Here is a 576,716-nt window from a genome sequence, read left to right as displayed (position 1 = left end):
GACTGAATTTTGTTAGAAATGAAAATATCACTGTTGATACACATGAAAAGCATAGAAACTGATCCCATTTGTTCCCCGCATCTCAGAAGAATACTCTTTCAGAAAAAAAAGACCCAAAACCTTAAGTTTATAGCTCAGCTTTAAAGCGTACGGAATATGCAAGTTCACGACCTGTATCCCAACACATGCAACTCTCATTTCATTAGACAACATAATGATAACATTTATCCAAAAGTACACAGGCTAGAAGACACGTCCAAAAAGGCCATAAGGCCACAGCCTCACGTGCTACATGACTTGGCCGTCTGTATCTGTAAAAAGACATGTATTGCACTGAATTAGATAATAAATCATCTCATCAGTGCAGAAACAAAACATTCTCACGTGCCTTTCATTCTTAAAAAAGTAAAAATAAATTCTGAGTTGGTAGCTAATATAGCATAACATAAACTCTGCAAATATCTAAAATAACAGAGAAGTTAGATTATGCAAAACGCATTACACCAAAGTCTGGTAGACACAGTGCAGGCAGTTGTAGTTGTCCCTCAGGCTGCCTTTCTGTAAATATAACACAGTATCTTACAACATCTTACACTTACAATATCTGACATTTTCTCTGCTTACATTGAACAAAATGAAATAGTGGACAGTGACTGCTTGGTACATGCACCGCAGCACTGCTTCTGCAGTGTGACATCCAGCAGGCACTCCCAAGTATGCTCCCTTCAGTAAATTAGGTTTTTTTATTGAATTATGCTCCAGCTGCTCTTCTGTCTGTGTTAAGCTCAAAACAGTACAGAAGCATAAACGAAACTTGCTAACAGACGCTGCTCCAGCAGAATACATCTTAAATATAAAATGAGCGATCACTAACTTATTATTATTTGATTTTTCTTTTTAACATTTGTAACTCATTCAGAGGTTTTTTTTTCTCAGAAAAGTAGCAAGATACAGAGTGCAAGTATGCAAAGCAAAACCCTACATGAACTATTTTATTTCCTTGCTACAAACCACTTCAGAAAAGCGCTGGTCAGGCATACAGAAGTAAATGCACAGCCTTTCAAAAAGCTTAAAAAAGATAGTCTCCCAATAATTAGCAATTTCTTTTCAGGTTTTATTTGGGTGTCAGCAGAGACTGGTGAGGAAAAGAGAGGTTTGAGCTTGTTTTGGTATAAACTCTGTATACATTGAATTAATTTGCTCTACATATGCTCTACACAGATGCTGAAAAGCTGACAGGCTCCTGTAAATTTTACCCCATAAATAATGGAACTAGGTCCTTGTTAAAAAAGCATAACTCAGAGATGTAGATCCACGTTGTCCATTAAAATTTTGTCTGTGATTACATCAAACCAGTCTGGCCTATTTTGCTCACATTTGTTAAAAACGGGTATGGAAATGCTTATTGCAAGTAGTAAACAATTAATGCTGGAGTAAGCCGTTAGAGGTAGCTGAGATTTAGTGCGGTTATCTTCTTCTGACGGTAACCTGTGATATTCAAGTAGGAACTGTGAATTCAAGTATTTTTATATTAGTTATGAAGGCAACATACTCAGCATGTATGACTTCTCTGAGATATTCATGTTTGGCAGGAGGCATCCAATGCAGAAAAACAAGAAGTTATGCCTTTTAAGTATTGGATTTTATCCAAAACAACGTCATAAGTACTTTAATTACTCAGGTAACAATAAAGTCACATTACTTTCAATGTTACATACTGGAAAACGCACACATTTAGAGTCAGATGCATCCTGCACTGGGGCATTCTGATCAGGGACTGAGAAAGCTGGTGAAAAATGTGGAATTAAAGAAGGTGACCTTGCTCTGTACACTGGCACTGCTCTAGTACTTCTCCACATTTGAAACCAGAAAAGCAATAAATCCTTTAGCCTAACGCTTATTCTCTTTTCAGAGTTTAAGGAAATTAGCATATTCCCTCGATTCTTCTTAAAAAAGTATAAAGCTGCTGCTACAGGGGTCAGCTCCACTATCGATACTTCTTTTAACTTGACTGTCCCTGCCTTTGCCAGCTGCCCTGTGCAAACGAGGAGTCCTGTAACTCCAGCAAGGTCCCTAGATCATGGCACCAATCGTGCCACACGTATTGCGTTCAGGACGGTCAGTGGGTCCTGCGAGAACTCAGCACAGGTCACAGAGTTAAGCACTGTGCTGGAGCAACAAGCGAACAAACAAAAAAACCCCACGACTTTTAAAATCACAGAATCACAGAATGGCAGGGGTTGGAAGGGACCTCTGTGGGTCATCTAGTCCAACCCTCCTGCCGAAGCAGGGTCACCTACAGCAGGCTGCACAGGACCTTGTCCAGGAGGGTCTTGAATATCTCCAGAGAAGGAGACTCCACAGCCTCCCTGGGCAGCCTGGGCCAGGGCTCCGTCACCCTCAGAGGGAAGAAGTTCTTCCTCATCTTCAGCTGGAACTTCCTCTGCTTCAGTTTGTGCCCGTTGCCCCTTGTCCTGTCACTGGGCACCACTGAAAAGAGTCTGGTCCCGTCCTCCTGACCCCCACCCTGCAGATATTTAGAGGCATTTCTAAGGTCCCCTCTCAGCCTTCTCTTCTTCAGGCTGAACAAGTCCAGCTCCCTCAGCCTCTCCTCGTAGGGGAGATACTCCAGTCCCCTCATCATCCTCGTAGCCCTCCGCTGGACTCTCTCCAGTAGCTCTTCATCCTTCTTGAACTGGGGAGCCCAGAACTGGACACAGTAATCTAGATGGGGCCTCACCAGGGCAGTGTAGAGGGGGAGGAGGACCTCCTCGATCTGCTGGCCACACTTTTCATTGCCATTGTTCTTGGCAGCCAGGGCACACTGCTGGCTCATGGTTAACCTGTCGTCCACCAGGACACCCAGGTCCCTCTCCACAGAGCGGCTCTCCAGCAGGTCCACCCCAGCCTGTACTGATGCATGGGGTTGTTCCTCCCCAGGTGCAGGACTCTGCATTTGCCCTTGTTGAACCTCATCAGGTTCCTCTCTGCACAATTCTCCAGCCTGTCCAGGTCACGCTGAATGGCAGCACAGCCTTCTGTTTTTTTTCTTACCTCTTATCACAGCATTTAAGTCCCATTGATTTGAGTTATTTTTGAGGGTTGGGGAAATCATGTTTCTGTTAAAAGCATACTTGGACCTGTTCTTGCACTGGCTCTGTCTTTTCCACATCACCTGAGTTTCTGGCAAAGTCGAAGGATGCAGCCTATCTGCACATTGTTCTCCCTGTCTCCAGGCCAAATGAGCTGGTGATGCACCACTTGGTAGAAATACACCATCAAAGAATGCATTCGAGGGTTGTTTCTGAAGTGTTAGCCCATGAAAGCTATAACAAGCAGTTTTATTGCTTTCCCGACAATGTGCATGGACTGTCTTCTCACCATGATGTGATTAACCCTTACCACTGACTCTTAATGAAAAGAGACACAGATAATATCCAAAGCAATTCCCCATATTCCTCAGACTTTATTTTTGTGTAAAAGAGCTATAGTTTCATATAAAAATTGCAGGTATTTTCGATCAAAAAGTGCTCACTGTAACTATAAAAAATAAAAAAGTAGCAACATAAAACCAGAAAATAGTGCAAGCTTCCAGGCTGAGACAGCTCTAACGCTGTCAGCTGGGATGGATGCTGCACTGCGGACAAAATCAGTAACCAGAACACCCAAAATGGTAACTGCAATTTCCAGCAGCCATTTTCAGCACTGTTCACTGCTGACCAGACTCTGCTCCTTCTGAAGTCTGTGGAATTTTTGCTATAGACATTAGTGAAAGTGTATTTGGGCAACTACTGAATACTTTGGGAAATACTGACCAAAAATCACGCCACGTTGCGAAGGTCACCAGTATTGGGAGCGTAACCTGAAAAAGCTGAAGGTCCTGTGACACAAACAGAATGGTGCCAAAGAGTTGTGCTAAGCACATAAGTTACGTTCTTGACCTTATAATAATTAAAAATTGATGTTTACAGCATAATAAAGCTGTGCAACCATATTTAAACCTACTGATTTCATAGAAAGAAGAAAGTTGTATCAAAAGGTCAGTCTAATTTCATGACCATATATTTACTCTTTATTCCCACAGTGCAAATGTCTGATTTTCAAAAGAGCAAACCAATAATTACTTATTATGAAAGTATATTAGTCAATACCTAATTTCTTCGTATTGATCACTATTTAGACATTTTAAATGTACCCTACAGCACCAAAAATATGTTTACCATACAATTCTTTTTGCTTGTGCTTGTAAGTATTAAAGATATTGATTAAAGGCAGTGGTCTAAAATGCCAGCCATTGCATTCATTATAGCACAAATAAATTTTATGTAGACATCTCAAAAATAGAATTTAATTAGCAAGCAATTTAAACACTCAACAGCTAAAGATACATTGGTGAAACAATTTATGTTCAGATTTCAAAATGCTTGTAGTCCTTGACTGGATTAGGCATTATGAATTCCTATTTCTGTTTCAGGGTGCATTACAGGAGGCAGACAGGGCCAGGTGTTTTTTTGTTTTGTTTTTTCCTTGGGTGGCAAGGCATTTGGTTCCTTGATGGCAAACTTTCAAAAAATTACAAAGAGTCATTTAATTAAGAGGTTCCTTTAGTATCCAATTTTAAATTACTGGCATCCTGCTATATATAACTCACCTGTAATTCATTACGTTGTGTGGTAGGTATTCAGAAATCGAAGATCAAAAACTCAGTTCAGTGAACGAAGCTGAAAATGAGCGAACCAATCCGATGAAGAAATTCAGACAGATATGAGAATAGCTTCGTAATTATTACTGCTGAATATTGACCTCAAAGAGTGAGCAGATACACTGTAAAAATCAAAAAATGGGAGAAAAATCTTGTTTTTTAAATGTTAGAGGCCAAAGTGAGTTAGTTCAAATATTAAGAGTTCTCACAAAACCACCACCCCAATATTTTTGATGTTTTTTGAGGCTTGAGTCTACTTCTTACTATCTCTAGAGGTAAAGGCCAGAAAGACTGCTGCTCATTTTTTCTGTCTCACTTGGAAGAGTGAAGAAAGCATTTGGTTTGTACATGTGTATGCATCTCAGCAACCAGTTAAAAAGTCTGTCTCCCATATTTTATCTTCCTTGATTCCCTTGTTGATATTGTCTGAAACTACGAAAAGAATGTCCTCAGAGGAGATTCCTCAGATGAGAAATTTCCAGAGCAAGTATGCATGCTCCTTCCCTGTGGAATAATGCCAAAAGTTTGTAAAAGGAATACGAAAAGGAATAAATGTTCAGAAATGTATGAAGCTGACATACAAATACTAAAGTTGTTTGAAGTTCTTACCAGCTTCATTTAATGTACATATATGTTCTGGTGTTTTACAATGTCTTTTGGCCATTATGAACAATAATTGACCTTTCTTCTGCTGCTGAATACTCGCAAACTTTGTTTGTACCTAGAGATATAATTAACAGCACTAGTCAGTAATTCTGTTTTGTGCACTCTGCAGAGACGAATTCTACCCCAAGGGAAAATTAATAAGATGTACTTTTTAGCAGAAGACATGTAAAAACACCAGTCTCCATTTCCTAAGAACTGAGTAGAAAAAGCACAGATTGCACAGTAAAAAGTCTATCTCTAATAGAAGTTTATGGAAATCTTACTCAGTTTTGTGATGGTGTTCTGAGATTCTTCTAGAAATGCATAGTACATAGATTTTTTAAAAAAACTTTACATTAAAAATAAAGCTAAGTGTAAATTCCTATGTTTTGAAAGGTACCATAAATTTAAAAACTGTGTGAGCTTATGTTTATGCTGTCTGTACGCGAGGTCAGCAGGACAGGTGTTACATCAACTCTTCCAAAGCCAATTTCTAAGCTATAAACAAATACTTCTTTCTATAAATACAAGTATATACAAAACCAAACATGACTTACGATCCCAGGAGATGCTTTACAACATTTTGCTTTGAAATAGAATATAAAGTAAGTTCTAAATTTTCCCTTGTTTCAGTGATATTTGTGCTTTACGAAACACGCCAGCCTGACTGCGTATCTTTATCCAGAGAAGAGTTATGAAGATGGTACACAGAGCAAGCCAAAGCACAGACTATGAACACAGGGGAACAAATGTAGCCATCCAAGATTCCTTTCAGGCTAAATTAGAACTTCTTCTGCAGTTTATCAATAGCTTTGAAGAGACTCCCAACTGTGCTGGTGATACAGTTTTACCTTTCAACACCAATACACGAACAGGAACCTGAATCAAGAAGTAATTCATAAAGCCACTAAAAAAAGTAACAAACTATGGACACTACAAAGTATGTCTTGAAATAGTAGCTTGAAATACTCATTATCAGGCTAAGAGTCTACAGAGTCATCAAGTATCCGTCCTCTTTTACTTTTTTTACTATTCAGCTTATTAGAAGTATTCAGTCTATTTTAACTATTCAAGTTAGGTCCTCTGTGTAGCGAGAAAACACACTTCTTTCTTTTTTTTCCTACCAACTTATAAAATAATGAATTAACCCAAAGATGAGGTCTGGGGAGAATATGCTGTGCATAGGTGAAGGAAGAGAGAGAGGAGCAGTTCATTTCAAAGCTGAAGGCAGTCTTCCCATTTACTTTGCGTCAGGTCTTGTAAATGATGGCTTTTCTAATTCTTCCTGAATTAGCACTCTACTAATGTGCCTTTTGTGACTGGAACAATCTTCAGCAGTCAGAGTGACAGACCAGAGTACAGGGAAAACAGCTTTTACATTAAGGATGGGTCAGACAGTTAAACAAAAGCAGCAGAGAGCAGTCCATTGCAGACCGTAAAAAAGGTTAAAAATTGGGATCTGCTTGTCTGCTGCTGGGCAGGGGGAAACCCTGCAGGTCAGCTGCCTTATTCATCATTTTTCACACAGTCTTTTTAGCAAAGGAAATCAACAATTTTCACTAGGCACCAGGGGGAGTTGAAGAATGCAATAAAAACATTGACATTAACTGCAAAGTTTAATTAAACATTTTTGTAACAGTAACAAGAGTTCAAACAAAGTGCTTCTCTAGTTTTCACCAGCAATGCACATATATGTTTCATGCTATAAAATTCTCCACACAATCACAGCCAGTCAGGGAAAATTCCACATTAATGTAGCAGGTATTTTTATTACAGGTGAATGAGCATGACTATTGAGTTTTGCGAGACTCCCAGACCTTGCTATGAGTTCGTAACCAGGCTCCAAGTTCACAAAGAGAACTAGTCAAATTATTAATACAAGTAAATAGTCTGTCTCCTTGCAAAGCCAACCATTCCTGACTATGTATATCACATATATATGATATATATATCATATATATCATAGACAGTTGTACTAGATGATGATTGTAGGTCCCTTCCAGCTGAACTATTCTATTCTATTCTATTCTATTCTATTCTGTTCTGTTCTATTCTATTCTATTCTATTCTATTCTATAAATTCTTCGTAATGAGGACGCAAACACACACTTACAGGATCTTCACAAACTTAATTTTACTTCTTTTGCTCTTCGTTGCTTCCAAAGCACAGCTGGCCAGCTAAACCAGAGGATGCTTCTATCTGGCACACAGAACTGAAAAGTAAGGAACGAAAAATAAAGTTTATAAGAAAAAAAAAACATAAATAAAACCCAGATATTACTGGTAGATAGCCTAGTTCAGCTATAAACACTGTCACTTTTAAGAACGGCAAGAATTGACCAAAGTCAATGGAAAACAGAAAAACTGTGAAATAAAAGTAGCGGATAAGATGTAGACACAGCTGAAAAGGACAGTCACCTCTTCATACAACCAAATGTTGGCTCTTCTATCTCGCTCCGTCTGCACTGCTGTCTTCTACAGTAATACATCCGCTTCTTTTCTCATTGTTTACATAACAAAGTCTGCCTGAAAAATGAAAAGTTACCTCGTGTTGGAATAGAACAGCAACCTTCCTCCTCCCCGCCATCCCCCCAGTCATTAGTCTCGCTCAAAGAATTATAGGACAGAACAGTTGGCAGAGCAATTCATAATTCTGAAAACCTATGCAAACCAAATATCTTCTGAGACTTTGAGTGTTTCTGCCTATTCATCTCCCGAATAACGAGATTTTAACAGGACTTTTAAACAGATGATGCTGAAGTGAAATGTTTGTTTAAGAAGCATAGACGGGGGTATCTGAGCAGCTCTTCTGAGCAAAGGCTCCCCTGGAAGAGGGGAACTTGGAGCAAGTCCCAACAAGTCACTCCCTCTCTGAAAAAAGCAAGCAGAAAAGCTGACAAAAACTGGTGGTGGATTTGAGTCTTGAGACTAGGTTTGCCTGACGTCTATTAAGTGTTGAGTTTATCTAGCGGTGGAGGGTCATTGAAACCCCTTCCCCTCTTCACAGTTGCCTAATGAATCTGTAGAGACTGAACGACCACTCTTTCCGTTTTCTTTGAAGATGGTCAAGGTATTCTAATGTCATTAATGAAGGGGAAAAAATGGGAGAAACTGACACATGAAATGCCATTCTATAAGCTTTGCTCCTTAAAGAACAGTATCAGTGATGTTTCCTGTTCCTCAGCTTTTTTGATAGCTATATTTTATAAACATTTCCACTTGATAACCAACTCCTTGTAGGTTTGCATGCTGCATTTCATGAACGTATCCCACTATCAGTTGTGCTCTCTTAAGAAAGTAAATATAATACAGCCACTATAGGATTCTTTATTTTTTTAAAATATGTGTAATTTAATTACATGAGCCTAAATATGAGGAGGAAATAGAGCCAATCTCCTACATTTGGGGATTCAACTGTGACTTTCCAAGTGGATTCAGATATATAAAATTAGTCAAACAAAAGACAAATATTTAGGTAGGTGAGAAAGTTAGTGAGGAAATCATATTTGACAGTGTCTTATCTCAAAAGGAAGAATTAATAGCAGTGGCTGACTCCTTTGAAACATATCAAGAGGAAAAACAGCTGAGGATTCTCCTCAAACATAATGGGCAGACTGAATGTGGGAAAGCAGCTGAACTCCACCCAAAACAACCAGAGACCAAATATTAGGTTTTGGTTGTGGAGATGTTGCAATGAAGTACTATTTACTATTACGTTTTTAACACATTTCGTTAAATCCAGTTCTCTCACGTTTTGGATCAGCATTATTACACCTCCAAAGGTGCAACATACACGAACCAGCAGTGTGCCCTTGCTGCAAAGAAGGCTAATGGTATTCTGGGCTGCAATAGGCAAAGCCTTGCCAGCAGGTCAAGGGAGAAGGTCCTTCCCCTCTGCTCAACACTTGTGAGGCCACACCTGGAGAGATGGGTCCAGATCTGGGCTCCCCAGGACATGAGAGGCACGGACATACTGGCCAGGGTCCAACAAAAGGCCACTGAGGTGATAAAAGGACTGGAGCATCTCTCCTGTGAGGAAAGACTGGGAGAGCTGGTACTGTTCAGCCTGGAGAAGAGGAGGCTCAGGGGGATCTTATTCTTGTATAGAATCATAGAATCATTGAGGTTGTAAAAGACCCCTAAGATCATCAAGTCCAGTCATCAACCCAACCCCACCATGCCTGCTAAACCATGTCCTGAAGTGCCACATCTACACGTTTTTTGAACCCCTCCAGGGACGGTGACTCCACCACTGCCCTGGGCAGCCTGTTCCAATGCTTGGTCACTCTTCCAGTAAAGAATTTTTTCCTAATATCCAATCTAAACCTCCCCTGATGCAACTTGAGGCCATTTCCCCTTGTTCTACCGCCAGTTACTTGGGAGAAGAGACACCTGCCTCACTACATCTGCCTTTCAGCTAGCTGTAGAGAGGTGATAAGGTCTCTCCTTGGCCTCCTCTTCTCCAGACTAAACAGCCCCAGTTCCAGTAGCCGCTTTTCATAAGACTTGTTGTCCAGACCCCTCACCAACCTCGTTGCCCTTCTCTGGACACACTCCAGCCCCTCACTGTCCTTCTTGTAGTGAGGGGCCCACAGATAAACACAGCACTCCAGGTGTGGCCAGGATGCCATTGGCCTTCTTGGCCACCTGGGCACACTGCTGGCTCACGTTCAGCCGACTGTCGACCAACACCCCCAGATCCTTTTCCACTGGGCAGCTTTCCAGCCACTCCCCCCCAAGCCTGTAGCATTGCGTGGGGTTGGTGTGACCCAAAGGCAGGACCCAGTATTCGGCCCTGTTGTTGAACCTCATACAGTTGGCCTCGGCCCATCGATACAGCCTGTCCAGATCCCTCTGCAGAGCCTTCCTACCCTCAAGCAGATCAACACTCCCGCCCAGCTTGGTGTCATCTGCAAACTTACTGAGGGAGCACTCAATCCCTCATCCAGAGAGTTAATAAAGATATTAAAAAGACTGGACCCAAAACCGAGCCCTGGGGACACCACTCGTGACTGACCACCAGCTGGATTTAACTCCATTCACCACCACTCTCTGTGCTCGGCCATTCAGCCAGTTCTTTATCCAGCAAAGAGTACACCCAACCAAACCATGGGCAGCTAATTTCTCCAGGAGGATACTGTGCGTAACACTGTTAAAGGCCTTACTAAAGTCTGGGTAGACAACATCCACAGCCTTTCCCTCATCCACTAGGCAGGTCACCTGGTCATAGAAGGAGATCAGGTTGGTCAGGCAGGACCTGCCTTTCATGAAGCCATGCTGGCTGGGCCTGATTCCCTGGTTGTCCTTCACATGCCCAGTGAGCACACTCAGGATGAATCACTCCATAGTCTTGCCCAGCACCGAGGTCAGGCTGACAGACCTGTAGTTCCTGGGAACCTCCTTCTGGCTCTTCTTGTAGATGGGGATCACATTGGTGATCCTGAAGGGATAGTGCAAAGAGGACAGAGACAGGTGGTGGTTTCAGCAGTGCCCAGTGACAGAACCAGAGGCAATGGGCACGCTCTGAAACACAGGAGACTCCTTCTTAACATCAGAAAACACTTTCACTGCGAGGGTGACCGAATGCTGGCACAGGTTGCCCACAGATGTTGGGGACTCTCCATTCTTGAAGATATTCAAAAGCCATCTGGACATGGTCCCAGCCAACCAGCTGCAGGTGTCCCTGCTAGAGTAGGGCAGTTGGGCAAGATACCTTCCAGAGGTCCCTTCCAACCTCAACCATCCTGTGATTCTGTGGTTCTGTGAAAGGTGGTCAACGTCATTTTTAATGCTTATTCATAATCATCCAACAAAAAACACCTTGGAGGGAATTCAATGGGTTCTTGCTCTACAGGAGCAGGTGGAAAAGGAAGGAACTTGAAGGAAAATCTTAAATTAGCTTTAATTGTTGATGTCAACTTAGATGTCTCTTTCAATTAATGATCCACCAAGTATTTTGTCGAATCATAATCTCACCTAAAAAGAGAAGATAGTAAATTCTCGTGCTCTTATTTCAGCAAGCTAAATCCCTGTACATAGGGTGTAAGAACATCATCATGTAAGCAGAGTCTCCAAAGGCCGTAGTCATAAAAAAAGTATTTTGCTGAGAAACATACCTGTAAAAATACACTTGATGGAAAATATATGCATCTTCTGAGGAGATATTTAATGCACTGAGAGCAAGCCTGAGCTTTACCAGCTACCTTATAATAATAGACTCAATCATTCTAAACGTTTCTTGCTGTTTATCAGCAAACTAGAAAGTCATATTACCAGACTCACTTTAATTGTCTACGTATGCCTTTATTTTTTGATACGCTACATCACATTCTCCCTCAGACATTTATTATACATCAGTTAGTCTGATTTTGTTGCATGCAGAACACAAGGAAAGATACACAAATATTCAAATAGTTGTTACATATAAAATACTCTGCATACTGGAAGAAGCATTTGTATTATTTTCTCAGAATGCCACGGTTTTCTCAGTTATAGCTCTTATGAATTTATGTTTCTCATTATAAAGTCATTCTGATGGAGTCTGGGGATTAGGAACCGTAGTCATTAGCTGTTTCTTCAGAGGAGAACAACTGTGAACTAAAAAAGGCAAGTTGTAAATAATAATTTCATTTTTAATATGTATGCCATGTTTTATTTACAAGCAATGTTCCTGCTTATCTATTAACCAGTCTCCTTGAATTTGACCATTTTCAAAAGATTGACCTGATCCTGATTGTCTAAGTTTGAATAAACCATGACATGATCCTGGAAAGTTGGCAAGTACATCAATGATTTTACATCTGGCATCACACACCAACTACATGTTGAGGGAATGAAAAAATTTTTGATTTCTTTACCTTGCCTCATTAGTCATCATGTGGTGATGCATGCATTACCAAGCGTATGCAGTCTGCAGCTCCCATGACGTTTAGAAATCCAACAATCTGATAAAATTCATGAATTACTTGCTGCAGTGCTGATTATCTCGTGCAGAAGCTAATAAGATTATTAGCTCTACGGAAAAGTGTATTTGTATACTAATATATGCACCGTCAGTGAGAATATTAACTTACAGCATGTTAGAGGAACCTGTTGAAGAAACAATTAATGTAGGGGTAACCTTCAACTGTTACAAGCACTCTGTCAACCTTAAAGCCATTGCATGGAAGGCAGCAACAGTTTTTTTGCCAAATCCGTGCCCACAGATGTTTTTCAATTAGCTGTCAGAAACACTGTATGCTCAAAAGTCATCTGATAAATTGACTTAAATGGATTTGATGAAGTATTCTTTAAACTCATAGAACAAATCTTTTTATTTTAATTAGTGACCTAGGGTCCTGAGTTACTGAAAAGTTAAAGGTTACATTTCAAGCTGCAAGTCAAAATGTTTATAATGCATTATTATCCACAAACTGCGTAGTCATCTGAGAAATTTCCAACCTGCACAGTTAATTTTTACAACTACTGTTAAAGTTAGATCATTTGTGAACACAAGTGACTGTCGTTGTCCCCTGCTACTGAGGGCTGAACACTGTTTTGCAACATCACTTCTTTTGTTTTATTTTAAAACTGACTGCATAAAATAGATCACTCCAGTCCATGTGTTAGTAAAACTAATATTTGTAAAATGGTAGTGGTTGTCCACATACTTCAACATTTTCAATTTTCATTGCATTTCGTGTAACAAGTCATCTTGTCTCTTCAAACCTGATTCTAGACAAAGCCCCATGTTCACTGAAATCAGTCAATATCTTTGTATGCCTTCCCACAAGTTGTATGTTTTGTGGACACAGAATCACAGAATCAGTTCTAGTGAGAAGTACGTTTTACTGTAAAAATTAGAGGAAAGAATTTAACCAATTCATATAACTCTTCATAATAAAAAAGATGTAGTTGCAGGTTCAACAACTTGTCCTCAGCTATGCTTGTTATTGACATCTACTCTTTTTAATTATTTGTTCTGTGAATTTATCACATATTAATACTGACCAAGCTTTGCTGTTGAGCTTCAACTGGTAATGGAGTATCTTCTGCTTTTCACAGCGTAAGGAAGCGCTTTCCAGATGAGTACGCGCAAGGGTGAGCTCAAGATGTAGTTCCTATAACTATTCATGCATGTGACTGATAACTTGCTTTTCTCAGTCTCTTGCCAGCAAGTCTCACAGCATCTACTGAAAGAAAATATGAAAGAGCAGTAGGATGTGTTTTAACATGTACATAAATATTTGTTTGGAATTGGGGGGGGGGGGGCAGGTTTTTGTGGGGGTGTTGTTTTACTTTGGGGTGGGTTTGTGGGTGTTTTTGCATTATTCACTGAAGTCTAGCTTCAAAGCAAGCAAGCAGACAAAAGGCCAGATCCTAAGAAGGATCATAGTGCAATGAACCTTCATGACACTCGGCTAATTTGCATCTGCTAAAGAGTCACAGCCCAATATGTTTCAGCTCATAATTCATGAACAAGATGTATGAAAGCGCTGTTGACTGGAAATGGGTGGGAGGGGGTGATGGGAGGGGGTTATTTCCCGGGCTCTTGGGATTGCCACACTGAAATTCTGCAATATCAAAGTTTGAGACAATTTCTTTTCTCTTGTTGTTTACCCTCTCTGGCTTCTGCTAATTCACCTCTGACAGAGACTGTTTATCACTGCAGCTAATAAAATACTCCAGAAGTCTCAGGTTTTAAGCTTCAGTAAAATAAACTACAGTGAACAGACTGTCAAATCTTGCTCTTGCTCCTTTCCTGTCACTCTTTTCTAGGATGAACAACCAAACAATCCCCAAAATATTCTAGCTGCAGTCACTACTTAAAAAGTAAACATGTCAGAAACTGCATTAGGTGTTTACATACAGTTGTTTTAGGATTCAGGTTCAAAATGTGTGTTTTTCTTATGAATATAATTATCATGCCTTAGCTCAACCAACTGAAAATTTAAAATCAAAAGTTTTTCCCCAAAATAAACATATTAATATCACTACAACATTGTGCAGTTGCTGCTTTTTCTCCTTACAATGAAATAATACGTGCATATATGTATAATCTATTTTCAAGTATACTTAGCATTTTTCATCAGTAACACTTTTTTCCTTCCTAGCTGACCAAAAAAAAAGGCAAAAAAATAAACTTTCCTTATGATTCCCATGACAAGTTACAAAAGTGTGTTCTCCATCAATTCTGAGAAGGTGGGGGGATGTATTCCAAAATTAAGGAACAGGTTATCTAATTCCTTTGTTCTTCGTCTAAAAGAGTTGTATGGAAAAGGCTTTTCGTAAGATAGGTTGCTCTTTATTCATGTAATGCCAGATCTCAATCTATCTGTGTGTTCAGTGGCAATTTCAAGTTAAAGAGAGAAATAACTCGGTATGATAAGTGGCAATAACCGCTATCAGTAATAAGGGAAAAGAGTGATTTATAAACTCTACTTTTGATATTCTTGTGGCACTTAATTCAGCCATCAGTATTCAAATCCAGCTGATATCTGTGGGAGCTCAGAGTGCTCAGCAACTTGCATAAGTACTCAGTAAATTGCTAGATTGAGCTCTAGTCCTCCAGTCAACGTTATGGGTAAGGGAAAACCTAATTACAGTGAGACTTTTTTTTTGCAGGTTTATTTACTGGAGGAGTTCAAAGCAAGATCACATCATTGATCTCAAACTATAATACAATCAAACTCAAGAAGTAACAAAAAGCTTCCTTCTAGGTCTGATCCTCTGAAAGCCTTTTATGAATTATGAGTTAAGAAGAGATAATAAACACTTGTAGGTCTCTGAGGGATCTTTTTTAAAAAAAAAAAAAGTTGATAGTATTGCAAAATAAACCTTCACGATTCCGATCCGTGAGCTCCGTGTCGCAGCCCCTCTCGGGCACTAGTTGTATGCAGGGATAGAGTTCTCTGCTGCTGGCTGAACTTGCACTTGCTGTGCCCATGCCCAGCTAGACTCTGCCTCAGGCAGATTCAGGCCAGGAGCTTTGCGGTGCTTGAGCAGCAAGTTTTCCTCGTGGTCTCACTTGCAGACTCCCACCAGACCGAGTCAGGCGGTGTGCAAAGCTTGTCTCAGCTGGAAGTTGTTCTCTTGCGACAGCAAAAATTAGATCCACCTTATTGCTGGATAAAAAAGACATGTAATCATGCTCCCAGTTGCGTGTGTCAAAATGAAGCCTGTTTTTCAGGCTTTTAGCCAGTTCACTGAAACGAAGCTTCGGTGGAATACGAAGCATCTTGTCACGGTACAGCCTCAGTTTCAAAGAACACGAGCGTCAGCCAGCTTGTCTGAGCTAATGGAAGCTCACTTTTACTTTAATAAAAGGAACTAGACATAAACATAAGGGTTAAAGTACTATTTTCCATAGAAGTAGTAGGAGTTATACACGAAATACTTTTTTCTGGTTTGCAAACATTTACAAATAAACTGGGGGCCTGATTCAGTTATGCTCCTAAGCATATGAATAGTCCCACTGTAATCAAAACTGGAAAAAAACATAGAGACAAGTATAAAGATAGTAGTCTTTCTTTGTGCTTACTCACCTGCTTAGCAGCAGCACAAAATTCTCTTACTGAAACTACTGTCAATGGCTTCTTTCTAAATCTTGAAAGAATAACACTCTTTGGGGAAAAAGCAGTCCAAACGGATAATAGATTTTAAAAACAGATATTGTCTTTTATGCTCTGGCTACCTTATCCATCTCTTTGAGAGAGTCCAGCGGAGGGCTACAAGGATGGTGAGGGGACTGGAGCATCTCCCCTACGAGGAGAGGTTGAGGGAACTGGGCTTGTTCAGCCTGGAGAAGAGAAGGCTGCGAGGGGACCTTATAAATGCCTACAGATATCTGAAGGGTGGGGGTCAGGAGGATGGGGCCAAGCTCTTTTCAGTGGTGCCCAGTGACAGGACAAGGGGCAACGGGCACAAACTGAGGCACAGGAAGTTCCGTCTGAACCTGAGGAAGAACTTCTTCCCTCTGAGGGTGACGGAGCCCTGGCCCAGGCTGCCCAGGGAGGTTGTGGAGTCTCCTTCTCTGGAGATATTCAAACCCCGCCTGGACGGGGTCCTGTGCAGCCTGCTGTAGGTGACCCTGCTTCGGCAGGGGATTGGACTAGATGACCCACAGAGGTCCCTTCCAACCCCTACTATTCTGTGATTCTGTGATTCTTTACCTGAGGCTGAAGCTGTTGAAGTCTTTTTTTAATTTTCTGCACACAGCTACACTTTTATTCTTCTATTCTAGTCCCAATTTCAAGGGCATATATCAAAGTTGAAGTAGTTGCCCAAGAGTAAACATCTCCTTAAAATACAAAATACCTTTCTTTTTCAGTCCTTGAAGAACTGAGATGAATAAGAACACAAATTTAGATATCTAAAAAACTGGATACAAACTTGAGGAATAAAATGTAAAAAACCCCACAAAATAACCAGCCACATTCTACCACTTGTAGTGTGAACTTGGAAGAGAAAACCTGCTCTCATAGGTCACAGTGTGGAAAACATCACATCTCTTCTAAACCAGTGGGACAGCTTTTAACGAATCAATCTAGTTGTTGGGTTTTAAGTTTTTCTTTTTCTACAGAAACAAACACATGCTACACCGTATGCGTGCTGACTGGGCTACAGTATGTTGCGTGGTGATATCTGGAATCAGCCTCTTAAGGCAAGGTCAAGGTGACAATGTCCAGCCCTGCCCCCTGACGCTGTATCCACATGCGACTGTGAAAAGACACCTGAAAAACATGAAAAGATATTCCCAGGTCACTGGAGGCACCTTACATTTGTGTGTAAATATGTTTTGCCCACAGCTTTAGTGAGGGTTTCAGGAATCAAAATATGAATTAAATATGAAATTATGTATTCCCATTTAGCAGGGATGGCCACCATCTTTACCACCAGATATTTTGCAGCCCACTTCTCAACCCATTTCTCCTGTTTCTAAAGAGCATGGGAGCTATTGCAGCGAAACAGGCAGCAACATTTCAAAACAAATCCCTTTACAGACTTTAATCTGAGGAAAAGAGATTCGAGGTCTGTCGCCAGTGGTAGGAGATAATCTTGCAGGGTAGGAAGAATAAAGTGCCTGAGCTGTAGATAAAAGACGAACTCCTGCCGAGGAACATTATACAAGCGCTGAAGATGCTGGAAAACCGCCAGGGCTCCCCGGTGATGCCGGCTGGAGACACGAGGTACGCAGCCACCGTCCCGCCGAGCGACGGAGGAGAACAGTCGCAGAATTCGATCAAGCACGGCTACAGCAAGTGTCAGTGGGGACCTTCATCTTCAGAGCTGTCAGAAAGCACGGCCGTTCGCGGAGAGCCTTCGCCGCAGTGAACCGTCCTTTGTTTGCCGAGAGTGATGACAACTTTGACAGGGACGAAATAGGAGGAACAGAAATAACGGGACAATGACTTCTTTTTTATAAACCATGCACTTTAGCTGCAATGCTTAGCCTGTGCAAAATAATCCGGCAGCCAGAGCTGACACACTGTGTGAACATTAACTTTGTTAAGAGCCATTTACCATAATTTACAGAAAAACGAAGAGGTGTAAAGCACAACACTGAGAGAGCTATGCTGAATGAAGGAGCTGTGTGTCATTGTCTAATGCAGGTAAAAGGAAGAAACAATAGAGTATGTAAAATAAGTTTGCAGATCAGCGAATTCATAGGTAGTATAAATTGGTCAGAAAATGGAAGCAAGTGACAAAGAAATTGTATCTGTAACACTTTTTGCTAGCTATTTAGAAGATGTTCTGCACGTGTAACCTTATGCCAGGCAACGTCCTAGAAAAACAAAAAGCATGAAAGACGAAACACCCTCTGGAAGTCTCGGCAGGTTGATACTATTCAGACTTTGTGTTCCAAATGAATCTGAAAGAACGGTGATATTGTACAAAAAAGTACTGTCAAGAGAAGCCTGAGGTTCAGGGATGGGGTGGGGTTGGCAGTAGACAGGTATGCTGGTGGATATGGGGAGATGCTCCCCACAGTGTCTTCCCAGAAAAAAAATGTGTGTTAATATCTGTTTCATCTCTGGATAAAACAAACTCCTTAAAAAAAACAAAACAAAACAAAACAAAAAAAATTACAATGCCTGCCAACACATGCTGTAGTTCACCATCGTAGTGTTTATGTAGGCCATGCACTAAAATCAGCAACTCTATGTATCATCATTACTCCATTTTTTAATTACTATGTCAGTAGAAATCCACAGTACCTATGGCTCCAGCAAGTGCCGCAGTTCTGTCAGAAAAGGCATACTGAGGCAAAAGACTCAACCCTGAGACGTGCGTGACATATGCACAAACATGATATGGGAAGGTTTTTATACAAATTTTAAAATCACATTCATGTACACTACTGTAAAATCTGTTTAGATTCAAACACCTCATTGTTTCAGGCCATTGTGGGGTTGCCGTTGAAACCTATTGACTCCACTTGAGCACAAACATCCATCTGGGTAGTTCATTAAAATCCACCCTTTCGTAAGCTCAAAGGGACTTCTGACTGTTTAGTTCCCATGGGAAACATTAAAAGAAAAAAAATGCAGAGAAAAATCATAGCATGTCACAACACTTAATAAGAGCTACAAATGGAGTAATTTCAAATAGTTTGCTGTAACTTGATGGGATAAATATTCTGAGGTACTCAAGACCCTCAGGGAGAAGTGTCACAGGGATAAGCCACAGTGTGAAATTGCTGTTTGAGTGCTGAATACCAATTATTTGTGATTTAGTGTAATTTACTTTTAAACCCAGGAGCTTACCCACAAGCAGCTGGTGTATGTTTTAAATGATGTATCAAGGACTTGAGATGTGAAACATCCAGAAACAGCAACAGAAAGAGAAAAGCCCTCTGACAATGTTCTAGTTACTCTCAACCATCATATGAAGAAAAACTACAGGGAAAATGTGAGGAGTGAGGGACTGAGAGTGACACGTACGTAGACTATTCTGGATCTAAGAAGCTGCAGTACTGCAAATACATACTAATACAGTTACATGACCTGATTTTGAGCAAGTTTACTCTTGCAAAGAACTGAAATACAGTAGAGTGGGAACCCACCCACTCACTACATGCTCGTTACATACAGGCAAGAGGCTGAATTTTGCCCTTTTTAATGAGCTGCTAAATGGAGTTGGTCAGAAAACAAGAGTTTCTGCTCTAGGGAACATGCTTCTGGTTGGATCTCTTGAGGTCATTGCATCTTGGCCTTTCGACACCTTTCTCACGCTGGGAGCCAAACTTTCCTCCTTCAGCCAACTCCTTGACCAAGGAACTTCAGCGTAGCTGTTTTCCCCAGTTGTTCAGGGAGCAGACATTAGGTCAGAGTGGGACTCGGTGCACCCAGCTTCAGTCACCCAAACATCAATTACGCCTGCCAAGCTGGCTGTCATAGGCACCCAGCGTCATCCGTGGTGAGAGGCAGGTGTCAGCGGGAAGTGACGCACTGCAGCTCCTCATCCTAAAATCAAATGAAAATATGTCTTTCTCCATTAAAGGCGAGTCAATAGCTTGGCTATTGTTGATTAACTGATTTGAAGTCAGGTGAGATGAATCCAAAGCACAATTACGTGCTTCCACAGTGGAGGCAAGACAATCCAGCTTTCAGAAAGCAGGATATTAATTATTTAGAATAAATATATCTGTTATATAACAGTCTACATTTGCCAAATTTCTTCTTGAAGATGCCAGTAGTTTAAGGCTAAATCCACACAGTACTAGAAATGGAAGCTTCTACCTATGACAAGTCCAAATCTGTTCTGTCCCCATGTTGCAAGAAAAGCAGACCCTGAGCAGGCACAGGATTGAAGAGTATTGTGGAAATAACTAGTAAGAAGTTTTCAGAACTCTGCCGCCCAAAGCCCGCTAAAGGAACACAATTTTGACAGCTGCCACCACGTATCCTTTCAGCAATACCATTGAATCTGTAAGGAGCTTCCGGACGATGTTCTTAGTCATGTGGCTTAGTTTTAGGTAGTCCTGCAAAGAGCGGGGAGTTGCACTCAATGACTCTTATGTGTCCCTTCCAACTTGAGATATTCTCTGATTCTGTGATTCTGTGAATCCTACACCAGGTCAGTTGCAGGATAGTCCAGGTAATGGCCTTTGTAGGCGCAGATCAAAGGCTAGAGTGCTACTGATCCTCGTCTTACAAGCTCTCCTGGTTGTGCACCCAAATGCTTTCTTAAGCCCAGTAAGAGTTATTGCTTGCACAACTCTGTGCACTTTTATTCTCTTTGTAACCAGTGAACTAATCAGTATTTTCTCAGGTTCTGTTTGCATTGAAAGAGCAGATCCTTGCAGAAGTTACCTAATACATAATTTTGTGTTATGAAACAACCATCTTTTACCTGATCCATCCTGTCAGAAGTACAAACCATTAGCAAAGCCATCTATAACACTTGCAATACTCCTACAGAAGACTCTGAGTGTCTCACAAAACCTTGCCTCTATACTTCATCACTACATGTCTGAGTCTTCTTTGATTTTACAACATCACTGTTACGACAAGTCATGTAAAAATAAATGTCCTGTGAACTAATTTTAAATAGCCAATACTGGAAACTGCAGTGATTTTGATTGAAGAACTTCAGTTCAACAAGGTGAAAGAGCTTCATTCTACATTTTTAAAGCTATGGAAAAATTGAACTACTGGACTCGAAGTGATTTCTAAAGAACCTGAGGACCAGGTGAAGCAATCCATCAATCTGCTGTTGTGGCAAATGAGACCGAGTGCTGGGCTGCATTAGCAAGGTGGAGGGATGGGTTGATCAGGCTTCATCTGAAATGTTACATCATCTTTTGCATCTCCAAGTAGTAAAAGAGACAGACTCACATATTGGAGAAAGTCTAGAGGAGTGAGGGCCACTAAGATAGGGGGCTGGAGCACAGTGACCGTGAGTAAAGGCTGAAGGAACTGGAGTTTTGTAGTCTGGAGAAGAGAAGGCTTGAGGGATATCTAACTGCAGTCTTCCACAACCAAAAGTGGAGTTACAGAGAAGATGGGTGCTTCTCAGAAGTGCACAGAAAAAGCAGAGAAGGCAACAGCCACAAGTTAGAGCAGAAGGAATCCAAGCTGTAGGTAAGAAAAAAAAACTCTTCCACTTTCGAGTGGTTAAGCACTGCAACAGGTTGCCAAGAGTGGCTGCAGAGTCCTCATCCCTGGACATACCCAACACTGGACAAAGCCCTTGGCAACCTGGTCTACTGTTGAAGCAGAAAAGGAGGTTGGACTCCATAGGTGCCAATGGTGCCTTCCAAACTGAATCTTTTTTTATTATTATCTGTTTCTGTTGTCTTTATTTCATGAAGTTAGCACTTTGTCTTACCTCCAGATGGTTCTATTCCACATATTTTTCCATTGCTAAGTAGTTTGGTCTAAAATGCAAGAAGCTTTCATGTGCTCCACAAACTTTGTTTCCCATCTGGTTTCAACAGACCGTGTCATTAGTATTTCCTCACATTTTGGAATGAGGGACACAAAATTCATGTCGTGAGAGGAAAAAATTCCTTCCTTATCCAGCCAGCAACAGAAGACTCTCCACGCTATCAACTCACCAGAAGCCTCGTCTGGAGGAGCAGACAGTACTCCTTCAGTTTCACAGCTGCCCATGACAAAAAACCCTTCTCAAAGTTTTTCCCATGCTACATTAACACTGAATAATAACCAAGACAGGATTTTAGAATAATTTTTGTGCAATTTTGAGTAATTTTAATAGAAGTAGTAAAGGAGGACAGAGTTGGTAGAGCATTTCTAACTTTCACTGCAACCTCATACAGGATGAGAAGTTAATCCTCTTCCCCGCCAGCTTAATCATGAAATGTCAAAAATAAATATTAAAGTTTCATAAATTTTCCTAACTCTTTTTGCCTCTTAAGTCGGAAACTTGAGCAGATTTTTAATCTAACTCTTCTGATTCAACCAATTGGCTAGAATTTTTCCCACTTCACAAATTTCTTTAAAATGTTCTAGGCTAGATATCAACAAATACAATTTTCCCTATATAAATGGCAACTGATACACATATCTGCATACATATAAGAAATAAACTAGCCTTCAATGTGTGAAAAACTCTATTATCTCTGAAAAAAAATCCTAAAGCCTTTTTAAAAATATATTTTTCACAATTTCACCATTTTTTCCCAATTTTTTCCCTTAATTTAAGTAGGTATTTTCATTTAAAAGAACTAAATTTGGTTGTGATGTATTTCTTTCACTGTAATAAATGCTATTCAGTTTCATGGTCCTGAACGTCCTCTTCATTCATTTCCAATCCTGTTGGACTCATTCTATCTAACGGAAACAGTATGAGATTATAAACCTCTGAGTAGTGCTGAATTATCATTCCTTTCACACATTCTGACTGCTGTTGGTGTGAAAGTTTTTTATGCTGTAGCTCCTATCACAAGGAAAAAATTTCTTATGCCCCTGTCCTGTAACATGCATTTTTCTTTAAAATTTTGAAAACAATCTCAATATTTTTTCTCATTGATTACTCATAATTTCTTTTTCAGCAATATTTACTTCTATGTGGCAAAAGATTTTGTAATACGTTCTCTGAAAAAGATTGTCTGCATAGCTTATATATATTCACATTTTTTTCTGCCCGATTCCTTTCTCCCCTAAGACTGCAGTCACATCATACAGCTCTATAGAAAGGTATCATCTAGGTCTCCATATGACTTTATCCATAGGTAGGTTGTACCAATGGATAAAGTAGGCAGGTGCGTATCTACCAGTGAACTCCTATTCTTTTACTCTCGTCCAGGCTGATAACTACTGCTGATAGTTGATAGTTATTTAAAATTCCAAACTGGATTTCATAGAAAGAAAGAAAGAAAAAAAAAAGATATCCTTATTAAAAAGAAAATTGTATTTACCAAACATGTGAGGACAGAGGAATGGAAAAGCATCTGTAGATCTACCAGTTAGGTCTCAAACACCAATGCAAATAACTACTGCTTGGAGAAAGAACGTTCCCAAGAATGTCACATTGAAGACAAGTCATCCTAAAGAATAGGTCATCCTTCCTCAGAGGAACAGAAATATAAGGTATGAATATTTCAGGAACTCTCACAAAGCCTTTGGAGCTCATCTGCTTTGTCTTGTAGGACAGAATTTTTTTTTTTTAGGATGTGTTCCTACTCCACCTTAGTGCTTATAATTAATGTTGTATTGATGAATGACTCTTTCTTGACTGGTTCTACCTCGAGAACTCAACCGGTTCAGTATCCAAGTCTTTTCTTCCTTTATTTCTATAGAAGAAGCTGTAAAGGTCAGCTACTTCTCTTGCGGGTCATTTTTTGTTTTACTGTCCCTTTTGAGGAAGAAGCAGCAACTTTATGAGACACCCTAACTCTCTTCTCCTCCTTTGTACGCTCTTCCACAATTCACAGCTGCAAAGGCTCTAGGTCTTATCCTGTGAGAACAAGGGTCTGAAGTTTAATGGCAAAACACTCTAAAATGTTCATTTTTATAAAAATTGGTCAAGTAGTTACATTCAAAGATTTTCACTTATGCAAAATGGAGTTAATGAAGGTCCTTTTAAATGGTGCTGCCCCATTATTCATTAAGACAAAATACAAACCTGGCTACGGCAGACCTTTGCAAGTTACTGCATCACCATTTTCCACAGCACAGTTAGGCAGTGAATATCCTGAACTCTAAATAACATGCTTGAAATAAATACCTTCTCACAAAATATTTAAAATCACACTAAACCAAAAGCTGTAGCTTATTATCTATTAATACTGTACGTGGTATGCAAGACTGGTTAATATCTGTTCAATATCCATGAAAACATATTTAAGACCTTAATACTCTAATGAAGTATTTTATAATTTCATTAATTATATTAAAAAACCAACATTCAGTGATCCCAGAACATATAACACTACAAGAATTTCAGACTTAGTGTTAAAATATCTACATATGTTACACATAAATCAAGCACTAGTCATTGTTTTACCTTTTCTTTGTCATGAAATCAAGAAAATAAGATAAAGACTCTTGTTAATACTAAAATAGATTTCTCTTCCTGCTACAAAATTAGCTTCTCCTTTCCCATGCCTACACTTTCTTTATCTTTGAGATGCAGCCAGATTCCCACTTTCTGCAGTAAGAGTTACTGACTCCCAGGACAATCTAGTGTCCAGCTTCCTTGTATTCAAGCATTCTGTTTCACAAAACTGTGCAAAACTATATTTGCAAGACTTGTAAAATTTTTACACACAGTTTTGATGCATTTATGGTATAAGAAATTTTCCCATTATGTGATCTTCATTTATTTGCATTCAACAGGTTTTTTCTTTAACAATCTTTTATTGAACCTCCAGTTGTGAAAATAAGTTCTATATCAATACCCAACCTATAAATGATCAGGGTGATATTCCTGTCCAGGTTAACACTCCTAGCTGATCTTTGGGCAATTTCCACACAGGATGTTTCTTCATCTGTATTGCAGTCACTGCCTTTTTAACTGAATATGTATTTCTTCAGGTATTGATAGTTTATTTTTAGGCATGTAAAAATACCTGTCCACGTGCTTTTGCAAAATGCTCCTCTTTTCTGTGGATCTTGCTGCTCTGCACGAACACGCGGCTCTTTACTCTGGGTACAGTTCTTCATGCTGTTTCTTGAAAACACATTTCATCTACATTCTCCAGACTCCTCTGAAGTCTCAGCTTTTGCTTTGTCTAGCATATTCCAATGGGTTTGACATTTGCAGTCCAGTATGGCACCGCCTTATTTCCTTTCCAAATCTAGTCTATTTTTATTCTTATGAATATTTTATTCTTATGAAAGTCTGGCAATTTGTTCACACTTTCCTCTAGCCTTTCCCCTCCTCCCACAAATTTTAGTTAGGAACTTATAGTATTCTTTTTCTTAATATTCTTTCTTTTATTTTTCTTGGATCTGTGATTATAATTACAGCCTTGTTTAAAATAAGGAACCACGAGCCTTACAAATTGGCTTAGTACATTTACATATGCTATAAATGCCTTAAAATTCTTTCCCTCTTGAGTGAGATCAATACCAGAACTCAAAAGAACTATGTTGAGGGCAGTTCTACCATTTCATGATTGCTCTGGCTTCTTAAGTTAGGTCTATTAACCGGTCTACTTTACCTTATTTAAATGCATACTGCTAAGAAAACACAGATTGTCTACCTAGGACTTTTCAAAAAATGAAATACCCTTTGCTCCCAATATTCTTCATTAACACCATTCAGTTTCATAAGGAAACAATTTCCGTATTCAAAGTTAATTAAATGATCTGCAACACACTTTGAATTTGAGCTTCTTTGGAGTTTTTACTTTCTCTGCAATATTTGGCTATCATCTTCTGGTTCTACTTTCATTCCTAGTATCGTACATTAGCAGTTAATGAGGTTACAATTGAAATATCATTTCACAAGAGCCTTGAGGACTGTTAGACACCGATGCTACTCTTAGAGGAAGAAGTTGAGGAGAGCAGAGATTTAAGTTTCTCTGCAAGGCTAACTGACTAATTGACACCTGATAATTAAAGCTGATTGATCTAGACTCTCCAGGGGACATCACACTGCAACCCAAGCCACTTAAGGGGATGATTAAGCTTACCTCCTACTTTACCCTTAGAAGTTTTGACCATGGAATAATATTGCACTGCAAGTATATTTTGCAATACACAGGGTGTATTTTCAATTCCTGTCAAAGAGTCAGGATTTTAGGTCACAATGTTAGAAAAAATCAACACACTGACACTTCAAAGAGTTAGTGGTAGAAGTTGGATAATCAGTAACTGTTTTGTTTTTAAACTCCAACTAGAAACACATCAGTGTAACTCTGCAGTCAACAGACAGGGAATTGCTCATTTTATAATCATGAATATTTCAAAATCATTTATGGCACAGTACTGTAAGATTAAAAATGTTTTTAATGAGAACAATTCTTAGGAGGATATACTGCTACACTGAAATTCTGCTTACACCGTACCCAAGTCTTTGAAAGCTACACATCTAACATGTTACTTTCAAGTCATTAAAAAATAGACCAATGATACACTTTATCAAAACGAGTACCACGTTTTTATGAAGCTTAATAGAAATTAACCTTCTTGCAGCAGACTTCTTCGCGAGTGACTGCGTTGGCACGTTTGTTAACCCTGACCTTCAGCATAAGGGACGGGAGTTTGCTTTGAGGGTTTGAATGGGACCTATCTCGGAGGCACAGGAGGCATGGCTGTCGCACAGTTGGCCAGTGCATTCCCACATCCCCTCAAATTTTTAAGGTGAGAACAAAGAATTGCAGATTTTGTAAATAATTTAAGCCTTTGGCTCTTTGTCTGGTCCTGTGGGGAACAGTACGTGCGTGTGTCTGGTGTCAATATGACCTACCCTGTTCTACATAAAAGAAACCAAGACTCCAACTTGCGGTAATTCAGGTGCCCTCTGCTGAACCTTCGCTGGTGGCACAGATGGTTCCTGAATACCAATGCCCATCGCACACTTTGTTGTTGGTAAGGAACGACATATCTGACTCTGTAATCAAACGGGTGAAGGGACTGCGAGCAGCTGACTGCCGTTGCTTCTTGCTGAGGAAAAAGGAGGGGAAAAAAACCCCAGAGCTCTTTTATGCAAGCTTGATGCATCACGGTGGGATCCAGGTTTCAGTACAGGAGTGGCTCTGTAAGTATCACAGCTTGTGCACAAGCATAATGTCTAAACTGAGGGTTATATTTTGAAACTTCTGCTATTCTGACACAAGGAGTGGTGGCTAGAAGAGAAAAAGTCACGTCTGTCTGTGCCACATGGTCTCTCCTGCCTGCTCATGTCAGAAACTATTCTCCTTCCCAATTTAAACCAAGGATCATTTTATCCATACACTGCCTCAGCAGTTCCTGGAGCGGGAATCAGACCGTCCTCTCTACATTATTGGTTTGCGCTAACACCTCCAGCCCAGTGAATCTTGATTTCTTTCATACACAGGTGAAAAAAAGGAGTAAAAACACTCTGATCTCATAGTAACTGGTAAAAGGGGAGTGCTGCAAGTTTTAGCACCATAGGATGAGGAGGGGACTGCCAAGCCAAGCGGCGTGTGCTGTAAAAAGGTCGTGATGTAGGTGGAAAAACTACTCACGCTGAGTAAAAGCAAAGAGTGAGCTCTGCTGTGCTGCTGAAACACACATTTTAGTATGTGTGCTGTGTCTGAAATCCTACCCCTTCCTATGTCGGTCCTTCTGTTCTAACTTGCCGCAGGCAGCTCAAAATTTTAGAGGTTCTGGGTCATTCCCAGGAAGCTATTTGTTCTTCTGGGCTTAGCAAAGGGTCTGTCTCGCTCTCCCACAGCAGGCACGCAGAAGTACAGCACTGCAGCTCTCACTGCTGGGGCACCACAATAACTTCTTTGGATTTACTCCAGAAACAACATATGGGAAGATGAAGCGTTGTAGCAGATGTATAACGGGCAGAGAGACAGACTATAGCGTTGAGACAGGAGGAAAGGGAAAAGATGAAGACAAAAAAATAAAGGAAAATAAAATACAGAAATACAGTGATGGTGCAGGAGAAAAGCCACACAGGGGATCCCGCCTCAGGAATAAACAGAGGAGAGAAGTGAATTGGAAAAGCAGAAAACAATACTATAGAAGGAAAGATACACAGAGATAGAAATGTGTCCCAGGGGACAATCTAGACTGAAAACACTACATCCCAAAGAATGAAAACAGGGAAGAAAAATCATCCCAGCATTCCTTGAAAGGAAAATCAGGCTGACAGGTGAATGAATTATTGAACTTTGTTAGCTGTAAAATAAAAATTAGACACACACCGAGGCACGTAACCTTCTTCCATTCCTACATCTAGATTAAGACTCATATCCCTAAGCCAGATACATACAAGATGAATCTCAGTCTCTTCCCCTGACGAGCTTTTGGTCTAATTTATGTGAAAGAAGCATAGCTTGGAAAAAAGAGAACTGCCTTTTGTGATAAAATGGGACCTTTTTTCCTGCCTTCTTCCGCAGCATACACACGCTTCCACCACTGCCGACCTGCGTGTTTAATGCTACTGCTACAGGCTGTACCACGCGTCAGCCCCTTGGTGAGGTATCTCTTGCACCTTTCCTCCCCAACTTCCGAGCACTTCTAAACCCAGCAGCCAGCTGCAGTCCTTGTGCAAAGACCTGCTCAGCAAGGCCCTGCTGCTGGAGAAGAACGTTTTAGTTCTTTCCACTGAAAAGCTACCCCACCACACTTCCAGGTCATGAGGTTCAATAATTCAAAGCCAGTATTTTCAAATTTTCGGAGATGTAAAAACATCCTGCCTATGCAAGTGACATCCAAAAACTTAATCAGGCCAAGCAGCAACCTGATGCTATAATTCCTCTTTTGCTTCATTTTCTACCACAGCATCTAACTTAGCACTATCTCTGTGGTACCTCTTATTTGCCTTTAAAAAGATTGTTTTACTGGTTTTTCCATGCAAAATAAAAAGCAGCAATATTTCTATCACAGAGAATGGCAAAAAAAGCCTAACCAGGACCCTTCTTGAAATACACTCCTTATCTTTACCTTTCATCTGGATCACAGATGGCAACTTCTTTTATAAAGCATGTATTTTACTGAACATAAATATTGATAAAAAGTTGTCTGTACTCATTATATCCTGATATTTAAGTCAATATCGAGCTAATAAATTATGGAGAGATTCCAGTAGAAGTACTTGAACTTCAAAAGAACAGTTATCACAAGTGTGCCATAAACAGTGGTAGCAAATCAAAATTGACAGGGGAACTTGTTCAGAAAGCTTTTGCTTGGAAAAGCAATCATCAGCCTGGTCCTCTGCCTTGCAGGAGCAGGGCTTCAGGGATTGCCTTCAGATTAGGATCAACAACTGCACAGCTTGAAAGCACAAGTAAACCCAAGAAACTGTAGTAGGCATAGTGTCTGGAACATAAAGCACAGAAATCACGAAAAATAAAAGGTAACTAAGTATACAACGACCCCTGTAACACACCAGCAGCAGCCAACGAAACAAAAGAGAACAGCAGGCGTAGGAAGGAATGTGAAACATTTTAGTCCTAACTGAATGATTTGTGCTCCGAGCTTACCTTTGTTGGTACATAAATAGCAGCATTATTAATAAACATTGTTCCCGGGCCACATTTTCAGAAAGATTCATGTATACCTTTGTGGTACTGGCTACCCCACTGCTGCTGACTCTAAATGTAAAATATAGAAGCACAAAGGATTTGCATATGTTAAACATACTTGCCTATAAATGTGGGTACCTAAACACATTTGGTATGTATTTGGTATGCAAACATCTTGCTGTTTCCTTCACACTAGTACAAGTTTAGCTGCTACTGAGGCATTAGGTTTTTGGGGCAGAGGATTTAAAAATCAGCAGCCTATACCATCTATATATGAGCAGGCTGATACAAGCTTTAAATAAGCAGAGCACTCACTACCTTGATCGTCCCAAAAATACAAATGCAGTTTTTAGTAAAGACCTACTACAACACACAAAGCTGTGAAAAATTAAAACTTCATTGGGTCCATTTACATTACATGATCAAAAATCATCCTTTTAATGAAGTGAGGGACAACCTTGACTGAGCAAGGCAGAATCTCATTTGCTTTTGTATAACATTTTTACTGTTGTGACACTTTCAGTCCATTTAAGGAGAACTGGACGGTTATCCCAAACCACCACAACAGGAACGAGTACACAACCAAAAGGATGCAAGTAACGCACATTGAAATACTTGGCTGAAGTTTTGGCAGCAGGAAAGAGAGCTGGCTGGACAACTCTATATGGAATGGCTAAGGAGATGCCATTTGCACAGCAGGAGAGAAATCAGCTCCTGAAATGGTTACAGAAAGACCACACAGAAAACTACCTGCCTGGAAAGGACAAAAAGTATTTTTGGCCTTTGTAGTTACTGATTCTTAATGGTGCAGTGTACAGGCACAAATTATTTAGACAGAACCCTGCCTGAGTCGGGCTAGAAGGGAAGCTAAGAATTGTGGTATGCTTCGGGCTTTGATGTGATCTAGAACTGTTTACTCAAAAAACAGGTGTTTTCTTCTGCCTTTATATTGTGACTTCCATTCAAAGGACACAACATGCTTTACAGACACATGTTTGCCTTAAATTATAGGTCCCACCGCAGGTATTTGCTTTTGCATTTCTATCGTGGCGTCCATGCAAGGGCCACTGTGTGCTTTACAAACACTCATTTTATTAGAGCCATAGGTCCCACCACGGATAGTCAGCATTTAGAGCTTATTAAAAAAAAGAAAAAAAGTACAAGAAGCACCGAGAAGAAAGCCTGGCATTTTACCCAAGGCTTTTGCTGCTCCTACCTTCACAAGGGTATTGTCGACCAGCAGTGTGATGACCTAGAAAAATCTGCCTGGTTTTGTGATGAGCTAATTTCTTGCCCATTTCACATTTCCAGAAGGCTAGAAAAGCTGACACAATTTTGGTTTATAATAGTATACATTGTAGGCTCTTGCTTTGTATTCTATCTTTTTCACAACAGTGTCTTATTGAGAAATCCACCTTAGGTGCTTTGAGGTGTCCCCAAAGGCAAGCACCTATTTTTACTAACAACAGAATTTAGAAGATTAACTTCTTTTTCTACAAATGCCTCTAAAGAACTAAGTGAATATTGATGTGACAAAGCTACTGGAGCACCTAACGTAACAAACAAAATAAATCAAAGCGGCACAGGAAGGACAAGACTGCCTTGTGCCCAGTTGTGTTTCTGCAGGCAAACTGGACAAAATGTGCCTTGGGAGGAAAGCTGGGGCTGGGGGTAAAGTGCATACAATATGATGGCTACAAAGAAATCTGCTCAGTTTATGAGATCGTTAGGAGAAGACCTGCAATTAAGGTTTATATTTCATGCTTCTAGGTAAATCAGAAGATTTCCGTAACACCACAGCATACTGGATACTTGACTATTTTGGAAATCCAAGTGCTAGAAGTTTCTTTGTTCCCGGTGGAATTTCAGTCTGTAAGTATTTTAATAATTTATCATCTTAAAAACAGAAGTCAGTTGTTATTACTTAAATTTATTATATAAGCCATTTTAAAGCTGCTATAATCTCTTTACTGATACCCTGCAGCAGATAATTTTGTCACCTACCATAAGAAGAGTTTCTCAATAAAACTCTTCCTTAAACAGGACTGGCACTGGAAAAGTCTTTCATAGCACTGCCTGTTATCCAAGGAATTTTTTTCCTTCAGTCTTAGGCTGTAAGTACTGTAAATTAAGGGGTTTACATAAACTAGTACTCAAACTCCTCCTTACCACCTAGCTTCAGGCTACCACCCGTTCCTGCAATGACAGCAATGCTTCCTCAGGCAGCCGGCTTTAATACAATTCCTGTTTGAGGTTTCGGTCCACACCCATGTTTTTTAATCCCTGAATGAATGATGGAATCAGGAAGTTTCTTCTGGTCGTCAAGGTCAAGCAGGGCCACTGCATCTCAGCACACTACTGTTTCGCAGCCTCTTTAAAATTCAAAGCTTCTGTCATCCTTGCTTAGGTAACACTCCACCAGTCACCGGGAATATAAAGGCACACAGAACAGTATGAGCAAATCAACGTCTTTCTTGCCCCAACTGAAACTTTTCAGGAGGTAGCTTACAAATGGCAAGCAAGTTCTTTACATATTTTGTACAAAGTGCTTCTGCTGGCATGAATGCTCCTACAAATGCTCTACCAGCCCGCTGGCGGCAGCTGAGACAGCTCCTCTGCTGAGCAGCAGCATGACCTCTCGCTATCAAAGATTACAGCAGCATGAAATTCTGACTCTCTGGCCTGATGCTAAAGGGTACTGGTTTAGCCCCTGATGTGCTGGGAAAAGACACTACCATAGACCTACTACACTGAGCCGTGAGGTACATGTCCACCCTCTTGTTAAGGACTAACACGTAAATGAACACATTATCGCTTTATGCACTACATACACGCCAACACCCAGTGATGGACTAATTATCTTTAACCTAATGTGTCACTTCAGGCATCAGCTCCAAGATTTATGTAATGTCATATATAAAGTTTGCTTTGGCCTATCATCTACTCTGACAATTTTTAATCTCACACTACTCCCTTTTGTTCCTTTTAACCGGATGTGTCACCTCAGGCATCAGCTCCAAGATTTATATAATGTCTTACATAAAGTTTACTTTGGCCCATCTACTCTGACGATTTTTTATCTCATACCACTGCCTTTTATTCCCTCCCCTAATGACTCATTACAATTACTTGCTCCTCCCTTGGGACAGGATCTGGAAACAGAAATAGAGAGCGTAACTCTGAAATCTGATGTAGCAGGCGCTCAGTACCGCTCCTGGTTTTGGCCAGGACACATTCCAGGTAAGAGCTGAAGTGCAAGGGCATTTTGCACATTTATGTATTTACAGTAGAAAAAGGGATCATCTTCAGTATAAATGTGAAAGGACCACGTCCATCAACAGCCCCGCAGCTTTCTCTAAATGTAAAAACAATAGTAGCCCAAAAATGTTACATCGGGCAATGTAAGGAGGCTTTGCACAAGCAGTGCTGTGTGATAGGAAGGAATCTGCCTGAAAAAAAAATCAACAGGAAGAGGGCTTTTTCAAAATGTTTCATTGTTCTGGTAATGAATGAGTAGAGAATACCAAGAAATGTATTTTTAAAGGATTTGATTAAACAACAGTGGCAGACAGAGTGGCTTATTTTTTTCCAGTATAGACTGAAGAAACATGGATGACACTCTACAGGCCAAAAAAAAAAGACTGTAGCAAATGAGGCTTGAAGTACCAAACGGTGTGAACAGCAGCAGAAATAAAGGCCAGAGTTTTCATGAAGGCAAACCTGGCAGACAATAATGTCAGCGTCAGCAAAGGGAGAGAACAGGCCAATGAAAACAGTATCACAAGCCGAAGCAAGAGCACAGCGAGGACGCTGGACACCACATCAGTGACAGAAACGAAGAGGAAATGAGTCGAGCATAGTCCATGTGGTTCATATGCTCCAAACACAGACACCTGTCGTGGGGTAGGCATAGGGAGCTAAAAACCATACAAGTTATACTTTAAACCTACATTTATATTTGACATCCTCAAAGGGATCTTCCCTCGTATTTATCTTCCTCTTGCCAGAGTGCCCTGTTGTTAGATTGGGGACCATGATCAACCTCCGTCCGGAAGTTTCCGTCCATAGAAATGGACACAACATTTTCTGGGTTTGCATTGAAATGAACATCTTTTCTTCTCCCTGTCTAAAATATATTCACACAAAACCTGATCAGAATGCCTATCCAAACTATTTCCTGAAGGATTTTGTCTTACGAACACGTGGAATAAATAAGGTGAACTATAGAGAAGCTGTTAATAATTGTTTTTAACAAGCCATAAAATCAAAACAAACCACAAACTTTACACAAGAGTGGAACTTGTTTCTGCCTATGCCGAATGAAATGGAAATCTCAAGGTGAGCCCTTTACTTACACTGAAACTTACTTTTCTGATAAAAGTACAATCTTGCATGAAACTAAATGGCAAAGTAACACACAAATATATCAATGAGATTAACAAACAGCATCTGTTATTAGCACTTGAGTGTAGCAGACTGGATAGCAACTGAAGATGCTGAAGTAGAAATACAAGCTGGGTTTGAGGAATACTGTACCATATATATCCTTGCAGAAAAAAGGACTAATTCAAAGAGCACTGCGGGATCCCAAGTATCTTCTTTAACTTCATGATATCTGAAATTTTCTTTTGGCCTTCATGTTACAATTCTAGAGAGTTGCAAATACCTGATGCTGCATGGCATGTTGTATTTTTAGTACTACTGGTGTCTACAGGACTTTTAGGCTGTATTCAGTCACATGTATCCTTATCTCATAGTATTTACCTCCTATGTATTAGTACAGAGTATTATAGATAATATTATATAGGTGGTCATACATAATATCAGAGCATTTCCTAAATACCCTCAACAGTGTTTACACAGCTGCTGATTTAATGATTTCTTTTCAAAACGATACGAGTACCAGCACACAGAACATGATCGATTCGCAGGGGCTCTTTCTGAAATACGCACAAAAAGCCACCAGATGGCAATAAAACCCAGCTAACGAGAAAAGTTCTGCCTTTACGCAATGTTCAAAATCATTTTCAATTGTTGCCTTGCTTTCTTACTGCTAGCGGACATGCAGAAAAAATCCACTTCCATGGTTCAAGTAGTGTTCACAATTCAGAAGCACCTGAAATGAAAACTGGCAGTAGTCACATATTACACCAACACTAGTGAGTTGAGTGAAACAGTAGTACAACTGCCCACCATAGACAAATGCAGCACAGAAATGCTAAATATTCAGCATATCTCTCCTGAATTGCTACAACAACTTTTCACAATATTCCCAGTTTCTGTCATATCCTCATTCTTTTTCTTCTTCTTTATTTATCCTTTTAGTATTTGCTCAATTTAAACTAATAACATTAATCATCAGGACTGAGATCACTACCTCTTTACATCCTTCTTTTTTCCTCTGTTTTGTAATTATAGATTCTTTCAGCGTAAGTGGTAACAGTGCGATCTACAATACACATTATTACCTGTTTTAGCTGCTCTCCTTTATTTACAAAAGCTTCACAATTTTAATGTGTATTGCCAGACGACACACAAACACTGTTTTTTCTCCTTAAAAGCAATTGCTCTTTTTCCCCTGTTACTTGCGATATCATCACACATATCTCAGTTTGGTTATTTACTCAGGCACATACGCAAGAACCTATTCTTGGTGAGTATATTGTCATGTACATAAGAAATTAACTATGGTTTAAAAAGAAAAAAAAATTGCATCTATATAAAAAAATCTACACTGGTAGATGAGAAAAACTCTAGAACTTTCTCAGACACAACAGTTAAGCAAAAATTGCTAGCTAGGCTTTATTTTCACACAGAACTACACATAGTCATGTGTAAAAAGAAAACAGTCAGAGTGAATGTCAATGAACAGCTCTGCAACTGATAGAAGACTTCCATGAACTTTGCCAGCGCGTGTCAGCCAAAGACCTTGCACCGGCACTTCTTGTTCTTCAGCAGCTTTTCCAGAGTGTTTCTTACACGCTTTGCCACTCAGGGTTAGTTTCATAACAGTTGCTTTGTCTGCTGGGAAGGGCGTTATGCTGAACCACCAAACTGTACGTCACATCAATCAAGCTTGTTCACTTTTCCAATGCTTCATGAATTTGGGCCACTTGGCTCTTCCGCTCAGCTAATTCTTCATCTCCTCATGTAACAGCAGAATGCTGAGAGGGCTTTGCTCCTTATCCAATTAAAAAACAAAAAAAAAAAAAGAAAAAAAAAAGGAAAAGGTGGGGAAAATGCTAAAGTATCTTGTCATCTCTTGCAGTAGGAGAGGTGAAACTACTGGGTGATTTGGGAATCTTTGTGTTCCTCCATTTCCTCCACAGGAAAATTGGACTTTCTCCCTCTGCAACCCTCGCTGAGAATTGCTGCTGAGGTTGCTGCAACAATTAATTTGTTAAACCACTGTACTGAAGCCACACTAGGCTCACCGACAAACCCTGGAGGAGAACTTGGGCTTGAAGGTCTGAGAGTTGTTTGGCCCTAATGAATGGAAATACGTGACAGCAACACTCGTTATGTTTTCCATAATTCAGCTGCTCGACACTACCCCTCCCTGCACTGCAGCACTTAGTAAGGCCCTTAATGTCCCCTTAATCAGTCCCTACTCAATGTTACTGCTCTGCTGCCTTCTCTGTGTGACTCTTTTCCCAAAAGATATTAATAGCAGTTTCAAAAATAAAAACTACTGACATCTCCATATGTTGTACAGTAGCAAGCTCCTTCCTTGACTGATTTATTTAAGTACAGAAGTTGCTAAAATTTCTAAGCTGTTGTTGAAGGGAAAATCAACACCTCTACCAGTGAAGCATTACATCTTTTGGGACTCCTTCTGTGCACCAGTCACAACCAATCAAAGAAATAAGTCTTTGTGTGTCCCTTTGCCAGAGCACGGAGAATTCTTCTTGGCCAAGTTCTCAGCAAGGACCATGGGTCATTAAGCTTAACATCTGCTCTCCTTCTTCAGTAGCTATTTTTAACGCTTACCCATGTTGGGTGAGAAGGCAGTATGTAGCACACCTGAGATTCAGATTTAACCACACAGGTGTCAGAAATTTAGTGTAAAACTGTGCCACAAGTGATGGTCCTCTTCAGGAGTTTCAAACAGGAGGTTTGTTAGCTCTGTCTTCGGTGTGAAAGTGATTTTAAACGTCCCCAGAAAGTCAGTGAAATAATGATTAACAGTCTCAGCAGAGCACCGTCTTCAAGCCTGCTCAGCTAAATATTTTTTCTCAATACAATTTTGCCATCCTGCTGAAAAGGACTCTTCTTTTGCAATCTTCACAGGGTGCAAGACTAGCTGGTGGAAGACACTTAAACCAATATGTGTTAACAATTTACCTTTCAAATGAGGTTACCCATTTTTACAGAAATTTCAGGTATAGAAAGGTCTTAAGCTACAACACTTACATCGATCTGAACACATGAATGCCATTACAAGCTTTGTCACCTAATATTTCACTTCTTTGTAATTTCCACGTTCTGTATTCTACTGTATTGCTGATTTCAATGAAATGTATGTAACTACATCTGGAAGAAAGTTTTAACCTGCTGGAATAAGAGGAAAGCCTGAAGCATTCCTTCCATCACTTAGTAATCACGTCATCATCACATACAAAAAAGGGAGTGAAGGAGAAAACACTAATGCTACTAGCTTCAGTGTATGAGCTCATGTAGACCAGCATTGCTCAGCTTGCCTTGGGTTTTCATAAAAATGCTGTTCATTTAACAAAACCATTCTTCAGGTTAAAAAAAAAAAAAAAAATCTCCACATTATCACTCACTTTCATACTTCCCCCAGCACGGTGGTGGAAAAGTATGAGTCACTACAACTCAGCAAGAAACTCACAGTCCAGGAAAATGAAGAATGCCATTGCCAAAGCCGGTGGTCGCTGGAAAACCAAAGAGAAACTCTAATTACACATTGCACTTGAATGCCTTGCTCCAGAATCGAATCCAGACACTTCTGCTAGATCCAAATACAGTATGCATACGGAATTAAGCATCCAACGAACTCATAAGCAATGTTATGCTGAATCCACCACTATCTGTGGTAGCCCACAAACTGTCCTGAGGACACAGATCAGTCTTGGCTCGCTGTGGCATAGCTGCTGACTTGGGGCAGCAGGGAAACAAATATGCTGGCTTGGGATCCACAGCCAACTTCAGATGGGTTAAAACAAAAAAAAGGTGCATTTTCTGGCATGTCAGGTTGCGTGAAAAGATGCGTTGTGCACACGTTGTGCCACACAACTGCAATGGTATGCATTTCCCTGAACAAATTACACTCGGTACAGTTTTACTTCTTCCTAGACCCCCTCCTGCCTTTATATGGCCTTTACATGAAAAAAAAACACATAACTTAAAAAAAACAAAACCGACAAACTCTAAAAAACCCTAAAGAACTATAAAGGCCAGTCACCTGTTTTTTTAAAACCAGAGTACCTGAGAGGAAGCAGGTGCAGTATGAAAGAGTCACCTTTAGGGACCTTTAGGGACCCCACTGCACGTCACCCCGTGACGATGCCCGAACTCCACGTGCATACAGCACCATGCCAGGGGGCTGCCCGCCCTCTGCCAGTCGCCTGCCTTGCAAACTGTCCCTAACAAATCTGATGTACCCATGGACATACCCGTCATAGGACCAGAATGCCATCATGGTATAATTGTGATGTGTTTTCAGGTTGTGTCCCTTACGGGTGGTAGTCAATAAATGCCCACCTTCTGGATCCTGATCAGCTGGAATCATCTATCGCTCTCTCCAGTTACCTGAGAGGAGGTTGTAGTGAGCCAAGCATTGGTCTCTTCTCCCAAGTAATTAGCGGTACGGACGAGAGGCAACGGCCTCAAGTTGTGTCAGGGGAAGTTTCGTTTGGATATTAGGAGCAATTTCTTTACTGGAAGAGGGGCCAGGCATTAGAACAGGCTGCCCAGGGAGGTGGCTGAGTCACCATCCCTTGAGGGGTTAAAAAAATGTGTAGATGTGGCACTTCAGGACATGGTTTAGCAGGCACTGTGGTGTTGGGTTGATGATTGGACTTGATGATCTTAGAGGTCTTTTACAACCTCAATGATTCTATGATTCTGTGATTCTGTATTTGAGAATACCAAGCTGCTCAACTCTGGCAAAAGTGAGCCGTGTAAAACTTTCTAATAAACCTTTGAGGTGCCTCTAAAACAGGGTGTCTCAAAGGACAGCCAGGAATAGGGCAGGGATTTTCCCATGATAACAGTTCTGCCTAGGCTCCACTTTGAATGCCTACACTCTTTCTTTCATCCAAACTCGGCCCACCCTGTGGAACACAAGATGCACCAAGGAGCTGATTGTGAGACACACCTCCTGCTCATCTGTGAAGCATTTCTGCCAATGGCTCGCTCTCCCATAAATTTCCTCTTTTCCCCAGCTCACAAGCACATTGCTGTGACCACTTTACCCCACTAAGAGTTACCAAAACTCCCTGAAACACCCATGCTTGGTAGACCATCCTACATTGCGGCTCTTACACTCTTCTGTCTGAGCATCTTCACACCCTGAGGTTGCAGCCCAAAGCCACGTACGGCTGTCACCCCCCGGAGCCGTCACCCCCTGCCACTTTGGTCTCTGCGCTGAGCACACTGTGTATATCTGCACACCTCAGAAACCCTCCCCGTGATCGCCAGCAAAAAGGAGCCAGGCATCACTTCCACGTCGCCTGAGGGGCCAGAAATGAAGAGAGCAGCATGACTTCCCCAACAGTGACAGCCATCGCTCCTATCGCTGAAACGTTTATCTCGCTAATGAAGGCAGGTTGGATGTGCTTATCAGTTTAGCTGAGAAAGCTGAAGGAAAATAGATGGTCTAAAACTGAACTCGGATCGCCTCCAGGTCACTTTCTTTCTAAAAAGACTGTGTTCCTAAAGGTCTGAAACTAAGCTAAGGAAGAGCTGGTGTGCTGAAAGCTGGCCTGTTCTTCTTCCAGACTATAAATTAATCTAATAAAAGATACTACCTCTACTACAATCCTTGCTTACCAGAAAGCATAACAGCTTATTTCTGGAGATAAAATCACAGCATATAACTTTCCATTTTAAAACACAATGCTGACGAGTGTCCTTTGATGAAACAAAAGAAAGGGGAATAAAAAAATTCCTACTAAGCTCCAGTCCAAATATTTTCAAAACCTTCCTTCTGCTTTTGGGGGATGTTGGGAAAGATCCTGTGACAAAAAAGCAAAAACATTCCCCAGGGATTTTGTGTAGCCACATCTACTACAAGATTTCTCTGCAAACTGCTGTCAAGAAGAGATAAACATGGAAAGACAGGGTGCAAAAGCAGTTTCAACGAGAAAATTCTGGAGCCCAGCCCCCAGCACCGCCATGACCCACGCACAAAACCAAGTCCTGCTTTCCCTGGCAGCATGTGCTCAAACAGTATCAGAACAGCTGTGTAATGTGTTTTGCCTTCAGTATGGTTCGTGGCCTTTTTTATTTTGTGGCTTAATCACTCATAGGTCACTTGGATTTCATAATTTTGCCTTTTCTCACATCATTACAAACGACCTTCTAGGAAGGCTTCAACAAGATTTCAGAGCAACAAGAGGGACCACCAAAACCAGTGCAGAACGTGGCCACGTCCCTTCTAAACTGTATTCAGTATTCTGTCCCTGGCCCCTGTTTGGCTGGCCACCGTCATCTCTGAACTAGGTATTTCAAGCACGTGCTTTTATACCACTGGCTGCAGCTGTAAGCTTGTCCTTTGGTCATGTTTTCCAGGAGACATTAGTTTAAGCGTATGTTTCACTCAGTTTTAACAACACTAGCACTTATTTTCTCAAACCAAAACTTGCAAACCTTCAGTTTAACATGTTTAATACAGAACTCAGGTTCTGTTTTTAATAGTAAATACACCTCAGAACTCAAGTTACCCTAAATTTTAAATTTGCTCAGCAAATTTTAGAAGTAAAAAAAAAACCTAACTAAAAATTGCAAGCAAAAGTCTCAGTTTGAACACTTTCCTTACTTACAATATGTAGCTTTGGAAAACAGAATGATCAGAAATGGAGCTCTTTCTTGTGCACTTTCTTTCGCACTAATAAATACTATTCCACAAGGATACAGATAGGAACTGGGGGAAGCTGCTCCCAGCTCCTGATTCCTCCAAATTCAGGAACGGTCTCCACCCCAAACCAGATAATGCAACAATGGGTGAAGAATCTGGGTCTTCCTACTAAACTAGTTCATTGATTAATGAGTCAGGAGAGCATTCAAGCTTCTTTGGCACTGCCTTTAGAAAACGTAATGACTGTTGTCAAGATCATTGTGCAGATTCATCAAGTGCAGGGTGAGAAGTCAGATCAGATAAAGACACTAAAGGGGACAAAACAGAGTAATTCCTAACCTCTGCATTTTGAGATTCCTTCTCAGCAGGAACGTACTGCTCGGTCTCATCGAGACTGGGACAGCCTCTGGGGATGTACAAAAGGGAAAATCTATGCATCCAACAAACGTCCTAATAATAATAATCATAAAAAAGCCCTGCACGGCTGAATGAGAGCTCATCAAGAACTTTTAGTATATTGATTTTGGCCTTGGTGACCTAAATCCTGCCCATTTCTACACCCGCCTCCTTCCACTGGATCTCAGCCTGCACAGCAGTCTGCCGTGTAAAGGATTATCTGTCTAGATAAACCCTCCAGCTGAGATCTGAGCCGTGTGGACCTCACGGAATCGGAGCAGAGCGTACTGACACCGTGCAGCCATCGATACTGGAATAGTTCAGATGAATCAGTACTGATTTTCAACGGCTACCAAGGAGGATTCCCAGGGAACACAATCTGTATTACCTAGCAGGCCAGTCTATCTTCTTCTTTCTTCCCATAATTTTCCATAACGTTCTAACAAACTTTTCTCTCCCCTTTTCCCTCTTTCCACTAAATAAAAAAAAAAAAGACATACAAGGGAGACCTTGGTGGTTTCAGGAAGTGGTTTGTTAAGTGAGGTCTAATCTTTATCTCTTCACAGAGGCTGGAATATTGCCATTTTCCTTGGAGGTACTGACTCCAACAATAAACTGAGCATCATCTTCATGGTTTTCATCAGCCAAAAAAAAAAAATGTATGCAGTTTTTTTTAGAATTTATGCGTACTTCTATGCGGAGTGTAGCATGTACGAGGCCTGAGAAAGGTTATTGGAGGCACTTGACAAATAACAATTACTCTAACTTTGTACAAACTAAGTATTGACTGACTATTATTCCCCTAAATTGATAACATTTGATCAACTTTGCATTTAATTTTTATAATCCTGTTTCAGGATCTAAAAAAAATTTAATATTTAACTAAAGGACAGTTCATCTGAAAAAAAAAATGTAAGTCCTCAAAATTAACTAACATTTTCAGTTAAGAAAACATCTGAAAATAATTGCTAAATACCTCTTTTAGTTACACTTCTTAGCATGCTCTCCATGTAAATAAAAGCACAGAATCACACAGAATCACAGAAGCACAGAATGTTCAGGGTTGGAAGGGCCCTCTGTGGGTCATCTAGTCCAACCCTCCTGCCGAAGCAGGGTCACCTACAGCAGGACCTCGTCCAGGCGGGGCTGGAATATCTCCAGAGAAGGAGACTCCACAGCCTCCCTGGGCAGCCTGGGCCAGGGCTCCGGCACCCTCAGAGGGAAGAAGTTCTTCCTCATGTTCAGCTGGAACTTCCCATGCTCCAGTTTGTGCCCGTTGCCCCTTGTCCTGTCGCTGGGCACCACTGGAAAGAGTTTGGCCCCGTCCTCCTGACACCCACCCTGCAGATATTTGTAAGTATATATTAGGTCCCTTCTCAGCCTTCTCCTCGTTGGCCTGGCTTTCCTAAAGAGTCTGTAGCCATCCATGACAGCATGCCAGTCATGCGAGTTGTCCCACCACGTTTCTGTGATGGCGACCAAGTCGTAGCCGTCCTGCTGTATAATGGCTTCCAGCTCCTCCTGTTTATTGCCCATGCTACGTGCGTTGGTAGAGACACACTTGAGCTGGGCTGTCAATCTCACCCCTGACCCTGGCACGCCAAGCCTGGGCTCGTCCCTAGTGAGCTGGGCAATGTCCCCTTCCCCCTTTGAACCTAGTTTAAAGCCCTCTCAATGAGCCCCGCCAGCTCGTGGCCAAGAATCCTTTTTCCCCTTTGAGATAGCTGAGTTCCACCTGTTGCCAGCAGGCTCAGTGCTGTGTGCACCTCCCCATGATCAAAGAAGCCAAAATTTGACCGATGGCACCAGTCCCTGAGCCACCTGTTAACCAGGTGAGTTTTCCTGCCCCTTTCAGTGCTGTTCCCTGCCACTGATGGGATGGAGGAAAACACCACCTGCGCCCCTGATCCCTCAACCAGTCGCCCCAGTGCCCTGAAGTCCCTTTTGATGGCCTTGCGACTTCTTTCTACGATCTCATTGATGAAGAAGTTGAGTAAGACTGGGCCCAGTACTGACCCTTGGGGGACACCACTAGTGACAGGCCTCCAACTAGACTCTGTGCTGCTGATGACAACCCTCTGAGTTCTGCCATTCAGCCAGTTCTCAATCCACCTCACTGACCACTCATCCAGCCCACACCTCCTGAGCTTCCCTAGAAGCATGTTACAGGAGACAGTGTCAAAAGCCTTGCTGAAGTCAAGGTAGACGAGATCCACTGCTCTCCCGTCATCTACCCAGCCAGTCATGCCATCGTAGAAAGCTATCAGAGTGGTCAATTTTTAAAGGAAGATTTGAGTTTGACACAAAGACGTCCCCGATGAGCAGCAGATTTGCAGGAAGGCACAGGCAAAAGGCCGGTAAAACGCAGTGCAGGCAGTTCACCGTGTTTGCCACAAGATGGCACGAAACACAAATTATGAGGACGAAAATAAAATTGACAGCACACTATCAGAGATATATTAAAAAAAAAAAGCTACACTGAATGCACGTGTGACTTTTGGCAGGATGTGGGAAATACATGAATGCACACGAATACAACATCATTCTCCAGGCCGGTCAATCTAAAGCTTTTTGTTCATCACAGACACTTAACCAAATCACACCAGCCTGCTCGGGGCTCCAGATTTAAATCACATATGACCATACACAACCGTGCAGTGATCTGGGCTGAGTCACTCCCCGTTACAGACACAGGCAGGGGAAAGTTGATGGGCGAGTGGGTGAAAGGCAGGCAGGAGAGCAAGTGCCAGTGGACAAAGGGCAGATATCAAGGGAGATTTTTGTATAAATTTATACATATGTGTAACACAACAGACCAAGGTACGGATTTCTTCACTGGTGTGCTGATTTCTGAGCTGTTCTGGTGAACTCAAAGCTCTTTTCTGAACTCATCATGTCTGAAAGAGTCTGCCTGAATCTGAGACTTTATGTTAACATACCAAATACCGCCAGATTTGTAACAAAATCTTGCAATTTGGGAGTTTATAGCTGTGCCCACGATAAGCAACGCTATGCAGCACAGGAACTGCTGTTCCAAATCCATTCTCTTTACCCAAAGAACACGGAGGTGAAGGGCTGCAGGAAGGAGACTCGTGTTTCAGGGAAGTGAAAAAAAAAAAAAAAACACCACAGGAAAGTTTACTGCTTGGGGTACTAGCAAAAGGAGGGTCATTATTTCAAACATGAGCAGATCTCAGCTCAGATGCTTTGCATATATGTATGTGCATAGTGCAGAGTGAATATGAAATTAATTCATTTTTTTTCACCAAGCTTTAACAGGAATTTAATATTAGTCTTGAAAACTGGGTCAACTTTCATGTAAATCAGCACATCTGATCACTTTGGATATTTTGTAATTAACTCAGAACAACAATATAGTGTTATATGGAAATTAGAGAGCTTCACAGACTGAGGGATTTTGCGTTGCATGGCTAGCCACATGTCCCACTAATTTCAGTGGACTCAGTCCTATGCATTCAAAAAAGCACCCAAGAAGGCTTGACCAGGCCTGCAGCCCTCCAAAGCTGCCCCACATTGCAGCGGTCTCACTGTTGCAGCAAAAGTTAGATTTACTGTTGGTGCCTGCAACACGTCCAGCATGCCCTAAGAAGCAGGGCTACCAGCCACTGCCTGTTCCCTCAGACAGCAATCCAGGAACAGGAAAGATCTGTCTGCCACTCAGGATGACGCATGGTCAGGACCCAAAACCGTCTGCAGACAGGCAAAGCCTAACATCCTGGAAGATGACCCAGAAGCTCACAAGACGGCGCGATCCTCCTCCTCGCACGGAATGCTTGGCGCACGTCCCACATCCCAACAGCAGCTGTGGCATTCCCAGCTCACAGAATCACAGAATGGAAGGGGTTGGAAGGGACCTCTGTGGGTCATCTAGTCCAACCCTCCTGCCCAGGCAGGGTCACCCAGAGCAGGCTGCACAGGACCTTGTCCAGGCGGGGTTTGAATATCTCCAGAGAAGGAGACTCCACAGCCTCCCTGGGCAGCCTGGGCCAGGGCTCCGTCACCCTCAGAGGGAAGAAGTTCTTCCTCATGCTCAGACGGAACTTCCTGTGCCTCAGTTTGTGCCCGTTGCCCCTTGTCCTGTCACTGGGCACCACTGAAAAGAGCTTGGCCCCATCCTCCTGACCCCCACCCTGCAGATATTTATAAGCATTTCTAAGGTCCCCTCTCAGCCTTCTCTTCTTCAGGCTGAACAAGCCCAGCTCCCTCAACCTCTCCTCGTAGGAGACATGTTCCAGTCCCCTCCTCATCCTCGTAGCCCTCCGCTGGGCTCTCTCCAGTAGCTCCTCATCTTTCTTGAAGTGGGGAGCCCAGAACTGGACACAGGACTCCAGAGAAGGCCTCACCAGGGCAGTGTAGAGGGGAAGGAGAACCTCCCTCGCCCTGCTGCCCACACTCCTCCTAATGCACCCCAGGATCCCATTGGCTTTCTTGGCAGCCAGGGCACACTGCTGGCTCATGGTTAACCTGTCGTCCAGGTCGTGTGTCCAGAAGCAGATGGGCAAAAGGCAGGAGTCCTAGCGAGGGTGGAGGCAAGTCAGGGCTACAACGTCTGCAGATGATACGCAGGGGAGTGTTTACAGCAGTTTTGCAAAGTTTTTTATCCTTCTCTAACAAGCCTGGAATGGGCAATCTGTACACAAAACACATCACATGTCGCAGAAAATAAATGAGCACTTGTTGTAGTCTGATTACTTAGGAAGGTCCCTTATCTACACAGATACAAAAAAAAATCTATGTGAATATCCACTGGGCTATCAAGTTTTGGGCCTCCAGCTTCCCAGCAAAGGGAACTGCTGTGCTCTTCATCACCTTCATCACCCAGAGAACGGTGGACGGTGGGAACGAACCCAGAGGTGGAAGGACAGGAGCTGCAGCCGGAGCTCCGCAGCTGGAAGCTGCATCCCATCCGGCTGCCAGCTTTCCCATGTCCTGCACCGGCTGCAGACCCCAGAGTTGGGGTTTCGATGACTTGCGGAGGACACGATTACCTTTACTAAATCTCAGAAAAGAGGAAAAACGTGCAAATAAATATATGCATGAGGCTATCTGCCTCTAAAGACCTGAGAGCAACTGGAGAAACACTGGAGGAATAAAGCACCTCTGCTTCTCTCGCAAGTTATCTTTTTGTGGTCAGACTCGATGACCTTAAAGGTCTTTTCCAACTTCAATGACTCTACGATTCCAGCAGCTGAAGAAGCACGAAGGCTTACCACAAGATGGTGCAAAAACATAAAAAGTCCTAACACACCCACAGCACACACCTGAACGTCTTCGCTCATGCAGGAGCATAAGAACCTCCACCAGGTGTCGGGTGGAGGAAAGTATGAAAGATTTTAACTTGAGAAAACCGGTAAATAGTGGCATACGGTTTGAAAACCCAACTTATAGCAGCGCGTCCCAGCGCAAGCTCCCGCGGCGCGGCGGCTTGCGGGAATGTTACCCACCACCTCACTGAAAGCCTTGTGCCGCCGGGGGAAGGTATCAATAATTAGCAACGCGGCGTTCCACAGCCGAACCGAGAGGGGTTCACCCAAGAAACCGCACCGCGCCAGCGGGTTGAATGAAAGGAAAAAAAAAGAAAAAAAGCGCAGCAGCGGCGAAGAACCCCACGCCCCGTCACGGGTGTCTGGCGGGGCTGAGGGCGGGGGGATCGCCCCCCGTAGGGCTCTGTCCCCGCACTCACGACGCCCCGAAAGGAGCCCCCCCCCCCCCCCAACTTTTCCTGTCGCTGCGGCGGTGGCAGAGCGCTGCGTGCCTGAGCGGCGGCGAGGGGCGTGGCTCTGCGGTGGGGGGGCGTGGCTCTGCGGTGGGAGGGGCGTGGCTCTGCGGTGGGAGGGGCGTGGCTTTGCGACGGGAGGGGCGTGGCTTTGCGACGGGAGGGGCGGCGCTGCGCCGCGCATGCGCGCTGGGGCTTGTTTGTCAGCCGGCTTATAAGGCGGAGGCGGCGGCGGCGGGGGCATCGCCTTTGTGGGAAGGGAGAGCGCAGCGCGGCCCGGGGTGGGCCGGGGCTCCCCGCCGTGCCCATGAGCGGGCTGTAGGGTCCGCGCCTTTGCCCGAGGGGGGGGGGGGGGTTCATTTGGGTTTATTTTTGTGCTTTTTCTTTTTTGTACCAGTATATTTTTGTACGCTTTGCTACACAACCATGGTGCTGGGGAAGGTGAAGAGCTTGACGATAAGCTTTGACTGTCTGAATGACAGCAACGTCCCCGTCTACTCCAGCGGGGACGCGGTCTCAGGAAGGGTCAGTTTAGAAGTGACGGGGGAAATCCGAGTGAAATCGCTCAAAATCCACGCCAGGGGACACGCGAAGGTGCGCTGGACCGAGTCGAGGAACGCCGGCTCCAACACCGCCTACACGCAGAACTACACGGAGGAAGTGGAGTACTTCAACCATAAGGACATCCTCATCGGCCACGAGAGAGGTGAGGCTTTTTTCCCTGCACAGCGCGGGCTTTGGGGGCTTTTCTTGGTTTTGTTTTCCCCAAGGGAAAATGCCCCGTCTTTGCCTCGCCTGGGTTGAAGCCCGGTTTTGTGTCGCACCCCCCCCCCCGTGTGTCGGGACGCGCCGAGGGTCTCCTGGTGATGCTGAAGCTGCGGGAGATGCGGGGCCGCCTGCCCTCCCGCACCACCGCCTCGTAACACCCTCTCTATATATTTTTTTTAACAAACGCGCCGTCCGTGATTCGCTTTTTTCTTTTCTTAGTAATACTACCGGGGTTTTCCCCCTCGGTGGGGGAAAACAGCTGTAAAGACCACAAGCCGGGATCGGCTTCGCGGGCAGCATCCTAACCGAATCCCTGAAGCACAATGAAAGCCTGAAAAGGGGACTTCTTGACACGTCGGGGTTCTGCCTGCCGGGGTGATAATGTGACGATTTCAAGGGTGGCTCGTTCCTGCCGGAGAAAAACAATTCTTCCCGTGGCTTATTCCGATATGTGCTATCACAACCCCCACGTGTGGGGTTTTTTAACTCCTTATTTTTTTTTTAGATGCGTTTAATTCCCCTCACCCTGCACACGACACGCACCCTGATGTGTCAAAAAGAAAAAAAAACCCTGATTGGGGAGGGGGAAGGAGAGGCGGCTTTGCCATGGAAGCATCCCTCCGCAAACCACCCCCCCGTCCTTGGGGTCTCCCCGTGTCCCCCCATCCCCAGTCACCAGACCCCCCCCCTCACCGGCAGCCCGAGGCCGCCGTGGCCCGGGGTTTTTGCGGGGAAGAAGGGGTTTGGGGTTGGTGGTTTCGTTTTTTTGTTCCCCCCCCCCCCCTCCCTGAAGTTTTTCAGCCTTTGTTCGAAGCGGTTCAATCCTGTTTGGGACCGGTCCGGGGCGGGGTGCGCCGGCTGCTCCGCGCAGATTGGCCGCACGCGTCAGGTGGTGGCGATGACTTAATTCCTCAGCAGAGGGAAATAATGTTAAAAAACCAGTTATGTAATTGGTGGGGGGGGGCTGCTCGCCCCTCTTCCCCCCGTTTTTATTTTATCCCCGCGGGGATGGGATATTTCCCTTTCCCTCTGTGGAAAAAAAAATTCTTGGGGAGCTCTGGCAGCAGGCGGTAGCGAGCCCCATTAATTACCAAGCGTTTCCAGCCGGCTTTGTTGGTTTGAGGGTTTTTTATTGACTTAAAACGCAGCTCGGTAGCGAGGTGACTCGTGGCCTGAACCCACCTCAGGACCCCCCCCCAGGGAAAGCGCTCCCCCGAGCGAAACTTAACGCACCTCCGGGTCGCGGGTGACAAGGCGGCTGCCGTGGCGTGGCGGCGGGGGCCCGTGCCCACGAGTGGGGAGTGTGTGTGTGGGGGGGCTGCTGCCGGGTTGGGGGGGACGGGGACGGAGGAGTCGCCGGCGCCCGCGGCCCGAGTTTCAGTGACGGCCGCCTGTTCCCCAGAGCCGGCGGCCCAGGCCACGCCCCCCGCCCGCTCGCCCCCCGCCGATTGGCCGGCCGGCGTTTTGTTGGCCTGTTGCTAAGGCGATGCCCGCCGCTGATTGGTAGGCGGTGAGGGAGCAGGTTGCCCTGCCCGCGGCCGGAGGGGGCGCTCCCCTGAGGAGACGGCGCGGCGGGAAGCCCCTTCAGGGACCCTGCGGCCGCCCGCGTCCCCGCCGCCCCCCTCACCGCGCCGGTAACGTCCCCTGAGGGGACCCGGCGGAGGGAAGGCGGGGGGCGGGCAGCGCCCCGCCCGCTCTCCCTCCCTCCCCTCGGCCGGCGGGGAGCGGAGCTGCCGAGCGAATGCGGCGGGTGTAACGTATACTGTATGTATATGAGCGGCTGGCTGGGGATCCGCTCGCACCGGTTTAGGCCGGTCGGTTCCTGCTCCAGCCTGGCCCCTGATTGACAGCTCAGCACTTGTTTACCACAGCCTCGGCGGGACTGCTGAGCTGGCAGAAAGGCGGGGAGCCCGGGCGGGAGCTCGGCTGCGAGCGAGCTGGGGGGGGGGGGGGAGAAGCTTGTGAAAGCGACGGCGTCCTCCCTCCCCGTCTTTAAAAACAAACATAAAAATTAATAAAAAATTGCAACGCACACGCTGGTGCTCATTGTCTCGCCCTTTTTCCCTGGCGCTTATTTCGTGGTGCTGCGTGCTGAGGGTGCGTTTGTGTCGGTAGCTTTGCCGGTGGGGGCTTTTTGCTTTTTTTTTTTCTCTTTTTTTCCTTTTTTTTTTAGAAAGACTTTCGGTGCTTGCGGTGCACTGCAGGAAGGGCAGTGTCGGCGTTTCTGTGGGACAATGGGAATTTAAAATCCTCCCGTCTGCCTGTGTGCCACCATTAAATATAAGCAGTTGCCTTTCGCGTCGTCGCACTGTATCCCCTTCTGTTACTCCAGCCGTTTTTATGTGCGAGATGCTCAGTTATTTTTCTCTCAACTTTGTATTTTGACGGAGTCAGCGTTTTTCTGGCTTTATGGTAATTACGTCGGAATAAACCACAAATTTGTTGCAGTGCTTGAAGCACAGCAAGAAATCATGACCATAAACAAAGGTCAACTTTCTCAGTGGAAACAGCAAATATCTGGGTCTTTGCTATTCAACCAAGGTCAAGTTAACATGCCAAAAAATAAAAAGTTTAGCTCTAGACTGTGTTAATGGGGTAGGCTGCTGTTTTTCAGTGCCCCTGAATTTGTCTGATACCTTCCAGGTGGTGCTAGTACACCCCCTTTTTTTCTCCTTTCTTTTTTTGGTGATTAATTTCTGGACACTGTTGCCAGGCAGGACAGAAAAGGAAGCTGAATCACTAAATTTAGTCTTATGCAGCAGACTTCATGCAGATTGCTTAATGCAGTTAGAACCATCTCTATTCATTTGAACTAAGAATCGCAGTGGAAAGCACGATTTCCATTACAGACCTTGCAGGCAGGGCTTGAAATGGCAGCAGTTGCAACTGTGTCAGTGTTCACAGGCGGGGTTATAAATTAAAGCAAATTAAAACCTCTGCTTCTGTGAGGTGAATCTGGCAGTCTCCTTCTATAGGTGAGATCTGCCCCTGTATCCAGCAGTGAATATGAATGGGGCAGAGACCCCTGTTTCTGGGACACCATGTTGCTCAGTGCTGTAATGAGTGTGTAAATCGCTCTTATTCTGGAAGAGAAGCACACATAATGCATAAAATGTGTGCAGGTGAAATAGCATATTTTTTTTTCCCCTTCTAGATGATGACAATTCAGAAGAAGGCCTTCACACCATCCATTCGGGAAGGCATGAATATGCATTCAGCTTCGAGCTTCCACAGACGTAAGTGCCCTCGCGCAGTCCTTGGGCACTGCTGCCCACCTGCCTGAGCAAAACTCCTGCTGTGGGTGGAGGGGAAACCTTTTCAATGGTGGTAGGAATTGTGCTTCGACATGCAGCAGAGGACATCATCTCATTAAACTGAAGAGGTTGCTTTTAAACTGATACATGCTTTGCTTTTTTGTAATTTCCACAAAATGGGAGCTCATTGCTGCCCAGCTGCTCACTTGATTTTGACTGCATCCTACAGACTCATTAGGTTTTCTAGTATCTTACCCCTTCCAAAGAGGAGGGAGAGGAATTTGGGCTGTTACTGGAGTCCTGCAGAGTGGCTGAGTTACCTTCTAACCCAACCAGCAGTTTACTGGAGCCATACAGACCAGCAACTAGAGATAAGATCACAGCTGAATTGTGATATGTTGAGTTTAACTACATCTGAACAAAAGAGGAGGTTGTTCTCGTTCAAACAGGATGTATGTACCCAGGCTGGCCTTTATGCTGGAAGCCTGGATGGAAGTAAGCAGAAGGATGGGTGGATGGAGCCAGAAAAATTCCCATACCTAATCCCGTTTGTCTTGGAAAGCAAAGGTGAAGCAAGAGTTGAGAGCAAAATCATTAACAATAAAGATTGTTCCCCCACCCCCCAAGTCTGAAGTGTGTAATGTAGATCTTGTGAATGGGCAATCTATACATAAAGGAGTCACCAGTATGGAAACCGGCTAAAAATACAAGTTGCAATAAAATTAAATACTTGAACAGAGAGGGTCTTGGAATGGATTGGGAAAAGGAGGTGTTTGCTGTAAAAGGCAAGTGGTGAAGTCATTAAGGTTAAAAAAATTTGGCAGTGTGCTATGTGGAATAGCTCAGTACCTAATATTAAAGCTAGTAAACCATCTGTTTTATTAGAGGTGCTGGTTTTAGCAGAACCTGCAGATGATAAACACGGGTCAGTTTCAAAGTGAACAGTGCAGGACTTCACAGTTGATCTTACTCGAACAGTGGAGAAGACCTGTACACATGGAGATTTTAAAGACAATCTAGCATTCTGAAAATCTCAACCTGAAAAAGAAATAAGGCTAATGCTGATCTTCCCTGGAGTTGGAAGGGGCATTTAAATATGAAAAACCAAAACATCATACATGAGCATGAAATGCTGAGCTTGAAGTGAAGCAGATAGCCAGCAAAGTATCACAAGCATTGGTCAAAATGGAGGTTCTTTTAAAGTGACCTAAAGGAATAACTGTGAAACCAGCTGTTGATAATACTGGAAAAATGATGGCTGGTGTTAAAACCTGAAGTTTGACACTGCCTGCTTATTTTGTTGTTTTGAATCCATAGAATACTGCCGAAATTTGCTTAAACTACAGAGCAACAGCGGAAAGGAAGACATGCACTGGCCTTACTGATTTTTGCCCTTGGGAGTATGGGGCAGGATGAAACATTGAAGACCAATTAGAAAATCCTTTCATTTGAATTTCTAGGAAGAGTAAACATTTCAGATTTGCAAATAGAGAAGTCAAACCTGTAACTGAAGGAACCATTCTAGTAAAGTACTAGAGTGGCTATTGCCTATGGAAGATAACTGAAGCTTTGAAAATAATCTGTTTATATATTACAATGTATTCAAAACAGTACAATAGAAAAATCAGTTCCATAAAAATAAGGATAAAAGTTATAGGAAACTACTGTTAGTTGAAGATAACTTGAATATAAACAACTTTTTTCTTTCATTTTATGATGTTACAGGAAAAAAAGATGCTGAAAGGTTTGGAGATCCTTTCCACATCGTTTTTCCTCCAGCTCCCAAAAAGAACTTCTTTCATCTGTCAAAGTTCAGAGCAGAATAGGCTTGAAAATTCTATGTATATATATGATTATATACGTACATGTGTGTAGGAGAGAAATGGTTTAAACTGGTCTCATCAGGGTAGAGGAAAGTCAGAAGGTACTCAACATAGCCTACCTCTTCAGAACTCTAAACTGAAATACTTACTCTGCTGAAGGCAAAACAAATGGCAAAAGTCCTGAGTTACAGCTAAAATTAACCAGACACTGAGATACCAGCTGAGTAAGCTAGACAATGATTTACAAAATACGATATCCAAAACAATAATTGCTTGATACTAATACTAATTTTAAGTTGGTAGTCTTAATTTGGCCTTATCTAGAGCAAAGCATGCCCTTTTGTGTAAGTGGCCTCTTGACTTTAAAAGGAAATGTGTACTCTCCTGGCATTTTTCTAGTACAATTCTGTAACTGATTCTTAAAATCTGTGCAAAACTGTAGCAGGGTGAATTGAAGATGATTTTTTCTCCCATCTTTAATCATGAACTTTTTCTGAGATATAGAAACTTTGCAAATAAGTTATGCTGCATTAAATACTGCAGTACATTAAAAATGCAGTTGTACATACTAATCCCTGATCTGATCAATTGTGTCATTATTAGACAGAAAGACTTTACTCAATTTTGACCTTTGTGTCCTGCACAGACCACTTGCTACCTCATTCGAAGGCAGACATGGCAGTGTGCGCTATTGGGTGAAAGCCGAATTGCATAGGCCTTGGTTTCTACCAGTAAAATTAAAGAAGGAATTTACAGTCTTTGAACATATAGATATCAACACTCCTTCATTACTGGTAAGAATTGACAGAATTACTCATTCTTTATTTCTGGCATAAAAATAATGAAGTATAATAACTGAAACAATACCAACACCTAATTTTACCTAATACTTATTTGCTAGTTTAGTTACAGCTGATGTTCTGTTACATCTGTTCAGCAACTCTGTAACTACTGGCATTTTGAAAACTACCTGTTTATGTACTTGGGAGTTGCTTCACGTTTAAGATGTGTAAAATGGATTTATCAAATTAAATTGATAATACTGAACTGTAAAATGTCACTAAGAAGGAAAATTTTGATAACTGTTCCTCTTTGATTTTTTGTAATCTATGGGAGGAGCAGTGGAACTTAAAGGAATACTGTAGTGAGAGACTAACTTAAAAATGCAAAGTGAAAATTGTGCTGGCGTGCATAATTGATAATTTCCATATGGGTAGTTTCCTACCAATGGGGAGAAATTATCACAATTCTATACAATCTTCTGAAATGTCATTTCATTTAGAATAATTTCAGTATCACAACTGCTTTCAATGAGGAATTGATTTCAATCTGGCCTAAAATTCTTTTTCTTTTTTTCCTCCTCTTCCTCAATTTCTAGTCTATGGAGGGGGAAAGAAACCTCAAAGTCCATTGAAATAGGTTTCTTGTGTGTATGGGTGAAACACCAGACTTGAAAAGGGATGTTGGCCTTGCACAAACTCCATTAAAGGACTCCCATTTGACTTTAGTGGGCTTTGGATCAAGTCCTAAATCCGGATACTATGTAACATGACAAAGTCTGTTTAATGTAGATGAAATGGGGTCATTCCGAAACAGAGGAAATAGCAGGAGTCAGGGTTACAGTACTTCAGCTCAGTTATTGCTTCTGCAATACAGTGTACTGGAAAGATGTTCTGGTTTACTGACAAATGAAAAGGTCTGCCAACAATATGTTGGGATCTGTAGGCTATAAAGCCTTTTGTTACACAGTGATAATGTATAGAAACTGTTTTTAAGTGTGATTGTAGTGTGAACTGTGGCAGAAAAAGCAGTGTTGATGAGTAATGGAATTAAAATAAACCTTACATCTGCATAGTTTCACTTGAGTTTTTTCCTCTAAATAAAACTAGCTATGTTTATCAAAATACCTAAGTACATTATGAAAGTCATTTTTTTGTCCTGATAAAATAGATGAAGAGATTAGTGGAACTCTTAATTAAATGGGAAATGTTATTCTTTTCTTGCAGTCACCCCAAGCAGGCACAAAAGAAAAGACTCTCTGTTGTTGGTTTTGTACCTCAGGCCCAATATCCTTAAGTGCCAAAATTGAAAGGAAGGGCTACACCCCAGGTACGTAACAGAAGTAATTGTAGGAAATGTTTTTCCTTCCCTTTTCAAATGACAGTTTGTACTTAGTGCTTTTTATATAAACGAAATATTTAAACTACTCTTACCACCTCAGTCTGCATTCAGCAGTCCTCTTGTTGTTGTTAATGGCGACTAATTCTGTTAACTAATGCTAGCTCTGTCTCCAGATTGTCAAAGGACATCTGCTTCTGTTAGAGCTGTGCGTTTTTGTTTTGGATCCTATTCGTGTTAGTGGATGTTTTTCAAGGTAGAGCATTGCTAGCAGTGTCCAGTGTGTTACAACAATGAACAGAATGTGTCAATCTGCTTAAGCTGCCTTATAAAGAGAACATGAAATTCTGGTTTGTTTCAGGTGAATCAATTCAGATCTTTGCTGAGATTGAGAACTGCTCTTCCCGTGTGGTGGTGCCAAAGGCAGCCATTTACCAAACGCAGGCATTTTATGCCAAAGGGAAAATGAAGGAAGTCAAACAGCTTGTTGCAAACCTGCGTGGAGAATCCTTGTCATCTGGCAAAACAGAAACCTGGAATGGCAAACAGTTGAAAATTCCACCTGTTTCCCCTTCAATCCTCGACTGTAGTATAATCCGTGTGGAGTATTCACTGATGGTATGTCAGATGGTCTGTTTCGCTTGAGCATGAGTAGTTTCCACCATTCCTTGTAAACTGCTAGCCCAGCATCCTGTGCTGACTAGTTAGAAAAGGAATACATGCCCTCATCTTAGTGTCCTGACAGGAGTTCTGTAAATAAATTTAGTTTAAATCATGCATTTCTTAAGAGTTATGGTGTGCCAGCTAAGCAAATGTGTTACCAGTAAGTGACACTTCTATGTGAGGGCTTATGTTAAGAATCCTGAGCTGCGTTTGACTTGAGGAGCTTTTTGTCTCTGTAGGGGGCTTGGCCCTAAAACAGACAGTAAGAAACTTAAGCTCCTTGTGGAGAATTCCGTGAGGAGAGAACTTAGTTTAAAAATCATCAAGTGCTCATACAAACCTACGTTTTAATGATACACCTCTGTTGTTGTTCTTTAGGTATATGTTGATATTCCAGGCGCCATGGATTTATTCCTTAACTTACCACTGGTCATTGGTACCATTCCTCTACACCCATTTGGTAGCAGAACATCAAGTGTGAGCAGCCAGTGTAGCATGAACATGAATTGGCTTGGTCTGACGCTGCCTGAAAGACCAGAAGGTAACTTGACAATACAAATCTCAATCAATTTGCTAGTCTGTCTTCATTTTCATCTGCTTTATTCACTGCTGTCGTGCAAACAGACCCAAATTACATCCTTCGTAATAAAGCCCACAGGAAATCTCTTGTGGCTGTTTCCCTGTCGCCTGCCTGTCTTCTGTAGAAGAACACGGTTGCCTCCCTGCTTTCCTCTCTCAAGGACGAGTGGTGAAATCCAGCTGCTTGGAAGCTGGTGCAAATGAAGGCGCAGAACGCCGTTGTACCGGTGCGGTGTTAATTCTGCCCGTGGTATCGCAGTTGCATCCTTGGTTATAAGGCATTGTAACCTGTCATGATAGCAGTTCATGGTGTCCCAGCCTTAGTAGCCAAGGCTTTTGAAAAGAATGTAATTTGTTTCAGTGGGAAATCTCTACTGTCAAAGGAGAATCTATCTCCTTACCTCTGTTTTCCCATATCTGATAAATGTCCCTTTTTTATGTACAAGTCCCAGACGTGGATTTGTGGAGTCCAGAGGAATGTGATGTTCTAATCCTTCCTACCTGTATGGAAATTCAGTATTCTGAGTATGCTTCAGATTTTAAGGGGATAATTAAGCCACAATAAACAGTGGTCAGTCTGATCTTGGATTTGAGCATGATCTTAAAACAGCCTACTTTCGCTTTCATGTTCATCAACTGTTAAAAAGTCACTGTACTAATTTACCTATGTGCTGGTGCATTTTACAATGATAAAAGTTTAATATTAATCTTGTTACATATTTTGACATGCATAAGAACTTGTTGTTCGAACTGCGTGTACCTTCTCCCTGCAGCACCTCCGAGCTATGCAGAAGTGGTCACGGAGGAACAACGACAGTCGAGCCTTGCACCCGTAGGTGTGTGTGATGACTTTGAGAGAGGGCTTCCAGGACCGTTGTTTGCATACATCCAGGAGTTCCGTTTTCTGCCTCCACCCCTGTATTCAGAAGTAGGTACCTCAGAATATGATGGTTAATTCACTGTTCTTCTGAATTCTGTCCTCTGGAATAAATGTAGGAAGTTGTTTCTCCGTCCTAAAACCAGGAGAAGTCATTGAAGTGAACAGGGGATAAGGTGACTTTGTTTTAACAAAGCACAGGTGAATTGCATCTAGAGTTTTCAGGATTCTTCACAGTTCTAATGCTTTATAGAAAATGCCAAACTGTGGAGTAACATGATGATATCATTAAAACTTTGTGTTGCATACATAAGATACCGTGTTGGTTAACACCAGCGTTTTGGGTCTATAGATGCACAGTATGCTATTGTTTTTCAGCTCTTACATCTTTCTGAAACCACTCTTGTGCAGTTTTGGTTCTGTGTATGCAAGGGCTTTCAGAAGTTCATGTAGAGAAGGTACAAATCTATTCTTTCTGACTTCGGTTTCTGTAAATACAGTTTCCCCAACATTTCTGGCTGCGCTTTTAGTTCTGTGAAAGCCATTTGATAACTGTGACAGCTTCAAAAGCTTTCCATTTTCGTATTTTTCAGGAAAAAGCAGTGGTATAGGACAAAAGTAAAATAGTGTCCTTTGGATAAATCTTGCTTGAATTCACCCACAGTTGATTTTTTTCTTTTCCCCTCTTGAAATGCTAATCTGCTATTGAGTGAGCAGAGGGGCATGGTTTTTGTGTGCTGCAGACTTCTCTGAGGACTCTTCTTTTGTATCTTAACATTAGAATACAACTCCAGTCTCTTCATTTAGGTGCTTAGAGATTTAGAAGGTTTTTGTCCTCAGAAATGGTTGTGTGACATCAACTGATAAGAATGTTGACTAAACTATATACTAAACTATATACTATATACTTAAACTACTCTTACTATGCGGTTTTGGAGACGTTAGCAAGTTGTTCTTCCTTCTGTGGAAAGGAAGAAGGTGTGAGATGTGGAACATGAACTTCTAAGGTGTTTTATGGGGTGTTTAAGGATTAATTACTTGTAAATTAAAACTAGAATGACCTTTTTTGAAGCAGAATGTCTTCTGAAATGAAGTATTTGAAGTTGCGTATTTAGTGGCGAGTCAAGCTGTGGTTTTAGTGTACAGTAAATAATTCAAAATATTTCTGTGTTACTAAAGTAGATTTTTTTCGACCTTTTTCTAGTTCTTTGTGCTTATCCTTAAGTTACCATCAACCTGTAGTTTACAATTTTCCACTGTACTTAATTACTAAGTTTTCATTCAATGTGCTGTCTAATTGACTGCAGGTTTTTTAATTACCTGAATAACCTTTGGATTGGGAATGCTATTTATTGCTACATCTGTCTTAAACTTGTCAGCTTTGGTGGGTTTCTCTTTGGATTGGTTAATTTCTAGCAGTTGACTCAAAGTTCCTTGGGTTGTGTTCTTTTTTCTTTTCTGGTTAGATTGATCCAAATCCAGATCAGTCCACGAATGAGAGACCATCCTGCCCCTCTCGCTGAAGGAATCCGTAACAAGCTGACTTCACTTGGGTTTTGAATTGTACCTGCCATGTTGAAGGTCGAGGCGATGTAGTGGAGACACGCTTTCAAAGGAAGTGGTTTTGCTCTTGCCAGTATGGCAAATAAATGAAAACAACCTGTGATCATGCTTTGAAGCCTACAGTAACATTGTAGGACTGCTCCACATGCTTGAAGACCTGAGCTTTTTTTTTTCTTCCCCCCCTGCCCCCTCTTAAATACTGGCACATACTAGGAGCAGCCTTACTAACCTACAGTCATGTGTGTCAAAACACTCAAACCACATTGTAAGAGAGGGATGGCTTCCTCTTACAATTTGGAAATTTGCACATGCTCATTGCTTACGTTGTGCGGTTCAGTGTCACTACAGCTTTTTCTCATTTATGCTGGACGGTTTTTACCCCCCTCTTGGTTTGTGGTCCGCACAATAAGGAGCAAAAGAAAGCTTTGACAACAAAACAACAGCAGCAGACTTTGACAAATGCACTGACTTTTCTTTTTTTAATTTAATGTAGCCTGGACTTTACCTGCATATGCACATGCTCAGAATTGTCCTAGTAGGCTGATCATGTATCACCTCTTCAGCTTGGATCCTGTTGTGGATTTATTTACAAACATCAAATGCCTTCAAGCCAATCCTTCTTGCTGTATGTTTTGCAGCCTACTGTAGTAGATAAGCAACAGAGGTGGGGCTGGGGTGGGGGTTGGAGAGCTAATAGAGAGAAACTAATAGACTTCATCAAGATTGTATACCTTCTTGATTTCTTTTAAGAATTTGTTGCCTTTCTACTATTATCGCAAAGCAGCATTTTGTTACAGACTGCCTAAAAATCACTTAATCTCAGGTGAACTCATCACTTGCCAAACTGTTGGAATGCTATTTGTTTTTTATGTTGCACTGTTGAGTTACTTCTTGTTTTTTTTGTTCTGTGTTTGCGTTTCATTTTTTGTTCTTTGAGAGGGGGATCTGGAATAGGGACATACACAAAAGTTAGAAAACCCACCCTCATTCCCATTGCTGTTTCTGCATTATGAAAAAATGTTCAAGTTGTGAAGCTTTAAAAAAAAAAACAAGGCACAAATGAAAGGAGCACCAGCAGACACCAGCTCAGCCTCAGAAAATTTTTAAAAGGAAATAGTCATATGCTGTCTAGGATTCATAGGCAGATTGATATCTCAAGTAGTAGGGATGGGAAGGGAAAGTAAATTTATTTTTGTATGTAGTTACCTAATCACCAAAAATTCTATATGTAATGAGTCTCTAGTAGAAAGTATATTTCAAACTGCAGGAAAAGCTTGGACTATGCTAAGAGCTCAGTTTGTGCACTTTGTATTATCTTCAGGGTTTATGATACTGTAAAAATAGTAAGACTAGAAGCATAATTAAACTGAGCAGGGTCAGTGTTACCAGCCATACCCAGATACTGGTTAGCTAGAGTTGCTTCGATGACTGCATCTTCTGTGGTGCTCTCGAGCTTTAAAACAGGACAGCGAATTTAACCGTATGTTCCTTCAGATGGTGAGAAATGGCGTGGAGAGCGCTCTCACCCTTGAGTGTGCCCCGAGGAAGCAGAGAGTGCAGTGGAGCCATCAGATGTGCTTACAGCGATGCCAGCACGTCGATGCTAGAGATGTACGACAAAAGTCAGCTTTCCTTCTCAAACTGTGTGACACGGACCATTGACAAAGGGACAGGCTTCTGGTGTTGACGGCTTGAACAAATGGGGATGTAATCTGTCAAGCATGTCTCTCCTTGTGCAATAAAACGGCTCGGAAGGGAGCGGGGGAGGGGAGGCTGGTGTTGCTGCGTGGTGCTCGTTCGTAAAAACCTCCGCCTTGTTTTTGAGGCTTCATGAATGCGACAAAACAATAGGCTTTTTCCATAAGTGGCCTTTATGAGAACATGAATGATGATTTCATGTTTCAAAAATGACAACAGGGTGATAAAATATAAATGAGTCGCGTTTTAAGTGATTCAGTTAAAAGGCTTGGGCTTTGAGCAAGAGTATTGGACGAGAAGGAAACTGGGTGATGTCTTAGGTTTCTAGGCCAATTTTGTGGATGTCCCTTCCCTCTGCCTTCTCCAACCAGACAATTTTAAAAGCTGATGGGATCGTTGGCATAAAAGGGCATTTGGTGGTTTTACTTTTTTTTTCCTTTTTTGTTACTCTGTTAACAGACTAGGGAACAATTGCTGGTATACATAGCATTAAAGTACGTATCACAATATAATGGAAAATTGCATATGAAGCAGGATTGACCAATATCGTAGTAATTGATGTGGCATCACAGCCTGTGTGATTAGAGTGAAAAATTCTATAACCTTACCAAATAGACTTTTGGTTCGAATTACGTTGTTAGTTGTTCAGAGGCATTACTCTTCCACAAGTATTGGTCAATTCTCAGCGTTCTAAAACATGAGGTTCACAGTTGTAGCCCAGTATTTGGTATAGAATTCTGATCTGAATTAGGAAAAAGTAAGTAAAATCCAAACGTTAGAGAAACAAAGTGCAATATTAAATGTTTGCTTTATAGATTATATTCTATGGCTGTTTGTACTTTTCTTTTTTTTGTTTAGTTTTGGTGCTGAACATGTCCTTGTAGACTCTGTTTCAAGAAAACATGTGGAAAACAATTTAATTTTTCCTATTGCTCTTCCTTGTGGAAAATAAACTTTTGTAAAAAAAAAAAAAAAAAAAAAACACCACCTTCTAAATGTCAGAACTTTTTGATACTTATATATCTTATTCAAAACATGTCTGTGTATAAAATAATAGCCACGAGGGTCTTGCAGTACAGGCATTTAGCACAGGGACACATGCACTGTGTGTCTCAGACGACACGGGTGTTTGTAGAACTACACTGAGTACCACAAAGTCCAGTTTTGGCACCCTTGGTCACATGAGTGACCTCCGAGGCCAGGTCTCCAGTGGCAAACGGTGATGTCCTGCATCAGGAAGTGCCAGTAACCGTCAGGATCTGCGTCCCTTCCCCTGATGTCTTGTTTGCGTGTTGCTGTGGTGGTGGTGACCCTCGCTCCAGCTGTCCGCTCCTTTCCAGGGCGTGGGGAAGGGGGACAGCTTCAGCGGTCCCTCGGGCTATGGGGTTTGGTGGTGTGGGGTGGAGGAGGTGTGCTCTCTGCTGTTGCTGTGGCGTGAGCAGACGCTGGCCCTGCCGGCCCGCGCTCCGCGCCAAGGGCTCGTGGAGCCCTGCGAGGGGTTGGTGGAGCTCTGTGGCGTGCCAGCACGGCTGAACCTTCGGCGGGGCGGATCGTCGTCACCCGACCTCGGGGAAGGTTCAGCAGGCCAGCAGCCAGGTCCCGGTGCTGGGACCCTCGCTTTTATGGGGCAGCTGCTGGTGCGGACAACTGGGGTGCTTCACCTGGTGCCGTGGTGCCCAGTGACAGGACAAGGGGCAATGGGCACAAACTGAGGCACAGGAAGTTCTGTCTGAACATGAGGAAGAACTTCTTCCCTCTGAGGGTGACGGAGCCCTGGCCCAGGCTGCCCAGGGAGGCTGTGGAGTCTCCTTCTCTGGAGATATTCAAGACCCTCCTGGACAAGGTCCTGTGCAGCCTGCTGTAGGTGACCCTGCTTGGGCAGGGGGTTGGACTAGATGACCCACAGAGGTCCCTTCCAACCCCTACTATTCTGTGATATTCTGTGCGCAACGCAAACAGCAGCACCTTCCTGTGGGAAACGGAGCCTTCCAGCCTGGCCTTGAGTTCGTCAGTGGTGGAGAGCCCAGGCAGGCTTCGGGAGGTTTCGTCCCCTCTGAATAATGCTGTTTGTCATTTCTGCCTGATTCTTGGTTCTAATCAATAAGCAAAAAATAGGTTGTCTCCCATCTTGCTCGTCTGCTTGGAACTGCTTTGCTGAGTGACAGAATATTTGTTTTCTGGTATCAGCACAACCCTGCTCAGTAACCAAGTTTCTGTCGCTGCGTAGCAGTACTAGAAATCAAACTCGCATCGGCATCATTTGCGGGGCACGCACTTCTAGCAGTTCTGTGCAACGTTTTCCTGAAATCTCACATTTTTAGACCAACACCTCCACTTAATGATTAGACTTAGCTTTACTGGCGTTATTATAAAGTTGAAATATCAATGTTTTATTCTTCACGATCTGATTTCTTAACGCAAATGTTTCTTATTTTTTGACATAACACACCCGTGCGTACGCAGACATCTGTACTACACAAACGTGAACACCGGCGGCTCTTCCCCCTCCGCTGTCCGTAGAAGTGCCTGAGCACCTGAGCTGCTGAGAGGCACAAGGCAACGCTGCAAAACTGAGCAATGCCTCTTCTGGCAGTTCTCCAGCTGAAACACGTACCTAGCACCTTCTGGCCCCTTTCTAGATTTAAGCCTTTTTGTCATTCACGGAAATGAACCCATAACTCGCCACAGACTCCAGCTGCCCCGGCTTCCCACAGCACAGCCACAAGCGCAAAGCCCAGCTGCAGGACTGTGGAAGGGTCTCCAGAAGCACAGAATCACAGAATCACAGAATAGTAGGGGTTGGAAGGGACCTCTGTGGGTCATCTAGTCCAACCCTCCTGCCGAAGCAGGGTCACCCAGAGCAGGCTGCACAGCACCGCGTCCAGGCGGGGCTGGAATATCTCCAGAGAAGGAGACTCCACAGCCTCCCTGGGCAGCCTGGGCCAGGGCTCCGTCACCCTCAGAGGGAAGAAGTTCTTCCTCATCTTCAGCTGGAGCTTCCTCTGCTTCAGTTTGTGCCCATTGCCCCTTGTCCTGTCGCTGGGCACCACTGGAAAGAGTCTGGCCCCATCCTCCTGACCCCCACCCTGCAGATATTTAGAGGCATTTCTAAGGTCACCTCGCAGCCTTCTCTTCTCCAGGCTGAACAAGCCCAGCTCCCTCAGCCTCTCCTCATAGGAGAGATGCTCCAGTCCCCTCATCATCCTCGTAGCCCTGCGCTGGACTCTCTCCAGTAGCTCCTCATCTTTCTTGAACTGGGGAGCCCAGAACTGGACACAGTACTCACACAGCACACAGCGTGTGAAGCTGGGCTTCCGCCCACAAACGGCGTTCCATGGGAAAACATCTTTGCCGAGGGGAATGCTGCCGGTTTGCTCCCGTGAGCCGAGGTACATGGCTGTGGGCAACTCTGCAGAAAGTCAAATGCCCAGCGCAGCTTTTCAGTAGGCTAGTGTTGGAGAAAGGCAACGGCTCCTGGAGACATGGAGTCCAGACTTCCCACGTGTGGTGGATTTTGAGCAGAGCCCCCCCTTCAGAGGTCCACAGAGACTTGAGAAGGTACCATCAGTTGTGCTGCATGACCATTACTGTGGATTTCAGCTCCTAGATTTTGTTTTTTCAGTGAAAGCCACTTGCAAAGGCATGTGGTCAGGCACGTTCCACCAGACCATATCCTGGAGACAGGAGGAAAATAACCAATTTCTACTCACAGCAATGATTCACTCCTGGAACTCCCCCACCTAGCTACAGCGTGCTATTTTTAGGGCTGGATCTCCCTGTCTCCTGACCTAGTGGACATGAGGACAGAGCCGTAGCTTCTGAGTAGAGGCCAGGTGCTGCCACGAAATCCGAGTTGGGCAGAGTACCTTTCATCTAATCCAGCTCGTAACGGGGAAGATCCAGAGTTTAGAAGGGCGCTGCGTTTTGAGCTTGCTTCAGGCAAGAAGTGTTTGTCGTACTGGCATAAAAGGCAAAGACCTAGAACAGAGAAGGTGAGAGCTTTAAGTATAACACAAAAATTAAGACATTTAGGACATGCATTTTTAGGGGTGTAGGAATATATAATTTTTAAAAAAAGCCCATCCAGAAACTAACGTCAAAGTGCGAAGCCTGGCACTATGCGTTAATTCTCTGCTGCGCCAGCGGTGGAGTCTGATGGCTCACACAAGAAAAACTGAAATCTCTCCAAGATGGCACGTTCTGTCTACCACGAGCAGCTCACTGCAGGGTTTCCGGCTGGGGACACTGGAGGGAATGACCAAGTGCACAGTGGTCCCCGTCGCTCCCGTGCACCGCTGCCGAGGGACTCCCCCCTTCCATCTCACATCTCGACAGGCTAAAGCGTGCCTTGGACTCGCCAGCTCTCCACGAATGCCTGGGGATGGAGGGGCCAGGACCCCTGAGCTGTTTATTGGTTTAAGAAATCACAGAATTACAGACTGGTTTGGGTTGGAAGGGACCTGGTGGATCACCCAGCTCCAACCCCCCTGCCATGGGCAGGGACCACTTCCACCAGCCGAGGGAGCCTGCTCCAAGCCCCGTCCAACCTGGCCTTGAGCCCTGCCAGGGAGGGGGCAGCCACAGCTTCTCTGGGCAACCTGGGTCAGGGCCTCAACACCTCAGTGTCCATTTCACCACAGTGAAGAATTTCTTCATAAATCTAATCTAAACCTACCCTCTCTTAGTTTAAAGCCATCATCCCTTGTCCTACCCCTACAGGTCCCTGTCACAAGCCCCTCTCCATCTCTCTTGCAGCCCCCCCAGGCACTGGCAGCTGCTCTAAGGTCTCCCTGCAGCCTTCTCTGCCCCAGGCTGCCCAGCCCCAGCTCTCCCAGCCTTTTCTCCCAGCAGAGGGGTTCCAGCCCTTGTGTCACTGCTGGGGCCTCCTCCGGCCCCGCTCCCACAGGTTCCTATTATTTCTACAATGAGCTGATGAGTGTGATGCCCTTCAGTCTTTCTCAAAGGAGATGATGATACTTTTGTTTTCAGCTGAATACATGGAGGGAAGATAGGAGGAGGGGAAAAATTATTGCAAAACCTAACATTATTTATCTGAAGATTAATGCAATTGCCCGGATCTAAGCACAGCCTTGCTGTCATTGGGCTCCCTGGAATCAAAGCAAGACTTCCCACTAGAGATGGCCATAGCAACATTTAGGGCAGATCTGTCACCCTTGACCATCAGCTAAGAAGCAGAATTCAGTAAATCCCTCTGTGGTTCAGTAGCTCTGTAAAAGGTGTAGAGGATACACTGGTTAATGACTTCCTATTAACAAATGAGTTTTTTTATTATTTACACGCTTGTGTGGGGTCCTACCTAAAACGAGTTGAAGTCTGTCAGCACTGGCCGGTTTCTTCTGTAAGCAGCCCATTTTCCCTCGTTAGGATTGCTAAGAGAATAGATCACCATAACACCTTCATCTCCGATTTCAAAAATTATTTCAATATTAAATATGTAATATAAGCAGAGAGAAACCTGCATCAGTGTTTTACAGCTATTTAGTCATGTCCCATAAATTAAAATAAACGGTCCTCTTGCCTATCTTTTAACAGGCTAAGACAGGAAAGACAGTTTTACTGCTGCCCATTATTTTTTTAGTGCATCAAACGCCATTTATTGTGACAGAGTCGCACACCTCTAAAGCCATAAAGCGATTCATTCAGTTGTACCACATAAAGCTATCCTCCCAAACAAAACAAATTAAGAAAACAGTACCAGGCCTAAGCAGAAGTAGAACAGCGTAGTTTAAATTCACTTTCAAACCACAAGATCGTGCTTACTTTTCTTTCTGGTTTTCCCCTCTTTTTCCCCTTATAATTCAAAGTAATTCAAAGGAGGTAACAATCTTCTCTTAACCCTTTCACTGTCTTCCCTTTCCCGTATTTTATTCAAAGTTTTTAATGCTCCAAAACATCCGACTTCTTTTAGTGCTTGCATTTGCTTGTATATCCTATGCCAACAATGAAATCTCATATAAAGCTGGATTTCCTCAAAGAAAAATCCCTTTCATTTATCTCTTTGACCTGAAATGCCTTCCTAGAAGGCGTTTGAAAAGCCACTGTACATTTTCTCCCCAAAAACATCTTTTTATTGAAAAAAAACACTAGGAGGAGTAATTAGGCAGAAGACTTGTGTATTCCTAGTGAAAAACTTACTTTCTATTCACGGTATGACCTGATAAATAGGCAATTGCAGTGTGGGATCTATTTTAAAGGCATTTCAGCACCCTGAAGCATCTCACAATAAATGCAAATTGACTTACCTTGAAGGTGATTTTATCCCAGGTTAAAAGCCTGCACAGGAGCCACTCATACTGGAGTACACCGCAGTGAACTGGTATCCTTTTCACCTGTGAGGTAACACATCCTACCACTGTCTCACAATTACCATTCCACCCCCCAAAAAAAACCCAGATGAAGGTTTAAATAGCTTATAAACGTGATTTTCATGTAGGTAACATATAGAAACCCTTTTCTAATGAAGATATTGTATTACCCTACACTTGTGCTGATCCTTTTTGCTTACCATATGCAATTAGAAAGTAGTTTTAAAATACATTCATTTCTTGGGCATATATTTGGTACTCTCCCACGATCTTGCATGCCCTAATATTAACTAGGCTTCTGGCACCACCAGAAGAAAGAAAAAAGTACGCTTGGGAGCATGCTTAGGGTTGAAACAGAGTACAGGCAGCACACTGCTTCCATTTATTTGCTGCTGCAAAAGGCAAGCTCCGTTCTGCTAAACCTTACTCTCTTGGCAGCGAGTTGATAAATACAAAATGCTCCAACGAGTCATTTCTTTCTCCTTGGTTCAGCTGTGAGCAGATCTGAAGGGGACGAAGAAAAGCTGCCATTACCACACGTGCAGAGCAGCGCGGGGAGGAGGAAGAAACCCAAACCTGGCACTGGCGACTGGCCCCTCCGCTCAGAGCACCCGAGCAGCCGCCGTGCACGAGCACGAGGAGATGTTCAGCTCAGCAGTGCAATCTGCAGTTCGTGAGAGGATGGCCGCAGGGAAGTCCCCTGCTGAAAGCAGCGAGGGCCCTCCGGGAACCTCTGACGGAGCACAGGAAGTATAGAAAACAAAATATTTTAATTATCGCATAGGACACATCACTTTAAAAATTAACTATGGTTTTATGAACATAAATTGTCTTGGCACAACTTTCTTTTTTTGTTCACATACAGAAAAGGTTAAGACATTTCATTGTGTTTCCTATACTACCTACGTTAACACCAGATTTTTCTACAAACAATTCTTTCAGATACAAAGATGAGGTAAAACTGTACCATACACCGGTCACCCTCACCTCCATCCCTGGAAAGGTGATGGAGCAGCTCATTCAGGATGTCATCATTAAGCAAGTGGTGATATTTGAAGCCATCTGCTTCTTGCTGAGAGCAGGAGCCTGGGATGTAGACACTGCAACCAGTGATGACGGGACAGACCTGCAGAAAGAAGAAAAATCAGCACAGAAAAAAAAGCCTTGCTGATGTCATTGGAAAAAAAACAGGAAGTCCCCTGCTGAAAGCGACGAGGGCCCTCCGGGAACCTCTGACGGAGCACATTCCCCGTCGCCCTGCATCACCTCCGTCTCCTGCGTGAATCCGTGGGGAAGCGCCCGCACGCTCCCCAGCCACGCGCACGCGTGCACCGAGCGGACTGCGGGCAGCAACGGGCTTTGATTTGTGCGATCCAGGAGTCCTGTTGACGGGTTACACAAAACAGACCTTGTGAGTTCAGACGAGGACATTTTGGACTTGGACACGCTGTTGTATTTTCCAGCCTTATAAGAAGATGTTCTGTTTCTGCAGCCCATAGATCTTTCTAAATATGGTGATGGTTTTAATAAGTAGTTTCAAAACGCTGTTATAGGATTATCCTGGGGTGCTCTGAATCGTACCCAGGAACTGGACCAAACGCGTTTCTCCAGCCCCTGTGGAAGGCAAGTTGTTGACAGGAGGAGCATGCGCTCTGGCGACCTTTAAAAAGTTTCACGTTCGTAAATTTTATCCCAGGACCCCGAGAATGATAGAGTCATGCAATCACAGAACGCTTTGGGTCAGAAGGGACCTCCAGAGGTCATCTAGCCCAACCCCCTGCAGTGAGCAGGGACATCTTCAACTAGAAGAGAAGCCTTAGGGCTAGGTTTGCTACAAAAAGACAAAGAGTGGAAAAAAACCTAAAAGCAGTGCAGCTTGTTGAAAAATGCAAACTACTGGGATTTGTCAGCAGCAGCAGCGTGTGCCATGGACGTAGCTGGTAGGAAGTAACCTCGTCACTGCCGTCTACTTAATTTTCTCCAAGGTAATGGATGCCATCTATTTGCTTCCAGTTTATTCCCACGTCACTCGAGAATGTTGAGCATGACACAGCTGTACACCGACCAGCGTAAACACCGGCAGCCACGTTAGCAGGGGGGATAGGGGAAGAGCGTGTCTCGTCAGCAGGCTCCGGACACCGTCCCCTGGGAGCAGGGACTCCGAACGTGCACCCTCATCCGAGGCGAGGGCTGTCTGGCTCTCAGCAGCAGCTGCAGAGAAGATCAGTCCCTTGGCTACCCTTGTAACTTCTGTAAAAGGTGCTGCTGGCACTGGCCCCCTCGCCCCGTCTGGGGCGGGGGACAGGGACCGTGTCACCACGTTCCCCGGGAGGGTCAGATCTGTCCACACTTGCATGGGCTTTATATTCTTGGCTTCTCCTCCAGAATTTACAGCTGACACTGGTTATTTCTAGGAGTTCTTTCTCTCCCAAACGAAAAAGCGAGGGTGGGGGAAGAAGATGGTTGCAATTATTTAAATAAATAGCATGTAAGCAACTGGTCTTATTAAAGAAACAAAAATAATAGGCTCAGCCTTTTCACGTCTTGTGTGCTTATATGGATTATGACAAGGCCAGTTCTGCACAGTTACTTTCATGAGCGCACATTTTGCTTCTACAGGATGTTACAATGGTGTATGTAGCTACCCAGATTTTTTTTCTTCTTTGGTCTACATATTCCATAAACATAGCACATGAAAGAGGCAAAAACCATCATGAACGGTAGGATTTGTGGCTGACTGACTCTTACTGTGTTAAAAAGCTAAAATTTCTTCTACTCTGTTGGTTTTCTTGGAGTTCACTGACTTGATTTACTTTTGGGTCTTTAACTCAGTTTCTTCTAGCTCTGATTCATGACTACTGTATTACTAAACCTGCAGAAAAAAGAAATTTTAAGCTTCCCCAATCATGTTTATTTCTGTGGAGGAAAACTGATAGAGGAGTACTTCTCTCAAACCACACATGATCAACACCAACCAAGACAACCAGAAAAAGACCATTCTGGGGGAATGACTGGACACTGATCTATTAAGAACATCGTGTGTTCCCCTTCACCAACACCTAAACAGTCACTGGCAATGCGCCTAAATATTTTGGATGTTGCATGTCTGACAAATAAATCAAAGATCCAGATGCAGAATCTGGCAGTGATGACATTCTGCTGGTGACTTTCAACCCGTAACCTAGTCAGCAGGACACAGAGAAGCATAAATATCGTGGTTTTTTAATCAGAGATGTTATTTCAGGCAGCGGTTTTATTTAAAGGAAAATTGGCACTTGTTTCTTTCGGTTCATCAAACCGGTATTTCAAAGACTTTAGCTTTTTTTTTTAAAGGAAGACTTTGAAGAGGTGACCAGTCTCTCAAACGACAAAGAACAATCAATCAAAAATGAAGGCAGCAGCCTTCAAAACATCACCTCCATAGAACAACAAGGAGAACACGGTTTAAAGATGTGTATGAATGAAGGTAATGACTGAAATTTAAACTATTACTTCTGAGCTGAAAGGAATGCAGCCTGCTACGGGGCAGGCATACTGCAAAATGAAGAGATGCAGTCTAGCTCATGCAACTTGCTAATGGCAAATTTACTGGATGCATTTTTGTGCTGCATTTCGTGATCTCTTTGGCCCAAACCTGCCAATTTTGCAACCGAAACTGCAGAATGCTCCATCGGACGTGCCAGCTTCACGGATCCAGCATGGTGCACCCACCACACCCGCGACTGCTCTGCACTCACCATGGCACGTCTAACATCTCCCGGGCTGACGGCACACCGGTTGTGTCTTTGGCTTGGGCACACCATTTGCTTTGCACATGCTCTGCCAGGCTCAGAGGAACTTCTATAACTCATTAGTAATGTATTAGGCAACATTAACAGGGTTTGGTTTTCCATAGCAAAACAAAATTAACAACTACTGAAAATTATACTATATTGCAGATTTTTGCTTGAAGTCACTGTGTGTTCCAGAAAGCTGGCAGTCTTGCCAGCCAGCCTGCCCTGAGTTTTCTGATACCCACGTCGTCTCCTAATAGACATTGCTCTAATTTCCATTGCTCTCTAAAGCAACCAGTGCTCTCACCGACGAGCTATTTGTCCTGTCACTCTGGAAGGACGGCAGTGGTGTCCACCACTCCCAGCGGAGCACTTGGATAAAGAAAAGCATGTTGTTTAATGCAGCTAAGCCATGGGCAGCACGGAGGATCCCCACTTCGAAGAGCCATTATCTGAAATTACGTTTGTTAGCGTCCTCCTGACGGTACTGTGCACAGAAACACACTCTCTACGCCTGCCTAATAACAAGAGGCTGCCCAAAGTTGCGCTAAAGGAAGGGAAGCAAGTGTCCTGCGTGCCCCATGTTCATGAAACCTAGTCCCTCAAAGTGCTGCAAGTATCTTATGAGTTACCTAAAACAGTGGCCGTGGACCAAATCATAACAACTACACCTTACAGCTTACAATGACGCTGCTATGTTTGTAATACAACATGTTGCTGCCTCTCTTCAGAGCCGTAAACAGGGTGCACATTACCCATGACCATGAGGGAGTGACATTTCAAAGCACGAGGTGACTATCCTAATAACTCTTAACAACTGCACAAGGAAAGGTTAACTATGGTTAACTCTCACAACCTAATATAACCTCAGCTATTTAACCTAAGATAAACTGCAGCTGTGGTCTCCCATTTCATATACCCGTATTGGTGCCCATCTTCTCCTTTCATTCATTCTCAGGGTCAGGGCTCTAAGAACTAAGCAATGTTTGTGCTATCCACCAGAAACCTGCTTTTCAACAAAAATATTTGCTTATGAAACCCTTTTTTATTACTGAGAGTATTCAGTGTGCACTGGAGTCAATAAACATGCATAATAAATAAGGATGAGATAGAAATCAAAATCTCTAATTAGGGCTCTGAATTTGCTCCCAGTGACCTGTGTCTTTGGAGAGTGGATTTATAAGCAGCCCTGATAGCCAGATATATAGTTTAAATGGCATTATCTAATCTAACTGCTGCAGCTGTACGCTGGGTCAACCATCCACTGGAAGTTTAGCCTTGATCTTTTTTACTAAATACAGCATCTAAGTATACTTTTTTTGTGTGTGTGTGTGAATCCGGAGTAATTCTTCTGCTATAAAAGGCTTAGTGTGCAAGAAATTCAGTATTTGAAAACCATCTTAGTGATCTCATTTTACAGTCTTTATAATAATATATTAAGTACTCTGAAGACCGTTTTCACACCTTTGTATACTTTTTCCACTATGATCTCAGTAGAGTCTTCAGACTTTCAAAGCTGAGCAGGCTTAGAAACTTTAAATAACAATATATTCCACATACTTTCCATCTCCCACATCTAACAGTATGACCATAAAGTGTTAAGTGAAGCCTCGGATAATTTTGGATTTGAATGAGGTTTCATGGGAGTGAATCATAAAACACACAAGCAGCACTTTCTGTAAAGAGAAGGGAAGGGATTCTTTGCCAGGGAGAGCTACGCAAATGATTTCCTTCATTATGGTTTTTCAAGTCCTTGTGCTCCTTTTTAAGTAGAGGAAGACGAGGCAATTGCTATGATCAGCAACACATTCCAAATATTCTAGTCTTTTTAAAAGGCTTCGTCAAATAACTTGATGGTAACAAAAAATATCTAAGACAGATTTTATTTTATAATTAAAAATTAAGATGGTTTTCAAGCAAACCAACAAAAAAGATACCAGCAATTTACTTTCCGTATTTAAAATGCTTTTGCTTGTTCCCCCATTCACGAATACAGAAGACAGCCCTCTGGAGTCTTAAAACTAAAACTTATTTCCTTAAAAAAGAATTGTTTTACACTTTATTTTATATAGGGCTATATTTTTTAAATGTCCATTGGAGCTAATCTGGTAGAACATAGGGTTTAGTGCTCAGGTTACATGAATGCATATGAAATTTCATAGTTTCCTGGTTTCATATATATGCACGTCATTTGGATAGACACTGAAAACGGAATTGATGGACTGGTCTATTGTTGCAGAGTTTATTACAGATATTAACCATTTCAGATTCTTTGGTATGTATAAAAATGTGATTTTGAAGGTAAACTCAACAGATCCAGATGTTCTTTTATTTTGTTATCTGCTCTCCAAAGGTATGGCATGTATTTTTTGGTAAGTTTTGCACCATAAATCTCAAAGGAAACCTGCACATGAAATGCATCAGTTTTCTTACTTCTGTTTCCTTCATACTCATTCATTCCATATGTTTCAGAAGCTTTTAAAAGCCACAGTTATTAAATGAACAATTTTGTTAGGTTAAATTTAGAAATAAGGAAACACGTTGGGAAAAAGTGCGTTAAAAATGACAGGCCTTGTAAATGACACATGCCTATTTTTGATTTACGAAGCATTCGGGCCTGGAAAATGATTTGAATGTAGGAGCGGGAGGACAGCTGGTGTACGCATACCAGAACATGCAACTGCCGCTTGAATGAAATTACCATGCCTGTTGTTAAAGGCTAGGGCAACGTGGGACAGCTCTGAAGCTAAATCCTGCAAAGCCCGGGTCCAGCTCTCATCCTATCCTGACAAGTTTTGTTCCCAGCAAAGAGGAAATCAAAGCGGAGGAGCCAGGAACGGAATGCGAAATACCCTTTAAACGTGCTGTGTAACGGGTTGGCGAGACGTGCTCGAACACAGGGCTGACTTAACAGGAGCTGAGTCATGTTTCTGCAAACCAGTGCCTGGTTTCTCTCCCCCCTCCTCTTTTTTTTTCCCCTCCCTTACTTCTGAGTCATCTCGGTCAGCCCTGACATCTTGCTGCGCTGCCTGGATGATCGAGAGCAGCTGTACAGCGATCGTCCCGATAGCACGCGAGGCTGAGCTTCTCGCAGCTTCTCAGAAACGCTCGCAGGGAAGGGAAGGGGGGGCACAAACCAGCAGCATCTAAAAGCCTTGAGAGAGTAAATTTTCGTTAAGGAAAAGCTCCACTTTTGCAGGCTGTGTGATTTTTTTTGAAGAAGAAGCGGCCGGACAAAGTAACCGCGATCGCAACGGGGCACTGTGCTCGCTCTGCTGTTATTAAACCTGTCCCAAGCACCGGGCAATGAATTCACTAACCCAGCCTTCAGAGATCAACGGTGGGCTTATCCTCACGTTGCAGCTGGGGAGCAAACGACGCATCGCAAGCTCGGTCCGCTGCCTGGAGGAGAAATCGGAAATATTCAGTCGCCGTAACCCTTGGTGCTATGCCAGGCAAATATGTCAGTGCTCCTGACACGGCCCGGCTGCTGATGGCAGGGGGACGGCATGGGCTGCAGGCTGGATGAGGGCTGCTTGAACACACACAGCAGAAGAAACCATTCCAAAGCTGGAAGGCAGGTGTTTTTGTCTTAGATGTAAGGATGTGAGGGAGATACACAATACATCATCCATACTTTACTAAAAAAAACCAAAGCAAAACAAAAAAAAACAAAAGAATGATAAAAAATCCCTGAAAAGCAAAATATGAAAGTTTTAATTTCAATAGCTATGTTGTTATCAGAGCATAGAACACCATTCCAAGCTTTGCTTTTTTCTTGAAGTCATATATGAGCTTTAAAGACCTCATACCTCAAGTCAGTTTGTAACAGGAGAATGTCCATTTAAAAAAAAAAAATTGTAAATAGCTAATACATTGTTGAGGAAGGCTTGAAGACACAACCAGAGTGAACTCTGACATCGGAAACCAGACATTCACAATGCTAGACACATGCATATGCATCAACTTCAAACTTGCTGCTTTTCAGAAAATCCTTTCCTGGTCATTTCCTTTGAGTGGCTGGAGTTGGCGATACTGGTATTTTATGTCACATACAGGAACCACTAAGTACTAACAGAAGTGTGAATTTCTGCACAAGTAGCAATGAAATTGTGCTGCTCAGGGGAAATACTCAGTGACAGCTATGTGGAAGAACAGAAGAAAAGAGGTGAAGAAGGCAATGAGAAAATAAATGGAGATGAATTGGCCCTATCTTATTTTCTTAGATTACATTCACCTTTTTCTGTTAACTTCATTTCCCTATAAAATATAAAAGGAATTATATCAATTATATTGTCGTTGTTGATTTTCTCACAAAGTAGTGGCAAGCAGTAAATAATTCATACTTACTTCTTTTACCTTCCCTAACCTATGAATACCTAAGACAGATTTCTCTTTCGGCTGCCCTTAGAGGTGGCCTTGCGCAGAAGAGACGCATAAAACAGCAGAGGTGCTCTGCACTGGGAGATGACGCATCTGGCAGCTTCAGCTGGAGCCCTCAGCAACACCCACGGAGTCTTAATTGGTATACAAAATCAAGTCAATCTGCATCCCCAGTTGGCTTGATTGGTCATCAGCGTTCTTCAGCAAGATGATTTACAGACACCTGGGGACAACACCACTGTAGCTGCCCAGAGCTGGGTCATCCACCAGCTGTCTCTTTCAGATGAGGCCCAAATTACTCCTGAGAGAAGTCTTCCTACGTATGAAAAGCTCAGGTTTCAGCAAGAAGATTTTTTGCCCCTATCTAGCACTCCTGCCACCCATTATCTTGTGGTGTGCAGCAAGTTCACCTTTCCTCCAAATGCTGCTCAAACCCTCACGCTGCACCACTGCATGGCGAAAAAAGCCAGCAGGGCACACCACTCTTTTCTCAGTCCTCTCCCTGCCCGTTCTTAAGCTCCTCTTAGTTTTGTAGGCAGCTGTCCTGGTCTCAGCTGGGGTAGAGTTAGTTTTCCTCCCAGTAGCTGCTGTGTTTTGGGTTTAGCAGGAGAAGGATGCTGGCAACACTGATGTTTTCAGTCGTTGCTATGAAATCAAGGACTTTTCTCCAGTTTCTCACATTCAGCTGGTGAGCTGGAGATGGGAGGGAGCACAGCCAGGCAGACAGCCGAGATGGCCAATGGAAATATTCCGTACCGTGGACGTTGTGCTCGGCTTATGAAGCGGGTTGGCCAGGGGGGCAGGGATCTTTCCTTCTCTTCTCTGGAAGTTCAGACTTTTTCAGGAAATTCAGGATTTCGGGGCTCTGTGATTGCTGCTCAGGGACTGGCCACAAATTGGTTGTTGGGTGGTGAGAAAAATTGTATTGTATATATGGTTTGTTTTGCACAATCATTGTTATCTTTACTATTATTACTATTATCAATATTAATAGTGGTATCAGTGTTTCGTTGGTTGTCTTTATCTCAACCCACAGGTTTCCCCTTTTGTCCATTTCTCCTCCCTATTGTGCTGGGGGGGAAGGGGAGGGGTGAGCGAGCGGCTGTCTGGTGCGTAGCTGCTGCCTGCTGGGTTAAAGCACAACAGCAGCAGGCATTCTCTTTTCAGGGTCAGGATTATTTCCAAAAGCTCTTTTAGATAAGGCATACGTCTTCACTGGCACATGTTCTCAATCCTCAGTTGCGAAATTGGGTCTGACCCTCACACCTGTTAAAGTGGGGTTCAGTGAAGAAGGATGGGAAGGAGACTGAAGGGACGAAGGGGACCAACAGGCTGCATCAGACAAGTTTTCACCTCTGCGATGGTGCAGGCAGCTGTGGAGCTAACCCAGCCCCAGCGAGGTTACTCCTCTTTCTCAAGCAAGAAGTGCCCACAGGTGGGATTTCATGATGTGCCTTCTGGTGCTTCCACAAAAGCCCGAGTTCCCGGAGTGAGGCAACATGCCTCCCATGGGACCTTTGGGGTTTTGTCTGTAGCAGGTTTCTAACCACCTTGTTTCAGGAGAAAAGCTCCTCAAAGGCTAAATAAACTAGAAAAGACTTAAGCGACAAAGAAAGAACAACAACAAAAAATCAATAGTGCACCCTGAATTACATTTGAAATATTACCAAAAAAATCCAAAAATGCATTTAGCTCATTGCTGTCCAAGAGACTCCTACCCTACGCAGTGTCAGCAAGTACGCTCTGGTCTTTCTCTTGACCTCCTCATCCCCAACAAGCCTCTGCGCTGTCCCAGCCCAGCAAGATCATGTTCTTGTATGAATTCAGGGGACAAAAGTGGCAGCAGACAATCTGGAGTTTTTCCCTATCATGAGTTCATCATTAAGGCTGTGCAACTTGCCCAAGATGTTTAATTGATACTGTCAATCGCCATTAATTTTCTCAGATGATGGACAAAAATAGAGTTTAGCACATGCTGGCTATACCTTCTTACACTAATGACACTCTAACTCCACTCCTGCCGGGGGAAAGGAGGAAAATAGTCAGCTTGGCACTTACTAAACTCCCTGTTCATGAACATATTCCCTTGGGTACTTACAACAAATGTTATCTTTCCTTTCATCCTTCTGTTTGTCTTCGCTTATGTCATAAATAACCTTGCAAGCAATAAAATTCCTTATCTCTTAGGTAAATAAAACTTAGCCCGTTTTATAACTTCCACAGTAGGATTTTTCTTTTAAAGGGAAACCTAAATGCAAAAGCAGACATTCATTTTCATGAAAGTCTCCGTGGGATTCACAATTTCATAACCCCTCCCCTGTTGTGAAGCAAGCCAAGAAAAGCCGGGACATTCACTGTCAACAGCTCCAACGTGGCTCCTGACGTCGTGCATGTTGGCTTTTGCCACTCTCCTCCTATCTCTCCATCTTATTCTGGGCCATACGGAGTGGGGGAAGTATATTTGCTTTGAGAGATCAATGCACAACAGCTGAACAAAGAAAAGGTGTGGGGTAAGCATGAAGATTAATTTATGTTGGATCCGTTCCCACCGTAAGGGAAGAAGATATGAGGAGTTTGGGGAGCTCAGTATGAAATACTAAAGATGAGAAGATTCAGAGCAGAAGGAAGGACCTGGTGGGACAGGGGCAGAAGGGAAACCTCAGACGTTTTTCCTCCCTCTTCCTAGGTGTGACCTTGTGAGCAGACAACCGGCTTTGAGTTTTCACGTCACCTCTGTTCATGAAAAGCCCTCAGGAAGATACTGGGTAATTACAGAGCAGAATAAACAGCCAGAGCATCAGGATTTTCCCTACCTCTTAAACTGGCAACTTAAATGAACACGTCATTAGCGCCCAACGTATTAGTCAGTACCATTCTGGGGATTACAAACTATAACCATTAATTATCCCAATACAGGAAGTCAATTAACCACAAGCTAGCTCACTTCTGTCCTACTCAGCAAATGGGAAAAATTTGGTCACTGAAGAAAACAGTAGAAACAATGTAGGGAAAAGTGGAGGAGAAAGTTTTCTTTAACTTGGAAAAAAATAGGTCATATAGTTATCTGCAGCTCGTTACTTTGTAAAAAGCTTCACATGCTAAATTTATATTAATGACCATAACTCTCTTTCCTCTCCCTCCTTGTAGTTCTGGGACTACCGGGACTACCTATTTGCCCAAAGCGATGCCAGCAGGATTAGTTAAAAATTTCATAGGATATACTACCCCCTGCTTAACAAAGTTAGAGTGTACAAAGAAAAAAAGAGGGGGGGGGGAAAAAAATCTATGTTTCATGTTTAAAAATAGCCGAGCAATGGCTATCAAACAGCTCTCTTGAGAGCAGATTCTCCCACAGCAAATCTGTCCAAAAGTATGATATGTAAAATCTACACACTAACAGCGAGTCATCATTGCGTGGAGTCATATGTGCTAAGGAATGCGCTGTAGTTAGTTCCCAAAGGTGCTGCACTGGGGAGGAATATTTAGGGCACCTTAAAAAACAATATCAATATGCAATATTAACTCCCAGAAGACATATATGAACAGAACTGAAGCAATCCTAAAATAAGCCAGCAAGGCTGATTTTTATTATTTATTGATCTGTATGCTACAGTTAATAAAAAGGTTGAAACCACACTTCATTAGATCTTAGTTAGCACATTCTTATGTTAGGAAAACCCAGCAACTAGCACTGTTAGAAATCCTGAATCATCAGCTACCGGGGCTGAACAATGCTCCCTATATTAGCACGAAATAATTCGTACTTCATTATCTCTCTCTTCATTACTATCGCAGCCCCTCAGAGCACTAAGAAATGTACAAAAGATAAATTAGGGGAATTGTCTGAAATTCATTCAAAAACTTTCAAAAACTTTAAAAAAAACTCTTGAATATCCCATATCTTGTATATGGCACAGAAATAATCATAAAGGGGTACAATTTTTTCTTGAACAGTGTATCAGGGTTGGATACAGCAAGGAAAGACATGGAGGAAAAACTCCACAACAATTCCCTGGCCACCTCTGGGTCAGGCTCACGGGGACACCTATCCTCTCCCAGAAAATACACTCTTGGTTTTAGGGATTTATACATACATCTGCAAATCTTGAGAGGTCAGTTCATTTCAGTTAAAATAAACTTTATTGTGAATCAGTGATTGCCTTTCTGTGGCGGCTGGCACAAGTGGCAAAACACGCCGATTCTACCTGCAGCCCTACTAATGCAATCTGAGGGTGTGACACACCTTAGAAAGTCTTATAAAGAGCGAATATTGACCGGGATGTAAGGACACCACTAAAAATAGCCACAGCTTTTTATGACAAGCTGTCTTCTCCACCCTCGGCATCTGCTGTGATTCAGTCGTTACTCAGAAGCGAGAGAGCATCTAGGGAATGAATCATCGGGCTACATCCTGCAGCGGTTTTGTTTTCTCTAGTGGGCTTCCACAGAAGAAATGACAAGTCCCAACCTCTGCAAGTCAGAGGGATCCAGCTGGGAGCAACGCTGCCAGAAGCAAATGAGTAAATTAATGAAAAGGACAAGGCCATACATGACACCATTTGCATTCCCCAGCCTTGACTACGCGTAAACATACGCCTTCATGCAACGTATGTAAGTAGTCACACTGCAGTCAGTTAGGTTATCCATGCAGATAAAGTAACTTTTGTTTAATTCTTTAGAAAGCAGAATGCTTGGTAATGGGTATCCTTTAGAAACAGAGAAATGTGTTGGCTAAATGGGTTGCTCATGCGGAAGATTTCTGTTGTCGTTCAGTTATTCAGTTCACTTTTTCGCTTGCAGTGCACAATCTTAAAACATAGCTGAATGTGTGTGTATGAGTTATAAAAATACTTGAACTTTAGTCAACTCATAATAATTTCAAGTGTACAGTCAATCTAGGCACAGCATTTTACACAAACTATCTTCAATGTCTTCTTTCATCTTGTTAATGGAAAATTATTTCTAAAAGTCAGGCAAGAATAACATGAGTCTGAGACTGTCAAGTTGCAGTACATCCGCGAGGGTCTGAGGTGTGCAGGGATGCCTTATTTTTTGTTTGAGACTTATCGCTGTAAGCAATGGAAAAGGGGCCAGTTTTCCTGAATATGCTTTCCTCATCCCAAACAAAACTGTTGGTAAAAAAGGGGGAAAAAAAACACATGAAAGGCTGCATGTCTGCATAAAAAGATAGTAGGTGCTTGAGTCAGTGACATTACTATTCTACTGAATATTTTTTTTTTGCTACAGATAAAATTAAAAAATGTTTTTTGCAGTGCGTAACCTCAGTTAGCAGCCTTTATAAAACGTATCATCGTCTCATGAGAGGAAGATCTGCTGGTTCCTGGGTTCAGTCAGGTCTGCTTTGAAGCTAATTCACAAACTGTGTGAATTTTCTAAAGACAATGAAAGAGAAAACACTAAAACACTGGCAAAAAGACGCCACCCCCCTGCCAAACATCACGCAAACTAAGGTAAACAAGCTTCACATTACAGTACTGGTAATCCAGCAGTATACATTTTTACAGCCAAATTAAGTGATACTGTCTTTCTTCTTATATGTTGTCAGCATTAGCAGATCATTTTCTGGTTGTATAGACTTTATAATAGAATTCTTGCAGCTCTCTCTTTCAAACACCAACATAATATAAAGCTATCAATCAAGAAAATTCAGATACTTTTGTTTAAAATAGGTATACACGCACACACTTACACACACACACATATACATACCTGTACATAGTACATACATACAAATACAAATTCACACTGAACATATAAATATATACACATACCTACATAAAGAAAAACTAGAAAAATGTTTTCTATGTAATTTTCAATTTTACATCAGAAACATTGGCAAACACCTAGGTAGGAAAGTAATTTTTCATGATAGGAGAAAGTTATCAGCAAGATGTCTGTTGTTCAACATATTCATAAGCAATTTAGATAAAAGAATCAATGGTGATATGACAGCAACCTCTGACAATGCAAAACTGTTTGAGAGAGTCAGAATGAAGCCAGTTACAAAGTTCTGCAGGAGGACCTGTTGATGTTACACCACTGAGCAACAAAATGGCAGATGAAATTCAATGTGATAAATGCACCTCTGATGCTCAGGAAGAAAAAGATCCTAATTTCACACGCCAAGTCGATTGTGTCTTCCCTCTTCTGCTTGTGGGTAGCCCTCCAAGGACACCAGGTAGCAGCCCAGGCCCCGTAAGGTCCTGAAGCCTTGAAATGTGGGAGCGTGTCTGGGCTCCTTCACGTGGGGGAGCATATGGTGGGGCATATAGGGGCTGTCTTTTCATAGGACATAAGAATACATACTTCATCTTGTGCATGATTATTATTTCCTTATGCAGCCTGCGATCACTGGTGCAATCCCTTCACATCCTTGACATTTAATGGTTAATATTTTTTCCCATTCTTAGACTCTTTCTTAAATGTCAACTTTCTCACACTCATGATGATGTCTTCAGATGTTATGAAACCTCCTGAGGCTGAGGGGAAAGCCAATGATGCAACCTCCCTCTGCCAAATGAAATTTCACAATTTGTTCTTCAATGTTTGCTTTGACTTCAGAAAATACATACTATGTATTTCTACATCCGTCTTAAATGGAACTTAACATTACTGAGAACTGAGTTACAAAGCCTAAGAAAATATTCTCTGAAGGGATAGGGTGGAGGAGTCTGTTGAGTCTCTGCCAGCTGCTCTCCATTTTCTTTCATCCTGTGTTTATCGTTGGTAGAGATATTAACTCCAACATCCAAACAACTAATACCATCATTTCTAGCCAACAGAAAAGTCCACTGAGTCTAAACTCGTCCCTCCCATCTTAGTGAGGGCAATAAACCCAACAAGTGCTGGGGCAAGAGTGAAGGAAGGGGCACTTACAGCCAAGAAAGGAGCTATCGTCATTCTCCAGGTCTCAATCTGTGCACATAGGCAAACAAAGAAAGATGAGATGTTAGACATCTAACAGGGTGAAATTAATCACACTTTAATCCTGTTTTCTCAGCAGCTTTCTCCTGTGTGTCATCCTTCCATAATTCATTTGGAAGCTGAAAGAGCTGGAGAGCACACTGGACCCACGACCACATAGAGAATGATTGTACAGCACTCAACAGGTGAGGGAACGTTCCCATCTCAGCACTGAGACTGGAGAGAGGATGGCTGTGTTTGAAGGACGCGATGTACACCACAGTTGCTATACCTACCCCTGTCCCAATCAAATGGACACCCACAGCTCCAGCAGTTGCTGCTAAGGGGGAACAACCACATTTCTGGACCCCCAGACAAGAAACTCTGAGCTCGCACAAGATCAAAATGAGCTACAGCCACAGCTGACGCTTCTCAGGCCAATATTTTCTAATGATGTCATGAAGTTGTGACATAAGCCATCACTACAGCTCTGCCTTCCAGAAGAGGGCTGTTCTTCAACGATGAAACAGGTGTGGACATTTCTGATGATTAATTATCACTTGCGTGGTCATTGAATGTTCTGTTTTACTTCTTTTAAGTTTAGTATTTTTGCCAGCTATTTCATCAATTGTCCTGCTGTCTTTATTGGTCTCTATAGAAGTGACATACTCTCAAAAACATGGAGTTTTTTCACAGGGTGATATGAAGATATGGGCAGATTTGAACCCAAGGACACTGCAGCATCTATGTAACTACCAGTTGCACCAAGGAACCGAAGAGAACTATGTTGGATAGGTATTTTTCCCACTGCTCATGTCATTCGTTATTGCCCAGTCCTAAAACTGTGCTCTTTTCAGAAAATTAAAAAGATACCAATGCTCAAATATAAATCGGGTTTCCTCGGTTCGGAGGGGATCACAAGTACAATCAGTACTTCAAAGCAGAAGGTCTCCAGTAATGAACTGTAAACAGTAATTGAAACATTGAATAATATAGATGGGAAGGGAGCTCTCGATGTTCCCAATCAAATCCCTTTCCCTTAAATCAATATCGTAGTGCTGCAGGGCTACTTTTTCCCATAGATATTGAAACTCTTGCCTCCAACAGCTGCTGCTGTAGTCTATAACTGGTCCTCAGCATTGCCAGTAGCAAAATTCCTGTCAATTTCTCCAAAAGCAGGATTGGGTTACGCAAACAAGCTGTTGGTCTGTCTGCATCTGATGTATGTACTGGTGTAATAAATGATGGGATGCCATCCAGAGGGACCTGGACAAGCTGGAGAGGTGGGCCTGTGTGAACCTCATGAGGTTCAACAAGGCCAAATGCAAGGTCTTACACCTGGGTCGGGGTAATCCCCGCTATCAATACAGGCTGGGGGATGAAAGGATCGAGAGCAGCTCTGCTGAGAGGGACTTGGGGGTACTGATGGACAAAAGGCTGGGCATGAGCCAGCAATGTGCGCTGGCAGCCCAGAGGGCCAACCGTGTCCTGGGCTGCATCAGGAGAAGCGTGGCCAGCAGGGCAAGAGAGGTGATTCTGCCCCTCTGCTCTGCTCTGGTGAGACCTCCCCTGGAGTCCTGCGTTCAGCTCTGGAGCCCTCAGCACAAGAAGGACATGGAGCTGTTGGAGCTGGTCCAAAGGAGGGCTACAAAAATGATCCGAGGGCTGGAGCACCTCTCCTATGAGGACAGGCTGAGAGAGTTGGGCTTGTTCAGCCTGGAGAAGAGCAGGCTGCGAGGTGACCTGATTGCAGCCTTTCAGTACTTAAAGGGAGCCGATAGGAAAGATGGGGACAATCTGTTTAGTAGAGACAGCAGTGACAGGACGAGGGGTAATGGTTTTAAACTAAAACAGGGTAGGTTTAGGCTGGATATAAGGAAGAAATTCTTTACAATGACGGTGGTGAGACACTGGAACGGGTTGCCCAGAGAGGTAGTGGAGGCCCCATCCCTGGAAACGTTCTAGGCCAGGTTGGACAGGGCTCTGAGCACCCTGATCTAGTTAGCGGTGTCCCTGCTCGCTGCGCGGGGGTTGGACTAGATGACCTCTAGGGGTCCCTTCCGACCCAAAACTTTCTATGATTCTAAGAATATCCAAGCCAAAGGATGCAATGCTGAATTTTTAGACCAACATTCACAACATGTGGGGTTCTTTTTCTGCACAGAAGCCATGGATATCACAAGAAATACCTTTGTTTTGCAATATAGAGATTTCAATGATAAAGAAGCAGTTTTGTAAAGAGAAAGAACTTGCACACATCACAGCACATACTAGGTATTTCATTTGTTAGTCATTTGGTCCCCTACAGTGAATTTACATCTGGCTTCCCCAGAGTGAAGAGGCTAACATCTGTTCCGGCTCTTTTATTTGTTTAGCAGTTTCTTGCTTATAAATGTAGAAGTGTTGGGGCTGAAGTAGGTTTCGCACCATATACAGAAAAAAAAAAAGAAAAAGTATTACAGATTTTGTGAAGCATATGATATGTGTACATGTGGATGCTTATGTTTCTGTGAAATAACAAAATATCACCATATAGAAGGTCCTATGCCCTAACCCATCATTCTCCAGACTGAAGGTAATATTTTTCCTTACTTCCAGTAAAATTTGGTTCTGTAATTTCAAGCTCTGTACAAGTCAGGGCTCTTTGGCTTCTCCCCTCCTTTCCCCCAAGTCACCAGAGGACTTAGAATGATATTTAATTCATACTAGAAGTTGCTTATTTCATGATAACTCATTCCATGTAGCCCACCCAAAACCCAGATGGTAACAGCTTTCAATTACTGTTGACGTAAATTGGATATGAAACAGATGTGGAAAGCCTAATGTAAATGTGAATACTGGGTTGCCTGAAATAGAGTTCAATATTTACTGTAGGAGGTATCCTTTGGCAGCAAATTTTTCCTGCTACAATCTCAACACTATTACGAATTCCTGCTCAGGGGATGTATAGGAATCATCTATATATTAACTTCAATATAAGCTAATACATGTCACTCATTTCTGCCTGATCCTGTTAAGCTAAACCAGCACTTCACTTACAATGCTTTTCGAATTTTTACTTCAGGTCTTATCAGGGTTTCTTATGTTGTTTCTGGGATTTATTTGCCACTTGCTTGTCAGCGGCAGCTTTTAATGCTTTTTCCTCGCGTAGCCCCACCAGTTATTGCTCCAGTCCTTGCATTTTCTACCTGATGCCAAGGAAATCTCTTGGGATGTAAGTGAAACTTTCATCTCGCTGTGCGTTTGTTTTCAGTAGTGCTGCACATTGTTTTAGCTCTCTGCTTGCGTGGAGGAGCCTGAATGTTTCTCAGCTTTATTCTAGGTGATAACATGGGGTTACACATACCAGATACAATGAGGTTTTAGCTACAATTTCAGCATAACTGTATGTCGAAAGGAATATTAACTTCATTGTTTTTCCATTCCGAGTTTCTCTGCCAAACATATTTCCAGAATAATTGCAGCCATTATATTTCTAGTTGAAATAATTGCAACACAGCAAAGTACTGTACGAATATTCACAGCAGTTTGCCAGCCAATCCTTTTCTGTTGTTGTTGGTGACTTTCACTTCCACAGTTTGCATTCACTTATACACAGGCATGACTGAAAAACAAACAGCTGCTCAGAAGTCATCTAATTTCCAAAATTTCAGAATTTGGGGGCTTTGTGTTTTGTGGGTTTTCACTTGTTCAGAGCTTTGTGTCTGTAGATAGCCTGCCCTCTCCATAGACTCTCTGCCCTGAGTCACTCAGCCCTCCGAACCCCAAGGATGAAGATGCTGCCTGGTCTTCAGGGTCTACTTCCAGGTGACAAAGTCACCTTATACAACTCAACCTCTTGATATTGTTGACTGAGCCTGCAAGGTCTTGCACTCAACTTGAAGATATTGCTCCATTTGGATGTTACACAACGGCTTATGAACATCACACGTGCTCATTCAGCTCTGAAGTTTCAGGTAAAATAAAAGGGCAAAAATCTACTGCTGTCATTGGGAAAAGCAGAAACGCAGCAGGGTTGGAGACATGAGTCTACTGGAATGTGATCATCAAAACTTCAAACTCTATCAATTTTGACTTTTTTTTCCAAGGAAATTGTTCTGTTTCAGCTCTGTCAACTTTCTAATACACTTCTGAAAGCACTCACATCGTCAAAGAGGGAGTGAAAAAAGAAAAAGAAAGGGATGAGAGTGGTAAAGGGCAGAGGCATAAAGACACAAGGGAACAGGCAAAAAGGCATAAACAAGTAGAGAAATATATAAAAATCTTGGAGTGGTGGAGAGGAAGGACATACAGAGAGCCTTGCCACTGAACTACTGAAAAACGTGGATTAAACTTTTGGCAAGAAATGTGAGATTTGTCCCTGGAATTTGGGGCAAGTAACAAGCGGCACACAGGGAGACTGCGAGCGGAAAAACAGAGGAACACAAGAAGACCTTGCTGTGCACGATGAGTTGATCCTGTAGAAATAATAACATGTGGCCCTTCAGTGCACATAAGTTAGGCTTTATCACATGGGACTCGGACAAAACGATATGGCATACTTTGAAAAAACTAGTTAGTTTCCATTTGGTACACATTTTGGTAAACCGTAATACAGATCTAGCAGAAGAAATGTTTGTACTCCCCACTGACAGTGCTGGAGACTGCTGGTGTCTAAGTCCATTGAAAAAGAATCAGTGTCAGACAAACACTCGTAATTTCTAAATGCTTTTGCATGTTCCAGCATCTTGACAGCGTGGACGCTGCCTGGACAGTGGGACAGTAGAGTAACACGATAGGCACTTATTATGGGTGATGGGCAGGTTACACCATACTGTGCTGATTAGATCCCTGCTCCCTCAGGCTGTGCCACCAGGTCACTGAAGAGGAGGAAGAGGAACCCCACCTTCACTCCACTCCACCGGTGGAGATTGGGAGGAACCAGCAGCAAGGGACATCCCCACCTCCTCGCTTGGTCTGCAAAAAGCAGCATGGTGGCAAGGGTGGGGACCACGGTGACAGCGCATCGCTGAGAAAGTGGGAACGCCAGGCTGAAGCCTTCACGAAAGACAGAGCACCTGCACGGGGTTCTGGCCTCCTGGCAAGGCTAAACATCTCTGAGAAACAAGAGGAAGGTAAGGTTGGGGAGATATGGACACAAACGTATCTCCCTCCTTCAGATTTTATGGTTTATTTACCAGCCCCTTAGGATTAGTAGTACATTGTGATGTTTCAATACCTTTTCAGCATCAACACCATGAAAGATTTAGGAGGGGATCACTGGTGACAAAGAACAGGGATGCTCCCTAGGCTGCGGAACAATGGGGGAACTTCTTTGCAGACCCTGCCCCAGACTTAGATCTGAAGAAGGGCGTGTGTAAGCTCCATCCATCGTCCACAACAGGCAACTGCGGACCAGACTTTGGGCCTCAGCATGTTATTTGCCTTCCCTGACCCACACCCAAGCCTCTTACATGACTGCAGGCATGAAACATCCATGGGAGGTGTATTCGTGGCGTGCAGTTGGTCTGCAGCTGCACTGAGGACCAAGGGCAGAATATTTATGAATAGGACTGAATGGATTGTCAGCTTTTTGTGTACTGAATTATTTTAAAATACATCCTTTGGAATGAAGTTGTAACTGAATACAGAATATGTTTTCTATTTGATCAGCTGAAACACAACATTTCCAAAAGGCTGGTAAAAAATAAAAAAAAAAAAAAAGAGAGAGCAAAACTATGTTCTGAATTTAAAATGTAAAGTACTTTCATTAGTGACGTCTTACCTCACCTACAAATCTGATCTATCTGAATTCCCACTGAAGTAAAGAGGATTTCAAGGTCCTTGCTGCCTCATCACAAAGAGAATTTTATGAGATTGGGGTCTTAATAAGATTGGCCTTGACCACTGACTCTTTTTTTAAACACAAGTTAATAACATAAATACATTAAGAAAGGACATAAAGCCACCACTACATAACACAGGGCAAACATGAAAGAGAATGCAGTAGTTCCACACAGAGCAGGTCAGAAATAAGGGAGTATTATGAAGTTACACAAGTCCTACTAAAAGGATTCCCGCTTACCCAAAGTCTGACCTATGCCATGTTTTCTGAAAAAGCTGCTTTTCTAACAGCCTGTCCGAAAAAGCTGCTGGGAACAGCTGCCTTTCCTCGCTGCTTCTCTGCCGCAGAAACCGGTGAGCACACTTCACAGCCGGTCCGGAGAGCACAAAGTGATTGCTGTGTTTATGAAACCCCATTCCTGTTCGTCAAGGAAATGAGTTTGACTCACCGGCTGGGTTATGAGCTTTGCTTTGTGCAAGCTACCGCCGACCTCAGACTGCTGACCCACCAACACTGCCCAGAACTTCTGCTCGGAGGGGAGATCTGCACAAGGGGAGTTTCTATTTCTGCAAAGCGTTCCTGTTTCTTCAGAGGCAGTGGTTTTTTATAGTCTTAAAGTATCGTAGTGGAAGCGGGTGATGGGCCTCATACAGTACAGACGTGTACCCACGGCAGCGCGGCTCGGCACCCCTGTGACAGTCACAGCTCATTTACCCTGGAAGTGAGAGGGTGATTTACTCTCCCTGAGCACTCCCTTCCCGCGCCAGCCCTTGCCAGCAAACACGCAGCGGCGGAATTGCTGCCTTTAATTTTCGAGAGTGACTCCACGTCCTTCAAATTTAATCAATGCCTTAAATAAAATATAAAACTAGCCTGTCATACGCAGGTCTGAAGAGCGAGAAGGCGAACCCTCAAGGATCCGGAAGAAATTGCCATGATTGGTTTGAAACAGCCTGGGGTCTCAGCGTTGGAACAATAATAAAGTTAGCTTACCGGATAAAAGGCAAAAAAAAATAATTGAATCACTTGCAGAAATCTCAGTTTGAATGCTTCTTTTCTGGGCTCTGCTTTCCGCTTGATATGCACTGGAAAACTTTAATAAGAGTTTTACCCCTCTCCTTTCCAGGGGTACGTAACAGATGACTGAAGGCTATTGTCCACGTTCAGGCTGTTGTTCTGCCTCCTTTTGTTTTAGCTTAACTTTGCTTGGAAGCTGGGGCTGAAAGTTAAAAGCATCATAAGCCCATACAAAATACATTTCAGCACGATTCAGAGATTTTTTTTTTAGAGCTAACTGAAGGGAACTCAGAGAAAAAGAGAAACCACCCTCTATCTTCTGTACATAGAGTTCACTGATGAAGATATGATAAGAAAATTGCACATATGAATGTACAGATATATGGCTTGTGTGCACATGCAAGCTTACACACTGTTTGAATTTGAGCCCATTTTCAAATGCTTACTTCTGGGAACTGTAGCTTCTTAGGTAAGCACAACGCTTCCACAGACTATTAGTACAAAAAGAAAGGAACAACAACAATAAAAAGATCAGCATTTGTCAGCTTTTTTTTTTGCTTTACACAGATCTGAAACCTTGCTTTACCTTTCTACAGAATACAAAGATTCAAACCAATTCTATCCTTTCCTTCTTCAAAAAAGGGATGTTCTGTGGGTGCTGCTGAAATATATATATTTTCCAATGTATTTCCCTCTCACTCTCCATATACCAGGTTTCTCTTGTTTGTACCTTTCCTGCTCCTTGTTATTTCTGTGGGGATCGTAAGACAGTGATGAGGCTCGTACCCTTTTGCACTAAAGCATCTGACTCGTTGTTTTCCCTCATGCTGACGTTGGCACTTAGCTGGCCTTACAGTACGGCAGCTCAGGGAGTTGAACTGGCAAGAAAACAAGCACAAAAACATAGTTTTCTGCCAGCATAGCTCACCCGTTGGCAAGCAAGGTGAGAACCACAACACCACGGCTGATATTCAGCAGGTCAGCTCAGGGGGCATCGCCTGGTTTTACCCCAAACCCAGTTCCTGCGGACCCAGTTTGTTGTGTAACACTCGTTTTCTGGGGCTCACGAGCTTTGAGCACACAAGAACTGCTCCAGGCACAGCCCCGTTCCCGGCGGTGCCAGGGGCAGTAAATATAGAACGAATCCAGCCTGCTCACGGTTCATATTGAGGTACTGTGTCAACAGCCTGTGATCTGAGGAACGCTTCTTGGACCACCGTCAAGTTCCTGAAGGACAGTGCAGAAACCAGGTCACAGTGTGTCGGGCTGTCCCGCTTCCAGCTGCTGAATCAAACGGAAAGAAAGAGAGCAGGAATTCAGTCTGTCCGCTCCTCCGAGCTAGCTGCGCCCGCTGACGCGAGTGCTGCGCGGCTCTTCTGCAGCTGCAAACAAGAGGTCACCAGGCCTGCGTGGCTCCAGCTTGAGACGGCTTTTTTCTCAATACTTCCCCTATTCGGAGCTTGGGCAGGTTTTTAATTAAGAAAGCCAAAGGACAGAATGGTAGAATCACAGAATGGTTTGGGTTGGGAGGGACCTGATAGACACTCTCGCTCCAACCCCCCTGCCGTGAGCACCTCCCACCAGACCAGCTCGCTCAAAGATAAAACAACCCAGGAGCTCCCACACACTGCTTGTTTTCTCATTCCTGCCTGAGTCTGTGGCAACTTAATCTCCTTCATGCCATAAACCCCTTTTTTTCATCTCGTTTAGGCCTGTAGAACACTCTACTATCACTCTGCTTCCAACTACTGCCTACTTCTAGTCATCGTCAGATGATCAAGATGCTTTTATCAGCCTCCTTGCTGGTCTTTAGAATACTTTTCCCTTCCCTCCTTCCCCTCCACTTGAAACCAATCTTATCTCAAGGCTACATGGCAAGTTCATCTGCATTTCTGCTGAGAAACTCTTGCCTCATCTCTGACGTCTTTGGATCTTCAAGGTGGTGCCCACCAACAGAGGCAGCTGGACAGTGAAATCCATGAGGAACGGTTACAGCTGGAAGGACAAAGGCAAGGACAGATCAGAGGGGTCATCTAGACCTAAGAGGATGATCAGACCTTGGAGGGAGGTTGCATTCCTGGTTGGAGATAAGAGAAAAGCTGGGCGGATGAAAAGGCCCAATAATTAAGAAGGAGCTGGGAGTCACCGACTTTGAACAGCAAAGAATGTTTGATTCGTGGCAGAGGCAGATTAACACTCATCTGCAGAGAAAACTCACTGAAGAAACATAGGTTTAATAAAATGCATCCGCAAAATGTTTCAAAACCACAGATTTTAATAGCAAAAATAAAATGATCAAGTGCTTTTTTTCCAACGCACATCTTAAAATTATTAAAACTGGCCTAATTTTTAAAAAGTTGAGAGAAATTGAATACCCTGACTTCACAGTTCTTTTTTTTTCACCATCAGTCTAAAACCACTAATATTTTTTAAGGTCAGAAAAGTCACACAGTGTGAATTCAAAGTGCAACAGTCCTCGTCATTTTCTTAGCAGCTCCCCCCCCAAAAAAAAAAAAAACCACCTGAAAAACCAAAGCAATCTATTTTGTATTTACTTACCTTAAAGGAACACCACTTCAGGTATCGATACCTGCTTTCCGGAAACCCGTTGCTTCAGTCTGGGCACCCACTAATCAAGGTGTTTAAAACTACCCACTATTTTTGGAAGCTCTTTTGCTTTTTGCCCAAGATTTTCAGCAGTACGTGGAGCTGAAGTTCACCAAGGGCCTCCGAGCGCAGCCGCAGGAGACTCGGCAGCCGCGCTTTGTAGCGGTTTGCAGAAACGTTTTCACCTCCTGACGTGTGGGCCAGCTCCCCTCCAGCAGCATCAAACAGGTCCAGGTCTCTGGTAGTGCCAGTTCAGTCGGTGATCACCAGCTGCGGTGGGTTTTGCCATGAGAAAGGGAATTGTGAGAGGTGAAGACACCGCTATCCGCAGAACTGATGGCAAAGCCAGGAACTCCCCAAATTCAACCAAAGGGCTTGGGGACCTTAGAAATGCTGAAGGGTGTCAGGAGGATGGGGCCACGCTCTTTCCAGTGGTGCCCAACGACAGGACAAGGGGCAACGGGCACAAACTGAAGCAGAGGAAGCTCCAGCTGAACCCGAGGAAGAACTTCTTCCCTCTGAGGGTGACGGAGCCCTGGCCCAGGCTGCCCAGGGAGGCTGTGGAGTCTCCTTCTCTGGAGATATTCCAGACCCGCCTGGACGTGGTGCTGTGCCCCCTGCTCTGGGTGACCCTGCTTGGGCAGGGGGTTGGACTGGGTGACCCACAGAGGGCCCTGCCAACCCCGACCATGCTGGGATTCTGTGATTCTGTGATTCTGTGATCCTGTGAGTTAGCTAAGGTTGTGAACGAGCGCGTTTCACCTGCCGGGGTGCGCTTCAGCCGTGATCAGAAATCCTGCGTGTCATGTGGAGTCTTGTGTGAGGAGGGGGTGGCGAAGAACCGAGGTTGGGTTGGCGGTTTCTGCAACCTTTGCAGATGAAAAGCCAGGACTGCCAACAGGTCGTCAAGTGAAGAGGCTCCCCTGCTGGCGCTGCGCTTTAAATCTGCGTTGCACGGTAAGCAGTCATTTCTAGGTTGAGCTAAAATTCTAAAAAAAATCCATTTAAAACAACAAACGGACAAAACCAGCCGGGCAGTAATTTTTTTTTGCTTCTACGAGGTTTGTTTTGCTTCTGTTTTGCTTCCCCCCCGCCCCCCCTTCGTTTGTCTTTGCAGTGGGAGCAGAGGAAACATCGCTGGGGAGTGCCCCCCGCCCCTCCAGCCATCGGAGCCGCAACGCGACAGGGATGCCGGGGGTCCCGGGGGGGTCCCGGGGGGGTACCGGGGGGTACCGGGGGGATGCCTGGGGGTACCGGGGGGATGCCAGAGGGGCGGACAAGACTCAACGCTGGTTCCGGGGAGTCCCCGGCCGCGGCTTCCTCCGGAGCGGCACCGCCAGGACCCCCGGCAACCCCGGACACGGTCCCGCACTGCAGCGCACGCAGGGGTTTGTCGTTTCACGGTTCAATTATTTCATGGTTTCTTGTTTCGTCGTTTTACTGTTTCATTGTTTCCTTTTTTATTATTTCATTATTTCATTATTTAATAATTTTATTATTTTCTATTATTTACGTGTTCCACTATTTTCTATTCTATTACTTTGTTATTTTAGTATTTAATTTTTAATATTTCATTATTTTACTGTTTAATTTTTATTATTTCATTATTTTATTATTTGTTTCATTATTTTATTATTTACTTGTTGAATGATTTCATATTTTATTTTTCATTACTATTTCATTATTTTATTTAATGATTTCATTATTTAATCAATCTATTATTTAATTATTTTAATTTTTAGTTATTCATTATGTTATTGTCTTAGTATTTTGTTACTTCATTATTTTACATTATATTTTTATTATTGTTATTGTTGTTTTGTTGTTGTTATTGGGTTTTGTTATTATGTATTATTATTATTTACTGCTACTGCTATTGTTGCTGCTGCTTCTTCTTCTTTCTTCTTCTTTTTCTTCTTCTTCCTATTGTTCTTCTTCTTATTCTTCTTCTTATTCTTATTATTATTCTTCCTTTTTAAAATTTATTGTAAGGGCTGAAACACCCACAGAGTTGCACCAGTGAAAAGGTAACAGGCAAGCAACACCCCTGGCAGCCAGCATCTCCATCAGTCCATACCACGGAAACAAGAGAAACATAACATATATATATAAGTTAGGCCTACTTCTCTTCACCCTCATTGTCCTGCAAGCCCCAGAGCTGTAGGGTTATCATTGCCATACATCACAAAATTAGCACCGGGGCAAAATCACCTTAGAGGTGATGCCAATCAAGGTGGCACTTGGCACTGAGTGGCAAAATGAAACAACAAAGGACATTTTTGGTTGATAACTGAGTTGCATTTATTCACTTCAGGTTGCTATCTAAGTAGATAGTGTTCTCATTTCTGAAATATCTGTAGTGTTTCTCTGAATGTGATAAGGGAACACAGGTCATGCAAGTTAATTTTAGATTGTTAAATAATTTGCACAAATTTAACAATGTATCTGTTAATATCTCAATTTCTTAATCTGGGAAGATGCTACCTTAAGAATGGATGAAAATCCACAAGTGTAGGTGCTAAATGCTTAGCTGCTATGGAAATGTTGATGCCTGAGGAATGCTGGCCTGAATTTCTGGGACAGATAACGCTGCCCACAGTTCCTGGCTCTGCACTTCCACTTTAACAGTGTTAAAAGTTACTTGACTTCTCTTTTGGCGATTTCTCCATCTGTGAAATGGAGTTAACACCGCAGTGTTTTCCAACACGCTCTGAGAAGTGCTATACAAAACCCTGCCAACATCTTCTTGGGATGACTGGAAGGACAACTCATTCAAAGGTCATCTCAGTGTGTTATTAAAATATAATCACAGCATTGGTTCATGTACGTGCAACCACATTCTTCTGGGGTCATTGTTTCAGTGCTGGAAGGGGAGCAATTTGTTCTTACTCCACCTGCTTCTCCGGGAAGACATATGATTTGAAGGACCTGTGAAGGAGGAAGAAGGGACAGAAGAGTTGAGCTGGCAAAAGAGGTGCATCAGTTCTCCCAAGAAATTCCAAGGACATTCAAAGACGACCATAGCCAGCACTTGTTTTTCCACAGCTATCCCTCTACCAACAGCAGATCACATAATCATCTACGCTGGAAAAGATCTTTAAGATCGTCAAGCCCAGCTGCAAACCTACCACAGAATCACAGAATCACAGAATGTTCGGGGTTGGAAGGGCCCTCTGTGGGTCATCCAGTCCAACACCCCTGCCGAAGCAGGGTCACCCAGAGCAGGCTGCACAGGATCTTGTCCAGGCGGGTCTTGAATATCTCCAGAGAAGGAGACTCCACAACCTCCCTGGGCAGCCTGGGCCAAGGCTCCGTCACCCTCAGAGGGAAGAAGTTCTTCCTCGGGTTCAGCTGGAGCTTCCTGTGCTTCAGTTTGTGCCCGTTGCCCCTTGTCCTGTCGCTGGGCACCACTGAAAAGAGTCTGGCCCCGTCCTCCTGACACCCACCCTGCAGATATTTAGAGGCATTTATTAGGTCCCCTCGCAGCCTTCTCTTCTCCAGGCTGAACAAGCTCAGCTCCCTCAGCCTTTCCTCACAGCAGAGATGCTTCTGTCCCCTCCTCATCCTCATAGCCCTCCACTGGACTCTCTCCAGCAGCTCCTCATCTTTCTTGAACTGGGGAGCCCAGAACTGGACACAGGACTCCAGATGGGGCCTCACTAGGGCAGAGTAGCGGGGGAGAAGAACCTCCCTCGACCTGCTGGCCACACTCCTCCTAATGCATCCCAGGACACCACTGGCCTTCTTGGCAGCCAGGGCACTCTGCTGGCTCATGGTCAACCTGTTATCCCCCAGCACTCCCAGGTCCCTCTCTGCAGAGCTGCTCTCCAGCAGGTCTGCCCCAGCCTGTACTGGTGCCTGGGGTTGTTCCTCCCCAGGTGCGAGACCCTGCACTTGCCCTTGTTGAACTTCATCAGGTTCCTCTGCGCCCAACTCTCGGGCCTGTCCAGGTCACGCTGAATGGCAGCACAGCCTGGCAGTGTATCCACCACTCCTCCCAGTTTTGTGTCTTCGGCAAACTTGCTGAGGGTACACTCTGTTCCTTCATCCAGGTCATTGATGAAGAAGCTGAACAAGACAAGTTGAACAAGAAGTTGAACCACTGCCAAATCCACCACTAAACCATGTCACTAAGCACCATGTCTACAAGTCTTTTAATACCTCCCGGGCTGGTGACTCAGCCACTTCCCTGGGCAGCCTGTTTCAATGCTTGATAACCCTTTTGGTGAAGGAATTTTTCCTAATGCCCAATCTAAACCTCCACTGGTGCAACTTTAGACTGTTTCCCCTCATTCTATCACTTGTTACTTGGGAGAAGAGTCTGACACCCAAGATGAAGCAGCTGTTAGACTCTGGGATACGTCTCCAGTTCTCTCAGCTTCATAGACCTCCAGACAGGCGAAGTGCAGATAGAGGCTCACTTGATGGGAGTACATCTCTTTGTGCTGGGTCATGTGCTTGGAGGAGGGAGAAGGGAGAGCACACCTACATGGCAACGCAATGGGGGATGTGCTCAAAAGAGCCGCAAGTGTGAAGCATCCTCCTCCCCAGCGCCGGGCCACAGCTGAGGAGCAGCTACTCAGATGGACCTGAGGTCCCTCAGTGAGGATGAGACCACAACACCACTGGGAATGGCAGTACCTGTTTCTGATGCATGCAGTGGGAGAACTGTTGGGCAGCTGGGAGGTTTTCAGACTCAGGAGAAGGAGGACTGCTGTGGACGTAAGGTGGCTTCACCCAGCAGATGACTTGCACTGACTTCAACAGTGCGTGAGCAGCACCCTGAATGTCCTCCCTGATATAAATCTTGTTCCCCCTCTTCCCACACCACCCTAAATGCTGCTGGGGAACCAGTTTAGGAGAAAACAAAGCATCAAAGTTTCCTAACTTATGGCCATTTCCTCGAGGGGAAGCACGTACGTACCTCTCAAATCTTTCAGCTGAAGAGTATTTGGCAACCCGCTTTCTGAGTTCACAAACTGCATCCGTCCCTGACACGTACCCCCACGCGAAAGAAATCCAGGCCCAGCAAAATGCCTCATTCGAGCTCCTAAAAACCAGATAAGACTGGTTAGACAGTGTTTATTTTCTGGGACTCAGAGACTGAGTCACTCTCCCTTCCTGTGCTGCCTTTGTTTCAGATTAGGACATATGAAACTCATTGCCAGAAGTCATCACTACTGGGAAACTACATACTGGGAAACTACATGTTTTATTGTTGTTTTTTTGGACTCACGTGACCTTTGTTATAAAATAGCTACACAGAGGAAAAAAAAAAACAACAAAAAAGCTAGAGAACAGTCTTGGAAAAAAGAACGAGCGAGGCAGCAGTTGCACAAGGCTGCTGGTGTTGCCTCAGGGTACTCCGTCAAGAAGTTGCCCTCTTGCTCTCTCCTCCTTACGGGATGGTTGCGACAGCCCACGTGCGATGCGTTGGCATGGGGGGACGACAGCAGGCAAGCCTGCATGGCAGAAACGAGCCACCTTTTCTCCATGAAAAAGCAATAGAGGAAGGGATGAAATCACAGCTCTGTTAGCTCTCACCAGCCCACCCTTCATAAAGCCCAGGGTGGCATCGCTCTGGAGCTGGGGCAGGACAAAGGGGTTTTCCACCCTTAAAGCTGAGGCAGGGTTCAGAGTCCTTCCCTACTCGCTGCCTGCAAGGCAGGCTCCAAGTGTCTGCACTGTGGGACCTGGGGTGGTTTTGCTGAAGAGGGATGCTCTTTGCTGTGAACTGCACCGAAGCCCCTAACAGGGAAAAAAAGGGGAAAAAAAATAAAATTTGAGCTGTGCTGGTAGAGTTCTTGCATTTCAGTACTGAGTCAAACCCCCAAAATTTTTTGTTAAGGTTTGACCTTTGTTCTTGTTTTCCAATAAAAGCAATTTCTGAATTAAAATAATTTTATCTAACGATCTGCATGTTTTCTTTCAAAAATAGAAAACTGAGAATTTGCGAGTATTCACAGCATTGCTCCTTTCCACTTTCTCCTCAAGATGTAAAGAAGTGGAAAGCACTGAATTACAAAATCTGTGCTCTGAATCCCATTCTAAAAGCACATGGTCTGCCACGACATTTCTGTCCATCCAGAGATATGCTTGCCAGGCCTGGCTGTTTCTTTTTCTGAAAATCATTGAATTTGGAGAGAAATTCTTCATTTTTCTACCAAATAGCAGGATATGCTTCTCAGAAGGATATTATTGAAGGAAAAGAAACAATTGGGATCGCAAAAACTTCTTACTATGCCCAGATTCATATCACAGAATCAGAATGTTCGGGGTTGGAAGGGACCTCTGTGGGTCATCTAGTCCAACCCCCCTGCCAAAGCAGGGTCACCTACAGCAGGACCTTGTCCAGGTGGGTTTTTAATGTCTCCAGAGAAGGAGAATCCACAACCTCTCTGGGCAACCTGTTCCAATGCTCTGTCACCCTCAGAGGGAAGACCCCCACTCTGCAGATATTTAGAGGCATTTATAAGGTCCCTTTTCAGCCTTCTCTTCTTCAGGCTGAACAAGCCCAGCTCCTTCAACCTCTCCTCGTAGCAGAGATGCTCCAGTCCCCTCACCATCCTTGTAGCCCTCTGCTGGACTCTCTCCAGTAGCTCCTCATCTCTCTTGAACTGGGGAGCCCAGAACTGGACACAGCACTGCAGATGGGGCCTCCCCAGGGCAGAACAGAGGGGAAGGAGAACCTCCCTCGACCTGCTGGCCACACTCCTCCTAATGCACCCCAGGATTCCATTGGCCTTCTTGTTAGCCAGGGCACACTGCTGGCTCATGGTCAACCTGTCGTCCACCAGGACACCCAGGTCCCTCTCTGCAGAGCTGCTCTCCAGCAGGTCCACCCCAAGCCTGTACTGGTGCATGAGGTTGTTCCTCCCCAGGTGCAGGACCCTGCCCTTGCCCTTGTTGAATTTCGTCAGGTTCCTCTCTGCCCAGCTCTCCAGCTGATATATTCCTTTCTGCATCCTCATTTCAAAACTGTTGAGTTTTTGAATCCAGCATTACAACTGCACATCTCTCTTCTGTCAAAAATTAATTTCCTAGACAAGTCTTCTAGCAATTGTGAGTTTTACTTCAGGGGAACAGTTTCCTTGCTAGTATTAGTATCTCATGCCCCTGAATTTGTGCTTATTGTGTGTGTATAGACCAACTGGTGAGTCGTATTTCACGCTTACAGAGTGTAGCAGAGATCTCAAAACTCAGCACTAACTAAACTTACCACTATTAACACTGTCACGTCTGGTTTTATGCCCAGCAGAGCTGAACTGGCACTCCCTGAATTACCACATCGATATTGTAATTAAAGTTTTGAGAGAGAGTGAAAGCTTGCTTTGGAGCAAATGAAAGAATAAGCATTTAGTTTCCTGCTCTGGGGCCTGAAAAGCATTTGAGAAACTTCTAACTTTAATCCGAAAAATAGCATTTGTGATTTTTTTTTGGGCAAGTGTTTTTTTTGAAAACCTTATTTTACCTCTTCTTAAGTGAAGAGAGATTTGTGCAGGCCATCACTGTCACAGACCTGACTTTGTTTTGCAACAGACAAGTTACATATTTTAATTTGTATTTTTGGTTTTTTTGAAGCTGGAGACGTATATGGTCTAAACATAAAAGAGGATCTTTTTGCCTGGAACATACTGAAAACTGCAGTAAGAATGCATCTAACTAAAATTGCCTCTCAAATTACTGAAAAAAAAATTTGTGTCATCCTGAATTATAAAATTGCTACCCATTTCTCTGGGGAATACTAAAGTCTTTGGATACTGATTTAATCAATTTTGACCAAGTGATTTTTGGGGAGAGGATAGGTGAGTGTGCTATGTAATTTTAATTATGGTTTTATGAATAACCCCGAAGAAACTTTAAGAAACATGAGCTTTGTCTTCCACACATTCCACAATCCCAGATACCACACCAAAAAATTACTGGTTTTGATACAAGCTGCTAGGGGAAGCGTTGTGTCAACCAATGTACTTTCCTTTATTTAAGGAATGTTTAAGATTTCAAGAGAAAAGCTGACTACGCCAATTAGATTACTAAGTCATCTCAGTTTTCTGAAGCAACTTTTATGACTTGGTGTTCTGTTCTGCTCAAATATTTTGTGTTTGTGAAAAAGTCAGAAAAGAGCTTAGCGAGAATATGAATTAAGATGCGTGAAGGGACACTCTGGGAGCTCAAGACTGTGCCGATGCGAGAACTGGACAAGTGCATAGCATATCCACTCAGCAGAAACCCTTAAAAATCTCACATTTTCTAGGCAGCCTCATATCAGATGCCTGCCAGATCATGTTCCTTGGGCCAGCTGTAGAGAGGAACAATCAATTCTGGGTTTAGGCGCCAAGCACTTCAGACAGACCTGATGTCTCTTGCACATGCCTAGCATTCAGACCAGAGATCTGAAGGCCAGCAAGGTTAAAGCAGCACAGAATTGTTGAACTTGGTGAGAATCCAGCTCTTGTTTTGGACCTGGCCCTTTCTCAGAGGTGGAAGCTTGCTGAGATGATGCCGTTCACCCGTCTGAATGGTCCTCTCTAGGTGCTCATGTATTCCCACTGAGTGTGCTTGTAACACACTACACAAAAAATTAATAACGCTAATGCGTTTTCAGCCTTGCAAGTAAACATGATCCAGCGTTCCAGCTCTTTCAGGCTTACTTCACAAATCCGCCACCGACACGTGCATTTACTAGAATTCTTTGTTTTGACGGCCACTGAAGCCCCAAACCGGAGAGCAGGTCTTTATCCCATGGTGCCTCCTGCGGCTCTGTCCCTTGCACCAAGCTGGTCGCCAGCTGAGTTATACAACAGTGCGTTAGCTGAAAGTGGGAAAAGCTTCAATTACCTAAATAGCTGAAGGTCTAAAAATAGTTTCCCAGCGCCAGCTAATACAGCCACCACCGGGATCCCGACTCTGGCTTTCAAGAATGTGCTGAGTTCCACCGTGCGTTTATGAATCTGCAGAAAGATTCCACTTTAAGACACAGAACATCTGTTAATTAATTTCTCTACATTACATAAGGCAATTACACGTATTAAAGTGTTCTAGCCATCAGTGGATTGGGTGCTCAACAGCAGAAGTGTCTTTGCAGTACTGCAAAGTTGCTTCAGACCTTCCCCCAAACTCTGCTCCATTTAACCTCTCAAATAAGAAAACCAACAGGTAGGTTAAACTATAACTAGCAGAAAGACAAGAATTCTTATCGCCGGGGCGCAGTGCCAATGGAAAAAAAGGCAGCCCAAAGTAAATCTCATCAGTCCCACGATGATGAAAATCTAACGCAGCAGCTGTTTGCCTGGGAACAGTCTCTCAACACGTTTTGATTTCACAGCACCGAATTAATCTTTTCTAGAGAGCACACGAAAACAGCAGCTCTCCCTGCAGAGGGACAGGGTGGACTGTTCTTCCTTTCTGCTATGACTCAGTGGCTGCTGTAACACCGACACATTGCTGAGGACCGGGCTGTGGATGCAGCAGGGAGGGAGAGGGAAAGGACATCCACAGCTCTGAGAATCTTGAAAGCGAAAAAAACAAAGTTATGCACTTCAGGTCTGATTATATCCACTGATGAAAAGCAAATTTTAAATTAGTAACAGAGCATTTACTTGAAAAGTGCATAATTAACCTTTGAAATTCATAACGCCATTGGATTGAAGAGCTCAGCTGGAGGCAAGCAGGATTGTGTATTTATGTTTATAATGCAGACATCTATAGATACATTAGTGAAGGAAAGAGACCTACCCTCACAGATCTGTGTATATGAACTCTCTTGTGCCAGTAAGATTAAGTCAGTAGAAAAACTGATGTCATTACAGCAGTGAAAATCCCAGGTTGCAGAGCTGCAAACACGTCTGAGTTTGGTAAACTACTCCAATATGATCACAACCTCTTTGCATTTTAAGTTGCAAAATCTTCCATTCCTGAAATAAAGTGATATCACAGAATAATGTTTTAAAAAAGTTGTTACCGATGCTTCTGCAAGCATGACGACAAACGTGGATGTTGAAGCTTACATGTGAGGAAGTGTACTAGAAAGCAAACTAAAGACACCACATTTTCTGTAAACCACAATAATTGTCTATATACAATCTAGGTCCTTAAAGTGATTTTTTTAAATACAATGACAGTACTAAATCAAACTTGTGTGTAGAAATGGGGAAAGTAACTTCACCAGACTATTTCCAGAGCTTTCTGGTTAAGAAACCACAAGTCAGGGAACAATATGTGCTGGTGTTCTTTCAGATTTTCATTTATAAACCTAGAAAACTTTTTTTTCACAAATATTGTCAGCATTTTCTGATGAAGAATGGCAGAGTAAAAATAGTAATCTTGGTCTCCCCAAGTAATGTATTTTGGCAAACTTAGATGGGCTCCATTCCCCCCTCAGAATATAGTATGGTAATTTCAGCTGGACACTGTAGGTGCTGCGTTTTTGTAGCAGGATGTTGAAACAAATTTAATTTTTTTATAACAATCTCAGTCATATATTAAGTATTTTAATTACATGAAAAAATATCAATATTGTAATACTGTGGTGTTGGAACACAATGCTTCAAAGTCCACAGCAATTTGTCAGCTTTCTTGATACCGTGGTATTAAAAACTAAAAGACAGATGCATAGTTTCTTAAATAATGCTACACCGCAAAAGGAATATTCCAAAATGTCCCATATTCTATGAAGATAAAAGTCTTTTTTATGTTAATTTCCTATGGAAGGAAAGGTTTTATGTGACTTCATCTGACCGTCTGGCCAAAGCAGAAAGGCTGGAAATCAGAGTCATAAGATGCAACTTTACTAATGATAAAGGTTTTCTTGAATTCTTTAGATCTATTCTACTTTAAGTCAACTCACGCAAGCTGCTTTCTCTACTAGTGTTTTCTTTTGTCTGCCAAGATCTTTGCATTAAATGCATTTCAGAAGGTGAAGTTTGTTCTCAGCTCTGACCTTTAATTCTTTAGGAAAGCAAGTACAGACCATTTCTCCTGCTAATAAAAAGCATGAATGCCAAATTTCTATGGCTTTTTATAGGCAGTGAGGATAGCACTAGAGGGAAGCAGCATTCTTCCAATGTCAGCTTTTACATCCACATTGTTTGTATTCTCTACAGTTGCTTTCTCGGTAGCATTTTCATTTTCATACATGCATATTGCCTCCATATGAAGAAAAATCTGATGAACTGTGTATTAGTCTGTTATAGAAAGATTACCTTGAGAGAAATACATGCAGACACACACAGCAAAATCCTGTTGCTTTCCCGTGAAACTAGTGCACATTTATCTGTTCATCTGCAGACAACAAACACTCAGAATTATTAGGGAGACTAATAAAGTGCAGAAAATAGCGAGGCTCATAATTACAGCTTAAGCAAGTTTCCATTCCCATTGTTTGTGCTCTGAAAGACAAAGAGATACAATTTGAAAACTGAGAAAAGTCATGCCACCAAGATACTGAAATAAGTCATTGCATCATCTACATACAGACGATTGATCTATAGTCAACAATTTCATGGTAAATTAAGGGCCATTGGTTTCTCACTTACTGCTAAAACAAAGTGTGCTATTTTTACAAGGGACATCTATGACACAAAAAGACCACCCTTGCCAGTCTATCAATGCTTAATTCACAGTTGTGTGTACTTTAAAATCCAGGTCACAATATTTCATTCTGCTATACACATTAATTCAGCATGTCCAGTTGAGTTTTGACTACCGACGACACGCTGCTTGGGTACATGGGGTCAGTCCGAAAATCATAAAAAAGAGATAAAATGGCTATTATGCATGAGAACAGAACAGAATAGGTTTAAAAGTCACAATCTTACCTAAAATCTAGGCTCATTTTTTGGGGGTGTCCCAGCTGCTCCAGTCTTGATCTACATCCCTGCACTGAGACTTGCAAGTCAGTTTGAACCTGTGGTTAACATTTTCCTGACTACTGATCGATATCATGGACAAAAAGATGTGAAGAAACCTGATAAGGGCATCTTCCATCCTTCTGACTGAAGCAGGATCAATCACATGTTTCTTTCCTGAACAACATTTGCCTAACCTGGCAATGTTCACACTGTCTTCACAACTACAACTTGACACCAGTGCTCCACACCTTTCCTGCACAGAACTTCCTTATCCCTCAGAAAAGCCTTAACTAGTAATCAAAGCTACCTTCTTGCAAGTTAAACTCACTGCTTTCTGATGGATTTCTCAACTGTAGGAGAGAACAGACTGTCTTTGGCTTTTGCAACTTTTTTTTACGTATTAGGAGGATCACTTTCTCTTGGTTAGGTAAACCTGTAAACAATTTCTGTCTTCCCTGCAGAGATCTTTCATTCCAGATCTTTGACCATGTTGCTACTTACTTGATTCTCTCCAGATTATTATTCCTCTATGCATGGTATCTAAAACAGCACTACCATGGAAACCTTCAGCACTGAATGATGAAGAAAAAAGGTTGTTTCATCTTGTTCTCGCAGACTATCTTCTGATTTTACTCCCAGAAGAGTGTTTACTTTCTCACTCTAACAGCACTGTTGACTCATCAAACCTGCAGACCACAATGATTTCCACGTCCCTTTTTACAAAAATGTTGCTAACTCAGTTGCTTTTCATTCTGTATTTGAAAAGATGACCTGCAGTGCCCTGCACTTGTCCTTGTTGATTCATATTTGTCAACTTGTCAAGACCAAATTTTATGCCAATACTGTCTACACATTCTCATTCTCTTCCAGCTTGATGTTACCTCTAAGTTTAATGGCTGCACTTTTATTTCATCATCTAGTCATTAATACAAAGTATTGATGAGTGCCACACACAGGCCGTATTCACTGACTTTAAGCCACAGAATTCTGAGAACAATTTTGCAACTAGTATCACACTGAGCCGTCGGTACATACAGCTAACCATACTTCCTTCCCAAAAAAAGTCAGATGAAACAATACAAAAATTTTATACTGAAAGCAGAATGTGTAACATCTGCTGTTTCTATCTGTAAAGAAAATCTTTCTTATTTTCAAAGGTGGAAATTAAATTGGTTGGACATGATTTGTACATTACAGATTTGTGTTGGCTGTTTCTCAGATCCTTGTTTTCTACTAAATACTTGCAAACAACTATACTCATCCAGCATTTCTGCAGAAATTTCTAGTAATCTGCAAGACAGTTTGCCATATTTTCTCCGTCTTTAAAAATTAAAGAAGGTAGACAGTAAGTTTTTCATTTTTTCAGCCTTTCACCTTTTTGCCCCTCCTCCATAGATTTTCAAAACTAGCTGCAAATGCCACAGAGATATCAAGATCTCGCCCATGGAGTTCACAAGCAACGCTGTCATGAATTTCAGGATCCTTCAGCTTCACTTGGACCACATTGAAGAAGACCATTTTTCTCATCTCAGGATGGGCTCTGTCCTGCAACACAAGGCTGCTGGTGGGTGCATCGCACACTACAGTTCTCCACGCTGGATCTTGCTGCCTTGCACCGTCCTTGTCTGTGTAAAACCACCTACTTTCCCTGGGTCACTTGTTGACAGTAACCATAGAGTCAAAGCACACCACAACAGCCAGAAAGCAAATCCCACACACATTCTTCATGCCCTGTGTAGGCAGAATTATCTGTCTTTTTTTTGGGCACTTGTGGCATTACAGTTCATAGAATCATAGGTTGGAAAAGACGTCTAAGATCATCGAGTCCAATCATCCACCCAAAACCACCATTCCTACTAAACTATGTCCTGAAGCACCACATCTACATGTTTTTTGAACCCTTCCAGGGATGGGGACTCCACCACCTCTCTGGGCAGCCTGTTTCAATGCCTGACCACTCTTGCAGTAAAGAAATTTTTCCTAATATCCAATCTAAACCTTCCCTGACGCAACTTGAGGCCATTTCCTCTCGTCCTATCGCTGGTTACCTGGGAGAAGAGACCAGTGCCTGCCTCACTACAACCTCCTTTCAGGCAGCTGTAGAGAGCAATGAGGTCTCCCCTGAGCCTCCTGTTCTCCAGACTGAACAGTCCCAGTTCCCTCAGCCTTTTGTCATGAGACTTGTTCTCCAGAGCCCTCCCCAGCCTCGCTGTCCTTCTCTGGACACTCTCCAGCCCCTCAATGTCCTTCTTGTAGTGAGAGGCCCAGAGATGAACACCGTACTCCAGGTGCGGCCTCACCAGTGCCGAGTACAGGGGCACGATCCCCTCCCTACTCCTGCTGGCCACACCATTGCTGATCCAAGCCAGGATGCCGTTGGCCTTCTTGGCCACCTGGGCACACTGCTGGCTCCTGTTCAGCCGGCTGTTGACCAACTCGCCAAGGTCCTTTTCCACCAGGTAGTTCTCCAGCCACTCTTCCCCAGGACTGTAGCGTTGCACAGGGTTGGTGTGACCGAAATGCAGGACCTGGCATTTGGCCTTGTTGAACCTCATACAGATGGCCTCAGCCCATTGATCCAGCCTGTCCAGATCCCTCTGCAGAATCTTCCTACCCTCAAGCAGATCAACACTCCCGCCCAGTTTGGTGTCATCTGCAAACTGACTGAGGGAGCACTCCATCCCCTCATCCAGATCATTGGTAAAGATGCTAAACCAGACTGGCCCCAAAACTGAGCCCTGGGGAACACCACTCATGACTGGCCACCAGCTGGGTTTAACTCCATTCACTACGATGAAGAAATCATTAATGTAAAGTCCATGTAAATGGATAAAAATCATAAGAATTTCAAATCCTTTTCCACAATTGGCTCTTTTTAGAAGCTTGGGGGGGGTGGGGGGCGGGGGAAGCTAATGAGCCGACCCCTCAGGTTATCACAAGAAGTAGGTTTTATTAGGTAATTGTACAAGTTTTCTTTCTGTTTGGAGTACATGCTGTGTTACTTATGGGAAGTAATAGGAATAAAACAAAAATAGGCCGACCACTTCCTACAGGACAGAAGTCTATGGTAACCAATACTGTTTGGTAATGTTTCTGGCCAGAGATAATAGCTACTCCTATCATCTGCCCAGTATCATCACCCCATTCAAAATTCCTCCATAAATAATGTCTGCAAGGATTTAATCAAGGATTCAATGGGAAAACACTGGAGTTTCTTTTCATGCAGGAATGTGCCAACTCCCACCTTCAATCACAGACCTGGGAAGATAATTCGATCCAAAACTAATTTCACTGGAACAGGTTAGAAGTGAATATAAAGTCTTTTGTGTGAGTGAGGACTTTGTTTCTCCGAGGTTTCTAATGCAACCAAATGAAATAAATCTGATTCTCCAAGTAATTTTTTCCTCTCTTCAGTCTGTCTCCACTATAATGACTATTTTCCAGCTGTGTTCTCACACTGGTTCTGCCTAACCAGACTTTCCATGTCGATGAGGAGCCCGATTTCCGCAAGACTGAGAGAAATGGTTTGGCTGAGAAGGAAACCAGCTCTCCATATAATAACAGTGCATATAACTAATCAGGAATTCAGTGTTCTCAAATGATGCTGAATGGGCAAACCTGATCCTGTAGCAAAGTTAAGCCAGCTGCTAGCAGGAGTAAGTGTCTTAGGAGGAAGAGGAGATAAAAGGAAGAAGGCACCTGAATCAATGTACAGAAAATACATGGGGATCCTCTTGAAGGAGAGACAAGGCCCTCTCCAAACTGATCTGACAGATCGTGCAAAGCTTGGCAGAAGTGAAAAGGGAAAAGCTGGCAAGACAGCAGAAACCAGCTACACTCAGAACTTCCTTCACTCTTCAATGGAATGATTATCCTATAGCCTTTAATAAAAGCAAATGAAGGAGAAATCACCACCTTTGAGGGACAGCATATAGTTTCATTATTTTTCTTGATTTTATTTGTGTTTGAAGGGCTGTTGCACAAACACCTATTTACAGGATGTCAGCAAAATTACTTGGAGTCATTAAACTATGCAAGTAGTTGGGCAGATAATTGGCACATCCTACTGCTGGAGATGGGCAATTAACTCTGTTCTGTATTTCAGACATAATGTGAAGGCATTGGCCAATATCTTTATATGCTAGTTGGGTGAGTCACTGGATAATGTAAAAAAAAACCAAACCCAAAACAATGAAAAAACTATCAGCTAGATTTTTTTTTGCCAAAAAAGATCAGCTTCGTCACAATATACTAAGTGTCTCATTTTGGTACACTAAATGGATTATGTTAAAATATTTTTTCTCTGAATTCATTAGAGGGAAATTAAGAATTAAGAAAAAAACAGTTTCATTTGGCCCCAGCTGTTGTTCGGCATTTGACCATTACCATCATCTATCTACTTTTGTGCAGAGGAGTTGGATGGAGAAGAAATGCCATAATTAGCTATTCTTGCCCTCACACCTCTGAGGCAGGGACAGTGCTCTGCTCCAAGATGGGTATCAGCCAGGACCCCTTGAGCTCCTGCAGCCAGGCTTGCGCTCCACCCCACAGCCTCACGAGATCCTTCCCAGGATTCCAGGGGTTCCTCTTCAAATCCAAACAAAGGCAGAACATACTGGCAGAAAATTGGACACTTTGATTTTTGTGTGACAGAAGTTCATCATATCTTCCTCAGTGACATCCAGTGCTTTTGATAAAGGCAAACTACCTGTGCACCAGCAGTGGCTTTGCTGTATTCCATGGCAGTGGCTGCCAAGTTAGCTCTTCCAAAAAACAAATTCTGGATGCGGACGGCAGGAATGGGACTCGTGATTTGTAAACAAGCTAAGGAAGAGGCTGGTCAGTCTGGGAGAAAATGTCAGCCACGCCAAGGGAGTTTCTCTTATAAGAGGTCCCCTCTTCCCCACCTGCTATCAAGTCTGAGAGCGGAGAGGAGGGACCACTTCACCCAGCAATCGCCAGCACGTTTCTCCCAGAGGAGGTTTCTCCTCAGAGTTGGAGCATCAAAGCAGAAAGCAGCCGGTGTTAAACAAGCTCCAGATGTCTGAAGGACTTCTCGTGCCTATTATTTATGGGCAGTGTCCAGTAACACCCTCATGCCTCCATCCTGATAAAGGGTGGTGAACAGCTCTTGCCGGCGGCATGGGCTCAGACACAGCAAACTCCAACAGCATTAGTCACCCTTCTTGATAAAATTCTACAGGATCAGACTGTTCTTTATCCTGATCCCTCACCTTCAAACCAAACACCTCTGGCCTCTTAGTGAAACATACGTCTCCTGTCTGAGCTATTCTTTGCCCAGCAGTAAAGCCGACAAGAAACAAGCACAAAGCAGGACATAGCTGCATCTGGAAAAGCGTCTATTTTAATATCTTTCAGCCATCCCTGTGTGAAGGATGATACTACCCTGATCCTATCTGGTGCAAGAATAAGGTCTTTATAAAATGGTAACAAGTAACAAAAACCTAGTTAAGAAAAACCATGGCACACTGTTACAGGGTGTAGAACTTATCAGGCTTCTGATGAACTGGTGCTCAGCAGCTTTTGAAAACAAATGTTGTTTAATCTTAAATCACCCTCAGTCATCATTTCATTGGCGCAAAACATAGCAATGGAACTTTATAGAATTATATTTTCTAGCCAGCACTTGCTTTCTCCCATGCACTTCTACACAAACTACTTGTGGGTGTAAAACAGCGACCCTAACCTGACAAAATTCTCAACAAACTGCCTGAAAAAAACAGAAGAAGACTTTGCTGCAGTTCAAAATACACTGGCCTTTGAGCCCTGCTTGCATAAGGTACATGCTGACACTAGTTTCCCAAATGCTTGCAGTGTAACCACAGTGCAGAAAGGCGAGAGCAGCTATTTTGACTCACAGTTTGGGAAACAACAAATCATTCGTCTGAGCAAGAAAGAGAAAGGAAGCTCGTGTGCTGAAGCAGCAGGGAGATGCTCATCATTTTCTTCTGTATTTCTTAAACAGACAGTTTAAGAAGGTATTAGCTCATCCGTAACCTTCAGTGCTGTATAGGTTTGCCAACAGTGATGAAACCTTGAAAAGGAGGGGTAGGACCTACTTTTGGTGAAGACCATGTGTGTTTAATTTTATAGCTTTGCAGTACCTGAAGAATGACTGACCTTGTATAAATACAAGAAATATCAAAGTCCCTTCATAATGAGACATTTGTCTTAACTAAGGATCCTAATGCTGCACTGTTTTTTCCTGGTTAAAGAGGCTGAATCTCCCATCCCACTAATTGACAATCACGTCAGTTTTTCCACTCTAAGTGACTAATGGAAATTTGAATACCACACAATTGTTTGCCTGAAGTTTGCTTAACATTGTGTGATTGAAAAGTATTTGTAGATTTAGTCTTTAATGTATTGATTTTTCTTGTTAAGCTTTGTTATCCAAAGTCAGCAAAGTCTAGTTGGAAAACAGCAGTGGCCTTATCATCTCCAGGGTACTGAGACCTCACAAACCTTGTTACCTTAGTGGTGAGCTAAAGGTGTTTCAGTTCTCCAAGGGAAGAACAGTCAGGACAGAGATTGTTTGCCAAACCTCAACTATCAAGGTTCTGGCAACAAAATATATCAGAAGTGTTACGAGAAAATCATCTTTGTACCTGCAAATAATCTGATATTTATCAGAAAATTGGAAGTAATGAGGCTGTCCCTGACAACTAAAAGGTATATGAAGGTTTGGCTTTTCTTTTCAGATAAAGGTTCCAGGAATTTGACTGCATCTTGATAATCTCCTGACAATATCTGAGGATTTTTACAGCCTGAAAATAAAATATGGACACTTACACTGTTTTAGACAATTCAGGCACTGGATAAAATGATTTTCTGTATCTACTGTGAAGACTATATGGAAAGATTATCTCTTACTTTGAAAAAGATTCTTTTCCATGGTACCCCAAAAACAGAGAGGGAAAAACATATTCTGTCCCCACTTACATTTAGCAGCAGTGGTCCCCATTCAGTAGTGGAACTTGTGTGACTACATTTTCAGGCATTGGAGCAGACTGGTACACCTTTGTACCACAGCAACTTCAGCTCTTTGTGAGTTTCAGCTTAAAGTTTGATGGAGTTGACTGCATCTAGGCAAGTAATGAAGTTGGCAGATGACATTCCCAAATACCCTCTACTAAAGTTCTTCCTAAAAAAAATTATCAAATTTGAAGGGTTTTGAAGATATATGGAAAAGGTTTGAACATAAATTCATCATAGGCTAGTGGTAAACATATTCTTCACTATATATTCAGAACTCTACTCTAAACGTTGCCTAAAATTTAAGATTAATGTAGCATTCAAATTTAGATTTCTGAGTTTTGGTTTAAAAAAAAATAATCCTTTCTTAAACTTTCTGGATCATCTTTGACGTTCCTAAAGTATTGAATATGCATGATATGGAGAGTAAATCAGGCGCAGAAAAGGTTGTGGTCCACAACAGAAAATAACAAAAGGCATTTCATGTGGAGCAGCACCACGTGGTAAGCTTGCTATTTAATTTCCACCGAAATAACTTGGGCAGCCTGATTAAGAAAAGTACTAAAGTTACTTCATGTATCAAATGGGCGACATCTCCTCCCAACGAAGTTTTCCAGAGCTTTACTCATCTGGGAGACCACACTCTAACTCTGTAGATGCTGAGCAGTCTTGCCACCATGGAGGTGAAGCTGCAGAGTAAATAACCTTTCTGGCTCAACCAGGCTGGGATTAGGTCAGACAGCGACTATCCCATGCTCAGCAAATGCTGGAGGAGAGAGGGCTATTGTAACAGACTTTCTGAAGAAGAAATAGTTTCATGTTGTAAGTGACAAATAAAATGCACTGGCAGAGATGGAGGGTTGGCAGACACTTGCAAGAACATTTCATTGTTGATAGTAATTTCATATTGTTGATTAGGAAGACTGTTGCCGTCGATTTAAACTATTTAAATAAAGGCTAAACAGGTTTGGTCAGTGCATATTTTCTATGGGCCATTCTAGATTAATACATTCTTTTCTTCCCGTATCTCCTCCCCTAGAGTCAAAACACAAAAAACACCCCAACCCCACACTGGCAGTTTTAGCAGTTTGGAAAAAATAGGCATTTTCCAAGCTCCTGGGGACAGATTTTACTCTCCAAGTCGGGAAAAATGCAAAACAACTTCACTGTTATTTAAGCAGAACACCATAATAACTGAGAACAAAATTTAGCTCCTGCTGTTTTGTGTTTCTGAAAGAAAATTGTTCCCTTTTAGTCTTTTTATTCTCAAAAAGTTAAAAGGGATTTGAGGCTTGTTTCAAAAAGTTGGCTACAGAAGAGCAAATCTGGGAGCTGGATTTTCATATGACATTTCTGTTAAAGTGTGGGATTCAATAGCAGAATCTAGCCCTAAATCAAAACATAAATGTGTTTATCATGGTTCTAGCCTGCTATAAAATCTGATTTCAATTAATTAACACAGTCCTATTTGGGGTGAGAAAAATTAGGATGTATCGGTCACCTACCTATTTAAAACCCATGCTCATGACTAAACCCTGTAAGCCTTGGTCTGTGCTGATCTCCATCATGGTAGTGTCTACCCATATCAGTGAAGGCCGTTCTGGGGTAGAAATTGCAAAAACAACCCTCCCTCACTGTCTGGGAAAAAAATGTGGAAAATAGAGGAAGATGCAGAAGGATGTAAGATCGTGTCCTTCTGTTGAAAACAAGTTTTGTTTTGATGTCAATACACAATAAAAGGGATATGGAGAAAGGACAGGCTGTTTGTTTGGCCGAAGCATTGCACTGGTATGCAGCAACGATGCTGGTGTGTGGAAAAAAGCTGTGCGTTACTCATCATTTCTACCTGCTAAGGAATGGGACTGGAGGTTTCTCTGAAGACAAACAGAAAGCCCTAAAAGGTGTGGCTTGTGCACAAGCGCTCTGCCTACTCGACTCCCTCTGCCTATGGCATAATGGAAGCCAGAATCATAGTATGTATTTAACATGGAAACTTGTTTTGGTGTCCTGTGAAGGCTTTATATAGGTTATCTATATCACAGTAGAAACCAATTTGGCACAGGCAATTGATGCAAAGAAACAAGAGGGCAATTGTGCCATTGCGAGCTCATCGAGAAGTGACAAGGTAATGGGGATTTCAACAAATACACACTCTTCAGCGAACTGACAAAGCACTGAAAAAGGTTGTTTTCTCCGGCTTTAACAACAACAACAAAAAGTTATAGGTGCGTATTTTCTAAGGAATTTCCCCATCTCCCCACCTCCACCCTCAAGAAAAGTGTTAACTCTGCATGCAAAATCGTACCCTCAGTCTCAGAGATTTGGCTATGCAGAATACCAGCTTCTCTGCCTCCCGGGAGGTGCAATTCAAAATGCAACCCGCTAGCACTGTGCTAGCCGTCCTCCTCCTGCATTTGTCACACAGACGACACAGCTTTGCCTTGGAGGACGCTGCCGTGCCGCTGTTTCTTCTTTGGCTTCCACCCTGCCAAGAGGCGGGCACGGCACCACGCTCCCAGGCACAGCTTTTTGCAAAACAGAATCACAGAATCACAGAATCACGGAATAGTAGGGGCTGGAAGGGACCTCTGTGAGTCATCTAGTCCAACCCTCCTGCTGAAGCAGGGTCACCCACAGCAGGCTGCACAGGACCTTGTCCAGGCGGGTCTTGAATATCTCCAGAGAAGGAGACTCCACAACCTCCCTGGGCAGCCTGTTCCAGTGCTCCGTCACACTCAGAGGGAAGAAGTTCTTCCTCATCTTCAGATGGAACTTCCTGTGCCTCAGTTTGTGCCCATTGCCCCTTGTCCTGTCACTGGGCACCACTGAAAAGAGCTTGGCCCCATCCTCCTGACACCCACCCTTTAGATATTTGTAAGCATAAAAAAAAAAAACAACTTCACGTCACCGCAAATCTTAAGCCCACGTTGCTGCACATCACTCTTCTGTTTCATCTCATCCCGCACAGACCGAATCTCTGCAATGGTGAGCGGCTGGCAGGGCTCTGATCCCATCAGGAATTATCCTGACAGCTTTCCCTTGTGACTGGCACAGCCGAGGGGATGCTTCAGAGAGCAAATACCTCACTGGCAGCTTCTCTGCAGCAGCATCAGGGCATAGCTGTGCTCCCTTTGGTGGAAGCCCAGCCACAGGAGGTAGGAGAAGGCTGTCTCAGAGGATGGCTGAATTCCTGGAGTACAGGTTTTTTTTTGGGAAAAAAAAAAAATATTAGAATGACCATATCTTTGCTTCAGGCGCAGAGAGGGTACATGGTTCAGTCAGATAATTTCAGCTGCCTCTCTAAGGTTGATGCTGACAAACGTGAAGTCTTCCTTCATCAGGATGGCAAATGTAAAGGCCGACAGTTAAAAACATGATACTGTGCGATCACTGGTTCAAACCTGGAGTCCAAGTAGGAGGAAAGGGTCAGCAGGAGGAGTTTGTGTTCAGCCACAGTGAGCTTTGACCAAGCAGAGGTCAAACTTTTTCAGGTTCATCCTTCCCTGCTGAAAGAGACAAAAAGCAACGATAAAAGTGCAAGGGCTCATGCTGCGCCGAGGGCATCGCCACCAGCTCTTAGCAGGACCTTGGAACAGCCCTAATGGCTTGGCAAGAAATATTAGCATACTTCAGGCACTCTTGCATGACATTACGACTGCGTTACCACAGAGCAGACACCTCCAGATGCCAAGAGACATCAACGCAGCACTGAATGCTACTGAGAGTCTACAGATCACTGAGCACCCTGGAAAATCCTTCCAGACTGTGCTGAAGTGCAGTAGTTTGGCTGTGTAGATGCTGCTGTCGGAGACGTTCCCTCACACAATATCCCTCACAGATTTATTCCAAGGTGGCGTTGCGCAAGTGTGTGAGGAACACATAATCTATTTCACATGGAATGGTTTGGAAACAGCTAGGAGAGTTGCATTAGACAGATCTTCAAGATTGCTTTGAAACAACAGAAAGCATTAGTCCTCAAAACTAATAGGAGTTTAAAATAAGATGCTGTAGTCATGGAGTGCTAGGCTCCTCAGCCCTGGTGTCAAAAATGAGCATGAGATTTTGAAAGAAAATAAACTACAGCTGAATTACAAACTGCTTCACCTGCAAACTCATTAGGCATATTGTGTTTAACCTCGTCACACACCAGGACTCTTCCTAGTGCCTGCCTTACACAATCACTCTGCACATGGTGTGCTCTTCAACACCTAGCAGAAACAACAGAAAGGGGTCAGGTATACACACACAAGGGTGTAAATTTTCTCTGTAGCAAAGTCAGGGCTGGTAGGGAGAAAGGCCAAGAAGAGCTACGTAATGCCAGGTCAATACTACTTCTACCAGTGCGGGGCCATCCGGACAAGCCCAAAGCATCTGGCCGAACGCTTACAAAGCAAACTTCTTCCTCTGTTTTTTTTTTAACTTCTCAGGCTGCCTGTGGGCTCTGAATTTTCCCAATTCTTTTTGGTGGAGGGCTAACCTACTACAAATTGGTTTTGCCACCACAGGCATTTCCTGAGAACAGTACTGCCTTATAGCTCTTCTTTCATATACTTTTCAGATACTCTATAATACACTTTCCAAACTCTTTTCCCACCCTTCCCTCTGAACTCCATCACAAATTTTGTTCATGTAGCCTAAGGAGAAGAAAGTTGTCTGCTCATCTTGCTCTTCCATAGTACACTAAATCGTTACAGCCCTTCAGCAGTACTAATACTGAATGCCCTGGAATACTGGATCCCAAAACTTCTTCACAATTTATGAGGCATTTGCTTATGCTATAAACCGAAACTGCTTCTGACAAGTTGTCTGTGATAACTAGCAAGTTTTCAAAACTGAGCAAGAGTCTGATGCAAAAAAATGAAACTTTGACTTCACAACATAAGAATCTATTAAATGTAGATGTTTGGTTGTTAGGTAGTAATTTTTTGTTCTGGAATAAGCAGTTTTCCTAGTATATGACAGGGTAGTTGAAGTGTTCACTGGCCTAACAGCCAGTGTGAGCAGAGGTCCACTTGGTTGGAAGTTGATCATTAACTGACCTTTCTATCTACATAGGTGTGTGTTATTCACATTATTCATATGTGCTCACCAACTGCAAACATATTTTGACCTAAACATTGCTCATTAACACTTTACTTTGACTTGTTCATTGTGGGAGTGCAACTGTCAAATAAAACATTAATTAATTTTAAATTTATAAACACTCTGATACTAGCACATTATTTGCTTTTTGCAAGTGATAAACCTTTCAGTTTGTGCAAAAGACAATATATAGGAGCCTGATTACAGACCAACAACCAATGTGCTCTGTGCATGCGGTAGCAAAATGAAGGTCCCTTTCGGCCATTTAAAGCCTAATGAATCAAATTTGCTATCATTCGGCCAGCTCTAGTGTGAAATTTATCTGTAATTCTAGACTACCCACCTTCAAGTAAGACTTGTAAAATTTCCACTTACCAGAGTGATTGTAATTAAACTAAAGTAGATCCTTGATGTTTTGAGAAGACAGGAAAGCTCTAAGATAAAGAGGCTCCTAAACAATGCTACTTTGACAAACTTGACTTGCTGTTTTGAGAAGACAGGAAAGCTCTGAGACAGAGAGATTCCTAAATAATTCTACCCCAGACAGCTCAGCCTTGGGAGGGCAGATGCACCAAGCTACAGAGATAAAGAGGCACCACGAGGGCAACAAGACCAGAGCAAAACAACCTGGAAGGACATGGTATACATGATCTTAGAACTGAGTCTGCGCAGAAACAAAGGTCAACCAGCGGACACTGTGATGAGGAGTATAAGCCTTAGGACCCCCAAAGACCACCCGAGGATGCTAACAGACATGCATGAAAGACATTAACATACATTAATTAGTTATTGGAAAAGTCATGAATATGCTAAGCATTTCTCAGAAATATAATGAATATGTATATTGTGATTGTATTTAACCTGAAATGACAAGGTGTTTGGTGCACACGTTTGGAGGAGAGATCCCCCATGTGCCTGATGCCAAAATAAAGAATCCCTACTTAATCGTCTTCCAATTATGAAGTCTTCAACTCCAGCTTTTTACATCTGCATCTGCAGTTAACCTTAGCTGTTCACAAATTCACTGTTCAATACAACTATGAGTTTTACATCTGATGTGCAAAAAAAAAAATTAGAGAGATACACTGACTCATGAGAAGCTTATTTACTTTGCTTGTTCAATGGCCTTATGCTTGACTGAATGATTATTTCCTATTGGGCAGTGAGCTAAATTCCTGCAATAACAAAAACAATTCTTGGAAGATTTCTTCATAACTATTATTCTTAAAAAAAAAAAATTAAGCTCAGAAAACCTACACACTGATATTTCAGCTAGACTGCGAATGTTATTCCTACTGCTTGATTAATTTCTTTAAAACTGATACAATATTTTCACCTAAAAACACACAAGAAAAACATGCAGAATATGATGAATGAGTAAGCAGTATATGCCCAACACATTTGCCAAAGCTGGGAAGCAACGTCATTTATATATATATATATATATATATATATATATATATATATATATATATACACATACACACATACACATACGTACACACACACCCCAGATTATACAGGTGTTCCTACACAGGTATCAGACTCCAAGAAGAATTAGCTCATGGTTAAATCCTACATCATGCACCATGCCACAGCGTACAGTCCAACGCTGAGACAAGCAGCATCATTGTATACTCATTTAATATCCATTAATATGTTTATGTAAACACAAAGTGTGGGACAGTGCTGGGGGAAAAGCCAAGCAAAAAATCCTCAGAGGAACAATTCTAGGTAGCCGAAATTTTCTCAGTAAAAGTGAAAGCAAGAACCAAATAAACCAAAGACAAGTAAAAACAGAATCCTCCTGCTACCCTTCTTTTAGATCAAATCTACCACAAGGCTAAACAAAAAATTTTCTGCATGATACTCATAACAGGAGGTTAAATTGTTAAGAAGCAACATTTTCTATTAGCTGAATTTTCAGCTTTCTTACAAATTCTTTTTTAATTTGTTCATTAAGCCTCGTTGGATTCTTCAGATATCCAGATATCTTCCTCCAGTATCAGAGATAACTTAAGCTCCCAGACAACAGCCGCGTTTCCATTTCCAGCCCTAGGAAAACTGAATTTTATTCCTCACATGACACCTTCAGCAGTGGGGAAATGTTCTTTCCCGCCATGGCTAACTGACGAAATCATTAAGAATAGAAGGCAATTGATACTTTTTTCTAAAGGAAAAATAAGTATGCCATGTACCTGAAGAAAAAAAAAGAGTTTCTTCACCTGAAGTGGGGGTCTTTTGTTTTTTTTTTAAATCCTGGATTCTTGCCGTCCAACCTGATGCTGGAAAAATGAGGAAAATACGTCCTGTTAGAAGCAAAATAAAAAATTCTGATTCAGTGTGGTCTCTGTGCAAAGAGGATGAAAGCTGGATACAAGTGTGTTTTCAGCTTCATTTCTTCTGTGAATATTGTGCTTCAGACTCACGTTCTATTGCTTTTGAGCTTGAAAAGACACTTCTTCAGGCCATACACCTCCAACAGCCCCCTTCTTACATAAATACACAGACATGTCCTATTTACTGCAAATTCCCAAAGCAGAATCCTTCTAAATTCCAAGTATAACCAAAAAAATAAAATACACTGGGATGGAGCTGCACACGGTATCTTCAGCCCCTTGGAGACAGCCTTATTTATGTCTACAGAGGCAAGGAGAGGTCTCCTTCTTACTCTCCAATTTTAAATTTTAATGAAAAGATTTTATATCATCTGCTAACATTAATCAGCACGATTTAGCATCAAAGATTTTTGCTATACACACACACACACATGCATGTTTTGATTTTTATTAACCTGCTTTAATATTTGGGACCCCCAAAGCTTCACTTCCCACTTCTCTAAGGGGTCTGGGTCAGAGCCAACGTTGAGCTATGAAGCATCCTGTGGCCATACTGATGGGTCATTTCACCCTTGCAGCTTTCGCTCACCAGCACAGACATTAACCGAGGTGTTTCCACAGACATCCACGCTCCAGGACACAACTACACCAGGAGTTCTCCTGAGGTGGACTCGGCTCTTTGCAGGGAGGGATCTGGGCTTGTGCCACGTCACGATGAAGACCAGCGCCCATTTTTCCCTTGGAGGACTAAGGAAGGTTCCTGTTGAATGCCCACACTTTGGTGGCGTCTGTCTAACATGTAGTTTGCACAAGCCCCGTTTCTGAAACTCCCTAGGTAAACTGTACTTTTGCTCTTTCCTTTGTGCCTGTGCTTTGAGAGCTTTGCTGTACGGTGCGAGTTTGCTCAGGCTCCTGACCACAGCCTTCTGAAATTTAAAAAGTAATGAGCAGCCCGTAGTTGCAATGACCCCTCCATTTCCATTGTGTCAGCTGACAGCATTTCTAGTGCCAGTGTGAAAAGCAGATGGAAACCACGCTCATGGGCACCTTCTCTGACACCAAAGTCAGGTAAGGTCTAACTAAGGATTCATAGACAGATGTTTTTTCTAGATGTTGGGGAATTTTGAGACGATTAGCAAGAGCTGACTGAACCATTTGGGTTGCTAATATGAAATTGAAAGCTCCTTTCTGCCCACCCCATGTGTTTCTCTAAGAGGGACTGAATACATTAGAGAAGGAAATTATCATCAGAGAAGCAGAACATATCCTGCTGCTACTAGTGGGCACATGAACAGTGACACAATAAAGAACAATGGAAGATATAAGCCTGTCTTGACCCAGGGAGACATCTGGAAAAAAGCAAAGAATACAAATATTCACTAAACTGTATAAATATTAATAAAATTGTTTTTAAGTAGTAGCAATCTAGCCAATCATTTCCCTTCAGACTATTCCTTCCTAAAAGATCAGACTATTTTACTGCTTTACTGAGGACTAAGTCATTACTTAGTCCTCCTTATTTAGCTCTACGAAGAGAGACCTGGGAGTGCTGGTGGACGACAGGTTGACCATGAGCCAGCAGTGTGCCCTGAAGGCCAATGGGATCCTGGGGTGAATTAGGAGGAGTGTGGCCAGCAGGACGAGGGAGGTTCTCCTTCCCCTCTGCTCTGCCCTGGGGAGGCCCTATCTGCAGTACTGTGTCCAGTGCTGGGCTCCCCAGTTCAAGAAAGATGAGGAGCTACTGGAGAGAGTCCAGCAGAGGGCTACGAGGATGAGGAGGGGACTGGAGCATCTCTCCTATGAGGAGAGGCTGAGGGAGCTGGGCTTGTTCAGCCTGGAGACGAGAAGGCTGAGAGAAGACCTTAGAAATGCCCCTAAATATCTGCAGGGTGGAGGTCAGGAGGATGGGGCTAAACTCTTTTCAGTAGTACCCAGAAACAGGACAAGGGGCAACGGGCACAAACTGAAGCAGAGGAAGTTCCAGCTGAACATGAGGAAGAACTTCTTCCCTCTGAGGGTGACGGAGCCCTGGCCCAGGCTGCCCAGGGAGGCTGTGGAGTCTCCTTCTCTGGAGATATTCAATACCTGCCTGGACAAGGTCCTGTGCAGCCTGCTGTAGGTGACCCTGCTTCGGCAGGGGGGTTGGACTAGATGACCCACAGAGGTCCCTTCCAACCCCTTCCATTCCGTGATTCTGTGATTCTGTGATTCTGTGATTCTTTATATATAACTGCTGCATATCATGTTGATAATTATAACAGTAAGGAAGCACTCAATAAACAATGCTCTGAAACAAATTTTTGCAGGAATATTGTTTTTATTCTTCCCTGTGGTTTGAATTTGTTTTTTTTTGTTTTTTCCCCTTGAAATCTCTAAACAGTATAAGCATTCTTGGAACGTATTTATATTTTTCTTTTACGCACTTCCTCTTTTTAAGTGCTTCACTCTCGACTTGGATGGAGTTTCCCGGGGCTGGCGTGCTAGTCTTCATCCGGCACCAGCCGTGTTGCTTACACAAACACAGTCCAACCACATCTCAGTCACTGCGTCAGCTTTTCTGCTGCAGTTGAGAAACGCTGAAGCTTGTTCACACATGACCAAGGCTTAGACTGCCCTGCTCATTTCTGTTATGGCCTTGCTTAGTAACATGGCCTTCCTCAAGGATGACTTCTCAAGGGTGGGAGACATATCACCCGGCTGCCAGCCCTGGATAATCTGACTCCTTACCATTCGAGGTTTAGCTCTCATGTTAATTAAGGTGCTTAGCATCGTTAGATGATCATCCCTTTGTACTCAGCACTGGTGAGGCTGCACCTCAAATACTGTGTTCAGCTTTGGGCCCCTCCATACAACCTGTACAAGAAGGACACTGAGGTGCTGGAGCGTGTCCAGAGAAGGGCAACGAGGCTGGGGAGGGGTCTGGAGCACAAGTCTTATGAGCAGCGGCTGATGGAACGGGGGTTGTTTAGTCTGGAGCAGAGGAGGCTGAGGGAAGACCTTATCGTTCTCCACAGCTACCTGAAAGGTCATTGTAGTGAGGTGGGGCTCAGTCTCTTCTCCCAAGTAGCAAGTGATGGGACAAGGGGAAATGGCCTCAGGATGCATCAGGGGAGGTTTAGATTGGAAATCAGTAAAAATGACTTTACTGAAAGAGTGTTTGAGCATTAGAACAGGCTGCTCAGGGCAGTGGTGGAGTCACCATCCCTGGAGGTATTTCAAAGACAAGTAGATGTGGCATTTAGTGACATTGGTTTAGTGGGACTTGGCAGTGTTAGGTTTATGGCTGGACTCTATGATCTTAAAGGTCTTTTCCAGCTTAAGTCATTCTATGATTCTACGATTTGGAAGTCCGCTTTACTTTTTGGTGTGACACGCAAGTCCGGCTCCTGAGGTACCCCAGGGAGCACTTTAAAGCACCTAAGAAGAAATGATACATAGGCCATTCCAGCAGAGGGGGAAGGAAGCCCAAAGGGTTCAGCCAGTGTTTTGAGGATTACATAAAAATTCCTTCTAAATCCCAGCCCTTTCTAAATCCTTTCTAACCCGACCAGGACTGTTATTCTGGAGAACGTGCCCTGCCCTGTTGTAAATACCCACAGCACAGATGCAGCTTTAGGAGTCCAGAGCTGGCAATTTTCCACCACTGACTGTGAATAAAATCGGGGTAAAGTGGTGAAGCAGCACTGCCAGAAAGCAGCTAATTTAGAGCAAAGAAGAAGGATAAAATCTCCAACTCATGTCTGCAGTGGCTGCAGAAACATGAGTTTGGGCATATTGATGAAAATATCAGTAATTAGTGGTTAAATATAAAGGTCTTCTGGCTAGCCATAATTTATGACACATCTAGTTTTGGTGGAATGGTTGCAATTGATTAATTACTTCCTAGTGTGTGTTCACTGTCTTACGTTCAAACATTAACAGAAACAGTCGAAAAAGAACAGCCTTTTACAACCCTGGTAGTAGCAGCGACATTATCAGATTGCTCCGCTTAGTATATTTTACTGAAATAGAGTGCATTTGAGTATTTTTGAGATTGTGAATGACTTACTAATTAATAGGCCTAACCAGTCTCTTGAATTATAGTTTACAAATTGTTTTAAATTATTTAACCAGTCTCTGGCTTCCTGCTGTTTGTTTTCCACACTGTGGTAGAAAGGAGGTCAAGGTACACAGTACAATTATGATTTATTGATTTATACTGTGGAAGGGTAACAGTCTTCTTGGCAAGACTTTTTCTTAGTGGCTTAAAAAAGGCTATTAGGCAATGACTAATATTATTATAGCTCTAATTTAACATGATTAAATGGTTGTATTTTATTTGGCAGTGGCTGGTGCAGTCTGAGAAACAAGGAATCACTTAATTACTAGACTGATGGGTGTCTTGGAAAGCCTAATTGAGGCAGGTAATAAGTTTCATTACTTTTCTTTCAGTGTGGAAATAGCAGATGTTGGATAGTTTCTTTCAATTTGAAAATTCATCAGGTGACATTATTAATATTTTAGCCGAGGGGTAAAAAAGAGGTCTCAATCACTTTGATTCATGGCAGAGTAATTGAATGCCTTCTTTGCTTCAGTCTTCAGTGCCAAGGCAGGCCCTCAGGAATCCCAGGCCCCGGAGGTAAGAGAGGAAGCCCACAGAGAGGATGACTTTTCCTTGGTCAAGAAGGACTGTGTGAGGGATCGCTTAAGCAATCTGGATGTCCACAAATCCATGGGCCCCGATGGAATGCACCCACGAGTGCTGAGGGAGCTGGTGGATGTCATTGCTGAGCCACTCTCCATCACCTTTGAGAGGTCCTGGAGGACAGGAGAGGTGCCCGAGGACTGGAGAAAGGCCAATGTCACTCCAGTCTTCAAAAAGGGCAAGAAGGAGGACCCAGGGAACTACAGGCCGGTCAGCCTCACCTCCATCCCGGGAAAGGTGATGGAGCAGCTTATCCTGGAGATCATCATGAAGCAAGTGGAGGAAAAGAAGGTTATCAGGAGTAGTCAGCATGGATTCACCAAGGGGAAATCATGCCTGACCAATATGATAGCTTTCTACGATGGCATGACTGGCTGGGTAGATGAGGGGAGAGCCGTGGATGTTGTCTACCTAGACTTCAGCAGGGCTTTTCACACTGTCTCCCATAACATCCTCCTGGGGAAGCTCAGGAAGGGTGGGCTGGATGAGTGGTCAGTGAGGTGGATTGAGAACTGGCTGAATGGCAGAACTCAGAGGGTTGTCATCAGTGGCACGAGAGGGACCTGGGTGTCCTGGTGGACGACAAGTTGAGCATGAGCCAGCAGTGTGCCCTGGCTACCAATGGTCTCCTGGGGTGCATTAAGAGCAGCGTGGCCAGTAGGTCGAGGGAGGTTCTCCTCCCCCTCTACTCTGTCCTAGTGAGGCCCCATCTGGAGTCCTGTGTCCAGTTCTGGGGTCCCCACTTCAAGAAAGATGAGGAGCTACTGGAGAGAGTCCAGTGGAGGGCTGCAAGGAGGATGAGGGGACTGGAGCATCTGTCCTATGAGGAAAGGCTGAGGGAGCTGGGCGAGTTCAGCCTGGAGAAAAGAAGACTGTGAGGGGACCTCATAAATGCCTATAAGTATCTGCAGGGTGGACGTCAGGAGGATGGGGCCAGACTCTTTCCAGTGGCGCCCAGCGACAGGACAAGGGGCAACGGGCACAAACTGAAGAAGAGGAAGTTCCAGCTGAAGATGAGGAAGAACTTCTTCCCTCTGAGGGTGACGGAGCCCTGGCCCAGGCTGCCCAGAGAGGTTGTGCAGTCTCCTTCTCTGGAGATATTCAAGACCCGCCTGGACAAGGTCCTGTACAGCCTGCTCTGGGTGACCCTGCTTCGGCAGGGGGTTGGGCTGGGTGACCCACAGAGGTCCCTTCCAACCCCCAACATTCTGTGATGCTGTGATTCTGTGATGTCAAACTAATGTCGATTTAAACCCTTAATCATGCATCTCCTAGCATTCATGACGTGCTAATGTTCATGGTATGCTCCACACAAACCTATCCCAAACACTACTGAGATTGCAAAGAAGTGGTAAAAGCATCTGTATTCCTGGAAAGACCACTACGTCCCATTTTAACAGCCGTTCGTTGCTTTCAGTGGCTTTCCTTGGGCACAGCAAGTTGGTGATCTTCATCTTCAGCGGGCACTCTGTATCAGTAAAGTCCTTAAGGAGGAGCATTTGCACAGAGAAGAGCAGGAGAGCAGTGCCCTACCGACATACTAGGGCGGCCAACTAATGATTGAATATTCAGGCTGCTTTCTATGGGAAAAAGCATTCACTTTCAGTCAAATGCATGTACATAGATAACCTCTCCCTTCCTATTCAATCACAAAGCCCAAACAAATATTATTATATTATCTCCAAGCAAAAATGTACCCTTGATCTGTAGATCCTGTTAAAGACCCTGTATTTGCATAGGATCAAATGCAGGAGTGTTCGGTGCTTACTTCAGCAATGATGTACTTACGTATGAAAGAAAAAAATAAAAAGAGTCACAATCACAAACATAAAAAAAGGGAACTTAGTATGTTATCTATAGCATTTCCTTTCCTCTTCCTTTAACTTTGAGAAACATGTTTGTTTTCAACCAAGGTCAGGCATTCCGGACCATACTAGTCATATGTAAAGACAGCGCGCTGTCTTATCGAACGGTGAAGATTACAGTCATATCAAGAGCAAGAGACATTTAATCAGACATTAGCAGTACATATATTTTTGGTGTATCTTTCCAGCTTCTTGACGCATAGAAAAACTTTCACTTTTCTATTACCTACCAAAGCAACGTCACAGTAAACTGCTGCTTTGTATTATTAGTGATTGTCATCATTTTTATACAAACTAACAACACTGATAGACTGGAATTCTTGCCTGAATAAGGCAAAATCTGAAGTTTTTTGGAGCTTGAGAAAAATATTCTCTCTGGAAGAAGCTCTGGAAGAAGTCTGAATTAGCTGAGCTAGAGGCCTCAGACCAGTCGCGTTCTTTCCACAGGTGATAACTACAGCAGGCAAGGAGCAGGCTCTGACTCACCATCCACCTCCACCGCCCCTTGCAACACGCATGCTGCCCATCTCTGGCTTCCACTGTGCACACACCAGCTGCCCAGCACGCATCCCAGAGCCTCCATACCTTCTCGATAGCCCTTCAGCTCAGCAAAAAGCAGGTGAGCACCGAAGAAAAAGCGAGAAAGTGCTGTCACAGGGGGCAACCCTGGCAGGTTGTCCTGTACAAAGCCAAAAGAAGGGAGAAAAGTGAAGCAGGGAACTGTGGTTGCAGACAGACTTTCTGCCTCAAACTTGACAGCCTGAGACACAAGTAGAAGCCAGACAGGCCTTGCAGCATCCCTGGAAACCAGTTAGAGATCGATCCAGAAACAAAAACACACCTGTAACAACCTTTCAGCATCAGAGCTATTTTTATGGCCTCAGAGAAAAATTGGAAAATTGGTCAAACAGCCAGGGGTGAGCCTTGTATCACAAGGCTTTAAACAAACTTGGTTGAATATATAATCTGGCTGAGCAAAGATATGGAAGCTCCACTCCCATGAACTGCCCAAGTCCTGCTTTCAGGCATGCCAGAGCAGATTTTGCTGGTCCTGGGCTGTGGGCTGGGCTACCATGGGCTGAGGTGGTCCACATCTTGCAGTTCAGTGAGGGCTCCTGTTGGTCCTGCTGATACTTGCTAAAGCTGAGACCTGGAAAGATCCGCGGACACCTGCAAGCTAGCCTGCCTTCTTTTCCTTGTCTGTTGGGCCTGAAGAGCCCAGCCCTGGAGCTTCCCGTGTGCTCTCCCTCTTGCAGCTTGTGCCAGGCCAGTCTCCAAAGCTCTTTCCTAACGTGCTAGTCATATGCATGCCCTGGGTGTCCAGACAAAGAGCCATTTATCTTCCAGAACATAGCTGGAACTTGCATGATCCGTGTGACTGCACAAACTCAAGACATAAAGGGGGGGGTTGATCATGTGCAAATAGTTCTGCTTCAGAATCTCCACCCTCAAGACACCCGAAGCACGGGCACTGCAATGTTTTGTGCCTGTCCCACCTAGACCTGCAATCTGGATGCCAGCAATTGTCCTCTGGGAGACGATGATCGCTACAACATGAAAATAGAGCCAAGATAAACACCCTAAAGGACTGGGAGAGGCAGAAGATCCAAGTTGTCATCTGGGCATCACCCAAGGCGGTCACTGCAGCTGCAGGAGAAGGGGGAAGTGAGACTCTGGGCAAAGGAGGTGACAGGAGAAAAAGCTGCTCTGTCTCTGCTGTATGCAAATATGTCCCGGAGGGACATAGCTGGGTAGAGGATGGCGAACTCCGCGTTAATAAAGTCCTAGCCAGAAACAAGAGCGATGGTTTCAGATACCCTCCGGTTTCTGTCGTGGAAAGCCAAGGGCAGGAGAACGTTATGTGCATGGGTGCTGGGACACTGTGCAGCACGGCAGGTGGGCAGGCAAGAGCACGAAGCTCTCGTGCATTATAGCTCAAGGGCTGCCCTTCATCTTCCCCTGAGCTGAGGCATCCTCCGTTCTCCTTTGCAGCAGGGACAGCTGCCAAGGTGTCATGTCTGAGACCTAGCGTATGGCAACACGCAGGATGGCAGGTGGACGGCTGAGCCTGTCGATAGAAACAGCTACCATCAGGCTAAGTCTTTCTAAAGCTGACGTGTCAGTCATTGCATTCTACTGTCTTTGCGGGGACTGCACGCCCCCCAGCCTCACATTGAATGGAATAAATATAGCTGTGTTCCAGGTCTTCGTGGGAGATACAGAGATTTGGTTTCTCCAACTGCAAACTAAATATATCATCTTTGTTCACAACACAAGTCAGTTAAGAGCAGATTTTCATGCCTGTAAATACGAAATATAAATTCTAGACAGTGAAATCCAATGTTAAGAAATGTTGCCCGAGAGCCACTGCATCAGGATTTGACCTTGAGAAGAAGCAGAGCGGTCACTGCCGATGGTACCCTGCCAGTACAAATGCAAACAGTCACCCCAGGACAAATCCTAGAGCTGCTAATAATCAAGCTGAGACAATGACACCCACTGTCACTGATTTCCACATTTTCAGTGTTGACCTAGAATGGGTCTTGCCAAGAAGACACTCTTCTTCTTTGTCACACTTCATGGGGTTAAAGATCCACTATCCTCTCCCGCTTGCTGTAGTTTTTCAATAGAAATGTAGACATGCAAACATTTCACTTTCAAACCTACCCTCCCAAATCCAAGAAGTATCGTTTGTTTAAAATCTTCTTTATTTAATTTTAAAACTAATTCATAAAATACTGAACTATTCACAGTACAGAGGAATTCCAGTACAAGGAATTAAGCATGCCTTTATTTGCCTCTCCCCCACGAAAGCTACAAATAAAGGACCTAATTTTGAGGAAAACAGGCATTTCCACCACTAATATAAAACTCATATAAGACAAAAAAAAAAAGGGACTTTAATCAATTTCAACGCAACAATTTCCCTTCTAGAGTAGATATCAGATTAAAATAAGTAACAAGCAGTTCAATTAGTCAGAACTAATGAATTCTGAACGGTTGTGGTCTGCAGGCGTTAACGTTGTGTTTTATGATCTAGATGTTAACTTCATGTGCTATGTAAAACACTGCCTCTTGTTGTCTACCACTGCAAAAAAAAGGAGCAATTCTAAGAGCATTTCTGAGGCTATTTGATTATAACCAGAGAAGACAAGAATAGAAATGCGCACTCTGTTTCTTTGCTAACTCACAGATTTTAAGAAAACTATGACCGTTTTTTAATTGTGTTAACCTCAGTTTTATGAGGAGCAGAAAAATCTCAACTTATGTTTCCTTTGCAATAAAAGATTGTTTTCATGAACATTCAAGGCTCCTATTCTGGGTTAGGAAAGCAAGATTATATTGTTTTTCCATTTACTTTCTCCTCTAGAGCATGTTGCTTTCAAAAACAAGGTCTGTGTCCCCAGGGTCGGATGGCATAACTGTGTATACTGGCTCCAAGGATTTATCTGTCCATCTCCTGAGGCTACGCAGGATTCTTTTCCATGCTTGGGAGATTATCTTTAATATTAATCTCCCAATGTTTGTAATGAGCCATTCCATTTGCAAGTCAGAAGGCTTGCTAGTAACTGCCTGGCGTTTGCCCTGTTGGTTCTTGCTCCCCACAGCAGAACATGATTTTTAAGGTGGGCAGACTGTTTCCCAGCTGGTCAAACAGCAATGGTCCACACTGCTGCCGCAGGTCAGCCTTAGTCCGATAAGGACCAGGATTAGAGGTCTTCTAATGTGCAACAGAAGTCTTCTGCTAGTGCTGAGTATAAGGAGTTGATACACTCTTAACCCTGAAAAGTCCCTTAGCACTGTAAAGTAACACGATTCTTATTAAATCTGGCTCTCAAGGTAGAATTAAGAATGTAAAAGCTCTAGGCACAAGGTCCCTGGAGGACATTTGCGATGCTTGCCTTAGCTGCTCTGAATCAGCATGCAATGCTCGTTAGAAGGCAGAACCTCACACAGATGGAAATAGCGAAAAGTGGCTGGATGATGGAAAACGTGGAAAAATGAAGGCAAGGAAGCTCTCAGCAGTTTCTCCTCCTTGCTCGTGCTCTACAGCTGCATGTTTTCCTGCCAGAAGTTCCTACTCTCACCCCTCCAAGGAACTGCCCAGAGCACACATAAGGGATGGCAGAAGCTGTAGACACCTCACCTTCTGTACAGTAGACAGCTAACCAGAGCACTGCTGACAAACAAGGACAGGGTTTCAGGGTCCCTGCAGCCCCACCAAATTCAAAGCGAACTCTTAAACCTTGAGGCTAGTCTAATGATCAGAGTGAAGACTTTCCACCTCCTGCACATGGCTGTGCCTCAGTGCAGACAAGGTTTCAGCATTCACTGGGACAGAATAATCAAGAGATACCACAAGGAATCATGCATGTCCCAAAACATGCAGAAAGTCCCGGTTAAAATGGCTTGACCAGCTTTATTAAATGTATGACAGACAATAGCTGAATACTGGATTCATATGGGTGGAGGCACATGAACCACTGAACTATGTATTCCACCATCTGAATAGCCAAAGCAGGTATGTGGTCAAGCCTGAGGATGGTCTCAAGTGTGTTTTTCGCTGGAGTAGGATGGTACTCGTTAGGACCTTATCCAGCAGAAGGTACAAAATTTAGTAACTGCAGAATAACAAAGAATTAAGTGGGAAACTTATTCCTTCTTACAAAACAGAAAATCAGAAGACTGATATTTGGCATTAATTCCTTACAAAGGCCTGGCTGAAGAAGAGGGAGCACAAGCCCATTTGCTATTGAGGCCAACGCTATTGTAAGGAAGAAGTGAAAGAAGAATGCTGGACAAGCAGGAGGCCAGGGAGAAGGTTCGCTGCTTCATCAGAAGGAAGTTGGTCGGTGGGATATTTTCACATTTCTGCTGCAAGAAACATTGCAAACGATCCCCGTGGCGTGGAACAGACACGGCCAGGGCTCATTTTGGGGCTGAAGCACCAGAGAACAAGCCCCGTTTGAGTCACTGGTGCACTGTGTGCTGGGGCTGACCATGTTGTTGTCCTGCAGGAAGGACCACACGCACGCCCTTGGTGACGAACAACTCGCTATCTCCCTTTATCAGCACTCAACAAGGATTTTGAGCAAGGTCAATTTGTTTGTCCATTCTTTTCCTCCTGCCCTGCCTCAGCCTCCGGGACATTTTGTTCTCCAAGAGCAAAAAGAAATTTGGTCCAGCGTGCACATGGAGCAAAAATCTGTCAGGTTCTTGCCAGACTGAAAAATCTTTGTGCTTGCTTGTCTGCTTCCCGAGCACGGAGAGCAGACAGACCTGAGGCAGCAGCACGCAGCATCACGTCCTTGTGCACTGTGGGGCGCTGAGCACAAAGCGAGGTTTCAGGCATCCCCTTTTCTTGCACCCCTGTTGGCAACTGTATGTCCTGTGCCTGGATGCGTGACTCTTTCCAGTTAAGAAACTGGGAAATCACACGCTTAACTTCGGTTCAGGAATTGCAAAGCAGGAGCCAACAAGTTTCCAGGGAAACCTGTTTCATAACCTGGACTGCAGAGTTTAATCTTCCAGACTGAAACTGAATTTATTTTTATGCTATTAAATTCTTATGTCCCATAATTATTTTCTGTCTGTGCGTAGATGGTGACGTGTACTCGTGTTTCACACACTTTGAACTATCAAAAGATAGGCCAGATGCTGCTACTTGCTCGGCACAAAGAGTAGAGCCACACTGAAGACAACAGCTTTTCGCAGTTAGAGCATCTCTGGATAAAATCACTGTGTGCTCAGATCAGTGGTACTACAGCACAGGAGTGACCACACCATCTTCATAAGCCTACCTGCTGAGCTGGGAAGAATCCTGAGAGCTTCAGTGGAAACCTTTCCCTGAACTTCTGACACCAGCCATTGTTACGAGGTGCTCCTGGGGCCATCTCCAGCTGTACATCTTAGCCAGGGAGCGGCATCAGGGTCATTATATCTATGCTCTCAAGCTCTGTGCTCACAGTTCAAAGAATACATTTCTTGTTTCTGGATATCCAGGAAAGTCCTTCTGGCACTCTGTAGTATGAGCTGTTGGCAAAATAAGCCTGTGAGTGAAACCATCACCTCCAGAGAGAGCAAAGCATTCACCTTCCTGAGGATGCTGAGCAGGACAGCAGGACCAAGGAGTTGCCACATTAGTCTTTGGGTTTGTATAGAGAGCAAAACTGTTGAAATGCAGTAACAACAAAAAAAAGAGATATTTATAATTTTCTCCAAGTCTTGTGTATTTTTGAAAACACTTTCTCTACCATGAACACTACTTTGACTTGGTTAAGACCCAACCAACCAAGCAAAATCATTCTTAGGTTTTTCGGGCCACTATTTAGGTCAGTTTACACAACTGTCTTCTCAGTTTCAGAGTATCATTAGTCCCAGGTATTCGTTCAATAATGCTTGAGTGCATGCTTCATTGCATTCATTAATTCATGCCTGAATTGTGGTTCATTGCAATTATTTCCATGTACTTATTGCATAGAAGATGGTTTTGAACAATGAAATGAAAAATGGGATTTTTTTTTTCTGTGAAAATGGACAGAATAACATTGAATTGAACAGATGAGCCCAAACTTGCATGTTCTATTTTCCCTACATGTTACTGCCAGTAGACGTAACACAGGAGTAAATTCTGCTGCCAGCAGACTGGGCACACATTCTCATTTCTTACTGGTTTATAGCAGTGCTGGTGAAGCAGAATCTGCAGTAGTTGCTCAAGGTCCACAGTATAGGCTGAGCTACAGTGAAATGTACCTGAAGGCAGAATATGCCTGAACTTCAGCAATTTTCCAGTCAAACCTCTGCATGATCAGTCAATTTAACATAATTTTATGTTGAGCACATAGGCACTTTATTGCTGTAAAGCTCTCAATACAATTTAATCCTCCGCAGATCAAAGCTCTCACTGTGCAGCTCTCGGCAGGGTGATGACTCTGGATGTAGGATATAGGAGTAGTGAGACTTTGTGTGGTAGAGACAGAGCATGGATATATCGGGGCTTTCTGTTAGGTTCTAGAGAAAATAGTCCGAATATATTTGTCCAGGTCCTTGACATGAATTGACTTATTTTGGATATGTACCAAGAAAAATAAAATCAGAATCACACTGGCTTTCTCTAAAACATCACCTAAAAGATGTCTGTCGAACTTCGCATTTTTTATCAGTTATGCACCTGAATGTGAAAAATATTCAGACATCTTTTACAAAGTGAATTTAGTTATGTTGGCATATGAGTGGTGACAAACTCCTGAAACACATCCGTTCGTTCATCTGATCTACATACATATCTAAGTGGCTTTAGGTGAAGCTTGTCTGGAAAAGGGGTTTCCTTCACACTGCGAACTACAAAATATGACATCCGTATTACCCTCAGCTCCTTCTACACAAACCATGGAGAATGGCCTCTTGTGGAGAAGTGATGGATCCTTTTATAGGGAGAAAAGCAAAGGCAGCAAGTGTGATGGTGTTCTTCACCACACGGGAACAAAGCAAAGGGTTGAATGAGTTAGTCAGCATGGCAGGCCCTGTGGTAACACCTGGTCTGAAAGCTACCTAGCTGTGCATTCATTCTTCTCACTGAAACAAAGAAGTGTTTATACCCTCTTATCAAATGTTAAATAACGCCTGAGATGAGGGAACTGCAGGAGACGTTCAGTCTGGTTAGGTTAAATCAAGCCAACTCTAAAGGTAATGTTCCTGCCCAGGTGTGGCTGTTGGGCACATCTGAGTCAGAGCTCACAGCTGCCCTGCTCCCGTCTCAATCTTTGCCTGATCAAGAAACAGCAAAAAGGAGCTGAGAGAGACTCCATGCTATTAAAACACTGAATTTCCTACAGACGGAATATTTTCTTTCTTAAAAAAATGGTTATAGAACAATAACAGAATTCATCTCATGATCTTAAACCATGTGAGCACCACCTAGAGATGTAAAATTCAGCCAGTGCTGGCAGCGGACATCATCCTGCTGATCTGCTCTGAAAACGTTGCTGCACTTACAGTAAATCCCTAACCAGGCCAGTTGTGCAACAAGTTGAAGTGACACAAAGCATTAACGTTTATGGTGGTGAGTCAAAATCAGACAAACATCCTTCTTTTATAAGCTTTCTCACAGCATGTAGTAGCATGTACTGCGAGTAACGAAACATCTGTTACAGCCCTGACTCTCTTGCAACCGAGCAAGTGTTGCAATCATTCTGCAGAGCCAGGCTTCACATTAAGGCTTTAAGGGGCAGATGAGGAGTATCAGCAATGGACAATGCTCAACTCAGTTGATGCTGGAAGAATGAAATAAAAAAGTCTTCAAGACCGGGGTTTCCTGTACAGAATATAAAAAGTAGAGCATCACTATACTGCGAGGTGTCCAATACTAATTTTAACTCCAGACCGAGAGACTTCTTTCGGTGATACGTGCAGTTCATTCAGGTTCCCAGAACGCCCCTTTTCAGCAGGTGTAGGCATGGGCAGAAAAGTGAATTACGAAATACGCTTCGACATCTCGCTCTTGTGTGACGTTACCCACGACGCTTCAGACGTGGAAGGCTTCCCCTTCTGCACAGGCAGATGGGTCTCCCTGACTGCCTTGTGCTTCTGCACGTTGCCCACGGTGAAGCAAGGCTCATTTCTCAACCCCCACAGTGGGCAGACCACCACTGACCACGAAGACTTGGCCTGCTTTGCTCTGTAGCGTGACCAGCATAGACAGAGTCAACAGAATTCCTGGGAGTCAGAAATTTAAGACTGAATGCAGCAGAACACGTACCAATTACATACAGACATTCTCTCATTTCCCATCAATTCAAATGCACGCTTAAAAAGCACTTGTTTAAAGGCTTTGCTGACTAGAAATAGTTTCCTGTGTGTGTGAACTCTTTTGCATTAGACCCTAAAGATTATGTCTGCTTTGGATAGGACTGATGACTGTAAGCTGTGCAGTCCTACCAGCTGCTGCAGAACTGAGACACAGAAGTGGGGGTTCTCTTTTAAAGGGAGAGGTTGTTGCTCAGAGCTTGCCCTGCTTTAAGGCTCTAGGCAAGTTCCTGAAGCAGGTCTGAAAGGCTCTCATTTTCATTTACTGTATCTCTATACTGGTCTCAGAAATGTTCAGAGGAAAATTCCCTTGGTCTCCTGCTTTATTGTGCTTTTCTTCCAGAGTGTCTGTGCAGAAACAGGGTTAATGATTCTTAAAAGATCAGCTTGCTTCCCCCTCTCACTTCTGAAATACTTCCCCTGTATTTATTTTTCGAAGGGAGGAACTTTTCTTGCTCACTTACGACGCCAGATTACTGATCTAACTGTTTGCAATGCAACTCTTGAACCCTTCAATCAGAATGGGGATATCTGTGTAGCACCTACAGACATTACCAGAAAATTCAGCTCTTTGGATTTCCTGCTTATTTCTGACTGTGAGAAGAGCAAGAGAGTTTAATATTATGAAACCAGCAAGGTAATGCAGTCGACAGCATGCAGCTGCCAGCAAATTCACTCTTGTCCTTCATTTCCCCTTCCCGCTGTTTGTTTCAGATCATTGCATATTTTATCTTGTCACAATTTAAATTTCAAGCTCTCTGGCTCAATGCTGTGTCTTTATTTCAATTTGTAAAGTTCACAGATGATGGTACTCAAAAACCAGCAAGAAGAGCACAGCTTAGGAAAGAACAGTGTAACTAAAAATCTTTCTTTTAACAGGGTGTCTGCATCACCTTCCGGCCCCATCAGCAGCGAGAAGAAATAACAGACTTGTTTGTATGAAACGGACTCTATTGTTTTTAATAATCAGTGTTGCACATACAGGTTAATTAAAAAAGGTACAGTTTGTGAAATATGTCATCTAGTTACAAGATACAAATCTAGGCTGATTGCCATGGTATCTATTGGTGCTCAGCCACTGTAAAAAATTTAGTTTATTTTCTGATATACAAAACCTCAAGCGAACATTCATTGTTAAACATTCAGTAAAGGTCACAGCATTCTACTACACAGTTTCATATAGTGTTTTAGTGCAAAAGAAAGTACAAATATAAAAATACTGAGGCTTGAATTAAAAAAAAAACAACAACAAAAAACCAAGCAAGCCATGGAGTTAGAGGTGAGTGTCTGCTATGGGTATTCTTCTAAGCTCTACGATCTGGGAGTTAGCCATGCTGCCACCATCCTGGCTGCCATGACAAGATTCATTATCACTGATGCTGAGACCTGCACCTGAAACAGCGAAACAAACAAACAAACAAAAAAAGAATCAGTGAGAACGATATCCTGACACAGAAATGGTGATATCGTGTCCTGCTCCACTTTATTCCTATTATTGAAATGCTTCCCTACTCCACAGCAAGTTTCCTCGCAGTAGTCTACAATTCTGAATCCACAGATTGTAACATTATCTCACGTAGTTTTCTACCATTCAGATATGCTTTTTCATAATCCCACTTTCAGTCGCTTTATTTGTCGCAGTAAATGGTACAATAGCTATTCAGAGGTTGCCTTGAAATCAGAAGAGCATAAATCAAGGCCTTGCTTAGGCTGGGTTCATGGTCTGGCTGTTACAGTCTGGTATTTCCAAGGACTTCTTCATGAAGAATGGATTTTTAATGGTACAATTTCCCTGTTAAGCTATAATTCCAGCTGTTTTAATAGGATTGTAATTTCAACATGAGAAAAGACGCTGACTAAATGTTCTTTAAACCCACATTTGGCACAAGTTGGTGTATTGTGTTTTTCTTCTGCTGTGAGAGAATACTAGACTTTGGTCCATGGAAACTTCCAAAACATATTTGGAAGAGACTTCTGCAGGCCACCTTCTCCATCCTTTTTTCACAGGAGTTCTGCTAGCTTGTGGCTCCCTTCTTGTTTCTTGGGGGTTTGGGGTTTTTTTTGGGTGGTAGGTTTGAGTTGATTAATGTGAAGATATATCATCCTGCACTATTATTTATGAAATGTGTATTTTTTCAGACCACTTCTTTACAGACTATCAGTTGTAACTATAAACTTCAGTGCATTTTCAGCTCCTCTCTTTCAGTTGTAGAGAGAATCCTAAGCAATACACGGGTCTTGTTAGGATGTAGGGTGTCTAGGCTTTAACTTTGTTGAGAACTGCGCATCAGCTTAATTAGGCAAGCTGATTTCACGACAGACTCATTTCGGGCATGGTCTTACAGTGATGTCACTTACAAATAACTAGGGAAGCTACTTACTTGGGGCAGAGGTAGATCTGTAACTATACGCAGTTCAAGGGAGTTGCAAAGGAATGACATTTGGCTCAAAAAGACCCAAATGGGTTTTTCTGGGAGAACCAGTGATTTGGGTTTTTGTGCTAAAAAATAATTTCAGGAGTTTCTTTCAGTTGTACTGTGCATCTCTTATTTCTGCCTCAACTGACACTCGAGGCTTTGTGTCTTGTTCGGCAAAAGACAAGATAAAGGACATTTACTTTTTCTGAAATAATCTCATCATTTTCTGTACCCCTGTTGTCCCACTTCTACAAAGTTTTTTCCACAGCACCCTTCCTTCCACCACCTCCCAAGTACAAAAGAAGTATGGAAAAGGGAGAGACACTGGGATGCTCCTTTGCTGAGCCAAGTCAGGCTGCAATCTTAAATACGGTTTGGAGAACCTGAGCAGAAGAACCTGCAGGACTGGGCAAGATTTCGTGCAGAGGTCTGGAAGAAGTCTTGGTAGGGGCCAAAATTGGGTGCAGCGCTGCGTGAACCCAGCCCTACCACATCCAGGTGAAAAGCAGGTATTTCTGCACCACGATCCTTCCTGTAGCTTGTTTTGGTGTTTGAGTTGTGGAGTGAATGTGCATTCATTGACATCTACTACACGAGTCCTGTTCTTGGGTCTGTAGGACCCAAGCTCTTGAGAGACCGGCAACTACTGTCAGAGTATGACAAGAGTAAAAATCCATCAATGTACAGAGATACAATAAAAAAGACAAGAAGATTAGGCTCTGAATCTTTAAAATACTGGTTTATAAGTGTACCGAAGATGATTAAGCCATACCTACTGATTTAAATTTATATGCATATTTAACCTTTGAATTGAATTGTGGTCCTAAGAACTAAAAGCTGCTTGAAAGTCCTGGGAAAAACAGCAATTGCCTAAGCAGGTTATTTATATTTTTTTTCTTATCTTCTCTAAAACTGTTTGTTTTAGAAAGGAAATGTAACTGTAATAGAGAAGATAAATCAGACTGCTGTATTTACCATTTGGGGACGGAAGAACAAGGCAATAACCTCGAAGTAAATAGAATACTTTGAATGGAGAAACAAAACAATACTTCTTATGTAGCAACATCGACATTGGAATTCACTCAAAACATTGATTTAGGCTGAAGAGGGTACAAATTTCCAAAAGGGAAAAAATACATTATTGAAAATGTTTAAAATCATATTATATAAATATGATCACCCCGGGTTCAGATTTTAAAGTGTTGGGATTAGAAAGATATTTGTCTAACTGGTGGCTATACTGCAGTTATTCAGTACAGCGTTTCTTAAAGAATCTCCTGCTGGTCACTATAAAATGATCGGATATCGGTCTCACATGGTATCATACTATGTATATTCTTAACTCTCACATACATGCATGCTTTGTGCATGCTTTGTGCAGAGTAAGAGGAGGTTGTTTTTGTTATGGAGGTTCTTGTCAAGAACTTGGTAAACCAGAGACTGAAGTAAGCCACTCTGGGTGCACAAGGGCCCTGTTCTGCTGCTGATGCAAAGACAAACTGTGCGAGAGCTGATCCTTTTTAGGAACAAGAGCTGAAATGTAACCAGGATAACAGCTTATCAAACAGTCGGCAGACTGGGAAGGGTATGACTGTTTACACGATGGAGTTTCACAGAGTTCAAAGGTCCTGCTTGTTCTCAGATTAGAGCAGAATTCAAACTCACTCAGATCCCCAGAAGCATCTACTCCCCTAGAGATGCTCGAGTTGATTGGTAGGTACGTAGCGGGGAGCATTACTTTTCCCCAGTCTGTGAAGAGATTATTTTAAGAAAAAGACACAGGAAAACAAGGCCTTTCCTCCTTTCTTTTTGTACAAAGGACTAACCAGAAACTGAAAAGTCACCGCTCGCTTTCTGAGCCCGGTGAGATCCCTCCACTGACATCTGCTGGTGGAAGGATTTTCGTCAGGGCATTCCTACGCACCCTTCAACACCAGCTGTTATCACCTGCTTGTTCAGATATGTCTCAAACTTTCACTAAAACATTTCAATGGAGGCGGAGTTTGCTTTGTAATTACTGTACTCCTATCTCTGGGGAGACTTTTTATCTGGTGAGCACTTCCAGCTTGCTTTCTGAAACAGTCATGGTTTGTGTTATGTTTATATAATAAGATGTATTAGAAAGACATTAATAAGGCACACGGACCAACTTTTATTCTTCTTTCAGGGTTTTGACTTCACAGAAATGACACCAAGAGACATACAGACTCCTAAAAACAAAGTTCAGACTGGGCTAAAAATGCTTCCTGGATATTATACAGTCACGTTCAACAGCCAAGAGGTAGCATATCTGTGAGCAACCACAAATGAGAAGTTGACTGATATGCAAACTGGCAAGATTTTTTTCTGCGAAGTGATCCCTCCTAAACAGAAATGACGGAGGTTGATAAGGCAGGGGACGAACCCAGCACTTTGCCACCATCTACAATTCATCTGTGCTGTCACAGTTTCCAGGATGTCACAGTGAGAACCTTTCAGAATTTGAAATTTCAGATGTTTCCCCTAGTTCAGGATGCCCAGCGTAAGATGCTTAATTCTTGAATGGGGCACCTACAGTGGTAACTGCAAGGTTTGAAAAATGCTGACTTTGCAACCCTAGCTGAACTAGACTGAAAATTATGAGTTGGTTTGTACAGCTTTGTTATTGTAATAGCTGCATTTATGTGGCCTTTTTGAAATTATACAGTAGATTTTTCCAGGTATTCTCCACACAGAATATTTATTGAGGATTTATTGCATATGCCTCTACCAAGAGCAAAAATATACTGAGATGTGGATGTAGCAATATCCTCCACTGATAATGTCGGATACATATATGGAGACTACCATGTGCTAGGCTCCTGTTGTCTGCCCTAACTTATAAATGTCTGTCTTTGCAAACAGCTTCACAGAGGAGTGGGTCACCAGTCAGCACTGGAGGGGTTTGGGCCTCTCTCAAAGGCTTTGCTGTGTTTTGCATATAGACCTCACCCAAAGGAATGAATTGGTCCAGGTTTGTGCATCAGAGAAAGGGGAGGACAAGAGTATTTGTAGGAGATGGGTATAGGGATTGAAGCTCAGAGTTCAGTAAAGCTATTGTGCATTAATGGTATTTATGCTTTAGAGCAAAGCTGACGGACAGCTTGCTGCTTTGGGACTGACTTCATTTACTTCTGTTCTGTTGGCTCTCTTTCTAACTCCCCAGCCCTAATCAGAGTGGACATCCTTAGGGAATTCTGCTATATTGGGCTTTAGTTTCAATGATAGTAACATAGGACTGTGAAAATCAGGAAGGCAATGGTCTTCTTTAATTGTCTATCAATATAAACCTTGCACAGCAAATCAGAGGAAAAACAAGCTCTAGTCCAAAATGACAGCACTTTTAAAGTTAATTAGTGCAATCAACAAAAACTAATTAGTAAATAATTGTCCTTCTCAGTAGAAGATAAGCTTTTGATTCATTATAAGAGCCATAAAGTAAATATAATAAAATAAAAAAGCCAAATTCATAAACAGTAAAAAAAAAAATAACCACAAAACCACAGGTTTTAGCACATATCAACAGGCAGGACATGTCCCTAAATTGTTTCTTCATACCATAATTTTTCTGTAGTTCCCTTCACATAAACTGCCTCGAAGCTGGCTGGCCTTCCAAAAGATTCCCACAGCATAAGAGAAGAGGTGATACAGTGAGCATAGTGAATTCTAACTATGTATTTCTGTATAGACATCAACATACTTCATGGAAAGGAGGAATTAATTGGTAAGGCATTCAAAGGCCACGGCTTTATCATATAAGAAGTCTGGCTTTTGGATTTCTTGCACCAAACAAAAAATTCTATGGCCATGTGATGCAAAGCTTGCATAAAGCTAGCATAGAAGTTGGCTGAGAAACTGTACACTGCTGTCCACCTAATTTGCTAGAAATGCAGTTGTATGTCTTCATCTGATCCAGTCCGTACTTCAGGTTAATCTGTAATTAGGCCCAGCATTAATGATTATGGAACCAAGGGCTAAGTGCGCAGTTCTACGACACATTTCTTTAGCAATAAGGCCAAGTGTGCCAACACATCTATTTGTGGAGCTGCACTGCAAACTGCAAATTACTAAACCATTGCAAGTTAAAGAATAAAGTTGTGATGTGGGGGTTTGTTTGTTTTTTTCAGCCTGAATCAGCCATCCTTCATTTCTGCTGCTGACAGTGGCCAGCTGCAGTGCAAGGGTGGGGCAGGAGGACGGGAATGAGATTTTTAGCCTTGCTGTGATTATGTCCTCATTCTCAAGGATCCTGGCTGCCAGATTAAACCTTGCAGCTACAGACAGTGAGCATAAATTAAAGTAACCTCCAGATAGCTCTGAACTACATAAGCAGAAAGGACAGATGAAGTGCAAAGAGGCATAAAGACATTTTTGCATATTCCTCTGCTAATCAGTGCTGATCCTCAGCCAACCTTCAGAGTGGAAGCTAATATTTTAGCACAGCTAAGGCTCATTTGGTTACAGATTGACAGTTTTAGAGAACGACAGATAATGGAGGTTTCTGTTTCTGCTTATCAGAGGTAAAGCTCAAGAAGTAGCACAGCAAGCATTTCTACTCTTTCTCCCAGTTTAGGAGTGATAAAAACAGCTAACGAGGTGCAAAGCACCTTCTCCTGCTCTTCCAGTGGCTTGTCTGCTTGAGATGAGGAATTCTCAGCCTACTGAAATAAAGTCTGGACTAAAATGGTTTGAGAAGCACGGCTTACAGCAAATGACAGATAAAAGCAAGGCAGCAAAACCACATCTCAGCTGCCCATGCCTTTTAGTCTATTTAGAGAAGAGGTACTGGTCTTCCAGTTGCTGATGACCACTGCTTCCTTGGGACTGGGACTGATGTCAAAGGGCATCAAAAGTGATGTGGAGTGGCAAGGGGAGAGGGGGAGAGGAAGGGGAGGAAGAGGAAGAGGGAGAGGAGAAGTGTCTAACCTGAGTGGTTGCAGTTTCATGTGAGTATGAGCAACAAAGCAAGAGAGGAAGAAGAAATGTGCTGCCAGGACAGACCAGGAGACAGGGTCCTTTCAGTGCCTGCTACCTTAACTGTATCATAAAATTCCTGTCAGTCCACAGCTCAGTGAGTCCTTTAGCAGCACAAGCCTGTATTGCCAAACAGAGAAGACATCCCACTTTCCACCACCTCATCTCCCTTTTTATTGCTTCCACGTCGTTCCCTCCCTCATGCCATGGGGAGCACCATGACTCCTTGGCTATGCACTGAACTGGACTGCGAGCAGGTCTGGGTGAAAATAATAAAAAAGATACTATTTTCACTTGCAGAAAAGCTCACCTTTTTTGGTTTAAAGTACGTGTTGAGCTACAGCTTATATATAAGGTAATAGCTGCTAAACATTTACTTCGGTGGTTACAGCTGCTCTAACCTCAACACCGCCTCTTCCGTTTGCCTTCTTCAAATGTTGTGTGTCGGGCTGGAACCAGATGGGCAACTGGTTTGGCTAGAAACCGTCTTTTTTTGCCCCCATAATGTTGCCCGGGAGAGGTTTTGGGCACACCAAAAAGCATTGGGGTAAGATGGTCGTTACTTGAATCAGTAATGCAAACAAAAATATTTTTCTCCAACTGTGGCCTGAGATCTCTGCTTCAAACCACTTCAATACAAAAGGCTCATAAGAAAAAATGTTTCTAAAATGTTAATATTAAAATATTAATAAAATAATTTAAATAATATTAAAATATTATAAATAAGACCATAATAAAATCTAGGCAAAATAATTGAATGCTGATTCTAGACCTACTTCCTTAGAAGGACTGAAAACTAATTAACTAATGATGGAGCTAGAAGATTTATTAAAAAATCACTAAATGCTAAAGTTGTGGTGAATTATATTAACCATGAGTTTTAACTACTGCTGTTGCCTAGATTGTTCCTTGGGATTTAAGACTTTGTCTTCCATGGTGTGCAGAGTCTACTGCAGAAAATAGGTCAACTTATGTCAACTGAGCTGCTTAAGCAGTAAACACTGTGTGCGATGGTGGGAGTGTTAGATGTGAATGGCTTTATATCTCATTAACTATCTATGAATTTTCTGGTTTCCTTCAAAATATCCAGGAAGGAGTAAAAAAGTAAAAGTTATCTTAGGTACTTAAAAAAAGGTTTGCAACTTTAAGTGTATGCACCTAGATGTGAAAGTCTTGCCCAAAATCTTTAACTGCATAGCAAAGTAGAAGTAGTTTGCAAAATGTCCAAGAAAATTAGTAGGTACCATATAAATTTTGTGACAATTTTCATAAAAAATTGTATTTCTTAGTACCAGGCCAGTTATTATTCATAGAACTATCTTCATAATTAGTAAAGTGTTCTGCAATGGAAATTGGCTCAGGAGATAAAGTATCATGAATGTACTGAATAAAACTACCCCTTCATTAGCAGCATTCCGAGTCTTCCAACCAGTTTGACTGTTTTCCTTGGTGTCACTGTAGGGAACAAACTCCTGAAATTACTGGTGCCAGAGCACTTAACCGGCTAATGTCACCAGTATCTTGCTGTTGCCTCTTGCAAGGCTCAGTGGTATCTTCAAAGGTCGTTCAGATGACCCCCTGCTACCAAGGATGTCCATTTGTATTTCACTTGGTGCCTAGAGGAGGTGGGCTTGGGTTAGCATCTGCTCGGTCTTATCAGGTGATACTCTTTTGCCTTTGTGGTCATCTTCTCAGACATTCCCATGTTGACCTATCTTTGGATCACGTTTCACTCCATTTCTCCTGCGTGTGGCCATGTCTGGCCATCTATTTATATCACCATTTGAATAACCTGAAGTTTCGTTGGTGGAGTGGGTAAGAAGACAGAAAAGCAATACAGAACAGAGGGCAAAGCCTGGGATTTTGAAGACTTGAAGTCTAAGTCTATGGAGGGGAATCTGATTGCACATGATTTGTTTTGCAGGCGTAGTTTGAGTGTGGACACCTAGAGTGGCCTCCCCTGCTTCTGTCCTCCATCAGCACGGTCAGCCCACAACAGCTGGCTCTCGTGTTTGGGCAGAAGTCTATGCAGTTTATCTTTCCAGTGTACACTGTTTTTCAGGTCCAAATGTATATGATATAAATATTTTGTCTTACACTTATTGGGAGAATCAATATTTACGAAGCTACACTGTTCTCACAGATATATATATACATATAAAATAAAGCTAGGCATTTTATATACTCTATATATCAACTTAAAAAGAAAGGAAAAGAAGACAACTCAGCCCACGTCTAGAGGCAGCAAGTTAGCCGTTTAAGTATTTGGGAAAAAAATATCAGAGCCTCCAGTCTGCTGCCATTTTCTGTAGGTCTGCTTATCATCATGACTCAAAACATATTTTTGCAGATTCCTTCACTGTTATTTTAAATAGCCTGCACAGTATTTTTTATGGAATAGCAGTCCAAGGCAAAACAACTTTACTTCAGATTTTCACTGGCAATCGGATTATATTAACACGTCTCGTTAATTGGATTTCATGGAATGGTGACACCATTAGAGTGAAGAATAACATAACAACCTTTAAGAAACAAGGATAAGAGTCACTCACCAGTCTTTAGAGCAAATATTAGGTCATCAAACTCCTGTGATTCCTCATCAGCAACCAGTGAGCTGGTACTAAATCCTCCAGAAGGGTGGAAAATATTGCCATTTTGTGGACTTTGCTTAAAGGCAGCACTAGCTTGACTAGCAGGCTGCAATGATGCCCTCTCCCAGTCTGCAGGCACCTGCAAAGTTTTAAAAGACACAGAAATGCAGTAATCATCAAAACTATACTAAAAAAATGGGAAACTATGACCCGAGACGAACTCGAGAACATGGGATTTTGGAACCAGCTATTTTGTCACTTCCATAGTGAACAAGATAGCCTTTTTTTTTTTTTAGTTAAAAAGAAAAAAACCATATGTAACTCACAAGCCGTTTAACATGTGTTTATTATGCCTGTCCTAGCTATATCAAAAATATGAAAAAATATTGCTATTTCTGAGCATTAGCCCCTGATATGGAGAACTTTAAATTAAAGCACTCAAACATTCCAGGTCACTCCTCTCTTACCACTGCCTCCTACTCTTCTGGACCCTGCTTCTCCCTTCTACAGCCACTAATCACCGTTGGTTTCCATTGTGTGATCTACAGTTGGCAACCCACTGCTTCCCATGTCTAGCAATGCAATATTTTAAAGTACTTTGCCGGTCTTCGAAGGTTCTGGTGGTGGTATACAGCCTTACAGTTCCAACATCAACTTTGCTGTGGTTCATTTGCCCCTTCAGTTTAAGGTGGAGCTACACAAAAAATCAGAATTTCAGTTAATGAGAAAAGAGGTGTTTTTGCAAATCTATCTCCTCCCTAAATGTGATGAAAAGCCAAAATACTGCACTTTTTAAAAAAAATAGACTTTAGGACAATCAAACTATAGTTTCTTGGTTTACCACTCATCCACTCTTTAGGAGCTCAGGAACATAAAAGCTTGCCATGCAGAGCTGAGAAGCCATGCTGTCCTCTAAGATGGGGAGTGAAGCATCACGTCCAGGAGATGCTGAGAAGTTGAATAAATATAGTGGTCTGCCAGGAGGCAGTTGAGGCCTTCAAAATCCAGATAAAACTACGGTCAAGCAGGTAGAGAAATGGGCAAACAGGTGCCAGGAGAGCAGATTGGTTTCCAGAAAAATTATTGCTAGAATTGACACGGTCCCTTGAAATATTTCAATGCCATTAAATCGGTGTTTTTCTTGGAAAAACTGTTTAGCTGGAAAATTTTAATCAACATGCACATGTACATAGCAGCAAAAGCCACCTTTGTTTACTACAAGTAGTGAAAAGTGATACTAGCAGCATTCCTGTTTCAGCAACGAAGAGACTGAAAATCGTCTACCTCAAAATTTCTATTCTGTTCTATTCTATTCTATTCTGTTCTATTTCATGTCATTCCATTCCATTCCATGCCAATCCTATTTTATCCTAATTTTCTTCTAATTTTATTCTAATCTATTAAAATTTCCAGAATTCTTGTTCAATATGACTTTGGAAAACTAAAGACTTAAAATTCATCGAGGACCTGTAGTAAGCTGAAAGAATTAACCTGATATTTTGATTTCTCATGGCCTACTTTTGACAACACTAACCAGTCTCTACAACACTCCAGTAGAAAAGGGGAAATTCTCTAGATGGGATGTTACCAGTAAATTGTAAATTCCAAGAATATCACCATGGCTAAAGGTAACAATTCTTACGGTAAAAAAAAAAAAAAAAAGTAGAATCCCCCCCCTTCCCCAAAGCCAATCTATGATAATTAGCATCTCATTCCTGTGTATTACACTTCAGTGCTGCCACTGAAATCTCCAGGTATGTTTTCAATACACAAGGTAACGACTATAGAGCACTGCTACCTCTTCCATAGCACTGATGAGGTTCTGAGTGGACTTGCTGATCTCTCCACCTGCAGCTGGCAGACCACTGCCATGTGTGAAGAAAGCCGATCCTGGAGTTGTATGCCCATTCATGTCTACGGTATAACTTGCTTTCACAGGACAGCAAAGTTGGTTGTGCAGGATAAAATATACCACAAAGACATAAAGGCCCTGAAACAGAGAGAGAAAAAGAACATCAGGGTGTGAAATGCGGGGAGCTTAGATCAGAGTTTGAACGCCGTCATGGCAAGGTTGTGTATGCTACAGCAGATGCCTTCCCTTGCACCAGCAGTCTGTGCCTCAAAGGGCTGCAGCCAGGTTCTATGGGAAATAAGAGACAACGTCACTGCCCATCACAGATCTGGAAATTAAAAGTAAGTTCATATCCTGAGGCCTCCAGCTAAACACACACACATACAAAAAAAACCACCCACAAAACAGCCCAAAAGAGTCATTGAAAACGATTACTTGGTTGAACCCACACAGTTGCAAAGCAAAGCCAAGTTCCCAACAACAAGAAAACCAACTCGAGTTTCACTGTTGTCATAATAGTGAAAATGTGGTTAAGGGCCGCCCGTACAATAAGATTCGGCTGCTGGCCCCTGGCCACAATTCTCCATTTCCTTACTGACCTGCTGGATCTTTGCATTCTTGCCCCAGTTTCAATCTCGTGCAAACTGCACTGCTGCCGTCACAGATACCAAGTTGTAACTATAAATTAGACTCTCTGTGACATCCACTAATTCAACACTCTCTTTCATTTGTGATTACTACAAAGGCTCTGCTGTATGCCTCTCTAGTTCTTTCAAACTTGCTAATTTTGACCTTTAGACTTAGCCAAGAAAAGTATTATAACCATGCCTTTTGTTTGCAAAGAAATCCTGTGATTGAACTTTTGAATATGAAACCTCATTTTCTCTAATTCTTAAGTTGCACTGATACTGAGGGAAAATAATCCATTTTAATTGATTAATCTACTAGTTCAATAATTACTAAAGAAAGGGTTAACCAAAAGAATCACAGAATCACAGAATCACAGAATAGTAGGGGTTGGAAGGGACCTCTGTGGGTCATCTAGTCCAACCCTCCTGCCGAAGCAGGGTCACCCACAGCAGGCTGCACAGGACCTTGTCCAGGCGGGGCTGGAATATCTCCAGAGAAGGAGACTCCACAACCTCCCTGGGCAGCCTGGGCCAGGGCTCCGTCACCCTCAGAGGGAAGAAGTTCTTCCTCGGGTTCAGCTGGAGCTTCCTCTGCTCCAGTTTGTGCCCATTGCCCCTTGTCCTGTCTCTGGGCACCACTGGAAAGAGTCTGGCCCCGTCCTCCTGACCCCCACCCTGCAGATATTTGGAGGCATTTCTAAGGTCCCCTCTCAGCCTTCTCTTCTCCAGGCTGAACAAGCCCAGCTCCCTCAGCCTCTCCTCGTAGGGGAGATGTTCCAGTCCCCTCATCATCCTTGTAGCCCTCCGCTGGACTCTCTCCAGTAGCTCCTCATCTCTCTTGAACTGGGGAGCCCAGAACTGGACACAGGACTCCAGATGAGGCCTCACCAGGGCAGTGTAGAGGGGAAGGAGAACCTCCCTCGTCCTGCTGGCCACACTCTTCTTGATGCACCCCAGGATGCCATTGGCCTTCTTGGCAGCCAGAGCACACTGCTGGCTCATGGTTAACCTGTCGTCCACCAGGACTCCCAGGTCCCTCTCCGCAGAGCTGCTCTCCAGCAGGTCCACCCCAAGCCTGTACTGGTGCATGAGGTTGTTCCTCCCCAGGTGCAGGACCCTGCATTTGACTTTGTTGAACCTCATCAGGTTCCTCTCTGCCCAACTCTCCAGCCTATCCAGGTCACGCTGAATGGCAGCACAGCCTTCCGGTGTGTCTACCACACCTCCCAGTTTGGTGTCATCAGCAGACTTGCTGAAGGTACATTCTAACTCTTCATACAGGTCGTTGATGAAGAAGTTAAACAAGGCTGGGCCCAGTACTGACCCCTGGGGGACACCACTTGTTACCAGCCTCCAACTAGACTCGGCTCCGCTGATGACAACCCTCTGAGTTCTGCCATTCAGCCAGTTCTCTATCCACTTCACCGACCACTCATCCAGCCCACACTTCCTGAGCTTCCCTAGGAGGATATCATGGGAGACTGTGTCGAAAGCCTTGCTGAAGTCAAGGTAGACAACATCCATGGCTCTCTCTTCGTCTACCCAGCCAGTCATGCCATCGTAGAAAGCTATCATATTGGTCAGGCATGATTTCCCCTTGGTGAATCCATGCTGACTACTCCTGATAACCTTCTTTTCTTCCACTTGCTTCATGATGGCCTCTAGGATAAGCTGCTCCATCACCTTTCCCGGGATGGAGGTGAGGCTGACCGGCCTGTAGTTCCCTGGGTCCTCCTTCTTGCCCTTTTTGAAGATTGGACTGACATTGGTCTTTCTCCAGTCCTCGGGCACCTCTCCTGTCCTCCAGGACCTCTCAAAGATGATGGAGAGTGGCTCAGCAATGACATCCGCCAGCTCCCTCAGCACTCGTGGGTGCATTCCATCGGGGCCCATGGATTTGTGGATGTCCAGATTGCTTAAGCGATCCCTCACACAGTCCTCCTCGACCAAGGGAAAGTCGTCCTCTTTGTAGGCTTCCTCTCTTACCTCCGGGGCCTGGGATTTCTGAGGGCCGGCCTTGGCACTGAAGACTGAAGCAAAGAAGGCATTCAGTAGCTCTGCCTTCTCCGCATCCTCCGTCACCAGGACACCCGCCTCATTCAGCAGCGGCCCCACGTTGTCCCTAGCCTTCCTTTTGCTGCTGATGTAGTTGAAGAAGCCCTTCTTGTTGTTTTTGACATCCCTTGCCAGCTTCAATTCCAGGTGAGCCTTGGCCTTCCTCGTCGCATCCCTGCATGCTCTGACCACGTTCCTGTACTCTTCCCAAGTGGCCTGTCCCTCTTTCCACATTCCATGGACCTTTCTCTTCTGCCTGATCTCTGCTAGAAGCTCCTTGTTTAACCATGCAGGTCTCCTGCCTCCTTCGCTCAATTTCTTTCTCAGGGGGATGCATTGCTCCTGTGCATGGAAGAAGTGTTGTTTAAAGAGCGACCAGCACTCATGGACCCCCCTGCCTTTGAGAGCCCTGGCCCATGGGATTCCTCCCAGTAGCTCCCTGAAGAGGGCAAAGTCAGCCCTCCTGAGGTCCAAGGTTTTGATCCTGCTTATCGCCCTGCTTCCTCCACGCAGGATCCTGAACTCGACCATTTTATGGTCACTGCAGCCAAGTCTACCTCCGACCTTCACATCCTCCACCAGTCCCTGCTTGTTTGTTAACACAAGGTCCAGCAGTGTGCCTTTCCTTGTTGGTTCCTCCACCACTTGCATCAGAAAGTTATCATCGATGCTCTGTAGGAACCTCCTGGATTGCGCCTGCCTAGCTGTATGGTCTTCCCAGCTGATGTCAGGGTGGTTGAAGTCCCCCATGAGAACCAGGTCCTGTGACTGTGAGGCTGCTTGCAGCTGCCTGTAGAAGGCCTCATCAACCTCCTCCTCCTGGTCAGGTGGCCTGTAGTACACACCCACCGTAAGGTCACCCTTATGAGCCTGTCCCTTCATTCTAACCCACAAGCTTTCAACTTGTTCCTCATTTGCCCCCAGGCCAAGCTCAATGCATTCCAGTTGCTCCCTCACATATAGAGCAACTCCCCCACCTCTCCTTGTTGGCCTGTCTTTCCTAAAGTCTGTAGCCATCCATGACAGCATGCCAGTCATGCGAGTTGTCCCACCACGTTTCTGTGATGGCGACCAAGTCGTAGCCGTCCTGCTGTATAATGGCTTCCAGCTCCTCCTGTTTATTGCCCATGCTACGTGCATTGGTGTAGACACACTTGAGCTGGGCTGTCCACCTCACCCCTGACCCTGGCACGCCAAGCCTGGGCTCGTCCCTAGTGAGCTGGGCCATGTCCCCTTCCCCCTTCGAACCTGGTTTAAAGCCCTCTCAATGAGCCCCACCAGCTCGTGGCCAAGAATCCTTTTTCCCCTTTGAGACAGCTGCGATCCACCTGTCGCCAGCAGGCCCGGTGCAGAGTACAGAAAGACAATTTCTGGATTCTTCCCGATTGCTGCGATACAATTACATTTTCATTGTTTTTTGTAATTCACTTTGTCCTCTAGACCCCTGAAACCAATTGTACTAAACAGAACAATTTATTGGAAAGGTACCCATTGGCATGAAAGTAATAACTAGGATTATAAATAGTAAGGTGTTTAATTATAATTAGTAATTATGAATGGAAGGAATTTTGAAAATACATAGAGACTGCAAATACCGAAGATACATGTTCATTTCCATGCCTATGAAGCAAGAACAAGTAGCAGCACTTTATGATCGACAGATAAATAATTTCTAATGCCAAAACTACATGAGAAAACAGTCTGGTCCAAAATGACACATAATAGAAGTTAATTGGATTCAATGAGGTTTCAATCTCAGCTGGCCGAACACTGGAAATATCCTCATACAGCTGCTAAAAACCCTTACAGGTCCGTGTATGCAAACCAGAAAACAAAAGTGTTAACAACAACTGTTCTGAGAAAACAGTTTCCCACTTCTCTAAATTATTGTTTTTTGCCACGAGGACCCAGAGCAGTTAACTCAGAGGAACCATCTTTGTGATACATGTAAGTAAATACATTCCAAAAAACTGATGCAAACACATGTTGCACTTAAGGGACACTAAAAACGAATGAAAATGTCCTTTCATTCTATAAACAAATCCAAAGACTCTGATGTAGGTCAAGCATAATGGGACCAGCAAATGGATTTCTTTTAATTTAAGTTGTTTAATGGATATGAAAAGGATGAGAAACCCAGGAAAAACAGATAACAGCGATGACACTGAATTCAGAGCAGCCTCTGGCACTTTGGTCTCTGAGGACCTAGCCACAAAAGCTACACACACGTTTCAAGTGGTTTTGTACTTTTCAAGAAAACTGCTGAAAATGCTGCACAGCCCTGTCTTGCAGAATTGCAGGGACATCAGGCATTATGCAAGGCCCATGCTATGTCACTCGTCTGTGCAGCCCCAAGTGTGCACACTCACCCTTCTAAAACAAATAAACACGGAATGGAGAGCCACAATTATCTCCTTAACTCAGCCTGGTGTCCTGATTTAACTCTCTGTGTGCTTTGGACGGTGCTGTTCCTGAGGAACTACTGTTGCACCAGAAACACAGCAAGGTATTCTGACACCCAGAGCATCTTTGCAGCCCCTCCTCACTGCTGCCACCCCTTCTGCTCCTCGCTGTTGTCCTGAGACACAGACTCTTCTGGGCAGCAGGAGCCAGCATCCCTGAGATGTATCACCTCGCGCAGCACTCGTGCTGTAGCCCACCTTCTCCCAAGGCTGAGAAGAAACTTCAGCATGTGCAGGTCAGAGAACTCCCACGTACTGGTGCAGATGGGTGGTGAGACAGCTCCTCTGGGTCCTTCCATAACAAGCACATGGACCTGAGGAGGTTATTTGATTTCTAAGGATAGGAGGAGTCACAGGCTAGTTAGCTAACAGAAATAAAAATTGTGAGTTTTACTTCTCCCACTCTCGTGAAATATTACGGCAATGCCTTACAAAGAGAAGAAAACTCAACACTTCCAAGCAGGTTATACATTTACACAGGAACTGTGTTGCTGGGCAGAAGATTTCTTGCTGAGCTGGACAAAGGATGGAACCTTCTTTGCCCCATACGCCTACCCAAACCTAGAATCTCAAGAAGATATGCTCTGCAGAGGTGACTTCCTACATGCCATCACTGTGGTTTCGTCTGAAGTATCAAAAGGGTTTTTGTGGTCTTATTCTCACTACCCCGTGTCTCTACTAGAAACCACTGCAGACGAAGTTTTGGAAATCAAAACAAGGCAAATGGTCCCACCCAAATAACACTGAGTTCCAAGGATCACATACACGAAGATGCCACGGATCAAGTCATATTGATACGTGCTTATTTTAGCACCAGCAGCTGCCGTGCTGTTTCTTCCGAAAGAGCACGGGCAGGATGCAGAAAGTCAGGTTGTGTCAGTGCAACCACAGCTTTCACAGTCTCAGTGGGTTTTTTCAAAAGCTCTGCCTTGAGAATTGAATTGTCCTTCATCACTATTCTGAAGCTCATTACAGTTTTTTTTCACTTCAACTTCTAATACTGTAAAATTAGTCTTAAAGTATTATGAAAATAAGGCTGTTGGCACTGTGATATATGTTTCACTGTGTTTATCACATGAACAACTTTGGCCAAGCTGGCACCACTCTGCTTTTCCAGAGACACACAGACATTGTCCTTGCTAGTTGGACCAAGCATAAAATGCAGAAAATAGTCAAGTTCTGTTGACAGCCTACCAGATCTGCAGGATGTTCAGAGACGAGACCTACACACTCCAGAGGGGTGGAAAGAAGACTGGTCTGGGTGTGGATATTAGTAACACAGCCAATGACATCTCTGTTAAAAATGTGGTAAATATTAATTTTTTATTCTTGAGAAGATTTCATAAAAAAGCCCCAACCTAACCCCAAAAACTCAACCCCCAAACCTCAGCCTAGTACCAATATCCTCTGCTGTCGCATATGAATGCAGAACCATTCTCCCCAGCTCACAAGGATGTACAGGGAGGCCAAAAGAAACGATTTGGTCTTGGAGTAAAATGACTGATTGCTAACCTGAGAGCTTGACCTGGGCTGTATGGAAGCCAGTGGAAGCCAACTAAAGAACTAGGACTCCGTAGGATTTAATACTGCATAACTTCTGTGCAGTGGGCCCACGGGGCTATTTACAAAACATTTTACCCTGTGTCATTTACGTTACATTATGATAGTAATATTAATACAATGTCACAGTGAAATATAAGAGGAAAAAATGTTACTGTGTGACCTGTGGAGGAAGATGAGAACTACTTCAAGCAGATGATGTGGTTGTCCCTAAGGTGGGAGCACAGACAGGCAGCTTAGAGTTCTTCTCAAATGTGGTGGCTGCCTGAAAAATGCTTGTCAGACATTGTCAGTAAAAGCTGCAGGTCGTTTCACTGATATATGCTGATGGAAGACAATTAAGCATTTGTTATTTCACCTCAGCAAGCTGGTCTGTACGTCTACTGTTCTGCACTGTTACGTCAGGGAAAAACACATCCATACAAACCACAACCCCGAATGCCTGAAGAACAGCTCACATGCAAAAGATGAGGAGGGGACTGGAGCATCTCTCCTGCAAGGGAAGGCTGAGGGAGCTGGGCTTGTTCAGCCTGGAGAAGAGAAGGCTGAGAGGGGATCTAATAAATGCTTATAAATATCTGCAGGGTGGGGGTCAGGAGGACGGGGCCAGACTCTTTCCAGTGGTGCCCAGAGACAGGACAAGGGGCAATGGGCACAAACTGAAGCAGAGGAAGCTCCAGCTGAACCCGAGGAAGAACTTCTTCCCTCTGAGGGTGACGGAGCCCTGGCCCAGGCTGCCCAGGGAGGTTGTGGAGTCTCCTTCTCTGGAGATATTCCAGCTCCGCCTGGACGCGGTGCTGTGCCCCCTGCTCTGGGTGACCCTGCTTGGGCAGGGGGTTGGACTAGATGACCCACAGAGGTCCCTTCCAACCCCGAACATTCTGTGAAAAGAGTCCCCTGAGACCTTTACAGCCAGCGAGGTAGGAACAGCTTCAATGCTCCTCTAGGTTACGCTAGATAGTTCACCCATCCTCTTTCGGATTTGCTGTGGACCAACCTGATCACCTTTTGTGACTGGTCCAGTGGACAATGTGAGGGTGGTGGATGACATCTGCTTTGAGTTTTGCGAGGCCTTCAGCATGGTGTCCCACAGCACTCTGGTACCCAAGTTAGGACATTGTCATCTAGTTGGGTAGAGCACTGGATGGGTAGAAACTCCAGCAAGTCCAGTGGAGGGCCACCAGGATGGTCAGGGTCTCAAGCACATGCCCTCTGAGGGCGGGTTGAGGGAACTGGTCTTTTCGACGTGAAGAAGGATCAGAGGGGAATTAATAGCCATCAACTGCTATTAGCCTTCCAATACACAAGACATGGTTACCGAGAAGACAGGGGGGCATGGCAAGAGGATGGGAGATACTGGTCCTAAGCTGAAAGAGGGGAGGTTCCTACTGGTTATAAGGAAAACGTATTTAATTTGAGGGTAATTAAGCACTGTAACAAGTTGCCCAAGGAGACTGTGGAAAGTTCTCTACAGGGGAAGAAGGGAGGTTTTTCCTGGTACATTTTATAATTTGTGGGAGGGTTTTGTGCATGTATGGGTGTGAGGGGGATTCTCATATAGAATCACAGAATCACAGAATAGTAGGGGTTGGCAGGGACCTCTGTGGGTCATCTAGTCCAACCCTCCTGCCGAAGCAGGGTCACCTACAGCAGGCTGCACAGGACCTTGTCCAGGCGGGTCTTGAATATCTCCAGAGGAGACTCCACAACCTCCCTGGGCAGCCTGGGCCAGTGCTCCGTCACCCTCAGAGGGAAGAAGTTCTTCCTCATGTTCAGATGGAGCTTCCTCTGCTTCAGTTTGTGCCCATTGCCCCTTGTCCTGTCTCTGGGCACCACTGAAAAGAGCTTGGCCCCATCCTCCTGACCCCCACCCTGCAGATATTTAGAGGCATTTCGAAGGTCCCCTCGGAGCCTTCTCTTCTCCAGGCTGAACAAGCCCAGCTCCCTCAGCCTCTCCTCGTAGGGGAGAGGTTCCAGTCCCTTCATCATCCTCGTAGCCCTCCGCTGGACTCTCTCCAGTAGCTCTTCATCTTTCTTGAAGTGGGGAGCCCAGAACTGGACACAGTACTCTAGATGAGGCCTCACCAGGGCAGTGTAGAGTGGAAGGAGAACCTCCCTCGTCCTGCTGGCCACGGTCTTCTTGATGCACCCCAGGATCCCATTGGCTTTCTTGGCAGCCAGGGGCAGCTTGATTTATTTATTCTGTGGAGTGACAGCTTGAGGAAGCTAGTAAATTAAGGACAGACTTGCACAGCTGTCAATAAAAGGACAGGATACATTTCACACTTCATGAGATCACATGCAAACCTGGAGGATGGGTTCACGGAAAGCTTTCATTGCACCCTCGTAGTCTCTCTGTCTCTTTATCCTCTAATTCTGCGTGTTCCAACTCACTGTGCTGACACTACTGTATGTCTAAATTTGGAAACTGAGATAACTCTGCTAAGACTAATAACTTAGGAAACAGCAGACTGTAGGCCATCAACAAACCTCTTCATCATCTCCTTTTCACACACTGAGAGAAAACCAAAATGTATCCCATGATTTTAAATTGGTAAGAGAAAGGACTTTTATTGCTCTAACAAACACAAACACAGCAAGGCATTAAGTTTAAAAAAAATAAACACAACAAACACAAAACCTATTACACTTCGTACTTCTCACACAAGCATTGTATTCCATGCCTGAGATACCCTACCCTGAAACTGCAAACACTGTTTTTTCAAGGAGAAGTGTATTCAGAAAATGTCATCTATTTTAGAGGAATAGTGTTCCTGTTTATAAAAGCAAAGTATCTTTGCAGGACTTTTGGTAAGGAAAAGTGATTTGAGCAGGTCCTCAACCTGTTTCAGGGTATGCATCAGCACAACTAACAAAAATTTGGTGCACTCTACAGAGGCACTCTTTGAGTTCCTACTTTAATGTGGAAGATATGATTTGATAACTCTCATGTGACTACATCACTGAAAGTTGTTTTTTCAACAGAGAATATTTTAAGTGAACTCAAGGCCTGTGAAGAAAGATAGTATCTTGTGTTAGACCACAAAATGTCCTCTGGGTCCAGAACTGGATCATTCAGATGCTTAGATCACCATGGTTACAACATCACTGTTATTTTTCATTTATTGGTGCCAGGTGATAAAAAAACCCCAAGAAATCACGCAAAGCTGCCTCTCTGCCAACAGAAGAGTTTTCTTCACTCAGATCATCTTTTGAGACTAGCTGTCTGCAGTCACAGTAGAAGAATTTCCTCATGATGGTTTATGCTTTGGTTAGTTTCACTTTAGTTTCTTTAATCTTATCAGGGTGAGATTTAATCTTATTCTCCGTCTGAACTAAGCTAATTTGCTCTTGGCAAGCAGTCCTAGAAAGTCCTTTGCTTGTTGGTTTAATGGCCAGGCTGTCCTTCTTGGGCGGCTGTCGATGGCCACAGGTGCTGCTGCTGCAGCTGCTGGTGCACCTTAACACCTACGCTGACTTCTCGTGAACTTCCCCAGGGATTTCACTGATTTCACTGGAAGCTCTTAGGTTGCAGAATTCTCTTTTCTCACATAGTTTTCCACCACTGGCCACTCAAAATCTGATTCGGATTAACACGGATTTACATAACAAGTGCCTAATGCTTTTGGGAAAATTACTGGTCTGATTAATCCAGATAATTTGCATGTTTTGCCATGTTCAGGAAGGTAGTATCTACACAGCAAAAAATGTCTCCCAGTGTTGAAGGAACCATATTCAGGAAATTATAATCAGGACCATTGTACAATGCATGATATATATTTGCCATTGTTGTCTTTCCTAGTCTCTTTTGGAAGAAAATTAGCCATGGAACTCAATGTTCACATGCACAATTATTAACGCTAACCAAGTGACACACATAAAGCATACATAAATCTCTGTCTCCTCCTGCAAGTATCCTTACATTCAGAGGTAATTATGAAAAATTGCAGGCACAGCAATTTTGTGCACGCTTAGATATCAAAAAGCAGACTTTAATGTACATTTTATTTTCCCCTATCTTATTCAACCATATTTTCCACTGAGAACAGCTTGAAGACCTCTTACTGGTGTCATCATGACAGAAGTATCATCTAAGTCACATGACACTACATCCTAAGCCACCGCTTAACATCTCCCACTCATAGCTCTCCAGATTTATTAACCTTTGAAATGTAAATCAGATCCTTCTGTTTACATCTAACTGTTTTTCTTAGCATTCAGAGTGACTGTTGTAAAAGCCATGTCCTTAGCAATGTAACTCTGCCAACTGCTGATTACACTTAATAAGCCAACTTTGGACCCGCATTGTATCATCAAGGGTTTGACTGTTTATTTGCCATTAAGCATCGGTTTTGATGAAGCTGTTATCATTCTTGTCAATCATTTCTCTATCACAGTTTCTATTGGGAACATTTACTTTGCTTCCAGAGGTATTTACTTTCCGTTTTCCTCTGTAGGAAATGATCTGAGTCAGTTACAGCTGGAGTTCTAAATATTCACATCAAAATCAAAAGCCAAATATTAATGTCACTGGGGACTGCAAAACTGATACCATTTTGCTACGCAATACCGTAAGACCACTTGTTCAACCAACCACCACGACCACTACTGTGTACACACACACATGCACAGAAGCCACCACAAAAATGACACGAAGAAAAGTAATAATTCGTATATCTGTCTTTAAGAATTCATTTATAGGTTTGTATTAAGATAGATATTTTGAGTGCTTTCTTTTTTTGTAAATTCATAGTTCCACAGATAAACAGGTTACAGGTATATTCTATAATAATGATAAAAATACTATGCTTCAGTGTTATGAATACATTTTCCTCATGTTAATGTAACACCTGAAACTTAATCTAAACTGCCAAGTTTCTCTTTGTGCAGAGCCAGCTATGCCAAGACCATGCTGAATCTTGCAGTTTCTGCCCAAAGCCAAAGCCATAAATTCCTTTCTGGCAAACTGCATTCAGATCAGATTTAGTTTGAACTTGGCTCAGGCTTACCCAAAAGGTTCACAAACTTTGGCAAATCTTTAAAAAGCAGACTCGCTTGGATACTCCGGATTTACTATAAATATTTTGCGTAGCTCTCAGCACACTTGCAGCTACTCCTACACAACAGTCATCTGTCCCTCTGATTTCAGCCCTGCAAGCGGTGGAAAAGGTTTTAGGTTATTGTTGTTGCTGTTTGTTTTAAAAGGACAGATTGAAATTTTAAAAGAGAGGTCTTCAGCTTTAAGACACACTGAAAATGCAGACGCTTAGGCAAACTTGCCAGATGTGCAGATTGGGCTATAATAAGATTCTGTTAGTTCCTTCCAACGTAGTCATCCCGGAAACATCAAGAAATCCGTATTTTTGTATTTCAGCTTAGCTACGAAGAAACAAACACTAAGTCAAAGACCAAAGGTACAAACAGTGGCATAGGCGTGATCTATGGAGGGCAAACATGGGAGAGTCAGCACATGGAAGAAGCTTGCAGTTCACCTCCGCAGCTCTGGCTGCCGTCCCTTGGTACGGAGCTCTGTGAGATTTGGTAAATCACACTGACCACGCAGGGTTGCAAGAGGCTGAGAACAGCCAAGAGAAGACAGAATCACAGAATTACAGAATGGTAGGGGTTGGAAGGGACCTCTGTGGGTCATCTAGTCCAACCCTCCTGCCGAAGCAGGGTCACCTACAGCAGGCTGCACAGGACCTTGTCCAGGTGGGTCTTGAATATCTCCAGAGAAGGAGACTCCACAACCTCCCTGGGCAGCCTGGGCCAGGGCTCCGTCACCCTCAGAGGGAAGAAGTTCTTCCTCGTGTTCAGCTGGAACTTCCTGTGCCTCAGTTTGTGCCCATTGCCCCTTGTCCTGTCACTGGGCACTACTGAAAAGAGTCTGGCCCCATCCTCCTGACACCCACCCTTCAGATATTTGTAAGTATATATTAAGTCCCCTCTCAGCCTTCTCTTCTTCAGGCTGAAGACAAAGCAGACTGGCACACCATCCTTCCCCATCTCTACCCCATCTCTTGGCCCATGGCTTCTTTCCCCTCTGCTTTTTGTTCTTCCTTTCCTGCAGAGAAAACAAATCAAGGACAGTATCCCTGAGGTCCTCTTTGCTTCAGATTCTTCTTGTGCTTGGTGCCGTGTGGAGGACCACTCTGACAGAATAAAGCAGCCAGATCACATATCAATGAAAAACAGAATATTTGTCCACTGGTGAACCTTACGGTAAAAATGAAAAACCAGAAAGACCAAAAGCTGTAAGGTTATTCCTAACAAACATATTTTTCAACTACATTGACTATAATGGCCTAGAAATATCAGAGGTCATGAATTTGTACCCACGCTTTACAATATTTTGCAAACATTTACTCTCACACTTTCTTTCCAAGGTAAACATTTATAACTCTACATTTCAGCTCACACCTTACAATCTAAGCCTACTATTGTTTTTGTTTCTTTGTCAAACAGACTAGAAGTGGCAGATGAAAAAGCCTTCGTCGCCTCCGCTCCTAGGTCAACAGATTCCCTGACTGACAGTGTTAGAGAAGTTAATTCTCCAGTTACAGCTGAGAGCATGCTGAAAGCTAGCACAGGAAACCAATACCCAGGAGGAAAGCTAGCAATTGAAGTTACATGCAGGGACCATACAAACCAGTATCACTGACTACAGGTGAACTCTGCCCATTTTAAAAGTCCAAGAAACTGGTATTTCTGCAGCACATCAAATTGCTCTTTTTTAATTTTTTGTTGTTGTTGTTAAAGCAGTGATTTCTATTTATTTATGTCTGTTAATGACAAATACACAATGTTAAAAGAAACAGGGAAATGAAAATCAGCACGGACAGACAGGAAGAGTCAAAAGAGAGAACCTAACATTGTGGTTACTGCTGAACTTCTGCTCGCTATCACAGAAAATCTCAAAATGAAGAGTTAAGTAAAGGCTAGGAGTTATAACCATAACAACATTTTTTCCCTTTAATCGATGCTTTCGTTATCATAATCTCTCTTACGGCTACTGTTATCTCTTTATTTCTTGTTAGTTTGTGACATCTAACTGAGGAATTGGAAAGGCCATTTATTTAGCAGCATTTTGCTGCAGTGCGATAAGAGAGTAAAACTGTAACTGAACCGGTGCAACTTCAGAAGTCATAAACGCAAGCAAACTTCAAAAAAACCTGGCTTGGAGGGAACTCAAGGGTTGTGGATTACTGATATAATTATCTTCCATACCTGCTGCGTGGGTGTTTTAGGGAAAGACTGGTGGGAATAAGGTGTTCCTACACACCAACATTCTGTGATTATTTTTGGGGATGTTGCAGCTGGTTAGTGAGCTACAGCCACGCAGTGCTGTAAGGAACAAAATAAAGTCTCATCTTCTCCAACCTCCTCTTAGTTAAAACTGACCCCAGAAAGTACTTTACAATGACTTTCTAAGATTTTTATGTGCAGCATAACAGATGTGTAATTTACTACAAAAAGTAGCTTTTTTTGCCAGAGAGCTCTGTCTCAGAAGTAGAGGTCTTGTTTAGCACACTTTTCTCTTAAATTATATTCATAAGAACCTGCCATCAGTTTACACACCCTGCTCCCTTGATATTAATGAAAATTACTGCAGATACTTACTGCCTTTCCACAGCTTCAGAGACAGCAGAAGGCAAGTCTTATTTATAAAGCAGGAAGCTAACACTGTTTTGGTTAGGGATGCTCCTCAAAAAAAGGGAAACGTGGGCAAAAATGAGGACAAGGACTAGACGTCCTTCCATATCTGACAAGTAGGTGAAGAAGAGTAGGTGGAGGTATAACAATATATTTGGCTCTGTCGTTAAATCATTCACTTCCTGCTGTCAAATAATGAGCTGATTTTCCTCCCCCTATCCTTGCCCCCTGTCTGTGCAAGGAGACAAAGCTCTAGATGAATAAAAAGTACCTCAAGAGTTAATCAGTTTTATTTTTATTGGAGTGTTACTCAAAGTAAAATTAAAAACAAGCTCATATTAAATACAGATACGATGTCAGCCTTGTATCACTTCTAGTTTGAGAGGGGTTTTTTTAGCAACGGTAGCTCTAATGCTTTCTAGAATTTGCATTCATAAGTTACAATTTTTTGTTTTTTAATGAAAAAATCGTTAGCAAAAAAAATATATATGGGCTTTTTAAATAGACTCAGGCAGAAATACCACTAATAAGCTGCAAACAAACAAAAAACCAGGGGAAATTCGCAGAAATTGGAAAGGGAATGAAAAGAACATTGAGACAATTCCATTGCCTGACTCTAAACAGAGGACAGAGGCCACTTCCAAGACAACAGAACAACACTTGAGAGAGTAATGGCCTTGTAGTGTTTGTTATTTCCCCATGATTCTGCTTATAAAATCCTAAATTGTGTGTCAATGTATACCAATGTAATGCCAAAGGATATATATAGACACACATGCATTTCAAAACCAAGCAATCGGTACATTTGATTTCCATGCCTCGCTATATTTATGGAACTTTGCAGGAATGCAGCACTACCCATTGTCAGCAACAGACAGCGTAAGTCATCAACATATCAAACTGTTGGTTCCTCTTGTACTTGGAAAACAAGAAGTTACTTTCCCTCTTGGAAATTCTCTCCAATGGATGAACGCCAGAAGTGATCTAAGATATCTTTGTAGCATAGACAGAAGAACTTGGATGTGACCTGCTCTGTGACCCATTCCTGCTATCTGTGGAGCATTTCTTAACAGGAAAAAAATGACAGGAGCTGTTGAAGGATGGACTTCAACTTATTTTTCAAAGCAATAATCTTCTCAGCTGTTGTTTTGGGTTTTTTTTCAGCCTAGTTTTTGCTAGTACTTGGCATGGAATATATGTCCTTTTGAGGTCTTCCTCTTTGTGTGAGGGCTGCAGATCGCTGTCTATTCTTTCCCAGCACCCTTGTATGGCAATAACTGCTGGCTCTGCAGTATCATGTTTTCTCATTGCAAAACCACCCAAACTGTTTGACAGAGCTGTCTTGGCTGCATGGCGAAGTCCAACATAAAGCAAACACCGATGGCTGCCAACTCCAGAGCCGCATGGTGGGTCAGGAAGAGAGTACATGACTGGAAGAAGCTCTTCAGTACTTTTTTTTCCACTCTAGTGCTTTTTGACTTTTCTTCCTTGGCACTTTCCCATCCCCAGCCACGGCAGAGCAGGGCCAGAACACGGAGGTGAGCTCCACCAACCTGGAGCTACAGAAGGGTCACACTGGACTGGGAACACCGAGCTAATTCAGCTTCCACCTCCGGGCTGCGCGTGTTTGGGTGTTTGTAACAGCGTTTCGGCTCCTTGCAGAAGTTGGCAGAAAAGACAAGCCGATAAGCGAGTAACAAAAAGCCTGATGAGAGGTAAAAGCAATCTCCTGAGGGAATTGGAAGGAAATTCTGAAGTGAGATGGGGAAACTTTGCCAGGCAGGTGGATTTTGCAGCCGTTTTACGTTACACAGGTCAAACATAAAGCCTATAAAACTCAGCTTTATAGGCAAGTGCTGGAAGTCTCATTGCCTGGTGTGACAGTGACATTTCACATAATTAATAATTATAATAATTCGTATAATTTAATGAATGCAGAAGTCCACAGGGTGATGTTCACCATTCTGTTCCAGTGATGGCAGTCAAAACGGTAACCCGAGCATGTTTCTGCTTTTTCTGCTTCTATGTCGGGGATGGTGTCTCCAGCACCACCACCAGGATGGTGGTTCTGGCTGCAGGCTCACTTGGAGAACTTCAGTTTAATGTAATACAATGACACTCCTAAAACTGGCCAAGCCAGTTTCTCCATGGGTTCTCAGTGGCAACCACAGCCTCTCGTCTCCACTTACCCACCTTCTGCCTCACTGTCACCCCTTGCTTTTTGTTAGGAGTGTTTCAAAGCTGCGAACAGCCTGCGACCTTTTTTAAGATGGTTTCTGTGTTGTCAAAGATTTAATAAATACTTTGTGGGTGACAAAAATTTATATTCTGTTCATCCATAACTATCTAAAACTATATACGTAGATACCTATTTATGTTATTTAATGCAGATAAACTATGCATAGGCACAATTGTTCTTTGAACGCAGCGAGTAAGGCAAGTTTTAAGATACTAATGAACTTCCATCCTAGGCCTTAGATAACTCTGCTCCACATGGAACTACCTCTGGATTCAAAGACAGACCTAATCAAAGCATATACATTCAGTTATTTGTTGCTTCACTAGCAACCTTAGGTTAATCTTCATGTGCAGTGAATTACTAGGTGTAAAACTAGATGTAAAATTACATTACTAGATGTAAAATATTTGGCAAAGATGATAACATAGGTTTTTCTCCTCCATTAAAAAGTATAAAAATACAATGAAGATCATATTTACCAATATGAATTTAGGCAACAAAATTAATTTATTTTGTGTCATACTTTAGTTGTATGTTACCTTCAGTGAAGAAGTAGAACAAATGGAGGCTAAACTGAGTTTATGAATTTGGAAAGGAATCTATCAAGAAAATGAAAAAAAAAGTATGGTAGTAGCAATCTTTCCAAACTTTGCTGAAAGCAACAGAGAAGGAATTAGAGATTACAATTTCACCTCACAGAGGAGCATCACAGATACACCACTTCAGCTTTGGTATGCCAAGGAAATGCTATAATGAAACCCAGTATAAGCCTAAAAAGGAAGACAAATTGCTAGTCAAAAACCCATAAAATGTTTGGTAATACATTGGCCGATACAAGAATGTGACCCATGCAAGGCATTTTTATGCTTGGCAGATGGACTCTTAGTAGGTGTAATCATTAATTACTATTAATTCTGAGATAATTTACAGAATCTGTTCCAAGATTCTGTTTAAGCATAGCTTCTAAGGGGTTGATAAATCACTAACATATGGTGTAGACTTGACTATTGTGCTTTTCAGATGTTGGCAAGGGCGGTATCTGTGGCAGGCTGTTGTGACAATTCTAGTCCAACCTGTTGGACATTAACAGACTTTGTGCAACAAAGCGCCCGTTATTTAGTAAACCTTCATTGTACATATGAAAGTGAAGATTTAATACAACACAAAATTTAACACAAAATAAAACATGACCCAGCCGAATGACCAATCCAAAGGTCACTAAGGAAGAGGGTATCTAGAGCCATCACCTGAGCAGTGATATCGAAGAGCCGGGTCAAGAGCAGTGTAGTAGAGCCAGCAATGCTGAACCCAAGCTTGGGAGCTTTTCCTCTCATCGCTGCGCTCTCCGGCTCTGCGTCTCTGTTGACACTGTTATATTACTCTTGGCTCCAAAGCAGATGTGCTTTATGTCCGTTTAGGATTATCTGTGTCATACCACATAGCGGATGCATTTCAAATGGCAGCCGAAAAATCCAGCACTTGCGCTTTCAGGAGGTACTGACATATTTTTGTAAAGAAAATAAATACATCTCTCTATGCCTTTTTCAGTATTTGTGGGAGCTAAAAGGAAGGTTTCGTTTTCAATGAAAAGATTGTTTTTCCTCTGTTCTTGTTAGGTCACTGAAATGCAGATTTTATCCAGTTTGTTAATGAAAGGATCCCATAGAACATGATACAAGTCATTTCACCATCCAGGAGGAGAGGATACAGTAACCTTACACGCTGCTTTTTTCTGGGATTATTTTTGCCCTGTTGCCTTCCTGAGGTCAGCAAGGGATGCCGATGAAGACAGCAGTAAAGCTGCAGGCCTATGAAATTAAGTTCTGATCCCCTGACTCAGCAGAGCTGGCGATGAGTTTACTTGGTGGGATAGGATGAAGCATCCTACAAAACACACCTCAGCCCCGAACTGCAAGACTCTTCCATCCTCTGCACAGAGCCTTTGAGTAGTAACATGCTGACTGATTCCTCTTTTTTATTAAAAAAATGACTGAACCATTTAACACGTACTCAAACACATTTTTGAAAAGCTGCAGTAAGCAGTATATCTTAGGTTTTATGTGAACGAAGCTAATAAAAATAAACTTTTAATGCACTAGGTGACTCAATCTGTACAAGCCACACACAGAAATCACGTTCTTGGCAGATTATGATTCTGGGAATTCTATATTTTTTATTTTTGCATTGTTTTTATTGATACTGCACAAGGAGAAATATCCAGGGAAGTTATACATCACTTAGTGTTAAGTAGTGCATTATTTTCTTCCAGCCCATGCTTGGCATTTTAGCTGTTACAAACAATTTTTACAAACTGAGCTAAGCCATGTTAGCAAAGTGACTAAACAGTTTGTGCTAACACTCTTTGTCAATGGAAAGGAGGGAGGCAATCTGAAGCAATCCAAAAAGAGATGTTTCCAGGAAGAGGAGAGTGTTTATTTAGATTATGCTGAAAATCATTCATCCCACAGCTCCTTCTACTCTTTACTCCCACAGGGATTTAATGAACTAGTAGCACTAAGCTTGGCCTCCATTTAGAAAACACAATCCATTTGAAAAATAAAGTACTTGCAGTAATACAAAGAGATTGGTAGTAATGTGGTTTAATTAAGCCCAGCCCTGAAAGGTAGCAGCCATTATATTTGCTTCCTGTATTAGCAAGTATGCTGGCCCTACACAAGTCATTTATCTTCCCATGGCTTTTATTCTAGCCATCTATAAAACCGAGATGATCATATCCATCTCAGAAAGTTACTCTGGAGGTTGACAGGCTGGTAATTCATGCTGCTGTAGTGCAGATATAACTACTTCCAGGCCAGATGAACTTAAAAAAAAAGGATAGTCATAAAAAAAAAATTTATTCTCAGTTTTTCATGTATTATATCAATGTACCCTATTGTGATAATTTTCACAACCATAAAATGACTACTTGTGAGTGCTTTGAAATTTCTTTACAACACATGAACTTAAAATTTATACTACTTCCATGAAAATACTGCATTTCTCAAGTCTCCTTGCAACTTTTTCCAAATACACCAGATATGATCTGTGTTTTTCTACAAATACATTTTCTGAGAGACAAAGCTACCGAAATTTTTGTTCCTTAAATACTTCTAGAATTTTATAAGGGCTACTGTAAAGATACTTTCTCAGTTGGTTTTCACATGTCCTAAAGGAAAGTAGGCCAGTCACATTGTTTTGCAAAGTACTGGGATCATAACTTCAAACAAAATTCACCATGCACCGGTAGATCTTAGATAAATTACTTTTTAGACCATTTCTACACTCATTCTTAAGAAAACTTCAGGTGGCCCAAGAATCTTATCATGACTCCATGGCCTCACTACTTCCTATACTACTGCAGCCTATGTGAAACCCACAAAGCCCCTGTGGCAATGTGGACACAAAAGATTTGTTTTTCCTTCTGAGATTACCTATTTCTTAAGGAAAAATAATAAAAGGTTCTGAGACAGGCAAAGAAATATTGGAATGGCTGCAGACTCAATGTATGCAATGTCTAGATATTGTTTGATTTAAAACCTATGCAGAAGAAGACAAAGAAGCGAGTGCATAACGGCAGGGCTGGTTGTCTCTGGGACTAAATCTCAGCAGAATTTGAAGGATAGAACTGGATACCTGCCATGGGAAGAAGGGGAGAATCTTCGCTGCTTCTTGCGAAATGCTTCACGGCAATGGTCCTTCTTGTGGTTTTAGTCTTTATTTCTCCCTGAGTCAGCTCAGAGGTACCGAGTGTGCTTGAGGTTTATTTCAACTTATTCCCATTGTCCCTCATTCTCACACTGTGCAGTACTTTGAACAGCACAGTGTACCGCCAGCTGCAATTTTTATGGACAAATAGTTAAACAGCCATCTTGATGACCTCCTCTTAGGTCTCTGGCTACAACATCTCGTTGCCTGCCTGTCGTACCAGCCTGCAGTCTAATTGCCTGCTTGTACTGCACATCCTGGGTGTCCATTTCTTGTCTCACATCCCAGTTTATAGACACGTTAGGGCATTGAACCGCTTTCTCCTCTCTCCTTGTACAGTATTCAACATAAAGAAAGTCTGGCCCGTTCATGAACTCCAGAGCACTGCAGTTAATGCATAATCATAGTTTGTCAGTCTAAATAATTGCTAGGCATTAGCATTTACTGAGAAGCAAATATACAGGTAGCCAGCTAAAGAAGGTGGTCTTAACCTGAGATAATCTCTCAAGATTTTGGCAGATGTTCACCACCAACAATTTCTTCTGATAAGGAAAGGACAATGCGCTTTTTATCATTAAAAGACAACCTGAAAGTAACCAGTTTCTAAGATGACTGGGAGCCTATAGGAAAGATGGGGACAATCTGTTTAGTAGGGACAGCAGTGACAGGACGAGGGGTAATGGTTTTAAACTAAAACAGGGTAGGTTTAGGCTGGATATAAGGAAGAAATTCTTTACCATGAGGGTGGTGAAACACTGGAACGGGTTGCCCAGAGAGGTAGTGGAGGCCCCATCCCTGGAAACATTCCAGACCAGGTTGGACAGGGCTCTGAGCACCCTGATCCAGTTAGCGGTGTCCCTGCTCGCTGCGGGGGGGTTGGACTAGATGACCTCTAGGGGTCCCTTCCAACCCAAAACTTTCTATGATTCTATGATTCTATGACTACTAATTATTTTCACTTTCTGGTGCTATTTGTGTTTATTGTTTGTTTTAACACAAAGACATTTCTTTTTAATAAAACAAATATAAAGAGCCTAAATACTGAAATGTTATACTAACTGAAAATAATGAGAAAGCAGGAACCTCACACGTGTCTGGTGTAGCATCCTCTGGGATCACATTTCTCTCTTTACTGACCACATAAAAAGCCTTTGGAAACCGGTGTTCTAATTTAGGTGCCTGGAGCTGGGGAGTGTGACTAACCCTTTTTGGTTCACTGATAAAAATTAAATGACAGAATTGAAAATACACCCAGAAGCACATATTCGTTTTATGAAATAAAAATTTCTGCCACATAGCTCGGCCTATTTGGCTAATAATAGGTGGTTATACAAAAGCTAGTGCGAAAATAACAAAGCCTTGCAGGAATGCTGAAGTCTTCACGGTGAGAATCACTGTTTTCCTGCCAACTTTCAGAAGTCAGGAATGAGAAAAAGGTCCTGCAAGAGCTGCTGGCTCCACTCCACTTGGAAAGGAATCACTGTGCCTATTAAAATGCCAGTTCTCCCTTTCCTGGAACTCAAAAGATTCATACTGGAGGGTGCTGCGGCATAGGAAATATTGAATTTTCAAAATCCTCTACTAGGTATGAAGTGCATCAGCATATTTTGGGATGAGTGTTACAAGTTTTAGCCTGCTTTCCTGTTACATGTTTTTTGAAGCACAATCACAACATTAGGAAGTCTCCAGTAGATAATGTGTTTTATTTACACACGCTTACACAAACACACAGAAAATAAGATGATACCCCGCTCAAAACTAAGTCTTCTCCTCAGCCTCCTTTAAGAAGATGTACAAAGAACAAACTAAAAATATTGGTGTGGTTTCTAGTTTTGCAGTTGAGGATCTAGTATATCTTTGTCACTAAAAGTTTCCATGACTCTGTTCTAAGAGCAAAAACAACACGTCTGAAGATTTAAACAAATAATCAGCTGACAGTATGAGTTGATTTGGTGCTTTTTAAAATCCAATTGAAGCAAAAGAGCAACACTTGACGTTTGGTCAAAATAAAGAAAACATAATTTAGCAATTTTCATCCAGCTGTGGTTAGCTCCAGCTTCACAGTTGCTCAACTCTTTCCAGACACAAATGATTTGCAGTCCTCACATGCATTAGAAAGCATCCTGAAAGAGTTGCTACTGAGTGGTTATATTCTGATCTCACATTTAGCTATTGACATGTTCCCTTTTCGAGAAAAAAAAATCCATCACAAAAATTCAGTACAAAAAGAGAACGTTGGCAGCATTACATTTAAATTCTTCCAAACAAACTGACTTTGGAATGAATGTACAACAGCACGGTTAACATGTTCCTTAAATTCATGGTCCTTTTGTTAATAGAAGGAAATATTGAAAATCTCAAAGAATTTAGCGGTAAGAGATCACAGCCATGCTCAGTGTTTCGGAGCAGCTGAGATGTTTACCTGTTTGCCTATACAAATAGCAGAGCACTGTGCTAGTACATGTAGTCAAAGTGAATTTAACCTAAAAAGTAATGCTCAATGCCTTCTTTATGTCCTCACACCACCTTGCCTCCTGAGCAGAACAGAGGTGTCGGAACTCAAAAAGTTGTACTGAGTTAGGGTCAACTCAGAGGTGACTCAATAGGAGTACAGGGGTCTTGTTAGGGCATGCAGAGAGGAAATAAGAAAGGCAAAAGCTCAGCTAGAACTCAGGCTGGCCACTGTTGTGACAACAAAAAGTGTTTTTACAAATACATCAACAATAAAAAGTGGGCCAAGGAGAATCTCCATCCCTTATTGGATGCCAGGGGGAATATTGCCACCAAGGATGAGGAAAAGGCTGAGGTACTTAATGCCTTCTTCACCTCACCTTGAATAGTCAGACTGGTTATTCCCAGTGTAGTCAGTCCCCAATGCTGGAAGATGGGGAAGGAGAGCGGAACAAACCTCCCATAACCCAGGAGGAAGCAGTTAACGACCCGCTATGCCACCTGCACACTCACAAGTCTATGGGGCCGGATGGGAGCCACCCAAGAGTGCTGAAGGAACTGGCGGAGGAGCTGCCCAAGACACTCTCCATCATCTATCAGCAGTCCTGGCTAACAGGGGAGGTCCCAGATTACTGGAGGATCGCCAATGTAACACCCATCTACAAGAAGGGCCGGAAGGAGGGTGCCGGGAACTACAGGCCTGTCAGGCTGACCTCGGTGCCAGGCAAGATTATGGAGTGATTCATCCTGAGTGTGCTCACTGGACATGTGAAGGACAACCAGGGGATCAGGCCCATCCAGCATGGCTTCATGAAAGGCAGATCCTGCTGGACCAACCTGATCTCCTTCTTTGACCAGGTGACCCATCTAGTGGATGAAGAAAAGGCTGTGGGCATCATATACCTGGAATTTAGTAAGGCCTTTGGCACTGTTCCCCACAGCATCCTCCTGAAGACACTATCTGCCCATGGTTTGAATGGGTGTACTCTTCACTGGATACAGAACTGGCTGAATGGCCGAGCGCAGAGCATGGTGGTGAATGGAGTTAAATCTGGCTGGCAGTCGGTCACGAGTGGTGTTCCCCAGGGCTCAGTTTTGGGTCCAGTCTTAACATCTTTATCAATGATCTGGATGAAAGGATTGAGTGCTCCCTCAGTAAGTTAGCAGATGACACCAATCTGGGCGGGAGTGTTGATCTGCTCAAGGGTGGGAAGGCTCTACAGAGGGATCTGGACAGGCTGGATCGATGGGCCAAGGCCAACTGTATGAGGTTCAACAAGGCCAAATGCCGGCTCCTGCTCTTGGGTCACAACAACCCCATGCAACGCTACAGTCCTGGGGAAGAGTGGCTGGAGAGCTGCCTGGCAGAAAAGGACCTTGGAGTGTTGGTCGACAGCCGGCTGAACAGGAGCCAGCAGTGTGCCCAGGTGGCCAAGAAGGCCAACGGCATCCTGGCTTGGATCACGAATGGTGTGGCCAGCAGGAGCAGGGAGGTGATCGTACTCCTATACTTGGCACTGGTGAGGCAGCACCTGGAGTACTGTGTTCAGCTTTGGGCCCCTCACTACAAGAAGGACATTGAGGTGCTGGAGCGTGTCTGAGAAGAGCAAAGAAGCTGGTGAACGGTCTGGAGAACAAGTCTTATGAGGAGCAGCTGAGGGAACTGAGGCTGTTTAGTCTGGAGAAGAGGAGGCTGAGGGGGGACCTTATTGCTCTCTACAGCTACCTGAAAGGAGGTTGTAGTGAGGCGGGTGTTGGTCTCTTCTCCCCAAATAACTACTGACAGGATGAGAGGCAATGGCCTCAAGCTGCATCAGGAGAGGTGTAGATTAGATTTTAGGAAAAATTTATTTACTGATAAATAAGGGTGGTCAGGCATTGGACCAGGCTGCCCTGGGAGGTGATTGAGTCCCCATCCCTGGAGGTGTTTAAAAAAAGTGTAGATGTGGCACTTCAGGATATGGTTTAGTAGGAATGGTGGTGTTGGGTGGATGGTTGGACTCGATGATCTTAGAGGTCTTCTCCAACTTACGGTTCTATGATTCTATGAAAAAGGACTGAAGTCTCTAAAAAATGCCTGCTGAGAGGCAGGACACATGATTTTGTGTGCAACAAAGTACTGGTGTGATTATACAGTTGCTGGATGGAGGCCAGTATGGACACTGACAACAGAGGATTGCTGACATGTGAAATACTCTCAGGCTTCTGAAATAAGCTTTTCAAATCCCTGATCACCACTAATACTTTTTTTCCCCCCCTGCCATCTACAGGATTCATCTCTTGGACCAATGAGCCCAGAAATGTCCACAGGATCCCAAAAATGCATCACCAGTAACAACGGCATTTATATCGCTGTTGGGTACAAACTTCACATCACATTTGCTTCTTTCAAGCCTGTAACATTGTGGTGATTTGCATCTGTCCTGAGATAAAGCAATACATCCACCTCAGTTTGCATTTCTCCATTGTACGTAACTTCTCAGCTTACAGCAGAAATTCTTTCACTATTAGTATCTTGGTGCATATTTCTACACTTAGCGTGGTCAGATCTCACGTAATTAGTATTAATTCATTCCACAGGCTAAAAATCATCCATTCTATTGTGTAGGATATATCAGTCTGCTGAATCAACAATAATCCCTAAGTTTGTATAATCAAAAATCAGTATTAGCACTTTTTCTACCATTGTCATAATGAAAATGCAAATGAAGCTTAGTATCAAGTTCCAATAATACTATTCCTTCTTTTTTTCTTTTTTATTTTTATAGTATTTTTCCATTTATACATATTCTTTCAGTTTTGTTGCGGCACTGTATCACATACCTCCCTAAGAGCTGAATAGATTTGCTGCATTTCCTTTGTCTGGATTAGGAGATAATGGCTTGGACTAGTATGCCTAACTTCACTCCATCCAAGCTAGACTTTCTCTTACTTTAAGGTATCCGATCTTTATTTGTAAAACAGATGTCTAACAAACAGGTTTGTAGTTGACAAAATCAAAAGATTTATGTATAAAATATAACTGAACCTATGTTGTGGCACAAAAAGATTTTGCTGATATCTAGATGCCTCCCAGCTTTATTTCAAAGATTCTTTGCTTACTTAATTCCAAAATGGTTTTCAGTAAAGCACCAAACGATATTTTCATATTACATCAATGTTTCAAAAAGTCATTATTTCTTTTGGCAAGCTACCTCTCCTTTAGTCCTAATATGACTTGTCAGAGCCCACAACACTACTTCTTTAGAAGAAAATATTTCTAAAAACAAAAACAGTTTTTTAAGCTAACTGTTCCCTTGTTCGGACAACTTCTAATTCCTTATTTCCTAGGCTGGCAAAGTCATTGTCAACTGTACTTACAGAACTGATCCATCCTCACTGGAAAATGAGCATTTGCAGTGAACCTGCACACTGAGTAATACAAAAATTATTTTTAAAGCGGCATAAGAAAAAGCTTCCAAGGATTGGTCTCACTGAGGGTTTCAAGATGATTGTAACTCTGTCTTGCCCACAAGAAAGGACAATTTCACTAGGTGATAAAACTTACTAAGAAGTCTGGGATAATTTTAAAAGTTTGGAACTCCTACTTAGCTCACACTGGCTGCTGTGTGCAATAACCGTTTTTACCTACACAAGAGAAGTTACAGAATCACAGACTCACAGAATGGTCGGGGTTGGCATGGCCCTCTGTGGATCATCCAGTCCAACCCCGCTGCCCAAGCAGGGTCACCCAGAGCAGGGGGCACAGCACCGCGTCCAGGCGGGTCTGGAATATCTCCAGAGAAGGAGACTCCACAGCCTCCCTGGGCAGCCTGGGCCAGGGCTCCGGCACCCTCAGAGGGAAGAAGTTCTTCCTCGGGTTCAGCTGGAGCTTCCTCTGCTTCAGTTTGTGCCCATTGCCCCTTGTCCTGTCACTGGGCACCACTGAAAAGAGTCTGGCCCCATCCTCCTGACCCCCACCCTGCAGATATTTAGAGGCATTTCGAAGGTCCCCTCTCAGCCTTCTCTTCTCCAGGCTGAACAAGCCCAGCTCCCTCAGCCTCTCCTTGTAGGAGAGATGCTCCAGTCCCCTCATCATCCTCGTAGCCCTGCGCTGGACTCTCTCCAGTAGCTCCTCATCTTTCTTGAACTGGGGAGCCCAGCACTGGACCCAGCACTGCAGATGGGGCCTCACCAGGGCAGAGTAGAGGGGGAGGAGAACCTCCCTCGACCTGCTGGCCACACTCCTCCTCATGCACCCCAGGATGCCATTGGCCTTCTTGGCAGCCAGGGCACACTGCTGGCTTGTGGTCAACTTGTCATGTTCCTTCATGCGTTATTCTATAAGGATCATATGCTTAAATGATTGGATTTTCTTTTTCAGAGTCTTGCATATGTTTTTCATACCCTGTCGTGTTCTCTTCTCTTACCATTTCAATAAGTCATTCTATAAATTAAGGCTGGGTGGTGTTCCCTTAACTCATATTACTTCAACACATATCAGCTCAATAACACTCAAAAAATCCGAACAATTTCCCACTGTAATACCTGTTTAAAATGTATCATATGTAAAATACAAAGAGGGTCTGTACATTGCATATAGTACTTCAGAAAAAAGTTAAGCAAGTCAGTCTTTACTGAATTCTTTTTATTTCAGTGTTATTTCAGAATGAAATCTTAGCTTATCTTGGTCTCTGCTTAAATTGCATATCATGAATATGCTGAGTAATAATGAAACAATGAGAGATAAAAGCATTAATGTCATTCACTCTTTCTACAGTAGTTGCTTAGGTGCCACTGAAGCTGTATATAAAATAAGTGAATAACTTTTTTAAAATAAAAAGTTTTATAAACCCCCAAACAAGGCCTCTTCTGTACTTACTATGCAGAAAAGGAGAAAACATGCTTCTCATGCTGGTGAAACATCAGGCCTGTACAATATAGAGTGTCCTTGTGCAGGAAATGTGTGGGTGGAGGAAAAGGGAACTGTTCTTTTCCTAGAGGCTATTAAAACTTTACATGCATTTATTTCACAGAAACATTCATATCGGCCTTCATGTCATAATGGTGTTCAGTATGAAGTTATGTATACATAGAGAAAACTGTACAGTGCTGAAACATGAGAAACTGAATCCACTGTTCCAAAGTCATTCCTAAATATGGCTGATATTTTACCCAAACTTTCCCTGTCTGTAGAATTTCCAGGCCTTTGGCTCTTCTCATTAGTTCTGTGATACTTCATGCTTTTCTAAAAACTCAAGACCACAAGGCCACATGGCCAGCGCTGTTCTCTATCTATCTGTCACAATGAATGGGTTGAGAACAGAGCTTCCCACACATCAAACCATAGAATCGCAGGAAAAATAGCTGGATGGCACCTCTGAAGGTCATTCAGTCCGCTCAGAGGGTCAGTGCATTGATCAGGTCAGTATGGCTTTGCCCTAGCTGAGTCTTAAAACACTGCAACGGAGATCCCAAACCTCTCTGGACAATGGTTCCAGTTCTGTACTTCCTCCTAGTCAATTCTTTTTCCAAATGTCCAACCTGAAAACCTCTTAAGCTACAATTTTGTGGCCGTGTGCCTTTGTTGTTACCACCTGGCACTGTCAAAAGAGTAGAGGGGAAGAGCATGACATCATTATCTTTTTAATAACATTTAAAATACTTGCATGCTGCTGTTACATTTTCCATTTATGTCCTCCTCACCTGACCAAATAAGCCCAGCTGCCTCAGCCAAGAACTTGAATAGATAAAGGGAATATTTTACCATACTTTTGTAAGTCATTACAGTAATCATGCATTAGAGTATGTTTAGGATGGTAACTAGGAACAGAGAATTTTTCTTCAAGAAGGAAGTAATATACTGGGCTCCCCAGTTCAAGAAAGATGAGGAGCTACTGGAGAGAGTCCAGCGGAGGGTACGAGGATGATGAGGGGACTGGAGCGTCCTATGAGGAGAGGCTGAGGGAGCTGGGCTTGTTCAGCCTGAAGAAGAGAAGGCTGAGAGGGGACCTTAGAAATGCCTCTAAATATCTGCAGGGTGGGGGTCAGGAGGACGGGGCCAGACTCTTTCCAGTGGTGCCCAGCGACAGGACAAGGGGCAACGGGCACAAACTGAAGCCGAGGAAGCTCCAGCTGAACCCGAGGAAGAACTTCTTCCCTCTGAGGGTGACGGAGCCCTGGCCCAGGCTGCCCAGGGAGGCTGTGGAGTCTCCTTCTCTGGAGATATTCCAGCCCCGCCTGGCCGCGGTGCTGTGCAGCCTGCTCTGGGTGACCCTGCTTGGGCAGCGGGGTTGGGCTGGGTGACCCACAGCGGGCCCTGCCAACTCCTGCCATGCTGTGAGTCTGTGATTCTGTGATACACAGAGAGAAAGGGATATAAAATTGAATACTGCATTGTCTTGACTCAGTGAATAATGAAGTCACTTTGATGACTTTGTAAGTTTGCAGGGCTGGTATAAAGCATACCAATGCAATTGCCCAATCAGGATTACATCCCAGAAGTTTAGCTGCTGATGTCAAAAATTGCCAAGATTCAAAAAGTGACAGTCTTTCTTTATTTGCTTTATATTAGCTCTTGTTACCTTTTCTAAAATAAATGCACATACTGAACAAACTTTTAGGGTTTTTTACTTTAGCAGAAATAACCCCTTTTTCTGCTCCTTTGTTGTTCACTTATTAAACAAGTGAACTGTACCGAGCATACTATTTTCTTTCCTTCCAGGTATAGTGCATCTGGATGAAAATCCAAATTCCCAGAAACAGCATAGGAATCTACTTTACTGCACAGATGTCAAAATGCAAAGCTTGCCTTAGATGTGTATTTTATTTTGTTTCTGGGGCAGTGTATGAATTCTTTGAGTTGCGTTTAGTTGTGTTTTGTTTATGCACTCAACTGAGAGAACAGGGTTTGGTATTGCTTGTACTATTTCTCCTTGAACAAGCTTACGTGCTTTTCTTGATATTCTACTTGTAGTTCACCTTATCCTGGCAATACTATGATGACCTCACTGTCTTTTGTTGGGCTCATCTGCAGTGTAGAATCATTTTTGCAAAATCTTTAGGCAGCCTTTTGCAGCCCACAATATTTACTTGCATCTCTTCTCTGTCTAGTAGTTGATTTGGTTTGGTTTTGCATGGCTTAGATCACCAGAACTGCTGCACGGGATCGTCTAGTCCATCCCTGACTCATCAGGAGGAGACGCTTTAGGAAGATGCCATAAGGAACAGGAAGTGACACTATTTATAGTGGTGGCCTTCTCAGTGTCCCCTGACTATGTCCCAGAGTTAAATAGCATGTTTAGGGGACAAAAAAAATCTCTTCCATTTACAATTGCTTCCAGCATGAGCTTTATAAGCCATATCCTTTTATTTATTTTACTGCACTAATATACTGCACTTACAAAACTATAGATCTTTGTTCTCTTCTTGGTCTCTGAATACAGTACATTTTTTACTTTGTTTTTCCTTCTAAAACTGTGGCATATTGATTTCTCTAGCCACATGTCTTTTGTGTTGTTCCATAAACGGCATATTCCTTGTTATAATGGTGGGGGTTTTTTTCACAATATCTACTAGTTCTATTTCCAGGGGTCAGTACTGGGCCCAGTCTTGTTTCTTCTTCATCAATGACCTGGATGAAGAGTTAGAATGTACCCTCAGGAGGTTGGTGATGACACAAAACTGGGAGGAGTGGTGGATACACCAGAAGGCTGTGCTGCCATTCAGCAAGGCCTGGACAGGCTGGAAAGTTGGGCAGAGAGGAACCTGATGAGGTTCAACACGGGCAAGTGCAGGGTCCTGCACCTGGGGAGGAACAACCCCATGCACCAGTACAGGCTTGGGGTGGACCTGCTGGAGAGCAGCTCTGTGGAGAGGGACCTGGGTGTCCTGGTGGACGACAAGGTGACCATGAGCCAGCAGTGTGCCCTGGCTGCCAAGAAAGCCAATGGGATCCTGGGGTGCATCAAGAGGAGTGTGGCCAGCAGGTCAAGGGAGGTTCTCCTCCCCATCTGCTCTGCTCTGGTGAGGCCCCATCTGGAGTACTGTGTCCAGTTCTGGGCTCCCCAGTTCAAGAAAGATGAGGAGCTACTGGAGAGAGTTGAGTCCAGGGCTACGAGGATGATGAGAGGACTGGAGCATCTCTCCTATGAGGAAAGGCTGAGAGAGCTGGGCTTGTTTAGCCTGAAGAGGAGAAGGTTGGGAGGGGACCTAATAAATGCTTACAAGCATCTCAAGGGTGGGTGTCAGGAGGATGGGGCCAGACTCTTTTCAGTGGTTCCCAGCGACAGGACAATGGGCAACGGGAACAAACTGAAGCACAGGAAGATACCTGTGAACATGAGGAAGAACTTCTTCCCTCTGAGGGTGACGGAGCCCTGGCCCAGGCTGCCCAGGGAGGTTGTGGAGTCTCCTTCCCTGGAGATATTGAAGACCTGCCTGGACGTGGTCCTGTGCAGCCGGCTCTGGGTGACCCTGCTTCGGCAGGGGGTTGGACTAGATGACCCACAGAGGTCCCTTCCAATCCCGAACATTCTGTGATTCTGTGATTCTGTGATTTGATATTTTATCTCCTTTGCTACTCAAGCTAGCCCTTGCTCCCATTCTGGTCTGCCTTTGCTTTGTAATTAATGAAGTCTGGTGAATCACGTCTACACTAGCCAATGCCAGATTTGGGCATGCACCTGTGCATTCGTTTTCTTTCTTGTTAAAGTTACCAGCGGGCTTTTCAAACATTTATAACTGAACTCCTGAATCTTATTTTACTGTAGTCCACTACAAACCAGTTGGCCTTTAAAAATTGTTTTTCTTAGGCAAGTGAGTGGTTTTGCCCAGCTTGGAAAACCACCAGTCAATCTTGATGCCAGATTTTTCCTGTGTTTCTTGGGAAGATATACCTTACATGTAACTCTTGGTCATTATGCAGGCATGACCCACCCTGGTGTGCTCAAACACAGAACAGCCAAAGATGTTTAACCCTTATCTGCATCAGCCAAAACAACCACACAAGTTCTTTTTGAATAGTGTCCTTAATAATGGGATACCTCCCAGTTTTGATTTGCTGTTCTCCTGATTTAAAATCACTAAAAAACAGATGTTTTATAGTGTTGATTGGTAACATTTCAGTATTTCATAAGAGCAAGGTTTTGATTCAAAATTGCTTATAAATTCGTTAATTTATTGCTGGGGCTAGGGTGTGGTAGGGCTTAGCACAAGGTAGAGGAAACCACGACAGGGGTAGCTATGGGGTATCTAATACCTCGTAGTTTGTGGTGTAGATACACTCTAAATTGTAAGACAGAGGGTTGGGGTGTGCAGTGCAGTTTGCTGGAAATCCAGCCAAAGAATAACTGAGATTATACTAAGAAAGTCTGCTGCAGGGAGGAGCCTGAGAATGGGTCTGAAGCTTCTTCTCAACAATTCTGCAAACAATGGGAAGAGACCCACCCACTGCCCTGAACTTTGGATCCACCGAACAGCAAATAACGCTGCTGCTGACGCCAGCTACACGGACTGTAAACATCCCCCCAACTGCACGAGAAACACGGCAATCATTTATACGAGTGCAGAGCACGCAAAACTGCCTGCGAAGTCCTAACCTCTGGAGAGAAGCACAGAAGACAGCAGCTTATTCTTTCACTCCCGACCCCAGGAAATGTCTTGCGAACAAATCCACGGAGGCAATCATATGCAAAGAAAATAGGTAAATGTTCCTCTTGGGTTTGCAAGCGAGAAGATGAGAAGCCCAGGCCTTTCACACGGGAGCATGGAGTATGTTTCTGTGACACAGCTGCTGCCTGAGTAGGATAATCAGGACCATGCTGCTGAGGAACTCAGAAACATCAGATATCCTAAACATGCTTCTTATCCTTTTCCTTTCCTGCTTTTCTAAATTTGTTTTCTGTTTTGTAGATCAGCTACTGTCCCCCCACATGGCACTTTGCATGTTTATTCATGAAGTTACAGGGAAAGGACTTGCTTTCCCCTCCGTGCACTAGAATAGATCGTACCATAAACTCGTCTCTGATGGGAACCGTTTCCCGCAGGAAGTGCTCAGAAACAATTTGTCCTTAGTAGATAATTTTTCTATCAAGTGCATTTCCTAGGGAATACATGCCATAAGGCTAAACAACTAAATTAGACAACACGCAGTGTCCGTCCAGTCTCCTGAGCTGAATCCATTTGGATATCCAACGTGTTTTAAGGGGTCACGTTCTGCCTCGTTACACGTTCTGCAGCTCCTGAGCAGCAGGGAAGCAGGTCTCTGTTTCTCACAAACTATTAAATGTTCTTGTTCCTGTTGGGGAAAAGCTCTTAATGAACACTGAATCGCTTTCCGACTGAAACAGGGCACGTTTGCCAACCAATAAAAGGTAAAACAACATTTTGTTGCAGAAAAAGGGCTTTGTTTGACAATCATTATCAATTCTTCAGGCTGACGAAGATACAACGCATGGGAATGAGATGCCAACAGCACTAAAAGACAGCTAGCTCCTCTCGAAATCGTAATTAAGATGTGTTATCCACTGTTAAGTCCCATTTTCCTCTTCCATTCCCAAACAGCCGGGCTAAGATTAAAACTTCAAAGGACACTGGAGACGGCGGTCCATCTCTTCATGAGCCTTGCTCTGCAGAGCCTGGAGGCCAGAAGGACCCCTCAGCAGGGACTGTGCCACGTGCCCCTCAGGAGACCAGCCCCTGCTTAGAGAGAGCACAGTCTTCAAAGCTTTACAAAGCCACACCTGCCCACAGCAAAACCTTCTTTTATTCAGTGTTCAGAATTTGTAATGCATAATTTTCTTCTACACAAACAGTTTGCATACTGACATTTTGTCTAGTTAAGACAATTTTGTGTACCTGGTTATTTGATGAAAAGCATAGATTAAAGAAATTTACAGGCTTTTCGCCTTGTTCCTTCCCTGTTTTTCATCTCATGCTGCATGTCTGGTCACCTGAATCACACATCAGTTTTTCTGTTTCCTGATTAGATAAATGGTAACTTCAAAACAGGAGAACAAAATGTGTGGGGCGGTTATTTAAAATGCAGGTGTGCTCCAGAAACTTTTTTTAAACTTGTTTTATTGTACAGATACACAAAGCACTGAAGACAATCACCTATTAGAAGAAACAAACAACTATAAAAACTGTATTACTGTGAAAGAGCTACTCCATGGTTTTTTACTGTTCTCAGGGTACCCAACACTAAAAATGTATCTTTTCCTTTCAAATATTTGGTAACTTTATACTTTAAAAAGCATTTTCCCAATATCTAGTAATAAAAGGTAGTGGATAGGGTCCTGCTATATTTTCTGTCTGAAAAATCCAGCAAAGGATAAAAATTATTTTAAAATGTGAAGTGTGAAATTCTTGAGCTCTTCCTAGCTGGAAGGAAAAGTTTTTACTTACTACTGTTTGAGTTAGAGCTACAGACACAGATTATTTTAAAATATTAACCAGTAAGAGAATATAGATTTCAAATTATTGTCTCTTCTTTCAATAAAGGAATATTTATTTTATATTCGAGATTTTACATATTCTCTGGGGCTACGAATAGCAAAAATAACAGATTTCTCCTTTCGATGTGGAAGATCAATATTGACGTAATTTGAACACAATTTTGCCTGTTGCGGAGGTGCTGCAGTACCTCCTGCCGGCCCGTTGACATCTTCAGTTATTCCCCAGATATTACGATCTATCATTAGGGCAAGAAGCCAAATTAATTGATCCCAATACAAAAGAGATTATATCCATTGGTGAAGCAGTCGCCTGTGTCGGTGGAGAGTTAAAGGAAGGATTAGGGGCACAAGGGCAATGCGGGCAGTCTGGAATCGCCACAGGTTTGAAATTAAGGCTGTGCTCCACACACAGGGTTGCACAGTGGTGATAACGACGTAGGGCGAGCCAGTCAGCAGAGAATGAAGCTTGTAGTATTTGGTTTCTAAATTTTTAATTTCCCAGCTCCTCTAAAGGATTTAGAACCAAGTTTCTGAATACATATTTCCCAGCTGTCTAACTGGGGGTGGAGATGCAACTGGGGACATGGCTCTGAAAGATTAGAAATGCACCTGCCCATAGATGTTATTCGATCTTTCTGCATGACCCCACTCTTTGAAGGGAAAGTGATTTAGGTCAGGTCCTTGAGTCCCAAAACAAAATAAACAGAAATTTTTATTCTTTCAGTTGCATGGTGTTTTGGGAGAAACATTTCTGACACTGTAAGACTCATAAAAAAGTTCTAGCAGAAGCACCCAAAAGTTAGGTACTACCTACACAGGTCTTATGGTTGTATACCTATTGCACAGACAGGTCGTGCTGATAAGAGACCACTCAACAATCAAAGAATAGCCAGTAAAAGAAAAAAAAATCCTTCCTAAGTTCAAAGGTTTGAGAGTGCATGAATGGAACAGAACTACATAAAAAGCTTTGAATTTAACCAACAGAAAAGATTCACATAGATTGAGACAAGCAAATATTTCTGGTGTCATCTCACTTTTAGCTGGATCTAAACAAAAAACTTTGGAGTAACTCAGTGGCACATCTCTAATAGCAGTCATGACTTAAACATTACTCTAGGAATGCTTTTATTTCTTTTTTTTCCATATCATCTGCTATCATACCAGACCATCAGTAAAATAAATCTCCCACAAACTTTGTGGGTTTCGTATTTTACACAACTGGCTTTCAACATCCTGTTCTACTTCTTGAGACTATTGCATGAATTAGTGTCTTGAAACTGGCCACATTAATTAAAATAACAATAATTCTATGGCTCTGAACTTTACTTGAATAAAACAAAATTTCAAGTTATATAAAGCAGACTAACATAAAGTCTCTTCTGGCACTTACACAGAAGGGTCAACACTCTGGCCAAGAATGACAACATTCACAAAGTGCTCGTATCCCTTATCTCTAAATATGCACTGTCAAGAAAATAATTTTAGTTTAAAGCAAATATCCATGCATATTGCAGTGCTCTCGCACTGCTTTACCTCTGTCACAAAATTTCAGTTATAATGAAATACCCTTTGCAGAAATTTATATCCAAGGTAGACCTAGGTAACACAAACCCAGATCGGATTCTGGTAATAATTCTTTGTAGAAACACAGTAAGTAAGGATACATGAAAGTAAATATGTATACCTACACGTACATACACACACATCACCATACTTTTATGCTTTGTATCAGTGCATTAAGTTTCACTATAAAGCTCCAGTAGTTACCGTCGTAGTTCTAAAACTCCCGTGGGGGTTTGCCCGCACGCTGAGATTTTGCAGGGGGGGGGGAAAGGGAGGGAATGTGCGTTGGTACAACTGCCAGTCCTGCACAGCTGTGGCACTCTGACTGCAGAGAAAGCTCTGCTGCCTTCCTGAAAAGCGATTTTATCTGCTTGTGGACAGTTACTGGAGCAAATCAACTCATGCAACTTCATGGAAAAAACCACCATTGCTAATTTGAGCCAATATATGCCAGAATAGTTAAGTGACAACATACTAAATAATGAAATGTACTGCAAGGAGAATAAGCTACATTTTTTTTCTGAATTTAACAGAATACTTATGTCTGAGATGTACATTTTTAAAACATTTAGACTTCTGCTTTAGGAAAGGCCCACCTTTTGAATTCAAATCTAAAACAAAGCTCTTCTGTGAAAACATACCTTTTAAATTAATTTTTATTTTATGAAGCAAAAAGATTTTTAACATAGGTAAATCATACACGGTAACACAGATACTTCTGTTACGAAAATGGAAGAGGAAATTGCACACCAGAGATGTGGAGAGATATTTTTTTAAATTCCTCTTCATTTTGCTGTTTTCAGACATCAGAGGCATTTTTCCATCCATGATATACTATCCTCTATTCTGCAAACAGTTCCACGACGTGCAGTATAGCATTGCATTCAGCAATGCAGTACTGAGTCCGGTGGAAGCACTTGCATGTGCAGAATTCTGAAAAAGGCTATTTGAATATTTTATAACTAATAATCGACATCTAGTGCGTATTTGATTTTTTTCAATTAAAAGATCTTTGCTTTGCCAATAAGCATACTGCATGAGAAAAGCTAAGCCTCAAGGCTCATCTCTAATAATGAGAAAATTTTCAATATTATGGTTATATAATTTTAAAAACATAGTGGCTTTTTTTAATTAGGGTTAGCAGATACAGAAAATTCAAATAGTGTTTTTGTAAAGGCTGCAGATATTTCATTTTTATAATTACATATGCCATAATTATCTCAGTAACATACTATACACAGAAGCAAGCAATTTTCTTTCCCAGTGTACTAGCTATGAAATTAAATCCATGCAATCATACTGCTATTGTTTCAAAACAATGCATCCCTTGCTTTAATATGCAGTCTGTATGTTAAGTTCAGAAATAAACAGAACATGTAATTAACACTTTCACCATGTCACAGTGTATTTCTGGATGTGGTTCAGCTTCTGAAGCTGAAATGGCAGGCGTGTTGCGAGCGGTGGAGGTGACCCCCAGCTCTGCAAGAGGACCTCAGGAAAAGGCACCAGCTCTTACCTGCAGGCTGTTGAAGATGATGAAGAAGACCAACATCCAGAGGTGCCGATAAGCCATGTGCAGCCCTCCCCACAGCCAGGTGATGGAAATCAGGGCAAAAAGGTACAAGACCAAGGGGATCTCTGAAAACCACAAACACAGCATATCAGGGAAAAGCACTTTTTACAGCATTACAGACGCAGGATGCAGTTTCACCGTCTCTGGCCAGCCCTGGAGTTTGTTCACCACTGATGGGCAGCCTTTCTCCTGCCCCAACTGGGCGTGTGTCCAGAGCTTTCTGGACCCCCACCTCCCCGGGGCCAGGAGACCAGCAGCAGGGCACAGAGGACTGGGGGATGGAGGGGCCAGGGGAGCACAGTCCAGGTCAGCAAACCCACCGTGGGGGCTTTGTGGGTGGGAAGAGCACACAAGGAGTCAGAAAACACGTTGACCTCAGGGGAAGCACAGTGAGAGCTCTTGGCAAGCTCTGGAAATTTGGGGAGGAAACGGATTTTCAAGCATTGAGAGGAAAGGGAAAAGAAAAAAATCATTATCAGTACAAAATACTGCCACAGCTCTGGCAATGTATAGAATTATACAGAAATTACACAAATAGCTTATTCTCTGGTTTGTTATTACTTCCACTGCAAGTCGAACGTGAGAAGGTATCTGATGCTACAGAACTTTAAATGACAATGTCCACTGAGCCGAGGAGCCCTCCAAACACAGACTTTGCACCAGTGAACTTCATTCACCTCCAGAAATACGTGGAGAATCCGTCCTTAAGCGCACACACATATGGCTGAATGTAGGTAACAGTCAAAGTCAAGGCTACCTTCCAGCAGGGCTTCAGGTTTATAACTGTTGCTTTGGCAGAAATGCATGTGTATATTTTAAGAAACAAGGAAATGACTTGAAGTGAAGCACAATATGACCAGGTACAGTGTTACTATAGTTTCTCCTATTAAAGCCTAATATCGCTCAGTAAAACCCGGGATGCAAACCTCAGCCTGGGCTGTTCTGCAACCACTGTTTGATAATATGACATAACATTTAACAAAGGTATGTATTTCCTTAAAAAATTACAGTGAGATACTGTGCTACACATGAAAATTAACATCATGGCGGTAACCTAGGACTGGAGGCAATAAAACCAAAGTATTAAAATCAACTTTGCTCTTTCGAACAGTTAACAAGGCTTTGCTTTTTCCATGGGGAAAAAAACCCCAACTCTACCTTGAAAATAACAAAGGCCATAACAGCATTAACAAAATTATATTTCCTAAGCAAAGGTGTTTGAAAGCTCAGTTCTAATCATTGTTAAGGTACTCCCGTTCTGACACTTATGTATAAGGACATCATACCAATCCTCCCCAGTTTGGCCATTTGAAAATAGTGCTGTTTCTGTGCATGTAGGTTTGCCAGTCATCCATTGGTGTATGGGAAGATGCAGTGCTGTGAGCCCTAGGCAGCTAGGGACCTGCAGCAGAGGACTTGAGGAGGCATCACGGGTGGGTACTGGTGCCTTAGAATGGCATTAGATTCATAGAATCATGGAATCACAGAATCATTAAGGCTGGAAAAGACCTCTAAGATCATCAAGTCCAACCATCAACCCACCACCACCATGTCTGCTAAACCATGTCCTGAAGTGCCATTTCTGCATGTTTTTTAAACACCTCCAGGGATGGGGACTCCACCACTGCCCTGGGCAGCCTGTTCCAATGCTTCACAACTCTTTCAGTAAAGAAATTTTTCCCAATATACAATCTAAACCTCTCCTGACGCAACTTGAGGCCATTGCCTTTCATCCTATCACTAGTTACTTGGGAGAAGAGACCAATGCCTGCCTCACTGTAACCTCCTTTCAGGTAGTTGTAGAGAGCAATAAGGTCCCCCATCAGCCTCCTCTTCTCCAGACTAAACAATCCCAGCTCCCTCAACTGCTCCTCATACGACTTGTTCTCTAGACCCCTCAGTACATGAAATTCATGTATTTCATGTCACAGGAGATCTAAGAGATCTGCACATGATCAGTTTATATAACAGAAGCTGTGAGAGACCCATTCCTTATGAACAGAAAGCTGGAGGCCAGACTGGATGACCTTGATTATCCTGAATGACTACTCATGCCCATTGAGCACCTGAATCACTTCTTCCATAGTGAGGTGAGCTCTGGTCAAAATTTGTTAATGGTCTGAGACTTCCCAAGCATCCTTGGTCCATAACGCATCACTAATAATACACATGTATTTTTCAAAGCAGCATCAGGAGAAAAAGATTGAGGCTATGTACCTCTGATATTGGTCTGGGAGGAACTCAGTTTTGTTATACGAGGAGAATGGAAATGCAAGGTATTTGTCACACCGCACTCCACAGGCACTAGCATCCCTTGCACACAAAGCACAAGTCACAAAGTCCCTTGGGCAAAACCGAAAAATTCCTTATCCCCTCAACAGATGTTGGGACAAACTTTTCTACAACAGCTACAAATATACACGGCCAACATCACAATGCTTTTACAATAATCAAAATTGCAAAGCCCTCTAAAGTACTAGGCAGTTCAGTAAAAACTAGAGCATTAAGTATTTCTCTTTTTCCTACACTAAATACACAAATGAATCCAAATACTTCTTAGATGTGTACTTAACAATGTTCACAAAAAAACAGCAAAGAACTGGCAGCCTCAAAGTTTTTGATGTTATAAAAATGAAATTTTTACCAAAATAAAAAATATGTAAACATACCCCAAATAATGCTGCTTTTTCTAGATGTAATTCTAAAGGTAAATTTGGTAATTATCTGTAGAGCTACTCATTATTTTATCTGTGCACAGGTGTTAATGGAATGATATAATCTTTCACTTTAGATCTCACAATCAGGCAATAAACTTTAGCTGCTTATGAAATTCAACTGATATAATGGACTGGCAACTAACGATCACTAATGTACACAATTCTAAATGCCCTACATAGACCAAAGTGAACAATGAAGAGAATTATCTTGGGAAGCTGAACAATGATTTGGCTTTTGTATTACTTTGCAACATGATTAAATTCAGGTGGGAGGCAGGGGAGGGTAGAAAGCAAATTGTGGAAGGACAAACCGCACGCAGTAGAACATGCCAAAAATTAATATCATGATATCTGCTTCTAGTGCATAAACATCACCCAAGGAAAAATACTACAGTATTAACCATAACTTTGCACCTCTAGATCATCAAAATCATAGATCATTGAAATAGCTGTGTACATAAAGATGAAGAAAATGGAGTAATATGATACCTAGGTCATAGAATGTTGATGTACAATAATCTGACTGTATTATCTTCAAGTGTCTGTCTGTGTGTGAAATTGATAAGTTCAGTTCTATCTATTCACCAGAATAAAATTACCACAGGTAAAACCAGAATCAAGCTTACTAAAGCTAACAAGACCTCTATGAAGTATACCTTGAGTAATTCTGATAAAAATTTATATAATGAATGTTACGTAGTCCAAACGTGTAAATTTATGTATACATTCTAAAAGTAAAGATGGTTGGAAGATACCTGTTTTTTGTCAGATGTGAATGTTTGTGCAGTTTACGATTCTGCTTTTATCTTTGCCAGCAGCAACTGCTTCATTATCAGTATCATAAAGGGTTAATACAGAGCTGAAATTTGGGCAGCATTTAGTTTCAGCTGTTTGAATTCTTTTAGTCCATTTGATCAAACAATTTGTTGCATTTAATCAAACAAAAACTCAATTAGTAGAACAAACATATCAGAAAATCAGCACCAATGTCTTTTAATTTTGTAAAAACAGCCCTGCATGAAGGAAAAGGATTCCAATAAACGGGCTTGAAATGAACCAAAACCAACAGTCTAGTTATCTGCAGTTTCACTCTTGTGTCAAGAAAACCAACACCCCCCTCCCAAACAAACTCAAAGAGTATTTTTGGGCAGATGAACCTTCACTGACAAGAATTTTACTCTAAATCAAGTGCAAGCCGTTGGCTTTAGTCTCCTTGAGTAAACCTCAGCAGACAAAAGACTGCAGTGGACCAGTCAGCTCAGCATCAGTGTGATGCAGGGGAGACATTGTCAAGCAGCTCTGTTGGGCATTATAGATTCGAACCATGCTGGTTCACAATTTTTTTTACACAGTTATCACACCTTTTTTTAGTACTAGGAATGATGAAGGGTTTTATTTAAGCAACGTTCAGTCTACCCACTCCTTAAATATGTATAAATGTATGTACGTATGCATCTATCACCATGTCCATACCTCTCCTTGAAATATCTCCCCTTTTTCCTAGCTATAAGTTTAAGAAACATTGGCAGAGTTTATGACTCCATCCAGATAAATGCAGCTTACGCAGCTCTAGTTGCAGTTTTTTAGAGTTTGAAAATTTACCTTAGTCCAGCTTGGTATTTGACCAGGTGAAATTACATCCATTCAATTCACCAAAACACTAAATGTGTCCAGTGTTTATCACTTCTTCCCCATTGCTGAGAAAATACTATTTTCCATATTAACTTATCTATCAAATTTATTTTTCTGCAATGCTTACTGTTCTGAGGGCTGCGCTACCTTGTAATCAGTTTTTATGGGTGGTAGAACTGTAGTTTTAGTACAGCAGGGGAGTCATCACTGGAAACACAAGATTTTGTCCAGTGATTTACACAAAAATGACTCTGGTGAGAATCTGAAAGTTAGGCTGTAATATTTTTGTGACGGGTTTGGATTAGATTACAAAATTCATGAACGAGGAAAAGTATTAAAGTGATGGAAAAATTTATTTAACTCAATGGGAACCTAAAAGAAGCTGCACTGGTTACAAACAAAATTTTGCCTGGCTTTGCCTCCAGCAAGAGCTAAAAAAGCTGGCCAGATGTGATACTTCTGCCAGCAATTCTCCCATTTACAACTCAGGAGGTTCCTGAACCAGACACAGTTTCTTTCTATTCGGTAATCTTCAGGGGACTTCTCTTTCACAGACTCATCTGGAACTAGTCACGGTGAACTCTGACAATTCAGAGTATCCAGTGGCAAGGAACTCCACAGGGATAGCAAGAGTCAGGTGATAAAATGCCAGATTGCTCGGCTGAAACAGCTGTCAACCTTGCGTTTGTTGTTTGGTTTCCTCATAGGAGAAGCAAGAACAAGAGACAGAACGAAACAGAAAAACCCAGAACTTTTCCAAACAGCTATGCTTTCACCCACAGTGGTTTTAAATCTGTAACAAAATAAACCCACACAATATTGTAATTTCTGAAATAAACCTCACAAAGAAAGACTATGGTGACAGTTTTAAGCTCATCTCCTGCTGCACTCTAAGACATCTGTACTGACCTACAGAGAGAAATAATCTGATGATGAGGCTCACGTGTCTACACCTACACCTACTGCAACCCAAGCAGGTTGCAGCAGCTTACTGAGGTCCACAAAGAAGTTTACCAACACAAGACTGTTGTCCAGCCAGCCTCTTCAAGACTTCTTCCAAAATGAGAACTCCAATGCTTGTCACATTTATGTGCCCGAAAGGACTGGAAAAACGGTGAGAAATAATAATTTTTACAATAGAAGATTAGATCATCTAAAATTTATTCATAGCTGGGGCCTGGAATAGATTCTGCCAATTGAATACTGCTGGTTGAGACACTGCAGATAAAGAAAAAAAGAGTAAAAGAGACATAATTTTTCAGTGTCAAATTCATGCTCTATCTCCCTTCTTATGCAGCATACACCTATTTTGGAAAGCATAGGAAGGAGGGAGTTGTGGCGAATGGATTTAAATCCTGTTGGTGGCCGGTCATGAGTGGTGTTCCCCAGGGCTCAGTTTTGGGGCCAGTCTGGTTTAGCATCTTTATCAATGATCTGGATGAAGGGATAAAGTGCTCCGTCAGTAAGTCTGTAGATGACACCAAGTTGGGTGGGAGTGTCAATCTGCTTGAGAGTAGGAAGCCAAGGCCAACTGTATGAGGTTCAACAAGGCCAAAATGCCAGGTCCTGCACTTGGGTCACAACAACCCCTCGCAATGCTACAGGCTTGGGGAGGAGTGGCTGGAAAGCAGCCTGGCGGAAAAGATCTTGGGGTGTTGGTTGACAGCCAGCTGAACATGAGCCAGCAGTGTGCCCAGGTGGCCAAGAAGGCCAATGGCATCTGGCTTGGATCAGGAACAGTGTGGCCAGCAGGAGCAAGGCAGTGATCGTCCTCCTGTACTTGGCACTGGTGAGGCAGCACCTGGAGTGCTGTGTTCAGCTTTGGGCCCCTCACTACAAGAAGGACATTGAGGGGCTGGAGCGTGTCCAGAGAAGGGCAGCGAGGCTGGGGAGGGCTCTGGAGAACAAGTCTGATGGGGAGCGGCTGAGAGAGCTGGGGCTGTTTAGTCTGGAGAAGAGGAGGCTGAGGGGGGACCTTATTGGTCTCTACAACTACCTGACAGGAGGGTGTAGTGAGGTGGGTGTTGGTCTCTTCTCCCAAGTAACCAGCGATAGGATGAGAGGCAATGGCCTCAAGTTGCACTGGGGGGGGGGGGGGGGGGGTAGATTGGATATTAGGAAAAATTTCTTTACTGTAAGAGTGGTCAGGCATTGGAACAGGCTGCCCAGGTAAATGGTGCAGTCACCTTCTCATGAAGGGGTTCAAAAAACATGTAGATGTGGCACTTCAGGACATGATTTAGCAGGCATGGGGGTGCTGGAGTGGCAGTTGGAGATGAGGATCTTATAGGTCTTTTCCAACTTTAACAATTCTATGATTCTGTGAGATACCTGCCAACCTCTGCCCCTGCATCTGACAGCACTAAGAGTCATGCAGCCTCCTGGTAATCCAAAGCAGAGGGAATGAGAAGGAATGAAGAAGAAGGTGGAAGAAACTTCAAAGAGGAGCAGGAAGACAAAGAGGAGCCTTGCAGTGTTCCCCATCCACTGTCATGCCTTCGACAGTTCACCAAAAGAATGGCAAGTTGAAGGTTGAGGTGCATTCATACATCCCATTGTAATTTCACTTAGCAATGGGACAGTTCGCATGGCTAACTTCACTCTTCCCTGTGTAATGTCTATTGATTATGGAAGAATAATTTGATCATGCAGGTCATAAAACTGTTTTACCTGGTTAAAAGCTCTGGTTTGTCCTCCTGCACACTTTCAGTCAACTGCCAAAGCAATGGACAAGCACTTTGGCAGAGAGAAAGCCTAGCATCCGAATGAACCATCAACTTGTCAACAAAAGTATCAAAACAGAAATAATTGATAAGCCCTGTGAGACACATAGCAACTCATTGCTACGGAGAAAATCTGCAGGACCACCAGGAAAAGCAACTGAAATGAACTAGAAAAACAACACACTGATTTCATGGATCACCAGCACTGGAACTCTTTTCGGCATGCCAGGATTAGTCCCTCGCGAATACCATGTTCAGTCAGTAGATATCCAGAAAAAAACATAACTTTTCAGTTTGAACTAGATTATATATCTCAGAAGATAATACATTATCTTCTCCCTGGAACTGACCTGTAACTCAAAAGAAAATAAACTTCATATTCTGAAATTGCCAATTTTATGTTTCTTCTGTGTGCAGAGCTGAAACTTACTCCTTAACTTTATATATTAAGTCTGTTTCATTAGAAAAATGTCAGGTAGACTACCTGAAGGTCTTCTTCCTTCCTTCTTTCCATACCTGATGTTACAGATAAAATTCTCCAGGACAATGTTTCTAAGCAGTGAAAAATGCTAGATCAAATAGAAATACATGGAATTGGAAATTACTAAATAATATTAAAGCTCTGAAGTGTAATGTGGAGTATGTCTTGGTAGCAAACAGCTAGATGATTTAAATATGGAAAATAAGGAATGCACTATGTTTTCATAACACATCCAAATGTTTGTATTCTCACCACTGTGTTGGCCCCTATTGCGTCTTTTTTTGTTGCCTGAGGTACTTAATTTTTTTCTAAAAATAGGAAAGTCAATAAAAGAAGCAATTAAATAATATAGCTTTAATGATCTTCTGAGTTTATCTATAAATATTTACTGTGTTTCTTCCCCTTAGGTTGTTAAACTGATAATGCAACTTTAATTGCTTTTAATTGTTCTTGGCTAGACACGAAGACCTACTGCAAAATCTGAAAGATCTTTACAAATATTTTTTCCTTGGTGATTCGGGAGAACGCATTGCTTCACAGAATTTCACCAATTTGTGGAAGACTTAAGTTAGTAAAACATTTACAGACTATTGCTTAAGAAGTCATGGCTTAAATTTAGCAACAGAACTATGAAAATGCCACAAAAACATTATTTTTTTTTTAATAAGCTTGAATAAGAGTGTTCCAAATCCTGCTGGCTTCGTTTTCAATTGCTTTTGACAGCTGCTGTAGAAAAGGAGTATGGTAACAGGATTTTGTGGCCAAAATAAAGAAGCTAACAGATTTCCTCATAGAGTTCAAAGGAGAAAAGACCACACCACCACCAACAACATGAAAGCAAACCTCTGACAAAACCTCCGATTCCAGATTGGGAATGTTAAAGATGTGCAGAATTTAACAGTAGCTGATACATAGATCAGAAAGCCGGGGTAGGTAAATGTCCATGAAACCAAACTGGACAAGGTTGTTCATGGATAATTTGTAACAATAGGAAGCAGCAAACCAGTTAGAATACTGTTTTTGGTTCATTTATATTTTTTGATCTGCTGCTTTTTGTGGCAAGGAAGATTTTGAAATTAAAGGATAGCTCCCAAAACAGAAGCACACTGCCCATTACGCATAAAGACTACATCACTACTATAAAATCATAGAAGACTGGCCTCCCTAACCTTCCCACTAAATCGCAGGGTTTTTGGCAGAGTTTCGAACACAGCTTTAAGACATATTTTGGTATAATTAAATGAAAGACCAGTCATCTTATTATAGCTTATGCTCTTACTGTTATGCAGGGAACATGGCAAATCCCAGAACAACAGCAAATAAAGAAAAACAAAGAAAAATTTGAACCTGCTTGTCTCCATATAATAAAATTGTTTAGCAATATTATGCAAAATATTAAATGAGTGCTAAATTCAAAACTGTACAGGGAAAACCTATGCAAATTCACCTGCTTCTGCAGATTTCTTTAAAAGAAGAGAGCTATTTTTGTCATGTGAAGCACAGTGCAAACAATATAAATTACATGAGTGTAGGTGATCCATTCAGGTTATTAACTTATTCAGATCTTTGTTCTCTATTTCAGCATATAATTATGCTTGTGCATTTTGTCTTCACCGTATTTGTAAAAAATCTCCAAGGCAAATATTTGTTTGTTTCCCAATTGAAAAAAAAAAAAGCCCTTATGTGTGACTATGACGCATACTGTGAATACTGTACATAACTCTTTGTTCAGAGGTAGCCAATGTCTGCTTCTTGATTTCTAGATGCATGTTGTCATCTCAAGATGAAAGCACTCCTGCCCTTCACTATTCCTTTGATTCTCTTAGATACGTGATGTGTATCTTATAATTCAAGATAATGATGTTAGCATATAGCTTACAGGATAAGGAAGACTTGTAACTACAGGTTTAGATATACATTCTCACTTAGAATCAAAAGCCCTATCCTCAGAATAATATCCTGAGCACAGAAGCATGGATGGAACGCCCTGCACTTGCATTTCGTATGGCTTATTTGTTTCTTGAGAAGATCAGATGGTAGTAGATATAGTTGGACCATCCAACATGTCCTGTCATGATCAGGAATTGCATGGTGCTAAGACAACAAATATATTAAAGAAATTTGTATGAAGGAACACTCAAGAAGTTAGTTAAAATTTTACAGCTAAATATCTAAGGCATTCTTCATGAAGTTCTATTTTGGCAACAAAAAGTTTTAATCTTTAATTCTGGCATATTTACAATGATGATATCTGAATCAGGTAAGTTCTACTGCGTATTTATGTGCGGGGCATGAAAATTATGCCTCTACATGTTGCTCAATAAACGGCGGTCATCTATTCACAAAGCTATCATCAGAAGAAAAAGCAGGTGATTTTTCAATTTTAATTTTTCCGTTATATTTTCAATTTTTTTTGTGAAATTATGAAAGGTTAATAAATGGTTGGACAACAAAGTTATGTATATTGGATTGCTGTCTTATTAATGTCCAATTTCTTTATTTGCATATTAGGACTGTCAAGAAAAAACAACCATTTGTTATATATGCCTTTTTCAACCTTCTGTGATTTCAGCCAAATACAACCATCCTGCTTTATACCACCTGATTTCCTTCAATAGCAGTCTTTCTTGTTGCAAATCTAAATATTAATCCAGAGGCTGTTTATACAATGCACATTTCTGACTTGGCTCCTCTCAAGGCTAACTTTTGAGAAGTTAATTTCTATATATAGCAAAATAATCAGTCAACATAACATGTTTGCTGAAATGCTGGCAAACTGCAGCAGTTCAAACACGAAGCCGCTTTTCTAGCAAACTCAATGCGCCATCTGTGGAAGAGAATACCAGACGTAGAATTGACTTTCCTTGTAAATCAGCTTTCACACTATTTCCCAACACTGGCTTTTGAGGAACAGTCTACTCTAAGAGAGAATTAATTCTTGACTCTCCCATTGCCCTTTCTTCTAGCCTTCAACTGTTCAGGAAAATTCCTTGACCGAAGCAAGCTATATCAATCACCATGTAAAACAGCCCGAGTAGCAACAGAGCAATTCTGGAGCAGTAAAAAAGAACGTGAGAGCGCAACCTTACGTACTTGGTGTTCCAGACAGGGGAATAAGAGTGTGCATATTGCTCAAATTGGGATTTGGCAAATTCTATTTATTTGTGTTTATTATCCACTACGACTTTGTTTTAATCATATGCTTTTACAGTGATATCTCAGGCATAACTAAAGAGTAGAATAAGGTCTCTGGTAAGATCACAGACCACTTCCAAAGAAACCAACAACAGTTGCTAAAAGTAGAATTTTGCTGGGCTAGTCATCCTGGGGCCATGATGTTTTCTTGATAGCCTAGAAACTACCAGAACAGTGTATGACAAATGTGACTCTGCTCAAGAGTAACCAGGATTAATCTAGAGGACTAGGAAGAATATATGCATGTCAGAAAAGGAGGTACAACTAATAATGAATATCTGTGTATAAATATATGTAAAAAACCCTATAATTATACCTTACAATTTTCCAAGAAACTATTTAACCATGTACAAACAGATCTTCTTTACAGTCACCAAGGGGCAAAATTGTTCTGTTGGATGTGTATGGAGAAAGCCAGTATTGTTATTCTGCTCTTAATCAAAAAAAAAAAAAAAAAAAAGTGTGAGTTCCCTTTAGTATGGGTAACAGCAAACTCTCTGCTCCTACATACAGAAAATAAATAGTAAAACACAGCACTGCTACCTAAGTCCAGGAAGATGCTTTACCACAGCAAATGGAATTTATTCTAACAACTGTTGAAGGCTAATCTGGTGGCTCTCTATGATGGAGTGACTGAGTTGGTAGATAAGGGAAGAACAACTGGTGTCATATATTTTGACCTCTGTAAGGCCTTTGACATGGTCCCACCCAACATCCTTGTCCTCTAAATTGGGGAGATATGGGTTTGATGGATAGACAACTTGATGGATAAGGAATTGGCCGGATGGCCACATCCAAAGAATTACAGTCAATGGCTCAAAGTCCGAATGCAGATCAGTAACAAGTGGTGTCCTTCAGGGTCCGTACTGGGACCAGTACTGTTCAATATCTTTATTAATGACACAGACAGTGAGAGCATTTCGTGGACGATACCAAGCTGAGTAGTGTAGTTGGTACGCTTGAGGGAGGGGATGCCGTCCAGAGGGATCTTGACAGCCTGAAGAAGTGGGCCCATGTCAACATCATGAGGTTCAACAAAGCCAAGTGCAAGGCCCTGCACCTGGGATGGAGCAATTACCAATATCAGTACAGCCTGGGAGATGAAGAATTGCGAGCAGCCCTACAGAGAAGGACTAGGGGATACTGGCAGATAAGAAGCTGGACATGACCCAACAATGTGCACTCACAGCCCAGAAAGCCAACTGCACCGTGGGCACAGGGCAAGGGAGGGGATTCTGCCCCTTTGCCCTGCTCTGCTGAGACTCCCCAGGAGTCCTGCGTCCAGCTCTGGAGCCCTCAGCACAGGACAGAGCTGGAGCTGTGGGAGCGGGGCCGGAGGAGGCCCCAGCAATGATGCGAGGGCTGGAACCCCTCTGCTGGGAGGAAAGGCTGGGAGAGCTGGGGCTGGTCAGCCTGGAGAAGAGAAGGCTGCGGGGAGACCTTATTGCAGCCTTTCAATGTTTAAAGAGGGTTTATAAGAAAAATGGAGAAAGACTTCTTAAGAGGGCATGTTGTGGCAGGAGAAGGGGCAATAGTTTTAAACTGAAAGAGAACAGACTTACAATGTGTACAGGGAAGAAATTTTTTACAATGAGCATGGTAAGACATGGGAACAGGTTGTCTAGAGAGGCTGTGGATGTCTCATCTTTGGAAGTGTTCAAGGTCAGGTTGGATGGGGCTTTAAGCAACATGACCTAGCGGAAGATGTTCCTGCCTCTAGCAGGGTTGTTGGAACTAGATGATCTTTAAGGTCTGTTAAGGTCCATTCTATGATTCTATGAACCTTCGTTGCAAGGTAAGCTTCCGGGTATTCCAACAATAGGAGAAAAGACTAGGAAAAAATTTTGACCCGGTTTATAGCTTAGCCACTTGCATATTCAATTTATTTGAGAAAAAAAACACTACACTACAAATGAGGATATAATTTACTGTTTCTACTCCTATTAAATTTCTAGTAAAGTTAATCATAGCCCTCCTCAAGTAGAGATCACAAATATGGAACTTCAGAACTACCAGCTGCAGTTCAAGAGGCTTTTCCTACAATGTATGAAATGACCTAAAGAATGTACACTTATAAGGCAGATAACAACTTTTTTTCTTTCAAATCTGCATATCCAACACTTTTTTCTATTTTATGGTAACAGGCAAGACAGTGACCTTGCTATTTTATTATTACTGACAACATTCCATAATGTTTTGCATGAATTATGGCAGAACCCGCTTGGGGTCATCTGTATCACACTGCGATTTTAACTATCTTCTAACTGAATGACTCCCAGAAAGGGAATAAACAACAGTAGATCAAAAATTCACATGCAGATAGGTGTTTGTATGAATCTCTGTGTATAAATTATAATTACATGCCTATATATGCCATATTTTCCTTTCTGCAATACTCTTAGCTCTCTGGAATTTAAGTGAACAGGTGTCCACAATTACTTGTAAAAGTGTATTTAAAATATATTTTTGTCTATGTTTACGGCTCTCTACAGTTGATATGTCAGAATTGTTTACAGCATCATTCACCTGGAATTTTATTGTCTTTCTAGAAAGGGTATAGTAATGGAGAGCAGACAGTTTTCCAACGCAGTGATTTTTTTTGTAATTTTTTTTTTCCTATTACTTACTGCATTATTCAAAGTTGTAAAATTTGGGTACCAAACCCCAGGATGGAATCTGGGAAAGGTGTTTGTGCTGTAAGAATTCATTGTTGTGGGTGAATGAACAGGGAGTAAATCAGTATGGGGATGACAGGCCAGAGACAAGTTAGAATAAGACACTATTCTAAGACAACTGTAGCTCCACCTTTCCTCTAGTCTTGGATGAAACAGAGAGAAAGTCTGGCATATTCGTTGCCACAATAAACCAGCAAAATAATGGGTGCCTATGCAACTTAAGGAGGCAATGTTGCCGAGACTTCCCTACCCTATAGGCTCTTTAAAGCTGCACTGAAGCCAGAATGTGGTGCTGGTGTGATCCAGGACCTCCTCTCCATTGCAGAAGCAAGATATCACAGAATCACAGAATGATTTGGGTTGGAAGAGACCTTGTAGACCATCTCGTTCCAACCACGCTGCCACGGGCAGGGACCCCTTCCACCAGCTCAGGGTGCCCCCAGCCCCGTCCTGGCCTTGAACACTGTCAGGGAGGGGGCAGGCACAGCTTCTCTGGGAAACCTGGCCCAGGGCCTCACCATCCTCACGGAGAAGAATTTCTTCCTAATATCTCATCTAAATCACCCCTCTTTCAATTTAAAGCCATTACCCCTGGTCCTGTCACTCCATGCCCTTGTTGAAAGTCCCTCTGCAGCTCTCTTGTAGGCCCCCTTCAATAACAGCATGGAAGCAGGATAAGGTCCTATCGAGTCTGTAAGAACATGGAGCCAGTGGAGTGAACTTCTCCAAAGAGTGAGTCATACGGGAAGATTCAAAGTGGTAGTAGGTCTTACCACTGCAAACTGCCTTTGAATATGTCTTTAAAAGCACAATATAGCCATAAAACATTAAAAATAATGAAAATATACTACCACCACCTCAAATTTCAGGAGAGAAATATTCAGTCAGATAGTCTGTGGCCTTTAGTTAACAGCACCACGTTATGTAGTTATAGGCAACATTACAAACTACATAAATCACTGGCCTTTCTTTCTGGAAGCTTGTACTATAAACACAGCTATGCAGAGAGCCCTTATACAACCCCAGGCACCGTAAACCTCAGCAGGCAGCTATTTCCCTTCTCTAAAACTGTCTCTCTCCAACTTGCTCTTGCCTACGCTGCACGAGGTACTTTCATTTGTGCTTGCAAAAGCCGTTTGGTAGCAAAACGCCAGTTTGCCATGCAGGTGCACAAGTAGTAAAAGTTACAAACTGCTCTTTTTTTTTAAAAACAAGGCTATTACTGACATTTTACTGAATATTTCTCCTCCTGATATTGTTTTTTCTTTTCTTCTGAGACATCAGCATTCTCTATACTACTTTCAGGACTTTACTGGAGAAAGAAAACACCCTGAACCCTGTATTAAATCAAACAAAGTTTTGTTTCAACCTATTATTTCATGTCTTTGTGTCTTGTAGTTATAGCTTCTATTAGTACTTTCTGTCATTTTGCATGCCGACTTTACTTATGGTATTGTTCCAATATTCAGCACTTTTTTTCTTTGGTTTAATTGCTCTGAGACGAGCCTTAACCTTCAACATATGAATATGGAATCTCTATCCTTAGAGATAGTAAAAAAAAGTTATTTATGAATAAATAAACTGTATCACTCAAGACTGAATAGGGAGCCACCTCTGTGATTGCTCCAGGCAGTCTCTTTTATATCAGAAAGAAATGAAAAGCTAAAGTGCAGCTAAGGTCTTGAGAATCATACTTACAAGCTATGTTTAACAGACTTTATCCAAATTCATATAGCTTTTAGTCAAGCTGACATTTTGTCACTAAGAAATTAATATTTGAAGAAATAATAAATAATTAATATTTATTTAAATTTTCTTATAAAAGGAATGTATTTCTGTAATCCGAATGTTAAAAAACACCACAACCCCTCATTTCATAATACAATTATCATTGCAAATTTGAGTATTTGAACAAGACAGCTACTCTTTATAAATCTGAACAGTTACAAGCACTGGACTATGCAATTTTTTAATAATCCACTGTCTCTTTTAAGTTCAGAAGATATTTGTTTAATGAATTTAGAAAAATGATTCAAGAACCTTTCATGCTTTCATAAAATAAAACTGGCTTCATGCAGTCAGGGAGAAAATAGATCCACTTTTATTAAAATCTGTATACTTGCATTTGTTTATAAAACTCAGATTTTTTTTCCAAAAACATCATGAAAACAAAAGAAATATTCTAAGCTTCTCACAGAGTGTCCTGCTATTACAATATTGGTCTAAACTGCTGCAATTTTATTTTGGGAATTTATTGTGTTTAAAATTGTTCTGACAGAGGAGACCGACCGATACTTCCTGTTTTGCACGAGAGAGATCTTTCCTTTCAAGCACATTTCAGCTGCGAGTAGCACTGGGAGATTTCACGACAGCGGCGTTAACTCCAAACGCTCCAGCACGCAGCCTGCGCACGGATGTGAAGCCACTGAATACGGCACAAGTCCCACGGGCCCGCGCCGTGCCCCGCGCCTGGGGCCGAGCAGAGGAGCACGGTGTGGGTTCCACGCTACCCCTGCCCCGCACGCGGGCAATCGCTGCTCCTGAGCAGCCCCAGCCCTCCCGGGGACAGGGCTGCTTGTTACCCGCAGCCAAAACCTTGGGGACACCGTGCTCCAAGCAGGGCCATGCTGTGTCTCACCGCTATTCTCTTTAGTAGACTAGACACAACCACTGATAGCAACTGCTTGTTTTAGGATTAACACATTTTTATCCCCCTAAGACAGTTCAGCATCTGCATAACTTTCATCGTTACAGTGCTTTCACAGACTTCAAAGGGACCACTAGCATCCTTAAAGTAGTGCGTAGGTATCTACTGAACTGTGGTTTCTAGTGGGGTTTTCTGAACGGGCAAGAACAGTCAGTAACAGTTCTGGAAGTCCAACTTTTTTGCATAGGGGTAGCCAACGAATCATACCTGCAGCATTTGTTCTTCCTCTGAAAATATCGTCGTACGCTTTCCATTGCGGGGTCACCTGGTAGGCGTGGATGAACACCACAAAAACCACTACCAAGCACATTAATGGCACCAGAGCAGCAGTGAAGAGAGCAGCATAGGCATTTGGAATGAAGCACCTGATGGAAAAAATGGGAAAAAATGCTCTTTGTAAACTTCAGAGACACCTCGAACAGTCATGAGTGAATTTCCAAAACCAAACTTTTTTGAAGAAGGATGTGCTTTGCAAGCCACAAATTCTTTAACTCTTTACCCAGAGTAATGTTGATAGCATGCATTGGGTTCTGTTTGTTATCATCCCCTCATCATTATCTTAAGGAATACAATATTTGCACTTTAAAAGTATGCACGTGACATTTTAGCCTAACCAATGTTGGAAAGACTTAAACCGTTGCCGTGGAACAAATTACATTTTAACAAACTCCATGCATGCTATATTCATTTACTGTGATCACTCTTAGTCACCAATGTCTAAAAGGGCATTATGCAATTTTCTATACTTAGCTCCTGAAACCACAAATTTAATTTTGAGAAATATATTTTTAAAATAAATGAACAAATCTTGAAGGCAAGAGAACTATTCCTCCTCGAGTTGTTGGAAACTATATGTCATTTGCACACTGAAGCCAAATGCTCCCTCCCATATTTTTTTAAATTGTCCTGTCTCTCCTTACCCTTTCCATTTATTAAAGTTACAATTATTTATAGAGACGTGACAGGAACATGAGTTATTGCTGAAAAAGAGTGAAATTACACATATAAGATGACGACTTGAAGGATATGGGGATGATCGCTAACAGGAGTTCTGGACAGCATGAGAGCTCGGGTTTTGTGTGAGCTCCCCAGAGGTCCATACGTGCTTTACTGCCACTGACCTACTCTGGAGATGACGCACAACAGAGCAGCCCAAGGGACAGCTCAAGAGTCAGTTTGTCTAGAGAATATGTGGTCACTGCTATCCCTAATAAGAGGGTGTAACTTACCCAGCCCTTCTTGTCAGGTCAGCTCTGCTAAATAAGCTTAGAGTCAATGCTGGTACAACGTACATCTGAGAAGAGCCTGGGTGCAGGTTTCACTGATATACCTGGTAGACCTTCTAGGACTGCTTAGGTGGACATATGTAGTCTGCCCAGAGGGTCAAGACTGCATTCTACGTCAGTTCTTCCAGAGCTCAGTGAATCTCAAAATCATCTCCAGCAGAATCTAGATACCTTCTGCAACTCCCTTCACAAGGTACAGGCTCAGTCAGACACCAAGCTGAGAAAGTAAGTAAGAAACAGGGCAGGCAGACTCTCTATTGCGATTAAAAGTGTTTATTTCACAGAATCACAGAATGGCTGAGGTAGGAAGGGACCACTGGAAGTCATGTTGTTCAACCGCCCTGCTCAGGCATGGATACATAGAGCTAGTTGCCCAGGACTGTGCCTAGATGATTTTTTTAATACCTCTGAGGACAGAGACTCCATGACCTCTCTGAAGCAACCTGTGCCAGTGCTTGGTCACCCTCACAGTGAAAAAGCATTTCCTGATGTTCAGACCGGAGTCTCCTGTGTTTCAGTTTGCGCCCATTTGCCTCTGGTCCTGTCACTGGGCACTGCTGAAAAAAGCCTGGCTCTGTCCTCTTTGCACCCTCTGTACAGGTGGTTATACACATTAAACAGATCCCCTGCACCTTCTCTTCTCCAGGCTGAACAGTCCCAGCTCTCTCACCCTTTCCTCACAGCGGTTACGCTCCAGTCCCTTCTTCATCCTGGTGGCCCTTCGTTGGACTTTGTCCAGTCTCTCCACGTCTCTCCTGCTCTGAGAAGCCCAGAACTGGACCCAGGGCTCCAGATGAGACCTCACGAGCACTGAGCAGAGGGGAAGAACACCTTGCCTCGATTTGCTGTCAACATGGTTATCTCCTGGACACAGCATCTGATCCATTTCACCCTTCTGATTTTTAATGTTTCTTCGGTATGAAAGTTGTTTTTGTTCCCGAAATATATTCTTGAGTGGGCCCAATTAGTGTTATGACATGAAGGCGGATTACAATAACCTATACTGCTTTTAATGATTATACTGAAGCCAAGCGTCTAAACACAAGTGAAGTCTTCTATAAAATCATATTTATGTTCTGAAACCTGTAATATTTTTCAATTTGATAGATTTTTTGTATTGCAGAGATCTCATACACTCTTAAAAAAACTACCTGAACGTCTTGAAAATTTTCTGTAAATATTTCTGTATATTCATTTAATGAAAGCAGCATAAAAATGAAAATGCACAGAGATGGAACACTTTTAGTAAAACCCCTAGGTACTTGCTTTAAAAAAGACACTGAAACTTTATGTAGAGAAGAAATACACAAAGCCTTATTAACCTACAAAGCTTACTTTATACTTTTTTTCTGGAAAGCAGTGGTGAGTGACTCAACAATAACGAGTTATTTTATTCACTTATAGTAATGGGATGATATCTTTTATGCTGGAAATCATATGGGACAATCAGGGACCAATTGAAATTATTTATCATGCTTGACACTAGGGGCACATATTTATTATTCCACGACCATGACACATTTGTCACATGGAACTACCGTGTGTCTTGTATTCCTAGTATTGGATGAGAACAGAAGAAAAATGTCCCAAAACATCAACTAAGTTGGTGTTCCAGAACACAGTTATTCTATAGGAAAAAGGCCTAGAAAGACTGATGTGGAAACTGGAATGGACTACATAATCACAAACCTTACTTGTTTAAAGAAGATCATTATCTCCTGCAGCATAGTCATCAAGGAAGTTTTTTTTTTTTTTTTAAAAAGACACTAGGCCCTGTAAAGGAAGTTTTTAATCCATGAAAGACAGAGTCATTGTGCATAACGCAGTTATTTTTGTATTTCTTTCTTGGGCGAGTAACTATGAGGTTTTGGTTTTGTTTGTTTTGAATCTGAGTAATAGAAAAAGAAAGAGACCTACAGGTTGAAATACATGCCTTGTGCAATGGGAACAAGAAAAGTCAAACACTGTTAGCCTCTTGAGAGACTGTAATTTTACTACAAAGTTTCTGTGATTTCCTACTAATGCTTTCTATTACCAAATTGTACTTGCTTTTTCTGATTTTTTTGATAAGAGGCCTGTCACTAGTGGTGTCCCCCAGGGGTCAGTACTGGGCCCAGTCTTGTTTAACTTATTCATCAATGACCTGGATGAAGAGTTAGAATGTACCATCAGCAAGTTTGCTGATGACACCAAACTGGGATGAGTGGTAAATACACCAGAAGGCTGTGCTGCCATTCAGCGTGACCTGGATAGGCTGGAAAGCTGGGCAGAGAGGAACCTGATGAGGTTCAACAAAGGCAAATGCAGGGTCCTGCACCTGGGGAGGAACAACCCCATGCATCAGTACAGGCTTGGGGTGGACTTGCTGGAGAGCAGCTCTGTGGAGAGGGACCTGGGTGTCCTGGTGGACGACAGGTCGACCATGAGCCAGCAGTGTGCCCTGGCTGCCAAGAAAGCCAATGGGATCCTGGGGTGCATTAGGAGGATTGTGGCCAGCAGGTCAAGGGAGGTTCTCCTTCCCCTCTACACTGCCCTAGTGAGGCCTCATCTGCAGTGCTGTGTCCAGTTCTGGGGTCCCCAGTTCAAGAAAGATGAGGAGCTACTGGAGAGAGTCCAGCAGAGGGCTGCGAGGATGAGGAAGGGACTGGAGCATCTCTGCTATGAAGCAAGGCTGAGGGAGCTGGGCTTGTTCAGCCTGAAGAAGAGAAGGCTGAGAGGGCACCTTAGAAATGCTTATAAATATCTGCAGGGTGGGGGTCAGAAGGATGAGGCCAGTGGTGCCCAGCGACAGGACAAGGGGTAATGGGCACAAACTGAGGCACAGGAAGTTCCATCTGAACATGAGGAAGAACTTCTTCCCTCTGAGGGTGATGGAGCCCCGGCCCAGGCTGTCCAGGGAGGTTGTGGAGTCTCCTTTTCTGGAGATATTCAAGACCCGCCTGGACAAGGTCCTGTGCAGCCTGCTGTAGGTGACTCTGCTTTGGCAGGTTGTTGGGCTGGATGACCTAGAGAGGTCCCTTCCAAACCCCACCATTCTGTGATTCTGTGATTTGCTACCAGCTTACATCTCTCCTAGCATCAAAAAGACAACTGTTTAGCTTTCGTCCCAAGATGCCTCCACTCTTGTCTTTCTCGCTTATGGTTATCTGACTGGAGGGCCCATCTTTGGTTCTGTTTTGACCACTTTGTTCTGGCCACTGATTTTGTTTTGAATACTATAAATTTCTCTGGCAGCCTCAACAGTAACATGTTGCCATTGATTGATTCTCTTCCACTACTCCTCGATAAACTAATTTATTTTCATTATCTTCAAGACTCCCTCTGGAAACCTCCAGATCTCCTGCTCCTCTCACAGTGTCTCTTTCCCCTAAACAGCATTCAACTTCCACCTCAAATGTTCCTAACGTTCAAAATATTTTTTCCAACATACAAGGACATTAAACACACTATCCAAAGCTCTGTGTAGGTCTGTATGTGTTCTAATTCCACAAAGCAGGTTACTTTCTAGTTTTAGAAATAATTGTTTTTAGTACATGTCTTCTCCAAGGTATAATTCCATACTAGTGTGTCATGACTTTTTAATCATTTTAGAACTGAAAAAAAAAAAGAAAACAGAAAATATATTTGGTTTTTTTCTTCAATACCAAGAAATAAGACACTTACTTCATGTGTTTTTACCAGGACGAGAATGATGAAAGACAGCTTTAATATATAAGATTTTTTTCTCTCTTGAGAACTACTGCAGATGTTCACTTGGTCTAAATTGATACATTTAAATACAACAAGCACAGGGAGAATAGAACATGCAAATGAACAGACGATATAATCTTCCCTTTGGAAAAGATATAATCTCAGAAAACCATATACATTTACATCAATCCATTGATTATAATGACTTTGCTTATTGCCTAGCCAGAATTAGGGCTTTACGTTGGTTTTGCTTTTTCCCTTGCTTTTGATCTATAAAAAAAGATTGCTCGGCTTGCTTTCTGCTCAAGGGGCTGAAGCATGTTTATCTGACCCTTTAAGTGTCTCTGTAAAGTCTTCTGAGAACACTTAAACCATAACATTTCCTACAATCTGGAGAGGGATTCAAGCTATGTAGGATATGGAAGGCCCTCTTTCATTTTTCCTAATATTTTTAACAGATAAAGAGAAAACAACTGACAAGATGTATACTGGAATCATTTTTTAGGACAATTACATACTCAATATTTAAAAAGGAAAAAAAAACCACACAAAAATGAAAAAGCAACCAAACAACATTGCTAAGGAAATAAGGACTATTTAAAAATTATGGAAGGTACACAGTGAAAGGACTGATGCATTTTGTTCCCTTCTAAGCAAGAAAGATTTAGAATAGCTCAATGTGTTACAGACAGTTTCATTCCTTTATTGCCGTGCCTTGACTGCTAAGGACAATATCCTGCAAACGTATCTTGAAACTATGGAAAGTTAAGTTTGACAAATTGCAAGTCTTTTGGTCTAACAAAAAATACTGGGTGTTCTCTTTAATTCTGTCAGTGGGGAACTAACCTTTCGACTTCTACGTGCCACACAAGTTTCTCTCCAGAGCTAGACCGAAAATATTATTATTAGTACTGTTATTGTCACTATTTTAAATTAATCATTTATTTTTATTTTCACTATTATTATTTAATCCTAGGCACAAAGCTTGACAACTCTTGAGCTTCTCCCTTACTTTAGGCACAGCTGGTCATTGGGCAGCCTGGTACAGAGAACAGAGAGTTGTGACACCATGTGAGTTCGCTCATATTGTGCATGTTACATCAGGAAAGTTAAGGGCAAGGTCAGACACATGAATTTGCACTTATATTTGTATTTCATCACCTCTATGTAGAGAAAGAAATCTGTGTACCTAAAATAACCTAATGAAAGGCAAAGCTGGAATCATTTATTAATGCTTACTCAGCAAATTCTTCACAAAGTGAAGGAGACAATGCTAAAAAATGAAAATATGCAAGTTATGTTATGATTGACATACACTTCCAGGTGTTCACACACTCTGAGCCTTCTTAAAAAGCAACTTGCTCTGTTCCAAATCATGGCTTTGTTGTGGAACAAGGCTATATTAGCCTTGAGTTGCCACTTCATATTTCTTCTAGAACGTGCTCTACAATTTTCTGCTAAGTGCAGAGCAGGCCAGATGATGGAAATTTTTTTGCAAGTAATTACTTGCTAACAAATTGTTAATCTGACAAATTATCTGCAGCACATGGTGTATGACCTGTATCTAAGCAACGTACCAAAACCTAAAATATCTTTCTTTTATGAACTCATCCTAGATGGCAATATTTATTATCTGCTTCTGATACTCTGGGCAGCTTCACAGTTTGATAATCAACCCTCTTTTGAAAACATTATAGGTTTTTAACAGGTGGAAGCTTTGGGCTTTTCGTTTTGACGCAGTTATTAAGTATAACCCTCTGAGAAGACCTGATCTCTTGCAGTGCATCTCAGAATCACCAATAAACTCAGTTCTCTGCTATACATTCGTTTGCAGTTTCAGCTGACAAATTGGTCCTCTGTGGGCCCACATCTAGTGTAATAATTCTTACAGGAATTTGTGCTGCTCCCTCTGCTCCCTTCTTCCAACTTTCTGCTTGTGTTGGAATACTGCTGCTCTTTATAACAAGTACCTTTACAGATTTTGGCAGTGAGGTACAAACCCAAAGCAGTTAATTGCCCATTAATTACTGCTGTAGTATTTTATTTCCCTTATCACCAAGCTATAAGACCCAGTTCATGGACCCTGCATGCACGATTCAGAATTGCTGGTGTTTTATACAGAATCACAGAATCACAGAATCACAGAATAGTAGGGGTTGGAAGGGACCTCTGTGGGTCACCCAGTCCAACCCTCCTGCCCAAGCAGGGTCACTTACAGTAGGCTGCACAGGACCTTGTCCAGGTGGGGCTGGAATATCTCCAGAGAAGGAGACTCCACAACCTCCCTGGGCAGCCTGTTCCAGGGCTCCATCACCCTCAGAGGGAAGAAGTTCTTCCTCATGTTAAGACGGAACTTCCTGTGCCTCAGTTTGTGCCCATTGCCCCTTGTCCTGTCACTGGGCACCACTGAAAAGAGCTTGGCCCCATCCTCCTGACCCCCACCCTGCAGATATTTGTAGGCATTTCTAAGGTCCCCTCTCAGCCTTCTCTTTTTCAGGCTGAACAAGCCCAGTTCCCTCAACCTCTCCTCGTAGGGGAGATGCTCCAGTCCCCTCACCATCCTTGTAGCCCTCCGCTGGACTCTCTCCTGTAGCTCTTCATCTTTCTTGAAGTGGGGAGCCCAGCACTGGACACAGTACTCCAGATGAGGCCTCACTAGGGCAGTGTAGAGGGGAAGGAGAACCTCCCTCGTCCTGCTGGCCACAATCCTCCTAATGCACCCCAGGATCCCATTGGCTTTCTTGGCAGCCAGGGCACACTGCTGGCTCATGGTTAACCTGTCACCCACCAGGACACCCAGGTCCCTCTCCACAGAGCTGCTCTCCAGCAGGTCCACCCCAAGCCTGTACTGGTGCATGAGGTTTTTCCTCCCCAGGTGCAGGACCCTGCACTTGCCCTTGTTGAACCTCATCAGGTTCCTCTCTGCCCAGCTTTCCAGCCTATCCAGGTCATGCTGAATGGCAGCACAGCCTTCTAGTGTGTCTACCACACCTCCCAGTTTGGTGTCGTCAGCAAACTTGCTGAGGGTACATTCTAACTCTTCATCCAGGTCATTGATGAAGAAGTTAAACAAGACTGGGCCCAGTACTGACCCCTGGGGGACACCACTTGTCACCAGCCTCCAACTAGACTCAGCGCCGCTGATGACAACCCTCTGAGCTCTGCCATTCAGCCAGTTCTCAATCCACCGCACCGACCACTCATCCAGCCCACACTTCCTCAGCTTCCCTAGGAGGATATCATGGGAGACAGTGTCGAAAGCCTTGCTGAAGTCTAGGTAGACAACATCCAAGGCTCTCCCTTCGTATACCCAGCCAGTCATGTCATCACAGAAAGCTATCAGATTGGTCAGGCATGATTTCCCCTTGGTGAATCCATGCTGACTACTCCTGATAACCTTCTTTTCTTCCACTTGCTTCATGATGGCCTCCAGGATAAGCTGCTCCATCACCTTTCCCGGTGATGGCCACCAACCACGACGGTAGAACAAACACAGAACAGCTCATGAGCCACCAAACCTCAAAGCAGAGCATTTTAAAGAAAAACAAAAATAATGCTCTTTTACCTTAAAACTGCTTGCAGGAAAATGCTGGTTTTAGCAATGGTAGGAAACCGAACTGATGGTGGGCATTCCCTCAGAGCCGGTAACTGTCTCAGTTTTTGGAGTGTGAAAGCCTCCTGAACCTGACAAATTCTCATCCTGAACTGATTACACCGTTCCTCTCTTTTTTTTGTTTTATATTGCAACAGCCGTCATTTTCCATAAATACATTAAGCAACAAGATGAATGTTTGTGCTGTGTTTTTCTAAGTACTCTCCTGACAGGGAAAGAAACATGCAGACAATTTTGTTGTATGTGTTGGTTTTTTGTTTTTTTAATGCTTATTTTTCTACGAAGTCATGTGAAGAAAACCAGCCAGAAAGGGTATGCTAAGCCTAAAATTGGTAACATTTGAGATGATAGTTACTAGTTTCTGAGGAAATTTTGGAGACGTGGGCCTGCATGAACCACATGAAGTTCAACAAGGCCAAGTGCAAGGTCCTGCACGTGGGTCGGGGCAATCCCAAACACAAGTACAGACTGGGCAGAGAGTGGCTCGAGAGCAGCTCTGAGGAGAAGGACTTGGGGGTACCGATGGATGAGAAGCTCTACATGAGCTGGCAATGTGTGCTTGCAGCCCAGAAAGCCAGCCGTGTCCTGGGCTGCATCAAGAGGAGCATGGCCAGCAGGGCGAGGGAGGGGATTCTACCCCTTTACTCCACTCTCGTTCAAACCCCACCTGGAGTCCTGCGTCCAGCTCTGGAGCCCCCAGCATAAGAAGGACGTGGATGTGTTGGAGTGGGTCCAGAGGAGGGCCATGAAGATGATCCGAGGGCTGGAGCACCTCTGCTACAAGGACAGGCTGAGGGAGTTGGGGCTGTTCAGCCTGGAGAAGAGAAGGCTCCGGAGTGACCTTAGAGCAGCTGCCAGTTCCTTAAGGGAGCCTACAGGAAGGATGGAGGGGGGCTTTGCACAAGGGGGTGTAGTGATAGGACAAGGGGGGAATGGCTCTAAACTAACAGAGGGCAAATTTACATTAGATATTAGGAAGAAATTCTTCACCGTGAGGGTGGTGAGGCCCTGGCCCAGGCTGCCCAGAGAAGCTGTGGCTGCCCCCTCCCTGGCAGTGCTCAAGGCCAGGTTGGATGGAGCTCTGAGCACCCTGGGCTGGTGGAAGATGTCCCTGCCCATGGCAGGGGGGTTGGAACCAGATGGTCTTTAAGCTCCCTTCCAACCCAAACCATTCTATGATTCTATGATTCTATGAAATTTAAGCCACATTCACACCAGAGAAATTTCTGTTTCTAGAGTAGATAAGATTTTAGAGATTTCTACAAGGTGATGCAAAAAGTCACAGTGCCAAAGGAACATGGGTTTAGACCCATAGCCTTCACTCCACTTCATGCAGTTTTCTAGATACACTAACAACAGACCTCACAACACCCTGAAAACACAGACTTAACACTTCTTAAAAGTCATTGCAAGAGTGATCTAAAGAGATAGCGCAGTCTGATGTGCTTTATGGATGCTTTGGGCAATGGAAGATGGTGTAGCATTTACCTGGGGGTTTTTTTTGAGCTTTACTGCACAGATAGGAAGCCTGCAACCCAGTCAAAAAACAACTGCATGTGTAAGAGATGCCACCTTGCTTCTTAACGTTGCAGCAAGTGTTGGCCTGTGATGGTATCACGGGTACAGAGACAGGATGGTTAAACACGCATGAGAATTTGGAGATATTTTTGAAGTACCATCAGAAATGACTCGCTGCCCATGTGAACCTTTTACTAAAGGAAATTATACTGTGGCAGGGGACTAAAAAGCTTTTCTCTCCATAAAAGAGCTTTTCTCTATACCACACCCTACATCATTACTGCCTGGCCTGGTAAAGAACGCGCAGCCTCCCCAAGAAAACTGTTTCAGTGCTTTGCAGCACTTATCTCTGGAGACCTTTCCCAGTGTTAAACTTAACTCTCTCGGTGCAGTTTATCCATGTTATGTCTTGGCATAGACAACACGAATCGGGAGACAGATTTTTCCCTCGTTTGCTGCAACATTTCTTTATCTACTTGTAAATTGCTACACTTTTCCCCTCCGATCTTCTGTTAAATAAACAGTCCTAGATCTTTCAGTCTGCCTGAGCACATTTTGTATTTAAGACCTTTGCCAGTCTCACTATTATACCACTTTGCTGACGTATATCTTAAACTCTGGGGTCCAGCATCTTTGATACCATTTCATCTCAGTACCTGATGACAGCAGAAGGACTTTATGTCTCCTCGAGACTAAATTGCTTTACATATAGGCCAATAGCATGTCTGCATTTTGTGCCGTAGCATGAAGTTGTTGACTCATGCTCAGTCTATAATCCACAATATGCACAGGATCTTTTCGTGAAGAACTGGTAAAGAGCCAGTTATTTCCCATCCTATTTTGCATAGCTAATTATTCTTGGCAAAACACAATTCTTTCCACATGTCCCCACTGAATACCATGTTATTTTTTCAGAACAGATCTCGAAAGTCAATAAAATCATGAATTCACAGAATCACAGAATAGTAGGGGTTGGAAGGGACCTCTGTGGATCATCTAGTCCAACCCTCCTGCTGAAGCAGGGTCACCATTATAACTGACTTTCAATGTATTTCTTTCCCAGCTTTGTGCTGTGGTAAATTTGAATGGGAAGTCCTTTATCCCAGGCTTGTAAGGTAAGTGTAATATTTTCCGGTCTATTAGTAACCAAGGAAGATGTGGAACAATCACAGAATCACAGAATCACAGAATGTTGGGGGTTGGAAGGGACCTCTGTGGGTCACCCAGTCCAACCCTCCTGCCGAAGCAGGGTCACCTACAGCAGGCTGCACGGGACCTTGTCCAGGCAGGTCTGGAATATCTCCAGAATTAAAGTAATTTTAAAGTCACGATTCCTTGAGAAGTTGCATTCAAGAATTACGAAAAATTTACCTGATAACACAGTGAGCTGTTGACAGTCTTTTTTAATATATCTTGGAATATACAGGGAAACTTGCGATGACTAGATATGTACAAACATTGCTCCAAAATCAAGATGCTTTTCTGGACAGCAGACTACATCAGATAAACTTGATCTCCTTCTTTCATGAGATTACAGATTTGGTTTATACATGCACTTAGAAACTTTTGACACTATTTGAATAACACAGTGGGCTATAATACAAAAAAAGCAAATGTAAAACCCACTACCCACCTACCACACTCACTGGCTAGTTTTTAATTCTGCAGAAAAGAATCTGGAAATTGCTGTGGATCACATTAAGCAGCATGTGTGTTGTAACTTTACGCTGTTCCAAAGACACACTTGGATGTATGAACAGCAGTATATGCTGCAACCCATATGAAGCAACCATTCTGCTCTAGTCAGCATTACAAAAACCTTAGCAGCAAGCTCTGTCTGGTTTTGGCACGCCTGATAAACATGAATTGCACGAAGAAAGTTCTCAAGAGAGCAATGCAGACTACTAGACGTCTTCTAAATGTGCTCCACGCAGAATGACTGAAAAAAAAATGATTTGTTTTGTTGTTTTGGGCTGGTTTGTTTTTTCTAAAGAGAAGGGACATGTACTGGAAATGTACAAGTAGGCAAAAAATCAAAAGAATAATACTTTGTCCATGTTGTGATACATTTTTCTTGCTGGAAATCACAAGCTGAGGGACTTAAACCATACCAAGATTGGCTGATGGCTATCAGAGTAGCGACAGAAGGTATCAGCCATATTTAGCTGATCAACAAGGATCAGGGCTAGGTCCCTTAAAACAGGATCCAGACACAAACTAGCAAGGCACTTTCAGCCCCAGAAATTAATGCTTGAGAAAAAAAAACAAACAAACCTAAACCACATGCCTTACAATGACAGACGTTAGGCAGCTCTTATTTCAGTGTTTGAACCCTTCTTCCCAACGCAGCCCCTGAGGTTCCGTTCTAATGCAGATAAAGCTTTCTCTTCTGGTGAACACTGGTTAAATATTTCCTAGGCATTCCACAGAGTCAAGCCCAAAACAGGAAACAGAGATCAGCTGAATTTTCTTTTTTCCACTGAAGATCATTTCTTCGTTCTACTACTTTTCTTTCCCTGCTTCACCTTACCTTTCCTTTGTCTTCTCCTCTCTCACCCTCTTCTCTCCCTTTACCTTTCTCTTCCTTCCCTTCATTATCAGTAACTGCAAACTATGCACATGCACAGAATAACTGCACGCATCCAGAGAACACGCCGAGCTTGTATTTTATTAACAACCTATTCAGTATTTGACTAGGCTGTTGCCTGCCAATGCATCTGATAAGCAAGCTCTTTTATACCCATACTTAAAACATTGCACAATCCAAACTGCATAACAGGAAAAGTAATAATCCTTCAGATGCACAAGGGTGGAAACAACATGTACAGCTCCAGTCTCACAAGGCAGTGTTTACTTTATCCAGCACCCAAAGTAATGTCTACTAAAAACTTTACTTTCATTGCTAATCTGACTTGCAACCTGTGACTGGTCAGAGAACCTCTCTCTAAAGATATGCAAAAGTCACAAACAACAGAATATTAAAACGACCTACCAGCAAAAGGTTTTTGTGGGGTTTTTTTTTTTTTTTTGCAAAGGGCAAAGCACATCGCAATACAATACAGCATCCAAAGCTCTACATTTTTTTTCCTAAGCCTTCAGAAAGAAACCATCGGTTTCAAATGTGCGCTCATTAATAACACAGCATGCAAATGATAGCACTGAGTAATGCTTCTATCATCTATGCTTATTAAGTATGGGTTATAAAGATTACAGTTTCCATCTGCAGCATAAAAAGAAAAGTTAGTGATGTGAAATATTTTTTTACAAGGCTTTTGAGGACGCCAGTGCCAGGTCAAAAAGCACAGTGAAGGAGAATGCAGCTGCCAGGACAGTCCTCAGAAAATCAGGCCTCTGTCTCTATGGATGCATTTACATGCAAATACAGCTTGAAACAACATTTTTCTGCCAAAGGTTGGTCCAGTGTTGGTACAATACATCTGCTTGGTTAAGTGAAGAGGAAAAACAAGGATCTAGGGTGAATTCCTGTCCTCATTCAATACTGACTTCGTGGGGGACATCCACGCTGGCAAATGAAGACCTAGGGATCTGTGGTCAAGCATAGAGCCTCCTATCCAAAACGCCTAATTCTATTTAGCATTGCTCCAACTAGATATTTTCAAAACAACGTCCAGGCAGAGGCAGACTGAGTCAAGAAAGTCATTACTGATGAAACTGCAGCAGATTTGACTTCATTCATCCTCTACAGCCTATTAACACTACTCCAACTCTACTCCAGGCCTTAGGGCTCTCAGAAATGCCCACCTGTAAGGGCACACCACCACACCCTCAGTTTTGTGTTATAAAAACACTCTCCTGTCACAGTCCATGCAGCTTACATGTGGTTTCAGATGCTCTGAATTGAAAAAAAACACTTGAAGTAATACATTTTATTGCTATGAAGACTCTTCAAAGAGACCAGAGAAGATACAGGACAAAGTGCTATGTAGTTTTGGCTGGGGGAAAGATTTCAAACAAACGTGAACAAGAACCAGACTGCCCCACTTAACCTTTGGGCCAAGTGTCAGTCCTTGGAGCTCTTTTGTTTGGCATGAATGTTTGGAACTTGTGATGTCATTTTATAATTCACAAGATTTTAAGAAGCAGCAAGTAGTAACCTCATCAATTCTAGGAGGCCCAGGGAAACTGATAATTTTGGGTGATGGTGGATGCCTAAGGTAATGGTGGATACCTATCAGTTGGAGATAAGCAGGTCCCTTTATACTATTTTAAAATTTGAAAATATGAAAATTTATATAGCAGTGTATTTTTTTTCTTTGTCTTGTCTTACTGTGGTGAGATCAAACTTCTACAGAACACCCAATGATGATTAGGAGAATGTACCTTCTTACAGTTTTATTACAGTGTTTATGGATAAATTAAAATCAGCTAATAAAGTATATTGAAACACTGAGTCATTGCACAAAGTTCAGTCATGTTTCAGCAGTTAAAGTAATAAAATATACAAATGAAGGCCTAATTATAAACTGGTCTTTTTGCAAATTTGGATGTCGTAATTTCCCAGCCAGCAAAAGTGAATACTTATGTGTGCACTGTTTCAGAAACAGACAGCAGGGTCTGAGCGTCTTTGTCTGAAGCAGAAAGCTCCAGCAACTACAGAAAGTCATAATGAAATAATGTACTGCAGCTGCACAACGACCCGCATTAAAAGAAAGGAACGGCTTCCATTCTTTTAAAATACATTATTACATAATGATGATGATGAAGATAATCATAATGATTATGATAATAACATAGTTTTCCTAAATGCTATGCATCCCTCACCAAAAAGTGTAAAAACACCATTTGATATAAACAAACATCTGGCTTCCAGCATCACTACACAAGGCCATGGATGGTTTGATAAAAATGAGACTCCAAAGGCCGTAGCAGCTTCAGTGAAGCTGAGCATTAATGGTCAGATGCACTCTGCACTTCCAGCAGCTCATTATTCATAATAACCTGGGGCCCACAGCAAGCTCTTGAAGAAGTGGCATGACTGAGCACATCGAACACTGGAAGGCAAGCACAGCAGTATCGTGACTCAGGAAGACACAATCAGTCCCCTTTCACGATCCAGTGCTTCAGAAACCTTCGTATGAGCACACTGAGCAAGGACCTTCCCTCCAACTCAGCTGATGTTTCTACAGGACTGAGCAGGGAAGAACAATTTCACACCAGTCAGCATAAATTACCGCCGCCTCAGGGAACTCTAAATTACACTTGGCAGGCCAGAGAGGTTGTTCAGGCAGCGGAGGCCGACTGAAATGTGGCACAGCTTCATATTTTGATGACTCTCCGATATGCAAGGTTTTCTTTTAGCAAGAGGTTCCTCTCAGGAAATAGATTTTTTTTTTTTTTTTTTTTTTTTTGGTCTGCTCTGCAACAAGAGAGTAGCTCAAAATAACCCGGAAAGAGCTATATCTGATTTATATTTGCATCGGGTAACTCCAAAAAATGCCCTTATGGCAAGGTGAAAGCAGCACTGGTTTATAACTGAGCCAAAGGGTGTTTCTGGAGGTTTCAAAGAGGCGTGACACAGCCCACATCCCGCTGACATCGCCTTGGCAGGATGCGGTTGCCCACCAGCTCTCCTGTTTTCTTTGGAAAATCCCTGCCACTTTTTTACTTTAATGACTTGCAAACAAACTGCACGCTTAACACATGTTGGCCAAACTACACAGGTATCGAATTTTAAACTGAACTCTGTTTTTCTTAATGCATAGCATAGCTTGAATTCTGGTTTTATTAGAAAAAATCTTGGAAATGTATTCGTTACATATTGGAAATTTCTAACGAGACAGTTTGAGATTTTAAAGTGATATTTACAGATGTACATGCTCTTACTAGAAATATTTTGCCTATTTCTTTCCACAAAAAACATGTAGCCAGCTGTGAGAACTTGGTCCTAAATGCAAGCGATTGGGTCCCAAACACTGACTCTATTGAAATTCAATGGTGCATGATTACAGAAATTTTTTAAAAACTAGCACTCTGCTGGAGTTATATTTATGAAGCAAAAAGTTTTCTAATATTAGCGGGTTCCGGTCCCAAAGAATAATCTGTTATGAGCAAAGCAGCTCTGAAATCTAAGATGACAGACAATACAGTTGTAAATATTACACTTCTCTCGGCATGATCTCTAGCTGAAGCTATTTAAATGTCAGTTCCTGTTGCTCCTAGGTCTGAAAAAAAAGCCTTTCTGTAATTTAAAAAGCAAATTTGCTAAAAATAAGTAGGCTTTCTACCAGTAAGGTAAGACATTGATGAAAGCTAAGAAAATGTCAGGTGAAAACAAAAAAGAAATGTAACAAAACACGCCAACATTTATAAAGATTTCTCTCCATTTTTTAACTTCGACAATACAGTGTTTGCTGAACTTCTGCCATAAGCTCATGTCGGTGCTGTTACTGATAAGCAAAGAGCACTAATAAAAATAAATGTTCTTGCTGATAAGCGAACCGCAGGCTGAACCTTCCTGATACTAGTGAGTTATTTTTTTAAAAACTTTGCCTCAATTCTCACCTCCGGACAACACACCCCGAGAATCCGCAGCACTGGATGTTAACAGAGGCTGTTTCAACATGCTGAGTTTTGTTTGGGGTTTTCAGGGTGGGTTCCCCCCCCGCCCAGGCTTTGCAAACAGACGCGGCTCCCAGCACAGCGTGTACAGGACACGGCGCAGAGCGGAAGCTCGCAGCTCGGGAGGAAGTCACCAGTTTCTTTCCTCACAAGCAGCCTGAAAAACCTAAATTTGTGAGCCTGCAGAGCAGCGAGCCTGCGCTCCTGTGCCCCTCTTTGAAAGTGCTGCACCGCAGAGCCATCTCCAGCAAGGGCCACGGCTGGCACCCCTTCCACGTCTGCTCGCCCCGGGGTGACGAACCGCCGCTTGCTGAAGGCTGAGCCTTACCGGTTCCTCATCGGCTCCACCAGCGGTTCTTCAACAGGGTTTTTACTAGGCTATGGCTTGCTGGGCAGTGCCGGCACACTGCAGAAACAGGCTTTGAGATAAGCTGCTTCTTGAGAAGTTTCCATCCCTGGAAACATTCCAGGCCAGGTTGGACGGGGCTCTGAGCAACCTGATCCAGTTGCAGATGTCCCTGCTCACTGCAGGGGGTTGAGCTGGATGGCCTCTGAAGGTCCCTTCCAACCCAAACCATTCTGTGAATCTATGATTCTTGAAGCTGAGCATCCCAAAGCCAGTGCAGCTACCTGGGGCAGACGAGCTGCCCAGCTAAGAGGTGGAACCCCCCCTGCACAAACACAGAGCCTCTGCCCCCAAAATACCTGTCCAGTTGGAGCTACAAGTTCATCTTACGCTTCTGTGCGCCTTTGCAAGAAGCTTTATTCTCTGCGTGTTGCGCAAGCTCTGCATAAACCTATGGCCATGATGTTCCACCAGCTTTCTTACAGGTTTTCCTTCATTTAGGTGTGGTCTTGATCCATGAAGTAAAGGTGAAAACTACACAAACGTTGATTACAAAATGTAAAAGATTCCTGGTTCACTTTTCCCTGTTTACTGAAGAACGGGGTGCAAGAACTGGAATCTTGGAAGAAATATTTCTCACCCTATAATTCCAGCAAACAAGTTGATTGAGAGAGGCTGCAGAAACATATGGAATTATTGTGGAAAAAAATTAAAAAGGCAAATGCTTTCCCTGTACCTGCAGCTCAAAGATTACACCATCGCGTTGCTTCTGTTTAATCACTTTTCCTCAAACAGAAATCGAGGGTTTTCTCTGGAACACCAAACGTCATCTGCTTACAGGTCAAAGCAAGCAAATCTCAGATGAGCCATAAAACCTGCCCCGAAGAGTCCAGCACAGCTGCGGAGCGCGTCACTCGCACATTTTGAGACTTCTGTAACCAAATACTACTGCCGAAAGCACAACAAAGCCAGGCTGATCCCCTTGGATTCAGTGCTGTGCTTGGCCTCTGTCGCCTCATCGGGATGACGGGAAAATGAACAGCCCAAGAAATCTTTTACTGCCCATACTGCTGCCGTGGGCACTGTTTGGTATGAACGAAAAACGAAAGCTGCGTTTGTGTTCGTTGAATTTAATTCAGTTTGTATCTCATGCAGACTGGCTCAGAGACAGGCTCATACCTTTTATTTCATATATAATTCAACATGGGGAAATTAATTCCTCTACTGGATGTAATTTTCAAATGAAATGCAAAATGTTTAACAAAAGTTTTTCCAGATTTTATAGAGTGATAATGTGGCAGTCATCCTTTTGGCATTAAGTTTCTTTCCTCTATGCAGTAAAAGAAAGAGGAAAGAGAGTGAAGGGAAGAAGAGAAGAAGGAGGGGGAGAAAGGTAAGAAAACCACAGTTGGATCATTTTGGTTAAGAAAATGTAAATTCAGAGGGCAGCAGAATTTACAATTGCCAGAAATCAGGCCAAGGCTTGCTTGTTCATGTTTACATTCGGATAGATTGTCCCAGCAACTTTTCAAAAGACAACTTTACATCAGTGGGAGCTGCTGCTAGAAATTTGACCCTATCACCTTTACTCACACGTCAAAATTCACTATGAGTAGCACCATATTCATTAACGGAGGTGCTCACAGAGTGACTACCGATGACAGAAAGCAGTGGGGAAGATCCAGTCCACCACGAACAAAGAATGAAGAAGTGCCAAATGCTGTTTTGAAACAGCAAAGAACAGGATCTTCAGAAGATCCAGTTTGAGTCAGTGTGTGCAACAACTTGTCAATAAACCAGACCTGTTGCATAATAAAGCACAAAACAACTTCCTTGTTTTTCTCTACTGCTGCTCTTACTGTAGAGCTAAACAGCTGGGAAAAGGGGAAAAATAAAATGCCCAAGCAGTGCTTTTCTGTAATGAGAGCCCCAAATGTCATCTGCTGTTGTTTTGGAACATGGCCCATTGTGTTTCAGTTTTCTCACTATGCCATCCTCCAGAAATTTCTCTGAACAATTTTATACCTACTTTCTTTTTCTATTTTTTGTTTTCCTCCTGTAAAAGTTAACACTAAGGAAGCACCAATTACCAAAGGAGAAGCAGCAAGGGCCTAGCAGAAGCATGGTGTTAGCACAGTTCAGGCCTCCGAGGCACTGAAAGTTCTGGAGTTCACAGGCAGATCATCCCAGAAGCCCCAGTAGACTTGTAGCATTCAGCATCTGATCAAGAAGCTGGTAGAAACCTGCTTAAAATCTCTTAGAGCAGGGTTCTTGCAAACACTGGAATTTTAAAACTATGTGAGGAGTTATGTGTCTGATTTCAGTTAATTATCTTGCTCCTGTTTACAGCTAGGCTTTCTTCCGCATGTGTATTAGCTATTCTCAAAGGCTTTGAAATAATGTTCTATTACTACGGCTATTTATTGGTTTTGTACTATTTAATACATGTTACAGTTTCTCACATGCGAGAAAATGTTTCCCTTGCACTGGCTTTTAGGGCAGACACTCCTAATTGCCTTACTTTTTCTATATGTTCATTAAACAGAGGATTTTAATCTCTTCAAGAAGAGCGTGGCCAGCAGGACGAGGGAGGTTCTCCTTCCCCTCTACACTGCCCTGGTGAGGCCTCATCTGGAGTACTGTGTCCAGTTCCGGGTTCCCCAGTTCAAGAGAGATGAAGAGCTACTGGAGAGAGTCCAGCGGAGGGCTGCGAGGATGAGGAGGGGACTGGAACATCTCCCCTACAAGGAGAGGCTGAGGGAGCTGGGCTTGTTCAGCCTGGAGAAGAGAAGGCTGCGAGGGGACCTTAGAAATGCCTCTGAATATCTGCAGGGTGGGGGTCAGGAGGATGGGGCCAGGCTCTTTCCAGTGGTGCCCAGCGACAGGACAAGGGGCAACGGGCACAAACTGAAGCAGAGGAAGCTCCAGCTGAACACAAGGAAGAACTTCTTCCCTCTGAGGGTGACGGAGCCCTGGCCCAGGCTGCCCAGGGAGGCTGTGGAGTCTCCTTCTCTGGAGATATTCCAGACCCGCCTGGCCGCGGTGCTGTGCAGCCTGCTCTGGGTGACCCTGCTTGGGCAGGGGGGTTGGACTGGGTGACCCACAGAGGTCCCTTCCAACCCCTACTGTTCTGTGGTTCTGTGATTCTGTGATTCTGTAATATACTTCCAGCTGAAAAAGGAGGTGTCTCTGTGTGCAAACTCTCAAACATGAATGATGCTCATGTTCACAGTCCTGTTTTTGGCATGAAGAATAACAAAATGTCATGAAAAGGTTTTTTTTCCTGCTTCAAACCTGCATTTTGTGCACACGCTTTTTTTTAATCTGCATGCCTTCTTGTCACATAACACGTGTCCAGGATAAGCACACACTACAGCTGTTTGTGTTGCAGCCTCTGTGTTAGATACACTGACTCTGTATAAGCCATGCTGACAAATGTAACGCAACCGAGACACATCGATGTACTAAAGCTGCGTTCCTAGCGCAGTGGGGTGAGATACTTTTAATTACAGGTGCTGTTACACAGCACAGACAAAAGTCTGCTTTCCAGACAGACTCACTGCACTAAGTGTAGTCAATGTCCATGTACTTCACGCAGCTAAACATGACATCAATCTGCTGCAGAACAGTGCTGTGGTAAAGTTAAAAAAATAAACTAACTTTTTTCCTACTCTTTTTAGGAAGGTGAAATACAAGAGGTTAGATGTACGTACATATTACAAACAGCATGTCAGTGTCATTAAAGCAGTCGGAGCCAGTTGCTGCTATTGATCTCACTATTGCTTATTTTAGCATTTCCTGCTATATTCTGGCATATCAGATGAAGCCTTTTCTAAACTGTTGGAAAACAGATAGACCGAGAACGAGTTTTTTTAGTAGCAGTAGGCGGTATTCTGCTAATTAAAGACCATAAAGTAGGAGTGACTATCTTGCTAATTTCTTACACAACCTGAAAGGAAATGTGAAGCTTTTTGAAGCTGTCAGTGGCAGGGATGCAAGCCTTCATTCTGCAGCTGTTCTCTGTTCCATATTACTATACAGGCTCTGTGAACTCTCTGCAGTTTTACTTGGGCACAAAAATCCCCCTGTCTGAGGCTGTTTGAAGGATCAGGCCCCAAGGTCATTTGTGGGTGCAACTCTCACCTGCAACAACCTGTTCTCGCAGCCCTTTACAGCTAACTGGATTTGTCAGAAATTAACAGTGGTTGGGAATTTTACCTTAATAACAACTATTTTTCTCACTTTTCAAAATTCCATCACTCCAATCAGCCAGAATTTATTTCTCTCTACTTTAACACTTTAAAAGCACAACACAGTGATTACGTCTGTTTCTGATGTGCTAACATTTGCTTAACATTAACAGTAAATATTTGCCAAGATATAAAAAGCACTCAATCCCCTGCCCTCAACCCCAACTATTTTCCTCCACTGAAAACATATGTCGGTAATGGGGGATAAATAAAAGGTAATTAAAGCCATCACATTTAGCAGTGAGCTGTTTTTAAATAGTCCTTAGCAGTGGGTAACACGTTAGGCAGCTTCATTGAAAATAATGGAGGAGTTTAGAAAATAAAGCACAAGTACAGAATAAAAATAGGCCAAACTTTGTACTCTCTTAACTTTTGCTATAGGTCAGGAAGTAAGGTAATTTGCCCTGTTGTATATATATATATATATGGGAATGTCTATATTGTGGTGCAGTGTAGACATAACCCAAGTAGCTCCGGTTCATCAGAAGCATCTCTCCTGCAATAGCACAGAGTTCAGCATGGGCTAATTTACCCTGCTGAGAAGGGCAAAGCAGTTATGGCGAGAAATCAGCCAGTGGAAAATGCAGACTTTTCTCCCCGCACTGCTTCAGCTGAGCGGTTTGCGCAGCATCCGCCCTTGCATCCAGATGCCCAAGCATCGCTCTGCACTGAGCTCTAGCATCGGCCGTTTGCAAAAGCTTCAAAACCCTAGCTGATTTGCCAGCAAACTGAGGAGAAAGGAGGTGGAAAAATTGGTATAACAGGAATTACAAGCTGGAGAGAGCGGACCATGCAGGGAGACACTTTCAAGTCCATGTGGAATATAAAGCAAGGCTCAGGCATTGGGGAATGGGAATTCCACATCCATTCATCATAAAAACCTCTTTCTCTTAGCATTCCTGACAGTTCAGATAAAATCCCTGAGTGCTTTTTCTGGCTGTTCTTAGTTATTTTCTTAGCTATTCCTGCTTGTAAAAGTCTGGTGTTTCAAGCATGTTGTTCTAAGGTTCAGGCCTAAATTCAAAGCTTTTGAAGTCATAGTGGAAGGGGCACATAAGAGACTTCATCCAAAAACTTGTACAGAAAATAGCTTGCTGAAGCTGAAAAATTCCTGTTACCAGTAATGGCACAAATCTGTGGGTTTAAGAAAGCAGGGCTCCATTTTTGGGAACAGCTAGCAAGCCAGGGAGCTGCGCCCAGAACATGCGCCAGCAGTGACCCAGTCATCTGCCTTGGTGAGACCCAAAGCAGCGTCCAGTATTTTGTCTGACAGGGTTAAGCATCACTGCACCAGCCTGGACACTGTTTGGTTAGACAGAAAGCACGACTCCATCTATAACAAATAATTAAGGTTTACGGGATCCTCTTTGCAAGTGCAGCAAGTAAATAATTAGAAGTTGCGAGGGCTGTAGCTGTTGAAATAAAACTTAATAAAAAGTAGTGTCTGGAAAGGTGCTTCAGAAAGATTTTATCCCTACAACAGCATCAAACCAAATGAACCTTGGAGAATTACTTAGAAAACACACCACAAATGATTATATCTTATATTTTTGTCCAGGCTGAGCCCTGAGCCTTGACTGTCCCCATCCTCCCACCTATCCTTATGAGTTATAAGTTACTTATTTAAAAAATCTTCGGTGGGCCTTATCATTCTTGCCAGTCCTGGCAAGAATTTAAATTAAATGTTTCTCATCACATGCAACTGTTATGCAATTTGTACAACACCAAATATACAAGCAGGGCATAAACATTTATGGGTTTGTGCTTCTGTCAAGCCTTCCGCTTCTGCACTATTCTAGCAAGTGATGTGAACCTTCCTACCTGCTAGAAATTGTGCTTCACCACACGAGAGTATCTTTGGAAGTGCAGACTGTCTCTATTTTTGTGCGTCATACAGCTTTCAGCACTCAGATCTTAAACAAACCAACAAGTAAGACTTCATATCTCAGAGTATGAGTGATCTCCATGCTTCTATTTTATCACTAGTTTGGGTTACAACCCAGCAGGGCGTGACTCACTTGAGGAAACTCAGCATTCAGATAGCAATGGCACGGCTTGTTTTGTCTCGGCCATGGCTCCTAGATGTTAATTTGTGACCCATGCCATGCCCATGTGTAAGGGTTTGGTTCAGAGAAACTGCAATGTGAGTGCCAGGAAGAGCTGTAACTCTGAGTCACAGAAAAAAAGTTCATAATTTCCAGCTTTCTGTAATCTTGTGTTCTCCTGTCCCCTGGATGTGGCTGCAGACTCACAGAACCAGTGACTTTGCTGGGAAAACCTCTGCCTTGGGCTAGGCTGTAAAGGAGACAGGAGTGTCTGTTTCTTTCTAGACAGGAATTTTGCTGGACAATCTTTTTTCATTGTTTCTTATACATATCATCATGGCAGATGATATCGTACAAAGAAGATGTATTTCTGAGGACATTTAGCTTAGCCTTTTTCTGCTGTGAAATGTTATCATGGCACTATCACTGACAACAAATACAAAGACACTTCTATTTTGAAGTATTGTAATGATACACATGGTTCTCCTGCATTCAGTTTGTTTGCCACGGTGGATTTTAAAGAGGAAAATGAATGAATGAGGTGGGACCTCCTGAGAGGAGAGATCATTGTTCCCTTGAGCAAATAAATGATCCTGATAAAAAAGAGACACTTCTAGAAATTGGAGGGATTGGCAGAGAGAAAAGAGAGAAAAGAGCTCTGAAAAGTGCAAGCAGCAGACAGCCATGTCTCAGAAATGATCACAAAACCCCGTTCTGAGAACTAGAGGAAACTATACAATTTGCTTCAAGTAAAAAAACTAGGCTCAGGCTTGACAAAAGCTGTGCTTGAAAACCAGCTTGATCAGCTTTTGCAAGGACACAGTGGGCTGGGAGATATTTGTTTATAAACTTTCAAATTTGTGTTCTGTCATGTCTAATCACTTCCAGTTTTCTCCGTTTCAAAGGTTACTTGTTTTAGTTTATACTCTGATAAAAACATTCCTTTGGCCTTATTAGGGAGTCCAGTTTCAAGAAGGTCTAATCAGACCCAAAGCTTAAAGCTGCAACCATATTACTTCTAATGTTTATAAAAAATGTAATTTAATGCTATTGTAGGTGAGAGTTTTCAAACCATCCAAGTGACTTAAAAGTTCAAGCTCCACTGAGCTGTGATTCTCACCAAATTAAGAGTAGTATATTTTTTATAATATCTATTATAGCTCTGGACAATTTCTTGGGTACAAATGCAGTGAATGTACATAATTAACCTTTCAACTCATGTTTGTGAATGAAAACTGATACTTGTAATTAAATAATTCTGGCCTCTGATCTCAAACAGATGAGTTAAGACAAAACCCTGCAAATGGGTGTGGTTCCATTGACTTTAAAGGGTATTGAAATTTTTACGTGTATGTAAGTATGGACAATTAGACTCCCAGGGTTATATGAGAAATTATAAAGCTACTTTATTGATCTCTCTTTGCCAATATGCACAGTTTCAACTTGCCTTCAAATGTTTTTTACTGTACCAGGTGAACTGTGTCTTTGTGTCTGTTCAAAATATACTACTCAGTTTAAGCATATTGCTAAGAATAAACTCACTTTGCAAGCTTTAGTTAAAAGCTTTTTAGAAACGAAGCCATGACTGGCCAGGAGCTTCTACCAGGACAACAGCAAATGTTGAACTGACTGAAGACTGGGAACCACAATGAGCTTTGGAATTTCATTTTAAAGTGAACTCTTCTCTTGTTGTGAACTCATCTGTTCATAAGTTTCTCTTATTCAACAACAAAAATTCTTCTCAAAAGGAGAAGAAGGGCATTAAAGTGTGCAAGGACATTAACAATTCCTGTGAAGAAACACAGATTATGGGTTTGGTTTATAAGCCTGAAAGAGACAATCAGATGGGAGATAAGGAAAAAACCAAAACAAATGGAAGAGAAAGGTCATCCTGAGGTCTCTACTTACGTCACAGCACAAAGTCATGGTGACATTCAATGTAATACGAAATGACAAAAGGAAATACTTTTTTAAAACAGTGTGTACCTAAATGATAGAATTTATGTCCTTGGAAGATATTTTAGACAGAGATATTTCAGACAGAGATTGCACCAAATTCGAACAGGGGATGGAAAAATGTCTGTACAACATAAAAACTCAGAAATATAAAAGTATAACATACTTTTTTTGCAGTGATTTTAAATCATCTAGTTCAGAGCTTAATTCAAATTTCAGTTATTAGCCACTTGAAAGGAGCTGAAACCTGCCTCCTGTCACTAAAATGCACTAACGCCTCAGCCATCATGGCAGTTCTTAAGCAAGGACGTACATTTTAGAGAACAGATACTAGAGACCAGGGTAGACAGTATACTAGAAATTTACAGGCACGTTAGAGATTTCATTTACAAACACTGACAAACCTTCATGTAAGACTTTCACCATAGGACAAAAAGTAAAAAAAACGGGCTAGATGGCAAAGACCTATCCAAGCCGCTCGTACAAGCCAGCTGCACACAGAGAATGCCCCTACTTTGAAGTTTCAGGACATGACTGAGCCAATGGTTATTACACACAGAAATCAAACAGAGGTGCAGTTATAGGCACCTGCATCTGAAATAACTTGTTATTCTTTTTTAAAAGAGACGTGAGAACTAATGCATATTTTTTAAGAGAGGATCAAATGTTACTACTTTCCTTAGTAAAGGTATTGTATCAGATATTCATAGAACCTACACATTTTTCTTTACAGATATCCAGATAGACTGCTCTTCCTTCATTCAAACCTATCCTAGGCAAATGCCCATCTCTCTACTTGTTTCATTCAAGTTATGCTGATATGCCTTTCACTGGCAACTTCTGCAGTCTTACTCAAACAGCCAAGCAATGGAGGAATTAGCACAGGGAGGAATAAAAGAACCCTTTCTTGGCAGTTAGCTCTTTCATGCATCACTCAGCTACTGTTCCAAAAAAATCATATCATAATGCTACAGACATTATGGTACAAACAAATTTACCAGTACCATAACAAAATTCACATAATGCCAAAGAGTGCACTGTTCGTGCCATACATAAGTAATTATGAAAAGAATCAAGAATCACCAATATGCTTACTACTGCCATCCCAGCCTGAAAGTTTTATACTGTGACATGTTATGGGAGTTATTGTTCAAAAGATATGGATTTGTGTGTGTAATTTGACATATCTGAAGGAAGATCCTGTCACAATACTTCTTTCAAAGCACAAAATCCAACACAGCTCAAGTCTTTTTATGTTCAATACCACCTTAAAAATAAGTTCTTTCAGCACAACCATCCTGTTGGCTAATTGTGCCCATGGCATTCTGGTTAGGAACAAAACAGTTGGTCAGACACCACAGTAATGCAAAAATGAGTTGCCTGGAGGAGTGCTCACTTAGGGATAGCTGAGATAACAGGCTTCACTGCTTCCACTACTTTAACCAGTCTTCCAGCTCTTACATGAAATGAGCTCCTTAGCAGCACGCCACTTCTCCCAAAGTAATTCTGAGGCTGGTGCTGAGGTTAGTATGTAATGGCCCTGACTTTGGAAATCCCTTTGTTACTTTTTCCACTACTACATCCTGGTTTGGAGAAAACAAACCAAGAGATGTAGTTCAATCTGTCCTCTTTCCTACATCCCAGCTTTGAAAGTCCTCTTTGTATAATTAAGAGCAACTTTTAAAGTGCTCTTCACATTAAGAACTATCATCGATGCGATTTATGAAAATCCTCGCAAGTATCTTCTTACAGCGTTCACATTGACTGAGCTGGAATAAGCGGCACTCTTACTAAGCTTGGGATGATTTCTGGCATTTCCCCACTTTAACGAGATGCTGGAAAAGTTTTATATTAATGACTTGCACTGAGTAGCTTTCCCCTACTTAATAATTTTATCAGAACTTAGGCATTTTTCCTCATTTTTGAAAGAATGAGACATGGCGATCAAAAGAAAACAACTGTAAAACCGTGGTTCACTCCATGATGGCACCATCAGCCCGCTGTCCGACTGCAGTCATAAGACAACACATTTATTGTGTTTACTATGCACAAAAAAGCATTTTACTATGAAAAAAATACAATACTCTTGGTTTGCCATGTTCTGGAAAGAAATATCTATGTGTATGGTATGGCATCTAGCTATGCAGCACTCCCACACATAGCGTGAATATCAGAAATGGTCTGCTATTGTGGGCCTCAGGTACTCTTCTGAGTTGAGACCTGGTGTCTATTAGTGTGGGACTAAACCTTGGCTAACATGGCTAGACACCTGGTAGTACCCAGTGTAGCTCATTTAGGTCTAAATCAGGTATCCTTGCTGATCATGCACTGTAAACATATACACTCGGTGCCAGGCAAGATTATGGAGTGATTCATCCTGAGTGTGCTCACCGGGCATGTGAAGCACAACAAGGGGATCAGGCCCAGCCAGCAAGGCTTCGACCAACCTGATCTCCTTCTATGACCAGGTGACACGCCTAGGTGATGAGGGAAAGGCTGTGGATGTCATCTACCTGGACTTTAGTAAGGCCTTTGACACTGTTCCCACAGCATCCTCCTGCAGAAACTGGCTGCCCATGGTTTGGATGGGTGTACTCTTCTCTGGATAAAGAACTGGCTGAATGGCTGAGCCCAGAGAGTGGTGGTGAATGGAGTTAAATAAAGCTGGCGGTCGGTCACGAGTGGTGTTCCCCAGGGCTCAGTTTTGGGGCCAGTCTTGTTTCACATCTTTACCAATTATCTGGATGAGGTGACTGAGTGCTCCCTCAGTAAGTTTGCAGATGACACCAAGCTGGGTGGGAGTGTCGATCTGCTTGATGGTAGGAAGGCTCTGCAGAGGGATCTGGACAGGCTGTATCGATGGGCTGAGGCCAACTGTATGACGTTCCACAACAGGACCAAGTGCCGGGTCCTGCACTTGGGTCACACCAACCCCATGGAACACTACAGGCTTAGGGAAGAGTGGCTGGAAAGCTGCCTGGTGGAAAAGGACCTTGGGGTGTGGGTCGACAGCTGGCTGAACAGGAGCCAGCAGTGTGTCCAGGTATCCTGGCTTGGATCAGGAATGGTGTGGCCAGCAGGAGCAGGGAGGTGATCGTGCCCCTGTACTGGGCACTGGTGAGGCCACACCTGGAGTACTGTGTTCATCTGTGGGCCCCTCACTACAAGAAGGACATCGAGGTGCTGGAGTGTGTCCAGAGAAGGACAACGAGGCTGGAGAGGGCTCTGGAGAACAAGTCTGATGGGGAGCGGCTGAGAGAGCTGGGGTTTTTCAATCTGGAGAAGAGGAGGCTGAGGGGGGACCTTATTGCTCTCTACAACTACCTGAAAGAAGGGTGTAGTGAGGTGGGTGTTGGTCTCTTCTCCCAAGTAAGTAGTGATAGGATGAGAGGCAATGGCCTCAAGCTGCATCAGGGGAGGTGTAATTTAGATATTAGGAAAAAATTCGTCACTGAAGGAGTGGTCAGGCATTGGAACAGGCTGTCCAGGGAAGTGGTTGATTCACCGTGCCTGGAGGTGTTCAAAAAACGTGTAGATGCAGCGCTTTGGGATATGGTTTAGTGGGAATGATGGTGTTGGGTGGATGGTTGGACTTGATGATCTTAGAGGTCTTTTCCAACCTATGATTCCATGATTCTATAGATATGCATATATAAATAATATTTATAAGTGCACATAAATATGTATATGCATATACTCAAATACACAGGTATTGAACTCCAGTGTCTACTTTTCACAGTAATTCCCTTTGTATGACAGAAAAACACAAACTGAATTTTGTTCCGTTATAACGGAATGATGTACACTGTATCTTCCTCTTTTATTAAAGACAGATAGATATTCTCCTGCTTGGAATCTGTTCTGCAAGCTCCATCGTAAGAAGTTTTCCTCAAAAGAAATTGTATATTCTTGTATTATTCGAAAAAGAAGCTGTGAGCTCATTCTTTCCCATGCAGGAAGCATGTAATTCTGACACAAATTGAATAAGCATAATATTCTCCTATCCTAGAATAGCCATTATCATAGATTAGCTTTGCCAGAAAAGGGGACAGATTAAAAAAGGCAGGGAAGGAGAACAAAAATATTTATGTGTCTTTCCACTCAAGTGTCTCAAGTTCTATGAAGATGTATTCTTTCAATTAGGACAGTTATCTGAGGTGATATACAGCTCTGAAAGGGCTGCGCTAATTATTGGCATTACAGCATTGCTCAAATTGGGAATAGTTTGGAATATAACATTTCAGTAGTCCAAGAGAAACACTTCAGAAAATATATTTGACATGCCAAAGCAGTAACCTTGTTTAGCAGAGAATATATTTAATAATCTAAGACATGGTGGTTTAAGGTTTGGTTTGGTGACGATTTGTTTTTAAATACAGAAATGAATTGGAAGAAAAACACGCTCTTCTGCTCACTTCTGCAGCAGTAGCCATTTCTATCCTTTACCCTGGAATTGCACAGTCTCAGAAAAGAATAAATAATTTATCCACAACACAGACATGACTGAGCTGGCTCTGCCAATGCTCAGCCCAGGATGGAACTCTGGAGAAACTGAAGCAAAGCCCAATTGCACAGAAAGTGCTGCATGGTCCATGGGGGACATGCTTGCTGCATCTCCACCAAACGAGAATTTCCCCTGACCCTTACTGCATTTCGCTACACACAAGCAAATTAAATACAGAACAATATCGAAAGTACAACAGTTAGTTCATGATTTTTAAAGGAAAACTTACAAATCACTGTAGACCAGGCCATAAATCTGTGCTGTGCTGTGATGATAGATTCCTCTCAGGATAATTAAAAGCAGGATGACCACAAAAGCTGGAAGCCCCCAACTCAAAAGGAAGTAAAGCAGATAGCGCCGCTCTGTGTGTTCATCATTCATCACCAGGATGTACCAGAAATTAATAGCCTGAAGAATAACACAGAATATTAATCAGTAGACTTGGTGGATGATTAGCTATCCCAAAAATCAAATCACTCTGAAAGTCATAATACAGCATATTTCTGTCCCAGCATATTTGTGTATATAAACATTTTTCAACATAAATATTTTGTGCTCATTTTCTTCACTTAAGTAATAAAAAGCGACTGATTATAAAAGAAGCATGTTTACTTGTACAAATGTAAGATATGGAATTAGACTATCAGAGAGGAAGGGACACCCTTTTTAGTAGAAAACTCTATTTTTGCACTGCAAAAATAGCCTTGTGGTGCAAAAGTAGCTTTCTTCTTGGATTTCTATATGTTGTGGTTTAACACAGCCGAAAACAGGACACCATACCTTCACAGAAAAGAATGACATATAATATTGCTAAATCTGATCTGTACTGAACCTTCTTATGCTATTGTTGAGCTCTGTATTTTCTTGTAGGAAATGCACTAACCTCCTTCCGTGTTTCTGACCGTGGTCCCGTTCCAAGCTCACCAGCACAACAAAGACATGGAACGAGTCCAGCAAAGGGCTATGAAGATGATTAAGAGACTGGACCATCTCTCTTATGAGGAGAGGCTGAGAGAGCTGGGACTGTTCAGCCTGGAGAAGAGGAGGCTCAGGGGGATCTTGTCCATGTCTATAAGTACCTGAAGGGAGGTAGTGATGCAGAGGGAGCCAGGCCCTTCTGACCAGTGAGAGGACATGAGGCAAAAGGGCACAAATGGAAACACATGAAATTCCATGTAAACACAAGAAAAAACTTTTTTTGTGTGTGTGTGTGTGAGTTGTCAAACACTGGGCCAAGCTGTCCAGACAGGCTGTGGAGTTTCTATCTTTAGAGACAAATGAAAACCTAGTGATAATCTGTGGATATCTGGTAAATACTAACTGCAAAATACTTTAAATAAAGTCTTTCCCAACTCAGTGAGAAAAATTCTCTTTCCCTTTTTCCTTCTTTCTAGGAGTACCCACAGCTTTCATTTTCAGAATGGTTGCATCCTTTCATATAATTTCTTTTTTGAAGCCGATAGGCAGTCCATAAATGAATGTAACTGAACATGGCTTTGGGCAAACCACCGTAGCTGAGCCTGCTTGAGCCAGGGTGGTGGACTAGGCAGTCGCAAGCTGCCCCTGAAACTTTAATGGTTCTGTGATTCTGTGTAATATTTATAAAAGAGTTTGAGAAAAAAATGCAAATAAATGAATGTAAATTCATATGCAACTCCACAACAATCTGTGTCTTGTTATGATCAACTCATCAAAAGTCATAACTAAGAATTTAAAACTATGTATGAATCAAAATGAGGAAGTGGAATAGCTGAACTCTCTTGAAAGAAGTGGTAGTATGAGTAAGGAAAGTCTTCAAATAAAACAAAAAATATAGAGTTTTGTTTGGATCTTTGCATTTTCTTGAAGAGGTTAATAGTAGAAACAATTTCCTATGTGCTCAGCATTTTTTAATGCACATCTACACATGTTCCTACTTTCTAATAAACACCTAAACTATCCATAATAAAAATATACTTTGCAAAATATTTCTTGACTTTCTCCACTTACATCATATTATACCAGCTACAGCTCTGCATATTATATAAATATTTCTGGTCTTTTATATGAGGTGAATAAGGGATTCATTTTGTCTTTTTCTGTCTAGAAGCCATCTAATTCAAACTTGGGCCTCCAGCCTGTCTTGACAGTCAATGGAGAGAGGTCATCTTTAAGCAAGTGGAGGAAAAGAAGGTTATCAGGAGTAGTCAACATGTATTGACCAAGGGGAAATCATGCCTGACCAATCTGATAGCTTTCTATGATGGCATGACTGGCTGGGTAGATGAGGGGAGAGCCGTGGATGTTGTCTACCTTGACTTCAGCAAGGCTTTTCACACAGTGTCCCATAACATCCTCCTAGGGAAGCTCAGGAAGTGTGGGCTGGATGAGTGGTCGGTGAAGTGGATTGAGAACTGGCTGAATGGCAGAACTCAGAGGGTTGTCATCAGCGGCGCTGAGTCTAGTTGGAGGCCGGTAACTAGTGGTGTCCCCCAGGGGTCAGTACTGGGCCCAGTCTTGTTCACAGTATTTATCAGGTTAACTATGAGCCAGCAGTGTGCCCTGGCTGCCAAGAAGGCCAATGGGATCCTGGGGTGCATCAAGAAGAGTGTGGCCAGCAGGACAAGGGAGGTTCTCCTTCCCCTCTACACTACCCTGGTGAGGCCTCATCTGGAGTACTGTGTCCAGTTCTGGGCTCCCCAGTTCAAGAAGGATGAAGAGCTACTGGAGAGAGTCCAGCGGAGGGCTACAAGGATGGTGAGGGGACTGGAGCATCTCCACTACGAGGAGAGGTTGAGGGAACTGGGCTTGTTCAGCCTGAAGAAGAGAAGGCTGCGAGGGGACCTTATAAATGCCTACAAATATCTGAAGGGTGGGTGTCAGGAGGATGGGGCCAAGCTCTTTTCAGTGGTGCCCAGTGACAGGACAAGGGGTAATGGGCACAAACTGAGGCACAGGAAGTTCCGTCTGAACATGAGGAGGAACTTCTTCTCTCTGAGGGTGACGGAGCACTGGAACAGGCTGCCCAGGGAGGTTGTGGAGTCTCCTTCTCTGGAGATATTCAAGACCCGACTGGACAAGGTCCTGTGCAGCCTGCTGTAGGTGACCCTGCTTCGGCGGGGGGGTTGGACTAGATGACCCACAGAGGTCCCTTCCAACCCCTACTATTCTGTGATTCTGTGATTCTGTGATCAATGACCTGGATGAAGGGACAGAGTGTACCCTCAACAAGTTTGCTGATGACATAAAGCTGTGAGGGGTGGCTGACACACCGGAATCTGTCCAGGTCTTGATGTGCTGCCATTCAGCAAGGCCTGGACAGGCTGGAGAGTTGGACAGAGAGGAACCTGATGTAGTTCAACAAAGGCAAATGCAGGGTCCTGCACCTGGGGAAGAAAAATCCCATGCACCACTACAGACTGGGGCGGACCTGCTGGAGAGCAGCTCTGCGGAGAAGGACCTGGGTGTCCTGGTGAATGACAGGTTGACCATGAGCCAGCAGCGTGCCCTGGCTGCCAAGAAGGCCAATGGCAATGAAAAGTGTGGCCAGCAGATTGAGGAGGTTCTCCTCCCCCTCTACACTGCCCTGGTGAGGCCCCATCTGGAGTACTGTGTCCAGTTCTGGGCTCCCCAGTTCAAGAAAGATGAGGAGTTACTGGAGAGAGTCCAGCGGAGGGCTATGAGGATGGTGAGGGGACTGGAACATCTCTCCTGTGAGGAGAGGCTGAGGGAGCTGGGCTTGTTAAACCTGGAGAAGAGAAGGCTGAGAGGGGACCTTCGAAATGCCTCTAAATATCTGCAGGGTGGGGGTCAGGAGGATGGGGCCAGACTCTTTTCAGTGGTGCCCAGCGACAGGACAAGGGGCAATGGGCACAAACTGAAGCAGAGGAAGCTCCAGCTGGACATCAGGAAGAACTTCTTCCCTCTGAGGGTGACGGAGCTCTGGAACAGGCTGCCCAGGGAGGCTGTGGAGTCTCCTTCTCTGGAGATATTCAGACCCTGCCTGGACAAGGTCCTGTGCAGCCTGCTGTAGGTGACCCTGCTTTGGCAGGGGATTGGACCAGAAGTTCCACAGAGCTCCCTTCCAACCCCTACCATTCTGTGATTCTGTGATTCTGTGACAGACATCTTCCGGCACCCATTGACCCTTACCCAATCATACTCATATCTCACAGTTCTCTACACAGGCATTTCATATAGTAATGACTTGTATGCTTAATTTGCAGCTGTCTGTTGTTAGGACAGGTAAAATCCGCATGCAGTGACAAGAGAATTGCGAAGCAATTATTTGTGTTTGTGAAATTTTGCAGAGTCCCCTTAGCCAAGGTTTTGTCTACCAGTTTGTTCAGACAGACTGAACTTTCACAATCAAGCACTTAATTAACGCTTTGTGGATTCCTTATGTAAGTCTCATCAGTTAATTATCATTACAGGTTTTTTTCTGTGATTTATGTAGCATGAATATACAATATTTATCATAAATCACATTGTATATGTAACAACTTATTTTCCAAAAATTTATCAGTTCAGTAAGCATTTTAAATGCTCCCGCAGAGAATGACATTTTATAAATATGCCCAGTGTATGTAATTATATTAATTATATACTAATTATGATGGCATTTATTATTTTCGTTTTGTGATTGGTGCTATGTGAACAAAGGCAAAGTTTGTTTTGCTTAAAAGAACACAGGAATATCCTACCATATAATTGTAACTGTCCTGTGTAGCTTGAAAGAACACAGAAAAACTGCTAACTCCGTTGTTGGACATTGACGGGAAGAAAACATTAAACAGATGAATACGCTATTTGGAAAAAAATCCACAGTTTGTGAAAAGATTTTCCACCCTTACTGGTTGTCCTTTCCTCTCTTAACTTTTGCATTGGATTGAAAACGAATTCAAGATGCTGTTTGTCACCTTATGCCAATAAACATTCTTCAAATTGCTTGCCCTTGTAGTTCTGACTTGGCTGTGCTTCACTGCGAGCACTTCCAGACAGCAAAATCCCTGAACTGATTTATGCCATTATGCTCAAGGATTGTTGATTCTACTAATTCTGACAATCTGGTGAACATTGTTCTCAGTCATCCAACTGAGCCTGCTTTCTAAGAAATTGTACCTCATCCTTTCTCGGTGTTTGCTTAGCCCTATTTACCTATCTCACCTCATTTGTCACAGAAGGACACTTCAACATCGGTGCTGCTGCAAAGATGTAAGGGGGCTTGCCTAATTCACCATTTCCTGTGAGGTGACATTTCTCTCTTGATAATTATAAGTTCTTGTCTTCAGCCCCTTTTGATGTTCCAAAACGTAATCAATGAAACACAAATAGTGGAGCTAATTTTAGCAAATCCCTCCCTGTTGCCATGCTGCAGCAGTAGCCAGTTCTACAGAAGAATAAAACGTACAGTCTATTCCCCAGTTGCTCAGGTGGAGGAACAAATGTACAAGCTGTGATTTTTCTGATGTAGAATGCAAAACAATTACGAATGCTAATAACACTCTAATGAGACAATGTGAACTTCAGTGAAGCTTTTTTCTTTTAGAATGAGGCAATTAACTAAAATCACCTTCCCCAAACTGGGGTGCTTTTGTTTATTTCTTTGTTTATTCCTTCATTTATGTTTAGTGATAATCTGTGGATATCTGGTAAATATTAACTGCAAAATACTTTAAATAAAGTCTTTCCCAGCTCAGCGAGAAAAATTCTCTTTCCCTTTTTCCTGCTTTCTAGGAGTGCCCACAGCTTTCATTTTCAGAATGGTTGCATGCTTTCATATAATTTCTTTTTCAAAGCTGATAAGCAGTCTATAAATCATTTTTAAAAATAAGCATTAAACTTACTGTAAGCGAAGTGCTTGTCTCACTGCAATAAATTTATAGAAAATTTAAGGTACCATGAAATCCACAAAGGAGGAGAATTCAGGCAAGAGTGACAGCAAGCTCATGACATTCAGTCTGGTTTGGTTATTGAACTGCCACTTTTGCTGTTGATTTACTCCACTGTAGCAATGGCTCAAAAAAGTACAAAGAGTCCACCTTTTGTCATAATTTTACTCCATGTGAGAACTGGCAAGTGAGGACTACGCAAGTTTAGTTCTCTCCTCAAAAGACACCTTTTAAATTTTTTTTAACTTCTTTTTGGGCAACAAATTAGAAAATGCTAAAAGAAGAAAATTATTTTTGCTCATAAATGGCTACCATAAAATCATACACTCATAGAATCATACCATGGTAAGGGTTGGAAGGGACCTTAAGGATCATCTGGTTCCAACCCCCCTTCCATGGGCAGGGACCCCTTCCACCAGCCCAGGGTGCTCAGAGCCCCGTCCAACCTGGCCTTGAACCCTGCCAGGGAGGGGGCAGCCACAGCTTCTCTGGGCAGCCTGGGCCAGGGCCTCACCACCCTCATGGTGAAGAATTGCTTCCTAATGTCTCATCTAAATCTGCCCCCTTTCAGTTTACAGCCATTCCCCCTTGTCCTATCCCTACACACCCTTGTGAAAAGCCCCTCGCCATCCTTCCTGTCGGCCCCTTGAGGTACTGGAAGGCTGTATTACAGATATTGCAGATTTGGCATGGGAAGAACAATAGAATACAGAAAGGCACCCTTAGTGTGTGCTCGTAACATAAAAGTGCAGAGTGCATTTGAAAATACAGGCTTATGCTGTAGCAACATATATTTGTATGAGGTGACATTTGCCAGGAGGAAGACTTCTGAATTTCAGACATTAGTATAAGGCAAATATTTCAGGCTAAGTTCACTCTGTGGTCACAAAAAGTCTTTTGTATCTTGCTTACACCTTTCCTTCTCCATTCAAGAAAGCCTCATCCTTAAAAAATTGAGTAAAGATATCAACATTCTACAACTTACCAAAATCTCCCTATAAAGCTAAGAAACAAGACAGTGCAATACAAAGGCACAGGAACAATCAGACAGGTGAGGATGATCTGATGTAGCCTTTGTTCTTACTCTGCAAATGGACCAGATCATCTCTGAGGTCCTTTCTGCTCCTGCATTTCAGTGAATATGTGGGTAGTAGCTATGTGTGTAGTACAAATACTAATATTGAATGTGAGCCTACAAATGCAAGAAGCTAGAAAGTGAAGAAGAATTAAAATATGAAGCTTTGGACTTCGTTGTTGTAACAACTATTAAAATATGATAAAATGCTAAGCATAAGTACTATAGCCAGCAACATGCAGAAGATGGAAAGATTAGGACAAAAAGGTGAGGAAGTTGTCCTAGAGTTTAGAAAGAGAAGATCCTTGATCTGGACTAAATACTTGAATCTGTATAGGTCCAACTGTACAGTTAAATCTGGGTTTTCCTATAGACTTTTTTTTCGCCTGGAAATGTTTCTCCGTTACCTTTTGATAACTAAAAATTGTTTGGATTTTCTGGATGTTTCCGTTCCCCATATCTGCACTTATCTGCACGCTGCTTGCATTTGATTATCCCATTCACCCACTTCTGTATGCAGTGATCAAGACTGACACTCTCAGATTTGTATGAAACAAGTCAGTGATCAAGCAAATGCACTACGCTTACAGCCTCACAGAGGGCACAGTGACTGCGTAAGTGACACGGAATCTGTTCGTCGATGTTGCTGTTTCCCAGACAGATGTATTTAAGTCCCATTTAAGTATAAATCCGTTACTAATTTTGTCTTCCAAATCAAGACGTGTATTAAGTATACCATGATGAGAAAGACAAATGTTCATTTCCCAGACATTTAAATCAGCCATTTAGACAGCAGTAGCACCTAGACTTCCTAAATGACAACGCACAAGCTTTGCTAACATTGTCATGGGGACCAATTCAAGCATAGAGATATCTCCAGCACTCCTTTACTGCCCTGGCATTGCTTCCTCACTCTGCAAGAATACAAATTTGAGACCTATTCTCAATCAAAAGGAGCACATTGTAGCTGAGGGCTGGGTTCATCTATGTTTCAGATAATTTCTGTCTTTTGGGTCTTTCTAACTTCAAGAATTATTCACAGCTGAAGACCTGCACCTTCAAAAAAGGGTCAGTCCCCTTCACTCTAAGTTTTACTCCTGGTAGCGCTTGTCAGCTCATCCCTCAGCAGGCTGTAAAGGATTCCCACTGAAGCACCTTTGCCCCTCAGATTTCCATGAAGAGTCTTCATGACCAACACAAGCCTGAAGCTTCACTAAATGCAATGGCATATGCAAGTTCTTAGGACCTGGCCAAAGTCTACTCCAACAAAAATAACAACAGATTTCAACTACAGTCATAAACAAGACCAGCTCTTAACAGCCATACAATTTTTTGTCACTATAAGTGATTAATCCTTGGGAAACGGAATCCTCTTGCAACTTAACATAATATAACACAAGTAGACAGGAAAGGTGAAACACTATCAAACACTGAGCCATGAAAACATGAGCTATCTTGGTAAAATGGCAATTTAAAAACATTAATTTGTCCAAAACAGTAAATGTTCAAGACGTCTGAAGTGACTTTGGTATGAAGGGAATGAGCAGCTGTGAAGAATAATAAAATTTAGAGGTGATAAAATAATCTAGGTTAGTTAACCTAAGAGAAAGTCACAATCCAAGTTGATAAACAAGAAGTACAGCTGAAAAATGTCTGTATTGAGAGAGTAGGAAGTCACATCCGCTGGAGATAATATCTAATCTTGCTAACTGTATAAAATCATGAAAAAAACCCGAAGAATAGAAAGACTATTAGTATCACTAGAGATAGAGCAGTTTAGATCTCTCTGCTCCATTTTTATGAGCAGTTGCAGCAGCAGTGTACATGACAGACCATCTACTGTAGCTTGCTAAGACCAACAAGCACAGTGGAGCTGTCAGAGAGGCCATGAGTGTTCTCAAGGAATACGAGCCTGACATAATCCCAGAAAAATGCCAGATACCACATGAATGTCACTGGGAGAGAAAGCTGCATTTAGATGTAGCCTAATTTGCAATTCTTGGTTTGGTCTGACAACCTGCATATTGCAGGGTTTGTATGGTAACTTGCGTTAGCTGCATATATAAAGCTATATGCTATAATAAATGTTCTATGGACAAATCCTATTCAAATGACAGATAAGTAGCAAAACTCATGCATCAGTGCTAAATATACATTTCTAGACGTTGGCATGACAATGTATTTTCCAAAGAACCTCATAATTTGTTATTTTAACTAACTTACATTGATACTTTTCCATAACAAATTTGATTACTCATGGTCTCCCACATTAGTTCAGTTGTTTTCTACACCATTTACTGTTCTCTGTGTGTTCAAATTCTGATAATATTTATGGATGTATATACTCCTTAATTTAATGCAAACTTGTGAAGGTTTGTTTGCCATTTTATTCCAGTCTGATGACTAAAATGCTACTGACTCCAAAAATGACAGTGTAGTTTACCCTTGCATTTCCTTTTGAAAAGACTGTTTCAAAAGACTGAATAAGAAATGCTTAGAAAAGCTATTAACACTAATAAAAACTGTTCTTCAGTGTTTTGAGTGGTAACTTCTGTCGGACGAAGTGAGATGTGGAAATCCTTACAAAGTTGTAATGGATATTAGTGGAAAAAGTCTTTATAGGGTTTGAATATTTACCCTTGGAGTTATGACACTCTAGATTTAATAAAGACAATCTAATCTGTTGTCTCTCCAGTAGCATTGAATTGCAGAGATACATGTGCTATGATATAATAGAAACACAGTCTAGGTACCAGTTACTTTTCCAGAGGTTTTGGTGAAGGGGTGAAACAGACTGAGACCAACCTGAATAAGCATCCAGCTGAACTGGCAGAGGTAAAGGTAATGGGTAACAGATGCAAGGGCAGAGCAGCTTTCCTCTGAGAGATGTTGGCTCAAGTAAGCAGAGGCCAGAAATGAAATCTGCAGTGGAAAAAAATGAATACATGCATATTGGAATTATACAGAATTAATTTAATAATAATAATAATGAGGAAAAAAATATCTCAGTTTGGAAGTAAAATTAACACTCTGTTACCATTCCAGAGACTCAGGAGAGATACCCTGGACATCCAATATTCAGCCAAAAGAAGTGATCCTCTATCACTGTCAGCCACAAAACCAGCTTAAAAATTTTTGCAGACAATCTAGTATCCTTTACATCCATATTTGAAAAGACTATGGAGATAATTAAAATTTATTGTTTAATGTTGTTGCCCAGACTAATTGCCATGCAATATTAGACAACTGTTTTGGAACTTAGCATTGAGATTTTCCTCCATAAAATAAAAAGAGACACTGTCTTCTGGTTTCAGTAAGGCCAGAAATTTTATCAAGCAAACAGACAAACTCGAGGCATTTACAGTCTTCAAACTGTCAGACACATAGCAATGCCACACCCCACCAAATAAGAACGCAACACTGGACAAAAGGGAGTAAGCCTTTCTTCTGCTACCTAAGAGCAGAAAAGGATTTCAGGCTCACAAGGCAGATACAAGTTTTTTTCCACAGACATGTGAAATGTCAAAAGACAATATGTTGGCCAGATAAGTAGCCAGTGCATTGTCTAGAGGAACAAAGGTATTCCAACTCTGACTGCAATGAACGCTACTAAACAATTTCAATATAGCCTTTAAAATTAATAAACAGCTCAGAAACTTTCAGCTCTGTCTTCTGTGAATTCCTTTACAGAGGAAATAGCTCTATTTCACTAAAGAATTGAAGTGTTCACGCAAAGAAAGGCTCAATTTACCTACCGCATGCCCAAAGTAACTGATGATTTTTCCTTTCCTTTTCAAGGAATACTGCTATTTTGATCAACAGCCCATTGATTTACTAGTAATAGCAATTCGCAGACTGTGCAGACTGATTATATATAAATGTAGTTATATTCACAACCTAACTATATCTATGTATAACTATAGAAAGATATATACATGTGCATATAACCTCTCAGGAGATGGGGTGGGGAAGGAAGCTAAAGCATACTAAGTGATTTGGCATACACCTCAACATTGTATTTGCAACAAACATACATGGTATTGGATAACTCTTACACTGTGTCTTTACTATAAAAATGTCCTTACAAAGGCAGGGTCTGTATATTGACAGATAGACGAATTCATCTAACCATGATACAGAAGAATAAGAACGAGCAACTGGACAATTATGAGATGCATTTCATTATCTATATGGGTTTCATCAGTCTTCTGCTGGGAACTGGAGTCTAACCATGACCAGATAACCATTCAGTTATGAAGAGGTTAACACACAGCTTAATATAGACTGCTGTTTGCCAAATGCTGACGCTGCTAAAACAAATGCCATTGTCTGGAGTGGGTTAAACACAATTGAAATATGTGTGCAATAGCTGCCTTCCACTTGGGATAAACACAAGAAATGTTTGTGTAAACAACTCCCTAGCACCAGCTAGCTCTAACAGTGCCAGCAGAACTCTTCCTAAACCTTGAGCAAATGTGTCTGTTTACAGCAAGCAAAATACAATGCGCATCTGGGTGGAGAGGCTCTACCACCTTTTGTTCTCTGAAGGCTTTTGTATATATTAAGGACAGACTTTTAGGCTGTAGATAGAGACAAAGAAGGGTTGAAAATATATTAGATATAAGACAGAAATTCTTCACTGTGAGGGTGGTGAGGCCCTGGCCCAGGCTGCCCAGAGAAGCTGTGGCTGCCCCCTCCCTGGCAGGGCTCAAGGCCAGGCTGGATGGAGCTCTGAGCACCCTGGGCTGGTGGAAGATGTCCCTGCTCATGGCAGGGGGGGTGGAAGTGGGTGATCTATAAGGTCCCTTCCAACCCAAACCATTCTGTGATTCTATGATTCTATGAAAACACAAAAGCAAACTGGCTGAGCCCTGGAAACATGTTTTTAGCACCTTCTGGACTGAACATTGGTTGAAAGCATTTTGCATCTGTAATCAAAGAAACTATCATTTCTAGCATTTTCCTGTGTCTCAAGAAAAATGATTTTTTTTGTATATTAAAAAGGAGGAGTATCTCGCTAGGTCAGCAGTTTTCCAACCAAAACAATGCAAAGGCCAAATATTTGCTAAAAATGCATACCTCTCATATATACTGACTTTTGTTATAGAAGTAAAACAGTAATATGGCTGAATGAATTGTAACTAGTGGCATTACAGTGTTTTAGACAAAAAAAGGCTATAAAGCTTAAAGAGGCAAAGAAACATTTACATCTTATTTTCATATAATTGTTATACGGCATCTTGGGCAGAAGATACAAATGAGAATTGGATTATAACACAAAAATTTAATGGCAGACCTTATTTTGAAGTGCTGGGAGAAGGGACAGTGGTTTCTCTGTGCTGTTCTGACAAATGCTGGCTACGTTGTGACTTACGGCTTAAAAGGCAACGCACCAAAATTTAGTAGAAACACATGGAATGCAGGCCACTGAATAGACCTTTCTCCCATAGCATCTGAGGCAGGTAGGGAAACGTAAAAAAAAAACGCTTTCTAGATAAATTATTCCTTAGACCTAACTGCCTTATGTCTTCTGTACGTTGCTTATTTTTCAACTGTAGTGGGCAATCTTTTGTAATAATGAACCTATTATTTTGCAAGCAAAATATGTACCATATACTGGAATAAGTTGTTCCCTCTTCAAACACTAAAAAATATATATTGGAGGTGTTCCTTTTGATACCAATTGTTTAGAGCTCTTTTTACAGAGATCGTATGGTTTTAAAATACCCCTTTTCAAACAATCTTTGTAACACAGCGTTTGCTTCTATGCCGAGATTATAACAAAATGCTTCTCCCTGGTACTTGTCAAGGTGATCAGTCTTGACCCAAAATGATTTAACAAAGGGATAACAAGTGTCTTAAGTCACTCAAGTAGCAGGCTGCTACTTCTGTTAATTTACGTGAGATAGTTCTGTGCCACGTTCAAAATTACAGTGATAGCATATCACTTACAAGGTTCCTCTTGAAAAAATAGAAGTCAAAAAATAAAAGATGATAAATCTATGCAGTTCTGTCAAAGAGCAAAAAGATCTTTGATGGTTCCCATCTGACAGTCATTTACTCAGCTGATTAATCAAATGACACTGCAATTCCATTGTAACTCTAAGACAATTACCTAGCAATTACTTGAAGGAAATTAGAACCTGGGTATTCAACCCATCATCAGCACCAAACTACAAATTAATAAAACCGGATGATTTACAAAATTGTACGTTCCTGCATGAAGAAGGGTATTTTTGTACCGCTGTCTCATAACATCACTCCTTACTAGTTAAAAGCCACCTCCTAGTTTCCAGTCTGCACTTACTCATGGTCAGTTTACATTTGTTTGTTCTTCTGTTGGAAGCCTCTCAGGTTAGACAGGATTCCCTCCTCCTTGGGGTCTGCACTATCACGAATTCACAGAAAGCAGCAGTATTCTCTCTCAGACTTCATTTTCCAAGGTTAAATAAGCTGATCACTCCACAGTGCAGCACCCTGTAAAGATGTCTAAGCTGGGCTGGACATCAAAAGCAGTTTAGCTCTGCAAAGAGCATCTGCCTGGATCACCTTATCTTGTTTCTCCAAGTAATCCTACGTACTGCACTGTGAAATGTATACTCACGCGTGTGAAAGCCTGTCCTTGTGCAAAAGCCTTTGCAGCCTGCACACCAGTTTCATCATCCTTCTCTGTAATGGTGCCACTCGGAGACCGTCCATGAACACACGTACTCAGGGTTGGATGGAGAAGCGCTGCAGAGATCTCACAAAATTCTCATCCAACCGTTTTTTTGTTTCCCTATACATCATCCAAATACTTCTTCTGACATATGGTAATACCTCAGTGATCATCTGGTGCACACGATTTTTCTTCTCTTTTCCAGCTGACTACCTCTTGCAGCAAAGTCAAAGTTTTGCTGTTAGCTTACAACTTACGACTTTTCACCTTGTTGTAGGAAGCATCCAAAGCTCTCTGCATCTTCCCATATGCCACCCACTACCACTTCGTAGTGTCAGTGCTGCTCTACTTTGTGCCACCACTGCACTTTGCCCAGGCACGTTATTTTCTGTTGCACAGACTAGTCCTTTAGGACCGGTGAAATGCCTCTCTTTGTTCGCCACTCCCTCACAGCTGTCTTTTCCCATTAGTCTACCTCTTGATAGAGGGGATTGTAAGAAACGTGAAACTATAACAAAAAAAGCCTTAACATTTTCTAGATTTTAGTAGTCTTTAGTACTGTAACTTGTATTCCTGCATGCACAGTCATCTAACGATGTAACTGTTGCACTAATCCCTGTTTTCTCATTAAGGAATGTAGTGGAAGGACATGGGCACAAGCTATCACTTAGTCGTTAGACAAAATAATTAAGAGAAACAAAAGCGGTCTCGGTTCCCAGCAAATAATTGGGATAATTGTGGGATAAAAGAGACTCCTAAATAACTCTACTCCAGACAGCTCGGCCTTGGGAGGGCAGATGCGCCAAGCTACAGAGATAAGGAGGTACCAAGAGAGCAAGAAGACTGGAGCCAAACAACCTGAAGGACACGATGGACATGATCCTGGAACTGAGTCTGCGTAGAAACAAATGCCAATCAGCGAACAGCGTGATGGAGAGGATGGGCCTTCATCTTGGGACCCCTGAAGACCACCCAAAGATGCTAACAGACATGCGTGAAAGATATTTACATACGCTAACTGGTTCCTAGAAATATAATGAATAATGACCTGTGTGATTGTATTTAACCTGAAGCAACAGGGTGTCTGGTGCACACGTTTGGAGGAGAAATCCCCCGTGTGCCCGGCACCGCAGTAAAGAATCCCTGCTGAGCAGTGTGCGTTGTGCTGTTGGGTTTTTCCTACCGGATCTTCGAATCACTCTTACCACGTTCGAGTTCTTGGACTAATCCTCCTTCATTATTATTTCACTAATTATGTGACATATCATGTATTTTACTGCATTTATCTTATCAGATAAGAGTATCAGACTAGTCTGCCATGATCTAAGGATGAACACACAGTCTTATTCTCCACTTCATTTATTGCTATGTCTTTTGACAGAAATTTTTTCGAAACTCTTACGTGCCTCTGAGACAGAATTAATGAGCCTGCAGTTGGCAAGATTAATTTACTATATATTATTTTCCAGTCACATGGTACCACTCTGAAGTGAAGGACTTCGTAAAAGCACTTGCTGCGAGACCTGTGGGGTATCATGCCAGCACTCTCAAAGGTAGAATGGGGATCTTTTTGTTCCAGCCTATGAATGCCCCTATCATTGGGGTTCTCTTTCAGCCGCAACCGCCATAACCTTCACTCCATGCTACTAACTCTACTCACCACTTTGCCTTTATCCAAGTGGTGATCTTTAACATCATTATCTTCTCTGAAAATGCGAAGACTTTGATTTTGTTTGTTTGGAGTCACATTTAACACATTTAGTTTTCCTGCCTCACTGCAAATTTTTACCAGAAATTTTACATTTTTCTCTCTATATTCATGTCACAAAACGTCAGAAAATCCTCACAAGAAGATTATGCTATTGTCAACCAAACCAAATGTACATGGCATATTCATTGATGACAACTATAGATGATGTGAGGAAAACAATCAACTTTCTAATGACAAAAGAAGTTACTGAAATCAAAGTTCAGAATTAGCAGAGCTAAATTTGGCCTCATTACAGAAATTTTCAGAGAAAACAATGAGTCTAAGTGCGAGTTGCCTTTCAAATACTTTCTAAAAGAGGAAAAAGAAAGACCAGAAGACTGATGCAATTCCATACCAGCCAGGTAAACAAGAGGAGTAGGGCAGCTGAAACCTAAATAATAAGAAGCACGTATGAAGAATAAATAAGTGGAGTACAGAGTCGTAGTAATTACAACTTGGTAAGCGCTGAAATCCTACCATTTGATGGACTTTAAAATGAGGATACAGCACGTGACACATGGAAACAAATCTTTTCTCTACTTTGAACCAAAACATGGAAGCACTGAACATCTCCTTTGCCTCAGTCTTCTCTAGCAAGATCAGCCTTCAGAAATCCCAGGTCTCAGAGACCGAGGGTAAAGCTGGAGCAAGAACGATGTACCCTCGTTGGCAGAGGATCAGGTCTGAGAATACTTAAGCAAACTGGACCATGGCGCGTGATGGGATGCACCCACGAGTGCTGAGGGAGCTGGAAGATGTCATTGTGAGACCACTCTTGGTAATCTTTGACCAGTCGTGGTGACTAGGAGAAGTGCCCAAAGAGTGGAGGAAAGCAAATGTCACCTGCCTCGTCAAGAAGGGCAAGAAAGAGGACCCAGGCAACTACAGGTTTGTTATCCTCACCTCCATCCACGGGAAGGTGATGGAGCAGTTAATCCTGGAAACCATTTGCAGGCACATTCAGGATGAGAAAATCATCAGAAGTAGTCAGCATGGCTTCACCAAGGGGAAGTCACGTTTGACCAACTTGATAAACTTCTATGATGGAGTGACTGGTGTGGTACATGAGGGGAGAGCAGTGGCTATTGTCTGTCTGGACTTCAGTAAGGCCTTTGACACCGTTTCCCAGAAGATCCTCATAGACAAGCTGTTTATTTATGGGCTGGATAAGCAGACAGCGAGGTGGGTTGAAAACCGGCTGAATGGCCAGGTCCAGAGGGTGGTGACAAGGGCTGCAAAGTCTAGCTGGAGGCCAATGACTAGTGGTCTAGTCTGGGGTCCAGTCCTGTTTAACTTCTCTATTAATGACCTGGATGACAAGGCTGAGCATACCCTCAGCACATTTGCAGATGACACTGAACTGGGAGGAGTGGCTGATACACCAGAAGGCCGTGCTGCCATCCAGAAGGACCTAGACAGGCTGGAGAAACTGGCTGACAGGAAGTTCATGAAGTTCAACAAGACGAAGTGTAAAGTCCTGCACCTGAGAGAGAACAATCTCATGCTGGTGGCTACCCAGCTGGATGTCAGCTTGGCAGAAAAGGCCCTGAGGGTCCTGCTGGACACCAAGATGAGCATGAACCAGCAATGTGCCCTTGGCTAACAGCATCCTGGGCTACATTAGGAAGAGCATTGCCAGCAGACTGAGGGAGACAATCCTTCCTCTCTGCTCAGTGCTGGTGAAGCCACATCTGGAGTCCTTCCTTGGTCTGTTGGGGTTAGAGATCCCCATCTCATGCTCACCCCCAGCCCACCGGCCGTTGAGTGGAGACAGGGGGGAGGTCAGAGGGGCAGCCTTGATGCTGTGCGAGCACTGCTCAGCAGTAGCCAAAACATCGGTGTGTTATAAATGCCATTCTAGACAAAAATACAAAGCACAGCACTATGAGGGCTGCTAGGGAAAAGGTTATCTCCATCCCAGACAGACCCAGTACACAAGGAACTCTACACGTTTGCAGTGGTACCCACTATAAACTGGGCGGCACACATTTTCATGAACCCTACTGAGCAAGTAGCTTTGAAATTTTGTTCCTCTGCATTTAACATGTCGAGAGTGCTACAGGCCAGTGATTCCAAATGGACATCCAAAATAACAGCACTTCCAATTACTCTTGGATTTTAGACTGTATCTTATCTTCAACCAACTGTTTTGAATTTGTTTGGAAAGTACTGCATTAAAGTGGTTAAGACCATGACAACCCTTCAGAACCGTTCCACAGAAATGTAGTGAAATTAATGAATATGGAATACTCTGATGAAAGAATATTCCTTTTTTTAAATGTACTTAAATGAGAAATTTTTTTCTTGCATTTTGTGGCAAATCATATCACATCATCTATTCCCGGTCAGAGAATATGCAACAGGACATGAATGCTTTTCTGTTGAAATCCACAGGTAACTGATTCACCGTGTTCCCCTCAACTTGAATCAGTCTGTCTTAAGATTCTGTCCCAATTTTTCAGCATGACAATGCAGTAAATACTGAAAAATTTATTACAAGTACCTAAGTGTACCTGATGTGATATTAGCTACACAACTCCATCAGAAATACCAGAAAACAGAAAATTCCAGCTCTGGTGTTGCAAATGTTCAGACAAAACCCCTAAGTAATACTTAAAATAAAGGGTAAAAGTAAAATAATAAAGCAGTAAACTATAATCATAACTTGATTTACAATTTTAAGAATTGCAAAAATATTTTCACATGGGGAGAACAAACCTGAAGTTAATAACCTTTCCTTTCTATGGCAAGAAGTGCTGAAAAGGCAGCACGTTGTGCTGGGTGAAGAAAAAAGAAAGAGAACACCTTGCTATGCTCTGGAGAACAAGCTGCGGAGAAGGCTAACCCAAGCAGGTATAAAAGCACCAGAGCAGCAGAAGAACGCATATTTAGCTCTGGAAGTGTGCGCAGAGCTAGGTCCTGCCACGTCGGCGCACAACAGTTGGGGTGGGAGTCAGCCCTGTCTTCCGTAGCTGAGAAGAAGATTCTTCCTCACCAGGAGAAACCTGCAGACAAAGCGGCCAGTGCCTCTAGGACTCTTTCAGGTGTGCCAGTGGAGAACATGTCAGTATACATACGTCACACTTTTCTAATTCCTGTAAATTCCTGTCTCACACTACGAAGTCATGAAGCTTTAGACATTGTCTTCTTCTAGGCAGAAATGTCTTCATACATGCCTTACAGAAATAGATCCTAACTGCAGTCATTTCATTTCTTTTTATAATAAATAATTGCTTTCTCTGTAATCCATCTTATTATTTTCTTTTAATAACTGAAAATTTCTTTCTTTGTTCCACATAGGAAAATTTTCTCTTCTTTATAGAGCTTGTTTACATGCACTTCTATTAAAAAAGAAAACAAAATGAAGAGCCCAACCACATGCTCTCTGTCATTATACCAACCCCATCTCAAAATAGGAATAGCATCAAAGGCATAATTTACAGTGCGACTCCTTTTGTTGGACTTAATTGCAATGAACAATCGCATAGGAAAATAAACACACTAAAACTCCCATGTCCTCACCGAACTGCTCTGTTCTGCTTTGAATTTACTTTATATGGCTAAAAAAAGGGGTTCCCTCCTTGAATGCAGGGACACTGCTTAATAATAGTGCATATGAATCACGCTTTTTGTTACTGCTTGGTAGGTCAGGACAGCATGATGTAAGCTAAGTGTTCTTCTTGTGTTTCGTGTTCTGATATTAAATGCCAGGACAAAACTACCAACAAAGGATGTGCAAAAAATTGAAGAGATTTATGGACACTGGCAAAAATTCTAAGTCACTCTTCCTGGAAAAAGTAACAATACAACATGCAGCATGTTTCAAAGCACAGAGGAAAAGGTTGTAAAACTCTGCAGATTCAAAACACAGTGTTTAACTCAGTCAGAAGAAAAATTCAATAACTAACTTTTCATTTAATATTTGTTCTGTATTAAAGATTCTAAAATAAGCAGTTAAAGTTCCTTTGTGAATTCGCACCAACTCTAAATGACTTCATGGGTCACTAAATTGTTCCAGAAATCACCATAATTCAGAGGGGTGCTTTATAACTGACACCAGAAAACACAGTACGTGTGGGTTCAGCTTTATTTCTGGCTTCCGTTAAGTCAGTGAACATATATATTAAAAAATTAGTACCTTCTGAACAGCAGCTCCAAAGTCCTACTGTATAATTTGTGTGCATTGTGTATTTTAGAGATATTTTTGTGTTTATGAGTGATTTGCTTAAAGTGTATTGATTATATATCACTCTAAAATGGCACTTGAAGAAAAGCCAAACAGCTAGCTAAAATACAATCCCTTGAAATACTGATGGTATATTTACAACAGTAACCCATGGTGCTTTTGTGTAAAGATGTTTACACTTTATTAAGCAGCAGCAGCAGAACTGGCAACCATTTTAAGTAGCGATTAGGCATCAGCAGCCATATGTTACTCATTCCCTTCCCCCAGCTGAGCAGGATGGCTGTTGGTTTCATGCTGGGTTCAGTCCCTGCCCTCTTCACTTCCCATTTTTAGGCTCAGGGACTTTTTTTGCTTCTCCTAGCTAGGCAGCAAGCAATCTGAGGATACAGGACAGGAGAGGGTGAGGCACAGGGCAGCTCGCACCCTCGGCAAAGCAAGTCTGACACAAGCACCCAGCTGCGTGGTCTCCTCTAGCACCGCTTCTCTGTTCCAGTCGTGCCGCCCCTTACAAAGAACGTGTTGAGTGATAATCATTGCAAATAAGAGGAACAAGGAAAATAAGGAAAAATAAGAACTAGCAGGCTCTTAGCAAGTCTTAACCCCTTTAGATTTATCTACAGATTTAGAACAATGTCTCTGCCAGAGTACTCTATAAAGACAGTTCCTATTATCACCTCCACTTAGATCTGGACAAAGATGCATGTTGCTTTGACACTCGTTACCGAACACGAGCCAGACCTCCCGAGTCCCACTGCAACATCCTCCACAACACAACACTTCTTCTATAATGATGCAAACAGGAGCTGAAAATGCCTTTTTTTAAAGCCATCAGAAATATACCTACAGTCTTTTCCACCTCCAAGTACCCAGACACGGCTCGGGGCAGTCTGCATGACGCTGATTTGGCAGGTCTAAAACAAGCCTTCCTGGTGGACGTTGACTTTCTGCAGTAGGACCTGCCTCATGTTGTTTTCTATCTAGATACTGAGGTTAGACCTGAGCAGATCTGCCATGACAGATTAATTGGCTCCAGAAGCTTCTCAAGTGGATCTACATACACTTAGGGGGTGTATTGGGAAAAACAGTTAATAACGTGACTTTTCTGTTTCTCTGTTTCTGGATACAGTTTTTCTTCAAGTTCATGTGTAAGCTTCCTGCAACAAGTGCACACAAATTTGACAGCATGACCACTTATTACCTCTAAACTGAATTTAGGACTCTATCCAGGGTCAGTGATATGTGATATCGGGTAAGTAAAACTACTCCAAGGGAAAGACACCTGATAGCTCCTGATGCTTTATGGAAATAATTAGAAATGGTCAATGCCCCGTGCCCCACGGTTGGTGCCCCAAGCCTGTCAGTGTTCAAGAGGCATTTGGACAACGCCCTTAAAAATATGCTTCAACTATTGGTCAGCCCTGAAGTGATCAGGCAGTTGGACTAGATGATGTTTGTAGGTCCCTTCCAACTAGAACTATTCTATTTTTTCTGTTCTATTCGAGAAGAAAGATGAAATCACTTCCCAGAGTCTAGATGCTGGCTGGAGCAATGTCCAGTTCTCTGTCCACCTGTATGCCTACAAGAGATTTCCGCCCCTTTAGGAACCACAACACAGGGTAGGGCAGACTCACCATAAATAGGGGCCAGGATGCAATCAGGGTGCCCCCTTGGTTGATATTTGAAGTATGGTAGCAGAGGTCTCCCATGCTTCTCTATATGACTAGCCAACTGTAAATCTATCTTAAACTGTTCTCTTCTTAAAAAAGAAATAACCAAGATGCAATTACAGACACGTAGCGTCTTCTGGCTTCACTGTGCCTCAGTAGCAAAACTCTGCCTAGAGATTATACCAGTCTGGAGATCATCTTGAGGGGCTTTTCCTTTTCTTCTTCTGTTAAATTGTGCTAGGTTAAGCGAAGACCTCTTAGTTAAACTGTTAAAGGTAATCTGAATCATGTTTACAGAATTAGTGGCTGCATAAGCAGCTCAAAGAGCAGTTACACTTAAAATGTAACCTCTGCCAGAAGGCTGGCGACGTAAATGGTTATGCTTTTCACCAGTAACGCTGCTGGTAGAGTGCATGCCATCCACAGTCTCAAGGAAAAACAAAGGTTTTTAAAAAAAAGGTTACGCATTGAAATCAAGACCTTCACAAGACTACGGGATCTGTTTTCATTTATTAGCTGGAAGAGCTATTCTAACATGAGGTCTGGTGTGATATGAAAAAATATTTAGTTGAATCAATTCAAGATTTTCCAGAAGCAACACATAAATGGAAATTTATTTAACACAAACCAAGCATTCTACAACAAGGTCTAAGAGGTAAGTTCCCTAGTTCTACTATTATTTGTAATCTACAATATTAAAGAAATGCTGGTCTTGTTTAAATATTTACAGCAATCTTTGATCCAGATTCCTTCTACAAGTCAAAATATGGCCTAGAGAATAATCAGTTCAGTGACCAGTAGAGTCTACTGTGACACAGGTATCTTTAACTGCTGCTTTCTCTGTGCAATGGGCTTGATAATTACAGAGCAGAAGAAGGTGGTTTCCCTCCCTAACAAAAACAGAAGACAAGACCTTTTGATTTTGTTATGTTAACACAACTGACTTTTGAACCCACAATAACCAACGTGAATTAGTAAATATCATCCGCTATCACAAGCAGTAAAGGTTTAAGATGACTCCACTTGACGACAGGAGTTTTCAGACGCCTATAATAAAACCACCGTGAGCACGCCAGCTGACGTAGATTATTAAACAGCATTAACTAATCTCTGAGTAGTCATAGTTTATCTGCTCTGTACAGGCTCACCTCATCTGTAAACAAGCGGGGAGGGAACTGGGTCACTAGTGCTCTGAGCAATAACTTAGATTAAAAACAGGCAAACAAAGAAAAATGCATTAAACATGCCAAAAAGATAAGGATCCTAGAACTGCGCCTAAACTAAAGCAATAACATAGATTAGGTATTAAGCGCAACTTTTAGTATGCAAACAGTATTGTAAAAATAAGTTCCAGAGTGCGGTTCAAGTATTTATAGACTTTAGAATTTGCATCCTGCTGCCACGGACTTTGTTCAGGGGTACAGACTGAATCGCTTTTTCAAACTCAAACACAAAAACTTCGCTTATCTAGCTAGAATCTGTCCTCTGTGGTTTCGCCGACATGTGAAAAGGAACTGCAGAGAGAGTCACTTATTCCTAAAATAACTGTTGTTCTAATTGTCTTCATGCAAAAATGATTGAAAATAAACTGATGTTTATCCTGGGAACAGAGCCACTGCATACGAAACCAGCCTGAAAAATTACTCTGTAATGCCTACTTCACTGGTTTGATATTTAGTGACTGGAGGTTCTGGTCAGCACTCGGGAATATAATGTTTTATGTAACGGTTTCTCAGAGTTTCTCATGTATAATGAGAACGCAGGACACATTAATTTCTTTGTCTATAGTATTTGGGCTTGCAGATGGTAGTCAAAAGCCAGATTTAGCAAAATTTCTAAAAACAAACAGTGATTTAAGTTTAATTCTTTAAAATGATCTCTCAGATGTTACTAAAGGGACTTGTGTTACAACAGTAAAGTAGACGTAGATTTTTGTATTTAAAAAATAACTGACTATTGTACATATTTTATCTAGTAAATTAGAAAGCCCTGCCCAAGGCTGGGCTATGTAGGCTCATGTGGTCTAATTCCTGTTTCATGGTCAGGATCTCCTGCCAAATGCTAGAAGAATTTGCACACACAGTTCCGTACTGTCACTAAGTCAGCTGCTTTTTGCATGTTTTTGTCTTAATTACTCGCAATTTGAAACATTAGTTTGGTAAACTAGTACCAGGGGACAACCCTCCATGCATTGGGCACCATTTTGATCATATTTGTATTTATTGTCACACTGACTAGCTTCAAACTTCTGAAGCACATTTATGGAACACTGAAATCAATTCATTGAGAATGGCTGTCCCTTTATTCAGAGTAACAGAAATGAAAAGGCAGTTTGCTTTCTACATTTTCCAATCACCTGCTATATTTTCCATCAATGCATAAAAATATTTGTGTAGCTTATGAAAAGGGTGGGAAAAAACTGGGATGTGAGACAGTCTTTTCATTTCACAACACTTCAGATATTTCAGAACTGTTCTTACTGCAAAAATCCTCCAGCTTTGTATAGGAATTAGAATAAAAGAGATATTTAATCTGTCATACCCAAAGCACAGCCAGTACCCAAAGCTTTGGACTCATCATATCCAGCCACAGCTGAATTTTAAGCACCATAGATGTTCTGAAGCTACAGTAGGTAAAACAAGATACAACTTTCAAATGCTGTGACTAAAAAGGCATACTAGTGTCCTTGTATTCTCTCGTTTATACTGCTCTAGCTGATTCCTTCCAACATTTTTAATATTATTTCAATAGCTTTAGGTTTTGATATGCATAATGGTCACAAGATTAACTGGTGACTCAGATCCCTCTTGAGAGAAGCTGTGGGCCACGGGCTCATCTTTCTGTATCTCACTTTGCATCAAACCCCTTGGTCCAAAAGTCTTTAAACTGCATCCCTGGGCTTTTATTGAAAACAGACAAAATATCCAGAATACCCCTGCTCTATCATACTTGACAAGGAACAGAAATGCACTCACTAGTCACTCATTTTTCAGGGAATCTAGATTGGAGTTGCAGATACGGTAGAACAGAGGGACAAGAAACAACTGGTAGATTCCTGGCTTCACGAGACACATGTAGTTGTTCTCAGTGGAGGACACCCAACATCCTGGGGCAGAAGCCTACAAAGAGGACGACTTTCCCTTGGTCGAGGAGGACTGTGTGAGGGATCGCTAAGTGATCTGCACATCCACAAATCCATGGGCCCCGATGGAATGCACCCACGAGTGCTGAGGGAGCTGGCAGATGTCATTGCTGAGCCACTCTCCATCATCTTTGAGAGGTCCTGGAGGACAGCAGAGGTGCCCGAGGACTGGAGAAAGGCCAGTGTCACTCCAATCTTCAAAAAGGGCAAGAAGGAGGACCCAGGGAACTACAGGCCGGTCAGCCTCACCTCCATCCCGGGAAAGGTGATGGAGCAGCTTATCCTGGAGGCCATCATCAAGCAAGTGGAGGAAAAGAAGGTTATCAGGAGTAGTCAGCATGGATTCACCAAGGGGAAATCATGCCTGACCAATCTGATAGTTTTCTATGATGACATGACTGGCTGGGTAGATGGAGAGCCGTGGGTGTTGTCTACCTCGACTTCAGCAAGGCTTTTGACACAGTCTCCCATGATATCCTCCTGGGGAAGCTGAGGAAGTGTGGGCTGGATGAGTGGTCGGTGAAGTGGATTGAGAACTGGCTGAATGGCAGAACTCAGAGGGTTGGCATCAGCAGCGCTGAGTCTATTTGGAGGCTGGTGACAAGTGGTGTCCCTCAGGGGTCAGTACTGGGCCCAGACTTGTTTAACTTATTCATCAACGACCTGGATGAAGAGTTAGAATGTACCCTCAGCAAGTCTGCTGATGACACCAAACTGGGAGGTGTGGTAGATACAGCAGAAGGCTGTGCTGCCATTCAGCGTGACCTGGATAGGCTGGAAAATTGGGCAGAGAGGAACCTGATGAGGTTCAACAAAGGCAAATGCAGGGTCCTGCACCTGGGGAGGAACAACCCCATGCATCAGTACAGGCTTGGGGCGGACCTGCTGGAGAGCAGCTCTGCGGAGAGGGACCTGGGTGTCCTCGTGGACGACAGGTTAACCATGAGCCAGCAGTGTGCCCTGGCTGCCAAGAAAGCCAATGGAATCCTGGGGTGCATCAAGAAGAGTGTGGCCAGCAGGACGAGGGAGGTTCTCCTTCCCCTCTACACTGCCCTAGTGAGGCCCCATCTGGAGTACTGTGTCCAGTTCTGGGCTCCCCAGTTCAAGAGAGATGAGGAGCTACTGGAGAGAGTCCAGTGCAGGGCTACGAGGATGATGAGGGGACTGGAGCATCTCCCCTACGAGGAGAGGCTGAGGGAGCTGGGCTTGTTCAGCTTGAAGAAGAGAAGGCTGAGAAGGGACCTAATATGTACTCACAAATATCTGAAGGGTGGGTGTCAGGAGGATGGGGCCAAGCTCTTCTCAGTGGTGCCCAGCGACAGGACAAGGGGCAACGGGCACAAACTGAGGCACAGGAAGTTACCTGTGAACATGAGGAAGAACTTCTTCCCTCTGAGGGTGACGGAGCCCTGGAACAGGCTGCCCAGGGAGGTGGTGGAGTCTCCTTCTCTGGACATATTCCATCCCCGCCTGGACAAGGTCCTGTGCAGCCTGCTGTAGGTGACCCTGCTTCGGCAGGGGGGTTGGACTGGGTGACCCACAGAGGTCCCTTCCAACCCCGAACATTTTGTGATTCTGTGATTCCGTGAGATGGGGAGGGTACAGAGGCAGAGGACTGACTCTCTCGTCCATCAGAAAAGGCATATTAAGTTGGGACAAGTTGAGATCTCCTATCTGCATCCAGCACTTTTCTCTGAAGCTGACACATACACTCCAAGCTGCTCTTAAAGTCGTCCCCTGTGTCAAAATACTTCGTTTCCTTGCCCTGATGATGATGTAGCGGTGGTGACTTACAGCAAGTCTCCTGCTAGTTTTAAGGGCACAGTGGCAAGTATATTCCCACAGTATTTGAGTCAGCTGTGAAGATCTGGAACAGGCCACACAGACGAAAGGGTCTGAAGGGAAAACAGTAGATGACTTTCTGAATGAGAAAACCCTACTGCATCAGAGTAAAGTTGAAATTGTGATTTGGGCCTACTTCTACATCCTCAGATTGTAGGAATATATTTCAAATTGAAAATTCAGACTCTAGAGTATGATTCAGTCATAAGCCATTTCCAAATTATGCAATTATATGCTATTGCAAGGATTAAGCCTTGAGGGTGGGCAGGTAAAAATGGGTTTTTGCATCTTTCCTAGCAGTGCCAGTCCAAATGGCTGGGCAAAGACGACCACCTAGAGAGAGAAATCATTATTTACATCAGCTGTGAGCAGCTTCAGGACTCTTTTATGGTTGCTGGCCATCAGCAGGGAGGCTCTAGCTATGGTTTCGACCTGATTGCAGAGATCGGACACTGCATGTGAGAGGACTGCATGGGGCAGTCAAGACAACATTAGGGAAACCAGATTTGTGTTAAAGTCCAGCAGGATCTGAGCCAAAACCTTTTTCTTTTAAAAAAAACACCTCCCTGAAACAAAACTGTTACGTGATAAATTGAAAATTATTCCTGTTTTCTTACGTATGGCTTGTTTGTTATTCAAAAAGATGAAGGACAGGTTGGATGGGGCTTGGAGCGACCTGGGCTGCTGGAAGGCTTCCCTGCCCAATGCAGGGACATTGGAACGAGATGGTGTATAAGGTCCCTTCCAACCCAAACCATTCTGTGATTCTGTGAACTTCTGGCCTTGACACAGATTCCACTTACTGTGGCAATGAGAAGGAATAAGACCACGGAAAGGAAGGTGGGTAAGATGGATACTGATTGTAAGATGGGGAGCAAATGACATTGCTGATTTCCGATTCTTGTTTTATTTTTTTTCCCTGTAAAGTCTTAACACCGCGTGACTTCTGTCACCTTTTGCTATCAGCTCCCCTCAAAGCAACACAGGCAGCATTCAAACACCCTGGAGGTCTGTGCCACTGCCTGAGATGGTACTGACACTCTCCCACTGACTGCGATGCCAGAGAGCATGTTGGTTCTGGTGGGTTCAGCGGCGGGTCCCAAGTGGGGACGTTCTGCTGGTCATGGATGAGATGCTTCTCCCAGCAAGCGTGTCCCCATCCCCAGCGTCTCCTCTCCCAGGGTCTTGTTCCCCAGCCCCAGCAGCACTGCTCTGGCTCTCGGCAGTTCCTCTGACTAAGCTGATGGCTGCCAGATATTGCAGGGCTTTTGACAAAAAGGTCATGACTGAGGGCAAAGCAACAGCCTTTCTTAGTAGAAATATTTTGAATTGGTTTATTTGAGTTCTAACATTAGTTATTTATAAAGTCTTCTTAGTAGTGAACAGGAACTGAATCCCATGTAGTAGGATTTAGTAGTGAAGAAGCACTGCCCCCCAGTCACTTACATTTAATGCATTGAAACTGCATTTAATAATTGCAATTATGTGATCCACTGACTCTAACTTTTAAGAAAAATAAAGCCCATTCCTAATAGGGAAGTAATTTTAGAACCTTCTTCTGTTTCATTGTGTCAGACTGAAACCAGAAAAAGTAACTGGAAACATTCCAAATTCATTTCCAAATGAACCTCCTTGCACAAAAATTGCTTTTAGTCCAGAAAGTATTTCACAGATGATTAAGATGCTATGGAATTTCTGGGCTCAAAAGCAACGTTTTCTGTTGTACCTTCTAGAAGAGTAAGGAAAGCTTGTCATATATAATGACCATGCTTTTCTTTTTTTTTTTACTGACAATAAACCTGATATCTAGACCATTGTATGTATCAATAGTTGACTGACAAAATAAACTGCAAGAATAGAAAATCATCTGTGACTTCACAGGATACGTACTGTATAACGCAGTGCAATAGAGAATTCTCTTCAAATAATTCAGATAAAGCATTCGGAATAAGAAGAGTAAATATTCATGGCGTATTTTTTTTTATGGGATCATTTTAAACACTGAATATGCTCCTGCAACTCATAGCACAGAGATCAATTTTCTCTTGATAGGACAGAGTCAAAAAACTTCACATCTAAGCTCTTTAAAAAGAGCTATTTGTGAGCTGATACCTGCCTAGCCCAGTTTACATTCCTTCCCGGAGGTGACTGCAGCTCCCCTGCAGTTCTGTCGCTGTAAAATCAAGAGCTGTTTATGTTTAGCAGGCCCAAAACGATGGATATTTCTCATGGTTGTGTGGTAATTCTGCAGGCAAAAACAGCCGAGACAGAAAACAGAGTTCTGAAAGCCAGCTTTGAAGAACGTGCCCTTAAATCTCATATGCAAGGGAGACAGGCCGAGCAGAATGGCTTTGTGTCTGGGTGCACATACAAGAAAGCGAACACCCTCTCTGCTTAACTGATAGATCTAAAGCAATTAATCACCAAATATATTTTCAAGATGTGAACAAAAGCACTTTTTCCATAGCCTCTTTTTTTTTTTTTTCTAGGAACATGGTATTATCCTCCTTATCTTTTATTGCAACACAAGCCAAATACAAAGAATGTTTGTCTTAACCAGTCACACATCGCAAACCTGCCTACTTTCAGAGATCATTTCTGTATTTATTCTCAACATTTTGCATGTTCCTACAGAAACAGGGATGTTTTCGCTGTGACCAAGTGCTTCAAATGCTTCCTATGCTCAGCTGCACTAATAACAGCAAATGCTTTCCTCAGACCCCTACCATGTGTTAAATTCATCAACGTTAGAAGGTCAAACGTGCATAAAGTAGCCTATGTACATTAATTTATTAACTGAAAGGACCTCAGCACCACTTTGTGCTTTTCTGTTTCTTCTTAGTATGTTCATGTAGTCAATTACTGAAATAACTTCTGAACTCCAGACTTGTATTGACTCCATGCCACTTCCACAGTGCATTTGTGGATGAGCTTGCTTGCATTTGCTTCTCGACAGCAAAGCACAACTGAATTGTGCCATTTCAGAGAAAACAACTTCATGTCCTTAGTCCCTTAGTTAATTTAATCTGTGCAGGTAACTTCCTGCACTCTCCCCCTCTGCCCCTTCCCATTCTCCTACCCACCTGCAAAGGCTGCGTCTGCAGAGAACCCAAATGGGTGTCCCAGGCCCCTCAGCACAGTGAGGACAGAGCACGGACAGACCAACCGCCATGCACGGCCATCAGCCACACTGCCTAAGATCACCTTTAATTTGTATTGGGTCCTGCACACAGATGTGATTTCCTCTGCCTTATGCTTTAAGTCAGCTGAATATGAGCTAGCTCCAGACCAAAAGCTGTACAGTTTGGCTAACGCTGTGTAGTACTTGAGAAAATCGGTCGTGCTGAGAGGCTGAGTCCCACATTAGTTTGAACACAAAGCAACTCTTAGCTGCAGCTAAACAGTTTTTGTTCAGGGCTGGCCTGAGTCCAGCTCAAGGCACGAGAAGTGCGTACTCATGCCTGCCAGGAAAGGGCTACGCAGCCATACCCTTGCTCTCCAAGGCCTGATGAATAAAATGTCACCAGATAAGACTGGGTTCACACGCTTCATTTTTTGCATTGCACACCCACCCAAGTGGGAGTTCAGGGAAAAGTATTCGGCAAAAATTTCAGGTTCTCCTAAAATATTCCGGCAATCTCAGACTGCCATAACGGCCCGTTTGGGACACTGGCAGCTGACAAAATTTACAGTGAAGGAAAGACATTTGGTGAAGTAGTAAATTAGCGTAAACTATCTATTTAGTAAAAACATGCAGAAGTAGAGGGACACCAGCCTCTTCTTCAGTTCATCACTAAAAACGTTTTCATATTAGAGGGCTTATCTAGTTTCTCCAACCGTGCTAGCTGGTGTAATAAAAGATATTATCTTGTCCTGCGAATCTTGCTGTGGGCAAACTTCAGCTACAGCAGTATTTACTGCGTGAATCATACTATAATTCAGCATAGCCTTACGAACATGTACATCTCTACTTTTTATTTGGATGTAAGCGTTCAGCACGAAAATACAGAATTGGGAAAATGGATTAAAACCCCAGTTGTACAGCCTATGCCAGACTGAACCTTTCCCACACTGACCCAGATCACTCACTGCAGATTCCTCTCTGCTTCCTTGATTCATACACAGCCGGCAACCGAGCTCAGAATCTTATTTGGAAGAAATATTAATGTAATTGAAAAACACAAGTTCTATTTTTCACGCTACAGTATTAGTCTTTTCAACCATTTCTTATTACAAAGTATAAATTAATACATGAAAAATTTGGATTATTTTCCTGTGTTTTACCACATTTTTGTGTCTTGAGTGCAAATGTAAAACCCTAAGGTCAGACAAATTAGTATCTACGCAGAACAACAAATGAGACCAAAATTCTGTTAAAACTTTTTTCCTCTCCATTGTCTCAAACTAGTTTACTTAATATTTCCTTTTGCTGGTATCTGTAGCATATTGTAGATATTGATGTGACTGCTCCAGACAGAGCATTAATTCAAAACATTTTAGAGACTGCAACACCGGATTCCCTTTCATTCGATCCTTAGGTAAATTAATTGTAAAGAAAGTCCACATAGAATAGGTACAAAGACCGACATGAATGAATTTTAAGAAATGTCAGTCTGCTGGTCGTTCCGGCTGGAGCATGGGTAAAGACTGCCTCTCAGTGGGCACATCTCTTCAGCGTGAAAGCGAAAGTCATCTAAATTAAGTGGAAATCCCCCACCATCATATGTGTTCCAGTGGTTTTGTCACTGTCTAAATTAAGCAGATCCGGAGGGAGATTGCCATCAAGCGTTTCCCAGGAAACGCAGCAATTCGTATGAGTTAGTACACTTTCGCGCACTGTTACTCTTCTCATCACTGGAATTCCTATAGTGAAATTACAGGAGACCTCTCCGGGAATAAAAAGGACTTTTTCAATTCAGCTGCACACATTAAAAGTGGCATGTTCTTCATATTAAAATCTCTTTCAGGTAGTTTTACAGCTTCTGTTCTCTTGCCGTATTTTTTGGAAAAGATGGACGTCAACAGAGGTCCTGACAAATGTCGCAAAATTGTCATTTTACCAGGAGTAACAAACTCATTCCCCTCTAACCAAGACCACGGGTAAACAGCACTGCTCTACTCTCAAAATCCCTAACTTGCACCAAATCTCTTTAAAAAAGAATTAAAGAACGTTTTTTTTTGACCAGGAAGTAGAAAACTAAAATTCAAAAAACCCGCACCCCTCAGGAGTTAACACTTAAATGAAAAAGAGGAGGCAATCATTTCTGTAATATTCTGATGATAGTGAGTATGTGAAAACAATTCTGAAGAGATTATTATCAGCTATGTCAAGACAAAGCAACAGTTTATTACCTTTGATAGCATACTCTACTATTTAAGAGAGCAATGTATTTTATTTCCTGTAGAAGTACGCAGTTCAACAGCAATACCATAAAACCGAGGTGGAAATTAGTACATTTTAATAAATATACTGGACTTTGTTCTGTGTTCATTTTTGTCCCTGAATTTTTATTTTTGTTTATCATGATTACGTTACACTGATCTCTATCTCTGTTCCAGAAATGTAGAGACTTGCAAACTTTCATTATATTATCTTGAATCCCATGAAACTTCTTACTCTCAGGAAGCAATTTTGTAAATATCTACTTTCATTCAAAGCAGCTTTTGTTTTCTGTTACATTTAAACAACACAGCAGAACACACAGAGTGAAACCAATACCGCTGTTTGCTTCGGGTCCTGACTAAACGGTGCAGGAAGAGACGGCTGGCACAGAGGAAGAGGCATTAAGAAAAAGGTTAAGGGTGAAATAAAGTTTCAGCGGATCACAGGAATGTTAAAATCGAGAGTTTGCGATGCAGCATTTTTAGAAAATCTGAATCAGAGCATTGGTGGAGAGGAAAAGTCACGGTTTAGGCAACTCAGAAGGGGAAAACCTTTGAAGCCCACCTGTTTTCTCGAAGGCCAGCTCCTTCTGGGCTCAAGCCTCGTGACTAGGAGACACACCTTTGAAATGGAGGTTGCATACGCTCTTTGCACAGGACTGACCCAACCAGTTTACGACTTGGCATCCCCAAAGAGGTTAGCAGCCACGAAACATATGAAGAACATATTTTTAGCATGCACTCGCATTAGGACACGGCTGCACAGTGAAATCTCGAGCTTTATGTTCCAAAAGCAATTGAACAGGTTTCTATTGCTTTTATTCTTCTAAAACCTCTCTCCTCTAGGCCTGAACTGACCCTAAACAAAGGACCTGAGGCATGAGTCACAGCGGAAGCTGACTCCAAAATGAGTATTCTCTGGCTTCCCCTTTTCTCTCCCTTTTCCCACCGCCTTCCCTGATGTAAAGTTCTTAATTTCTTTTCCTCCTGATATCCAGCCTAACAATCAAAATATTTTATTAAAAATTATCTTTAGGAATTGAAGCAAGATACACGGAAGAATAAAACCACCTGCTGGAAATACAGGGAGGGTCTACGAAGAAAGAAGGCAGAAGCAACTTCAGATGACACAGAGAATTAATATTATCCATGTTTTGAGGAACCACACAAAAACGGTTCCCTAGCCTCTAAAAACTACGACAGTACTCAGAAGCTGTACTATTGTAAGAGTTAATATTTTAGAGTTGTGACAGTTACTTTTCATGTCTAAATTAACCCAGAACAGAGTTTATTGTTAAACTGACTATCCTCTAAGAGAAAAATTGACAGAAGGTTCACAGCTATGTTGTGGTAACATTAACATTAATAACATTAGTTATCAGTTCAGTGACAAGTTAGGGTTTAATTCCCTATATGCTTTTCCACTCTGTCAGAATAATGTTGGAGGACAGCTAAGTGAAAACATAGCCACACTGATTGCAGCAGTGAGTCTGCAGTTGGCACCTAGGCTCACCGGAGATGTGCCAGTCTTCCTACGTGGAGGCTGAAGGTATTTTTATTGGAGAGACTTCAGTGTTTTATGTGGGAACTAACAGTCAGGTATCAGCCAAATTAAAATGTTCCTCAGTTGTCTTAAAATATTTCTGCCAGATAATGAGACCGCTGTGTAATTAAATGCATTTTAAACTTTAAGAATAGAAGGTATACTATTAGCTTTATCTAGAGATACGTTTAAATGTTTTTCACATTCTTCACATCACCACAGAGAATTCATTCATGGCTGCAGGCTGGTTTGTCAGTTTTGAGATGCTGTAACAATCTGTCACAAACACCACTGTACAAATACCTTACATGCTCTTAATGAGAAAGATCCTCTTCTTTCCTTTTGACTTGTAATATCCTTTTATTTGTGAATTAAGGCAAGAAAAAGTTACAAAGAAAAAGTTACAAAGGACATTGGTACCATTTGCAAGCTGAAGGTGGCACTTTTTAATTAAAAAGAGCAGGCACTGGGTCTCAGTAGGTGGTGCTGTGGGTAGAAAAGACTACTCTAGCTGTCAAAAACAGACGGAAATTTATTCATACACAAAAAGACTCAAGAACACCGTTTACAGGTGATTGGTATAAACTCAAATATCTGAAGTATGTAACCAGAAGGAGAAGCAAAATTATGTGTTCTACTGCACTATCTTCCATTTCTCCCAAGGATGAAACTGAAAAGAATGTTGCATTAAAAAAAAATAGATTAAACACCAGAAAAATAGTTGTAATCATAGAGTCATTAAGATTGGAAAAGACCTCTAAGATCATCAAGTCTAACTGTCACACCAACACCACCATGCCTGCTAAACCATAGAATCATAGAAGCATAGAATGTTTTGGGTTGGAAGGGACCTTAAAGATCATCTGGTTCCAACCCCCCTGCCATGGGCAGGGCCAGCTTCCACCAGCCCAGGGTGCTCAGAGCTCCATCCAACCTGGCCTTGAGCACTGCCAGGGAGGGGGCAGCCACAGCTTCTCTGGGCAACCAGGGCCAGTGTTTCACCACCTTCATGGGGGAAGAATTTCTCCCTAATATCTCATCTAAATCTGCCCTCTTTTGGTTTACAGCCGTTCTCCCTTGTCCTAGCACTACACACCCTTGTGAAAGCCCCTCTCCATCCTTCCTGTATGACCCTTCAGGAACTGGCAGCTGCTCTAAGGTCACCCCAGAGCATTCTCTTCTCCAGGCTGAACAGCCCCAGCTCCCTCAGCCTGTCCTCGTAGGATAGGTGCTCCAGCCCTCGGATCATCTTTGTGGCCTCCTCTGGACCCACTCCAACACATCCATGTCCTTCCTGTGTTGGGGGCCTCAGAGCTGGTGCCACATCTACACGTTTTTTGAACACCTCCAGGGATGGGGACTCACCAATCACTGCCCTGGGCAGCCTGTTCCAAGGCTCTCACTCTTTCAGTGAAGAAATTTTTCCAAATATCCAATCTGACCCCCCCCTGCTGCAGCTTGAGGCCATTGCCTCTCGTCCTATCTCTTCTCCCTTACTTGGGAGAAGAGACCAGCACCCGCCTCAGTACACCCTCCTGTCAGGTAATTGTAGAGAGCAATAAGGTCCCCCCTCAGCCTCCTCTTCTCCAGACTAAAGAGCCCCAGCTCCCTCAGCTGCTCCTCATAAGACTTGTTCTCCAGATCCCTCAAAAGCCTCATTGCCCTTCTCTGGACACGCTGCAATAGAATATGTAAGAAATCAGCGTAAGATCAGGGACTTATCAGTGCTGACAGTTTTAGTTGGGCTTTTTCTGCCTGAACATGCAGGAATTATGGTCAAAGCAAACCCCTCTCCCCGGGTGCCTGGGCACGTTTTCCTTCTATGTACTGAATGCAGGTATAAAGTTAGGAAGTGAAACGGTAACAGCTAATGGTGTCATTAGTGCCGGACAAGAGTTCATCCCCTCTACAAATTCAGCTATGCGTGAAGTTCCTCAAATTCCAGAAAAGGTTTGCATGAAAGTATTATTTGTTTATAAACACACTATTACTTTGAATTCGGCTTTTTCTTACAGATTTACAAAACAGAATCCATAGGCCCGCTGCCTTTTACTCATGAGGATATAAACCGTAGATTCCTGATCACTATTTCCACCCTGACCAGTGCCTTCTACTGCAGGTAAGAAATGGTCTCTGCTCACTGCAGGACAGAGAGTTGTTTGGTGTGACAATGAGCACAACCTATTCAGTTTTGACCTCTGTGGCACTGTGACCTGCAAATAAGTCATAAAGAGTAAATGTTCTACAAAACTCCATTTCATCCCTGCCCTCATCCTAGTAAATTATAGTTGCTCTTTTTTTTTTTTTTTTTTTTACAGAAGGGAAAAGTGGAAGAGCTTCTCCTAAATCTGGCATTAAGAGTTTCTAATGATTATAGGTGGAGTTCTATGCAGAAATGTCTTTCAGGGTAATCCGAAACGATTTTCATTTTTTCATACATTCTCATATTGGCATTGAATTTGTCTGGAGACAGGAGCCCATGGCTGTTCCACTCATGAACTGCCTCTTCATTAATGAAGTAGAAAATATCGTCAGTTCATAAAAAAATAAATTTACTGAAGTAGTTTGTATTTTGGGGGAGGTTTTCTCATTTCAGTGTACCTAACAAAAAACCTGAGATACTATCTCCAAAATTCTGTTTGTGAACACAAAATAATGCTCCGTAAAAATCATTACCTCCTCCCTCTTTTGCTCTTTTCCTTCTCTGGATAATGGGAAAGCTACCAATGGAACAACTGGAACTGATCTTGCCCATTTCTGGTCCAGCTGCTAACAAAAAGGAAAAGTCTTCTTTCCTGCGGAAAAAGGATTGAAGCCTCTGGCTCCAGTATAATTGTTTATAGCTCCCTAAGGTGTTCAGCTACTCACTTCACTCCATTGTAAATTTAGACACTGAAACAAAAGGAGATATTTATATGTAACCATGGTGTGTTTCTAGTACTGCAAGGGCTACTATAGGAAGAACCTTTCTGACTTTATGATTTCAACCCCTTTCTCAAGGGAAAGATTTTTCAGGAAAATAATTCATTGTTTGAGTGGAGGTTAATGGCATTGTTAATTTATGGAAAGGCATCATCAATAGTTTAAGAACTTTTTACTTAGCACGGTCAATCAGTAACAGATAAACCACATTATGAGGGGGAGCTGTAAAAGTGATTAATTCCAAATCTCACATAAACTTCTAAGTAGCACATGGAAAATTACAAAGTGTCTGCCCTGTGGTAAGAATTTAGCATCGATCTGCCATGGAAAAATCTAGGAAAACACACAAGAAAATGCGAGAGGGCTCTGCAGACAGGCAGAATTTATAACACTTTCAAGTAAATTTTTTTGAGAAACATAAAAAATAATAAATATATTTACATTCATCTGTATTAAAATTAAAAGTGGCTACTATTATTTAAGGAACTTTGTTTAAACATTAACATCTTAACCTAATAATGAATATATAGCACCATTTTAAAAATAGAGAAGAATACCTGAATACCAACCCCAAATAACCCTTCACAGACTTGAATTCCAGCAAGTTACTCTCAGGCAGTGGAACTGCTTTTTAACAGAAAAACTAACAGAGAATTTGAGCTGCTGTCAACTGGAAGCTCTTAAAGTTTAAGGCAGAAGTGCATCCTCAGAGTGGAATCTTTCAAAGAAATTCCTAATAGCTAGAGGACTAAATTCTGGAAAGGCAACTCAGAACATAGTATAGATCTTAACTTTGGTTAGCATCTCAATGACAAATTGGGATTATAGAATTGGTAGGCAATATTTTGTTTTTTTACTAAGAATATGCTTATATTGTGATTCTTTTCACGTTGGAGTAAACACAGCACTGGACTGCGACTGAAGAGACCCAGGTTTGAATCCTGGCTCTGCCCTACCCTAACGTGAGGACTCACAGAAGAGTAAGGGTGCTTCTCTTCTCAATTTCTCCATTGACAACACAGAGATTTCAAGTATTTTTTTTTTAAGCACTTTGTGATGGGGTGTGAAAAAATGACATAAGTTTTACATGCTGTTGCTGTGCTATTTTTAAAACCATCTGTCGCTTGAAAGAATACGAGAGAAGTTGTCATGCTTGAGCCACGCAGTTGCATTTCAGACCTTGGCTGACCTAAAGCCACCAAGATTAATAAGTAATACCATAATTATGAATGGTGGTTAAACAGCAATCTAGATTCCAAAGCCAAAATATACAGTTCTCTTTCATGTATATAAACTTGCCCCAAATTAAACAAGCTAGCTTCAAAGGTCTACAAGACCAGAACTGAACTGTGTCACTTTTGCAGGCCACTTTATTTGAGAACACTGTCCTTGATGTGTTAAAGTTCACTGGGCTACATTCACACTGTTTGTTATTAAACATTAAACCTGATTCTGTGGAAAAAAATAATCTTTTTCTGGAATGCTGCACCCTGTGCCAGAAGCTTACAATTTACAGCTGCACTCACACAACTTGAAACATCAGCCTATAAAAAGACTTAGCGTAGTATTTTCTCAGGGTGTTTTCACTTCTGTTTTTCCTACCATAGCAATCAGAAGACATCAAGGCCCTTCCACACTGGGAGGTTTTCATCTGTCAAGCTTAGATTCGTCATGTTATTTGACTCGGGAGACACCCAGCCAGCTGGAACTTTTTATGCCAACACATATGATCGTTTTTTGCCTAGAGGAATTTTGTCTGTCTTTACTATAGTCCCCTAGATATCACTGCAAAAAGTCTATGCTGACACAGCAATATCAGCAAAAAAGTTATTAATGTCACAAGTCACAGCCATGGCAGATTCTACCTGTGGAACCTTTACTTGTGGAAGACGTGTTGAATGAACCTCATCCCAGGACTTCCTAGTACACCTCTGGAACTACTCATCATAGTATTCTCAGTTCACTCATTTTGTGAGGTGTACAGTAGAATAGGAATTGGTAGGGGCAGCAGAAGGAATGGTCACACTTTAACAAGGAAAGTTCTTGGAGAGAAGGGAGAGAAATGACACATTTTGGTGGCCGGAGTGTTGTCGTCACTGGTGCCCCTACCTTATGGGTGCCCCTTGCTGACCAATATCAGCAATCTGGAGGGCTCAGGCGTGGTTGTCTTGCTTCATTGCTGTCTGGCTCTCTACCACTCTGTAGAGTAAGGATGTTGAATATTTTTTTTTTATTTTTCCTTTGCTATCGTGAGAAAAATACCTTAACAAACCATAGTGTATACGATCTTTTAGTACATGATCTAAGTGAAATAGGTAAACATCTGAGATCCTTCCTCCTCCTACAGAGTTTGCCAACTCTAGATTTCCAGTAGCTGGTCTGGATCAACAAATCAAAATGCTTCAGTTCTACCCATTGGAAACTTTGACTGCAATGAAATTTTTGAGCACAGTATGTTTATTATGGTACAACATCACCTGCCAACGGGAAAATGATTAACTAAATTTTTTTCAGAGACCCCTGCTGTTAACCTAGAAATGTCTTCTGGAGAAAATTATGCTTAGCTGATGTTATTCTGCAGAACGGTTATTCAAGGGCAAGACAGCGGCTGTGTAACTTACCTGACACAGAAGCTGTTGTGCCCTAATGGCCATTTACACAGGTGAATCCCGTTGAGCAGGCAGATTCTAGTTGTTCCACAACACAAGAAAAGGCCCAGTGAGCAGGAGCTCCTGCATCTAAAAACCTACGGTACTGTATTCTGAGGGGTCAGAAAGTATCTAAGCAAAACTTGATTTTTTATCCAGTTACGCCATTTACTATTAAGCTAAAGATGGTAACGGCCGTCTCCTGCTTTTCCCCATCTGTTGATTATTCTTTTTCTCTACCAGGTTGACTCACAGAAAAATGTCCTCTTCCAAGAAAACACTCACATACTGTATCCTCATCTGACTTATAATCTCTGCTGTTCCATTGCTGTGACTGTCTATTTCACTGCTTTAAATCTGTGATTATTATTTACCAATCCTAAATAAATGTGTAGCACAAGCAAACTTTTTTCCCTGGTATAGATAGAGTTTATACATAATAGAAATTTCAGCTTATGGAGGGGACACATTCTTCTTTCTACTGTTGTTCCATAGTTTTAACATTGGGAACAACCATCAAATTTGTCATCTCTTCTAAAATTATAGAAGCTTTTTGAGCATGACCAAAAATTCATTGAAAAATGAAGTCTGTTAAGACTCAAAATAGTTCATCCTTTTCAATTACCCTCGTAAATTAAAAAAAAATGTTTAAAATCCCCCCAATTCTGCTTGTGTGAGAAAAGCAGGAAAGTACAACTCACTTCTTATTTATTGTTGCTGTTTATATTCCTATCTTCATATTCCTTTTGGGAACATAAGTCAGGATCAGACAGGAGATACACACAAGGCAGCATCTCCCAACTACACGGGAAGGACTGATGGCATATTCTTGCAAGGGAAGCGAAAATGGAATTCTGTTGTGCTTTATGAAGAAGATTCCCTACATTTCTCCTGACTTCCAGCTGAAACAGTTATTATTTGGTATTTGAAATTTGTACAAAAACCCTCGAGCGATGCTTATATAGAGCCAAGGAAAAAATATCATCATGGACATGCAATGTACTTTGCCATCAAACACGGCATTCCCAGCTGTTTAGTAAACCACTATTATTCTACACTGTTTCTGTTTCCCAGGAAACACAGTAACAGCGAACACAAAGTAGACCTGAGCATGAACTCTGGAAAGATACAAAGGTGACTTGCTCATCCACTCAGCACGTGATTGCTGAATGAGAATGTTTGGGTCTGGAGATGCTGGCACATACCTATGTTTACTGAGAATGAAAAAATGTTAATAAAGCCAATGCACAACTTCCAACCTCTGCCTGCGAGCGATTACCTAAGATGCTCTTTTTAATAATTTTAGTTTGTCCTTTTTAAAACTGAACTATTCCTGGCTACAGAAGTGACTCCATGCCCCATTTTTATCTCTCTCTGGAGTGCAATGAAAGTATGACAAAAAGGTTAGCCTCTATCTGCCTGTTTGATTGGCCCACTGTACGATTAGGTAACGTCTTTCCTCAGGAGTGAAAGCACTGCAGTTGTGTAAAAGGACAATGTCCTGATGGTACTTTGCTTTGTTTGCGAAAAGGCCCTGTAACAGGCATATGTTACGTTCTCAAAAGCATTAAATGATAGTACCAGAGAACACAGTAGTGATGGCAACCTGAACACACTTGTGTTTTGTTCTATCATCTGCCCAAACATCAGCAAATTCTCACTAACTCTTCCTATTTAATCCATAAATCTAAGACTCTGGACTTACACCTATTAACGTTAATCAAAAGCACCAGGGACAGCATTGCAAGCATAACATAATCAGAAATATTTGACAACAAAATAACACTATAAAAGGGGTTGGATAGACTACACTTAGTTTACTACATAGCCTGCATCTGCCTATTGTCAGTACACCTCAAAGCATGACACTTTGAGGCACATAACTCAAAACAAAGACAGAAAATGCTTTCCCATGTTGGATAGTGCAAATCAGGTTCACAACTGCAGAACACTAACATCACGACAACATATCACCTCCTTTATAGTAAAGAAGTGCGCCTTCCCAGAAAGAGCAGACTTCTCTCATTTGTGAAAAACAAGCTGAAACACACTGCTGTTAGCAGGTTAGTACTTCTGTCTACCACAGTCACTGACATTATCATGCCTAATCCTCAGCAATGGATCTCACTCACTATTTCTGATCGCAGAAACAGAGCACTGACAATAATCACCTCCACTTCTGTAAAATTCCACATACAGGGATTTTCCATCAGTAAGATATTCAAACAGAAAATCTTATTGGCCGAGATGAATACTTCAGCTACAGCTGGCAAGAAAAAAAAAACCTATTCAAAGACAAACGAATCCCTCCTGTGGAATATTTAATAACCTAGTAATTAGGATGCTCAGCTAGGACACAGCAGACAAAGGTACAAACATCTTGCTCTTTCTCAGTAAACGGCACTAATTCATCTGAGGTGAATGTATTAATAATGAGCTACAAAACACTGTATGCAGAGTGGAACTGCTCATCCTCAGAGATGGAGAAAGGCTTAAGCTGTGCAAGTTAGTTTTATGATGGCCACTGAAAAACAATTGTCAAAAAAAATATTCTTAAGCCAAATACAACCTATGTTATTATACAGTAGAAAGGCAGTACAAGGGGAGAAACATTTAAATGACAGAGTGGCAATTATTTGCTGGGTTCTAATAAGCAACTATCTGCTTTAAAGAACTATTATAAACTTTAACTTAACTTTCAACTCCGTCCTTTAAAAAAATCAACTAACTCTTTGCTTTAAATTTAAGTTAGTCACATCATGATTCAGTTCTTTCACAGTGTTTTACCTCATATTTAAAAAGCTAAGCTGCCACTGTGAAATTATAATTGTTTCAGTCCATGAGTATAATGTGCTTCTGAAGTCATCTAGGGCCAGATTTTCACTGTGTTATTCCCCTGTGTGAGTCATCTCATTGGCTTCAGTAGCAAAATCTGCATGACTAATATCTTACCAGCATGAGTATGAAGAGCTTAAACTGGCCTCCACCGCTTTATTTATTTGACATGCATATGCATTTATGTGTATTTTACTATCCTTACATTTATTAATATAATACTGTGGGAATAACTTAAATGGGATGTATGGGATTCTTCCTATATGCCAGAGAAAGGAAAAAAATTGCAACGCCCATCATGTCTTGTTTAGAGTCCAGTCTCATGATGGCGAGCCACCTGCTGCGCGAAAATACCTCCATCACAGAAACTCCCTGTTTCAAACAGATTCCAACAGCTCCGCTGCGACTAAAATAATGTGGAATTCAGTGATGATGTTTTTGAAACAAGGTCAAGTGCCACAGTCTTGAAAGTTGCCTTCTGTCAAGCAAGCCTATCACACATCCAGGTGTCAGAGTTTCATGCTTCTTTACATTATTCTGCCCACAGAAAAAAAGTCAGAAACGTGATTTAATCAAATAGCTAGGATATTCCAAGCAACACCTTGGAACAACTGCCAGTGAACTTCATGGTGCAGCTTGTCATCCCAGCTGGTAAATGGCATGTCACAGACTGGAAGGGCTTTGTGAGAACTTTCTGGTTGCTGTGGAGGACTGCAGAGAACGATTTTAAGCTGACAAATGCTCTAAGCCCACTGTAATTTTCATCATGAGCTGTTAGTAGTTGTTATCAAAATGAGAGGAGGTAGACATATCATGCTAAGTCAGCTTTTTAAGCACCCCTGCAACAGATTAATGGATTAGTTTGTTACTGCTCCTTAGATATACCCGGCTAGAGTACAACTATTCAGAAAGCTGGACTCTCTGGCATGCCAACAGTTATTGATTCCCAGGACTAAGTGCCACATTTTCTGACACTCTCACTCCTAAAAAAGTATACCCATTTGTACAAAATATGCTGTGAGAAGCTGTAAGCTTTACAGAAAAAGCATGGGCACCCTTCAGTTTCAACATTTTCAGCATTTAAAATGCTTTACAGTAACAATCATACAGAAAGATAAACTTTCTTAAGGATTTCAGTCATCTGACCGATTTGATTGATGGAGCTGTATCTCCTCTTTTTTACAAGCTTGGGAGATGCACGCAAAGAAAAGAGTTCACTTATTCAGTTAAATATAGATTTCAGGAAGCAAATTTAGCTACCATTTTTGACAAGTTCCTGCTTTCTTAGGATCACCAAAAAGACACCAAGCTTTGCTTCAATTTTTATAGATTTCAGAAAGAAAATCCAAACAGAAGCATATTCTGCTTTCAGTCTTGAACAAGACCAACTAACACATCAAGAAATGATGAAACCACCATATTTATGGTTTTTTCAAGAACACTTTATAAATCTAATCAGCTTATAGCTACACAGTGTTAGGAAAACGGAGCATGTACCCTCTATTGAGCAAAGAGTGTATAATAGTCCTACACCGATTTTTCCACTCTGCAAGAGAAAAGCTAGTCTAAAGCTTGGTTTTTCACTAGTTAACAGTGTGCAAGACAGGCTGTTTGTAAACACAGTGCAGGGCAAGGAAAATTTGAGAGTGGCAGCAGAGATAAATGTGTCCTGTATTCAGATAACCATGTTCATAATTACAGCAAAGTGTGCCACGAGCAGTCACTCAGGATGCTGCACTACAGTGGCTGAGGCAGAACTAGTTTCATACAATTAATTACTCACAGAATCACAGAATCACAGGATGGTGGGGTTGGAAGGGCCCTCTGTGGGTCACCAGCCCAACCCCCTGCCCAAGCAGGGTCACCCAGAGCAGGGGGCACAGCACCGCGGCCAGACGGGGCTGGAATATCTCCAGAGAAGGAGACTCCACAGCCTCCCTGGGCAGCCTGGGCCAGGGCTCCGTCACCCTCAGAGGGAAGAAGTTCTTCCTCGGGTTCAGCTGGAACTTCCTCTGCTTCAGTTTGTGCCCGTTGCCCCTTGTCCTGTCGCTGGGCACCACTGGAAAGAGTCTGGCCCCGTCCTCCTGACCCCCGCCCTGCAGATATTTAGAAGCATTTCTAAGGTCACCTCGCAGCCTTCTCTTCTCCAGGCTGAACAAGCCCAGCTCCCTCAGCCTCCCCTCGTAGGAGAGATGTTCCAGTCCCCTCCTCATCCTCGCAGCCCTCCGCTGGACTCTCTCCAGTAGCTCCTCATCTTTCTTGAACTGGGGAGCCCAGAACTGGACACAGTACTGCAGATGGGGCCTCACTAGGGCAGTGTAGAGGGGAAGGAGAACCTCCCTCGACCTGCTGGCCACACTCTTCTTGATGCACCCCAGGATCCCACTGGCCTTCTTGGCAGCCAGGGCACACTGCTGGCTCATGGTCACCCTGTCGTCCACCAGGACGCCCAGGTCCCTCTCCTCAGAGCTGCTCTCCAGCAGGTCCACCCCAAGCCTGTACTGGTGCATGGGGTTGTTCCTCCCCAGGTGCAGGACCCTGCACTTGCCCGTGTAGAACTTCATCAGGTTCCTCTCTGCCCAACTTTCCAGCCTGTCCAGGCCTTGCTGAATGGCAGCATAGCCTTCTGGTGTATCTACCACACCTCCCAGTTTGGTGTCATCAGCAAACTTGCTGAGGGTACAATCTGCTCAAGGGATAGAAACAGAATTGTCTGAAGCAGCAGTATCAAAACCTAAAAAATTGGAGAGCTTCTATACATGATTGCCAGGCACACAGCAGAAGAGAAATAACATGAATTCTGTCAAATCAAAGGCCTGAAGTGCGGTAGGTTTAGGAACCACCCTGGTTATCAGAAGTAGAAAGTTTGGTAGGCTATCTACAGACAACTTTTTGAACACTCTGGGACAGCATTTCCAAATATTTGTATTTCTTTTCTGCTAACAAAATTTGCTTCAGTAACATTTGCATGTTCTCTCTTCCTGCCAATAGCAAAAAATCCTGTCCTACATAATGAATGCAGGAAAATCTGCTTGGTGATTATAATAGGCCAGGTTCCATTATTTTCAAGCCAGGACCACAGCAGAATGCTTGCTTCTGATACGTGGTATACCCATCACATGGTGACCACATGGGACTCATGCTAAGTAGATTGTCAGTAAAGTAAAAAGGGTGTTAGGCAAAAAGAGGTACAAGAAAGTGGTGGGGAACGATGCCCTTTGTGGAGGCAGAACAGGAAATGTGCACCAAAGCACAGCTTTTTGGGACAGACAGCCACGTGACTGGAGATAAGGAGAGGCGCTGAACCAGGCTGTGGGCAAAGTCATGAGGAAGATGACTTGCTGTCTCTGACCTGCACTTAAACAATGGTAGGCCATTTTGGAAAACACTGGTTTATAACTTCAAAAACTTTATTTTGAAAATCAAGGCCACCTAAAGTTGGTCTCTCTGCCGACAAGAGTTGTATACAGAGAAGCTTTTGGCTAGTTGCAGCATTTTTCCGCATGCAAGTTTTATACTGCTTGCTTAAAACTAGTTCAATGAATAGCTATTCACTTTAAGGTTATTCTTCATTCTAGAAATACATTACTGCTATTTTAAAATTTGTTTTACTTTAATACCTGACATAAGCATTCTATGAACTAGAATGGAAGCGTGAGTAGCGCTCCTCATGACTGGCTCGTTGAGAAGTTAATGCAGAACAAACTCCAACCTGAAAATTTTTCTCTCCAAGTTTGTCTCCTTCCAGGATTTTCTCTCCTAGCATCATACCTACCCACACCCTACATTCCTCTGTTTGGATAATCCCCTTTTACTTCTGTGTCAGTTGAAATGGGAAAATGAGCTGCCAATACTGCAATGAGTCAACGGGACCCAGTTAGCATCTCTGTAACCCTTCTATCAGCTGCCACTTGGGAAAGTCAGGAAAAGAAGGTAGCTACACTCCTGTTTACTTCAGCATTTTCTTGCTCCTTATTTAACCATTTTTACCTAGTTAACCTGATAGCAAAACAAAGTTAACGGACCTAAAATCCCCAGAACAGTACTAGGGATAATGAGTCAGAGAGACTGCATCTGTTTGCCTGTAACTCAACCACTCCATCTCACTCTGCCAAATACTCAATACTAAATGAGCAGCTTAAGGGCTGGTTGTTGTGTTGTTGGGTTGCTTTGTGGCTGTTTCTTTTTTTTTAATTGTAGGTATGAATAGGACTTAATTTTTAATATCAAGAAAAAGAAACTCCAAAGAAAGCAGGGAACTGAAGGCTTTTTGGTCTCAATCCCCATTTCTGTTTTCTCCGTTTCTCTCTCCATTCTCTAACAATTTAGCTAGCCCAATAGTTATTTTGTGTTCTTTCTATCACTAAAAAAATAAACACAAATCAGTAAGTATTCTCTATGACAGACTGGCCCATGCTCTGAGCAGTTGTTTTTTCCTCAGATGACCTCAATAGGTTCCTTTCAGTGAAAATTATTTTCTGATTCTACGTTCATACGCCAATATCATGCCTAATTTGTGACAAAAAAAAGTCTGTTTACTCCTGTTCCTTGCATATGAGAACCTGTAACCAAAGAGAAGGAAATGAGAGGGGACATCAGTCATGGAACAGAAGGTGAGAGATATATAATAAAAGAAGAAAAAAGGATATGTGAAGGACTAGTTCTGCATAACGTTGCTCCTGAAAACTCAGACAAGACAGGCGGGCTGCATGAGACCCAGGGGAGCAACTCAAAGTACTTTCACAACACCTACATGGCATGGTATATAAGAAGTAATAATTTTGCAAGAAAAGCTTGAATGGACAGGGTCCAAGCTCATGCAGATGATCTCCGGGAAACAAGTAAAATATCAGTGTATACGAAGAGTTTGGATATAAATCAATGAATGGATCTTCAGATATTTACAAAGAAAACACTTGATCACAGCCAAGATATACATGACAAGGAGACAGAAGATTTCACAGTAAATCCCAGTAAATTATACACCTTGCATACAAAGGCTGATGATTATGTTAGGAATAAAGATTAGAAGATAATCTTTAAAAAGCTATTATGTTTTAAGCTGAGACAGTGTCAACTAATTCAAGAAAGGATTTGGTGTTGAAAGGTGAAAACAAATTAGCTTGCATGAGTTTGCAGGTATCCAAAATCAAAAATATTCATGACATCTACACCCATATGATACTGTGAATGTTATTTTAATACTGTGAATTTTTGCCTTACTTTAAAAATCTATGCAACACCACTAATTGGACAATGCCATGTTTCCACTAGCTGCAGCACATACAGTTTTAAGGACCATCATGCTTGTTCATCATATGTCTGAAAAGACTGCCAGCTGACTGCTGACAGCACACTCTTACGGTCTTGTTTTTATAACTTCAGTTACAGAACGCAGCCATTTGGCAAGCGGTGTGGTAAATCACAGAAAGTAATATTTGCCAGACAATCTCTGTGATGAGCTCATGTTGACAACATACCACAACATATGTTTAAGAAATTTTAAAAAATTTCAGAGTTGGGCCTTGAACATATAAGCAGCAGACCATGGTAACCACTGTCTAATGCCTTAGTTGCTTAGTTGCTGAGCAAATCCTACTCAGACCAAGTATTGCATTCATCATTTAAGAAAGCAAATATCCCTCATAATTAATAATGTCTAAAGTGATTGAGATACTTCAAAATTCAGAAAAAAATGGTAGCATTTCTGATGCTATCCTATGTAAACTAAGAGTATCTCAGAAAGAAAATATAATCACACCTCTTAAATCTGCTGAAGGAAGACATGGCCTAGAACAAAAACTGAGTGAGAATAACAGGAATAGGAAGATATTAAATTTGTGACACATAAGAGTCTTCTGATGTCTTAGATATTACTGAGAGAGAGAGGCCAGAAAAGACACTGTTCAAAGAGAAAAAAGTGAAGGCTGACCATTGATACCCAGGTAATATTAAGAAGTTAAGTATTTCAAACAATGTGCAAAAGAGACAGTGGAGGCCACCAATGGTACCTCAGACATGTCAGGAGTACTCTTGTCAACATGCATGAACCTACCAATGAGACAGCTTAAAAGGTGTAAGATCACCTGTGAGGAAGGTGACATTTCTGAGTCACTAAATGCAATACAAATGCCACTTATCCATCAGAAAAAAAAAACAACCTCTTTCAGTACCTTACTGTTTCTTTTACGGAAAAATTCTTGACACATTAACGTCCCTCTTCAGGCTGTACCACTAGCTGGTCCTACGTTCTTCAAAAGGTGCTATTTTCAGGGTCATTACCATGACATTACTCAGCAAAAAATGGAGAGTTTATGAACTTTGGAAGCAGGGGCAGGAAACTCAGGAGGACTACAAGGATGTTGTGAGGTTATGCAGGGAGAAAATTAGAAGAGCCAAAGCCCAGCTAGAACTTTATCTGGCTACTGCCGTAAAAGACAATAAAAAATGTTTCTATAAGTATATTAGCAGCAAAAGGAGGGCTAAGGAAAGTCTCCATCATTTATTGGATGTGTGGGGAAAACACAGTGACAAAGGATGAGGAAAAGGTCAAGGTACTTAATGCCTTCTTTGCCCAATGTCTTTAATAGCAAGACCAGTTGTTCTCAGGGTACCCAGCCCCCTGACCTGGAAGACAGCGTTGGGGAAGAGAATGAAGCCCCCATAATCCAAGGGGAAATGGTTAGCATCCTGCTGCACCACTTAGACACACAGATGTCTATGGAGCTGGATGGAATCCACCCAAGGGTCGTGTGCAAGCTGGCAAGAGTGCTCACCAGGCCACTTTCCATCAGCTATCAGCAGTCCTGGAGAACTGGTGAGGTCCCTGTTTGACCAGAGGATCGCAAATGTGACACCCCTCTACAAGAAAGGCCAGAAGGAGGATCCTGGGAAGTACAGGACTGTCAGCCTGACCTTGGTGCTGGGGAAGATTATGGAGAAGATTGTCTTGAGTGTCATCATGTGACACAGACAGGACAACCAGCAGATCAGACCCAGTCAGCATGGGTTTATAAAACCATGATCATGACCTTGCTGCAGGGGAAGATTATGGAGCGATTCATCCAGAGTGCGCTCACCGGGCATGTGAAGGACAACAAGGGGATCAGGCCCAGCCAGCATGGCTTCATGAAAGGCAGGTCCTGCTGGACCAACCTGATCTCCTTCTATGACCAGGTGACACGCCTAGGTGATGAGTGAAAGGCTGTGGATGTTGTCTACCTGGACTTTAGTAAGGCCTTTGACACTGTTCCCCACAACATCCTCCTGGAGAAACTGGCTGCCCATGGTTTGGATGGGTGTACTCTTCGCTGGGTACAGAACTGGCTGAATGGCCGAGCCCAGAGAGTGGTGGTGAATGGAGTTAAACCCAGCTGGCGGTCAGTCATGAGTGGTGTCCCCCAGGGCTCAGTTTTGGGTCCGGTCTTGTCTAACATCTTTATCAATGATCTGGATGAGTGGATTGAGTGCTCCCTCAGTAAGTCTGCAGATGACCCCAAGCTGGGCGGGAGTGTCGATCTGCTTGAGGATAGAAACAGGGATCTACAGAGGGATCTGGACAGGCTGGATTGATGAGCCAAGGCCAACTGTATGAGATTCAACAAGGCCAAATGCCGGGTCCTGCACTTGGGTCACAACAACCCCATGCAATGCTACAGGCTTGGGGAGGAGTGGCTGGAAAGCTGCCGGGCAGAAAAGGACCTTGGGGTGCTGGTTGACGGCTGGCTGAACAGGAGCCAGCAGTGTGCCCAGGTGGCCAAGAAGGCCAACGGTATCCTGGCTTGGATCACGAATGGTGTGGCCAGTGGGAGCAGGGAGGTGATCGTGCCCCTGTACTCGGCACTGGTGAGGCTGCACCTGGAGTGCTGTGTTCAGGTTTGGGCCCCTCACTACAAGAAGGACATTGAGGGGCTGGAGTGTGTCCAGAGAAGAGCAGTGAGGCTGGTGAGGGCTCTGGAGAACAAGTCTTATGAGGAGTGGCTGAGGGAGCTGGGGTTTTTCAATCTGGAGAAGAGGAGGCTGAGGGGGGACCTTATTGCTCTCTACCACTACCTGAAAGGAGGGTGGAGTGAGGTGGGTGTTGGTCTCTTCTCCCAAGTAACAAGTGAGAGGATGAGAGGAAATGACAATGAAAAGTTGCACCAGGGGAAGTTTAGATTGAGTATTAGGAAAAATTTCTTCACCAAAAAGTTGTCAAGCATTGGAACAGACTGTTTAGGGAAGTGGTGTAGCCACCGTCTCTGGAGGTATTTAAAAGACATGTAGGCGGTGCTTAGCGACATGGTTTAGTGGTGGACTTGGCAGTATTAGATTTGCAGTTGGACTTGATCTTAGAGGTCTTTTCCATCTTAAATGATTCTGTGATTCCATAAAATCAAGTAAAATTACTTCCCGTTCATACTCATTTGAATGAGAAGAAACACTGTTTCCCTAAGTTTTTGCTTATTTTCTCCGTAGGATTTGACTTTTCAGTAACTTAATTCTGTCTCGGAGAAAGTACATCTTAGCAGAGAAAATCAAATAACTGTAATTTCTTTTATAAATTGCTTGCTTTTAAGCACAAGGTAACAATGTTATCTTATTCTTGATCTTTTTATAATAGTATCTGTTCACCATTTTTTTAATTAAAATGCAAGTCAAGAAAAAAAAGCAAGTAAAGCACAAAGCATGAGCTCTAACAGCACTTGCAAAGCTATTTGATAGCCTGAAGAGATTAAACAGCCACACAGATTTGCATATCTAGGATTTTTTGTTCTGTCCTGTCAGATTGCTACTGTTTTAGGTTACAATCTGGGGTAGAGTAAGCGACGATCCAGGATCTTCTCTCCAGCTGAGAAAATAAAACCTCGACATTGGCTTCTCAGAAGGTTTTTTTTTTTTATGTTGCTTAATATTCTCTAGAGCTGACTATTTAGTCATTGATGTTTTAGAGACTGAGCTGGTTCGCATTTTATATATAAAAAAATAGCTGCTGAAATGCATGAATATAGGTATTTATGTGTATGAAACATTTTAAACGGTTTTCTGCCAGTTGAGGGAGGAGTTGAGGAGGCTTGGCAATATCTGAATTATGCCTAAGGGCAGACTTCATTAATTTGCACAGGAAACTAAAAGCCTCACTGCAAATTAACTGAGATGATTGTAAATTTAAATAGTAAAGGAAAAAGCAACTATATGTGAAAAACAAAAAGCTCCAGAATATCAAGGTATTTCAACATATTCTATATTTAAGAAACTTACAGAATGTGTTATAACATTAATACTATTTTATAAACCATGAAAGCTATTGCAGCATATTCACACTATCACCAAACATTCTCAAAACTACGCTTGATCACTCTCTTTAAATATTTATCAGAGTAGGAAAAGGCAGTCTTTTAAACACAAATAGTGCTTTGTGCTACGGAGAAAGTATGGTGAAGGTTCCGGTTTGAGGTCTAGCAGCTAACTCCCAATGTCACCATAAATGCCCTATGTGACCTTAAGCAGGTAACGTAATAGTAAAAACCTAAAAAACAAATTGCTGACCTAAAATGTAGCTGCTTGGATCTTGCACTGGGTCCCTGCTTTGAACTAGTAGTGTGACCGCTCTGTCAGAGAGGTAGCTCCAACCAGACACGCTACAAACAGTTCTCTCAGGTAGACAATCAAGAGACAAGAATCACAGAATCACAGAATCACGGAATGGCAGGGGTTGGCAGGGCCCTCTGTGGGTCACCCAGCCCAACCCCCTGCCCAAGCAGGGTCACCTACAGCTGGCTGCACAGCACCGCGTCCAGGCAGGAAAGACAAGAGCATGCTCCAGTGCGTACAAGACCATGCCAGAGTGGGTCCTGGTACCATCACTGCCACAGTCCCCCATGAACATACTCCACAGACCCCAGCATTCCGAGCACAGCCTGCACAGAGCACGAATTCCCAACGACGGGGAACACAGAAGGGAGAAACCTTCTTAAAAACTTGTTTCCTCTCAGAAGTTAGGCTTGCAATGAAGAGTTGCAGTGAGGTGTTGATATTTGATCAGGATTCACAGCCAGAAAATTACTTCTAGGCTTTTCTGGAGACTTATCTTCTTATAAAAGACAGAAATATTTCAGGGGGTAACAATGCCCTTCTTTTATACAACAGATCAGTGGTGGTAAGATCCACCTAAGAAGTGGAAAGACTTGGCTTCCATGCCCTCCTCAACCTGTGGGTTGGTTTGGGGGGGCAGACCCACATCTCTGAACTCTAATAACTCTTTAAAATCAGGCCCTCGTGCAGTCTTCTGAGCAGAAATCAGTACCAGGATCTCCCCTCTCCTGAATAGGGGCCCCAGCTATTTAGCCACAGAGTCATGCTCCCTCTTGCTCCCTCTCTTTGACCTAAGGAATTCTGATATATTTTTTTTCGAGCTGGCACAGCATCAAAAGGTGAAGTGGAGGGAGCCTCCCACCCAGACTAGCCTATAGCCTGGTAGTCAGGTCCCAAGATGAAATGAGCCATCTTTATTCAGGCTGAGAACAGGGCATGCTGAAACATTTCACGTTAGGGTGTGTAGTTTATGTGGGACTGCATCTCCATATTAAAGTTTCACTCTTAGGAAGCTGACTGTAGCTGACTGTCAACAACACTTACAAATCCTTACTTGGACAAATGCTGTAGTGTAGGAGCATTTAACTGTATAAATCTAAAAAAAATCTTTTTAAAAAGTCACATTGTAAATGTACTAGCACACAACCTCTATTTGGTTTTGACAAGTTGAAACTGGATTAATACATCTGGGAGAAAAAAAAGTGGAGCCTTATATGTAGGGGTTAGTACACACTTTTTCAGCAGAAATACTATGTATAAATCATTTATAGCTAGGAGAAAGCCATGAAAAACCTTTCCAGTCTGACACTACCCGGCCAAGGTCACTATATATTGCTATTTCACAAGGCTATGGCTGGATCCAAACGGATTATAAAAATGAACCTGTTCATCGACAGGCACACGCGGAAGAGGAAGGAGACATCAAAGCAGCACCAGCTGCAATAGCAGCACTGGCACGTTAGCATCTCTGGTGCTTGTCTCATAGCCACAGCCAGTTTGATAACAGCCGAGGAACGCAGTGTTGCTGACAAAGTCCTTCCACAACAGCAGTACTCAGAATGGAAAAGGGAGATAACTTGAGAAGCGGCACATTCTGTCTATGGCAAACGTGGCTGAAATATTAGCTCATGTGGCAACAGTCTGAATAAATTGGAGCTGGCATGCTAAACCCTGGTGATGTTGGCTGGTGAACACTGCTTGAGGTTTAAGGTGTGGCAACTCTTCTTTACAGACTCATTGGCACATGCACACTGAACCTTATTACCTCTCATTTACTGAAGCTGGCACACCTTGGGGGTTTTTTTGTTTCATTTTTTGTTGTTGTTTTTTAAGGAAAGAAGAACTGAATCACAAGAAGACAAGATGGGAGATGTCAAGTCTGAGGCACACATGTTTGAAGTTTATGAAAAAAGAAACGGAAGAGTCGAAATCAGATCTGAGCAGCACATGATGAGTGAAAAACTCAATGAGAAAAAGTTTGAATCTGAGAAGGGAAAGAAAGATCAGACATAAAAAAAAATACATGTTTGTATGTTCCTCTTTAAACCAGATACCCTGCACAATCCGTTATGGATAGCAAAAATTTTTATATTCCTCATCCATTTTGGTATGATAACACAGCATGTTGCACTGCACCACACACTTTTTTCCAGGCTTACCCGCTTCCAATTTTCTGCTAGGATGTGTGCTATCTTATCCAACCTGGACATCTCCACCAAAGAACCCCTCCCAATCTCCTCATATACTAGTAACAATACACATGCAAAGAATGAGTCAGAAAAATGTACTTAAAATTCTCCAGCAGAGCTAACAGCTGATAATGGTCAAGCAAGCACCTGGATAATTTCTAAGTTTCTTCGACATCTGTGAGTTGCAAACAGTCATTAAAAAAACAGACTTTTATGTAGAACTCATTGAAAAAAACCCTGCAGCTTTTTTTGCGTATAAAATAAACCAATAAGGCTTCAGAAAACGTCTCACCAGCTTTAATTTTAGTGAAGATGTATACTTAGAAATTAAGAAAAAAACAGTGAAGCGCTTATTTTCCCTCAAATATACTAGAAGGCTTATTGTTAATGTAATTCCCAAATCAACACTATATTCATTTTAAGCCTATGTTGATCAAGCTATTATGGAGTTATTTGCAGGTTACAGAAGTAATGAGAAAAATCTGCACATGATAGATCATGTTTGATATTTTTGCTCTTCCATGTTTTGATAGACAAGTTTGCAAACTAGGATGCAGATTTATTTCTACCATCTAATACTAAATAATAAAAGAATAAAAATGTCATTTTGTGACCTTTATTATCCAATGAGAATTGCTAGAGAAAAGATGAGAAGGAAAAATATCACTCTAACATCCACCAACACAAGGCAAAGTAAAGGTTAAAATCCTAATGAATGTGAAAAAAAATGCCCTGGAGAGTCAAGTATATCCTACTTTTCAGACAGAAGTAGACCCTGAAAAAAATAATAAGAAACCCCTTCATTGCTGTTCCTTAAGGCAGAGTTAAGTGAGATTTCATAATTCTTGGGCAAAACAAGACTGAGGGAAATCAGGGCAATAGTGACGGGGCCAAATAAATTATAATAATATTTGAAATTCCAGAAATTTAAAGATTAAAAGGAGCAGGTGGCCTTTACCGATAAGTTACAAATTACTTTACTGAAGCACAAAATACATTTCTAGATACTGCAATGTGCATGTCCAAAAGCAGCTTGTCAAAAGTCTGGTAAGAAAATTCTGTTTAATTTATTTCAAGAAACTGGTATTTGGGTAAATTTGTTCACTGATATTGATTAAATTTAATCATACGCATCAAATTAATTAATTTATAAGGGTGATTTTTGGTCCTTTTTTCTAGACATTTAAAATATTAGTCAGAATATTTATCACATACATAAAACCCACTCACAGTTTTCATTATAATTTCACTGGAAAGACTGTTTACTTCTGGAAAGGAAATGTGATATACTTGACACCAAGAAGATAATTCTTATCGTGTTAGGAATAGTTGCTTAGGACATCTGCCTGTTCCTGCAGTATTTCAGTGCTGTTATAGTTGCACGTTTAGAAAGGAAACTTTACTATGATGCTTCTCTCCTTCCTAAAAACTATTTTTTCTTCAACCAAAATATCAGCTGGAAGGTGGTAGAAAATTAAAAAAATACAAAAACAATAAAAATTCTGGAAAGACTTTCCTCCTTAGCTTTCACTAGATCGTATCAAAATAATGGGAAAAATATTCATAGAAATGAAAAATCAATGAAAATCTATGTTTGCTGCAGTGCATAAATTTTGTTAAAGGTAGCACAAAGTTATAATTTCTTTTCTAATTCTTAGTTACTGCTTCTTATTTTTTAAATTTCATTGGTTGTGCGGTGGTGTAGTGTTCCCAGGCTGCCAGTAGATCATGGTGTATGTGGTGGGTTGACCCCAGCCAGCAACTAAGCACTGCACAGCCGCCTGCTCACTCCCCTTGCTCGGGAGAGCAAAAGCAAGAAAACCCACGGATCAAGATAAAGACAATTTGCTAAGTGAAGGAAAGGGAATAAAAACAAGCCATACAAAAGCAATCACTCACTGCCTCCCACAAGCAGACCAGTGATGCCCAGCTCGTCTCCAGGCAAGACCAACCTCCCACCCCTCACTTTTTATTTCTGAATATGACATTACTTGGCATGGAACACGGCTTTGGTCAGTTTGGGTCAGCTGTCGCGGCTGTGTCCCCTCCCAGCTTCTTGCCCACCGCCAGCCTACTCGCTGTGGAGGCAGAGTGGGAAAAACAGAAAGCCTTGACACTGTGCAAGAACTGCTCAGCAACAGCCAAAACACCGGTCTGTTATCGACACTGCTCTATAGAGGCTCTTATCAAGAAATTCGCTTCATCTAGACTTCACACAGTACAGTATACTGAAAAGAAAACCAATAGAAATAAAAAAGTACACTGGAAGCGTGACTCTTATTTGAGGTATATAAACATACACACAAAAACACAGTCTTTTATACGACCGCAGTCAAAACTCTCTGCTTTGTGAAAACACCTTAAGATAAGAACATCAAACATATATATATAGATACATTTTTTTCTATGCCACTGTATTTTAAATTCAGAAGTAGCCCAATTTGCTAGAAATCAAGCTCAGCATTACAGAACTTATGAACTCCTGACACTGGCAATTTTATATGTACTTTTTATTTCTTTCCAAGCTGCCTTTATTTGTAAATATTATCATAACTGTTACAGAAAGAGATCATTTCCCTAGTAGAGGGCATTAAAGCCTCCCTAGGTATTAAATTGTCCAATCTGACTTCTTAATTAATGATGTAACTTGCTTTATCCTATTTTTGTTAGCAATAGAAAAACCAGTCAGGGGCGCTTCTCGGACAACAAGAATCAAAGGTGGAGGCGGGTGTAGAACAGGTAAAAAATACAAGCAGATGAGATTGAGAAGAAATGCATGTACTGCACCACATTGCTAATCTGAATGCTGAAAAATTAGTCGAAGTGTGTTAACGACACATGCATGTTTGCAAAGGTGTCTAGCACATGGGTCCTTGACAATATCAACAACCAAAGACACTATGTCCCAACAGTGCAGTACAGCAGCGTGCACAAATACTGCCCGGTGTTTGGAAGAGGAACAGTTGCATCAAGCCTAGAGCCTTGCCCCTGGGTAGAACTAAATGGGTTGAGCTGAAGGCTAAGCTACCATAGCTGTCCAGTTTGCAAGCCTAAACAAGGTTCAAGTGGTGGTAACTTCGAGCTCTCTGCATTTTACTGTGTTACAATGCGTAGCATAAAGGTCCTCCTGTGCAGATTTAAGAACGCAGTTCCATTAACCAGCTTTTCAAAGGGCGAGCTAACATAAGATCTGCTTGTGTGCTGCAGAACTCTACTTGGGAAGATGACCACTGATTAGTGATTATTCTATCAAATAAACCAACAAAATTCAACTCCGTAAAACTGAAAAAAAGGACAAGAGCATATACAGCTCAGAAATTAGGTGTGAGGAGTTACATTTCAGGAATTGCCTCGATATACCTTAGACAGTGCTGTAGGTCATTACATATTCTATTTGTCCCTATATTTGAAGCAAGGCTTAGACACCTATGCAGCTGAGATAAAAAGATTCTGTAAAATCATAGTAATCTGATACAACACACAATGATGTTATTTAGGCAATCAACATCACATCTGGTTAATCAAAGCACTAAATGAACAAAATCAGCATGTTCAATTTTTTAAAACTTCTACATGGTTCATAATCAAAAGCAAGCATGCTTATAAATGAGAAAACAGAGTTTTATTGTATACTAAATTCTAAGTATTAAGTATAAAAATACCCCTGACATTGTACAGCTTTTCTTGTGTTTAGAGCTTCTGAAAAAGAACTGAAAGTCATACATCTTCTGTTAAAAAAACTGAAAGTCATACATCTTCTGTTAAAAACTTTTTCATTCCCTCATGGTTTCCCAACAACAAATGTGATAGCCAAGAGGGACAATTTTCTGAAAAGAGAAATCACTTAAATATAGACAATTTAGGGGAAAGATGACAGATCCTCTCTCTCCGAGCTTCTACTTATTAATTTCAACCTTTTGACTCTGATCACTCTTCAGGTCTCCTCAAAATACGAACCTCCCTCTGTACTGCTACTGGCTGCAGTATCTCAGTTTGAACTACGTGTAGTCCTAATGTTCTCTCATCAGATCTGATTATATTTTCAAAACACACCTGAACAGTGCACACCACATTCATCTACACAATTCCAGTGGACCAATGGGACAAGCCAAAGAAGAAGGCTTGTTTACCATGAAACACAGTTGTTTTGGCCCTGAATGGCATTCTGCTGTGACGTTTCATGGGAAAGGAGAAGACAAGTTTCATCTTCACCACCACAGAGAAGGTGTTTGTAACTGAGCACATTAAAAGGAGTCCCACGGCATGGAAGAACAGACAGAGTGCAGTGCCCAGTAACAACTGGTGACCATCATTTGAAGAGTGTACAAGGGCTACTGGTGGAGATAACAGAGTTAATTAGCCCAGATAAATCCAATAAATTCATGCCGGTATTAGTGTGGGGAGTAACACGAGTTGCAAGATGGTATCAGAGGGAGAAAGGCTTTTACGAGAGGACAGCAGGAAATCAAATTACAGCATCCAGCATTCAGTCAGCGCTAAGAACTAGATATGAAGAGGTCATGGATGGTAACGATCAGTGGAGGTGTGAAGTGGGCTTAGACAGAAGCCGAAGAAAAAAGGAAGCAAGAAATCAAGCAAATGCAGAATTTCCATGTAGCAAGTCGGGGAAGCAGGAGAGGATGGAGAGATGGCTACAATGAGAACGAGCATGATACGAGCCATTGTTAAGCAGCAGCTGATCAAGATTTAAGAAACACAAGGAAAATTCCAGTAACCACCGCGGAAGAAAACATCCTGGTCTCTGCTCATGAAACAAATATTCTTTAGCCTGGTAAAGAGTAGTAATGGGGGTATTCTGGCCTCTGCACTTTGCATCGCTGTAGGACAATTCAGAGGAAAATGCTCTGTGCCTCATGAATCTGGAAGACCTACTAGAGGCTAAGTACCTAGAGTAACTATAGAATATGTACTCAGAATCTTAAGAGAAGTAGGAGATTATGCTTCTTCAGTATAAATCCATCTTGGAACACACACGAAATACTTTGAAAATAGCTGGCACTGCAAAAATAAAAAGCAAAGAGTCTCCTGAACAGATAAGATTTCAGCAATAAATTGGACGAAAGCCAGGAAGACACTAGAAGGGCACATTCAGCAGGTTCCCACATTTGCTAATTCAGTTATAGAGCAGATATAATAAAAAATTTGTATTTAAATACACACACATTTTGTAGTCTGTGATTTTGCATAGCTTTTTTTGTTGGAAGTTGTACCAGCGCTTACGTTTTCAGTGTACTCTTCTAGTCTGCCTCATCTAGTTTAGTCTAGCTTGTCTGGTCTAGCCAGTCTCTGTCTTTTGCTCTCTCTTTTCTCTATAACTGCATCTACGTATATATACCCATCTCATATGTTTATATGTGTATCTCTATGAGTCTATACAAAGATAGGTCAGGTTTTCATCTGGTATAATTCTTACACCTTTTTAAAATACAGAAAGCTTTATTTACTTTATAATTTTATACTTTACTTTTTACTGATGCAGGAATAATATTAATTCAATGAAGACATTAAAACATCCTTACACAAGATCCCATGTCAGTGTACTGCAATCAGATTTTCCCTGTTCTGAAACAGATTCCAGAATTAGATTCTCCCATCTTGCGATACTCCTTCCTAAGCAAGGCTGGTGAAATAAATGCACCTACTCAAAGAGTAACTAGAACAGCTACTAGAGTATCTAGTAATAGGCAGAAATTGACTATTGACTATTGATATAACCCTTCTCTTTGGAAACATAAAACTTCGGCCAGATGAAAACTACTTCTTAATAGTCACAATTCAGAAAATATATCAAAGGAGGACAAATCTTCTAAGTTTGGGCAAAAAAAAATCAGTGATACCATCCTTACCAATTTAGCTATAGGTAAAAATGGGATGATTACAACTACAGAAAATTAAAACACATAACAGTGTTAGAAATTAAAGATTTTTTTCCTACAGTCTAGGATATTAAAATACCAGTTGTCCAACATCCAGGGAAGAACAGCAATCCCAGCTGTACGTTAATTCTTCCTTCTCTATTAGCTACACAGTGTAGAAGATGCACTCGCAATTAAATACAGAATTACCTGGTTGCTCTGTTTCTCATATTGGGATTATGTCTACTTCTGCCATTGGTCAACTGGGAAACTCTGTAATGTTTACTGGAACACTCTTAACAAGGCTAGAAATTGCCACCTGATATTAAGGCCCACAGAACAAATAAACATCACGGTAACATCATGCAATAATTTCAAAGAGGACAGTGGAAACCGATGAAGTTTAATTGTTTCCAGTTTCTTGTGTCACCTGAAAACTACATGATCATCACCTTCATGAAGGGCCCGAGATCCCAAATTTACTGTCCAAATAAAAAAGTTTCTGAATTCATAGGGACAGTAGGAAATATAACACTGGATGGATGGAAAAATACAGGATTACAAAACCCCCCACAGTAATCCTTTAATGAAGGTTTTAAATGAACATGAACCCATTAAGTAATGTCACATTTAATGAGAACTTAAATAATATCATTAATAATGGAGTAATTGGACCTCTTTACAAAAATAAAATCTATTTAACACTGTCATCATTTCCGGCAATACAAGCTACTGAATAGTGTCTTATTCTTAGTTGTTATTATTTTTTAAACATAAATAAGCCAGAAATAATGAGTGAAAGCAACTTTTTCCGGGAACTGCAGCCCAACCATTTAATTTCTGTCCTGTAAAAAAAACCCCACACTGTCTATCTGTGATTATATCAGGTGGGCATATAAAATTACTATTGTGCTTGTGTTGTCTTGGAAATGCCTGCAGCTTGGCCAACTGACTGAAGCAGGATGGCATTGTATGGAATTTCTCAGCAATTATCACCCCAAAGGCAAAATCTACAAGGAGTTTTTGCCACGTATGTATTCACTTTCACATATGACCCAAGTAGTTTTTCACACATAGTTTCATATATTGTTTGTTATCAATTAACAACATTAATTTAGCATTTATCATCTAAGCCATTAAACAACGTCACAGTTTAGACACAGTGATGCCACTTAGATATAGACCAATGTCAAATCAACCAAAATTAGTTTCTCTTTTGTGTTGTTCAGTCAAGGGAAAGGAATTACTTTTATAATTATAAACACATGCTTTTTAGAGCAATGATTTTGGAAGAAATCCTAAATCTGAAATATTTCTATATTGACATTTCTCAAGAAATTAAATCATGGTTTTATGATGAAAAACTGTAAAGGTAAGAAAACCAAATGTGTCAAGTCCAGTATCCACACCAATAACTTTAAGGTAGTCTAGTAACCTTTTTACTGAAGAAGTTTCTTATCAAGTGTAATTTCAGTTCTGAGGTTCTACCCCATAATTTATTATATAAGACTTCAATTACTGATCCAAGATAGCTAGATCATCTTTAGATGTGTAATTAAAAAATATATAGTTGGACTACTTATGTAACCACCTAAGCAAAAATAAGCATTGGTGTTTCCCTTTCTACACCTCTTTGCGTATAGCTTTTACAAAATTTTAGAAGCTACCTTAACTTCCTCACCCATATTCTGAATTTATACTAAAACAAAAGGGAATATTTGTTGCTTTTGGGTAACCTTGTGACTACTGCTCATTTCCATGTGTATGCTTTAACACTCCAAATGCTGATTACATTCTGCTTTGTTTTGATACTAGCAGGATGAAGACACGACTACAGAGAAGTGGAGAAACTCACAAAGGCTAAATTCAACCTAGTGAACATAATTTTACTGTAGACAAGAAAGAGCGATAGATTTCCCCACAAATCAACTCAAAGCAGGAGTCTAACTCGACTGCTCTGATGCTGAGGAAGACTTTCCCACCGCAGGAAGGGAGCATGGGGAGGCTGGGCTCACAGAAGTGAAGTCAGCTTTTGTGAACAGCCCTTACATTGGCTGGAACAGCTGCTGAAAAGGTAAAAATCTGTGATGTGCTCCCGCAGCTCCATTTCTGTCTAACAAAAATACAAAACATTTCTGTCTAACAAAAACACAGGGTAGAAAGTCTGTGCTAGCACAGGTTCCTGTACAATTTTGCTAGTCCACTACTTCATGGATGTAGACATTTTCAGTGATGAAATTTGTGTTTAATTATGGGAAAACAAATTTTGTTCTCAACTCATGTTTTATTATTTACCATGCTAACAAATTTTTGTTGCTGTTTACAACAAAGATTTGCAAGAGAAAATGTTGGTTTCGGTCCCCATGAGGAATTACTGACAAAGAATCTGTATAGAACGGGGGACCCGGCAGGCTTCAGCAGCGTTGAGCAGGTACAACTCGGCAGTCACATGTAAACTGAAGTTGGGTGTAAATCAAACAGGACTGAGTGACGGCAGGGCTGGATTGCTTCCTTTCTTCTAGTTTCTCACGAAACTGTTTGGAGTCTACATCCTGTTTAGCTCAGAGGCAGCCAATTCTAAAAGAAGCTTCAGTTCTCCTGTACACACTTGCATTTACCAGAAGTCTTTTCTGTTGTTGTTCTAGATCCTATTAATAGCTTCAACACAATGTAGAAAGCACACGACCATTTATTTTCACTTGTGTGCTTTTAAAAGTTTTTTCAAACAAAAGGAGTATTTTTCCTGTACCTCAGTGCCCTACTTTTCTTATTCAATGTAAAATAAAGATCCTAATAGGCTTAAAAAATTTTATACCGATAACTATCAAATGTATCTTCGTTTTACATGAAGCAGGACAGCATTGACAGGAATTAATCTTACACTACACTGCTTGATCTCGATCCATATTCTAAATCAAAGTTAAATTTGAGAAGAACAAGTGATCACATCAACAGAGACCACGTGAAAGAGAAACAGGTTAGAAAATGAAATGAAGGTGGGGAATAGGCTTCTAAAGGATTCTGGAAGAGATATGCAGCAGTTTTGCTTTTGGCCGAACCTGCTCTGCAAGAAGAACCTCTAGCACAGCATTTCAGCATTGCGGTCTTCAGCAGGTAATGGTGACTGTGTGCGTCTCACATACACCTACACACTTCTTCTGGGCAGATCATTCGAGTGTGAGAGAAAGTCTGATTTGGTTATTTTGCTTGAATTGCTTGAAAACAGCTTACAAAACAATATTACAAACTTAATGGACCCGGTAACTTTTATGTTTTTACAAAACTCTTAAGTTAAAAACATAGAACTCTGAAACCAGAGTGATGAAGACTGAATCTTCTCTCCACATCAGCTAGAACTACACATCATACAACAAACTACCTGCATTGGAACCATTGAGAATAACCAAATAAATGTGTTTTCTAAAATTCAGCAGGCAATAATATGATCTGCAGAGCTAAACCATCAGAACTATCTTTATTCACAGCTCCAAATGGAATCACTAAATGCAACATGTTGAAAAATACATGGTGGCTGGAAATTTTTAGATTATTTAGAGCATTGAGACTATTGTTTAATTATGATTCATTTCAATGGGAAGCTTTTGATTTCTAATTTAGGACAATCTGAATTATATAAAGAAAAAATTCTCCAAATCCCATTTTGAATTTCAAATCCTTCCAGAAACACTACAAGTGCAGGAAACAAGCCACTTCTAAGTATATAATTGTTTGATCAGAATGAAATAAAAACTATACAGGTCTTTGTATATTCTCTCATTTGCACAGAGACCTTTGAGCAAGCAGTTGGACTACATGATCTCTAGAGGTTCTCCAGTCCTAATTATTCTGTGATTCTGTTCTATGATTTGTGTATTAACGAGCAGTTAATTTCTGCCATAATGCACACCCACTTGGTAGCTGTACTTGGGTCAAACTCTCTCTCTCTGTTTATAGCTCTGCTGAACTCACCTCAAATGTTACTAAGCACTGGACCAAAGAACTACAAGACAGAAGGAACCTTCATGGACAGATTTGTTGTTGGAACAAATACCAGCAAAAACACAGAAAGAGAAGAAGTGGCCCACTGACAAGAAACACACAGCTTTCATCATTTTATACAGAAGTGTGAAAACAAGAACAAGAAAAAAAAGACAAGGCCAAAATTGATGAGAATCTCATCACACAGGGGAAAAAGCTCCCCATTCCTAAAGTGCATTGAGAATCAGTAAGTGCTACACTGATGACCTATACCAACCTAAGGAAGTCTCCCAGAGCAAACAAAAAAACACCTCCAAACTTGTAAAATAAAAAAGCAGGCTCTTTCCTTAGGCTTAGAGAGAAAGAAACCTCAGTACCTTGAGAGAAGGGCAGTCAACTGTGAAGACAGAGGACATCATAGAATTTTTTTTTTCAAATTATAAAGTAGATCTACAGAACTTTTTCTTCTTTTTAACAGACTTCCAGACTTGCTAATATTGCAGTGAAAACAGAAGGATATATTAAAAATATACTTCTTCTTCAATCTATTTCATACCTTTTGCTCCACACCTATTAAAGTTAGGAAGAGTATTTTAGCAGCTAAAGCAAAAATAGGGACAACTGCAACTAACATTTCTCTGACCTTAAACTATGTTTAGAGAAAAAAATCTCATCTAGAAAAGAACATGAAGAATTCCACACAGTCAAACGAAGCTCTGTAATGTGATCTAGAATGTGGCTATATTATCAACACTAATGGACAGGTGTTTTAGTGAAACATAGAAAGTTTTACAATATTTACAGTCCATATGGTTGGGGGGTATATGCTAATATCACATAAAATGAAAAACAATTACATGGGCCCAGTCCAAGTTCATCAACACTTTTAGCAAGAAATTAGCTTGGTATAAAGTCCAACTGTTTTTTACATGCTGCTGATTTATTAGTGGGATTCATCACTCCCCTTATCAAATCTATTTTTCATTTTATCATTCTCAAAATATTTGAAAGACCAAACTTTTTAGGGCAGGGCACGCTCCTTAGGCTACTACTGTAAAGATACCTTCAGTTCACGGTAAATATTCAACTCCATCTGACTGAAAGTTAGCAAACCAGATCTTAGCAGTGGGATTAAGCTTGGAACTGAATTTCTTGGATATGACAACAACAAGCATAGCCTGGAATTACACTACATAAAACATATTATTATTGGATTTAAAATTTACATTGTTTTTACGAGCACAGTAATTCCAAAAGCAAATGTAAAAAAAAAAAAGGCAAAAATAAATCCAAACATAGAACTTTAAAACAGAATTAGTTTTAGAAATCCTGTATCATCTGAGAGTGTAGCAACTGCTGTTTTTCTGCTGGGTCATGATAAACAAAGAGAGGGCAATTATGCTATTGAGCTGAACACACTGTTGGACTGAGGCTAAAAATGAACTATAAGGAAAGTATCTGTCTTCAGATTTCACCTGATGTCCAGGGAAGTCTTGGTAGGATAGGGAAGGGAAAGGCAACTTGCAGTCTGAGATGACTATTACATGTTCCTAATTTATCAGTGATTCTTGACCTTTCTGAACAGTACTGTATGTTATAGGAAGATACTACACAAACCTTTGCAAATCTTAGTTAGAAAGCACTGGCTTTATTAAAAATTACTTTCAACAATGCAACCTAGCAAAGCATTTACTCTTGGGCAAGTACCAGTATTAATCCATCTTTCTCATTGTATCTGAAGAAAACCTACTCTTTTAGCAAGTAAATGGCACCTCATAATTTGCTAGATTATAGAAAGCATATTAATTTGTCAACAAGAACTTGCTCTTAACCTCATGAATTTATTTCTTTCATTTGATGAAAACAACTACAAGGATTAGTTGAAAGTCTTAACAAGCAGACATAAAACAATAACTGAAAGCAGAATGTTGAGCATGAGTTGACAATACACCCCGACCCCTTTTTTTTCAGATTAGAAATGCTGAAAATAAAATTACAGGGGCTCTATTTGTTTATTTTGCTCTATAGAACTGCAATCCTATTTAAAAATCGTGCTTCTCCCCACTTCAATAAATGTTATAGATTCATCTGAGGTTTTGAAAGCATAGTGTTGGACCTTGGTTGAAAGCTAGCTACCATTGCTACAACTTCAACTCTTTAACTGTATACTAGCTCAAAAATTAGGATGGTGCCAAAAAAAGTCTTACAAAGCATGTCTTTTGTGTAGTTTGGTGTTCCCTCAGTGTTTGAATACAGTTGTGTGATATACCAGATTGTCTAAGTATCACACCTACCTAGGATTATTTAGAATCCAAGATCATTCAGCGCACGTTAGGACAGCATCACTACAACTTCTTGTGGTCAATTTAAGACTAAATTGTGTCGTGAAATGAAACAAGTCCAGTGAAGCTACAACTCTTACATTTTCATGACTGATGGCAAGTGATGACCTCAGAAGTTGCAGTCATCTGCTACACATTTATCTCAATCAATAAACCTCAGCAACTTAAAAGATTATATATTCTGAAATGGTAATATGATGCAATGTTCAGTGGAAACTTTAGTCAGGAAAGGTGTCTGCTGGAGCTAAAGCCAAAGCGGATTCTTCATACTACAAATTCCTCAAATTAGTTCTTTTCTTCAGATTTCTGTTTATGATGTTTAACACATTGTAAGCAGTGCAGCACTTCATAAAATAACAAAGCTACAAGTGAGCAACCTGTATAAAACTACAGACTAAGTGGGCAATGCACTACTGAAAAATAAAAGCTCACATTAATCTAGTTTTGCTTTATTAAAAAATGTTTCTAGTTCTGCAAAACTATATTAACTAATTAGGCAGTTCATTTTGGAAAAGGGACAACTATTGTGTTATACATAGCTAAATATTACCAGAATCCTGTAGAATATTAAAACATTTTGAAGATAACATGTCAGTAATTTCAGAGGTTAGAAAAATAAACTGCTGCTTTTTTCCTTTGATAGACTATGTACTAGAACCTGGCATTTATCAAGGTCACTAAAAACATGTGTGAATCTCAGCATTTCCAGACAAAGAAACTTTCTGAAAGTGCTTTTTCCTGCGGTGGAACTTAGTAAGGACATTTGCCATTGTGAAAGCTGGAGGAAAGAATGATACATGCCTTTGGGCAGACCACTTCTATCGGCAAAGCGACATTTGTTGTGTTTCTGCCTCCAAAAGTGAATGCTGTCAGTATAAAGATAAAAAAAAAAAAATCAACGTGAAAGACCTAAAGGCTTAGCAAATGCTATGAAAGCTACCACAGCTCTGTGCATGTGGACGAGTGTCAGATGCTGCAGGAGGTTGTTAAAACTGACAGCTGTGAACAGTTACCTCCAGAGAGATCTCATCACATTTTGTTTTTTTACAATGCAACTTTCTAGACCTCTAAATTAGGGTGAGCTTAGCAAAAGTTTATGATAAATATTAACAAAAATCTTCCTGGCAACAGTAGAGTGAGGGTGTGGTGGGAAATTCCCCGTGACTCCTGCTTCCAGCCAGAGCAAGCCCAGCTCAGCTGCAGGCTGGGTCCACTGCTATCCCTGGATTTCAGAGGCGTTACTTCTCATAGTGCTTGTGATAAAAAGACCCATTTTCCACTTATGCTTCTAAACAGATTGGCATAGCCTTACATCTGCTTCCTATGTCAGGAATAATCCACTAGTGCAATTCAGATCGAGTTCACCTTTGATTTTATCCTGTTAGTAGCACTGAGCATACAGGCAGAGAACAACGAAAGCTTACAATCTAAGCGTCCAAGCCAAATTCATCTAAAACTCTATTAAATAAATACAACCAGGAATACATAATGGAGGAGAAATTTCACACAGGTTGAGGAAGGTAAATGTGACCTTTCCATCACTAATTCATAGGGGCTTATAACACGAAGGTGGCTGAAGAGGTAATGCTTAGCACTTACTAATCACATGGTGAACACCATTTCATCCAGCTTCCATATTTGCTTCTATTCCATCCCTTTTCCAGTGAAACCACATCTATGCAAGGCTTTAAGAAACCAGTCTGACATTAACAAAGCATATTTTAACTCTAGATAGCATTTGCCATTAAATATGTCCTGAAAGCTTTTGTTCTTCAAAGTTGGGAAGGTGAGGCACCCATATTAATAATTATCCTGAAGTGATTAGTTGCCAGCGTGTCTGATTTCAGCTAGAAATTAGTAACGAGATGCAAAGTATTAATGCCATATATTGGTCTGCATAAAGTAGAAAGTAAGGCACGTGTTTACACAAAATACAAACTTTAATATATGAACATCACTTTAACCTTTCCCAGGTCAAGGGTAGGGCTCTGTGTATCACAATGAATTAATGGCTTGGCAATCGTTAAGATGGGATCCTGGGGTGCATCAAGAAGAATGTGGCCAGCAGGACGAGGGAGGTTCTCCTTCCCCTCTACACTGCCCTAGTGAGGCCTCATCTAGAGTACTGTGTCCAGTTCTGGGCTCCCCACTTCAAGAAAGATGAGGAGCTACTGGAGAGAGTCCAGCGGAGGGCTACGAGGATGAGGAGGGGACTGGAACATCTCCCCTACGAGGAGAGGTTGAGGAAACTGGGCTTGTTCAGCCTGGAGAAGAGAAGGCTGCGAGGGGACCTTATAAATGCCTACAAATATCTGAAGGGTGGGGGTCAGGAGGATGGGGCCAAGCTCTTTTCAGTGGTGCCCAGTGACAGGACAAGGGGCAATGGGCACAAACTGAGGCACAGGAAGTTCCGTCTGAAGATGAGGAAGAACTTCTTCCCTCTGAGGGTGACGGAGCACTGGAACAGGCTGCCCAGGGAGGTTGTGGAGTCTCCTTCTCTGGAGATATTCAAGACCCGCCTGGACAAGGTCCTGTGCAGCCTGCTCTGGGTGACCCTGCTTGGGCAGGGGGTTGGACTAGAAGACCCACAGAGGTCCCTTCCAACCCCTACTATTCTGTGATTGTGTGATTCTGTTTAGGAACACATTAGCCATGCATCCACCCAAAACTCTGCTCCAAGGTAAGAGACTGTAAGGATCCGCACAAATTAAAGAGCATGATTTAATGCGAGTATAGATTTTGTTATGGAGCTCAGTTTTTTATTTCCTATGGAGACCTTTTGACAACGTTCGTGTCATTGTTTCTAAGTGAGGTACGCTCCTGTATCTAGATCACAGATTATATTCGAGCACAACTTGCAGCGTTTTAAAAATACTTCAGAAGTAACAAACAGCAGAAACTATTCACACTTTTCAGTGTGAATTCACCTAGAACAGACAGTTCTGTTTCTATATTTTTCAGCTACACAATTCTCTTATCTGCCCCTCACGTGTTTTGTGCTGAATCACGCACACCTATGGAAGAGGTGGTGGGAAGATAAAACACCTCGGTAAGTTAGAGGACTGATGTATCTTCCTGGGACACATTTACTTTGTATGACTTCTTGATCCCTCTCTTCCCAACTTTGTTCTCATTGTGGGAACACATTAAAGAACAAGGCCACCTATCACGAACCAAGGGTTCAGATATTGTCTTAGAAACTTTTTTTTGTCTCAGAAAGAGAAACTGTTTCCCAACTTACGAAGCTGGGGATCGTAGAGCACAATCAGCCTAAAAGTACACGTGAGGAGGATCCGCTTGGCCTCATATAACATAGAGAAAACATTTGTACATTGCCTGTTTGTCACCTGCTTCTATACAGTGGTGGAAGATCTATGCTTGGGCTGGTGGAACACACAGTTCTCCACCAGACCACGGACTAGAGCTGCCTCTGTCTAAAACTGTTGCTGGACACAACAAAATGCTGTAAGTCTTCAGACACTACCTGTGCAAGGAGCAGGCATAAATACTGGGGTTGGTGGCTAACACATTTCATCAGAAAATCTATTCTTCAGGTGGAGTAGACATTTCATGATGAGATGGCTGGGTGTTCAGTTGACTCCATTTGTTTACTCACAGACAGCCAATCTTAAGACTTTGAATTCCTGTGCTTTTCTTGCCAGCTGACCCACAATTATTGACTAAGGAAAGATTCCTATCCCATTCCAGCTGTGAAGTAAAACAAAGTAGTTAATTATCTCATGTTTGCTTATTCCCCTTTCTCTTCTTTCCTAGAGACACATAAAATTCTATCAAACATCCCCAGCAAATGTTCCAGCCACATAAACTAACTTCTACTGACGCACATGCCCTGTGTTTTAGAAGTTGGTTTCTATTCTTTCATCTATCTTATTCCAAAAAGAGCTTTCCTGGTTCCTTGATTTTCTGTGAATGAATGGTTGTCCACCAGCTGCCTAGCTATTAATTTAGAAAGAACTGAGCAGACTTTTATATATGACGTCTCTTCAGTGACTGGCTTCCCGTCAAAATAGTATCTCAGTGGGCATGAACTGCTTTGTGCATTGGTTTGAAGTAGGTGACACAATCTGGTCACATCCTTTGCAATTTTGTTACACAAGGCCTGCTTATGAAATCAGTCTTCTAGATTGCTTGAATTTCCAAGTCTGTTAATACAAAAAAAGATTCCCAATAAAATGGAAATATGGAAATATAGCATAGTCTAAGATCAACCATTCTGTTTCTTAAGCCTTTTTTCATGGCTGAACATGATCAGTTTATATTTTTTCTGCACATTTATATGCACTTTGTTTCTCCTCCTGGCTCATATACAGCCCAAACTCTCCATTCATTATTTGACTGATCATTTACCATCACTCCCAGCATTTACGGTTTTCACGGTCATGCTTCAGAGTCTATTCAGATCTACATTTGTATTACTGTCTTTGTTTCAAACCACATTTTATTCAGCACAAAATACTGACATGACCTACACAGGGCAATGAAAGAACAACCAAATTGAACAGTTTGTCTTGTCTTTGTGTTGTGACCTGTTTGTTTGATTCTTATAAATCCACATAATGTCACTTTCAAAAGGCACTTCCTATACAACAGCAGGAAAAAAATCACCATGTAAACAAAATCACATCCACCAGTGTACAAAATTCTGCCATAGCCTACCAAAAATTATACAAGTTTATTTAATCACAGTTTACTGTAATCTTTAGTAATCTGGTATTTATGAAAATCTTATTCAGTTATGTTCAAATGCAGTCAGGATCCCAATATGCTTAAAACTACATTTGCCATATGAATGTGGCAAGGTCAGGCTCTGGTTTCATATATAGCAATAACTAATCCCATTCAGTCTTGAAAAGGACCTGTTAATTGACTGTGTGTGGAACATCAGCTGCCTGGAAGATATGAAGAAGGAGGTCATGCGAAAACTGCCAAAAATGGAAACAAAGAGATCATTTAAAAATATTCTTGCTCATGGAAGTAAGCAAAGAAAGCGACAGTGGTGGAGTTAAAACAGAAGCTAAACATTCAATGGCTAGGATAATTTTAATTAGCTCTAAAGGAAAACCACTGAGGCATAATTGTTCATGAAAGCCTAAGGATTTCTTCCTCCAAAAGATAAGCTAAGTTAAGAAAGTTTTGGAAACTTCAGATGAATGCTGCACAGCTGTTGCTAGGGCCTGAATTTATGGGTAACAGCAACTGCTGACGTTCTCTCCATCAAGACAGGGCAGAGAAAAGCCTTCTGTGGGGAAACGAGCAATGGGAGACTGATAATTAGGAGAAGCAATAGATATCTACCTTTTTATTGAAGCAGAATGGTGTGCATGAGTGGGCAGAACAAAGGGAGAGGAAGAAAGGAGGCAGAAACTAGCAGTAACAGTTGAAAAATGATAGTGAAAAGCATGAAGCAGAGAGAGGCAGCACTATAACCTGCTTCACAGTAAGATAAAGAGAAGAACAATGAATAGGCAACTTGGGAACATTGCTGTCTTTTCCTCTCCGTGTGTGGTCCCCAACTGTTTGTGATGTTGGGAAAAAATAGGGTATAATGAAAAAAAGAGCTGGAAGGCATTAGATGATAGAAATCTCATACTCTTATACTTCAAAGTGATAAACAGAACATTTGACTGTTTGCAATGAGGACAGGAGGTGTGAGATAATGTAGCACCATTCTAACATATGTTATAGTATTGCTCATATATCTGAGTTTTGGCAAAGACTAGGAGATAATCTATAAGAAGATACAAACAGTCTGTGCAGTAACACTACGTGGTGATTCAACGTCAGAAGAGTAAACAAGGGCAGTAAAGCAACATTATTTCTATGAACGGCAAAAGTAGAAATATATGGGTACTGCCATACGATAAGTTATCAGTAAGAGACCAAAATCACATGTTGGCTGATGAAAACATGTAACACAAATTTTAAATTATATGAGTATCTCAGATTTATTTCATACATGCTTCATCACCTGTCCATGACTACCAGAGCGCTTCTTCTTGCCTTATTCCTATGGGACAGAGCTATTTCAGCTACTTCCACATCTACACACCCCCTAGACCGAGACCTTAAAGATCTTCTCTTGCAGCATCTGCATTGCCTTTTACTTTAGCCTAAGCTTTAGACTTCAGTATCTGCAGATGGCATCAAGCCTCTCAGAGCCACAGCATTTGACATCATGACTCCCTCTCCTGGAAAAAAGGGAAAGATGCTGCAGTAAGGTTCCTCTGGGTGAGCTCCTCTTCTTGATTCCCCGCACGAAGTTTGGGTGATCAGGGAAACAGACTGCTTGTTTTACGGTAGCAGTCCTTCCTCATCGTTATATTGTGCATAATACCTATTCTGATGATTGGGTACCCCACTGCTTCACATAAGGATTTCTTGACCCTCAGATTCTAAAAGACCTGATATACCTTATCTACCACCTGAAGTCACCTTCTATATGCATTTAAAATCTGTGTGTATGTATATATGATCAATACAGCTTATAAAGTCATGGACATCTTGAGGTAAATGATAATTTTTTCTACTACAAATCCCTGATTAGCTTTGACTGTCTTATTCTTCTTGGATATTGCGGACTGACAAGTAGTAACATAATGTAATAGAGGGCCCATGCTCAGAACCTTACTGATCATAAAACTTCATTGCTCTGCTATAAAAGTATTCAGTTTAGACTACTCCACTATGAAACTGTCTTATAGGTAAACTAGTCCCTAAATGGTTCTACTTTTTACTAGCTTGAAACTGCTTCTGAAAGAAGCTGCATGAACTTCACACTGTGCTCTGACTTGGTGGGATTGACTGAAATCAGCTAATAAGTAATTAACTAATTTAGTATGAAACCTGCTAACATAGTCATGGGAGGAAAGGTTTAGGTGCTAATTACTCTTGCAAAGGCAACAAAAAAAAATGGGTGAGACTCCAAGAAACCACTACGTGTTGTATCATACTGGAACATGTCATCAGCAGGACTAGGGAATACATGTCACATACCCTGGAACAGCGTTACTGTTGTAAAGCAACTAACATCGTTGAGTGTGATCATACAGATGTCATGTAAGGAACCGGTGAAAGCAGCTTACCCACATAAACATTTTTCTTGATGCACCTTTCCCTTCTGATGTCCCCAACAAATGTCAGCTAGGTATGCTGTGCAGAACTCTAATTTTAACAGAAACGCAGCAATTTAAAGTAAATTCACTACTCTTCTACTACAATATGCAAATTAATTGTAAATATATAGTTGCTGGAAAATATAATTGTTTTTCTTATATTTGATCTGCTAAGGGAATCATGTGCTATCAACTGAGGTCTAATGCTGACTCTTCAGTGTGCCCCCAGCCTCTGTGGAAGTAATGTAAACAGGACTTCCAAGAATATTTACTTCTTTATTCCTGTCAGATCAAATGATTAACAGAAGGGCTGTCTTCCTTTGTTACGAAATGCGACATTAAAAGGCTTAGCAGAAAAATCTGTCCATCCTATGGAAACTTCATTTATCCCAGCATGAATGGAACATTCCACAATGAAGACAAGTTGTGCAGGGACAGATAGAGTGCATACTGTCCTTAAGAAATCTAGCCATGATGATATTCCACCTAGGGAGTTAATGGCAGAGTACTCATTTGAGAAAGGTTCTGACCACTTTAATGACATCAAATACTCCAAAACACAAAGAATGCCCAGTTCTGTTGAACAAGTTACAATACTCCTCTGAGAGAAGTGGAAATCTTTTCCACTTTTCATTGTAAGTAACACCTGTAGAATCTCCCCTCCTGTAAATCAGAGGTTTTAGACATTATTATCCCAAAGACAGGAACACTGACTTTAAGGGTGAAAGAAGACTACCTACTATTCATCGTTCTTCTTACTGAAACATTTAACAGGGAAGAGCAACAGGATAAAACACATTAACATGGCGCTGAATTTCTGGAGTGGACACAAATTCTGGATTACTTGGTTCAGTGCTCTTTTGTTTCCTCTGTGTCCCCTCAAACCTTATGGGTTGCTCAGCTTCACAAAGTGCCAGTGATACCACCTTCAGCATTATTTACTGCTGTCACGTTACAGCAAGGAAATCAGAGAAAGAAAACCTCAGGCCAAGCTCTCCTGAAAGACAGTTAGGTTTTATAAAGCAAATGCCTTCACCCTAGGAAACTGGGCTATAACTATGCAGCAATGCATAAAGATACTTGCTGTTCCCCACTCCATAAGAGTTTCGTATTTCATATGGACTTGGAGTTTAGCGAAGCTCTGCACCAGGCTTCTTCAGAAATAGCCCTGTAATTAGTATTTGCCATCAGCTGCCTAAAAAGCACAGGCATTCCATAAGGGAGGACTGAACTGACGTGAAAGCTCTCTTTTGGGTTTTGGTTACGTATGGGGGGAAGTAAGAATTCCCCTAGTTTGGAAGAGAAAGGTTAAGATTTATGACAATACAGCAGAAAAAAACATTCCACAATTAATGCAGAAGTTTCACTTTCATACAATGGCAGACAGGGTCTATGAACATTCATATCCTGCGTCACCTCTTGGACACTTCATCACATCTTTAAAATTTATCTCAGTTCTGGCAGAATTGTGTTTTCTGTCTTCCTCCAAGTCTGAGTAAGTCCAAACAATAAAACAATTCTCCCAAGGCTGCAGTTTATAGTTTTCAAATAAATGTTTAACAATTTTTTAAAATAGGATTATTTGCACAATGTCTTCTTAAAAAACATAACTGACATGCATGTTTGTATTTCTGCTCGGGTTGAATAACACACAGGTTTCAAACAGTTAAACAGAGTAAGTTTAACTCTTCATCACGTGTTTCTATCAAAGTCAATAGTAGGATGACTTTGGCTTGCCAGCTTGGTAATTATCACAGTGATGGATGATGATGCTAAGTGCTACTGTACCTTGAGGACTAGTTCAATTAGAAAATATACATCTGTTTTTTGACAAAAATAGAATGACACTGTTCCCCAAAAATAGAATGACACTGTTCCCCATAAGCCTTTTTTGTCTATTTGACAATTAGACTTCAATTTTGCATTACTGGCTAGAAGGATAGCAGGCCATTTGTACACAACTATTGCTGTAAAGAGATTGGGAATGTTCAGATATTCCAGAGGAATAGCTACTGCACATATACAGAGCAACTCAGCAGTACACACGAAAAATCTAAATGGAGAACTTAGCACATGGTCATACCATCTGCAATATTCAGCATGTGTTGTAGAAATGGCTTATGCATCCACACTGAAATCTAATGTGGACAAGATGCATCAAGATGAACACATATGCACAAGCTGCATACAAAGCGCTATTCATGTATTTCCGCCTGGGAATTCCCAGGCAAAGCATGGGAGCAATAAACAATGGTTCCTATTAAGATCGTAATCTAGGTGTATAGTTCATTGAAAAGAAGAATTTTATTGATTGGTATGACTGTATGGAGAAATTACGTTCTCATTATACCTTACAAACACACAAATCTTTACCTAAATTTACTCCAAAACTTAAATTCTTAGCCCAGTAATTTTTTTCCATTGTGTATTTAAGGTACTGTTGCATCAACTTATAACATGCTGGTTAAACAAACAAAATACTATGACTAACTTATGATTCAAGAAATAAAGTTTGTTGAAGACATCATGATTCTTTGAGTAAATATCAGAATGGAAAGGAATAAAAAACATTTTGGAAGTATCTAGCCTTTTAAGTCTTTCCAATAAGTTTCACCAAACACTTGGTGAAACATCCATTCTTGAAAGCTTTACAAATGCTCCATTAACACTGGAAGCTCTAGAAACACCAGGAATGAAATGAAGGTCAAACACTGTGAATCACCATTCCCCATCACTGACAGAGTAACGAATCATTGTAAATAACCACAAAGCAGGCACAGCCTTGCAAGAGCAAATTTCTGAGCAATGTGCTGAAAAGGTTTGACTGCCATCTACAGATAATAGCAATTAGTGCACTGGTAGCAATAAAAAAAATAATAATAATACAAGCCTAATAAACATCCAGTGCAGATATTAGAGGAAAACTAAATATTCAGGTACGTATAAAACAGAGGAGTTAACCAAAAATGCTTCTTATGTTTTTTTTCTGTTAAAAATATGACTGCACACAAAAATATCATTCTTTAGAGTGGGCTGGGATCTAATAGGCACAAATCCAGTGTCTACTACTGCTGAAATATTACTAGATAAAAATGCAAAGTTCTAACATTTTTCTTCTATTTAAACAAGGAATTATTAAGTGCTGGTTTTCATGTAGTAAGTTCTCATTTAAAACCGTCTTAAATAACTCTTCTCATACATTGGTTAGCAAAACCCCAAAACTTTTAACTGTACTGTAAATATCTAACCACATGTATACTGTCCAAGTACTTGTAAGTGGATATAGGTGTACAAATATCTTCTATTTAGAGTTTTCTGTTAAACTTCGGCTTCCTAATCAGGCTAATTCTCTCTAGGCAGAACATGTGCCAACATATCACAACTCAAGCAACTGTGTAAAGATTTTGCCTCAGCTGTTCAGAACAACTAGCACAGTAGCTCATTTCACTCCTGTCAAACATATCCCCTCTCTTTTCACTTTTTCTTCTCAACAGCTGCTGCCAAGCTGTCTTTATTTCCTTTCCAAGCCAGCTAACTGGCTAAGGAGCTAGCCTGATAAAATCCTCTTTCAAAGGTTTTGTCCTAAACTTGCAGAATAATTGCATGGCAAAAGGAGAAGAGATCGGGACAGCCATGGATTTTAGGGGTAGAGGATGAATAACAAAAGCACTTAGAAAACGACGCTAAACAGCATCTCTGTAACTAAACTAACTTACTGCATTTACACACAACAGGAACTGTTCTCAGGAATTATTCTGCACGGATCAGTGTGTCCTATAAAAGTTTAAATGCAGTGTATTTTAACAAAAAACAGTCAGCAGAGAGAAAAGCCTGTGGGCCCAAGCTGAAGTTAACTTTCTCGCTGTCAAAGTCCTTCAGCAGCTAGAACTGAGCACAGTGTTCTAGTACCCAAAGATATGAGACTTCTCAGTGTTATTTTTCTACATGAAGAAGGAAAGGTAATAATCACACTTTTACACTCCTATACCTTAGCAGAAAATCCTTTCTATCTTAACCTGTTACGTTCTGTAATCCTTTCCTGTATTAACAGTTCCCACTCTTCTACACCCATGAAGTACATGCCTTTCAGACAGTTCTTCTTTATATATAGTTTTACTAATTCTCAAAATTTATTCTAGTCACAAGAAGAAAGACTGAGAAACAAAGACACTAAAACCCACCCAGCATGCTTAAAATGCTATCTAGAGATCAACATAAAAGTGAGAGCATGCAGGGATGCGACGAGGAAGGCCAAGGCTCACCTGGAATTGAAGCTGGCAAGGGATGTCAAAAACAACAAGAAGGGCTTCTTCAACTACATCAGCAGCAAAAGGAAGGCTAGGGACAACGTGGGGCCGCTGCTGAATGAGGCGGGTGCCCTGGTGACGGAGGATGCGGAGAAGGCAGAGCTACTGAATGCCTTCTTTGCTTCAGTCTTCAGTGCTAAGACTGGCCCTCAGGAATCCCAGGCCCCGGAGGTAAGAGAAGAAGCCTACAAAGAGGACGACTTTCCCTTGGTCGAGGAGGACTGTGTGAGGGATCGCTTAAGTGATCTGGATGCCCACAAATCCACGGGCCCCGATGGAATGCACCCATGAGTGCTGAGGGAGCTGGCAGATGTCATTGCTGAGCCACTCTCCATCATCTTTGAGAGGTCCTGGAGGACAGCAGAGGTGCCCGAGGACTGGAGAAAGGCCAATGTCACTCCAATCTTCAAAAAGGGCAAGAAGGAGGACCCAGGGAACTACAGGCCGGTCAGCTTCACCTCCATCCCGGGTAAGGTGATGGAGCAGCTTATCCTGGAGGCCATCATGAAGCAAGTGGAAGAAAAGAAGGTTATCAGGAGTAGTCAGCATGGATTCACCAAGGGGAAATCATGCCTGACCAATCTGATAGCTTTCTATGATGGCATGACTGGCTGGGTAGACGAAGGGAGAGCCGTGGATGTTGTCTACCTTGACTTCAGCAAGGCTTTCGACACAGTCTCCCATGCTATCCTCCTAGGGAAGCTGAGGAAGTGTGGGCTGCATGAGTGGTCGGTGAAGTGGATAGAGAACTGGCTGAATGGCAGAACTCAGAGGGTTGTCATCAGCGGCGCTGAGTCTAGTTGGAGGCTGGTGACAAGTGGTGTCCCTCAGGGGTCAGTACTGGGCCCAGTCTTCTTTAACTTCTTCATCAACGACCTGGATGAAGAGTTAGAATGTACCCTCAGCAAGTTTGCTGACGACACCAAACTGGGAGGTGTGGTAGACACACCAGAAGGCTGTGCTGCCGTTCGGTGTGACCTGGACGGGCTGCAAAGTTGGGCAGAAAGGAACCTGATGAGGTTCAACAAGGGCAAGTGCAGGGTCCTGCACCTGGGGAGGAACAACCCCATGCACCAGTACAGGTTTGGGGTGGACCTGCTGGAGAGCAGCTCTGCGGAGAGGGACCTGGGTGTCCTGGTGGACGACAGGTTAACCATGAGCCAGCAGTGTGCCCTGGCTGCCAAGAAGGCCAATGGGATCCTGGGGTGCATCAAGAAGAGTGTGGTCAGCAGGACGAGGGAGGTTCTCCTTCCCCTCTACACTGCCCTGGTGAGGCCTCATCTGGAGTACTGTGTCCAGTTCTGGGCTCCCCAGTTCAAGAAAGATGAAGAGCTACTGGAGAGAGTCCAGCGGAGGGCTACAAGGATGGTGAGGGGACTGGAACATCTCCCCTACAAGGAGAGGTTGAGGGAACTGGGCTTGTTCAGCCTGAAGAAGAGAAGGCTGCGAGGGGACCTTATAAATGCCTACAAATATCTGAAGGGTGGGTGTCAGGAGGATGGGGCCAAGCTCTTTTCAATGGTGCCCAGTGACAGGACAAGGGGCAATGGGCACAAACTGAGGCACAGGAAGTTCCATCTGAACATGAGGAAGAACTTCTTCCCTCTGAGGGTGACGGAGCACTGGAACAGGCTGCCCAGGGAGGCTGTGGAGTCTCCTTCTCTGGAGATATTCAAGACCCGCCTGGACAAGGTCCTGTGCAGCCTGCTGTAGGTGACCCTGCTTCGGCAGGGGGGTTGGACTAGATGACCCACAGAGGTCCCTTCCAACCCCTAGTTACCTGGGAGAAGCACATCTTACAAAATAAGCAGACCGAAACTGAGAACTAAGGCAGGTCACATAAATAATGCCTCAAAGTGAAACAAATTCTGATTTGGGATACTATTTGAAATATGACTTATTTTTGGCTTTTGAGATCTTTGAACTTGCAGTTAGGCTTCAACTCTTGGCCTCAGCCACAGATAGTTATGAAAATAACTGCATAACACATTTAAAGGTGCTGTGTGTGCAGGTGAGGCATCACTTTATTTTTATTTGTCCATCCTTCTGATCGACTTTTAGACATAGAGATGAACCACTGAATTCCTGGAAAAAAGAGCTCTGAGCTGCACACCAACCAGCCTGACCGCAGTCCCCAGGGCAGTTCTAGTGTAAATCCTGCTGGAAGCTGTACCTGGGGCAAGGAGAAGATGGTGGCTGGCAACAGCCATTGTAGATTTACGAATGGAGAATCACACCTGAGTAACCCGATCTCCTTCCATAAGGAGATGACCAGCTTAGGCAAATGCAGTGAACGTTGTTTACCTTAACCTTAGCAAGGCCTTTGACATGGTTTCTGTGGTGTTCACAGCATTATCGTTAAAATGCTGCAACATGCTTTGGTCAGATGGATGGTAACGTGAGTGGAAACTTGCCTGCACCATGAGGCTCAGAGGGTTGTGATCAGCAGTACGAGGTCCAGCTGGAGCTCGGTTTCTAGCAGCATTCCTCAGGAGCTGGGATAGAGTATCTGATACCATTTAAAGCATCTGGGCTTTAAATGGGACAGAGGGCCACAGTGGAAATTTGAGAGGGACCCAAAATTCTCAGTGCAGGTGATTTGTATGTCTGTTGGTTAAAGGAAACTCAACAGGCTGGAAAAATGGGCTGACTTCTGACAAAAAGACCAACAAAGGCAAACACAAAGTCATATAGCTGAAGATGGAGTAACACCGTGTAACGGGACACACTGGGGCCAAACGCCAAGGCAGCAGACCTGCAGAAGAAGGAATACCTGGGGCTCCAGTGGATGACCATGAGTCAGCAGTGTGCCTTGTTGCAAAGCAGCCTAGTATCACTGTCTGACTTTTACACTAGCAAGAGGTAAAGGGAAGTGATTCTTCCCTTCTGTTACAGCACTTGTTTGACCACATCTGGATATAGCTGGGTTCTCCAACGCAGCAAGGTGACTGACACACTGGAGCAGGTTCAGTCAAGGTCCAGCAAGATATTCAGACCATATAATATACAGAAGACCTGGGGCTCTTCAGTCTTAAGAGCGTGTGAAGGGGAAATCTTATCACTGTTATAAATTATCTCATATAAATGCCTAGAAACGAGCGAACCAAACTCTTCTTGCAGATGTATACTGACAGAATGAGAGACAACGGATACAAGTTGTGACAAATTAAATTTAAACTAGATATTGGGAGACAGTTTTCACAGGTTGGACCAGGTTGCCCAGAGCGCTTGTGGGCAACCTCCACTGCTGAAGATGCTCAGAATTCAACTGGACAGGGTCCTGAGCAACCTGGCCTAAGTTGGGCTTTCTTTGAGCAGGGGTTTAAACCAGAATGTTTTCAGAGGTGGCTTCCTACCAAAATTACTCAATAGGTCTAAACATATGCAACAGACTTGTGAGAAATGCTGAGTCACCATCCCTGGAGGTAATTAAAAGACCTGTAGATGTGGTGCTTAGTCACATAGTTTAGTGGTGGATTTGGCAGTGTTAGGTGAACGGTTGTACTCAATGACCTTAAGGGTCTTTTCCAACCCAAATGATTCTATGATTCTACGATTTTAACTATATAATGTGTCAAAATAGCTAAACTAACTTTTCTTGAACAAATGCACCAATACACACTGGAATCCACCCAGCTGGAAAACAGCTTGGCCAAAAAGGCCCTGGGCATGCTTGTGGACACCACGGTGCACATGAACCAGCAATGTGCCCTCGCTGCAAGGAAGGCTGATAAGTAGCCTGGGGTGCATTAGGCAAAGCCTTGCCAGCAGGTCAAAGAGGACATCCTTCTCCTCTGCTAAGCACTGGTGAGCCCACACCTGGAGAGTTGAGTCCAGTTCTGGGCTGCCCAGTACAAGAGAGTCATGGACATACTGGACAGAGTCCAGCAAAGGGCCACCAAGGTAAGTTAGGGATGGAGAATCTCTCCTACGAGGAAAAGCTGAGAGAGCTGGGACTGTTCAGGCAGGAGAAGGCTCAGGGGGGTTTTCATCAAAATATATAAATACCTGCAGCGAGGACACATAGAGGACAGAGCTAGGCTCTGTTCAGTGGTACCCAGTGATAGGACCAGGGGCAACTGGCACAAACTGAAGCAGAGGAGATTCGCTCTGAAAACCAGGAAACATTTTTGTACTGCGAGGGTGACTAAGCACGGGAATAGGTTGCCCAGGCAGAGTGTGGAGTCTCCATGTTTGGGAATACTCAAAAACTGTCTGGACAACCAGCTCTAGGTGTCCCTGCTTGAGTAGAGAGGCTGGACAAGATGACCTCCAGAGGTCCCTTGCTGTCATTCTCTGTGTTTCTGTGTGTCAATTAAGATGTTTTAATGGGTCTGAAAGACCTGCTAAGCAGTGCTTATAGAAAAAAGCCAAAAGATTTCTGTAAAATAGAAACTCACTGTACAAGGATACAAACTTCTCTGTACTGGAAATGCAATATATTGCCAAAGAAATGGAAAAATATTGGAGACAGAAAGAATGCAACATGGATAAGGATCGTTCCATTATATGTAAAATATCAAAAAATTCTGGGAGCACAGGCAACTCAACAATGACTGCAAAGGAAAAGTAGAAGAAGCTTTTGCAAAATCTATCATTAGAGTGTAAAATGCACTGCAACACTCTCAGCAGTCTTGTTTTGTATAATCTGGACAAATTACGATATGCATGTCCTTACCTGTGTTATGAGCTACGTGTCCCAAATTAAGTCTGCACATCTGTGCACCAGTAGCGATGCACGTTACACATCCCTGGAACAAACTAGCTTTCCAGGTAACTGCACAGAACTATTAAAAAACATTAACTATGTGTTCCAAAAATCAAGAACTGAGATGTCAAAATATTTTTACACCCTAAGATACAAGAAAACTGCTGGTAACCAGTGATCTCTAAAAGTGCTGTAAAGGACCCTTCCTGCTCCTTCTAAGTCCAGTTGTGTGATGAACATTATCAATGCACTCCATTGTACAAATCATGAGGTAACTTAAATACAATGATATACCAACCATGTCAGTATAGAAAAGCTTGTCTGAGACATATGCCAGTTGCTTAACTTTTACAGGTGACATAGGGCTGTTTCAGCTATCTACAGAACATTTCCCTGACATGGCACATCCCTCTAAGCACCTGCCTCCTAATATGCTTAAATTCTCTCAGCGTCCCTGCCTTCAGTGTATATTTAAATTTGTATTTACATCATCTTTATAGCATTAAAAATACACAAAAAATCTTCTTCTTAAGTAATATTTCCATAAAGTAATTTTAAGATATTTGAGTTTATTTATAGCTTCCCATTTCACCAGATGCACCAAAGCTGAGGAAATTATGTTTCACAGAACAGAGACATATTCTTCTTTCATATGCTCCTTCGGTTTGCTGACATTCTATTACCTACTATTTGAACCAGTATGAGAGAACTAGGAAGGCTTTCTACAGTTTATTGTCTTTTATTATTTAAATTTTTCATAGCTACGCCTTCCTACAAATACTAGACTGCAAAACAGCTTCCATCATGTACTACTCAAAATAATAACAATACCCCCCAAAAAAAGAATTTACGATGACCAACATTAATCTATTTAATAAATAATGATATTAATATTGGAACTCTTTAGTCTCATGTATATACCCCATCATCAAAACATTTATTATTCCACATACAGGACTATCTTCTCATGTGGCTGTATCATCCATAAATTTTCTCTAAATATTCTCAGAGAATGTATATCTTAATTCAGTTCCAAACATAGGATATGAATATTGGACTAATCATAAGTATATGTTGAAATTTTACTTTTTCCAAAAAATGTTTACACTGCAGAAAGAAGGCCTGCTCAGACACGGCCATGGAAGTGAGGAAAAAAAGTAAAGATGTACTTAATTTACACTTAGAGACTCCAGCTTTTTTTCTTACCTGAGTACCCAAACAAGCAACCATCATGTGAGTGAGAAGTTTAGCTGCAAACATTGCACACCTGGTGCAGAAAAGGTGGGAGACAATAGCCAAAGTGAAACCTACACAGAAACAAACAAGAAAAAAAAGAAAGGAAATTTAAAGCTTAGCCTAATAAACTATGCTGGATAGGAACAACAATGCTGGATCTCTTGAAGCTGCAGATCATTGAAAAACAAAACAAAAAAACCCTCAAACCTTACAGAGAGAATATGTTCACTGGTTCACACTGGGATCCCTCATGAATTTACTACTGAAGTTCTAACATCTAATTAATTTTTTCATAGGTTTGTGAGCTAAAATAATTGCATAATGTAAACCAGTAATTTTTGCAAAGGTGTTTTTTTTAATTTCTGCATTATATGGATGATTGTCATAATAGTTAAATATAAAGCAAAGGTAACTCTTCAGTGTTGATATTACTGCACCCAAAAAATGTTTTCAGAAACAAAGAAATAAAACATTGCCTCTAGCTGGGTAGCGTTTCTTTAGGAGATAACTATAACCTTCTAAATGCCAGTCTCCCATTTCATCTGTGCTCAGCATAGAAATCTACTGTAGGAGTACTCAGAAAGAACAACACCACTTTTCACTTCTCTGTTCGTTGTGAACATGAACAGAACAGAAATGGGAAGAGCCCCCAGCCTACCAGTAAGTAGATCTTGGAAGAAGGACCCTGGGAAAGCTGAGCCCCTAAGGGAAACACTGCTAAAGCTCATGAAGAGTTAATTGTTTATGTACTTCCACACCCCAGGAAGGGCAGGAATTTGGACACTTTAGGCAGATCTTTTATTCTTTGTTGAAACAGACTGACTGCTCAATTACTAGTATTTGTGAGATATGAATAAAATGAATCATTGCAGAAAGAATTATTGGTCAATTTTTCAGAAATTAGCTAGTGATATTTATACAACTATCTGCATAAGAAACCTTTAGAAATAATAATATTCTATTTCACTCTACTGTGCGCTTTTTTTTTTTTTTTTAATTCTTTACACCTAGGCGGTCATGTTAGAGAAATAAATAATATCCTTACAGCTCTTAAATCCTAAGCAATTTGTTAACTATCAGTTTTAAATACATATAACCACATAAGCAACACCTTCAACCAGCCAAAGAAACTGAAAGGCATTGCAGTTATATTCGAGGCAAACACTTACCCAGGCTAAAATGTTCCAATTTTTAAAACACAGTCTTATGACACATGACTACAGTAAACAACTAGCACTGAACAAGGATCTGTAGGTCTTTATTGCTTCCAATTCAGCAAAATATTTCTCTTAGCTCCAGTTTCTACAGCATATTGGCTTACTTTGTGGTTTTTTTCTGTTTGGTTTCTTCAGCATTTTGCATTCTATGGCATATTTGTTTCACCAATTTTCTTTTTTTTTCTGCAAACCAGTATTTAATTTGTTTATTGTAGTTGCCTTTTTTGCTACTTCCACTAACACAAACTAATTTAGATTAACTGTATTTTAAAATCTGCTTATTTTTCTCTGCTAAAAAATCTTTAACTATTGTTAAATAAAACAATTTGTATAAAGTAGGTGAAAGCCAGAGGGTTTTCTTCTCTTTCTTTGTCTTCTTTTTTGTGGGTGAGGTTTTAAAACAATTAAGGAGCCTTGTTTTTGTGCCTGATACAGTGATGATGTAGTACAGAAGTCATATACTTCACAAGGAGCACACCCAGCACCCCATGTAAGTGCCCTGAGATTAGATTAAGAACCCTGTTAGCATGCTTTTCTTAGCGACCCTGTTATTCTTGGGTTCCTGCTTGCACACTGCCTATGAACACAAGAAGAAAAACTTACTTTCCTCCAGGACTGCCTGCACATAATAGTGAACTGACTGCAATGTGAAGCCAAGCAGCATTTAAAACTTGTATCTCCTACTTTCTGTCTGATGCTTTGGGACTTCTGCAAATGCCATCACAGCTGTCAATGCAGCGAGTCATCATCCTCACAGGTCTAACTCCTGGGCTTCTCCCAAGAAGTTGGGCAGCAGTTAGGCAGCAGAGTATAATGGAGGTCTACACACATGATATGGAATCTGTCTCCTTCAGAATATCACTTATGAGCACAAATTCTTAACTAAAATAATCAAAGAGCTTTCAGGCTAGGTAGAAAAGCGTCTGAAAGATCTGACAAAGAGGATAGCTGTACTGCTGCTAGAGGCGCAGGTGAATTTAGGATTTTTAAGTTTCTTTCCCCAAATGAATGACATATATCACTTTTGTATGGTTCAATAAAACTTCACAAGGTAACATATTTCTTTGCCTGACTTTTTTTTCCATGTCAAAATTTGTCCGTGTGCAAACACTGGACCAAATGGCAACTTTAATACCAAGAAGTTAACATTCCTCCAATACCCCTCCAAATATAAAGATCGGAATCTGTTACTAAAATCGCTGAAAATCAGTCAGTCTTACTGGTTGTCCGTTGTTATTCGTGAGAAAACTGTCTTACTGACCTGAAATACAGATGAATCCAGCAGAGAAGAAAGCCTCGTTATATGAAGACAAGTTATCTGTTTGGGCATAAACTGCATAAATGGACATATGAGAACAAGAGCATTCCACGTAGTCTGACGTGTCATCAACCACTTTGCAGAACCCGCTATCAGACAGCCAGCTGCAAAACAAAGGATTCATTTAAGTTGGAAACGGACTTGTGGAATTTACATGGTAAGCAGGCTTGAAAACTGTTGTATATCTGCCTGGGATTGGATGAGGAGTCCATGGAGAGCTTCTGGGTCAAGATCAAAGGCAGGGCAGGGAAGGGCAAATTACAGTAGGAGTCTGCTACAGGCCACCTGACCAGGACGAGTGAGCGGATGAGGGCCTCTATAGCCAGAAAAGAGAATCCTCATGTTCAAAAGCCCTGGTCCTCATGGGGGACTTGAACCACCCCGACATCTGTTGGAGGGACAACACGGCAGGGCACAAGCAATCCAGTAGGTTCCTGGAATGCTTTGATGACAACTTCCCCCTCCAAGTGACAGAGCAGCCCACAAGGAGAGGTTCGATGCTGGACCTTGTTCTCACCAACAAGGAAGCGGATGGTGGAGAATGTGAAAGTCAAGGGCATCCTTGGCTGCAGTGACCACAAAATGGAGTTTAAGATCCCTAGCGCAGCGAGGAGGGTGCGCAGCAAGCTCGCTACCCTGGTCTTCAGGAGAGCAGACTTTGGACTCCTCAGGGATCTGCTTGGTAGAATACCATGGGATAAAGCCCTGGAGGGAAGAGGGGCCCAGGAAAACTGGTCAGTATTCAAGGATCACCTCCTCCAATCTCAGGAGCGATGCACCCCGACCAAGTGGAAGTCAGGCAGAAATGCCAGGAGGCCTACATGGATGAACAAGGAGCTCCTGGCCAAACTCAAGCAGAAAAAGGAGGCCTACAGAGGAGGCAAACAAGCAAAGGCAGCTTGGGAGGAATACAGAGAAATCACCCGAGTAGCCAGGGAGCAAGTTAGGAAAGCTAAAGCCCTGACAGAATTGAATCTGGCCAGTGATGTCAAAGGGAACAAGAAAGCCCTCTGTAGGTATGTCAGTGATAGAAGGCAGACTAGGGAAAATGCAGGCCCTCTCCCGAAGGCAGCTGGAGACCTGGTTACCCGGGGCGTGGAGAAAGCTGAGGTGCTTAACGACTTTTCTGCCTCAGTCTTCAACAGCAAGTGCTCTAGACACACAGTCCAAGTTGCAGAAGGCAAAGGCAGGGACTGGGAGAATGAAGAACCGCCCACTGTAGGAGAAGACCAGGTTCGAGACTGCCGAGGAACCTGAAGGTGCACAAGTCCATGGGGCCTGATGAGATGCATCTGCGGGTCCTGAGAGAACCGGCAGACAAAGTTGCCAAACCACTCTCCATCATATTTGAGAGGTCGTGGAGGTCTGGGGAGGTCCTCACTGACTGGAGAAGGGGCAACATCACCCCCATTTTTAAAAAGGGAAAAAAGGAAGACCCGAGGAACCACAGGCCAGTCAGTCTCACCTCTGTGCCTGGCAGGATGACGGAGAAGAACCTCCTGGAAACCATGCTCAGGCACATGGATAACGAGGAGGTGACTGGGGACAGCCAACATGGCTTCACCAAGGGAAAATCGTGCCTGACCAGCTTGGTATCCTTCTATGATGGGGTTACAGCGTGTCCTGGGCTGCATCAAGAGCAGCGTGGCCAGCAGGGCGAGGGAGGGGATTCTACCCCTTTACTCCACTCTCGTGAGATCCCACCTGGAGTCCTGCGTCCAGCTCTGGAGCCCCCAGCATAAGAAGGACATGGATGTGTTGGAGTGGGTCCAGAGGAGGGCCATGAAGATGATCAGAGGGCTGGAGCACCTCTGCTACAAGGACAGGCTGAGGGAGTTGGGGCTGTTCAGCCTGGAGAAGAGAAGGCTCCGGGGTGACCTTAGAGCAGCTGCCAGTTCCTGAAGGGGCTACAGGAAGGATGGAGAGGGACTGTTCACAAGGGCGTGTAGTGATAGGACAAGGGGGAATGGCTGTAAACTGAAAGAGGGGAGATTCAGATCAGATATTAGGAAGACATTCTTCACTGTGAGGGTGGTGAGGCACTGGCCCAGGTTGCCCAGAGAAGCTGTGGCTGTCCCCTCCCCGGCAGTGCTCAAGGCCAGGTTGGACGGGGCTCTGGGCAAACTGGTCCAGTGGAAGGGGTCCCTGCTCATGGCAGGGGGGTTGGAACCAGATGATCTTTAAGGTCCCTTCCAACCCAAACCATTCTATGTGTCTATGATTCTGTGATATCTGAAACATCAACATTTCTAAGCTATTGAGTAGGTTTTTTTGTGTAATCTTTCAAGTGCAATTCTCAGAACAGCACATTTACATGAAATTAAAATATTCAGAGCTTTTTTTTGCTTTTATGATTAAAAAAATGTAACTATATGATAACAAAGATTTTTTTCCACATGAGAATTTTTGTGGCCATGTTTTTAAAAATTCTGCAAGATTTACAGGTCTGACTTTACTTTTTTAATTAACTTGCACAATATCTTACCCCATTATGGAGAACATTCATTTTATACTGATATTTGTTCTTTTGAAACTAAAATTGATGTTTTGTTTTCTTTCAGTATTAACAAACTGATTTTGAAAAAGGATACTACAGGTGACATTCTAACCCATTTCCAGTGGAAATCATGTCTGCTCTGTGATATATTGTCTAGATAAAAGGAGGGCATACAGATAAATTCTGTTGCATTTCCTTTCTGAAGAGTAATAGTTTGTATCAGTGACAGACTGATATAATTCAGTCAGTCTAATGAAATCATAGCTAAACCAACTAGATTTCAGCAGGATACAGAACATAATTCTCTCAAAATTCATCTATACTGTGTGAACAGGAAAGACACAGGCTAATCAAATAATAGGGCATTGAAGAGCATACACAGAAAACTTTGTTCCATGGTTTGCAATGGTATAAGTAGCAACAAGCAGGGAAAATTATCAGCAGTTCACCCATTTCTTTAAAAAAACAGGAGAGGTCCACTTAAGATAGTAGAAGGAACATCAAAAACAAGCAACAGGAAATGGCTTTTCTGTTAAAAAGTAATAGCCCTGATAGTCTGATAACTATTGTAAAGGCTATAAAGTCATTAATATTAATGAAGAGATGCAGTTCTGGGATTTATGGCCTGTCAGCATTGCCTAATGTATCATTACACAATCTAAATGGTATTTTGCTGGAAAAAGTCAAGAGTAGAAGTCTGAGAAATGTCTGAGCTAGAATAACTATGCATTCTATTATATGGAAAATTTTATGCACTGGTACACAGGCCACAGAAGTTAAGGAAAAAAGACAGATAGGAAATGATCTAATCGGAGTTATCACATCTTAGGCAAATACACAGGTTCACAGTAGAACCTGGAAAACTAAACAGATTAATAAAACAACCTTTCAGCAGCTTGATTCCAGAGGAGACATAGAGACTTCTGCGGAACAATCCGACTTCCTGTAGCATAAATCCGATAAATGACTTCATTGTTACCTTTCAAAGGGTGTGAACTCTGACCCTTCAAACTCATAGAAAAAACCTGAAACAACACATACAATAAATTTAATATTAAAATTCCACAGTCGGTGCTTATCTTAACACACAAAAATGTTCACATTATTTTAAACAAATTAAAGATGGTTTGAACAATCTCTAAATTAAACTAACTTCTTGAAAAAATAAATTGGATTATCTTCAAACCTTGTTCTTCAGAGCAAGTTCTTTATCTCCAGTAAGGAACCACTGCTGACTGCTGTATTCTGTGAACTGTACAGATTCACAGTTCTCTTCTTGAGGAGGAGATAATACAACAGAGACCTCTAATAAATGTTCAGGTACTTGAATAGAATCCCCATCTTTTCCATTAAATCTGTGTCCATTGATTTGCTGAGGAAACCAGTTGTGAGCCATTATTGCAATATATGGGCAGCTGTCAAGGATATTTTTACCTCTGTTGAAATGGAAAAGCAATAGGGGTGGTAAGTGGAACTAAGCTTTCAATATTCTTCACAGAATGACTCTAAAATGTATTTGTAATTAATACTTTATTCCTTCATCATTTTTAGGCTTTATGATGTTTAATGGATAGACAGCTTCAGTTGCTGTGAAAAAAAGAGGGGCTGAATTCTTATGTACTTCAGCTTCTCCATTTCCCCTCTGGGCTTTGCTCACTATGATCTGCAGCCAAAACCCCTCCATGGTAAAGTAGATTATCAACATACTCATTGTTATAAATTGTTGTAGAGATGAGTCTACAAGAAGGAGAGACATTAAGATGGATGATCTTGCTTTACCTCTTATTCCCGACAGATAATACAAAAATGGGCTTCATACCCCCTACAACTTGTGAAATGGCAAGAAAAGTTACATCTCCAAAACAAGTTGAGATAGAAATCTAAACCACGCCGATTTTCTGAGGGAAAAAAAGGTGATCTTTTTTTTCTAAATTCTACTACCAGTTATTTAATAGATTCACAGTGGAAGAAATCAAGTGTTTAAAAGCATCTGTCTCATAGAAGAGTGCCATCTATTCCTGCAGTCACCTATTCCCCCTGCCCATTAGCCTGACCACAGGGTATTATGCACTTGCAGATAAAACTAGCAGTTTGAAACTACAGGTGAAAACTGTGAGTAGCTTTTGATAAATTTTAAATCATGTTCAAGTGAGCAATACACAGAATGAGCATACCAGTAGACATTTTGGGTTACTTACTGTCATCTATCATACAATTTTACATACTATTTTCGTAGTAAGATTAATGAATCACTTTCCAGGCAATATTTGAGCTAAAGTTGAATTCGAATGTCCCAGATCCCCTGACTCCCGCTCCCACAGCTACCCTGCATCAGTGTACCAGTTACTTGTGACACCAGCTCACAGGGCCAGTATAGTGCTTTTTAAGATTGTGACAGAGTGCAGCACATTTTCATATAGGTAATGTATTAGATGATAGATAAGTCCCTTTTCTAAAAAGATTATGTAAATTTTGACTATATTGATAAGTTGCTATGTATTTCCAAAACATATGAATTTAAGTTTACTAACCTTTCTCCTGGTGATCCACACATTATCCCTGTCAACAGGGAAAAAGCAAACTTCTCAGTCACCTCAGCAAGCAGGCTATATCCTCGCGTGTCCTCACGTTTGGGGCTAGCCAGAGCACAGAGTATCTCATAGAAAAGACTTCTACTTTTATCAGTGAGTAACCGTTTTTCACCTACATCTGTAACCTAATGAGAGGAGAAGAAATCAAACAACTTTTTACGCAGAGAAGTCTGCTTATAAGATTTCCTCATGCTGAACAGTTTAGTAAGACCTCCATTTTTATCCCAAAGATCATCCTGAAAGTTCAGAATATATTTTCCACCTTCTGATCACTGCTGCCAAGGCATGAGATGCAGTCTATGTTAACAGTACACAGAGTTATCCTTACTAATAGGGATTTGATCATTAAAGAAACCGCGTGGCATTTTTCATTCTTTCACAAAAAGTTTGCTGAGTCCTGAGAATTTTTGATATTATTTTCTCTGTTTTCTGTGTCAAAATGGAAACAACCACAAATGAACAGTTGTTCATGAATATTGTTATACGGCTTTGTGTCTAGGTATTTAAACACTTTCCAGCTCCTGTGCATTATTCCACAAGTCCAGAAGAGCCAGAAAGCTGTAAGACTTGTCACAGAGTTTTCACAGAACTTAGTGCAATGCTGAAGCGCTCCGCTACCTTGCCAGCCTGATTCCCAAAGCTACTGCAGGAACAAAGACAAGATGCATGCCTGGTTAAGAACACACCAGACTACAGTTGGCCCTGGTACGGTTTGCTTGTGTGTTGACTGCAGTCAGCTTTGAAGACACGAGCAAACCTTGGGCCTCACTGTCTCGTGCCAGGGTTAAAACCAACAAAGATGTGGCCTGATAATCAAGAAACCATAATAAGCTCTATGAAACTACGGCACCAAGGAGAAAATTTTGCACAGCAGAAAATCTTGAGCTACATGTACATGTGAAATGAATACTGGTTGCTTTTTCCAAACTATTTGATTTTTATTTCCTGCCACCATCCTAACTGGTGGCAGACAAACTTCTTCCTTGATTGTGGGACTTCAAAATTCCCTCAAATTGCCTCATGGGAGTTTTAGATTCAAAATTAGAAAAACTTTACTGAAAGACTGTTCAGGCATTGGAACAGGCTGCCCAGGGAGATGGTGGAGTCACCAGCCCTGGAGGTGTTCAAAATATGTGTGGATATGACACTTCAGAACATGTTTTAGCGGGCATGGTGGTGCTGGCTTGGCAGTTGGACTTGATGATCTTAGCAGTTTTTTCCAACCTTAATGATTGTATTGTATTGTATTGCATTGTGTTGTATTGTGTTGTGTTGTATTGTGTTGTGTTGTATTGTATGGTGTTGTATTGTATTGTGTTGTATTGTATTGTGTTCTATTCTATTCTGTTCTGTTCTGTTCTGTTCTACTCTACTCTACTCTACTCTACTCTAATTTTTACCTTTGCAATCTGTGCCCCTGAGTCACTGCTGTGGATGATAACCTTGATCTTATCACAGGCCTACATGTTATTATATTCTTATTAAAGTCATTGGTCATTCAAGAAAGAGCAGGAAAGCTTTACCTTGTCTATTATATGCACCACAGCAGTGAGCTGCTCTTCTGTAGTTTCTGTAGCCACTTTGACATTCAGATTCTGGAGGACTCTGTGTAAAATGGTGTCATCAAGAGGCTGATGTAGTTGATCAATCAGTCCCCAAACTGGCAAGGAGTCCAAATCTGAGACAATGGTGATGTTAGCAATACCATAGACATAATCTACTCTGGCACCGCCTGTGGGATTAGAAAGTACAACCTGGAAACGTTTAGGAAATGGGTTTAAAGATGCTGTCTTTGGAGTCAGGGTCACATCCAGAAACGTATTTCTCTGTCCAGGTTCAAAAGTCAATAAACCTTCAGATCTGGCAAAATCTTGTCCTGCCACAGCTGGAGATATGAAGGTCCGACCAATAGGTTCAGGTTTTTGTAGCTCCTTAAAACAAACAGAAAGAGTGTTAGGTAACATTATGATAGATGCAATCGTCCAAAACCAGCTGTTGTAGAACACACATATTTTAAATAGGTAAAATTTAAATGTGTAAAAAGAGACACCCCCTTTCAAAATGCAGTTAAGAATGATGTAACAATTACATTAAATGAAATGTCTCCCTGAAACAGCAATCTGTCACTTGTGGCTAGTGACAACCCAGGGGAAGAATTATAGATATTGTCAACTCTAAACAGGATCCCTCTCTTTCTTTTCAGAAAAAAAATCACAAAGCTTTTCTGGGTGAATAGATATTACAGAAATGTTAGCACGTCCACAGGGCAAATTCCGGAGGAGTTAATGTCAGTTAATGTCTGCAGCACGATGTCCCTCAATTCAGCATACAGACAGGAATTACAGATATGCAAAGACTAAACAAAAGCCAAGCAAAGGTTTTAGAAATCTGTGCCCAAACTAATGTCAACTCACAGTACTTTCAGTCCCAGCATAAATACTTAAAAGAACAATCCATTTAGGTCCAAAGGCAAATCAAACACTATAGAATTCACATGCAAGGCAGACAGATGAACTTATCTAGGAATGCTACATGGCCTCATTTCCCTGCGAAGCAGCACTGTTTTTACCTTCCATGAGGTTTGCAGATACAGTTTCATTCTTCAAATTCTTGCTCTTTTTGTCAGTTGCCATAACCTTGATATTATATCTGGTAATATAATAAACTTTCCTTAAGTGGAAACTAACATTCTGGGCTATTATTCAAATGTATGATTTTTCAGTAGTATCTATTCATTTAACAAGTACGGACTGTATACTGACTCTTAAGCAAAGGTCTCCTACTGTAAAAAACAAGGATTTTTACTTATATAGTACTGGACCGTTTTTGAAAACATTGAGCTTTAATTAGTAGAGTTTACTTATGGAATAAATCAGACATTTATTGAGTTTACAGGAGAACTTGGTAAACTTAGTAAATGCAGTGTGTATCTGTTCAAAATTGCTCCAAACATGAACACGTCATCTGCGCAAATTCCAGTGAGAAGTTTCCTTTTGTTTATCCCTTCCCATTGAGAATTAGGAAACAGGGAAATAACTGGTAATAAAAGCACCAGTGACAAGAACAATGTTTAAGAAACCTTTGTAGGAATGAGAAAAATATCTGTTTCCAGTTAGCACCTCATGCTTCTGGTCTGCCGTGACCTCTTATTTTACAGGCACCATCAGTACCGACACTTGGGTACCTGGGCACGCACCCTCAAAACCTAAAAATGTCCAAAGAAGGGTTATTTTATAAAAAATACAAATTGGTAAGGACTTGCCCCCTATACTCTAGCCTCAATATACACTGGACAGTAGCACTTTATTCTTAAATTAATAGCTAAGTTATAACGAAGTCTTGGCTGGAAAGAATGAAAATTTGTTACCACACAATCTAACTAAAACCACGGCCAGCTGCTGTATAATAAATGGATGGAAACACCATGTAATTCTATGCAGTTAAAACAGATATGCATGAAATATAACAATAGAATGCAAAACCTTTTATTATAAAGGGTGATGGAAGTACACTGGTGACACAATGGTTTGTTATAATAACCCTTCTCTGAAACATCAAAGCATATCAGGCTAAGCACTATTCCAATACAATGGCAAACTTAGAGGAATCCCTCCTGCGCCGTATGCCCCGATGTGGGAGTCACAGCTATAAGGAAGTGGAAGGAATTATGCTTTTGCAGCTGTGTTACTTCTGCTAAAGGAGAATCTTCATCATCTGTCAATAATAATGAGGCATCCATTTAATGATAAAAGGGTCAATAGTCAGAAGAGTCTGGTGTTACAGGTGTAAACAACAAAAAGTAATGAGGACAGTAAAATTCACTAATCACAGGAGATTTTCAATCAGAACAATTTTCAAGTTTAGTACTTCAAGAACATGGAATAAAATTTGATGAAAGTACTCTTTCTCTTTTCCTAAGTGTGCTCCACGTATTAATAAATTTGTGAGCTAAAACAAGCAAGCATGTTGGTATCTGAATCTTCACAGCCATATCCATCATAATAAAAACTTAATTCCAGAGAAAGAAGCCTCAAAACTTGGAGTGTTATACGAACCTTAGGACAAAGAAATAAATTTATTTAATGCCTGACTGACTGGAGTTTTTGAAGCCACTGGAAGGTACTATGAACAAAATCACCCTTGGCAAGGCAATGAAAACAAGCTCTTTTTACTAATGGAAAACCAGAGAAGTTAGACCACGTGGGCCCAGCAATATTTAATTGTGTCCTGAAAAAATGCTAATTACAGCCACATTTACTTTAGAGAACAAACAATAATTTAATAACAAGAATAATAACAGAGATCTTACCTGCATGCTGTAGCTAACCGTTGTGGTTACCGATGTACTAGAATCTCTAAGCACCTGCAAACTGATTAAAGTTGTCCTCTTATGAGCCACAGCAAAACGAGATCCCACAGCAAAATACACTAAACCATGAGGAGCATCACTTTCAAGGACTGTTATTAAAGCAAATCTGGCACTGCTGTTCAATGCAGCTCCTGTGCTTACAGCATACAGCTCAACAAAAAAATTTGTTTCAAATTCAGGTACCTGTAAATGAAGGATGATTTTCATATCATTATAATGGCTACTAAGACTCGATGGTAAACTCTTAAAGAGCTCCATTTACCAGATTCTGGAGTTATACAGATGTATATTTTTTGAGGAATTTGCTCTTTCACTTTATTTTTGCCTTACAAAAAGGCATGTACACACCTACTCACCTGTGGAAAAACTGCACAGAAGTCTAAGCATGTAGTTTTCACCCTACAATTAATAGTGACTGTATTCAAGTATTGAACTGTGGTAAAGTTTTGACAAACATTTTACATACAGCCTTAGTGTTTATACATCAACAAGCTTATCCATATTTTTACAAGCAAACCTCTGAAGATTTGAATGCTTAACTGAATTTACCCAAAATCCCACAGCCTGGAGATACATATCTGGTAGACTTTTGTGAGGTTTACATATACAGAAATCTTGAGCCAGTGTGAAAATACAGGCTATTGAATTTTAGCATTCACATGTCAAAGAATTAGTCCAATTAACTGTATAAACTTAATGTCTGTTTACTGAAAATAAGGTAGCAATATTAAAATTCAGTATGACACATTGGCCTATCTCTGATTTTTTACCTACCATGGAAACATAACACATTTAGAAATAGAAATCTGATTACTGAGATCCCAGAAATGATTGGGAAATACATCATTTGAACCTATAACATGCACTCATGAAGCAGCAAACGAGTAAACTAAGTGGCTCTTTACAAGACAACAGCATTTCAACAAAAAAGATGATCGCCGAGGACAATTTTTTATTATTAACCATAGCTTTTTGTTTCAGCTCTGGATTTTTGAAAATCCTACTTTAATTCTAGGAAAGCAGGATTCAGCTCTTGGCTAATGAAGCCACTACAACAGTCTAAGTAAAAACTTTCAAAAGCTAGAATACATCATACCATATGCCATAAAAAATGTAAAATAATTATTGAATGTATTCATTCGTTATTTCCTAATGTATTTGTTACTAATTTATAGGCTATTTTACGGAAGACGAACTGGAACAAGAAATAGGAAATATTTGGGGGGATAAATAGCATAGATTTTTAACTGAGTTGTTGTAAAGTAACTCTTTAAATGGAATGATCTTGATGAACTGATGACAGGCACAAATTTACTGGAATGCCACAGGGAATTTCAGACTTCCATTAGCACCTGTCAGAGTGGCACATGCTTGTGCTTCACGTGGCACAACGGCGTGTCTCTGCAGCTGCTGCACCTCTGTCATTAAATAACGGTGTCACTCCTTTGGACTAAACAGGTTCGAAATCCCAGTTTACTCAGTGAGGCAGCCTGTGCCCTAGTCGGATGTATTTTATCCATTGGCTCTATAATTCAGAAATAACATCTGAAGATGAAGAAGGAAAATGGCCCTCTTACTGAACTAAGCGAATGCACCCTATTGCCTGATGGGAATCATTCTTTCCCACATCCTACACCTTGCATAATTTTCTAGAATGCCGTCAGAAAAAACGTGGAAACCTTCTCGTCTTGCCTTCTTCCATTCTACAGACCTCAGCTTTGCCACCAGCCTGGCTGTTAGGATAATTTCTTGGAAAGTTTCAACCTCTCCATTCTGGAAGAATGACAGAACATTAATCATTCCTTTCTTAAGGGACTGCTCTAACCACTAGGTGTTCACACAAAAATATTTTTTTCCTTCTCTTTCCAATAAAATTGACTGAATGCTATGCTTTGTGTTAATTCAATGACGTCTGCATTTTTGAGTGCCAGCTTGGCCTCTCAAGGCACTTAGGCTTAGGCATACCCAACTGACAAATGCCAAAAGGCTTTAGTGGATGATGGCTGCTAAACTGAACTCTGCTACTCACAAGCTGGATGTGCACAGCGACAGATTTTTAGACACTCAGAGATGCTTATGCAGCTTAAGGATTGAGTAGAGTTTTCATAGATCATTGTGCTAGATTTAGGCATGTAAAATTCTGCACAAGTGGCAATAAAAAGTTTTCTTTCTGAATGAGATATTATTACTTAATGAATATACCTTCTATAAACCATCCTAAGAAGTGCTTTGATAGATGAAAAATCAACTGTGTGAAGGATAAGAGTCCAGTACATGAATTTGCATCTCACTAAAATCACTCCATTCTTTTTTCTTCTTGCTCTATAAATATCTGAGATCTGCAATTTACTCTTCAAACTAAATACTCATCTCCTTCCTGAACTTTTACCAGTTACAATGGAAGTAGTACAAGCCTGCAAATAAACACCAGTTTGCAGAGGAACTGAGGAGATGTCACGTCTTCAAACTGTTTCCTACACACCAGTTCTTCTGGGTCAGAGGGGTTTTTTCATCTTTGTAAACTGCAATTCAACATTACAGTGCACAAATGAGCAGTAATTACTTACATTATCAGGTTTTATTTCAATGGAGATGTTGCATATTGTTTGACCTGCCATGCAGGTAGTGGCTCCCAGCACAGAGACAAGTTCTTTCTCCAAGTTCACACCATCCTTCAGAAGGACAACAGACGTTTTATTAAAGGTCGCACGCCAAAAGATCTTCACATCTTCAAAAGCCCTGTAACCAAACCAACAGAGTACACGTACTGAAGGAAAGAGCTATTGCTTTAGGAAACATAAACCACAGATGTAACCTACATTTTTTGTCAGTGTTCAGAGTTTATCACTAGGGAACAAACTGAGTTAAGATGAAAAATTCTCTCTTTTTATTTAAATTCTTTCCTCTAAAACCTGTTCAGATTACCAAAAAGTAACACAAGAAGAAAATGAAGCAATTATGGGCACTCAGATTCTACTCAATTTTTGTTTCAGAAAATATGAGATTAACTGAATAAGAGACACTGGTGCTTGGAAGACAGGGATGTGAGGAAGCACTTTCTGTAATACCATAGTAACCATTTCCCTGGGAAGCCAGGCAGAATTTGGATTTCCTATAAGTTTATGGAACTTTGAGTGCTTGAGCATATTTGTTTAAAGTACGCGTAAATGTGTGATGTATATATTTGCTAATTAGAAAAAAAAATGTATCTGCATGAGCGAGGACATAAGCATAGTGCTGACACTTAGGTATCTTCTTAATTGCTCAGTTTAGTTAATTGATATCTTAATTGCTCAGTTCACGCCTACTTAAATTACACAGGGAGATGAGAATATGAATTAGACCTTTAGCGATGTAAATACTTTACCTTACGCAAAACTTTCACACTTGCTGCCTTATAAGTTGGAAAATATTTTTTTTCCCATTTCTGCTTTGCAACAGTGTCAGACCTAATCACTTTCACAACTTAAAAGCCTGTTTGCCATATTCTGGGAAGTTATTAAAGGAGATGAAAGGCAAAGATTTACTATAAAACTCTATGGTAACCTCTCCCACTAACAGCAGCTTCTGAGATTCAACACAGAATTTTGCAGCGTGTGGGAAGGGCACTTGAATCAGCCTTTGCCTGCACCTGTTTGGTTGCCTTGCGACCATCAGCAGCACCTCTCTGTCTTCTGAGTCTTCATCAAGTACAAGACCGCTTTGTACTTCTGGAATGAACCCCAAAATGCCGTTCTGGAGATCATTTCCTAATGAAACAGTCCATGAAAGTAATTAGCAAGAAAGTTAAGATAAGACTAAATTAAAATTTTAATACGGGTAACTGCTAAAAAAATACAAACTACTTACCAAAAGCACGCTGCAAAGTACCACTTGGGGACTTGTCAAGAAAATTTCTTTTAATATTTCTTAATTTACACTCCATACTTATCTAGAACTTCAAATATCAGCATTCCTAAATTTTATTTTAACCAGTAAAACAAGTATTTGTTGAAAGTAAATTCCTCTTGAGAGTCCTGGCAACATCTATGCACATAAGCTTGTATTTTCAGCAGCCTTCAGCAAACTGCATGAGTTCTTTGTCCCTTGACTTCAAGAGACTAGGTGATACAGTAGTCCAGAATGGTGACAAAAGCCTGACTTACAATGCCCTTCTGAGATATCACTTCAACTATACCATTCTACCATGACCCTTAAAACACATGCTTTCTGTACAGAAATGGGCCTCAGCATGCCCTAGATGGACAGCATTGCCATAGCAGGTTATGGGATAAGATGAGTTTCCAAGGGCATGACTTTAGCTTTCTTAGTCATTCCATCCGTAATGTTGTTGAACACACACAATTTTCCCAAATTGTCATCAGCTTTTCTCCTGAATCCTTAATTCAGTCTGTGGAACTAGGGAGCTGCAAAATACTGCTTTGTTCTTATGGCAATGTAAATAACTTCAGCAGTGGAGGAAAAAAAGGGTTAATGAGGGGAGACTAATGTTTTCACAGCATCCCATTAAATCTTGCTTCCAAAGGATTTCCTCTTTACAGGCAGTGATGGCTTTACTCTGCAGTTGGGAAGGCGACCTGGTTCCGACACAGTGCATAGGAAGTGCCAGTACGTACACTGGAGATCAACAGACACTGTGCGTTTGCTCATGTCTGTGCACAAATATTTAACCTGTGGTAACTCTCTATCTATACAGTAAAATGCAGACACGTGTTTTGACCCTTCTCCTTAACGTAAGCTGTTTCCTGACCTTACTTTACTTACTCCTTGTACTCAGAGTGTAATTCTAGGGCGTGTTAATACGCTTCTGTGGCATTCAATAGAAACTCAAATTCCAATCTGTGCCTATGCACATCCTTCTTTGGTTAATGTGCACATTACGGGTGAATATTAGAGACTATGCAAATGAAGGGAATGTGTCATTTTGTCTGCTGCATACACTCATCCAACAGCACAGGTTAATCCTGGTTTGCAGTACCTACCTCATTTTGTTAAGACTATCTAAACACACAAAACTTGCAGTAAATGTCAGACCTTGCACACAATTTTCTTGCTTAGCCTAAACTGTTCCAGTTCCCAACTTGTTTCTAAAACTTCACCTATACTGCAGTTAAACTTGGTTTATATTTCACTGGTAGATATCTAAAAGCTAAGGGAAACTGGAGCTCTGACATCACTTCCTCACAGTAGCATGCAGTGATTGAAAGAAAAATTCTTCCTGATGTCTGTGTAAGCCCATTCCTATCCTCCAACCCTGAAGCAGAGATGACTACACATGATGTATGAACTGCATGGCATCAAAGAACGAAAACAGAAACTGTTTTTTATACTTTGTTCAAATCGCATACAATGCAAAAGTGACAACATGGCAAAGAAGGACAAAAAAGTCTGCAATGCTACTACATCTGCATTAAAAACACTCCATCTTGGCTTTTTCCCTTCATGAAGTAAAACAGGACGAGAACAAAGATAAGCAGCATCTATAAATGTATTTTCAGCTGTGTTGCTAAGGGACACATGGTAGGCTTAGTGCATCAGATGCTTCCTTTGCTCTGGAAAACTCAAGATTTGGGAACAGAGTACCCTACTGTCAAATAGAACTTGAATCTTTCCATGAAAATTCCTATGAGAACATACAGTTATTTACTGTTATTTAACCCAGATGTATTTACTAATTTTCTGAGGGAAAAAAATATTACCTGCAATAATTACTGTTGCAAAAGCAGCAAATCCGTATTCATCCTTTCCTTCCACAATCTGAGCTCCATGTTCAGGATTTGAGAGGAAAACATAAAACACTTCCTGTCCTTCGGGCTCATCATCATCAAAAATTCTTATGGACAGCTTGCTTTCTCTTTCTCCGTCCAGCAAAGTCAGAGAGACTGACTGTTCCTCAAAATCTTCTCCTTCCGCTGCCCATGTGAAGTTTGATTTTCCATAAACATTTCCAAAAGGATATGAATCTACTCCGCTCTGTGCACTCAATCCTCCAAAGGTTTTAACGGTTACTTCAATATCACCTGTAAAACCTTTGGTCCGTCTGATATGAAGCATCACTGTGTTAGGGGTACTGTTGTTGGCATCTTCTTCCACGTAAATAAACTCTGGCCCCAAACTTAGTATTCCGTGAAGAATATCATTAGCCAAAATATTAACTGTTGCAACACTGAAAGCTGGATTCAGACGTGGACTCCAGGCAGGATTCACAGGCTGAACATCCAAAATTTCCACAGCAGTCAAATTTACCAAAAAAAATTCCTCCATTTCAGACACATTGTCATCAATTACTGATATTTCTATCACAGCATCTGTCTGAAAAGGTAAAAACATAAGCTCTCCGTTGTAGATGGGTATAAAGTCCTCTAAGGGTTTGGCACTTCCTGGAATCGTCTGATATGTCAATTTAGTGAGATTACTTTGAAAACCAAACAATCTTTGGACATGTAGTATCACTACCTGAACATCTTCTTCAACTGTAACAGATCTCGAGTTAGAAGTAAACTGAAAGATCCCCATTGGCTCAATTTCAGCTATTGTAAACTCTGATCTGAAACAGAAAAGATATCAAAGTTGAGACAGGTATGAAGTATGAAATACAAACTATGAAAACTAAAACACCCAAGCAGCATAATTTCCAGTGAACGGCTTTAAGAAAGTAGATTGAAAAAATGTGTAACAGCAGAGAGAAAAAATAGTGACCATACAAAGCAAGAGATTAAGAAAAATGTTTTTGCAACGACTGGATCGAACAGCCCTCCACAGGCTTAATGCACCCTGAGTCAGCACAGGATACAGAGTAAAGGTTAAATAAAATGAGGTCTTCCAGAGAAAATGGAGAGGCAAAGAAAAGCATGATGTCCTTCAGTTGTGGACACAATGCAGGGAGATATATTACAATGTAGTCACCTCCAGTAACACCAGTTTCAATGGCAGAAATAACTTCCAGTACCAAGGGAAAACTGTGGGGTAGACAGATGCTAGCAGATCTACAATTTTAGCCAGAAAGCAAGAGAAGGAAGAGAAGTCATTTTAAAACTTACAGTGGGGCTTTGAAATATTACCTGCCTCCTCACAACACTATTCACCGTAATTTTTTCTAGATCTGAGCCCGATTATCAATATCAATTTAAGCTCTATTTTGTTCATGTTAAACATATCCCCTTCTTATTAGAAAATAAGCATAGAGACTGAGACTCTTTGCCAAACCTTGGGTCTTATCTCTAGAACTGATCCATTATACAGCGTGAGAGGCTACCAAATGGCACTACAACTCCAGCGAGTGATTTTGATTAACAAACTAGACCCTTTCCACCACTACGGGAGCCAAACACTCTTCAGAGCAATATAATTGTCAGCTTTACCTCCTGCGGGATGCAGTCTTAAGTTTTCTAGGAAAGGTCGTTCTCGTACACTCAAGGTATTTGACTCACACAGTAAGAAGGTGCTCCGAGGACACCAGTCCACGGGATGGACAAGCCTAGGAGAAGGGGTCAGTCTTGGGAGTTTAGCCATCCAGCTCATGCCTGAATTCCTTCAGATCTGCCAGTGTAACTGCAGTAGGGTGAAGCCAATACCTTCCTCCATACGCAGTGTTACTCTATGTCCATTCTTTTTATACAACGTTTAGCTATCAATGAGTAAGGAAGAATGAAAATAGTTTGAAGAATAGATAACAACTTAGCTGACATGGAAAGCTACATTAAATGTAATGTGGGGTTTTCTATGAATAAAAAGTGTTTTTTATATTTATTAGGTATAATTTCTTGTTTCATTTTATTTCTTTTAAATAATGTTTGTTATCTAAGATCTTCTAAATCTGAATTTTTAGGGATACTAATGAAAACTGTTAGTGTTGCTTTCTTTCTTCAGCTTCCCGGCTAGAACTGTTGATCTCAGTTCTTCATTCTCTTAACTGCCTCCATCATCCCAGACACATTCTAGGCACTTTGATACCAGTGAGGTGAAATAGACTGGAACTGGAGAAAAGCATCTGTTCTGATCAGGTCAGATCTGCAATACTGACACTAGTTTCCACCTGAGACAAGACAGGCAAATTTATCAAAGAAGGCACTACAACTTGCTAGCTACATATAATTTAACAGTGATTTGTACAAGGTGTTTGCCTGCACACAGGTCATAATTCTTACAGCATCTGTGTGACTCAGAAGTAATATCCTTACCTCAGGCGAGCCCCACCAGGTACATTGCTGTGCGCTGCTGTTAAAGTGATGGCAAATGACTCACGTTGATTTCGGCTTGGAGTAGCCTGAAATGAAATTACTTTACTTTGCTCACCAGAGGAAAATGCAACAGTACCTGCAGGAAAAGGGAGAGCGAGAGACAGCACAAATCAAAATTACGAAATAGGAATCCTCTTCTTACCTGGGAACGTGATGAGATAGGGACTGTAATCACAACCCCACTCCATTTAGGGAAAAGAAATCTGCATGATAAGGTCTTTACTATATAAAGCTGTCCTTCAGGGGCACAGCATTGTGCTTACCTCCCACACAGATATCTAGGAAGATTAGTCTATTATTGTTTTTCTCATAAAATAAACATATCCCTTACAGACAAAAATTAGACCATATGATTCCATTCCATTGACTTCATTAACAGAGGAAGCATGCAGAGGCACAAATAACTAAAATGTCATATCATCACTTACGCAACTTTCCAAGCTTTTTTCTTCAGACAAGCACTTACCAAATGGAGGAGTAATATTGCCTGGCTGAGCAAAGTCAGTCATTAGGTCTGGTGGGTATCCTGAAACCCAGCTAACGATTACAGAGCCATAAACTCCTTTTCTGATTATGACAGCCTGGCCTGTCCCTGCTACAATGTCTGTAAGTCGCAAAATCACAGATTCAAAGCCAACCTGTGGAGACATAATAGATTTTGTTATAGAAAATGGAATAAAAATGGGCAATAACACATGTGAAAGTGTATTACATTTTGTAAAATAGACATTTTACAATAATTATGCATTTATATATATGTATGCATATGTGTATATATATATATGTACATATGCATTGAAAATGCTGAATATAAGATTCTGTGTCTGTTGTTTAAAAGAAAAACAAACCAACCTGCCCTTAATGCTCACAGGCAATAGCTATAGTACTATATATTTACACATAGGTCTAAAAGAAATTATTAATTGTATAACCAGTAACAAGTAAGATGTTGCCACATGACATTGTTCACAAAGTTGTTCTTGCTAGTATGATCTTTAATTTTCTTTGAGCAGCAAATGGGACTGAAAGGATCATTCGCACATTCTAAAAGCAATGATAAATGGATAGATGACAGTAAACAACGTTTACAGAAAGAACATTTGACCTAAGTTCAGGTACAACTTACAAGACAGAACAGTGCTTCTGGACAATTAAAATCACTCAATAAAAATGTCAATAAAATTTAACAGATTAAAAACTAAGCATGCTATTGTCTTTGCCTGACATACAAAAAAGTGAACTCTAGCACGTATATCAGAAGAGGCAAATTCTTTTTTCTCACTCTCATCTATACAAATGGAAAATTGCCCACTCAGTGACGAGACAAATATACTGTCAATTGCATTAAAAACCAGCATGACCTCCATTTCTTTTTGCACATACTACTGCATACATGCTATTACCTACTTTAGGGCTGCCATATTTCAAGGAATAACATTATCCAGAATTCGTTATTTTCCTTTAATTCTTATAATTTCCATTTCATGTAAAGAAAAGTATTAATTAATTGTAATATTTACACTATTTACATTTTATAGACGAAGAGACACTTTCAAACTGTATTAACACATTTCTATAAGAATTTGTATCAGAGAAAAGTTAATAATATACAGTACAAGTAATAACTGGAAAAGTCTTCTCAGTTATTACTTTGCTTGCAGTGATGAAAACTTAATTCAGCTGAATTCTTACAGCACCTATCTTTTGTAATTAAGTGTACCTTCCTTCTGTGGTAGAAATGTTACACTGCAGCCCCTCTACTGACCTGTGAATTGGCAGCTTCCTCAGGAATAAGCAGAACAGCTGACTTTGCTTTTCCTAATATTTTAGGCACATCATTGGCACTTCCCCCAGCCAGGCTTACACTAATCAGTTCCAGAGTAAAATTCAAGCCCAGTAAAAGAAATGCCTTTGAGAGAGAGAGAATTTAAATTAAAAGGCTGAAATTTAATTCCACTAAAAACATGATATCCACCAGTTCAAAAAATTAAGCAGCCAAACAATCTTCAGATTTTGTTCGACTTGCATACAAAAATCAGTGTTTTCAAGAGAAGTGTTCTGTTGATTACTTTTCTCAATAGATATGCAGCTAAAATGTCAATATTGTGAATGTGATTTACCAGCAGTCTGTTGAAATGTGAGCTTGTAGAGCAACTATGGTAATTTTATTAAATTGTATCTAAGACAGTAGGCCTCAGCTTAATTTTAATTCTCAGGATTAAAAGAACGTAAGATGGATATAAAAGGATGCAAATGTGGCTGTAAGACTGTAGTAATACTAACAGATAACCAGGGAACACAGACAACTGAAGGTAATTTATCTGCTGCTTCCTGAGTCAGCACTAACAGATCACCATTCACAATCCAAAAGGGAAACTTAAAAAAATATATGCATACATACAATAACAAAACTTTGAACTGATAGTAACACAAAGCAATGATGGAAGGAAAAAAAATATTTGAACACATGCATAGCAGTGATTTTGCAATTTTTATCGGAAAATGTGGTATTTAAATATCTGTTTGTATTCCATTAATAGGAAATTCATAATACTAAAACTCTCTTCTCTGTGGAGACTTCTTCACAGTGGATACTACTGAGAGTTTAGGATCTTATTCCAGCACGTTTGTATTGTGATGAGCACAAATGGAAACAATAGATATTACAGGAACTAAGAGGATAATACAGACCTGGCTGCTTATTGGCACTCTTTTCAGTCCAAAGCTGGCACCATCTTTTACTGTGAGGTATCCCACCTCATTCTCAGGTGCAATTAGCGCTTCGTCATGATGAGACAAGATATGGTACTCAACAACCACGTCTCCAAATGCCCCAGCATGCCGAGTTACATTGATCTGAACATAGCGATCCAGGTTTTTCTCTACGAGTACTGACTGCTGATCAGAGTACAGGGCAAACACTCCATAGGGATCATCATTTGCAAAAACATTGATCTGCGAAATTCTTTTCTCTTCGTCTAAATCTGCTCCACCTTCTACTGAAATCAGCTGCACCATATAGTTTTCATCCAGTTCTGGAACATCATCAGGTAACAGGTAGATAATTATCTCGGCTGTACTCTGCTGGTCAGCAATGACAACAGAACCCTCTGTCCTAAGAAAGTCCCCTGTGGTGTCAGAATCGCTATGTATTTCCCAGTAAACCTGAAAGGAGTTTAGAAAATGCACAAAACAAAAGAAAGCAAAATTATCCAAAGAGTCAGAAACTTTCATATCGAGGATTCAGTACGGGTAGGACATGGAGCCGATTGGTTTTAAGTAGGTAAAATAGAAATTGGTTTAGGTTTGCACAGAAAGAGGCACACAGACTATCTTACAAAAGGAAGGTGTGTTATTCCTCTAACAGTGCTATGAATGTGAAGATTTTCTTTGTATATTTTCAGAAAATTTATTTGAACTATATGGAATCTCTGAACAATTTTCAAAAAAATTATTTCTATTTTTACACGAAGACACCCTTTCTGTTTTTTCTCTTTCCAAGATTCCTCACATCAGAACTGGGTGAAGAGTCCTCACTAAACACAGCAGATGCTTTTACTAATTAATAACTGTTAAAATGCTGACTTCTAAACAACTTCACGTAAAAAAACAACATGAGTGACAGTTCAAAACAGTCTGATTCTTGCCTTTAAGTATGCCTGGAAAAAAGCAAATTGTGATGATCTCAAAGAAAGTTCTCTGTGTAAGTATGCTCTGTTTTTTTTCTCCCGTCAAAAGCACAGGCAGAGAGGGAGAGAGAAAGTTAGAGAAGCACCGCAGTAGTGTTTTTCTTCTTTTTTTCTGACCAGAGGATACTGAATTTGACTTTCCAAACCACAAGTACTAGGGCTGAGCCCTTGCTAAATTCAGTCTAAAAGGCAACATTTCAAAAATGAATTTGAGAAACAAGCAATTGAAAGGCACAGAAAAAGGTATTCCTCCATACACTGATGCTGAGGATGATTTCAGATTATACCGTTTATTAGGAAAATCGTGAGAATACCGTTATGTTTCCCAAAGTGCCTTGAATTCGTCTCACAAACAGTGTAATACTTTGTGGCCCTTCCGCTGCTGAGGGTTCTGTACAGTTATACTCAATTAATGATTCAGGAGCAAACTGTACAATTCCATTGGGATCACCAAACTTCTGTATCTGTAAAAAAGTAAACAAACAAACAAAAAATTGGAAATGCAGACTGAGTTGTATTCTTGTTCAAATCATTGAGATTTTCATTGCTAGATGCCACAGGGCACCTATTAATTCCTCCTACCGAGTTTTCTCCTCTTAGGAAGATTCAATGCCATATTAGTAGCTAGAACTGAGACTGAGAGAACACAAAAACCCGACACAGCAGACAGGACCAACAAGGTAAGAAAAAAGAGTGATACCAAGCCCATGTGTACACACACACACAAACTCACATGCACACAAAGCAAGACTGTTGTATGAAATCTATAAGTAACTTGCTCTTCTCCAAGAAAAATCCTACAGTGGTACCTAAATGGCCTCAAGTTGCATCAGGGGAGGTTTACATTGGATATTAGGAAAAATTTATTTACTGAAACAGTGGTCAGACATTGGAGCAAGCTGCCCAGGGCAGTGGTGGAGTCCCCATCCCTGGAGGGGTTCAAAAAACATGTAGATGTGGCACTTCGGGACATGGTTTAGCAGGCATGGGGGTGTTGGGTTGGCGTTTGGACGTGATGATCTTAGAGATCTTTTCCAACCTCAATGATTCTATGATTCTATGATTCTAAATAACTTTAAGCAGGATCTAAACTGAATAGGATTCAAAATACGATGCTTTTCAGGCTTGGATTAATAAAAGCATTATACATAAACAAATTCAGGCAATGGCAATGATTCTGTCTACCCAGTAGAGCTTCACTCAGCTTTCTCGTAAATTATAAATGGTTTAAACACATTCCAGAGAGTAAAGTAATTTCGAAAGTATTTGGAAAACATACCCCATGGATACAAGACACGAAGAGATAGCAGAGAAAGTATGAATGCTCCCTTTTCAGATTTTTAGCACTATCCAAGGAAGAAAAGGACAGAGATTTGTTCCAAATGCTTTATCTGAATATTCTGCTATTAAAGCAGGAAATGCTCAGGCATCTTGGGTTACTATACAGAAACTCTTCTAAAATTATCAGTTGGCAAACTCAGTCCTCTGGGACAGAGCTCATTCACATCCACCTGCGTGAATCACTAGCTGTAATGAGAATTCATGGTGAACTGACTGACTTACAACAGAGTTATAAGACCAGTGCCTACTGAGAAGCCAATTCATTGGCATGCATAGTGGAAAATACGGAAAATTCCATATTCCTGGAATTTATTCCACTACAAGGAATAAACCTGTCTCCCTGAAGGAGAAATTGAGGAGCTAATTCCATCAACACTACAAACCAGAAAAAAAAAAAAATCCAGTTTCTAGGAAAGATTTAATTTTTCGCAGGCTTCTTATAATAGCATTATAAATATTTCCTTAGTTCAAGTATCCTTAGAGCAGTACTTTGTCTTTCACAACTCTGCCTTCTTTCACAAATTTCTGCATTTCTCTTGCTCTCCAATAGTCAGATTCTCTCATTTCTTTTACACGATAGCTGGAGCAGAAGAAGAAGTCAAGAAGGGATGAACAACAAACGGACATTTAGAAATGAGGGCCCAATCCACTCTCTCTCCAAAGAGAACCACAGAAATCTGCAAATAAGAGGGCCAGGACAGGGCTTGTATACCAGTTTTTACTGACAGATTCTTTGCCTTCTTTTTTAAGAATTGAAGCTGTAACAATGCACCTAAGTAGTACAAGGGACAAAAAAGCCAAATGACAAGCAGTGCAATAATTATTAGTTTTTAAAAGCTTTGCAGGATAAATACCAATATCAGCAAAGATCTCAGAAGAAAGAAAAGCAATAACAACTTACTATTAGTGTAATGTTGTTTGCCTTAGGATCTATTTCTGTTTCACCTTTCACAAGGCTCAGTCTGATAATGAAGTTCTCCTGAACTTCAACCTCTTCGTGAGGATAGATTTGTAGACTAATAGCTCTCAGACCTCCTTCTCCTTCTCCAAAATAAAATGATCCACTCACAGGGTCGCCAATGTCGCTGTTCACGGGAGATAAAATCTCTTCTGAATTTGGTCCCATGATGTCCCAATTAATCTGTGGAAGATATCAGTTCCAGATTTAGAGTGGTGATATATTGTAATAGTCTTCCAGGGGGAGAAATGACAGAGTACCACAGGTGTCATAAAAGTTCTTGTATCTGGTAACTAGCTGTATTTAAATCTTTCCTGTTAATACAGAACACAAAATATTCATAATGAAATCTATGTGGGAAAATATATAATCCTTTTGGAAAAATAAACATGACAAATTACAAATGAAAATTTTGAAGTGCCAGTTAGCCACAATGCCAATTTATGAAAGCCTGAATATTACTAACAGAAAAGAAGAGAAACTGAGATTTCTTTAGCACATAACAGGAAACACACAAGCCAGTTTCTGTTTCTCTCCTTTTCACAATTTGTTTTGTGAAGCTCCCCAAATAAGGACTCGTGACCAAAACCATTCCCTGTGAAGTGTGACATCAAGCAGAAAATTGCAAATATTTTCTTAATAGTCTGCAATGAAAGTTTTTAATCCCTCCTATGATGAGTCATACTTCTTCAGCCTAATTAAAAGCTAAAATAGTTTCAAAATTTCCCACAAATTAGATTGCTTTTGAGGAGGTCTTATTCAGCACTTTAAAATTATTATTTTGGCCATTTTAATTGTTTTCCAGTTTTCTCAAATGACTTCTAGAAAAAGTAAAAAAATCAAGACAATTTTTATATGGGAGGATGAGGTGTTGATGGCCTTTACTACCAATCTTCCAGTCATTTGCCAAGTCTGTGAAAGGCCATAATTATACCATCACTTTGTCAGTGGTCTGTGCACAGTTAAAAAAAATCTAGAAAACTCATAGTAAACAATTTACTGAGAAAAGTTTTATGCTTTAGAAAGCAATTCAACTGAATTAAATTACATTACTCGTGGTGCATGAAATTAACCATATTTTCAATGGAATTAGGAGCCAGTTTGAAACTAAGTATGCAAGACAATAATAAAAGAAAGAAGGCAGGAGGAGAAATAGAAGATTAAAATGGTAACAACATTTTCTGCTATACTTGCACCTATATGCAATTCATGTTTAATGAAAAGCTGCAATTGTCCTGTTAGGGATCAGTCACAAGTGCTTGAAGCAAAATGCAGGAGCCTTTTGACCTCGTCACTGGAAAGCATTCAGTCTTTGATAGCCAGGGCTCACCTGTGTCTCCCCTAATAATCTTCCAGTCCTTTCCAGCACCAGGGACACTGTCGTGGGTGTATCAGGATTGGGAAGAATAATTCGACTTTGGTTGAGAAATCGGACGGTGCCCTGGGGGGAGTCACTTTTAGCAATAGTGACCTGGCTCAGTAGATGGAGCCCAAGGACTGCTCCACCAGTGGCTCCTGTCAGCTGGATTTCAAATTGCTCTGCAAATTCGCTGTGTGCAAAAAGAAAAACAGATTCTGAAACATCTGAGGAAAAATAATACTTAAAACTATATGTCATAATTCAATCGTCCATCCAACTAGATCTGTTTATACAGAATTCACCTCTGTAAGCACATGGTAGAAGAATCCTCCTATTTGCATATAATGGTGATACCTTAAATAAAAATAATGTTCTATTTTCTACTTGTGCTAAATTAAAAAAAAATACAGAAAAATATTGTATTGTTCACAGCAGTACTATTAACACTCAAAATTTCTGATAACCTATTGAAAAAAAATGTATTTGTTAGCATAAAATTTAACAGGAACTATGAAACTCTACTAATTGCTTCTTTTTTCCACCTTTAAATTTAGGTGATTTTTCAGCACTGCAGAAATTAATTTTTCATTTCCAATTCTACACACAGGCATGCTGCACACGCTAAAAAAGTATTTGTCAGAAGTAAATTGGTGAATAAACACCTGAAAAATTACTTACCTTTCTTCATCATCTACAATAGAAATATAAATAAAAGTCTGGTTCTGGCCATGATGAAAAATGACAGAATTATTATGGATGGCATAGTCAACACCATCAGGAAGTGCAGATATACTTCGAGAAAGAAAATCAGCTGTTACATAGCCATAAGTTCCACGCTTTCTCACAACAGGAATCATGATTAATCCAGCATCCTCTTCCACTGCAAGAATAATTCAGAAAAAGTTATTTCATTTTGAAATTTATGTCATAACCACAGACTTGTGTTGTAAATCACAGTGAAAGCTTGAGTTAAACTTACCCTGTAGAAGGATATACTGTGGATCAAATTCTATGATGCCTTCTGCATTATCACTTTTTGCTATAGTGACTCGTACTGTGGAGATATTTCCTATGATGGGAGGCTGATCCAGCTGTAGACCATTTTCTTTCACAGTAAAATCAAATCCACTTACAAGTACATAAAAAAGAAAATTACATAAAAATTTCTTATGAAAGTGTTAAGATGCAGGTATGACAATTTTTCATTCATCACAAATATTTTTATTTTCTGACAGTTATCAGTAAAGACTTTTTGGTCACACTTTTTCAAACTATTGTATATGCAAAAATAACAGTTTCTTCACATAAATGTATATCTTTCATTTTTTCTTTCTCATTTTATCTTCTTATTTGAATTTCATGCAACTTGACAACTTTATATAGTGTATGGACTTATAGCTTTAATAAATCTTCATCAGCAAAATCTTTATACTAATGTTAAAAGAATTGGGTTCCCCATACATCCAATTTCTATTATGATTACTTTTGTAGCTGCCTTATGCAATTTTACAGTAGAACAGCTGAAATCCACTGCTGACTTTATGCAGATAGATAGATTCCAAGTATAGTTTGTTCTTCTGCTTGTAATCAACCAACTGGGAATTGTATCTTTACCTTCCTTGGAGTTCCACTTCGGCAATCATCACTGAAAAGTCTTCAGGACCTTCAGGAAAGTCATCATCATGAATTTCAATCAAAATCATTTTACTCTCCTCATGTGGGTCAAACAACAATTCCCTTACTGTGGGAGTGAAATCAGTTCCCTCCTCTGCAGTACCATTTATTATCTCAAAGCAAAGACGCACTTTGCCATAGGATCCCCTGGAACGCACAATAGTGATGTTAACCTGAGGGAAAGAGGACATACTCTTTAAAAAATGGCTTTGTTTTTCTGTTACAGTTGCCTTTAGGACACTGTTCTAAAGACATCTTTTCAGTGGTCCTGTCAGGTAACAATAATTTGCTTTAGCAAGTACAGAGTACACTTCACTTAGCAGATAGCCTTCTATCTCGGAGTATTAAAAAACTCCCAAAGCCTCAGCCATTCTGGAGACTGTGCTATGATAAAAATAGAATAAATATTTGATTTTTATTTCTAAAGTTAAGCATAAATCTAGCAACAATATTGATATCTATCAATATTTTACATCAGAAGGTATTTTAATCTTATACCCATTTTTCTTCTTCTGTTGTTTGCAGTAGTTCCTGTGAAAATGTAAACTCCCCATATGGAAAATCACTGGCAGCCATTATAATGTTTGCTGTGCTGCTAGACTCATTTATGAGTCCTCCATCACTGATTCCAGTTAGCTGAAACTTGTAGTAATGCTTCTCCTCAGGACGGTTGTCATCTACAGCCTAGGGAGAAGAAAGAATGACAGCTGGAAGGATTTAAACCATTTCCAGGGACAGAGGTATAACTAATTTCTAACCAAGATATTAACTAAATATAAGGCAGTACTTGAAATACCTGCTCATGCAAAAGCTCTCATATACCTGTATTAGAACAACTGCTGCAGACTGCCTGTCTCGCATTGTCAAGTTCCCTGATGTCTCCACAAATTCTGTTTGATGAGGCGGTGTTATATTCCAATAAATTACGATCTCACCAAAAATCCCTGGGCCACGTATAAGGCTGCAGGTAAGAACACAAACATGGGTTTTATTTTCTACTTTTAATATTTAATCTCCAATACAGACAGACAGTATATCATATCGTTGTGCATTGCCGTGGTTTAACCCAGCAGCTGGCAGCTAAACATCAGACAGCCACTCTCTCAGTCGACAGAAGGGGAAACTCCTGGGAAGAGGTAAAGACACTCTAATAAGGCAACAAAGGAAATACCAATACTACTAATAATACTAATAATTGTAATGATCATAATAATTGTTATAATGAATATGCAAAACAAACTACATGAAACATATTTTTTGTCACCATTCAATGACCAATTCGCAGCCTGAAAAAAGCTTGAACTCCTGGACCAGAGAGCATTCAAACTCATGGAAATGAGAGAGAAACAGATAGCTTCCTCCCCCCAGCCATCCACCCTTCATAAGCTGAGCATGACGTCCATGGCATGGAATATTTCCACTGGCCAACTTCACTATCTGTCTGGCTGTGCTACCTCCCATCTCCAGCTCACCAGCTGAACATGAGAAACTGGAGAAAAGTCCTTGATTTCATAGCAACGACTGAGAACATCAGTGTTACCAGCATCCTTCTCCAGCTAAACCCAAAACACAGCAGCTACTGGGAGGAAAACTAACTCTACCCCGGCTGAAACCAGGGTATGCATGAAAGAAATGTTTTCAGCACTGTGAAGCTGGAGTTTTAATGTACTAAGTCACTATTTAGATCTTTACAATTCCCTCTTCAGAGCAATAACATTTATGAAGTTTTGTTTTATTTCCTTGTGCTGGGAGGCATCTTGAGCTGTATTTTTACCAACAGGTCTTTAAAGTTTCTTTCCACACACAGCCCAAAGGTGGGGGCTGAAAACTGAGCTGTCTTGGTTCCACTCTGCTGTTTCGGAGATAGATATGCAAAACAGAAAGGAAATGGGACTTAAGGGTAATTCCAAGAGGCTATTTGGTTTTTAAGGCAGAAGAACACTAGAACACTACTATGAGATCACTTCAGAAATGTTCTGTCTCCTACTTGTCTAAAAACCTAGAGCCTAATCCTGCTCATGACATCAATCTTGCTAAACTAAGCCATGGCAAAAATTTGTCTGTATCTTCCACAATCCACTACATGATATATAATTACTGCTGCACAAAGCATCACTTTGCCTTTTGGGCTTCTCAAGGCAGCATGAGAAGCTGTTCTGTTGCTGAGATTTGCTGTTTCACCATGGGAAAGCATCATAATCCTTTTTTCAAATACTCTTAGAAGGCATGGTAACATCTTCATTTCTTCATTCTGTTTTCAGTCGACTGAATGCAGTGAAATAATTGCCTCTTGTTTCAGCTAAAAAAACGGTTCCCAGTTTGGTTATGGTAGCCATAACAGCAATATACTGAAATACAGTTCAGGCATCAACACTGAACCGAATCCTGAAAAGCACAAAGCATCTTCAAATATCATTGATTCCCTTCCCCCCCTTCCTTTGATTGGAATCCTCTTTCCTTTAATGAGTCAATGTTGTAAATTATATGAAGACTGAGAGGAATATTTCAAGCTCACCAGTAACACTGAGAAGATACATACACAGTACATTCTGCCCTTCTTTAAAAACAAGCAGTTTTAAAACTATTTTAAAAATAGTTCTGATTTTAGAAGCAATAATGAAATGCAGCACTCAGGAATTTTTTGGCAAATGTGGAGTCTCACAGCTTTGGAAACTGAGCTGTTGTCCTTTCTTTGGAAAAATGAGCGATATACGCACCTAATAAGAGCAGTTCCATTATAATTTCCTGAAGGTTCTCCAATCAGAACATGCTTGGATGAAAGGGCTATCCCAACCACCCCAGAAGCTCCTTCATCACCCACAATAATGATGGTTGCAGTACCTATGAAGAGAACAAAGTTTCTCAAGGTAAATGAAAACTAACTAATGAGCTCTACTTTTGTAAATTTTGTGACTTGAGTGGTTAAGCACCAACTTCCCAGAGAGCCCACGGAATCCCCATTCTTGGAGATATTCAGAATTTGAGTGGACAAGGCATTCAGCAACCTGATCTAATTGTGAATTCTCCAGTTCCTTGAGCAGGGTTCTCAACTAGATGACCCACCCCGGACAGTCTCTTACAAATGAAATTATTCTACATTTCTTGCAGGTCTGAACGTGGTTTTGGTTTTTACTTCTTTTCATTAAAGAATTTGACATGGACAATGTTAGCTATTTGAACACAAAAGTCTACACCAACAATTAATGTAGAACAAAATACTATGATCTAAAATTCTCTTTGGTTTCTTCAGACAAGGAAACAACTTAGAGAAAAAGACTGACAGTCAAAACTGCTATCAACTAGCTGCACACAAAATATATAAGCACTGCAGACTAAAACAATATGAACAGACTTGCTAGGATTCTCATATGAAGTATCTCAAAATAGAACATAATTAATTAATTCTTTACCATTTACAGGGGATATCTCTGCATCACCAGCAGAGACTAGCTGAATGGTAAATGTTTCATTCCCCTCCAGCAGACCATCTTGGATGGCATGTAAAACAATTGACTTCTGGGATTCAGTCTGCATCACGTAAAGACCAGAAGATATATATACACACATTAAGGGAAACTTAACAAAATACAGTATTATAAAACAATTTTTTTCCTTTAACAGATCAAGTGTTCAGCATGCATATGCTTGATATATCCTGTAGTATTTTTTAAATTGACATTTCTGATCTGGTTGAAATGTTTTCTCACAGATTAATAAATAGCAAAAATTCTCCCTCAAACATTGTCTGCTACCCCAAAAATACCCTGGCTATTTTCAGCTGAATAACTATCAGAATTACTTTGAAATTGTATTCACATAGAAGCTTTCAACTTAGAGGAAACTTTCTATACAGAATCTTTTCCATCTGAAAATGCTTATTCAATAGAATACATACATTCTAAGGATTTATATTGTTAATATTAGATATCCTAGGTCACAGGAAATTCCTGTCTAATCCACATTTTCATCAGTGGGCAGTAGCAAATGGAAATAGGAAAAAAGTAGGTACAAGCTGTATAACTTTAGTACCCTACATATGCATACTTGTATTCTCCCATGTATGAATATATAAGAACTTCAGGAAGAAAAAACAATGTCCAGGCCTATCAGCAGAGAAAGGACAGAAAAATGATAGCAAAACTTTACCAAATACTGGTGGCCTGACAAAAAAAAGAGCTATTTTCCACCTGATTAAAAGAAACAACAAGTATGCCTGTTTGTTTAATGCAAAATAGCCTTGTACAGACAGAGCAGATTATGTTAAAACATTTTTTTCATGAAATATTTCAAGTAGTGTGTAAAACACCAATATTAAGGTAATAAATATATTTTGACAAAATCCAATATCTCAGTTCCTGCTTCAGAGCTTTAACCTGCCATGAAACACAAATCAAATAACACTGTCCAGTTTGAATGTCACTAGGGTGTTTTATTACTTATTTTTTTTTAATTTGTAAGTTTTGAGCATTCTGTTACTCTCCTTATCCTTTCAATATCATTTTTCTCTTTCAGTTGCCTGATGCTGTAATGGAATTAATGTTTCTGTAATCATTCTTCACATTCAGTACATTTTTGTTCCTTTCTCCTGATTGTAAAAACAATTCAGATTTGAAGAGCCTATCTTCCTGATGATTGCAGTACGCTGCCTTAAAAACAGTATGTCAGCTTTCCATTTCTGCGTGAAAAAACACCGCATACTGCTATCCCCACCAGTTCAAACTGGCCTCTTCCTAGAGTTATAATAGTTAGTAGCCCCCTGCGTTTATAAACATAACAATAACCATATAAACACACATAAGAAGAAGGAAGTATTTGTAAATCTAATAGTATATAATTAATTGTCTTATCAGAAATACCTCATTGAAGTGCAGGGTACCATTCAGAGGGGTCAGATCATATCTGGCTGCTTCCTCCAGAATCCATAACACTTTAACTGCTCCTCGTCCTCCTTGGCTGCGACTCACTGTGAGCAATACAACAGCAGCAGAATCATCGGGTGTCTGAGGTTCCCTCACTGTTACCTGATGCAGAAAGAGCAGGAGGAAGGAGGAAAGGCTGTAGCAAAAGGCACCAATACTGACTCGAGAGAAACAACCAAAAGCACTATTAATGACAATGTAAAATAACAACAACAGTGAAAATCGACGGGAAGATAACAGATGTGAGGAATGTGTTGAATTCTACTAGCCAAGATTAGTCACTCTTGTTCTTTCTGTCTGCCCTATGATTCTAAACAATTACAGACAATGAGTCACAAGCAGGCACAGCACCAGCAAAATGGAGAGCAGAAGACTCATTCACTGGCAAGAACTGAGATGAGGTACATTTTGTAATTTCTTTCCAAACTTTATTTTCACTAACACAGATTACCACAAAACCATTTTAATATTGCATAGAACACAAAAAATCCTACCTGGGATGTTCTGAATTGTTAGTATACCAAATTAAATTAATTCAGTCATGCAGAAATCTACATCTATGCAGCAGCACTTTTGTTGTTATTACCACCCGACACAGCTAGATGAAGACAAGCACTCATATGCCTTTCAGTGAAGTCTCTTCTCCTGCTGCAATGTAGGCTCACCAAAACCGCCTGTGTGTTAGTGACAGAAACCCGCTATCCAGCTTTAGCAGAAAAGAGGGCAATCCAAATCAAACTCACATTCTTTTCTTCAAACCCAAATACTCCAACAGGGGAATCATTTGGTGGAACAGCGACAGTTACCAGGGTGTCATCCCCAAGCCTGGCACCACCCGTTACCCTCACCAGGGCAATCCTGAATATCTCAAGGAATTCAACTTCACTGTCATCTATGATCGTAATTTCTATTTCTCCTGTAGCCTGCAGAAAATGTTAAAAAAAAAAGCAACAAAGTTTCACTTATACTGTTCTGTGAATTATTAGAAAAAATCTGAAATTAAAAATATGTAAATTTTACCTAATACAGATAAAAAATATTGTTCAGTTGTGCTTGTTTCTTATTGTACTTGTATATTTATAGTAAGATAACAACATTTCAAGAGTGGTTTTTAAGTCCATCAATGTAAATCTTGCATGTTAAAACGAGCAGACTGCTCTGTTTTGGTACTCAGTAAAAAGTGCAAGTAGACAATATTGTACTTAAGCCAAAACTCTATTTGTCTATTTGTCAAAGACCAGTTCTGTTCACTTGAAATCACCAAGTATTGTCAGGGGTAGCAGTACGAAATTTAAAACTATATGTAGAACACAGCTAAGAAAACATACAGGCTTATTCTGAGAATTTGTCAAGAAGACAGGTTATGTTACAAATTCTCAGTGTAATAGGCTTATTATTAGAAATTATGTCTTCACTTGTGGGAGGTACCAAAGGCATACAACCCTATTTGGTCAATACTAATCAACCTTCTGCTTTTCCATGTTAAAGAACTGAAGTCAGTAGCATCGTTCACATACATAAGGCCATAAACAAAGTATTTTCAATGAAAAGATGCAAACTCTGATAGAAGAAAACATAAGAAACTCGTAAGGTGGTAACTTAGAGACAGTTAAACATTCAGCAAGCGCCTACCTGCCCATCTGCAAATGTAAGGTTTCCAAATGATGGTGTGAAGTCTTCAAAGCTAGCAGTTAAATGAATGGCTTCCCAATACAGAGTTGCTGACCCAAACCTCCCAGCCTGTCTAACAAGTGGAAGTTTCAGTATATTCTGTGGTGGTGGTACCTCATACCCAGCAACAGCTCCAGTTATATCCTGTAAATTCAAGATGAAACTGCTGAATGTCACAGCAACAATTTTTTGGGTTTTTTTTTTTTTTTTGCATACTGACTTGCAGGTAAAAATAAATTAAGAAATACATAACAACTTGTAAATTGCTCTGAATTTAGCATTGACCTTGCTCTGAGCAAAAGGATGGATAAGATGACCTCCTGAGGTATATCTTTCAGAATATTCTATGACACCAGTTTTAGCACTTCCAGCTCCCTAATAAATTTCATATATTAATTCTGAAGAATCTTTTAAGAAGGAACATTTTGTCTAATATCTGGCCTTTTCATCCATAACAATTTAGTGTCATAAAGCCTACTAGAACACTATCAAACTGGTCTGAAGACACAGACTCTTCTCCTGGAATGCTACTTTAAATACTTTTCATTCAGACTTACTTACCTTTGTAACATTGAAACTAAACACTCCTCTGGCATCATCATTTTCTTCAATTGTTATTTCAGCTATTTCTAACCCAAGCCTCTTCACGCTTGGCTGACCTCCAGTGGGAGAACTGACGAGTTGAACATCAGTAATATTGATTATAAATCCTTCCTGTAATTCTGGAACATCGTCCTGCAAAAATATTTTTAAACATCACTTTTTTAATAAAATACTGTAAGTTATAATACTTGCAGGAAGCTGACCACTTGTAGGTTGCCTACGGTTCAAAAATTGTGAGCACTTGGGACCATATAACCAATCCCTTGCTTCACACCACACCAAAGGTGATAAAGACTACCTTTGCTGAGCTTTAGAAACTGAAGCTGACAGTCAGATTCCAGATCTGTAAGAATGGTGGAAAGTATTGCTGGCTGTCACTTGTTTCTCCTATATACAAGAAAGGTGGCTAGATTTCAGAAACTAAGCCAGAACTTGAAAAGCAACACCTCCATCCTGACTACATTTAAAGGATATGCATTTTTTTGGTGAAAAATTAACATTTCCTGAACGACAGAACAGATTTGTTAAGAGACATATAAAGTAAAATAAAACCTCTGTAAAAACCTCCAACAAGCTGAAAAAACAGCAGGCACCTCAGACATTCATCATTTTTTTCCTTTGTCATTATTATATGTTAATTTTGGGACTACTATGAAGCAAAAAATTTGATTCTTTATCAGTAATGAATTGTCAAACTCTTTTGAAAGAGATGGCTGCAATTCTTACTAATATACAACCATCTGACAAGGCAAGAACCCCACTGTAGCCATTTCTAGAATGCTACATCCCACTTCTGGTATAGAAACAGCACCATTTTCCCTTTCTTTAAAAGACACTGTTAGCTAAAGGTGTTATTAGACTACTCACAGGCAAAATAGTGACTACAACTGAAGTTATTGTTGCGTTCTCTGCCATAATGATTGTCTTATTTTCCAGCATATAATCCTCATTCTCTGTTGCTTGGTTGGCAAGCGGGAGTTCCAAGTTAGGCACAGTGCTCAGCTGAATGGCAATCTCTCCAACAAACCCTTGCTCTCGAACAATTTGTAAAGTAAGAGCAGTTGAATTCACTCGCCCTATGACAAGGTGGGGAAGCAAATCAAGACATGATTGTTTTAACCTTTGTCCTGCTTGATTTTGAGCTCATTTAATCTTACAGGAGCTGTCTGCTAGTGCCCACTTCAATTCTGCTTAGCAACACAACAATTCCTGGATAATTCAGTGACTCAGGCAAATGAGCACATACAAGTGGTGTGAACACACAGGACACACAGTGTGTACATCTGGAAAGCATTTTAAAGCTGATCTAGATGAAGAATAAAATACAGAATATCTACAATTTTAAATGTTTGCTACACAAACTGTTACTTCAAAATCACCCTCTATATTCAGTGTTCCTTCAAAACTCCCATCTCACTATTTTGCCTGGCCTTTACTCGCCTAGGAGATCACTATCAATTCTAGTACAGAGAGCAGCACTGGAGGCAGCCACTCTGGCTGTAAATTTTACATTTCCTTAATTTAACTTTGTCGAATAAAATGAGATACACTTGTATCAGTTAGGGTCAGATCCCTTTCAGGAAAACACATTTGCAATTTTTTCCTATAAACTGCCAAACACATCATTTGGCTAAAAGTGCTGGGTTTATGACTGGAGAAATAGAAAGAGATAAAAGGCAACAGGCTTTGTACTTCAGACTAGTTTCAGTTACTCATATTAACTAGACACTACTTCACAGTTAGCACCTGTATATAATTAATTAAAAATATAACATTTAAAGATTGGAAAAGAAACTGTGCAACAAATGAAATTTAAGAACATGCCCTGAATCCTCAGTTCAAAGTACAAACGTTCATAATGTGCGTGTGTGCGTATGTGAGGAGCCAACAAGAATCCCTTCACAATACTTTCAGGTGCTAAAAAAGCTGCAACGCCAATTCACTTTGAATTAGAACTGGTGATGAGGATTTTATCTGCGATAATATGCGGATGGAAAATGTATTTTTTTGTAAATTTTATTTGTTAGTAGGAACAGAACAGTCAATTGCCAGGAAATTTCAGCTGGGGTTTTGAAGTATGAATAGCCCATCAGGCAGCTGCTGGAAAACCATCGGGCTGCAGAGAAAGCCAGGGCCATCAGCTGCCCAGATCCCTGGGCCAGCAGGGAGGGCAGGAGCCTGCTCTGGCCAACTGCCTGGCAGAGCCTTCGCAATATCACTTCGTGCCTGTAAGGAAAAGGGACATAACCCAATCAAACACGCAGCTGGCAAGCAGAAAAACCCCGACTCAGTATTCCTGAAATGCTTCCTTCCTTCCCCTACACTACAGAACAAAATGCTTCCCTTCTAGACCCAGTTCATGAGGAAAGTCTTACTATGTAAATTATTGTAAGCAATATATTAGTGCTATTAAACGGGCAAGTTCAGCTTTTTATCTAAACAGAAGTATTGTATGTGTTAGTGATCTGCAACACAGGATGCCAAGATTTTATTCACTTACCGCCTAAACAAAAACGACTGGATAATTTTGCTATATGCAATGTGAAATACAGCATAAAAGGTATGTAATGAAATAGCATAGTTACATATTTGAAAGCATATTTCTGCTACCAATTTCATGCAAAAATGCTGACATAGGTATAAACAATATAGATATAATTTATATTTTTATATATAACTTATATATAACCAACATTATAGCTTCAACAACACTGACTTTGAAAAAAACGTGTATTGTTTCCTAAGAGTCAAGAAACAGTCTTACCTTCTGGCTCTGTGACTTTAACAAAGAGAGACTCCATATGCCACCCAACCACACCATGTGGAGAGTCACTGGGTAAAATGGTAAGTACAGCTCTTGCCCTTTTGGGATCGATGACAGCTCCTTTTGTGGTATCCTGGACGCCAACAGTGGTTACGTGGGTGAGTGTGATTTCCACGGTCTCTGAAAGCTCTGCAACACTGTCTGCGAGAATTGTCAGGGTGATTGTGGACAGGGCCTGACCTTCTGAAAACGTAATCTGAAGTTTTAGAGGTGGGGAGGAAAAAGAAGTCAAAATTCTTCTCAATGCTGTTATACGAATCACTTTATTCTGTAAAACTCTATCAATAAAAAAAACACCACAAAGTAACAAAACCACCACCACTCCAAAAAATCCCCAAAATTTTAAGGAAGTGTACAAAAAATAAATATGAGATCCAGAGAGACAAGCAAAAGAAAGTCATTTTGAGAAAAATGAAATGTAGCAAAATACAGGTAAAAATATATTGAAACATAGGTGACAAAGTAAGAAATAGATTCTCAGTTGGAAGCGTAATAACCAGAGAGGCCTAATTCCTAGTTGAGAACGAGTTTGGTATAATCAAACTAACTGCAGGTATCTGCATTACAAACAGGAGTTCAGCCTGAGACTTTCCTGACAGTGCACTCCAGGTTTAGGCAAAACAGCTCCGTGATTTTGAAGTGATCATATATCTTTGTTACCATAGGATCACCCAATGGCTGAGGTGGGAAGGGACCTCTGGAGAACACCCAGTCCAACTCCCCCTGCTAAGCAGAGGTTCAACCACAGCAGGCTGCTCGGGATCACATCCATCCCCTTTTCAAATATCTCCAAGGACGGAGACTTCATAACCAGTCTGGGTAACTTCATGCAGTGTTTCACCACCCTTACAGGAAAGACTTGCTTCCTCACGTTTAAATGGAATTTCCTGTTTTGTGCCCATTGCTGGCCCAGGACAAGGCTGAGAAGTACCTGGCTCCATCTTTTTTACTCCTGACTCCACATATTTAAAGACAGTTGTGAGATCCTCCCCAAGCCTCTTCCCATGTGTCAGATGCTCCGATCCCCTCATCATCTTCACGGCCCTTTGCTGACACACTCCTGTTGCTCATGCCTCACACTGTGGAGCACAGAACTGGGCACAGCAGCCCCGATGCCTCACCAGTGCCAGGTACTGGGGAGGGATCACTTCCCTCAACCTGCTGGCACTGCTCTGCCACCGACCAGTATGCTTTCCTTGCTGCAAGCACACGTGTTCAACTTGTCTTCCATTATATACCTTTCAACTTTAGGGCTACAAGGATGGTGAGGGGACTGGAGCATCTCCCCTACGAGGAGAGGTTGAAGGAACTGGGCTTGTTCAGCCTGAAGAAGAGAAGGCTGCGAGGGGACCTTATAAATGCCTACAAATATCTGAAGGGTGGGTGTCAGGAGGATGGGGACAAGCTCTTTTCAGTGGTGCCCAGTGACAGGACAAGGGGCAACGGGCACAAACTGAAGCACAGGAAGTTCCGTCTGAACACGAGGAAGAACTTCTTCCCTCTGAGGGTGACGGAGCCCTGGCCCAGGCTGCCCAGGGAGGTTGTGGAGTCTCCTTCTCTGGAGATATTCAAGACCCGCCTGGACAAGGTCCTGTGCAGCCTGCTGTAGGTGACCCTGCTTCGGCAGGGGGGTTGGACTAGATGACCCACAGAGGTCCCTTCCAACCCCTACTATTCTGTGATTCTGTGATTCTGTAACTTATTTAAAATTGCCTGTTTTCACTGAGGCTTCTTGCATAATACACTCAAATTTAAGACTCTCAAATAGTAAAAAAGAGGAAGAGAGGAAGATTCAGGAAGCTGCTGACAACTCAGCATCCTTTCTTCTGCAGTGTACCAGGTTTGGATGGGATAGTTAACTTTGCCCACAGCAGCCTGTATAGTGCCCTGCTTTGAACTTGTGGCTGAAACAGCGCTGGAGACACAGCAACATTTTGGCTACTGCTTAGCAGTGCTCCCACAGCACCAAGGTTTTCCAGCCAAACCCCCTGCCACAAGCCCAGAGGCTTGGGGTGGGCAAGATGTTGGGAGGGGACAGAGCCAGGACAGCTGACCCCAACTGACCAGATGGATCTCCCATGCTGTATGATGCCATGCTCAGAAATAAAGGCTGAGGGAAAGGGGGGAGAAGCACAGATGACCATTCGTGGTTATGGCGTCTGTCTTCTGAAGCAACTGCTACTTGTACTGAGGACCTGGTTCTCAGGAAGCGGCTGGACATCTGTCTGCTGATGGGAAGTGGAGAATAAATTCCTCTTTTTGCTTCGCTTCCATGAGTGGCTTTTGCTTTTCTTACTAACTGCCAACAAGCTTTTCTACCTTATTTTCTCCCCTTGTCCTTCTGAGGAGGGGGAGAAAGAGAGCAGACGGGTGGGGGTTCGGTAGCCAGGTAAGGTCAACCCATCACACATAAATATGTCAAAAGAATCAACATTAGCATTAATTGAAAAACTATGCTTTGTCAACACTTTCGTTGATCTCATCCTTTTTTTCAGGTAAAATGATCGAGGAATGCTTTTTCTATATATATTCTTCTTATTTTTAAATTCAAAGGGCCAGCCACTTGATTAGGTCTCTCTCAACAAGAAAGACTTGCCTACACCTGCTCTGGAGGATACACAAAAACCGCCAGTGAACAACACTATACCATTACTATACCATTACTTTACCTTTCTGTCTCTTCCTCCCTGCAAAAGAACGCAGGAAAATCATGTAGGATCCATCTAGAATGCTCAAGGAGTATTTTAATAATTTCAGTATGACCGTTTTGGCAACCTTGATTTATCCTTTGTTAATTTTTCTTTAATTTTTTTATCACACTTCAGACCCATTATTCCCAGAGGTACAGTTTATTTCTACAGTCTTTTGGCCCTTTCCTCCCTCAGCTGTAGCTTGTGTTACAGCTCTGCAGCCTCAAAGCTCACAGGGCTTTGTGTCTCCTACAGATGGACACTAGGAAGAGGTCCTTGACTTAAACCTGGCGTCTGTTGGTCTTAAGACGTAGCAAGAGCTTTGGCTAGCAGGAAACCCTGGATTCTAACACAGCTGGAAATCTAAACAGTCTCAGGAACAGTGAAAACAGGCACTCGTACATCTGAAGTTCTCAGATGTACTGACAAGGTCAGGACAAAAAGCAAATACTGCCTGATTCCCACCTACGTAGAAGATTTGACACAGTAGCTGGATCTCACAGCAAGAAGAAAGGAAGATGGGAATAGGATACCACAGACACACATTTCTAGTGCCTGAACAGCATTGCAACACCTGGTTCTAGCAGAGCAAGAGTGATGCTGCGGTGTTTGGTGCCAGCCACAAGTGAAAACTGCCAGAATCACAGGAAAGGACCAGGAAGCAGGAACTGACAGAAGAGTGGAGTAATCTAACATATACTGTCCTCCTCCCTCACTACATCTGCACCTACTGCCTGAGACAACAGTCAGTGCTCTCCTAACATCAGTGATGTTATTACATACCATTCCTGAAGCTGGAAATACATCGCTTATGCTCCCATTAGCGACCCACTCTACTGTAACTCGTCCATATGTTCCTATTAAACGTTCAATATTCAAAGTGATTAAGCTGTGATGTTCCATTTCTTCAACTTGCTTAAATAAAGAACTCTGGAAAACATAAAGTAGCAGAACTATAACATTATCTTCTTATAAAGAAAAGTTTATTTAGGGATCTGGGTATTCAATGGGGGACAGTGACATTGGGCATCAATAAGTTAATCTACTATTAAGTAGCTAAATACATGTTCATTGATTAAATTTATATGTTCTAGTTTTCAGAGGTACTCAATATTCTGAGGTTTCATGGAAGTAAGAGTTTTAAATGTCAGGCCTCTTTATTCTAAGTCAAAACTGAATGTTTTTTATTTGGGTTTTTTTTTGTTTTTTTTTTCTTTTTTTATTACAGTACTCTGTGTCCAGATTGTATGAAGCAGATAACAAACAATCAGACCTTCAAGAGAGACGTATTTTTACTGTTGTTAGTTTACTGTTATTCCTCCTCACACAAGTCCAGATGCAAAGTTTCATTTCAGTAACGACTCTTCTGTGTTTTATATCTTTGTGTGCATTTACTACACACCTATGTAGATAACTTTTACAGTGACTGACGATTTAAGAATGAACCACTCCAAATAGTACCTTCAGTCTGACAATTTTTCCAAATAGATGATCTTATGGGTTTGCGTGGCAAGGTTTTGGTAGCGGGGTGGCTGTAGGGGTGGCTTCTCCAAGAAGCTGTGAGAAGCTTCCCCCATGCCTGATAAAGCCAGTGCCAGCTGGCTCCAAGACAGACCCACTGCTGGCCAAGGCCTAGCCAATCAGTGATGGTGGTAGCACCTCTGGGATGACATAGTTAGGAAGAGGAAAAAAACTGCAGTGAAACTGCAGTCAGGAGAGAGGAGTGAGACAATGTGAGAGAAACAACTCTGCAGACACCAAGGTCAGTGAAGAAGGAGAGGGCCAAGGTGCTCAAGACGCCGCAGCAGGTTTGCTGGCAGGGCTGGTGACCCCGTGGGGAGCCACGCTGGAACAGCCTGTTCCTGAAGGACTGCACCCCGTGGAAGGGACCCATGCTGGGGCAGTTCATGAAGAGCTGCAGCCCATGGGCAGGACTCACATTGGAGAAGTTTGTGGAGAACTGTCTCCAGTGAGAGGGACCTCACGCTGCAGCAGGGGTGAGGAGTCCTTCCCCTGAGGGACAAGGAGCGGCAGAGACGTGTGATGGACTGTGACCGCAACTCCCATTCCCCATCCTGCGCCGCAGCTCGGGGGGAGGAGGGAGAGAAACAGGAATGATGTTGACCCGGGAAGAAGTGAGGGGTGGGGGGAAGGTGTTTTAAGATCTGAATTTAATTCTCACTGTTCTCCTCTGATTTGATTGGTGATGAATGAAACTCCTTTTTCTCCCCAAGTTCAGTCTGTTGTGTCGATGATGGTGACTGGTGAGAGATCTCTACCTGTCCCTGTCTCGGCCCTCGAGCCTTCCCTCATATTTCCTCTCCCCTGTTCGGTTGAGGAGGGGGAGTGATGGGGCGATTTTGGTGGGCACTTGGCATTTATCCAGGCCAAAACAAAACAGATGATTTTGTTCTGGCAGAGTGGCTCATCTTGTGACATAACGCAATTAATGTCTTTTTTAGGGGAAAAAGATCTTCAGATTTGTTTACTTAATTCCCTTGATTAACCAACCGTAACAACTCTATGATGATATCATATATGCCACCTGAAAACTGATATTTTAAGGTGTTGCAAGACCAAGCAGCTAAAGTAATGTGTTAATCTAAATGTAAGGGGATTATAGAAATCTCAGAATAGGGACAGACTGTGGAACTGACGTTCTATGACCTTGTGTTCTATTTAATCACATAGCAATGCTAAATGGATGTTAAAAATCTTCCAGCTCGGCTTGTTACAAGACTTTAGAAAAACAATCCTGTCACACGCTCCACTTCACAGTTTTAGTATGTGTGTGTTCTGTTGTTCAGAAATTATACATACATATCTTAATGATTTACCTTAAAAATTTTACCTGAGCAAATGCAATGACTCCATAGGCATTGTCATTGGAAGGAATAATTATGTTAACAAAACCATGAACACCAATCTCTGCACCTCCCTTTGGGTTTTTCAGCCACACTTTGAAGCATTCTTCCTCCTCTGGGATGATGTCATCCAGGATATTGACTGCTATCACAGCTTCCATGTCCCCAGGCTCAAATATCAATTCACCTGAACTAGCATAAAAACACACACATCAAATAATTATAAACTGAGGACAGCTGATGAATGAAGTTTGAAAGCACTGCTGTAAATTTTATGAGCATTTTAGAGCTGGAATTATTGTTTATATTCCTGAGGAAGTAATTGAGGTTTAAAGGTTGTGGGTTTTGTGTTTGTTTTGTTTTGGTTTTTTTTAATTACAATAGATCATAGCGTAACCAGAATTAATTATGAAAGTTATTTAATTTATCCTAACTAAAAGCTTTAAAAAAATCAAGTCATAACTGCAAGTCCTTTCTTGCCATGTTTTAAAGCCAGTTGTGAGGCTATTCAACTTCAGACTATCTTAAACCTACCTGTGAAAAATCCTCTGTAGTGTTAGCAAGTACACCACACACAGAAATACATAACGCTCTCCACTGTAATGAAAACATCATCACAGAAAAAGAAATGCAAGAGCTGGGAGAAAGTTATATAAAACAAAAAAAACCTACCTAGGTATAAAATCTGACTGGTTGGAAATAGTGGTTAGCTCATAAATCTGGGAGCTGGACTCTACGGACAGAGCAATCAAGCTCTTGCTGGAGTTCAGAGACCTTGCAGTAGCTGAAGTGATGTGGTCCGCATATGGGGCTTCCAGCGTTACAGAGAACTGGTTCCCTTCCGAGTTCCAGGAATACAGCACTGTCGTGTCCTCAGCGGACAGGAGGATGTGAACTACAGGGAGCGAGGAGGAGAAAATACAAATATTCAGGGACACATTTAAAAGTTCTTGTAGTGCCAGGAACGCCCTTGGTAGCACAATGCTTATAGCAATTTTTAGTCTGACAAATAATACGAAAAGAGCACATATATTTCTGAGATTTCAGTGTTATAAACTAGGATTTGAACAAACATTGTCGTTGAAGTCTTACCTAAACCTGAAGGAGGCATGAAAACATGGATGTTTCTTACAGCGCAGACTGGAAGAGACTGGAAGTGTCTAAAAGTAGACTGCCCTGTCTCCCAGATGAAAATGTCAGAAGAATTTCCAGATTCTACAAAGGAGTACATGACAGAACTTACATTATTTTGCTGCCTATTAGTTAAATTGCGTGCTGGCAGCCGTTCAGACAGCAGAGTGATAACAAAGTGAGACCAATTATCATTTTATCTTTTACCATTTATCTTTTTACTTGGTGCATTACTCCACAGTATGACTGATCGCCATGGGATGATTCATCCCCTGACATCGTATAAGGGCTTTCCTGCACCCATCCACATATAAGAATGCTAAGATTGCCAATAGGCAACAGCCAACTGCAAAGAAACCTATGGACTGCAACATAAACTTTTCAATGGGCATAGGGATGCGCTCTTGAAGCAATGCTTCAAATGTCATACTTGCAATAAAAACCACATATGCTTTGCTGACCAATGACCTTCGCATATCACAAAGCTCAGAAAAGCTTGGAAAGGGTACAATCAGCAGCAACATAAATAGAGTTATTATTTCCTGTTCTTGGGAAAATATTTCAGTAGTTTCAGAAGTCTTTGGGAACAAACACAATGCTTTTATTTTCTGAGGGACAAGACAGAGATTACTTTGATAAAATGCTTATCAGTGAATTGTCACTCCCCAGTAATACTTCGGTCCCTGTACAGCCTTCGCTACCAAACAAGCCAGCATACACTTAGGAAACTCAGCCTTTGTCTTCTGCTAAATACCTTTTGCAATAATTAAATAGATATCAGATCCAGAAATCCAGGCCTCCATATGTTTTATTTCTTTCGCTGGTACTTGATGCAGATTCCTAAACTCATTATTCAGCCACTGGTACAAGAGCATGTTCTGGCTGGTGTTTGACAAAGCAACTAACAGGTACATAATGCCTCCTCTAGGAAACAAGGCTATGCTCAGAGCTCCGTAAAGTGGAAGCTGATGATGCAGCACAAATCTCTCCTTATTCCACTGGAAAACCTGTAGAAATATAAATTACTTTTTTCTTTATATATTCATAATTAGCATGAAGAGAAAGGGAATCAGATGTCATACTGAAAAACTAAGCAGACTTCTTGTGAGCTGAATTTTTCATTTCTAAGGTGGACACTACATTAAGGCAGAAGCACAATGGTAAGAAACTACCTTACTGCAAACAGCAGTTTGAGAGCCTTGCTGGCTCTTCAGGTGAATAGGTTTCTGGTCAGAAGCTATTTCTGTTCTTACAGGTGTTTAACATGTTAGATTTCAAAACAGAAATAACACTAGCAACAAAATCAAACTAAATGTAGACTATATGCTAACATAGTAAGTATTGCTACATTTAAACAAGTCTAGAATTATCAGTCTTTTAAATCTATAACAGAAATATAAGTAATTTTTCAGAAATACATACTTCTAGATTTTTTTATTATCTCTTCATATTTTAAACTCAAAATTAAACAAACTACTCACATCAAAGTCAGGGAAGACAAGTGTATTCTAACCTGTACGGAACTGGAACTGGTTGTGTGACTCACAAAAATCAAATAATTGTCTTCATCCACAACAAAATGTTTCACATGTGTGGTATCCACAACAGAGACAGTCTGTATCTGTGAGGGAAATACGACAAAAACGGTGTTTGGAAGTCACTCTGACAAATTTATACATATATACACATACATTTTTACTTTTCAAAATTACATATAAAACTATGTATAAAATGATATATACGTAATTTTACAATTTAAAAAATACTTCTGTGGAGGTATTCTAAAAAATTAAAATAACTTATCTTACATTTTTCATAAAATGTTCTATGGCTTGAATGCTCCACAATTTCTTTCCTCACTTCCCAGGTCATTTTCTCCCACCCCCAAAATATAGATACAAAAACACAGCAGACAACCAGCTGAAAAAAATGACATCACTGAAGTCATGCAGACTGTCAGGGCCCCAAGCTAGCTGAGCACAGAGTGCTTTTTTCTAAAACACGGTTGGACTGGAGGGCCTCATGAGGTCCTTTCCAACCCCGTTATTTTATGATTTTGTAAGTAAAACTGATTTACCTTCAACAGTCTGCGTCCAGGCATGAATGCATACACGCTGTTGTTGGAAGCTCCCTGCCTGGCTCCTCCGTGAGTAATCACAAGGTAGGGAGAAGCACGGATTTGGAAAGACATACAGCCCTTAGGATTCCACATACTGAAATTCTGAGAGAAGAATAAAAAAGGAAAAGTGAGACCTTATTAACCTTATTATTCATTAAGTAGCACGCTTGGCGTTCGCAAGCAAACCTTTACCTCAACAGGAACAAAAACTCCCTTCCACTGGTAGACAGTAGAAAACACAGCTGGAGGCGTGCGCAGCAGAACACCATACAGGATCTCTCCTGATGTAAAGAAACACCAGCTGGATGCTGACTCTTCCACAAAACTTTGAGAGACAGACAGGACACTGATGCTACCTCCTGCAATACAGTAAAAGAAAACACTATTTATTATTGAGGTCTTTTTCAACACGACTTTCAAGATTTACTTGCCAAAACCAGACGTAGTATCAGAAATGTTGAAGTTGGTGTAAATAGTTGGTGTAAGTGTATGTAAATGCACAGAAATCTTACAGTACTGAGGATGTGAGTTAAGCAACAAACATATTCTTCAAACATTACAATGGCACATGGCTGATGCATGGGCAATTTGAGTCTGATTCAGAATGACTCAGTTTGGATTTTAGCTAATGAGAAAATTAGCTAGATAGCTGCTGAGCCAGACAGGGCATTCATCCGTGCTCAAAAAAAGGCATTTCCTTCTTTGCCTTGCTAGTTTCAGCCTGGATCAGCAATACACCTATCATTACTGGAACAAAAAGTACCCAGCATCAAAATGGGAACAAGCGGGCAGAGATGGAAGCGCAGTTTCCTTCCATGGCAGTGATAACTTCGACCATATCAAAGTGTTCACAAAATTACAGCCTGAGATGCACAACGCGTCTCCGTAGGGAAACTGGGAGATACGACAGAAAACATGTGGTGGCAATTTTTTGAGACTAAGGCTATGTCAGCTTTATGTAAAGTGTGTCTCTTATACTCTGTTAGAAAAATCTGTAAAGCAGTAAAGAACAGATTTATTAAACAAAAGTCTAGTAACAGTAATGTTCATATAAGCAGCGAGGAAAGCAATACAGATTACTGACACTCTGGCAGGAGTGGCTGACAACATGGTGACTCAAGCAGCTAAGGTCTTTTAGCTAATGAATTTTGACATGATCAGAAAAATGTTAATTCATGTGATCAAGCCTGAATACATTAATTTACACTCCAGAGTTACATCTCCTGTATGTTTGGCTAGCCTCCTGCTATCTCCTCTCTGACAAAAGCAGTGGACACTCTCTATAAAATGAACGTACTGATGCCAAACGCAGTGTCCGACAACGTCTCCCACTCGACACTCACAGACACGTTGAGCCCATTACTCCGTAAAACTTTCAAATAAACTGTAGTGTTGGCTTCTTCAACGATGAGGAAATTCGTCCTAAATGTGAGAATTGTGAAAATAAAGAAAAAATGTATTATTTTTATAGCATACGAATAAGGTTCTTACAGTACAATTCCAGTGCAGAACACACAACAGAAACAAAGAGAAAATATTAAGAACTGATATTGCTATCTGATGAACTGATAGCTACATTAATTAAGGTTGTCCAGTGTTTCTTACCACAAGACCTTGGCAAAATCAAAGGAAATCCAACAAAATCTTAAACCAGCATGAAATCTAACACACCAGCAGTACGGTTTAAGCTGAATGATTATTGAAAATGTCATTCCATACAGTTATTTTGGTTCCGAAAAACATCCCTGACTGAAAGTGTATTTTACACAAGTTTAAAAACAAAAATAAAGAATCAGATGTATGACTGCCTGGGGCACTGATCAGTGGTTTGGAGCTCTTAACATGGATTATTATTAGTGGAATATTTAGGGACTAATGAAGTACTGTTTTATGAAAAATTCCATAGAGAAATCGACACTTCTAATGATGAATAGTCAATTTTAAGTGTTCTTCTGCTCTTTTATCTAGCAGTAACTGTATTTGACAAATAGTGTACTTTATACAACTACAAAGGTTTTACAATTGCATTGCTGAGTATCTTCAAAGAGATTCATCAAAAACAAAACTGCAGAGAGATGCCATCTCTATTGAATATGAAAAATTTCCTTTTAACTGAATCAGCATTTAGTACCTATTTGTAACTGGATAGATGCTGAAAAGCCCTAGTGGTGCCTGGTTCTGTAATACCGTAATCATAGTTTGCACTCTTGTGCCCAGCCTGGCTCCTCCAGTTGGGTTGAACAGGGTGACAACGAAGTGCTCATCCATTTCTGGTTCTTCATCCAGTATTGCGGAAATATGCAGTGTCTGACAAGAAGACAAGCACAGAAAGTTGTTGAGAATTGACAACCAATGATGACAGAACCCAGTCAGACCCAGCAGGAGAACTGGAGAGGACAGAAGGGAGGCAAGGGCGGTTCAGGCTGAGGTTCTGAAGTCATCCCTTTGGAGACTTCCATTGGTGCAACACTAAGATGAGGACATCCACTTTTTGTTTTTTTCCTCTTCTCCTTTTTACTCCTCTCATCCTAAAACCCTCTGATATGTAGTAGTTTTTGATCCTTTTGCCATACTTTCATTCTCTACTTCACACATTCCTCAGTAATTCATAGTCCCCATACAGCTACCTGATCCCCTAAGGCAGCTCAATCAAGTTGGTTTTAACTCACTTTAGTTGGCAACTAAACTACCTCCAGGGCAACTAGTTCCACTACTGGTGCTGGGAAGAAAGAAGGAAATAAGGCAAATACTCTCTCTCTTCTTGATGTCTCTTTCCCTCTACTGCACCACTGTGGACGAGAATAGGACCCTCTCAAGGTGGTCTCAAATTAGCAGAGAATTATCTAGAAAGAGGTAGGTGTTTACACTGTCTTTTGGGGCTCACTGTCATCTTTCCCACTATCCAAACAGACAAAAGTTACAGAGGTACACATAGCTTTGTTACAGAAAATAAAGTAATGATGGATCTGGAACTAAACTGGAGCTTAGGACCTTTTAGATCCCTGTTTACTTGTGTAATAAACCATACTTTTTAGGTTTAGGCTGGATATAAGGAAGAAATTCTTTACAATGAGGGTTGTGAAACACTGGAATGGGTTGCCCAGAGAGGTAGTGGAGGCCCCATCCCTGGACACATTCCAGACCAGGTTGGACAGGGCTCTGAGCACCCTGATCTAGTTAGCGGTGTCCCTGCTCGCTGCGGGGGGGTTGGACTAGATGACCTCTGGGGGTCCCTTCCGACCCAAAACTTTCTACTATTCTATGATTCTATACTTAGAGACAGTTTTAGGAACACTTTGACTTCCCACTGATCTGCTACACTGGCCAGCACTGCAGTTCCAAGTGCATTTAAGGTTCAGAAATTGGAAACCAGTGTTTACAGAAAGGTTTGTTCCAGATTCTACCCCACTAGCCGTCACATACTAACCTGTACTGACCCTAGCTTTATTGACAAAATGAAATTAAAAAAAAAAAAAAAAAAAAAGTAATGTAATGTAATATATAATTCCATATTCTATAATATAATATAATATAAAAAAATAACCTGCAATGGCAGAAGGGTCAGGATTACACAGACTTAAGCTAGCTCATTTTCTAGCTGACTTTGTTGTGGGGACAGTACAGAGGCAGTGAGCTTAATAGTCTGAGAAATATAAGTCATTTTCTATTCGTAAGACTCTGACAGATGTTCAATTTTTGCGTTTGTTGCAGCACACTATTCAGTTCAGATCGGCTGAAGTATCACAAATGGGATTTTTACTTGAACCTTAACTATCAGCATTTGCAAATTATCACTTTATTTCAAAGTTTGCGTTTCAGTTACATGCTGAATACATACAAAGAAATGTTCCTAAGCATACATAAACTTTATATACCTATTATATTGTTTTCAGTTTACCTCAGCTGTTACAAAGAGAGAAATATCTCTGGAAGAGTACATTTAATTCTTATGCACTCCCACTCTCATCACTTAGATTGCTCTGACAAAAAAGAAAAACATCAGAAAAAAATATCTACAAGAAAAAAGAGAGACATTTCTGAAACCTTTCCAACAATTTCAAAAAACCTTTCTTCACTTCTTTGGTAATAACTATCATATTACCTTGAATCTGACTCCCTCTTCCAGCACAATATATCCTTGAGAAGGGGTCAAATCCACTGATGCCTCTGAAGAATTAATTTCACTTACAAGATATTGAACAGTCACGGTGCCATATATCCCCTGAGGAGGTTCTCTAATAATATTTAACACTGCAACACTTTCCATCAAATGGAGAGCTGTTTGCTCTCTTAGGAAGAAGTGATCGCTGTTATTGAATGACAAAACTCCATGGCCATCATCATTGGCAAGTATAGTAATTGTGGCTTTTGAGAAATAAATAATGGAAATATTCTTTAATTAACACAGTAAAATGTAATTGTGTATATACACAAATAAAACAAATATAAACACAAATCCATTCTTTATTTACTGCATACATATAATGCTTTTATGTCCATGATATTACTTGAAGAGTATATGTCAGCATTTCACATTATCTAGGAAGTTCTGTAGACAGGAAGAAACAAGACTCTCTCATTAAAAAGCTCACTTTCGCAATTTTTGATTCCTTATTTTACACATTATCTTGTTAATTGCACAGATTTCATAGCGGTGTTTAAGAACTTTCCAAAGGACTATAAAGATCTGCCATAGCAGGGAAACGGTGTTTTCTGAAATATGATTATTTAGAACAATGAAATTAAAATGACTGCCATACAATTCCAAAGAATGAGAACATCAAAATTAAGTCTTACCTGTTGTGTTCTTCCCTAATTCCAGACCCAGAGAGGGATTTGTTAAAATTAACTGGAACTTCTCATCACCTTCAGGAACTTCATCATCAAAAATCGTAACAAAAACAGATTTATTCTTTTCTCCATCAGTGAAAAAAAGAGTCTAGCATTAAAACACAGAAAACATTGATACTTAATAGCTGTTAATACACACAAAATTTTTCAACTAAGGTAAACAGAACTGTCTTAAATAGGAAGGAAGAGGAAGCAAGAAGAGCTTTAAGCTTTATGTCCCTTAGAAAATGATTGGAACGAAAGTAAAAACGTTCAACACATTGCAGAATGAGGACAAGCAAGAGCAATTTACTTTGAAGTTCTGTTGTAAAAAATACGAAAAATTATATGAAATTTTATTTGATCTTGTGTAAGTAAAATTGTATTTGAGACAGACATTTGAAAGTTTACAATGTCATTTAGCTGCACTACTGATCATTGTGCAGAATAAACAAGAAGACGTTCATCTAAGCAAGCTGAAGGAATGAAAAGTACTAGATTCAGAATTTTTTTCTTACCCTTGAGGTCACATAAAAATCCAAACCCAGCTGTGCCTCCAAATTTTGGGCATAAAAAAATACAGACACATTGCCATATGATCCCCTGTTTCGGTATGCCGTTATCGTCAGATTCCCATGAGATTCATTAACTTCAAAACTAAAACAAAACGCAAGAAAAATTCTCAGTGCTCACTGAGCATGTTCTTTTGAATAAGATGGTAGATAGCTGTTATATTTTCACTTCAAATCATTTCGTCTGCTTTATATGAAAAAGCCATCATTACAGTATCAGCATCATTATAATTGTCTAACACAACTGTTTTACCTTTCTTTCTTGTGTAAACTGAATTAAGCTACAGGGTGTTGTGCCTTTTTCCTGCTTATTAGTGGCAGACTAAGCCTGCCTACATTCCTAGCTCCTGGAAATTAGTCAGAGAAAAAGATCTGGGAGACACCAGTGTGTATGCTTACATGGATGCAGAGGCTGGAACTCCGGACAGAGGTTGGCGGAATGACACAGTTCATAATATGAAAGGGCAGCAGTGAAAGTAAGCACATGGTAGGAAATGATTTCTGTGTAAGCATACTGTAAATGTTGGATTTCAGTGTGGGAATTATCTTACACTTTCTAGTTCTACTGAACTGAATGATGCATTGCCATCTGAAAGATCTTGCCCTATTTTTAATAGGAGTTTTACTGTTAAATGAAAATGAAAATAATTGGGCAACCCCCATCGTTAGCTGACACAGTGAGTTCTTCAAGGAAATAAGACTTACTTGGTACTTTCCCATTCAACTACTCCGCTTACTCCATCATTAGCATCAATAATAATTTGAGAAGCTAAACCTTCCACATCTAAAATGGAAAACAGAAGGACAAAGATGAAAGAAGAACAAAGTCTATTTTCATGATTTTCAAGAATAATAGAAGCATTTCTTAAATCTCTACGAATTTTGTAGAAGAAATACATAATTTTATGTTTGCAAAATGTGGAGGAGAAAATGGTGGTGAGAAGGTAATTGGCAAGGCTCAAAGAAAATCTGTTCTTGCTACCTTACTATTAGGACTACAACACAATGCCTTGAATTACCACTGTTACATTTAACAACGCACACAAAAAAGACTAAAGAAAATACAGAAAGCAAAACATAGCACAGAAAAACTAGAAAATATCAAAAGCAGATTTGTCATAGAATGTTAATTTATCTTCATTGTATATGTTTATTATGACAACACTCAACATTCTGCAAAGAGTGCCATTCTGAATATGGCAGGGAAAACGAGTAAGAAAGAATAATACATGATCGAGTATTTAATCTCCCATTCATGTTTCAGTGCATGATCATAAACTTTACTGGCACACACCTCAGATTCTGCTACAAATGCATAATTATTAATTTCTTTGTAGGCTGTTTATGTACTGTAATGTTATACTGATCCATAAAGACATATGTATCTCCCCAGTAACTCTGGAAGATTATTGTATGTATTGCTCTGTGACAATACTGAATAATAGACTAATGCCAGAAATGTCCACCTACTTCAGGGACCAGAACCTGGCAGCTAGAACTTAATTCTTGTGAGAAAACACTGCTTTAATTTGCTCAGACAGAAGTACCTCTTGACTACCTTAATTTAATTCAACTTATTTTTAATAAGACTTAAAAAGAAATATAGAAAAGAATAATAATTTTTACAACCAAACTGACTCCATTGAGTCTACTATATTTACAACCATAGGAAAGATTTCTATCAATGCAAATAAAACTGAACAAAAGTAAAAGGTCATTGGCATGAATTGAAACCTGTCACTATGAGGTGGCAACAAAGATCAACAGTAGCTGCAAAAACTCTAGACAAACAGCAGAAATATTGTTGAGGTTCAGAAATCCCGAGGCAGTGCTAGCGATTACAGACCTTTCAGCTCCACTGGTAACCCCCATTTTCCCTTGTGTTGTGATTGGATCAGTTCACCCAGGATCTGTAATACTTTGTTTTCAACATCAAACCTCTCACTTCATGTCTGGCATCCTTCCCCTCCCCTGACTTCCCCCTTCCCACTTCCTCCAGCTTAGCTCTTTTTTTTTTATTAGCTCTTTCTTCCACCTTTTCTAGAAGACTGGAGCAAGAGGAGCATGGAGAAAACAACAGAACCAACTTCATGCTTTCTGTTTCTGTTCCTTGTCAGTGAAGCCTCAGAACAGAAACAGAGGTCACTTAAGTTCAGTGTGTTCAACTCTGCATCACAGACATACCAGACTTACTCTGCGTACTGCACGCACAGGGCCGTGACAGAAACAGCGCGTGCAACATATTCCAGATACGTGGGATTGACTGCACATGCCTGTATCACGTGCAGAAGACCTATCTCTTTTGATATTAGACACGTCCTAGAAATACTTCAAATATCTTTTATAGGGTAGGGGACTGCTACAAATCCTAAACTAATGCATTGCATCAACAAGGAGTCAAATTGTCAATCATAACATATCAAAACACACCATCAGGGAAAACAAGATTAGAAAATACTTTGATAACAGAATTCTCAGTGACAATTTACAATGAGGACAAGTATTTGCCGCATGGGTTAAAACTATGATTTGTTCATCCTAAGTACATTTAACCCAATGCAGATACCATGGAAGGGTCGAATGGTCATGATTCAGAGAGTGCCAACCCTTACAGCAGAAGGTGAGGTTAACAGCACTCAGCCCAGTTTAGTTCAGAATAATCCTTTGTCCTTATATCTAACTCTTTTCACGTTTTAGACTTTAGACTCGACTAATCCCAGCTCAGTCTCTACAAATCAGCAATGAGTCTTGCAAGTTACCTTTCAATCTGTAACGAATTAACTCTGTCACTTCTATAGGCATGCAAAGAAAAGAGAAAAGAGTCGAAGAAGGTGTTAGAAGTAAGCAGTATAACTAGTCTCTAGTACCACAGAATAATCCAACTGTCCTTAAAGCCAATGGCAGCTATGCTGCTGAATTCAGAAGCAGAATGTTGTGCTGACCAAGCAAATGATACATGAAGTTCACTGAAAGAGTAAGAAAACCATAGGATACGACTCCTAAAAGTAAAGAGTAATAAAAAGAGAATTTTAAAAGAGTGAACAAGGTAATTGCATCACGTAACTTCTTTGACATTGTTGTTTCTGTTTTGTACTTGGAAACAAAAATCAGATCAACACACTGCCAATCAAACTTTTCAGATAATTGTGCTCTCCAACTGTTAATTACTAATTCCTCTGTAAAAAATTGCCTTACAATTTTTACAGAGCTTAAAAAAGTAAGAAGCAAGTGTAATAATGAATATGTTTGATGTTCCACAATGTTTCTTTCAGAATACTCTGTCTCATATTGGCACAGTTGGCAAGTAAGTGGAAGAATGATAATACATCAGAGTAATATAACCTGCATGCAATTCATACAAAAAGAAAACCAAAGACAATTTTGTATAAGTTGCTTTACCCAGCCTAGGTGGGGATGAAGTTGAATGGTTCATGATGAGCTCCACTGAAGTCAAATTAACCAAGAAGAATTCTTGCATCTCTGGTACGTCATCCTGCAAAACACAAATTCAGTACATCTTCTTTTCATTTTCCTTTAAGAAACTGTCTCAGAAGTCACCAAAAAGCAACACAGTAGAAGTCTCTGATATTATAGCAACACTAGAATATTTTTTTTTTCCCATTTTCCTGAAATAATTTTATTGGGTTTAAAATTTATTATCTTGAATGAATTATGAAGTAAGACATTATATTTTATGAAAAAGACTCCGTGGTGACACTGAACTATTCCTGTGAATAAATTTCTGCCCAATTTTAAATGCGTAAACCTCAACCATTAAGAAAGTAAGAGCCTGCAGCAAGCAATGAATTACACTGTTCTGAATATTAGATAGTAAAATCTTAATGAGGCAGCTACTTTTTGTTTAAGCATAAGTAAAGCTGCTTTCTGCTATTATTTGTCCTTTTGTGATTTTAACATTAAGATCAAAACTGTCTTTCAGAATGACAAATACATATACAGCTTCAAGTAATATACAGGTTGCAAGCTTTTGGTTCCAAAATATTACTTTTCTGATGGTCATACAGATCAGTATAGAACGAAAGGGTTTACATTTTACCTCTAGAATAGTAATATTTATGGCATCTGATGTTTCTCCTTCTTCCAAAATCAGTGATCCAGAAACAGATACATAATCAGCTCCTGGTTCAGCCAAGATCCCGTCCGTCTGATTGCTTAAAGTGAGCAATCCTGGAACTGTGGCATACGTAACATTGATAGCACCTGTTTAATTTGTGACAAAAAAAAATAATCATTTTTTTATATTCTTATGTCATACTTACTGGAATAGACACAGAAAAGATATCAAATGCTCACCCACAAAATGAAAAGCCTAACCGCAAAACAAAAGGATTAAAAGATTAATCCAGAGCCAGTGGAATTTTGTTATTGTTTTTAATGTGCTTTCAGTCCAGCCTTTAGTGACTTGTCCAACATCACAGGACTCAGAAAGCATTAGGAACTAATGTATTCAGCTATTTCAGGTGCTATGGACCACAAATATTACTCTGCTGAAGTACTACCTGGGATATCTAATGTATTATTAATATCAGGTTTGGTGCCAAGGTAAGTAGAACATTTCTGGAACGACTGAAATCTAAGAAAGGCTCTAAAGACAGGGCTGGGAAATAGAGTTTATTAAATCTAGTTTCCTTCCCAGGCAGATTGACACAGACTTCAATAAAGCATAAAATTAAGGGACACACTAATGTTACTGATGTTACCAATGGTACCAAGGGAAAAAAACAGAAATAATTTTTTTATAATAAACCCATTTCTCACTAATATGCCAGGGTAAGCCAAGTTGCAAATTTAAAGAGAGTGATCCTGGAGATAAAATGACAGATGAAATTCAAAGCTAGTCTGTAAGAAATAAAATATAAGGTGCAAAAGAATCTTAGTTTCAATATATAATGATGGACTTCAGTTTAAGTAGGAGATGCAACATTTACTATGAATACTTTTCTTAAAACATTACTTTCCTGATTAGTCTTTCAAAAGTAAATTAGATAACTGAATGATATTAAAAAGAAATGGGAAAACATTGCTGCTCCATCCCAGGAAAGGTGATGGAGCAACTTAACCTGGAGGTCATCAACAAGCAAGTGAAGGAAAAGAAGGTTATCAGGAGTGGTCAGCATGGATTCACCAAGGGGAAATCCGGCCTGACCACTCTGATAGCTTTCTACGATGACATGACTGGATGGGTAGATGAGGGGAGAGCAGTGGATGTTGTCTACCTTGACTTCAGCAAGGCTTTCGACACTGTCTCCCATAACATCCTCCTAGGGAAGCTCAGGAAGTGTGGGCTGGATGAGTGGTCAGTGAGGTGGATTGAGAACTGGCTGAATGGCAGAGCTCAGAGGGTTGTCATCAGCAGCACTGAGTCTAGTTGGAGGCTGGTAAATAGTGGTGTCCCCCAGGGGTCAGTACTGGACCCAGTTTTGTTCAACTTCTTCATCAATGACCTGGATGAAGACTTAGAATGTACCCTCAGCAAGTTTGCTGATGACACCAAACTGGGATGAGTGGTAGATACACCAGAAGGCTGTGCTGCCATTCAGCGTGACCTGGACAGGCTGGAAAGTTGGGCAGAGAGGAACCTGATGAGGTTCAACAAGGGCAAGTGCAGGGTCCTGCACCTGGGGAGGAACAACCTCATGCATCAGTACAGGCTTGGGGCGGACCTGCTGGAGAGCAGCTCTGTGGAGAGGGATGTGGGTGTCCTGGTGGACAACAAAGTGACCATGAGTCAGCAGTGAGCCCTGGCTGCCAAGAAAGCCAATGGAATCCTGGGGTGCATCAAGAAGAGTGTGGCCAGCAGGACGAGGGAGGTTCTCCTTCCCCTCTACACTGCCCTGGTCAGGCCTCATCTGGAGTACTGTGTCCAGTTCTGGGCTCCCCAGTTCAGGAAAGATGAAGAGCTACTGGAGAGAGTCCAGAAGAGGGCTACGAGGATGATGAGGGGACTGGAACATCTCCCCTACAAGGAGAGGCTGAGGGAGCTGGGCTTGTTCAGCCTGGAGAAGAGAAGGCTGCGAGGGGACCTAATAAATGCTTACAAATATCTCAAGGGCGGGTGTGAGGAGGATGGGGCCAGACTCTTTTCAGTGGTGCACAGCGACAGGACAAGGGGCAATGGGCACAAACTGGAGCAGAGGAAGCTCCAGCTGAACCCGAGGAAGAACTTCTTCCCTCTGAGGGTGACGGAGCACTGGAACAGGCTGCCCAGGGAGGCTGTGGAGTCTCCTTCTCTGGAGATATTCATGACCTGCCTGGACAAGGTCCTGTGTAGCCTGCTCTGGGTGACCCTGCTTGGGCAGGGGGTTGGGCTGGGTGACCCACAGAGGGCCCTGCCAACCCCTACTATTCTGTGATTCTGTGATTCTGTAACACAGAGATGTCATTAAAATGCCTCTACAACTCTGCTGATTTCAGGTCTTGAATATATGTTTTCACTGATCACTTCAAAACAGACATAACAAAAGAAATTAAGAGGGATTGTATAGTCTAAAAAGGGAAATGGAAAATGATTGCATGTTATCTCACAATATAAATTGAAATTCTCAGACAACAAGAACAAGAAAATGTTTTTGGATGTAGCACATCACTGAAATATGGAATTAAGTACCATTTAATTTCATAGATATTAAAAACCAAATTGATTTAGAAAGGAATAAGAAATTCTCAGAGGAGACATAAACTGAAGTCAGTGCTCTGAATGCAACTTTTTTCTATGGGGCATTCCAAAGCTGGCAACTTCTGGAAGTTTAGAGGGGAAACGTGTGGCAACGATCATTCCTTACAAGCTCCTTTTCTCATATGTTTTTTATTTTTTGTGGAGAGACTAACACTTTTAGACAGATTCATTAGACATACAGGTAGTAACCCTAACAATCAATTAGTTACCTCGCAGCTCCCATACTCCTTGCTGTGTAAATGAGGGCTATGGCTCTGGTTTTAACCAAAATTTAGTTTCCAAGCCTGCAGTAAGAAACCTAGAAGTTCCGAAAACATCAACTGTATTTAAGATTTTTCAAAATTTCCGGCCTCCCTCTCATGGCTTTCACATGATCTAATGATTACTGAAACAGAATTTCCTTTCTCTTGGAGTAATTATACAAACCTAGAGATCCAAATTCTCTGTTAATAAAAAGCTGAACTGTTTTGTTTTCCTCTGGAATTAAAACTACCCTGGATGGGGAAGCAAAATTCAAGACTCCATGTGGTTCATCACTAGCTTCTACTGTCAAAACAGCTTCATATCCTTGACTATCCAAAACAGCAGCACCTGAAGAAGAAACTCCTGCAAAAAAATCAATGGATTACAGTGAATAAAGTGAATAAAAGTTGCATAACATTTTTTTTGGTCTTACATTATTGCTATTATTATTTACAAATGACAGTCAGTAACAGCATAAATGAAATTAAACTAAATGCCTGATGTGCTCACTGAAGTTTATGGATGGTGTGGCATATAAATATATATTTACATTCTATAACAAATACAGGAACATACAATCACAACAGAAATTGTATGCGTACTAAGTATAGAGTCACAAAAACATATTGAGAAATCAGAAAACTTCACGGGCCAGTGCCAAATATCAACTTCCCTAAACCTCCTCTATTGTAAATGCAAAGAGAAAGTTTTCCCAGGAATTAACTCCAGAAGTTAAAATTATATTCAACTTCTCAAACATTCCATTAACAAATTACTCTTTTTTTGAAGTGCTGCCTTGATGAGTAATTGTTGATGTATTAATTTACACTTATCCTGATGGATTACAAGAGTCCACAAATGATTCTGGCAAGTTGGTAAGGCACCTAGCAGCTGCACAATCCATGTCAAACTAGTTAGGTGTTTAGGCATTAACTTCAGTTTAATAAAGGGTATTTCAGAAGGGATGCAGTTTCATGCTTCTTTTCTCTTTATAATCTGAATGGCAAGAATAAAATATTCTGGCCCTGAATTCAGAGACAGATCAGAAAGTCAGCTTGTGGCATGACAAGATTTCTTTAAAAGATAAAAATCTCCACTTATTTCATGGCAACTGTATCCAGAACACATTAGTAAGCTCAAGTTCATATTCTATTAAAGGGAAATTAAGAACTATTAAATTAAACAGGCAAGAGGTAAATTGGGTTGAAAACCAGTTAAGGAAAACTGCAAACACACTATGGGGTTTATGTATATATATACACACATACAGAAGGATCAAGCCTGTTTCAATAAAACACGAATGAACTTTGCATAATTTACACTAGTTGCAGCATGCTTAGTCCTACACTTCCAAAATGGATTAATATGTATGAAAATATTACACTACTAAATGGTAGCTTTAAGACATAGCAGGCTATAGTTCTACATTACCTTCTGTTTTAATGTTGTATAGGATGATCTGGTATTCTTCTTTTTCTTCAGGAATATGGTCATCCAGCAAGTGAACATACAATGTTGTATTCAATGTCTCCTGTTTATTTTATTGATAAAATGATTAGTCATTATTCTATAAAATACAAGTGATACCACTGTATCACGTGTATTTTGAAAAACACCTTTAAGAAATGTAAAGTTTCAAAAACTATAAACTCCCTCCAGTTAGGAACTCCAAGAGTAAAGAATCAGTAAATAATCAGATCAAGAAACAAAGACTGCTATAAAAGCACACTAATTTTCTCAGTTCAGTTCTAATTAGAGTATTCTCCTGTAGCCATTAACTTTGCTTATGGACTTACCTCAGGAAAAAAGAGTATTCCAGAATAGTTTTCAAAATTTTGTTTTACGTTATGCCCAACTATCTTCCATTCAACAGTAACGTTTCCCAACCCTGGGGCAGTTCTTAAAATATGGAATGGCAATCGTTCTCCTAGGAAAAAAGGATCAGATGCAATATTTTGGGGTTTCCTCTCCCTTATGATATCACTCATAAGAATGAGAAGCCCAAAACATGCATTACAGTTAAAATAATTTTCCTGAGAGAATTAATATTTATAATAGTGAGCTTCACAGTATATATTTATGTAGTTTATATAGCGTTAAATATTTTAAATATGGACTTGTGAAATTAAAATGCTGTATCAATATGAAATAGATCGGTAGGTAAAATTAGTAATATTATGCAATACATTCACATTAGAGGACAGGAGTTTATTTTTAATATGTAAGTGTATTGCATCCATAAGTCAACAGCAACTTTCAAGTGCAAACAATTTAAGTTTCCCAGTATGTATAGTGTTGCACAGCCTTCCAAGACATGAAACACGCAGAAACCTATAACACTGAGATGCTTAGAAATAATAACACGTGAGATTTCTTTTGCTTACTAAATAATGAGGAAAAGAAAACAAAAAATGTCAAAATGTGTTTTACTGATGCAGAAAGAGAAATATGACAAACTTATTTCCGTCTTTCTTAGTATTGGTATAAACTGACTTGAATTTTTTTCACTGTTGCAAAATCTGGGAGTAACTCCATCTTCTGATTTGTGTTATGTACACACGTGGAAGCAACCCTATTGAGAAACGTTGAGATACATCTATGAAAGTGACAGAGAAGATGTGGTGTTACGTGCCTTCTTACTCCATGGCATAAAGAATTGGGCAGCCCAGCTTGTCTCTCTCACTATATAATTTAAAGAGCATCAAGTTATGATGCTATCTGGCTATTCTAGGATATTATATTGCAGGACAGTATTGTGTAGCTAAAACTGGCAGGAACAATTTGAACATTTTCCAGACGTTTTTTTTTCAGTAAGATATTATTACAGAAATGCATGTACATTGGCTACCAATGAGAGAGATACGAACAACTAACATCTAGAGATGTTAATATAATTTATTAAAATACAAAACTGTGAAGAAGTAATACAAGGATTCCATACACCTATTTTCAAACAAATAGAATTAGTATGTGTTATTGAGCCTCAATATTTCAAACTTCTGTTAGGCCTTGGTGATGTACCAATTCATATCTTTGTCTTAAGTTGTTCCATGTTGCTTTTAAGAGAATAAAAGAATTAAAAATTTATTGACATCACAAGAATTCTGCTTCTACAGTCAGATACCTGAGGACAGACTGCCAGTTTACAGGTTCCCCTGAGGCTAACGTATCATATTGTGTAACGCTGCACTGAAATCCATTCTATTCGAATTCAGAATTTTGCACAGCCATTGCAAACAAATAAATATTTAACAGAAAGCTGGTTACGTTAGTACCTTTGCAGAATGTATAATTTAGAAAAGGTTATTTCAAAACAACATTATGTAAGACAATGAATTTTCACTGAAGACTGGGACAAAATGCTTTAAGAAGCAGGAGCCTGTTACATGGTAATCCGAACACTAAGAAGAAATCTGAAGTAACTTCATCATACAGTAATTACAGTAAATTGATTACAATTACAGACTCCAAGTAGTTAATTACTGACCCATGTTTCTTGGTCAGCTTTATCAAAATCTTCAGTATCCCTATCCAGAAAAAAATACTAACACAAGTACTAACTGATTTATGAAGACTGAAAGCCTTATTAGGCTAATTTCACCTTTTAAAGTTTTATAATATTTAACCATGTTATCCGTATCTTTAAATTTCTACAGTGAGCCCTGGCTGCCAAGAAGGCCAATGGGATCCTGGGGTGCATGAGGAGGAGTGTGGGCAGCAGGGCGAGGGAGGTTCTCCTCCCCCTCTGCTCTGCCCTGGTGAGGCCCCATCTGGAGTACTCTGTCCAGTTCTGGGCTCCCCAGTTCAAGAAAGATGAGGAGCTACTGGAGAGAGTCCAGCGCAGGGCTGTGAGGATGAGGAGGGGACTGGAGAATCTCTCCTATGAGGAGAGGCTGAGGGAGCTGGGCTTGTTCAGCCTGGAGAAGAGAAGGCTGAGAGGGGACCTTAGAAATGCCTCTAAAGATCTGCAGGGTGGGGGTCAGGAGGACGGGGCCAGACTCTTTGCAGTGGTGCCCAGCAACAGGACAAGGGGCAATGGGCACAAACTGAAGCAGAGGAAGCTCCAGCTGAACATGAGGAAGAACTTCTTCCCTCTGAGGGTGCCGGAGCCCTGGCCCAGGCTGCCCAGGGAGGCTGTGGAGTCTCCTTCTCTGGAGATATTCCAGCCCCGCCTGGACGCGGTGCTGTGCAGCCTGCTCTGGGTGACCCTGCTTGGGCAGGGGGTTGGACTGGGTGACCCACAGAGGGCCCTGCCAACCCCGACCATCCTGTGATTCTGTGATTCTGTGACTTATCAGGGAGAAATAGGCCTCAGCCATCCTCCTCTTCTTCCTTATTTCAGGCTACTGCAGTGCATTTTCCTCTAACACAGTCACAGCCACACAACTGTGCATGCCTCTGCCTGTACTAAAATGCTACTCTATCCCTCAATAAGGTTATAAATAATAAGCACAGCTTGAAAATCATAAAATTTTCTTGGCAGAAATTGCTCAATAATACAATAAATATAAAAGATAATCACATTTGGATTTACGTCTGATAAATTTTGTTTTTGGATTAAAAACACCTTTATAATGGAAATGATATACAAACACTGAAATCATCTAAAGGCCTTAACTCATTCTTTGTATTTTTCTCAAAGAGAATTAGTCTGGTTGATTTTTCTTGCTTGACACAAGGCACTACTTTTCACAATCTGGAGGAACAGCAATCAAATCATTTCCAAACTATAGTAGGGCATTTCAGCTCTAAATGGCCAGCATTTACCAGCATGCTATGAATAATATTTAGCCAGTGGGAAGTACTCAGGGTAATCGTAACCTTTGAAATGAGACAGTTTTTATTAATTCCTCATGCTCATTAACAGCTCTTCTTAGCCTGCCAGATAGCTGCCGGCTTGGCAGGCAGATCAGAATTGTTAATGTGGAGGAACAAAGGATGACAACCAGGCACACACTAACACAGAATTAACATAAACTATATCTACATAAAAACCAAAAGTTTATAATATCCTTTCATTTCAGGGAGAGGGGGGAGTTTGGTTGAAAAGGACTTTTTTCTTCAAACAGAAAATGCAACACACACGTTTCTGGACAGTAAATATCTGTTTTGATAACTTTCCCTGCCCATCAGTTTACATGTCAGTGAAATATGATACTGCAATACATCGAGATTCCAGCAAAGGCTGCTGAAAGCAATCACCATTAGTACTATTGTTATCCCATGCAAAGCTACATCAAACCTTAGAACAAACACACAACCTGCTCTTTTAAAACAGTAGTAGAAACCTTTGGTCCATATCAAATTATTATCATTCTTTATCAACTTTCATGACTGAGTGATGACAGCAAGACTACTACATTCCTAAATCAGCTACCATAAAAAAGCATACACAGAAAATTTTAAAACAGCAGTTTACTGAGTTGGGAAGATGCAATCCTAATCTTTCTGTGGGAATATTTTCTAGAAGATTTAAAGTGAATTGCAAGTCACTGATAGATGAGATTTGCTTATGGCTACTAATAGGTGTGCATGATGGGAGTTATACACAGTTCTGGAATACAGTATAAATGAATAAGACAAGAAATGCTAAAAGGAGCTTTGAAATTCAATACCAATAGAAGCAAGGCACGATCTTCAGAAAAAAGGAAAGCACAGGTGATGATATATACAATGGGCTTAGAATAGGGTACTCATCCTTTCCACAGATTTCATTTAAGTGCTATGCTTTCAAGAGTTAAAAATAAAGGAAATACATGCCAAGTGTGCGGTTATTCTCTGCTCGCTGGCATTCTCTGAGCAGTACAATCACTGTAATTCACTATCAACAGAAAGCATCCAGATGTAGGCTAACATTAAACAAGCGGAGTGTGGTCAACACAAAGAACCCACCTTCACGACCAATAACAGATCTGGAGCCTGTCTGGAAGCTAATAATTCCTGCCACATTGTCGTTTGCCAGAATAATCACTGTGACAGTGTCAGAACTGGGCAGAATCCGACTCCCTCCTTCAGTATGGACCAGGCTGATTATGATACTTTCATTATCCTCTGGCTCTGGATCATCTAAAACGGTCAGCGTGACCACCTGTTTTGTTTCCCCTACAAGGAGAAGAACACATACATACTTATGAGTACAAGTGGAAATCACCTTTTAAAAAGGTTTAATCATCTCCTTTCATAGGAAATACCCAACAACCATAGAAAAGGATGTGAAGCATATTTATTTATTTACCTGTATTGAAGTTAGTGATGTCATTATGAAGTTTTATTCAATTACTGTGGAAAAGTTAAATTAGGGCAATGTAATTATCCTATTATGAAATATACTACGTAGAAATTAACATTGAAAGCACAATTTCTGAATGTCTAGAACTCTTTATTTGTATTGTAAGTTCTCTATGACTTCCAAATTTAACTTACAAAAGGGGAATATAATTCTTGTAAAAAAATTACCAAGTGCATAAATTCTCTGATGAACCATATACACAAGTATATGCACTCAATTTGAATATATTTACTGGGCCAGGTAATGCATTAAAATGGGCTGTCATTGTGTTAGTTACTTCTCTTCTGGACTACCAAAGAATGATAATGTAAACAGCAAACACGATCAATTACCAGTCTCTATAATCTGTTACAATTTACAACAGAATGCTGTTGCACAGTGCGTGTGCATAACCTGTGTTCTATGATTATGAGAATATCCATTTACAAGGTACACATATTTCTTGCTACATTATCCTTCAAAATATTTTGAACACCGTTTTTACTAAGCTTATAACCATGAATGTAATTACATGTCAACCTCAGAATCACTGCTGATAACCGTTCTTTCAAGTTCAGATGATTTAGCAAGCTAGCTAGCACACTAGAATGTTTGCTGCACTCTCATAAATTGCTTTCGAAATAACTGTTCATCAACTCAGAATCTGAAAAGATAAAATGTATCTGTCATGCTGCATGGCACATAAGTAATGTCTGCCATTGATTTATTCATCTTGTTTTTAATTTTTTTAATATGCTGACATTATTTTATGAAATTAATACAATCTCAGAATCTAAAAAGTGGCATAATGAAAAATTAGTACTGTACTGATTGAAGGTAACAAAAGACCTGTTAGGCCTGACTCTCATTTTCATTACCCTTGATATAACAATAATCTTCAGCATTATTATTCCTTATTTAATTGGTAAAAAGGTCATCTTTGTAGTGCACACTGCGATATTAAAAAAATACTGTTTTTTTTTTTTTTTACTACCACTGTGTGTGTTCTGCAACATAATGCTCTACGCTAATGAACTGTATTCTTTTGAATACGTGTCCTGAGCATTCAGGGAGGTTTAGCCTAAGAATAAGACATCACTTCTCAAAACATCCAGAGGACTGAGTGCTTATCAGATTCTTTTTGCTTTTCTTTAGTTTTCTAAAACGGATGCTAGTGCAAAACCTCGCCTCACCTTCAGCGAACACCAGAATCTCACCAACGCCTACAAAATCCAAGTTTGGGGTAGCAGTTCCACCAACCACACGCCATTCCACTGTCACTTGTCCCAGGCTGCCTTCTGTCCTGTGTATCATTAGCTGCACGTTGGTCTGAGGACGTTCTTCTACTTCAACATACAGACCTTTCTCTGTTGTGTTGGGACTTACACTGTAGATCTTAAATACTCCAAATGCATCCCCATTCATCATTATGATAACTGTGGAAGTGTTTGGCTGTCCTATAGTTGGTTGGTTTTTTAAGCTGGCTGAGATGTTTATAAGTTCAACTTTCAAAAGGGATATAGCGAATTTCTCATCCAGCTCTGGCAGACTGTCAGGGAGTATGGTAACTGTGAGATTTGCAAACTCTTCCCCTTCCCACATTATGGCCCAGTGTCCTGTAATAGATTCATAATCACTACCAGCGATGGCTTGTGTGCTAAAGAGAGCGGACGCACTGGTAATGTTTTTCTTGTAGGTCCAGAATCCTGAAGTGTTAGTTAATGGGCTGATATCCCACGTCAGCCAAAGGCAGAGAGGAATCTCAGAGGCACTGGAAAATGCAAAGGCTGAACAAGCTTGTTCTTTTAGGCACTGAGTTGCACAGGCATAGAGTGGATCACTTGCTGCGGACACATTCACTCTGGTCTTGGATGGCTGGTCAGGAATTCCTTGTACAGGAGGCTCGTAACAGGCCAGGATATCCTGACCTTGCTCAATGGCAAGAGCTACGACGTCAGTCTCGGACGTGCTGTAAAATATCTGCAGCTGACCAAACTTTCCCCCACTAAAAGACATTAAAATAAAAAAGTAATGTTAGTTCATGAAGTACATCTAATATTCTGTATGTTTCTGGGTTAAGAATAAAAGTGAAAAAGATCAACTGGCTGTTACTGAATTGCTGAAAAGTTCCAAATAGCAAATTAAAGTGGATTCACTTGAAGCTAGTACCAGAACAACCTTGTTGTATTTTTTTGTGGATAGTAAGTTTGATTATTTATACCTTGGGCAGCAGTCTGTTAAGTATGTACGTTTGCAAACATTTGTTTCTAGGAATTAACTTAGTCTTCCTAGGGCTGGCAAGGAAGTAAAAGACTGTGCTGCCCAACCTTGTCATCTTTCCTCCTACGTGTCCTCAGGATATCATATCAGGTGCATAAAATCTGCATTCCTTTTCCTATTGCTTTCCATCCCACTAGAGTTGACCCATTTTGTCCTCCAGTTCAAACTACAGGATCAGGCCGTTGTGCAGCTTTAAATGATTTGACGATAAATAGGCAAAATGAAACTTTAAGTACACTGGGTACATTAAGTTCACATTGTACATTACAATGTGTCTTACGTTTACGTACTTTATGTGCAGTTCTAATAAGCAGACATCTAGTTCAAAAACAATGTACAAGAAATAAAAATGCATTGAGCTGGCAGATCAAGAAATTGATGCAAATACTTATACAAGAGGAGCATGACATTTGAAATTATAGCCAAGACAAAAAAAAAAAAATTAGTAGATATAAATAATGCAAACATCATACAAACCTTCGCCTGACTGTTATATTTGCAAGCAAATTTCTTTCTAGTGGCTCCTGAATTCGATATAAGGATTGATGAAAGAAAACTGTGCCATAAGGATTATCATTGGCAGGTATTACAATATTTGCCACGGCATCTAACCCAATAGCACCACCACTGGAGGCCTGAGTTAATTCTACACGGACAATCTCAAAAAGAAAAAAAAAGAAAAAGAAATAATGCAGCTAAATGATTTTTGGTATTTTTAACAATAATCACAAGAAAAGTAAAATCTGAACTTCTTGAACCTTCCCGCCAGAACATTCCCTGCTTTTCATTGCACACATATCTATAACAATTTAGAACTCCAAGAGTATTCAAGAACGACATTACTGCTTTACTTACTTCTTCTATTTCTGGAATATCATCAGCCAGGATTTCCAACAGCAACATCTGAACGGCTTCCCCAGGGGCAAAAGTAATATTACCGAAGGTGACCTGCAAGTCAGCATCAGCAGGATGTCCATTAATGGTAGCAACCCACTGAACTGTAACATTACCGAGCGTCCCAGCATTGCGGATTATTGGCAGATTTATGGTTACTGATCCAAATTCAGGCTCTTCCACAGTGAATTCGGTAATCTGAAAAACTGAGGCACAGCACAGAGAGATGTATTTCATTAACAATGAAATTGAAAGTAAATGTATCAACTCCTGAAGTACATAGTTTTATTTCACTTGATTGCATTGACTTGCACAGGTAAATCACTTGTAATCAGGAGTGAACTTAAACGCAAACTTTCAGTATTAACATTTTCATTTACAGAGCAAATTAGTATGAAAAATTAAGCCCTCATGAAAAAAAGTTTATTCCAACATAACCATTGTTCAAGGCTAACCATGAGTTGTTTCTAAGCTCTTAGAAGACAATTTCATAATTATTTCTAGCAAGGAAACTCTTTAGCAGCTTTCATGTCACTTACTAAAGAAATACGTCAACATAATCCATCGAAAATTGTTTCGAGTAAAAGTCTTCCTTGTATTAAGCTTTTAGCTTTTAAGAATGAAATTATTTAATTACTTATCTGGAATTACTTCTTTTTAACAATTTTTCTTTCTTTCCTCTGCCTTCGTCTACTAACAAAACTGAACAAGAGGAATTAAGTAGGGTACTAAAGGGAGAAAAGTGTAGGTCAAGACAAAAAAGCAGGAAAAATTGCACCAAAAAGCAAACAACAAACAAAAAAAGACAGATTTCTAAAATACCATTAAGTTTTTGAAATTACCAAAACTCTTCTCAAAACCTGTGTAGTGAAACTAATTTTGGAAAGTACACACAATCCATTTTATTGATAATAACAGGCAGAAGAAAAACTGAAGTAATTGACAGAAAATAAGAGAATGTAATTTAATTTCTCTTTCTATTTTTTAGTGTCCCCAGATTTTTAAATCAGCTGTGGCTGATTATCTAGTAAAACTAAGATAACAATTTAAGCAACAGATACTAGAATGCAGATTTTGGCTAAAAGCCATTACAGAAATGCAGCCCTTAGATAACAAAATAAAAAAAGTAAACTAAAATCCATCTAGCTCTATTCGGAGACCCCAAAATCTTGCTATACCAACTTTTGTTACATTTAAGTACCATTAGTCCTTAATTACATGTTTTAATTCAGTTTATCTTATCTTTTCCTGTAATGTTTTCTTCCAGGCTTCCTCTTTGTGTTCTGAAAGTTTTTATTCAGCTGCCCAGTAATAGCTCACCCACAAATCTGCAGTAAAAATGTTAACAGAAGAGCAAAAATATGCAAATAAGACTCATTTACCAAAGGATCCAAATGGGTCATCAGAAGCCTCAATAGTTATGATGGCCCTAGTCAAAGATCCAAGCAAGGCTCCTCCTGTTGTTTGATTCAGCAGCTGAACATAAAATGACTCCTCAACTTCAGGATTGATATCATTAATTATATAAATTGGCACAGCTTTACTTGTTTCTCCTTCTAGTAACACAACATCTGATGAGGCTACACTGTAGTCCTCGCCTAGATTTGCAGATTAAAAAAACAAATAAAACAATAAAAACCACAGAATAATATTAATACATTATGAATCATCACTAATACTTCTCTTTTTGCTTACACATGTATTGCTCCCTGCTTTTATGGTTGTTTTTCCTTCTCTTCAGACAGCCTTTTTTAATTATCAAACACAGTCCTTTTTTATGTCCCATTGCCCTTTAGATATCCGGATGGATTAAAATAAAACTTGGCTTGGCCAAAACAGAGTTTGCACTGTTCGGCCAAGTGGTAGTTACAAAAGGTCCATTATTGTCTTCCATTGACAAGGTCACACTACCAAGATGTTTGTGTCTTTGATTTCTAATCACCCTCTGGCTTTCCAAGAAATAAAAACCAACAGAAGCACCTTTGTCTAAGAAGATTTTAGTTAAGGGCACATTTTGTGTGTGGACCTCACTTTATGCAAACTTGTCCCTACAGATGTCCAGATGAACAACTCCGACACAGTAGACAATGGCACAGCTTCAGAAACTAATTGAAAGCATACTCTGACATCAATCAAGCCATGCACCTATTTAGAAAAGTCTGTTACATAAAAAGGAAACCAAAACACCAGTTCTCAGAGCATGTACCACCCGCCTATTCAGTTTTGGACACAGCTGAAATACAGTGGTCTTCATTTATAACTAAATGGTTTTGACCATGCAGACTTTGCAAGTTTGCTCCTTTCTTTATGTACCTGTTCTATAGCAGGGACAAACTGCAGAACTTCAGCTTCCATTTTTAGAAGTCCAGCTCTTCTCGGGCTTTGGTTGTTTCTTGCCTGTTTGTTTTACAGCTGAATGCCCACCTCCCACTTCCCCTCCAATAAGCTCACCCTAACAATGTATGGTGGGTTTAAGCATGTACATATGACTAAATAGTAGCTACACATACTACTCTAATATTTTTCGGTTTTATTTATGTTCTTTTCTTGAAGAGGTTGTGGGCTACTAGTGAAACAAACACCTCAATTCCTCCACTCATTTCTCTCGTAGATTCTTCAGTGATGAGGTCTCAGAGCTTCCTAAAATCTGATGCATGGTCACTCCCATAGGGCTAGCACTCCTGTTTGCTAAGCAGAGTCAGTAAATACCTCGTTACTCTTTTCTTGGAGTTGTTGCACAATAGTGCCTTCAGTACACGCTTGTTTGACTTGACTGCTCAAAGCATACAGCATGCTCTTTCCACTGTAACACAGACTAAAAACTTCTGCTATTCTGATTTCTTACCAGCTGTTGCAGTTATTGGCACTGCTTTAAATTTCACAGAAACATCTGCAAATATTCCCCCAGTTCTGGTCACATTAATGATTGGTCCAACATAATTTTCAGCAACTCGCACAGTTGAAGCTGAAAGCTGAAGTGTTCCAAAAGCATCATCATTGGCATTGATAATTACATGAGCTATTGTCTCACTCACTAATCCAAGTCGAGGAGAATTTGCAACTGAAACGTAAAGAAAACTTAGTGAGGGGGTGCCTGAGATGCTTGCTATCTATGGCTCTAGAGTTCATAGACATACATGTGAGTTTAATCATTAGTTGCTACTAGCTTTCAACAAAATTATCTTTTTTTAAATTGGGCCAAGTCTAACTACACTGCACCAACATACTTTTGGTGTTTGAATTATATTATGGTAAAAAAAAAATCCAGTTTTTAATAATTTATTATTCTACCCTGCTATGGAGCACACAAGCCATAATTTTTTTTTTAAAGCGGTGATGTATTGTGAATTTATTTATTTATTTATTTACTTGTCCATAAGGCCAGTAGTAAGATCAATACAGTTCAGAAGAATTTCATTTCTACACTTACTATGATGAAATACGCATAATATTTCAGCCTCCCAGCAGAACTGTATTTGAAGTTTCCCTCAACATCAAAATTAATCTGTGGAGCAGGCAGCAATTAGGCAAGCTTTGAAGCACAAATCAGGCCGTAATGACCTGAACTTATCTGAATGAGGGATGAAGCAAACATTCTCTACACTAAAAAATCAACATGCGGCTGTAATTCTACACAACTTTATTTTTAAAAGACTTTTCTAGCTTTTGATAAGCAAAACCAGCTTAGTTATTTCCTAAACCTGAACTTTACAGAAACAACACTAGATGAACAGGTAGTAGTGTACAAAACCAATATTGTCATATGTTTGGCCTGAAAGATCTTGGATAAGGCGATGCAAGTGGGATAAAGAAATTCTCATCCATCTCTGACAAAATACTGTGCTAAACAAAACATATGCCAACAGCACATGAGCCAGGTAATCCAAAGATTTCTTAACTGTACAGAGTTTGGCAGAGGTAAAAAGTTCATCATTCAACCTGTTGTGTTTTATCCTATTAAATATAAATACTAGCCTTTATATTTAAATTGTAGGTTTTACATACATAAGATACTTACTTGGCCGATCCTGTACTTTCTCAATCAAAACAATACTGCTTAGCTCCACAAAAACAGATTCTGACCTCTCAGGATCGTCATCATCCAAAACCGGCAAGGATATTGTGGCCTCGCTTTCACTGGCTGTGAAGATCAGGTAACCTGTGACGGGTAGATAATCTTTTCCCTCTGTTGCTCTAACAACATCAGTTGGAAGAAAGGGTGACTTTTCATCGTTGCCAATAGTTCTGTATGTTACCATTACTGTACCGAGCAGACCACCGCGCCTTATTACTGTCAGGGAAACATTTTTTGTTTCTTCCTCAACTTTTATTGGTCTGTTTCGCTCAGAAAAGATGAAGACTCCATATGGATCATCATTAGCTAAAATAGTTAGTGTTGCATTAGTATGATTTCCAAGACGACCACTGGAGACATTGATGATCAAAACTGAGAACACCTTATCCAATTCAGGAACTTCATCAGGAGAAACCTGTACCGTAATATTTGCTCTCGTTTGGCCAACATCAAATGTTACATTCCCATCTGCAGAGATCAGGTCTTTGGTATGATCACACACTACGATCCAACGCAGCGTCACCTGAGACAAGGCCCCATGCGTTCTCATGACCTAAGTGAAAAATATAAAATTCTTTATATTTTCGTTCTATGAGAAAAAAAAAACAACATAAAAGCATGAGATGGAATTAAGCAAAGACAGTGACATGATGTGTTAAAAATAAATTAGTGGCTTAAGCAAACAATGTAATCTTTATTATCTCAGCTTTGCTGTATTTGTTGTATCATCTTTGCTATTATTTTAAGACAGTAGCACCTCAAATGTAAACAAGTAGAAGTAATTTTAAACTCTGTATATTATTATTATTACATCAATATTACTTCAAACTGAATGATACACATCAGAAATCTCAGTATAAAATGGCAAAACAGATGCACATGATAAAGTTGTTATAAACCCTATAGACTTATGACAAAAATATTGCAGAAAGCCCAGTAAAAACAGAGACAGGAGAGGACCGCACCGCAATGCGAGACACAAAGATTTGTAACCTGCAGCACAATATCGCTGTCTCCGTCCTCAGGCTCCGTTCCATTTACCGAGAGCGACTCAGCGCTGAACTCAAACACACCATGAGCGTCGTCGGAAGCCTCAACAGTCACAAGGATGTGGGATGCAATTCCCAAGCTAGCTGTTCAGTGCGAGTTCGAAAAAGGGTTAATTTTTTCTAGCATCTTTTCTTACATGAGAGAAAACAGCTAAAGAAATGTGTCACAAAATATGTGGCACAGAGGAGAGCGTGACCAAAGTATCCATGCTGTTTAGTCTTTGGTTTTTTGAAAAGTGTGATAATTATCCACATGGACAAGGAACTGACTTTCAGTAATGCAGTCCTGGCAGCCTTTCTGTGGAACCATGCAACAACAAAACATAATAAATATGAGTATTTCAAGGGAGGAACAGAAATAAAATTACAGGCCTAATGAATGAAAATGGAGCAGAATTTAGGATGGCGGGGAATTATACAGTAAACCACAGCGTAAGCAGATAGACCAGATGAAGGCAGCTCTCATCCTAACATAAGCTGGAATGAAAAACAAAGAAAAAAACAAGTCCAGTGAACCCTACTACTAAAAAGATTGTCTTGGGTGAGATAATCTGCTGTGCAGAGAGAGAAAGACCCTGGCACTTAAGAAAAACATTTCTGGAAACAAGGAAAAGGGAAACAGCCCTTCAAAAAAACCAGGATGCTCCAGAAAATGGCTAAACCACAGACTTACTCTCAGATTAAGACTGAAATCCTTTGCATTTACAAATAAAATTGAAAATCAGGCTGTCACAGGAAGACAGATTACTCAATTTAGATAATGTTTGCTCATACAACACTGTCAGGCCTGTAGTGTTTAATTTGAAGTCCTGTATGATTAGTCTCTCAGACTTTATGTTATTTCTGCATCTAGTATTTTTTTAATTTTCTCAGTATTAAATTATCTTTGTTTTCTGTATGTCATGACATAAATACAAACTTAAAGACAAGAAATGAAAAACAATCAAAACATTCATTTAAAAAATCTAACTCAGCTTATTTTTCTTTTAGAGTATTTTTGACATGCATAGAATCAAAATAACATAAAGCATGTATCAAACATACAATAGGGCAAGTTTTAAATTGCCTTCAATTTAAAAAGTGTCTTTGCTTCTTGCTCTCCGGAAAATATGACAATTTAAAAAAAACCCCTAATTTTGCAAACTTTACTTCTGGAATTACTATATCGTGTTTTACAACAATACAGTTTTAATGGTATAGAATCTATGATTTTCTGTGTTACACTAAACACTGACTGCTATTGAAATTGTTCCTAAATTAAAATGGAAAGTAATGTTTTGAGAGAACTTTATGATAAATCTTAATTAACCTATAGCTGCAAGTAAAGTAACATTATGACAAGTTGTGCCAGCATAGTAATCTTTTAGGGATATTACAGTGAGCAATAAAAAATAGGATTAATCGAAAACGCTTACCATGTTGATGGACAGCTGGAAGGAAGAAATCCATGTTCCCATCACCACTACCACTGCCATCATTTCTAAAGAGCTCAGCAACTTTAAGATGACAGACATACAGGTATATACACATATATACATTTATAAATAAAGAGAAAGCAGAAAGTAATTTAACATTTCTGGACAACACAAAAAGAGAAGAAAGTATTCTAGGAAAGCATCAATATTGGATACGTAAGTATACAGGATTTCTAATAAACACAAGAAAAGGTATTGTATATGCCACCTCATTTAATTTATGACATTGGAAATAGCAATGGGAAGTTGGAAGGAAAGAAAACACATACACCTCTGTTTTCTCTTTTCTTTCTTTCCCTCTTTCTGTCCCCACCTTGTATCTCCCCCTTCTCACTCCTAAATGAGGTCTGGCATGAAGGAACTGGAAATGTGAATTCAAAAAAATACCAGGGGCTAACCTCCCCCCTCCCGCCATTCTCTTGTTCTAATGTTTTCTCACAAAGCAAAAACGTGTCAGAAAGTTGGACAAATCCGTAGAAAGCTTAACTAATGGAGGCTTTACCCCAAGTTTTATGCTTGCAATGGTGCTGGAAAGGCCAAAAAGAGGGTTTGTGTTAAGTGGGTAGCTGGCTAGCGAATTACCAAAGTTAGCATAAAGTTTTCTGAACAAAAAAAAAAATATTTAAAGAGAAAAGTTTGTTTACCACAACAACCATTCCACCAAAAAGTCCACATGCATGAAAGTGTGAAGTTTTTATCAAAAGAATCGCTGTGTTGCACCACAGTGCCACGATGCACCACACACATTCAAGGTAGTACGACACACTACTATTTTATGCTACTATTCCCAGAAGGCATCACACTCGCATTTCTGGATTGCTTAAGAAAATAACATCAGTTAAAAAGTCACTGTAATGGCTACCAGCGTTTCTAGTTACTTTTTGCCCTCCAACCAGCTTTACAATCTCCCTGAAAAATTTTCTCTAATGGAAACAAATTCTGTAAGGGCTGAGTGGTTTCATGTGGCGGGAGCACTGATGCTTGCCATCCCTTGAGAGACTAACATCTCACACCAGGATTTCCTTTGAGTGTTTTTCTTGTTCTTCCACAGAACCACCAGCTACCTCCCCAGCTCAGCCAAACTCCCTGGGCCTCTCAACACCCACAGTCTCACACTCCTATAACCAGGTTGAATAAGTCATGAGCCAGTGTATCGCAATTCCTCTGATTTCACCCAAGCAGCAGATAAAAACCCCACTTTGGCTGTTCAGCCTTAAATATTTAATAATATTGAAAAATTTTTTAAAAATTAAAATTAATATCTTTTTTACACTGTTTTAACTACCAGCCATGAAATAATGTAATGTGGAAAGCACCAGTCGCCTTTAAATGACCTAATGTACAGGTAACAACACACTTTCTTTCGGATTTGGTGGTTTCGAACAATGACTAACAAAATGTCCAAAGAATAGTTCTTTCCCAAGAAAAACTACAGCTGTCTGGGGGATGTGGGGGTGTTTGTTTGCCTTTAGAAATAACGTGGAAATAGTACATCTAAGAACGGTAAGATTTTAATGGATGAGTAGAGATCATGAAAAAACAACCAATGGATTGATGTATGTGCCTTACCTCCTCTCTCTGGGTTCAACAGCTCCACTTTAAAAGTTTTTTCTAGTTCAGGAACAGAATTATCAGTGATGTTAACAGTCACGTGCTTGTATCTTTCTCCTGGCTGAAATTCCAGTGTGCCCACAACAGCCTGCAAAACGAAAGCTCTTCACATTTTTGTTCAAGTCTAATATTTTCTTCCATATAAAAAAAGAAACAGAACTCTGAATTTGTTGGTCTTTCTCAAAACATCTACCTTTCTTCAGTTAAGCTTTTAAAGAATCGGCTGAATCTTTATGAGAAAAAGGCATCTAAATTCACAGACTTATGAGTATCTGAATTCACCTACATTTTTCTGCACAAATATCAGACAAGAAAACACAGATATGTACAGGTGATGTTGTTGAACATGTACAAATCCTACCACGTACAAACATAGTCTTAACTTGTACATGCACCTGAATGCTCATACAAAGTTTGATATACTCAGCAACAATAGCAAATATCCCCTCTTGCTTCATTGACAATTCTCTTAAGAAAAGAAGAAATCAAAACCAGAAGCTTTTGCTAGGAAATACAAAAGTTGCACAGAAAGAAGGTAAAAGTGACATAATGATATATATTTTTAAAGTGAGTATTACACATTCATTTATAACATCACCATATAAAACAAAGTGTTTCTGTGAAAAGAATCATAGCTGGGCTAAAACATTCCTATTGAAGGGTATCTCCAGGACAAATAACTCTCATTAAATTCTAAAATAATTACATGCCTTGGCAATGGCCATACCTGATAATCTTTAGGACTGAAAGCTGTAAGTGGCACTGTTCTGTATTCTACCAGAACTGTTCCAAGAAGGCCTTGTGCACGAACTACCAGTAATGTGATGTGTCCAACTTCTTCTTTAACAGTAATACGGGGCACAGCAGAGGCTGGCAGAATCATTTCATCACCTGGCTGAGGAGGTGGCCCCAACGAGAACTGTAGTAGACCTGGCAGACAAGAAGTACTATTTACATGGCTTCTCGCACCAAAGTTAAATTATGACTGTAAATCAAAACCAAATTATTTACAATATTTACATTTAACATTTCTGAAATCAAAACACAATTATTGATATTGCACTTAGGACACAGTCATGCTATTTCCAGGGATGTGCTGTGTACCTTCCCCTCTCTCAGCGATATCCATACCAGCCTTGATAAAGCCACAGCACAACAATCAGTTCAGCTCTTCCCAAAACAGCCTCAATACATCACAATATTGGGTACTTATTGGTATATTAAGCATGCAGATATGTCTCTCTTCATCAGGAACTCTGATGTGAGAAAAACTTGCACGGGATCAACCACATGTAACCTGTATTTGCTTTCAGAAGGGAATTCTCACCTGTTAAGTCAGGGTAGCTCTGACGCCGTTTTGTAATATTCTCAAGAATAAGTAAAACAGTTTTCACTCTTGTGTAAAAATTAAGAATTAATCTCAAGTTAGATAAATTGGAATATTTGGCATTGCTTCCTCAACTGTCATGGCTAAGCAAAGTTTTTATCTGTTGAGCTAGAACTATACAATTATCTGCAACAAGACTATAACATCTCTATCATTGTTACCATATGGGTGGTCACTGGCTTTGATGCTGATATCAGTAGTTTCCTTTTCTGGATCTATACTTGCTCCACTGGTAGGAGTTGAACCTAGTTTTCCATCTCCAGACACTGCAGAGACTAATGTCACACGGAAATATTCATTTAGCTCCGGAATGTCATCATCAACAACATGCAAATTTAAGACCTAGAGAAGGACCAAATCATGGAGAAATCAAACTGTGCAACATACATCACTTAGGAGTTTCACGACCCTGTAACTCATTAAATTCTTTGACCCATTCAGGTGTATCTGCTGTGGAGTTCTGAAAGTAACGTGGTCAACATTTTTGCTTTCCATGTAATTTAATCTAACTTCTAGGAAAATATTTTATGTTTAGAACACATATTCCAAAAAAAACTTTACAATGCTACCAGAGATGGAAGGCATATTTTCTTAACTGCTTCAAATTACACAAACACATAACCAAGCAATCGATTATTTATTATCTATCTTAACAGAGACATAGTTTAAATTGTACATATTGAAAATAAAATATCTGACAGATTGCAAAATCTTGAAGAAATTGAGCTTCTGAAGAGGCATTACAGTGATTAATCCAGACAGCAAGTCAAGCAAGCTTTTTATACCACCTGACACTTGAGATTGTAGATCATGCTATTAACATAACTTGCTCGGCACAGGCTAACGTATTCACCACAGACAATTCCAGCTTTCTATATATTGTGATACAATTAGACAAACATATAGAAGAAAAGGTCCAAGTAGCTGATTGTATTTAGAGGTGTGGGAATGGGTAGCTTACGAACACCAATGGAAAGTCTCTTAGGATATCTCACCTGAAGAGCAACTGCTCCTAGCCTCTTTCTTAGGGTCATGCCCATTAACTCCTCCATATGTACACAATAAACTGGACCGCATTGCAGTGGAGCAAGAGGGTACAGGAGGCCTTTTCTGCCACTAGGCAGAATAAGGCAGGCCTCATGCATGCTTTATATGACTGTATGCAATGCAGTGATTCAATAGAGAATTAAAGCTGAATGAACAATTTTCTGCCACCACAAGCTTTTGCCAAGCTCTAATCACTTATGTTGTTTTATTGGGACCAGATTCATCGTTCCAGTGGAGCCACTGATATCCTTTCAAATGGTGCCAGTGGTTTTCAGTCAGTGCATACTGACTTCAGCAGAGTGATCAAAGTGAAATCAAGGACAGCATTTTCTACTAACAATTTGCCCTCTCTCTTCTTATGAGCACTAACAGAAAAGACACATTAACTTTCTATGTCATTGAGGTCCCACACCTCTTCTTCAAATAAATGAAATTCCTGTGCTGCAGTCAGGATTGAATTCATAGAAACAGGTTTAGCAAAAGGGACAGAACCTGGCAAACAGTGGTTGCAAGAATCTTCCGTGGTTGCGAGCAAACTTCAGTGCTGTCTAATTAATTGGTGTGGAAATACATCTGAGTTTCAAAACTCGGAGCAAAACCTGATCAGTTTCCATTTTCAAAAGTAGCTGGATCCATGATTTCAGCCCAGGACTATCTATACTTCAAGTATACATAAAGATACACATAAATCTAATATATACATATACGTAAACATATCTCATTATGTGCATTCAAACACACAGCCACACATGGTGACTGCTGAACCAAGACATGCACAGACCTACAACCAACTATTATATCACTTGATAGTTGTCAGGGGTGAAAAAAACCCTGCAAAAAATCATGAAGGCCACGTGAAGGAAGCACTCTCTATTATGGAAACCAGTCAAGCATCCTCAGAAGGTATTTTCCAGCAGGGTTGCAAAGGACAGGATGAATAGTTAATAGGAAGGTAGGGTTTACCTCTGATCTCTGCCAAGGAAGGAATGTGATAGTGCCACTGCTGTTAGAAAAATCGGTAACAGAGTAATTAATGCCAGTGGAATCAACCTGTGAGATAATGTAATTTACATAGACATAGTCTAGGGCTCCCCTTGTACGCTCCACGACACAGGATACAGTAGAACCCTCATCAGCAGTCTGGAAGAAAGCAAGAAATTGAAAAGTTTGCTATTGCCAAAGTAAATCAAGGTAATAAACACAAAGTATGGAATTCTCTAACGCTAGTCAAATGTTCAGGTACAAACTGGCTGTCATGTCACCTGCAGGACAGATGCAGGTCAGAACAATCTTAGTGGAATTTGCAACAGCTTCTAGTATCTCCCTGAGGACTACAAAGCTAAGCCAATAACTGTACCCTGTTGATTGCTTTGGACACAATCTCTTCCCCCAAACTACATGTCAAAGATGGAATCAACATGCTTCAAATCCACGTGCCAAAAGCAACTGAAACTATTGTTTTACATTAATGTCAATTATTTTAATTTTTATTAGCAATAATTTATAAAGCAATTTGGATTTTTTTCTTTCCCCAGCTGGAAATACTACGGGGGGGGGGGGGGGGGGGGAACCCGGATACAATCAAACTAAATTATGCTATCATCATTCAGTAAAAAATTTGAAAATTTTATTCTGCCACAGTCCTCTCTACAGTTCTGTCTTCACTAAGAACATGACTTCAGCAGTAACAATTTCACACATTTGGAACAAAGAAGGTATTGATAGTGACCATATATTTTATGATAATTTTTTATTATAGAAGAACATTTTATTTGAAAATTGCCAGAAAAGCTAAAGCTATCTTAAGCATCAGATAAATTCCAGAGCTGCTGTATAACACAATGCAGATAATCCATGTGCCTTCAGCTACCTAGTTGACAGATATGCACATATAGCAATTAAACTACTGATAAAAAATACTGTGTATCTGCATCATCACTGAGAGATCTAATACTTCCCTGGTGAAACAGACGTAAGATAAGTGCAAAACAATTAACATGCCACATAAATTTTTAATTTTGCTTCACAGTTGGTTGATGATCTGTGGCATCACAGTATTATCAGTGGCATTTGAAACTGAAGGAATCTATTATCATAGCATATGGTAGGCACATAGAAAGCAAACTGAACCAAATTGAAAACCAGTGTTGCTCAGGCAAGATGGTTACTTTCAAGCACATCATAAGAACTTTGGTTAGAAAGAATGTAATTAAAAGGGCATGACAGTTCCCAAACTAGAAAGTATTCTGAAATCTGTTTTCAAAAATACTACAATACCAATAGAAACAGGTATCATGTCTTCTTCATAATTGATTAAAGTAGTAAAAATTAATTATGTTTATTTCTACCCACCCCCAAAAAGTAGCAAGTTTATATATTGCGTATATGGTGGCTACCACCAAAGAACAATTTAACGTTCAAAAAAAAAAAAGCAACTGACAGCCAGTATGAACCACATTCACACAAAACATATGCAATTTATACCTAATAACTTCTGACAGCAAATGATTGTGGAAAACCACATCACACCTTGTCCTTGCATGACCTGTAGTAAAATTCTTCCAATCACAGAACACAGAAGAATAAAATTAAAATCTTTGTAATAATCCATTCTCAAAAAAAAAAAATCAGATCTTCTATTTTAATTTATATCTCAGTCTCAGATGTGACAGAAGGAAAAAAAATGTTCTTCTAGAAAAATTTAAGCCTTACTCTTCAGTTTATGTAATAAAATCAATTTTCTTAACAAAAGTAATATTGGGGGATTCATAAAAATTATATTGTAAATGCTAGTAAGACTGAGGCTGTATCAACAGAACTTACGCATTTCCAAATTCTAGAAAACATTGATTAACTACAAAAACTAACAATGTGAAATCAAGGCCCTGCGCAGGTCAATTGGTCTTGCCATTAATTTGTCTGTGTCCAAAACATCACCCATAATTTTTCTTATGAACACCTTACCTCAGGAATACACGCTCCAGTGAAGCCAAATAAACCATTAGCATTATCACTTTTCTGTATTCTTAATCTTGCTGTGGTATTTTCTTGTGAAATTCGAGCTCCGCCACGCACAGAAATTAGCTTTAGGATGAATAACTCCTCTCCTTCTTCCTCTTTGTCATCTTTTGCAGACACAATGAATGATTTATTGGTCTCTCCTTGCCGATACTCCAAGTACCCAGAGACAGGGTGGACATCGCTCTTCGCAGGTGTTGCATGGAGTTCATAGATCTCTGCCCGTGTCAATTTACGCTCGTAAAGCCTTACATCCTGCATTAGGCCTGTGTACCTACTGCTGCCGTTGATTCCTGCTCCAATTCTCACTATGCCTGGACCTGAGAAGGAAATTGTCATTTTTCTCATGTTATTGTATTTCTTCAAAGTAATAAATCTGCAGCTGAATAGCTGTAACTGTTAAAAATCAATGGTAAACTGTTTATTATCCCTAGATTAGGAATCATACTAATCTTGAAATGCAAAATCAGGAGGTTCCCCAGGCCTCATCTCAGTGTTACAGGTAGATCATCACAGGTCAAACAATTCCATCCTAAACTGTTCAGGTTTTTCATCCTACTAGTTCTACCAGCACATTGTCACCATCTCTTATTTTAATGAGGCTTGGAAATTTCTCTCTGTCCACTACAGATTTGCACAGCACAACTGCAACCACTCTCAGATTTCCTTTTTCCTGGCAGACCCCATCTCGTCTCTCTCTGCTAGGACAGCGGACCCATTCTGATGATACTCATCATCACTGTATCAGCCCTTCTTTTCCCCTAATGCCATGGGAATGCGGACTTTAGAAATGTACAGCAAATTCCAAACACTTTTTATAACAGCATTAATATTTCTCTGTCTCCAAACAATTATCCTACTTCGCAAATCACAGGATCACAGTGCCTTTTTCACAAATATATGAAGCTGGTAGCTCATACGCATTCCTATCGTGCTAAAACACTCTCTTCTTTCCAGCTGTCTCCTGGTTTTGGAACAAACTGTGCCCTTGGCATACACATGACACTGACTGTCAGTTCTAGAGACAAGAAACCACAGCAACTGGTAATGATCCCAGGGCACAAAGTGGAGGGATGTTGAGAAAAACTGGGGTACTATGCTCATCACTGTGTAGTATCCAACAATAAATGGAGACAGATTGAAGCCTTACCTTACGCTTGTAGTATCTCCAGACAGAACATATGCCATCTCCGCTAATGTAGAAAATTTACAACAACTCAGACATACCCTTCTAGCAACAACAGCATTACTGCATTTCACACATCTTTGTTTTAGAAGCTGAGGGGGAAAACATCCTTTCTGAGCTACAGCACTGCAATTCTAAAGGAAATTGTTAATCGCAGAGGCACTACTTTGTTACAGAGGGCAAATTTATTTCTCAGACTTCAACCACTGGAAATTTGCAGGCAGAAATAAAACATTACACTATACAATTAATGAAGTCTCCTATCTATTCTCACTCTATGTTTGTCTACATATATGCATATAGATGTAAATGCATTTAACATCACTGTATCTTTTTAAATTCTCCTTCTTTGATTACAGAAAAGGAAACTGTATTCAAGAATTTGATAATTATTCACTGCCTATCCCCACCAAAGAAAACCTGTGAAACTGAAGGCAGAAGGAAGAAAGGAAAAAGGATGGACTTCATAGCCAAGAAAAAAAATGCATGTGGGAAATGGCAGAAGAAAGAGTAAATAAAAATGTATTCCAACCACATAATATCTGATTTCATACAGGAATTGTTCTGATACTTCTCTGGTCATGCTGTGCTAGTTCAGATTGAACGTCCACAACGGTTACCTATAACTAAAATCACATCTGTGACTATCCAGTTAGATAAACTGAAGCACACACGCTAATGTTCCTTGGAACACTACTGAACTTCTAGGTATAATTTTAATATACCCTGCAAATACATACTTAAGTAAATCTACACCCTGAAAAAATCTATTGCTTACAAGATATTGGCTTTGTTGTAATATAATAAACAGCTAGAAACAGAATAATTACTGTGTTATGTTTCAGAACTTGAGAGCAAAAAAGTCCTTTCTCAGCTACAGTGCTGTAAATCTTATGGAAATTATTAACTGCAAACATATATAACTGTATGTATACAAGATAAGCATACATTTATAAATATAGTTATAAATTATTAATTTATTTTCAAATTATTGCAATCCAAGCTCTATTACTGTTCTGAATTTTTTGGAACTTCCCAGCTCTGATTTCCATATGCTTTTTGAGAATCCTCAGAGTTTTTAATCCATTCTTTTTAATTAATTAGAAGTAATAATTCCAGTATCTTGTATACACCTGTCAAGGAACTAGACTCTTCTATACATTGCAGAATGCAGAACTTCACATATAGAAAAAAATAATGCAGGCTATTGGCTCACCATCAGCAATTGCTTCTCCTTTCAGGCTCTTCATTCCTCCCAGAACTGGATTTCCATCCAAGTAAAACTCAATTATACTTTCATCCAGAGTAATCAGAAGGTGAAGCCAAGTATTTTCATCCAGATATCTCAAGACTGCTGCTTTAGCCATGTATGTCATATTGGATCCTAATGCTGTATAATGAAGCACTACAGTAACATGAGAATCATTTATTTGGATTTTCACGCCGTAATATAAGGTCCCATTACTGTCATCCTTTTCCACTATATAACCATCAGTACTGACGTTAGGAATTAACCATGCTGAAAATGTGAAATTGGTTACTGCAGTATTTCCTTTGTATGAGTATTCCGGACCAATAATCCCAAACGCATCCTCTTTTCCACTGAAATACAAAGCGTCTGTTCCACTGTGACGACGCCTCATGTGAGGCTGGGATTGTACTGAACTTGGAAATGATCCCAGCAACAAGAAGTCTACCATCGATGGTAGTCCATCCTGGAATGTACTAGACAGTATTTCCCAACCTAAACGAACAACACCAAAGGTGCCTTGCTGTCTCCAGATCATGAAGTCTGTAATATAGGAAAGATCATCTTCAGAAAGAACATCTTCCACTATCTCTCTGTCCTGGCTCTCCGGATCTATAACAAAGACTCCAAAAGGGTCATCATTGAATGGGATCATCACGGTTATGCCAAGGCTTGTTTCAGATAGCTGACCACCAGGACCAGGAGACCCACCTATACAAAGGAAGTCAGAGCAAAAGTTAATGGCTGGTTTCAGACAACACAGTCTGAAAAAGGTTAGTAAGTACTTTAAGGTTTTTTAATAAAATATGTTTCTAAAAAGGCTTACATCTTCTTTAAAGAGCATCTGAATGCTTAGAAAATGCACTGTTTTAATAGTAACATAATTTAACTGTATTATTTTTAAAACACTATAACAACAATTTTCATAGAAAACAAAGCAGTATGCTATTTTTCAACTGCAAAACACACATTTGTCTTTCAGCTAAAACAAGATTAGCTCCAACTTTTCTGAATTAGTCAATGAGGTAGGTTACCTTTGATTCATTTGACAAACATGGGGCCAGATTCAATTCTCATATTACTCCAAGATTTACACAAATGGAAAAATTTGGCCCATTGCCTCTGAAACAGAAGCAGATACCTTGCAAATTCACTAACGAGTTATGTATTAAAATTGCTGCCAAGTCCTGCCATTAGTCATCTATCCTATCCACTAGTGATAGGACAAGGGGTAATGGTTTTAAAGTGAAAAAAGAGTAGATTTAGACTAGATATTAGGAAGACATTTTTTACAGTTAGGGTGGTGAAACCTTGGCACTGGTTGCCCAGAGAGGTGGTAGATGTCCCATCCCTGGAACCTTTCCAGGCCAGGTTGGACAGGGCTCTGAGCAACCCGATCCAGTTGCAGATGTCCCTACCCATGGCAGGGGGGTTGGGCTAGATGGCCTCTGAAGGTCCCTTCCAACCCAAACCATTCTATGATTCTATGACACTACCTATTTCTGCACAGTAAGAATTCATCATATGAAGATCACTGCATGAATGCAGAGCCTCCAAAGTGCGCAGTGATCTACTATTACAGTTAGGAAATCTTCTGTACACACATATGGAGTTCACTTACAGGAAAGGTCAACACATATTTTCAGTTGGATCTGGGCAAAGAATACCATAAATAGTACTGAGGTGGAATGAGTTCAGGAGATTTGGAGCTCTGCTCAGTAGCAGACCTGTAGCAGTTGGAATTTAAGTCATATGAAGTGGTAACTATAAGTATTTTACCTCCTCTAGAAAAAAGCAAACAAACCAATCAACATCAATAACGGCAGACACGCAAAGCCTTTAATAGCTTTATTTTGTCTTCAACTACCCGAAGATCTACATCTCTGAAATCACCAAGAGGCATTCTTTCTAAAGGTCAGATCACCAAAATATGTATAACTATAATTCAGGCACTGAATAACTGTATTCATACAACTAAACTAAGATTAGATGAAAAATAAAACCTAAAATCTGACTAGAAAAGTATAGGATATCAAGACATGATTCAAGGCAAAGCTCTTTCCAGGGTTGGTTTCTTTTTGACTGATTAAATGTAACTCTTTTCTAACAGATATGAAGGGAATGGTGGTATGGAAGACAATACCTGAAGCGTTCACCAACTTTAAAATGTAAAATTCATTGAATTCAGGAATTCTATCTGAAATAGCACGGAGTGTTATTGGCTTTGATCCTTCACCATCCATGAAGTACACAGTCCCGTAAGTTTCATAGAATTCTTCTCCTGGCCTCAGCGCAGAGTCATTATCGAACAGCTGCCAGGTCAGTGAGACATTGCCAAAGTGTCCTCTGTGTCTCAAAACCCTGTTCAGTGATACAGAAAGGGTGAACGTCCTGGCAGGTATCCATCAGCATTCATTATCAAGGGAAAACATGATTACACTAATCATCCTTACTGTGAAAAATAATATACAACGCTCTACATGACCATGGACAATACATAGAACCATGAAAAATAATGCAATGTACTTCGAAGGCCTGTAATTTCACAGTATAATTCTACTTCCAGGTATACCACAGGTACCTCAGAAAAAAGTAACCCTTGTAGGTCCACACAAAGTAGTACTGTTAAGCTATACATCACTTGCCATGCATTTCTATTATTTAAATAATAGTGAATGTATAACAGTGTATGCTATATTAATGTATATTGAATGTATAATAGTTCAGCAAGTTAACATTAAAAATTGATATGCCTGGCCACCCTTGGACAAGCAAGAGAATCATCTACATTTAACTGCGAACATTTTTCCCTTTAACCATCAAGTCCCCTTAAACTCTTTCTTACTTCTGTATAAATTTTGGGTTATGTTCTACATCCTTCAGAAATCTACAGTTATTCCAGATTAAGAATGTAGTAAATAAAACCAAGATTTCATTTTTGTATAGCTATCTGATAACATAATTTCACCAATTTCCAAAAGGCATTAAAACAAAAACTGAAGTGTGTAGTGCTTTTCTTAACAAAGTGTGACTTACATACAAGTGCAGTTCATTTTTCATTTTCATTTCAGCATATCAGGCTGAAAAATTAGTTCAGCAAAACTAGTCTAGGCACAGCAACACAATGATGTTGTTTCTGCTTCCAAAGGTTTTTCATTTTTTGCCATTAACTAGGGTGCTCTACCTCAGCTGTGTAGCACTGTTGCAGTAACTCCAATTAGTCCCTTTAAAGCTCAGGGCTGACATAGCTGTTCTTTAACTGTTAGGTTATATGCTACTCTGACACGTCTGTTATGTACTACAGAACAGCCAGAACAGTGAGGTTATGGAATAGACAGCTCCCTAGTAAATATATTTCATCCATGAGGACTGAGAAAGGTCCTCAAATCTTGGTGATCTTGGTATTGTGCACTTCCGTAAAGCACCTGTATATAAACATGTTTAGTTCAAATCACCATTCTTCATATCATCAAATCAAAAAAATTTATCCTGCAAATAAGATTATGAAGGACAAAAAAAAACCAAAGAGCAACACAACAAAACCAAAGACACAATATATTTGATATCCTATTTTCTCAAGGAATTTAATTTTTCAGATGTGTAACATAAGCCTGAAGACCTAATTCACAGTCATAGGCATCTGCCTCAAGGCCTTAAAACAAAACAAAAAAATAAAACAAAACGATACAAAAGATAATTAAACAAATGTGAAAAGAGCCTCTTCCCTAACTTTTCAAGCTATATCACATTTATTGTGGCCTGTCTTCTCTTTATATTCTGTCTGGAGGTTTCTTAACGAAAAATCAGTTGTTCTGTCAAATTGTAATCCCGTGCTGACTTTACAGAATGTACCAAGGTAAAAAGCCAAGTAAATTAATTTCTTAACCCTTTCCTTTCTTGAATACATCACAGTGTCTGGAGGGAACATGCTTTCAGAGGTCAGACTAGGGAAGAGTAAGTTCAGTCTAGAAGACGGCCATATCTGGCCTTCCAGTATAGACATCCATTGGTTATTAACAGATAGAATAAATTCAAACTAACACAAAGAATACAGGAACATAGGTTGGTTGTAGGAGCAGGCATCAAAGTAGGTTGAAAAAAAAAAAAGAACTATATAGTTGTATTTAGCTGCATTTTGAAGAGATTTGTTTAATTCTCCATTAGTCCAGGTTATATTCTGCTCAGCCATCTAGATTCTTCAGTATCTAAAGTCTACTGAGAAAACAACAAAACAATAGTGTTGTAGTCTTACTTCTTTACATTAATTTCTGTACACTTTTGAATATGTACGGTATACTTGATAGCGTCTGATGTCTTCAATATGTTTACAAATCATTTAATCAAAAATTTGGTAAAGCTATTTTCCTTTAATACTTGTTTATGAATGCAAACATGTATGGGATTAGATCAAAGTACTACCCATAAAGTACCAAAAAAGATTATTCCAAAAAAGCAAAAAAGTATTATTTAGAAGTTGCTTACGAAAAATTGTTACTTTTGCCTTCTTCCACTGGCTTCTCCACAGGTTCCAAGGAGAAAATTCCATTAGGATCATCATTTGCTTCAATAATAACTGTAGCCACTCCACCCTTAAAGATAACAGTATCCCCTAAAAAAAGGGGGATTAATTTTATCAAAACTGGAGTCAGAAATGGAGGTCACTATAAAATGAAGGTATTGCCTTCTCACACCAACTGCTTTTATGTAAACAAAGACATGAACAGTGATAAAACAACTGGTAAAAAGCAATATTCGAGATCTTCAGTAATAGGCAAAACAGAGTAAAACATAAGATTTGCAGGAAAAAGACATATGTGACATGACCAGAGAGGATGTGATTCTGAGCAGAAAGGATTTTATGAGAGGTAATATTTTATGTTTGATCAATTGGCCAAGTCAAAAGAAAAAGACATGTACTTAGAGAACCCAGCTCTTCCTTAGATCTAGAATAGAAATATTGCACTTCATCTAAACACAAGCTAAGAACAAGGTCTAAGAGTTTATTCATACCCATATCCCAGCCTATCTGAAAGGAAAAAAAATATAAGATATCTATGAAATACAGTGAAAGATAGTATGGTTTCTCTGTGTATATTAGCACTGTTGAGACCGTCTAGCACCCTTCCTGTGTCCACAGACCTGCATTATGTTTCCACTCCATCGCATTATCTACCCTATGTAAGCGTTAGACTAGCCTTTGTTCCAAAGCAAACGATGTGATTACTGCTCTAACTTTAAATACCCGTTTCTGTATTTTGTCTGAGGTACAAGAGTCCAACATAAGTTTCAAAAGGGATGTAACAATCCCAATATATGCAACAGATCATAAAAAGAAAAGAAATTTCTCTGTTTTCAGGAACATCTGTAGAAGTGTTCTGTATCCTTAGCGATTCTAGAGAGGCTGCATGATGATATGATCCTCCTTCTAGAGGCAAAGTGAGCATGCAGCTACCCATCCTTGTAGACCCACTGTGCCAGGAGGAAAGCCATCATATGCTCCCGAAAGGGTGGTAAGAGAAAATGCCAGTAGATTCTGAAGAAAGTTAGTAAAGTAGAAAGAGATCATTGAATAATGAAGAATGGCTTTGCTCAATCATTTCCATAAGGTTGATGTTCTGTAAGAGACCTGGGTACCAGAGTGAATGCCAGCTGACCTCAGGAAACACATAAGCCACCTTGTATCAAAGAACTGCTAAAAATTCCCCAACAATTATCTGGCTGAGTGCTACCAATGTCTAGGGCAGACTCAGTTTGAGAGCAGTGAAGCCTTGTGAGCCGTTCATAGACCTCCCACCGCCTGTCCACTGTCCTGTGACCTGAAGCGCTCCCAGACTCACTGGCTGTCAATCAGATCATTACAGATTGTAATGAGGGCTAAAGCACTTTGCATGCATGTCTAAATGAAGAAATCTGATTTTATATTTCCTCGTCTTGAACTGAATCCCTGGTAGGCATTTTACTTTGTGAACCTCCCACGCAATCTAACGTGAAGGTATAGTCTGACAGTTAAGTGTGATAGTTCTCCTTTGCTTTATTAAATTACAGCCCCTCAAGTCGGAGTCCTTGTTTTGATTTGATTATTTGATTATTCATTTCAGTTTTGGTTTGCATTGAAATGACCACGCAGTGTGATCACAGCCTGTTATTACCTCTCAGCTACAGAATAGGACAGTAAATCATTAAAATTTGCTAACACAATTGTAAATGACTCCCATATTACATCTTACTTTTTGGCAGGGCTAGGGGTGGGCAGGGTCTTTATTAAGCAGGTAGAACACAGGAAAACGTACCTAATTCTTACATTTCACTTACATTTTCTTATCAGTATTACACAGCAGAGACAGGTTATTCCACAAGACGTCTATTTAAAAACAGGAATGTGATGAATAATTTTGTACCATTTCCTGCTAAATTATTTTTGTTTTTTTAAAGACAATGTTACTTCTAAGATAATAAACCCATTCTTTACTGGTGGTACACTGGGTAATTTCTCACACACATTCTTCTGTAGATTAAGCCTTGTAAAAGTATAATGTCAGACTGAAAAAAAATGTATGCATACATTGCACGACTACACAAATAAAACAGAGACCAATTTACATGGTTTTGCTCTAAAACAAGGCAGTTCTGTTTGTTTTTACAAAATCAGGCAGTTGTGTAGTATACACTGGAGCGTGACAAAAAACCTAAAAGAATCCTTCTTTCCCTAAGACTGTTGCACTACTAACATTCTTTAGCCTTGTGTTTCTGTAGTCAAGTCAAAACCCCATCTAATTTGGAGCATTTACATTTGAAAAGAGACTTTGACTGCAGTTATTTTTGCAGGAAAGGTTTCAGCTATATAATTTGATTTTTTTTTCCAGTTAAGCAATTAAAGACGAAAATCCAAACATACTGTATATGGTAATTGTATAGAGATGTTGAAGTAAACCTTATTCATGTAATATTTGACACTTATATATCGCTTTATGATAAGAACAATCTGGTAAAGAAGTGCAACAAAACAAAAGGATATTTACTAAACATATATCAAATCATTACTTTTACCTGTAGAATTCAAAAGGAAGATATAAAATGTTTCATCAGTTTCAGGGGTATCATCATCATTAATATATACAGATAAGTTCTGCTCTCTTTCTCCAACATCAAATAAAATAACGCTGCTCTTTCCACTGGGAACAAAGTCTTCCTCTTCAGCTGTTGCATCTCCATTAACTGTCATATACTGGACAGCAACAGCAACATCAGCAGATCCGTTCCTTAGGACTGTAAAGTTTGCAGCACCTCCTTCTTTAACGCTCACTGTCAGGGGTTCTGAAAATACACAAGCAACAAATCCACCTGAGTTGTCAAACCTGAGCTCCTTGTGTGTGGCCTGTTGTCTTAATCCTCCCCAAGAGGATCCTTCTCCTCAGTGAAACAGAAGGCATATGTGGTAAAGGCATGGAACTATGTGCAGGTACAAGAGAATATTGTTGTACACTTAACCAATCTCACCATCAACAAAGAGAGTAATGAAATAAGTCAAGGTTCTGGAGGAAACAAATACAAATTGAACACAACACAAAAATGAATGTTTTATACTAGATCCACTAGGATTAGGATTTCTTAATGATATGGTCTGTCAATAAAATCTGTTCAAGGTAGTATATGTATTCTACATTTAAAAACAATAGTATCTAACCTGCAAAATAAATAGGATCATCATTCCTTGTAATTTGTAAAATTGCACTGGTTATATTGCCCAGCCTGGCTCCACCAGTAGCATTGAATAAGCTGATGATGAATACTTCCATCTCTTCAGGCACCTGAAAAAGAAAGTATTATGATATTAATTTCTTGTATACAAAACAATGAAGAAATTAAAATGAACAGCTGAAGGGGTTAACAAACCAGAGATTTCTGAGTGTTATTTTATTTATTGACCCTTACGTGTGTCAAGAAACATGACAAATGACAGTTTGTACAGTTACACAGAAACCATCATCAGTCTAAAATCCTCGTAAATAACTCCTCTCATCTTTACTGTTGTACAGATGACTCAGAAGTTACCTTGCAATTTCCTGCTTCTGATACACGTGATTTATTTTTACAGTTTTATTTATTTATTATTAATTATTCTGATTCTTTCTTACATTACTTCAAATGTATCGGCCTTAAAAATAAAAATTAGGACTCCTACTACCAAAACAGAGTTTTTATTCAAAAGAACTTTTCTATAATTCAACCACCTTCAACTACTCTCAGCCTCTAACATTTTTAAGTATGTACAGTTTCTCAAATTCTTTTATGATTTGCTGAAGTAGTCTCAGTTTTAGAGAAAAAAACATTCTCCTAAAATCCAGATATTTCTTCTTTCTCCTTAAATTATAATGTTTTAGTACTTATTCTTTGTCCCACATACTCACACAAAAGCACTGTAAAAATGCTTACCTCATCTGGCAGTGAGTAAATAGTGATATTTTTTGAAAACTCCAGATTATCGAAAAAAATAGTTCCTTGTTCTGGATAGATGTCATTGGTGCATGCTGGATCAACAACCCAAGACACACTAACATTGCCATAGTTTCCTTGGCTTCTTACAACTCTGTAGGCAGCTAAAAAATGCAAACACTACAGTCAGTGTGCATATTCATAAAAACACAAATAAAAAAGAAGGTCAGCAAAACTGAAACAAAGAAAAAGGAAAGGATGCAACAAGCAAATCCACTTCTTGCAAAAGCAATACTATGAGAGCACTACACAAAACGACAAAGACCATTAAAGCAGCTCAAGACTGTTCAAATTTGTTACTTTTTGCCTGTACATGTACTTGATAATTGAATAGACAAATTGAAGCCACTCATCTGAACACTCAGCTCTACTCTCCTCTCACATAGCACCCTACTCTTCTTGCTCCACAAACGTAGCTACTATCTCCAGGCTGCACTTTGCACATACACCAACACTCCATCCCTCCTGTCTGGCATATTCTGTAGCCATTTTTTTTAACTGGATTGATCCCTCTGGCTTTCCACGTCCTTCCTTTTCCACTTCAGCCTCTACTGCTCATCTTGCTGGCACTGCACCACTCTGGAAACTCCTGAGTGGAGACTGCAGTCAGACATTGTCCTAGAAAGGTGAAATGGGGAAAGGAAGCCTTGCGGGGGCAGAGAACAGATAAAGCAGTAACTCTTGTAAAAAAAAAAAAAATTACCAGCGTAGATGATTTCTCCTTTACTTTCCTTTATTGTTACTGATAGTTCATCAGGTAGAAACTGAATGACACCATGTGGGTCATCATTCTTCAAAATGGTTATATTGACCGTTGTGGCATTTCCCAGCTTGCCTGGTATTTCACTGTAGCCACTGAGTACCACAGAATACATCTCGTCCAGCTAGAAGAGGGAAGCTCAGTCAGAATAAACATACATATTCAGTATTCACATCCAAAAAAAATGGGCAAACATCCACAGTGTCTAGCCAGGCAGAAAGAGATACAAATTTAAACAAAAGGAAATAACACATACTTTCTACATGCACAATGTGTTTGCACATTGCCACCAGAACAAGCAAATAATTAGAAATTTCCATCTCTGATAGGACAGTTTTCTCCAAAAATCTAGCATTATTACAGGCAAGGCCTTATTTTGTGTACTTAACTTAGAATCACATCAAGTCACTAGTACAAATGTATTTGTAATGTTCCCCGAAATGTAAGCTTTCTTTTCTGTAAGATTTACTAACTTTTCCGGCTTTGTAACAGGGAAAGCAAAGATTTTAAAACCATTGACAGCACACTAATTTAGAAAGAACGTATCATCTTGCCTTATTAATCTAATGGGGCTTTGTACTCCACACATTTCTTCAAAAAAACGCACAGATAATGCTTCAAGGAACATTAAAACAAGTATTGCATCTATGTATCTATAAGGCCAGCATTAGTCTAGACTGGGGATCACTGAGTGAAGCTATCAGATGATTACTGGAAAAAAAGAATATAAAAAGGAAGTCGTTCTTCACACAGAGTTCAACTCAACAATGGCACCCTATGCTACGGAATGTCATGGGTGCTAAAAACTTCCATGGATTCAACTTATAAGCTTAATCATTTTGATTCACAGAAGAAAATCCACTGAGGACTATTAAACCCAAAGTCACCTTCTATTCATCCAGGCTTCCCTGGTTTGGAGGCTGGGAAGACATTTTGGAGAAAAGCCATTAAACAGTTGTTCTGCCCTTATATACTTGCCTATATTTTAATACGTGACAAACTAATATGCCTGTGAACACAATGTGAAGAGAGAAAAATATTAATTTTAACCTCTGGAATCTCATCCATCCTTGTCAGCAGAGTAATTATGATCTCTCTTTCACCAGGCTTAAACTCCAGAATTCCTGTGCTTCCATAAAACTCGTTATTGTCTCTCGGTTCTACAGTGTAGCGCAGAAACTGCCTGAGGAGGCTTCCTCTGCTGCGGACAATCTGCAGTTCGACAGACTCCCCTTCCTGTAAAATAGAAAATCCAGCTGTTTTCTAGCACTCTGCTGAAACAAAGTTGATCCTAATGATTAAGAGAACTTACTCAGATAGCTACCTTGATACTGTAGGGACCTCTGGAAGAGGGAGAAAATTCGAACACTCCTCCAGGATCATCATTTTCCAAAATAATAATTTCACAAGTAGTAAACCCATATTTCAGTATTTGGTTTTCCACACTGACCCTGAGAAAAGAAGGCAAGAGGGCTTTTTGAGTGACAGTTCTGGCAAGTAAAAACACATCTATGCAAAGGACATTAGAATACTGATGAATTTTATAAAAGGATTATGAAAACAAACAATTACCTGCAAAAAATAAAACAAATTAAGAAAGACGCATCAGTATGTTTTATCCACTTGCAAAAAAAACCCCACCTTTGTTTCTGAAGCAACTTTGCTTTCTGATTAGTTTTTATAGTTGGTGATTCTGGGTATTTTTAGGCACACATGCACACAACAGACAGGAAAAGAAACAGAATTCTGCAGTGAAAAGATAGTTACATTCCATATTACTTTGTATTTGGATCAAACCAGAGGTCAATCCAAAATCACTTGAGCAAATAGAAATTACATTGACAAGCACACATTCTTACCCTCTTCTGCCAAATTTACTGTTCCTACAAATAGGAGGAGACTTGCCCCTCAACATTGCGGATTTCATCCTCACCTGTGTGTTAACCTGCCTTCTGTAAGATGTGGACACTGCCTGTAGGATCCCAGTCTGGTTCTGGTAAGTGTTGGACCTACTCTCAGTAGCTCAGACTCACTCCCTTTCTCCTCCCTTATTCAGAAACCCACTGCCTAAAAGCATACAGTGAACAGTGCAGGATCAAACAGAGCTCCTCTTGGTGGAGGATTTCTCTCCCTGGGCTGCTGCTAGGGCATCTCGGTCTCACTCATGGACACAAATGGGCCATATCTGGCAAGAGAAGGGAACCTCGCACATTTCTCGCACTCATTTCCTCAGACGTGGTAATTTTCAATGCCGTTGTCTTAAGTTCATTACACTAAAAATGCCAGAAAAACTACTACTGAAGGGTGCAACAAGAATGCACCTACAGACTGATGGTTTGCACATGGCTTATGACATGGTGTTTTATGTAGGTATTACATTCCTGTGCGCCTTCCATGTTTCCTGGAAGAAAATTTCAATGAACTCTCCGTCCATCACAGTGTAAATATTTTTATGGTTTCACTGTACTACAGCCTAGACTTCATGAAACATTACTTCATGTAGAAAGAAATCTTTGTGATCTATTATATTCAATATTTGAAATCAGTCCCAGAACTGTTTCCACAAACACTCCATAAAGAACTGGAACGCTCATGCAAGAAAAAACAAATAGCAATGTATCTTGTAGCAAAATCTACAGGGAGAATACAAGATGTGAAACAGGAAATATTATGTTTCTTGTCATTTTTATTGCACATTAAAAAAATATGTCAGCAGACACAGTAACTTGTGTTAACGTAAACTACATGTAAGTTATTCAATAACAAGATAACAACTCATCGTTGACCACGGAAAACTTCTTTTGTATAATTCTAGCGAGTTCAGTGATTTAGATGGGGCAAATTGTATTTCTGAAGTTTAAAACAACTAAACCATTATTGCATCAAACGCTCAAAAATCAAACACTGAGCCATGCATTCATAACTTTCATCATTCACAGAGCCTAAATAAAGAAACTCCTTCAAGCCAGAGCCCCATGCCATCAAACTAAACACCAAAGGGCAAGCATGCATTGTCTGAAGAGATGCAGAAGACGTGATTCCTGAGAGAAAAAGAAATGATAAAGAGAGATTCTGTCCAAACCAATCACTTGTAAAACAAAGCACCGATTCACTGAAGACAAAACACAGTTCACTGCACTTACCCAAAGTACACGACAAACCTTTCTGTCTCTACCCTGTCAACACAGAAAGAAAAAAAGGAGGAAGGGGACGGGGGAAGGAATGAAAGTGCCACTTGCTAGAATTTCAATAGTACCAATCTTAGAAAAGAATCATAATAATTAAAAAAAAGAAAAAACACACAAAGCTTGCTTTCTCCTTTCCAAAAGCTTATAATGTTCATTTTATGGGAACTCTACTTGCTTGGCATTTTCCTGTTGACAAAGGCTAGCAAGTGGGCAGCTCTCACTTAGGAGAAATGACCCCATGACCAATTCAGCACGTCAAGACCCATTCATGGTCACTCCTCCAAAAGCTCCATCACTGCCAACCTCTGCGCCTGCTCACAACTGCATCAGAAGCCTGCATTGATAAATAGCCCTTAATTAATTAAAAAAAAAAAAAATCTAGATGCCTCCATGATATGTTATTTCAGCAATCTGTCACAGTAATGACAAAGTAATGACAAAAACAGGTATCTCCAATCAAAATACCATAGTTTACCATGGCATTTACAAAGTGAAATTCTGACTTTGCTAATCTCAAAAAAGAACTCTGATTCAGAATTCAATAGAGACAAAAGTTCACTCCAAAGTTTGAGAAAGTAAAGCAAGTACACTTGCAGATACACTCTTTCATGTAGGAAATGTTAATCGAAATTTCTCATTGATTTCCAGTGACACTAAATTTTAAACACTATATATTGAGACATTCTCTCTTTCTTCCAAAACGTATGCAGAAGTGTTCCAAAACTATCAAAGTATTAACACAATGAAAACATCAAGGAGAAAATTCCAGAGTTCGTAATTTTAAAATTTAATTATATCACTAAGCTGTTGGCAATATAATTTACAACAAGGAATACAAATGAAGCATTATGTCAAGTGAGTTTTTGATGTGTGTGTACAAGCTTAAGTAGTTAAGACATAATAATTCATGATAAAGCGAAAGGGCATGCCAGAAATAAAATCTCTTTCAGCTTCATGAAGTTACGCTGCATGAGTCCAACTGCAGCTCAGACAAAAAGCCTGTTCAGATGAACCGCGGAGCCACGGGAGAATCCAGCACGCTTCAAGGCAGATATCAGAGGGCAGCAGCAAGGAAACAGTCACAAGGCACCGTAAGGTGTGCTTCCTGAGCATCTCCAGGTGTTCCCTGGAAGGCCTGAGAAGACTGGCAATACTTTATTACTTTTAAACAGTCACAATGTAAGTCAGAACGGAATCTAGAGAACTTGCAGGTCAGAAAGCAACTAGTCAGATTCAGCCCATCCACTGCTAAATAAAACCACTGTTCGGGAAGTTTCTCCATCCAAGTCCTGTTTTCAACATTAGGACCACTTTATTGATTGATTGATTGATTGATCTGACCATGTTCTCTCTGTGTGACTGGCCAGATTTCTGTCACTGTTCTGACGTGGTAAATGTCGGTTACTAATAAAAAAAGCCATAAAATAGCCCCCACAAAAATGGAATAGAAGCAACTAGGCTCAGGCTTCCAACTCTAAACTGCTGTAACATGAGCAGCGAACGGTCTACACCACAGGACCCCTCATGTCGACGCTCCGAGGTACACATGTATAAATTCTCGTGACATCCCTGGATCAGGACCCACCAGGTGAATTCCTGGCTCTACCTTGGATTTGTCTCCTCACTGTGGACCTGCCTGGCATCGCTGGGCTGTACCTGACCCCGGAGACCTAAACCTGAGGCGTGTTCCTGGCTTGATCAGCCCCACCACTGTGACCTTGCTCTCTACAGCTACCTGAAAGGAGGTTGTAGTGAGGTGGGTGTTGGTCACTTCTCCCAAGTAACTAGTGACAGGACGAGAGGCAATGGCCTCACATTGTGTCAGGGGAGGTTCAGATTGGATATGAGGGAAAATTTCTTTACTGAAAGAGTGGTCAGGCATTGGAACAGGCTGCCCAGGGCAGTGGGGGAGTCACCATCCCTGGAGGGGTTCAAAAAACGTGTAGATGTAGCACTTCAGGACATGGTTCAGCAGGCACGGTGGTGTTGGGTTGATGGTTGGACTTGATGATCTTAGATGTCTTTTCCAACTTTAATGATTTTATGATTCTATGATTCTGTGATGCCCTGGACTCCAGGTTGCCCACAGTTACCCGCTCCAGCCAGCTCTCCGGCCTTGCTGGGGCAGTGGGACTGGACCCTGCCCAACTAGCCATGGTATGAGGCTGGACCCCTGGCTCAAAGACACTGCACAGCCCACAGGCCACCAGCCATCAGATCTTGCTACAGGCTCTGACAACATCCAAGAACAACTCTATGTTCATGTACAGTCCTTTCATCGCAGAGTAAACACGTTCAAACCGCCACAGAGTGCACAGGATCAGTTTAGTCCCATTTCACTAAAGAGAATTTAGGCACTCCTATAACAGCAGTGCAGAAACAGAACAAAAATGGCTATTCAGAACTTCCAAAACTCATAGTTTGCCCAGGTGAGGGAATTCAACAGTGACGACAAAAGTTAAACCAGCTCCTCGTTCACAGTCTCTTCACCATATCAAGGAGCTCCAGGTACTGGAGAGAGCACTTGACCAGGAGTAAGAAGATCCCTACCACTGGCCAAGCCACTTGCCTTTTTTCCTCCTCAGCTTAACTTTCTCTGTAAAATGGTTATCTGTGGACATGAAGTGTTATTTTATCGCAGAGGATAAGTGCTGGCAATGTTTATGATGCTAACCCAAGAAACGCAATCTGAAACTGCATAACTGTGTTTCCTGTGATGAAAGAGCTGTAAAAAAAACACTTCCCATAATACAAATCTCATGTGAAATTAGGCTCTTTCTTTAAAAGGCAAGAAACTCTTTCCTTAAAAAAGCTGTCATTATTATTTAGCGAGAACTACAGATTAATTGGGACAACTAACAGTAGCTTCAAAATGTTTCTTACACTTTTTTAAACACAGGGTACTACAATATAGCAGAAAGAATATTTTGAACTGAATTTATAGTAACATGGCCACTTCAATGTTATTATGAACTAAATAACACTGCAAACAAAATACCAATTATTAACTGATGCAATGTGGTTGAATTTGATAGCTTTGAACTGAGAACTGGAATTCTGCAGAAAGTTAATATTAAAGGCACCTGAGAAACTGAAATGCAACTGTGAATCTGTACTGCTGTTACTATTAAAAACAGACTTCTCTAAAAAACTTTCTTCTCTATCAGGGTGTCTCAAAAAACGCGAATTCAGATTGCCTGTGGAATGTTACTCAATTTGCTTCCTAGACTCGAAGTCAGTGTTCACTCCTTCAATTTTTTTAGGATAATCTACTGATTTAATTAGTGGCAGGACCTAGCTTTAAAGAGCAGTATTAAAGTAGGATTTGCCACATTATAAATTCCACACTGCTTCTCATCAGAGAACACCTTTTCTCCAGGTTTAATCCACAAATTATTTGATTTTGGAGGCTATTTTAATTTTTGTTACTCATAGCAGGAGATATATGGTGTTATTATTTTGAAAAGTAATAAAAGCTAGCAGTAGGTGTCCAGTAGCACTCATTTAAACATTGTACTACTATCTTGAAATAGCTTTTTCCACATCAGAATAATGTCTGATCAAACCCTTGAAGAAAAAGCCAACATTTTACACTGAAAGAGTTAATTCAAATAGCATCATGTGTATTACTTCATACAAAAATTACCTAAGTAAGAAAGATACAGTTTTGTAACAGACACTAACCACAGGAAATCATGAAGTTAGAAGAAATCTCAGCTCCATTAAACAGTATATTAGTGTTTCTGTGCATGCTAGTGCAGACAGCAGCCCACAACATATAAACATTACTTGAGCCCTGAATTAAGGAACATAGACAGTTTGCAGTGCTTTAAATGGGCCTTCTATGACCTGCTAACTTCTTCTCATGAAGTAATCTCTTAAACACCAAAAATGTTAAAAATACCAGATATTTCACAACAAAATAGTCAAACTTATGTTTTGCATTTGCAATTGTAAAAAAATCTGTTTTCCAAATTTACTCAAGACAGAATTTCAGCCTGTGGAAACTAGTATCACATCACAGAAGTCACTAGAACTATAAAAATCCCCATGGTACATCGCTTCAGTTTTGCTTTATTATACATAGTAAATGAGATTTAGGTCATAACATATGTGCACAAATCTGTATTTGAGTCATGACTTGAAAAAAATTTGAGCATAAGGACTATTTAAACAGTCATCTGTTTATGGATTATCACTTTCACAAATTAAAATCCATTTGTCAGTATATTGCAGTCCCCAGATCCCAAAGTCCACAATCTCTCACTCTCAGCACAATTCATTTAAACACAACCCGCATGCTCTGGAGGTCCTGGCCCTCCACTTGTGCCAAAATTGCCAACTAGATAGCTCTCTATCTGCACCCTGCTAAGGGGATAATTGCCAGCAGGAGAATATATTGTGCAGAAGGAAAAAAAACAACAATCAGGTTTTCAAAATGCTGATTTCTATTTGTGTTTACCAGGTAAAATGAACAGTCCTGCTACGTATATATGCTTTCAGAAAGCATACACACAATTTCCATGGCCTGTTCCACCTACACTCATCAAGAAGATCAAGGCCTTCTCTTTCTCATACAGATTTCACTACAGACATCTGGCTTTATTCATGTTTGTCTCTATTTGGGCCTGTTAATATCTGGGCGGGCATTCAACCTGAAGCTGCTCCTAAAAAAAGAAAGTAGGAAGAAGCTTCAGCAGGTACAGGATTGCCTTGCTTCTTTATTACTCATCTGTCTCCTTTGGAAGCATATTCTTCATGATACACATTGGTCTCCATTTTGTGGGCAGACATCAGACTTTTTTTTAATATCTACAGCCTATGGACAGAGGCCACAGAGCAAGGAAGGAAAATATTACTTTTAATGGCTTGGGAAGTCTCTTTTATAGTTATGGATGCAAACAAATCTCATTTAAAATGTAAACTGCCTTAACAACACCACTGAGTTGTAGATAATACATCCTTGTTAGAACTAATTATTTTTATTGTTTTATCCATGCTATTACTAATGGTAATAAATAGAATACTTCTGAATGTATTTCTATGCCTATAGTTTCATTAAAGTTCTTACATGCTCTATTCTGGTACTGAGTTATGGTACAATTTATACAGCACATGCACATCCACAGCACAGTGCATCTTTGTTTTCATGCTAATTCACTACTGCTGTGAGGTGCTGGCTGCCAGCCTTGCAAACTGAAATCGTCTGTTCATCCAGAAAACACAAACTATGCAGAAAGCAATACCAAAAGCTTACACACATAACCCTGCTGGTATCCTTCAACCCTGATTTGAAGAGTCATCTCCAGGACTGAAAGGATGATCTTTGCAGTCATCGCATTCTTGGCTTCTGCTCATGCTAAAGTTGCCAAATTTCACTCCTAGCCTTGAGGGACACTATCCAGGTCTAGAGAAAAGTTCAGATTTTATCTCCTCCTTGTTCACTTCTTTTTCCAGGGCAGACCACCTGCTCCCTCCTTCGCCCTCTGACCTTCCAAGTGTGGGAAAGCTGCTTGCTGCTGGCACGCTGCTTACCAGCCACTTCAGGATCAGCAGAACCTGCTACTCCCACCGCACAGAGCAAAAGCAGAACAGTGGTTATGTTTGTTCAGCTGCCAGTTCAATCCTCGCTGCAGCCATCACTCTCAAGGGACAGCCTAGGGCTACTGCTCAGCACAGACGGCAGAAAGCTGTAGTTACACACACCTGCAGAGCTGTCAGAGCTTAAAAAGTTAAACTTTTACGCTGACCACTTCCTCTGTCTACTTATTTGTTTCCTACCTTTCTACTCCCATTTTCTGGCAACCTTAAGCAACTTCTTCACAACTTCCACTATCATTTCTAACCTTAGTTTCCCCCTTAGTGCTAGAGACTCTAATGAATTCCTTGAGATGAACCAGGAAAGCAGAGAACTGCTTGCAATAGTCCCCATTCGTTTTTTTCTTGAACAGGATTGTCTTTCCAATGGAGTGTGCAGCCAAGGTATAATGAAATAACTCCTTCTGCGCCAGGTGCATCCACCAGCCAGCTTTTACAGAAGCAGGACAGTTCTGCAGTGGAATAACATCTTTCCTGTGTGATAGAATGATGTTCAAAGCACAGTCTTTCTGGCACAGGATCAGTAAGAGCTTGAGGAGCTGGTTGCTGTTTTGCTGGTATGTAATCCCAATGGGTATCTGGCATTGAGGCTCCCAAGAGCTAGTTTGCACTTCCTATATAGGGCAAAAAAACTTCTGCATAAGGCAAGCACTGTGTAAGCAGTAGATGTTCAATGAGGACCTTGGTGCTGGCAGACCCCTATTAGTATGTCTCCAGAAAAAGTGGAAAAATGTACCTTAGACTAATAGGAGATAGCAGAAGAAGTGGTGGTAATTCTAAATTACATTTACAGTTGAGTTGTTGGAAGCAGGACGGAAGACTTTAGCCAAGACTCTCTTGTCAGTAAATCAAAGAGGAAATACACTCCTGGATATGAACTAATTTAAGTATTCTTAGTGCTCACATGCAGATAATAGCATCTCCTGAGGTCCCTTACAGCCTTCATTATCCTATAATCCTGATCCTGTGCAGAAGGAAGAGTATATCAGTGTGCTTCAGAAACACCAAGGCTCTCTTTGTAGCCAAACAGCGTGGTAATGGTCACACTGGGCTATTCTGGAAACCAAGAGTTGTGATTGAAGTATCTAATTATCAAGAGCAAGCAACACTGAACGTACAGATCAAACAAATAAAAAACTGATCTCACTCTGCAATGACAGTCTAGATATAAACCTTTTTTCTGGCAGAAACACAGTTGCTTTCTACTCTTCGTTATAATTTTCCCCATTATCTCATTAAATATTATTTTCTGAAAAGATATGTGTTATAAGCAAGAGCTATAACTAAATATCAAAGCTGAAAGATCTTTCTAGATAGCATACATCATTTTCATCAAAATATACACAAAATAAGTCATTAGATAATACGTAAAACACAGTTCCTTACACTGATCTCCACCCAAAGAAGAATCCATATACAGCCTGAATGAAGGGCCTAATGTTCCTTCAGGCACTTGTCAACACAATACAGGCAATACCTTCCAATTAATTCTGTGGGAATATGTTATGTATGAATTGAGTATTACAACTGTTACATATGAATAGAGATTAGAGTACAATACCTGTCCAAAGTTAGTAACACAGTTTCATTCATTTCAGGTGTATCATCAGCTTTAATAGTAATGTTGATTGTAGTATCACTTTGTCCAGATAAGAAAACAACGGAGCCATTAAAAGGACTTATATCGTCATGTGTTACTGCCTTTTGATTGACACCAGAGGGTTTCAGACTCCAAAACACAGTTGCTTGGCCATCAGTTCCATCTCGATGCAACGCAATGGAAACCTACGAAACACATGATTCTGTTGTGACTCATAAAATTAGGTGCAAAAACAATTACTCCCTTGAAAATTACTATCTCAGTATGAGCCTCAAAATGTTCAGCTTGTTTTTTTTAACTTATACCTACGAATATGACATGAAATAAAAAATTATGTATCAATGAAAATATATTCTGAATCTTATCCTTTTAACCATTTATCAGTCACATACTTAAAACAGTGGAGATGACAGATTGTTTATATCACAAATCAGTTAAGCAACCATAAACAGAAAAAGCCTTGTATGAGGAATTTAATCAGTGCCTGCCTCTTCAAGACACAACCTAGATTTTAAATATAACTACCATAATTTTACTCTGGTCACTATAGTACAGCGAAACCTGCACTGTGCTCAAGGTAATTAGCAGTTTTAATCTGAGATTGACAAGGTATCTGATTCAGTATTTGTGGGAAGAGTTCAGTGAAGACAGACAGGGAAAAAAGTGAAAATGTATGAAAAAAACATTTTAAAAAAAGTTTCTCCAGCTGAGACTAAGGCACTCATATGGAGAGCAATGCTTTTGAAAATGCTTCTTTGGGTTCTCAGAAACCTTGAAAGCACAACTGCTGGAAAACATGCCCAGCGAGCCAAAAAATATCTTCATAGATAAGTCCATCAACTGTAAGATACACAGAGGTTCCCATGAAATCTAGGACCAGCATCAGTCCTAATTTACATTACTACCTTTGCAGTTGGTGAGAGAGATTAAAACTGTCTGCACCATCTTTTCTTCTGAGTAAGCATCAAGACCTAACTGGTTTTGGATGCTTACAGAGAAAGCAAAGATGAGCCTCACTTTTCTGATAATGACTAACACATTATTTCAAACCTTAGTTTTACAAGGTCTTTTTTGCCCTTTTTTAAAAAAAAAACCACAAGCAAATATTTGGGATCAGACAGAACTTAAGAGGAAGGATATTCCTCACAATAACTTTCAATGTTACACTGAATATTTCAAACTTTGCTTTTGCCAAATAAATTTTCTATACTAGAGGACAATATAAAAAGATTTACTTACCACTGTAGCAGGGGAATCTTCTGGCTCAGAAAGAATAATTGGAAGATTGCTAGTAAAGCCTATTTCTCCATTTGCAATATCTGGAGTAATCCTCAGGGAAATATTTCGAATCTCACCTAATCTAGGACTTGCAGATGGGACTAGAGGAATTCTATTCACCAGTTCAACTTTTTCCAGCTGTAGGAAAAAGAAAAAATTGAGAAATACGAAGCCCTAGTACCACGTCGGAAAAACTCTGACATTTCAGAGTAAGTTTCATGCGTACGGAGCAAAACAACTCCAGAACAAATTTCTCTTACTGTCGACACTGGTTTACAAAAACGTGTAAGTAGATGTGTCAAAGAAATGCAGTGGATACCACTGAGCTTTGTCAGCAGAATGGTACACCTGTCAGACAACTCACGTTTGTGTACACAACTAAATGCATGTAGAGGGAGAACAAACCTTCTAGAGCAGCTGATTCATTACTAGATCTCTGAATAACAGTATGGAATTGACAAGAGGCCCAAGCAATTGTCCTAACTTCATTTTTTGTGCCATGCATTGATAAAAATCTGCTGTGGTCACTGGAACCATAATAATTTATTATTAAATCAATGATAAAGCAAAAGAATGATCCAGCCGTCTTTCCTCTCTCACACAACTTTAAGTACTTCTCTATTCATAACAACTAATCCATTAGAACTGCATTCAGACCTGAAAATCAGGATAATATTTCAATACTGTAGTCTTCTCTTGTGTTACCATATTTCTGGTGGTTTACTGATACTAGGAGGAAATAGAAAAATGTTTAGCCTTTCTTTGAATGGGATGTATCACTCACTAAACCCAGCAGCAGTACTGACACAATGAGGAGAGCACGACTTGCCTATTCAAATATTTGTTTCAAATATAACTGTAATGATGTGATTCTGTCTACATGCATCATTATAATAAACATTTCCATAACTGATTTGCACTTACATCTGCAAACATCTCATGGACACGAACCCCCAGTGACAACCACCTTTTAAGTCCCATTAGTATGTTTTTTGCTTGGAGTTATCAGATGTTATCACATAGCAAGGTTTCATTGGAGGAGGGGAAAGTGACCTTATTTAAATTCACAAATCTCCATTTCAACTGACGATTTTTGAACTTCTTCACTTCTTAAAACCAATCTATCTAAAATGCTTGGGCAGTATCATACTGGTTTCCATGATTGCTTGAGTAACACACAAACGTATTCATTCACATTTTATTTGATGATAGATGGAACTGTTTTACAAATAGTGTATTCAGCAATTGATTCTCAACCATGCCAGCAATTTGTTGAGAATCTGAGGAACAGATGGCAGGATTGTGTGTTTTGCTTGTTTTCTAAGCTTTCTTTTACCGTAGGCCCTGATCCACTCTGCGGTTGTTAGCTCAGTAAAGTTTCTGAAATACTACACAGCTGAAACAATTCACTTTGTTCAGTGCTTCTGATCCCGGATACTAACTTTGAGATTTAAGTAACAATTAATGAAGAGTCAAGAAAATTTATTTTTAGTTCCATGTTTCCTTTTCAAGCACATCAGCTCATAAGGAAAAAAGAATGTATTGTGAATTGAATAATAATGACATGTAGTTTATTAAATTAGTTAATCTTCCTGTCCATACCAAAAACCACACCCCAGGCTACAGTAGGTTGTTTAATTGAAGATGTCACTGAAGAATGTTAATCTCACTTTTGCAGTTCCTCTGTCCATTCTCTAGCTGTGTTTAAGCTTCATTTCCTCCTCTGCTCCACCTCCCGATTCCTGAATTGATCCTTTATTGGGCCTAGAACAAACTCTGTAATCTTCTCATTCTAAACGTGTTCGCTGAGATTATCATTTATTCACAGTGTAGAGGAATTGTCATAGTGATAAATAGGGGTATTTTTGTTCCTTCTCTATGAGTTTCTAAATCAATTATTTGTGCTGGAAAGCCCCTCTGATTTTTTTTATTCAAACAAAAAGGTTTTTTTATGGTTCATGGAGAAAGTACAGAACATCCACCCCCCACTTCCCCGGAATCCGCAGTTTGAAAAGCCGGGCAAAGCGCCCGCTTTCTGAAATACTTGTCACATGTGTGTCTTGTCCATAGTCCACACCGCAATGTTATTTGTAATGTGTCATTTAAAAAGTGCTGGGAACTAGATATTTCAATTCTTCTGTAGATCTTTCAGATCTCATGCAGACATAAAACATAGTAAACTAGTCTAGTTTCTGAGAATGCACTTCCCTATCTAACGGTTAAAGCAAAAAAATCACATACTAGTAAAACAGTAATAGAATTCTGGCAATAATTTTTTTTTTCCTGGTTTTTTTCCAAAGACTGTGGGGAGAAGGTGGTGAAGAGAAGAAATCTTTTCAAGGTCCCAGAAGTAAGCAAAACATCTTCTTCAGACCGTAAGTTAAAGACAAACCTGGCAAATTTTAAATCTATGGATTTAACATAAACATCTTCATTTGAAAACCCTAAAGTCGTCTGACTTTAAATTAAAAGATTAAAAGGAAATAAGAAAAGCCTCTGTGATTGGTGCCTTGCATGTGCCAAGTCATCCCTTTGTATCAAGATTGCTACCTGGGTTCATCCCAGCTGACCAGAGTGGCAATAGTTAATCCTAGGAAGTAAGAACTATGGTGCAGTCTTAACTGCAGCTGAGAAAATGAGTATAACAAATAATGACGGCAATACCCAGGATCTTCACCATCAGTACAGCTGAACAATAACTTGCTAAAATGTAAGCAAACTTTGTTATCTCCAGTGAAAAATCAAGGGCTTAATTGGAAAGTGTAGATTCTTTCTTTAAATATTTCTGCTGAAAATCCAGTTTTCTGTCTAGAACATAGTTTTAGTGAATTTTTCCAGACAATTCTAATTAGCTATGACAGAAGTTCCGTTCCTACAACTTAGACAGAAAAAAAGAGGAAAAAACCCAAAAGGGCACATACAGTGAAATATGGAAAAAAATACTTTTTAAGTTCTCTGGTCAAATTTATACATAAATGAAATACAATATAAGTTTGACTATTTGAAAAGTATTTTTACTTGCTTGTCATTTCTAAAATTTGTCACGCTTCTGTAATCTAATTTTAAGAATCTTAATTTGATTAAATTGAAAGACTAGGGGCAGACAGAGAACCATATCTCTAAAAGTAACTAACTCTGCAACTTTGATCTCATATTGTTAGATTGCATGTTTAATACCTGAATCCTGTTACAATGGTCTATTTTTTAAAAATAGTGCAATTAGTAAATAATGATTAGGAATAAAGCTTTTTATGGCATATTTATGGAAGTTATCTCCAAATAATAAAGTTTTCTTAGCTACAGAGCTATTAACTTTTTTTTTTTTAACATGTAGGTCATTTTCACTAAATTAAAAGGGAAGGAGCCATTACTAAATTATATCCTTTATATTACATGGGCTAAAAAAATACCCCATAACAGAACTGAGATACCTGAATGAGGAAATGAGCACCATTTTGAAGGAATGCATCATTTCTTATTGGTATATTTAAAGTATCTTTTGTTTTTCCTTCTGGAAACATGAGAGTGCTTCTTCTAGATATATTTAGAATGCCATCTTTCGCTCTCTCAGGATCCAAAGCTCCAGCTGGAATATACAGTGCAGTATAAACCAACTGCACATCTCCAACTGTTCCTCTCTCCCTTGCGAAGCTCAAGGATAAAAAGCGTCCCATTGGGTTACTTTCAATCTTCTGATTCTCCAAAGGATGAAACTGTATGAGGCCATAAACATCATCACTGTCCTGAATGTAAAACAGAAGCTGCAAAACAGAAAACAGCATCACCAACTCTGTGCTACAGTTACTACCTACCATCGTTTTCATGCTTTCACGAAAGCATGTCCTGTCTGTCACCCTACATCTTTCTCCTTAGTGAACTGGCACTCAAGAAAGAAATCAGACTGACAGTCCTAAAGTATTCTTTGTACACAAGCAGCACAACACAGGCAGTGGCAGCTTTCCCACTACGCATCATCCATGTGCCAGAATGAGCTCTGAATAACTGATTTTTTTTGTTCAGCAGCCAAAGTGAATAATTTAAAAAAGTTTCAGAATGTGAAAAATTTCATTTTATTCACCAAGTTAATTCCAACCAACTTTGAGAAAGACAAAGCAGGGATTTGATTCTCAAAACTGTCAGCAATGCTAGCCACCCTTTATTTAACAGTTCAGAGGTCACAGTCTTAATCACCAACTCCTCCTCTTGAAGCTGTTAATGTAAAACATTCCAATAATCATTAAGACAGCAAACGAACAAGTGAAAATAACTTTCCTGCCTTCTCTTAGCAAGCAGTCACCCAAGACAGCATTTATGCAATGCTATGTATGTTGGGAATAATCTCAGCTGAATGCTACCGCATTAAAAAGGTCTGGCTTTGTTCCCTATACTCAGCCAAATAGTTTGGATACGGCTCTATACACTAAAATTATATTCAGGATTAAGTCGTTTGATTTATGTTCAAGTGCAAACCTTTTAGCCAGTCTAACTAATCAATTGATGTTATCAAAACTGGTAAAGTCCCTAATTATTAACTCTTGCCTTCTCCAAAAGAAATTCTGAAAGCAAACTTACCTCAGAGGGTTCACTGACTTCTGCACCTCCCTGTATTGTATGAGCTAAGAGTTTCAGACGATAGGGCTCTGCCTCTTCTGGTGTATCATCATCAATAATGTTCAGAGGAAGCGTTACCAGCATCTCTCCTTGGTCAAAATGTATCTCCCCAGTCTCTGGAATGAGGTCTGTAGTCACAGGTGAGGGATCACTGCTGTTTCGGGTTATAACCCAGGCAACAGAAATGTTTCCATGCGTTCCACCATTTCTTACAATCGTGATCCCTTCAAATCTACAGTTTGAACCAAAATAAAAACCCATACCATAAAATTATAATTACTATTGGCTGGCTTGCTCAGTTATTGATTCCCTGAAAGATTTACACTGACTTCAGTGGAATTAATGTTAACTGCTGCAATAGACATTTGAGTCAGGGCTTAAAGTTTGTGGAATAGTAACAAACACACAGACTTTTCTTAGACTGCTTATTCATGAGCTCTCTGCAATGTCTCTAAAGATATTTGTTAGAACTTATTTTGTTTACAGAGAGAAAGATACTGAGAGTGGAGTCTCGGCATGTTTCACATTTGTCTCAAAAAACACATTTCAAATTTCAGAAAACTTTTTGTCTATTAGCTTTCTACAACATTTTATAAACTATATTTAAATACAGTTGTCAACTGAACATTTAAATATCGATTCTGAATGAACTATCTCCCTCTGTAATGAAATACTAAGTTATTAATGATACTGGAAATGTTACGTTTCACGCATCTGACAAGGACACGACTACAACAAAAAGTCTGGAAATCATGATTTACAAAAATTTAGAAAGCAAGATCTACTTCTTTACTGTGTATAGGAAATAAAGATGAATACCAAAATGCTGGGCTCTACATACCATAAAATATTCTTTCGAAACTGTTCATAGTATGATAGCCTGATGTATTACCTGTTTCTCTGGGGATGAACTACCATCAGTACCTAGGAGTGGACATTTTAATTGAGACTGTCAGTATTGTCTATCAGTCCTGCCTACAGAATTTGTACTGAGCTTTGATTTTAACCTCTCTGTGAAACTAGAAATATTTAAATATTTTTGAGTTTAAGGTAAGCATTTCAAGGGAGGCACTCAACACAATTTTTTTAAACCAGAGACTGATTTTATACATAGTAAATACAAAGATTTACCAGGGAAGGAAGCCAGAAATCTATTTCTCACTTACATGAAGTGCTCTGTGGCAGCATCACAATTTCATTGATCCTGCCTTTAGAATAAGAGTTTTTCAATAGTCTGATTAACGTGATTAAATATTTACAGTTTTTACATACAGCCTATAAATACTAAAATACTGCCTGTAAAATTAGACATTTCCACTTCCTTGAAATCTTTGCAGATACAGTTGATAATAATTACAACACACTACCCAATTTTTACATTGTATTTTCAGTAGTGATTTTATACTTACTTTCAATGAAATCCTAAGGATGTCTAACAATGCCAAACAAATCTCTTAAACTGACTAGATACTAGATTTGAAGATCTGTAGTACCTTGAAACTTGGTCTTCATCAATGATAACAGCCTGAGCAAACAGGACACTGTTGATTGATAGTACTCCATAGGGTTTGTCATTCGGTTGGATGGTGACATGAACAACAGACGGATTAACCAAAACAGCATCTCCCCGCAAAGTGTCCTTCAGCAGCATAACCTGAAAGGTCTCAGCAATTTCCGGTATGGCATCGTCAAGGATCTCGAACTTCATGTACGTTTCATGAACTAGAGGTGGGAAAACAATCGTTGTATTTGGCTGTAGATCTAGGAAGTCTACATTAAGCTGTGCGTGTGCTGTTAAATCCCCCATTATGATGGCGTAACTGACAGAGACTTCATATTCATCAGGTCCAATTAATTTTCCACTGTCATCCTTGCCGCGAACCACACGAATTGCCAGCACACCAACTTCTTCAGGCACCATATAAGCACTCTGAACAAAATGCACAGGGCTGTCATTTTTCTTAATACGAATCCGAACAGAATCTTTTGTGTTGTTGATTTCAGCCCCTCCCTCCACGCTCCTCAGACGAACAACAAATAATTCATCATTTTCAGGTATCTGGAAAAATAATATTAGCAACTGTGTGTGAGACACATTTCAAATACATGCAGAACACTCTTACTGAGAAATGTGTTTTATATATTTTGCAGAGAAGGGATATAATACAAATTTGACAGCTCATTTGGTATTAAAACAAACAGGAGAGAAGTCTTGCTTTTAACTTTGGCTGAAAATCCCTACTCAGAATGGAATGTTTCAATTTTCTAAAACATTCTTCTGTGCTCTGTTAATAACAAAAAGGCTGCAAACCAAACAAAAGCAAAACAAAAACCAGGCAAGAATCAGAAAAAGCTGGATCTTTCCAATTTCAGTCTATGAGGAGATCCAAACTCTACTTTTGGAAGCCGCCTCTATTTGGAAACGAGTGTTCCTCCCAGCTACTTAGATCTGCATCTTGATAGTCTGATGTTGACACTGGTTTACCTCTATGCATGCCTGAGAGAATACAGGAACAACTTACGGACGCAAACTGCCTCGGCCCATCCATTCCCATACAACTGGAAAAGGAACGCTTCCTACGTTCAGACACAGCGACACCCCAGAGAAAACTTCCACCACAGATCTGAGAAACTGTTTTCTGGTGCTTAGCAATTATTTAGGCTTTGGTATTTCTACAAAATGGCTGTTTACAACTACATTTTAGTTTTAGCTAGTTCTTCTCCATTAACTGATGCAGCAGACAATAAAGAATGGCTTATAAACTGCAAATTACAGAACTTAAGGATGAGATTTTTGCTTTATATTAAATTTTTGATTCCGCAAATCTTGATTTGCTAAACCTATTTAACTGAAAAATATTATTATTTTATTAATACATATAGGTAAAAAGTAAATATTCTCCTTCCCCTCTACACTGCCCTGGTGAGGCCTCATCTGGAGTACTGTGTCCAGTTCTGGGCTCCCCAGTTCAAGAAGGATGAAGAGCTACTGGCGAGAGTCCAGCGGAGGGCTACAAGGATGGTGAGGGGACTGGAGCATCTCCACTACGAGGAGAGGTTGAGGGAACTGGGCTTGTTCAGCCTGAAGAAGAGAAGGCTGCGAGGGGACCTTATAAATGCCTACAAATATCTGAAGGGTGGGGGTCAGGAGGATGGGGACAAGCTCTTTTCAGTGGTGCCCAGTGACAGGACAAGGGACAATGGGCACAAACTGAGGCACAGGAAGTTCTGTCTGAACATGAGGAGGAACTTCTTCCCTCTGAGGGTGACGGAGCCCTGGAACAGGCTGCCCAGGGAGGTTGTGGAGTCTCCTTCTCTGGAGATATTCAAGGTCTGGTGCCTGGACAAGATCCTGTGCAGCCTGCTGTAGGTGACCCTGCTTCGGCAGGAGGGTTGGACTAGATGACCCACAGAGGTCCCTTCCAACCCCTACTATTCTGTGATTCTGTGATTCTGTGATTTCAAAATTGTTTAGATTCTTGGATCTCATCCTTGCTGTGGACTCCTGGGAATTAGTACTATTTGCTTCTGAGAAGAATTCCAGGACCAAAAACTTACTTTTTGCTAATGGTAATACTGTCTTATAAAATTGACAAATCCTTTTCATGCACCTTTGTTTACGGAGCTAAGAAAGTTCTGAAAACCCTGCTGTCCAATATTTCTTCTCTTTTCACACTCATTTGTTAATTGGCCACCCTCAGCTCCTTTTCAAGGGCGAAGAGAGTGGGCATGCAATTGCCTTTGTAGTTAACGCCAATTCCATGGCTTCTTTGGCTTGCGGCACTTAAACTTGCATAATGTTGTTGAGTGATGCAGGTTTATTCGTCAGTGTGAGATTTGGAAGGTCCCAGTCACCTCTATACTATACTGAGTTACAACACAGTTATTTTACCTTATTAGAACAGATGCTAACCTACATTTTGTTTAGTTCATTAATTACTATACCATCTTGCACCATAAAAATATACATTTAGGAGACAGTCAAAAAGTATGCACAATTGCAGTTGTAGTTTACACCTTAGTATCATATAAATTGGACATTCTGGAGTTCTTAGTGGCATCATGATTGATCAATTTAAAAAAGTCAGACTTCAAAGACAACAATATAAAGGATTTCTAGTGCTGCCCTGCCTCTTTCATTTTCTTTTAACAAATTTTCCATTATTCCTCACTAAAAAAGAAAACATATACAATAAAATTACTATAAATGTATTGCTGTGGAGACTGATCTGCAGTCCGCAAACTTCTGTAAGAAAAGGGCTACCCAATTCAGAAAAACACTTTTTTTTCATTTTTTTTTCCTAACTTGAGATCCTAAAAGCTCAAACTAAGTTCTGAAAGTAACATTGGATTCTTACGAATTCATCGTCATCACCAATAAAGGGTATTTACACAAAATTAATCTGTCACGTATGCCTGTGAAAGACTTTCACCGAGTGGACCAGTCACACCTGTACAGACCAAACTTTGAAAAACCGAACTTTGAGAGCATTTCTCAGAGGGAAAAAAAAAAAATCACATCCTCCTAAAAAGCTCAGCGATGTCGTTCTCTGTAAAAGTCACAGAAATATTACATCTAATCTGAAAGACAAGTTTCTACACACCAGTCTGGCACAGTCTCATTTTAACATTAAAAATATCAGTACAGATGTGGAAAAACACTTTTTATAACTAAGAGAAATATGCAAACAATTACTTTAAAGTTTGCTCACTTCTGAGATAGGCACTTTCATGTTATTACTTTTTTCTTGTGAATTTCCTTACTAAGTTGTTCTGTATCATTTTTATCTATATTGATGCCTCTATTTTCCCTCTTATCCCCATGATAAAGAAAAAAAAACAACAAAAGAAAAGCATGGGTAAGAAAAATGAAAATCACAAATTGAGAAGGAGAATAAAATGTTTTGTTTACTCTGAAATAGAAAGGCTCACGATCTATGAACATTTTTTTTTTTAAAGACCAATCTGAAAATGGAAGCTTTTTAATTATCACCTACTGTTCATGCTCTTCACAAGATTGTGTGTTTCTTTTAGGAATCTTATCTACTTTTAGAAGTATTTTTAAAAATATATTTCATAAATATATAAAAACTGCTACATTTTTTCAATCTATCTTTTCTCTGTGAATATTTAATGTGTTATATTCTTTCTTTCATGGCAAACATAACATGTCTGCTATTCACATGAAAAAGAGCCAATCAAGTTAAGAAAGAATAAATTGGATTATGCGCTTTTAACTGAAGGCAGAGGAGCCGAACAGGCATCACTGCGGATGTAATAAAAAATACATCATGTAAGCAATGTTATGATTAGGTTCCTTTTGCCAAAACAATTAATAAAAACAAAAAGGAGAGCCTGAGTTCATTACACAAATATAGCCTGAATTTGCAAGGCAGACAATTAGGGACAAGCAGAGAACGTTTAAAAAGAAATACAGAAAAGTCCAATGTAGAAAGGACAGTCTAATAGATACACCTATATCCAGTTCAAGAACATCATCCTTGGCCATACAACAAGGACCTGAGCATTCCATCACGAAAAAAATGTATAACGCTTTCCTGATTATTTATACATTTACTGCAGTAGCACCTAACAGGTCTAGTGAGAGTGGCCCAGATACGTTCAGAAACTATTAATGTTCACTAATGAGAATTACAGCAGTAGTCTTAGAAGGAGTAAAAACGAGTGCCCATAGAGCCAAAATTTAATATTGCTTTATTAAGCAGACGCACTTTTAACCTCATTTAAACCAAGCATTTTTGTAAACTATTACTGTAAGTGTCTCCAGAACAGCAGTTCACCTTGCACACAGCCAAACCAAAAATGAAGTCAGCTTGTTCTCACCTGATCATCAAGCACTGTTAAATTATAAATCAGCATTGATCTCCCAGGGCTAAATGTAATATTTCCCCTAGCTGGGCTTAAGTCTTCTTCAGCTGCGTTTGGTCCATCTTCTATCTGCAAAGAATTTATTTTTATGTAAAGAAACATGTAAAACAGGAATACAACTCTAGTGCAAGTACAATAATCAATATACAGTGCGTGACGTGCATAACAAACGACTATCTACCCAGTCACCTCCTGCTCACAGGCACACACATTCAGTTGTGAAAATCTGCTCTTTTTTGGCAGATGGAGTAAGTCAGAGTAACCACTCTGAAGAAATTATGTCTTGCCAGAAAAAGAAGAGGTAAACTACTTCCATACAGGCCTGTGAGAACTCTTTGGTATGCACTGATGCATAATTGACTCTTTCACAGAAAGGACATTAATTGTGATTTAATGTAAATCACTTGTATTTCATAAAAAGTTCCAAGACAAAATAATAGCTTGTTTTGTGTCCTTTCAGTCTTGAACTTCTGATATTAGGGACATTACATCTAATAGTGAAACCTAAAAGACTATGAAGCCACTTAAGGCAATATGGTGATTTTTTTTTTTTTAGAAAATCTTGTAAATTTTCTCAATGTATTTATATAAACTACACTGTGAAATGGACCTGATTAATTGTGCAGATAGTAAAACTAATTGGACTTTAAAACAAATAGATCTGCAATAAATTACACAGAAAATCTCATTCTGTACTTCAACTATACATGCTATATTTAGCATGTAATAACACCCAGTACAAGTCTTTTCAGATTTTGACAGGTCTAGACTAAGCCCTTATGACATATAAGATCAGACAACTGATAAAGAAACATTCATATGAAAGAATTTATACATAATTTTAAAATATTTAATAGAATCAGAGCTAGATAAGGGAAAAAAACCCAATAAGCATAAAAACTGCATGACACTCAAAACAAGTACGTAAATGAAAGCCTAAATATTCAATATGAGTTATTATTTTGAAGATTCATATTGAAGTCTCACAGATACAGAATTTCACTAAATACTGAGCTCCCATATTTACCTGTTCAAAGCTTCCACAAACATTATCGACAAAATTTGAAGAAACATTAAATCGGACATTTTTTACACACTTACTACACATTGTTAGTAACCTCAACTAATGCTGTCTCAAATCTCTTCCTAAATGACCAAGAACACTCAGTTTTGTCTAATATCTTCTTTATTTTTCCTCAAATTAAACAGTCAGATAACTATAAGTATTTTCCACTTCACAGGTAAAACCTTTCCATTTTATGAAACAAATGTAACAAATGTAGACATAGGTATTTTTCCCCTCTTTCACTTTTATAAGGACCTTGATATGTTATGATTATGGCCTCACAGTTTCATGCAACAGACTAAGGTAAGAAGCCTTTTTGATAAACTCACCTCAAAAGTTACGATGACTGTCCCGTACGTTCCCCTCTCCCTGATTAGAGTGAGAGGCACAAATTCGTTTCTGCCTCTGGGCTCATTCACTGTGATTAAGGCAGACTAATGAGGAAGAAAAGGGAGAGGCAATCAGGCACAGATCAAATATCACAGCAGAAGGAAGAAACTGTTACCATAGAAATACCAAACTCCCACAGACAAGTTAATCCAATCTGCAAACCAGTCCACTGATGGCATACATTTCCTAGCAACCAATTAGTTCAGCTAATGAAAAGCTTGGAAGATTTCAAATTAAAAAATTATCATAAGTTATGTAAGTAGAGTGGATTTTTTTCTGTAAATTAACATAGTCAATATACACAAAGCACTGGCATATTAGCACTGGCATTTACAGGAGCTGCTAACCCCATTAAAAATGGATTTTCTCCATTAAAAAGTCATTTATTAGCTAACTAGGTATAAATGGACTCTGTCTATCAAACTGTGGTAGGTGAAAGATTTCAAAGAATTACACCAATTCAGGAGCAGCATGGCTTAGTACTGTGGTGCTAAAAATGTCTCATGTTCTTGTGCTTTGTCACAGAAGTCCTCTACAAAAATTACATTACAAAAATGGTGGCAATAAGGCATAGTTTCTACTAACACTAGCTCTGAATTAGTGTAAATAACCTCCACAGCACTAGAACACAGAAGGTGTTCTCCCATGTATATATCATGACACTGTTCTCTCAGCTTGAGGGTTAAGTATAGAATTGCTCACTAAAATACAAAACTGTATATATTTTCAAGATTTCCAAATCACATCTTTAACTTCCGTATGGTATTACTCCTTGTTTCTTCCCTAACATATTCAGACTCTGACTTCTAGATGAGCAGCAGTGGGACTGAAAAACTTTAAAAAAAAAAATTATACTTGGGCAGTGAGACCAAACTACTTCTTGTAAGTTTTTATTTAAGATGAGCAACATAGATATTGATCCAAATGTGAAGGTCTCAGGCTACGTCTCAAGACCTAAAAGCATACCGAAGTATTAAAGTTCTATATATGTACGAATTTCCTCTAGAGATGCTTTCAAAGATGTAACTCAGAACCAATTTTCAAGGGATTCAGCTGAATAACTAACCAGCATCTTTGAAAATTTCACCTTTATGTTTTCTAATATTTTCACATTTACCATATAAAAGCCATACCATGTTAAAAGAAATTATTCCAAAGGCATTGTCATTCGATAAGATCGTTACAGTGACAGATTTGGGTGAGCCAAGCTTTATCCTTGAAGATGGTTTCTAAAATTAACACATAAAATAAGATATTAAATATGGTGATAGACAAAAAACCACACATTTTGATTTTATGTTTTTTTAAGAGCAACTATTAGCCTATGACAAATTGTATGTCTTTCATTACAAAAATTATTACAGTGAAAATTATTTAAAGCAATAGAATGCACCAAAATAATTATTGATTATTGAGGAAATACACTCTACACAGTGAACAACAAAAGTGCTTGAAACAAACTTTATAAATTATTAATCATAGCTGGTAACCTATTAATGACACCACAGCAATAGGGAACTGGGCATGATGTGTTCAGCATTGCCAGGAACTCCCAAGTTGTTCTTTTTTGCCTAACACTTGTATAAAACTAAAACTTTGAAGCTATTATACTGAGTTACCAGCTAAAGGAAACAAATCTTTACAGTGTCATAAAAATGAGCTACATTTACAAATCAAAGGCAGAAGGGAGGGAAAATATATATTTTTATGTTCACTGCAAACATCTCGAGATGTGCAATCACTGGCAATAGAATATAAAATTTATCTTTACTGAACTGACATCAAATTTAGTCATGAACTATGTGCCTAAAAAAAAAGTGAACATGAACCTCTCTTGTAGCATGACTTCAGTGAGACAGAACAAGAGACTTATTGGTAATTATTTCAAAAATTGTTTGTTTTTAGGTAAGTCCTGTTTACCCTCTTCTTCTGGAGGATTGGAAGTCATTGTCTTTCTTTTGCTACTTCCACCCTTTCTTCCAGGTACGGTCCATGCAGGGAAACAGGAAAGGCTGAGAGTTCACAACGTGACCCCTCGAGGTGCTGGCACACCTTCCCGTGTCCACAGCCGAATGCAGTGCCCGCTCAAGTTTTAGACTCTCTGTACACTGCACGGCCGTGTCACCACGGGAATGGCAAAACTTTCTGTAAGCACCATACTGGCAAGCGTCTGGATTTTTGGTCATATCTATTACAATTCAGACTCACAGGAGTACAGCTACACTGGAATCTACAGAATACCACACATTGTGTCAGATTACCCACTGTTTTCCAGGGAACAGATCAATCGAACAACTGAGACTTACTGGTAGTGTCAAGTAAAATGTGAATGTCTCATCAGCCTCTGGAAGATCATCATCACAGACAGATATATACACCGTTCGGTTTGTTTCTGTATCAGGTATAAATGCAGCTGCATACGTGTCAAAAAAGTCCCCAGTGTTTTCTCCATCAATCTGCAATAAATACAGAACTGAATGCCATCTCCTTCTTCACCCACTGTTCTCTATAATATTATTCTGGACTCATTTAACAGACTTCATACACTCTCCTTCGCACATAATTCTTCCCACAGTTTCCCATGCTGTCACACAGTTACTTTCTGGCCAGAAGGTGTAGACAATAGCTCCCTGTATTCATGCTGAGTAACCAGGAAATATCAAAACAAACCAAAACAGATAGGACACTTTATTCAGAACCATTTATGACTTTCTCACTTGCAACTGGGTAACTTTTGCATAATCACAGAATCATAGCAGGGTTTGTGTTGGAAGGGACCTTACAGACCATCTCGTTCCAGCCCGCCTACCATAGGTAGGGACACCTTTCACCAGACCAGGGAGCTCAGAGCCCCATCCAAACCTTCAGGACATGCTTTAGCAGGCATGGTGGTGTTGGGTTGACAGTTGGACTTAATGACCTTAGAGGTCTTTTCCAACCTTAATGATTCTACGATTCTTTGATTCTGGCCTTGAACACTGCCAGGAGAGGGCAGCCACTGTTTCTCTGAGCAACCTGTGCCACAGCCTCACCACCCTCAGTGAAGAATTTCTTTCTTCTGTCTAATCTAAATCTCCCCTCTCACTTTAAAGCCATTATCCCTTGTCCTATCACTCCATGCCCTTCTAAAAAGTCCTTCTCCAGGAATTTTTTTAATGGAAAAACTATTAGCACACATGTGTCTCACAACACCCTGCCTGAATTAAACTTACCTTAAGATGTAACTGCCCTCTGTCATCCTGTCTCACTCCAAGGACTGGAAGGAGCCTAGGCATTTAACCTAGATTAGATTAACATTTTGATTGCCAAAGTTGGCGAGACAAAATCTTCTACAATGAACAGCCCTGCTTTCCTTTCAGTCAGCAGAACAAAATCCCACTGGTTCTGCCCTAAGTAGGGTGGTTGGAGGAGAGATTACACAGGCAGTAGTGTCAAGCAACGTGTCCAGGTTAAGTTCACAGCTGGAAGCTGAGACTAAATTGAGAGAAGCAACTGAACCAGCACAGCTACCACGTCTGAAACTACCATCCTCGTAGGCACTAAAGGTTTGAATGAACCACTGTGAAAAAGGCTATTCTTTGTTTGAGAACAGAGAAATTAGCAGTTCAGTGAAGAGGAAACAAAGTATGGAAGGTATTTTTGCGGCTCTCACCTATCATTTGCCATATTAGTAACTACTTTTTATGTATCGACTTACTGAAAAACTTCTTATAAAAGCAGGCCATAAACATGTTCCTAAATGAGCTGCTCAAAATATTCATGTTAGAAACAAATCTTGGAATTTGAGGTCCTTAACAAGGAGACTAAGTTGCTCTGCTTGTTACATCAGTAAAGTGCACTAGTTTCATAGTACAACCACATTTTCTCAAGGTTCTCTCCTCATATGTCTATAAAGCGTGAAATCTGTACAGATCAGTTTCTATTCCTTGTAATTCATAAGTCATATATTTTTTAATATTTAGTTACAGGAGAACAAAATATGGTGCAGGAACATAGATAATTTCTTTGGTCTACAACTGTTGAAAATCATAGCAGTACATCTTCTCTGGTACACTGCTGTGTTCTCATGTGGTAGTCGTACCACATAGCATCCTACCCCATACACTTACAGCATAGCACACTCCCAGGGGTTTAAACTCGTAAAGGGAATACAACTGAGATCATGGTTAATGACAGCTAAGAAGTAAAGAAAATAATGCAGAAATACTAACTCTGATCTCAAAATGAAATGAACAATGTAATTTTTAAAATTCGTATGGAAATCTGACTCAAACAGTGGAGTAGCTATTAAATTGCAGGTTCCACAGTAACCTGGAAACAGAAAAATTGTTCTATATCCACATTTTCAGTATGAGCTCACAGCCACAAACAAAATCAAAGAAGCATATCAGTTTGGACTTCTACCTGACCAGCAGTAGCTGGCTGCTTGAGGAGATGTTTATACCATTATTTTTAAACTATTGATGGAGTCAGCAGGAATTTGTGCAGTTACAGAAACTGGGTATTGCTTCCTCAAAGTGAAGAGTTGTCCGAGTGAAATACCTCTCTCCTTTTCACCAGCTTGATAAAAAGAGGTAATGTTCAAAACTTCAGAAAGACATTAATATTTACTGAGAATGTAACTGGCATAGTTTCTTACCGACACAATTGCTGTGATGTTAGCAGGCCTCCCCGTCCTCTCAATCACAAGTCGTATAACAGTTGTACTTGTTTCATTAACTACAAATTCTGTTTGTCCACTGAACTTCACTTCTGTTTCTCCAGATGTAAATTGAATGAGTAATGCTAAAAGCAAATAAACTAATAAAGAGGCAGAGGGCATCCCTGTAGAAAAAGAAAAGAATAAATAAAACTAAACTATGAACCTAAAACATATGAAACATTCCTGGTCGACCTTACCAATCCAGTCAATCCTTCTCAACCCTTCAGATACCATGATTACCTTGTGAGCTTCAGAAATGAGGTGACAACATGCACAGGTCTCAGCTATATTCGAGTCAGGTAATGTAACTATGATCTACAACTAACTCTATTTTCATAATTTTCCTCTAGTGACATTCTAGAGACTATTTATCAACTTTCTTCAAGCGGAGGAACTTCTCTCAAGAAAAAACAATGACATTGCCACGATTGTTTCCATTTTCAACCAACAAATAACTAACTTAAAGGTTTCCACTTTCTTTGCTTTGTTGATTCTCTTTAGAAATAAACATGAATTGGCAGGAAGGGTGAAGGGTTGGATGTTTGCAGTCATCTCATAGACCATCTTCTTACATCTTACGGACCATGAAATGTCCTTAAACATCTGCACATTTACTGGAGATTCTCTTTACTGCTTCTCTTATCTCATGATTCTTTCGTGTTTTCTTGTCACGGAGAATCACTGTGGCACATTTTAATGCCATTGTAGCCTTTGTACAACCAGACCTTCATTTTTATTTGTTTCTGCACAACATCTAGTTTTCTTTTCTGTTAAGATAAGACAACTTATCCTAACTAAGGTGGTCTATTTCCCTTACACCAGAGTGCAGTTATGTAATGTAAAATACAAGTTCAAGTTCCAGTGATGTCATCATGTGTCGATGCTGTGAAAGACGCATTTTTAAGAGGCTCTGGCACAACAAATTGATCAGTGCTGCTGTGTTATACAGAGGCTTACATTGTACAGTGCTGACCAGAACTGAGAAGCTGGGATGCTGGATGGAGTAGATTTCTGTCACAAGGATCAGAGCAATTTTTGAACAAACCAAGAGAACAAAGTTGTGCTTTAAACACCAAAAAACATTACAGCACGGATCTTTGATGGAACTAGTTATTTCAGCAAGTTTCTTTCAATCTGCAGTCACTATTCTATAATGTTACTTTTTAAAATTTCCGTACAAAAGATACAAACAATACTTGTGTAATCACACATACAAATAAAATGTCACTTTGCTTAAAATTATGCTTCCAAGTGCTATGATTATCAGACAAATCTGCTCAGTGATGACTGGATAAACTGTAGGAGATATTATATTAATATTTGCACATCAATTAAGCTCAGCCATGTTTGCAAAGCACTTGTTTCCATTATTTATGAGTGACATTAAATGAATACTCAGTTAGAAATGGTCACTGAAACATAAAGTGTCACCAAAACGTATTTTTGTAAAGGGTGTGTCAAATCTGTGTTCAGAATACATCTGAGGTCCAGTGCAGATTCTGAGTGTTTTATGTACACAGTCACGTGGCTTCATTCTTGCACTGAACAGATCATAAAGCAGCCTTTAGACCACTAAAACTAACACAGCTTCAGAAAGACTTCAAGACTTTGATTCATCTTACATTAAATTCTGTCTGGGCAAGGGTCGATTTTACATTCTGAAGACTTGAAATATACTGCTTTAAGGCAAGTTAAAGAACAAAATTACCCACAGACATGACGTACTAAATGAGTTGAAAGTATGATGAAGAAAACCATTGGTGTCTCCCAGAATTCCTACAAGCAAAGACTGGTGAGATGACAAAATCAGACAATTATTAAGTACTTGTAATAAAAAATTCACCTAGCTCTACTGAACATCATGGAGGGAACAGGCAAGTAATGAATGTAAGTGCAAAATATCAGGACTAATCATTTTTCATATGAAAACAACTATCCATTTCACAACCTGTTTGAACAGTGTTTCACTATTTCCAGTAAAAAATGTCATAGAGTAAAATAATTATTCTGCAGAACTTCACATTGCTATAAACTTTTATCACCATGAACTGAGCCATTCAAGATATCCATGGCTCTCAATTGAGAATTCAATTCACAACAGAATTTTGGGAACAATGCTTCATTGCTAGTTATCAGCCTATTTAGAAATTCTAGTGCAGAAAAAGCTTACGGTAGGAAGCAAAGATAAAATATATACACATAAAACGCCTGGGATTTAAAACTGTCAGCATTTCCCAAGCTGACTGTATTAACTTGCAAGATATTTTTGTTGTTTTCATGTGGAACTGCTCTGAAAAATGCAAACCTTCAAGCTGGAGAGAGAACAGTTGTCTAACCTGTTTAAACTCCGAGACAATTACACTGTCTGCAGATGCAGGCATCACCCACTCTGAACTGAGGAATCTGCTGACCTTTTAGCTTCAGCTGTTGCCTTGTCATAGACTTCACAAATATCTTCCCACGGTACACGCTTCTAGTAAATAATACTGAAAACATGATCCTTGAAGGCAAGATTACAAAGTTTAGAATTACTTGAATTCTATTACTTCTACTAGAGAGCGTTCTAAAACTATAGGATTACTCCTGTGGAACAAGAGAGGTTTCACAATCATACCATCAATTATTTAGCTGGTGTGCATTCTTCCTTGTTACGTTATTTGTACTAAGATTTACTTTGCACAGCCTGCCAAAAGTAGTTTTTGCTCTGTTTATATAAACTCCACTTTGAAAATTATTATTATTTTTAAAAATTGATGTTAACATAGTAAAAATAACATAAATCATGACTTACAGACTGCAGAATAAATCTATTCAAATAACTGAAAAGGTATTATAGGTCACAGTATTTTACTTTATTAAATATCACAGAATCACAGAATGGTGGGGGTGGGCAGGGCCCTCTGTGGGTCACCCAGCCCAACCCCCTGCCCAAGCAGGGTCACCCAGAGCAGGCTGCACAGCACCGCGGCCAGGTGGGGCTGGAATATCTCCAGAGAAGGAGACTCCACAGCCTCCCTGGGCAGCCTGGGCCAGGGCTCCGTCACCCTCAGAGGGAAGAAGTTCTTCCTTGTGTTCAGCTGGAGCTTCCTCTGCTCCAGTTTGTGCCCGTTGCCCCTTGTCCTGTCGCTGGGCACCACTGGAAAGAGTCTGGCCCCGGCCTCCTGACGCCCACCCTTAGGATACTTATAAACATTTCTAAGGTCCCCTCGCAGCCTTCTCTTCTCCAGGCTGAACAAGCCCAGCTCCCTCAGCCTCTCCTCGTAGGAGAGATGCTCCAGTCCCCTCACCATCCTCGTAGCCCTGCGCTGGACTCACTTTGTACACTAAATTCCTACACAAATGTATAAAGTCTTACAACTTGTTCTTTACTAATTGCATTGCATAAAACTTAGCTGAATCCTTTGTAAAATCAGGGACTAAAAGACAAATCTTCCCCACCTCGCTCACCCCGTTATATCACTGGTAAGTTTAATTTTATTATTTTTCAAATGAACCTGAAACTCTAGTACTTGTTGACTGCTAAATTTTGGTAAACTATGTATTTGGTGCATCATATACTCTCCTCTGCTTCAGCTAAATATTACTGACTTCAGTTTCCCCGATCCAGGATACTCAGTCAGGCTTTAAAATAGATCTGTGAGTCAAATTCATTTAAATACTTTTGAAACAACAACAAGTAATGGGACAGTACACATCTTCAGAGCACGTACAAGTCAATGGAACAACTATTCTGTTATTATGATCTGACTAAAGTAATTTAAAATAACGATTTGTAGTATCAGTGGCAGTTTCAAGCAATGCTGCGTACTGAGGTCTAGATGATGCTTGTAAGGGGTTTATAATAAAATTTTCTGGCATCAAATCAAAAGAAAGTGTCTCTCAAAAAAATATCCAGACATTTTAATGGTATTAAAGAAAGTCTAAAAATCAAATTCTTCAACCAAATAAAGAAATGTAACTCAGAATTCTGAGTCTTGTTCCTTAACTAACATTTTCTTTCAGCCTGCGTTTTACAGCACTTTCTGAGGCGCAGTTGTGTTTCCCCCCAAAACGCAGAATCCTAATGTAGAACCCAGCAGAGCATATACTGATACCACACGGTAATTTCCACAGTAACGTGACGTATTACATGAGGAATACCATTTCAATCTGTTGCCCGGTTGGAGCCAAGGAGAGGTAGGCTTATGAAACTGGCATTCCTCGTCACCGATGAGTCACCAGGATTAGCTTATTTTTTCCACTCAGTTTCTAGAACAAATTTCAAATGAAGATTTCAGAGTTTATAAAGAATGAGAGGTCTTTTCTCCATATTTATACACTGGCTCCTGTGCTCAGTAAATCAAAACACTCACGACTGAAAAGATCTCCTGGCTGTTTCCATTGAAGAGTGAGGGAACCTACAGACCAGTGGCACATTGAGAGATCAAGAAGGGAAATGAAAAGTCTGCGAAAGACTCTGAATCTGAAAGGAAATGAGTGTAAAATGCCAGATATGGAGTGAAGAATGACAAAAGAAAGGGGAGTTCACCAACAAAGAAGCAGACTGAACGAGGGATTAAGTACCCTGTACTCGGGCTTGCACCACTGCTCAGGAGGAGAAACAAGCAGGTACGCTGAAGCAGCACCTCTCCCACCCAGCAGCTACAACTTGACTACCACCGCTCATCCTCGTGCCACGCACTGCAGAGTTCTGCAGCCCAGGATGCAGCGGAGCAAGCGTGAAGCCCAGTGCACTTCTCACTGCCCGTCCTTGTCTACTCCCCGTGATTACAAACACCCAGCCAAGAAGAACATTCAAAAACTGGCATGCCTAGTACTTTGCATTGAGTACAGCATTACTGCTATCAATGGTTGCCAGAGAGAAGTCTGTTCACAGCAGACATGTCAGCACCCAGCAGCATCTTTGGCTGAACACAATGGGAGAGAGATACATGTGTTCTTTCATATGTAAAGCAGAGATTCTCTGTAGCATGCAGGAACAGCATAGAGCAAGAAGTTTCACAAGGTCATTGCCTTTGCTGCACCTGTTGTGGAAACATATAAAAAACCTGCATTTTTATTTTAGGTGTTCTCAGAACCACTGAAATTTACAACAGTATTGGAGAGCAACCTGGGACAGCGGCAGGAATTACAAAACTTCGATTTACTAAACATCTCCTTTCTATGTGTCATGACCCCAAATTAAGAGAGAATTATTTTACTCCAGACTGGGGTTTTCTTTGCCTCATAGTTCCCACAGCTCATGCATACGTAAAGGAGAACACAACAGCTGTATCTGCAAAACCTAGCTTTTGGATAGTGGGTTTTACCCATGTCTGCTCTGTTGGTGGTTGTTTCTTTTTCGGCTTGGGCTTTTCTGTTTAGATGTGGTATAAGTGAGTCTCCCTCTCTAACAGAGTCTGGAAAATAGAGTGTTCCAAAGGTACGATTTCAAAATAATACGTTCCTCTATCCATTTTTTGCCTTCAACCTGTTTCAGAGTGGATAAAGCACGGAAATTACACTAAATCACAATAGGACTGGTTTGTCTGCACCCCTGGACTGCACAAATAGCTGCAGCATTTGGGGCAAGAGTGTCTCACCCGTTTCCAAGCATGTTATTCAGTGTCACTGATGCCTTTGCTTCCAGTCCTTCTCTAGGGTTTCCCATCTTAAAGGCCTCAAGTTGCATCAGGGGAGGTTTAGACTGGATATCAGGAAAAATGTCTTTATTGAAAGAGTGGTCAGGCATTAGAACAGGTTGCCCAGGGCAGTGGTGGAGTCTCCATCCCTGGAGGTGTTCAAAAAACGTGTAGATGTGGCACTTTGGGACATGGTTTAGCAGGCACGGTGGTGTTGGGGTGACGGTTGGACGTGATGATCTTAGAGGTGTTTTCCAACCTTAATGACTCTGTGATGCTATACCTCACTACAAAGACATTCCAGGTACCTGCCCATCATCCTCTTTCTTATTACTAATGTTGGAAAGTGCCATCCAAAGCACAAATGCAGACTACGAGGTGCTGAAAAATCCCTTGATCAGCTTCCACTGTCCTGAAGTTTTAGGGCTCAGCTGCTTACTTACCCTACTCTCTACTGCTGCCATGACAGAACAGTACCACAACGAAACCTCAGGTGCTCAGGTTTATCTGCATTTGAGATTAATGACACTGATGTCAGTCTAAAATTCTCCTGACCTTTTGCTTTCTAACAGTTGAAATATTTAAAAAAAAAAATCTTATTATCTGTGACTGTATGTATCACTGGGAATGGCCAATTTAATGTAACCTGAACAACAGCTCCATATGAAAATTCTTGCTCATTCAATTACATTCCCTTGAAAAAGGCAAGAACCCTTCAATACAGACATCTTAAGGAAGAAAAGATGCTTAAGCTACCTGCCATTGTATTTATATTTACTAGTCAGAAAGGTAATTCTACCATCACAGCCAGGTACCAATACTGAAAGCGGTAGACTTGCAAGCCGAGGCCAAGACAGAGGCCTGGCAAGAAATCCAGATTATTTTATGCTGTTATTAGAGGTAACTGAGGTAGAAAGTGTAGTAAATCCAGAGCAGTTTTCTGGATGCTTCTTTTCACTTCCTCAGAAGAATTCGAGTGGATCTAAACCATATCCTTGAATTTTAAGTTCTAAAGCATGCAGTCATCACTGGAGAATCAAGTTTTATCTTTTAAGCTGATAATGCTAAAGGCTTTCTGAGGTAACTGCCTGCTCTGCACGTTCTCATTCTGAGCAGGGAATAAAAGGCAAAACTGTCGAGCAGTGCTGAATCCACTGCTTCTGTTTGCTAGCAGCAAGCAGAGAGAACACAAGCCTCTTCTACAAACATTTGCAGTTACCTTATAATTTGGGGGTCAAACACAGAACCAGACAATAATTTTGACTAGCTGTAAGATCCAGGTTATTTTTACCCAGAGTACCTCCAGTGAAACGACTTGGAGTTATTAAGTTTACTTTATATTTAGAACAGAGATCAGAGTCTAATGTAAACAAACATTGGCTTAAATCTGCTCGTTAAGAATGTTAAGAAATACACCAGCAGGAATCTGAATTTGCTCTAATTTGTACCAAAGCAAACTGATCTCAGCTGCAGAACTTCTAATTTATCTCATGTGATGGATAAGAATCTATCCATGTATAGTTCTAACTATATACTGTAAAAACCCAAGATATTATTTTGGAATCGTTCCACTTAGCACATAGTATAGGTTTAAGCAAAAGGTAAACCTAGTTTTCAGCTCCACACTGGAAATCCTTTTCCAACTACACAGTTCTAATGAAACTGTCTTTCACTAATATAGATAATTTAACAGAGTTTTCCAGAACCAGGCTCTAGCTTTTTACCTAGGCATTTCGCCCCAAGTAGGGCTTCAGACACTATAAGCACTCATACTCTCTCTCAAAGGGTTTCTTGCACAATAAAGCAAGCAGATTAAAAAAAACCCAAAAAACAACAAAAAAACCAAAACCAACCAACCAACCCACCAAACCCAGCCATGAAGATGCTTAGCACTCCCAGCTCATGCTTATTGTAGAAGCAACTGCATGACCAATCCTGTTGCAGCATCAGGCATTTACAAACACAGAACCAGAAATCCAGCTGAGGAAGGTCTGCAGGCTTCAGTGAGGAACACCCATTTATTCTACTTCAACAAAGACCTGAAGTTTCACAATAATTTCCATCCATATCCTGACTTTGGAGGTTTCTGGCACATCCTCAACATTTTTACTTAATATATCTTTAGAACACGTGAGCTGAGGACAAAACTACCATAGCTTCAAATACCTAGTACTTGTCCTGAATGAAGTACTATGGCCTGAATGAATAGCATGTGTCAGAAAAAGCAATTATGGGCTTCTGCAGTATAGTGGTTATTCTTCTCATATTTAAACCTAAAAATATAGCAAGCTGTTTTGCAATAGTGCTTCATACATAATAATCTTGCAAGAAAAAAAAAAATTGTAAGGTATATAACAGTAAATTACAGCCTCATGGTGGGGATTAGATGGTGTTGTTTTACGTATAATGACAGAAGAATTACTGCTATCCACAGTGGATTCTTACAAGTTAATACAAACGTATGAGACAAACAGAATTTTAATGTGCTGCCTAATTATTAGAATAGTTGTGTCAGTGAGTTATGCTTGAATTCATAAAAGTGTCTATTAAACATGAAAATTTGCATCAACTATATACATTAAATTTAAGACATAGATCAAAACAAGATTCATTTCTACAGTTAAATGTATTCTTTTTTTATTAGACTGCAGCAAAGACTGTTGGTTTTATGACAGATCTGTATTTTACAAAGTGCCTCCAAGGACTTCTTTATGCAGAAGTAAAATTTATATGTATCATTTTCGAGAAGAAGATTAGCACGGGGCCCTCACTCTAATCTATACTGTAAATTAATCTCTTAAAACTGGCAATCTGTTTTTAACTAAACCACATGATAGAGTATTTATATGGTGAAGAGAACTTCCCAAGCAAAATTTGTCTGGGTTTAAAGACTTCTCACACTACCTTTATCATGTATTTTGCTTTCCTTGGCTTTCTAAACCTTTTAACCTATGTCACAATTTAATAATCACTATTTAATAATTATAATCATTCCCTTATTAACTGGGTATTTCTTTCCATTTTTCTAGGCACCCTGTAGCTCAAGACAAGGAATTCTCTTTGTTGATTAGTTATTTAAGACCAGCAACAATAACTATGCTGGAAAGAAAGGTGCTTTGAGAGGATTACACAGAGCTAGCTCTCAACAGCACCAAGCCGAGAGCAGCAAATTACAAACCCAAGTACTTCATCGCATGTAACCAAATTGGCTGGTTGAAATGCTAATTGCCTTTCAGCACAGCTACAGGCAGACAGGGGACCCTGTGCTTCAGAGAATGACATGCATTTTTTACCCCACTTCTGCACCATTGTCTTGCTGAGAATTATTCAAAATCCATTCTTAAAGGTAGCTCTTTTCTTAACCTTTAAAAATGTGGGAAATTTCTAAACCTCTGACCAATACTTCGGATCTGTTGGTCTGCCAAACCCATAACAGATGGCTGAATTAAGGCTATGTTAAATCCTTAATGAAGCAAAGCTTGAAACAATTCAGAGCAGCAACTTATTGGACCAGTCCAGGACAAGTGACTGAGGAGCAGGAAGTTTCTTTTGCCATATGAAAGTGAGAATCATAACTTCACTATAACTAATAAAACCAAACAAAAATCTCTTGGTATATAAAAAGATATTTCTATAACTTTCTAGAGGAAATTTTCTCTTCAACTTGTTCAAAAAATCCACAAATACAAAAGCTGTGATGAACATTGAAAGCATCTTCTCTGTTTAATTTTGCCAGAGAAATTCAGCCTGTCAAATCAGCCTCTTTAAATAAGTACAACTTTATCTTAATAGCAACCTTGATTTGGACTTACAAATTATTTCAGTGAAAGGAATTTAAACAACTTTGGTTTTACAGGAAATGTTCACCAGCCAATCCATAAAACAATGTTTTTCATGTTGTAAGTGTATTTCAGAACTCTTAGTTTCCAAATTCTTTCTGCAAACAGTCACAAGTTCTCATGTATGGAGTAAACTCCATCTTGAAAATGTCTGTTGACACAGAGTATTTTCCAGCGAGCTTATTCACTCAAAGAGTGACTTAGGCAAGTGAAGCTTTACAGAAATAGTATTATTTGTGATTCAATAATTTTTTTCAGAGTAAAAAAAAGTTACAGTGGGTCCACTGGCAATAAGACAAATGGTTTCTAACATTGCTTCCTCCTGCCAACATTTTTTTCTAGGAAACAGTAATATAGCTCCTATTAGATAGCCATAATTCCTGAACTTCTGGAATGACAATGAATGCCTACAATCCATGGCAATGGTTCTGTAAGCTCTGATTTGATGATGGAGATGTTACATAGCGTCTGAGTCTAAACACACATTGAAAGCAGTACTCAGAGACTACGTCTGGTTATTCCTAGTGAGGAGAAGTGTTGTATTCACAGCTATATACAGCAGTGACTGGACCTACATTGGCCGGTCCTGTAGAGCTCGAACGCAAGCACTGCTTCTACAAATGAGTAAAACCAATCAATAGGATTACACAAGTAAAAACAGTTATGTATGTGATTATGTCATTGGGAAGTCAAGGCCTAATACCCTCTGAGCAAAGAATTTCAGCATATTCTTTGTATTTTATCTCTTTCTATCTACATTTTTTTATTTCTTAGTGACCTTCTAAATTGACCCAATACCAAGAACACACTGGAAGAAGACAGCCAAGAAAGAAAAAAATCAGAGAGAAGGGTTCTCCATCAATAAAATGAAGCTAAATTGCATCAGACACCCTACTTCAAATAACAGCAAGAGTCAGACATGTAGTTTATCGTTTTGATGTTTCCAAAAACACCTTATGCTAAAAAACTTCAGATGTAGTTTAGAAAAATTTTAATTCTCCCTTTCTTTGAAGTGTGATGCAAGGACATACTTTCCCACAAAGTTTTCAATGAAACATTCTAAAATCAAAGTTTTGTTAAGCTCACAGACCATTGTTACATACTTTTAAAAATACAATAACTAATAATCACCTCATTGGTACCATGGTGTAATTGTGAACAACTATGGTAGCTGTGTAACAATACAAAAGGTGAATTGTGGGTGATGAATATTTTTCTCCCAAATTGTCATAAATTGTTTGTACCCCATGACTGAGATCCTTACAGACCTTTGTAGTGGTATTCTTCTTTAGTACTACATACTAAAGGTATATGCTTTCATAGCTTTTCCAATAGTTCAGTCGCAGTCATCATATTCTTGTGTTAAGTAAAATATGCACATAAGCATTTGCAGACTTCAGCATTCTTATTTTTTTTAAATGGAATTCCAAAAGCAAAATAAACAAAACCTTCAAGGCAATAAGTTTAATTAACAAAAATCCACATACAATAGAGGCTTTAATAACAGAGTATGTTTTAGTCCTGATTCTGAAAAATTCATTCAAATAGAGCTCACAGCAATTTCCAAGGGAAGTATTGCACTGTAGGTTTGAGTGCATAAGGACCAATCTCATGCACTAGTATCAACTCTTTAAAACTCATCCAGTATTATTTTTCAGCCTTAAAAATGCTGACAGCACAAATTAACCGCCCAGCACTAGTTCTCACAAAAGCAAATATCATTTTTTCCATTGATTTCCATGTGGCTAGGACACAGACCACAATAACAAGCTAATAAGCATGTGCTCCCATTATCAATGTTAATCAGTTTACTCAGATGCAAATTTAGTAAATACCATTGATTTCTGCATGTAAAGCCATTAAAACACAAAAGTGTATTAGAAAGCTGGTAAAGCACAAAACTGTATGCTAGAAATCAATAATAACACAAATATTAGTAATAATTAATTCAAAATTAAAAATTGTACATGCTTTAAATACATTAGCTTTTACCTTATCAAATATTTGGCCATTTCAATTCTAAGTCTAATACGCTGCAAATTATTTTGTTTCCTCAGGAATCTGTTTCTCCTTTCCACGTGGAAACATGGAATATATTTAGTAGGAGAAAGCTGATTTTAGGCTTAAGGACAGATAGGCTAAATATACTCCATTCCACCTTCAGTTATTAAACTGCCCTCATGGTAGATTCTCAAAATGCTTAGTGTTTAACTGAAAGACTCATTCTAGAAGATGTGAGCAAGGTATTATCACAAAAAAAGTACTTTTGGCTTTTATATAATGAGTAGGATTTTTAAAAATCACATGTTATTTCACATCTGCACTATAAAGCATTTATAGACTCATTAAAAAACAATGATTGATGTTTGGCAAGCAGATCCGCATACATTTGATCTTAACTTTATCTGGGCTAGCCAAAGTGAATTATGCAATGTCTTAATACGGAATCAGCATATGAAAAGCAAGAAGCACGAGGAATATTTCCAACTGTAATCACTTGCATGTCATATTTTAATTATTAACATGTTTAAAACTCATTCTTTATCAGATGGTGATTTGAAATATTCTTTCTTTTAACTCGCTCTCATCTGCAACAGACAATGCAAACGCAGCTCCTCCACTTCTTTTACTTTCACCTGATATAAACAGTCAAATTAACATTTTGTGCATTTTTGAGAGCTAAAAATTGCCAGCTAGGACAGTTCAGACCGGGTTTCATCCCGATACAATCCCCTGAGAGCAGGATTTTCCATTGGAAAGACTATTGTCTCCACCTGCCCTGCTCTGCAGAGCAGAAAGAGGAGCTGCTGGAACAACAGAAACCTTAGCAGACTCCGTCCACCCCACAGCCACGCACAGGCATGCGATGCGCTCGCTGCCTGCCGCTGCTCAAACCCTCTCCCTGCTCAACAGGTGCTGCTGGCAGAACCCCGAGCCGGACGGCAAACGCCTCTGCAGCTGATGCGGGATGCTCCCGCACCAAGCACGGAGAGACAAACCTACCTAGAGCCGGGGACATGGACATCCGCGCCTTCTGGACTCGGCCAGCTGCCGGCACGCTCGCTGTCACTCACGCGTTATGCATTCCCCTCGCCTACTCCTCCCTCCGCTCCGCGCAGCATCCAGCACTCTCCTCCCTCTCCTCACTCCCGCTGCCTTCCCACTGCTGCGGAGATAAAAGGGGGTGGGATGGAAGGGCGCAAAATTTTCTCAGACCCCAGCAATTGCCCCTGTGCTGCTGTAGTTGAGGTAAAAGCCAGCCCCTCCGGTCGCCGCCTCGGCAGTTCTTCCACTCTGCACTGGTTTATTACTGGAGGCAGCAAAACTGCAAGGTTTTATTACCGGATTATGACAGATCTTGGATTCGAGTCCTCGGCTGCACCGGGACATGCAGCTCATCTTAATTCACAGCTACCCAGTGCTGGGCAGGGACAAACAATTTTCAATCCTGTATCAAGCGTTCTAGGCTCGGTTAATTTCTCTGTATCTAATATCTAATTCACATTTTACAGTCACCGCCATTCCAAGCAAATCCTGAGCCACAGCAGAGATACAAGAACACAAAAGCAGCACCCAGATCTTGACAGTGTTGGCCCCCAAAGCCCCCAGTTCTCTCATTTAATGGTAAACAAGTGTCAAAATTCCTACTTATCCAATAAATGTTGATGCATCTGAGCCCTAAAACATAGAAAATACTGAATTTTGGTGGAATCTCAGTCTCATTTACACAGTCTTCAACACATTTCCAGAACCTGTGAAATGGCTACTAGATCTTACAAAGTGGCAACGCTACTGCCAACGAATGCAGCAGCACCACAGTTTCATGAGGCTGAATCCAGTTAGATCCATTAACACTCCCACACGCCCTGCATCTCTCAAAAAAATCAAAACCATTCTATCAAATTTTTTAAAACTACCGATTCCAGCTCCCAGGAAATCCAACTCCCAATACATTCCTAGTCTACAACAGCACACAACCACATACCAGGTACTTTGAGCTTTCTGGATTCTGCTGGTCTTTTTGGTCCCAGATCCTCAGGCTGTTCTGTCAAAACAGTAGCTGTAACCAGCTTGAAGCACCATGCTTCTGACACAACTCAGTGAAAGAGCAATGCGACAGCCAACACGCATCTAACAAGGAACTTGACAGATGCATTTTTTAAAATCCCATATTGCTTGTTAGTGCTGAACGCACAGAATGTATCGTAAATGCTTATTTTAATATGTATTAGCATATAAGTATTTAGAAACAAATCCAAATACAATTCCAGCTTAATTTCAGATATTAATGCCCAAATCTTATTCCACAGACAGTGCATTTAGAGAAAGGGCAGAGGCAAATATTAAGAACAAAATATGATTCTGCCTCCAGTGAAAGTGGAATGATTTTCACCCTCGCTATAGTTTACTGAGAAGTCATGCATTTCAAATGAGCTTCCTTCACTTTGTTTTTAATTAATCTGGAGCATATGGAAAAAGTGACCACAGTGATAGAAATCGCAGAAAGAGGAAGCACTGATTCTGCTAAGGCTAATAAAATCTTTGCATACACAAGGAAGAAATGCACCGCAGAAGTATTACAGCCAAAAAAATGACAGGGTCTAGAAGAGTCTGTCCCTTCTGATGGGTGGTCACTACACCAATACTCTGCTGAGTTCTGCTGATCACAATTCAGGAATAAGGTAAGCAAGTAGGAAAAGGTGAAGAAGATGCTAGAGAGAATGATGAAAGCTTTGAAAACTTACTTGATAAAAGACTGAAAGACCTCAAGAAGTATTTTGCTTATAAAGGCAATGCTCTGTATACAACTACTGGGAAAATGAATGTTGATAAATAAAAATCTGTCGTATAACAGATATAGACATAGATGTTCTAATATGCAGACATAAAAGTAGACATTAATGATCAGAATAAACTCCAGTTCTTAAGAGTGAAGGAAACAATCCACTGGAATGACTCACCAACCACTACAATAAAATACTTTATTTTAAAAACATGTGTGTACTTTCTTCTTCTAAAAAGCTATGCTGTGCACCCAAAAGGAATTCAAGTAGATGTGTATCATAATCTGTGTCATATGTCTGATCAATTCTTGCAGTAGCCCACCTGGCTTTATTTATGAATACATATTTTGATCATTACTTTATTATGCATTATCCCCATGCACCAGCTTCAGTTCTTCTGTACTGAAAAGAGAGCAAGAAGCAGTCCTTCAAAGTCCCATAGCTGCCCAGCGTTGCGTTAGACAGAACTCAATGTATGAGCATGAGAGAGAAGTAGTACGTTTTTCAATACCACAATGTCATTATTTTCCTATCTCCGCCTCACAGTCTAGATACCATATTGTTTTTCCTCTCTGGATCAACAGGTGGAAAGGATACTTCAAGTGTAAGATTCTCTTTTTCACTCTGTAACGTTGTTTCAGTTTATATAAATTAGTTCACGTTGTCCTTCCCTCGTCCGGTTTCTGTGGGAAGTTTGGCTCCCACCAACAGCCATCCGGCTGCTCCATACCAGAGGGGCTGCCTTAATAGTCATCTGGTCTCAATGACAGCAGACCTGAGCACATTAAATGCCGCTAATTACTGAGCTAGAAAACAATGGAAGAGGCAGAACCCAGATTTGGGCCTGCTAATTCACATGGCTGCTTTCACGGAGCCTTTCAACAGAACTGCATTCTGACCCAAAATGTCTGTAGCTTTTGCTACTCTCTCCCACTCGACATGGTTTGTTTTCCATGTTTCTCCGTTTTCCATGTTTTCTCTTGAGGAGACTGAGAATCTTGAGGACTTCCCCGATCACTTTTTTTCATTTTCATCACACCGCTCCAGAGACCTGAGCCTCCCTTCGTCACACACAAGGGTGAGAGAGCTCCCGTGGGATTTTGTCAGCGGCGGTCCTCAACCAGCTGGAAGGCCGTTGGTGATTGACACGGGACACTCCACACCCAGGCCTAACAGCTCAGCATGCTGCCCACACAGCGCTCTCGCCCCTGACAAACGTCAGGGACAAACAATCAGGCCTGGTATTGGACCTACAATGGACCTGGCATTGCAAAGAGCTATGCCTCCAGGTCAGCCCTGACTTCGCTTTTCAATAAAACCAGTAAATAAGGTGTACTAAGCACAGCCCTCAATTCTTTCTTTGTTTGGATTTCCTTTGTTTTGAATTCATTAAAACTCTGCAAGTTAAAAATGGCTCTGCTGCGAGTAAACCAATATTGAAAGCAGCAGCAATAGAATCAATGGACTCCAGTTTGTTTGTTTGTTTTGAAACCTTGCCTTTTCCCTTTATTTGGCATCATCTGAAAGGAAAGACCAGAGAAGAGGGAGTCAGAAGAAGAAACAAATCCCTGAGAACGAAAGCAGGGCTTAAAGGAGCAAGAAGAAAAAAATCCAGACAAAAGGCTTCAAAAGGGAGCATTTTCTCTTCTTGTTTACATTTTTGTTTCTGTCGAGGAAGATTTTTGTGTTGTATGAAGGCCATTTATTTTTCAGTCACAGACACCACAATCTTAATCTACTAATACTAGAAATAAAAAATACATTATGATAACTTAATTTTCTGAACATTCATAAATGCCACTAAAATTCAGATTTATTTTCACCTGTGGCATCCATGCCCCAAAAATCTGGGCTAAGCACTTCTTTGGATACAAGCAGCAAACAAGGAGATTCTGAGAATTCTGAAATTTTGGTTCTGCACAGACTTTGACATGTCTCTATCTATCACCTTTGCTGGTACTTCAGCCGAAGCAGATTGGACCACTCAGAATGAGGAACATCAAGCACATGCATAGCTCTTTCACAGAGCAATCCTTTATTAAAGTAGACCAGACACAAGTCAGCTTTACTTCTTTGCTGTTCATTAATGAGTCACTTCCAATATGACACACTTTGAAAGCACATAACGTTCATCAGACACCGTTCTGAACAGTTCTAGTGCATAGGCAGAATACTAAGGCTGATCTCGCTTCTCCCTTCAGAGAGGATTCGACAAGATACAGGTGATTTTCTTGCAAGAAATTCACTTGGGTTTGGTGGTTGTGTTTTTTTTGATAAGTGGATATTTTTGGAAAAGTGGTCCATGGTGGTGACCATTTCTGCAAGACAGACCATTTCTAACAACATTACAGAACACCACAAGCACTTATAGTCTTCCCTGTGCCACTGTAGTTAGATATTTGATTCCATAGTTGTTTGCTTGGCTGATGTCTAGCATGCTTTCCCCGTGTTCTTCCTTATTACTTCTTCCCAGTGTGATTCGCCCTGGGGAGCAGACCTACCTGGTAGTGTCGCAAGAAACAGCAGAGATGAACTAAAGAGAGAAACCTGGGTGTCCTAGTGTGCCCTGGCTGCCAAGAAGGCCAATGGCAACCTGGGGTGCATGAGGAGGAGTGTGGGCAGCAGGACGAGGGAGGTTCTCCTCCCCCTCTACTCTGCCCTGGTGAGGCCCCATCTGGAGTACTGTGTCCAGTTCTGGGCTCCCCAGTTCAAGAAAGATGAGGAGCTACTGGAGAGAGTCCAGCGCAGGGCTACGAGGATGAGGAGGGGACTGGAGCATCTCTCCTACGAGGAGAGGCTGAGGGAGCTGGGCTTGTTCAGCCTGGAGAAGAGAAGGCTGAGAGCGGACCTTATAAATGCCTCTAAATATCTGCAGGGTGGGGGTCAGGAGGACGGGGCCAGACTCTTTCCAGTGGTGCCCAGCGACAGGACAAGGGGCAACGGGCACAAACTGGAGCAGAGGAAGCTCCAGCTGAACCCGAGGAAGAACTTCTTCCCTCTGAGGGTGACGGAGCCCTGGCCCAGGCTGCCCAGGGAGGCTGTGGAGTCTCCTTCTCTGGAGATATTCCAGCCCCGCCTGGACGCGGTGCTGTGCAGCCTGCTCTGGGTGACCCTGCTTGGGCAGGGGGTTGGGCTGGGTGACCCACAGAGGGCCCTGCCAACCCCTCCCATTCTGTGATTCTGTGATTCTGTAACATTACTTTGGTAGCATAGTCTTTAAAACAGATGGTATTCTTGACTTTGGACAACTACCCTTGGCATTTGGCGGGGTTTGGTGGGAAAGCCCCTTAGGCTCTTCTAATTCTTGGTTACAAGAGTGATCTTGTTCCCCAGGGCTTAACTTTTCAAACTCCCCTTTCTGTTCTTTCTCCCTGTTTGGAAACTTGGTGCTGGTATTCCTGCCAAGGAACATTCCCCGATGCAAGTGTGGATTTCAGGAATGGTGAAGGCTACCTCTTTTTTTCATACTGCTCACTGGTTCCCGACAGCTACTCCTGGCAGGACTGTTCCTTCATTTTCTGGCCAACGACACCTATCTTCCTTGTTACAAATTAACTCATGATTTTCCTTCTGCAACCACTTCTCTGACTGCTCAGACATCACAAGACCTTCCCCGTACCAAATGCTGACTGGCACTGCTGCTTCTCCTGGACCGACTCACTTATTCTTCCCACTCACAGTAACAACGGTCACAGAAAGGCTCATTGCCACAGTGTCTCTGTCGTCTTCCAGCTGGGACATGCTGGGTCAGTATTTCCAACGAGCCCACAGTGCTCAGGAACCCTCTTCATCACTTTTCATATTTTTATACTTCTTACAGAGGATTAGGACCATAAAAAGCACAAAGTAGACAAATACAAACAGTACCAATAACCTAAGACCAAATGACAAAATTTATTATGCTTTAGATCCAGTGGTTTACACCAGACTGGTTGATGTGCAGATGTATGTAGGTAAATTCAGGTTTTGATCCTCTATGTTTCAGAGATGTCCAGGATTTAAGACTCTGAAAAACTGGAACTTCCTAGTAAATTGTGCTCTTTTTCGGTGGACTAACATTAATTTGTTTATGCTTCCTGTGATCAGTCTGGCAAAGGTTAACCTTTTTATGGTACAGCTCCTTACTGGTACACTGATAAAGCATACTCATGTCAATATTTAAGAAGAGGTTTTAACTGCAAAAATTGTAGTATTCCTACTCCCAGGAAAAAAGTAAATGTTCCCTGGCGTCTGCTCACTGGGAGGCTGCTATATTTTAACACACGTTACAGCAGAAATGCTGTTCATATAATCATTTATTGCTGAACTTAGCTACGTTTGACAAGACTTCCACAAAAAAATGAGATTTTAGAAAAAAATGTGAATTTACATATGTTCAAGTGTAAAAAAGTGAACAAATTAATGAGAAAATAACTTGTTTCAACTTGCTGCATCTCAGATTTGGTTGATCAAGATCCAGTGTGCAATTTTGACACCATTTCTGTTGTTCTGTGTCATTATACTGGCACAAAAAGAATGCCATCTCTGAAGAGACCGTTGGGTCTTACAATGTTCAGTGGCTCCTTTTAGACCACAGTGGATGCTTAGTGGCTTGCAGGTCAAACAGAGAAACAGCAAGATGAGAACTTGGCAAGAACTGTCTGCCTGCTCCTCTTGTGCAGTTATTGTTATTAAATAAAGTTGCAGTCTTGTTTCTTCCAGTCAAGTGTGTCCAGCTCTTCATTTGCATCACGTCACTGACAATGTAGATAGCATGCAGCAAACCAGAAGCTTTCTCATAAAACATCCATCAAAACACACAACATGTCAAACACTAGACTGTTGATTAAAAAAAAACGCTTACCAAAAGTGCAGTTTTCTGAAGGTAAAACATAGTATTAAAAATTCCTCACAATCTCTTGCATCTAGATTGCATCTTATTTCAAAGTCTTCGAAAAGTATTTCAGACTAAGAAAGATATAAGCAAAAGGGTTCCAGCTGCTCCATACAACTTCACTTGCTTTCCCAATTCACAGACAGGTATTTTGTTTGCTTCCTTTTGAATGAGGGAAAAAAACCTAGAAATAACTTATGTTTTTCAACTTAAGAGTTGACTCCACTTTTCTGAAATTCTTTAAGTGAAACATTGACGTGTTTACTCATTTGTTGCTTAGTTTTCCCCTTTGAGATTAAAGAGCTATTACTCGAGTAAATGTGAAACTAAGTACCCACAATAAATGTAAACTTCCAATTGAAAGCTGTAAAGCCAGAATTTCTGCCTCAGAAGTACATATCCTCCACGTTTATGAATTCATTTTCCTGGCTGTGGGGAATCCTGGCATCCATCCTTGCTGCAAAATTGTGTCTACAAAGGGGCACTAGAACATCTTAGCATTCTGATGCCGAGACAGAGATCCTGGGGGCTGTCAAGCACTTAGAAAACTAACAGCTCCTAATACAGAGGATAGCACACACTCTTCTCAGAGTTTGTCTGCAAGTGAAAAAGATGTAACTATGCTCCATACACCTGCTTTCAGTTTCATTTACACTTTGTCCTGAACAAAATCTAAGGTCTTCAGGATTTCCTTAATGTAATGCTTGATCTGCAACACTGTTAAACTAATGAAATAACTGTATGCCACTACTTTTTATTATTTTTTTTAATGTGACATCTGTGAAGTCACGTGTTTATTATCTCCCTCTTCCCCATGACATCTGAAATTTGAGTACCTTACCTGCAAGGAGATGGAAAATCAAACCACTTAATTATGTTACGCTGCAAAGCACCCAAAAACAACTGCACGTAAAAGTTCTATACATGATTTGTTGTCCCTTACCTCGGTATTGCAGAAACCTGTGTTGATGCAGTAACATCACTTGATATAAAAACATTCCTAGAAATACCTAAGGCATATAACACTACTACGAAACACACTTTCACATAGCCTTTTAATTTATGGCGTTGCAAATCAAACGCGAAAGGTGGTTCAGAGAAGAAATAAAAACATTCCACGAGAAGGGGATATACGAAGGAGAAAGCACTGAAATGCGTGTTTAAGGGATACAGTCTGAATGAATAAAACCCAGGTTGTCCAAAATCTGTGCAAGATCAGCTAACTCAATCTTTTCAAGTTGTTTCCAGTTTATACCCACCATGTGTGGTGGTTCCCTGCGGTTTGTTATTTTACTTCAATGGCAGAGGGAGGAAACCAACAAAGCTCAGTAACCACACCGCATAGCAAAACGTAACCATGGAAGCATTTGTCCACTTGTCAGAGCCTCTCCAGAACGATTCAGCCATTCACTTCATTGAATCAATATTGAAGCTTTTAAGATTTATTACTTGAGGGTGGAGGGAAACTAATAAAACAAATTCCTTGTTGCTTGCCATTAAATACATCTTGTCACAGTAGGCATATTAATACCTTGTAAACACTTTACTGATGTCGTGTGGGCTATGGACTGTCCCTCCTTACGGAGGGATTACTCGTAATGTATTTGCATTAACATGCCTGATATTCACTGAAAGAACTTAAAGGTTTCTGACACATTCTGCTGTCCCGTATAGAAGCTGAATCGAACAGAAAGACAAAAGTTGTAAGAAAACAGGGGTGGAGGGAGTCTGTTTTAAAATTCATGAAAATGCACCCGTCGAAGAGTTTCTATGTCTACCAGATCACTCTCTTATCTATGTCATAAACCGGACATTCGTAATCATATCTTAAAAGCTTAAAAAAATTGAATGAGATGATTTATCTTACCAGTACTTTCATATTTGTTAAAATACGCTGCAGTTATCTAAAGATGGCATAGATAAAGGCAAAACTGAAACCAGCATGTTTTGCATGAAAAACAACCGTTTCTTAAGATCTGTACTGATAAATATTCTCGGCTACAGATAGCTATAGTACGTAATAAATTCTTCATTCTTTTTAAATTATGATAAATTTTTCATTCTTTTTAACCAACTTTATGCTGAAAATTTGAAAGAAAGCATAGCAAGATGCTTACAATTACAGAACAATCACTACTACTAGTATCAGAAGCAGCGTGTGTTAATTGAGCAGTTTAATTTACACTTGTATGCCATTACAGGTGAAAGTTGAAGGCACCTTAAACACACAGCTTGGGTGTTTACCAATACAGCAGGCTGTGAATGCCATACCTGCTCATACAGAAAAGCTTTTAAGACTCTGAATCAGAGCCTTTGCCATGAGATAGTCTTCTTGCTCCTGCTCCTGCTCCCTTCTTCTATTCCCTCTCCTCATTGTAAAAGCTGTTCAGCATACTCCACCACTCCAGCCGCAAGGAGCTTAGAACAAAGGATGAAAGTAATGCTAGGATATTCCAGACAGCTCCCTCGCTTGCCTACAGGACTCTCTTCACGTTGGAAGAACAGCAGAAGGGTGGAAGAGGCTGCAGCATTGACAGGACCGCACAGGTGTATCAGGGCCTGTGGAAGAGCTCTTTTCCACTCAGCAGAACAGCATCAAAGGACATTTTGCCCGTGAAAGCTTTTCTCAGCTGTAGCTGTAGGTAGCAACGCACCAATATAGAATACATCCACAGTAAAAACTCATCTGCTGGTGGGCTTGTAACTGAGGAAAGGTCTGTATCAATGAAGATGCAATCGGACCTACGTAGCTGTGCCACCGGTAAGAGTGAATTATCCACACCAAGAAGGCCAAAGAAAGCTTCTGCCACAGCTGAAATCCCAGTGCTTAAAAAATACCATACACCACTCAGCTCCTTCCTGTGGGAGGAAAACTATCAAAAGCCTTAAGCTTTTTATCTTCAGAATTAAGAAGAAGAGTTTACGAGAGTGACAAAAAAGCCAGTATTCTACAAACAACAAAAAAACTTGAATAAGAATGCATCTCCTGCAATAGTACAGTAAAAACTAAATCAAAAAAACAAAAAATAAATCAGTATACCGGTTATGGAAAAGGCAACTAGAGAGCAGACATTTTAAATTATGTTGTATAAATTATAGACGTAAGGGAAAACAGCTGGGTTGGCAAGACAATGACAAGTTTAATAACCATATATTAAATGCCCATAACAATCACTCCCAAAGATGCAAAAGGAACTTTAGACCATAAATGCAACCTAGCCAAAATAATGTAAAGGCTGACGTGGGATTTCACCTATAAGCAGGTAAAAGAAACGAACGCAATAAATATGTGATCTTAAACAAACAATACAATTTGGTTTCATTCTGAAAGATTACAAATTTGAATGACAGTGATCATGCTGGTACAACAGAACTGAGTAGTTGGAGGAGTTACTTGTTAATCACATTACCGCATGGTAAAGACATAGCAGCACAATGCTAGTCAGCAGTGCAGTGTTGTAAAATGGATTAAAAACTAGCTGGTGGATCTCAAAAAGCATTCTCTGGCAAGAGATTATGAACTAAATATAAATTTCATCATCAACAAATGAAAATACTTCTATTATGTAGTTCATCAAGGGTTACAAATAAATCTGCTGCTCCTCAACGCTATCTTCCTGTAAATACAAAAATCACAGCTGGATGTTTGTGATGTCAATATTTGCAGAAAGGAAATAGCAGTATTATAGTCATATGGCTTAGCTGGTAAGCTGGTTCCATTAAAAGAAATACCTTCAAAGCTAAAACATAGGTTATACCTTACAAATGATCTTCTGGACCGTTTTCATCTGAAGCAACTCTAGCAGAGAAGCAGCTCACCATAAATGTCCAATGCAATGCTGTGACTGGAAAAAAACAGAGTTAGTGTGATCTTCAGATACATCGACAGTAGATTAGTGACCAGTAGTTGGTGTGGGGGAATCACTTACCTTTGTATGTAGCACTAATGGGGTAGATATTTGAAACTACACAAAGATCTGGTGTCCGCATTTTAAAAACAATGCTGAAGCCCACAGAGGATGCAAATGAATCAAATTCCCAAAACTGAGAGCTAGAGAAAGCAGAGAGCAAAAGTTAACAAGCTCTGAACGTCTAATTCATTTAAAAAAATATTTTGAGGAAAGGCTTGATTGCAGTGCAAAAGAGTAAAAAACAAGAGAGCACTGAAAGGGTTTTTTAATTTACCCAGGGAAAACTTCTCAGAAAGTAATAGCTATTTCTGGACTGAACTACATATCCAGCTAAAATTGGAAGGAATTTCTGACAATCTCAAAAAAAAAAAAAAAACCCTTCATCTATCACACTACAGAAAATCTGGCTCATCAATACAGGTATACAAATAGGAACTCGGAATCTTACAGTAATCTCCATCTGTGATCAATTTGAAATAAATTTTCAAGAGTCTATACTCCAATTTTGCATACTGTCTTTCCCGTAACCGCATGGTTTCATTGGTAGATTTTCTTATTCAGAGGATACCTGAGCTGAGCAAAGTAAAAATCAGAAGCAAATATATGGTTCTTTACAGATTTTTGAAAACTAAATATCAAACAAGCAATGCACCCTACTGGTTGTGTTATGGAAGGTACACAGCGTATGTCTGTTATGAATACATATTAAATTTAAATAAAATGAATTAAACAGTAACCAATTCATGTCGAGTAACCAAAGGGAAGCAGTAAATACATGAGATATGAAATGGGGCAATCACAGTCTCAATGCAAAGACAAATTTTCATTTATTCACATTAAAACCATAACAATACTAAATTAAACAATTAAATTAAGAGGTCTTTTTAAACCTGTTTTAGAGTGAAATTGTTGGGACCTTGCTAACTAAAAGGGTTTCTGCTAAATTTTGAGCACCAAGGCCCAGATTATAATACTTACAGTCGAATGTATACATGTGAAAATTTCCACTGGAGAATGGCCTGCTCTGCAAGTGTCTGCAGGTATAGCATTATTTGCTTCCTGCATGCTTTTATGGTTCTTGGACTGCTCCTCTTACTGCAGCTTGCACATCGTGCAATCAGACACCGCTTAATAAATTCACATGTCGTTTGGACTCTACTGGAGCTGCAGATCTACCTTGACACTGCTGTTTCCTATTCAGTACCATTCCCAAGTACCAAGCAGGGAAGCAGGAACAGACACAGGCTCTATATTTGTTTCTGTGCAAGTCTTTTAACGAGTCATAGCTTTTCATGCCATTCAAGCAATGAAAACATGCATTTAGATACTGGCACTAACTATCTAAATGTAAATCTAGCCCTGTGGTCCCAAATCATCGAATGACTTGAAGATTTACAAAAACAGCGGTGGCACATGACATGTATATGATTTCCAGACAGAAGGAATATGGGTGTTTTTTTGACTAAAAATGACTAACAAGGTATATCAGCCCTCCAGCATCTCCTTTGCAGTTCTTTTCTATTCATTCCTTAAGATCCTTTCAATATTTCTATGTGTATTCTAAACTTCCTAGCTCTGATCAAGCCACACCAGACATAACATGACCAAGGGGAACGCGGTAGAGATCCCTGCAGTTGCTCTTGGAATGTCATGGAGTGATTAACACTGACCCTGTTGCTCATTGAGAATGCGCTATTAGGATATGCAAAGTAACTTACATGGGGACGGAGAAAGGCTGTATTCCTATTAGCATTCATGGGAGCTATGCAGCTACAGTCTTGTTCATCAAGTTTGGAATATACCCTTTTGTTATTGATGGGAAAATGTCACTAGTTACAAATGGTTACACACAGGGGTGTAGCAGGGTCAAAGCAAACTCCAATACTTTCTTTCCCCTTCTATGGCAGAGTGCTGCTTCAGCAGTTCTTTTTTGACCTGACGGTACACCTCTTTAGATAAAAGAAACGGTGAAATTCCCAGCCCTGACCTCTTCTGCAGCCCCATCACCCAAAGATTAAAGAAAACCTCCAGAAAGGACAAGCCATTAGCGGCGTAAGATGGGACAATCATCAGACACCGCTGCAGGCATCGCTGCGTATTAAGTCTGCCTTCAAACTCCTCTCCAGGTCCACCCACAGCCCTGACGGGTCTCATAAAACAGTCTTTCAGCAGCATGAATAGGGTCTGAGTCATCAGTTTCCCAGCCACAGACAACAGCAGTTGCTTCACTTCTATTACTGAAAGCTTCCTTTAAAAACCAAAACAAAACTGATCGGTGCTGCCGATGTTCTTTGCCAGATGTGGCATGACACCTCTTAATAGGTGGAATTCTCATTCATCGAGTCACAATCACTTTTCGCCAACTTGAGATCCCACGAGAAAGGTCTATGGGAAATTAATTCAGTTTTGTCACCTTCAGTATCGCTCTTGCTAGACATACAGCAAGAACATTCAATCCACTCGTATTTTGCCATCCCCAGAAACGCATAAAATCATTCTGGGACCTCTACAAGTACGTTCACACATTTGTCATGTAATCTGACAATCCAAGCTTGTCTTTGTCGCGTAGCAGCTTCTGTGTAAAGGCTGTGTCTGTGGCCTTCAGCGCAGCTACGTTAATTAGCACAAGCTGTGCATCTGACCCACGACAAAAAAGAGGTGGCTTGTATCTGAGCAGGCTTTGATTGGGAAGATGCTATGAAGAAAAGAAAATATCCCTAGTTAGGCTCCTAAATGGTTTAGAAACGGTCTCCCGACTGATTAGAAACTTTGGTTTGAGGGAATTCTAGTTACACTTGGCATCTACAGCAATATTTTAAAAAATGCAGAATAAGAAAACCTGAAAGTTTGCTTCTACTGACCATGCCCTGCCTCCTGCTGTAAGGAAATCCCTTTTGCATGCTAGTACTGTTCCATGGTTCTCTGCACAGGGCAGCAATCAGACCTGCTTAATCTGGCCAGCTCCTGTTCTGTGCTTACTGCTGACTTCTGCACCTGAGGTTTATGTTCTTTCACGAAAACCTTCTCTTACTTGCAATGTAGAACTTCCACGCTCTTGACAGAATATCTATGCTGAAATGTGTTGCTTTTCTTGCTGATGCTATTTAGCTAGGGAGAACGTAGACAGTCTTACGAGTAACTTCAATTTTACCTGACACTTTCCTTATCCACAATAAAGCACTATTTTCAGGCAGATACTGAAATACACATATTTACTTTTTAAAACTAGCCCAGACGCAAGCACACTCTGCAGCTCGATAGCTTATTTTACAGTGCCTGCGAGTCCGGCTTCAATCTCCTTCAGCTTCCGTGGGTGCGAAGTGTGAAGACACTCAACCGGGCTGCACAGTCGTTGGTGCTTACGTTGAAGTCTCGGGACTCAGCTTTCGAAACTGAAGTCACAGAAGAATCCCGCCTTTTTTGTTAATACCAAACGTGTTCTACACTGCCCTGGTGAGGCCCATCTGGAGTCCTGTGTCCCATTCTGGGCTCCCAGTTCAAGAAAGATGAGGAGCTACTGGAGAGAGTCCAGCAGAGGGCTACGAGGATGAGGAGGGGACTGGAGCATCTCTCCTACGAGGAAAGGCTGGGGGAGCTGGGCTTGTTCAGCCTGGAGAAGAGAAGGCTGCGAGGGGACCTTCGAAATGCCTCTAAATATCTGCAGGGTGGGGGTCAGGAGGATGGGGCCAAGCTCTTTTCAGTGGTGCCCAGCGACAGGACAAGGGGCAATGGGCACAAACTGAAGCCGAGGAAGCTCCAGCTGAACCCGAGGAAGAACTTCTTCCCTCTGAGGGTGACGGAGCCCTGGCCCAGGCTGCCCAGGGAGGCTGTGGAGTCTCCTTCTCTGGAGATATTCCAGCCCCGCCTGGCCGCGGTGCTGTGCCCCCTGCTCTGGGTGACCCTGCTTGGGCAGGGGGTTGGGCTGGGTGACCCCACAGGGCCCTGCCAACCCCTGCCATGCCGTGATTCTGTTTCTAACCGCTCTGGTCACTCATGAAAGTCTAAATGCGCTATATAACACGGCTCAAAAAACAAAAGGAAAAAAAAAAAAAAAAACAACTTATTTAAAATTACTTTAAGATTAACCTGTCTAGGAAGCAGACTCGCCTTTGTCGTCAGCAACAAACGCAATCCTTCGTTCCACCACATGAGGAGCCGCGGGCCGCTCGGGCGGGAAGCGCCCTCGGAAGGACGATTTTACCTCACAACACGCGAAAGCTTCGCCTGGGAGCGGGCTCGGCTCCCCCCAGGAAGAGGAGGGCCGGCAGGCCGAGGGACCGACGAGCGGGGCTGGCGGGCGCGACCCCGCAGCCCCCTCAGAGCCTCGCCGCCGCCGCGGATCCCCTCACAGCCCCCGGGGAAGGGGAGCTTCCCCGCCGCGCACCACATCCCCGCGTTCCCTCAGCCGAGCCCGCCCCGCCGCCACCGTCCGCTTCCCGCCTGCCGCGCGAGGGCGGGCGCGGGCGGGGCCGCGCTGCGGACGTGGCGGGGCCGCCGCCATTTGCCGGTCGCCATGAGGAGCGGCGGCAGGTAGGGGCTCTGCAGGGGAGCAGCGGGGGCGGCGGCGGGGCCGGGCCCCGCTCGTTGGCGTGGACGGAGCTGGGCGGTGGCGGGAGGGGTTCCCCCCCCCCCGCGGAGGGCCCTACACGGCTGCGGTGTCTGTTCCAGCGGCGGCCGCGGGGAATGGCGGGCAGAGGCGCCGGCCGCGGCCCGCAGCCGCCCTCCGCCGCGCAGCCTCCCGTCAGCGGCCCCCTGTACCCGCCGGTGAGCGCGGAGGGCGAGGGCCCGGAGGAGGAGGGCGAGGTGACGGAGCTGCGGCCGCGGGGCCGGGAGAAGGTGCGGAGGAGCGCGTCGAGGGACCGGCTGGACGACATCGTCCTGCTGACGAGGGAGATCGAGGAGGGCGAGACGCTGAACGCCATCGCGCTGCAGTACTGCTGCTCGGTAGGTGCCTGCTGCCCTCCCCGGGGGGCACCGTGAGGGGACGGGGTGGTCTGATCACAGGATCACGGCATGGCAGGGGTTGGCAGGGACCTCTGTGGGTCACCCAGCCCAGCCCCCTGCCCAAGCAGGGTCACCCAGAGCAGGGGGCACAGCACCGCGTCCAGGGGGGCTGGAATATCTCCAGAGAAGGAGACTCCACAGCCTCCCTGGGCAGCCTAGGCCAAGGCTCCGTCACCCTCAGAGGGAAGAAGTTCTTCCTCAGGTTCAGCTGGAGCTTCCTCTGCTTCAGTTTGTGCCCATTGCCCCTTGTCCTGTCGCTGGGCACCCCTGAAAAGAGTCTGGCCCCGTCCTCCTGACCCCCACCCTGCAGATATTTAGAGGCATTTCTAAGGTCCCCTGTCAGCCTTCTCTTCTCCAGGCTGAACAAGCCCAGCTCCCTCAGCCTCTCCTCGTAGCAGAGATGCTCCAGTCCCCTCCTCATCCTCGTAGCCCTGCGCTGGACTCTCTCCAGTAGCTCCTCATCTTTCTTGAAGTGGGGAGCCCAGCACTGGACACAGGACTCTGATGGGAAAGCGTCAGAAAAATGGACGCATGGTTTTGCTCGCGGCGCTGTCTCTCCAAGTGCGGGTGTTGACGGACGGCAGTCAGTGATGAGGGTATTGCTGAACCACTGTCGGGGTTCCTCTGAAGCCCCAGTTCCACTAAGGGAGGGGACGGAAAAACCCCACGTTGTATTTGTCTTCTTAAATTCTGCTAAATTGCTGAAGTATTTATCAGCACGAGCGTGTTGTACCTTTGGCAGCTCACTGCCCACGTGCCCCAGGCGTTCCCTGCAGACCTCGCTGCTGCTCCCAGCTAAGAGTTCTTAAATTAGTCTGGCTAATGCCCTTCCTACCCATTACTTCTGTCTGGCCAGTACTAGTTAAGGCAGAGGCTTCTGCCTGGGTTGATCTTAGCCTTTGCATGTAACAGGAAATCAGCTGTGCCTGTTGGTGGACGGACTGCTGACTGCGCAGTTTTCAAGAGGTCAGATTTAGTCAAATTCGAAATCCATTTTTACAGAAGTCTTGCTGTCATCAAATTCTTCAGCCAGGAACAGAATTAGGGACCTCCTGTCGCAAGCTTAGGTACCAAACTCTTGCCGTAACAGTTTAATTATCATGACAGACCTTAGCCTCATTAGCCGATTCTTGGCTTCAGAACCGCTGCAACTAGGTGTTTTGAGCAGGCTTGCTAGGTCAGGCCTCAGGTAAGAAATAAAAGGTAACCGAGTTACGCTCTTTCTTGGAAGTTCACGGAGAATGCGGGAGAGCTGTCGAGGGGTTTAGGCAGAAAGCATAACTTGTGGCGGAATTGCTGATCACTGGGGTAGGTGTTGCATTTCGTCGTCTTTTGTGCTCATGTGATTCATTCAGCGTGGTACACATAACACAGACGGCGTCACAGGAAATGAAACACCTTTTCGTGTTCCAAGATCAGTGCAGGCAGTAGGCACTGATCGCCCTAACTTACTTTTTTCTGGGCACATCTGTGTTTTAAGTGGAGCAGTCACAGCAACAAGGGTCTCTTGACTGCCTTGTTTTCTGTCTGTAACTTCTGCTGAGGTTGATGTCCTTCCAGCAAGGACAGGGGGGATCTGAACTCAGGTACTGTGTGTCTTAAAAAGGGCACGATTCCTGGGGGTTTAGCAGGTGTTGCCAAAAAGCATTGATTTTTAAGAACTTCACTATGGTGAGGTCTGTGGCTGTGCCTTCCGTGTTGAGGGAGTTACTGTCTCAGAATGAAGCCACGAGTTCTCCAGCGGCCCTGAAATCCTTGCGCAGTATTTCACGTTAGACTTCAAATCTGCACTTACCGAGAGCAAAGTGAGATTAATTTGGAGCAAGAGTAGGGAAAGGGGAGAGCTGGCGTGATGAGAGAAGGTGACAGTTTTTAAGTTAGGCTTGGTTTCTGCCTTTAGAGCCCAGAAGCAGAAAGAGTGTCCAAACCACAGCTGTGGTTAGGTGAATTGGAAGCTCATAGTTTTTAATATTCCTTACTCGGAAGTTTTCAGTTTAATTAGGAACTCACAGTAGTTTACTAGAATTGAAAACACTGAGGCAAAGTCCCATTCCTTTCACAGAGATAGTTGCCACAGGTAGATGCGTATACATTAAGTGAATATACATGCGTGACTTTACTTCCAGTCTTCTGAAGCGAGGCGGCTTGTTACTTCGTACTTACCTTCTTGGTTCAACGTTCTTCAGATCTGATCTTTGACCTCTTCTCACTTCATGCTGTTTGAATGGGTTTTCTTTTAAAAATAAAGCAAAACAAAACAAAGGCCCCGCCTTTGTTTCATTAGGGAGGAATTGTATTTCTCAAGGATGTAGTACTCCATTAATGAAGAGTTTCGGTTCAATGGGGCTTTGATCTTTAAACTGTTGTTTTTATTTTTAGGTTGCGGATATCAAGAGAGTTAACAATCTTATCAACGATCAAGATTTTTTTGCCCTAAGGTCTATCAAAATTCCCGTGAAAAAGTTCAGTGTATTGACCGAAACACACGTTTCTCCAAAAGGAAGACCGGTCCTGCGGCCTGCTCACTGTTCCTCAGAAGTGCAGGAAGCGTCACCTTCCGATAAATTCTCTGCTAATGAGACTGCTGGCAACTTCTTAAAAGAAGTGGATCGAGATATAGAAGAAATAGTGAAGTGTAATGATACAAAGAGAGAGAATCTTAATGAAGTTGTTTCTGCCTTAGCAGCCCAACAGACCTGTTTTGAAACTGATGGCAAAACCAAAAAATGCAAGGATCCTTACTACGGAGCAGACTGGGGTATAGGATGGTGGACAGCTGTAGTGATTATGTTGATTATTGGCATAGTAACTCCAGTTTTTTATCTCCTGTACTACGAAGTGCTGGTGAAAGCGGACGTCAGTCACCATTCCACAATGGAACCTTCCCATTTGTTTGTCACAGCAGCTTCGCATCAGAAACAAATCGAAAGTGGGATCAAGCCGGCAAATGTTATAAATGTTGATAATCAAGGAAACCTTCAGCCTTAACTACGGAAAACCCCAGGCAACGGTTACTCATAAGAGACGTAACACAGCGTGGGATAAAGGGCAAGCCACAGAATGCAAAATGCATCTGGAACGCGGAGAAAATGTGTCCTGATGTGAGACTTCCCTCTAAGGGCAGTGTTCCAGTACAAGGATGTTTCTGTGGATCATGTAATCTCTGAATACGCCTGAGACAGGCAATTTTAATGCGAGTTTGGGATAGAAATTAAGGTATAAATTTGTCTCTGAAGCTTTGCACTTTTATTCTGTTTTGATAGGCATATGATTTTTAATGATGAGGTGAAAAAATGTACTTTGAATTAACACATGAGGAGTCTCAGTCTACGTTGTACAGCCCTAAAAAGGGCATTTGGGGATATCTAACTTTTAAACATCTTAAACTATTTATAGAATGCATAGTACACTTGACATTTTAATACCAGGTTTACACTTGTCGGTTAAAACTGCGTTCTCATAATTTTTCTTATAAAGGTTTTTTTAAAACCCAATCATACCATAATTAATTGCCACTTTGAAGTACTTTTAAAAAGTGACTTGTAGAGGCAGTAGCTGATACTTAAGCTGGAGTCTTCAAATCTTGTGCCTGTGGTCAACCCATTCTTTAGTACTTTTCAGTACAGGCAGTAGGGTAGTCTGTTTTTGATGGATGTGATGCTGCGCCTCAGCACGGTCCATTTGAGAGAGTTTTGTTGAAACTTCCCATCCTTCTGTGGCATCCTGCTGAAAACTGACTGGTTTGCACTTCTCATCCGCTCAGCTGCGTGTAGAATAAAAGAAGTTTAGAAGTTTGGCACCTTGCTGTGACTGCTTCAGTAGTCTTTATTTCGTGCTAAGAGACCCCCCCTTACTCCCCCAGTTCCCCCCAATCCAGTTAATTCCAGTTCAGGACCAACTGCTTCTTCAGACAGCAGTCATGTGGGTACCGGTTATGCTAATTGTCACGCGCCCATGAACCCAAACGCTAGTTCCTAAAATCTAGAAAACTTCAGATTAGATTGAATGGCTGCAAGACACATAAATTGCAGCAGGATAGACCAGTTGCAGCTTCAGACTTGTTCTTTACGTAGTAGTGTATTCATCAACCACTCTGTTCTTGACTGTTTCACTTGGGGTTTCATCAACAACCTTGGTTTTTCCCCTCTTCCCTACCTGAAAATGCTACAAGATAAAAAAAACCCCTGGACTTTTCATACAGAAAGAAGGAGGTACTTGTGTACTTGGAATATTTTTAAATAAAAACTGAGATGCTGCCTATAACTTTTTTTTGTTGTTGTATTTGCCTTGGGGACTAAGATTCCCATTGCCCAGTTTGAAGTACCATTTGTTACCAAAGCCCAAGATCACTGACTTGAATAGGACATATTAAGAGAGAAATGGAAAAATTTCACTATGCTTTAAACTACTGCTTTCCTTTGAGTGCCTTGACTAAGTATATGAGGTATAAAAAAACCTGATAAAGTGAATGTTTCCTAACTATTGGAGGTGGTTTATTAACTTCGGTTTTGAAAGTAAAGACTCATGCCCCATATATTCTTGGGGCATCTGTTGCCCCAAGAAGTGAGGCGAATATTCTTCACTGGCATGCTAAGCGTGCAGACAGAATTGGGTAAGTTTTAATGTATTATACTGAAATTGAAGCAGGCCAGAGCCTGAAGGGAAGTCCTGTTCCGTTGGGTCTGTGAACTGTGATCTGTGGCTCGTGAACCCTTTGACCAAAGTGGTATCTGTGGAGACAGCACAACTACTCAGAGTTTCCACACTAGAAGAGGGATTGCAAAGAGGCATGAACCTTGTGTTTCACATAACGCTTGTTTTCAGAGATCTTTTTAAATAATAGTTCTTTCCATTAAAATAATATGCCAGTAACACAAACATGAATACTGAAGTACCAGATCTGGGTAAGGCTGTATGAAAAATTGCATTGCGATGTAATTTCTGGTGGCCAGTGCGATACAGCTTCTTTGGCTAGAACTTCAAAAAGTGACTTGCTTTAGCTAAGACCACAGCGCTCTGGCACACTAAGACAAAAGGTTTTCTGTGTAGGATTGAAACTTGGTATGTAATATGTTAGGCTTTTGTGCAAGCTTGTTTGCTTCTTTCCCCGTCATTCAGTTTCCAAAACCTCACCATTTTTAATACTTTATCCTTCCATTTCTTACAAAATTGTCATGAACATTGAACATGAAATTAGCTATTGTGACGATGCAACATAAGCCTAACTTACTGCGTGTACCTGAACTGACGGGTATGAAATTGCCATTGGTGCAGAACGAACGTAACTTCAGCTGCGTTTGACTCGCTCAGGAAGGTCTCTGTCCCGTTGAGGTGTGAGCAGAGAGGCCGGTGGTTAACTGTTGCTTTTCGTCCTGTGGTGGTACAGCCGAGCAGTCCTCTAGTGTGTCTCAGGCTTTGTGGCTTCTTGTCTCTGAGTGAAGTGTGATGGGACTTCATTTACCTTCGGATAAGCATCGTTAGAAAACAGAAAGGGATAGCTGTTTATTGAACCGTATCACTCTCTAACCAAGAGCCTAGCATGGTTTTCCTATTATGTAGCCTATTTCATGTAGCGTATTTTTAATTTAGAGGGTTAACTTTATCAGAAGATACAGGAGGTCTCTTGCCAGCTATGGGCATCAGCTGGCTTGGGTTTCTGCAGGACGCAGGGATCCTTACAGGTTTTTTCCGAAGCACAACGCAACTGGCAGTGCATCATCACTCCTCAGCCCCGAATACGCAGGCTAACTGCTCCATATGGAACGCAAATCTGATTTAAGGTAAAATCTCTGAAGTTAGTTAGAAACTAACTTGTTTAAAAAAAAAAAAAACCCACATGGAACAACTGAGTGGTAAATCATGTTTTAGCTTAATTACAACACATTGTTGATTAGAAAGTTGGTGTAAGTTTAAGTGCATATTGCACTGTTGAATCATGTGAAATGTAAATACTTTAAATCTGCATATTTTGGAGTATGTTGTCACAAATAGTCTTTGTATAACTATTTTATAAAGGCTGAAAATATAACTTTGTAAAATAATCCCGAGTGAGGACGCAAGCCTTATTTTAAATACTTCTGCTCCTCTGCTTCTAGATGAATGGAAGTAATGTACATAAAATAAAGATTTTATTTTAGACTGCAGTGGAAGTGGTGCATGTAATGTGTTCTTAGCTCTATATACTTCGCCTGTTTTATTACAGGAGGCCACTACTTGTGTTTCCTTTGGCTGCTTTTAATGCATGATCTGAAACAAAAATCTTTGGCCAACAAGTACTTTGTTGGCAGTAGCTGCATGTGGCATTTGTATCTCGCATTCCGTAACTGGAACCTCAGTGGTTTATTGTGTGCATGCCATGCAGAGCTTCGAACTTTTCTGCTCAAAGTTCTGAGAACTTGTTAGTTCTGTGAAACGAGGGTTAAGAAATAGGCATGAAGAATTAAGGTAGTGGTCGGTGAAGTTCTTCGGTGGTGATCTCCCTGCACACTGAAAGCCGTGCCACCTTGTCCGAAGTAGCATGTTCTACTACACTATTAAGACAGGATTTCAGTATATGCCTGTCCAACCCAAAGCCTGCCGAGACCTAAAGAACATCTTTAGTTTTATCAGCATTGTGCTCGTGCAACAAATTCTAAGTCATAAGAACATCAGCTTATAAAGCAGCTGGAAGTGTTAGGCCTCTGGCAGAGCACCATCTCGTTCCACTTCAGAAGTGCCTTGGCACAGAGCTGTGTCGTTGCAGAACTCGGCGTGTTCATCTGCGTTGGCCTTACTGCTGTTGTTACGCGAGTCCTAGAGGGTCCATCCCAGGACTCTGCGGTTCCCTCGGGAGGGCAGAGGTGACCACGGTTCATCTTCTAAGGACCTGGCTTCTGCCAGAGTAATCCTGCTCAGCAGTACAGCAGGGAGGCAGCTGTCTCTCCCATTAGCAGCATGAGGAATGAAGAAAGTCATCGGTCCCCAAGAATTAGTGTCTGTTACAAAGTAAGGTATTGTAGCTGTTCAGGAAAGCCACAGCTTGTCACCAAATTGTAACTTGGGCAGTAATGCTTCTCCGGTGTCAGCTCTCTACTTCTGTCCTTGGCAAAAGCCATCTACTCGCAGTCCTCGTGTGAGGGGCGAGGATCCTCACTGTTTACATTGCAGGGGGGGAACAGCTAGTAGAAGACAACACCAGTTACGCCCGAGGCAAGCAAATTTAATTTTCAACGTGCTTACCTTGTTCACATCTTCTGTCTTTCTCTTGTATATCACATCCAAGAAATAATCGCCACTGTTCCAGCAATAACTGCTGGCAAGTGTGATGTTAAAAGAAAATGATCAGACAGGACACATTTCCTGTGCAGTGCCGCAGAATGTTTATTAAATATTATTTGTATAGGTACGAACACTTCAAAATAAAATTGGTATACCTCTGAGGTGTGACCTGCATAGAATTTTAGTTTCATTTCCTTTAGATCTGATACGTATTTTATCAGAACACTTGAAAGCTACACCTTAAGGAACAAATTCTTACTGGATACAGAAGTTCACAGAATAATGCAGCATGGTTTTCCAGTCAGCAGCGAGGTGAAGTACTGCCTGACAAAGCGCCAAAACTTGCATGGAAAACTTCCGTACTTTTTTTGCTGATAAAAAAATCGGTTTTGTTTTAAAACTGTTTTTCCATTACACCTGGTAACAGCACTAGTTATAGGAAAACAATGTTTTAAAAAGAGCAAAAAAAAACCAACCCCGGTTAGTAGTAATGTAGTAACACTGATCAATAATATTTTGTATCCTCAAAACACAATGGGACGCAGAGAATCCTCTGTCATTTCCTCAAGTTTCTGATCTGAGGAGTAAGTCTTCTACACTTCACCTGTTTGTTCTTGACTAAAATTAATGCTTCCAAACATTCGGTTTTGCTGTTCCCAGCATTCTTATCTTGTTCTCCTAATTAAAACCTCATGCATCAAACTACTTCACACAATTCTTTTCCTCCATTTTTGTTTTTTTTTTTATATTGATTTGCTGTCTGCTAAACTTTCTGTTCTTGTTTGTTCTGTAGCAACGTAAATAAAAATGCATTGACAAGTACACGGATAGCTACCATCTGCCGTCTCACTTCACAGCTCTGTGAGGTAGGAAAGTTAGTATCGCCTTAGGGAGCGGAGAAACTGAGGCGACAGACTGAGATTCTCGTCACTCATCTCCATGCCACTGGTGAAAAACAGGATTCCGTAGTTTCTCAGTCTTAAATTCTGCCATTTATGCTTTTTAAATGAAACTACCCTTAATTATTACTTATACTGATTCATAAAGGTAACGTAAGACGTTGTTAAATATTACAGTCCCTTCTTACCAAAATACTAAGGTCAGTAAGTTCTTTTAACTAGAATAACAGCTCTTCAAAATACCCTCACTGTGTTGTGTGTCCGTATTACTAAGGTCCTTTCAAGTCAGTTTACATAATAAAGTGCTTAATGGTCACCTGAATTCAGAAGTTACACAGACTCCTTCAGAGAAGTCAGCTGCAGATACAAGCAGCTTACATCCATAAAGGCCATATCTCTTTTTTGCTGCAGTCATCAAGAATTTCGCTATTATTATCAAGACCTGACTGCTAAAGCATAGAACTGACTAGTGCAAATGCTTAGGCACAGTTTCGATGAAAACGCATACATTCATTTGCTGTGCAGAGGCAATACAGTGGCATATAGCTTGCTCCATCAGCAGGCATTCCAGAAAGCCTTAAAAAGGCGCAGGTCTGCAAAACATCCAGCAAAACAACAAAACAAAGGATCCCATAACCTGTCTTACAGCACAGTACAATTACAAATAATTGCCCAACGTGTTCTTGGAAAGCACACTTAAAACCAACAGAGCTGAAGCACTGGTTCTGTTGGTGCTCCGCCTACCTCCAGAACTCTGCTCCAAGCAGGGTGAAGCTCGAGCAGCGTACCACCTATCAACAGCTAATACGTTGCTTCATCCATGTTGTCGTCGCTGCCAGCACCAAAGTCATCTCCGTCTTCAAAATACGAAGAAATGTAGTCATTTTCCTGAACAACAACAACAACAAAAAAATCACTGTATCTGTGGAGAAGACAATTCATGAATCATAGAATCATAGAATCACGGAATCACAGAATGCTTTGGGTTGGAATGGACCTTCAGAGGCCTTCTAGTTCCAACCCCCGCGCAGCGAGCAGGGACACCGCTAACTAGATCAGGGTGCTCAGAGCCCTGTCCAACCTGGCCTAGAACGTTTCCAGGGATGGGGCCTCCACTACCTCTCTGGGCAACCCATTCCAGTGTTTCACCACCCTCATTGTAAAGCATTTCTTCCTTATATTCAGTCCAAATCTGCCCTCTCTTAGTTTCAATCCATTGCTCCTTGTCCTATATGAAAGAAACATACTTTAAACTGCATTTGAGCACGCACATTTTGAAACAGTAATAGGAGTTTTTTCTTTCCTTATTTCTTGGGAAAGAAGAGGAAAATATTGTAATGAAGTTCTGATACCTATGGATGAAGAGGCATCGCTGTTTTTGAAAATGAATAACTGTATGTGTTCATTGTGACAAGATGCATTCCTGCTTGCAAGATCTTTTCTCAGAGCTCTTCAGGAGTAACAAATCTAAAACACTAACTTAAATTGGCTACAACACAATGTGGTGCAACAAAGAAAACTGATTTAGTAGTGCCTCTCCCTGCAACTCTCCCTCAGCGTCAGAGGCACTACGGACATTTCTTTGGCTGACACCCAACACAGTACTCCATGAGTGGGATCTGCCTGTGTAAAGAGGAAAATTAACGTTATACCTCTTCATGCTCCTCTTCATCATATTCCTCTGGTTCTTCTGCTTCTTCATCATCTTCACCTTCTTTGTCTTTTGTTTTGTCTTTCTCATCTTCAGATTTTTCTTCTTCATCATCCTTCTTTTCCAACTCCTGTCACAAGGCAGTCTCATTTACAAGGTAATCCCACGTTACAGCAACACCATATCCTCCACACTACCAAAATGTTACAGCAACACAACTAGGGTAACAACCCTGTCCAAATGTTTCTTGTCAATATTTAAAGCAACATGATGTGAAGCACTTCATAAGGACTTCTTTGATCGAGCATTAGCCACCGGACTTGAACTCTAAAAAAGTATGTCTTCTGTAATAAATTGAGATGACGATTTCCCTTTACCACCCACTGTTACAATAGTTGACAGTAGGAGGCCATGTCATACTTGACAAAACAATACCACGTGCTGTACATAACAATGTATCTGCACCGAACAACTGATGGATCACCAAGAGCAAAAATCCAAGGATTATTCACCTTTAAGCTTCCCATTCCCACGTGGTGGGTAGTCGCCTCCAAAACCGAGGTCACTTTCCTCCTAAGTTTCTCTTTCTGTGTGTTTCTTCCCTCTCAATTTATTAAATTGTGTCATTTCCAGCATCAGCAGACTGCTGAAACAGCAACGGATTTAAAAACTCTGGCACCAATTCCTCCTTCAATAAGCTCTAATAGTAGCTCTGCTATTCACAATTAGGCTACATCGCTACCCAGTGAAGAAGAACTGGTCGTTGTGTTCAAACAGGAGCAAAGAAAACAGTTTCCCTGCAGCCAGGCTCTGTCCTTGTCCTCTCCCTTGTGCTACCGCACTGCAGAACAGTTTTCTGTCAGAGTAACAAGACAAGGCCAGAAAAAGGCGGCTGCTGTCATTCCATCTGTACCAAAAAACATACTAAAGGTTTCCTTTTCCTTCAGCAGTTTCTACTGTACAAGTTAGAAAGAGTATGCACATCTTACCTCAATTTTTTTCAACACGTCCAGATTACTTTTAGTATCAGAGCTTCTTATCTTTTTTGGTTTTGGACCTGCTGAAATAAAATACATCACGATTATTTTTTTTAATATGGAAGAAGAGAAATTCTTTTCTTTTACTTGCCCTTAAGAACTTACATCTTCAGAATGCCATGGAAATCCCACACCGTCTGTATTAAAATTACCTTAGGCTTTGAGCTACATCATTCATGGAGGTGTAAATGCCCTGCTTACGTAAGTGATGCCTGCAGGGCCAGTCTGAAATTCACTTCGAACAGACAGGTGACCAAAGGTTTGGCCAAAGTATGGCATTCAGCTTCACAAAATACTTTTCACAATAGGTTAAGAAACTAGAACAGAATCTCAATTGTTATTTTTTATCGTCTTGAAAACATAAAAACTCACCGATCTTACTAACTTATGCCACACATTAATGACAGCTGGGTGCTTCAGGTAGATAGATAGATAGAGAGACAGATAGATAGACAGATATAGATAGACAGACAGATAGATAGACAGATATAGATAGAAAGATAGGTCGAGGAAGGCAGACAGCAGAGTTCATTAGCTCCAGCACAGTAGGCATGGTTACTCCAGCTAGATGGCTTCTGCACCACAGTTGGCTCTCATGTAATGAGTCCACAGTGCGTATTTTCAGCTAGTCTTTGATACATTAACATATTACCAAGTTACTCCCTACAATCCAACCTCATTATGCTACTTAAGTATATGGCAGAGCGAAGGTCAAAATTAGCATTCCATATACCCATATACCTGAATTGCAGCACCCTAAACTAGGGTTGCCCCAGTTCCACCTAAGTTTGACTGGTAGATGACGAGAAACAAGGAGCTCCCTACCCAGAGAAGGTACAGCCTCTCCAGAGCTCTGCGAGACGTGCTGTTCCCACAACGTAACTTGTCTTTGGGCTCTCCTGCTGTATTCAGCACCATCACATAAAATTTACAACATTGGGCTGTACCTAACACCGATTAGCTCTTCTCACAGGGTAAAACTGTCTGTGTAAAGTGCCGTACTGGTGTAGCTACACCACTTCTGATGGGCAAGGTAGCTTCAGACAAGCTAGCTTAATTAACTTGCACCTTTTTTACGCTAGGCTGCACTCAGTGGTATTAGAAATAAAAACATTGTGCATTGATGGAGCAGATATCCTTTCTGGAGCAGACAGTAACCCAATGCAGCTATGTATTTTACGTGGCCTAACACTTCAGGAAGCAGAACACCAACAAGACAACTGTACTTTCTCAATCCATTTGTCATAAGTAACACTCAGTTCATTTCAGTGTTTTGCCTAGGAAGACAAAAGCACTGCATGGAGCTGAGGGGAGTCCAGCTGCTCTGCAGTAACATACGAACAACATCAAAGCAAACACATCCAGAATGAAGTAGGCTTTTAAGGAAGGCAAGTGGAAAGTGCAGTTCAAAATTAGCATTTCTGCACAACCCCCTGCAGGCTTTTAGACATAATGCCTCTAGAACGAACAGCCTGGAAATGAAAACAGACAATGCAAGATCTTCCCTCAAATGCTGGGCGTCTCTGGGGCTTATCATAAAACTACAGACACTGACCCATCGTCAGCAGAACTTCAAGAAAATAGCTCCTTATGTTCATGGAGCTTAGAGTGCAATGGAATATTGCCTAATCTTTCCAAATATCTGTTCTCGCAGTGTTTGCACTTAAATCCATACATCTGATTGCTATATACATACACATATAGCTGGCCTGCAAGAGCTGAACCGCGTCAACATTGTGGTTTTTTTGGGTTTTGGGGTCTGTTTTTTTTTTTTTTTTTTTTGTCAGGCACTGCTGGTATCTAGTATAGTGCAGTCCACAGCCCAGGGTTATTTGTGGGAGAGATGTGGAATTACAAGTCTCATCAGGAGCAGCTGAGGGAGCTGGTGCTGTTCAGCCTGGAGGAGGCTGAGGGGGGACCTTCTCGCTTTCTACAACTACCTGACAGGAGGGTGTAGTGAGATGGGTGTTAGTCTCTTCTCCCAGGTAACCAGCAATAGGACGAGAGGCAATGGCCTGAAGTTGCAGCAGGGGAGGTTTAGATTGGATATTAAGAAAAATTTTGTTACTGAAAGAGTGGTCAGGCAATGGGACCGGCTGCCCAGGGCAGTGGTGGAGTCTCCGTCCCTGGAGGTATTTAAAAAATGTGTAGATGTGGCACTTCGGGGCATGGTTTAGCAGGCACGGTGGGGTTGGGTTGATGGTTGATCATCACTTGATGATCTGAGGGGTCTTTTACAACCTCAATGATTCTATGATTCTATGAATTCTACCTGAAGTGTTGTCATTAAAAACGCAGGTGGTCAGGTCTTTGGTTAAAACATTTAGGGAAACCAGAAAGGGGGAGGAGAAGGTGTGTAAAAATGTGTAAATGAAAAAAAAATGAAGCCGTGCCTGTACACGTAACTGTGTCGTGATCCAAAAACCGCTCCTGCAATCGATGAAGGTAGAAGGGCAGGAAGCCTGTCTGAATTTCGGTGCAGATTCTCGTCAGTCCCTCACCTTTTTTACACCCGATTATAAAGTGTCACCTGAGATGGCTGTCCTCAAAATACAGCAAGGATGCATACCAGAATGGCTAATGTGTCATTGATCAGCTTTTTACAAACCTCCTGAGACATACGACTTTTGTATGGCCTCTGTATCATCAGGATTCCCCAAAACACCCTAAAACCACCTGATTTTTGCTTTTAGGAGAACCTATTTTTTTTTGTCCAATCAAATTCTGATGATCAGCTGATCTTTGCCATTACAACTATGCAAGAAAATGTACTTTTAAGAGCAAATAGAGAAATTGGCACAAAAGAAAGATGGAAAATCCCCCACAGTGAACAGTGATTCTCTCTTTGTTCATAACAATCACAACATCATTGTAACAAGGAATAATAAATCGGCATTTAAGATTTCATTGGATCTTGTGGAGCTAATTATTGCGTATAGGCTTATAAAAGCAAACGCAGTTTCTTCCAACAAAAACAAAAAGTAGGTACTGGTTTTATCTTTCCATATTTTGCAAATAAGTACTTAATTTTCAGTTGAATCTTGCAGTCTACCTTTAGTACCATGCTTCTCAATGATACTCTTAAAAGGAACAAAGCTTCCAGCTGAGCCAGTCTCCATGACTACTGCACATTCCCTTTTCTTTTTCTGTTTTATCTTTGAACTGAAAAATGACACATGAAGGAGTTGGACAAAGAGAACAAGAAAGTAAACAATTATATGTAACAGGCAGCTAGATAGGAGACCAAGTGTTATTTCACATCAACAGAGCAACAGACTTCTACAGAGAAGTTAAAATAAGAGTCATGCATACTAAAAAACACTTTGAAAAACAAATACACATATGATGCTGTGCAATAAAAAAGTTTTTTTCCTGTAAGAACAACCAATACCAGCTCCAACTGCTGTTGAAGGATCTGGTTCACAATTCTGCAGAAGAAAGCTGAAAATAAACAAAAAAAGTAAAACCAGGGAAAATAGAAAATAACCTACATTAAATCTCATACAAAAAGCTAAAAAAAACCCACAAAAGTCAAACAAATCATAAACAAGATAACTGAGAAACCCAAAATATAAAGGAAATCTGAACAGCCAGCTATTCATTGAATAAAGGAAGCATGAGTGTTGTCTAGAGGTATAACCTTTCAAAACAAAACGTTTTCACTGTTACGTATCTCATATATTAATATGGTACATCAATATGAAAGACAGGAAAGGGAGATAAATCTGTTCCAGTAAGTTAAAACATCTTACAGAAGCAAAGCAAAAACCACAAGGCACACCAGTAACTTCTTTAGAAAAAAAATCTGCCAAAAGCCCCGATTATTCAGACTAATTAACATTTCTACCATTTTTTTCCCCCTAACCAACTTCACTATGTCTTCTATCCCTCAACTAGTGTGTACTAAATGCTTCTTATAATATACCTTTTTTTGTCTTTTTCTTTGGCTTCATCTCTCCTGGGAGTCTTCTCCAATCTGTACAGAAAACAGCTTTTATACGAATGATGATTTCAGTAGTGATCCTCCCCCATCACTCACCATGGAAAAGCAGGGGTCCCTGATGTGCTTGCTCCTATTTCCATGCATGCCTAAGGGCTGTAGCACGCAACACTTTCAATGAATTCTAGCTGTACTTTTAAATTGAGGAACTAGGTTGAGGACTGGCATTTCACCCACTTAATGACAACTGGCATCTGCCCCAAAGAGATAAAGTTCAGCCCTTCCGGCGGCCCACATGCCCTTCAATTTACATTATATAATTAAGTTTGCAGTAGTGAGCTATACAGATACGGTTGTGGAAGTTTACTGTTACAAAACTCGGATGACTGTGACTGAGACATCAGGTTGGGTTATTTTTAGTAACATCAATGGTTGCTCCCAGTTCAGAACTGGGATCTGCATGGTGAGTAAGTGTGGGAAACCATGTAACTTGAGACAGAACAGCACTGTCTCATGACCCTGAAGGATCAGCGTGTCCTGCACCTCCCTTCTCTGTTCTCAGGACATCAGCTGTTTTCACACATCCAGCTGCAAAAGATCCTGGAAAACAGCAACCGTGAACTGGTATTCACAAAGCCACGAATCCAAAGCTGGCTGGCTCTAGTAAATATTGTATTAGTATATAAGGTTTTCACTTCAGCAATAAAATTATTCTGATCGAGCACAAGACTGGGGTCCGTGAAATCACTCATCACAAGTAAGGAAAAAGGAAAGTCAGAGTGAGAGCTAAGCTTGCATTTTTACTGCAAATCAGCTGTTTTAGCTGAGCAAATAAATAAAATCAGATTTAAAACAGAATTTTTCTCTTTTTTTTTTGGGGGGGGAAGCTAAAACAATACTTTGCCTTGATCTGAAAACTTCAAGACGGCATAACCCTCAGCAAGGAACACATGACGTGGTAAGGATCTGCATACTTTTTTGTTGCTTGAAAAATAATGAATCAAACATTTCAAAGAGCAGAACATTTCACAAGTTCATAAAGAATTAGCCTTTGATAATCTCAGATATTACCTGGCGTCCATGCTGCATGCTCCTTTTCACTGTCCTGGTACTTTTTACTGTACCTCTCAATTGCTATAGAGAAGGATACAAAGAGTTATTGAATTCAATTAACTAACAACACAATTCAGACACTGTCCTTGATATTTTGCTGTTGCTGAACACTTAAACAGTTTAATGTCTCTACTTTGAGCAGTTCTCATAATAATTCACAGAACTAATCACATGCTAAGTCCTTGCAAGACCTGGATTTTATAGCCCCCAAAACAGGCAAAATCCCTCAAATATTGCTTTGCATTTTTGATGTATATGCTTTCCATCAAACACCACCACCCCACCACCCCCCCTCCAAAATAAAAAAAAGCATTCAAAATTGTTATAATTTATACTTTCATCCTTGGAAAGCATGAAAACATAAAATACAGATATAGTCAGGGAAATGAGGTTGAAACATCAAATGAATGCCAACTCTTCTCTCCTCTTCAACACTTTGACGGTCAAACCTTTGCTATAAAACCAGTCAGTGACATTGATCACCACTGTGCTAATCATAAAGAATATCCAGAATTCACAGCTCTCAGAAGGCCGCGTCTCAGGCTGATCACGATCAACTCCCAAGCCTTTCAGTACTTCTGCAATGGCACAGCTCCGCAGCGTAACAGAAGTGTGTCTTAAACAGCAGCAACACATTTTAGTCCACTTAACTTCTTTCCAGGCACAAGAACTAAACTGAGACATGCACTGTAAATAATACAGTAGTTACACTGTATAAGTACATCCATTTATACTACTGCAAAACAACTTTCTTGTACAATCTCTAATGACAAAAGCAATATCAAAACTGCAGTATTTTTAAATCAGACCCATTTTTTCTTACCAAATTACCATGTCCAACTGCAAAATCCACTTAATGCAAAATTACTGATTCTGACTGCAGTAATAACTCATTACTCAAACAGGCATAATTTTTGTGCGTATTGTACAAAAATTGGTAACAAAGATAGACTCTGACCTTTACAGTCAAAGGCTTCTAACATACTCACCAGAGAAAAGGAAGGGAGAAGGAAGACATCAGAAATGAAGCTCAGTTTTAAACTCAGTTACAGTGAGGGCAAGCAGAAGACCTACCCAACGCTGTGCAACAAAGACCGTGCATTTAAAATGACAGTGTCTCAAGGGGCATTTAATGAAGGTGGCCTTCACAGATGCTGTAGGAAACTGTCAGCATAGAGAGGGAAAGAAACCAGCAGTTTTGATTTTGGCTCGTGGCTTTTTAGTGAAGAACTAATTGCTGATGCCATCAGTAAAAAAATACGTCTGACTGACTCCTGCCACTCACAGCTAATGAATAAATTCCAGACCACTGCCAAGGCGACAGTCACCCAGCCACAGCAGATACACCTACAGGAAAAATATGAATGATTCGTAGCTTACAAAGTGAGGAAAACAGTGAACTTACTATAGAATACCCCTGCTACTCACTCAAAATGAGTGTTGAAGTTCATGATGAAAATCTATTCCACATGGCACACTAACGCACCCAAAATTGCCAGGTAGTATTAGACTTTCATTTACTACCTGAATAATGAAAGAAAGATGGATAGCTGTGTCCTAACCAGTGTTTCCCTTCTCAAACTTCAAAGGGCCATTTGGCTCACAGATGATGTTCTGAGGGTTGAAAACAACCCATTTGCTCTCGTAGCAAAGCCAATTCAAGAAGTTCCTGCCCACAGTCCCCCTCCTGCCTCTCAGTCCTATCAGACGTTCTGATAAAATAGAAGGGAGCAAAGGGCTGTAAGGCAGCTAACAGAAAAGATGAGTTAAAAATAACCTCCCCTGGGGGAAAAAAAGTGATTTTCTTAAAGCTAGGCCACTTCTGCCACATAATGCAGTCCCAGAGACAACTGCATACTGCCACTGAGATGAAAGCAAGCTTTTTAAGCTGCAGGCTACCGCTGATGTAATTATACCCCACCCCTCAGATGAGATATTTTTGTACAACTAAAGGTTCGGTAAAAAGTTACCTCAGCTTACCAACTTACCCTCGGGGAGATGATGATAACATTTAAACCATCAGTTGAGTCTACCAAGTGGCTGCCTACCTGCTTTCCCTGCAACTGCCAGTTTTTTGTAGAAAAACGGTCTTCAAAGACTGCAGAGTGCTGCTCCATTTTAAACAGCACTTTAGTACAAGAACAAGTGGACAACCAATAAGCTATGTTAGTCGGTGTTACATTCAAAGCCTAATAAAAAAAAAAAATTGCACGCGGTCTCAAAAAGCCTCTAGAATTCATTACTACACCATGAACAAAAACTACCAAAAATTCAGAGGGGACTGGACTGTGTACCTGTATCGTATCGACATCGTGAATATTCAGTCAGAAAATATTCTGATGGTTTTGGGGTGGAAATTAAACCTCACATTTTGGAGATCAAGTAGGCTCTCATCATTCAAAATCAGCACACGATAGCAAGGAAAAGATTATCCAGCGTTTGGCCGCTTTGGTTTTCTTAAATATTTTTATGAAGCTTTTTAGTGACTGCCTGTTCCACTGACTGAGCCTAGGGTCTGACACACACAGCACTTCCTAATATGTTGTATTTCCTATTTTCCTGTAGCAGCACTTGCCGTTCATACCCCTCAGAACAAGCACTCAGGAGGATGAAGGAACTAGGCAAACATCACAGATGAAAAGAAGCACTGCTCACAACAATAAACTCCACAGCAAGGTAAACAGACATTAAAGTCTTCCTACCCTGGTCCGCTTCCTACCCTGGTCCGCTTTCCTTCTTCCCCATTAGCTCAATCTTCTGACCAGGAAGCTTGGATTTTAACACTGTAATGATGTATGACTGGATGTCAAGTATATCAGAGCATTTATTGTTATCAAACAATAACAATGCAGTTAATTCTTAATTACGCATAAGCAAAAGACATTCCTGGGTCAAGCAGAGTAAGAACAAGCTTTGGCTTCTAACCCAGCTCTGCTTTTGGTGCAAACCTCAGTAAATCACTTATCCTCATCTCAATCTTCGCATTTCAGGTGACTTGCCAACAGCGCTTATCGATCTTTCCGGAATGGACTCAGGGAGAAGAAAATGTGTACCTTTTAGAATGTCCAGCTATTAAATACAACACTGATTGTTTTAAGTATGTCTTTACACAATTAAAACGGAAGCTGAATTTCAACACTAGTATTTACTACCTATTTCTTTGGTCCAGTGCAATTTTGTTAGGGTATTTTACGATGCAGAAAACCCCATTTCACTTGTTTTGGTTAGCATATAATTGAAAAGACTGCCTATAGTTGGTCTAAATGTTTCTCACTCTACATCAAATGGAATACGTTTGATAGTTCTCTTTTTCACACAGGAGTTGGTTTCCAGTTACAGCACTTGTAGGTGTGACCTGCAATTTCAACAAGTATAAAAGCAGAAAAATTCCTTATTACGTTAAGCTGCCAATTTTTATTCCTCATTATCAGTACAAAATACATCTTCAACACATGTACTTCATGACATCATCCTTCACAGAACAGTAACTACTGAACATATAAATAAAAACAAAAAGCACACAAACAAACCTTCACGATCTTCTTCTACTGCCAAAAAATAAGGCATTTTTTTCATAGTTCCTCTAAGATCTTGTTTTAAGGCCAACATGTAATCTTCATCTTCTCCTGTTTTCAGAGGCACTGGTTTATTGTCTGTACTCTGTACAAATTACGTTTATTATTCATAAGGTCTTAATATCCATCAAATATACAGGAACACTAACAAGAGCTACAATAAACACAGCTAATCACAGACAAGTGCAACTATGCATTACACTACTTCACAAGCATACTTTATTGCATTCTGACATGCATAACTGTTTACAACTAAATTTATACCTTTTATGGCTTCACTCTAACTTTCTGCAAAAATCTATCAAGAAATTGAGAAAAAAAAAAGTACTAAAACTGTGAAACAGTCATTCATAGTCATGCTAATCTCTTAATTGCCAAAAGCACTTTTTCAGACCAGCCTAACTTGGTTGGAAACCATTGCTTGTCTCTTCAGTCAGAGTAGCGCTGGCCTTAACCTCTTCTAAAACAGTGTTTAAAAGCAGTGTTTAAACTACATTAAGTATGATTACTCTGAACAACAGGGACACCTTTTCCATGATGACTGTCATGGAAACGGGTTGTGTTCTCATACATCCAGGTAGCACACAGGCCCTCACACAATTCAGTTTCTGTCAGCTGAATTTAAATGAATAGTTAAGGTTTGGATTTGGGGGGAGGGAGGAGCGCGTTTTTTGAACCATGAATCTTGAGATTGGGAAAAATAAGTAAGTGAAATCAGTTTTAAAAACAAACAGAACACAAGAGCCAGACACAGAATTACAGAATGAAGGTTTTCTCTCAAAGGACAGACGGTGCACAGTCAACACCTGAGCGGGAGGCTGCACAGCGCAAAGTGCTGTCACAAGTCCCAGAGCTGGATCATGAAAGGAGTTTACTGCTTCCAGCTGTATCTGCTAGCTGGCCAACACTTTAAATCACTAATGTTGCTGATGGTAAGCTGATGCTCCTTAATTGGGTTTCTTAATTACATTTACAGGAAATTCGTAAGAACTCAGAATACATCTATTAGAAATATGCAATAGCAACAATTCACTGCTTAAAATAGTTCCACCGTAAGCTGTAAAATACTTTTGGTCACTGCCCAATCATTAAATGTAACTCTTGACATTTTTATCGATCCTAGTTATGCCACTCGGTTAACTTTGGTTTTTTTTGAATGGCACTAGATTTTCCAGGACAAGTTTAACTTAAGTTCTGAAGCTTTGTTCACAGAAGGAAGAAAGCATCTTTAACTTCTCCAGGGTATGCATTAGATATACTGGTGGTAGTAATTCTCCTACGAGGCTGATCCACTGCTGAGTGTAACTGCAGAAGCTGCAGTGCACACAGAATTTAGTCTCCTCGTGCTATCGAGCAGACTGCAACATTCACTTTAGGAACAGTTACAGATGGCTTAGTATCAAATCCTACAGCTTTGTTGTACAGGTGGACCAAGACGATATATAACATCTGATTCAGTAAGTCAAAACCTTGGGTGAAATAACTATTCAGAGAAATCTCAGCATAGCAGCAATCACATGCCAAAACTGCAAGTTCTCTATCATAACGTGAGATTGAGAAAAACTTCATGCACCTTGATCAAACCCTGACATAAATGGGAAGTTCTCCTGTATAAAACTTTAACATTGTAAGACTACTTTTCTGCCTCAGAATTGTCCATGCTTCCTTGAACAGCAAAACTTGGTCAGAAAATGCTCTTTCTTCCCCTTTGATTTTCAAATACATCCCAAATGCCAAATCTCAATTAAGTTTCCTTAATTACATAAAATATCCTTTCCAAATTATTTTCAGATGCTGGCTACTGAGTTACAAGACAATCATCCAAAATCTTTTATGTTTCCACCAACAGTAAATTTCTAAAATCAACAAATCCATTCACAGCCTCAAACACTACTGTAACTTCAATTAAATTCAGACACCCAGTGTTTCTGTTACTGTAACGTCCAGAAAACCAAATCATGAAGAGGACTTTACCGATGAACATCTTGCAAGCAATCTAGTTAAATATGGGATACAACAGGTAGCAAAGTGATAGGAAGTAATAATAAGAAAAACAATGATGTACATTAAATACTTCAAAACTGACCTAAGTGCTTAGGGTTGTTCATGTATTTCACAAACATGAGAGTGAACACACTTTACCTGAACACAGAGTGTGCTCTGAGACGCTGTACTTACGGGGAACGGCGGTGGAGGCTTACACGCGACGTCGGGTAGGGCTGCACCTTTAGAAAAGCCAATGGCCTCAATGTTGAAGGTAAACGCAGCGCGCCCTCTTCCTCTGCCTGACCCAGCCATCCGGAGTTACTGAAAATATTACTGATTTTTAGAGATTTATTTTTGTTACATGTATCAAATGCATGCATGTATTACCTATAAAATCAATATCTAACAAAGATTACAGTAATTTTAAAACCACTTCTTTTCCAAAGATCATTTTGAATAGCAATCAATTTTTAATACCCAGCTCAGCTTCTTCTACATACTATAGGTTTGGTACCCACCTAAAATCAACTCCATTCCCTCATTTCTGCTGGCCACCTCTGCATGCCTGAAATTACCTGCTAGCCTAGGAATTTTAGGCTTTCTTCTTCTAAACCTCAGATGCACTGACTTGAGTTCAATCAGAGCAGGAGAACCAGAAACAAGGGGGGGAAAAAAAAAAAAAAAGAAAATAAAAAAAGAAGTTCAAGGACCCTGAACTTTCTGTGAATACATTTTGCAGTTTCCCAACTTTTCTCCAAGAAATAGTTTGCATTTGTCATTCATGGCTTCTTTGTCCTTCAGATTATTCTTCTTCCTTTATCTTTGTAACCAGTTTTAGGTACTGATAGAGAGCCAGAAGCAAAGAGGTTCCAGGTAAAAGCGTCAAAGGACTCCAGCGTGTCTGGAAGCTAACCACTGATAAAAGGAGGTCGCTTCTAACTAAAATATTTCACTAAGGATGTAAAAGAAAATAGCCTACAAAACTACATTTACAGTCACATCTCACCACATCCACTGTTACGCCAGTCTTCATCTCAGGACTGTATGACCCATGGGTGGGCAAGCAAAGCAAAATGCAAGAAACATGTTTTTTTGCAGGGAAGATATGAAGAAATGGGACCCAAGCGAAGCCCCACCGATGCAATGTGCTACTGCTTACTCCCCGAGCTGACGTAAAGATCAATTCAGGGCCCCAATCCAGAAATCCCAGGTGCTGTTTACCATTAAGTGCAAGCCCTGCTCAGTAAGAACATGTCTGTTCCAGACTCACTGCTGTACCTGTATCATCACAATTATTCCCACCAGCTGTGTGCAGGTAAGGCAGCGAGTTGAAACAGGATACAAGAAAGAGCACAACACCTACAGCTTCTGATACACTCAGCTAAAGTAATAAGGAATCCAGGAGGGAATTATGATTAGGAGCAAAGAAATGCACACTGAAGATTAAGATCCTTTAAGATTATCCAAATGGAAGCAGCTGGCTTTTTATTAAGTGCTAGTGAGAAAGAGGCAGATGCAAGTATATGCTTACTTACTACTTTCAACAGGAGTAAGCTCTGCTTGGATAAAACAAAATCACATTATGTATTTCCACATCACTCAGCAGCACAGAAAACTGTCTAAAAATAAGCAGAGAGACCTAAATAAATCATTTTAAGAAAGACAACAAAGCAAAAGCTACGCCTGAGCACTTAATTAACTGGAAATAAAAAAAACAAAGAAACAAAAAAAGAAACAGCAAACTCATTTTAAAACAGGATGAAAAGCAAGATGTGAGCCTGGCAGAATGGAGTATGATGAAAGATACAGTAAAGCCCCAAACATGAGCAATTATGTTATCTGGGTGTGAAAAAAAGGGAACCAACAGCAGAAGAAAACTGAAAAAAATTGAGGGAGATGTCCAGCTAGCAAGGAGAGGCACACTGTTTGCATTAAATACAGTGAACAAAAAGGTCTGTTTTTAAAATGTTGCTTTAAAATTAACTCTTGGTAAGATTTTCCTGAAATAGCACATTAGTCGGATGACAAGTAACAAGCTTTAAAACCAGTGGTATTTCAACTCTGCAGTTTTACTGTAACTCGCCTTTCTCTTGGGCGTACTGGCTGAGGAGGTTTCTGTCCACTGACACCAGAAAGCCACCAGAGAAATGGTGAGGGGGAAGCTGAGATGTACAACAAGACACCCAGCGTGAGGAAGCCACAACAAGGAGTGTTTTGTCTGCCATGAGGGACACCTAACTCTCGTGTTCACGGACAGTTTCCTTGTCATTTACTCTACAAACAAGCAGGCAAATTTCAGACTTAACCTTTTAAAATTCCTTCAAAACCACGTCTGCTGTGGCTCGGGGAGGGAGGGAAGGGGGTGCGGGGCGGCGGGGGTGGCGAGACCTCAGACGAGCTCTTGTTATCGTACGTTCTCCTCAGAAGAAAACTCTCAATCGTGTTCGGATCCTTGATTTTCAGAGCCAGGTGCTGTTGGAGGGAAAGCAGATAAAAATGAAAGGGATGAAATTTAAATATCGAGAGTTTGTCATGTTTTTTCACCTGATGCCCCTGTGGTGGAGCAACCCCTCCCCCCGCCCCTCACACCTGGCGATCCCACAACCAGCTGTGAGGTAAAGTGAAAAGATAAAAGGGTGAAAATACCTGTCGCAAGCCCCGCCCGGGTGACACTGCGGCCTCTCAGTTCCCCCCTTGCCCCTTCAGGCCCCAACCCGCCGCACAAGCCGCAGGGTTCCCGCTCCTCAGACGGCTCCAGGCCGCGCCCGGCCCGCTCACCGCCGCTGAGGGGATTCCCGCCCTCCATCCCCCACTGCGGCCGGACACCCCTCGCTGAGGGGATTCCCGCCTCTCCATCCCCTCACCGCGGCCGACCTCATCCCGCTGAGGGGATTCCCGCCCTCCGTCCCCTCACCGCGCCCAGACACTCCCCGCTGAGGAGATTCCCGCCCCTCCGTCCCCTCACGCCGCGGCCAGACCGCACCCCACTGAGGGGATTCCCGCCCTCCATCCCCTCACCGCGCCCAGACACCCCCAGCTGAGGAGATTCCCGCCCCCCCGTCCCCTCACGCCGCGGCCAGACCTCACCCCACTGAGGGGATTCCCGCCCTCCATCCCCTCACCGCGCCCAGACACCCCTCTCTGAGGAGATTCCCGCCCCTCCGTCCCCTCACCGCGCCCAGACACCCCCCACTGAGGGGATTCCCGCCCTCCATCCCCTCACCGTGCCCAGACACCCCTCGCTGAGGAGATTCCCGCCCCTCCGTCCCCTCACGCCGCGGCCGGACCTCACCCCTCTGAGGGGATTCCCGCCCCTCCGTCCCCTCACCGCGCCCAGACACCCCCCACTGAGGGGATTCCCGCCCTCCATCCCCTCACCGCGCCCAGACACCCCCCACTGAGGGGATTCCCGCCCCTCCGTCCCCTCACCGCGCCCAGACACCCCTCGCTGAGGGGATTCCCGCCCTCCATCCCCTCACCGCGCCCAGACACCCCTCGCTGAGGTGATTCCCGCCTCTCTGTCCCCTCACGCCGCTGCCGCAGTGGGCCGGGCCCGGGGCCGCCCCGCCCGCCGGTGCCGCGGGGCGGTGCCGGAGGGTCGCGGAGCGGCGGCGGGGGCCATGTCGGCGCTGGAGTGGTTCGCCCACAAACCCCTGGGCGGGGGCATCTTCTGGATCCAGGAGCGCTTCTACGAGTCGGGGAACCGGGCCAACATCTGGCTGGTGCGGGGCTCGCAGCGGGACGTGGTGATCGACGCGGGGCTGGGCCTGCGCAGCCTGCCCGACTACCTGCGAGAGGCGGGGCTGCTGGCGCCGGGCGAGGGCCCGGCCCCGCGCCCGCTGCTCGCCGTGGCCACCCACGTCCACTTCGACCACTCGGGCGGGCTGCGGCACTTCGAGGAGGTGGCGGTGCACAGCGCCGAGGCCGCGGCCCTGCTGCGGGGCGACAACTACGAGGCCGTCACCTGGCTGTCGGAGCGGGAGGTGTCGCGGCCTCCGCGGCCCGGCTGGAGGGCTCGGCAGTTCCGCGTCCCGCCGGTGAGGCCCACCCGCCTGCTGCAGGAGGGTAAGGCGCTTCGGCTTCTCCGGGAGCGGGTGGGTGCCTCGGGTGGCGTGGTTTCCACGAAAATCGGTCGGTGGTGGTGCCGCCGTCTGCACCGCCGCCTACCACAGCGAAAAAGCTGGGTTTGTTGGGTTTTTTTCTGCCTGGGTTCAGTCTCCGCAGCACGCTTTGCGGGTTCTGCAAGCCACCCGGCGAAAAAAGATATGCCGTGGGTTCTTAAAGATCATCTGGTTCCAACCCCCCTGCCATGGGCAGGGACCCCTTCCACCAGCCCAGGGTGCTCAGAGCTCCATCCAGCCTGGCCTTGAACCCTGCCAGGGAGGGGGCAGCCACAGCTTCTCTGGGCAGCCTGGGCCAGGGCCTCGCCACCCTCACAGTGAAGAATTTGTTCCTAATATCTCATCTAAATCTGCCCTCTTTTGGTTTACAGCCATTCCCCCTTGTCCTAGCACTACACATCCTTGTGAAAAGCCCCTCTCCATCCTTCTGTAGGCTCCCTTCAGGCACTGGCAGCTGCTCTAAGGTCACCCCGGAGCCTTCTCTTCTCCAGGCTGAACAGCCCCAACTCCCTCAGCCTGTCACAGAATCACAGAATAGTAGGGGTTGGAAGGGACCTCTGTGGGTCATCTAGTCCAACCCCCTGCCGAAGCAGGGTCACCCACAGCAGGCTGCACAGGACCTGTCCAGGCGGGTCTGGAGTATCTCCAGAGAAGGAGACTCCACAACTTCCCTGGACAACCCGTTCCAGTGCTCTGTCACCCTCAGAGGGAAGAAGTTCTTCCTGATGTCCAGCTGGAACTTCCTTGGCTTCAGTTTGTGCCCGTTGCCCCTTGTCCTGTCACTGGGCACTGAAAAGAGTTTGTCACCGTCCTGCTGACACCCACCCGTGAGGTATTTATAGGCATTTATTAGGTCCCCTCGCAGCCTTCTCTTCTCTAGGCTGAACAGCCCCAACTCCCTCAGCCTGTCCTCGTAGAAGAGCTGCTCCAGCCCTCTGATCACCTTCGTGGCCCTCCTCTGGACCCGCTCCAACACAACCATGTCCTTCCGATGTTGGGGGCTCCAGAGCTGGACGCAGGACTCCAGGTGGGGTCTCACAAGAGCGGAGTAAAGGGGCAGAATCAGGTTGTTTCTGCCAGTTGTAGCAAGTGTTGGCAGGGGACTGAGAAACGTGGATGAAATGCCCTGCGCCGGCCTGGTCTGTTTGTGTGTTGATGCCAAGATTTTTTTCCCTTAGGATCACTCAATGATAATTTGAGCAACCGACTAATTGAGTACCCCAGGTGTAGCCTAAGGCTTCTAACGGTGTGTACGTAGAATTGTAGAATGGTTAAGGTTGGAAAAGATCTCTAAGATCATCAAGCCCAACCGTCAACCCAACACCACCATGGCTGCTAAAACACATGCTGAAGTGCCACATCTACACGTTTTTTGAACACCTCCAGGGATGGGGACTCAACAGGCTGCCCAGGGAGGCTGTGGAGTCTCCTTCTCTGGAGGTACTCAACCCCGCCTGGACGCGGTGCTGTGCAGCCTGCTCTGGTGACCCTGCTTGGGCAGGGGGTTGGGTGGGTGATCCCCAGAGGTCCCTTCCAACCCCTGCCACTGTGTGATTCGGTGACTCTGCCACCACACGGGTCAATTCTGGTATCTGGTGACACTTTAGTATTTATAAACTGTCAAGGCGTCGCAGTGTAAAGAACAAAGCAATTTATTGAAATACGTGCTGTGAGTAGTACGGATTTTGTTTTACAGAATTACAGAAATGTAACATTTATGTAAGTGGCTTGTTACACATACAAAAATTCCATTTAGTCTCTCATAGGTAACAATCACTAGGTCATTTTGGCGACAAACAACCTAACTGTACGGTGTGCTGAAGCCAGAGTTAAGTAGGTGGCTGACAGGTGGGTGACACGTTTTTCAGGGACTCAGTCTGTTCTTGGCTGTACTACACCATCCCGTGCAGAGGCTTGGAAAAGCAGAATGGAACTTACTGAACGCTTCAGAGAAGATCTGATGTGACATTTAACTATAGTCAATCGGCACAAGTTTAAGTTGTTTTTTCTTTAAAAGGGAGGAATTATTTAAAAAAAAATATTGTAAAAGTTCAAGCACACTCACTGCAAAGTAACATCCAACTTTCTGAGGTAACGTTCATTGAGACGTACTGCGTGGAAGTGGCATGTGATGTCAGCGCTTGCGTCACTGCTGTGGGGTGAGGATACCCAGTCATGCTGCGAATACAGAATGCGGCAGGGCCAGTATTCTGTTACAGTCCAAAGCAGCAGCTTTTACTTGTACGTTGCCTGCTTCGTTTGCTGAGTTTAGTTTTTGCATTGCCTTAATCTTACCAGTTCTTCCAAGCACCTTTCGTTTTGGCTGTGTTAGCTAAAAATGCATTTTCTTGTGTTGTGCCTTACCATTGGCTGTTTTCCCAGTCACTTGCATCTTCTGAGGCTCACACTTTCCTTCAGCTGTCCCAGACCTTTTTTTTTTTAAATTCTGTACATTTCTTCTTTAAATTTTTGATGCCATATTCTGTTTCTTTGTACTCGTCTCAGTGCCAGGAGCAGTTTGAAACCCGTGGGAACACTTAGCTCCAGTAACTTGACCACCTCCACTGTGGTTTCATTCACTAGTACGGGTGTTTTCTGCACGTTATTCTCAGTAGTTGAGTCTGTTCCTTTCTCCTACCAAGGCTTCCCAACATTCCCCTGAAGGAGAATTTGGCTTAAAATTTTCTTTGATAATTTTGAAACTAGCTGCTTCTGCAAACGCAGGGATCCGTTCCCCTGTTAGGTACAGCACGTTGGTCAGTCGTTCGTTCTTTGGTGACTTGCACACGCTGTTCTAGCATTTTCAGTAATTTTTTCAGTGGAGTCCCAAAGGTCCTGTTGTGAGAGGTCTGCCTTTCAAGAGTTAGCTACCTTGGGGCTTGCTGAGTCTTGACTAAACTTGTGGCATGCCTGTCTCTGGGGTGAGACGGATCTGTAACTTTCAGATTTCTAATGCAGTAGAGGTTGGTAACTTTTTCTTCTTCTCCTTGGAACTTGAAATGCATATTACAGTTTTAAACATTATGTTACTTTCAGAACTCTTTTATATAGTTGTTAAGCAGCTGCTTTTGAGAAGATTGCTTAGACGTTGGTCTTCTTTCCCTACGCAGCCCTACAGTTTACATATGTACCACCTGTAAATGGATGGGTTTTGCACGTTTATAATTAAGACGGCATTACAATTTAAAATCATCAGCAGACTTACTTGGCCTGGTCTCCATCGCTAGACTGACCTTCTGCTGAAAGTACCAGTTCAGTGTCTAGGACAATGAAAAGGCATTCACATTTAAGCTGGCAAAAGAAATGACCTAATGTTAAGAAAGTTCTGGTTTTATGTGTCTGATTGAATGAGATGAAGAAAGTGTGTGGAGGCCAGTCTTGGTCCTCCTCCAGCAATTTATGTTCTGTCATTTTGCCTTTCAAAAGTCACAGCAGTGCAATTCTAGGTGAATTAAGTGAGGGTAAAATTACAATAAATTGTGAACTACTTACTTTGTAAACTTCCAAAGGAGACCCAGCTTAGATGTGTTCTGTTTGTTTCCTGTTTTGTTTTCTCGATCACATTTGTTTTCACATTGTTTAGTTTATTAGGGTGGGTGTAGGTTCAATTAATGCAGCCCAAGCCTGTGTTAACTAGTACTAAAACTGGAAAATACACTAATGTCAGGTGTATCTTTCAGGTGCCTCTTTGGCACTCACCGAGAAAATAAATGCCCTGCTGCCGTTGTTGTGGGTGTACAGCACGTACAAACTCTCAGCGTGTGGGTAAGCTGTACTCCGTGGTGTTCAGTGTGTGTGATAAATGCGTACGTTTTCCCGCAACACGTTTGTTTGCAGGGGATGTGATCAGCCTCGGAGACCGACAGCTGACCGTCATGCACATGCCTGGTCATTCAAGAGGAAGTATTTGCTTACACGATAAAGAGAGGAAGATCTTGTTCAGCGGCGACGTGGTGTACGATGGGTCCATGATTGACTGGCTTCCCTACAGCAGAGTGAGCGACTACGTGGTGAGCTGCCAGCGCCTCATGGAGCTAGTGGACAGAGGTCTCGTGGAGAAGGTCCTGCCTGGGCACTTCAACATGTTTGGGGCAGAGAGGCTGTATCGGTTAGCTTCCGACTACATTTCCCAAGCTGGGGTCTGTCACAAGGTTTCTACTTGTGCCATGAGATCTCTTGCAAGCATAGCTCTTCGCATGACGAATTCAAGAGTCACTTCGTAGTGACAGTGCATTTCGCGTGACCTGTTCCCTGTTCAAAACCAAATGGCTTGTGACAGCGTCCATACAAGCAAAAGCAGTATGCAGTAATAAAGAGCTGGCAAATTGATACGGATGAGCTGGAAAAATTCCTCCCTATTTTTGCCTACTTTATTCCTATTTTTATAAAAAGTATGTAAGCTAGTAGTTTTAGCCAAAGCTACCATTTTTTTTTCTATTTTTCCAGGGCATGTTTGCACATGTATCGTGATTGAAATACATTGGTTTATTTTTGTTATGAATCCGACGGATGCATATATGCCAAAATGAGAGGTTTTACATTCATGCCTGAAACCTTTTTGATGTAGCACTAGGTTTGTGACCGTCCACTCGACTCCTGCTCAGGTTTTGGCCTAACACAGCCCATGCCAAGACCTGGTGTGTGCTGAGACCAGCACCATGAGGCCAAAGCAAGAGCAACACGCACGCAGGCCTCGGCGGGCAGAAGGAGGTGAGGGCCACTGTCGCCTGCCGCACCCATCATGGCCCGCATCTTTGCAGAGTAGCTGGCTGGCAGTTTCCTTAGAATCCACTAACGTATGGAAATGCTATAGACCAGACTTGGAAGCAGGAAGGTATATAGATACATCAGCGAACCCCAAAAGCTTTTGATGCGGGTCCGCCTGCGGACAGGCTGCTGAGGCCTTTCGTGCCTCCCACTGTGGTGCAGGGGACGCCTGCACCTTGACGGAGGAGCAAGAAGGAGCACTCGGGCCACCGGCGAGGGAACTGCGTTGCTTATAGGTGTGCGAGTTAGGAACTGGAGAGCTTGTGAGCTAATGAATTAACGTGTTAGACTAGCCTGTACAACGCGGATTGAGCCCTTGCTTGATGTGTTTGGCTTTTTTCCGATGAGCTATAAAATAATAACTTGTTTAGAGAGTACATCATTCTGTAAATCTGCGAGAACTAGACTGTGACAAGCTTAAAGGTTTTATTTGTGTTTATTTTTACGTGACTGGATTGCAACTTGGTTGTTAATGCCCTGTGGTAGGGGAAGGGTGGAAGCTTTAACATTACCTTGCCCTAATGCAGGTGCTGGATTAAACAGCCAGTACACTTGTTACGCGAAGTGAATGTAACTCAAACTGTTTACTGTTTGCTTATGAAGTGCTTGGCGCTCACAGTTTTTATAAAACGTAAAGTGCATTGCATTTGAATCGGTTCCAAACAAGTAGAACACATTGAGAAATGCTAAATGACATTGTAACTTGCTTATGAAAATTGAATGTGTGATGTTTAAAAGCCGTTGAAATGGTTAGAGCTTGTGTAACTATTCTGACAGTCTATATATATTTAACTTTTTTTAAAAGGACACTGTCTGATGTTGGTTTTGTATATAGACATAACATACTTTTCTAAAATAAGTGCAAATGTTTTTCTCAAATTTTAGTGGAGTTTAACCTTATTTGTTTGGCTTTCACTTTATGGGGAAGCTTTTCTTACCCCTCTCATCATACCCAACAGAAAGGTAGCCCAAAGTTTGGGCTCTGTGTGAGGCCTGGGGGAGTGGAAGTTGATAGCTTTCCTTATACGCATAAATTCTGGTGGAAAAAAAAAAGCAGTTGCGCATCCCTGTCTAAAAATTATGAAGGAGAGTATCTTACGTAGTGCTCTTCCCCTTTCACAGATCACTGCACTCCTGCCTTTCCTCTTTGATTATATTCTTCACCAGGATTTGTACTGATAGGTTGTGATGTGCCTGGTTCTTGTTAGCAGTGCCTGTCTGCGAGCTGAAGAAAATTTGTAAGTGGGCATGACAGGTGTGTAGCAATGCAGCACTTGAAAGACCTGTTATCACTCGGATCGTAGTGTGTTTTTCAGAGAAGTCCAGGTACGTGTGTATTACGTGAGGAGCGGCTGATCTGTGTTTAAATCTGTGCTCAGTATTGGCTACAGGATCCTTAAACATCCAGATCCCTGTCACAATGCCCTATTAAGCCATGCCTAAGTCCATTAAGTACATGTAGATAACTGCAATTGCCTGGTTTTTTTTTCCTTAACCAAAATCTAGGGAATAACTTCCTAGATCAGAAGCGAGCTTTATGTGAACACAGCCCCAGACAGGGTGTGTTAGCAAAGTGCTGCTATAATCTAGTTGAAAGTAGTTTTTGAGAGTCTTGAAATTATTTTTGTATTATAAGAAATTCACTACTAGGTAAATGTTACGTCTGAAGTATAAAGAACTGGCTCTATTTTATTAAGAATTACCAAATTTTAGTCAATAGAGTTTGACAGTGTCTCTTTAACACTACTTGGATTAAATATCTAAAACCTACATTGTAAGTTTAAATATGGAAACATCTTGGGCATTTAGAACTGTGTTGATTTAATTGTAAAATCCATATGTATGTTAACGCAGTTTTCAGTAGACCGGGGAACTGACATAAAAATCACACGGGAAGTTTTGCTCTGTAACCTGTCAAGAATTTTGTGATGTTAAACAACAGTTTGCATGTAAAAAAATAATTTTATCATAGATAATGATAATAAAAAATGTTATAATCCTATGCAGTCCAGTTATAATTCCTAGGTGTTTTTTAAGAGAAGCACTTTCTCATTTTAAATGGAGTGTAAAATCTTTAGAAGTTGCTAGCAGTGTTTTTTGTGCTTCTGAGCAAGAGACTGCATTAGAAACGTTTACATATCATAGAGGGATGCTGCAAAGCTTGTATAAAACCATGAGTGGGTACTTCTTGAAAAAACCTCACATTTCAACACAAATCAGAATTAGTTTTTCAATGGAATTCACACACAGAAAACATGTATGTGATTAAAGTAGGTATTTGGGGGTCAGTTTCAGTTTGTGCTGACCTAGGTGGTTATTTCCACACAAGACAGTAGCTAAGGACAGCTGTTCACTGTACTTCAAACAGAAATGGTCACGTAGCTTCTGTCCGGCACACAAATGGAGCTTGAAATGATGCCTAGGATAGTTGCTCTCAAGTTTCTGATAAAAGGGAAGGCTCCTTGTTAACTGATAAACTGTAGAAGTTTTCTGGAAATTAGTCCATGAATAACACAAGCAGCAGCTGTCATGAAAACCAGCGGAAAAGAAATGTGCCTGTATAAAGCCGAGAATAAATGAAGGTGGTGAAATGCACGTGTTTGTTTAAGGACGGTCATATCCTTCCTTCCAGACAGCTGACAGCTGGACATCGGGGGAATGTGGTTGTTAATACGATGCATTTGTTTTTCTCCCAGGAGTTCCAGGGTCGAGGTGCTGCAGTCTTCAAGTCAGTTACTTTGAACATTAGCACAAATGCAATCTTTCTTTCAAAGCCAATTTAACTTGTTAAATTTTGAATTTTGTGGGGTGCTGAGGACAGAACTTGAAGGCAAATCTTGGCAGAAATAAGATTTATTTATGAGGGAAATTAATTCTCAGTAATTATGAGGGAAATAAGGCAATTAAAATAGTTTTAAAGTATTACAATGTTTGGTTTATTCCTTAGACAATTTTTGTATTATTTTATTTTGTATTCTTTTATATTATATATTTTTTATTTTATATTGTTTGATTCTTGTATTATTTTTAAAATTTTTATTCTTTAGATAAAACCAAGCTTGGGAGCAGCCAGCTGGGAAGCTCCACTTCTTACGTTATTGGGGTCCCCCACCCGGCCTCGTTCCTCTGTCCTTCTCAGTGATGCAGAGGAATCTTTTATCGTTATATCTTTATGGTTTATTACTGAAAAACTAGGTGTCTGCAGATGAAAAACACCTTCAAGACATGCTGCCAGTCCTGAAGGCAGCAGGACTTAAAATGTCTTCGGGATGCTACTAGTCTTTTCAGTGAATCTAGCCAGGCTGCTTAGCACAGTACTGGGAAAGATCTGAACATCCTTATGGTCCTGCTAGTAACCCTGAACTGTGCTGTTTCAGCACTGGTGACAGAACAGCCCTGGCTGCTCAGGGCATCCCGAACAGCAAGGCACAAGGGACATTTACTGAGTCACAGATCAGAGCGCTGAAGCAGCACTTTTTCTGTGTTTTCTGATCAGCAAGATGAGTGTTTCCCCCACCCACAGAATACATAATGTTGGCTCATTCCCTGGTTTGCAAAGCACAAAAGTATTAACGGCAATGAGAACGGGAAAAAGAAAGAAAAGATTTTACTGAAAATTTAGAAAATGTGCTCTTACAAAGTTCATTGGCAAGGTTCACTCTATTACTTATCAAATGAATGGAATACAACATCGTAGGAGGTTTTGAGAGGAAAATGATTTATACAGGGTAAAAGAAAAGTGTGAGTGGTAAGGGAGACCCTCACCTGGAGTCACCAGGTTTGGACTGGACCCCCTTGTTTTCTAAACTCCTTCTCAGAGAGGAGCCTAGGTGTGGCTGGACGCAGAACCGGCCTTAGACCACAATGGTTTATGTTTAAGGAGCATGTTTAGGAACAGTTCAGAGTGCGCTTACAGTTTAGAGACAGAAAGAGTCACAGGAATTTAGCAGCTATCAATCACTGGTTAACTTGGCATTTACTGAGTGATTATAGAATTTGATATTACAATCACAGTAATAGACTATTATGTTTTGAATCGATTCACACACACGCAATCACAAAAATTTCCCTTGAGTTCAGTGAAATACTCACTTCAATGATTTCTCAGCAGGCAAAGGTTGAGTCTCGAGATCAGCCCAGGTCAAAGGACCGCTGTTTATAGGGTCTCAAGATGATTGACTTTCGGCATCAGTGATTTTCCATCCTGGTCACAACCCCCATGATGCAATCCTGGTATTTAGACAGAAACTACACAACGCCAGTGCTACCCAGACTGCACAGTCCTGACATTCACCAGGCGGGTCTGACTCCTGGCATCAGGAGTTCCAGGTGTGGTCGGGGAGCGCCTGCCCAGCCCAACTCCCCGCTCTGGCAGAAAGACAAGGAGAGTGCCGAGTCGTCCCGATTCACCGCACACCAGCCAAGAATGCAGTGTTGGCTGGTCCTGGGCTGCTGGGGGCGGGGGGGGGGGGGGGACTGCAGCGCTACAAGCGCTTTGGGCTGGAAGGGAGCTTTGAAGGCCATCTAGCCCAGCCTGCAAGGAGCGGGCACACCTTCCACCAGACCAGGCTGCTCGGTCGACACGTAACACGGATTTCTTCCCTCATGAAACTTTTAGGAAGGCGAAGCCGGACGCTATCAGAAAGGCCTGATAAAAAAGTTTCCACAACTCCATTAGCCTCCATGTGCAAACGCATATGGCAAGAGCACGCTCACGAATCCCACCGCCCCTCACGCTTCCGAGCTGAGGCTGAGCCCCCAGACCCCACCGTGCGGGGTCACGGCGAGCGCAACCGATTCTCAGCCCACAGAGAGCAGGCCCAGACCCTGCCGACAGCCAGGCAGCGCCCGCTCCCTCCCGCCGCCATGCCCGGCGCCGCGCAGCATTCTGGGTAACGGCACCGCACACCCCCCCCCTCACCATTGACTGGCAGCGCTTCAGCCAGTAAGCGTGCGTCGGGCGCCAGGAGGCGGGACGATTCCCCGCCAGCGCCCAGTCAGGCGACGGCGTGCTGGCGAGGAGGGCGCTGGTTGGTTGGCGCCGCGTTTCCAAGGGGAAGGGAGCGCGGCGGCGGGGCCCGGTGCGGAGCGGTGCGGTGCGACCCGGCTCCCCCGCGGCCCGGCTCCAGGGCACCGGCAGCATGAGCTTGGCCTTGAGGTCGGTACGGGCAGCGCGGTTCCCCCCCCTCGGGCCCCGGGGTGGCGCTGCCGGGGGGCCGGCGCCGCTCTCTGGGTCCCTCAGGGCCCAGCCGTCCCCTCAGGGGAGATCATGGCGGGCAGCGGGACGAGGGGGGCAGCGGCGGGGCCCGGGCGCTGGCGGGGGGGGGGGGGGGGTGTCACCGGCAGCCTCCGGCCTCCCTTCGTGCGGGCGGCCGGGGCGCGGCGGGCCCGAGAGCCGCCTGCTCGCCGCGGGAGGGCCGGGCCCGGCGGGCCGGGCTGCGGGAGGTTCGCTGCTGGGCGGTCTGAAGCAGCGCACCCTCAAAAAGCCGTTTAATAGGTGGTAAACTGGGCTGTGGGGTTTGGGGGTTTTCCCCTTAAATTCACATTCAGTAACTTGAATAAAGGGGCCCGGCTTATAAATCCTGCACCTGGCAAATCCTCACCTCGAAGCGTAATTAATATATGGCACGCGTGATCCTTTTTTTGCAGCTCTTGAGAACTTCACGCTTCGTGCAGTAAAAGCGGTTGTAGAAGAAGTGTCACTAAAGTGCGCGCACTCAAGTGCTGCCCTGCCCTTTAAAACAGTTCCTTTATGCTGAGCATTAAATAAACACTCGAGTAGCCAGGTCCTCCTTCCGGAAGAGCTCGTCGTTAACCGGCTTTCGGACGTCCAAGTGGATTTCAGATTTCATCATCGAAGCGTGCGAGATGTAGGCTCTCTGGGTCCCAGCCACTCTCCCAGCGCTAATTATGTAGCCAGCTCAGAGTTATTTCAGGCCTTCCAAAAGCTGTAGTAATCCAAAGCCTGTGTGAGATCACACTGTCCCAGCTGGTCTGCTGAGGACTTCTCACGCTTTGAGGATGCTGTGGTCTGAGGGAGGTCCAGCTTGTGCAGCTTGCACTTTTCTTGTCTGTATTCGGAATTTTTACTGGTGTAGCTTCAGGGTTTGTTGAGAGCTAAATCCCAGCTGTGTGTTTAAGCTTTGGTTTTGATTAAAATTAGCAAATTTGTAACAAAGGAGGAAGAAAAGCAGCTCCTTACAGGAGATTTGGAAAGTAAATAGCCTTGAAAAGCCATTTTCTGTTCATTCATCAGTAATTTTTATGCATTTTACAGTAGGTGACACAGCACATGTTTTGCCTCTGGTGCAGATAAATAAATGAGTGTAAAAAGCCATCTCCTGAGAGCATAATCTAAATTACACAAAAGTTCAGGTTAGAAAGGGCTTCTGGAAGCCATTTGGTCCAGCTTTCTGTTCGGAGCTGGTCCCACTCAGAACTGGATGAGGTTGCTGAGCCCCCTTTCCAATCGGGTTCCAGAAATTTCTGACGATGCAGACCCCTCAGTCTGCCAGCACAGTTGTTCCAGCACGTGAACACTCGCATTGGGAAAATGCTTCCCCTTAGATCCAGCTGCCGTTTCTCCTCTCGCATTTTGTAGTTGGTGTCTCTTCTCCTTTCGCTGTGCTCCTCTGAGGGGAGCGTGCCTCTGTCTTCTGTGTTGTGACCCTCTATATAGCGAAGGACAGTGCTTGGACCCCATCTCAGCCCTTCCCCACCGAGTCCCTCTGCCCCACTCACCCTGCTCTGACCAAACCCAGCTCCCTGCGCTTCCTGTGCGCTGTGTGCCGCAGCTGCCAGGCACGGTAGTCTGCCTGAAGCCTTCTCCCTTTTCTCTACATCTCTCTCGCACCACGTCCGGCTGTGGATACCCCAGCAGGTCTGATGCGGCCTCACGATCGCAGAGTGGAGGGGAGTTACCGCTGCGATTAGCCATGCTCGTCACAGCGTGCTGCTGAGCTTCAGGCCTGCCCGCTTCTTCTGAGAGTGTGCACCGAGTGCTCTAACAGCCCTAGGGGATATCGCCTGCTATCTCAAGTGTACTATTTTTTTTTTTTTGGAGTTCTTGCTCTGAAATGGACTTGTTCCAAGCAATTGCTCTGGATGCAGCAGGCAGTCTCGTTGATGTGAATAGAGCGCAGCTACAGCAAAATTTACTGCCTTCGTCCAAAGTGTCTTTTATCAGTGCCATACTTCAGTTTTTTCAACTGTTGTTCCGAGTATATGAATCATGTATTTTCTGTCTGTTGTATGAAAATTTAATCGTATTTCTAGACTAGCCAAGGAAGAGAAGGCTGTCTCTGAGCATGATTTGTAGATTTGGGAGGCTTGTCTCCTCTGTATATACCAAAACTGGAGCAAAAGAACACTGTGTGTCTGCGTGGTTTACAGGATTAAAAAAAAAAATAATCCATAAATGTCCTTCATCTAAGAACTGTCACTGGCAACAAAGCCGATTTGTGGCACGTAACGCCCACTTCAGTAGCCAGACAGCCCAGTTGTCTGGCCTGGTTAAGCCTCCAGCAGCCCATCTGTTTCAAAATTCTGTCTTCTAAGCTACAGTTTACAAGTGTTTTCAGAAGTTGTATCATTTCAACTGCTAACATAGTTTTCAACCTCAAGTATTCTTTTTAACTGGTAGCTTTTCTACCCTCTGCTGCTGTTGTTTATTAACCAACCTGTGCTGATTTTCTTTTGGGCAGAGGAGTGGAGGTATCGTTCAGCTGTCACAAAGCAATTGCCTGTTTCAAGTGTTATTTTAAGCTGGGAGGGCAAGCTGGGGAAAGATTGACTAGGGAAAGTTGTGATCTGTGCAATTATGGTGAGTTTGTTATTGATAGAAAAGGTTATCCACAGTGGTGTCTTCCCTGTAGAAATCGATTACACTTAATTTCTTTCTTCTTGTGTAGGAATGAGCTTTCAGTAGACAAAACTAAAAAGAAGAAAAGAAGAGAACTGACTGAGGAACAGAAGCAAGAAATTAAAGATGCCTTTGAGTTGTTTGATACAGACAAAGATAGAGCAATAAATTATCATGAGTTAAAGGTAAAAGTGTTTTTTCATTTAAACAGTTTCATGGCAGATAATACAGATCTGTTTCCTAATGAGTTTTTAACATGTTGGCTGTGTCTTTAAAAAAGCTATTGGCAAATGGAGGTTAGCATGGCAGTCTTTCCTAGAGAGTCTACCCATCTGGAAGTCTCTACAAGTAGTACATGAAGTTTATTTAAGTCTCTTTAAATTTTTAATGATTTTTTATTCTAATTGTACTGCATCAAGAAACAAAAGTAGCTTTGGAGAGGCCAGTGTTTCTGTCACATATTGGGTGAGATTTTTTGGGGGAGGAATCCCTAACCCAACCTGCTGGCTCCACATTCTGATTCTACCAACTATCTCAAAGAGAGGAAAAAAAAAAGTCTATTTTTACTTTAATTGCTGTTAGGGGAATATCTTAGGCGTAGCAACTCCATTCTCTGGTCCCTTCTCTTTATTTCAAAGTTCAGATATTTTATTTTTGCTGGAAGCCACAGTGAGTGGGGTAGTACTGGGGTCTGTTTCAGGACTCTTAATACGCTTTTTCCAGTTATGGTGTGCTTTGAATTCCCAGCTGTCATGATTACTTGCAAAACTGTTTCTTAGCTGTCTAATTAAATACTGTGGCCATGAAGATAATACTATGGAAGAACAGAAATATATGAAGAAAAGAACTATCTCCGTCTCTACAAAATTGGCATAGAGCGTAGGTTTTTGTGCGCCTGCATCCATTAGGGCTGTGGCTTTCCCCTTCTGGTTCCATTTTCATCCATTTGGATGAAGTCAAGGTATTGTGTGCTGAGAACTGCCAGTTGTAATGGGAAGACTAAACATGTGCTCCTAACCTAATGGTAAAAAAAAAAATGGGTTGGTGTACACTGTTCACTGGAAAAGCAGCAAAGTCACTTGTAAGAGGACTTGTAAACCCATGAACATACACGCACTTAGTATGAATACCGAAAAATAATAAATTGAAGAAAGGTTTTTAGTCTTATCTTTGAAAAAGGGTCAGTACTTGAGATGTTTTTGGAAGTGAGGAAAGTAAATCTGCTGGGCCTAAGAAGCACTGTGTCCAGTCTGTAAAACCCCTGAAAATGCAAAGGCTTGTTTTTTCACTGTAACTTGATGTTCCATTTGTTAATAGCAGTTTTAGGCAATTTTTATATCCAAAACTTTTTTCCTTTTATTAATTTCATTTATTATTGTTGCTAAACCACTGTTATGCACCTTCTCTCTTGGGCAAGAAAGTAATTACTGAAATGAAAAAGAAATCTGTTAAAACTTTGTATTACATCTTCATATATGGTTGCACTTCCATTTTATTCCAAAAGGTGGCAATGAGAGCCTTGGGTTTTGATGTGAAAAAAGCTGATGTACTGAAAATACTTAAAGATTATGATCGAGAAGCAACAGGCAAGATCACCTTTGAAGACTTTAATGAAGTTGGTATGTGTTTGATTGTGTACCTTTAGAGAAATTTGGCCTATAGTAGTGACTACGAATTGGAAGCAGTACTTTGTCTACGTTTTCAGTTATGTAGTACTATTAAGACATAGAAATGGGAGATTTAGTCTCATATTTTTCTTAATAGAAGTCAATAGTGGAGGAAAAGAAATTTTTATATTCTGAATATTCAGTTTGGTATATAGAGATGAATGATAGCCCCAGTATAGAAGGAAATAGAGTATACACAGTCCTAATAATTTTCAAACTTACACAAAGGAGTAAGTGCTAACTTAAAATGTAGACATTCTTGCGTTGTTTACGGATTTTGCAAAATTCTCCTTCCTGCTGTGGAAAAAGTATATGGCATTGAATTTCATGGGAAGGAGTGCGTACACTGACAAACCTTGAACAGAATGCAGACTTCATGTATAACAAAGAGAAGAGAAACTGAAGCAGATCTTAAATACTGTGCTTCAGGGATTTCCAACTGTTGATAAAAACAATAGAATTTTGCTAGGCTGTTTCTTTCATCTGGAGATTGTGTATTGTGTAGTTTGGCGTACTTGGAGTATATAGTGATGTGCAGAATTTTTAAAGAGTAAGTTTATTTGAATATTTTTTGGTTGTTACATAGAATTTATACTTTTGCATACAATGTGCGTTTACAAAAAATAATAGGCTGCCTGGGATTTCTCCCATGTATGGCTTGATATCTCTGTTTCATTTTTCCAGTCCATGTGTTCAAGGCATTAGATTGCTGTAAATTTTCTGAAGGAAAAAAAAACAACCCACCCCAGTGTAGTACCATGTGTGTTTGCTGTTGGCTACGAATAACAATCTACTTAGTGTGGCAAAACAGTTACTGATTGAAATGTGGCAAACTGTAATGATTTAACGGGTTAGGATTGGACAAAACATGTTTTTAATGACAGATAGTATTTTTGTAGTTGTATTCCAGGTTAGAGCAAATTATAAGTCAGAAAAGAACCAAATAATAAATCTTGTGGGGAAATACACGTGATCAGTCTTGATTTAATCAAAAAAAGTGAGAGTATTGCTTTAATAGCACCAATAATACTATAATTGTGTCATTATGGTATAATATTATGTAACTGAGTATACTACAGTCACTGTGTAATTCTTTCTTAATTCCCAGTGTTCAATCCTGGCATTGTTCCTTGTTTTCTGGTTCAGTCCTGGCTGTCAGTATGGGCAATCAGTAAGCATTGTGAGAAGCCAGGAAAATTCTTGTAGAAACCACAGTATATACTTGGAAGGCTATCAAACCTGTCCCAAAACTTTAGTCAGATTTGAGTGTTGGTATGACATGATGTGATCTTGACATAGAATTAAACATGATACCACTTCTAGCAGACAGATCAGGGAGTCACAGAAAATAGGTTATAGAAGCTTTAATTGTGAAGAGCTGCCACATACAGCTATGCAATTCTTGAGCCATCAATTTTTCATAATTTAATGGTTTTTATGGTTTTAGATGCAGGAATGGCCCATCTGAAATGTATAAAGATGCAATTACACTTTGTCTTGTTTTGTACAGTAACGTTATTTATAGTATTTAGAGACTTAGTGTTTTACTGCTCTTCTACTAACATTGCAGTTGTCATTTAGCCACAAAAGGTAGAATTTTTCATATTATGTAATACTGTCATGCAGCGTAGTTGTTCTAAATGAAAATATTGAACTTCAGCATAAATCTGAGGGATTTTTGTAGACATACAAAGTTCACTGCTGTAGCGAGCTTATGTGAGCTTGAGTCTAATTTTTTCCTGTCAAGTTTGCTGAGCCAGAGCAGGCGTTCCGTCTGCAGACAGCAGCAGATGCTGAGTGGTTCTCTATGCACAAACAGGGTGGATGTGTTTTTAAGGGCTCGATGAAAGTCATAAATAGCAAGTCATGTACTACAAGACTAGCAGGTACAAAGATGTGAAGATGTTTATGGCCAGTTCCAGAAATGTGGCAAGTTTGTCTTTTCTGTTGCAGAAACTGACAAATGGGTGTGATAAAAGGAAAAATGAAGGCTGATGAATCCTTTCAGAATTAATGTCTTGCAGTTCGTGGTAGTGTCCTTTTCATAACCCCTGGGCTTAGATTGTGGGGTTTTTTTTTGTCAGTTGCTTTTTGTATCTAAAAGAGAGATTGCATGTGAGTGTCTTTCATGACAGTGTTTCAATGTTTTCTTTAAGTCAAAATTCTGTCCTGGTCAAAACACATAAAAAAATTCATATGTCTTCATCTGTCAGAGCTGATTTTTTTTCTGAGAGGTAAGTTTGGAAAAGAGTAAGCATGTGTGTACTTTTAATTCCTAGTGAAAAGCATGAGTGTGTCTAAATTTCCACATAGCTTTCCACTGCAACAGGTTTGTCCCAAATTGAAACTTAGCTTGGGAAAAGAGAGATGAATAAGAGAGGTCAGATAACAGCAGAATAAATATGCACAGTGAATTGAAATATATAAAAATGAAAGAACAGGTGAAATCGGGAGTGTATGTTCTTCATGTTGCCTCACTCTGGCAAGGTCATTCTGACTTTACCCTGCAGGATTCTTTCGTCTGACTTAAGTATCCTTCTTACAGTGACAGACTGGATATTGGACAGAGACCCCCAGGAAGAAATACTCAAGGCATTCAAGTTGTTTGATGATGATGACTCTGGTAAAATAAGTTTGAGAAACCTGCGCCGGGTTGCTAGAGAATTGGGTGAAAATATGTCAGATGAAGAACTACGGGCTATGATTGAAGAATTTGATAAGGATGGAGATGGAGAAAGTACGTGTTGGCAAGCAAAAACCATACAGTCTGTTTTTAATTTTCTTCCCTTTTTAAATGTAGTTTTGTTGTGAAAATGTCCTCTTTCGTTTCTTTCTAAATAACTTGCAGCTCAAACTTAATTTAGCCTACAAATAGTGGGAATAGTGGTTTATGACAGCTGCTAGTCCTGGAAACACATCCTGGAGTCTAAAATCAAGTTGATTCACCACCAATTCTTGTTCAGCCAATTTCTGTGGAAAGGTTGGTGAAAGTGTAGTTGAAGGTGGAAGTAACTGAACTGGTACATGGGAGATTCCATGTACCTACATTACCTTTTTATTTCCGTATAAATCAGTAAAAGGATTAAAGTGCTAAGGGAAAGTCTTCTGATCACCTAGTCAATATTTCTTAAGTGGCGATGTGTCACTGTTGAGATTTCAGCATGTTAATCAGATCGGAGTATGAAGCTAGGAAATCGTGCAGGATGTACCCTGGCTCTGTGCAGGATCAGCTCGGATGGGTCTCTGACGTGCTTCTGAACTTAAGAGTGCGGGGGAACACAGTGTGAAAAATGGTTCTGGGCAATTGACAAGGTCCATACAGAGTGGGTTGTGGAAGGGATTTATTATCTAGAGAAGAGAGTGCATTAGCAAATCCAGTTTGATGTTATGCTTGTTAAATCTTCATGGACGCTGGAACTTAGGGTTTCTTCATTAACTTGAAAACACTATGTTTACACCAAAAGCCTTAACATCTGAGTTTCAGGGACCACTCACTTGAGACCGTGTACATAAACAGTGCATGTTTAACAGTCGTCAAAACCTACTTTTTTTTTTTTTTTCCGAGTTTTTCTTCGAGGATGGTGACTGGTGTCTGAGATTTCACTAGCAGCTCTTCCAGTTACAGTAGTATTTCTACTTAGGAGCCATCACATCTGTTGGACTCAAAACTCTCATTACTAGTGGAAAAAAAAATTGTGGTGATGTCAGCCTTGTGACAGCCACTCCTCCCCTCTGTGCTGTTCAAGGTAGATGTTATTCCACACTTGGGAATACATCTACTCAAGTACCAAAACAACCCGTTTTCTTCAAGGGGAAGAGCAGGACATTTTAACATCTCAGTGTGTGGAAATGCAAATCTTTGGTTCCATTGTAGCGGTGTAAATAGGGAGCCTGGAGACAACAGAAGGGCCATGATTCAACTGCCAGAAGAGTGTTAATGTTGATGCTGTTATTATTAAAGTAAATGTTGAGAGAAGTGTGTGATTTCTTTCCTTCTGGAGCTATTGTTTTCTGATGCCTTTCTGCAGTCTTAGGCCATGGTTCCTTAATAAATCCCTACTGCATAATTCAGATGTTCCCTCATGCTCCCAGCTGTGTCATCCCAGCCGTTTCTTGCACTGGCAGTATCTGATCCCACAGGTGAGATCTTTAAGGGCGCTAAGCCAGGAGAAAACTTACTCATTTAGGTTTTTAAGTGTTGCTTTTTTGCTGCTTAGATCCCTGAACTGTCTCTCTGCTTGATCAGATTTTCTTGGAGCTGCATCCTGAGAAAATAGATTTTGTTTTTTTCTCAGTGTTTCCTGTAGGATAATTGAAGCAGGTCAGTATAGCGAAAGCTGCAAGTCCTGTTTTCAGGCAGCGATCTGTGTGCAGTGACACACAGGATGGCAGCTGTGAATTCTGGTAGACAATGGGAAACCTGTTTACTTCCTTTTCAGTAGCTGTACAGCAGACAAGGAGCAATGCCTGTTTTCTCAATCCATTAGACTGAGTACTAGCCTAGGTAGATGCTTTCAATTTTGAGCATGTTGTGCTTTTGAGAGGAAGAGTTGTAAGGACAATGCGCTGCTAGCTTTACTTTTATTTTACACATTTTGTTCTGTGTTGCTCTCCTGGAGCTGTCAAACGACATGTCAGAATCATGGATGGTTTTCTGTCCTGTCACTGTTTGGTCACTGCAAATTGAATGTAGACAGTTAGCTTCTTTCAGGAAGGTTGCTGAGTCATAATTATTTTGGGTCAGTGCTACATTTTTCATTTCAAATTGATCAGCTGAGAGTGGGTGGCTGAGTTTCCTCTTCTTCATTCATCCATTCATTCTCTTTGTTAGAGCAGTCATGCACCAGATCGAATATGGAAGACTGACAGCTAAGGTTTGTATATGGTGCTGTTTATCCATAAGGTTCTGTGTGTTTTCTGATCTTTAAAGAAAACTGATGCCATTTCTAGCTTTTTAAAATTCATTCTGAAAAAGTAAATAATCCTATGAATCACTGCTCCGTTTAACTTCAAACATCTGGGTCATACAGCAAAATCTTGCTGTCATCTAATTCTCCTTCTTTTCCTGCCAAAAAAAAAAAATGAAGCTGTTAGTTGGTAGCCTTTTCAACTGATACTTCAAACAGAGCAATAATACCACTTGTGGTTGAACACCCTTCTTACATTTGAGAGATTGTTTTGCTCATAGTGAAACAAGGTCTGTTGTGTGATACCCAGGCTACTTGAGCTCTTGTGTTTCCAGCAAAACCACTGAGCTGGACTGGTACACTGTATGTAAGTTTCTGTAGAAGAAAGTATTTGTGACATATTCCTGTCTGCCTTAAAAACGTAAAGTAGTCTTATATTCATATTCATGGTCTTAGGAATGACTTCTGTTTTGGAGTATGACTGTTTTTAGAAGCTCCATGCTATTAGTTCATGCAGTTTCTGTCATCTTGTGTGGATGCATTTTAAGGAAACACGATCCAGTTTTAGGTCTCAGATTTTGGTACAGAATTGGGAAAAAAAATCTCCACTGAAATAATATGCTCCTTTATCTCTCCAGAGTCCAAGTCAGTGTTTTCTTCGTATTAGCTGTGATACTAGTTCATTCTTTTATGGATCATTTATGTCATAGAGTTGAGGGAAATCTGATGCTAGGAAAGCCTATGATTGCTTCTGTTTTCATTATGCTTAACTCGTGAACAGATCCGAAGTCTGAGGATGCCTAGCTGGGATTAACTGGGTCACTGGCAACTGTACCTACTCTTCTCTTTGCAGTATGTTTGAATGTTACAGAGTTTGCTTGTTGTTATAATACTGTATTTCCACTTTGCAGCTTTGTTTGACAAAGCATTGTTTTAAACGAGAGAATAGTTGGGGGAAGATGTTTGTGCTGTTATTGTGCTGTTACTGTAATAAAGCTATGGAAATGCTTTTTAAAGTCATACAGACAACATAGTGCTTATGTGTAGTAGAACACAATGTAGCTGCGTGTTGGACTGGTATTTCAGAGTGTAGGGTCCCAAGCTAGACTAACTCTACGTGTTTCATATTTTTTTGAAATGTGTCGCAATACGGCAGGTGTAGGCTTTTTTTTTTTTACTCTTTGACATAGTCGAATTTGCTTAATTTTCTTCTAGCTGTAAATGTAGCTCTTGCTGTGTAGTGCTTTGTTTAGGAATAGCTTGGGCACGTTGGCTGGGACAGATAATTGTCAGGGAGAATTCTTCGTACGTGTCTGGTCTTTTCCATACCACTTACTTATCCTAATTGTTCCCCATAACAGTAATTAGTTGTAGAGTGAACATGTTCATTGGTTAACTCTGTTACAGTGACTCTGTTCTAACATATGAGTAAGGTCAATAGCTCAGGTATAAGTGCAGCGAAATAATTACTGTCTGCTGATTAATTTATTATTATGACTTAATTTCTTCAAGTACATTTGTGTAAAATTTCTGTTAATTATAGCTGAAGAATGAAGAACGTTCAGATGTGGCAAAGCTTGTCAAAAGCCCGTTTTAATTCTAGCTAATTTATGGAATCATTAGTAAAGGATCTTAAAATTCATTTTGTACTTGGCAAGTGCTACAGGTTTGAGAGAGAGAGGAATACCGTGGTTTTGGAGACACGGGAGGTTTAGACGTAAATGTCCAAATAATGATTTTAGGATTAGAACCAGATTTGATCATAAATGGAGCTGCAGCATTGTTGCTTGAGAAGCACTTATTTAATAAAACTTACCTACCATTTTAAACGTTTTCATAAGTCTTAAAAAATCATAAAGTATTATGTTTTTGCATAGCCATCTTTTTGCATACTTTTCTGTGCTTTTTCGATTTTGTTTTACTTTTAGAATATTCTTACTTTCATAATTAGAAATAATAGCTTGTTATATGTGAGTTAGATCCTAGCCTAAGCATTCCACATAATTAAGCTTGCATTCTGACTTTTCTTTTTACATGAAAAAAGAAAAAGTGCAAGATCTCTATTCTAGAAGCAAAAAAGTCCAAACTTTTAAACCTTGATTAGTAATGGATCAGACACAATGAATAATACTAACTGGGACACCTTTAAGAAAAAAGTGTAATACAGATATGCATTATTTTCTTGTATGGTTTATGGATGTTTGCTGTTTGACTGATGATTTTCTCTTTTTCTACAGTCAATCAAGAAGAGTTCATTGCTATTATGACTGGAGATATTTAGCATCAGAAGAAGAGAAGTTAACTCAGCACAAAAGGGAGGAATCATTGGCAGCTTCCATTACACTGTTTTGTACTTCCATTCATTTCTGTAGCTGGAGTGATGCAGAAAATTGCTTTCCTCACAGGACCAAAATAAAGACAGGTTATATACACTGATAGTTCAGTATTTCATATCGTTAAATATTCTCACTAGAATAATTGATATATCATTTTAGAACAAGTAAGTAATGCTGCCTTTCAGAATGTTCGAGTACTCATTTGTAAAATAGCTTTGTATAGGATTTCTAAATTATAGTATATTATAAGAACCTTACGAGGTTGACTTTGTGTTAGCATTAGCTGTGGCCTTAGTTTTGATACATAAGGTTTGACAAACTTCCATTTTAATAAAATGTACTTTACTATTGCTACTTCAAAGTCTTGTTTTTGTAGTTTAATCTGAACTGAACTATAGAGTAAAATCCTTCAGGGAAAACATTTTTTTTTTCATTTATGAGATTGTGCTTCCGCTGGTCTAGAGCGTATAATCATAGGGTGGTTTGGGTTGGAAGGCACCTTGTAGACCATCTAATTGCAACCCCCCTGCCATGGGCAGGGACCCCTTTCACCAGCCCAGGCTGCTCCAAGCCCCGTCCAACCTGGCCTTGAGCACTGCCAGGGAGAGGGCAGCTTCTCTGGGCAACCTGGGCCAGGGCCTCACCACCCTCACAGTGAAGAATTTCTTCATAAATCTAATCTAAACCTGCCCTTTTCAGTGTGAAGCCATTACCCTTTGTCCTACCCCTACAGGCCCCTGTCAGAAGCCCCTCTCCAGCTCTCTCGCAGCCCCTCCAGGCACTGGCAGCTGCTCTAAGGTCTCCCCGCAGCCTTCTCTTCCCCAGGCTGAGCAGCCCCAGCTCTCCCAGCCTCTCCTCCCAGCAGAGGGGTTCCAGCCCTCGCATCATTGCTGGGGCCTCCTCTGGCCCCGCTCCCACAGCTCCAGCTCTGTCCTGTGCTGAGGGCTCCGGAGCTGGACACAGGACTCCCGGGGGGTCTCAACAGAGCGGGGCAGAGAGGCAGAATCCCCTCCCTCGCCCTGTGCCCACGCTGCTGGGGATGCAGCCCAGGAGATGCTTGGGCTTCTGGTCTACCAGCACACATTACTGTGTCATGTTGAGCTCCGTGTCAACCAGCACCCCCAAGTCCTTGTCCCCGGGGCTGCTCTCAATCCCCTCATCCCCCAGCCTGTATTTGTGTTTTGGATTAGCCCGACCCATGTGCAGGACCTTGCACTTGGCCTTGTTGAACCTCATGAGGTTTGCACAGGCCCACCTCTTACACCTCTTCAGGTCCCTCTGGATGGCATCCCTTCCCTCCAGCGTGTGACTGCACCACACAGCTTGGTGCCATCTGCAAGCCTGCTGAGGGTGCACTCAATCTCGCTGTCCATGTCACCAACAAAGATGTTAAACAGCACCGATCCCAGTACTGACCCCTGAGGAACGTTGCTCGTCACTGGTCTCTACTTGGACATCGAGCTGTTGGTCACAGGTCTCTGAGTGCAGCTGGCCACCCAGTTCCTTACCCACCAAGTGGTCCATCTGTCAAATCCATCTCTCCAATTTAGGGACAAGGGTGTGCAGGACAGTGTCAAATGCTTTGCTCAGGTCCAGGTAGATGACATCAGCTGCTCTTCCCTTCTCCACCAGTGCAGCAATCCCGTCGTAGAAGGCCACCAAATATTACAGAATCACAGAATCACAGAATGGTAGGGGTTGGAAGGGACCTCTGTGGGTCATCTAGTCCAACCCCCCTGCTGAAGCAGGGTCACCTACAGCGGACTGCACAGGACCTTGTCCAGGCAGGTCTTGAATATCTCCAGAGAAGGAGACTCCACAGCCTCCCTGGGCAGCCTGGGCCAGGGCTCTGTCACCCTCAGAGGGAAGAAGTTCTTCCTCGGGTTCAGATGGAACTTCCTGTGCCTCAGTTTGTGCCCAAAAATATCTCAGGCACGATTTGCCCTTAGTGAAGTCATGTTGGCTGTCACCAGAACGAATGGTAACGTTAAAGGAGGAAGCATTTGCATCCGCAGAGGTGCAATTCGCTAACTCTGTTCGCTTTGTGTGATAGCAAAGGGCAGGCGACTATGTATGACTCTTATCAAAAATGAGCTTAACTCCTCCAGATGTCAGCCAGCAGCTCTCTCCTCGGTATCTACGGCTCTGATAGCCGTGGAGACAGCGACGACTGTTTGTGGTGAGTAGATGCTCTCTCTGCATTCTCTAGTTAGAAGAAAAGTGTCACAGGGAATGAACTTTTGAATTAGTTGAAGAGATGGGATGTATTTCTGGGTGTCTTCCAGGTAGGTTCTCGTGGGCTGATCTTCCAGATTTCCTGTGTATTAGTTGCATTTTCTTCCTTTTAAATTTCACTATCCTTACATATCAAAAAAAGTGACTTTAAATCTTGGTTAACCTTGTGTTCTTTGTCAGAAAAGCGGCTGCTTTATAACTGTCAGTAATGCTGAGGTTATGAACAGCTTTCCCCTGCACAAACGATCAGAGCTTGGAATTTGTTGAAGGCAGAAGTTAAGGTCAGCAAAGTTAATAGATTTTTCCTATTATTTTTCAAGTGTCTGTTGTAAAATTCTTGCCAGTGAAATACTGTGTTGCTCTCTATTAAGCCCTCGATACCAGTCCATTCATACAGAAAGTTACAGCAATCCAAGACGACTAGCAGTGGCTCCATGGAACCGGTCCGGTGATACCAGAAGACACCTCGTGTAGAACCCCCCTGGGGTACGTGGCCGTCAGCCAGGATTGCCATTGGGAGAGGTGTCTTTCAAATAGCCTTTGCTAGGAAAGGACACTCTTCCTGTTGAGATATTTTCATTTTGATTTTTTTTCAACGTTAATTATGAAAAAATAAGGGGGGGGGAAATAGTAGGGATAAAATTAATATGAAATTTCTGGGAGCGAAGGAGTAATTGCTGTTTGCCGGGAAACTGCAGTCTTCTTAGTATTCAGTTAATGTCTCAGTCTTAAAGTTTGAGTAAAACTTCCTCTGTGCTCTATCAGAGGCAGATTTTATAGGTAGGTTCTTGCTCAAGAAGTAAACAGCACGAAATATTTGCAGGATGAAGACTGGTGCTTATGGGGAAAAATTCTGCTGTATATAGTATGGGCATACTTTATTTCTTTTGGATTAATTTCAGTATAGTGGTTGGGAAAGGGGAAAAAAGAGTTGAAGGGTTCTACCATGCAAGAGAAAATCTTGCTTGGGAATAAATACAGCAAAATTCTTAGAAGTCAAGTAAAATGTTTAGAATCCAATAGCAAAAAAAAGATATAAAATGTAAAACATTTCAAAAAAACCCTACCATTAAAAAAATACCCACAAAAAGCAATCCTTCTTTTAACCAGTATTTTGATATTTTAGCAGATTTGTTTGTGAGGTGAATATTTAGGGGAAAAGATTTGATGTTTGGGACTGAGCCTGTGAACTGCTCTTAGCAAGTATTTTCTAGGAACAGCATGGGTGTTGTCCACTTCAGCAGTTTCTGGCTTTGCTTTGAATTTCTAACGTAAACTATTTCAGGGACATTTTTTTATTTTCTGCAGACAGTGAAAGTGATAAGAGAACTTACAAGGTCCCTTAGTAGACAGCAAAAAAACTTTTTCCCTGGGCTTCGCACCCTTATTCTGATTGTGCCAGTTTTCTGACACTCTGCTGTGGCTGCTGAACGACTGGCTTTTACGGGGATGTCACCGTTCGGTTCCTCTGGACTCAGCGTGGGTGGCTGGTAATTATTTCCTGACAGATGTCACTTTCTGTTGGTCACCCTTCCAGCACGGGGCACTTTGTCTCTTCTGCACTGAGGCCGTGTTTCTGGCTGTTGCGATGTACTTGAGAAATATTGCTTTGTTCTTGCAGATGTGGCAGCCCTTGTTACGGGCTGGATAACAACAGTGCAGTGCTCCCTAAGCACAGGCCGGTGATCTGGAGAGGTTCTGTAAGTTGCTCAGGCTGTGAGTGGCACGGAAAAAAGAAAAATAAATAATTGGCATAGTAGCGTAGTACTTGGTGACACCGTCTCAATGTTTGGCTTTGCTTTTTCTCTACGTTTCGTTGTTGGGGAGAGTTCTGCGTTCCAGAACCGTGCTTGTTTTTGTGCTGCTGAATGGTGAGCTTCTCCCTGCGCTGTGCACTGGAGGTGTGGCACTTGCCCTTGGCTTTTCTCGATGTTCACCGACCAACGGTGACAGATTGGAGTCTGCAGCTTGGTGAGATCTAAGCTCTGACCTTGCAACTGTCTGCTTGCCCCCGGCATCAACTCAGTCCCTTTTGTGGGTCTTACACCTATACTGGTGCTTTCTGGTACGTCCCTTGTTATATCGTAGGATACAGATTCTCAGTTTCTGTCTTTTCATTCTTAGTCTGATATTGAGGAAGGCAGAGGGTAATTTGGTGGCACGTTTAAAACTTGTCTGTTGCAGAATAGTATCGAGGTTCAGCGGTCATCATTCCGTGTTTACAAGCTGCACTGTGAATGTGTGACTTATTTCTAGACTTGCAAAGGGGGGGTTGGTATTAAAACACTGATCTGGAGTACCTGGGACAAGTTATCTTCTGTCACCTCTGCTGTGGGGGGCAGTGATGTCTGATAGGAGTCCAGAAATGGCATCTAAGGGAATGTCATAATCCATTGCTCTAAAATCCACTGGTGCTTCTCTCCAAGGGTAACAAGAGTTTAACTGTGCCAGCTAGTCCGTCACTTCCCTAATTAATCCCATGCAACTTTGGGGAAACTGAGAACCTCCAAACATATAAAAACACCATGTTGGAGTGCACCATATACCAAACGTTACTGTGCTGACTTATTTTAGAACTGTCTTGTCAGTACGAAGTGTGTCATGTCAGACACTCTTGGTCTGTGTTTATTCGTGGGAAAGTTTCCGTGGCACAGTTAAGTCATCAAAACTCAGAAAATGCCAAAGTTACGGTTACGCGTGCCTCATGGCATGGAGGCTCTGCCTGAGCTTGGAAGCATCTCTGCAGCGCTCTGGTGACGTGGCCGTCTTCACCCCACGCAGCAACGCCTTGCTCAGCCAGGGCTTGGCAAAAGGGAAAAGGAAAACCACAGCAGCTCCGCCTGCGAGGGGCAGTTTGTGGAGAGAGGGGTGGCCAGAGAGGCGCTGGGAGGAGACCCAGAGCTCGGAGCAGAGGGACAGGGTCCGTGCTGAGCCATCGGCATGTGCAAGAGGAACAGCAGCCCAATGGGAGGGTACCTGGTTCTGTGCTGGCCTCTCTGCCCCTGAGCTCCCCTCGGGCTCATAGCATGGAGCATGGGTGCATCTTCGCAGAATCACAGCATGGTAGGGGTCAAAAGGACCTTTGGGGATCCCCCAGCCCAACCCCCTGCCCAAGCAGGGTCACCCAGAGCAGGCTGCACAGGACCTTGTCCAGGTGGGGCTGGAATATCTCCAGAGAAGGAGACTCCACAGCCTCCCTGGGCAGCCTGGGCCAGGGCTCTGTCACCCTCAGAGGGAAGAAGTTCTTCCTCATCTTCAGCTGGAGCTTCCTCTGCTTCAGTTTGTGCCCGTTGCCCCTTGTCCTGTCGCTGGGCACCACTGGAAAGAGTCTGGCCCCGTCCTCCTGACCCCCACCCTGCAGATATTTAGAGGCATTTCGAAGGTCCCCTCACAGCCTTCTCTTCTCCAGGCTGAACAAGCCCAGCTCTCTCACCCTCTCCTCGTAGGAGAGATGCTCCAGTCCCCTCATCATCCTCGTAGCCCTCCGCTGGGCTCTCTCCAGTAGCTCCTCACCTTTCTTGAACTGGGGAGCCCAGCACTGGACCCAGCACTGCAGATGGGGCCTCCCCAGGGCAGAGCAGAGGGGAAGGAGAACCTCCCTCGTCCTGCTGCCCACACTCCTCCTCATGTACCCCAGAAAACCACTGGCCTTCTTGGCAGCCAGGGCACGCTGCTGGCTCATGGTCACCCTGTCGTCCACGAGGACACCCAGGTCTCTCTCCACTCTCAGCGTGGCCGCAGCTCAGGAAGGAGTCCTGGGATGTCACAGCTTCGTCCAGTCTGTTGAAGTTAGCAGGGGTTTTTATGACATTGCACGAGGACAGTTGTACTAAACCCGCTTGCTCCAGTTTGCTCCCCGGGGACCGCTGGCAGTTGCTCGTAACCGTTCACCCGGTTGGATGTTTCTGTGCCCTCATTCCTGATGGATGCACAGCTCCTGTAGACAGCTCTTCACCTGCCCTTATTAAACTGCATCCTGCTAGCGAGCGGGTAACGGCGGTGACTGCAGCTTGCCTTGCTGTGCGCACAGCCCTACCCGGAGCAAGCGCTGCGTTGTCCTTTGGCTTCTCAGCCAGGTCAGCAGTTTGCAGAAGACAGTGGCTGGCACTAGCAAAACTTTCTCAGAAGTCGTTTTCTGTAGTGCTCTTGCAGAGGGGTAATTGCTGCTGAAGTGAGGCTGTAGGGATGCTGAGAATGTTTCCATCCTGGAGTAACACAACCAAAATCACTCCACGGAGGAAAACAGAGGTCGGTGTTTTGAGTGCTGCTACCTTCCCTAGGGCACACCGATGGAAAACCTGGACAAATCCCTTCGGACAGTGCCATGGAGATGCCACACACATCAACAGAAAATCAGCAGAGACGTCATAAACATCTAGGGAATCTGCAAGTGTCTTTTATGCTAGCACACATGGCTCATGTGCTGTAAAACTGTTGCTAAGCAAACAGGACACGTTGGCGATTACCAGCAGTCGGAACTGAAAGCTCTCAGAATGTATAATAAGTGGTAACTTCCCATGTGTAGGTCTTTTTGAAACGACCTATGAATGTTTAGCCAGTGGAGGTTGTATTTGCCACTTTGTGGCCCTTACTAATTTGAATTCAGCGTGACCTGGACAGGCTGGAAAGCTGGGCAGAGAGGAACCTGATGAGGTTCAACAAGGGCAAGTGCAGAGTCCTGCACCTGGGGAGGAACAACCCCATGCATCAGTGCAGGCTGGGGTGGACCTGCTGGAGAGCAGCTCTGCGGAGAGGGACCTGGGTGTGCTGGTGGATGACAGGTTGACCATGAGCCAGCAGTGTGCCCTGGCTGCCAAGAAAGCCAATGGGATCCAGGGGTGCATCAAGAAGAGTGTGGCCAGCAGGACGAGGGAGGTTCTCCTTCCCCTCTACACTGCCCTGGTGAGGCCCCATCTGCAGTGCTGTGTCCAGTGCTGGGCTCCCCAGTTCAAGAAAGATGAGGAGCTACTGGAGAGAGTCCAGCGGAGGGCTACGAGGATGAGGAGGGGACTGGGGCATCTCTCCTACGAGGAGAGGCTGAGGGAGCTGGGCTTGTTCAGCCTGGAGAAGAGAAGGCTGAGAGGGGACCTTAGAAATGCCTACAAATATCTGCAGGGTGGGGGTCAGGAGGACGGGGCCAGACTCTTTCCAGTGGTGCCCAGCGACAGGACAAGGGGCAATGGGCACAAACTGAAGCAGAGGAAGCTCCAGCTGAACATGAGGAAGAACTTCTTCCCTCTGAGGGTGCCGGAGCCCTGGAACAGGTTGCCCAGGGAGGCTGTGGAGTCTCCTTCTCTGGAGATATTCCAGCCCCGCCTGGACAAGGTCCTGTGCAGCCTGCTCTGGGTGACCCTGCTTGGGCAGGGGGCTGGGCTGGGTGACCCACAGAGGTCCCTTCCAACCCCTACTATTCTGTGATTCTGTGAAGACCACTTAAAAAGGAATATTTAATAGAATTCCAAGGGAATAAATACATAAATTTAAAGGAATGGTTACTTGGAAACATTCCTCCTAAAGGCATAAAGAATGGGCTAAGGAAAGAGTTGCTTTATGGAGAGAGATCCGTTTCCAGCTGGGTAGCTAGACAATGCAGTGTAAATAAGATCGCCTGGAATGTTTTGCAGACGTGCTGGGACATCTGGACAAACTTTTTTTATTGCAGAGCTTCGTTATGGATGCGTTATTTTAATTATAATTTCATAAAATGAACTTCTGAAAGGGTCTTGTCTTTGTTGTTGTTGTTGTTGTTGATTGGTTTTTTTTGAGGAAGTGACCTTGAAGTTTGACCCACAACAAAGCCTGGTTTATTGGTGTGGGTAGAATTTGGACATTTTGCATTGGCAGAAACTTGCAGTAATTCACACCAGGTTCTGTAACCTTTCCTTGCTCAAAGGGCTTTCCCAGGGGTTGGAAGGAGCCCTTCCCAGCCCTCTCCTGGAGGCAGAGAGGCTGCAACACAGCAACTGTCCGAGCTGTAAATGGGAATGTAGGATAAGAAATAAATGTCTTTTAGAAAACAGTTACCCACTGAAAAAGGAGCCGTGCAAGCTGCTATAATAAATAGACCTATTTTAATCCAGTTGTGATGGGGGGGAAACCACACCCACCTCCTGCTCCCTTGTTTAGTGAAAGGCTGCAACGATACAGGTAGAAACCACACAGTAAGGTGCTGTACCAAGGAATGCAAAAAGAAAAGTAGTAGAATATCTGTATGGTTTTTGTGATTGCTACATACATTTGAAAAAAGCAATTGCAGGCAAACAGACGAAGTAAAATGAGATTTGTGAAAAATGCTAGTTGATGTACCTCATACTACAGACCTCCCTTAAACAGGCATGAAAAAATAAAAGCAGCAGAGAAGTTTGAATATGATTTGTGATATAAAGAATATGATTGTGGCCCCCCACTACTCCCGGGTCCCTCAATGCTGAGGAATAAACCTGCTCAAGATATTGCAGCTTGAAAGATGCATTAAACAGATCAGTTATTCCGTCCCCACTGGAAGTTTGACAGTTCCCTGGTACTTTTTTAAAAGAGCAAAACATAGCTCCCACTCTCCTACCTGAGACTTCTTCAGCTAAAAAAATGGGTACTGATGTCTGGAGTGATGTGAGTGGACTAAATGTACCTGTTTATGAAGGCTACTGCAATGATAACAACAGCGGCAGCGCTAACAGCACCTAATTCGTTACTTTGTGAAACGCTGAATATCATGACTTGGAGAAGTGCTAGTGTGACTCATTTTTGTAAAAAAAAAAACATAAAAAAGTATTACCTGTTGGCTTGCCCACACAGGTCTTTCTGACAAATTGATTACACCCTAGCCAGGGCAACCTTAACAGAAAAATTGATTTGTATTATTTTATACAATATATTATATATAAAAATATATATATAAATACATACACATAATATATATTATATATTATATATTATATATTATATATATATTTATACGATTATATTATTTTTACATTATTGCTATTAATTGATTTATACTATTATTTTCTTAAAAACCTAGGTGTTTGTGAGGTGCAGTTTCTGTGCCACACCAGTGATCCACCAGGAGGGTTTGTGACTCGATTGCTTAATAAAACAGCTTGACACGTGTATATATCACTGTAGCTGTGCTTGATGTTTTAAAAAAGTTATGCAAAATTTAGCCGTACCTTTCCGTGCTCACGTTTCTGCAAGCGGGCGGCTTCCAGTTGGTGATCAAACGTGGCAGGTGCATTGCACTGCGGAGGGGAAATGCGGAACGACAGAATCCGTCAGTTATGCTTTTGCCCACTAGAGGGAGCCACTGTTATGACTAAAAAGTGGAGTCTGAAGTTAAAAAAACAAACACAGCATAATCAAACGTCAGGTGGAATTTTTATACCAGATTTTTTTCACTCCCTCAGTGTGTACACACACACCTTAAAAACCTGTGGGCCTCCTCCATCCGTGGAATAGAGATTTGCGAAATAAGATGCAACTTCTGTGGAGCACTAGTTAAGAGCCAAGCGTTTGGCACATACAGAGAGCTCACGCTTCTGCGTTGGATCACCTTGCAGCTGTATTCTCGAACAGAAACGGGCAGAAAACAGATTAATTGCTTGTGATGTGCAAGATGTACTGAAAAAATTTGTACTCGTTGAAAGATGTGCGAATCATTTTGTTTTCTTTTATTCCTGGGTAGGGGGATACAATTGTTCTTTTTCTGTCCCGACAACCAAATAACTCAGCCATGTCCTAATTATTTCCTGCCTCAAGGAGGTGTGCAGAAAACAGACAGAGGTGGCACTTGGGGACATGGTTTAGCAGGCACGGTGCTGCTGGGGCGACGGTTGGACCTGATGATCTTAGAGGTCTTTTCCAAACCCGAATGATCCTATGACTCTGTGATTCTATGATTCTGTGTACCCTTCTTGGCTCTGGGCTTTGGAACTCTGTGCCCTGCTCTCCAGAAGTCTCCTGGCAAAATCGCCTTGTGCGTGCATCTCCCGTGTGCTGGTCCCCGCTGCTGTGCCTCCCTCCTGCTCTGAGATGCTCCGGTCAGCGGGGTCGGTGCCTGCCCCTGTCCTCATCCCTGAACTCGTGGTCTGTCCCCGCGCCGTGCCACCCTTGGCATCCCTCCGAGCTCCCGTGGGCACCTCGAGGTTCGCCGTTGTGTGCGAGCCTTCCTCCTGCTTCACCAGCCGCACCACGGCCCTCGTGGTTCTGGGGTGGAGGAGGGGCAGAGAGCCCACTGGAAAACAGAAACGGCCGTGAACCCGTCTGGAGATTTCCACACGCAACTTCTGTCAGTCAACGGTCACTTCATCGGGTCTGAGGCCTCTCCTCTGCCTCCTCCTCCACCCCTGTCTGGGTCCTCTTTTCATTTTTCTGTTTTGTCGAGATGAATTTTGCACCCGGGCTCTCGAAAGCTGAGGGCAGTACGTTTCTTGGGTGTGCTGAAACAAAAAGCTGTGGAAATTACTGCGTACTGCCGAGACTGCAGTCGTTTTAATGCTCTTCCTAATGCTGCTGTTAACCATGGTTGTTCTCAGCAGGAACGCAAAGCTTTATTAGTTCTTGTTGTTTCACACGTTTAGTATTTTAAATTCTCCTAGGTGTGATGGGGATACAGGGCAGTGCCTTTTATTAACAAAGAGCATTCTAATATAAATATGCCCAAATGAGTGAAAAATTATCTTGATGTTATTGTTTACGGAAGTAAAATTTTCTCACCGTGTGTACGAGACTGATGAGAAATTGTGCTGTGTGACCACTTAAAGAAGTATTTCATCAAAGTGCCTATTTGGTTCCTTTCGGCGGCCTGTTTTGACGAATTGTCCAGAGCTTTGGGGTGAAATATTCAGATCACATCCGAGTAACTAATGGATCTGCAGCTGGCTTTCCACAGTGAACCACAGGAGGTGGACATCTCAGTCACCAGGGTCTCGGCCCTTGAACGTCATGGGCTTGCAAATCCCTCTGCTACCGTTGCGAAAGAAGTGACTTCAGCTTCCTAAATCACCTGGTTGCTTTTACAATTATTACCCTCATCCTATGCAGGAGTCTTGATAGTCTACATGTGGCAGGCTTCCAGGTGTTTTTATTTTACTATGCATCTATTATTCATGTGAGTTTAAAAAGGGGAATAAAAAACAATTAGACTGCAGACAATTTAGTGAGGCTGTGGTCTGGTTGAAGGGTAAGTTTGCACCCACAGAATCACAGAATCACAGAATAGTAGGGGTTGGAAGGGACCTCTGTGGGTCATCTAGTCCAACCCCCCTGCCGAAGCAGGGTCACCTACAGCAGGCTGCACAGGACCTTGTCCAGGAGGGTCTTGAATATCTCCAGAGAAGGAGACTCCACAGCCTCCCTGGGCAGCCTGGGCCAGGGCTCCGTCACCCTCAGAGGGAAGAAGTTCTTCCTCATGCTCAGACGGAACTTCCTGTGCCTCAGTTTGTGCCCATTGCCCCTTGTCCTGTCACTGGGCACCACTGAAAAGAGCTTGACCCACCTCCCCCCTGTCGACGTCCAGGCACCACGCAGCGATGAACGCGACGCTGGCCGCTCTGCGCTGGCGTTTGTGCGTCCGGCACAGAGGACAGTGCCGAATGTGGGTGTGGGAGGCAGGCGTTCGCCTCTGTGCTTCGGCGAGACGAGACACGCTGCCTGGCAGGGACACGGGTGAGGTGTGTTCGGCGTGGGTAATATTTTGCCAGCAGAGAGGGAATTCAACGCGTATAAATTTCTGCAGCGCTGCGGTGCTGGATCCAGCCGCAGCCCGGTCCCACAGGAGCGGTCCCGAGGGGCAGTGCCGGGACGGAGCGCGGTGCTCCAGGTTTGGCTCCGCAGCAGACACCAGCGGAAGGACACATCGTCTTCTCCTCGCTGCGGTGGCACCGGCTGGTACTTCGGTGCTCTCCCAACTCTTCCTGGTGGGTTAAGACAGATAAGGTGCAAACCCACACCCCTTCTGCATCTTTTGTTGTGGAAACACTCGCTTTTGGCGCGGGGGTTTCAGAGACAGAAGGGATGCTGACACCTGAGGTTACTGCGTCTTTGCACCTGCCCGAAGTTTGTTGAAACCTCGCCTTGGGCTGATTGAAGTTTGAGCTGTATCCATTAAGCTGGTACCTGTAGCCTGGCTTCTTCTGAAGGTCCCGATGAGATAGTAGGGCTGTTTCACCTCCTGCTGCGGCCCCAGGGAGCAATGGATAGGGTCGGGGGGCTACAAGGATGATGAGGGGACTGGAGCACCTCTCCTACGAGGAGAGGCTGAGGGAGCTGGGCTTGTTCAGCCTGGAGAAGAGAAGGCTGCGAGGGGACCTTATAAATGCCTACAAATATCTGCAGGGTGGGGGTCAGGAGGACGGGGCCAGACTCTTTGCAGTGGTGCCCAGCGACAGGACAAGGGGTAACGGGCACAAACTGGAGCAGAGGAAGCTCCAGCTGAACCCGAGGAAGAACTTCTTCCCTCTGAGGGTGACGGAGCCCTGGCCCAGGCTGCCCAGGGAGGCTGTGGAGTCTCCTTCTCTGGAGATATTCCAGCCCCGCCTGGCCGCGGTGCTGTGCCCCCTGCTCTGGGGGACCCTGCTTGGGCAGGGGGTTGGGCTGGGTGACCCACAGAGGGCCCTGCCAACCCTTGCCATTCTGTGAGTCTGTGATTCTGTGTTTCAGGGCCCTCTGCAGGATCCTGTTGCAGAGAAAACCTGACTGAGTTCACGGTGCTGCATGGATCATATCAGGGTGCTGTGTGTTTGGAGAGAAGCTTAAATGCAAAGAAATGTGTTAATTCGGATTCTGATCTAGAAAAAAAGGACAATGTATGCTATCTAGTAGGAAATTGCCAACTGTGGGAAGTGTTTTTAAGGTGCTGTGAAGATCTGTGATTGATAAGAATAAGAGATATAAAAGAATAAACAAGCTATAATACCCCAATAGTAATAGTATGACCTTGTTTTAAGTCAGCACAAGCTAGCAGCATTTCATTTCTTATTGTTTCTGATTGCTAAATGACCACCTAGAAGTGTGCAGGGGTAGGTATTCGTATCAGATTTCATTTGTGATAATTGAAATGTTATTATTTATTTGCATTGGCAGATCTAAAGATCAAAATTGCCTAAATGTTCTGTTAACCTGCTTTGATTGCAGTCTTTAAAATGTGTGCTTTAAAAAACCCGGGAACCTTATGGCTGCTTCTGAGGCTGTTTTTCTTTTCAGCTTTGGAAAGGTGTATTGACATGGAAGGGTAATGATGCTAGAATTAATAAACTAAGGAATCTTTGCTCTGGAGGGACCAAAACAAACTTGTGTGTTCTGAAATTGATTAAGATGCCTTCTCCTCAGCTAGAAGAGAATGGCACCATTTTTGGTGCCAAAAGAGAGGCCTCAAACTCACGTGGAAGATTTATTTGGTTGTTTGTTTGTTTGTTTGTTTGTTTGTTTTCATAGCTTATAGAATCTCTGTGTAAATAAACAATATACCCTAAATCCACACTAGCCAGGTCAACAGCACGGTTTACTCAGCCCAATATGTACAATTAAAAAAAACTAATGCAAACAAGAACATAATTATTGCAAGTTCTTACTGTTTTTTTGTAAACTGTTCCTGGTGTCTGAGGCAGTTTCCTACTCTTATTTCGTATTCTGAGACACATACTAATATGGCTCAAGAATCCTTCATGTCGATTGCAGCAATGTTAACCGCATTTTGAAATAAATAGAAAGTTTCATAAAGCGTAGAGTTACTTAAAATTTGCTGTTTTCCATGAACACCTGCTTTTCCTGCTCATTAGAAGCAAGCTTTGTGAATACTAATTGGCGTCCTTACTGAGCCCCAGAACTCAATCCAGGAGTGTACTGATGGATTTTACTTCTCTGCCATATTTGCATTTTAAAATCCTACCTTATGAACGAAAAATAATCGTAAAGGGTAGGAATTCAGTGAAAGGAATCCAGAAAATCCATCACGATCTCCTGACTTGCCATTTCATCTAAATATAAGTATGCACAGCAGTTGTACAACTGTATGTTTATATGCAGCTCTGCATTTTTGACTGAAAAAGAGAGCTTTCTTAATATAGCCTGAAGTGTGATTTCGCTTGGAAAAGTGAATCTGTAAACTTAGCATCATGTTTATTGTCTTAATGACTTTTCAAATTCCAGACTTGATTTGCACGCTGGCACAGCAACTTGTTTATCCTAACTACAAGCTCAGTCTGAGGTCAGCAAGTCTAGCTACGTTCGAGGGCCTGAAATCAATGCGACAGTACATCTGTGGGAAGGGTTGCGTAACTCAACCTCTTATCAAGTCACCACATCAATCCAGGGCTGCGGTATGCAGGACTATAAAAATGCTGCTGCCTCTCTCCAAGTGTCTCCACCCTGCATTGTCTTCCTGTCCTCCTCCCTTCTGTTTTCCACACAAAAGGGAGTTCACTGAAATGTCTGGTTATCCCTCAAACTACTAAGACTTGAAAGACAGACTGGGAAAGCGGTTTTGTGTTCAAAAACTGTGTAGATATGGCACTTCACAACATGCTTTAGCAGGCATGGTGGAGATGGGCTGACGGTTGGCCTTGATGATCTTAGAGGTCTTTTCCAACCTTAAGGATTCTAGGATTCTAAGGCTTTCAAAGGAAGGAGGTACTTAACTTGTCTTGCTTCTGCCCGAAGGCTAGGCTGTGTTAAAGGAGTCATTGAACAGGAGAAGCATCCTCCTCCACACAGCTTTCCAATGCCATCTGCTCTTCTCACCCTGCAAGGCACATTCACAATGGATTTGAACCATCATTGTCCCATCTCTGGAGAAAGAATCACAGAATCCCAGCATGGCCGGGTTGGCAGGGCCCTCTGTGGGTCCCCCAGCCCAACCCCCTGCCCAAGCAGGGTCACCCAGAGCAGGGGGCACAGCACCGCGGCCAGGCGGGGCTGGAATATCTCCAGAGAAGGAGACTCCACAGCCTCCCTGGGCAGCCTGGGCCAAGGCTCCGTCACCCTCAGAGGGAAGAAGTTCTTCCTCGGGTTCAGCTGGAGCTTCCTCTGCTTCAGTTTGTGCCCATTGCCCCTTGTCCTGTCGCTGGGCACCACTGGAAAGAGTCTGGTCCCATCCTCCTGACCCCCACCCTGCAGATATTTAGAGGCATTTCTAAGGTCCCCTCTCAGCCTTCTCTTCTCCAGGCTGAACAAGCCCAGCTCCCCCAGCCTTTCCTCGTAGGAGAGATGCTCCAGTCCCCTCATCATCCTCGCAGCCCTGCGCTGGACTCTCTCCACTAGCTCCTCAAAGGTGCTCAGGTTTGGGCTACCCAGAGGGATGCATGTGCTCGGTACCTGAGGCAACCGTGAAGACTTCACTGGAAGGTGCCTTCAGGAGCTGCAGAGAGCCCACCTGTGATTCCTGCCGATGCCCCTCTGAAGACGAGTGCCAGTTACTGTGTTTATTAATCCTGTGGCCGCATAATGCGCTAATACACAGAATTTTTCTTGTTCGTAAGCATGAGAAAACCCAGTAGATTCAGCCCTTGTGAAGGGGATGGTGCCCTGCAGTCCTGGCATGGCGTAGCCCAAGGCAGCTCGCCCACAAGTGCAGCAGATGCTTTAGCACTGCCTCGCTACCACTGCAGTTTTAGCTAGGCTATAAATGTCGATTTTAAATTTTTTTTTTCTCTTTAAATAGATGCGTTTTGAATGACATGACAGGATGCTGCTTCAGCATTGCGTGATGAGATCATTTGGTTCCAGCTAGCAGGAGTTAAGCATCCGTTATGCTGCAGGATAACTCCATGGATGTCCTGCCTAACGTCTGCACAATCCACTTTTCCATTCTGCAAGGTCTGCTTGTATTTATGGAAAGTTTCTGGTATTTTTTTTTTTTTTCTAACTACCTTTCTTTTGGAGTGCTGAAAAATCCGAAGAGAAATTAAGCTGTTGCTGAAAAACCAAACAGGCTGCCATCCTTTTTTGTTTTCTGGGCTAAAGTCCAATTTTGCACAGCAGTTGCAAAGAAAAAGCAAACGCATCACTAGATTCATCGAGAAATATTGTAACAGTATGTAATCTCTGTCAAGATAAAATTGCTTTGTGATTTACATTACAATAAATCCTGACCTTTAAGTGCTGCAGACTAAGCTAATCTGTGAAGTGCTTTATTCTGTCACTGAATCAGCGCGCAAAGCTGGGGCACAGTGACGGCGGTCGTCCCGCTGCGGCGTTGCTGAAGAGCGTGTAGGAGAGCGGGTGATGGTGCGCTCTTCCGCGTGCATCCCAACAGTGATGTAATCGAAATACCTAGTGTGGATTGATAGAGTGACTCATTACTGCTGTCGGAAGTAAAAATTGGTATTTTTACAAATACAAACCATATCACGTTGAAGTTGACATAAATCAGGACATTTAGAATTAAGCTTAAAAATTTATGTTGACTTTGTAACATTCTCTAATAGCTCCTTCCCTCTCTCTCTCTTGCTCCCCACATCCATTTTGTTTTCTGTTTTTTCAGAACAAAAACTTGTGTATCAGCACAGACATTTCAGCCTTAATTTAAATTTGTTTGGCCTTTGCCTCCAGAAATCTCACTTAGAAGTGTTATCTGGGTGTAGGCTTTTGTAGTTGTGTCAGCTCTGACACTTAAGTTAGTCTTCTCTTGTCTTTTTTTTGCAGAAAAAAATCCCCAAATGAATATTTCAGGGATTTTTAAATTATGTAGTTACCTAATGGTTCTAACCAGAAAACACATAATGCTCACCAGATTGAATAAGTAGGTAATCAAGTAGTTATTAACACAGGAATTCTTGACACATTATCCCATAACACAGCAGTGAAGTTTATTGCGTCATGGTCTACTTGGAGCATTTTTAGCCTATGTATTGATATGTGCACTTAGAGGTAATCTTATTATACACCACTTAGGTCTACTGAGCCAATCGGATCTGCAGACTAGGAACATGTTATAAACTCTGTAATTTTGCATACAGAGCATCCCGTGCTGTGAAACTAACTGCTCTTCAGAGCTTTCCGTGTTACTGTCAGACCCACCTTGCTTTAATGTCTGCTGGCACGTTGGGAAGAACTTAATATCTGTGGAAAAAAGTTTATCTGGGTCTTTCTCTGGTCTTGGGGTCAGACCACATTTTCCTTTTTGAATTCATGACGTGTGGTATTCTGAGACCACATATGTTGTCTGATAAATGTCAATATGTGTCCGTTATCTTGGAGCTTTCACCTGTCTGTGTATCACTCATTGCACCTTTTGAAAGGGATACGTATGTGTATGCTGTATACTTGTTGTGTATACATATTCCATAACATGTTATACATGTATACACACATATATACAGACATATATATCTTTTTAATTGGTTGTATATATGTGTGTGTGTGTGTATATTCACATGCAAATAAAAAAATCCACAAGGATTACTCAAGCCTGCGTCTGGATCTGGTAATCTGGGACAGGTCAGGAAGGAAGAGAGGATGCTAACAGGAAACAGATGCTGAAGACAAAGACAGGCACTGATGTGCGATAATACAGAGAGGGATAAAATGTTAAAAGACAGAAGGACAAGAGAAAAATATTTCCACGAGAGAAAGAGCTGCAAAAGATACATATTTTAAGCTATAATAAACAGGGAAGTTGACTGGCAATGTAAGGTTTCCAGTTTTACCCAAATGTATGTGACATATCTTCTAAATATTTTACTCTTATTTTACAGCTAAATGTTTTTCAGTTGTGGCAGAATCTCTTTGTGACTCTGGGGAACCAGGGGGAAAGAAGCGAGGCATTATATGGGGGAATTCTTTTTATCTGATTTTTTTAACATTTTGTTTTGAAGTCACCTGGATGTCTCTAAGCACAGAAGTTACAAACCTAAACTGTGGGGCTTGCTGCTTTGACCTGTCTGAAAAACGTGTCGGTCTGTTTGATTGCCTCCCTACAGCATGCACGGGGTTGTCTGTTACATTTAGTCATGGATGAGTGTGCAAACAAGAAAAAATGTCCATGGGAGCCTTTGACCTATCCATAATGTCCTGGGTAGTCCAGGGCAATAGCACAGACATAACCCCTTTACTTGGCATCCAAAATGCGAGGTGGAAAGGAGCTCTGTGCAGATAGCTGAGGCGGTTGTATATAGAACACACAATACGCCCGCCATAGCTGACATGAGTCCTGAACAGAATTCACTGAGGATTTTCTGAATTCTTTTTTCTTTAAGACGAGTCTAGAAGCTGTTTAATCATCACTTTTAGAACAAAACCATTTTCTGAAAATGGTTTCTTTCGGTTACATTTTAATTAAGAAATGCTTTTGACAGAAAGCTTTCAGATTTCTAGACTGAATCTATTTGACTTTTTTAAAATTAAAAAATAATCCCAATTCAGCAATCCAAACAACTTCTTTGGAAACTTAAGGTAACTACAGCCTGAAAACATCTAACATTAAAGTGGAAGTTTTAGAAAGTTTGGTAAGGGAACAATTGGAAAAATTTCTCAGATTTCAGCTGTTGGTTTGCTTAGTTTGTTCCTTTGCTCTTGCCTTCCAGGATTTCCACTGAGATTTCACGGGTTTGATGGCCGGGTGATTAGGGATGCTTTCACCTCCAGCCACTGTCCCCGATAACATTCGCCTTTGAGACAGCAGCGACCACACCAAGGTTACGTTTATACCGATGGACACGTCAAAGAAGGATACTGGACCACTAATAGATGCTGTAGGAGTATTCATTTCAAAAAGAGTTCAGATACACACTGTTCTGGATGCTTCTCATGAAAAGAGATTAGACTGTTCTGTCGTTTCAGCAGGATCATGTCGAATATCTGCGTGCAGTGAAGAAACAAGGGCGAGGGTCTGAACCAACAGGTAATGACAAGTGATTTTTAAAGCCCTCCCTTGTCAACCTGACATCCTCGACCTCTCTAAGTGCCTTCACAGGAAAGCTGGCTCACCTGGTGTGTCAGTAGTTGGTGAGGCCAACCAGGGAGTCATCTGGCCACAAAACTGGAAGGTCATAAGAAGAAAGAGAGGAAGAGAGTGCTGTTTCATGCTTCCAGTTGGTAGGGAGCTTTCTGCATCAGAAATGCAAAGGTTTAGGGAAAACCCTGCTTTCTCGGGTGCTAACTCGCCTGGGAGTGTTCCACAAGAAACAGGAAGAAGATAAGATGTCTTGAGATGAGATCTACAGTGTTTGCTTATGCCCCCCCTACCCTGTTGTTCTGTGTTTATTCATTACTCTCCCATGGTCAGCAGATGTGCATTCAGTACCTCTACCTGAAGTCCATCCACATCCCTCCCTGCCAATTTGGGAGCTAGTTTCCAAGGGAGGTTATTCAGCATCCTTCTCTTAACCTTGGTCTTCGAAACAAAATGCACATTGTCATTGGAAATGGGCCTGCAAACTAGTTTTCTCACAATAATATATGTTGAAGCCTCTCTGGACAGGTGGTTGTGCCTGTCTATTTACACGATGGTTTTACAACAGCTTCTCCCAAGGCGTTCCTTGTGCTTGCATTCCATATGACCTTAAATAATTTATCAAAGCTGAAAACACAAGACTCTATCCATTTACTTAAAGTTAGTGGTGTTTTTTTCCCTTTCTGTTCATTTATAGTTTTCAGTCTCTATTTTCAGCTGCATTTTTTATAAGTTTCCGGATTTGTTTTTTGAATCTGATTTTCAAGCAAACAAAAATCCCAAATGTCAAGCACAAACTGTTTCTCCACTTTATTTAAGATTCCTTGGTCACCTCCAAGAGCTAGGTAATGCCAGCATGCTGCAGACAGCTGGCCTCCTAAATTGCACTGTCAGCATCCTGCCAGTTCATGTGGGCATCATTCCTGCGCGCAATCCCCCAAACTGAGTCATTTCTGACAATAATAAAAAAAAAGTGGCTTTGTGGGACAGAGGAACCTCAGGTCTCCCTATGAAGAGAGCAGCTGTGTATTTCTGTTAACGTTAGGGATCCGTTTGCAAAGGTTCACAAAGCTATCGCTGGAAGAAAAAAGTCTAGACTTTCTGCACTTTTCTTTTTTTCTCTCCCAAAGATGAAAAGAGATATTTTATTTTCCAGGGAACAAAGGCTCCTACACGCAGCTGTAAGCCTCCTCCCATTCGTCGGTGGTTTGGGAGGGGTGAACGCAGAAGGCTGTGTTGTTTGCTGGCCACGGCTGTCCCCATGTGTGGTTTGGTGGAGCTCCATCTCTTGGCCAGCGCTGCAAATCTAAGTGGACTCATGATTTTCACCCACTGGCCCAGGCTGGGCTGCATCCATCATGGGCAGCGTGGCATCGGCTTGCAAAAGTGGATTTTTAATGCCTGACGGGAAGAGGTGAGCAACTACCTTTTAGGGAGAAAACAATCACAGTTAAATCCCCAGCATGCAAGATAAGGTCGTGATCAGTAAGGAAGTGCAAACCACTCTCTCCTCTGATTTACTGCAGTATTGGTGCCACCAGAGCCCCACTGGTGATGGACGTACATGGGTTAAATAATTGCCCAGAGAGGTGGTAGATGCCCCATTCCTGGAAACATTCCAGGCCAGGTTGGACGGGGCTCTGAGCAACCTGATCCAGTTGCAGATGTCCCTGTTTGCTGTAGGAGGGTTGGGCTAGGTGGCCTCTAAAGGTCCCTTCTGACCCAGAGCATTCTGTGATTCTATGATTCTAAATGCTTCCTAAAGTACTGCATTTTCTACCTAGCCATTATTTCTTCAGATGGTGTTGAAAGTCCAGGTCATTCCTGAAACTGGTCTTCCAACCTGCTGCCTGTGAAGGCGTCCACCGTGGGCAGTGTGTGGTGGTCCTTACCCCCTCCTCACCTTTCCAGGCTCAGCCTCGGGCTCTCCACCCCAACGAGTGGTCACCTCGTCTGCAGCAGACCCGCCGCTTCACGACGACTAGTTGGGTGAATGACTTTTGGGTTCTGTTTCTGATGTGGTTGGCCAAGGGCAACATTTTTTTACCATCTTTAAACATTTTTTGTCTCTGCATCCCTTTTTTCTCTTTTTTTGAAAATATGTGACTTCACCCATTTTCTTTAACACTTCTATGATCTGATCCTGCCAATGACGGTGGTATGGAAGTAACGACCACAGTTCTTTCCTTCCTCTGGTGATATCCAGGAGTGATGGTTCTCCTGAAGCAGAAGAGCAGTAAAATGCTCTCCCTGTCCCTTTCCAATGTCTGAAAATCATCTGAGCGTCTGGCGTAAATTCAGAGTCTTCTCACCTTATGTTCACCCACCTTTTTTTTTTTCCCCCCCTTTTTTTCTGTTTGGCTAAAAGTCACCGCAGCAGAAATAAATCTGAGGTCATGGAAAGAGTCCACTGCTGGAAAGAATCATAGAATAAACCCTGTTGTGTTTTAAGCCTTCGTGAATCCTATTTTGTGGGCTTTTTTTGATATTTGTGGATTAGGATGGACATACCAACAGTTTCTACTGTTTCAAGGAAGTGAAAAAACCATACAAAACCAAACCTATGCACACTCAGAAAATAAATGATGGAGGTCTAGTCATTTTCAAAATAGTGTTAATATTCCTGAATAGATTGCACACAGCTTGAAATAAACAAACATACACAATAGCAATTTAGATATAATTGTATCTCCTTTTTTATTTAGATTTATACAATATTAACTGTAGAAAGACCAATAATGTCAAGAACTGTGGAAAAATATTTTTCATTAGGAAAAGACATACTGGAAATTTATTCTGTCCCTGAGCTCTGTGAACATGCTGGCAGTTCAGTATAAAGCAGAGCAAATACTCAGGTTGTGAAAAGTTGTTTTCTCTCTGTAACTTCCTGAATGTTACCCTAACTGAATTTTCAGATTGGTTTCTGTGGTCTGCAGCTATGCACAGCAGAAGAAATTGCAGGCATCTCTGAAGCTGAAGGAGTATTTTTAGATGTTTTGTGGGCTGTGTATCAATTACTTTATAACATAGACTTAGTAAGGAATGTATGAAATATATTTAGTGTCTTTCGAGAGTATTTTAGGAGCATTTGATTCCGACACATGGAATATAATTTACAGAGATGCAAGTTACATCATTATAAAATTATATATTGAGAAAACCTCACCACAAAAAAAAAGAGCCAACAAAAAAACTTGTGAAGAAAATCCTTTGAACCCTGCCATGAGGTATCCACCCCTGAAAAGAGTGGAAGTTTTCACTAAAGAGTCTTTGCTTTCCATTCAAAGGAAGCTTTTGAAGGGTTATATAACCTGTGATTTTTCTATAAATTATTGTTGTATCAGTGGTTATGTTAATGCCAGTTGCATTACTAGATGACTGTTCCTTTAGCCTTAAAATGTCTTTCAAACATCGTCCAGTTTCCTTGGCTCACCATGTCTCTTGGCTTCTGTGGAAAAAGGAGGTAGGAGAAGGCCCCTGCTTTTTACTTCACATTTTATTTTTTTTAATTACAGAAACAGGAAACAAACTTTGCTATTAATAGGTTTTGCAATTATTTTTATTTCTTTTAAATAATCAAAACAGAATTAATATATCTTTTGTAATATGAATAACTGAGTGATTATCATAGAATCATAGAATCATAGAATCATAGAATCATAGAATCATAGAATCATAGGTTGGAAAAGACCTCTAAGATCATCAAGTCCAACTGTGCATCCAACGCCACCATGACTGCTAAACCATGTCCCGAAGTGCCACATCTACACATTTTTTAAACACCTCCAGGGATGGTGAATCCTCCACCTCCCTGGGCAGCCTGGTCCAATGCCTGACCACTCTTTCATTAAAGAAATTTTTCCCAATATCCAGTCTGAGCCTCCTCTGATGCAGCTTGAGGCCATTGCCTTTCATCCTATCGCTGGTTACTTGGGAGAAGAGACCAACACCCACCTAACTCCACCCTCCTTTCAGGTAGTTCTAGAGAGCAACTAGGTCCCCCCTCAGCCTCCTCTTCTCCAGACTAAACAAGCTTAGTTCCTTCAGTTGCTCCTTGTAAGACTTGTTCTCCAGACCCCTCCCCAGCCTCGTTGCCCTTCTCTGGACACGCTCCAGCCCCTCAATGTCCTTCTTGTAGTGAGGGGCCCAAAACTGAACACAGCACTCAAGGTGCAGCCTCACCAGTGCCGAGTACAGGGGCACGATCACCTCCCTGCTCCTGCTGGCCACACTGTTCCTGATACAAGCCAGGATGCCGTTGGCCTTCTTGACCACCTGGGCACACTGCTGGCTCATGCTCAGCCAGCTGTCGACCAGCACCCCAAGGTCCTTTTCCTCCAGGCATCTTTCCAGCCACTCTTCCCCAAGCCTGTAGGGTTCCATGGGGTTGGTGTGACCCAAGAGCAGGAGCCGGCATTTGGCCTTGTTGAACCTCATACAGTTGGCCCCGGCCCATCGATCCAGCCTCTCCAGATCCATCTGCAGAGCCTTTCTATCCTCAAGCAGGTTGAGACTCCTACCCAGCTTGGTGTCATCTGCAGACTTACTGAGGGAGCACCCAATCCCCTCATCCAGATCATTGATAAAGATGCTAAACAAGACCGGACCCAAACCTGAGCCCTGGGGAACACCACTCGTGACCGACTGCCAGCCGGATTTAACTCCATTCACCACCACTCTCTGCGCTCGGCCATTCAGCCAGTTCTTTATCCAGCGAAGAGTACACCCATCCAGCCCAGGGGCAACTATTTTCTCCAGGAGGATACTGTGGGGAACAGTGTCAAAGGTCTTACTAAAGTCCAGGTAGATGACATCCACAGCCTTTCCCTCATCCACTAGACAGGTCACCTGGTCATAGAAGGAGATCAGGTTGGTCAAGCAGGACCTGCCTTTCAGGAAGCCTTGCTGGCTGGGCCTGATCCCCTGGTTGTCCTTCACATGTCCAGTGAGCACACTCAGGATGAATCACTCCATAATCTTGCCTGGCATCAAGGTCAGCCTGAGAGGCCTGAAGTTGCCAGGATCCTCCTTCCAGCTCTTCTTGTAGATGGGTGTTACATTGGCGATCCTCCAGTCATCTGGGACATCCCCTTATGGCCAGGACTGCTGATAGATGATGGAGAGTGGCTTGGGCAGCTCCTCCACCAGTTCCCTCAGCACTCTTGGGTGGCTCCCATCCAGCCCCATAGACTTGTGAGTGTGCAGGTGGCATAGCGGGTCGTTAACTGCTTCCTCCTGGGTTATGGGAGGTTTGTTCCGCTCTCCTTCCCCATCTTCCAGCACTGGGGACTGACTACACTGGGAATAACCAGTCTGACTATTCAAGGTGAGGTGAAGAAGGCATTAAGTACCTCAGCCTTTTCCTCATTCTTGGTGGCAATATTCCCCCTGGTGTCCAATAAGGGATGGAAACTCTCCTTGGACCACTTTTTGTTGTTGATGTATTTGTAAAAACATTTTTTGTTGTCCCTTACAGTAGTGCCAAGCCTGAGTTCTAGCTGAGCTTTTACTTTCCTAATTTCCTCTCTGCATGCCCTAACAAGACCCCTGTACTCCTCTTGAGTCGATTATACCCAGGCTTTAATGTTTTCCCAAATGTCATTGCACCGAATGGGTTAGCAGGAGGGAATTACCATCTTTTCTTCTGGTTTTATTGGTGACTGGGTACATTGGTTGCATGGGGGCAAATATAACTTTCTACTGGAAGCATTAGAAAAAAAATTTAAGTGCCCTCCCTACTCCCAAAGATTAGCTAGCCATACTGAGAACAGAAAAACCTTTACCAAATTACACCAGCCTTGCCAGAGCTGCCAACACAGGCAGCACAGATGAGCCCCCACGAAAATCCCAGGAGGATTTTTCCACAACGATCTCTCCTGCAGGCTCAGACCTAATCAATTCAGTGTTGTTCAAAGTTAAATTCAGATACCCGGTAGGCACCAGGAGATGGCCTGTGGGCCCAGCAGAGAATCCTCCTTCTCTGGAGTTTCCTATATGGAGGCAGATTAGCCATACATATTTTTCTCCCCCCCTAAATTATTTTGAGTGCATTACCATGACCTGATTTTGAAACCAGTTTGACAGAATGACCAGACTGGTCGTTTTCCCCTTCTTGAATATATATGAGACACCGTGAGCCTGGAAAGACTGTACTTTGGGAAGCACGGAGGAGCAGAGCTGCTTCTTTGCCCACCACCTTTCTGTACGACTTTTGCCAGAAGGACCAGTTGACCTGCCCAGAAGGATCTCCGGGTTCCCTGAGGTTTGGAGTTCCTTTATGGGAGCGAGGTGTAGTGGGAAGGCTCACTGCTGATGGAAGGGATCATTTCCACCTACAAAAAACATGCCCAAAATTTACACCTGTGCTTGCAAATTTAGTGTCTGAGTGTACAAGTGCGTATCTGCAGAGACAATCGACCCTCAACCTGCTTATGCAGACTTTGGGCAGATACTCATTTTGCAGTCACCACTCAGACAATGAAGCTCTGGTAAAAAAGAACGTCTCTCGACTGAAAATTTTCCACCCAGATCTCAGGAGATGTCTAGTAGTGACTGCTTCTGGTTGGAAACAACTATTCTTAGATCCTTTTAAAATTTCTACTTTCAAAATGAGCCATAACATTTCAGACATTAAAAAAAAAAAAAGTAAAAAAGAGCTCTTAAAAAGGTAGTTACTCTGACAAACCTCACTGAGTTTCCAGATTGTTATTTCTTCTAACCAGTGCAACTGACCCATCCCTTCTGATGACCACTGAAGAACCTGAAAATACCTACTACAAAGTGACTCCCTTATCCTAAAGGGCTGTATTTCCCCTTTGAGCTATAAGCAGTTAGGTCCTGCCCTTGGGGCAGAGCCTGTAAAGCTTTGCCAGGCTCCTGTGCTGCTGCCAAGCGATCCCAGCACAGTCCTGTGCTCTGGGAAGAACCTGCAGTGACTTCTAGACTGCTAGGAACTCACTGGGGATGAAGTTTTAGAAAACCCCAGTCCAAAACTGAGCCGAGAAAAGTATTGTGAGAATATATTTAGTTCTGTGAGGGGCTCAGACACCAAAAGAACATCATACTGTAGAGATCAGTAAACTGTCTGGTTTTCTCCCCGTCCTCCTCCTCTATAAAAAAATACTAATATCTCCTTCTTGTATATCACAGGACTAGGTTTTCTCTGATTAATGTAATGAAGCTTCATAACATTTCTCACTAACTCTGGTACAGTGCCACTCTTCAATGAAAATTATGTAATTTGATGAGAGTCTTCCATAGTCTCTGCAGATTATGAAAAACAGAAGACAAAGGCTTTGTTTTTTTATATTTTTTTATTTTTATTTAATTACAAGAACTTCAGATGATTCATTCTGAAGTGAAACTGACAAGATGTTAAAACTCTGAAGCTCATTGCTTGCTATTTTAATTTACAGCAGCGCTAATAACTGGTTTGTTTGGCAGTGGCCTACAAGTAATTGCTGAAGGATCAACAGCAAGGGAATAAAAACATGGAGCAATTACTGGAGATTCTTAGTTACTATTACCCCACTTGGCATGCTGCTTCAGCTGGTGCCGTGCAACAGACATGGCAGAAATACACACAAGATTCAGCCCAACTAGCTTAAGGAAGCTCATACAATCAAGTAATAGCGTTAGGCACTGAGTAAAGAGTGCCTAAAGCCCAGGGTTAGGCAAAAGCATTTGCTCAAGTCTGTGTCAGTCTAGCAAGGCATTTTATCTGATGTCAAGGACAGTAAAACACACGTTTAAAAACTCAGGTAGTACAGCATGGTCATGGTTCTTGAATAATTTGAATTTTCATATTTTACCTTCTACGCTCCTTGAGGATGCTCCAGGGTGAAGACAAAGTGAAGACTGAGGAGCCTGGCCCTCAGAATTTAAGTGGACAAGATATGAGTAGCTGCTGGGTTAAAATTGAAAGAGAGTAGATTTAGACGAGACTCAAGAAAGAAATTCTTCACTGTGAGGGCAGTGAGGCACTGGTGCAGGCTGTCCAGAGGAGCTGTGGCTGCCCCCTCCCTGGCAGTGTGCAAGGTCAGGCTGAATGGTGCTTGGAGCACCCTGGTCTGGAGGAAGGGAGTCCCTGCCCATGGCAGGGGGCTTGGAACAAGATGGTCTATAAAGCGCCTTCCAACTGCAAAAATTCTACCATTCTAGGATTCTATGATTCTGTTAAGAAGAGAGCATTAACACAGACTACTGGCGGCTTGCAGATAGGACAAATCTATATGCATCTACCCTACAACCTACCCTTTACCAAGATGCTTTGAAATAGATTAATTTATTTACACTTCGAATTTTCCAGTTACCTACCTTACCTACCTCTTACAGAATATCATACAGGTACCAGTAACACGGAAATCTGTCTCCAGACCAGTTTGATAAGGTTTGGGTTGCTTCCTCAGAACAGCTGTTTCTGCTTCTTAATAATTCTGCTGCCTTCTCAGCTAACCTAGCAGCATTTCTAGTTGTTACATCAGATCTTCATCTTTACAGCAGAAATCTGGAGCTTGATATGAGGCCATTAGCAGAGAGACTCGGACCACACTTTCCTCTTCTTTCTACCATCATGTTTTTTAGGACAGAACTGAGTATCTGGAGAGGTGAGAGAACATATACTTCATAGTGAATTACAGGAGAAGTGTCTCTGTCAACACACCCAGCCTTGCTCCAGGGTAAGAACAAGCATTGTTTAAGGAAAAAATAAAATAAAAGTAGAAATGCAGGAACTTAGAGAAATTGTCCCTTTCTGAATGATATTATTATCTTAGTTTCTATTAGAGGAAACTTGAAAGGAGAAATGAACTGAAAATTCACAGTTTAGGAGCCTACTCAGAAGGCTGTTTTGTTGAAATTATCATTATGTGTTTGATCTCTCTTCTGTGTTTTCCAGCAAGACTGAAGAGTTATCCTGTTTCTACTTCTGGTCTACATCATATAGCAATGTTGATGGAAATGTACAGATTTTGGTAGGCTTTAAAATTCATCTTCAGAAGAAGCATTTCCCGGTACAAAAAGTTTAACACACAGGCAGATTTGTGACTTGGAGCAAGCAGGAGATAGCAAGAGATTTGTCATACACCGAGCATGATGGTTTGTTTAGTTGTTTAGTGTCAGAGTTGGATTCATTGATCTCTAGCTAGATACATCACAGAGAAAATGACAGTGCTGTAAGAGGTAAATGTCATTTATTACCTTCACAAGGATCTAGGCGAGAGCTAGATTCACAAATATTCCCTTATCAGGATGCTAGATGTGATCACTGTCATAAAGGAATCAGTTCAGGCATGTAAATATTTCATGCTGAGAGAGAACAGGTAAAGCTGTCTGGTCAGTGTTTTCTTGGAGATGCATACAAAACCAATTCTCTGTACACTCCCTACGACATATTAGCTATGCTGAATTAAAACACCACAGAAACCTTAAATGTATCAAAGTGTTCATAAAGCAGCACTGCTTCCCCCTTGGTTGTTATTTTGGTCATTAAGAGATAAAGATCAGCAGCTTGAGTGAAACAGTGTATCTGTGGCAAGCGATAGATTTATCTGTCAGCACACAAATACACCTTTCAAATTCTTTCCGTAGTCTGAGATTTTGAGCATCAGCATCAGCAAAGACCTCGGGGCGAGATGCTCCGTCCCAGCGCAGAGAGCAGCTGGGCTGCGCGGTCCCACCTCCAGCAACATCGGCTGCTAGGACATCTTCCCCGAGTGACATTCTCCAGGTGTGACACCGGCTGAGGTCTCAGCAGCGGCTGCTGTGCCCTGCCCAGATGTGCTCCCCGGGCCGGCTGTGAGCCCTCTCGGGGCGCAGGACCCTCCGCAGCTGGGGACAGGGGACCAGCCGCCTCTCCAAGCCAATTTCCCAGCCGGCACATCTGCTCCACTCTGCCCTCCGCCATGGCATCCCCTTCCGCACCAGCATCGCTGCGCTCCGCAGCTCTCGCCGCTGCAGCAGCTCAAGCCAGGGAATTAAATTCAGCAAGTAAACAGGGGAAGCGTTTCCCTTTCTGCAATCAGCCCAGAAACTGAGAGTCCTGGGAGCTGCCTTCCCTGCCGCATGAGGTGGCACGGTGCTCGTCACATGCCCCTTGCAGCACCGTCCTCGTCACCCAGCGCAGCCGGGTTAACACCAGCTCAGGCAGACTCAGTTCATGTCCGGACCGAATATCGGACCAGCTGATGTAATCACAGCAGCTTCTTGGCTCCTGGTCTGGAGAGCTTAGAAAGGGGGTCACTCTCCTAGCTGGAATCGTTGGTACAAGCGAGGAGACACACGTTGCTTATCATGTACTACATGCATGCCTGTGGCCTCTGCTTGAGTGACTTTGGAAACACACACAGGACAAGGAGTGGAAAAAGGCAAAGTTGCTCCTTCCCTGACTGAAAGATGGAAAAAAACCACAGCTCCACCGGTGCTGAAACCCTCTGGACTTACTGAGGATTATGTGGGGAAAGCAATAATGGCTCTTCCCTGTGGGTGCCACTAGAAAGAAGTGAAATAAAAAGAGATGCGTTGCTCTGACATGACTTGGTTCGGAAGCACTTCATCTGGTGAAAACTTTTCATGAAGTAAGACAGCAATTACTAACAGTGGAGCTGTCACAAAACTTGAGAACTTACTACATAAAAATAAAAAGTGCACATGTCACGGCTTTACATGGATAAGGCAGGGAGAAGGTAAAAACACAGAGGACTTTTGAGATAATCTAATGCTGATGAGAAAACTTTCCATTTTTAGAGAGCTCACAACTACCTGCCTATTAGAACAGAATGCTGGGAGAAGAAATGGGAAGAAGTGAGACAGGCAGTCAGAAGGAAAGAATAAAAGAATTTGTCACACTACTGAGTACACAAATAAAAGCTCTGAGATTTTGGATATGATAGACAAGCAAGAGGTTACCAAAACTCTAATATCTTAAACATTGAAAGTGTGCTTTAAGTGGGAAATAACAAATGACATGCTTCACGTATGGAAAAAAAGGCAACAAATGGAAAGCATTTCATCACTTTCCAAGGGTTTGCAAGCACAAGGAGGAAGAGAAGAGCTAGCAGGTACTGAGGAATTTCTCCAGGTACAATAGGGAATATTGCAGCCAGATTGGATGGACTCTACTAGCTTAGCAACTTTCAGTAATTTTGGTTGTTTGTGAACTAAATGTATGGTTAAAAACACACTGTGGAAGTTTTTTGGTTTTTGAAATCACAGAATGTCAAAAAAGCAGACATTGTTAAAGAATGAACTGAATGAGGTGGTTTCATGGCCATGCAGTGCAAGGGTTGGAGTAAATCCACTTGAAGGAGAGGTTAAAGATGTCCGGGGGAACAGAGAATATTTCAGCGGCGTAAAAAGCACAGTTGAAAAATCGGCTAATGAATCATGACCACAATTTCCTTTCACCTTTGTTAGGATCACAGAATCACAGAATGACAGAATGTTCAGGGTTGGCAGGGCCCTCTGTGGGTCCCCCAGCCCAACCCCCTGCCCAAGCAGGGTCACCCAGAGCAGGGGGCACAGCACCGCGGCCAGGCGGGGCTGGAATATCTCCAGAGAAGGAGACTCCACAGCCCCTCTGGGCAGCCTGGGCCAGGGCTCCGTCACCCTCAGAGGGAAGAAGTTCTTCCTCATCTTCAGCTGGAGCTTCCTCTGCTTCAGTTTGTGCCCGTTGCCCCTTGTCCTGTCACTGGGCACCACTGGAAAGAGTCTGGCCCCATCCTCCTAACACCCACCCTTCAGATCGAAAAGAGAACACTTCCCACTACCTACTGGGGGCATGTTTGAAGAAATGAATGCCAAACATTCTCCAGTGACTGATGTATCAGCAAATGTACGTCTTGTGTCTTTGGGGAAGAAAGCTCACGTTTCTTAAACTGGTTTTGTAGAAGGGGCTGTGTCAGGCATCTTGCTGCTGCAGTGGGCCCCAAGAAAACGTACCCCATTTCTGTGGGTAGAAAGCGGGGACGTGGGGCTTTGGGCTGCTGAAGGGCTGTTTGCTGCCTCCCGCCAACCCCCTCTGTGCGCCTGGGTGCTAGGCTGGTTTATTTGAATCATTTCCATCGTTTCCTTCTGCAGGGCTGGAAAAGGTGTGTAGCGCAAACTTGGTGATGGTAAGGGTCTCTCTGTGGGAAAGCACAGTGCAGAGCAGTCCGGGCTTACATGGGCTTTCACAGATGGCTTCCAGGGCTGGCTCAGGGTGCATTAAATTTGGTGGTACCCAAAAGTGTCTGCATCGTTGTGCTGGCACAGGGAGCAGCATGCTTTCATTTAATATAATTAAAATTGAAGGACCCTGTGTGGAGCCAATCCATCGTCACTCCTCTGCGACAGAGGCCACTACTGTTTCTGCACCCCTGCCCTACCTCGTGCCCCTCTGCGTTCATCTCCAAGAACTCCTTTCCTCCCCACCTTGTGTTCACTCCTCTCCCACCTGCATGTCCTTCCCTCTCCCCGTTCCCACCTCCCACTGGGTTACCACCCTCCCATCTCCGCGTCCTCCCATCTCTGCTAAACTTCTGCTTTGCTTCTTGGACAGCCGCAGTCCCCAGAGCACATTTATTTCTCTTGCACAGAGGGGGAAGCAAGGACACACAAGTTGTTCCTGTTGCTCTTTTTCGTTTCTTCCTCCCATCCCAAGCAGACAAGACAGATGATCCGATATTGTCTACATTGCATAGGTTTGTTCTGGTTTTGTCAGGCAGCTGGTAGAAGAGCCACAACGGTTCAAAACAAGAATACTGAAAAGGTGGAATTCAGGTATCTTATTGCCGGATACCAACTGTCTTCTCTGTTTTTACCCATTTTTAGATGTCCATAACAGACATTTATTAGCTAAATATAATTGAATGTTCAACATTATGGGTTTATATCTTGTTTTTGTTGCATTCTTCAAAACATTCTTACTTACAAGAATTTAGTTATATATCTCTTTTAGTGGAGATCCCATTATTTCAAAGATTATTTCTACAGAGAAATAACAAAATAGATGGGATGGCAGGTATCTGTCCATCCCATCCCTTTGAGACCAGCTGTACTGTCTTCATGTCTTCTTTGTTTAAAAAAACCCTACCTGAAACAGAATTGTGAAATCTTACAAAAAGGTGTCCGAGATATGGCGGTAACGCTGCACCCCTGCCCCATGGTCGGCGTCTTTCATGGTACATGAGCCTTCATTGAAGGCTCTGGAAGGTTACTCAGAACATATTTGCGAAATATTTGGCTCTGTAACAGAATTCCCATTTGTCCTTGGGCCAGTCACGAAGGATGTTGTTATTAAATGTGAAAGGATTCAACATCATTTCAATTATTTAAAAAAACTTAATCTCTTGTCTCTCTGTGATTCATTTCCGTGTTTTCTCCTATCTTTTACCTTGTGCATTTAAGGCTTGTCATGACAGGTGCTGTCTCTTACTATATGTTTGTAGAATATGAAGGATAATGGGAAATTGCCTGGGTGGAACTCATGACATATCGCTAAACTAGAAATAACGAATGAGTTTTAGTAATTATAGCAGATGGCAGAGCGCACCCAATTTTCGTGTATTGTCTGAAGAACTGCACTTGTTGTTGAAAGACATACCTCGATTTCGAAGCTGCTTTTCTGATATTTCTCTTTCCAACACTATTCAGCTTGGAATCTTTTGATATTTACTTTTGCCTGTTTATTGACCTCGGGTCTATATTTTCACTCTTTATTCTCTCTGCCTTGCATTCTCACTGTAATCATGCATACAGTTATCGGGAAATTTCTCTTGTTCTTTTTTGTGGATGAAACATGGACTGGATTTACAATGGTAGGCTGATTCCTGTTGACCTTGTTGGTTAGATCTGCAGGAGCAAGCACAAACCCTATAGTACACCTCAGAAGGGTGTGCAGCCCCAGGGCCATGGTCATGTCATGCGTCGCATCAATGCCTCCTTCACTAATGTCTGTCAGAAATGCAGGGGACTGACTGGGTGCTGAGCAACTGCTGGAAAGGACATGGTGGATGGCAAGCTGGACACAAGTACAACTTTGCAGCAGTGAAGGCAAACTGCATCCTAAGTTCCATAAGCAGGAGTTTAACCAGCAGATTAGGGATGTGGTTATCCCACTCCACTTGGCACTGTTTAGGCCATACCTTGGAAGACTGTCTCAGTCCGTTTGGTTCAACAGAGAAAAGCCACCAGATCCAGAGAAAGACCACCAGGATGATGTCTGTATTGGAAAATTCGAAGTATGGAAACAGACTGGATGAGCTGGGTTTGCTCAGCCTGGAGAGGACGTGGCTCAGGAGGTTCTAATCACAGTCTTCCAATACCTTAAAGGTGGTTATGGAGATTAAGTTATCCTCACTTCACAAGCATGGAAGAAAGGGTGGAGGAGGAAACAAGACTACCACAATGCTGGAACATGAGCAACAGGCACAAGTTGCTTGAGGAGAAATTCTGCCAGGATATTAAAAATATACTTCACAGTAAGGATACTCAAATGTTGGATATTTTGCCCAGTGAAGTGCTGGAATTGCACTTGAGAGATGTTTTGAAGACCTGACTTGATGTGGCCCTGGAAAACCTTATCCAAGGTCCTGCTTGCAAGAAAGATTGGATCTGATGAACTGCAGAGATTTTTCCAACCTCAAGTTTTCCATGGTTCTGCGATTCTATATTTTATTCTACCCACTATAAATAAATTCGTACCCTGACTTCATGCCCAAATAAAGCTACAATTTTTCCAATATGCTGGCATTACTGGCATATAATGCACTTTCCTTGAAGGAACTGTTAAATTAATCTTTTATTTGAGAAGGAATTAATGTGATAACACCTATACTTTTCCTGAGGAAGGTGTAAATCTAGACAGCCAGTAGGCTGTGCTGACTCTTTTGTATTACTAGGATGATTATCTCCCTGCTTTGCACAGGAGTGAAGTCTGAAGTCATCCATGTTGCATCTATGTCATCTGTGTCCCAATTTCTACCTGGGGGTGAAGTAAGTGGCATTCTGGTGGGACACAGAATGGCACCTGCTATAGCCAGCATGGTTATCGTCCCCAGCAGACATGGTCCAACACTCCAAAGCTGACTTGGTAGTCTTGTTTCCTCCTCCATCCTTTCTCCCCATCCCTCCACCCAAGTCAAAAGTAGGACGCATGTTAGAAAGCATGGTATGACAAGAAAGCTCTTGCTCCACAGTATGTCGATCAGCAGTATGGGTGCATGCTCTTCCCTGAAAGACAGAAGTGTATGTTCAAGCTGATCTGTGTTGCTTTACCTTTGAGGTACTCTCTAAGGCAATATAGCCTGAATCTGCATATGAATACAGAGAAAGTATTTGGATCAGCAGCATGCTCTTCATGATTGTTAGAACTAAACAAACTGCGGGTTTATGCATAAGAAAGTTTTGAAGCAATGGTGGAGGGCATTACTCCTTTTCATGTCAGATAACACCGCTGCAATGGGAAAATATGTCAAGACTGAATGTCATACCCTTGGACACACTCATGCGTTTCTGACATGGAATCCACTATATCCACCTGATAAATGAACACTTCTTTAAAGCCTTCTGAAGTGCCCAGTTTGTCTTAATATATGCATATTCCAGGTATTTAGGTTATAGCACACCAGCATCATCAGCCATGACTAATGCATTCTTTACATTGAGAAAAGCTTTACTAAGTACAGGCCTGGATAGCAAAGTGTTCCTGGAGTGAAGACATTTGAAAGACATTTTAATTCGATGGCACCATGCAGAGGGCATTAATCTTTCTCGTGATTTCCTCTATTGTAACAAAGAAAAAGATTTTTAATGTGCAAACCTCGTTAAATCAATCATCCTTGGGAATTTAGACGCACAGTGTGATAAAGACAACAACTTTGAATACCTAGAGGCAATTTTTTCCATATGTTTTGGATGTTGGGGTTTAGGAAAAATACCAGTTTTAAAGGATTTTTGGTCCAATATAAAAGATAAAATTTTAATTTAAAGAAGCCCTACTTAAAGATAAATAATACAAAAAAAGTTCACAATTATTACCGTGGAATATCAACCTGCATTGTGCAAACTTTTTGGTGCTTTCAGCACAAAATCAGGAAGTTTTTGGAGAGTGTGGTCTAAGTTATCAATTACAGAGTGCTGCAGAAATATGATACAAAAACATGTCAAATATTGAAAGAAAACATTGGTTCTTAGACATCCTTGAGGTTATCGAAAATATAAACTATTATTTGAGCTATTGTGTTTCTTCTGTTCCTGAGATTTAGCAAGACATCGTTATTCAATAACAAATTTATACAAACTAAAATCTTTGCGAACCTGGAATTGGGTTCTTTATTTGGAGAAAGTAGAAGTGTAATACTATTTGAAAAAGTCAATGGTTATGTCATTTTGCATCACAAAGAGATGGCTGACTATGACTAATCCTCAGGCATTTGTCAAGCCTAGGCTTCCCATGGGAGAAGATTTTTGCTAAGCGCCATAGCCTTTAGAGCAAACTAGGACATTTGATGTATTTCCACATGGATAACAGCATTACATGTCATCTAAGTAAACTTACATTATCTGTTAATTGACAGCTTAGATCTGCCTGGCTCAAGGGGAACAGACAACTGTGTGAAGGCTGAGGTAAGGTTAGAGGACAAAATGTCAATTGTCACTGGGCTATATCTCATGAGACACTAGCAGTCCAGCTTTGTAACCTGGATTTAGGCTCATATCATGAACCTTTTCCATTCTCTCCTTTTCAGAAACATTTTTTTTGCAAATAGGAGAGATCACGCACACTCAAACGAGATGTTTTCTTTAGTTCTTTAATTGTGTGGCTAATATGGTGTAATTTCAGAAGATTTTAAGAGATGCTTAATATATTTGCATAATCAGGTCCCTTTAGACTATTTTGCAGCTCTGAACAATTATGCACGCCACTATATAATAGAGAAGAGGTTCAGGAAGCTTTGGGTCTCTCTGCTGTCTGTTTCTCTCCCTGAAGCAAAGCACCTCAGTTTCAATGAATGAAAGAAAAAGAAAATGAAAGAAAAGAAAAGAGAAAGAAAAGAAAAAAAAAATAATAAACTGTTTACTCACAATTTAATATGCCTTAACTAGGCTTGGTGAACTACTGAAACTACTGAGTAGAGACTTCTTTGAGAAAACATGATCATTTTAGGCAATGCCTCTGTATGAAGTTAAAAAGATAAACTTCATGTAAACTTTATCTTCATCACCTTCTGCATTTGTTTATCAAGAACTGTCTTAAGGGAGTAGCTGGTGTCAGAGCATGAAATACAGTCTTCTCACAGTCTTTTTGCAGTCTTGAAAATGACAAACAAAAAGAATTGGAGGAGAAGGCAGGTAAGAAATACCCGTGTGCTTGTATTCCTTTTAAAAAACAAAAGTTTCCCCCCTTCCCCGACCTCACTAGGTCTTTGGGTCTGACTGGGTTGTTTCGTTCACCTGTGACTGAAGGTGAAATCCGTCCACTCCTGCACTCGCAGAACTGTCAGCTCACACATCCTGGTATGGCAAAGAGCAGAGATTCTCAAATTTTGAGCTCGAGCAATGTCTCCAGGTCATCTCCATCCTGGCTGCCTCCTGAGTCCATGCAAACCCCTGGCAAGAGGTCCAACGCTATTTAGGTTGACTGTCCTCCACGCTGGATGAGAAAACGCAGCATTCATCGTCCTTCATCTAGTGGAAGAAGGTGCATTCTCTGTTTGGTCAGAAAGAATGGACACCACTAGGACAGTGCAACTGAATACAGCTCTGAAAAAACATCTGCTGAGAAATGTGCAACTGAAAGCCTCGTGACACCACTGTGGTCCTCTTGCCTCAGGTCCGAAAGCAAGGATGGTTTATGCTGAGGAAGCCCTCTGAGAAAGCATTAAAACCTTCTGCATGCAGAGGGGTGGGGAGGGTGAGACTATGGGCATAGGCAGCATCTGTGAAACATCTGATGTGTTTACAGTTCAATTCCAAACTCACCTTCTGGCTAACTATTTGCAGGCTCATGCCTTTGGGTCTTTACAAAAATGATACCTAGACCAAGCCTAAGAAGATAATAATCTAGTCTCTCTTAGAATCTTTAACTGTTAAATTTATTTTTACTTACTAACTGAAAAATAATAGGCAAGACTAGTTGTATTAAACTGAAGATAGTTATTCCTTAAATTTATTTTATGAAACTTTTTTAGATGAAATCAATAAAAAATGTCGACACTTTCCCCAGTACTTCAGCTGGTAGCAACTGGACTACAAAACACGGCAAATGCTGCAGACATTTCATAATGCAGTGTATTTTGGGCTGATAATGTTCTGTGGCTCAGTTATTAACTGTTGTAATGTTTAGGTTGGCTCTGGTATGAGCTCTGTACCAGATTTTTTATCGAAGGTGTCGTAAATATAGGTTTTTTTCTCACGTGGCTTCTATCACTCTGTATGTTTTATAGACTGGGAAAGGCAGTATTTTGAACTGTCTAGGAGTTCTTCATTAAACAAGCCACCAGTAAACCAAACACGCAGAATTTCTGACAATTCTGTCACACTGCAAACAACAGAGGGGTTTGTTAACAGCAAAAGACAGGTAAAGAACAACAGAAAATAACTAATATATAGAGGGGATATGATGAAAACAAAGGCAACGGCCCCGTCAGTGAAACAAGGACTGAGCAGACTGCTGCAAAATAGGGAAAAAGCAAGCTATCACATAATAAAAGGGCTTTAAGGAAACCCTGGGTCAATATTTCTGAACATATATAATAAATAATTTGTTATCACCTACAAATGTATTTTTGGAAAATGCATAGGGTGTAAATTAAATTTTCTGAATGCATTTTGTAGCCATTAAGGCTTCGACCTTACCTTCTTCTAACATTAAAAATAAGTGTAGAAATGTGAGAAAGCAAGGATGCAGCTGTTTGAACCCAGCTGCTTGCCCCCAGTGACGGGTGCAAGGTGCTCTGTGACCCCCAAATATCTCGCCGGGTGCGGGGAGCCCCATGGGCTCCCAAACCCTCCACAGCTGCACCTCGCCTGGCAGTACAAGCCAGCACCGCTCCTCAGTGGGGAAAGAAAGAGAAAATAAGGAGGGAGTCCTGTAAACGACATTTCTCCCCCCCGGTGTGTGTACCCAGGAACATCTCAAACTGCCTCTGCTGCAGTTTCTTCTCCAGACTTGAGAAGCAGGCACCCAACAAGCACACACACACACGTGCATATCCTCCCTTTCATGTTAGCTTGCTCTCAGATTAGAGATCTTAAACACAACTGTAGGAAATAAAATACAGTCATACAGAAATAACAGCTGTAAGAAGGAGCAGGCTGAAAATTCACCATTCAGGTTTAGTAGTTTGAACATCGTTTTGTTAAACCTTCCATTTTGCCAGAATTTACAGGCAACTCTGAACCTGAATTTGAGCACTCATTAGCTTGGGAAAGCTATTACTTTAATAACCGTGCACTGACATGCATGGTTTTTTACCAAGTCGACCTATAACGTCTTGCAGACATGTAGGCAAAACAGCGGATTTTTAGGATCTGAGAAAGTACAAGTTGTAAACATAGTGCAGTAAAAATGCCTTCTTCTGTGTTTCCCATTGGCTGTTTGTCAACTTGTTCCCTTCCCACACTCTCCCAGCACTTGGTGTATCCCTCCCTAAGCCAGCAATCTGAAGATGCATGAAGTCTGGACGTTTCGCTCAGCCACTCTCATGCTGCAGCACAAACGAAGAGAAATATGGAACACTAACTAGAAAACAGATCTGCTCTACACTGCCATACGCTACAGCATCCCATCATTTGTTCAAGATTTATCACTTTAGGGAAAGCAATAAATCAACCTCACAACAAGTACTATAGAGGTAACAATTAAAGATGTACTCTTTTCTAATAGACAAATGCTGGTTTGGGGCACACATTTGTTTCCTTTTGAATCATAATCTTCAATCACACTAACCTCGCAGACAGCCTCTATGAGCTACACAACTTACTGCAAATATTCGATATTGACTTTCCCGTTTGTCCTTTTCCCACGGGGAAAAACTGATGTGGAGATTGCCCTGTCTACTGCCATGTTGTATTATTTGCTATAGAAACATGAAAGACTATGTTGAAAACACCGAGTTACCAGGCTCAGCATTTCTCTACAATATTCCTGGGCTGTGTTCTTGTTGGAGTGGATGCTGTCCTTCATGTGGACGCCCCCAAGAAAAGGTGTAGGTGAGCACAACATGGTCTGAGTGACGGCAGAGGAGATGTGCACATACTCTCCTTCCTTCTCAGAAGTTTCATGCTTACTTGCACAAAGGAATTTGGGCAGAAAATTGTGAAAATCCAGCATTTCAGCTGCACCATGCATCGTTCTCTCTCCGGTAGTGGAGGTCCAGATGGATAAGGAGATGGATAAGGAGATTATCTCCCGCTAGCTATCTAACGGTTGCTGGCCTGGCCTGAAATGGCTCAAGTCAGCTACCACATAAGTAGCGTAAGGTTTCACCCTTGGAAGAGATTTTGGGTAGATAGTAAAAAAGGTAAGGCTGCTTCTCGTATTACCCATTTGAGGTGGTTTGCTTTTCAGATCTGCTGTGATTGGCTGTGGCTGCCCGGTCATGTAAGAACATTTCTGGTGGGACCCTCAAATTTGCTAAGCTCTGCCAAGATGTGAAGTCCAGCAAGGTTTACGTTATCGACGTCGATTGCCTGAGCTAATGTATGACTGCCTCACTGAGGCAGTTTACACCTCTCCAGCATATTGTTTCTGACTTTCTGCTACTTCTTGATTTAAAATACTCCTCAGCAAAGGCCTTCAAGTATGGAAATTCTGAAGAACACAAGGAACTATCATGAAGTTCACAGCTTCTCCCGTGACACTCCCCTGCCCACCCAGCAGCTAACGAGGACTGTAAGAGATTTGTCCATGTGTTGAAATACGGCAGCAGTTTGCAATGGCTGTAAAAAAATTCCTCCCTTTTGCTGTCTGCTGAGTCTGGTAAAGACTATTTTGGGACAATTCCAGCCGTCAGCCAGCAGTTACCCAAGCTTGGTTTTTAGGTTTCCTCGCGCAGCCCATGGAGTAGCATGAAGGTAATTTGATGTGCCTGGAGCAGAGACGGAGAGACACCACGCAGGCTCCTTCTCCTCGGCTCCGTAAATTCATTTATCAGGTTAGACTGGCACTCAAATGCAAGTACTGCACTCGTGGGTGTGTGCACTTCTGCTTACCGGCATCTTAAAAGTTCACAGTCAGGCAAGGGTGGTAATGATTAAAGCAGCCTGAAGCACCGCAGCCTGTCTGATAGGCTTTGACACCCAGGGCTAGTGCTGTTCTCCGTACTCCTTACATGCAAGCCTCCCATTTTAAGTTGTATTTTCTTCAAGTTAGTGGGAAACAAGCAAGGAATGCAGGTCAGTGTGGAACATCAAAAGGCCACTGCTCTCCCCAGGGGTGAAGAGAAAAAGAAAAAACCAAAAAGCACGCTTTTTTTTTTCCAGAAGCTTTCAAGAAAAACAAAAGCTGCAGCTCTATTTTACAAAACACACTTAAACAACCTAACACTGAATTATTCATGCCTGTTCTGAAACACAAGCTTTATAACCCTGAATTAATTGCCCTTGGTGGTGAGTATATCTAGTCTCATTGTAAATACTTTGCCAATTGAAATACAAACAAGTTCTGCACAAAAAAATATGTTAACACAAACAGTGTCATAAGCTTAATAATAACGTCACCGCCTTCTTCCTAACCGCTTCGGACCAAGTTTTACTTTTAAAGCTGGTAGAGTGACTGGATTTTCACTGGTGTAGCTCAGATCAGAGCTGTTCCCACTGACCGCAATTTCTGGGGGAGATTGCTGGCTCTTCCAGCTTGCAGACACAGTATCATTTGCCATTTTCCATGTCAAACTCTCTTTCTGGGGATTCTTCTGCACGTAATAATCATTTTGTAGGATTTTAAGAGGTGACATTCACCCGTTTGAGTCCTGTTGCTAGCCAGATAGGCGCCCAATGCCTATAACCAGGTAGCTTTTCTTGGAGCACATTCCTGAAATCAGCATCGCCCCTGGAAATGACGTGTCCCTTGCAGCTTGTGATGCAAAAAAAAAACATCCCAAAATGAGAAATAGATCGGGGCTTTTGTGAAACAAAAGCAAAACCCTGCCTTTTGCAGTAATAGAGCATTCATTCTTTACAATGAAGCTTGCTTTTCTTTTGTCTCTGTTCTTGGTCAAGTACAAAATGCTGCCTACGTTGGCGCCTAAATCTGAAGTGCATTTGTCCTAAATACGTGGAAACCTCTGCAACTGGCTGCAGAAATTAGGTGATTATATTTTAGACCAAACTCTGGTTTTCAGTGTTGCCTGCTAGTAAAGGAAAGTTGTTTCTCATGAGAAACACAGAACACTTTCTTGAAAAAAGCCCTGTGCCCTGTTTCCTTCGACTGGGCTTTTGAGGAATGCACACGAAATAAAATCTCATTTCTCCGCAGAAGTCGGTGTAAGTGACATTTAGCTAATGGTCTGAATCCTCAGCTGCGTCGAGCCCCTGCTCAGCGCTGTTGACGAGGGTGGTGGGAGGAGAAGGGCGACTCATTCATTTCCAGGCTCCTCTGACCCCGTGGCTGTCATTTAAGCTTCAGGGTCCTGCTGGCATCAACAATCGGGTCAGGCAATCATCCGTGGCACTGCGCTGTTTGCCGCGGTCTCATCCCGGGCGGAGGGAGGGAAGGGAATGTCGGAGAGCCGGAGGCCAGCCGAGAGCCACCAAAGGCTTTCTCTGCTGGAGAGGGACCTTCAGCTGCCCCGTCAGCTTGGGTCAGCATGGAGATCCTGCACGTGAAATGTTTGATGGGCCCGTGCTAAGGCTCTGCTCCACTGCTCTACATCGGGATTTCGGCGGCGAGCGGGAAATGAGAGCCGGGGGGTGGCTCCTGTGCTCCATCAGCCGGGGCCATGGAGGCACGGATCTGCCTGCTTGTGGATTTTCCTTCCTTGCAATCCCCTGGAGCAGCCTCCGTGGCTGAACCTTTGCCCTTCTGTGTCTAAAATAACTGTAGGTCCAGTCTTGGCTGATGCTCTGGATTTTTAGCATTTCCCACGGCTGAAACCTGGAGAGGGAAGAAATCGCGAGGCCCCGAGTCGATGCTGACTTAGAATCATAGAATCATAGAATGGGAAGGGTTGGAAGGGACCTTAAAGATCATCTGGTTCCAACCCCCCTGAGATCTGCACTCCCAGACACATCCTTCGCTTGCCTCGCACCTTGCCACCGTATTTGCCCTCTCCTTCTCCAACTCCTTCCTTCTGTCTGCAACAACTCCATTCCGAAGCAGCGTGGAAGTTCATGTCGGGTTTGGGCAAGGTTGATGAAAATAAATCATGCTAGTGTGTGATGAAGCTTCAGCTGACTTTAATTGGAGGCTCCCGCAGAGTCTTTATGGTCTCACACCAGATGCCTACCTGGAAAGCCTTTGGAGGGGGCGGAAGCTGAGGGCAGGAGAGCGTCCTAATCCCTTTGTTTTATTTGGAATCTATAGCTTTAAGCCAGTTTGTAGTGATTTATAGTCCTAGTTTGGTGATGTTCTGACTGCTTTTCTTCCCTGTGTGGAGGGAGCAAAGCACTTTCCACATGCGCTTATCTCACTGGCAGCCCAGGTCACCCGGCGAGCATCGTGGTTATCCAGATAGCGGGGGGTATAGAGGAAAGAGCTGCCCCTCGCAGCGATGGGAAAGGCACTCCATCCTTTTTTTTTCTGGTATTTTTTTCTTTTTTTTTTTTCTTTTTTGAGCAGAGACATACCATATCCTACGTGGCAGGTGGCGTGACACAGATGAGAAGCCAGAGTGAGAAATGGCTTTCCTTTCACTCCGAGGCGTGACATATGCTGGGAGATGCTGCAAACCTTAATAAGCCTCTTATTATTGTGCTACCTAATGACTTGTGTATGTATAAAATATTATTGTGTTTTACAGAGACACCCAAATGTTCAAAAGCAACTAATTGGTTTGGACATGCAACTGGCAGCTGATTCCCCTGTCTTCAAAAATCAGGTTGCTTCAAATTTTTTCAGAGGCTAGACAGCTAAAATCTAGTGCCTTTGAAAATGTAAGCTATTTTTTACCAGTTAGGTACTGTGGCTTCTGCGCTTTAAAACTAAGGTTTTCATTCCTCCGAAAAAGTACCAGCAATTATCTTACCATATATTTTCACGCTAAAGGAAACCCACACTAGATGTGACAGCCAGGTGGACAGAAAAACACGTGAACTCGGGGCCAGGCAATGATATGGTTAGAGGTCCAAGAGGAAGCAGAAATGTGAGGTGGAGCTTGCAGTGTTCACTGAGGTCGGAAAAGACACAGCAGCGTGTCGGAGCTGCACACCCAGGGCAGAGCCCAGGTGCTAAGAATAAACACCACCACTGCGTATTTCAGTTGCCATGTGCTATAGCTGCAAGCTTGATCTGAGTGTTATGAGACAGTGCTACGGCCAGGTTGTTCTTCATAGAAAAAAGTAAACATTTTCTCTCTCCAGGCAGATAAACAAAGCCACTGCTTAAGACAAGACACTCGTAACTAAGGCTTTCCGTGTCCTACAAGTGTGAGTGACCCTACATGCACAGGCTACGGGAGTGAGGAGGGAATGACAGAGGAAGCCGCTGCACTCCACGTAATCACAACGCATGGCTTTATTTCTGCTGTCGCCGGCTCCTCTAAACGCGCAGCAAAATCGGTGGCTGAGGAGGCAGAGGAGACGGGCGTAACAAAGCACGAGCCATGAAATCACCGTATTTTCCTCCTTTCTTGGTGGCAATGCAATTCACCCAGGAGGGGGAGATATCATCCCGCACGCCGCAGCAGAGAGCGCGCAGTCTGCATTCCGGCTCCTGCTCCAAATCTGTCTGACAAGGGAGATCTCATCACGAGCCGCCGCGATCTGGTGCCGGAGCACGCTGGACCTCATCTGCTTAAAAAGATGCGCAGATATAGTCATCACACTTCATAATTTAATAAACCGCCAAAGGATTGCACACGTTTTCGTTTTAGCAACTTAGGTCCCGCAACCAAACCCACGATGCTACAAAGACATTTGAATTTTTCACTAATATGTCATGAGCACTCCACCCATTGCAAATTAATGAGTCTCTGAATAGCACTGTGCATTTGTCATTTGAATTTATGCTAATGCACGAAGGTCTCCTGATGATGTTGATAGTCCGCAGCAGCTGCTCATACTATAGAATGCACACGCATGTTCCTCCACTTTTTATTCATCTTTCCTTGGATTTTTCCGGTCTATCATTTGGGCTGCAGTCCTGCAGCTGGTTATTGATAGGGCTGCTAATTCTCTCTGACTTTACGCTACAGGCTTGACCCCCAACCCTGAGGAGAAGTAATGGACCAGTGTTGAGAGAATTATGTACATCACACAGCAACAACCTCAGACGAGCGGGTCAAAAGGAGTTCATTGAGAACCAATGGTATTTACAAAGAGTGTTGGCATGGTAACAGATAATTCCCCCCCCAAAATGAATTATACCAAGTATAATTTATTTCAATAAGTCAGTCTGAGGCTGTGACTGCACTCACATAAATTATGTGTCGCGGTAGATGGCATTTGTTTTTTTCTGCCTCTACGAAGAAGTAAAGGCCTGCCGTTTACCCTTCCCACACGGAGGAGGAGAGCACGCAACAGACAGCGCACGGCAGTGACTGCAAGATGCTGGCCAAGGACTAGACGACAACCTTTCCGTCCGGAGTTCAGGCAGTGCTGTTGGGTAATGAAAAACAGTGTCAGACCGAATCCACATGGGGTCCTGTCAAAGGAACAAAGGGAAAATTGGGAGGGAAACTAATAATAAAAGTTTCAAAATATTTATCCATGAGCTGTTGTATATTGGAAGTTGGAATATTCCAGAGCAGACTACAGCCTTTACCAACTTTAGCTCTAAACATGACAATTATAGTGCTGCTAATATACCCAGGAAACAATTATTTGAGCTGCCTAATCATTTTCAAATGACTCAGAAAAATCAAGCGCCGAGATGAAATAAGGAGCACAGACACAGAAAATGCAACTTGTTAAGAGTCACTGCATTTCTTCTGCTCTTCCAGGTTTCACGGGTCCAGAGAGGCTTGAGTAGTTTAATTTTGAAACATCTGGGAGCAGCGATGCCGTACAATGTACTCTGGCCTTTTGTTTGCAGCAGGTTCTTTTCAAGGGAACAAAGCTGTGTCACATGAGGGAACTTGACTGAATTATCTGATAAATGTCAAAATTAGACAGATGCATTCTGCCGTCTCTTAAATACTATCAGGAAAGAGTTTTAAAAAATTAACCAATTCATCTCTAATATCAGAGAGAAGCTCTGGGGCTGAACAATGGCATATACAAAGGGAAAAGAGAGCAGACTGACTCCACAGTCTTCGAGCCGCTCCGAGCAGAACTCTCAGGAGAGCTGCTTAATATATATATACATGTCTATATATTCTAGCACCCTTCCTAGGGTTAAAGGGCCCCTTCAGAGAAATGCGTTTCAGTAAGAAGCAGCAAATAGCTACTTTCGTATAGCACTGCAGATTTCCCATCAAGGAGGGTAAAGACATTTTCACTGTTCTCAAAAAACTTTGAAATGTAAACTTGTTCGATTGATGGCTCCTTCTGGTCCTGGCAGCCTTTTTGATAGCTGGTGCTCTTTCTGGAATACTTGTTAAAAATGTCTCTGTAGCAAAGATGTTTCTTCACCACCCCCCCCAAGTGATTTTTTTTTTTAAAGTCGGTGCATGGGAGAGTGGAGATAGGGTCTTGTCTTCGGTGCAGCAGACTGACAGGTGAACACCTACTCTTGCTGCCCTTGTACATTGTAATACTTCACGAGATTAGACTGCCTGAAAGATGGGGGGTTTTTTTTCAGTCTAAACCTTCAGTCCTCTTTGAACACAGCCGCTCGTGGTGACTTCTGCTTGGGAAAACTGGCCGTGGCATTGCAAGCTGTGCTGGAGGCTGCGAGTGTGTCAAGGTTGGAGGCAGCTACATGCTCCAGCATCATTTAATGCCAGCTGCGGCTATTAACTCCTCCCTTCACAGAGACTGACCAAAATTTGGGACTGGGGGTGACCCCAAGCTGAAACATACTGTCTTGGGTTCTCCCCTCCGTCGGTGCCCGCAGGAGCATAACTTCTGACCTTTTCCAGCAGATGAACCAGTTTTCTGGTCCGGTGGCTGCCCGTGTGCTTAAGGCATCCCAGCTTTCAAAAGGACTGCGCTCACACACTTGCTTGTCAAACTCTCACGGCTCTTAGTTTTGGAAACATTTTCCTTCACGCTTGTAAATCGTCTCCTGGAGGTTGTCACATATGCTTGTTTCTCATCTCTCATGCTACCTCCTCTGACCCTGCTAATTCCATCATTGCAGTGTAATTGTAAAAGAAATCTTCCCGGCTGAAATAACAAGCAGTGTCGCGGGAGTTTTCTGGAGTAATATCGTGATGCTAACCACTGTTCACAGATCTGGGGAGGATTAAGCTTGCTCCGTGTGAAGAATTTTATACGTAGATGTAATAAAAAATAATGTAGCTTCCAGAAATAAATAATCTGAGACAGACAGTCAGCTTTTTCCACTCCACTTTTCCTTCCGCTGCGCTCTGTGTAGCTGTTAGCTATGGTCATTAAAGATTATTCTTCTGTGTAATAGCTGTGATTGTTTACCACATCAAAACACAAGAATCTGCAAGTGCCTCCTGGCATGTTTCATGGACTAAACCTTGCCCCTCACCCCCCTGCACCAGCCTTGCCAGATCCCCTTTCCTATTTCTCAGAAAGGACTCCAGCAAACTGCCACTCAGAGAGCAGTGAGCAATTCAGCACGGTGGCACGTGAAGCAGTGGCAGAGCAAGTGGTCTGTGTGATCCACACGGGCTACAAAGCGCTTGTGAGGAAAGGCACCTGGTCCTGATAATGTGCTGTGCTAGCCACGGCTGTTGGTAAATTACACAGCACTCAGTGGTGTTATTAAGCCGTACTCAAGGGCAGAGTTAAGAGATTTCAGTTGTTTGCAGCTGTCTGGACACAGGGAATACCCTCTATCTAGCTAGCACACCACAAGCAGATAGCGTCCAGGGCCAAGCTGGGAGTGACACCCAGCACCGGGAATGGAGGATGCGGGCTAGAGGACGCAGGTGGGAGAATTTCACTGTAAGCCTTGCTCTCCGCATCTCTGCCAGCTGCTCACAGCTCTTAGCAAAACATGGTCCACTGAAGAACGAACTGAGGACCTAGGTCAAGCACACAGAAGATCTTTGACAGTGCAAATTCATCCTTTTAGTGAAAAATGCATGCTGGGATTTGGCAGTTTGAACTGGTTGGGGTGTGCATGTGTTGTACCTTCTCCACTGCCTGCCAGGCGTGGTGATGAATGCCTTCCAGCCTTCTTGGTGTCATGATTTATTTGTGCACCTGTAGGAAATTAAACACATACACAGGCAATAGCATCTAAGTATCCATATCCCCAAAGGGAACTGATCCTGGATTTGGCCCTTAGTCCTGAATGTGAGAGGAACCCTCAGATGGTAAATTCTAGAGTCGAGATGGTCCAGAACAAAACCTGGTGCTCTAAAAACTAGGCATACCTCTGCTCTAAATTAAACATTTTCTCCAAAGCTATTTATTTGCTTTTCTATATGCAGCATGTCCAGATGTCACGTGTGTTTTTGAAAGTAGATTCTTGCTTTTAAATTCCATATGTGGAATGAATGTTTATTAACATATCAAATCAGATAGGTTTTTAGCTCAGAGGGAAAAATAAGTTTTTTCAAGAGGCATTATTTCTGATGCCTTCATCTTCTCAGGACTCGCTTCTCAGCAGAACCTGATAGCTGCAGTGGAGTGGCACCGGCAGCAGCCCTTCCCTTCGGCGGGTCCCACAGCGCTGACGATGCCCTGCGAACGGTACGCTGGATCAGCGGCTCTGAGCATCCGAGGGCTGTCCCCAGGGGCTTGTCCTTTCGCCTTCGCAGTCACTGCCTCGCACGATTCCCATGGGCTGTGCCCAGGAGCCTGCCTCCACGACTGTTTTGCTCCATAGGGCAGAGGAATCGCCACATTTACCTTAGAGATCCGTATTTACCTACAGATAGGATGCTGTGATTCCGTTGTGTGATACTGCGTAGGATAGATTTTTTTTACGTGTGTGGGAGTGATTCGAGATTTCTTTTTGAATACGAGTGCCACACATTTCTTGCTCTTTTTTACCCCACAACCAAGCTCCCAGGTTGCAAATATTCTGCCTTGCCTGGAGGGACTCGTGGTCAAACTGAAAAGGAAGAAAAAAAAAAAAAAATCACACCATACTTCTTAGTAAGTTCTCTTTTCTCTTTCAACTAGCCAACAGAAAAACCTTTTCTCCTGGCTTGTACAATCTTTTAAAGTACTAACAAGTGTTCTGCGGTTTCTAAGAGATTCTTTTTTTTTCCTTTCATAGGAAATTCCTTTCATACTAGGTTACCACCCTAGTAGGTGTGGAAAATCTTTGTTCACTTCATTATAAGGCACTTTTGTGTACCATCTAACTGGATTCAGCCAGCAAAGGAGAGCAGATATGTCATATGCCGAATGCTTTTTTCCTCATCCCTGACATCCGAGGATATTGCACACTTTCATGTTCTAATGGAGGTTTCTTTTACCAGTGACCAACGTGTTCCTCTACTCTCTAACATTCCTACAAGTTTCTGACCTGTTATAATTTCCGTGCCTGCGGTGCAGTTTCAGCCAGGGTTCCTGCTGAGTACTGAGGGGATTAATGTGCTGCCTAGAAAAACGGCATTCAAATTTAGAAAATCTCTGTCAGAATATGTTAACTTGTATACACTAACATCTCGAGTGCTCTATGTTACGTCTGTGCAAGAGCTGCAGTGAAAATCAGGGAAAAAGGGCAAATTAATCCGTATAATGGATTTCAGTGGAGGCTTTCTCGCAGACCTGTGCCCACTGTCACCGAGCAGTACCTTAACTCTGCCAGTGGCAGATGGAGATGAGAAGTGTTCCAGACTGGTGAAGATGCACCTATAAGTTGAAAACATTGCATATACTATTTGTGTGTGATGATGAAAAGGTGCCTAAGCACGTTTCAAACATGCATTTACTCAGTAACGTATTCTTATACCCAGTTCTGTATCTGGGCTATTTTCAGAAATTGAAAGCGCTGCTTCTCTTTTAAAGCTGGCCACTTCCTTTTTGACCGTCTTCCCACTCTGAACATAAAACAGGTGCATCAGCAATATTTGGCATGTTCATAGCAAAAGAAGTTCTGCCTTTAATACCCAGCGTTTCATGTAGTTTGCCTTATCTCAGTCATCAGCACTGATTCAAAGCTATTGAGTATCACAGCACTGACTGCAAGCCAAGTTCGACAAGAGCTGGCTGGGGTTACAGCTGTGGGAGGACCTGCGGGAGGAGGTAAAAGCTGCCTCTGGGAGCCGAGAGATGCCAATTATAATACTACCTTCATATTTCTCATTTGCTAAAACTCAGTTTTCTTTGTTCTTTTATGAAAGGTGGCTGGACTGATTAAGATTTCCAGATGCAAACAGACGAGTCATCTGACATCACTGGGAGGGAAAATAAAACAGAACCTGCTTCGCAGAGAAAAGATTAATACAAATGTACTCATCAGAGTTATAAACAGTTGAAAGCAAGGTCTTACGCTGCAGAGGCTGGGGTAATCTTAGCTGCAGGCTGTGCTGCCCGCTCTACCTGCAGCAAATGAGGCATCCAACAAGGGCAGCAGACACTGTTCAAGGAAGGCAACAGCAGACGATAGAGTCCTCTGCAAATTATGCTTTAAAATGCCGAGGTATCCAGTGCTTTGCATTGTGTTAGAGAACAAAGGCAAGTAACAGGTGATGTTAGAGAAAACAATCTTTCAAAAGCTACTGTAAAATAAAACCCCTGCCCAATTTCAGAGCAGAGTGAGAGGAAGGAGGAACTGTCAAGAGCCGAACTTTTTAAAAAGACACTAGTGACCAGGCTCCTGAGGGTCTAGGGTAAACGATCCCAGCAGCATCACGGACAGCAAACAAAGCAGAAGAATTTATGATGAAGTATAGAAGTCCAGAACTGGTGGCTCCTTCCCTTACACTGTCACGAGCTGAATATTCATCCCAGTAAGAACAGCCCCGTTTGCCTCTCTTTTTTCTCCTTATGGTACCTTTCTCTTGCCTGTTTGCCACCAGGAGAATAAATCTGGTGTGGTGGGCTGTAGTTACACTGCCCTGTTACCTGTGATATGCGAAGTGAAAATGTCCTGAGCTGGATAAACACTTCAAAGTTATTTTTTCTTAACAAAACCCCAAACAACAATTTAAGAATTACAGATAATCTGTGTCATCTTCACCCTGCACAGACAACCTCGGAGTAATTCCACACCCATCTTCTTACTCCAAAACTGCATGTCCTGAAAGCAGGAGCTAGGGGATACTTATTGCTAAGTTCATAGAAAGTTGGGAGACACAGTACAAGGTTTAGGACATGTAATTGCTTAATTGTAATTTTCGTTCAGTCTGCTTGCTGTCATCTGGTGCCTGTCTAAAGAGACAGATGCAAAAACGAGATTCCCACAGACTTACTGGTCACCTTCAGCATCCCAGGCTTAATTCATTGGCATCTCTGTGGAGAGGTCTAATTTATTCAATACTGCATTAATTTGCCTCTGATGACTCTTATCTTTCATATATACCTCCTTAGAACATAAGCTACCGTGCTTTGAAGTGATGATTACAGTGTCAAGAGGTGGGTACAAACTTGAAAGATGCTTTTTCAGATACATATTGGGGTGCACAGCATGCGTTCAAATCGTCTCATTCTCTACAGTTTTCAGTGCAAGATGTTGACCATTGCCTTGGTTATTCCACACCACTTATGAAAGAGTAATTTATGTTCTGAAGCTGATTGGGATGCTGCACCTTCAATTCATATACCCATAAATAAAAATCCTTCATGGTTTTCGAAGTAACTGGGTGATTCCTGTAACACTTAAAACCATAGATGAGTTCAGTATGGTGGACAATCCAGGCCTTCTGCTCTTCCCAGCGTATTTGATGCAGTTGTATCAATAGCATTTCTGCTGCTCCTCTGAAGTACATCAAAACATTACTAATTACTACTCTTTTATAGCATAAAGCAAAATGATACCATACGAATGGAAGAGGTAGGACTAAATAAGACTTACTCAGGGCTAACTCACCTCCCATGTTTATTGATTTTCCCTCTTCATTGTCCCAGTAAAATTTCTTTTTTTTTTTTACTTAAAAACATCTCCTGGAAGATTTCTTTGGCAAGTGAAATGTAGGAACTATCTTGGTGTTGCCAAATTTAATGCTGTTTAGTATTTTAAATAAAAAGTATTATGAATTTTACAGCTTTTTATTTTAAAAGCCCCAAACTCAGAAGTCATGTGATAATAGCAGTTCTTTTTTGTTATAAGCTTAAGAGCGATTTTTTATTTGTTTGCAAATTTATTTTCAGGATCGAATATTTGCACATAAATTCTTTAAAATGTAAAGTTCAAAAATTAATATGAAACAAAAAGACCATCAAGTACCTGCATATTTTGTAGAAATAGATAATGAACCATGTAAATATGCTGCCAGGGTGGTGGTAGGACACCAGTAAGATCTGACACCCTTTGGACCCCCAAGAACATAGATGGGAGAGAGCTCAGATACGCTTGTGTGTCCTGGGAAAATCTTCATGAGGAATTCACGCCTGAGGCTTGAAAGTAAGTCAAAGAGGAGATACAAATGAGCCAGCTTCTTCAGTTTCAGTACTGATTGAACTACTTATTGAACCTTTATGGTCAGAGACACAAAGAACTGACAAGTAAGAACAGAAACGATCTCTAGGATGGTTGTCTTGAAGAGGACTGGGCAATTTTTCCAAGGGATTTTTATCAGTAGGTGACAAGGACCCCCTCTCCTTTGCAATGCTTTACTGCCTCATCCAGGAGATGAGTAATAGGCAGATGTTGCTTTTATTCAGTGTGGGTCAGCAGTAAATTAGGATGGTGCAGGTATTATGCATTAGCGTACCACAGGGCTCTTTCTTTTCATAATGTTAATATTATTTCCCTTTGTAACATTAATTGTAATATTAATTGAATCCGGTTGCTGCCTGTATGCCTTTTGGGGCTTAACTGTGTCTTTTTTGTCCACACACACCTTCAAATATGCCCTGCAGAGAGGTTAGTGTCCACATCATGCTGGAAAACAGAATCATTATGTATCTTCATCCAATTCAGAGACCCATTTGTGAGAACATGAACCCTGAGGGGGGATTCGCTTAGCTCTCGTTTTGCCTTTTTTAAAGCCTAACTGTTTAAATAGTAGACCCTTTCCGAATGTGGCTGCTTTCTCAGCTATCTCATCTATTTTATATCGCTCTTTTTCCCCCTAGCTTTGATTTGTACATGTGGAATGTTTTTGATCAAATAACACCCACTGGATATGTTGCTGTCTTTGTTCAGGACACTGGTTTTGTAAGCTGCAAAGCTGATAAACACTTATATGTGCCTTGTTTCCTTTTTTGCGTAAAGGTTCTATTGAGACATCAGCACATGTGGGAAAAACATGTTTTTTAATATTATAGTTGTTATTATTAATTTTAAATTCAGCACTATTGTATTTGATGTCTGCATCTTTAAAAAATGCAAAATGATGCCATGTTGGCAATAATGAATATGAGTCTAACAGAGAAGCAGAAAGGGAACCTGCCTTAAAGTTCCTTTGTTATAAAATTCTTATCTGAAAAAAGGACCTTTGAGGATATTAAAACCTGGCTCTCTTTCTGTTAGCCTCATGAAAGACAGAGCTCTTTTTAAGCTTGTGTTGCTTTGTCGTCTCCACAGTTCTGATGCCTTACACAGCAGTTTTTGCTTTAAAATAAATCCTTGGGACAGAAGATAAAACAAATGCCATGCTCTAGTGACTGGCATATACCAACTAGAGGCATATTCACATGAGAAAACTGCTTGACAAATATTTCATCTATCTGAGATATTTTCCAGCTGAGTTGCCTTGCTATTCTGTTCCCACCACATTCTCTGCATTGCACAGTGGAAAAGCAAAGACATTTAACTTCTGCACTGGACTGGGAACTTCAGATGCTAGAAAACAGGTCAACAGTTTTTTCTTTCAAGGTCGTCTTTTTTTCAGTTGGCACTGAATAAGGGAAACAAACTTAATATCAGCTCTTTTCTCTGAATACATCTGTGTAAAAGGAGCAAATCTGGGAGGGGTTAGCTATATGACTCAAAAGACCCTGCATACAATGGCTGAAAATTCTCATGAACTAAGACTATTTACATATTTATTATAAAATTATGAAAAGCTCAGAGTACTAATTTTCTTGTCTTTAGTAGATGAATCTAACTTGTTTAACTATACAAAAGTACAATGATAGAAAATAAAGAAACCATCCTGAAAAATCTTGGATTCCAAATCAAGAGGAAATTGAAATACTTTTATGGAGGTCCATATATTGGAATCACCGTTGCAATTAGCGGAGCAGGTAATTTTGAACATAAATTTGTAATGAAAGTTCTTGTCTAGTGCCAGCCATAAGGACTGTACATCAATGTGGTGTGTGCCATGTGTTCCTTCATCCTTATGGAAAACCAAAAAAAGCTCTTAACTGTACAAGAACACTAAAACTAAATTACTTCTTTCAATAAGAATAATGAAAATTTTAGAACACACTGAATGGTTCACCCTTCAGAGAAAAAGCTAAAAGAAAACATAGAAAAATTAATTTCAATATATCTCATGGAGTTAGAAAAATTCTTAATGCATCAGTTTCAGAAAAAAGGAGGAAACTGGTCAAAAGTTGTACAACTCGTTCTTGATCCTTCACACAGAAAATAAGGCTAAAACTCCTAGTTAATCAGATACAATTAAACAGCATAGGCCACCTTCCAGAAGTTGATAGTCTAATATGCCTGTAGAGATATTTATGTTCAGCCATGGAGTAACCAAACAACGGCGCAGCATGTATTTGATAAATTTGAATAGAAGTTCACTCAAAAAAATCACTATTTGCTTGCAGAGTAGGAAAAAAGGCTAAATTTGTTGTGTTAATTATTTACCGCAAATTTTTTGCTCAGCTCTGGCTATGAGTAAGATGGGAAATGAGTCAAAAAGCACCCTATAAGGGAAAGGCTTCGGTAGTCAAATGCTGGCTTTCTACCTTTAACACACTGCCTATATCTTCTTTGAAATCCCACACAAAAGCGAGGCTGATGTCAGCTTAATGTGTGCTCTACTTGTACGACAAAGATATTTTACATGGTTTTGGCACGGTCCGAAGCTCTGACCCTGGCCCAGGTTAACACGATGTCCACCATCTCAGCATCCTTTGGAGCATGATCGTGTTGTAAACTGTCCTTAATTCCCTGTCACAATAAGCAGTGGACTTCAGCTTCCAGTGCTGACAGCTCTTCAGTCTTCCTAAGGACAAAAAGTTCGTTGAAGACAAATGGAACTGATGGTCACTCGCAGTACTGAAACTGGATTAGGCTTGGATTTTCTCTGTTCTAGGCAGCTGAGGCCAACAGAGTATGAAGTTATACAGTACCACACATAACATCAGTGTTTCTGGGCAGGCAGGAGCAGTTGTGTCTCAGATTTAGAGGGCTTCTTGTGTCTGGACTACAATATTCCTACTCATTTGTAAATTTATGAAAGTAAATGGAACAATGGAGATCTGAGAACACTGTATTTATTTTGTATTTCCTTACACCACAATTGCAGGAAAATTAAATATCATAGGAAAAAAATACGTTCTTACATTTAGTATCTCTGTGAAGACCTAATGCAAGATTTTTCAACAACAAGAGCCTTAATTATTTGCTCCTAAATACCTGTTTTTAAGTAAATGCCTGTTTTTTAACAGTGCTGATCACCCAGCTTACCAGTCGAGGTCCCACGAGAGAACAGCTTGATAAACAGTGAATCTGTCTGAAATGTTTTCTGTTTGACTTCCTCAGCTTGAGCTCAGTCAGAGCTTTACAGGACCATTGCTTTTGAAAATCAGACTGCTTATTTTGGTGACAAATCTAGGAAAACTTGCCCCACGGTTACATTTGTACTTGTGCTGGTCCGTTCACTGGAGGGAAGAAATACATAATGGTAAGAAAATATTATTAAAATCAAATCCCTTCATTAACTCGGGCACAAATTTTCAAGAAAAGTACAGATTGAGGTAAGGATCATGATATTTCACCAGAGCTCGGTCTAGGCAAAATTCTGAACTTCTGATTGCTAATCCTTTGCTAAAACCTGTCAGTATCTGCTTAATTAAACAGAGCTTTTCTTCAGTAAAACTTTTCTTGTCAGAATTATGCAGACTTCCAATTCTGACATTCAAACTAGTTCTTGGCGGGTGTTAATGAGGTACCTCAGTTTGTTTTAATGAGGTACAATGCACAGCTTCATTTATACATGAGAAGAGAAACAGGAAGATTTTTGAACAGGTTTTGCTCTGTAATCCAGGAAAAACGTGCAGACTCTGCTACTCACCATTAATAGGATGACATAAAGAGTTGGCAGCATTTTTCTGCCGAATACCCTAATCTCATGTGGCTGCATTTGAAAAGTGGAAAATCATTGTTATCTCATATAGATCCTTACAATGCACCGTATGTATCTAGTGAATGAGCATCAAACTGACCCTGTGGGTGTATGCTGCACATCCTGCCAGTCCATTGATTTTGGGACTACATCGAAAACAAAAGACCGGCTTTGAGAAAGGGCCATGAACTCACATTTAGGGGTATAATTTTGCACAAGTCAGAACAGAGGAGAGACAAAACTGTCCTCCAGACAATAGGCTTCAGTATGGGGAATGCTAATTATAATGTTGGAGAGCTACAGGGTCACGCTCTTTCCACTATTCCATAATTATGCTCCAGGAAGCGCGGCACACAAGAGGTTAACTTCTTTGGTTCGCTTTTTATTATGCTCGGGAATTTCGTGCAGATGCAGGGCATAATTCCATAAGAATTATATTGTTGGTTATCACTAATGGCTGCTTGTTATGAAGTGTAATATTCCTACCTTTTAAAATTCAGCAGGATCCTAGACAGGCCTTTCCTCTGTTAGGATCTTGGCCAATAAATTACTCAATAGGGTGCATACAGTGGCTGGAGCAATATAATAGCATCACCCTTGGAAACTGTGTGGAACAGTATTGGTAACCACAGGAGCAAAGGGGCACTTCTTCACAAGGATGTCTTTCACTGGCGCAGACGGTCAACCAGAGGGCAAAACACAATGTTTCAGGCTAGATATAGATTTCAAATGGGGCAGATATTTGGCAGGCGGGGATCATATACATAAAGCTGACTTTGAAAAAATGTCATGCAAAAAAGAAAGATCCACTGTTACCACAGGAATTTGAATACATTATATAGTGCTTTATTAGTTGGGTCTCTTTCGAAGAGGCAAAACAAGTGACAGGGCGAGGGGTAATGGTTTTAAACTAAAACAGGGTAGGTTTAGGCTGGATATAAGGAAGAAATTCTTTACAATGAGGGTGGTGAAACACTGGAACGGGTTGCCCAGAGAGGTAGTGGAGGCCCCAACCCTGGAAACATTCAAGACCAGTTTGGACAGGGCTCTGAGTAACCTGATCTCGTTAGTGGTGTCCCTGCTCGCTGCGGGGGGGTTGGACTAGATGACCTCTAGGGGTCCCTTCCGACCCAAAACTTTCTATGATTCTATGATTCTAAAACAAGTCAAAGGGACCCAAACTGCAGCTTTTGGGAGCAGAAGGACGTCGCTTCTGTGCTGGCTTCTTCTCGTTTATCATTTAGTTTCTGCTGGTTGCATTTCTGGCAGCATTTTCTAGATGGAGAAGATCATCTTCCTGAATAGCTGGTTAACATCAGATCTCATCCCTGTTCAACCTATTTTAGACATTTGAGATATCTCCGTATATCTGTTGTTGCTGGAATTCACCAAGCTGCTTTTATGGTTGATCCTACACACTCCATCTACCTGCCAGGTCATGAGAGAAAAGCATTTAATATTTATTGTTGGCTCCAGTTCTGTGAAGCAAATGAAGGGAAAGAGTTTGCCTGGGGAGCCGGGTTTCTGGGTAAGCCCTGATGTGCACCGTGAATTTGCTAGGAAAGCAAAGCTTTTGCGGGTAGAAAAGCATCCCCTCTTGCACAGACCTATTCTGGAATAGATTTTCCCAGGAGATGTTCTCATGTTGTAAATATCCCTCCTGTAACATGTAAGAACACGTTCACCATTAGCGTATTAAAACAAAATCTCACCTGAGGCGAGTGCCCTAGCACAGTTTCCAGAGTCTCCTTGGAGTAGGTGTGTAAAGAAGGAGCACACAAATGCTCACAGCTGGATGCTTTTTGATTTCTAGCCTAAATGACCCCTAACTCTTTGCAGCTGGGGTGATAAGACATGAGGGATGGCTTCAGAGTGAGTCTGGGGCATGGCTTGAATTAGTGTTTCTGGATCGGCAGCACGGTGCCTGAAAGGCTGTCTGCACCAGCTTTGCTATACGATGTGTCGTCTGTATGTGACCACTTACATACGTTTCCAAAGATGTCTGACAGCGTCTCAGCTGCCAATTCAATACACACCTGCACAACAGCAGAAGCAGCCCTTAACGACCATGGATAACCTGTACATACCCTGCACATGCTCCACAGACTCACTTATAGATGTGCGCCTATGTAATATTTACATCCTTAATATACCTCATTATAGTCAAGGGCAACTTATAAGCAGTTAAAAGTAAAATTGCTGCTATCAAATGAGAAGTGCAGTCACTCCTTAAAAACTGAGAAGATTATCTCTGAAAAGCCTTTTCAAAAACTCTCTACTCTGTTATTAACACACTAAGAAAAGATCTCAAGAAAAATGGGATAATTTTCCATATGTAAAGGACACTATAAAAAGACGTTGTTTATGAAAGTTTTAGACTAAACCAGGTCCTCTATTATTAAGCAACAGCTCATGTTGCATGCTAGAGACTACACGCTTTTACAGCACTTCTACATATTAATTGTCCAATTTTATCCAAGTTGGTAATAATTTACTTATTATCAGCATTGGGGTCTGAATAATATTTTCCTTTCCATTAAGTTTCTTTCCCAGGATTTTTTGACAGTTATATCCTCTCATCATTAATGTTACTTCTCATCACAGACTGAACTGAATATTCACATAAAAGATCAAATCACTGTTATTTTGACTTGTTACTATTTTTTCATCTAGATTGTTAACCCATCATTTTTATGGCATTTTACAGTAGTTGCTACATTTATAGCATACCTACTAGTCCAATTCATTATACAGACTAACATTTTGGAGGAGAATTTTAAAAGAAAACCTCTTTATGAACTCACACATATTAATGTGAATCTGTCTCCCATTTCTTTTCCTTTAGTGCTTCCTGATATCCTGAGAGTATTTCCTTACTTTCCGATTTAAATTTTTCTGGCTTTTATTTTCTCATCATAAAAGGGCTTTAAGAAACCTTACTGCAGCTAGCACCAGATTTTAAGTATCACGACGGAAGGGATGGTGATCTTACAACTGAAGTCCGAAATTCACAGGATGGGAAAATTAGGGTCTGTTCTTGATGGGCTTTTTCTATGGAGCTCAATCCCATCAACAGAGAGCCTCATGAGCATCAGAGGATAACTTCTGAGCGTCCTTTTAGAAGGTAATGATTTTTTTTTCTTTTTTTTATTTCTGTATAGACTGAGAAACTAAGGTAAACAGAGTTTATGAGCTTTGGCTGAAGTTTTGACAAATGTTCCTAAAGCAACACTATTTCTTTTTTTTCTTCTAAAGACTCTCATTCCCAAAGAACCCAATGTGACCTTGGGACAAACCCATCAGACCTAGCCCGACTCACACTGCCCCAGCAACCTCGTATGAAACCTGTGGTTATGGCTTGTATCGGGTTGGCATCTGGAAGTATTAAGATTGTTAGAAATAACAAGAGGCCAAGGAGGTGTTAAGGATTTAAATAGATGGGAGAGAAAAAGGAAAAGGTTTTTAATACCACTTTTAAAGATGGGAAGCAGAGTTGGTGAGAAATGAAATTATTTCCCAAGAGTGCACAAGGAATTTCTGGCAAAGTTGAGAATTTAACTTAGACGTCCTCTTTTTAAGTTCCGTCTGTTTCTCTTTTAAAAGAAGGAAACAAATAAACCCTAAATCTCCTGATAAGGTCTCTTGATACCCAGCTATCTGATGTGTAAGCTCAATCTAGGATGTTTTTCAGATAATGTTGTAAAATTTAAATAACTGATAAAATAAATAGAGCTACAGCCATCTGTAGGCTGAACATGAAGACTTAAATTCTGCTATAAATAAGATGGGATGGAGTTGGGGTGGAGAAAGGAAAAATCTGAATAATAAAAATTTACCTAGATTATAAACCTTTTTGGTGTCATGCCCAGAACAACAGGACTCTGGCTTAAGCGTTTGGCAAGCAGTAGTAAAGATGCTTGTGGCAATGGTGTAGTTTTACAAAACTGAAAGTAAGCTCTGGATACCCGTAATTTACATGCATGTCACTGAGGTGAGATCAGATGACTGAAGCCCCACTTTTAAAAAGTAAGATTTATCCAGTTATGAGAGTTGAATGGCCACATACTCTTAGCCTGCTCCTGCCATGGAAATCAATGGGATTTTGTCTGTAACGCTGAACGGAACAGAACTGAACCCAGAGTCTTTGTAATGAAAAACCGCAATTACCTGTGCAGACTGGGTAATTGTACTCGTGACTGGCCAGATGCTTAATTTTGAAGATCAGTTTCGAAAATGCTGAGAAATCCACATGTCAAATTATCATGTGCAGATGATTCCAACCACAAAATTGTAGGTGCAGATACAAGAGGCTGTGTGTATGGCTCTTAAAGTTTGATTTGGAAAAAAAAAATTATTTAGCTTTAAAAAACACAGTCTTCCAAGTAATTAAACAGACCAGTGACGATTCTAAAAATACAGCAAATGCTGTAAAAATGCCATGAAATTGATGGGTTAACGGTCCATCTGAAAAAAATAGCAACAACCAAATTAATAGTAATTTGATTTATGCATCAATATTCAGTTCTGCCTCTGAGGAAAAGTACAAAACAAACTTAATGGAAAGAAAAAATGTTTTTCAGAAACCCACTGCTGATAACTGGCTGATTTCTACCACTTCCAACAAAACACAGTGATGATCTTGCAGATCACTGACGTGAGGTATCATTATACAAGACCTAAGTCCTGCTGAAAGGGAAGGATGCTTCTGTCTGAGCCATCCAAAAGTTCACTGCAATGAAGAAGTTGCCCACCTGTCAAGGACACTCATTCAGAATGCATATCATTATTCATATTAACAAGCCATAACCTGTGCAAGTGTGTTTCACTGGTGTGTTCCAGTTAAGCTGCCATTTTTCTTAGCAAAATGCTGTCTGGTCCAAATACCAAAAAGGAAACAATTTAGAAACTAAAAAAAACACAAGGTTGAGATCTTTGTTCAGCATCATACCTCATTTCCCATGGCTCTTTCTCAGGAAAGCTCACATAGCAACATAGCTGAATAACCCCTGAGGAAGAACTTCAGGGGTGGGTTTATGGAGGACATGCTGACAGTAAAATCCATAGAATCATAGGTTGGAAAAGACCTCTAAGATTATCGAGTCCAACCATCCACCTACGACCATCATTCCTACAAAACCATATCCTGAAGTGCCACATCTACATGTTTTTTAAACTCCTCCAGGGATGGTGACTCCACCACCTCTTTGGGCAGCCTGTTCCAAAGTCTGACATTCCTTTGGTCTGTGGTTGTGAGAGCAGTCAGGCTGACAAATGCTCGATGCTTCAGTGTGCCTCGGTTTCTCCCTTATCCTCAGCAACAAGACGTAAGGGCAGTGCTGGAAATGGTGACGGAAGCACCACTTCTGCAGGTCTTGTGCTTCCATCTAGCTAGTCTGAGAGCAATGGGCTGCTATGGGGCCTTTTCTGACTGTGGGCGCAGAGCCAGTGAGCTCAGAGAAGTCGCAGAATCACAGAATGGTAGGGGTTGGAAGAGACCTCTGTGGGTCATCTAGTCCAACCCTCTGTTGAGGTAGGGTCACCTACAGCAGGCTGCACAGGACCGTGTCCAGGTGGGGTTTGAATATCTCCAGAGAAGGAAAATCCACAACCTCCCTGGGCAACCCATTCCAGTGCTCTGTCACTCTCAGAGGGAAGAAGCTCTTCCTCGGGTTCAGCTGGAGCTTCCTCTGCTTCAGTTTGTGCCCGTTGCCCCATGTCCTGTCGCTGGGCACCACTGAAAAGAATTTGGCCCCATCGTCCTGACACCCACCCTTCAGATATATATAAGCATTTATTAGGTCCCCTCTCAGCCTTCTTCAAGCTGAACAAGCCCAGCTCCCTCAGCCTTTCCTCATAGGAGAGATGCTCCAGTTCCCTAATCGTTTTTTTAGCCCTTGCTGTGGAGTTTGTGCCAGCCTCAAGCAGGCTACAGGAAGCCTTTGGTGCACTGGCCAACCCTACACCACATGTTCTAGATTACTTCCTGAACAAACAAGATATTTTCTTCCTTCCAGATGCAAGTACTCCTACAATGAACCGCAAGGATTTTGGGTAGCCGCTGGTCTCTGCGGTGCCAACCACTGCCCCGCATGGCTGTACCACGAGGCAGCTCCCTGAAAATCAGATTATCATAGAATCATTAAGATTGGAAAAGATGTCCAAGATCATCAAGTCCAAAGACCTCTAAGATCATCCAGCTCTGTGTCCCAAAGATTTTGGCTCTGATTTTGTCCACAGCTTCCCGTGTTGGATATCAGGAAGCTTGTAGACGATAAGGAGGGCAACATCTACCTCTTAGTCTCATACTGGTGCTAAAACAATAGGGAGTTCTTGTTTCAGTGGTTACTGTGACTTCCACAAGCAGTCGCTGACACTGTCCTGCTGACCCCTTCTGTGCAAGGCAGTGCTGCCCGCCCAGAGCAGTGCTTACCGAGTTATTTATTGTCTTTCTACAGGTCTAAAAATCTGTGGTGAAGTCAAGTTTGTGGCCTCCTGCTAGCCCAGTGCCACACTCTACACTTCTGGGCACGGCTCCATCAAGCTGTGGAACAACCTGCCAGAGGGGCTGTAGCTGCAGAGATCGATTACAGAGGCATATTTTATTGTTGCTCGTCTAAAATCTTTGGGAAAGGGAACTTCAGTGCAGAGCTGCTGCTTCCCAACGGCCGCCCAGCGTGCCCGTAAGGTTCTGTTTCATGTGCCTTGCCATCTGCCCTTCTACCACCCAGCATTTTGCTTCCCTTCTCCATGGAGGGTGGAGAAACCTGGAACAACCCTTCAAAACGCAATCTCTAAACGTACCCTCTCTGAGCCAGATTTGTTCATTGGAGGAAGAGCCGTACCCCGACCCACAGTAGATTTACGAGCAGCTTTTTCCGCAGCAGCATGGTGCTCTGCTGGAGTGGCTTCCCGATTTATTTCCCCACGGGTGCAGTAACAGGGGCCCCCTGCTTCCCCCGCGGTCTCCTCACCTTCTGGATGACGGTTTTATACAGTCTGGGAACTATCTCTGTGTTTGATTTCACAGCAGTTGAGGAATATAGCTATTTGAATTGGTTATGTAAAGAAAAAAAATATAAAATTGAAAAGAGAAAGATATTCTTCTGATTTATTCTCCTCCCATCCCCTAGTGAGAACTCGGTTTCTTGCACGCCGCGCTTCGGAGCTTCACTCCTACAGTCATAATATACATGTTCAGCAGTCCCCGAGCGACAGCTTCAAAAATGTGAGTTCCTGGGTCTGGTGTTGCCTTCGAGGCACAGATAACCTTTGCAACGTTTCCTTCTTCATCAGCCACAAGTGGGATGCTCGCACGACTCCGTCCAGGAGCTGGGGTTTAGCTCTCCGCAGCTGGCACACGGTGTTTCACGTTGATGCAGAAGGAGACTTTTGGGGTGCTGGCAGGTCAGCACGAACAAGTCAGTCCCTTGTGCAGACCCTGTAAACCCTGCAGCTTGTGTTAATAATCAGACAGAAATGACAGACACCGATGGTTTTCTGGTTTGCTGTTCGCTGAGCACAAAAGTGAAAAAATATTAGACCTGGCAAACCAGTAATTATTTCCTAAACAGGATTTCTGTGAATTGAGAAACTTTGTAAACCCGATACTGAGGCAATAAAGCAATCAGTACTAGAAAAATCTTATTTTACAGAGCTGTTTGTGCACACTCTATCGCCTTTTCAGCTCATACTGCCTGGGTCGAGTCACGCAGTTGGCTTGTGAAATGCAAACTCTGAAAGCCCGAACCTGTTAAAAATGCTTCCCATTGCCAAACAAAGCAAAAATCTTTCCACTTTGGAATGAGCAACTTTCTGTGATCAACTAAGTCTGTTCTCCGATGAAAATAAATGTAGAATTCAGATCAATGAAGCGTATGCATGAAAGGGAAAGAAAGACAGAGTGGGTGACTGGAAGTGAGAAGTGGAAGGAGCTGGATACCCTTCAGTTTCCATATCTGCACATTATAGCTAATAAAAAAAATATAATAGCTTGTAGTATTTCCAGCAGAAATGGGAAGCTGTGACTGTACAGTCTGCAGTGAGCTTGAATCACACGAACCAAATGGAATATCCTGTAGATTTTCTACAGATCTGTTCTGCGCACTCTTTCAAATAACCTTTAACAAAGGCAATGAATCGCTGCTGCCGCTGTAAAAATCTCAGTGTGCTGTACTAACGTGATACCAATGAAAAGTGTCTTAAAGAACAGAAGTTCAGATGACAGGAACTTCAGTAAATAAATCTGATCGTTCACCTGCATCATTTTACCGGGATGCTTTTCTTCATTGATTTTTAAAGAGAAGCAGGTGTGGGGTAGCAGTGACAAATTCACGCTGCAGAACCAAAATGTTGTGTGGTTTGCTGCTTCTGTGATCTCTGTTCCCCGCGCTCTGAGCTCTGCCATGTTTTGGCAAAGATTCAGCTCCTATATGAGACAGCTAATACAGGTTCTGTATTAGATAGACGATTAAGCAAGGTGAGAAGACAAAAAGCAGGGACACTAACTCCCCGCAGAGCTCCATTACCGAACCATTCCAGGAACCCCACTAGCTTGGGAAGAAGAGAGCAAGGAAGTAATGATCCAGACAGGCTGCTAAACGCTCAGTACATGGGACAGCTGGTAAGTGCTACCTGCAAGGATGTCCACTCAACCCACGTCACTCATTGCTGCATTACCTTCTGCCTGCGAGTTACTTTCTCCCTGCTAATTCTCACGTGTATCGAGAGAAATTTGTCCCTGGTGTAGTTCAGGGAGTGATTAATCTTGTTTCAGGTCATGGCATGCTCGCTCCAGCTTCATCCAGCCGAGGGTGCATGGTGGCACCCTGCTAGGAAACTATTAGAGGCTTGGGTAAGCACGAAGGTGGATTGTGCTTAGCATGTTCTTGTCATGAACTTACTGCTGTGGTCTGAGCAGATGTATATGAGAAGCACACAAAGCAGAACTCCTTTAATGGCATGTACATAAAAAGAAAAGTTTTTTGTCATTTTTTCTTGTCCTGGAGTGGAGACAAGATTGACATCCCGTTAACCTGAGATTATTAAAACATGACCTGCAATCCCAATGGACTCCTTTATGTATGCATTGTTTGCTTAAGATTAAATGGCCGTTTTCTGGCCATTGGCTCTCAGGACCTCGTCTGAGGAAGGATGAGGGAAGCTGCAGAGACTACGATGCTCTGAGGAAAGAGGTGAGACATTTCTCACCCAGTTCATTCTTGGAGCTTGTGGTTCGGGCTTCCCAGAGCGCTGCTGTGGGTCTCACTTTGCGCTGGGTGGTGAATTTTCCATTGACTTTGCGAAGTCTCCAGCAATGGTTGTTTTGAAACGCGTGTCTCACGCTCAGCTGTGAGCAGGAATTCAGCACAAACCTTTCCTGCTTGAAACCCCGCTCCAGAGCTGGTCTTCCTCTTTATGGAACCAGCTACAATGCTGTCAGTAGGAGTGTCCGTATAATACACCTCTGCTTAAACGGTTATGGCTTTTCCTCTCTTCTGTCCAACCTTTTCTTCTTCCTGAGAACATATTTCATCTTCTCACACCCGTGCTGGCAATGCGAGTAACTATGAAGGGGACACTGCTTTTTATGTTTCAGAAGCTTTGACAGTGTGCAGATACTGAAGAGTCCCAAAACTATTAAAGTTATATGTAAGGGAAATTCTGGTAACATTATTAATGCCTGTCATTTTAAAGATAAAAGCATTTCCTCAATCTCCTCGTGATCTGATGGATTTACTGGCATATAAAATTAGTACCTTTCAGTCTTTGAAACCAAGTTATGTCTTAGTGACCTGATTCTCCCCAGATCAACAGACAGCCCCATGCAGGTGGGAATGCTTTACGGGGACCTGATTCTGCCTCCGTGGGACTCGGTAGCCCTTGTGTGTATGGAGAGAAAAAAAGGATAGTCTTGAGACTAATGGCTACGTTTTCAGTGCGATGTAGGGAAGATGCAAATTGCCACTCTCTGACCTTAAGGGTTCACATAACTTGTGTTACAAATCATATGATATCTTGCTGATGCTTCTTTTTTCATTCCTGCTTCTCTATTGTAAGCACTAAGTATATCTGGATGCCCCCGTCTAATTATGGACGAGATACTAATACTTTAAGTATTACCATGAGAAAACAATTGTTAATGCATAATATCATTGTACTGTCACTACTATTGTTATGATTCTTTTATTTTTCAAACCCTGTTTTCAGTGGCTTTCATAGTAATATTGCCTTTGAGGATAAAATTTGACATTTGTTCTTCTCAAACCAGAGCAAACAAAAAAGTAAACAGCTGAACGAAATCCACACAGTCATTTCAGAACAATGAAGCAGGGGAAATATTATGGGTTTTTTACCAAATAAGCGTAGCTCTTTTTTTCCTTTTTTTTTTTTTTTCCATTACGGACTCTCAAATAGAGTTTGAATGTACAGCCCTAAACTTGGCATGTACACAGCTTTCAATGAAGATCACATGCTTTTGTAAATTTGGAAAAAATGGTTAAGAAGCACATTACATGCACAGTATATATTATTTTTCCATGCTGCTTCATCCAGCTCGATCCTATGGGACATGGAAACTGCCTGAGAAATGGGCAATGTCGTCGATTCCCAATGAAACCACTATGAGTGGAGAACTTCTAAGCCCCAAGGGACATGGACACGCAAACTTCATGTCCCTCCCACCTTTATGATGGCTGCAAAACATTAAGCCTGTTTGCCATGTGAAAACTAGAGCTTCTCTTCATCTGAATTCACAGAAACCTATTTTGGCTGCCTCTAATAATCCAGAGTGTGGCCTCAACTCGGCGATTCCCAAGCTATTTTCTCCAGTTCTTTCTTCCTCCACGAACTCTGTCCCTCTCTCTAATTAACTTAGGCCAGACCCATGGTGTTCTGGTTCTTCTGCTTCCAGCCTGGGAGCCAGCTTAAGTCCTCCCCTCGCTGCTGTCCTGAGCCGATCTTGCAGCCCCCTGCACTCCCACCATGGTGGGGACATGCCCTACAGCTTGGGAATAGCTGCCATAATTAAAGCGTTTAAAATCGAGGAGCCTGCAGGGTTTGATTTATGGGGGAAAAGCCATAAACTAAATATAGCTTCGCTAAACGATGAACAAGTTGGGATTAATAGTTTTGCAGAAGTAAATGGCATGCGTGCTCACCAGAACAAAGAAAATTATTGAACAGGAGTGTGGAGTGAGAAGTGAGGAGGTGAAACTAAACTCGGCGAATCCCCCCAGCCCTACCCCGCGCTCTTCCCTTTGAGATGGCCCCAGGCAAGAATATTCCTCCATGGCTTCCCTTGTGCCCTGGCCCCTACCTTCTTCTTCCCACTTTTTTCTGCATTTCTTCGTGCCTCCACATCCTCCCTTTGCTCCATCACCCCTGCTCCTCTGACCCTCGCCTCCGGCTCAGCCAAGGCGAGGATGCTCCAGCAGGACGGCGCGGGCAGGGGTTGCGGGCAGGGATGCTCGCGAGCCCCCGTGCCTGCCTGCTCCGTGTGATGCTGGAGTGCTCTTCAGGCTCTCTCGTAAGCTGGCGGCGGTCCTGGAGCTGGCTTCTCGATGGTCATTATGGGATGGCAAAGCCGCAATGCTCTGTTGATAGATCTAACAGGCTGGAGATTGCTTGAGGCAGGTGTTGTTGTGAGGCCTAATTTTGCTGGCATTAAATGCCAATTCGTATTTTTTTGTAGGAGCACTAAATTACGCTGTTTTAAAACAGGAAGTCTATGTTAAAAAGCTGTGTAAAACCATTATGTTGTAGCCAACACTCCAGGCTTTTCTAATTAGGTCATTTGGAAAAAAGATGACCTTTTAGTTTCTGCGCTGCTTTTCTAGGGTCACATGTTTCTAATTATCATTTGTATTTTACTTTGCTAAAGCTGTTGACAAGCTGTGACTCTGTGTGTGCGCATGTGTGTGTGTGTGTC

The 576,716-nt window shown here is 41.5% G+C and overlaps 6 protein-coding genes across 6 annotated transcripts; 4 read left to right on the top strand and 2 right to left on the bottom strand.

The window, feature by feature from the left end:
• Nucleotides 1–46,895: 46,895 nt before the first annotated feature.
• Nucleotides 46,896–60,800, top strand: ARRDC3 (arrestin domain containing 3). The gene is made up of 8 exons (XM_009933709.2): nt 46,896–47,342; nt 50,559–50,640; nt 53,128–53,275; nt 54,488–54,590; nt 54,961–55,217; nt 55,641–55,803; nt 56,615–56,769; nt 58,185–60,800. Exons 1-8 carry the CDS (start codon nt 47,063–47,065, stop codon nt 58,239–58,241), a joined length of 1,245 nt encoding a protein of 414 aa, XP_009932011.2. The 5' UTR covers nt 46,896–47,062; the 3' UTR covers nt 58,242–60,800.
• A 72,643-nt stretch (nt 60,801–133,443) lies between these two features.
• Nucleotides 133,444–446,470, bottom strand: ADGRV1 (adhesion G protein-coupled receptor V1). Its single transcript, XM_075411234.1, has 90 exons — nt 446,404–446,470; nt 433,878–434,062; nt 431,545–431,694; nt 430,372–430,467; nt 429,178–429,282; nt 427,738–427,851; nt 423,387–423,952; nt 421,855–422,125; nt 420,714–421,043; nt 417,244–417,420; nt 415,966–416,189; nt 406,943–407,069; nt 406,669–406,854; nt 405,562–405,742; nt 404,799–404,962; nt 404,050–404,173; nt 403,413–403,679; nt 400,848–400,974; nt 398,509–398,726; nt 396,333–397,076; nt 393,877–394,250; nt 391,876–392,052; nt 390,027–390,207; nt 389,206–389,408; nt 388,437–388,566; nt 386,808–386,888; nt 385,337–385,476; nt 384,287–384,896; nt 383,114–383,329; nt 381,651–381,866; nt 380,230–380,474; nt 379,852–380,033; nt 378,288–379,099; nt 376,719–376,928; nt 372,623–372,753; nt 372,258–372,357; nt 371,010–371,189; nt 367,944–368,107; nt 367,286–367,379; nt 364,592–364,670; nt 363,833–363,971; nt 363,282–363,423; nt 362,587–362,849; nt 360,616–360,791; nt 359,782–359,906; nt 358,677–358,843; nt 358,443–358,586; nt 357,879–357,986; nt 357,118–357,372; nt 356,327–356,459; nt 355,907–356,129; nt 355,222–355,426; nt 353,154–353,300; nt 349,621–349,876; nt 347,724–347,926; nt 346,815–346,988; nt 346,215–346,397; nt 345,326–345,505; nt 344,520–344,684; nt 343,074–343,191; nt 342,381–342,504; nt 340,486–340,624; nt 340,162–340,347; nt 339,604–339,836; nt 338,969–339,117; nt 338,668–338,869; nt 337,960–338,179; nt 336,573–336,812; nt 334,645–334,794; nt 333,333–333,806; nt 332,407–332,550; nt 331,108–331,279; nt 330,582–330,717; nt 328,101–328,948; nt 326,033–326,150; nt 324,969–325,140; nt 322,342–322,584; nt 319,556–319,963; nt 317,973–318,157; nt 316,628–316,877; nt 316,327–316,466; nt 312,888–313,048; nt 310,380–310,480; nt 237,298–237,414; nt 227,777–227,955; nt 197,968–198,125; nt 181,574–181,695; nt 144,252–144,443; nt 142,415–142,592; nt 133,444–133,845 (listed from the first exon to the last, which is right to left on the bottom strand). Exons 1-90 carry the CDS (start codon nt 446,423–446,425, stop codon nt 133,727–133,729), a joined length of 18,669 nt encoding a protein of 6,222 aa, XP_075267349.1. The 5' UTR covers nt 446,426–446,470; the 3' UTR covers nt 133,444–133,726.
• Nucleotides 446,471–461,468: 14,998 nt separating this feature from the next.
• On the top strand, nt 461,469–466,235 carry LYSMD3 (LysM domain containing 3). Its single transcript, XM_009933712.2, has 2 exons — nt 461,469–461,912; nt 464,352–466,235. The coding sequence occupies exons 1-2, from the start codon at nt 461,652–461,654 to the stop codon at nt 464,958–464,960; spliced, it is 870 nt and encodes a 289-aa protein (XP_009932014.2). The 5' UTR covers nt 461,469–461,651; the 3' UTR covers nt 464,961–466,235.
• A 3,165-nt stretch (nt 466,236–469,400) lies between these two features.
• POLR3G (RNA polymerase III subunit G) lies at nt 469,401–486,954 on the bottom strand. The gene is made up of 9 exons (XM_075410895.1): nt 486,910–486,954; nt 485,737–485,902; nt 483,623–483,751; nt 481,400–481,529; nt 477,828–477,890; nt 476,742–476,792; nt 472,769–472,839; nt 471,781–471,909; nt 469,401–471,016 (listed from the first exon to the last, which is right to left on the bottom strand). The coding sequence occupies exons 3-9, from the start codon at nt 483,740–483,742 to the stop codon at nt 470,930–470,932; spliced, it is 651 nt and encodes a 216-aa protein (XP_075267010.1). The 5' UTR covers nt 483,743–483,751; nt 485,737–485,902; nt 486,910–486,954; the 3' UTR covers nt 469,401–470,929.
• Nucleotides 486,955–486,999: 45 nt separating this feature from the next.
• On the top strand, nt 487,000–494,934 carry MBLAC2 (metallo-beta-lactamase domain containing 2). The gene is made up of 2 exons (XM_075411551.1): nt 487,000–487,495; nt 491,389–494,934. The coding sequence occupies exons 1-2, from the start codon at nt 487,051–487,053 to the stop codon at nt 491,772–491,774; spliced, it is 831 nt and encodes a 276-aa protein (XP_075267666.1). The 5' UTR covers nt 487,000–487,050; the 3' UTR covers nt 491,775–494,934.
• A 2,417-nt stretch (nt 494,935–497,351) lies between these two features.
• On the top strand, nt 497,352–509,429 carry CETN3 (centrin 3). The gene is made up of 5 exons (XM_075411263.1): nt 497,352–497,476; nt 500,229–500,364; nt 501,684–501,798; nt 504,392–504,583; nt 508,991–509,429. Exons 1-5 carry the CDS (start codon nt 497,460–497,462, stop codon nt 509,032–509,034), a joined length of 504 nt encoding a protein of 167 aa, XP_075267378.1. The 5' UTR covers nt 497,352–497,459; the 3' UTR covers nt 509,035–509,429.
• Nucleotides 509,430–576,716: the final 67,287 nt, after the last annotated feature.

This window comes from Opisthocomus hoazin, chromosome Z, assembly GCF_030867145.1.
Source record: "Opisthocomus hoazin isolate bOpiHoa1 chromosome Z, bOpiHoa1.hap1, whole genome shotgun sequence".
In the NCBI taxonomy this organism is placed as follows: domain Eukaryota; kingdom Metazoa; phylum Chordata; class Aves; order Opisthocomiformes; family Opisthocomidae; genus Opisthocomus; species Opisthocomus hoazin.
Note: the sequence above shows the minus strand (reverse complement) of the source record. Positions and strands in the feature narration are given on the sequence as shown.

Excerpts from the sequence above, each read along its gene's own strand:
- MBLAC2 (XM_075411551.1), top strand. The coding sequence starts at position 487,051 with ATGTCGGCGCTGGAGTGGTTCGCCCACAAACCCCTGGGCGGGGGCATC. Across the intron at positions 487,496-491,388 it reads CACCCGCCTGCTGCAGGAGG|GGGATGTGATCAGCCTCGGA; the intron begins GTAAGGCGCTTC and ends GTTTGTTTGCAG.
- LYSMD3 (XM_009933712.2), top strand. The coding sequence starts at position 461,652 with ATGGCGGGCAGAGGCGCCGGCCGCGGCCCGCAGCCGCCCTCCGCCGCG. Across the intron at positions 461,913-464,351 it reads CGCTGCAGTACTGCTGCTCG|GTTGCGGATATCAAGAGAGT; the intron begins GTAGGTGCCTGC and ends TTTTATTTTTAG.
- ARRDC3 (XM_009933709.2), top strand. The coding sequence starts at position 47,063 with ATGGTGCTGGGGAAGGTGAAGAGCTTGACGATAAGCTTTGACTGTCTG. Across the intron at positions 50,641-53,127 it reads AGCTTCGAGCTTCCACAGAC|ACCACTTGCTACCTCATTCG; the intron begins GTAAGTGCCCTC and ends TGTCCTGCACAG. Across the intron at positions 56,770-58,184 it reads CTCCACCCCTGTATTCAGAA|ATTGATCCAAATCCAGATCA; the intron begins GTAGGTACCTCA and ends TTTTCTGGTTAG.
- POLR3G (XM_075410895.1), bottom strand. The coding sequence starts at position 483,742 with ATGGCTGGGTCAGGCAGAGGAAGAGGGCGCGCTGCGTTTACCTTCAAC. Across the intron at positions 481,530-483,622 it reads AGCCTCCACCGCCGTTCCCC|AGTACAGACAATAAACCAGT; the intron begins GTAAGTACAGCG and ends TAATTTGTACAG. Across the intron at positions 472,840-476,741 it reads AAAGAAAAAGACAAAAAAAG|CAGGTCCAAAACCAAAAAAG; the intron begins GTATATTATAAG and ends ATTTTATTTCAG.
- CETN3 (XM_075411263.1), top strand. Across the intron at positions 501,799-504,391 it reads TGAAGACTTTAATGAAGTTG|TGACAGACTGGATATTGGAC; the intron begins GTATGTGTTTGA and ends TCCTTCTTACAG. Across the intron at positions 504,584-508,990 it reads TAAGGATGGAGATGGAGAAA|TCAATCAAGAAGAGTTCATT; the intron begins GTACGTGTTGGC and ends CTTTTTCTACAG.
- ADGRV1 (XM_075411234.1), bottom strand. The coding sequence starts at position 446,425 with ATGTCCATGTCCCCGGCTCTAG. Across the intron at positions 343,192-344,519 it reads GTACCCTGCACTTCAATGAG|ACTGAATCCCAGAAGTCAAT; the intron begins GTATTTCTGATA and ends TACGTGATGCAG. Across the intron at positions 313,049-316,326 it reads TGGAATCAAGCTGCTGAAAG|CTGGCTGTCTGATAGCGGGT; the intron begins GTTGTTTTATTA and ends TTTGTTTTGCAG.